This window comes from Homo sapiens, chromosome 7, assembly GCF_000001405.40.
Source record: "Homo sapiens chromosome 7, GRCh38.p14 Primary Assembly".
NCBI classification, from domain to species: Eukaryota; Metazoa; Chordata; class Mammalia; order Primates; family Hominidae; genus Homo; species Homo sapiens.
The window spans coordinates 120,946,008-121,522,723 of NC_000007.14; the positions used below are offsets into that span (position 1 = coordinate 120,946,008).

The window sequence follows — 576,716 nt, forward strand, 5'->3', positions numbered from 1 at the left end:
ATGCATGGTACAAGTTTGAGGTCTAAATTCCTCTGGGTTGCCTTTTCACCCATGATCTCAGGTGGATGGTCAGAAAGCTTTATTGTTGTTTCCCCAGGCAACTTCATAGGAGTAACCCTTCATGATTACTGGTTTATTACAAGATGGTTAGCGTTAGCTCCCTGCAAGCATAGTACCTGAGGCTTGTGATATCTTTACACAGTCAGAACCCAACAATTAAAGCCCATAAACTCTCAAGTTCTTTCAGCTTAAGCTCTTATTCTCTACACCAACTTTGAGTTTGCTCTTATTTCTGCTACCTGGAGATTTCATTCTCTGTTTTAAGTGTTATCCTTACATTTCATCCAGAATTTCTATTTGTTTTGAGGGAATGGTTTTGTGATGGCTTTGTATCCAGTAACCCACCATCTATCTCAGTATTGTCCCTCTACCATCCACTGAACGCATAGAGAGAAGTCCCCTTGGCAAAACCTCCTTAACTATCCTCCCATTAGACACTTGCCTTCTTCCTCTCTCTCCTCTTTTACTCCAGATTCTCCACCACCAACACCCAGCAGCCAGCCCAGGAAATTAGAACTTTCATAAAGAGGTTTCTTTAGTAGATATTAGGGGAGAGGGGAAAGGCTGAAAACATCCACAGGTGTGTAGACGGAAGACTACCATCATATTGATGCTGCTTATAACCAATCCAGTGAGTGACTCGATGACTTTCAAAGATGTAAAAGTAGGTTTACGTCATGACAGCATTTTACTCTTCTTTCTTTCCACATCACAGGGATGATGCACACTGCCTGGTGCAAAGTTTAAAAAATTTCACTTCAAAGTTTTAATAGGTTTCAAGATGGTAATTTTCTTTGTAAGATAGGGAAGTGTTAGAACCTTAAGACTTCAAGCAAGGGTTCCTCGAGAAACATGCTATGTGAGGGATTTAAATTTCCCCTTGTCTTAGACTCTGGTAAACAGTCATATTCTGTATCTACTTTTCAATCTTATCCCTAAATTTTAATTCCTTCTATTTTTATTTACCTAGTAGCCTTAACTGCAGTAGTCTTTTTTTTTTTTTTTTAAGACAAGAGTCTGGCTTTGTTGTCCAGGCTGTAGCGCAGTGGTGCGATCTCGGCTCACTGCAAGCTCCGCCCTCCCAGGTTCACGCCATTCTCCTGCCTCAGCCTCCAGAGTAGCTGGGACTATAGGTACCCACCACCATGCCCAGATAATTTTTTGTACTTTTAGTAGAGACGGGGTTTCACCGTGTTAGCCAGGATGGTCTCGATCTCCTGACCTTGTGATCTGCCCGCCTTGGCCTCCCAAAGTGCCAGGATTACAGGCATGAGCCACTGTGCCCAGCCGACTGCAGTAGTCTTACACAGCCTTCCTGGCTTGATTTCTCCCTTGAATTTAGTATGACAGTGGCAGAATCACACCTGTAGGTGAGATAATACTAGAGTTCTGGTGATGTCCAGCCTTAAGAGAAGCAGGGGCACAAGGTGGAACTAACAGCAGCAAAAAGGAATATCTGCAATAAGAGTAACTTAGGAGGACACATGTGATATTAATAATCATGGTAATAGCAGCTGACATTTATTGAATCATAACATTCATATGGCATTAATATAAGTGTTTTGCATAGAAAATACTTCAACCCACACTCCTATGATTCTGCTACTGTTTCTATTTCCCATTGACAGATCAGGAAACAAAGGCACAGAGTGTTAAAATTACTTTCTCAAGTTTATACAACTAGCGTTAGAGAAACTGACAAAGAAAGAGGGGAAAGGCAAGGGAAAAAGTAGAGCTTCTCTGGGGGCTCTCACCAGCAGGAGTTTGTGGGCCATGTATTTACTGTCCTGTACTTCTGTAAGGTTGCCAGTCTCTGTGTCTTTTCATTCCCAATTTCAAATCATAAGAAAATGCATCTGATAGGTCCAGCTTTGGTGAATCCCTGATAAATTAATGAGTTTTGATACAGACATGGTCAATCCATATGAGGGGCACTCCCTGGAAATGCAGTATTGGTTTTAAGTAGGCAGCCACTCAAAAATGGTATCTACTGTATGACCTAATTATGTAAGAAGTTATCACAAGCCTATGCAAACATAATTGTTGCAGCTCAGCTGATACATGTTCCAACAATAAGAGTTACATTATTTAACTAAAATATACAGTGTGTAAGTTTTATTTTTGGTTTCTGTGGAGTGTGTATTTATACTGACTGAATTGGGAATGATTTATTATCTCATTTCCCTTAATATGGAACACTCCCTGAGGAAGCTCAGTTTACACTGAAATGATGTACTTCTATTCATGATAGCATACCATTTTAGCTACTCTGAAAGAGCCACCTGGCAAAAACAACTAAAAGTGCTAGATTTAAAAAAATACACTGATGAACTAGTAGGAAATTAAGGAATTTTCAGAACGAATATAAAAGGGGAAAAAGAAGGAAAATGAAAATATCCTGAGAAATAAGTGCAAGCCAAAGTAGGCTTTTGTTCAGAGACTATCTGTCAAGTTCTGGACACCTAGAGCTCTTACTTTAATAGCTGTGCAGCATGCCAGGGTCAGAAGATAAACCCAAGTATCAGTTTAAAAGGAAGAGTCTTACAGCAGACAAAAATCTGGGGCCCCAATGGACTATACTCTCCATGTAAGGGTAAATGACATATAAGCCTCATGCACAGAATAGGCCAGTAATGAAACATGTCTGTCTTGGCCTTGGAGCCCAGTAAAGAAAGAAAAAAAAATTCTCCTCTGAGAATCTGTAACAATCCATTTGGGATAGAGGCCCAAATTCAATCTATCTGTGCAATACAATAAACCTCAAGGGGACAATTTAATCTGGTCCTAGGGGTTTATGATGTCTCCAAACAAACTGACAAGCAAATTCTAATGCTCTCCATGAAAACTCAATTTCAACTCCAGCTCAAAGAATCCTTATGCTTGTAATCCCAGAAACAGGAATTCAGAGTCCAAAATCGCAACCCAACAGGAAAAAGCCACCATGAGTAAAAGTGCCCATTTCTGAAGAAATAGCACTAAAAGGCCCATAAATGTTTCAATATTAGGTTTAACAGAAACAAGATACAGACTAAATAATTTGTATAAGAAATTATAAGATGTCTTGAAAAGAGAACCGAATAGAACTTCCAAACCTGAAAAATTATGAAAATTCTAAAATAAAACATATAAAAGAAAGATTAAGATAAATAAGAGAATAAAGAGAGAAAGTCTTAATGGAAAAAATGAGAAATAAGCAATACTGAAAAGACAAACGCTGAGAATTTTCTAGAATTGTTGCAGGGCACCAATCCTGAAATTCAGGAATCCCCTCAAATCCTAAGCATAATTTTAAAATTTTAAGGAAAGAAAAGGGAATAAGGAAGGAATTCAGACTTAGATCACTACAAAACTGCAAAAAGATGTCAAAGAGATGTTAAAAGCAGCCAGAAGAAGGAAGGATGGGAAACGAAGAAAGGAGGAAAAAAAGAAGGGAGAAAAAGATCGAAAGTACTTGATTTTCGATGGAAGTAATGAAAAACTTAACTAGAAACTATAAAATTCTAATTCTTATTAGGATCGAAGTAAGGTTCCGTTGAGATTCATCATGATTCATCATTCACGACAGGAAAGTTTCCTGCTTAAGAGCAGTGAAAACCTTGAGTACAAGAGTATGTAATGGAGAAGGAAAGCAAGAAACACACACACACAGTTTCAACTGCAATTTGAAAAACAGAAAATGAACAATAAATTATGAACTAATGACAATTTCCCCAGAAAATCGAAAAGTTAAGAAGAGTGGAAAATAACAATATCTAGCATTTATTGAGTGCAAGAGTTTTTAATAAAAAACAATTTAAAAAGAAACTGAGTAGGGACGTACTAAATATATCACAGGAAAACATTTGCTGGGAGAGGTCGAAAAGTAGAAACTAAAGAACGCCGAAGACAACCAACCTCGAATATGGACTATTTACTCAACATAAAGTTACTGCTATTAACAGCCTATTAGAAATCAAGGCTGCATCCGTAATTCATGGCTGCTCACTGTGATGATGAAGATTATTATTATTATTATTTGCGGATGCAGATTGTATGTATAGATCAATTACATTAGAATGACGATTAGATGGACCGCAAACTAGAATATATAAGTGGCTACTGACACTATTTGTGCATCTTTTAATCTGGGAAATGTATATTCACTCCATAGTCTCAGTATAAACTATTTTAAAATTACACGTAAGCCAACCAGGTGTCTCTTTTATATTTTAGAGTGAATAATGAGGATAAATTCCAGTAGAGAGTTCTATTTTAAGCAATCCAAATTCCCCGAACTTTGCTGATTATTCTAGTGTTTAGAACCTTTGCTATTTGCCTGGCACTTCTTGAAACCCATAACTCACAAACGCCGGGGCATGGAATCACATCAAAGAACAGGTGAAAAGTTGTTCCTAGTTGTGTTATGCAGGTGCATACAACTCCCGCCATTCTCTGTGCAAAAATCAACAAATAAACAGAGGCACCGCATTTCGGATTCTGTTACGCACTGTTTGCAATGGCGCCCGGTATTCGTAGTTTCTGCGAGGGGAGCCGCCAGCGCGCCAACCCTCGCTGAGGAGGAAGAAAACTACATTTCCCACAGAGGCACGGGGGCGAACACCGGCCGGGCTACGTCATTGCTTGAACCAACCAATAGCAGCTCCGGGCGGCAGTGAGGCAAGCGCCTCAGGCGCCAAAGTGGTTTTTTTTTTTTTCTTTTTTTTTTTTTGCCGGAGTCGAGCGGGTGCTGCTAGCGGAGGCGCCATATTGGAGGGGACAAAACTCCGGCGACAGCGAGTGACACAAATAAACCCCTGGACCCCCTTGTTCCCTCAGCTCTAAGGGCCGCGATGTTGTACCTAGAAGACTATCTGGAAAGTGAGTGCGCGGCGCTGGCGGCGGCCGCCAGTGGGACGTGCGGGCGGGCAAGAGCGCGAGTGGACGGGCAGCGAGATGGCGGGAGGGAGGGGGCGGCGGGGGATGTTTCTTTCTCACGGTAACTGGCAGCCTCGTTGTGGGCTGCCGGCCCCCTCGACCCCCCTGACGCACGCGCGCAGTGACGTAAGCGCGTATTTCGCCGTTGGCCCCGCCCCTCTGACGGACTCTCCCTTTGACAGTGATTGAGCAGCTTCCTATGGATCTGCGGGACCGCTTCACGGAAATGCGCGAGATGGACCTGCAGGTGCAGAGTAAGTCGGCGCGTCTACTACTCCTGTTCGCTGCGCGCGTTCAGTGCCAGACTTGCTTGTCATCACTGCTAGCGCCTAGTGCTCTTTCACTGTCCTCTGGCTCACTCCGCTAGTGCATAAGGAGTTGTCAAAAAGAACTGGCAGCCCTGAATCTCGCCTTCCCCTTCCCTCCCATGCTACTTTTTTCTGGCTTTTGCAAGAGCAGGAGGCATTGGGACACGTGTATTCCTTTCTAGAATGTGGGATTGTGCAAAAAATATTTCTCTACCGTCATTGACATAGTTATCTATGTTTCAATGGACGTCAGCATAATAAATGTTGAGATGTCGTCTTGAGCCTTTTCGTATCGAACTTAGATTTCAGCATTTATACTTATTTTAAAGTTCATCCTATTCACAGTTTTTCAAGAGTGGAAAGCACAGAAGCAGAGGTTATATATAGCTCTTTAGAGACCATGGCAAATGTCAAATTTTGAAAACTTAGTTACACATTAGATACATTTTAAATTGTAACAGAATCGTCATTTTCTTGGTTAAAATGAGTGACAGAAATTAGATTTCACTGTAAAGTTTCTTATGTGCTGTACTAAAAATTTTAGCAGTTAATGAACATTTCTTTTTCTTTCAGTGATAGCTTGGTAGTCTCTAGGACTTTTTCCCCAAATTAACTTTGCTCTTTCATAGAGCAACGACTATAAATAGGTGGCTCAGGGACCACCTGCTGCAGCTAAGAACCTGTCCTTTTCACTGCTCCTGGCTTCTCTGCCCATGACCACACACCCACTTCTATACCCTTTGCTTATGAGTATATTTTTCCGGTAAGTTTCAGGTGGCACATAATAAAAAGTGGTGGCATGGAAGCCACTTTCTGTTCAGTGGATTGTGATATGAAGTATGAATTGTGTGTGTGGTTCTCCAGCTATCTCACAAATTCATTTTAATTTTAGTGTAGTTGAAATGCTGAAGATTTGCTGAAGTAGTGTTCTCTGCAGGACTGAGCACAGACATTGATGTCAGATCTGAGTTTGTTTTAGGGCTTTACTAATTTACTCATTGACTCTGACTGTATTATCACTTGTGAGGGGCTTACATTGTCTATAAAAAGAGAATCATCCAAGGATTTAAAATGTTACACATGGATTAGAATTTCTAGTATCTGATACAAAGTAGGCATTAAATAAAGGGTAACTTACTTTAAATTATTTTTATATTTTATTGTTTAAAATTTTAAATTCTCTTGTAATTTGGGCTTACATTATACATATTACAGGCTTTTTAAACGTGCATTTCTTTACAGTAACTAGAATTTTCTAAAGTTAATAGGTATTATGGATTAACAGAACTGTGTGCCAAATAAATTCAGAAATGCTTATTTAAACAAAGGAACATACTTCTAAAAAATTAACCATAGGACTTCATAGAGTCTTTAAAAGGCTATTGTGGACTGGAAATCTCCAAAAGAAGTATATTATGAAAAGATTTTTCTCAACTTACATAACAACAGAATCTTTTTTATTAATTTTTCCTTTTTTTTTTTAGCAGACATCCAATGAGATGATTAGTCTTGGCATATAATTTGGGGAAAACTTACCTAGAATTAATGTTTAAATGATTGTACCTACTACTTTCAGTTGGGATATGACATGATGAGATGTTTAATGCCATATACCAAATATTTTTATCACTTTTTCTTGTTAAAAGAAATGTGAGGATTATCTAATGGTGTTTTAATTGTGTTTCGGTACATTTGTCTGATTTAATACCATTAGCTTTTGACCTAAAGGCTTTATTGCTCAAAAATTATAGTATAGAGCCTATCTACTTTGGCTGTTGGAAAAAATTTTGAAGTAACAAAAACAAAAATAATCTGTCAATAAGGAAAATTGTAACTTTTTAAAGGAAGATAATTGAGGCATTATATATTTACACAATCAAAGCATAACATATTTAAGTTACTGGCAAGGTGAAAGAGTGTGTATTGTCAGATTTTTTCCCTCCCTAAATCAAACCATGTATATTTAGTATATGAATTTGGTCATTTAATATGAATTTTTTTTATTATGTCATAGATGCAATGGATCAACTAGAACAAAGAGTCAGTGAATTCTTTATGAATGCAAAGAAAAATAAACCTGAGTGGAGGGAAGAGCAAATGGCATCCATCAAAAAAGTATGTGCAACACTTTGGATAATTTATCAAGAAATATTGGGACCCTCTGAAAAAGATATTTCAAAATTAAATAGTGGTCTGGATATCAAAATGAGAGAATATTATCAATGACTCCTTAGAATATAAATAATTTATTGTGGTTTAGAGCTTCAGATAGGGATTTTTAGTCATTAAAGCGTTTTGGTAATTAAAAATATTGTTTCAATAATTACTGAGTATTAGAAAGTGACAGACCATTTAAAAGTTACTTTTTTTTCTATTAGTTTGTTTTATTCTAGTTGAGATAGAGTACTGTATTCCAGTTTTGGCCACAAACTAGGTAAATAAACATGAGCAGACCTTGAAGAATATTTTATATATTGCTAGGTACTTAAATTAGTGGACCCACAGAAGAACGAAATCTTAAAAGTTAGAAGGAATTTAAGAAAGCCTTCTAGTTTAAACTCTAAATTTGCACACGAATTGGTCTGGAAACATAGAATTCTTTGAGGTTTTGTTAGTTTTATAGTGGCTATAGCTGTCTTCCAGAATTGAATGAGTATACACGTACATCTCAAAGTTTGCTTTGAAAGTATGATTGAGTTCATTTAGGGATGGATACATTGGAAAAACAACTTAAAAGACTTGAGTTTGGTCATGATTCTGCTATTTAGCTGTGTGACATTAAATCTTAATATTTCTGAATAATAATGCCTTCCTAAACCCAATGTTCATAGAATTGTTCAAGGATCAACTAAGAGGCCTGGCGTGGTGGCTCACACCCATAATCCTAGCACTTTGAGAGGCTGAGGCGGGTGGATCACCTGAGGTCAGGAGTTCGAGACCAGCCTGGCCAACCTGGTGAAACCTCGTCTCTACTAAAAATACAAAAATTAGCTGGGCGTGGTGGTGGGCGCCTGTGATCCCAGCTACTCGAGAGACTGAGACAGGAGAATCACTTGAACCCAGGAGGTGGAGGTTGCAGTGAGCCTAGATCGCGCCACTGCACTACAGCCTGGGCAACAGAGTGACAGAGTGAGACTCCGTCTCAAAAAAAAAAAAGGGTCCACTAAGGAAGAAATTTGGAAACTACAAATTGAGTAGTTCTGTTATGATATGTTATTTATTCTACCACATGGAGGGAAGATTGTTTCTCTTAGGAAAAAAAAAAATCATAATCTATAACAGAAGTGGTCCTAGCTTGGAAGATACCTGGAGGGACATGTGTTTGTGAGTAAAGACATGTTATATCCACATCCCAGAGTCACTAATCATTTCTTTAACCTGTGGAGTGCACCTTAAGTATACCCTGAAAAGTCTAGTACTCCATGGAAATTCATAGTATCATCTTCTTTCCCCCTCTTTTTTAAAAAAAAATTTAATAAGTTGAGGCAAAATCTAAAATACAGATTGAGTTGTATGAATATATACCTAATTTAAAGTGGGAGTTATAGAACAACTGGAAAATGGGGAAATGCAGATCAGAATCCTTTCAATAGCTGAACTTTAACAAAAATTTTTTAATGGAATGCAAATGTACTTTACAAGTTAGATCAATTTTAGTTAACTTTTTATTTTAAATACTGTTCATTAACTCATATAGCTTTTTCTAGACTTACAATGGCATTTACTTTTAATTATATCCTTTCTAGAAATTCTGAACATCTCCCTTTTACTCTTGGCCATTGTGCATAGTTTCTAATCCTATACCATCCCCACCCTATTTCTAACAGGTTTTTGTTTTGTTTTGTTTTTTGTTTTTTTGAGACAGAGTCTCGCTCTGTTGTCCAAGCTGGAGTGCAGTGGCCCAATCTCGGCTCACTGCAACCTCTGGCTCCCGGTTCAAGCACTTCTTGTGCCTCAACCTCCTGAGTAGCTGGGATTACAGGCGCCCACTACCATGCCCGGCTAATTTTTGTATTTTTAGTAGAGATGAGGTTTTGTCATGTTGGCCAGGCTGGTCCCAAACTCCTGACCTCAAGTCATCCGTCCTCCTTGGCCTCCAAAAGGGATTACAGGCGTGAGCCACTGCCCCTGGCCTCTAACAGGTTTTTTATTACTAAGGTAGGATGACTGTGATAACAAGATATGATAATGAAAATGCAGTTGTATGTCCTGCATATGAATATTTTAAAATGATTAATTTATTTTTGAAATGAAAATGTTTTCATTCAGGACTACTATAAAGCTTTGGAAGATGCAGATGAGAAGGTTCAGTTGGCAAACCAGATATATGACTTGGTAAGTAAAAGTAATGTGCATACTGTGCCATAAGTACTTGAATAACAGATTATATCTTAAATTGTATTGGCTTAAATGTAGTAGGAAGAAGCAACTAAAACTGAAGTATTGCTCTCTTGATCACATCTAATTTGACATTTCAGTGTCCATTTTATGGTTTCTTTGTGGAAAAGTCAGAGTGGTTAGTTAATGTGGTGAGAACTGTACATTTTAGCAAGTCTATACGGCGGTAAGGTGGTTTCTGATGTTAGATATTTTTTAAACAAGAATTAATGTTTAACTTTATTTTACTAATCCTTGTCTTCTTAAGGTAGTGTGTTTACTTGCCTTATACATCATTTTGAGATTGTTTCTGTGGTAAAATACACCTAAGAAGACTGCTTTGACAAGAGTTCTTGGTAGTCTGATTAAAATGAAGAAGAATCATTTGAATCAGTGTTTATGTGAGTGATGTTAAAAGATCGTATGTAACAGCTGTGTCAGTTGTTTAAGCAATACAAGATGACAAACTTTAAACAAGATTCTTTTTTTGCAGCAGCACTTCTAAAAGATTGAAAACACCAAGAAGATAGATAGAATATTCACTATTTCTCATATTGATGCAATTGTGGTGCTCTTTTTCATTTGAAACATCTTCTCCTAAAATATACACTTTAAGAAATAGTCATTTCTGTTTTTGCATTAAAGTAAATTAAAGCAGAAAACACATGCTCACTTTTGGCTAACTTCAGTGTATAGATTTCATACTTATGTTGTCTTTCCTGGGTACAGATTTATTACTGAACAAGTACGTGTAAGTAAAATGTCATTGGTGAGCAGGACACAAGATAAAAGGTGAACACCACATATGGTGTGAATTGTAAATGCTTATACCACAAACTTGAAAATGTGTCATGTAGAGCCATGGAAAATGTCTAGTTGTTTTTATGTAGTACACACATTTTAATGGTGCTAACAACCTGGGCTCTTTTGTTCATAGAGTTATTCTGAAAAAAATTTCATAAAAGACACTGCCTAAAGATAGGTAGAATAGGCTGTAGCTTGATTTACTGTGGAATAAAAACCAAAAAAAAAAAGGTCTTAATTGTTTCAGTCTTTAATTATGTCTATAAACTTAGAAAAAGGCATTTACATTTGAATCTAGACTAATTTGTTTAGTAACATTCTTCCTCATATTCAATGACTGTATGTATCAGTCCTTATTTAGAGACTGCCTGCTTTTTAATTCATATAGCTCTTTGGTTCTATTCTTTGTTTTGTTTATTATTTTGTTGTTTTATTGCTTGTTAGACCTTTACTAAAGATATTTTGTGTATTTAGAAAAAATATAACATAAATATATGCTTTTTAAATATGTGTGTGTGTGTATTCATCTCTTATTTAAAAACCACACTGTTCATCCACTCTGTGCCTGAAAAAAGGGAGCTGTACCTGGGTCTAATGGAGGAATAAAAAGTAAATACTAGGCCGGGCGCAGTGGCTCACGCCTGTAATCCCAGCACTTTGGGAGGCCGAGGAGAGTAGATCACGAGATCAGGAGATCGCGACCATCCTGGCTAACATGGTGAAACCCCATCTCTACTAAAAATACAAAAATATTAGCCGGGCCTGGTGGCGGGTGCCTGTAGTTCCAGCTACTCGGGAGGCCGAGACAGGAGAATGGCGGGAACCCGGGAGGCGGAGCTTGCAGTGAGCAGAGATCGCGCCACTGCACTCCAGCCTGGGCGACAGAGAGCGACTCTGTCTTAAAAAAAAAAAAAAAAGTAATACTAGAAATGGCTCTTGTCCTCAAGGTGTCTGTAAACTACTGTTGTGGGGCAGACATACCTGCAAACTAAAGTGGAGAATCCATACAGAAACATGTAATAAACATTAACCAGTTGAATATTAAGGGGTGTCTACTGAAAAACATTGAAGTAAGTCATGCAGAGTTACTTACTGATTTCTTAGAGGGTATAGGAAGAGTTTTGAACAGAGTTTGTTTAGAAAGTCAAGGTCCTGAATTAGGTATTGTATTGAGGGGAAAGCATTTCACTCAGAGATAATGGCATAAACAGAAGGAAAGTACAAATTCAGAAATTAATTGAGAAGGGATAGATTCCAAGGCTAAAGAGTGAAGTAATAAAGGCGAGGTAGTAAATTTAATAAAGCATAAGAAATACAACAGAAAGCAAGTGTCCATAATGGATCCATGCAGATGTGAGTTCAAACCCTAGCTCAGCCATTTCACTGACACCATGACTTTGGAAAAGTTATTTAATCTTGAACCACAGTTTCCTGCTGTAAAAAAGCAATATTAATTTATACCTTACTGAAGGGTTTGCATTAGAATACATACAATGCTATTAGTTTGGCAGATAGTAGGATTTGCTCCTTCTTTAAGAACTCAGTCCATCTCATTTCCTGAACTGGAATTTTCTATTTTCCTGAAGCCACTGCTTCCCTTTCAACTCTGCCAAGTGGAAGCTGCTGTCTCTCACTCTCCTAGTATCTCTGAGGCTTCTTTTTGTCTTTTCTTCTTTTTCTTCCCCCACCCTTTCTTTTCTGCCCCCACCTTTGCTCTACCCTCTTCCTTTTTATTATTTTTTTTCTTTTTCCCTTTCTCCTTCCCTGCCTTTCTTTTTAAATACTTTAATCCTATTTCAGGTGAACATTATATCCTTAATATAAAAAATCCCTTCTCTTTCAGACTTAGTGATAATCATCTCAGTTACCCTCTGCCTCTTATCACTATAATTTAATGGCTTCTAGGTGAGGCTCAGATTGAAAAACTGGTACCCGGTTCACAGTTCTCTGTTGCAATCATCTTATACTACCTAGTCATCTACTTCTTTGGCTTTTGTAAATGCTAATCCACTTCAGTCGCCACAGACTGAACCTGATCATCACTTGGAATTGCCCTGCCTCTGATACTTCTTGCGTCTACACTTCCTCCTATTTTATCAGCCCTTTCCTATTCAATCAAGAGACTGGTTGAGCTCTTGACCACTTTTCTTACAGGTACCTTCCACATTGTTGCTGCCTTAGGGCATGTTTTTACTTGCTGCATCTTTGCTTCATCACTTATGCCTTCTCTTTTTCATCTTTAGCCTCTTTTCTTTCTATTGGCTTCTATACCACAGCATTTAAACATGCTCAGGTCTTCCTCATATTTAAAAAGAACTCAGGCAATCTAATATAAATCGTGTCGTGACCGTGACTCTGCTTTAGCTAGTGTAGTCTTCCTTAATTTCTCATTCAGACTCTTTGACACTCCCTTACCTTCAATTTATTCCTAAATTTATGGCAATTGGGGTTCTATTTACTAATCCTCTATAACTTCATTTAATGAATTCTTTATTGCTAAATTCATCAGACAGCTTCAATTCTTTTTAACTGACCCTATTGGTAAATTTAATGCTTATTGCCATTCGTTTTGTCTTGCCATTCTTGACCTTGTATTACCATGTGACTGCCTGCTCTAGATGCTCCCACCTTTGTGACCTTTCTTAGTCTCCTTCTTGGGTACAGCTCATAATGATGGTGTTCCTCAGGGTTCTGTCCTTGACCTACATGGTTTCTTACTCTTCAAGTGGTTCTCACATGAAGGTGATTGTCTTCCCCTCTTCTACCTGCCAAGAGGGCCAGGAAGAACAAATTCCACAGCGTAAAGACCTGTTCTTTCAAATGCAAGTTTTATCCCCAACCTTTGCACACCACCCAAGTTGAGAGACACTCCTCTATTGCAATTCCATGTGTTCTCTTAGTGTTAACAATTATACGTTAATTATTCCTGAAGCCCAAGCTGTTTCTTTGAGTCTTTTAATCTTAGCTGACTATTCCCAGGCCCTAGAACTCAGTGTTTTGAAATTTAAAACTCAAAGCATCTCCTTTTTCTTCTCTAACTACCCTCCCCTGCCCCATCACCAACTTTTTGTTTCTAAATCTCACATGAACCACACTGACCTTGTAGTCATTCAGATTAGGGCACTGAAAGTCACCCTATACTCCTTGTCACTTCCTCACATTTTTTTTTTTTTTTTTTTTTTTTTTTTTTTTTGAGACGGAGTCTCACTCTTTCGCCCAAGCTGGACTGCAGTGGCGCTATCCCGGCTCACTGCAAGCTCCGCCTCTTGGGTTCATGCCATTCTCCTGCCTCAGCCTCCCGAGTAGCTGGGATTACAGGCGCCCACCACCACGCCCGGCTAATTTTTTGTATTTTTAGTAGAGACGGGGTTTCACCGTGTTAGCCAGGATGGTCTCGAACTCCTGACCTCGTGATCCGCCCGCCTCGGCCTCCCAAAGTGCTGGGATTACAGGCGTGAGCCACCACACCTGGCCTGGCAAACTATTAAATAAAGACTATTTTAGATTTCGATAAGTACACAGGAGGAAATAAACATTGTAGAAAGAGAGGAAGGGGGAGAAAGGGAGAGACAATTGAATAACTGGCGAAGGCTGTTAAGAATGTAGTCTAAGGAGATGACGTTTGAGGTGGTACTTGGAAAATAAGAAAGAACCACCTGTTGGAAAAGCTAAGGAAAGAATGTTTCAGGCACGTGGTATACCAAGGGCAAAGTTTGGAGTGGAAAAGACTTGGCAAGTTGAACCAAGAGAGAGGCCGGGGTGGTTGGTCTGTGGTCTGTAATGGGAAAGGAGCAGCATGAAAGGAAGCAGGCAGGAGCTAATGCATGGGGGCCTTGCGAGCCAGTCTAGGAGGAGAGTGATTCTTAGTCTAAAGCGGTGGGAAGCCAGTGAAGGACTTTAAACAGAGGCGTGGAATATAGACCTTAAAAGAGATTTTGTGTAGGTATGCCTTTGCTTAAACATTATATTATAGGAATTTTAAATAAGCATGTATTACTTTTACAGAATTTATGGTACATCACCATAGTATGCAATTATGTTTGATTTTATCCCTCAGTGTTTTATATGGCGTTGCATTTTGTTGTATTTTTTCATTGAAATATTTTATTTACTTTTAAACCAGTAGTAAACATTTTTTTTCCTGTGACCATCACTGCACTGGTCACCTCATTTATTAAGGAATAAACCAAACTACATATTATCAACATATTATCAATGAAGAAATTTGTTTTAGGGTTCCGGTAGAAGAAACTGACAGTTTATTTTAGTAGCCGTTTTAGTGAAATTTGACTAACACACACAAAAATCTATCCTGTTAAAATAGTTTTGTTCTAGAAGCATGATACTCATAAATAGTTGTTAAATACTTATTTGTGTTTCTCAGCCAGATGTCACTGTCATAAGGATGTATTGGATTGCAATACCTAATAAAGTTGATTTATACATACCCTGATAAAATTTGAGCTTTTAGTTAATGCTTGAATGATTTTAGCAGTCTCTTGCAGTGCTCAATACCCTTGAACTTGCTTCTTTTTTTATATCCTGGCCTGTTCCTGAGATGGTTATATTTCAGATGCACATTTTACCTATAAATTTGAGAGTTTTCATCTGATACTCTAATTAAGGAAATATGTGAGTTTGACCTTTTGATTTCTGTCCTGTCCTTATTGTCTTTCAGGAAGATGATTAGACAGAGTTATATGCTAAGGCCTCTCAAGTATTTGTTTCAGCATAACAATAGGTCACATTTTCATCTAGTTTAAATCTAATTTAGAGATATAAAGAATCATTTTCATGACCTGTTATCTGAGAAATACTTTGCTATCATGGTTTCTTCTTCTTCCCCAATTTACCCTCTTTACTCGCTATTACTAGACCTTTTCATGGTTAGAAATTTAACTTACTGCTGTCTATTTCAACTTAGAATGTAACAGACTTGATTGCCTCTTCCGATAGGGCAAGCTAGACATCTAAATTTTATAAATTGATTGTATTGGAAGCAGTAGATCATGTAGAGACTTTAAAAAAGCTGTATTTAGTTTTGTTTGGGTCCATTAGTGATACACTTTAAATGTGAATATTAGAAAACCAGAGAGTCAAAAAAGAAAGAGTCAAAGATTACAACTCTATGCAAATATTATAGGATGAAGGATTTTTTGTTTGTTTTGTGCAGAGGGGCCAAGTATGACTTAAATTTGCTATGATCATGAGTGTGTTAACAAGTAATGTTGGTAGAATATCCTTTGTCTTTAAAGAGGCTAGAAAAATTATAGGAGTTTAAACTTAAAGCTGTTATGATTTGGGGTTGTAGAATATGATTTGGGATTATAGGGCAAGGAAACTTTGTTTATAGCACTTGTTGACATTAACTGGGAAAAAAAGAAATAATTAGACTCTGTGGTTAGCCCTGTTTTAGGAATCTGTGGCTAATGGAAAATCTCTCAATTGGATCAGTACCCTCTTTACTATTGTAAATCAGTCTTATGAAAGCAGATGTTTGTGGAAGGGTGAGGTAACTTACATCCTTGCTTTGCTTGATGCCTGTGGGGACAACATGGTGATCAGCTAGAAGAGGTGCTGTAACCGTTCAGAATCATGTAGGTTGAGGGAATGCACATGATGGATTTCAGGCAAGTTCACAGCTCTTATTATGGCTGTTTAATATTGTTTAAATATCCTAGTGCTTTATAGCTTAAGTTAATTCTTGTGGTCAATGGGACTTTCCAACTTCTAATTTGATTTAGTACAGCAGTAGTAAATAGAAGAAAAATAATGCTCATTGCCTAATAATTGCTTATAATATTAATCAGGTCATAATCTCTTTTACATATGAGGAAGTAAGAATGATTGGAAGCCGTCTTATAAAGATGCCTACCACAAGTGGTTAAGGCTTTTCTGTCTTTGTTTATTTTAACTATGAATTTGGTTTTTAGAGTTATTAACCCTTTAGGTTCTAGTGCCTTTTCTGAGCTATCTAGTATTGAAAGTCTTGTCATTATTTTTAACATTTTCATATGTAGTGAACTTTATCAATAATATATTTAATAAAATGAAACAATCCTTAAATGCAGAGGTGAAGTGAGTTAGGGCAAGGTGTATGGTATGAAAAAGAAAGGTCTTTATCTCACCCTAACACTACCCCCTCAACCTAACATTCTTGCTCACTGTGCTTTATATACATATTACACGCTACATCATACTTTGTTTTTCTCTAAGCATACTGTTTGTCTTTCTGTCTCTACATTTTTTATTGTGATTCCTTTTTTCCTTCTATTTGAATACAATCCATCTTCACCGTCTTAATTCGTACCTCCTTCGTGTCTACCAGTGTTACTTTTTTATGTACAACTTCTGACTCTTTTTGAACTGTTGCTTATTTGTGACATCTAGACTATATTTTTATCCCTTATTATATTAAAAATCATATATAAATCTTGATTTGTCAGCTAAATTCTAATTCCTATGAAGGCAATGATTCTCTTCCATTCTTCATATATCCTCCATTTAATCCAGCACCAAGCACGTAATAGCTCAATATTTATTATTAGTATAATTGTAGGTACAAAAAGCAATGGAGTGTTTTCGTTGCATTAGTGGTCTTGGAACTTAAATATGAATATTTTTTCTGATTTCCCTTGAGATTAAATTTTGACAATGAAAGAGGTATGCTCAAATAACAGACGTCTGTGTTCACACTATTATTGGAAAGGAAGTTCCATTAAAGGATGCTCAATTACCTGCAGATTCTTTGAATAGGAGCAAGTATCCATAATATGTGATGTTATAGGTTTTTAAATATTCTAGAACTCTGAAAAGTAATGTGTGTGTAAAGGTAGAAGGAAAACTGGCTTTCAGTTTTTGAAAAAATCACAAACCAACACCCTAATGATTGTTGTTAATATATAAAATACAAATAATAGGACAATATTACTAGTTTTTATACTTGAGTTATATTATTCTGAAGAATGTTTTTCAAAAAAAAAACAGTTGTTTTCTGCATGCAGAAAGTTCAGAGGTCAATGTCAGGTAAATGGCAAAGCAGAATTTGTTACAAATAAAGTTAAATTTGGTTTCTGTAATGCATTAGCTATATGACCTTGGGCATATTACTTAAGTAACCCTTCCGAGCCTTAATTTCTTCACCTATAAAGTAGAGACAGTAATAACTTCAAAAGATCAGATCGAGGGCTAGAAAAGATAGGTCATCTGATGCGTCAAGCACATTACCTCCTCTTCATAGGCATCTAACCCATGCACATTGTGTTTTGCTACCTTTCTCCCCTTCTTCCTCATGTTAGTTACACATTATTTAATTCTAAACCTTACTTAAAATGTTGCCCTGGTAGAGTATCATAGCACATGTTGATATCTGTAAGAAAGTTATTTCTAATTCTAGCAGTAATCCAGTGGGAAACTAGACTTAGAAAAGGATGTTATCAATAATGTGACATGAATATTTTTCAAAGAATTTGTGTATTTTTTGGTTTCACTTCAAAGTAATGAGTTTGAAAAAATATTAAAATATTTAATATTAAGTTTAAAAAATACATTAAGACATTTTTTGTTAGTTTGAAGTGTCATATAATTTTCTGAAATTAGTCAAAAGATCTCTCAGTGACAAAATAAAATTTTGCCAAGTTAACTAGGGAAATAGTATTATAAATAAAATAATTTTAACCAGATCCTTTGAGGAATGGAGTTTTCTGGCTAACAATCCCTTTTGTTTCACCTCTTCACATAAATGTTTACAAGCATTATGATTCACTCTCATGCCTTAGAGTAATAGATGTATAGAATATAGGAACTTCTTTGTAGACTGAGGATCTTTCATCATTCTAAATAATAGCTTTTATCGTATGACAGTGTGGATGATGGCCTTATAAGCAGGAGGAGATTAGGCTCTAAGTAATCACAGGGCATATTATGAAAAGTGACCAGCCTCCACCATCCCCTCCTCCCATTCTCTAATCCCTAATCAGTTTTGCTTTAATTTTCATGTCCTGACTTCTGAAAATGGAGTATAGAACATTTCCTAACAAGTTGAGAGTCTGGGTCTTAGAACTTAAAATTTATTGAAGGAGACTTGGGAGATTATTTAGCCTAACACCCTCATTTTATAGATTAAAAACCTCTGAGGCATAGATTAATTGACTTGCTCAAGGATACTAAGCAGATTCACTAAAAGAAACAAAAATTTAGGTTTCCTCATTAAGCTGACACTTTAACAGTGTCCCAAATTTTGGTGGTTATCTTTGATCTTCTTTGAAACAGGTAGATCGACACTTGAGAAAGCTGGATCAGGAACTGGCTAAGTTTAAAATGGAGCTGGAAGCTGATAATGCTGGAATTACAGAAATATTAGAGAGGCGTAAGTAAAATTTACAGTTTTCCATCAATATTGGACAGTACATGTGCAAATCGCTGAGAAGACCTTGTCCCACAGAGGCTTTTGAAATCCTGCCCTTCAATGGATGGTGGCATCCAGGCCAGATAGCTTGGACCCTAACAGTTGGAAATGTTTGGGTCATGCATACTGAGAGAGATAATATAGGATATCATCCACTCACTCTTTATGAAACAACATATTAAATCATTTTATATCCACATATACTAGTAAGTTGAGTGGTAAGAACAAATTTAAAGAAATGTAACCATCGGGAGACAAATTAACCATCTTGCATTAAGTGTGTTGACTTTACTCTGCCTCTTTATACACTTAAGCTTTGAGGAAAGTTGTTAGTTTCTCTTCTTAAGAATTACTTTATGGCTTTTCCTTAACTGCATATACTGAAAAAGACTCACATTGGTTTCATAACACTACCTCTTTTTCTTAAAGAAGTGTTTTCTTCTTTCCCTTAGCAGCAAGAAACCATTTTGATATTTCTTTGCAAGGCTCTATTTGATCTCCTGCTATAACTTACCCCTGTCACTTCTTTGGTGTGACTTCCCAAAAATGGAAGCATGAGCACTGTTTCCTTAACTAATTTAGCATTTCTTCAACCTAAATAGGTAATGTACATAAAAGCAGTTAGTGTGGTACTAGGTGTAGAGTAGGCACTCACTAGATGTTAATTGAACCAAATTAATATTATGGCTAATTTCTACTAGAATTTAATTAAAACTTACAAACCTTCTTTTTCTTGGTGCATTTCAACAGTAAGAATATGTACCTGTTTCTACACACAGATGAAAGATTTCTTTACAGTGCCAATCTATGTATCTCTCTACTCACTAGAAGTCAGCTAGGGAAGCCAATCACAGATCTGTCTTGGTATCCATAGTTGCATTTTTGTGTTCAAAAGTAGATCCATCACTTTAGATAATCATCCTATTTATTTGTGATACTTTTCTTCTGGAGGAACCCTATATAAAGATAATAAGTATTTTGAGACAAAATTAAAAATTCTGTATCTGCTTTGATTTTTTAAAAATGCTGATGATAGCTGTGAGTAATGATAATTCATGCCTATTCAGTACTGCAGGAAGGTTAATAAAGCATCCTCTCTAAGGACACAGACATATGAAACAAAATTGGATCAAGTTATAAAAACTGCTCCACCCTGTGCCCTGCCATAATTTCATCTCAAGGGATCAAAAATAAACCCAGAAAAATGTATTTAGAGGTATTTTAAAGCTTGGTGTTAGAGATTCTATTCCTCACTTTTTGCGAACAAAATCCCTAACTTCTTTTAGGAAGTCTTTATTATCATAATGTCATTTTAATGATCAAATAATTTTTTTCATATAGTAATGTCCCCCATCACGTAGAACTTCAGAATCTCCCATTAAAAGGTCTTCAACTCAGTAAAACTAGGTTGACTCTTACCAGTAATGAGATTACAATGTCCATTCATCCATTTATATGGCACCCACTATGGTGAATTCCCTAATTAGACACGAGTATGCCTTGAGCCATTTTGTACTTAAGATTAATATTGGGAAAAGGATAACTTATTGTTTAGAGAGAGGATAACTCAGTGTGGGATGGACAGTGGTGATCCTCTAACATGTCTGGCTAAAATAAATACAGGCATATGCATCAGAACTTGCTAGTCCTCTGCTGGGTAAGGGAACTCATTGCCTGTAGTTGAGTGACATGTGAAGTTCTGCGGTGACATTTAATGGTGGTGTATCTCTGTGCCTCTCTTCTTTTAGGATCTTTGGAATTAGACACTCCTTCACAGCCAGTGAACAATCACCATGCTCATTCACATACTCCAGTGGAAAGTAAGTTTGGTGTAGTGCAGCTAAGTTTTAAAAACAATGAAAACCTTATTATATCACCTATATGTTCTCTTTTTTTAACTCTACACAACCAATTGAGAAATAAATCCCTTCTTTTTTTTTCATTGCAAGTACTGGCAGACTTGTCTTTTTCCTTGGGGGGAGCATATGTGATTCGGAAATGAGTATTCTGTTTTCTCTTAAATGCGTAGAAGGAGAATGTATAGTACTAATAGCATATATTCCCTTCATACACATACCTGATTCTCCTTAGGGAGCTTTTCAACTGAGCATTCTCCTTAGGGAGCTTTTCAACTGAGCCAAACAATAAGCTATTTTGTAATAGGCCCTTTGTCTTTTTCATCCTTGCTTCTCCAGTGCTTAACCTAATGTTTGGCATATAATTAAGTCTGAATGGTTGGTAAGTCAGTGAGTGGATGAATTGTTAGTTAGATGACTGGCTGGCTGGTTGGTAACAGTCAAAAAATGACTATATCAGTACATCTTTTGACACATCAATTTGGTGGGAAACTATTTTAAGTGGTAGATTGTGTTTTGAAAACAAAATTTCCCTCACATTGTATGTGAGCCCATGGTGTATCTTGGGTTATCTTTAGTACTTTGCTAGAAGTTTTTTAAATGGTGGAGAAGTCTACTCTTAATAAACATGTGACACAGAGTTCTGCTTGTCCTGCCTTCTGAGGAAACATCATGTTCTGTATTTTATGAGGAACCCAGATCATACTGTTTCACATTTTAACTGGATATAAGTATTATGCCTTGTCCATAGTTCTCTAAAGTTTAAAAACACATGAATTTTTTATTTATATTTAGAAAGGAAATATAATCCAACTTCTCACCATACGACAACAGATCATATTCCTGAAAAGAAATTTAAATCTGAAGCTCTTCTATCCACCCTTACGTCAGATGCCTCTAAGGAAAATACACTAGGTAAGTTAATTTTCTTAAATATGATTGCTTTGTTTGTTTGTGTTAGAGTAAGGGGAAATAAAGTGTTTCAGGATTAATGAATCATACAGTTTCTTTACCTGGTTAAAGTATACATATGGAGAAAGAAGAAAAAGGAAAACCAAATACATTATTCAGTTGACTTAATGTACAAGTGACATTAAAAATTTTAATGATTATATGTCTGTGCTGGGAAATAATGTAATTTAGACTCACTAACATTATGTTCTCTGCAACCATTTTTATTTCTTTTTTACATCTACACAGGTTGTCGAAATAATAATTCCACAGCCTCTTCTAACAATGCCTACAATGTGAATTCCTCCCAACCTCTGGGATCCTATAACATTGGCTCGTTATCTTCAGGAACTGGTGCAGGGGCAATTACCATGGCAGCTGCTCAAGCAGTTCAGGCTACAGCTCAGGTAAAAAGTAAAGGGTTTAGAGACAAAATGTTACATTTTGTCGGAATCATTGGAAACCTAATAGAAATAACGGGATGTGAACAAATAGTTTTCTAACGTTGTATATTTTCATTTTTAAGTCATGATTTCACGATATGTGATATTTTATTTAATGAAATAATACATAGGAATTGCCTGATTGATAATGAAAACTAAAAAATAGGTTTATCATGCGGATTACATGCAGACCCTTCTCACAATAACTGCTCATGTTGCCCATGTTCTTGACTGCAGTCCACAGCACATGCTAGCATAGTTCTTCGTTCTTTCTGCCAGTTCCAAGGCTTCCCCTGTAGCCTTGGACTTAGGTCATCTTGAGTTTGTTCACTTCTGTATAGTTTGCCTATATTCCAAATTAAGAAGCTGCCCATCCCATAGTTTATATTCTAACTGTGTAAAATCTTATTTTAAATCTTTAAATGAAAAAGGTTAGGCCAGGCATGGTGACTCACACCTGTAATCCCAGCTCTTTGATAGGCCGAGGCAGGTGGATCACTTGAGGTCAGGAGTTCAAAACCAGCCTGGTCAACATGGTGAAACTCCATTTCTACTAAAAATACAAAAAAATTAGCTGGGTGCCTGGTGGGTGCCTGTAATCCCAGCTACTCGGTAGGCTATGGCAGGAGAATTGCTTGAACCTGAGAGGTGGAGGTTGCAGCGAGCCAAAATCGTGCCACTAGACTCCAGCCCAAGCGACAGATTGAAACTCCACCTCAAAAAAAAAAAAAAAAAAAAGCTTAAATTCCAGTGATGAAAATAATAGTTTAAACAATATAAATTAACATTTGATAAACCAAAATAAAACTATAATTTGTAAAACTTGAAAAAGAAAATCTACATATTTACATATATTGATGCTATCAATGAATGTCTATTTAAGATGAAGGAGGGACGAAGAACATCAAGTTTAAAAGCCAGTTATGAAGCATTTAAGAATAATGACTTTCAGTTGGGAAAAGAATTTTCAATGGCCAGGGAAACAGTTGGCTATTCATCATCTTCGGCACTTATGACAACATTAACACAGAATGCCAGTTCATCAGCAGCCGACTCACGGAGTGGTCGAAAGAGCAAGTAAGTTTTATTGTTACAGTAGCCCTATACCTTTACTGAACACTTGGTCTACTTGACACTTCAGCCAGGCCTCTCTATGTTAAAGGCAGGATATAACGGATTAAAATTAACCTTGCAGAGGTAGGGAGACATGCGGTTTTCATTTTATAGTGCCATACTTTGAAGGTGTCAAGTCTTTAAAAAGTGTTAGAGTTGTTTTTAATTTTTCTAGAGTCATAAATTGAGTTTGTTAATACATGACTTCTTTTTATCTTCTTTTATTCATTAAGATAAATCATTTTATGGAACTGCTTTTCATTTATTACCCTTTATTTTGCCATGTGTTTCAAGGTAAATTAATGCAATGCAAATTATATCCTGGTGATTTTTTTTTTTTAAACAAGATTTTTCATTTTGATTAACAGCAAGCAAGGCGTCTTCATTCTTAGTCTTGGGTCCCAAAAACTGATGGTGTAAAAATATCCCTAGATTTTGTATATGAGACTTGGGATGACTGTATAAGCTTTAAATATGAAAACCTAATAGCATTTATCACTGTCTATCCCAGGTAACTGAATATGCTGGGTGTTTATACATAATGAAAGTTCAAATGCTAGGCCAAAATAATTAGTTACCTAGTAGTTATATTTTCTGTATTTTAAAATATGTTATATTTTTTGTGAATTAATCCCTTAAAGAACGATCAATATGAAATAACCACAACAGAAGTGTCAAACATCTTAAAAATTAATTCATCTTAATGGTACAAGTTTAATGTAATTTCTTATGATAAAGTTCTATACTTTTAGAATTTAAATAGCATAGGGCTTAGCAGTAAATTACTTGTGAATTTTTACAGTCTTGGTTCCCTGCCATACTCATGGTAGGTATTCACACATCAGTTGATGGTTATAACCACTTTCATCAAATGTTTTTGTGTGTGTGTGCTTTAGGTTTTGATGAAGAGTATTCAGTTTACTTAAAAATACGAATAATGAGTGGCTGGGCGGGGTGGCTCATGCCTATAATCCCAGCACTTTGGGAGGCCGAGGTGGGCAGATCACGAGGTCAGGAGATCGAGACCATCCTGGCTAACACGATGAAACCCCATCTCTACTAAAAATACAAAAAATTAGCCAGGCATGGTGGCGGGCGCCTGTAGTCCCAGCTACTCGGGAGGCTGAGGCAGGAGAATGGCGTGAACCTGGGAGGTGGAGCTTGCGGTGTGCAGAGATCGCGCCACTGCACTCCAGTCTGGGCAACAGAGCGAGACTCCATCTCAAAAAAAAAAAAAAAATACAAATAATGTCTGTAAAGTAGCCAGAACTTATGTTAATTCTTCAAAGTACTACCTACAATTTAAGTCATTGGTAAATCCGGATTACTTTAGCTTACACTTTAATTTATACATTTGATGTCATTTCATTTTATACTATTTATTTAGGAGTTATTCTCAGTTAACTTCTGGATGGTGAGCAAATAAAACTTATACTATTTTTTTCAGAAACAACAACAAGTCTTCAAGCCAGCAGTCATCATCTTCCTCCTCCTCTTCTTCCTTATCATCGTGTTCTTCATCATCAACTGTTGTACAAGAAATCTCTCAACAAACAACTGTAGTGCCAGAATCTGATTCAAATAGTCAGGTTGATTGGACTTACGACCCAAATGAACCTCGATACTGCATTTGTAATCAGGTAAAAGTCTGTTATATCTATAAAAGTATAATCTGAATAAACTAGAAGGAAGAGAACTATTTCATTTTTAAGCACTTTTTTAAACTCACTTAAAATACCTTTGCTTTATTTGTATACTTTTCTCCCCCTTCTTACAAAAGTGACATTTGCTGTAAATACTGAGTATAAAGAAAAATGTTACCCATAATCCTAGCCCTCAGATACAACCTGTAACTAAACATTTTTGGTATACCACTACCATATACCTCATGTGCACATTGGCTGCCTTAATAAAATACAACAGACTGGGTAGCTTAAACAACAGAAAATAATTTTCTCACAGGTATGAAGGCTGGGAAGTCCAAGATCAAGGTGTCCACTGACTCAGTTCTGGAGGAGGGCTCCCTTCCTAGATGGAGACTGCTGCCTTCTCACCGGGTCCTCACATGATAGAGGGAGAAAGAGTGTGCTCTGGTGTCTTTTCTTATAAGGGCACCAGCCTTGTCAGAGTAGGACCCCACTCTATGACCTCATTTAACCTTTACCACCTCCTCACAGGCCCTGTTTCCAATTATAGTCACGTTGGGGGTTAGGGCTTCAACATATGATTTTGAGACATAAGCTTGCATTTCATAACACGTGTCTATGCAGATTTGCACATGCATGTGTGTATAAGTTTGTCAGTAGGAACCACAGTGTATACTTTCTTGTTACTGGCTTTTTTCTCTAAATCAGGTATACCGAACATGATTTTTCTTTAAGATCATATTTTTAATTTTCACATAGTTATCTCTTATGCCATCCAGTGTAGTTTTCTTAACCAATACCTAGCTATAGATTATATTAGTGGTTTTAATTTGTTTGAAATTAGGGATAATATTACGATAGGCATTTTTTAAATGTAATCCATTTTATACATCTAATTTCTTGGATAATCTTTTAGAAATAAAATTAGGCTGTAAATATTTGACAGACACCAAAATATATTTTCTAGAAATTTATTACCAAAAATTAATAAACATACCGGTTTACTAAACCCTGTCCAACACTGGATATTATTTTCTTTTAAAAACTAAGTACCAATTTGGTAGTTTTATATTATGATTGTTTTAAATACACTAGTATTATTGAAGTTGGACATTTTTTGACCATTTTTGTTTTTTACATTATGAATCGACTCCTAATGGTGTCGGCTGATTTTTCTATTGTTTTTGTTATGTACTCTAAATATTTGCTTGATTTAGTTTTTTAAAAATAATTCTAAAATTTTAATTTTATGTAGTTATGACTGTTAATTTTTTTTTATGAAGCAAGCCATGGATTATATACTTAGAAGGGCTTTCTCTTTGGCTCTTCTTTCTACAAAAAATTGTCTTGTATAATATTTTCTCCTAGTTTTTATATGGTTTTGTCTAGTTCTTTGCATGCTTCAGTTTCTTCACATTTAAGACTTAGTCTATCAGCAGATTATTGTGTCTAACAGTATGAGTTGCCAGTCTGATTTTTAAAAATTTTAACAATTTGTTAGCTGTTCCACTATCACCCGATAAACATTTTTCAGTACAAATGATAGAAAAGCATATCCTGTATCCTGACAACAAAAGTAGATTACTTGCAAAAGAACAAAATCAGACTGAACCTAGAGTTTTCCTCTGTAACACTAAAAAACTAGAAGGTGATGGAATATGTCTGTAGAGCTTTCAGGGAAAAATTAAGAGCCCCCAAAAACTTGATATTCAGAGAAGTTATTTCTCTGCATAGGACCATGTAAATATATTTTCACTCATGCAGAGAATCAGAAGATATGCCATCTAGTTAATCCTGTCTGAAAAATTATTCAATCCACTGAGAACTTCAGTGAACTCAAGAATTAGCAAGTTATGCCCTAAAGTGCTGGTGATGAAGAGCAAAAGAAAAATGAGAAAGGACATAAAATAGATAAGTTTAGAAGTTTCAAGGAAGGAGACTATTAATTGCAAAAATATAAATGACCTAATGTGACCCAAGAAGTAAAAACTTTCAGTAAGTAAATAATCAAGAAAGGAACTTAAAATTTTTACAATAAGAACTACCCAGAAAGATGACTCCTTCATCCGGGTGATTTATATGTCAAGTTCTTCCAGACTTCTGAAGGGCAGATAATTCCTGTGCATTTCTTCCCACCCTTGCCCCACCCTGCCCAAAAGAGTATTTCAGGAAAAAATTATTATACCTTGATTCTCAATGTAATTGTATATTCAGTGTATTTCCCTTTATTTTCCAGCAGTATCATACATAAACAGTTAATTGGTATCTAGGTGTTTGTTACATAGTCATAATAAAGACATTTAATTTTTTTTAACTAGGTATCTTATGGTGAGATGGTGGGATGTGATAACCAAGATGTAAGTATTACATTTTTCTATTTAGGAATGAAAAAAATCACAGGTTGTTATTACTTGAATATTTGTCTTATTTGCTGTATGGTTTGGTCTAAGAAAACAGGTTTGCAGGTATATTAGTTATATTATGCTAATGCTAGAATATTCCTCTTCAAAATAGGGTAGTGTCCCTTAATGTGTTCCCTATTTTAATTTTTAAAGCTAATTTTATGGTTTTATGTGCAGATTGTCTCAGAAGTGTTATGTTGTATGAAAATTATAAATACCCTCCTTTCCCTTTACTAAAAAATACTGTGTTTACTAGAATCCAGTTCATTTATCACATTGAAGAAATGGAATTTTAAAACAATTCATTCTTTCAGGCTGCACCGTGCTAAAGTGAAGGGTGGGATAATTGAGGATCTAATGTGAGATTATCTTCCTCTCATGAGTATAATATTTTTTCCTGTACTCTGCAGGTGTCAGCTGATAAGAGCCACCCCTGATCTAAAAAGTAAAGGAAATTTGAAAGGAAGGAATTCTTGGTTTTTAGGAGACTTAATTTTAGTTAGAGATACGTTTTTTATTCAATACTGAGAATATTGTTGTCTAGTAATTTTGACTCCCTCCTTATTTAGTAGTGACAGGATCCTAAGATTAACAAGAGTTTTAAATTTGTAAAACAATCTGAAGATTGAGGGAGCTGGCTAGGTGCATTAAAATGTGTACTTTTCCTAGACCTGATAGGGTTACAGCAACATGCTCACGTAGATTGGGACAGAGCCTCCTTCTGTTTCCCTGTCTAGAATCCCTTGTAGGCTGTTTGTGGTTGTTGCAAAAACAATATTGCCCAACCATTTCAAGAACATCACTGTAAACTCTTCTGGGGCAGTTAGTGAAAATGATGAATGAGATTTCTATGAGTACCAGCATCATGCTTCTCTGATTCTTCTTATTCCCAGTTGTGCTCTTCTGAGTGCTAAGACTTTCATGAAAGAGTTTTCTGCTTAATATGTTTCAAAGAGGAATAATTTTTCTCTACATTTCAAGGAATAGAAACACCCACGTAGGAAATGCAGGGCATAAGACATAAATTAATGTCTTTAATTACAATCAGCTTATTCTACTTTATGAGACAGCAAATAAGGCTGACTATTAAATAAAATCTTAAGTTATATTTACCTTCTACATAGAAGATTCATCCCACTTCTTTTTGCCCTTGAAAGCTGAAAACTAGTGAATTTTCATTCATTAGGATGAGGGGACTAGATTACATGGACCTCAGGATTCTTGAAGATGCATAATTTTTCTGTGCCTTCATTTCCTCATTCCTGAAGCTTATCATTTAGTCTAAATGATGTCTAAATAATCTAGATCTAAAAATTCTGATGTCACACATCTAATTATTGTTAAATTAAATGGATTATTCAGTCTCCTGAGCATATTTTAATATACTCTCTTGTCTTCAGAAGTACTGAAAACTTGTTTTTTGCAATTTTGCTTTCTAGTGCCCTATAGAATGGTTCCATTATGGCTGCGTTGGATTGACAGAGGCACCAAAAGGCAAATGGTACTGTCCACAGTGCACTGCTGCAATGAAGAGAAGAGGCAGCAGACACAAATAAAGGTGGTCCTTTTGTTTGATGAAGAAATAAACTTCAGCTGAAGATTTTATATAGGACTTTAAAAAGAAGAGAAGAGAAAGAAGAAACAATGCATTTCCAGGCAACCACTTAAAGGATTTACATAGACAATCCTATAAGATCTTGAACTTGAATTTTATGGGTTGTATTTTAATAATGTAAGTAAATTATTTATGCACTCCTGGTGTGCTATGAATATTATTCCAGTTAGCCTTGGATTATTTCAGTGGCCAACATATGCAGACATTTGTACTCCTCAACCATTTTCTCAAAGTAATGGGCATTCTATGATTTAGACTTCAAGGAATTCCAATGATGAAGATTTTAAGGAAAGTATTTTATATTCAACAGGTATATTCTGCTGCATGTACTGTACTCCAGAGCTGTTATGTAACACTGTATATAAATGGTTGCAAAAAAAAAAAAAAGTCAGTGCTTCTAAAAAGAATTTAAGATAATGGTTTTTAAAATGCCTTTATAATAAGCTTTGTTTCTTTGTGAAACTAATTCAGCAGGCTGAAGGAAATGGTTCATGTGATAATGTGGGCTGGTATCCTCTAGAGTACCTGGGTACATAAACAGAAACTCCTGTAGGTAAAAAGTAATTTGTGCCATTAGTCTTTCTATGTTTCTGCATCCAGATAGAGTGCAGTTCATGAGGGAGGGGGCGGGGGACTGAAGGGGAAAGGGCGTTAAAGTGATACATTTTTATACCAAATGTGTTTATTTTTTTGTGCAAGTAATCCTTAAAATTGCAATTGTATTAGGTGTTAAAATAAAGTTTTTAAAAAATTACTTGTATTTATACTTTACATACTTAATAATGAAAATTTCTGAATTCCAATTAACTTTCAACTTTCATAATCTAAAAAGAATCAGAGACCCAGGACACAGAATACTGTGTAATCTGTGATGTCTTTAATGATGTTTAGAGTTTGTGATATAAGAATACAGGAAAGACATTTTTAATGTAAATTTGAAATGCCAATGTATTTTTTTAAGAACATCATCTGGCTTTTCCTTCAGTCTAAAAGACATGAAAGAAGTGTAAGTATAGCAGTTAAAACGAAAATAATGGTTATGGGTGTTTTGACTGGAGGCAATGTAGCCAAATAGAGTAAAGAGACCCCCCTGGTCGGGAGCTCCAAATTGAGCTATTTTTGATTCTACCACTTACTGATATGACAGTTAATTCAAATTTTGTATCACTCTGGGCCTTACTACACCAGGGTGATGCTGACTGCAGAATAGATCTTATTCTAAGGTGCTATTTAAATTATAAATTTGCATAGTGGAGGTTTTATTTAAAGTATAATATTGAGTCTGGTCGATAGAAAAATCCTTAACTTTTAAGATACTTAATATATCATATATATTTTATATTGAAACTTACTGGGTCCATCAGATTTCTGCTTTAATTAAACCACTTATGAGCTTCTTAGAACTTATTCAGATAACAGTGTAAAATCTATGCAGTGCTACCCAAAGGGTGTGAGGTAGATAGGGGATTTCAAAGATCTCTTCCACCTTTGAGATCCCATGATTCTGAGCTGCCACAGTCTGATTATACAACTCTACCAGCTCCCTAAACAAGTTAGGTTCATTTGTGAGTACTCATCATTTCATAATATCATGATTATCACGATTTCATGATACTCAATATTTTGAGATTTTATAACCCTTTAAGAAGTGATAAATAATGTAGTATTCAATTCGTTTATCAAAGTATATTGCCTGGAAATGCTCACATGTATCATTTACATCCTCTATATATTATGACTATTCCAAACTCATTCATTTTATAGAAATGGTCAAAGGAAAAAGCCTTATGTACAGCCTTATTTGAAGAGAAAGTTCTTTGTCTGAGTCAGGAACATCCTGTTATCCAGCTGCTACATCCCCTTTCAGTGTGAATTCCACTCCTTACCAAATCACTTAGAAAACACTTTGACAAGTTTTAAACTCAAACACTGAATATTTTATGAAGCATGTGTAAAGAAAGAAACCAAAATTTGGTGCAGGTATTTAGTAATGGGTAGAACCTGTTAATATCTGAGTCATATATAATGGGGCCAAACATGGAACTACCTCATCAACCCCCCAAAAATGTGGCCAACTATTAATATTCTTTGTGACATTTACACCAAGGGGCATAGTAAGTATTTTTGGTATTATAAAATACACATTCAAAATCTCTGTTGTACAAAACTCATGTAACAGTTGGGACAAAATATCCAAATGTGGGTTCACAGTTCACAGGTGGTGAAAATTGAGGCCTTACTGCTATGGAGTGTATATCAAAATGTTCATGGTGACACATTTGAAGCAATAAATGGCTTAATTAAATGCCAAAATGAGGCTGAGTGTTTGATAAGCATACAATCATTCTTTTCAAGGGCAGTTTATATTTTTTTGTTCTCTTCTCCTTTAAAGCAAATTCCACGTTTTAGGTTTTTAACCATCTTAGGTTTGTGCAATATTAGTGCCCTTTGTCTTTAGACTTTAGGAATGGTCTTATTGACCTAATTAATTATTTTAATCTTATGCAAATAAATGTCTAACAAACTTGGGTTATAAAGGGGTATAAGATACTCCTTAATGTGTAGACATTGCAATGGTTTCCCCTCAGCTCTCACAGATAAAAATACATTTATTTTTTAGCAGATGGGTTTTAAGAGAAAAAAAGACCCTTAAAAATATTCTTTAACTTTACAAATACTAAGCACCTAGATTCTGAGAATATACAGATGAAGGTATTATATGTGTGTGTGGGGGGAGTTGGTGGGGGCAGACATGTTAAATGTGTTATCTTGATGAATGCTGTAATGGATACACAAAGCACTGGGAGAACACTGGGAGGCAGGGAAATTGATTACTGAAATAGTCAAGAAGACTTAACAAAAGAGCTATCATTTGAACTGAGTCCTAAAGACAGATGTAGTAGAGATGGCCTTCAAGGCAGAAGAGACTCTTCAAGGCCACATGCATTCTGGAACTTAAGGCAGTCTGGAAAGAGTGGCCATGAGGCAGGTAGACAGTGTCAGGGAAAGAAACCAAAAGCCAGCAAGAGTCTATTCATGAAGAGCAGGAATTGTTTGTTATAGGAGTCGAGGGTAACATTTACATATTGTTGGTTAACTGTAGTTATGATTATTTTAACAGTTCAATGAAATCACTGATTTAAGTATGTTCCCTTATTAAGATTATAAAGTAGGGATGACTTAAAATTAATCTGTAACTTGGAAAATGCTAAATTTAGGTGGATCTTTCCCTTGATTTTTGAAAGACAAAACTGCTAGTCAAGATTTTTAGATTTCCTTATTTGGATAATAAAATCAAAACTGCTGAACTAGTTTGTAGTTTCTGATCCAGGATCTTAATATTCATGATCTGATTCTGCTACAGAGAAATTAAAGTGATTTAAAGATGAACTAACCTCAGATTTCTGGGTTTTTCTTTTGAGTGAGTGTCTCACTCTGTCACCAGGGTTGGAGTACAGTGGCACAATTACAGCTCACTGCTGCCTCTACCTCCTGGGTTCAAGCGATCCTCCTGCCTCAGCCTCCTGAGTAGCTGTGACAGCAGGCATGGACCACCACTGGCTAATTTTTATATTTTTTGTAGAGATGGGCTGTCACTTAGTTGCCCAGGCTAGTCTTGAACTCCTGGCCTTAAGTGTGTGTGCCCAGGCTAGTCTTGAACTCCTGGCCTTAACTAGCTGTTTTTTTTTTTTTTTTAAATTGTTTTTGTTTGTTGGTTGGTTGGTTTTTGAGATGGAGTCTTGCTCTGTTCCCCAGGCTAGAGTGCAGTGGCATGATCCTGGCTCACTGCAACCTCCGCCTCCCAGGGTCAAGTGATTCTCCTGCCTCAGCCTCCCGAATAGGTGGGATTACAGGCACGCGCCACCATGCCCAGCTAATTTTTGTATTTTTAGTAGAGGCAAGGTTTCACTGTGCTGGCCAGGCTGGTCTTCAACTCCTGACCTTGTGATCTGCCTGCCTTGGCCTCCCAAAGTGCTGGGATTACAGGCATGAGCCACTGTGCCAAGCCAGTTGTTTATGTTTTAAGCAGTAAGTCTCATATACCTTCTAAGTCTGTGTTTTAACTAATAGATTGTTAGATGCCTACGCATTATTAAAATATTTATTTGAAAGCAATTTAATAATTTCTTAATAAATTCTCCAGAGCTATATAATTCAGTTTTTAGTTAATCAGGTACCACTTTTAACTTTCTTCACTGTTAAATTACAGAAGAGAACATTATAATCATTCATCTTTCTGCTGCTTATTAAAAGTTCAAGATTTGATGGAACTTATTGCCAGTGTGGGACGTGAGAGTGTGGCTGTGTGTGTCTGTTGATGTGTTGTTTATTCACTTTCTCCACCTCTACCTGCCTACGTTAATTCATACGAATAGCTCTACTTAGGAAGGTGTATACTAGTGTGCTGCTAGTCTTTGAGGATGGACTAATTTAAAACATTTACAGGTTTAATAAAGTTAGTGTTCATATGTTAATTATTTTTTGCATTGTTAAGTCTGCTCCAGTACAGGAACCCTCCATACTGATGCGCTAAAATAAGAACAATTGTAACAGGTATCAAGTTATTTGTATAAGTCAAATGTAATGCCCCATACATTTGAGTTGAGCATAAATATGAGGCAATCCATTAGAACAATTTAATATTATAACTAGTTTTAATATTTAAACTATTTGGTTTTAATAAAACTAGTTAAAATGTTAGTAAAATCATTCTAATGGATTGCCTCATATTTATGCTCAGGTAAATATGAGGTATTAGTAAAATCTAATTCTAATGGGATATGACCTCCCTGGTATATATCCCATTAGAGTTTATCAAAGTTTATGATTATATCCTTGAAGTATTTGTGTATTTATCTTAATATGGTCATTCATTTTTTTTCTTGAATACTTTGAGGAACTGGTTGTAAAGATAATTTTTGTGGGTTTCCCAAATGTGCCAAAACACATTTTCACTTTACCAGTGGTCACCATGCATAAATGTTTTTAAAAGAGTGATCTGTTGAAAAAAGAAAAAAAAAGCTTATATATTGTTAGGGATCATACGGTTTAGATTAGATAGAGAAGGAACCTTTTGACTTCATGTGGTGGAATGTGACCAAAGGGCTATGCTCAGTCAAAGAATGTTTCCTTCTTACCCAGCCAGATTAGCTATGTGAATGCCAGCATTCACTGAAGTGATGAGACAAAAGCTTTCTCCCTCCCATCCACATCACACACATCAATTTTCAGATAGTCAAATGACACTTATATAAAAGTTTTAAAATGCCTTTTATTTTCTGAAAATGGAAATGACTGTCTGAATTGTGAATACATTAAAAAAAGAAAGCAAGAAAAAAGGAAAAGAAAATAAGAAAGCAAGCTAAATTATGTGGCTATCTTGAGTCATTTACAAAAATGTATACAGTTTCCAAGAATCTTGTTTTGCAGGTTTACAGAGAAGACACATGAGATTCTTCATGGAGAACATTGTTTGATCTGTCATACAACAAATGAAAGTTAAATATTTTCATGTTTTATATATTATTGAACTGATTAAAGCAGAAATTCTGGCTCCATACCAAGGTATAAATTTATGTCCTGAAGAAAGTAATGAAAAAAATAGTATAATTCATTGGGTTAAACATTTACCCAATGAAATGTTTACCTCATCCCTCCCACCTGCCCCGATTTTACATGTGTGCCCACTAATTGAAGTGATTCTACCTGTCTCTCTTTTAGAATGTGTGTATACATATATACAGATGTATCTCTATATCTGTATATATAATCTTTTAGAGGATGCAAATTTCAAAAACAAATTTGAGAGGCTTAAAGGAAATTATATGCCCAAAGTTGCATTTGTTTTGGGGAGCAGTATAATTACACATTCGGGAAATGGCTAAAATTCTAAGGAAGTTAATCATGTCATTGCCATAAGCTGCTGAGGCACTCACTATTGTAACTTTAGTAACAGACAAATTTCAGGTAGCCGTATGTAAAAAAAATGTGCAACAGCTATTTGTTCAGTTAATTTTGAGTTTCTTTACCTTAGCACTTTAAATAAATGCTGATTTTTATAGGTTTTGGGGGTACATGTGCAATTTTGTTACATGGCTCTATTGCATAGTGGTGAAGTCTGGGCTTTTAGTGTATCTGTTGCACAAATAGTGAACATTGTACCCAATAGGTAATTTTTCAACCCTCAGTCCCCCTCCACCTCACCACCTTCCTTTTGGGCTCTCCAATATCTGTTATTCCACTCTGTCTGTCCATGGTATAGCCATTGTTTAGCTCCCACTTATAAGTGAGAACATGTGGTATTTGATATCTTATTTCACTTAGGAAAATGCCCTCCAGTTCCATTCACGTTGGTGCAAAAGACATTATTTCATTCTTTTTTTAATGGCTGAATAGTACTCCTATGGTGTGTGTGTGTGTTGTGTGTGTGTGTATTACATTTTTTAAATCCAATCCACTGTAGATGGACATTTAGATTGATTCTATATCTTTGCTATTGTGACTAGTGCTGCAATAAACATAGGAGTACAGGTATCTTTTTGACTAATTGTGTCTTCTGTCTAAGGAATAATCAGGCCTGATGGCCTGACCCTGCTTAACTTCTGAGATCAGATGAGATCAAGTGTGTTCAGGGTCGTATGGCTGTAGACTGATATAATGATGCCTTTTCCTTTGTGAAGATACCCTGTATAGGATTGCTGGATCCAATGGTAGTTCTGTTTTTAGTTCTTTGAGAAATATCCATAGGGTTTTTCATAGAGGTTGCATTAATTTACTTTCCCACCAACAGTGTATAGGGTTCCCTGTTCTCTCTGCATCTTCACCAACACCTTTTGTTTTTCTGTTTTTTGTTTTGTTGTTTTGTTTTAGAGTCTCCCTCTGATGCTCAGGCTGTAGTGCATCTCAGCCCACTGCAACCTTTGCCTCCTGGATTTAAGCAATTCTTGTGCCTCAGCCACCTGAGTAGCTGGTATCACAGGCATGCACCACCATTCCCAGCTACTTTCTGTAGAAAGTAGAGATGCAGGTTTGCCATGTTGGCCAGGCTGATCTCAAACTCCTGGGCTCAACTGCCTCAGCCTCCCAAAGTGCTGGGATTACAGGCATGAATCACCATGTTCGGTCATCTTTTGTTTTTTGACTTTTTGCCATTCTGACTGGTGTAAGATGGTATCTCACTGTGGTTTTAATTTGCATTTCTCTGGTTAGTGATGTTGATTTTTTCGTATGTTTTTTAGCCACTTGTATGTCTTCTTTTGAAAAATGTTCATGCTCTTTGCCCATGTTTTGATGGGGTTGTTTTTCTGTTGTTGTTTGAGTACCTTGTAGATTCTGGATCTTAGCTCTTTGTTGGATGCATAGTTTGCAAATATTTTCTCTCACTTCCAGGTTGTCTGTTTGTTGATTATTTCTTTTGCTGCCCAACCTCAGCACTTTCAACACTTTGTGCCAAATGACTCTTCGTCGTGGGGGCTGTCCTGTAGACTGGAGGATAAATTTAGCAGCACTCCTGGCCTCTATACACTAGGAGTCAGTAGCATCTCTGCCACTGCCTTACCACCCCCTGCCAGTTGTGACAACCAAAAATATCTCTAGAATTACCAAATGTCTCCTGTTTGGGGGGACAAAACTGCCTCTACTTAGTTAAATGTTACCATAATGTGAAACCTTGTGGAAAAATTCAAATAATAATGGGAAATATTTGAATTTTTGATGTGTAGAATTCTATAAACATAAATTTTTTAAACAATCACTTGCCAAGGGTGCTAGATGCTCCCAGGGGATGGAGGCGAGTAAAATCTTCCATTGTAAGCAGTTTATATGGCAAAAGATTATAAGTACACTAGTAACTAAAATACAGCACAAGTGTAATGAAAACAATTCTGGTACTGGTGCAAGCAAATTCAAAATGCCTATTAAAAAGAGTAAGTTGTGAAAAATAAAGTGACCCATTGAAAAGAGTGGAAAACTGAAATGTGTATGTCCCATTTAAAACAGGCAGCACCAAGTGTTAGCATAGGGGAACTCCAGGTGATTTGTATGCTCAGAAACACAGGTCTGATGTACAATCTAAGATTAAAAGCATTTACTTTGGAGGATTTGGTCTATCTGGACTGTTTGTTCATCTAGAAACTTACAAAGAGATTGGCAAACAAAAACTAAGAAAGGAATAGTAGCAAAATGAAGAATTTTCAGTGCGGCATTGTACTTCCACATGTAAATTGGACAAATGCTGTGCACAAGGGGAGTCCTGGACATTCTTCCTATCACCCTTTGACACAATTCCTGGACCTTTGCCATATCCTGCTACCACCCTTCACAGCCTAGGGTGGTTTTAGGACCACTGAAAAGGAAGAGGGAAATTTTTTTTTTGACTCTTAAAAATTATATTTATCATAATGATTATCATTTTTTAATGTTTCACTAAAATAGTCTATTGGATAGTCTATTTTAAAATATTGCTCCATACTGATATGCCAAGGTTTTGCTCCTATTATTATACTTTAAGTTTTAGGGTACATGTACACAACGTGCAGGTTAGTTACATATGTATACATGTGCCATGCTGGTGTGCTGCACCCATGAACTCGTCATTTAGCATTAGGTATATCTCCTAATGCTATCCCTCCCCCCTCCCCCCACCCCACAACAGTCCCCAGAGTGTGATGTTCCCCTTCCTGTGTCCATGTGTTCTCATTGTTCAATTCCCATCTATGAGTGAGAACATGCGGTGTTTGGTTTTTCGTCCTTGCGATAGTTTACTGAGAATGATGATTTCCAATTTCATCCATGTCCCTACAAAGGACATGAACTCATCATTTTTTATGGCTGCATAGTATTCCATGGTGTATATGTGCCACATTTTCTTAATCAAGTCTATCATTGTTGGACATTTGGGTTGGTTCCAAGTCTTTGCTATGTGAATAGTGCCGCGATAAACATACGTGTGCATGTGTCTTTATAGCAGCATGATTTATAGTCCTTCGGGTATATACCCAGTAATGGGATGGCTGGGTCAGGAAATATTCATTTTTAAAAAAATGCATAGAAAGCATCATAAAAGATTCAGGCGTCTTAAATTGAAGTCCATAGTCTGTACAAAAGTTACACTCTGTGTATACATAACTCTGAAATAATACATCATCAGGCGTATTTGCATATACCTTAATTGAATACAGCATTTGTCTCCTAAGGGACAGTTAAGGACTCTAAGGCAGGAATCTGACATTTTACACAGATTTTAAAATTAAATCTTACATGTGTTTTGCAATAGAATAAGCACATGTATTTGACTCATGTTGTTCTTTTCCCACCTATAAAACTAGGAGATTTTGCTTTGTGAGTTTACAATAGAAGACAATAGTAACATAACAATATTCTCAGGTAATTGGAGACAATGGTCACCCTACCCTGAAAACTACCATATCTTCATTAATAAATCTGGGAAAGAATTATTTTGGATTCCTACTGTCTGCAGATAAAGGCTAAATAAACTGTTAAACTTGGAAATGATAGCCCTCCTTGATCTGTACCTAAACGTAACACTCTTTTTCGGCTATATCTCGGTGGTTTCCTACTAAGACATAAGACCTTTATTTTCCCTCTTGCAGTAGTTGAAATCTTTGTGACTTGTTAGGGCCCAGTTGGGAAGTGGTTACTTTTTTCTTATCACCTCTCAAAAGATGTGAACTCCTTATTTTGATTCTCCATGTTGCTTGGAATATATCCATCTTAGTTGTGGCTGGGACTGCTATCTGTTTATCAGCCTTATTTCCTTTTCCTCCTGGGCATGTAACTAGATCTCATTTCACAACTCCATTTCTGTTAGGTGGGTCCATGTGAGTAGGCTCTGGACAATAGAACATGGCACAAGAGGTATATGCCAATTTGAAGCTTGGCCCATAAAAGACCTCCCACAAAATTCACCATGCCCTTTCTCATTCATTGTCTGCTAATGGGAGGCAGAGGATCCCAATGAGTATCCAAGATTCTAGGTTATGGAAAGTCACCAGGTGGAAGGACCTTAGGTACCAAATGTCTTAGAGAAAACTGACAAACACTTAAAAATGTTGTGAGTGAGAAATGAGCTCTTATTGTATCAAGCCAATGAAATTTTATGGTTATTTTTACAGTTATTTGTTTCAGCAGTTATCCTGCTGTGACCCATTCATCAGTGTGTTTCTTATATTTCAGTTGTTCATAGTATTTGTCATATGTCTTCTGTTTTTCCCAGCACCTAGGATGATGTTTCTGCATAGTAGAGATTCAATGTGTCATTCAGGGTTTAAAAACCTCATCTTAAGTTCATAGCTTATGGGGCAAGTTCTAGAGTCAGCATTAGATAAGAGGTGATAGGAGCTGAGAAGAGGGCTGTCAAACTTTCTAGGGAAGAGGGACTGGAAGGTTAGAGACCAGGCATTGCTGATAAGACTTCCAGCACTTAATCCATGACGTCACTGCTAGTAACTACAGCTGGATTTTACCTTATCATAGTCAGATAATATCTTGAAAGGGAAAGGCTGTTCCCTGCAGGAAAGCAACAGAGCCCAGAATCTGAAGACAGAGAGGAAATCCATGTCAAAATGTATCCCTAAAAGCATACATTTTCGTAGCCTAGGGTGACCTTTGAGGTCATCAGTTGATCCCTGAAACTCCTGTTTTATGAGAAAGATGGGACTCAGAGGGATAGAGAGATATATTACTTCCCCAAAGTTCCTAATCCAACACTGGAATTTTATGTTAAGAATATTTTTATTCCCTTAGTTAAAAAAAATTTAAAAAAAATACCTTCTTCAAACAATTATTTGAGTGCATACTTTCCTCTTACACCTACTCCATACCAAAGACCAAATGAAATGTGTGGGAAGGGAGCGTATATTTTGTGTTGGAGAGGTTTGGGGAGAAAGATTGTTCTGTTTTGTCCAAGCTCGAAATGATAGGATCCTGAAAGGCCTGTTAATCTATTGTCCCAGATTAATCTGCTTAAATACAGGCCCTTGAATACTGAAATTATTTAGTGTAAAGTGTACTTTATGAAATTATATGCACAAAAGCATTTAGTCTGAAATACTGCCAGAATCTACAGCCTCGTATTTCTCGTGAATATTTACCCTCTAACCCCATCCCTAAATTAACTTGTTCTCTGTCTTTATTATTCCCTATTTTTTTGTTTGTTTGTTTGTTTTGTTTTGTTGTTTTTGAGACATGGTCTCACTCTGTTGTCCAGGCCAGAGTACAGTGGCACAATCATGGCTCACTGTAGCCTTGACCTCCCTGGGCTCAGGTGATCCTCCTACCTCAGCCTCTTGAGTAGCTAGGACCACAGGCACACACCAACAGGCTTGGCTAATTTTTTGCAGAGATGGAGTTTCGCCATGTTGTCCAGGCTGGTCTGAGACTCCTGGGCTCAAGTGATCCTCCCGCCTTGGCCTCCCAAAGTGCTGGGATTACAGGTGAGCGACATCGCAACCGGCCTCATTCACTCTTCTGACTCCTTCAAGCTCTGTCATTCCATTCGAATGTGTGTAACCTACTGCTCAGGTGTAAATACCTCTCAGGTAGAGTCTCCACATGCTGCTTTCATGCCACCCTTGCCCTTGTCCTCCCAAACCAGCATCTGCTGGTGGGTGCACTTCTATCTCAAAGAGGGAAAGGAAGAGAACTAAGAGCTCATGTTTGCTTTTGGTGTCTAGATGTTCCACGGGACTCATTATTTGATAATTATCTTTTTACGTGTCTGACACCACATCTCCCATAAACTCAGTGAGGAAGGAGCACAGCCTCAGGATTCAAACCTTAACATACATGCATTCAGCATTCATTTATCCAGCAAATACAGAATGCTTAGTTGCTTTCCATATATTATCTCAACTAGTTGTACCAACAACACTTCAAAGGAAACATTAGTATCCTTATATCACGAATGAGGAAAGCTGAGACTTTGGTCAAACCACTTGTTTAAGAACAGCTGATAAAAGGCAGTGCCATGAATCATATCCAGATTGGGTTTACTCTAAAATCAGATGCTTGTGTATCGCCTTAGTCTATTTGGTGATAATTCCTGCTATATCTCCTTTCCACCTCTTGTTTGCACCTTCTCAAGCTACCTCTTTTCTCTCTCTTGCAAATATTTCCTTACTGCTTTCTTCCACTCCCTTGGACTCAGTGGTTAAAATGGGAAATGGGGTTCTTTAATCTACTAGAATCATTTCTGGGATACTAATTTTCCACCTTCTTCCCAATTCCCATTATTTGAAGTCTAGCTATATTATCTTAAAATTTTCAATACTGTTGTCTTTCATTTCTCCCAACCGAATGGCAATTTTATTTTAGCATCTGATTTACTTTCTTCTGTACCTTGTTCTCAACAATTTAATAAAGCATAAGAATGACTCTTTAGATTCCCCAAACTCTGTTTTTCAGACTTCTTGCCTTAACAGAACTTAATAGAACTGTCTGCCTATTCCTTATCACTCAGTAACAGCATTGTCACACCCTGGATTCCAATTTAGAAATCTCACAATTCTTATTATCTCTCAAATCACATTGCATCCACCAAAACGATATGTCCTACAACACCACTGTTCAGCCATTTTCTCTTAAAACTCTTTTGGCTTCTAAAAGTGAAGCATCACTTTATTTTTCTCTATCCCATTTGTCATAAGATTAAGGACTCTGAACCTATACATAAAATAATATTAAAGCCACTGGAGGCGATACATGCAAGGGCTTGGGATAAATCCAGCTTCCGTGTGAATATTTCTTCTGTAATGTGTTAATTAATTTGTTCTATAGGATGTTAAAAGGGTTTCTTTCTCACAAGCAAGGAACTCTAGATGCCCATTTCTCTGAATCTGTGCTAGCTGGGCACCCCTAGGGGGCGCTCCGTCTCTCAAAATACAAGGGGCTGACAGCAGCGTGCCTCTGGGTGAGGCTCACTCTAGGGGTGTGGCCTCACGGAGAACCTCAACCCACAAGAGTTTGGCTTAGAAACAAGTTTGAAAACCTCTTCAGGTCCAGAGCCTTTAAATAATGCCTGCTATGCGCTAAGACAGCCCTGGGTATCCAGAGTTCACAAAGCAAGGACTGATTTCCTTTCGCCTTGACAGCCTCAGCAAAAGTGGAAGGGGGTTTGCAGAATTGCACTATTAGCAGCGTCCACCCGAAGGTCTGCACAGAATTAGACTGAGCTGATTCTGGACAAAGCCCACTGTGTACCTTTATCTACTGGGCAAAAGTTACCCCCAACACCTGCTATAATCGACTCATTTTAGGAGCAAAATGTCAGGCCATGAAGCATCAGATCATTGAAAGACCCAATTAATTAGTCCAGGAAAGGAGTAATAAGAACATCTGTGATCTGAGTTCCATACTAAGACACAGAGAGACGACTGAGTTATTCTGGTGCTTGCTGTCTGAGGTCCAGACAGTACTTGTGACCCTCTTATCCTCAGAAGAGTAACCACAATTCCCTGGAGTGAAGAATATCCCAATTCACTCATGGAGTTCACTTTAGTCTCATTCTCGACCTTTGTCACCAATTGGCTAAGGCTATTTGTTTTTCCAATTCTGTATTAGGAAAAAGAAGTTGCACAGAGGATCAGACATCAGATACGTTTCTAAATTCTGCAGCTCTGGGTGGGCAGCCTCATTTGGGGAAATGCTAGCTGCTGTTTCCAAAGTGGGGAAGCCCACGGTTTCGGACACAGGGCTGACAGCGCTGCTCCAGCAGCCCCCAGGGCCAGAGGAACCCGGCCTTAGCTCCGCCCCGCTCTGCCCGGCCCCGGGTGGCTGCGATGCCGAGGTCCTCTGCTCCCGCCGGGCGTGCAGCGGGCGCGCGCGCGTGTGTTTATGTGTCTGTGTGCGTGTGTGTGTGTGTCTCTCTCTGTGTGTGTGTGAGATGAATTGGAGTCATACGACTGGGTGTTTCCTTCCGAGTGGTTTTCATCAGCAATCCATTAGGAAATCATGGAAACTTTTTTTTTCCTGGCTAAAAGGATGAAAACTGAGTAAGTACATAGAACTTTGAACTTGAGACGGAATGAAACAAATTCAAGCAAAAACCCTGACAGTAACCATGTCCATTCAAATTGCGTATGCCCTTTTTATGTTAAAAGCCGTGAATACTTACAGGACAGTGGGAATTTAAAACTAAATGAAGGGAAGCATACAAAAGGCTGAAAGCAAGACTGCTTTAAAACCGGAGGAAAATTGAGGAACTGCTAAGGCAACCTGGCCTGAGTTCAGCTGTGCAACAGGCACTTTGGGTTTTAATCTTTTGCGTTCTTCAATGCTGTTTTCAGACTCCAGATATACTTTGGTATTGTTTTCTCTCTTCCTGCAAAGCTGAGGCAGAGTCGGACTCCTTTACTGTGAGTTGAAAGATGTGAGAATAAGGCATTGCTGGAAGCAACAGTTTGGCAGCCTGGGGTACACTCAGGTTATTCGTTACAACTATTATTATTTGATGTCTTTTTTTAAACTCAGGTCATCCACTTTTGACTGTCATCCATGGAAGAGCTCTTATTAAAAGCCTCAGACTTTCGGGACCTATGATTCTTTGGCACAACCTTTTGGAAAATTCTTAAGCAGGGATGAAGCAAACTTGATTGGAGTTGGGGAAAAAGAAGACAGATTAGTATTTTTCATGCTGACAAAAAATAGCTGCTATGACTTTTCCCGCAACGTGGACAGGGGCCAAGTGAAGCTGAACTGGTCATGGTCTGTCGCCCAGTGTTCCCTTGTCGTCGGCGATTTTGCCCCCGACCCTTCTTGGTGGGCTTAGTGGTGGCAATCTGTCTCTTCTACCAGACTCTGACCCTCCGAGGGTCGAGGAAGCTCACAGCCGCTGCCCCTGGGGCTGTCCCACACACATCCACTGAAACCCAGGCAAGCAGATGCAAGAAAGGATTCTCTCAGGACAAACAGTGCTTCCTTCTCTCTGGTAATGCCCAGGAAACCAGAAAGGTAAGACTCTCATAAGCTTAACGGAGACAGTTTCTGCAAAGACAGCAATCTGCTTCTCTGTCCTTTCTATAAAACTAAAATTAACTTCCATGAGGTCTGAAAGGGATCCAGAGTGTAAACAGCCTAGAGAGTGACCTGATGACTGGGAAACACGTTACATAAGCTTCAACTTCTTATAGTTACTTCCAGAAAGTTCTGGCATTACTTTATCTCTTAGGATTTCACTTCATTTCAGTGGAATGAAGTAGACAGTTTGGAGGAGGCATAAAATGATGTGGATTCTTTCTAAAATATCAGTATTCTAAGAGATCTGAGGATTTACAATTCAAAAACATAAATCAAAGTTTCAAAAACTTTGATAAACCTTGAGTGTCTCTTTTCTCAAGGCAGTCAGTATGAGTGCCCAGACCATTCCAGACTCAAAGATTCTCCAAAGTTTCATTTTGTAACTAGCTAGATTGATTCTTAATTGGTGACCACATTTCTAAAGCAATATATTTACTTCGAAAGCATTAAAATAATAGGATAATAGGTTTCTTCAAAAGAATTGATACAATGTATTTTATTGTTTATAGGATCAGGGAAATACAGATTATTCTATATTTATACTATTCAGATAAACTTACTAATCTTACTTGTCAAATATTGAAAAAAAACACAAAAAGCACACAAAGTAACACAGGATTTCTATTTTAATATACCACTCTCCTCATGCCTATCAGTAATATAATGACCTGTAACATAGTCAAGTGTAAAACAGAACATGAAGAAATAAAAAAAAATCCATGCAAAAAAGATCATGGTGGCAAAGCTACTAAATTTTATGTTACAACAAGTAGTATTGTAGCAACAAAATAGAGGGCTCTGTAAGTAGCATCTTATATCTACAGTAGATTCTGGTCGATCTTATGATGCCGGTTACCGTTTGAAGTAGAATTTCTACTTGAACACCAGCTCCGTTGCTACCATTATTACCAAAACCTCCACGATTGACCAGCACCACTTCTTTTAAAAACTCTTTTATTTATTTCGTTTCAGACTACTGCCCTGTGAGACAGGTACAGTAGATAGGATTATTAGCATTTTATGAACAAGGAGCCTGACAGTGCCATTTAGGTAGGTCACATGGTTAGCATTATGACAAGATGCATCCCCAGAGCAATAGCTATCAAGCTGCTTGGTTCCTACTGCAGGGCTGATGCTCCAAATAAAAGTCAATTCAAAGCCCTTGTAATAATTTTTGAAACCACAACTACAAGAACTTACTGAAATACAAAATAACATTAAGTTAAAACAAGGAAAATTTTAAACTTTTAAGTGACTTCATTTGTTATCCGTAATGCCAGGAAACATCCTGACCAAGAACTATCTTATGACAAAGAATAGTAGATAATATAAGTTGAAACACTTTAAAATGAAACTGCAACTGAAATTGTACATCTATTTTTAGGCACAGTAAAGTTATTGAAGAATGTGTATTTTTGTTGTTGTTGTTCATTTATACTAGCATTAACTTTTTTCTTTTCCTGACTACATCACAGTTACAATGGATGTAAACTGTGACTGTTAAAGTCATTTCTTGTTAGTTTCAACATTGAGAAAGGCAATTTCTTAAAAAATAGTTGAGATAGTCTTGCTCTTATTTAATGCCTAAAATTTTTGCTAGGAATTTTGAATGAAAAGGTTTTATTCATGAACTTACAGCTTTCTTACTCCCCTTGTTCACTCTGTGTGATTCCTACTTTGTTTGTAATTTAGGCATATGTTAGCTGTTATTTGTGGGCTGTCATAGAAAATTCGATTTCAACTTTGAATCTCCTACTACTTATAAACCATCTGAAACTTACTGGCTCCTGGTGTAAAACATTCACTTGAGAATTTTCTTCACCAAAAATGCCAAACACATGATGAATTTCGTTTAAAAATGATTCACAGTCTTAAGTATTTTAACTGTAAGCAAGATTCTAAATTTACAATTATAGTTCAGGAGCCCAGTGGATATGGAAAGTAGATTTCCAAACATTAGCCATGTCACTCCATTTTTAACCTATGCCAGCCCCTGGATTAAAGCCACTTTTTATTTGAGACAGAAAGGAAGTGAGAAAGAAAGTATCATACACATGTTAATTAAAACCAGATACAAATTAATTCTACTTATAGTATATGTTTTGAAAAAAGAGTCAAATCATACTCCAATTTAAATTATTAGATACTCTTTCAGATGGCTAAAATGAAGAGAGAAAGCTTTTGGGATCAATATATTGATCATTTTCTAAAGTAACTACTTGTGAAGTTCATTTAAAAAAACTGATTAGATGCTATATAGGTTTCCTGAAAACCTAGAATTAGCTTTGAGGCATTTTATAGAAGTAGCATTGTTTCTATCTGTAAATTTTGGATTTTGTTATTACTTTTATTTAGTCAAATCTTAGTCAAATCTTTGCTTTAAGTGTTTTTAAAAGTTACTTAAACCAGCTGATTTTGACCTAGGGTTCATGGATTCCAGAATGTATTTAGATGTATGAAATGTATACATCCATGACATTTTATGCAAAATACTGTAATGTAGGTGTATGTGAAGATCTTTGGGGGGAAAATTATAGATTTATGTCAGATATTCAGAACTAAAAACATGCTAAGAACCACTACAAATGCTTAACAACCAGTATGTTTACATGTTAAACTAACTGCCCCTCCAGGATGTGTAAACTGGATGTAGATTTAAAAACCTAAAATCAAAAAATCATAGTTAAAGACTTCAACTGAGCATATTAGAACAAGTGTTTCAGTGAATGTTTTAGTGTTTGCAGGGATAAATATTCAGAAACCAAAGTAAATACACAGAAGTAAAAACTTCTTGGATCAGAGTTTTTATTCATTGAATAAGTAATACATATTTCCCAGCCTTTTTTGTTGCAGTTGTATCTATGAGAAGACCTTTTGTACTTTGTCAGCCTCCTAATGGAGGGTTCTGTACTACCAAATATTTGATGGTGGGTGACTTTACCCTGCACACTTTTACACATGGGATCTGGTTCAATGTGTAAAGCTGTTTTCAATATGGATTGAAATCATGGTATAATATATGCCAACTTTCCATAGTGAGGAAGTACTCTCCCTCTTTCTTGCCAAACTTTAATTCATTTTTCCATTTGAATAATGCAAAGGGCTTGGCTAAGCAGATGTATTTTTGTCACTTCTTCTGAGTTTTCTCTCAACATCAGTAGTCTGAATATTGCCTGACAATCTGCCAAGTCTTAAAATTATTTCAATTTAATATATAAACACAGATGTGTTGTCTTCATCAAAGTAGGTCACTCAATAGATTTATCTATTTTATAGCATCTAACAGTTTAACATTTCATAGCACAGGAAGCACATTAAATTATAAACAGAAGCAATGAAAGAAAATCTCCTTAATATATGCTTCTTTAATGGAAACTTTGCTATTTGGGGAATACATTTATACTCACCATAGCCATGTGTTTCTGATTACCTCCTGTTGATGGCTCCAAAATGAGAACTACTATTTTGTTGACTGTTGCTTGACTATTCATTTCCCATGTCTTCTTGACCCTCCCTTCTCTTTAAATGACCATTCTATATGACATCTACTTTCTCAAGGATCAAAACATAGCCCAGTGCAAATAAGTGGATGTTCTCATTGAAAATGATCTAATTAATCTTGTTTGCATTTCTAATAGTAAATAGTATATTTAACATTTGAAAATTTCTAAAAAAATTCCTTACTTGGCCCAGGTTTTCTAGAAATAGAACTGGAGGCAAACACTTGCATGCTAACACTTTGTTGGAGAATGCAATCCCAGGGACACAAGAGTGAGGAAAGAACAGAGAAGGGAGAGCAAACAGAAGGGAGTACATTATTGCAAGTCATTTCTAGAGAGGCTTTCTTCAACGACCACGTCTCAGTACAGGTGCTGGACAAAAGGAGCAGAAAGAGCAAGCAATTTATCACCTGATCTCCTCTCCTGCCTTTTGTTGATTGGAGTCCCTCTCATGGTATTTGCAGGTTGAGTTTTTTGGCTTCTCAGGGCAGCCACTAGAGAAGCTCGCCCCTGGGTGGGGGTCGTCCTGCAGGTGCAAAGGTGAAGTGGACTCTCCTTTTCAATCAGTACTGTGAGTAGGAGCTTCCAGGTCTGTGCTTCAGAGACAGTGAAAACGCTGTCCTTAGTTTGATGACCACAACAATGGTGAGTAATGCCCACTAGAAAGGTAGATGAGGCAATGTGGCCTACTCACTACTGAGGCAGTAGTTTGATAACTTTGCTTTCTAGAAATCCACCAAAAATCCAGCAAAAAATGCTTGCACTCTTGGCAAGAGGCCTCTCTTCTTTTATATAAAAATGTTGTAATTATCTCACTGAGAATCCTTCTCTTTAACTAAAAAAAAATCCCCTACAGAACCTTGCTTCCTCTCTACCCTTTCTCCTCCCGATATCTTTCATTTATTCATTTTCATTCATTTAGTAAATATTTATTGGACAATTTGTATGTATTAGCCTCTTTATGAGATACAAGTTATATAGAAATAAAAGCTTCTGTGAGACAGACAAGTAAATTAACACGGTGATAGGAAACTGACAATTACAAGACTACTTTTTGAATGTTGAGAAGGAACTAGAGAGGGTAGAGAAAGAAAAAAGTATTACATGCAGATTAGCCTGCATATGCAAATAAGAAATGAAATAGCTGGATAGCCTGATACATTTGGAGAATTCAAAGTATTTGTTATACTGTGTGTGTGTGTGTGTGTGTGTGTGTGTGTGTGTTGTTGTTGTTGTTACTGATGGAAGCAGGAAGGCAAATACACAAAGTAGAAAAGTCAGCAGGGTCTAGATGTTGGAAATGTGCACATGATAAGGAGTCTGGATTCTATTCCAAAGGCAACAGAGAATCCCTGAAGAATGCTAAGCAAAGACTGGCATAAATACATAAGTGTATTAGAGAGAAAGTGAGAAAACACACATTGCAGAATGGACTGGAGTAGAATTGAAGGCAGGAAGACCAGTTGGTAGGCTGTTTCAAAATGCCTCTTCTTCGCCAAATCTTACTTTCCATGTGTGTTCTTGAACACCCCCTTTTCAACCTTTTTCAAAATTGGCTCCACAGTTACCCTCTATTACTTATAATATTGCCAATTCCAAATCTTTCCTCCTGCCAGCGAACATGTGTAGAACTAATAAAACAATAAGCTTTCTTTGTACCTGGCAATCTACCTAATATGATATGCTCCCTGTCTCTCTACTTCCCTTCAGAGAAACTGTAACTGGTTCTCTTTGCATGTACTTCCTTGTTACCTCTCCCGATTCCTTATCCTTTGCATTTGGTCATTTCTATTGAAACCTCTCTTGGTGAACCCCTTATTACCAAATCTAATGAGATCTATTTTCAGTCTACATCCTTCTTCTCTGAGGCATGTTCTGCTATTGGGAAGTGACTCTTTCTTGAAATTTCCTTTTCGAATTCCACAACACAACAAGGTTATTCTGAAAAACTTGTGGTCTCTTTTCGAGTTCATTTCCTCTCTCTGATGACACAGGTAGACATTTCCAACCTTAGGTCCTTGGATCTTTGCCTTGTTTTATACTTTTCCTTGATGAATGTATCAGTTTTGCCTATTGTTAATTTTCACCCTTGGCAGATGACATATCACCTACCTCTTCAAATTCCTGCTACCTTTTTCTAGAATATTATAAAATACTACAAAAATTTAAATAATTTATTTCACAAACCTCATGCCCAAATCAATGACTCCTCTTAACCTCCCTATTTCCATGAATAGGACCTGTCACCCAACCACCATTTTCCTAGATGCATAGTTTTTACACCTTTGATATTTCTTGCTTCTTCCCTGTACCTTGCTCCTCACCAAATCCATCTGGCCTGGCTCCTTACCAAATCTGAGGTCTGCCACTGAGCGACATGGCGAGCTCCAAATTAGAAAGACCACAACATTCTTCAGTTTTTTTTATTCTTCTTCCTCTTCTTCTTCTTCTTCTTCTTCTTCCTCTTCTTCTTCTTCTCCTTCTCCTCCTCCTTCTCCTCCTCCTTCTTCTCCTCCTCCTCCTCCTCCTCCTCCTTCTTCTTCTTCTTCTTCTTCAATAACTCTGGGAGTGGTGGCTCACATCTGTAATCCTAGCACTTTGGGAGGCTGAAGCAGGAGGATCACTTAAGTCCAGGAGTTCAAGACCAGCCTAGGCAAAATAGGGAGAGCCTATCTCCACAAAAAGTTAAAAAAAAATTAGCTGGGATTGATGGCATGTGCCTGGAGCCCCCCAGCTACTCGAGAGGCCAAGGTGGGAGGATTGCTTGAGCCAGGGATGTCAAGGCTGCAGTGACCTGTGATCATGCCTCTGCACTCCAGCCTAGGTGACAGAGCAAGCTCCTGTCTCAAAAAAAAAAGAAAAGGGAATTATCCTTAGAAATTTTTAATAGAGGTAAAAAAACCCCACATATTATAAAATTTAACCTCTTAACCATTTGTGAGTATACAGTTAAGTAGTATTAATCATATTTACATTGTTGTGCAAAGTCCAAAATATTCTTGCCTTGTTCACAGCCCTTATTCAGAAACATTAGTCTCAACCAGCTTGCATGTTGCTTCCTCTTCTCCTTGGCATCTGGCCCAGATCTGGATTTCCTCCTTGTGGTTTATATATTGCCTGTAGACATGGTGCTCCTTTTTTAGCTCTAACTTCTAATTTCTCTCTGGGACCATGCTGTGCATTTAGCCCTTTATTATACTATTATAATTTTAGTAAATATCACATGAGCACAGCCCTTATGGCTATGTAAAGTGGAATTTTCTCTAGTCCTCCAAATTAATTCAGATAAGAGTTCATCAGATTCCAAAATCTTAGCATCTATCTTCACAATCTCAATGCTGTGTCCTTGTTGTCACTAACCTAGACTCATTCAGTGGTTTAACCAGTTACCCCTCCATCTGCCTGCATATTCTAGGCAGTCTGTGCACAGGTCCCATTAATACCTCTGCTGAAAGCTTTCAGGAGTTGTAACGTTGAGCGCACTCAATTGAGTAGAAACCACACTGATCCTGGCATGTTCCAACATACTTTTCCAGCCTTATCTCTACCCTGTCTCTATGTGTAATCCATAATCCATAATCCACCCAACAGCCTGCCTATTTTCTAAACTCCCACATCTCTCCTTCTGTCAGGAGTCTCCTCCAGGGAGCCTGCTCTACTCAATACCTCTAGAAATCTTCATGATCATTCTTAAAGCTTTTGAGAACCTATGGAGTTTCACTTCCTTCATTATAGCAGCCCTTATCTCCATAAGTGGATGTGTGCTTAAACATCCCTAATAAAACTTATGTTTCATTGTAACTATTTATAAATGAAGGAACATTAGAATGTTAGAACTGCAAATAAGTTAGAGATGATTAAGTTCAACATCTTTCTTTTTTAAGTGAAGAGAAAGAAGGTCACAGAAAGAAAGTGGCTCTCTCAAAGTAACATAACAAGTTGATAGTGTGGACAGGACTGGACTGAGACCTATGTCCTTTCTATTTTATTATAGCCCCATATGCTAACTCCATTCATTGGTATTATGGGTTAAATTGTGTACCCCATCCCTGAAAAGATATGTTGAAGCCCTAAACTCCAGTACCTCAGAATGTGACCTTACTTGGAAATAGGGTTATCGCAGATATAATTAGTTAGGATGAGGTCACACTGGAGTAAGGTGGCCCCTAATCCAATATGACTGGTGTTATAGGAAGGCAGTAGATGGGGCGTGGTGGCTCACACCTGCAATCCCAGCACTTTGGAAGGCCAAGGTGGGTGGATCACCTGAGGTCAGGAGTTTGAGACCAGCCTGGCCAACATGGTGAAACCCTGTCTTTACTAAAAATACAAAAAACTAGCTGGGCATGGTGGCGGGCACCTGTAATTCCAGCTACTCAGTAGACTGAGACAAGAGAATCACTTGAACCCAGGAGGCAGAGGTTGCAGTGAGCTGAGATTGTGCCACTGCACTCCAGCCTGGGTAACAAGAGCAAAACTCGGTCTCGAAAAAAAATAAAATAAAATAAAATAAAATAAAATAAAATAAAATAAAATAAAATAAAAAATAAAAAGAAGAGGACAGCATAGGAAGACAGAGACACACAGGGAGAATGCCATGTAATGTTGAAGGCAGAGATTGGAGTCATGCAGCTGCACACTGAAGGACACCAAAGATTGCGGCAAACCCCCGGAAACTCGACAGTCAAGGAAGGATTCCACCACAAGTTTCAGAGGAACTGCTGACACTGTTATTTCAGGCTTCTAGCCTCCAGAATTACGAGATTTAGTAAGCAAGCTTCTCTTGTTTTAAACTATCCAGCTTCGAATACTTTGTTACAGCAGCTCTAGGAAACTAATAAATTTGGGAAGGCAGAATAGTTAAGTACATGAACACTGCATTCAAATTAATACCATTTATTAACTTGTTACCTTGGGCACATTTCTTGACCTCTCTAGGATTTAGTTTCCTTACCTGAATATGGATATATTATCACCAACTCCCCAGGCTAACATGATCCTTAAATGAGATAAATCACATGAAGCACTTAAAGTGTCTGGCAGATAGAAAGCACTCAATAAATATTAACTATGAAAATAATTATTATTTAATTTCCTTGAAGACTCCCTCCTCTCTGTGGACCCTATAGACCCTAACATTTGGCCTTCACAAAGTCAGTGAGCAATAAATAATTGCTGCAATCAACATAAGTCTTTGGATAAGAAATGTCTGAGATGAAAGCTTTGTTGAGTTTCTCTCTCTATCCCCCAGCCTCTAAGCTGTTGCCTTTTCACAGTAAAATGAATCTTTTGAAACAAAACCAAACTTAAGGAGGCTGATATATCACTCAACGTCAGACTTGCTTATTTATAGGCAAGTCTTCAGTTTTGTGGAATCCTTTTTTTTTTTTTTAAAGTCTGAGATGCTGAGATGAACAGCATGTTATAGCTGGGGATGGGGAGGAGTGAGTTCAGTGCAGATAGGAGGAAAGAGATTAAGATTTTGGACCCTGAGTAACATATCTATTCATTGGTTTATTGTCTTTCTACACAGAATATAAGCTCCTTCAGATCAAATGCTTTAGTTGATTGGCTTACTGCTACATCCCCAGTGTAAAAACAGCCTCTGATACATAGTGAGCATTGAATAAATATTCAGTCGATGAATGAATAAATAAATGAATGATGAATTTGAATTTGCCAACTCTAGAGCAGGGCAAGATATGAGAGGAACTCCTTCTCCCTCTTTTCTTTCTCTTGCTGAACTCAAAAGTCCTCCACTTCTCCTTTTTCCTGTACAAGTATCCCTTGATCTCTTTACTGTACTATCTCTTGGACTTCTGGCTAATGGTAATCATCATGCCACTTCTACATTAAAGTTGATTAATTATCTTTGATTAATTAACTATCATTGATTTCTCGTTATCATCAGCTCCTTTGTCTCATTGAAGTCCTTAGCCTATAAACATTCTCAAGTATCTACCATAATAATAATAAAAATAACATCCTTTCCTAATCATTGTGCCTTTCTAATTACATCTCTTCTTTCTTATCCTCATTGTCACCATCATCTAACCTCTATTTCTGTTAAGGAATTTCCATTTTTAACAGATTGATCCTACCTAAAATTGAGCCATTCCTTTTATAAATTTTTATATTGTAACTGGATTGGAAGATGTAGATTTTAAAATCTTGCTGATGGAATTTAAATACAGGAGTTTATGTATACGAGGCTCTCAAGAGATGTTATCAACACACTAACAGGTACGCAACTTCCATAGAATTAGTTAGGCTGCCTGATGAGCATTTAATGTTTGTGAATTTATCTGAGACAGTTGATTAGAGCGATGTTAAATTTTTATAATGAAATATGCATATGGGTGAAAAATTGCTCATACTGAGAGAACTTAAACAAATTCAAATTTGTTTACATTAGATACATTTTAATGAAGGCTTGATGAAGCTCAAATTTCAACAAGTTATATTAAATGTCATATGTATCAAAGAATTAATCATTTTATAAGTGTCATTCTCTCTTGTTTTTTCAGATAGTGGCAGGAACTTCTGCTTCTTTCTCCCTCTAAGCAATTCTGTTTCTTGTTTAAATGGAATTGAAAATTCATATAAGATAAACCCTCTGAAATGGAAAGCACTAAATACACTGACATTATAAAAAGGGCTTCCTGTTATCAACTCTGAGTCTGTGGCCTTTTGGGGTGAAAGGAATGTTTTGGTTTCGTTTTCCCCCTTGGCTTCCTTTAGATATTTTTTCCAAGGGATCTGTTCTCACTAAAAGAATGAGCTCATGTTCTAACATAGGATTTACGTTCTGTGGCAGAAACTACACCAAATTTGGAAATTTGCAAGGTAAACAGAACTTTGTCAACTTTTGCACTTTTTGGAGACTTGTTCAAAATGTAACATTAAGCATTTTGACTTACCACATATGGAGTTCGGAAAGAAACGTGACAATAAAAGACTGAGTCGGCCATGTATAAGGATCTTAAAAAATTTTATTCAACTTTCAATTAAATTCACTAATAGAGGCTAGGGGTATTTACGATCCAAAATAATAGATGGATTAAAATAATTATCAAGAAGAACACATGGATTTGGCAGTGCAGAATGGGCCTTATCATGTTCCTTGACATATAACTACCTTTGGTGTCCCTAACCTTTATCTGGGTGTTCTCAGTAGGAACCCCTACCGTTCATTTATAGTGCAGGCCAGTCAGAGTAACTTGGTAAGAGGGAAACTCTGTAACTCTGCATATGACTGTTGAGAATAGATCTTACAATCTTCAGCACAGCTTTCAATCTCAAGCCTGTTAAGTATATTGAATAAGAAGCCTAGCAGATCATGGGTATGTTGTGAAATACGTTGGTCCAAATTCCAGCTTTATCCTAGCTATAGGACAACTGGTAAATTTTATCTACATTTTTAAATCCTCAGTTCTCTTGTTGGAAAACGTAACTAACCCCTATTTGTGGGAACTGAATAAAAATCATATGTTTGAAAGCATCAAGCATGGTTGTTGGCCAGAGTCAATGTTCAATAAATATTATGTGTGTCCTTTCTTCCCCTGAGAAGCTGGGTTTAAGCTCTCATCTCAAAAACAAGCACTGGGTATATGTTACATTATATTTTCTTCAATAATGCATATGTAGCATGTATTTTTGATTGTCACCCTGTGTTTTCTTCGGTACATTTTGCTCAGGTAAATGTTTGAAGCTACTTGTCCACTTTCCTTTTTGGCACCTATAGATACAGTCAAATGCAAGCATATTCCACGGGGTTTCCAGGGATGTGTATAATACTTCCTCATCTGCTCAAGAAAGTCACTTTGACTGCCAGGAGTCAGAATGCAACATATCTTCCCTCATTTATTAAACATAAATTATTCATAAATTTTGATATTTTAGTTCTTTTCATAGCAAGTCTCTTGTAACATACATCACAGCTGATCTTGACAAATTGAAGCTGGTAATTGCTGACCTGAGCATATTTTGAGTATGCTTGAGAGAGGGATTTGGGGTAGCCAATCTAGGAAGAGTCAGGTGGAGCAAGAAGCCTGATGGTAATGTGTAACTATGGGAAGAAAATGGAATTTACTTAAAAAATAATATTGCTCCGGGGTCATAATATTTCTTATTTCTTTTGGCATAGGAAAAAGTAGGTGGCGTTAGGGTGGTGGTGCAGACTTCTAGAAACCACCAGAACAAACTGTTAAATTAGTTCATGTATCTGAAACAGATCCTGCCGTGACCCATTCAGCCTTTCCAAGAGAAAGGGAAATTACCTGGGACTGAAATGGGGAATCCCAGTTTCCATAATGAAGAGTTGAGTGACCATGGACAAGTGACTTCTTTGTGTTTTATTTTCCTAGTCTGTGGTCCAGGGATTGAAATGCCTGTCACAGAGGTGCTATGGGATCTAATTAGACACTTTAGCTGAGAGTACTTTGAAAAACATTGAGATTATAAAAGACAGAGGAATATATATTTTCATATCCAAAAGAATGATATCATTAAAATATTCTCATTGCATTTGGTGCCTCTTGGGAAAAGAAGACACACACACACATATATATATATAAAACACAAATGTGATTACTGGAAACACTCTTTTCATTAAAAATTTATAGTATAGTGTGCTATACAAATGCCAAGTTATAAAGTTATGTTTCAAAATGCCACTAGGAGTCCAAAATTGTGCTGCTACAATTGAGTTTCCTCTTGATGTTTCACTGTTTCTTTAATAAGCAATAGGAAGTATAATAGCATTCCAATAGCTACAGCCCTAAGCCTACTTCTTCCCTAGTGGAAAATCTAGTATTAATTTAGCCAAAGTGCACAAATGCTTCAGGAAAAATGGAACAGGAAATTAACTTTTCTATAGTAGTGAAGGAACTACCCGACCTTAGCAAAGCATCAATCAGAAAGCTGACTTTCATACTGAGCAGTAAACCTTCCCTACTGGACACACCCAGAGGGCAGAAGTGATTTTGAATGTTTCCCTTTACTCCCCTCTCTGTTATTATCTTTAAGAACTATCTTTTGTTTTTCTGAATAAACAGTGAAAACATTAATAACACATCTGAAACTCCCAATCATACAAGCTAAACCTACTTATCTAAGTATTTTAGAACTACATAAGCTATTTTAAAAGCAGATAGGTTTGAGGCAGAGTTAGTTTTCTTGTGGGGGAGTATATGAAGATAGGGAAGAAAGGAGGTGAGTGTACTATGTTTCTTTTAAAAAAACAATGATTAAAGTATGACCATGTTTGCTTTTAACAAACTTGTTTTGCCTGAGAGCAGATAAACTGTATTTGCGGAAATATATTCTGTCAGACATATAAACTTCACAAGCTAGAATTGTCTCCTATTTTTCTTGTAAAATAATATCTTAAAAGGAAGCCCCTTTTCTGGGATATAAATAGGAGTATGTCTCATTATCCAATAATGTGTACGTAATCCTAAGCACATTTCCAAAGTAACCAAGCATTTATAGTAATGTAACCATACCCTGTGACATCTAGCATTAAAACAAAACCTTCCAATAAATTACTGTCAGCTGGATCAGGGCAGAGACCAAGTTTACACAATTCCTGGCACATAATATGTCGAATGAATGGATGAACAAGATCTAGTGTAAGTTCATTGCGTATTCAGTATAGAACTCTCTGTGGTGGTCAGCAGTCCTTGAATTCTTCTTTCGTATTTTCCATTCAGCTCTTAAACTCTGATTATTCCCAAACAACGTCCCCACCCAGGTCTTCCTTCATTCAAAAGATGTCTTCACCTCCTGCCTTCCTAAGAAGACCAAAGCAATTTGTTTGACCATCTAAGACATGATTTCCACTTTAGACCTGACTGAGACCTACTGCTAGACCCTTTAAGAATAAACTAGAACTCTAGGAAAGGAAATTCCTTTTCCAGCCAGCCACAGAAGAAAGCCAAAAGCTATTCTGCAACACAATTGATCCCATAAAGAAAGGATTAGAGAGTTTAAGGACTTGAAAACTTGATATCAGTATTAGATCATGTATTATTCCTTCCTTTAGGAAAGAGTGCTTATATTTGGGAATTTTAGATATTGGCATTTCCTGCCAATTTTTGATTGTAGGAGCAAGAATCTGGCCATCTGATACTTAAACATTCTAGAATGAATATGTAATTTGGAGATCTCCAGGGCTGATTTTGAAAGAATATGTGAGGTTTTGTTATGATACGTTAGTGTGATTGTGCAGCATCTGGCAACATGAGCAGGAACAGGTAGACAGGGTAGAGTGGAGGCACCTCTCGAGGGAAAGCATGGGAGGGAGAGTTCTTGGATCTCAGTCAGGTTGGAGAAAGTGTTACCCAGGGTTGTCTCAAAGGAGAGCCAAGGTTGCATGTCAGTAATGGCCAGTAAACTGAAAGGACCAGATAAGAAGGCCACGGAGAGTGAATAGCCATGAGGGTAATAAGAGTAAGCAAGAAAACAGAATGAATGCCCAGACATAAATGTGTGCTGAAGGAAACTTGGTCTACTTCTTTTATGTGGAATGTGGTACCTCTTCCCCACATTCTTCTTAATACCATGGTCCCTCCATGAATAGGATAAGGCAACGTTTCTCTGGGTTTGCCAGGTATGTGCCTCTATCCTGCAGCCCTTCATTCAACAAGAAGTGGAGCCGATCTTTACTGCCCTGGAGATGCAGAGCCACCTGCATGAAGGATGTTGGCTATCCATCCTTAACCATCTGTTCAGCTCAAGGGAGCCCTGGATTTCTGGGGAAAATCCAGATGAACTGGTTGCTACATGCATCTGAATGCCAAGGGGAGAAGGCAGGAGCCAGAGATGCTATGCATGGGATTGACAATGTTAAACAGTTGAAATGGGCTTAGAACCTATCCTCCTCCTCCAGGGGGTATAAATGTGGTGACTGGATAGGCAGTGGATGGAGAATCTCTTAATCCCTAAATCAGTGCCTGAATTCTACCCTTACATCCGGCAGGTGTTCCATTAGGCTGGACTCTGCCCAGAGGAGGACATGTTTGCTCTGTGCCAGAAAGAGATTCTAGGCCGGCTGCCACAAGTTCGTTCATGATGACCCATTGCAGAACTCTGGGCTGTGTGTGTGTGTGCAGAAGTGAAATGCAAAGGGGACAGCAGAGCTAGGAGAACAACTGAGGTCACAAACTGGGCAGGATGGAGGTGGGAGGATGAGAAGCACATTTTGTGGTTGGGAAAGTAGATAGAGAAGAATGAAAATTGAATGGAGAATTAAAGCAAGGAATTCAGGAATTTCTAGGGGAACCCTTGGAAGACCCTAAGAGTAGACACTTGTGACCATATTTTCTGAGCGATAAACAGAGAATGTAATGTTTCATAAAGGGCTAATATCCTAATGTGTGAATTTATTTATAGAACATAACAAAGTAAAAATGAAGTCATATGTAGTTGTACAATTAACAAATGGACTAATTTCTGGTCCAGCCCCCAAATCTAAGAAGTATGTTCACTGTATGTATGACATCATGCCCCTATGTATTTTTATAATGATATGTTTGCTCTAGCACTGAGTTTTTATCAGAGAATAATCATAGAGATAATGGCTTATTTAGTATTTTAAAATTATTTAATGTCTCATATATAAACACTACCTTTTTGTATCCTACATGTAATTTGACAGAACGCTTATGAAACAATATGATTAAATTTTAAAGGCTTGTGTTCTCATTGTTTAACTCCTGCTTATGAGCGAGAACATGTGGAGTTTGGTTTTCTGTTCCTGTGTTAGTTTGCTGAGAATGATAGTTTCCAGCTTCATCCATGTCCCTGCAAAGGACATGAACTCATCCTTTTTTATGGCTGCATAGTATTCCACGGTGTTTACGTGCCACATTTTCTTTATCCAGTCTATCTTTGATGGGCATTTGGGTTGGTTCCAAGTCTTTGCTATTGTGAACAGTGCTGCAATAAACACATGTGCATGTGTCTTTTTAGTAGAATGATTTATAATCCTTTGGGTATATACCCAGTAATGGGATTGTTGGGTCAAATGGTATTTCTGGGAACATCACACACTGGGGTCTGTCGGCGGGTGGGGGGCTGGGGAGGGATAGCATCAGAAGAAATACCTAATGTAGATGACTGTTTGGGTACAGCAAACCACGATGGTACATGTATACCTATGTAACAAACCTGCACGTTCTGCACATGTATCCCAGAACTTAAAGTATAATAAAAAAATTTAGAAACGAACAAACAAAAAAAGCTGTTATTCCCCATTTAAAAAAAATTTAAGGGCTTTTACTTAAACTATGTTAATTTTTCAACATGTTCTTTTGTCTGACAATTCTTTAAGATCTATTTCTCTAGTAATATCTTACGCTTGTGTGGGACTCCATATTTTGGAATGCTTTTGTCTAAACTGAGTCACTTTGGATTCTTACAGTAGCACAAAAAGTAGATGGAAGGTGTCAGTGCTCATTTACAGATGAAGAAAATGAAGTTCATCAAGTGGAACTTAATTAGTGTCAGCTGATCATGAGTGGGGTTGGGGGAAATAGAGACTTGAGATTCAGGAGGCTTTGTGTTGTGGCTGGAAAAGCCTCAAACTCAGATTCAGAGTCTCTGGCATCTGTGAAAATGTTTGGTCGACCGCATGATGCTTAGGTATTGATATTGTTGTTGTAATTGCCCCAATGCTCTTTCCTTTCTGCTATATTGCCTCTGTATAGACTTACTATTTTAAGGCTGAATTGCTGAATTAACTTGTTGTTTTGGCATCAGGGGACAGAGACTTGCTATTATATTAACATTTTTCAAAAGAACAAGGTCTTTCCTTGTCCTCTGCTTGTTATTTCATAATTGTGGATTGTCAATTCTCTATTTTCTTCATTACGGACGTCCTTTAACTACTGCTGACACTGTGGTAAGACTCAGAGGGCAATAAGAAACCTCATAGAGTCAGCTGGAGAGCATTTACTTTAACACCAGCAAAAGCAATCAGGGCTTGGAGATAGAAAGAAAATAACTTCTTCCTTCTGTTAAGTGCTATGTGAGTGTCTGAGAAAGACAGGACAGGGATAGGGGAAGAGTCTAAGGAAGAGGAAAGCAGAGGGAAGGAGAAGAGACTAAAGAGGGACACACTCAGGAGTGATTTTCATTGGCTCCAAAATAGGGAATCACATCAAATTGTGTCAAAAAAGGAAAAAAAAAAGGTGAACTACGTTCTCTTTATCTTTTCAAGTTCTATCTTATTTTCAAGTTCTGTCTTATTCTTACAGACATAATGAAGGAAACTGTCAAGACCACCATCTCTCAGCTATCCCTGTGTTTTTGTAATCTCAGTTGGATCTGTGTTATGTCTGTGAGGTTACAGTAAATAGTAAACTGCTGACCCACAGCTGTGCAACGTGGGTGGCATCTCAAAGGAGCCTTGAAGAGGAGGCTGAAAAAGATACTTTTTCAGAAAAGAGAAAAGGGAAAATTTAGGAGAAGCAGAAAAGGGAAAGAGTATAGGTTCCTTCACATTGGTTGAAACGAATGAGCATTCCAGGGGAGGTGGAGGCTGGCAGACAACAATGAACACCAGGCACAGGAAGGCTAGAAGTCACAGCTGGTGATCCTAGATATGCACTTTAGGAGAAAACACTGTCCTTGTGTTCTTAGTTTTGCCTTTAATTTCTTTCTGCCTCCAAGATTCACCCTATGCGTAGGGGTTAGCTTGGGGAAGGAAGGAGCCTCACTGGAGCCGAAGCTATACCCAGCATGATTCTACATTTGCTGGAGTTTGAAGCGTTGCGAAACTGTTCAGGTTGCATTTTTTTTTTTTTTTTTTGTCTTGCAACTTGCACTCTTCCATTCTCCATTCTCTCCTCTCTTCTTCCTTCAGTTACACAGCTCTGTGTTGTACACCTTTTTCAGAAAGGCACCGTATGGTCCCAAAGTTTTGAGTGAGGAGAATGGGCATTAAACATTGAGGTTACCCAGGAATTCTCAGAGTTTACCTTCAGATTATATGTTTACTGTTTTATAGATTTGATGGAAAGTCTTCTGATAAGGAAAAATCATGACCGATCTATAAGGTATCAGTATTTCAGATGTGAACTAAGGCAACTAAGGCATTACAGCATTTATCATTAATTAATTTCTAGCCTGGGATGTCCAAGTCAGGGTCTGCCCTGCTATTCCTTCTGTTTTCTTCTTTTGTGCCTTCTTCCCTTCTAATAGAAACTAGGCTTACAGACTCCCTTTCTGTTTACTGAGTGTCTTCACAACAAATTAATTTTCCTGAAATTTTCTCTCCAATACTGGAATGTTTTCATTCTCTGTACCTTAGCTCTCTCTTTCTCAGTTACACATAGCATTATTTGACCATCCTGTTGCTGCTTCTCTTTGCTCTTTCTACACCAAATCAGGCTCCATAGAACAGAACTCACTGCTCAGGCCCTCACAGTTCTCTCTCTTCCCAGGCTTCCCCTGTATGGTTTAATGCCTCCTTAGGGCAGGTCTCAGGCATCCCTCTTATGGTTTAGTGACTCAGGTTACTTTCACTGTTTTCTTTTCTTTTCTTTCTTTCTTTCTTTACCTCTTTTTTTTAACCTCTTTTCTGCAATATGGAAGGGGTGGCTTGCGGTTTTTAGAAAATACTGCGATTCAGGTAGTAAAAGTCTCGCCTTCTGAAATTCTATCAGGGTACTCATCCATCCAGAAAACAAAACAAGAAAAGCACTCTTTTTCTGTCTATACTAAGTCCAGTTTTCCTCATCTGCCTCCTTCCTGACATGGCTTTAGTAAACCAAATCAAAGTTCTTCAAAGTCGGACCTACGTATAAAGACCAGCATAGAGTTATCAACCTTTAAATTCTCCACTACTCACCGCATTTAGGTTTCCTACTAGCTACTTAACAAGATAATAAGTAGCATTGCATTGCTCCATTTTTATCATCATTGCCAGTCATTTCTTGTTTCCTATCTGACGCTATTTGCCACTCACAATAAAAAGTATTATGGTACTGGCCTTCAAGGTCAACAGCAAGGACCTTCAAGAGAAAAAAGACAATTCTTCAAGGCAAGGAAAAGATAGGAAGATAAATTACTGATTTAATTTAATTACTTATTTTCTTTCATACACAATATTCACAATATAGGCAAGCATTAGTTATAATAGACTTACTTTGGATTAATCATTTTGGATTAATTTGGATTAATTTGGATTAATCAGAATCAAAAGACTAATCACCAAATCATCTAAAAGAGCTCCTGGATCATTCTTTAACAAACCAGAACTCTTATCTCCATAGGAAATTATGTGATTTCATTAATGGTTTATTGCTCTTCTTGCAAAACACTAGCCCTCCTAGTGAGGGCTAGAACCTGGATAGGGTGCTTCACTGTTGCATTCCCAGACCCTAAGACCATGCCTGTTACCTAGAAAATGCTCAAAAATGTTAAATAGACAAATGAAAGAATGATGAGAACAAGCCAGAGGACAGAGGCAGAATCGGTTTTGCCATCCAAAATCTGTCCCACTGGGTGCTTTTCTTCAGTATCTCTCAGCAATCCCAGCCCAGGTGCAGGACAGGCACGTTGCTGAGATCTCCCTCAGGTCCCTTAGCTCAGTGTTTCCACAGCATGCTATGCCTCCTGACTTACTGGGTTTATCCTAGTTTATTATAACTAGTTGCTTATGTCTGATTTTCTTGGTGGGCTGTTAGCTCCTTAAAGGCAGAGGATTTACTGTGGATTCCAAGCTCTTTCATGTTTGATGTTTTGCCATGTGGATGTGAAGGAAGTGCAGCACAGCAAGGAAATTTAATATATTAGATAGAGGGTGGTTGGAGTGTTGGACCATGGAATCTGAACTGCAGAGAGAGAGGCTGAGGAAAAAGGAGGCCAGTAGAAAGTTCAGGCTGGCCACAGTGGCTCATGCCTGTAATCCCAGCATTTTGAGAGGCTGAGGCAGATGGACTGCTTGAGCCCAGTAGTTCAAGACCAGCCTTGGCAAGGTGGTAAAAGCCCCATCTTTACAAAAAATATTTAAAAAATAGCTGGATGTGGTAGCATGCGCCTGTAGTCCTAGCTACTTGGGAGGCTGAGATGGGAGGATGGCTTGAGCCTGAGAGGAGGAGGTTGTAGTAAGCCTAGATCATGCCACTGCTCTCTAGCCTGGGTGACAGAGCCAGCCCCTGTCTCAAAAAAAAAAAAAAAAAAAAAGTTCACATTAGGTGAAAAGACTAATGACTAAAGAACTAATAAATTTGAAATAAATGAGAAGAGCCAGACACTTCAGTGCAATCAAAGAATGGAATATCTCATTTTATAATTTCAGGGGAGGGGCTGTTCTGAGACCACAATGTCTAAGATATGGCCATTGGAGCAGGTGTTTGAAACGAAGTGGAGGAGAGTCACTGGAGATGAAGAGGTCATGAATATTTTATGGTTTGAGATGCAAATATTGAACCTTTGACTGAAATATTCTGGTAGATTTTTTTCCACCTAATAGTTAAATAATTAAAGGGCATGCATGTATTTATAAAAAATAAGCTCATACTTTACATTTATGTATTCATTCATTTGCTCATTTATTCATCCATTCCTTCTTATTTAGAACCTGGCAGTAAGTTGCATATACAACAATGGCCAAAGCAGACAAATCTAGGCCCTCATGGAACAGAGTAGTAGGAGAAGTGGACATTAAACAAATAATATATAGTTATACATTGTGAAGTGTGCCCTTGGGAAAATTACATTGAGGGATATAGGTGATAATGGGTTTTGGTGATGCCTGTTTAAGTGGGTGCTATTTCATCAAAGCTCTATTGGGAATACATTTTTTTTTAATTTTTAAAAATTTTCTTGAGACAGTCTCGCTCTGTCACCATGGCTGGAGTGCAGTGGCACGATCTCAGCTCATTGCACCCTCCACATCCTGGGTTCAAGCATTCTCCTGCCTCAGCCTCCAGAGTAGCTGGGATTACAGGCACACCACCATGCCCAGCTATTTTTTCTATTTTTAGTAGAGACAAGGTTTCACCACATTGGCCAGGCTGGTTTTGAACTCCTGACCTCAAGTGATCCTCCTATTTTAGCTTCCCAAAGTGCTGGGATTACAGGCGTGAGCCACCACGCCCTGCAGGAATACATTTTTGATAAGCAAACTTTATTACTTTTTTATCTCTCTTATTTGTATATAAATCCACAGGTGAGTGAACTTGCCTATCATTAGATGTTGAAGGTTGGGATAGCCCCAAAGTACGGTTTGGGAGTACAGTCAGAAGATGCTCAGTGATCTGGAGTAGTTCTGAGAAATGTGTAGCCCTCCCATCATCAGCTTGAGATTCAGTTAAGTCAGCTGTAAGATGCAAACAGAAGTACACTAAAGCTTCATTTGGAGAGGGACATGCTTTCAAGCCTCACCTTGCATATCCAGAAACCTGTGGTCCCTAAAGTGTCCTGCAATTATAACATAAGTTTTAAATAGAAAATGTATATGATATAGATCCTAGAAAATTCCTTCCATTTACTTCTTACATTCCCTAAAATAAGAGTACATTTCACCAGTGGGGAAAAGAATCTGTATTTTATTCTTACAGTGCAAAAATGAACACATAATTCACTATGATAGACTCTATAATATTTCTAAAATGCCAAAATCTGGACCAGGAAGGCAATTTAACTTTTAGTCATATATAACACACATCCAAAGTCTACTATATGAGTTGTATTTGAACATCAAAAGATGTCATAAATACATGGCTACTTTAATAAATCCAGAAAAAAATCTTTCTGCTATGTGAAAAAAAAAACAAGTTTTATTTTTCAGCCTTACTATATTTTGAAGAGCTATATTTCTTGGCTTCACGGTAAGTCTTAGTAAAGATTTTTAAATGTGTAAGTAACTGAGAAATATAGTACTTTTATAAAGTAGCTCTTTATTCAATTTTTACTGTAAATTCATTATTTTGCTTAAATATTTAACTCTATATTTGTCATTCTTGCTAGTATTTACAATTCTATTGAAATAAATTTGTTAATACAAGTCTTAACCACTTTCTGTTCCCAGTCTTCCATGGCTGTATTTATAACAAAGACTTCTACACATTGAAGGAAAAGATGTTTGTATTCACTCATTCAAAGAATATTTATTATGTGTCTCTTATATGCCAAGTACTGTTTTTAGGCTGGGAAAGCAAAAGTGAACAAAATGGTCAAAAACATGTGCTTTCATTTAGCTTCCATCCTGGTATGGAGAGACAGAAAATAAACATAAGTTTCCAAGATATGGGAGGCCCAGGAAAAAAATCAAATAAATTTAATAAGTAAACAAATTATATTTATGCATTAAAACATAATCGCTCCTGTAGAGGAAAACATATATCAGGTATATGGAATCATACACATTATTGCAAAAATGCTTTTTAGGACATAGATCAAACCAAATTAATTGAAAGGCTTATGGAATTTCGAATATAAAGTTACAATATAATATTATTACTCAGTTTTATTTACATATATTTAACATAATTTATTGGTGAGACACCACGTTGGACCCTTTCATATTGAAAATTCATTTAATTCCCAATACAACCTCATATAGTAGGATTTGTTACTTCATTTACACATGTGAGAAAACTCTGATGTGTGTAGATTAATTAATTTAGCTCAGTAGATGAAGCAAGCAAGTGATGGGGCCAGAATTCAAATCCAGATTTTTGATTCCCAATCTTCTCTTTTTACTCTACTTTGCTGCATCCAATGCTCCCAGTACTTTATGACAACATTCTGTCCTTTGCTTTATCTCAGATGGCATAAAGTTTTCAGATTTTGACATCCTTTCAGTAAAAATAAAAAGTGTCCAGTTATAAAACAACTTTTATGTAGTCTAGCAAAGGGATTTCTAAGGAAATATTTTGCAACTCTCTCAAGATGAGAGAGAGGCAAGTGAACACTCAGAATTAACATTATGTAACACTCATTCTTTTCTAAATTCTGGGCCAGCAGTGTTGTGTCAAGTGAAGTTGTTGTAGTGGTGGCCAGGTGAAATGTATTCTCTTCCATTAAAAATATACCTTTGGAATTGTGGGAATAATCAGGACCTCTTATTTCTAAAAGTGCTGCTATTAGCATTTGATGATCTCGCACTTGCTAGTGCGGTTGACATAATTGTTCACATCGTTTTAATTTCACATACGCAATGTGTGCACCTGTTGTCAGACCGGCTAAAACTGTTCTTGCCCTTTGGTATTGGGCCATTCTGCTGATACAGTGTGTTATAAATATGACAAGGACAGCAGCAGTTTGTATTACAGGATAATACAACGTAATTCTACTGACAAGCTCATTTCCTATTTACTCTCTATAGTCTGAGATGTGGGTTAAAATTTCAGTCTATGCTATGATGGTTATTACCAAATATGGCCAATAATTAAACTTTATTTAGAATATGCCTTCTACAGGGTATATTAGTAAAAGTTACATTGTTCTTGCTTAAATTGATCTTGACTGGGGGAAAAGAGGATGGTATCTTTCAAAATAAAAACTACTCAAAGTTTTAAAATATCCCTTCCTTGTGTGAAATCCCTTTTGTACTTGAGCCAGCTGTAATAGAGAGGAGCATCCTGTGATTACAGAAGAAAATGTGACATGGGGATTCTGGATACAGTGGGTTTGCTTGAGTGACACCGATATATTGGGAAGCATCTGTCTTCCCCTTTCACCTAGACACTTGTTTGTTTACTTTGGCTTTCTACAGGCTACTCAGTTCCCTCTAACTCCTGTGTCCAAAGGCTCAATGTGTATTTGGTTTCAAACACTCCTTATAAATGTATTATTGCTAACATTTATAACAATGGGGGAGAATCGTGTCCCAACTTTCTCTTAAATTGTTGCATTTAAATGGTTTTCTCATCAATAAAGCACAGTGTGTTTTAACAAAGGAAAATATCTAATCAATCTTGTTCTCCCAAAGTAGCACATACAGAAGGTATGATTAGCTACAGTTCTATTCTTTTTCATTATGTTCATCACACATATAGAAAGCTACTATGTTAACATGTGCCAGGCAGAGCACAAACTCACAAGCAGTTTTTCCAGACTCATTGTTCTTTGTGATATATTATTATTAACATATAATACCTCATAGCGCCTCCTACATAGCAGGCATGGTCCTGAGCACTTTACAAGTATTAACTGTCTAATCTTCATAGCACCTTAAGAGGAAAGTATTGTCTGAAGTCACACAAATAATGCTGGTGCAGCCAGGTGATTTGAATCCAGCAGTTTAGATGCAGAGTTTGTGTCCTCCTGAACTACTCTATGCTCTGTCTATGAATTTTCAGCTAGCAATAGTTTGTGTGCAATAAAAAAATAGGATATGGTTCCTGTCCTCAAAGGATTTACAATCTAACCCTGTTTCTTCTTTCTTTCAACATGCATCTTCAAAGATTTTGATAGGTGCTATAATTCATTAATTTACTAAATATCTTCATTTATTAAGCATGTACCATATATCATGTCTTGGGATAGACATTTGAGAGACATGAACAATGCAGGCCTGGCTGTTAAAGGGCTGATATGCGAAAAATGTAATTTCCTTTCGTGAGTGCTAATGAAAGTATGCATTTCAATTAAAAATTTCCGTAAGAGATAATGTTTGACTATTGAGAGTTGATTTGGAATTTGATAAGTGAAATAACGAAAAGAGGAAGGAATTGTAGGTGGAAGGAATAGTGATGTATAAAGGAGCAGGTTGTGGGTCAGGGATAAAGATGATTAAGAGTGTGATGTGATCTGACCAGAGAAGGAAGGCAGGGTATATGTTAAATGATCTTGTGTTCCTTAATAAAGATGTAGAATTGGGCCGGGTGCGGTGGCTCACGCCTGTAATCCCAGCACTTCGGGAGGCCGAGGTGGGCGGATCACGAGGTCAGGAGATCAAGACCATCCTGGCTAACAAGGTGAAACCCCATCTCTACTAAAAATACAAAAATTAGCCAGGCGTGGTGGCGGGTGCCTGTAGTCCCAGCTACTTGGGAGGCTGAGGCAGGAGAATTGTGTGAACCTGGGAGGCAGAGTTGCAGTGAGCCGAGATTGCACCACTGCACTCCAGCCTGGGCGACAGAGCGAGACTTTGTCTCAAAAAAAAAAAATAATAATAATAATAATAAAATAAAATAAATGATGTAGAATTGATTCTATCAGTATGGGAAATAATGAAGACATTTAAGTGCTGAAAATCATGGCATTCACAACATTAAAAAGAGTGTATTTTAGGTTAATAAAATGGACAGGTTGACTCACAGCTGTCATTGCAAGTAATTTAGATTCCCAATTGTGTTTTTTACCAAGTCCCCCTCATCTTCTCCACCACCTCCTTTGGCTCCTCTTGTTCAGCCTCTCTCCTGGTTTTTGCTGACCTCCAACCAATCTCATCACTCCTTCTAGTAATAAAAATCATCTGTACTTTACTGAGGTTTAATCTCAAGTTTTCAGAAAAAACTGAGTGTCTGCCTTTAAGCCTTATAATGAATTTAAATTTCAGCCTTCTTTTTCCTTGTCAATTCAAAAATCCCCTTTGTTATTAGAATTTCAATTTCCATTGTGAGAAAGAGGAATATTTATATGAAAGAGCAATAAACTATTGAGGGAATAACGTAGAATTATGATACTTCAGTAGTTCTCCTCTCCTCACATGTGAAGACCCATTCTACCTCACTGAGATGCATTCCAGTTTTGCTACAGCCTAATTGAGAGAAACTGCAGCACTGTTTATCTACAAAGAGCTCTGGATTGCTTCTCACCTCGACCCCTTCCTGACCATGTCCTTTCAGTACAAAACCCATCCTCTCTGAGTGTTTTCTCTACTATATTTACCTAAAAGAGCTATTAAAAGATAATGCAGTTAGAACTACTTTATAAAAGCACAGTGCAGATTAAAGGCATTGCTATTAATTTGTATTTTCAGCTAGAGTTGAGCTCTGTATTTCTATGCATCAGTATTCCTCCAAGGACCTCTATATTTTATGGCCTAAAATTTTCATCTTTCTGTTACAGTGAGGACAATTCAGTTGACCTTCAGTTCTTGCATATGAGGTCATCTTTGTCCTTGTCAGCCTTTCAGAGAAACTGCCTTTCACTTCTAGAGAAAAACTTTAGAATAACTTCCCAAATAGCCCTTGATTTGCATTCATGATGTCCTTCAAGGGAAATGTACTACTTTTTTATATTGAATTTTTATGCCTTCTTTTCTTAGGTCAAAGAATCAATGGAGACACACTTTGGCAGCCATGGCCGAAGGGCCATACTCTACAGGCCTCCTTTCTACAGCAAAACAGAGCTTCAGCTACACCAGCACATTCTGACTCAACATGGCTATACGGTTGTCATCGCTGAAGAAAGGCTCAATGCTGGCCTAGGGCCGGGGCTACTAGAACAAGGTCAGAATAGTGAGAAGTAACTGCCAAAGTCACTTGACATATAATGTTGAACAATTTCTAGAATGTGCTACTATCTCCCTCTAAAAAAATTTATAAAAACAAATATTTATCCATGACCAACTTTCTCACATCATAGAAAACTTATCTCTTTTTTTTAACTTCCCCTCTATTTTTCTTTAACTGTGTCTCTTTATTCCTGAAATTATTTCATTTATATTTTTGTAGCATTTTGGAGTTGTATAGTTCATGTTTAAATGCTACATAAAATATGTTCATGTTTATGAGACTGAATACATGTTCTGCCCCGCACCCAAACTGCTTCATATTTTAAGAAAATTGCAGCTTCATCTGACTGCAAGTAGAATGTGCTGGAAATTGTTTCCAGAAGCCAGCTTAAATGTGATTCACAGATTGGCTCTAAATAGGAAAGAAGTATGGATATTGATCATATGTACCATTAGTATATTATTTCTGTCATTTGGAGAGAATAATAAAAGACAAGTTTTTAAACAAGTTATTTGCAAAGAAAGTTGAGTAAATAATGAGAGTCAAAAGGGCAATAACAATAAGACCTAACGTTTCTTGAACAAGTAACTGTGGCAGATTCCATGCTATATTCTGTATTCATGGTCACATTTAACTTACACTATAGCTGCCAAGCATCCTAAGATTAAGAAATATTAATTCCAACCCCTAACCCAGATTGCAGAAAAGGAAACTGAGGCCTTACTGGCTGAAGTGACTCACCTCGCATCTTACATCTGGTGTGAGGGATGGACAGATGGTGATACCTGTGTTTCAACTCTCACTTTCTCTGCTCTGGCTTTTTACCTCTTTGATACTTCAATCTCTCCTTTAGTCCATAATCCTGCACTTACCTATCATTTTGAGAGCTACAATAATGTAGAACCCTCATTCAGAATAAGCAAATCAGATTTTTCTCTTTATGATTGTACAATATATCTATTTTCCTATTTATTAAAAGGGGAGGAGGAGAAGCAATTTGAGTTAAGTGCTCTCAGCCATTGGTTCCTTTGGGGGAGAAGAGTCAGATCCTGGTATTACAGTAGCTTTCAGAATGATCTTGCCATCATCACAGCACTCCTTCAGTTAGGTGCCCCCTTGCTGGTTTGTGCTGGCGAATGAATGAAAGCAAGTTGGGAAGATGTTTCTGAGAAGGTTGGGGGACTATTTAGCCATGGCTATCCTTTATCACATTGGCAGTGAAACTGTGAGCTACTTAGAAGAAACTCTGAGGGAACAGAGCCCAGAAGATCTGCTTTGATGAGAAGAAAGAAGGTCTTAAAATACGCAGAGCCTGGATCATGGGGACACAGGCATTTGTTTATTCTATTTAGTCATCACTGCCTTCTAGGAGTAGTGTGGAAATCTAAAGCACTGAGCTTCTGGGAGCAAATGAGGAAAAGAAAACAAAATAGGAAAGCTCTGGAGTATTATGGAGATCTGAAAAGAAACTTTGCAAACCTTATATTTTCACTGGTGTTGGCTCTATTATGTAAGACCAATCTAGAGTCCTGGGATACCCATAAATGATACTTAGAAACCTATTTATCAGAATAGCTATTAGTATAAAGAAAAAAATATGAAATGTTTAATATTTCTTTCATTCAACAAAATATTTCATCCCATCACTAAAGGGGTGATTGTATAACTACTGCACACTGCCATGGGACCCATGCTCTTGGAGCCGTGCAGAATGGCCCTGATAACATGCTACTGTTTTCTAAAATTCCTATATTTCCCTGCCTTCTTGTTGCTGCTACTGACTTTCTATGGGCACAACATGGATTATCTGTACATTTCAACTTGAATTTAACTTTAGTTTTCTATTTTCTCCAGCTGCAAAACAGATGGATTATATCTCCTCTTTCCCTTGATGTTCTTGGGTCAGTTTTACCACAAAAAGGAGAATTACTCTGCAGCTTCCAAATATCAAGGAAGTGCAAAAACAGCCTGAAGGCAATAGAATATGGCAGCCAAAGGAACTGCTGGGCCCAGCGGCATAAGATAACTATATAGTGTCCCTAGAATTTGTCAGTGTAAATGCTGATTTGGTTTCCTTTTCCCACATTCCCACAGCTTTTAAAACATCTAAATCCTACCTCTGTCTTGGCATTCTTTTACTGTGTATAATAAGATATTATTACTGGACAGGTCTCAAGAAAGGGTAGCAATTTCACAATTTCATGAGTATGGAACATTGATTTTTGTTTTTTTATTTGATTTTGTAGTTTTTACTATGAGAACAATATGCATCAAATACCTGAAATTTTTTTTAAAAAAGAGTTGTGACTATAATCTAACATTTCCTTGATGATTTATTGTATAAAAAGAAAACATTTTTATTGCAGCCTATTTTCCATGCCACAAATTTAATCTATAAATTATGTTTGAATTGAGGCACTTGCTACAAAACAATATTTCCTAGAAATGTGATTCTTACAGAATTTGTTTTGCTTTAGTTTCACATATTCATCTCATGGTTATTTTTACCATGTGTATATCAACAGAGAATATGAAACTATAGTGGGAATATTTAAATGAAACCTTCCCAAGTTGAGCAGCCTGGGGGAAGAGGAAACAATTTAGAATAATCCAGAACCCTACTCCACTTCCTTTTACCACAGCATTTTCTGCTGTTTACTAACCTGCAATTTGAAAATATTACATTAAAAACAAAACAGATACTCTCACAAATGTTACTGAGTACCCAGGTGCAGTTTTGACACTTTGATAAAATGTATTTTTCATCCTAGGACAATAAATATAGAAGGTATTTTCTCTATTTCACCTATTTCACCTGCTTTCCTGTCCTTTCCTGATCCATCCCATTCTCCTCTAAAATCTACTTAGAGTAGATTCTATCATTGGATCCGAATTATTTATGTATACTTGAAGAGTAGTACATATTTAGCAATTTTCTGTCAATTTCTGAATACATATTGCACTTTCAAATTATGCACGTTATAATCCACACGAAAAACAAAATGCAAACCTGCAATCAAACTACAGAATTAAAGTCACTCACTTTGCACCATCCTTTGAAGGACACATGGCCCCTTTCCAGCTTGGAGTCATTCTTTTTTAACCTTTTGAGTAACATAATAGGATAAAAATCAGCAAAACTAAAATGGTCATAAGCCAGATAGGAAATACTCCACTATTAAATATAATATTTACTGGTAGAGTAACTTTGAGTTTTGTATTTGATTTAGTTTTCCTATGACTTATATACTAGACACTTATTGAAAAGGAAGAAGTAGGCAGTTTCGAGTCCTACATTAGAATATGGGTGTTATGTCACCCCACCCACTGGTTAATTCCTTTCTAGTGACATAAGAGAAGTTGATGTCTCTATTGGGAGAGATTTTAGGGCTATGAACATATGACTTACGCAAGTTAAGTTCTCTGAGCCCTAGTTCTTTTATCTGTTAAAGGCATTAATTGTTCTTAACTTCAGAGTAGTATGTGGTGGGGATTGAATCACTTTGTCCAAACTTATCAGAGTTCTAGAAGGAGACAAAGTAAAGTCCAGTCAGTGTTTTATCTCATGCAGTAGCCAGAGAAAGCGACCCAGGATTTTACATGTTAAAAACAGCCACAAGTAATTCTTATGTGTAGCCCAGTTTGGGAAGCACTGTTCTGAGGGACATATTATTGGTTCAAAGAGTAACAATTTTTAGAGTTAATTTTGGGAATAAAACAATGCAACAGTCTGCTTGCTATTATGCTATTACATTGCCTATGATTTAACTGCATAGATATTTACAAACAGCATTTCATCTTTAAACTGATTTTGAGAACAGTATGAGAACAATTGTCTTTACAGATTTAGGCCTACAGAACTTAGCAGAGTAAACATATGCACTATTATGGTTCTCCCATCCCTTGCTTTGGAAAAATATATCTTATGCCCCTGCATTTGTGAGAACATATAATTCTCTAAAGGAGAATTCCTTCTCTAAAGGAAAAGATAGAAGCACCATTCAATTATTTTGTTTCCTATCATGTAAGTGCTGTTTAGTAAATCAATGCTTCAGTGCACAGTGGCCTAAAAAGGAAAGTTTTAATCCTACTCCAGTGGTAAAATCCAAGTAGTATGTCATCAAGGACTCTGACTTAGAGTAGATTTTATCATTGGATCAGAATCATTTATGTATACTTGAAGAGTAGTGGATATTTGGCAATTTTCTGTCAATTTCTGAACACATATTGTATTGAAAAGGATATACAAATAAACAAATTATGTATATTATAATCCATGTGAAAAACAAAATGCAAACCTGCAAGCAAGCTACAGAATTAAAGTCAGTCTTGCAGTTTAAAATTGCTCTTGTTTTTATAACTTGAGGGTTTAACATAGAATGTTTTTTGAAGAAACACAGAAAGTAAAAGACCATATAGATATCCTTGCCAAGGGCTGGCAAACTATAGTCCACTGGCTAAATCTGGCCCACCGCCTGTTTTTGTAAATAAAGTTTTATTAGAACACTGCCACTCTCCTCTGCTTTTGTATTGCCTTTGGCAGCATTTGTTTTACAAAGGCAGAGTTGATTAATTGCAACAGAGTCTGTATGGCTTTTAAAGCCTAAAATTTTTATTATTAGGTCCTTTACAGAAAAAAGTTTCCTGGCTCCTGTATCCAGAATAAGCCTATGTAACTTGATGTCATACCAAGTTGATGATTCAACTCTAGGACTGAGATGTTTCATTTTTTAACTTACACCAAATCTTATTCAAAAAGGATTTGAAGGTTTACAATAAAATATATAATAACAAAATTAATAAAATGTACATATAAAATTAAGCACCAAACTGGTTATTCCACTTAGCTACTATAATTTAGGCTTAGTTTTGTCTGTGAGCCTCCAAGCACCTAGAACAATGAGAGAAATAATAGAAGTTTTACTCTCAGGAAGAAGGAACCATTATGATTCATCCCCCTAACTTCCCACATGCTCAAATGAGAAATTTAAAACAATTTTTTCAAAGGGAGTATTGAGTAAACAACAGTAAGTTATGCAATGGGTCAAAAGCCAGAGCAACATTTGTATTGGAAATAAAGTAGATGTCATATCTTGGTTCATATAGCAACATTCTAATATGAGTTGAGAGTATAACATTACAGCATGATATAGCAAAGACATTTCCATAAGGGGCTAGAGTTAATACTACAATAAATAGTATTTATTGGAATTTGTATTGAAATTAAACTTGATACAGTGTGTTCTGGAGAGTAGTATTTAAATGATGCTGCTTCACAGCTTTTCAACTCCTAATAAGGACACTCTTATTTACCCACATGTGTTCTTGGGAAATACTATTAAAAGATATAGTTAATAGAGCAAGAGATACAGATCACTACTTAATGTTGTGGAAAATATAAAAAGGAAGATCTATTTCCTTCCTTGTTTATAATTTAATAGATTTCTATCTTCCTATGTTTTATTTACATTCACTTGCACTTTAAAGAATGTCCAACATCAGTATATCACTTGATATTTAGTATAATTTTGAAGGTTATTTATAGTGGCTACTTGCCAAAAGCTGTTTCTGTAGTTTGTATAGAAAAGAAACATCCACGACAGATCAATCTTAACCTTTGTAATGGAAAACATATTTCACATTTTTCTTTTTATTTGTAATAAAAAAGAAGCTATAAGGAAGTCGAGCTTTAAATTGCCCATAAGTAAGACGAGCTTAACCACAATAATAACTTTCTTGGGGAGGTAGTAGGCTTTGGAAATTAAAAAGTATAAGCATTGAAGTAAGACAGAACCTAGGTTGGAGTCCTTAGTGTTACCTTTTAATGGTTACATAACCCTGGGCAAGTAACTTATCCTCTGAAAGTCTTGGTATTCTCATCTACAAGTTGATCCTTTTGAGGTTGTTTTAAGAATGGTACATAGTAATCACCCCATAAACGGGAGATAATATTGTTACTGCTGTCAAGAAGTAGTTACAGAAAGGAGAATATGACATTTCCCCTGTAGGGAGGTGTATTTAAAATATGCAGTAGTGTAAGAGTGCTGCTGTTGGATGTTATTATGGGTAAAATGAACTTGATAGGTGTTTTTCAATTTAGCCTTCTCGACTTATATGTTCTCATTAGAAGGTCTGGGTTGTAAATCCTCCTGAAATTCTGACATACTCTCCTGGATTATTCCCTTGGAAAAATCTCACATTAAAAAAAAAATCTGTAAGCTTCCTAAGGTCAGGGACCATGTCTTTTATGCTTATCATTTATAACCACACCTTCCACATAGGGGCATATGATAAATATTTATTAAATACATGAACAAAGGAAGATAAAATAGTACATCAATATTTGGGCTCCTTAAACAGCAAATTCACTCAGGAAACTCATATTAAACTTAGTTCATAAAACTTTTATTTTATTTGACTTTAGAGGAACACTGATATTCTATTTAGACTTAAGTCCACTCTTACACCAAAGATAATGAAACCATAAATATAGTATTACATAGGGCTGATAGTTTATACATCAAATGATTCTATACTGCTGGGGCTTTTGAGTACTTGTGTCCATTTTTAAGAATTTTACTCTTGCCTTGCTTTCAAGGCTCTCCTGTTACATTTGCCAGGTTACTTGACCTATTGATTTTGGGACAGGTTGGATGAGTTTCTTTCTATACATATTCAGTTATAGGTGCTGTGAATTTTCATAGGGATGTATTCAGCAGAAACTCAAGCAAGCAGAAATGCCAGGTCAGGAGATGTAGGTTTGTGGGTCATCTGCTGAGAGGTGATAATTGATTTACTGAAGGTTCAATAGCCTATAAAGCAGTGTGACACAGTGTTGCCTAAGGATGCTCTCTGGTAAAAGTAAGTATACAGCTTTTGCTACTCGCAAACATACAAAGCAAGAAGGAGGACAGTCAAAAACCGCGTCATATCACTTAGGTCCTATCTGCATCCTCTATATTATGCTCTGTAGTTTATTTCTTAGTGTAATGTAAGTTTTATTGGTCTTCCAGTTCTTTGCTTTGAAAAAACATATATTATGATCCAGAATTTTAATAACGTACTTCTCTAGAAAAAAAAGACACCATCAAATTATTATCTTTCCTATCATCCAGATGCTATTCAGTAAATCATTGTTTTACTTCATAGGATAGTAAGTGGCCAAAAAAAAAAAGATACATATTTTTCAAAGTTTTTAACCTGCTCCTGGGGTCAAGTCTCAGTAATATGTAGTTCAAAAGACTCTGACACAGAGTATATTTTATCATTTTGTCAGAATTATTTACGTATACTTCAAGAGGGTTTATTTCTACAGTTGCAGCAGAAGCCAGAACTGTAGCAGGAATGAGAAAACAGATTGTTCAACTGAAGAGAATATTTCTGGGAGGCCCTGTAGTAGTTGAACCAATATTTTTGTATTCCCATTGTTTAACAAGGTGCTTGAATGCAAGATTTATTTTTAGTAACTCAAGAGGGCATCACTAGGACCAGTTTATGGAAGGACATTTTATCTATCAGAGTTGTCCAGCAATAGAACAGCCCAGAACAAAAAGTAGGAAGTTTGGTTGCAACAGAAGCAACTCTGGGTTGCTGTATTATGTAGCAGAATGAGTGAAATAACCACCAAAGCTTTTTTACAACTCTACAGTTCTGTGGTACAATATAAGACTCAAACACACAGAATGAGAGAAAACAAGACAAAAATGTGAATCTCTATCATTGCAGGGATTCATTTTCTTTAGTCTTTGCTTTGTCTGGTGTTGCACGGGCAGAAGAGAGAAATAGCAGTCAAGGAAGAGGTGAGAAACACCAGTGTGGAGCAAATCTGGAGGTGGCCCTCTTGGACTAATAGTGCACATTTATAGCAGATGCTTCTGCTGGTAATTTAAGACTTGAGAGCCTAATGAACTTCTCTTCTCATTTCTTTCCCCCCTCTAGCCCCACACCAGCACCCTACTGCTTTCCTGAGTTTAATATGCTCTATGACTATTTAGCAGGAAGACAAAAGAGTAAAGGTCACATTTAAAAGGCACTGTGTGTTTTGCCTTGCCGGTGTTTTGCCTAGAACACGTTTGACATACGTTTTTCATTATGCAAGTAATAGGCTTTGGACGGTATCAGAAGTGCTTCTGTACTTTATTTAGTTAATCAAACTGGGGGGAAAAAAGGAATTGAATCAAAGAAACATGTAAGACTGCACTATTCTATTTTACTGGGTTATGACACACAGTAATTGTATGCTCAGGTTTATTGTTATTTTCCTCAGTGCTTATAGATTTACTGATGTATTTACGACCAAACAGAATTCGTTCTTTAATTGGCTCACTGGAGCTCAAGGAATGTTTATTTAACCTTAACTCAGTTGAGTTGTTTAGACTACAGGGACTTCAGTTCAATTTACTTTAATTTTTGAAAAAAATTTTCTTATTTATAAAAGTTGAGCTTAGAGTGACCTCCCCATTCTGATGTTTTCTTTACCCTTCGCTGTGCACAGAGAACAAAAAGCCAGTGTCTCGTTTTTACTCCAAAGAAACTAAACTGCTTCCTTAAATGGGTTAGCTCTTACAACTGAAAATGGCAACCAGATGTTTACCAAAGTCCCTAGCATTGCCCCTTCAAGCCTAGCTTCCTTCTAATTGTTTGATCTTTTTAAGTTTCATAGAAACCAGACTGGGTATTTAAATTGTCTAAAGCTGGGAAATGTTTAAATATAACTTTGAAGATACTTTCTCTGAACTGTCTTGTTAGATGTACTTTCTTTTATTTTTAAGGAAAAATGCAGCATTGAAAATTTGATAAGTAATTTACTTCAGGTCATTGTTCTTTTTGTATGTCTTTAAAATGGAAAAAAGACTATTTTTTGAAAAGAAATTAGACATTTTTGTTTGGTTTTGCCTAAACTGTGCTTTGAATGGCAGATTTAATTTGTAAAAACACATAATATCCGAATTACATTTAGATTGAGGAAAGACTCCAGGAAAGATAAACAAACTCCTTCATACGGGAGCTTTCAAACGACAGTTTGTGGATTAACTAAAAAGGGAGTTTGGAGACTCCAGGTACAGGGTGTTTGCTACGCCAATGCATTATCCAGTTTAGCTGTTTGAAGTATTTTTGACATTTTTCTCAATTTGGGAGGCGTTTGGGAGCTTCTAACTATAGTTCCCAGACTCTTTTAATGATTGTACAACTTTTACTTTCTACTCTCAATATTATAAATATTGTTGAAACCTCCCAACTCACTTCCTTTTTAGACTTGATGTTTCCCAAAATAATTAACATTTTCCCCTGAAGGTCTTTCATCTTTTTTAGCTGAAGTTGCTTCCCTCTTACACTGTCTCTTGGTGGACTTACAAACTACCATTTGGGTAATAAAGCCTTAAGAAAAAGTAGAAATTTTTTCTTAGCAATCTCTCCCCAATTAACTGTCTATAATGACTTTCACCCCCACCTATCTCCTAAAATTGTGCCTTCACAATTTACCAAGAAACTCCTTTTTGTTAGGAAATTCAGTCACTATTAAACTGCAATATTTTTGGTATTAGAATAGATTTGGGCGTGAGTAGAATATCAGTGTTTCTCAAAAGTTATATAAATTCTATTTAAATAATGAATTAAGCATTGATGTGAATTCACTGAGGTAATTTCTCAGTTTCTTTTTTCTTACTCTAGCAGTGTTTCCCAAACTCGATGAAATGCATGAGCCGTAGTGGAATAAACACCTTGCTCGTGGTATGGGTTGGGAGTGTTCTTCCAAACCCTTTTCCCTCTTAACCTCCTGAATGATGCCTTAACCTGCATCTCCCATCTTTCAACCCCTCCTTCTTTGTGTTCTTTCTCCAAATATGGACATTCTCCAAGATATTTATCCCCAGTCATTTTTTTCCTTTTCTTGATACTCCCGTCAAGAATTTTTTGTACTCTGCAAATGCAATATCCCCCTCAGGAGATATAACCTCTAGATAAGGTTGAATCCTATCTAATTTGTCTCCTATGGGCAGAATTTGGAGAGTCAAGATTGTCCAGGTACCTGATAGATGTTTTGATTTGTGTGTCCTACCGCCTCAACATGTATAAAACACAACTGATAGTGCTATCCCGGCAGTATCTATCATTCTTGCCTGACATGTTTCTGTTGCTAGTTCCATATTCCCTCACTCTCTCAGCTCTAAAGCTCATCATCACATCCCCCGTCCCCGTTAGGAGATCACTATGATTTAGGCAGTCTTCCTTAAGCTCTGAGCGATCATTTCTTTCTTAAAAACTTGTTAATTTCAGTGATGCCAACTTTATATTTCCATTGAGCAAATGACAGTGGTATAACTGTCAAAAAAACAAACAAAAAAACAAAAACAGAGGACTTGCTTACTTAGGTGAACTGGAATCTCAAGTTTTCAAGAGAAACTGGCCTGTTCAGGGGTCTACCTGCTTCCTTACAGTTTCAGTTTCTCTTTCCTGAAATCACAACACACATCTGTCACCAAGCCCTGTAAAATGTGCATCTGCTCTGCCATGGCTCCCCTTTCCCTACAGCTGCTTTGCCTCATCCTTGTGCTATCATAGTGGCTATTAAACACTCCCCTATTGTTTTCTGCTAAACAGAACACATATTTCTTAATTAGGCATTCAATACTTCCCCTGCCATGGGGTCAGACACTTCCACATCCCTGCTATAGCCATGGTTCTCAGGCCTGTCCGCACATTCCAATTACTTAAGGAACTTAAAAATTTAAAAAGCCAATGCCCAGGTGACACTCCAGAAAATTAAATCAGAATTTTGGGGGAGGGAGACAGACCAGGACATCATTATTTAAAAAAAAAAAAAAAAAAGTTTCCCAGGTGATACTAATACATGGCTAGGGAGGATAACCATAGTAATTGGCCTGCTCACCTTTGCCTGATCACATTTCAAAGCTTTCTGCCTTGCATTGATGTTGAGGTTTTTGTTTCCTAGAGCTCCCTCCTGTCAGTTCTTTTTTTTTTTTTTTTTTTTTTTGAGACAATCTGGCTTTGTTGCCCAGGCTGGAGTGCAGTGGTGCAACCATGGCTCACTGCAGCCTTGACATCCTGGCCTCAATGGATCCTCCCACCTCAATCCCTGAGTAGCCAGCACTACAGGAGCGTGCCACCAAGCCCAGCTAATTTTTCTTATTTTTTTTTTTTTTTGTAGAGAGGGGAATCTCACTATGTTACCCAGACTGGTGTCGAACTACTGGGCTCAAGCAATTGTCCCGCCTCAGCATCTCAAAGTGCTGGGATTACAGACGTGAACCATCTCGCCTGGCTCTGTCATTTCTTAAAGTTCAAATGAATGTATGAAATCCCCCCTCAATTCTTCTCAAGCTAGAAATGGTGAACAAATTTCCTTAGACCTCATCACACATTATTCATATATCTCTGATGCCTAGGGTATGATTTGTGTCATACTTTTTGATAATTTTTATGTGTTCATCTTATCTCCCCTTTTGTATTATAAACTTCTTGTGAAGCAGGGAGTATTTCATTCATCTATTTATATGGTATTCTGCATAAAACAATGTCGTGCATATACCTAGTAGATACACAATTAAATGTATATGCAATTGAAAAAACAAACCCACAAATACACTAATAAAATAGCTGAATCTCTCCTTCAGATATTCAAGTGCCATTTTCTTCTTTGGACTTTTGGAAAAAAAATTAGTGATCTTCATAAGAAACAGCTCTATGGTACAGCAAAATGAAATGTGCTCAGGGCTGTGTCTCAGCTCAACCAACTGAGGAACAGAACTCACATCCCCCTACCCCTAGTGAAGTCTCTTTGTAACATTCTTTCAGATTTCATCAAACCAGTGACATCTCTGTTGCCAAAGAAAGAATTCCACCAACAAGTTAATTATAACCTTTAGTAATAATAATAATAATAATAATAATAATAATAATAATGAGTTTCAGCTCTTTCTCGAAGGAAAAGTAGGAAAGTCACATGTGAGTCTCACCATTTATACAACAAAATGTTCCATTTAGAGTGGGGAACTCTTGGAATTTAAAAAATCTTGTTTAACATTCCACCTCCTTATCAGAGTCACTAAACAAGCGATTAAGGGATGAGGAGAGCAGAGGCGACTCTCGGGGACCTGACTAGCTCTATATTTTATAATTATCAGAAGCTAAATGGAATCCCTGTCTGGATGTTTGCCTGAAAACATAGTTTTGGCAAAGCTCTACCATGGTACCTACTGATTTGCTAGGATGGTGATTTTCAAATTTGGCATGCGTCAGTGTTCTCTGGAAGGCTTGTTAAGTTGCAGACTGCAGATTGCTGGGCCCTACTCACAGTAGATCTGATTCAGTAAGAATGGAGAGGCAGGTTAAAAATTTGGATTTCTAACAAGTTTCCAGGTAATGGTAATATGCTGGTCCTGGGACCACGTGTTGAGAATGACTGTGCTAGTTACTTTTTTATTATGGTTTTTCAGCTTTTCTTACAGAAGCACAAAGAACTTCTGTGTATTTCCTATTTAAGTAGTTAGTAGCCAAACAATTCCTCATTTGCCTTGCCAGGACCCTGAATCAACCTTTCACTTTGGTAAGAAGCCCCACACTGAATTTGCGCAGACGCTGAACCCATTAATTATGAGTTGACTTGCAAAGTATTTGTACATGTTAGCTTCTTTACAGTCAAAGCCAATGATCTCATTTTAAAATGATAGCACAAGCAGCTGAATTTAGACTGTCTTTGGACACACCGAACTTTCTGGAAGAGAGTAGGATCAAGGCAAAAATATGAACACGTTTTATTGCACATAATAATTATAGGCCCCAAACAGAAGCAAGATGATACTGTGGAAAAAACATTGGCCTAGGTTGCATTGTCTATGTGAAACCATGTCTAAATTGCTTAATTTCTCCAGATGCTTTTCATTTGCATAAAATGGATATTTTTGGATTAAATGACCTTTAAGGTCCATTCCATTTGGAAAGTGCAAAAAGAAGTACACTAATGAATGAGAGGGATTACCTGTAAACCACCAACAAAGATAATTAATGTTGGATGTTTCTTTATAAGCTTTTATACATTTTATGCAGTTTTCTAGCTTGCTTTCTTAGCTATTAGTTTAATAGCTAATAATAATAAACCATTTTTAGCTTTATTATTATCAGAAACACATACCATAAAAACTTTGTAAACATTATTTCAATGGCTGTATAAAGTTATATTATATAAATTTATTTAATACTTCCTTAACCTAATTTACCTAATTTTTCCAACATCATTAGATAATTATATTTCCCACTGTTTTGCTGTTGTAAATAATGCAATCATAACATTATTATATGTAAATCTTTGTCCACATTCCTAATTATTTTTAGCATAGATTTCTGAAATTAAAGTTATTGGAATAAAGGGTGAGAATCATTTCTAAAGCTCTTCATTTGTGTTATCAAAATTCTATCTGAAAAGGTTAAGTCATTTCTCATCAGCTGCACAAGAAATTTCCCATAAGAAACAAATCTCTTATTTCAATAAGTGAGGCTGTTTTAAGATTGAGGACTTTACCTGTTGTTCTATGGAAGTATAGAGTGAAATTTCAAATTCATAGTTGTAGTATAAAACTGATGAACTTTCTTCTGGAAAATTGTTATTTGTGTCATATTAGAAATGCTGGGAATGCTGGAATGGCAGGCACGTTCCACAGCTATCTGAAAACTCATCCAGATAGCAAATGTATCAGGAATAATGAGGGTTTACATTTTCATTGGTGTGTTTGCTCAAATATTTCTGTTCATTATTTGTCCACTTTCAGGAGAGATAGCATATTAAGGTTAATCAGCAGCAATTTATTTTGTGTGGTACCTGAAATTTCTACTTTATAATCGTACATGACATGATTACCACATGATAAAATCGATTTTTATTTCTTGTCTTACGGAAAGAAATCCTATTATCTTGTCTTGTCACATTGAGTATTTTTAAGGCACTCTGTCTTATATCAGACATTTTGAATTTTAAAATGATCAATGTCCAGGTTAATTTTATATACATTTTCATATCTGTCTAATTTTTTTTGGCATTTTATAGTGCTTTGAAAGATACAGTGTGTAAAAGACAATTTATGTTTTAGAGAATGATGTTCCTTACCTTGATGCATAGTCTTCCTGTTTATAAAGATGTTACATGTTTATGGTGGAATAGTCAATCAAATACTGGCAAATACAAAAATAAAAGTGAAAATTACTCCAAATTCCAGAGATAACATGGTTAACAATGTTGTGCATATTTCCAGGAATCTTTTTAAGCATCACACATGCACACACAGACACACACACACGATAGACACACACATTTATGTTCTACTCTTTTACCTCCTGCCTCTTTACAAACAGTACATGATAAAAGACTTGCCATATTAACAATTTTAAACAATTAATACATTTTTAAATCAATAGTTTTAAGCTAGCCTTTATTGAGTACAGTATTCCTCCCTTATCCATGGTTTCACTTTCCGTGGTTCCAGTTACCCGTAGTCAACTGCAGTCCAAAAATATTAAATTGAAAACTCTGAAATAAATAATTTGTAAGCTTTAATTGTGCATCATTCTGAGTAGCATGAAGAAATCTCAAGCTGTCTAACTCTGTTCTGCCCCAGGACATGAATCGTCCCTTTGTCTAACATCTCCATGCTGTAGATGCCCCCTACCCTTTGAGTCACTTGGTAGCCTTCTTATTTATCAGATCGACTTTCGTCTCAGTGCTTTACTCAAGTCATCCTTATTTTACTTAATGGCCCCAAAGGGCAAGAGTAGTGATGCTAGTATATTGTTATAATTATTCTATTTTATTATTAGTTATTGTCATTAATCTCTTAATGTGCCTAATTTATAAATTCAGCTTTATCAAAGATATGTATATATAGGAAAAAAATAGTATTTTATAGTGTTTTGTACTATCCATAGTTTCAGGCATCCACTTGAGGGGGGAGGTCTTGAAACATATCTCCTGCAGATAAGGGGGACTACTATATTAATTAAATGCATTGTTCTATGCACTTTATATGTATTAACTAATCTATTTCTCACTTCTAGTCCATAAGGTAGATATTTCTATTTCAAAGATGAATTGAGGTTTAGGCAGTCATATATCCAAAGCAGTTCATGTCATAAATGGTGGAGTTGACGCTTGACCCAAGGGTCAGTTTATCATCAAACCTGAGCTTTTAACCAGAATATCATACAGATTTCCTGCAAGTGTATAGAAAATGCATGCTTCATTCTTTTTAGCATATTATTGTATGCATACACCATATTTTTAAACAAATTCCTTCTTAATAATTAGGTTTTTTCAACTTGTTGCTATAAAATACAACTTTGCTGTGATATTCATTTATATCATATTTTAGAGATTTGAGTTATAATACAAAATTATTGCATCAATGGGTAAAAATATTAAAACTGTGGGCCTGCCTGCCAACTTTTTTCTTTTTTTGTTTTTTTCGAGATGGAGTCTTGCTCTGTTGCCCAGGTTGGAGGGCAGTGGCGTGATCCCAGGTTCAAGCGATTCTCCTGCCTCAGTCTTCTGAGTAGCTGGGATTACAGGTGCCTTCCACCACACCCAGCTAATTTTTGTATTTTTAGTGGAGATGGGGTTTCACCATGTTGGCCAGGCTGGTCTCGAACTCTTAAACTTAAGTAATCCACTCGCCTTGGCCTCCCAAAGTGCTGGAATTATGGGCATGAGCCACCACACTCAGCCAGTCTCTGCCAATTTCTCTACAAAAAGATGGTTTCTGTTTTTGCTTCCACCAACAGTGCTGATACCCTATGTGTCTTCAGTATTAGACATTATCACATGTCTTCAGTATTGGATATTTATCTCATCAGATTAAAAAATGACACAAAATGTCTATTTTTAATAAAAATTTTGATTTTCACATCAGTTGAAAATATATTATTGACTAAATACATTTAAAATAATTTTATTTGTAAAACTTAATACTATGTATATATGAATACACAGTTCATAGAAAAGCAAATTTAAATGACAAAATGAAGAATAGATGCTGAACCTCATAAAAACTTAAGGAAAGATAATTTAAAATATAGTGTATTACTTTATATTCATGAGATTGGCAAAACCTAAAATTAGTGATATCACCTATTGATGGTGAGGATTCTGAGAAAGAAAACTCTCATACATTGCTTGTGGAAATGTGAAATATTATGGCCTTATTTTGGGAAAGCAATCTGGAAATATCTATACAACTTTAAATATACTTTTAAGCCAACAATCTTATTCTTGGGAACCAACGTGATAGAATTTAAAGCATCAAAACATTATAAAGTATATACCTAAATCTTAAAATTAATAATGTTAATGAAGTAGGAAAAATGATTTTAAGTAAGGACAAACAAAAGAAGCAAGATTGCTATACAAATTTTTAGTAGTAAACAATTAGAGATAAAAACAGTGAATTATGTTCTAAGCATTTCTGGAAAGGTAGAAAATTAATATTATGAGACTAAATGGAACTATGATTTGGCATAATCCTGTTAAAATGTGAGATAAAGTGTGCTTCTCCATCATTCTCAGCAAACTAACATGGAACAGAAAACTAAACACTGCGTGTCTCATAAGTAGGAGGTGAACAATGACAACAAATGGACACAGGGTGGGGAACATCATACCGCGGGGGGGGCCTGTCAGGGTGTCGGGGTGGTGGGGTGGGGAAGGGGAGGGAGAGCATTAGGACCAATACCTAATGTATGCGGGGCTTAAAACCTAGATGACAGGTTGATAGGTGTAGCAAACCACCACGGCACATGTATACTTACGTAACACACCTGCACGTTCTGCACATGTATCCCAGAACTTGAAGTAAAAGAGAAAAAAAGGAAAAAAAAAACAACACTTCTTAGAGGTGTAGGAATGATGCAGTTTAATAGTACTTGGCATAGTTTCACATTGGCCTAAATATTCTTCATCTCATAGATGACAGAATTATTAGCCTTAGGAGACACTTCTGATATATCCTTGGCTGCTGGGAACAGGGCCAATTTTAGGAAAATTGTGAAGTGGATGAAACTTGTCTTAGGCGACAGCCCTGATTACTCATTACCCAGCTTCCTCTGTATCTAAAGCATACACGTTAGGATCCAAGGAGACCTACCACCTGGAGCTTGTTGTTATTTACTCATGAAAATGTACCTTCCTCCATCATATTTCAGGGCTCAAGATGTCACCTATTCTAGCAAATAAGAGAAAACTGCTGAGCCTGGTTCTAGGTAATATGCATACATTTTAACTGAGGCCAACTACTGTGAGGTCCTCTCTTTTTCTTAGATTGAAACCACTGCTGAGTGTCTGTCAAGTTAATATTTCTTCCTTCTGTAGGAGGAATGCCTGCTGAAGAAACATGAGGGTGTGGGTCAGGGTTAGAAGAGACGATTATCATTTCCTGTGTTTTCTTCATGACACTATGTTATGTCACTGTGTTCAGAAGCCTTAAATAATAGGCTGGCAAGACACATAGAAGTCACATTTTGTTACTTGAAAGTTCATCACCTAGATGTCGGATTTATCTGCCTGTATCTACCTACCACCTACCTAGCTATTCACTAAATAAACACTTATATAAAGCTATCAAATACTGACAGTGTCCTACACACTTTAAAAATATTAACTCACCATCCCTGTAACATCCCCAAAATGTGAGTGTTATCATTCCTGGGAGGTCTGAGTTTTATGCCTTATATCCTCTATTTGAAATGACCCTGAACAAGCTTATTAGATTATCTATTGTTTGATTTTAAAATGGAAGATAAGACTTCCTTCATAAATATCTCACAGTAATGTTATGGTTGGGTTCAATAAATCTCCAAAGATTGTTGAAAATAATGCTTATGAATAGATGTGTAATCCTAAAATACTGTGGCATTAAGTAATAAGCCATTGAGAGACAGTTGATTCTTTTTCTCATGTTAGTGAATTATATTTTCTCAAGCCTTAATTCTCATCTGTGCTGAATTAGTGTGGATTTATTCTTGAAATAAATTAGAAATTAGTGGTTCTCTCCTTCCTCTTAGACTTCTCACAATCCCCAATGCCTTATTATACAATGTTAACCCAGATATGATGAGGTTTTGTTCATTGCATTTCACATAAGTCATGAAAAATAACATTTAGTAGAACAGGAAGAAGGAATAATATTTGGTTAAATGAAGTGTCATAATGCTAATTATACACTAAAACCGCTTTTGCTGTTCTGCAGAATTTGGCATAAGGAATGTCTATCAAAAAGTCATATTATATACTCAAGTAATACAAGTAATAAAAGAAGCCAAGATAAAGCATCAAACTCAAAACAAGGATTATAAGGAGGGCATTATTATAGCCAGACATCAAGTTTTTTTTTCTTTTTTTTTTTTTTTTTTGAGATGGAGTCTCGCCCTGTCACCCAGGCTGGAGTGCAATGGCATGATCTTGGCTCACTGCAACCTCTGCCTCCCAGGTTCAAACGATCCTCCTGCTTCAGCCTCCAGAGTAGCTGGGATTACAGGCATCCACCACCATGCCCAGCTATTTTTTATATTTTTAGTAGAGATGTAGTCTCACCATGTTGGCCAGGCTGTTCTCAAACTCCTGACCTCGTGATCTGCCCGCCTCTGCCTTCCAAAGTGCTGAGATTACAGGTGTGAGCCACTGCGCCTGGCCGACATCAAGTATTTTATAAGTGACACTAAGCACTCAAGTCTTATTCAACACACTGTTATTAAATAAGAGCTATATGTAGGACCCTATAATTGGTGTGGGTAGGGGAGGGAGCATTACAAAGGTAAGACCTTTCAAAGAACAATTGGGCAGAGGTGTTTCTCGAACTTACTTGTATATACCAATCATCTAGGGAGCTTATTGGCAAATTCTGATTTGGTATGGTCAAAGATGGGGCCTGAAAATTTGCATCTCCACCAAGCTTTCAAGTCATGACAATGTGGATCCATGGAGCATTTCTGAGTAGCAAGGCTATACATGTTTAAATGTAATATCAGGTAAAATAGAAGCAGTCTGAAGGGCAGAAATAAAATGTTTTGGGAGAACAGAAAAGGAAATGGGCAATTCTGAATGTGGGGATCTAGGAAGGTGTCACAAGTAGAACACTTGGTGTGTAAGAATGATTTCTTAAGCAAATATAGGAGGGAAGAGCATTCAAAAGTGTGAGCTCCATACTAGAGGCATATAGGTTTGTAAGAGCTTGGAGTTTCAGGGACCAAAAAAAGGCAGGTGCAGCTGGAGAACAGGAGTGTTTGTGGTAGGGAGGGGCTACTTCTGGGGAAAGGAGACTAGAAGACTGGGTTGGAGTAGATGTGCAGGGACTTGGTTGCTGTGCTAAGGAATTTGACCTGTATTGTTCTGACAAGGATGAGATCTGTATTTTAAGAGAATAACTCTGACTATAGGAAGAAAAATAGATTCTAGAAGGAAAAATAATTAGAAGCAGGAAGACTAGCTAGAAGACTTTGCAGAGATGATATCTTAGATTTAGAGAATGGGATAGGATTTAGAAAGGCCAGGAAATATTTTAAAAATTTAAATTTCAAATTGATGGTGTTTGAAATTAATAAGATTTGGGAAGGAGATGTGAGTACCAGTTGAAGATGTCCTTATGCCTTCTAGTTTGAGAAAGAGTGGCTATAGCTTTGATGATTAAAAGAAAATGTAGGACTGGGCACAGTGGCTCAGGCCTGTAATCCTAGCACTTCGGGAGGCAGAGGTGGGAGGATTGTGTGAGCCCAGGAGTTTGAGACCATCCTGGGCAACAGAGTGAGACCCCTGTCTCTACAAAAAATTAAAAAATAGCCAGGTATAGTGGTGTGCAGATGAGTCCAAGCTACTCAGGAGGCTGAGGCAGGAGGAACACTTGAGTCCAGGAGGTCAAAGCTGCAGTGAGCTGTGATCGCACCACTGCACTCCAGCCTAGGTGACCGAGTGAGACCCTGTCTTAAAAAAATAATAATAATAAAAAAAAATAAATAAAAAGGAGGAAGAGCGGGTCTTTTCGTGGGAGATAATGGGTTCAAATTTGTACGTTTTCAGCAGGGCATCTCTTCTAGAGTATTACTGGAAATGCCTCTTGAAACATAAGAAAGATTAAGAAATGTGAATTTGTGAGCCAATGACAGAAGCAATAGTTAAAACCATATATGTCAATAAAATGCCAAAGGAGTTGTTAAATTTAGAGGGAAATAGTAATAAAGGTAAAGGAAAGGTAGGGATTTGAGGGGCTGCATGCATTAAAAAAATTTATTTCAATAGGTTTCTGGAGAACAGGTGGCATTTGGTTACATGAATAAGTAACTTAGTGGTGATTTCTGAGATTTTGGTGCACCCATCACCCAAGCAGTGTATACTGTACCCAATGCGTAGTCTTTTCTCTTTCACCATCCCCCAGCCTTTTCCCCAAATCCCCACATTCCAGTGTATCATTCTTACGCCTTTGCATCCTCATAGCAGCTCCCACATAATACTGAGAACATATGGTGTTTGGTTTTCCTCCTGAGTTACTTCATTTAGAATAATAGTCTCCCAGTTCCATCCAGGTTGCAGTGAATGCCATTATTTCATTCCTTTTTATGGTTGGGTAGTATTCCATGGTGTGTGTATATATATATATATATATTTTTTTTTTCTTTCTTTATCCACTCATTGATTGATGAGCATTTGGGGCTGGTTCTACATTTTTGAAATTGCAAATTGTGGGGCTATAAACATGCTTGTGTAAGTATCTTTTTCATATAATGACTTCTTTTCCATGGGTAGATACCTAGTAGTGGGATGGCTGAATCAAATAGTAGATCTATTTTAAAGGTTTTAAGGAATCTCCACACTGTTTTCCATAGTGGTTGTACTAGTTTACAATTCCACCAACAGTGTAAAAGTGTTCCTTTTCACTACATTCATGCCAACATCTATTTTTCTTTTTCTTTTTTGATTATGGCCATTCTTGCAGGAGTGAGGTGTTATCACATTGTGGTTTTGATTTGCATTTTCCTGATAATTAGTGATGTTGAGCATTTTTTCATATGCTTGTTGGAAATTTATATACCTTCTTTTGAGAATTGTCTATTCATGTCTTTGGCCCACTTTTTGATGGGACTGTTTGTTTTGGTCTTGCTGATTTGTTTGAGTTCCTTGTATTCTGGAAATTAGTACTCTGCTGGATGTATACAATGTGAAGATTTTCTTTCCCTCTGTGGATTGTCTGTTAATTCTGCTGATTATTTCTTTTGCTGTGCAGAAGCTTTTTAGTTTAATTAAGTCCCTTCTATTTATCTTTGTTTTGGTTGCATTTGCTTTTGGGTTTTTGGTCATGAAGTCTTTGCCTAACCTAATGTCTAGAAGGGTTTTTCTGATGTTGTCTTCTAGAATATTTATGGTTTTGTGTCTTAAATTTAAGTCTTTGATTCATCTTGAGTTGATTTTTGTATAAGGTGAGAGATGAGGATCCAGTTTCATTCTTCTACATATGGCTTTCCAATTATCCCAGCACCATTTGTTGAATAGGGTGTCCTTTCCACACTTTATGTTTTTGTTTGCTTTTTTGAAGATCAGTTGGCTGTAAGTATTTGGGGTTATTTCTGGGTTCTCTATTCTGTTGGATTGGTCTATGTGCCTATTTTTATACTAGTACCATGCCATTTTGGTGACTATGGCCTTATAGTATAGTTTGAAGTCAGGTAACGTGATGCCTCCAGATTTGTACTTTTTGCAGTCTTGCTTTGGCTATGTGGCTCCTTTTTGGTTCCATATGAACGTTAGGATTATTTTTTCTAGTTCTGTGAAGAATGATGGTGATATTTTGATGGGAATTGCATTGAGTTTGTAGATTGCCTTTGGCAGTTTGGTCATTTTGACAGTATTAATTCTACTCATCCATGAGCATGGGATGTGTTTTCATTTGTTTATGTCATCTATGATTTCTTTCAGCAGTGTTTTGTAGTTTTCCTTGTAGAGGTCCTTCACGTCCTTGATTAGGTATATCCCTGAGTATTATTATTATTTTTGCAGCTATTTTGAAAGGGGTTGAGTTCTTGATTTGATTCTCAGCTTGGTCACTGTTGGTGTACAGCAGAGCTACTGATTTGTGTACATTAATTTTGTATCCTGAAACTTTGCTGAATTCGTTTACCAGTTCTAGAATCTTTCTGGATGAGTCTTTAGGGTTTTCTAGGTATACAATCATATCATCAGCAAGCAGCGACAGTTTGACTTCCTCTTTGCCAATTTGGGTGCCCTTTATTTCTTTCTTTTGTCTGTTGCACTGGCTAGGACTTCCAGTACTATATTGAATAGAAGTGGTGAAAGTAGGCATCTTTTTCCTGTTCCAGTTCTCAGGGGGAATGCTTTCAACTTTTCCCCATCCAGTATAATGTTGGCTGTGGGTTTGCTGTAGACGGCTTTTAGTACCTTAAGGCATGTGAGGAGCTGCATGTATTAAGAAGGGGCTTTCAACTCCAAATTTGATCTATTTTTCAGTCCTCTGAATTTTTTTAAAAATTGGAATTTATTTGTGGAAGAATGCATGTTACATAAAAAGTAATTATTTTTACCTTCAGCATTATAATGCTGATTGGTTTTGTGATACAACATTCTAAGTATAAAATACTTTGGTGACATGTATAATTAATATGTGAAAGTCTGTGTCTAGTTACTACCACATAACAATCATCATCTTGTTTCTTCTGGAGAATTCATTTATTCAGACTTTTTAAAAACTGAAGTCCATACTTTGTTCAGATTTTCTTAGTTTTCATCTAATGTTCTTTTTCTGTTTCAAAAATCCCATCTAGTATACCATATTACATTTAGTCATCGTGTTTCATTCAGCTCACTCCTCTTGGCTGTGACAGTTTCTCAGACTTTCCATTTTTTATGACCTTGACAGTTTTGAGAGGAACTGGTCAGCTATTTTGATGTCCCTCAGTGGGAATTTGCCTGACGTTTTTCTCATGATTAGACTAGAGTTATGGTTTGAAGGAGTGTGAACACAGAGATAAAGCATCATCCTTATCATGTCATGTCAAGAGTTTGTACTACCCACATGACTTAGCTCTGTTCACGTTAACCTGATTATCTGACTGAGGTAATGTTTGCTAGGTTTTTCCACTACAAAGTTATTCTTTTATTCCCTCTTTCCATATTGAACTACTTGGAAAGGTGTCACCATGTGCCATTCACGCTAAAGTAGTAAGAACTTATGCTCTACCTCCTTGGAGGCAGAGTAGCTACGTAACTGTTTTGGAATTCTTCTGCATGAGAGATTTGTCTCTTCATCACTATGTATTTATTTATTCAGTCAGTTATTTGCACCATTATGGGCTCATGGATATTTATTTTCTACTTTAGCTTATAATTCAATATTACTCTATTTATTTAATTGCCCAGATTGCTCCAGCTCTAATCGTTGACTTCAGTGTGTCTTCGACGTACCTTTGTTGTTACTTTTTTGTTTGCTTGCTTGTTTGTTTTTGAGCACTTCTTACTTTCTGACACTGCAACAGTCTAAGCTTATCTTGTGTATTTCCTGCCCCAACCCTTAAAACAGTCATTCCTCCAACAACATGTTTCCTTTTATTGGAGAATGGTATTATAAACCAACATTTTGCACTGGGAGTTTTCTGATTTTTAAATTGTTGCAATGTTAATATCTTTTAAGGTGTTTCAAGCTGCTGAGCATTTCAGACATTTAGAAATTTCGTAAAATGCAGTAATGAGAGTGTTGTCCCAGACAGACAATAGTCTTGAAAGCAGTAAAAATGTAAGCACGCATACCCACACATGTATATAGTCAGTTACACTTCAAAAGAAAATGACATAAATGGCATGAACACCTTTTTAAAAAAATCATTTAAAAAAACTAGGAGGGAACTTTAGCAAGCCTTCTAAAGTGAACATTTCTTAAAGGATTTATTTCACAAAAGTAAACTCATTGATTTCCTTTTACACTTTTTTAAATGGCTAATTTCTTCACAACAAAAATCTTTTCTTTTGCAAAATTTAAGGATAATGTCACTTTCTTGAACCTATGAGTAGCTTAGAAAAATTTAGGGAGCTCAAAACTCATCACAGATACTATTATGTCTCATTGATCTTTACAACCTCTTGTTGGGCAGAAAGAGGGTAGACATTAGGACAGGAAAGCCTGATCCCTAGTATGGGTTTAGGCCATTCATGGAGAGAATGGTTTAGAATTTCTCTGTTGAGTAACATAACATTTTCATTAACCCTTAAAGGCTATGGAGCCAGAAGCATAGCAAGTAAACACCCATGACCAGCCACTTGAGGTGAAGAGACCAGATTTATTTAGATTTTGTAGCCATGTTGTATAGTTCATTCAGGATCTCAAGCTTCCGTACATACGATTTCTCTTAAATTTAATTCTGAAAATTAAAATAGTCAACCCAGTAAACATCTACTAAGTGTCTACTATAATCAGTGTTAGAAACAATAAGGTGACTGTTTCTTGTCCTTAAAGAACAATCATAGATAAAATTAATTATGGGTGCTGTGGTACTGTTCCATAGATCTCCTACATGAAGAGTGCAGAGTAAGGAATTGGTTAATGCAACTTGAGAAATTTGGGAAAAGATAGAGGAATTTGCAATGATTAACTTATATCCAACTAATCTTGTAGTGGAATCAAGTATAGACCCTAATTTATCATCAATAAGCTAAAAATGTACTCATGAACATAATACTATGCACTAATCCTGATAAAGGATGGATACAGGTAAATACTTTGTTATTTAATAGGGATTTTATAATTTAGTTGTGAAAAGAAGGGTAATACAAATGAACAGTGAACAGATAAAATATCCTCACATATTATATTATAAAGGAATATTATGAATTACTAAAAAATTAAACACCTTTAGTACTTCACCTTAAAGGAAAAAAACTCAGGAAATCATCCTTGTTGTATCCTTATGGAATATGATAGTTTAATATCGTGAATAAGTAAATGAGGCTTGGCTTTTGTAGCTTTGTATTCTAGAAGCTCTTGGACATGTTTTTTTCCAAACTATACTTTATAAATCTGTTCTGCCTCAAATTAATGTGTAAGTGTTTACAGAAAATTTCCAATATGTAAAGCACTGGAATCTCCCATTTGTTTGTATAATTTAAGCACAATGAATTATTAACTTTGTTCTTCTCATGTTTATTTCTCTTCTTTTATCCTTACCAGCTAAGAACCAAAATTATATTTATTTCCTCTTTAAAAAACTAATGTTTTTCTTACTATTATTCTATTTTTAACTTATAGAATAGAATTTCAATATACTTGCTTTTGATTTAATTATAATTGTTTGCTGTTCACATGCAGTTATTCACTGATTCACTCATTTATACATTTTATAAATATGTGGCAAATGCTTTACATTTCAGTCACTATTGTAGGTACTGAGAATTTAGCAGTAAACAAAATAGATATAGTCTCTGCCATCATGGAGCAGATTTTCAAATTGGGGGAACCATAATAAACAAATACAGAAAAATATATATATATATATAATCTGTGAGATGGTGGTAAACACTGTGGAGAAGAATAAAGCAGGAAGAGACTTAATATTCTTAGATTTTTATTACGTGTGCCAGAAAATTAAAGTTGTCCTTCCTTGAGAATAAACAGCATTTGATGCTAATATGAACGATGCTATCTCAGATTTCTCTGTTGTTCTCTGGATTAAATTACGGATCTTGCAGATGTTATCAGCGAAGGAGGTCATTTGTGAGCCAGGAAATGAGTGTTTGCTTTATGGCAGCCTGTCTATGAGAAACTGGAAATATTCTAAAGGCAGCTTCACTCCTTAGGGCAGATGCTTCATTTTAAAACCAAACAAAACAAAAACCTCTAAAAATTGCTCTTACTTTTAACATGAACAGATGTTAGCTGGTTTCTGAGAACACTTAGAGAAGGATAAAAACTATAGTCAGTGCCATTTTATATCTGAATTAATTGATCTGGACCCTGACGTCTCCTTCCAAAATTGTCTGAGAAGTTTTCATCTTTTCCAGAGATAACACTATGAAGGCATGATAGTGATTCGTGTTATCAGCAGCTTTGCTTCCATGTGTTTGGGAGGTGCCTGTAGGTTTTTCACATTCTGAGATGGGGACTGGAGCATCCACATCCTGTTTTCCTAGAATTATGCCCTATGACCTTTCTATTTAAGACCTTGGTAAGCCTGATCAGGAAGTTCTGGTTTCTCCGCAACAGGGAAAGAAATAATTTTAATTGTTAAAAAAAAAAAAAACTAAGAAAGTTTTAAGGATATATTTTCAAAAATAGGTAGAGGCCAAGTACATATTTCTAGTTCCTGAGTACCTGCGAGGTAAGTACTAGCTCCTTTTATATAGGAAGATTTAACTTTGATTACCAGTGGTATTGCCAATAGTATGATGGGGCACGATACTCAGGTGAGGGTCTAGGGATACCTGAGTTATACCTGCTGTAGTTATTTCTTCCTCTGAGCTTCCAAAGACAAACAGATGTACCAGACAGTGAGAGAGAAAGGCTAGAGCTGGATAATTTCTGTGTCTGTTTCCTCACTTGTAAAGCACATGTAATAACATGTAATAATTGTTTCTACTCCACAGGGTTGTTGGAAATATTACATAAATTAATACATGTAAGGCATCAATAGCTAAATTTCTTTGTTGCTTCCCTGTTTTCAAAGGAGATAATGGTGTAATGTTCAAGAACATGGCCACTAGAGCTAGTTGTTTGTATCCAAATTCTCTTCCCACCACTAACTGGAACGGCGAAGTTGGGCAAGTTATTTAACCTTTCTGTGCCTGTAAAAAATAGAATAATCATATCAAATAGATTGTTGTATAGGATAAATGAGATAATACAAATATGTGGAACAATATTTGGCACATTGTAAGTTCTGAAGAACTATTAGCTGTTCACATCATTGTTACTACTACTTCTACTACTAATTTATTTGTAGTGGCTTTGGCCCCCAAATCCTAATGCAGTATTCTAAAGAGCAAGGCTAAATCATATAGAGTTGTCCTTTTCCCCATGCAAGGAGAACCTAAGAAGTCACCACCCAAATTGACCAGGGGCTTTGCCTGTTTTCAGCTAACACAAATCTGATGTCTTAGCACTTCTTACTCTAACGTCAACCTTCTCAGTGCAGAAAAGGCACATCGAGAAAGACATAAACAATGAGCATTTACTCCAGTGCTTAGAAAGAGCCTGTCCTAGGCCATTTACAAGTATGGCAACAGCCTTGAGACAGGCTCAACATGGAAAAAAGTGTAACGAGAGAGTGTGAATGAAAAAGAGATGAGGCAAGGCCCAGGTAGGAGCAGATTCTGGGCCACTTTTGCACTCCAACTGGGAAGAAGAGATGGAAGGAAAAAAAAGATGATCAGAGACCACTCTTGATTTTTCCAGGCTCTGAAAGGAAGGAACCCTAAGAGGCTAAGTTGCAGCCCTTGCCACCTTTAATGTAACCAACAAAATGTCCTTGGAATTGAATGACCTTCCCCAATCTTATGGAATAGCATGATAAATATAGAGATCAAAGGGTATATTCAAACATCCCTCTAGGGCCAATTAACTAAATAGCAGTTTACCTAATGTTATCTTAATAAAACCAATTTATCTAATGAACAACTCTAATTCATTAAAAGCTAATACATGGAACATCAATTTGTCAAATGGCCAACTCATGGAAACCTGGAACACTCTATTTTATGCCAGGTCTAGGATGGTGTGCTGCTACCAGAGACAGAGCCCAAGCAGAGTTAGGGCCAGGTGTGGGGGTAAGAGACCATGGCAAACTGGAGAACATGTGGGAAGTGGCTCCAGCCAGTCACTGCCTTGTAGGATATGGACCCAGTGTTACCAGAGCTTCCAAGTTTTCAAATAAAGGCTGAAATTGGAATTTTCTATGTGAATTGTGCTGACATTTGCATTTTGGCAAATACTTAAAACAAAAACAAAACAAACGCTGTGCAGGCCAAATGTATCCCGTCTGAGGGCTTGACTTGCCTGTGTGCTTTTAGTTTGCAATCTCTGCTGGAGACCTTGGGCATTTGCCTCCTAAATGCTCATGCTTTCAGCTGTGAAATTTGGCTCCAAAGCCCCGCAATATATAGTAATTTGTAATTGTGCTGAGGTACAAATTTGTATCCCAAATGCTCCAACGCTAACTTCTCAATGTGATTTACTTAGCTAGTGAAAGCACTTTGATCTCTGCCCAGTTTCTACATTTCAATGTGGCTTTAGGGTTTCTTTAACTAAATTTTAATACATAGTAGCTCTCATGAAACAAGTGAAACTTCATTAAAAAAAGAAAAAGGGCTTTGGAAAGCAGGAGAGGGAGCTGACTTCTAATGTTGGAAATAGAAATGAAGACAAAGTGAAAAGGTCTACTAAATGTTTAACTAGGAAATAGCTTTGGGGACATTGAAGTGGGATTCAATGCGGGTAACAGTGGGAGTTTTGAGAGGAAACAATCGGCATTTTTAGACCGTGCTAGCAAGCATTTGGGAAGAAGGTGTATGAAGATATTACTTGAAATTTCAGTTACACTTTACTTCATTTTAAGAGGAGATTTGTGGACTATACAGTATTTTTAAATTATTAATTTAAAATATTAATTAAATATCTTTGAGGGATGAGGTGGTCACCCTTATGAATGGCAAAAAGCTGTGTAATGCTTTGTAAGTTATCTTACTTTCTCCTACTTTGTTTTTAATGTTTAGACCCCTCAAAGAGATTGCTGAGAGCAGTGACTTTCTGCTCTTTTTTTTTTTTTTTTTTTGCTATTTACTTTCATACTTTGAGTACAATGTTCTGTTCACAGAAGGTTCTTTATAAATTCAATGCTTTGAATTATTTAAATGTGTCTTCCCATTTTAAACATTTATAGCTTAAATATATATTTCTATCAACTCTAGAATTTATGCATGTGCCTTGAATAGTGAAGAAGGGTACGCTTTAGACGTAGAGGAATATAAAACTTACTCTGAGACCAAAACACTGCAGGTCATGATTTGAAATCCCTCTGTGCATATCCTTATCTTCTTAAAATATTTAGTTGGGAATCATATGACAGGAGGTTTCTTCTAGGGTTCTAGTATTTCCTGGGCTAGAAATGATATAGAATGAAACAGTCTTTGTGTTTTGCTTTGAATCCAAATCAAAAAGTTTGGGATGAAAAAGCCAGGTGCACTTTTAAAATAAAGTATTGGATTCATCATATAGTATTTGGTTTTGTCTATAGGAATCTATGGGAACTTTTCTTGAAAGTGAGAGTGTATGGAGCAGGGTAGATCTTACAAGCCTAAGGCCTGATGGTTGCTGCACGATGAGATTTCTCTCATCCCCAAATCAACTGCTGCACCTCTCCTTGCTCCTTTGCCTTATTGTGCTGTCTTCCAGCATCTTGAGATACATCAAGCAAACAGAGAAGTTCTAGGATAAGAGCTTGAGTTCAATTGCCTGGATTCCTTGTTTGGCAGACAGGTTTCCCTTCCAACAACAGGACAATTAAAAACAGAGGAACCAGTAGCCCAGACAACACAAGATTTGTGAAACTGAAAATGACTTGATTGGTGGGGAGTGAAATTTCATTTCTAATTTTCATAGATCCCTCTTCCTTATTAATACTTTTCTCATAAAGCCTTTCTTTGGAAATATTATGCTTGTCAAGTGAGAAATTCTTTTGAAAAATTTGAAAAGCGAGGTATTTAAAGAAGTTGGTTACTTTGTAGCCTTTTAGAAGCTACTAGACCTAATGCAGGAGATGACTGGTGAGGTCTGGCATAAATAATTACTCAGAATATTTATCTCAGGACTGATCAACAAAAGAGAGAATGTATACAGAAATTGTTTGTTTTTTAAATTGGATTTTCATCCAAAATGAGGACTATTTCCTAAGTAATACCAATTCATTTAGACATTACCCAGAGGGGTTTTTTCCTGGTTATTTTTGAGATACCTATTTCTATATTATCTTTGAATAACATTAAAAATTGAAATACATTTCTTCTGTTGCTTTTATTGTTGTTTTTTCTCCATGAGGTAATGTGTTTACCATGCTCTCAAGGGGTAGTTATTCATGCATTAGTCAAGAAATATTTTTAAAGCACCAATTATATGTAGGGCATGTGATCTATATCTATATGTAGATATAGATATATAGATATATAGCAATATATATAAATCAAAGTGAATAAAGAAAAATAAACCCATGTATACACACAAATGTTAATTTTAAAATGTTTAGAGATTAGGCAAGAATGTACCCTTCTGAGATTATTTTGGCAAGTTACTATGATTTATTGGCAAATAGCTTCGTCCTTGGTGAAATAGCTGAAATATCATTTGCTTTCGTCTGTGTTATACTCCATAGTTTGAACTGAACTCTGCTATGTATAACTATATTACAAATTTCTTTTATGCAAAATCTGTCGTTTTTATTTTCATTGAATTTAATTTTCTCTCTATTACAACACTTTCTTTTATGGAACATCACAAAAGTAAATTTGATGTTTGACGAGTAAATCTATGAAAAACAGTGGGAAGACCTAAGCCCAGAACAAAATATTTGATGTTTTCACTTCTTATCATTATTTGACTTCACAGCTTTCTTCTATCTTAAAAGATTTTATTATTTTTTCTCCCAAATCTACAAAAAAAGACTTTATTAATTTTTAAAATAAGTGATTTAAGGTATTCTAATTTCAATCTTTTAAATGAATTTTATAATGTCTTTTAAATGAATTTTATAATATGTATAATATAGACAATTACATTTTCTATAGAATAAAATACTAAATATAAAAATACTAGAAATTCCAAAATTTAAAAAGTTGAATTTTAGTTATTTTACTGACATTTTGTCTTAAGTATATTTGAGATCATTTACTTGTGTTTCAGAATTTAAATAATTACATTTTTTAATCTGAAGAATTAAATATTGCTTTTAAAATATCTGATGAAAACTTATTTGTTTTGAATATTCTTTTGCTTTTAGGTGATCTGGGCTCTTGGGATCTGCTCATTTGCCTGTCTTCTAAGAAAGCAGAAGGAACACCCTGTATATCCAAGGAAGTCATGTGCCAGTTAGGTTTACATCAAAAGGTAAATACTCTCAAGATGTGCACAGATTTTATCAGCCCTACAGATATTAACACTGGCATTTCCTGGTCTATAATGTTTAAGAGTCTTAAAGAATTAGAGTCATTGTATCTATGGAGAATCTTCCAACTGGCCATGCCTTATATACTTTACCATAAAATAGTCACCACTTTTTGTTTGATAAGATCTCCCTCAGCTTCAGCTGCTGCAGATATTGTTGTTTTACTTAGTAAGACCCAACTTTATCTAGAAGTCTGCAGCCTATGAAGTGTTGCTTAATCTGACCACTTGTTCACCGAAGTGGTAAAGTCTTTATTTTTTAGATGCCTTTTCTAATTTTTTTTCTAACTTAAGTTGGTATCATAAGTTACAATAAAATTTATAAAATTTCTAATTACATTTTAAAATTGACATTTAGTACTTACTCTTTATATCGTGTGAACTTTTGTAAATGGTTTTAGAAAACTTAACTAAAAAAATCCAATGTTTACCATGTGCTAATCACTGTGCTGGAAAATTTACATATTGTTGATACCTATAACGAATCTGTACGAAAAGTGACAAATCCAATAGCTCTTATACAGTCCCTAACTGGAGATGGAGTATTGTACCCAGATCACTTGATATTCCTACAATTCGCCATCTAGATAGCACCTTTCTTCTTCTTCTTCTTCTTCTTCTTCTTCTTCTTCTTCTTCTTCTTCTTCTTCTTCTTCTTCTTCTTCTTTTTTTTTTTTTGAGACGTAATCTTGCTCCATCGCCCAGGCTGGAGTGCAGTGGCGCGATCTCGGCTTACTGCAAGCTCCGCCTCCTGGGTTCACGCCATTCTCCTGCCTCAGCCTCCGGTGGTAGCGGGCGCCCGTAGTCCCACGCCCGGCTAATTTTTTTGCATTTTTTAGTGGAGATGGGGTTTCACCGTGTTAGCCAGGATGGTCTCGATTTCCTGACTTCGCGATCCGCCCGCTTCGGCCTCCCAAACTGCTGGGGATAACTCCTTTCTTCTAACTCTTCACTTTTTTGGCATTTGGGCTGAGCACACGCTTTTGTGACTCCATGTACATTTCTGGCCATTCCTCCTCTGTTTTCTTTACAACCAACTTTTCTCTGCCCATTCTTTGAATCCCTGTGTTCCCTAACTCCAATCCTGAAATTTCAACAACCATTTGTAGTTGAGATTCCGAAATCTACCTAGGTACAGAGCACGTTTCCAGGCTTCAGGCTTGAATATGCAACAGGCTGCTGAACATCTGCACCTGGATGTCCCACAGACATATCAAACTCAACCTGGCGAAAACTGACTCATTCTTTTCCTCAGTAAATTCTCTCCTGCTCTTGTGTTCAGAAGCTTCAGCGCTTCTGTTTCGTTTGTTGTAAGCAGAATCACCCAGTCTGTCATCTCCCAAGATAGAAATTACCCACTTTGTCATCTCCTAAGATAGAAGGGCCATCACCCTTGAGCCCTTCCTTCCTCTTCCTTGGCATTGACCTTCTATTAATTGCCAATACTACTGAATTTAACCTCTTAACGTTTTTTTTTCTTCTGTTCTTGTTTTTGTTTTGTTTTTTTGAGACAAAGTCTCCCTCTGACACCCAGGCTGGGGTGCAATGGCGTGATCTCACCTCACTGCAACCTCTGCCTCCCAGGTTCAAGCAATTATTGGGCCTCAGCCACCAAGTAGCTGGGATTACACATGTGTACCACCACGCCTGGCTAATTTTTATATTTTTAGTAGAGACGGGGTTTTGCTGTGTTGACCAGGCTGGTCTTGAACTCCTGGCCTCATGTGATCTACCTGCCTCGGCCTCCCAAAGTTCTGGGATTACAGGCCTAAGCCACCATGCCAGGCCTATCTCTAAACATTTCTCACATCTGTCATCTATTCTCTGTATTTACTACCTTTATTCTGGTCAGATAATCATCATCTCTTACCTGGTTTATTGCTAAATCTTGCTCAATGGTTTTTCTGAAGCAAATATTTTACCCCTGAAATCTATCCTACTCACAGTTTTGAGATGAAAAATATAAAATGGTGAACTAGCCTTTTTACATCTATGCTTACAATCTTGAATGGCTTCTCATCAACCCTAGAATAAAGTCTTAATATTTGCTTTGTATTAGGCTTCCAGGAAGAATCAAATGCCATACTCATAAAGATGTATCTGAAGACAAACTAATAAAGAAACTATTTACAGAGGTTTTGGCAGGGAAAAAGAAACTAAAAGGCCTAGTGAGGCACTTGGGAACTAGCAACATTATAAAAGTTTCACTACACTGGGTCGTAAGAGGGATGTGTAGAAGGAAGGGCATAGCTAGAATCCAATGAGAGCTGCAACCAAGAAGGAGGTGTCCTTGGAAAGGTGTGGTAAACTTAGGGGAGTGTAGCTTTTGCCATATCACAGACCTGCAGAGAGGGAGCCTTGGGGATAAACACCCCACCTCTCTCTACTGCTACCCTCCAATCTCTTGCCAGTGCCTCCCATTGGTCCGAGCTAACTGCTGGTCAAAGGGCAAGAGATTCTCTGTGATGCCACCCACAAACGTCAGCCTCCTGGGGGACAGAGCAGGTGGCAGAGACCTGGAGGGCCAAGTGGTGAATATTTAGCACAATAAGCTATTCAAGGTTTTTTGTGAGTGGCTTTTGCCTAACAATACCCTTTTCTTATCTGTTTCTAACTGGGTGTCATGCTGCAAGTGATATGAAACTGCTTACTGTTCCCTAAATGCCTGTGCTGTTTTGTCACATACCTTTATTCTTACTGTTTTGTCTGCCTGGAATGCTCTTTCTCAGTCCTCTTTGCCTCAGTGATTTTCAACCAGGGAAAGATTCTGTCTCTTCTAGTAATATTTGGCGATGTCTAGAGATAGTTTTGGTTTTGTCACATCTGGGGGGATGTTTGGTACTGGCATCTATAGGTTAAAGCCAAGGATGCTGCTAAATATTGTATAATGCCCACAACAAATACTTGTGTGGCCAAATATGTTCATAGTGGCAAGGTTGAGAAACCTTGATGTGTTCCCTTGCCTTAAAATCAGCTGCTTAAATCTGTTACACTCAGCACCACTATCACCTCAAAAGCTCCAAAGCTTCTGTTTTGTTGGTTATAAGTGGAATCACCCACTCTGTCATCTCCTAAAATAGAAATCTGGCCTTCATCCTTGAGCCCTTCCTCTTCCTTGTCATTTACAATTGCAAATACTATGGGATTTATCCTCTAAATATTTCTCAGATCTGTTATCTATTCTCTGTACTTACAACCTTTATTCTGCTTACCTGGATTTTAGGCAGGGCTTCCTTGCCTTTCTCTCGCTATATACTCATACAAATCCTCATTCATATCTCAAATTCTATACTTATCACATGGTTTATTTTTTTCTTTGTCGTCCGCAAATGCACATCAGGCTTCACCAGCTAATGAGGACAAATGAGGTCACATTGGCATTAGTATTGGTATTTTGGGGGCAATATAGGTTTTTTTTTTTTTTTTTTTTGAGATGGAGTTTCACTCTTGTTGCCCAGGCTGGAATGCAATGGCGCAATCTCAGCCCATTGCAACATCCGCCTCCCAGGTTCAAGCAATTCTTCTGCCTCAGCCTCTGGAGCAGCTGGGATTACAGGCGTCTGCCACCACACCCAGCTAATTTTTTGTATTTTTAGTAGAGACGGGGTTTCACCATGTTGGCCAGGTTGGTCTTGAACTCCTGACCTCAGGTGATCCACCGCCTCGGCCTCCCAAAGTGCTGGGATTATAGGTGTGAGCCACCGTGCCCGGCCACAGGTTGTCTTAAGTAGCTTTCTGGTGGGTCTCAGCAGCTCAGGCGGCGGGAGGAGCGGCAGCGGCCAGGCAGCCCAGCTTCGCGAAGGCTCTCGGTACGATGAGGCCTGCAGGCACCTGGCACGCACCCTCCTCGTCACCAGGATGCCCAAGAAGAAGGTCATGAAGGGACCATCAAGGAAGAGCCCAAGAGGAGATTGGCGCAGTTGTCAGCTAAACCTGCTCCTGCAAAAGTGGAAGCGAAGCTGAAAAAGGCAGCAGCGAAGGATAAATCTTCAGGCAAAAATGTGCAAACAAAAGGGAAAAGGAGAGCAAAGGGAAAACAGGCCAAAGTGGCAAACCAAGAAACTAAAGAAGATTTACCTGCAGAAAACGGGGAAATGAAAACTGAGGAGAGTCCAGCCTCTGATGAAGCAGGAGAGAAAGAAACCAAGTCTGATTAATACAGTATACCATGTCTTACCAGCAGTCCCTGACTCCCCTCTTGTACAATCCAGAGGAATATTTTTACCAATTATTTTGTAAATGCAAGTTTTTTAGTAGCTCTAGAAACATTTTTAAGAAGGAGGGAATCCCACCTCCTCCCATTTTTTAAATGTAAATGCCTTTTTTTTTTTTAGAGGTAAAATCATTTGCTGGTTGTTTATTTTTTTGGCACAACCAGAAAATAGTGTGGGATATTGAATTATGGGAGGCTTTGACTGTCTCGGGTGTCAGCTTAACATTCCATAGATGGGGGTTAGTTTTTATATCCTATAAAACAAAGCATATTAAATGGAAATATGAAGTCAGTCCTGCATTTAATGTCTTGAACATTTTAAATTACTTCTATGCCCTTGCTGTTTTTTAGTAGAATTGTTTTCCAAAGAAAACCACTCCTTGATCCTGGCTTCTCCCTGTCAGAATTGTGTGCACTCTGTAAGATCTGTGGTTGTGGTAGTCCTGTTTTCCTAATAACGTTGTTATGCTGTGAAAGATTAAAAATTTGAATATGTAGTGTATATGCTATTCAGTTGTGAATTGGTGAAATGTATGTAACAGCTTATCAACATGTGAAGATATTGATAGCCCCTTAAGGAAAATTTGCTTCCAAATTTTAAGCTGGAAAGTCGCTGGAATAACTTTAAAAAAGAATTACAATACGTGGCTTTTTAGATTTTCGGTATGTATGTTAAGAATTGTGTACAAGTTTAAGTGTCTGTACTGATCCACATCCAATAAAATCTCAATTATGAAAGAAAAAAAAAAAGCTTTCCCATCTATTTCGCTAGCAAGTGTCTTCCACGTACTTAGAAACAGTGTTTTTGGTATGCTGTTTCAGACCATTACACCAAATGCATTGAGGAACACCCCATACTACTTTGGCTGCCACTGATGGCTCCTGTGATAGTTATGTTCCCAACCTGGGGTGCAAAATCTCTCCCCACAGCTGTAAAATTTTTGAGATGCCCAAAGTCCTTGCATTCATCAGTCCTATCTGAATTGAAACTAGACTTCATTCAGTATAGACCAAGGTGAACATTATTCTATTTAACTCAGTTCTTCACTTTGTTTCCTGAGCCCCAAAACATACGGTTGGCACCTGGACAACACGAAGTCACACGAAAACTCTTCCCGTGACTCTTTTGTCCCCTCTCCTTGGGCTTTCGTGGTCAACCCTTTGCGCCATCACTCACTAGCTAAAGGATTTTGATCACGTTATTTAATCTCTGTAGCCTTCACCATCTTTTCCTGAAATAAGAAGGCATTAGACACCGGACAGTCTCCAAGACACTTGCTAGCTTTATGATTGCGTGAGTCACTGGAGGCGAGTGGAATATGTGATGAGAAGAGAACAGAGCAGATCAGCCAGTGATGACAATGGAGAAGGTGAGAAGGGGGTTATGGGTGAAATAGGTAGAGAAGGAAATTATAAAGTACAGCGTCAGTTATGCTGATATTCTCTTTTAAAAATTTAAATTTTTATTGTTTTTGGGAGACAGAGTCTCACTCTGTCTCTCAGGCCTGGAGTGCAGTGGCGTGATCTTGGTTCACTGCAACTGCGGCCTCCTGGGTTCAAGTGATTCTCACGCTCAGCTTCCCAAGTAGCTGGGATTACAGGCATGCATCACCACACCTAATTTTTTTTATTTTTAGTAGAGACTGAGTTTTGCCATGTTGGCCAGGCTGGTCTTGAACTCCTGGCCTCAAGTGATCCGCCCACCTTGACCTCCCAAAGTGCTGGGATTACAGAGGTGAGCCACTGTGCCTGGCCTTAATTTTTAATTTTGTCATAATTTTAGACTTACAGAAAAATTGCAAAAATAATACAAAGATTTTTCCAAATACCTTTCACTGAGCTTACTTTAATGTTAAATCTTACATAACCATGGTACTTTCATCAAAACTAAGAAATTAATATGGATACGAACGGTTAACTCAGTTATGAACATCATTCAGATTGCATCTTTTAAAAAAAATGTTTGCCCCTTTTCTGCTCTAGGAACCTATCTACTACCCTTCATTGCATTGAGTTTTCATATCTCCTTACTCTCCTTCGATCTGATGCAATTTTTTTTTTCTTTCAAGACCTTGACATATTTGAAGAGTACTGGTCAGGTGTTTTGTGGAATGATCCTCAATTTGGATTGGTCTGATGATTTCTTCATAAGGTTATGAAACTTTGGCAAGAATTTCTTGGAAGCAGTCTACCCTTCTCAGTGTAAAATATCAAGGGGCATATGATGTCCTTGTCTCTTGTTACTGGTGATGTTCACCTTGATCACTTGGCTAAGGTGGTGTTTGTTGGATTTTTCCCCATATAATTCATAAGCATCTTGGGAGATAATATTTTGAGACTGTAAAAAGATCCTGTTTTTCTTCAAATTTTGCCCTCTAATTTTAGGATCCAGAGGTGGATCTTGCTCCCAACAATTTGTATTCTGGTGTTCTAATGGTGATTTTCTATTTCTCTTATTACTTTCATAATTATTAATTGGAATTCTTCTGTAAGGAAAAGCTAGTTTTTCTCCCGAATTTATTTATTCAATAATTTATTTATGTCAGTATGGACTAATGGATATTTGTTGTATTCTATAGGTTATAAATCAGTACTATTGTTATTAAATTTTTTGTTGTTGCTCAAATTGTTCCAGCTTTGGTCATTGAGAGCTTATTCATGTTGACTCCTGGCCCTTTTGACATGTCATGTGTTCTTTCCTTGGACATTTCCTTACTGTTTAGCACCAAGAGATACTCCAAATTCATCTTGCATTTTTCCTGTCCCAGGCTGGAATTAACCATTTATCCAGGAACCCCATTCCTGTTATTGCAGAATGATATTTAAAAACAAAGATCTGGGTACTAGGTGTGCCCATTGCTACTAGGGTGTCATTGAGTTTGAGCTCTCTCAGCAGAGAGGGCTTGGAAATATCTGTATGTCTACTAATCCATGCAAACATACACTTGTATTTATTTCTGTGTCTGCCTCTATATGTACATATTAAAAAGCTGATTCTTACCATACCCGTGTTTGCCATCCAACACCACAAGGTTTATTATAGCCTTCTGCTGTCATCATTTGTAACTTCTTTCTCAGACAGTGAGAAAATTGGATCTCATTTACATCATATTTCCCTATTGTTTAACCCTAGCATACCCATACATTAATTTCAGAATTGTTAACCTATACCCCTGTGAGAAACAAATTTACTAATAAAAGTGAACGTTTTGTGTGTGGTCTTCTTGTCTTTTTGTCTAATAATATTCAGTCGAAATATTATTTTCTGAAGGTAGGGCATATCTTTTCTCCTCACTCCCTTCAGTGTGGCTATGTCATTCAGTAATACAGTTAGGGTCATTTGCTGCAATTTATGTATTATTTGAGTCCCCAACCTCCACCCCCACTGCAAATCAGGGTTGAGGTTTTTTTTTTTTAATTTGCATGTAGTAAAATTCATTATTTGTGGTTTATAGCTCCATGGGTTTTGACAAATGCATAGTTATGCATCCATCCTCACCCGTCAGTCATGGCAGAATGGTCCCATTATCTCCAAAATTCACTTGTTCTGCACCTTTGAAGTCATCCCCTCCTGTGATCCCTACCCTTAACAGTCACCACCGACTTATTTTCTGTCCCTATTGTTTTTTTGTTTTGTTTTTGTTTTCTGTTTGTTTGTTTTAAATAGAAGGTCATATAAGTAGAGTCATATAATTTGTAGCATTTGGGTCTGGCTTATTTCACCTTAGCAAACTCATTTAAGATTCATCCCTGTTGTGTCAATTAGCAGTTTATTCCTTCTTATTGATGAATAAGATTCAATTTTATGGATGTACCACAGGCTGTTTATTCATTCAAAAGTTAAAAGACATCTGGATTTGTTCCAGTTTATGGCCATAATGAATAACACTTGCCATAAACCTTTGCATAGAGGTTTCTGTATGAATATAACTTTTTCTCTCTTAAGGGTGATTCATTTGGTAAATACATGTTTAACTTTAAGAAACTTTAAAAACTTTTAAATTTAAAAATTTTTAAAATGTTTTAACTTTAAGAAGCTGCCCAACGTTTCTATAAATGTGGCAAGTTGCAGTTCCTTTTATTTAAAAAATAGAGAAAGTCACACATGATAAATTTCCTGCCTTCAGGGTTACTTTACAGTAAATTAATTTTTTAATCTTTCTGTAAGCATATCATTTATTTCAAGCTTTTATCTGATTGTGAAGCAATATTTACATAGCAATCACAATAGTTAATCACACTAAATGTGGGTATATTACACAAACACTAACACAAATTACAGGTGTGACATAAAATATAATTATATGTGTAAAAATATAGATATAATAAATAATTATGATATAATTATACATATAAAATATAATTATACATTCATATAGTTCAGTTTTTTTCTGTTGTTGCTAGTAAAAATTCACTCTATTATTTGTTGATCACAAGGCCCATAGTCAATACTTTGTTTTAATGAATGACTTGAGCAGCAAAGCCTATAAAGTACATTTATTTAAAGACAATTGTTTTATAGAGATGTTTTGGAAACTGTTAGAAAATACAATTTCTCCCAGAAATGAATAGAAGTACACTTGTTTCCTGGATATTTCAAAAAGGAAGAAATCAAAAATAGAAACAAAAAAATCAAAATTTTGAATGTGTTTTATCTAATAATTCTATTTCTTGGAACTTACATATTATTCTTTCTGGTCAGAGGATTGAACAATTATTATGATAATAGTGTTACTTATTATAGTAAAAAATTGGAACCAAAATAAGTATTTTGGAAAAATAAATAATGCATATGAAACTCATACATGATTAATCACATGGAAATGCTCAGAATATGAGTAAAATAAGCAAATCAGAAAACAGTTTATATGTTCCAAATCCAAATTGTGTTTTTTAATATGTGTAGAAAAATACTGAATAACTGAAATGTTAGGAATGGTATTTATTTCTGGTTGGAAAAATTATGAGTGATTACTGTTTTCCTCTTTACATTTAACTAAATATTCTATCATACATGTATGTTAGTTCTACCATCAGGAAAAATACTGTTTTAGGGAAGGGCAATCTCCTATTTAAAATAAGTTTACCTTGTTAATTCTTATTAAAAAAGAAAAAAACAACAAACATTCATAGTTGAATTGATTTGGCAGTTGGATGAGGCAATACCATTATTTTCTATTCATTTAAGTATGCTAGTTGTGAATCACTGCTTTAGCAGACAGTCCTAAAACCTTTATCCCACACTCAGTACCTTTTCCATTCTCTCTCCACATCCCCTTTTTATGCTTTACTGTGTTCTCCTAATTCTTATAAAACTTTAGCTAAAATAGTGACAATGAAAGTGTCAATAACATTTACCATTGTAAGTTTTCAAATCTCCTCTGGGATATGTTCTTATATTATTTCTCTAATCATTTCTCCATTCCCTTTCCTCTTTTTACTTTCTGGAACTTCTATTTGTCATGGGTTAAACCTCTTGGTTTGCTCTCTAATTCTCTTTATACCTGCTTCACTTTTAAAAAATTCATACATCATGTTTGTACATATTTATGAGGTACATGTGATATTTTGTTTCATGCATAATATGTGCAATAATCAAGTCAGAGTATATAGGCTACTCAAAACCTTGAGTATTTATTATTTCTATGTGATAAAAACATTTCAAGTCCTCTCTTCTCGTTATTTGAAATATACAACACATGCTCTCTATTTTTTCTTTTTTCTTTTTTTTTGAGATGGAGTCTCACTCTGCTGCCTAGGCTGGAGTGCAATGGCGCAATCTCGGCTCACTGAAATCTCCACCTCCCAGGTTCAAGCGATTCTCCTGCCTCAGCCTCCTGAGAATCTGGGAGTACAGGTGCACGCCACCAGACTCAGCTAATTTTTTTGTATTTTTAGTAGAGATGAGGTTTCATCATCTTGGTCAGGCTGTTCTCGAACTTCTGACCTCTTGATCCACCTGCCTCAGCCTCCCAAAGTGCTGGGATTACAGGTGTGAACCACCGTGCCCAGCCTCTAATTTTTATAATAATTTCAACTTTTATTTTAGATTCAGGAGTACATGTGTAGTTTTGTTACATGGGTATATTGTATAATGCTGAGGTTTGGGGTATGATTTTATCCTGTCACCCAGGTACTGAGCATAGTACCCTTTTTAACCCTTGCCCCCCACTTCTCCTCTGCAAGTCCCCAATTTCACTCACTGTGATCTTTATGTCCATGAGTACCCAGTGTTTAGCTCCTACTTATAAGTGAGAACATGCAGTATTTGATTTTCTGTTTCTGACTTAATTCACTTAGGATAATGGCTTTACACTAAATTTACACAAATACCATTTATCAAGATGAAGGCCACAAAAGGCCTGAGAGGCTTGACTTGCAGAATGTCTCAATAACTTTATTCTTGGTTTTATTGACTCATTCATTCATTCATTTATTCATCTATCCCTTCACTGTTTCTACAATTATTTATTAAACATATTTATTTAGCTCTACTTTAGGTGCTGGGAAGATAGCAATTAAACAATACAGACAAAAATATATATTACTGGGAAGCTTAGACATTTATGGGTAGACGGGGGAAAATAGTCGCTAAGTAATAATATGATAGATGGTAAAGAGCACTAAGGAGAAAAATAAAGCAAGGAGACAAAATATTGGGGGATTGAGTTTAAGATCACCAAGAAAGTGACATTTGAGTAAGGCCTGGAAGACAGGGCACTCCCCATGCCAGTGTCTGGGGTAAATCCACCAAGACTCAGAGGAGAGGAACAATAGGCCTACAGTAAAGGGAGAAAGTCTTGGTTGAGGAACGTAAGGAGTTCCATGTGACTGAAGTAGAGTGAATGTAGTAGGTGGTGAGGGCAGAGAGGTACCTGGAGCTGGGGAAGCTCAGCGATGGGGCCATTGGAACTGTCGTAAGGACTGCGGGCTTTTACTCTTGTTAAGTGGAGAGTAATTGGATGATTCTGAGCACGCAGATGACAGATGACATGAGTCCATTGGCATTTTTACAGGATTGCCTTGATTGTTTTGTCGAAGTAAGCTATCCATCAAGCAAAGACCAAAACAGGGAGACTAATTATCGTAATAATGTAGGTGTGAGATGAGAGGGACATGGGCTAGCAGAATAGCAATGGGGTGGTGAGCTGTGGCTAGATCCTGAAGACATTTTAAAGGTATAAATGACAAATAATAATAGCTCACACTTACATCTCCTTACTGCTTGCCAGGCACCATCCCAAGTGCTTACATGTTTATTTATGTCCATTCTTTACAGATGAGGAGACTGAGGCACAGAGAGGTTATAAAACTTGTCTAAGACCTCCTAGCTAATAAAACGACCAAGATGCAAACTCAGGCAGTCTCATTTCAACTTTATGTTTTCTTAATCATATCAATAGCACCTTTTGATGTATTTAGGCAAAGCACCTACAGCCTAACCTAATGAGTATTCTTAAGGAAACACAGATTCTAAATGATACATGTAGATAACTGTCACTCTATAACAGGAATAATTTGAAGCTTTATGAACCAAGACTTTATTATGTAAACAACATAGATATTCACAACAGAAGTTGGTTCAAATTTGTTGGAGATGTTGTAGAATTGTCAATAACCTTATAATGAACAAAGAGAGGACACTGGCTCAAATTAAGATTACTAATCCCATTAGAGCTTCATAATTTTAGAGCTTAATGAAAATGGTCATAAGATCTGTTATTGAAAATAAACTGCCAGGAGTCTCCCCAGTCAGCAGAATAGTAACATGAATTTAAAACCATTAGTCTGTGTGATGATAAAAGTGAAGCGAGGTCCATTATTTGGGGTAACACTAAGTTTAGTAATTGGGGCTGTATCTCACCGCAAGTAGACAGGTGCTAGTGTTTCAAAAGCAGAGAGATTGATTTCTAGCTCTAAATTGTTGTAGGATTAGCAGTCCCTAAAGCTAGGATGCTGTTCTTAGTACATAGGAGTACTGAGAACTACCAAATGGCTCTTATTTTAAAGCATCCCAGGGAATTTTCAGGTGAATTTGATGGAATGATAATTGCACTTGAGACATGGGGAGAAAACACATTTTTCTTTTGATCAGCTGGTTCTCCTAATTCCTCGTCATTAATTCTTTTCATTGTGGATGATAATGAACAGCTTTGGGAGAAGTTCTAATTTTTGTTCAAGTAAAAGCATGAACATTTCTACAGATATGAGGAAAAAGAGCATTTCTCTAAAATGCAACATGATGTGTGTGTCACTCTTAATGTTCAGGAACAATAAAAAAAATCAGTTTCTTCCCCCTCCAGTGTTTTCTTACATTTTGTAACTAGTTCAAATTCAGGTGTTCACGCTTCCTAATAAATTCATAATATTATTGTAGTTTTAGTTTTTTAATTTATAAGCACTCCATAAATGGTTATAATTAATATATTTTTGCCTTATTAACAGATTGTCTCAAAAGAATATTTTACTTTTGCCTCTGACAATATGTAATAGAAACAATTTAGATGCATATTATCACACATTAGTGAGAGGTGACAGCATGCTGGCAGTCCTCACAGCCTTCGCTCGCTCTCGGCGCCTCCTCTGCCTGGGCTCCCACTTTGGCCGCACTTCAGGAGCCCTTCAGCCCACTGCTGCACTGTGGGAGCCCCTTTCTGGGCTGGCCAAGACCGGAGCCGTCTCCCTCAGCTTGCAGGGAGGTGTGGAGGGAGAGGCGCGAGCGGGAACCCGGGCTGCGCGCGGCGCTTGCGGGCCAGCTGGAGTTCCGGGTGGGCGTGGGCTTGGCGGGCCCTGCACTCGGAGCAGCCGGCCGGCCCTGCCGGCCCGGGCAATGAGGGGCTTAGCACCCGGGCCAGCGGCTGCGGAGGGTGTGCTGGGTCCCCCAGCAGTGCCAGCCCAGTGGCGCTGTGCTCGATTTCTCGCCGGACCTGCAGCCCACCATGCCTGAGCCTCCCACCCCCTCCGTGGGCTCCTGTGCGGCCGGAGCCTCCCTGATGAGCGCCGCCCCTTGCTCCACGGCGCCCAGTCCCATCGACCACCCAAGGGCTGAGGAGTGCGGGCGCACGGCGCGGGACTGGCAGGCAGCTCCACCTGCAGCCCCCGGTGCGGGATCCACTGGGTGAAGCCAGCTGAGCTCCTGAGTCTGGTGGGGACGTGGAGAATCTTCATGTCTAGCTCAGGGATTGTAAATACACCAATCGGCACTCTGTATCTAGCTCAAGGTTTGTAAACACACCAATCAGCACCCTGTGTCTAGCTCAGGGTTTGTGAATGCACCAGTCCACTCTGTATCTAGCTATTCTGGAGGGGCCTTGGAGAACCTTTGTGTGGACACTCTGTATCTAGCTAATCTGGTGGGGAGGTGGAGAACCTTTGTGTCTAGCTCAGGGATTGTAAACGCACCAATCAGTGCCCTGTCAAAACAGACTACTGGGCTCTACCAGGCTCTACCAATCAGCAGGATGTGGGTGGGGCCAGATAAGAGAATAAAAGCAGGCTGTCCCAGCCAGCAGTGGCAACCCGCTCCGGTCCCTTTTCACGTTGTGGAAGCTTTGTTCTTTTGCGCTTTGCAATAAATCTTGCTGCTGCTCACTCTTTGGGTCCACACTGCCTTTATGAGCTGTAACACTCACTGCGAAGATCTGCAGCTTCACTCCTGAAGCCAGCGAGACCACGAGCCCCCCGGGAGGAACGAACAACTCCAGACGCGCCACCTTAAGAGCTGTAACACTCACCGCGAAGGTCTGCAGCTTCACTCCTGAGCCAGCGAGACCACGAACCCACCAGAAGGAAGAAACTCCGAACACATCTGAATATCAGAAGGGGCAAACTCCGGACACGCCGCCTTTAAGAACTGTAACACTCACTGTGAGGGTCCGCGGCTTCATTCTTGAAGTCAGACCAAGAACCCACCAATTCCAGACACATTAGGATTGTGAAAGGTATATTGGGATAGAAATCTCTTCTAATGCATATTCCCTTTTTCAAAAATTGATCTCATGGAAATATCCTAGGGTTTAAATATTATTATCATTTTATCAGTGCATTGTAATTCTTTTAAAGATATGAAAGGATTTGTGCTAAATAAGAAAAATGTCTGTGTATAAATATACACACATACACATAGATGCATATTGTATATATGGCATTCAAACCTAACACAAGATCTGTATATATTAAAAATGATAAAAAATGATAATTCGGATGATAATGATATGTAGGTTCATCAAGTGTAACACATGGCCCACTCTGGTGGGGGATGTTAATAATGGAGGAGGCTGTGTGTGTGTTGGGGCAGGGAGTATATGGGAAATCTCTGTGTCTTCTGCTTAATTTTGCTGTGAACCCAAAACAGCTATAAGAAATAAAGTCCATTAAAAAATAATTGCAATGTTAAGCTGGAGAAGCTCATCATATAAAAGTCAGTGAATCCAAATTAAAACTCCTTTGATGATGTTCCACTTAATGATGCAAATCTTATACATTTTATGATACGTGTAAAAGTAAAAATACGAAGCAGTAGGATATAGAAGAGTATTACTAGGTTTAACAATTAAAAAGTTATAATCTGTGTAATATAGTTGAGTTACTACAGCTGTATGACACATGACCCTTGAATGTTTTTACTTCTTTGTGCTGTTATTTTACTCAGTTTAACTGCTTAGTTTGGTGTTCAGTTCCAGAGTAGAATAGAGGTGATGTTTCTGGTGTCACATGTTGCTACAGTCATGTCGTCAGCCACACTATTAATTCTAAAGATGAACTTTGGAGGAAGGAACACAGGGAGAAGTCATTGTTTGGGGGACAGGAAAATAGAAGGCAGAAGGATAGAACAATTGTTTCCCTTGGCTTGGCTCTATTATTTTCAAGTGCTTTGTTGGTTAAGAGAAGGTTAGCAATGGATCAGAGTCAGTCCATAACCTTTAATGCTACTTACCCAGTGCTGATTCTCTTTCTGAATCATATTGTTAAGGATTCTATTAATTCACCAGCAACGGAATGATTTTGCCCTATTTAGGGAAAATGGCTCAATTTCATTGATTTTTGAAGCTTTTCACAGACTAATTTAGAAAGATACTTTGTGAACTTAAAAAACAAACAAACAAAAAATCTCTATTACAACACTACATTGTAAAAGTCCATACGGACACCAAAGTGTGTATTAGTCCTTTTTATTAGTCTATTATGGGTTATCTATACTTTTGCAATGCTGTTTGTTCCCTCCAGCCCTTTTTAAATTCTGGATTGAAGAATTCAGGGTTTATGAAAGCCCTTCTTTTTCTACATTTAGTTTCTGAGATTTCTCACTTTTGGATTTGAGAAATCGAGACAGCCTTAAGATTGAAAGTGTACTGCACTTACAGCCTTTTCTCAATTCTTAGTGCAAATGAATGTCAGTGACGTCCACTTTGATATGTTCTGGCTGTGTCCCCACCCAAATCTCATCCGGAATTATAGCTCCCATAATTCCCACGTGTTGTGGGAGGAACACAATGGGAGATAATTGAATCATGGGTGCGGTTTCCCCCATCCTATTCTCGTGGTAGTGAGTAAGTCTCACGAGATCTGATGGTTTTATAAGGGATTTTCCCTTTCACTTGGCCCTCATTCGCTCCTGCCTGCCACCATGTAAGGTATGCTTTTCACTTTCTGCCATAATTATGAGGCCTCCCCAGCCACGTGGAACTGTGAGTCCGTTAAAGCTCTTATTCTTTATGAATTACCCAGTCTCGCGTATGTCTTCAGCAGCAGCATGAAAAAGGACTAATAAACACTTTGGTGTCCTTGTGGACTTTTACAATGTAGTGTTTAGGAATGCCACTGGTGCAGAATCACAATAATAGGTTCTGCTGAAGCTAGGCTTCATTCATACAGGATCTGGGCTGAAGTTTTTCCTTCTTACAGCTATTATCGGGGAAAAGAGAGTTTGCTGAACACATGAACAGGGTTAATAAAGTAGCAAGGATTGGGGAAGATTTCATCAATGCACAGTTGCCAAGCACTTTAAATGAATCAGTTTTTAGAACTGTATCTTATTGATTTGGTAAAAATCTTAGAGCAGAAGTGGAACCTAGAGACTAAAAGCTCTAAATGCTTTATTTTGCAAATGAAGAAACTGAAAAAAAAAAAAAAAAAAAAAGCAAATGATGATTCTCTTAAGTGCCCGAAGCGAGCTACCACCCCTGTTTCCAGTTGCCTCTCTTCTCCAACTGCAGCTGGGTTATTTCTATCAAGTCATGCCAGCAGGACATAGTGCTGCAATACTTTATTAGGTTAGAGTGTGTTAATTTGAAAGTAATCAATATCTCAAAAATGAATCTGATTTTCAAGCTAATTTATACTGATCTGTTGGTTTTAACAAGGTTTTCTCATATTGGGTATTAGTTTGGGGATTAAGTGGATGATGTTAATCAATTTGTAGATTCACAGGAGAAGGGAAGAATTAAAGTTGTATCTTTTATAATCTTTTCAAACTCCATATATTTGAATTTATGATAATATTTACAAAGCTGTCTAAAAACAAGTTTTGGTTGAAGTGAAGTTTTGTGGGTGACTGGGTTTTATATTTAGAAATAATCCCTTCAGTATGAAGTGAAGAATGTTTATGAAATTTTGGAACGGGTTTAACACTGAATTGCCACTAAATATCAAGTTATTTATGTTACTATATTTGTCTCAAGTATTTTCTTTTATATTTAGCAAATATCATGGCTTCAAAATATGAAAGGGTTTTCAAAAAGTGATCCCAAGGACCACTTTTAAAGCTTCCCAGGGGCAAGTTTTAGTTTTATGTTATCAAATAAGCTACTTCATTATTCTGGATTTGCATGTTGACTTGCAGAGATTTGAAGGTGGGGTGTGGGTGGTTTAGACAGTGCATCCCATCTATACTCTCTGGGTTTTTTGTGTTTGCTTGGTTTTGCTTTAGCGTTGATGAATGCCTCACTCACTAGAATCTTTTTCATTCCTTTCAGGCAAACAGATTACCAGAAATACAGCAGCCACTTTGCAGAAAGGAAGGATTATGTCAAATAGTTAGAAGATTCCCAGGTAATCTTTCGTTTGCTTCCTTAGGCTTAAACATGTGAGATATGCAGGCTCCCTTAGCAGAAGCAGCTAACATGGTCTCAGGTCAGCATCTGTTGCTACTTTGTCTATCAATTCGGCAATCACAGATCTTCCGCAGTTCACAACGCTTTGCCAATGAAAAGACCTAAAGTGAGGAATAACAACCGTAACGTAACACTGGTGTTCTTTTAGTTTTGCCTTCTGATTTGCCAGATGAATATATTTCTTGTTCTCCTTTCTATTTGTTTTTAAAACAATTGCTGCTTTATTTTTAAAGTAATTACAGTAGTTCTCAGTTATGTAACACTTGGGGGTTTTTATCAAAGTATATATTTCTTTATGATTAAATTATTCTGATCCTAAAAACATTGTTTCTCCTTTCTGGAATCCTCTCAATTTGTCTGTGTGTTAAATACAGGACACTGAATGAATAAATTCTGCATTTTAACTATGTTAGGAATTTGGGACAAAAATTACCATCTTCAGTTTCCTCATAGGTTCCCAGAGTGGAAAAAGCATCAGAAGGTATATGAACCCTCATAGATGAAATAAGCCCTCATAGAAAAAATGATGGCCTACTTTAAAAGCCATCAGTGAAAGGGTTCCTCAAATTTCTTGTTTAAAACACATTTAATGTTTAATAGTTTATGTCCCCAGAAAGTTCTTTACTACATAATTAAAACTTAGATCTACATAGCTTTAATTTTGTTTTGTCTCCTAGTTGATTTGTTAACTAGTTAATTTGTCTCCTAGTTGAATCAGGAAACAAATAATCTATCTTAATCCATCAACTTTCCCATTGGGGTTTCTGCTCCCACTCCAAACGTAAACCACACTGGCATGTTCCACTGTAAAGACTGAAGTCATCGACTGATATTTACTGAGAATTAAAATAAAATAATCTCAATTCAACTTTCAATTTAAGATACATATCTAAACTAAACAGCTATGTAAATTTGGTTCTGTAGTTATTGTTTTATATGACAATTATAACTGACTACATAAGCTGAATTTTTTTTGTTTTTGTAAACTCTAGCTGGAGAGTTTTTCATCATATGAAAAAAGTAATGTTTTGGGGAGAAGCAAATAAAATAATTATTTTCGTTAATACAATATTAAAATATCCAGAAATTCTTTAGAAAAGGCAATCTGAAGAAATTTTTACTTTTGACCAGAACCTACAGATTTTAAAGTGTTTTTCTTTGTTGCTATTTACATTTCAGAATGCTTGATCCAGAACATTAAGTTTCTTCAGCTTTGTACTTAACAGAATAAAATCATAGAAATGAAAGGCTGTTTATGGTCAGAAATAGATTACCAGTGTTTTAAAAAGTTCCCCAAGCAATTCTTACATAAGTTTATATTTTACATTTGCTTCTGTAAAACTAAGAAGTATTTTCTATCTTCTTTTGCTTCAAACATTTTTTTTATTCTCGAGAACATCTAAGTTCTAGGCATTTGTAGTTCTTTCTACATTCTGTTTAGTGCATTAATTTTGTATTTATCTCTGTGAATAACAAGATAGTTTCACAGAATGCACAGCTTTTTAAATGGAATTATTTCTACCATCATGTTATCTTTCTCTAGATGAAGATAATTTTCTTACACGTGTAGCTTTAAAGAAATGTCTGCAGCATTATTTTCTGATCTAAGTTTTATAAAGCGTAGCTTTTGTTGTAGACTGTTGGTATAAATATATAATTCAATATTCACAAAATTAAAATTTTATTTGTTGTGAATACTGAATATTTAATATTGAATACAGATTAGGTAGTGACGTGTCAGCACCTAAATATAGGGTATGATTATAAAGGTGTAATAGTAAAACTAAACATAATACTATATAATCTAGACATTATATCAAAAGGCAAAATGTCCTGTGTAATTTTAAGCTGTGTTTCATTTGGAGGTTGACAAAACACAAATTTTGAAACCAGTGATTTTAGCTCTGCCACTTATTCTCTGTGTGACTTCAGGGGTTTTTTGTTTTTTGTTTTTTTAATCCACAAAGTGGGGTTAAGAATACCCATTTCATAGGTTTAATTTTAAAAGGCAGATTGTATATGTGTGTATATATAACTTAATTTGAAGAATAAGACATATTATACATTATTCCTAACACATAATGTCCAAATAATGGTAACTGGATTACCCTGGATTTGAAAAATCAAGCAGACAAAAATCCAGAGGCAAAAGGCCTCAGAACACTTAATATTTTCTCCCTTTACATGATAAATTATCACTAAGATTTTATCTTTCGGTCAAAAACTGTGAAGATCTTACCCCCTCTCACAAGCTTACAGGTCAACCTGTCTCAGTTTCATGGTTATTGGTAGAAGACATGAGATGCCTAGGTCAGAGACCAGTGACTTTTTTATTTATAGCAATAATGGTAAGCCAACTATCAGCACATGTACCAGTTCACTGAAGGCTGTTGGCCCTCTGTATCTGTGGGTTCCACATCCCTGGATTCAACCAACCATGGATAGAAGTATTAGGAAAAATAGTCTCACAAAGTTCCAAAAAGCAAAACTTGAATTTGCTGCATGTTGAGTATTACATTGAATCCGTGGAATGAAGTGATATGCAGGCATTGTGTTAGGTATTATAAGTAATCTAAAGATGACTTAAAATATACAGGAGGATTGCATAGATTATATGCAAATACGACATCATTTTATATGAGGAACTTGAGCACCCATGGATTTTAGTATCCATGGCTGGGGGGCACAGGGGGTGGGGTGCAGTCCTAAAACTAATCAACTATACTTAGTGGTTTGCATTTCTTTTTTTTTTATATACTTTAAGTTTTAGGGTACATGTGCACAACGTGCAGGTTTGTTACATATGTATACATGTGCCATGTTGGTATGCTGCAACCATTAGCTCGTCATTTAACATTAGGTATATCTCCTAATGCTATCCCTCCCCCATTCCCCCACCCCACAACAGGCCCTGGTGTGTGATGTTCCCCTTCCTGTGTCCATGTGTTCTCATTGTTCAATTCCCACCTATGAGTGAGAACATGTGGTGTTTGTTTTTTTGTCCTTGCGATAGTTTGCTGAGAATGAAGGTTGCAGCTTCATTCATGTCCCTACAAAGGACATGAATTCATCATTTTTTATGGCTGCATAGTATTCCATGGTGTACACGTGCCACATTTTCTTAATCCAGTCTATCATTGTTGGACATTTGGCTTGGTTCCAAGTCTTTGCTATTGTGAATAGTGCCGCAAAAAACATACGTGTGCATATGTCTTTATAGCAGCATGATTTGTAATCCTTTGGGTATATACCCAGTAATGGGATGGCTGGGTCGAATGGTATTTCTAGTTCTAGATCCCTGAGGAATCGCCACGCTGACTTCCACAATGGTTGAACTAGTTTACAGTCCCACCAACAGTGTAAAAGTGTTCCTATTTCTCCACCTCCTCTCTAGCACCTGTTGTTTCCTGACTTTTTAATGATGGCCATTCTAACTGGTGTGAGATGGTATCTCATTGTGGTTTTGATTTGCATTTCTCTGATGGCCAGTGATGATGAGCATTTTTTCATGTGTGTTTTGGCTGCATAAATGTCTTCTTTTGAGAAGTGTCTGTTCATATCCTTTGCCCACTTTTCGATGGGGTTGTTTGTTTTTTTCTTGTAAATTTGTTTGAGTTCTTTGTAGATTCTGGATGTTAGCCTTTTGTCAGATAAGTAGATTGCAAAAATTTTCTCCCATTCTGTAGGTCGCCTGTTCACTCTGATGGTAGTTTCTTTTGCTGTACAGAAGCTCTTTAGTTTAATTAGATCCCATTTGTCAATTTTGGCTTTTGTTGCCATTGCTTTTGGTGTTTTAGACAAGAAGTCCTTGCCCATGCCTATGTCCTGAATGGTATTGCCTAGGTTTTCTTCTAGTGCTTTTATGGTTTTAGGTCTAACATTTAAGTCTTTAATCCATCTTCAATTAATTTTTGTATAAGGTATAAGGAAGGGATCCAGTTTCAGCTTTCTACATATGGCTAGCCAGTTTTCCCAGCACCATCTATTAAATAGGGAATCCTTTCCCCATTGCTTGTTTTTGTCAGGTTTGTCAAAGATCAGATAGTTGTAGATATGTGGCATTATTTCTGAGGGCTCTGTTCTGTTCCATTGGTCTATATCTCTGTTTTGGTACCAGTACCATGCTGTTTTGGTTACTGTAGCCTTGTAGTATAGTTTGAAGTAAGGTAGTGTGATGCCTCCAGCTTTGTTCTTTTGGCTTAGGATTGACTTGGCAATGTGGGCTCTTTTTTGGTTCCATATGAACTTTAAAGTAGTTTTTTCCAATTCTTTGAAGAAAGTCATTGGTAGCTTGATGGGGATGGCATTGAATCTATAAATTACCTTGGGCAGTATGGCCATTTTCACAATATTGATTCTTCCTACCCATGAGCATGGAATGTTCTTCCATTTGTTTGTATCCTCTTTTATTTTATTGAGCAGTGGTTTGTAGTTCTCCTTGAAGAGGTCCTTCACATCCCTTGTAAGTTGGATTCCTAGGTATTGTATTCTCTTTGAAGCAATTGTGAATGGGAGTTCACTCATGATTTGGCTCTCTGTTTGTCTGTTGTTAGTGGTTTGCATTTCAAAAGAGGAACCCAGAGCTTAGGAAGTTTGAATCTTTAATAATGTGCAGTGAGTATGCCTACCATTTGCCCCAGAGGGAGACATTAAATTTATTATACTGGACAAAAATATAAACTTTCCTTTGCTCTGGAGTGAGGCACTATCTCTTTTTCAAGGCTTTCCACTATATAAATATCTTTGAAAAGCTAGTTCAGAACAAATGTGGTCAGTGCCTCTGTTTGCAAAATGTGCAGAAATATTAAAGATAGATAGAGCAGTGTCTCCAACAATTTCAGAGAGGAATACCTAACAAGTCCTAACTCTGAGGCTTAGTTATCGTATAATTCTGAGCAAGACTTAAAACTTACTTGTACTTCAGTTTTCTTCTCTCTAAAAATACAAAGTTTGGCAATGATCAATAATGCTGAAATCCCATAATTCTGCTGTGCCTTTTCCCCATATAGACTTGTCACAGACTTTATCTTCAGTAGTAGGTAGAGACAGGAATGCTAAGAAAGGAGAGATGATCATGCTGGTAAATGTGGCTGGAACCCATGCAAGTGAGGCAGGACAGAGTGTTGGCTAGATGCAGTGGAGTGATTGGAGATCGCACGTAAGGCTAACACAGTCTGTTCCATTCCATAGCCAGAGTGTACCTGACATTAGACTTGTGACTCACATTGAAGGGCACACATCCACGGAATTTTTACTGGCTAGCACAAAGATTTATTTTTATCTTGCCATTTAATGCTTTGCCTTTTGAAAAAAAAGTGTCATACTTGTTAGTTGGCCCAAATTTGTTGCTAATGTTTTTTGTTGCTTTTTATTAAGTTTGCTCATTTTGATAAAAGGGAATTTTTCATCATATTTGAAAGACAAGTATAAAACAAAACATAAGAGAACTGTTTTGCTTGGGCTGTGAGTTGTTGTTTTTGTTCTTTTTAGTACAGCATCGCCATCTAAAAAATCCTGGTTAAAAGTTTGCCCAATTTTTGGCCATAACTCATTCATTCCAGTAGTTTTATCTTAGCTCTGAGCACTGACCTTCATGTGAAGCTTGAAATATACCAGGACTTGTATTCAAAGATAGCATTTTGAACATTTTAGGATTTGTGTCCTCATTTTAAAAGTAACATGTGAGTATATAAAGAAAAATAATAGGTAAAAACACCTTTTGTTGTATCAAAAACAAGACAGAGCTTTAAAAATTATAGATACTATTTACTACCAAATATAAAATATATCTTCAAAATAATATAATTAATATATAATTTATATTTAATATAATTAAAATAATTTTTAAACATTGACCAATAATAGTTATTTATTTTAGGTGGCACTGATGATTACTCTTAATATCCCAGGTCTAATATTCTAAGCAAACTTTCAGAGAAGGTTAAAGTTTGCTTGTTCTCTGTGTTCTCAAATCCTGATACCCCCTCTCTGTGGATTCTGTGGGCTCCTTAATGCTTCTGTCATTCCAAAGAATCTCACCTCTCTCCCAAACATGATTATATTCCTTATGCAAAACATTCCACTCCCAAGTAAAATTCTCATCTCTTTAATATGACTGACTTCAGCTAGGTAATAGCAGAAAGTAAGCTGATGGAACTAATTCAGACTAAATTATACCCTCACCCCAGTATAAGCCTCTTAGATGTATTTGCATTTTTATAAAAGAAGCTTGCAAACCCAATGAATTTCTAATTGGTAGAATTTCTGGAAGTGCATTCAAATTCCCATTTAATTCATCAGTAAGCCATCCATCCCCAAAACTTACCGAATTCATCCACTTTTCTCCATCTCTACCATGACCAGCCTAGTCCAAATCAGCAGTCTCTCATATTCTTCTCACTTCCTTTCTTGCTCCTAAATAATCCAGTCCATTCCGTTATCCAGACTCTAGCCAGATTGATCTTCCTCCCACCAGTTCGTAAATAACTGAAGCAAGTTTATTAGGTCTGCTCACATAAGTCTGTTTAGGGACTGAAACAGTACAGCCTAGGTCACCAACTCTTTGATGTTCTGACTTGATCCAGGGACAGATTTTATCTAGAATAGGAACAACAAGCCCAAATGCTCACAGGGCCTTGGCATGTGACATAACAAATTTCCTAATAAATTCAGAAGCTTTAGAGGCCAGATAACCTGCACCTTTTCAGTATTTGGCCTGCCATCTAATGTAGAGACTTTAACAAAAGCCATTTGGTCTCCAAGAAGAGAAGAGTTGAAGATACAGGAAAGTACAAGACAGGAGCAAGTGGTCTCACTGAGACATCTCTCGGCAAGGTTGGAAACCTCTGGATAAATTTCCTCATGTTTCTTATCCCTGTACAATTCAGTAACCATTAGGATTCAGATCCCATCCAGTGGTCTAGTCCTTCTTCTCCCACTTCCTCATTCACATGGTTTCCTATACTCCTTTCCCTCAGCACATTCCCTTAGCCCTTGGTAACTTTAGCTGCCATTTTCCCTCACAAAACAGAAATTTTGCTAGCCAAGGATGACACTGAAGCTGGGTTATTTAATTAAAACTTTACTCTCTGGTATTAGCAGGGATTTTTCAACATATCTTTGCTACTTTTTCTTACTATCATCTAGTAGCTTTTGAACCATTCAACTCTTTTTTATTATTATTTCTTTTGAGACGAGGTCTCACTATATTGCCTAGGCTGGCCTTAAATTCCTGGGTTCAAATGATCCTTCTGCCTCCACCTCCCAAGGGGCTGAGACTACAGGAGCGGGCCACCATGCCTGGCTCATCCAACATATTTGACAAGAAACTTGTCACTTGGGTTAATTTCTTCCTCTCCATTTCAAATCTGCAATCATTCTTGTCAGTTTCAACATCTGTAAAGATGGGCCTTTAATTTCATCAGCCGAATCTCATAGCTCTTTGAGTTTATCCATGATCTCATTTCTCTTCAGCTTCAGCTTCAGCCTCCCACCTCTGTAGCCCTGCTCAGTAACTTTTATCACCCACAACTGTCTCTGGAAGCTCAAACTTACCACTTTATAATCACTTTCTTTTGGCCTTCCTCATTCCTTCAACACCACCAATCTTGGAAACTCAGATGACATTTTTGGTAATCTTAATTCTGTCACTTTCCCCAAGTCCAACAGTCATTTTTTAAATCATAATTTCTTTGCTGCCAAGCCTGGACCATTTAATCTGTCAGCTGAGGTAGAAACACCTGGAACATTCTTTCACACTAGCGCTTAAGCCACCAACCAATTCTACATTCTGATTTCTCTTTTCCTATACAAAAAAAAAAAAAAACATGGGAGTAAATTGCACAGTGTGCTGTTCCCTCCCCCTAGGATGCCTTCCTCACTTACTAAAATAGAAAAAATAGATCACACTAATTCTGCAATTGTCAGCTCAACCACCACCACCACAAAGAAAATTGACTAGTGGCCACTGAATTAGCCTCACTCAATTACCCTCTAAAATACTTAGGAAAATTCATACCAAAAAATTTTAAGAACTACTCCCAGCATTCATAGTATAGAAGAATCTAGGATAAATTTCCATGCATTCCAAGGCTGATGTTAACTAAATTTTAGTTCCTAATGCTTTTTTCAATTCAGTATGGGTAGAGGAACCCTGTACCTCCATGATCAGGATGTATTTTTAAAAGAAAAGCCAGCAGAATGTGCTGATGGTTGAGATGTGGTTTATAAAAGAAAGTACCCCTAGAGTTTTTTCCAGTCATTAGTTGAGATAGACAAATTAGACAGTGGGAAATAGAGCATTAATCTGTCAGTCAACCATAGGATTAAGAGAAGACACACGGCAGTTCACAGACACATTTCTTCCAATTTGAGCATATTGGTTTTAAAATGAAATATATATATGAAAATGAGTATCCCAACCAAAGATAATTACTAGAAAAGTTTTTGTGTATACATTTCATACGAAAAATTTAAACTTGCTTTTTTAGACATTGACTCAAGAGTATCTTCAGAGTGAAGTCTACCTAATTGGCTAAGATAGATTTACACTATGTTTCCTCTGTGTTCTTATTATACCTTGAAAAGCCTCCATTGTAGCAGTGTCACAATGTGGCTTTGTTGCACAGTTGACCCTTGAACAGTGCAAGTGTTAGAAGCACTGACACCTCGTGCACTTGAAGACTTGCCCATAACTTTTGACTCCCCCAGAACTTAACTACTAATGGCCTACTGATGACTGAAGCCATACTGATAAAATAAACAGTCAATTAACACATACTTTGTATGCTGTATGTATTATATACTGTATTTTTATAATAAAATAAGCTAGAGAAAACAATATGTTATTAAGAAAACCATAAGGAAGAGAAAATACATTCACTGTTTATTAAGTGGAAGTGGATCATCATGAAGGTCTTCATCCTCATCATCTTCATGCTGAGTAGATTGAGGAGATGGAAAAAGAGGAGGGTTTGGTTCTGCTGCCTCGGGGAGGCATAGGCAGAGCTGGTGGAGGAAGTGGAAAAGGAGGCAGAGGCAGGCATACTCAGTGAAGCTTTACAAAGTATATCATAATTTCTGTCTGACTTTTTTGCTTTTTCATTTCTCTAAAAATGTTTCTACATAACACCAGTCCTTCTTCTACAGTTTACTTTAGCTTCAGTGCCCATATCGTAGAAGGGTTCAGTTGTAAAAGAGGTCAAAAGCCGTATTGTGTAATGCGAACCCTTCTTCCAGGTTGTCTAATGTCAACTTGTTTTCTGGCACTGCTTCTTCTTCATCTTCTTCATGATCTGGTACTTGTTTGGAAGGACTCATCTCCATGAAATCATGAATACTTCAAGTTATCTTTTGTTAATTCCTCTGGTGTGGTGTCTATTTGCTCTTGAATTTCTCCAAGATCCATATCTTGAAACCCTTCACCTCTTCCCATTTTTTTTTTTTTTTTTTTGCCAAATCCACAAATTATTTCACAATTTCCTTGACTGGCTCTCTCATTAATCATGTAAAGCCATGCACAACATTGGGACACAGTTTTCTCCAGCAGGAATTTATTCTTTTGGGCTGATGGTTTTCATGGCTTTTTCTATAGCAACAGTGGCATCTTCAGTGGTGTAATCCTTCCAGATTTTCATGATGTTCTCTCTGTTGGAGCTCTCTTCCATAGCTCTGACAATCCTTTCCAAAGAGTACTGTGTATAATGAGCCTTAAAGATCCTATTACCCCCTGATTTAGAGGCTGAATTAGAGACATTGTGTTTGAGGGCAAGTAGACCACTTTGATGCCTTCAAAGTGTAGAGCTCATGGGGTTCTGTGTGATCAGGGTCATTGTCCAATGTGAAAAGAACTTTAAAAGCAGTCTCTTACTGGCAAAGTATTTCCTGACTTCAGGAACAAAGCATTGATGGAACCAATCCAGAAAAGGGGCTCTTGTCCAGGCCTTGTTGTATAGCCAAAAGACTGGCAGCTGGCATTTATCTTTGCCCATCAAGGCTCAGGGGTTAGAAGCTTTATAAGGACAGACCTGATCCTAAACCCAACTGCGCTTTCACAAAAGAGTTGAGTTAGCCTACTCCTCCCTACCTTAAATCCTAGTGCTCACTTCACTTCCTTACTAATAAATTTCCTTTGTGTTTTTTTTTTTTTTTTTTGAGGGCACCTTCATCTGCATTAAAAACCTGTTCAGGCAGATATCCTTTCTCCTCAATGATTTTCTTAATGGTGTCTGGGAACTCGTCTGCTGCCTCTTAGTTGGCAGAAAATGCTTCTCCTGTTACCCTGACATTTTTTAAGCCAAACGTCTTTTTGAAATTATTAAGCCATCCTTTGCTAGCATTAAAATCTCACCTTTAGATCCTTTACCTTTCTTTTGCTTTAAGTTGTCATATAATGACTTTGCTTTCTCTTGAATCACATTAGAGCCTGTAGGCATGCCTTTCTTTTAGCAATCCTCCACTCACATAAAAGCTGCATTTTCAATACAAGATAAAAAGGTGTTTCACAAAAAATGCAATGTTTTCACACCTGCTTGTGTAGCTGCAGTGATGGCTTTATGAATTTTATTTTCTTTTGTTTACCATGGTCCATATGCTGGATTCATTTATTTTAAAATGGTGGGCAACTGCAGCTACAGACCTCAATCTGTGGTACACATCAAGGCATTCAGCATTTTCCTGTGATGTTGTGGATTTGTCTCCTTCTTGGGAGCATTTTCAGCATTACTAGAGGTACTTTGTATGAGTCCTACGGTGTTATTCAAGGTTACAGCATGGCATTAAACAAGATGAAAAATACACAAGAACAACAGGAGGTTTTATTTTATTTTTTTTAGTTTTTACTGCAATACACAGTTTACTGGTCTGACAAATTGCTCAGGAGAAAATGATTAGCATCACAAGTCATTTTAAGCAAACACTGGAAATACTTGTGCTCACTGCGATAGCAACAGGAGATGGCTACAAAATTATTATAGTAGTATGGTGTATACTACCGTTAATTTTATGCTGTTATGATTTAATACTGCATTTTTACATTTGTTTACCTTTCTCTCTACAGTGCCATGCATGGTCTCAATATGTTCATGTGTATAAGTTTTTATTTATTTTTTTTGAGGCAGAGTCTTGTTCTGTCACCCAGGCTGGAGTGCAGTGGCGCGATCTTGCTGCAACTTTCTCCTCCCAGGTTCAAGTAGTTCTCCTGCCTCAGCCTCCTGAGTAGCTGGGATTACAGGCATGTGCTGCCATGCCCGGCTAATTTTTGTTATTTTTAGTAGAGGTAGGGTTTCACCATATTGGTCAGGCTGGTCTCGAACTCCTGACCTCACGTGATCCACCCATCAATAAATTTTAACTTTTTGTAAGATTTATGTACATTGCATGATAGTAAGTGATGAAATAGGCTGAAATCTACATATATTTTACATTTTCATGGCATATCTTTTTCTTAATTTTTAAAATATTACTTGGCTGTGTGGTTCAACTTTGAGCTTTTTAAAAAATCGTTGCAAATTTCCAAAATTTTTCCCAATATATTTATTGAAAAAACAATCTACATATTAGTGAACCCATGCAGTTCAAACCCATGTTGTTCAAGAGTCAGCTGTATTTGTATGTGTTTGTCTCCCCCACAAGGACTGAGACGCCCTGAGGGTGGGACATTATTTTTTCACTTTTCAAATTCAGTACATGGTCATAGTCCCTAATATATAATAGTCACTCTAATAATTTTGAATGAAACATGCTAACCATGGGGGCCAGAATTAAGGAAGGGGAACACTGCCAATTATCAGAGAGTTTTGGCAATGCCTGGACTGATTTCTCTATGTATGCATTATGAGCTCGATATTGAGCTGATGCTATGGGGCAAATAATAAGGGTAGGATAAATCAAAAATATAATTCCCCACTCCTGCGAGACATAATTAACCATTTTAAATAATAAGCTTTCTACATGTGTGAAAGAACTAGAGAACTAGTTTTAATATTGTCCATAAACTAGGTAGAAAGATAGTAACAGCTTTCATAATATAGGATCAATTTCTGGGTGGTTACCATTGCAGCTGAGAGACTGTTACTGCTATCTAAAAGGACAGGTTTGACCCTTTCTTATGTGGTTGGTTGATCCTTATGCATGTGGTCTGGAGATGAACAAGTAATTTTTTCAGGCTGACTCATAGTTTTGTACATTTCAACCCAAGTCTTTTAGTATTCGTTCACCTTTCATTTGAGGAGAAGCTAAGTGCTGACTGCCAGAGGATGGAATAGGAAGACAATGGTGAGAGTTTTCTCTCTCTTCTTATCCAGCAATGTTTTAGTACTTCTTATAGATTAGCTCTCTGGGAAGTGTCTTCATCCTAATGGTTCTGTATTCAGGGAAAAGGGAATAAATCTGCTATTTCTTGCTGACTATCGGGCTTTAGCTTTTCTTCTCCACGGATCTTGTAAAGAAAAAAGTGAGGGTGTATGATATATGGCCAGAAAAACCTAAATCAGAAAGAAAGAACATTGATCTAGATTGCAGTGGATATTGGTGGATTTTTTTAAAGCTCTAAACTTTAAAAAAAAATACTCAGGAGTCCCATATAACCAAGAAAGAAATAGAATGACTGTGATAAAGGGTAGGATCCTCTGCCCTGTATCCTCCTCTTTGCCCTTTATTTTCTTCCTCCTGGTGGCCCCTGGAGACTCCTGCTTGACACCACTCCATCCCCCATGAAACTTGGGAGAGTTCAGTCTGAAAATAATGACTCCAGATAAGGAACTCTAGAGTAGATTAACAGCAATCAGTGGTGGTGGGTATATTTTCTACCCCCACTTTTTTGTGATTCTCTCTATTTATCAAAAATGAAACTTAGTAGACATGTTCTTCTTTTTCTTTCCTGTATCCTTTTTAGGTTTCTAGCCATCCATGAGAAGGAAGTTAATGAAAATGGAAGTCAAATTTTAAAAATGACTGGACATGCATTTTTTCATTCCTTTTAGCTTTTGCTTTTATTATGTCTTTATTAAACAGTAAGACATTCATATGAAAAGAATAGAAAATACAGATAAGCAAAAAGAAAGCAAAAAATGAATTTAGTGAAATTACATACCTTTCCCATTCATGTGCAATTTTTACATACTAGAATGCTACATAATTCAAGTGTGAACAAATTATTGCACATTTATTGGTGGGAAACTGAAGACATAAATAATGGATATCTACATTTAATGTTACAAAAATGTTCCAACCATATTGTTGAGTTAAAAATAATAGAAAGGAAAGTAGGCTCAATAATGCATACATTATATATATATGTATTAATATATTTTATATATTTTTCCATTTATACAATATGTATTTAAAATGTATATTAACAATATGCTTTGTTTTAAAATAGATACACTTACATATTTACAAACATACTAATTTTTTTAAATGTAAATATATACTTGTCTTTTACCTTTATTTATGGTATTTCTAGGCTCACATACGTTTAAAATTTTTATATAATCAAATTATTATTTTTAAAGTGTTTTTTACACCTCACTTTCAGGCTTAGAGTATCCTCAGAAGTAATTAGAATTTACCTTGCTCGGTTAGTTTTTTCTTTTTATACTCTGTTGTTCAGTACTTTATGATTTGTTTTTCGCTTCTTACTTTTTACTTCATACTACTATATGATTTGTATTTTTTGTTTTGTTTTTGTTTTTGAGATGGAGTCTCACTCTCGCCAGGCTGGAGTACAGTGGCACGATCTCCTGTCATTGCAATCTCCACTCCTGAGTTCACGTGATTCTCCTGCCTCAGTCTCCCGAGTAGCTGGGACTATAGGTGTGCACCACCACACCCAGCTAATTTTTGTATTTTTGATAGAGATGGGGTTTCATCATGTTGGCCAGGGTGGTCTCAATTTCTTGACCTTGTGATCCACCCTCCTTGGCCTCCCAAAGTGCTGGGATTACAGGTGTGAGCCACTGCACGTGGCCTGATTTGTTTTTTAATTTTTAGTGGAGCATGACATTTTCATAAGCCATTTCTTAGTTTTGAAGTAAACGACTTTTCTAGGAGGACTGCTTGTGGCCAGGAGTTTGAGACCAGCCTGGGTAACATGAGATCCTGTCTCTGGAAAGAAAGAAAGAAAGAAAAAAAAAAAAAAAAAAAAAAAAAAAGACTTCTATTATTGACATACTAGTTGAAACTCTGACCATTTTATGCTTGAATTGCATATATCCTAACTATTTCTGTATGTTGGCCTTATTCTCTCTTTCTGCAGATGGGCTTTCTCCACATGATGGAGAAGATGGCTGCCAGGTACTCCCTGTTCAGAAATGCAGCCACTTCCTTTTCACCTCCAAACTGGGAGACCAACATGTGTCAACAGCCCACTCTGCTCAACACTGTGACCAGGAGAATAGCTCCTGTGAATGGTTGGGCTGAGGCTGCTCCCATGGGCACTGTATTAGTTTGCTAGGGCTGCCGTAACAAAGTACCACAGACTGGGTGGCTTAAACAAAAGAAATTTCATTTCCACAGTTCTGGAGGCTGGAAGTCTAAGATAAGGTGTCAGCAGAGCTGCTTTCTTCTGGGGCCTCTCTTTGACTTGCAGATGACCGCCTTCTTGGGATGTTCTCACATGTTCTTTTCCTTATGTGCAAGCCTATGTCTGTGTCCTGTTCCCCTCAGGACATCAGCCATATTGGATTAGGGCACACTCAAGTGATTTCATTTCACTTTAACTACCTCCTTAAAGGCCCTATCTTCACATACACCCATATTCCCAGGGACTGGAGGTTAGGACTTCAACATATAAATATGGGGGAGGAACACAATTTGGCTCATAGCAGCCAGGGATGGGTGGAGAAGACAGAAGGCTGCGAGTAGCAGATTCATGATATCACATGGAAACGAGAGAACAGATCCCCAAAGAAGAAAGAGACACTGGACAAAAACAATAGATGTGTATTAGTAGAGGTGTTTGAAAAATGTTTGTTGACTGCTTATGGTAAAGCCCATGGAATTCTTAGGCAGATGTAGTCCTTTCAAAATCATTTTAAAGTAAGGAAATATTAATCTTTCCTTCCCTTCAGCACCAAGAACTCTGATACTGCCCACTGGCTACCCAGGTGCCCATCTGCTGGTCTATATGTAGAATTGCCTTTCTGTGCCATGCTTGGTTCTTTGTCTCGCAAAAGATAGACCAGGCTCACTTAGCCAAAGGTGTCTCTTGCTCCTGTGTTGCTCATAGCTTTATACTTTGCTTTGGCATCAGGCCAGTTTAAAAGTCCACTTTCCAGAAAACATTTGGCAGTTTGCTGACATCTCTGAAGTTGTGCAAAAGACTGACTGGCTGAGAAAGCTGAATAACCCCTCTGCTCTTTGGTAGAGTAAATTTCGAAGACCCCAGTGTCAAACTGATTTGGGAAATTTTATGTTTCTGGTGTTTGACTTCTATACTTATGTTGTCCTGTACAGACACTTACCTATTTCACTTAGAGAGTTTGTCATCTTGTGCCAAATGCCACTAGAAATTAGAGGCAACATTGGGTAACACGCTGATAATTTGTAGGATTCTGACAATTAATTCTGATTTTCAATAGACCAAAACTGAAGAAGTGAAAAGAAAGATATTCAGTTTTTTGATCTAAATCCCTCCAGCAGGCCCGTTTACTCACGTAGATGGTAAACATAGATGTGTAGCAGTGTGTCTGTATAATACCAAAACAGCTGGCTAACACATGAACTTCAAGCAATTGATATTGGATTTCTTTGCATTACATAATAAACACTGAGTAGTATACCATATTTTTACTTTGCAGATTTGGTTATCCTGTTCACCTAGCCTGAGTCTATTAATCAATAGTTTATTCTTAGTTGTGTGTAGACATATTCCATGTCTCACTATATAGCCTGTGAGAATAAAGTATACTATAAAATAAAGTATATTACAATTGTTTGGATCTTCCTCAACTAATACATCGCCCAGTGATTGTGATATGATATTTGCCCCAATAAATTCTTCCTGAACCATTATGTTTGCAACAGAAATATTAGGAGTTAATCTGAAACCTGGATCAGATTTCTAAAACACATTGCTTGCTTCAAAATAATGAGAATTTTTTTGCAGAAGTGGTCAAACTTTTTATTTTGAAGCCATCAGGGGCTCTGCCTGGGGATTATGAAGACTGAGTTAAGGGTACAGAGTACAATCAAGTTCCAGGAGTTCGCTGCTGAGGTGGAGAAAATTCACCCTAAAATTTACATACCTGCTTTGTGAATAAAACCAATAAGTGAAAGAGAACTATACTGTACTGTAATTTGTATTATTTACTTATGCATTTTAAAAACCTTCATTTTACACACACACACACACACATACATATACCCAGAGAGAAAGAGATTGAGAGGGAGGGAGAGAGTTTGGTGTTGGGGGATATACTGTTTTGAACTTCAAGATGATCACTCTTCCAGTCTCCTTCTGGTGGTAGAGACAGATATTGAGCAACAAGAAACTTACAAGTGTTATAAAAGAAAAATAGTAAGTTTGCAGTGCTCAAGGCTGTTTTCATTTATTTTCACAGAAGTCCAGGGCTATGCACTGATTTCTGATTTGCAACATATCATCAATATTAGAAAATAAAAGCCCACCAAAGTGATGCATTAGCTGAAATGCACAGAACTCCATAAATTGTATGGTATATAACATGTTACTCATGGAAAGGTGATGCTCGTTATGACTAGTCTCTTGAATTTACTTTTCATTTTAACCATAATTAATATTAGTAGGATAAATGCATTGTCACAGGCGTCTAGCCTCTTCCAATCTGACACATCCTGTTGAAAAATATATTGATAAAGACTCAAAATGAGAGTTGCAGCAAACTATAAACGAAGTGCAATACATTCGTTTTCCTTAATAGAATCTTAGAGTCTTTCATTTGCATTTGAAGTTGTGGTTAGAAAGGAACATGTCTGGCAGAAGTATAATTAACTGAATAAATAGGGTAGCTTTGGAAGATGTTTTACTCTTTGATGGGTTGGGTGTGCTCCTTTCTGGGAGAGAAGCATGAACTCTATTATATAGAAAACCCCATTCAAATCCTGTGATTCATTGCATCAATAACTTTTAAGACCATTTTCTTTCCACTTCTCCTAGCACCATCTAATGGTGAAATATGGAACTTTCTCTTTTCTTCTGCGTCACTTTCATTAACATCATAGGGTTAGAGCAGCTGTGCAATCCCAGTGTTGATACTCATTTCACAAGCAAATGTGTTGCATTTGAGAAGGCCAACTTTTGCCCAAAAGGAGGTACTCTGATTTAGAAAAATAGGCAAGTAAGTGCAACTTAGAGATTGAGTACAGTCAACAAGCATAATTAGTACTCGCTTTTGGCTTGTTGTGTAGATAATTATGGTGGGCTTTATGATTTATGCTGCAGGATTATTTTATAGATGTTACCCTAAAATAATAACAGGAGAGAACATTAATTTGTTGAACTTATCGTATGTCAAACACTGTGTCAGGCACTTTATACACTTCCTTCTTTCAACCCTCTATAGCAGTTAATTCATCCACATTAGCTGAGAGGGCCTTTTCATGGCGCATTTTGCCCCACCTATTTCTGAGCATCTATGAGAATGTATGTATGTATGTTTTGATATGAATTTTAACCCTAAAGGAAGGAATTTACAGTGATGGCAGAAATCAGGAATCCTATGGCCCAGGCTTGCAGCAACCTAATTCCAGTTCCACCTAGCTGCTAAATATAGTCATGCAACTTTGGGAAAAGTCCTTAGCCCATTTGAGCTGCTTTTCTAGACTTGTAAAATGGAAATAATTAAACTGACCATTCTTTCCTTATAGAGTTATGAAAATGCTTTATAAAAGAATATTATGAGTCTATGAAAATAATATATAAGAGATTATGTCTATATTACTCTGGATATCCATGGATTGATTTGCAGAAAGCAATTGAATGAGGTTTTCTGTTTTCTACCTCAACATAAAGCTGTCACAATAATATATAATGTGCTTTTTTGAGGCATTCTGATTTAGAAAGAAATAGGCAAGTAAGTACAATTAAGAGGTTGAGTATAATCAAAAAACATAATACTTGTTTTTGGTTTGTTTTCTAGATAATTATGGTGGGCTTTATGATTTTATGCTGCAGGATTATTTTATAGATAGATTACCCTAAAATAAAGCAGGAGATGACATTAAATTTTTAACTTATATGTCAGACACTATGTCAGGCACTTTATACACTTCTGTCTTTAAACCATCTATAGGATAACCATCTGTAAGATAGATATATTCATGCCTTTTTTAGATGAGTAAATGAAGCCTTCAAGAACCTCTGGGCTACACAGCTGTAAAGCAGCATATCCATATCTAAAGTATTATGCTATAACTTTGTGATAAACTTGAACCACTATACTGTATTTTAAGTCTGTCTTATAAATAAGAAAATAAGAAAGGAGCTATTTAAAGAAAATTGTTTCAGCTAGGCCTAATGAGAAACTGAATTTACCTATTCTATTATTATTTATTATTCTTTCATCAACTAAAATGATCCTTTAAATTTCTTATTTATAATAATATTTATGCATAAGCAGAAGTTAAGTGAATGTGCTGAAGGCAGAAGACTGTCTGTCTTTCTCTTGCTTTGTCTTAGTGTTTGTATAGGGCATTCAACAGCAGATGGGAATGAACAGCCCTGGGAGAGTCAGAAGCTCCAGTCCTCAGCTCTCACTGGCACTCTCCTCCTTGAGGGTCCTCCTTACCCTTTTCTGTTACCTCTTTTCTGATGTGCCTACTCCAGACTCAGCTCTGCAAACCATCTACAGCCTTTCTAGGCAGCATAGAAAATTTACCAATGCAAACCTTACAGTCCAGTCTTATGCCTGGGATTCATGATGAGTCAGATGTGGGTGTAGCCACCACCAGCATTAGCTCTGGGCCTCCAGAATAATAGTGACCCCCTCCCACATGGGGCACTTGGAAGGGCCAAGAATTAGTTGTCCTAGCTTTTTGAAGCTGTCCTTCTGGTCTTCTTGGGAGGGTTTATGATAGTCTTTAGAATTCACTGATTGTGCTGCCAAGCTGGTTTGTATAGCACCAATCTGGGAATGTTAATTAATGAATGCAAGTAGAGCCAAATTATATTTTATGGGAAATATGTGATTTCTGTGGAATTAATGGTTGTTGAAAATAGTTTTCAGAATGAGTAATTGCTTTGACCTGATTGCACAGGTGCTGGAGGATAGCAGGGAGGTACAGATGGAGCCAGGCTGCGTATGTGTAAATCCTGTCCTGACCACTTGATATCCCAGTGTCCTTGGGCAAGTTGTACCTTCTTTGTGCTTCGCTTTTCTTCCATCTAAGTACTGACCAAGCCCGACCCTGCTTAACTTCCGAAATCAGACCAGATTGAGCACTTTCAGGGTGGTATGGGACTGTAGTCTGTGCTTCAGCTTTCTGTCTACAATGTAGGGATGATCAGGACTCTGTCTCCTAGGGTTGCTAAGAGGACAGAATGAGTTAATACATTTCAAGTACTTGGAACAATGCACAGTGAGCACCCCATAAATGCTGAGTATTATGATTGTTTTTTCAATAAGTATCTCCAGAACTGTTAGTTTATAATTAGTAGCTACGACTTTAATCTAGTTTGGTGAGACTCATGTTTTTAAGACTCACTAACCTGGAGATAGAACTTGGATTCTAAAATCATTACAAAAATATTTCTTTGCCTCTACCTACATTTGCTATTTTCAGGCTCCTTCCCCCTAATATCCTGTTACTAACCACTACTGAGTCATCATAAAGCAATTCTCTCACTCCTATCAGACTCCAAATTCTCTTTTGAAAATAGATATATATTCATTGACACCTGGTTGATCCAGAATGAAATATCTATAACTCGCCTATCCACATAATTTTAACAAACCAGTATAATACCCCAACTCTTTTATAAAGGAAAATTAAGGTGAAAGTAATTTATAATATAACAACATGTATTTCAATGTGTAAATATTTATGCACGATTACACCATAGGGTGTAATGAAATAGTCAGATGCTTCCACTCATCTGTAGAATCACCATGAATGTGACAGCTACAAATTCAAATTGCTGTGGTTGTATCATAGAGGGAAACTAAGATTCCATAGGTCACATTGCTATTGGTGATGTGCCTTTCCAAAATGGAAACAGCTCTGGAGAAAGTCACAAATAAAGCAAAGCTTAGTGTCCCCTTGCTTGGCCATGGAATTTCATTTCTGCAAAATTCAGTATGTAATAAAACTGATTAAAATGAGTAAAACTGAGTTTATATGCAAAACCACATCAAGCTCTAGGTTCAAATAATTACCAACTGGCTTTTCATCCACATCAATATCCATTGAGACATTCAAAAGTTATGTGGGACAGGGGACAATGTGTTGTTGCACAGGGTGATACTCAGCATCGTAGCAGCTGTTGTGGTATGAGAATGAATGCCTAACCATTTAAACAGATGTTAGACTTTATACCTTACCAGTGCATTCCAAAGAAATACCAGATCTATCTTGCATAAGGCACAAATCTATTTGTGGCCTTTATCCATTAAATTTCAGTAGCATTGCTCATCGTAGTGACGGCCCCAAATGCTCCCTTTGTCTCAGAGATCACTTCCTATGTATTCATAAGTACAATCCTCTCATACTTGTTACAGCTATATTCACCGTTTACTCCACTTCTGCTGGAGTCCCCCATGGCCATCTGCTGCTGATGTACACCACTGCTCATGCCCACCAAAGGCACTCTGCCCCTGGGCTCCATGTGGCATCGGTCCTGCTGCTGCAGCTGCCTGTGTCTGTGCTGAGGTGCCATGTCCAGGGTCAGGGACAGAGATTCATGCAGTACCTGCTTCTCCTCCTGCTGCTGCTGAAACAAACTGCTGGTGTACATCCCACTGTACTAGTCATTGTCCTGCCCAGGGCCTGTCATCCCTTTAGTTTTCCAAAGCCTGAATAAGTAAAAAATAAATTGGATTTTTTCAGTTCAGTAGGCAAAATCCTTCTTTATTATTTTTTTCTATTGTATGTAATATTATAGTCTCAACATCTCACAGATAACTTGAAAAAAATGTTTTAGTATTGTTTTAGCTTTTGACCTAAACCCTGGAGTGGAAGTGGAGCCTGTGGAATACAAGAACAGCATACAAAAAAGTGCCTTTCTTTTTTGTCATCCTGGTATCCTTGGGCTTCTCTTGCCATCTACCTCTTTTTTCTTTAGGAGAGATTCCTTACTATTAAACCTCATGCATAGTTCTGCCAGTCAAGGCCAGACACAGTGGACTCCTTATTGAACATGGATTAGTTTCACACTAAAACTGCACTATACTGATAAATAATAACCGAATAGCATCTTGTCATCTCTCATTGACGATAGGGTTTAAAAGAACAACAACAAAAAATAGATGTATTTTCTACCATTTCCTATTTGGGGGGTTGTCATGGTGTGTTTAGTACCCCTGGGTTTTAACAATGTCCCGACTGAGCCTGAAATATTTCTCCCGAACAGAGTTTGGATACAGAGCTGAATTCAACCTTCACATATAAAGCCGTAACTATTTATACCATTGTGATCCAAATATTGCAGAAGCAGGAAGGTTTACTTTGAATCTAAATACAGAATTGAGAAGAAAGGGAGGAAGATGACATGGTTGAGTAGAAAGGTTATGCTTAATCTGTCTTCTTCAGTTCAGTATTTTGTAATGTTTCTGTTTCTACATTCCTTCCCTCAGTCCCGTGTAGGTCAGCCCAGCAGCCAATTTTAGAACAGTTTTGTGTCATTTAAGGGAAAGAACTTTCAACTGTATTTGTAGCAGGCTATAAAAAGCAAAGATACCACCCACAAAATGATATCTAAATTTTTCCAATTACGTGATTTATTGGTAAATCTACACATTTGTTGTGCCAAGAGCAAAATGAGAAATGTGCCAGGTGTACTCAGAGTTTTAATTAAGGAAACCTTACCTAATGGAAAGATTTTAATAAGGTATTTTGTTGTTTAAAAGCCATTGAAACAACATTTTAAGCCATTTGTCGATAAAAAGCCCTCAATTATGTAGAATATGGCTCATGAGGGAAAGTATACAAACTGGAAAGAAAACAAAAAAATTTGAGTCTTATGTTGATTTTGAAAATCATTTGGGCACTAGTGAGAAACATGTGCCCAAATGTCAACTCAGACTCCTGGGACTGGTAGATACTGCAAATTTTTTAAGTGATTTGGGTTGGAAAAGCTAGATTCAAGGGATAGAAGGAAATGCTGAGTAAATGCCAACATTCTCCAAGATAGTGGCAGTCACTGCAAGTTGGAAACAAGGTGAGTGGTTTTGAAGCACAGTGCTGAAAACCTGAATTGCAAATCATTTGATGGATAAGGGTGGCCATGAACTTTTGCCACTTTTCACTCCAGATCCATGAAATTGAATGAACATTCTTGAGTTTACCCTCTCTCCTAATGGAAAATTCATGCACTTTTGCTCTAAATCTGATTTTGCTCTGCTACCAATGACCATCACTCTTCACTGGCTGACCTCAGAGGCAAACTTGGGCAAGGGAACCTAACCCCAGCCATGAGGGCTTGAGCCAGGCATAGCAGGGGACCTAGGTAGAAATGACCCCTTAGAGAGAAAGCTGAGCATTACATTGTATTAAGTAAATAAATAAACAAATTAAAACACTCAATCCCCTCTCCACCCAATAACAACAGATCTGATTCCCAAAGTCTTGAATAGGAGTTGGAAATTTTAATATAGTTTTTTTTCTTTGGTTGGGGGAGGCAAACAAAAAGGCAGCAAAGGGGGAATTAGCCATCCTCAATACACAATAAATTTTTTGCCAAATTCAGTTTTTATAACCCTCTTCTCCTACTAAGTAACTCCCTCTAGCTCACTAAAACACTATCCTGCCCAACATCTCTCTTCATTGGTCTCTTTGTCCACTCTTCTCTCTCCAACAAACTGATATAGATTAATAAATCAGTTTATTATTTCCCATTACTTCAAACAACATAATAAAGACTTGGTTCCCAAATTAGCCTGTATCCCTCTTTCTTAGAGAGGGAAGGAAGAGGGGTATCTGTATTTTGACATTTTTTTTACTGTTATCCAATAATTTCCCATTTTAACTTAAAGCTAACTTGAATTATCTCTACTACTTACAATTCAAGCTTTTATTCAGCTTCCACTATCTGGGTCTGCACAGCCAAAATATGACAAAGAGTTCAAGCTCAAGGATTCTTTCTTTTTCTTTTCTTTCCTGTTTTTTTTTTTTTGGCAGAGTCTTTCTCAGTTGCCCAGGCTGGAATGCAGTGGCATGATCTTGACTCACTGCAACCTCTGCCTCCCGGGTTCAAGCAATTCTCTGCCTCAGCCTCCTGAGTAGCTGGGATTACAGACGCCCACCACCATGCCTGGCTAATGTTTTTTAATTTTTAGTAGAGACAGGGTTTCACCATCTTGGCCAGGCTGATCTTGAACTCCTGACCTCGTGATCCACCTGCTTCAGCCTCCTAAAGTGCTGGGATTACAGGCATGAACCACCATGCCTGGCCCAAGCTCACAAGATTTTTAAAGCTAGGACTATACTTCCCTAATATATTGAAAATGAATGTGACATTGAGTGCTACAAAATTATTTTCTCTAAGATACTTAATATATTTGATAAGAAATAGCAAGATATAAATGACTTCTTATCCATCATTCACCTATTCTTAGGCATTTATTTAGCAGTTTAAAACAGGAAGTTCAAGTCTAGGATTGTTATACAGGGCCATGCAAACAAGTGGTGTTAATTGAAACAAGATGCTGATGTCAAAACTCTAAAGCCTGGGTTAGCGTATGTTAAATTTGTGAAAAATAATTCATACGTATGTATATTCATATATATGGTAAAAGCATCTTGCCAGCACAAATGATAAGAGATGATTACAGAAAACTTGGAAGAATATCCTTACAGAAATAGTCATTTGAGGCCGGGCGCAGTGGCTCACGCCTGTAATCCCAGCACTTTGGGAGGCTGAGGTGGGCAGATCACGATGTCAAGAGTTCAAGACCAGTCTGACCAACATAGTGACACCCCATATCTACTAAAAATACAAAAAATTAGTTGGGTGTGATGGTGTGCGCCTGTAATTCCAGCTACTCGGGAGGCTGAGGCAGGAGAATCGCATGAATCCGGGAGGCAGAGGTTGCAGTGAGCCGAGATTGTCCCACTGCACTCCAGCCTGGGCGACGGTGCGAGACTGCTTCTCAAAAAAAAAAGAAAAGTAGTCATTTGAATGTAACGTCCTGGCTTAAATTCTCCCTGCAAAAGAAACAGGTTAACTTCAAAAGTTAAAATCTAGGCAAAAATTGGCAAAAAAAAAAAAAAAAAAAAAAAAAAAAATTGAAAGTGTAATAATCTCATTAACATCTTTAAAGACCAGCAATTATTTAGCACTTCAGATAGGAAGGCCCTTCCCCTCTTGGCTCAAATTAATTGGATAATTCTTTACTCATATGCAAGATATAAGATAGATGTACCTGGCTAATGATGGGGATAACTAGCTAAGGCTGAGAATTGAGACACCATTTCAGAAACTCTTCTCAGGTTCTGCCTGGCTTCTGACTCAGGCCCTTGGGTCCTCATCTATGAGGAGTGAACTCTTGTGTTATATGTCACTCAGCCAAACCTGAACCCCTCAGGTTCTAATCATATCACTGAGCAACTGGAGGGAAAGAACCTCAAGGCAAAATGGTTTAGTAATCCTATCAGAACATCTTTTCTGACATATTTCCATGTTTTTGACTTGTTTCTGGCATTTGGAGCTCTAACCCTCATTAGATTTCATTGTGGCCATTGGCTCTTGCCTCTCCAAGGTCTATATTCTTACCTCCTTTTGGGAGTCAGATATTATAAAAATCTTGATATTTTAAATATGTACTTGGTTCACATATGTTTACTTTTAAATAACATAGAAATAGAGGTAAATTAACAGGAATATTGTGTACATTTTATTATACCAAAAATACCAGGTAAAAATTGAAGGTTAAATTTGCCTGTGAAGTTGCCATTAAGTAAAAGATATATTAACACATGGTTTCATTTAAATAGGAGCCATGACCCCTAGTGTTTGTGTGTTACATTTAAATTAGAATTGACTTTCATATATATACATACATAATTTGGAATCACTGTTATAGGGTTCTAGTAAGTTATTATTCTGACTTAAATTATTTCAATGATATCTGATAGTTACTGCAGAAAATATTCCTGAGAAAAAAGTTTACTATTAATAAAGTGATAAACTACTTTTCACAGTGGGTGGGTTTAGGCTGCCATTCTATTATCATATTTGTTTCACTCTATGTGTTAATATTTTTTGGAGGTTGTGTTTTAAATTGTTATTAATGATGCTCATTAATTTATACTAAATTATCCACCTTTGGTCTTGTTGCAGTAGTCAAGCATTTTTCTTTTTTAAAAAAATGTCATTTCCCCTGGAAAATTCATGCAGAAAACCATCAAAGGAAAATTAAACTGCCATAAAGTAATAAAACAATCTTTCATGCTGTGTGGTCATTGCAGCGAAATCATAGGGCAAGAAAATTGAAGTAGTAGTCTAGATACAGCTTTTATAACCGACAAGAATGAGCAGAACTCAAGGTTCTTATGTGGTCATGGTCAAAACATAGAGCAGTCCAAGGGGAAAATTATTTCTGTAGAATTGCATGACTTTGACACTTCCACTGAAAAAGACTACAAAGAAGAGCGTTCATGGCTTGCGTTTACTGAGTGCTCCATAAGCATTTGATTGAGTGGTTAGTTGGTGGAAATTTTGTACAATGACTACCCCTTTAGAGCACATTGCTGTGTCATTGATCTGGCCACTTTTATGGGTCAAATTGTGTCTCCACTTCACTGGGACATGGACTACATTTCATTTCCTATAACAAAGTGAAAGTTACTGTTTTTCTGCCAAGAGTACTGTCTAGAAATACCATACTATTCGTATTTGTGGTTTGTTGTACACTGATATGATAACATCATATGAAAGATATTCTGAAACCATAGAGAATAAAATATTGTTATCAAAGTCACACAAGTAGTAATACAATAATGTCAGATCTTGATAAGTGAATTATGAGTTGCCTATGTTAAGGCTAGAATTCTGTACTAATATACCTTTATGTGTTTGGCGTATCCATTCTCTCAAAGATACTCTGGTCAATGCTATTTGCATAAAATAAAAGTAAAAACGTATTAAAGAATCGATGTGTTTAGGCCAGGCGTGGTTCACAGCTGTAATCCTAGCACTTTGGGAGGCCAAGGAGGGCAGATCTCCTGAGGTAAGGAGTTCAAGACCAGCCTGGCCAACATGGTGAAACCCTGTCTCTATTAAAAATACAAAAATTAACCGGGCATGGTGGCGGTTGCCTATAATCCCAGCTACTCGAGAGGCTGAGACACAAGAATCGCTTGAACCCATAAGGCAGAGGTTGTAGTGAGCCGAGATCCTGCCACTGGCACTCCAGCCTGAGTGACAGAGTGAGACTCTATCTAAAAAAATAAAAATAAAAAAAAAAGCATAGAATTGTTCAGAGTATACAGATCCCCAAATTATATTATTTAAGCTGAAGTGTAGGTCTGAAATAGTTCCTGGAGTTTTGTCTAGGTGTCATAAATCTGTTGACTACAAGCTATTTCTGTTTTAATTTGAGTTGGTTGCTTGAAAAGAAGTATGTCTGAACAAAATACAGAGGAAGAGACTTAAATACTGCAGTAACTGAAAAAAAAAATTGCAGTAACTGACTCAGTCCTAGGTTTACTCCATCCATAGAAACCTAATACAGAATTCCTTTAAAGAAGTGAAACAGAACAAGAAATGAATTCCTTTCCTGGGATACTGCAATGCAAAATTTGAGGAGGATCACTAAAAACATAGTGTGTCTTTACAGGCCATGTATAAGTAAAGATACTGTGTTTTATTTTGGTCTTGTTTTTAAGAGAGTAATGTCAAATACCAGATGTTTAAGAATGCCATAAGAGGATTCAGTGGATTCACTTTTATCTGTTAGTGAGTAGTGGTGGGAACCTGTTAGTGTTAAACTCAAAAGGAATAACATTGTAGCTACTCTTTGAAATTTCCGAAGTTAGAAACAAGATTTCTAGATTATTAAAAAATCTATATTAAACTACTATTTAATAGTAGCAACTGTGTAACACTTCTTGAGCATATAAGTCAAAGGCTGTGCAAAGCACTTTAAGGGAAATTCATATTTAATTCTGTCAGCATCCACATGAGGTAAGTTCTTAGTATTACTATTCTTATTATTCTAATTTTCCAGATAAAGAGACTGAATTTTAAAAAGTAAAGAAATTGACTCATGATTACACTTATATAGGCATCTATTAATAAACAGAAATTCGTGTTTTTAAAATGTTATTTATAATATTATTTGTAAAATATTTTTGGAAAAATATTATTTAGCAACTATCTATAATGTGCTGGACAAATTAGATTATGCATCTTTATTGGTTTCCCCCACATCATCTTGGGCCCAAGTTCAGGCAATTTGGTAAAACAAATGAACCCTAGGCCTCTAAATCCTTAACTTTCTCAGTGTCCTTGTAAGGAGCAGCCTTCCTTTTGGCTGTCTGCTGGTGACATTCTCTCCTATGCTTTCCCATGCTCATTGTGGGTTCCAGGGGGCTTTGCTGATATTAGGCCTCTTGGTCTTAGATAGTTAATCTATGAGCTGTGGATCCCTTCCTGGGACTGCCTTGGTGCCATTGTTGCAACCCACTCTTGTGTACGTAGTATTGTGCCAATCTAACACTACATTGTGGTAGCGAGAGAAAACCAATCCCCACCCATGTTATACACATTTCCTAGGTCTGAACAATAAGTTTGCCTTATACAAATCCAGTGAAGTTGCTCAGCAGTTGGCTTGTTTACTCTTTTCATTTCTGTACATACATCTGGTTATTTGGGTAAGAAGAAGTGGAGTTCACTTATTAAGTATAGATTTATCTGAGATCCTATATTAAGTGCCAGGATGTGTTTGGTGCTTGGCACTAGTCATTCAGTGGAGAAAAAAAAATTAGAATCTTTGCCGTCATGGAGCTTATAGTCTAGTGAACTGAGAATACCCTTAGATGCATTCAAAATAACCCTTCTCTTCTAACTTCCAATGGGTGATCAAGCTTGTAAACTTGACTCTACCTTGGGATATGTTTTCTCACCATTTTATACACTGCTTAAGAGGTGAAAGGGTGGTTGATGCTCCTCAAATAGTAGTTAGGGGGTAGGAGCTTGTTCAGCTAAAGCCTCTTCCCACGAGGCTTATTGAGCCTCACTCAAATGAAATTGGAGCTGATTGACCCTGTGGAGCACTCATAATGACCAGAACATGAGAAGTTAACAGTGGGACTGCATTTCAGCTCTGGTGCTGAGACCCTGGCCACTTATCTTCTCCATTAGGCCATTTATAGCACATATTTAAATCATAACTTTGTATCTAGGGTCACAGAGATTCAAGATTGCAAAGGACCTTAGACACCATCTACTTATTCTTTTAGTCTACTTGCTGCTAGACTTTTTCATCATCATACAAAGAGAAAACAGATTCAGAGCTGAAGATTTTTGTTCTCTTCTAGCAACTGGCACAACTTAGACTAGGCTTCTATTGTTTTCAAAGCACAAGACGAACACTCATTGAGTGATTTCAAGGTCCCCTTTTTGCCATTTCTACCTACTGACATTCTAGACACTGGAACTGTTTTTCACAGTAGTATGTTTAGTCACTCTTTCTTCCCCACCGTAGGCATCATGGTGAAGGAAAAAAATTAGGTTGAACATTATGAAATTGCTGATATTTGATCAACATTCAACAATTTTTTTTTACCTAACAAAAGGCAGTTTTATGTGGCTCAACCTATGCTATCCCTTGCTGCCACATCTAAATGCTCTTATTTGAAATCAAAGCTAATATTGCTCCCTTTTTCTGTACACACACACACACACACACACACACACACAGTTGTTTGTTTGTTTCTCCAGGACTTGTGGCTACTGAGAAGACTAGGGCCAAAACTTGTATTTACCAAGTACAGTGTAGAGTTTGTGCTGAATATTCTCTATTTGCCCCTCAGATTCACTCTACACCCATCTCCAGGGAGCCGTCCTCCACAGACTGCATCCACAGGGCAACCTTGTCCCCTGGCATCTAGCAAGAGATTGAGGACAGGAGGAAATAATTTGGGAATATTTGTTGCCAGGCTCCTTCCCCTCTGGACCCTGGCTTGAAAGTGGCTGTGTTCCTCTACCTGTAGCCATAGTCTTCTTAATGGCCTTTCCTATAACAATGCTTTTGCCTGGTTCTGGAAACTTCTCCTTCCTGGGCTAAGAGTGGTAAAAGCTTCCCATTTTGTCGGCCCTGGGGAGCTCCTCTACCCCTTGTTGATTTTCCTGAACTATACCCATGTGTTTGTTAACAGTCCCTTCTTTAATAGTCTCATGGTTGGTAGTCTGTTCAGTTACTCCTTTGACTCTGCTGTCTTCTGGGGCCCTGACTGATAGAGTGATTTCCTGGCTGTGACTTCAGTTTGTGCATATATTAGTTTCTATTTGCTATATGTGAAAGTTCTGATGTTATATTTGCAGAGCTGTTATACCTGTAGGCTAAGTTCTAAGACTTATCAATGCCCTCAGGCAGGAGGAACAATTAATGTACTCATAAATGGTACTTATTTATACTTCTAATCTCAAAACTAATTGCGAATTATTAAGTAAGGCCTTTATCTTTATTGAAAATTTTAAAATAAGAAAATGCTGGCTAAATCTAATTTTCTAATATCAAAATGCAAGACAATATTCAAACATCTGTGAAATATAATTATACTTTTATTATTACTTCCCTATTAATTATTAGTTGTAAGGCAAAACATTAAATCAAATGCAATATGAATTTGGCATCTAATCTTTGCCAGTGTAAGTGTTTTTTCAGTGTTTAATATTTGACTGTGGTGTATATACTCATATGTCACATAGAAGGGAAAGAAGTAATCGAATAAAATGTTTTTAATTCATTGGAATATGATTTTGTTCTCTAACCATAGATTGGCTTAAACCTCCAAAACAAGTTCATTGTTAGAACAAATATTTCAAATATTTCCTGAGCACTTATTTGAGTGCTTATTTTAGTCAGTATAGTGTTCAGTGATATGGGAAGTTCAGAAGATTCATGGGATTTACATTCTGGATTTTAGAAGGCTTCCTAACAATGTCACAAGCCTATTAATTGTTGGTAGACAAGAACCAAAACGAAAGCCCAGGTCTCCTGTTTCTGGTTTAATCATCATTTTCATAATGCTTTTTCCCCATAAGCAGGCGCTCAGTATCTAGCCAACCAGATATTAAAAGATATTGAAAAGCAGGCTTCATGCATCCCTAACAAATTGTTCACTTTTATTCTGGGTAAACTTTACTGATCATAAAGTTACAGGCTTCAGGGCTCTCTAAAATAAGCTAAGAGTAGCCAATAAATAAAAGTACAGCACTATCCACCATATGGTATTTCACATTTTAATCTATTTTCCATTCAGTTTGCATATTATGCGGGCAGGAAAGCCCTAAAGAGTCATGCCTAGGTATTCCATATTAAGTTACTTTAACATTTTTAACAAGTATATGTTAATGAACTAGGCTATTTGGAAGACTGTGTCATACAGCCTCATCACCCAAATCCCTTCCAAAAACAGAAGGTCGTTTGAGCATTGTTTGTAGGAGATTTCTAGGCTCTTTGAGTGTGTTGGTTGGGCTATGGAGAAGGGGGATGGATTAATAAATGGATTAGACTGGACTGTTGAGAGAGCCCTTGAAGGCTATGCCAACAGATACAAGAAATAGTGCTCCAGACATACCTTTATCTGTTAAATGATAGCCTAGGACACTGAAATGTTTACACGATTATTTATAAAATTCCATAAAATGCATTTGCAGCTTTTAAAGATATAAATGAAGCTTATATCTAAGTTGTGGCTATAATCAAGTTAAATGAGAATAATTTTAGAGGGGACAGCTAATTACAGAGGTTTTTTTTTTTCTTTTAGAATAATAAAAAGTAACATCCAAGCCTGGAATAATATAATTGGAAGCCTAGAATTTATTGATATATGTATACATATAAAAATAAAGGTAACATTATTTTGCTCAGTATTCATTTCCATTATCCGATCACAGTTTCAGAGATTCATGTGGAAATCTGACATAGTCTTGGCAATTCCTGTATTGGACCCCTTCAGTTTCATGTATAGCTCCACTTGAGCTAAACCAGAAAAAAGTGACATAAAATTGTTTATTCTTTTGACATGTTTTTTGACAACTTCCTCAAAACCATTGAGATACTATCTTGGCACAAAACTTAATATGTCTAGCTTCTTTAATGTCAAGTGTGCTTGGGTTTGAAATCAATTCTGTGCTTTTTGGCAGCAAGGTAAGAGGGAAATCAGAGTAAATTATACTTTTCTCATACTATACAAAAGAAGCCTCCAAATCAGCTCTTTGGAGAAACAAAACTTGTCCTAGTAATAGACTCTGAAAACATAACTCTATTTAGTAAAATTTTAATTAAGAACACGTATTTTATTACTGCAAATTGAAAGGCTTACATAAACATTTCAACTTTTTAAAAGTTGTGATTCCCAAGAAAAGAAAATTAACTTAATGGCTGTTCATTCATCACCTCCAAAACCAAAGCCATTTGAATATTTCCTTTATTATGATGTATTAGAACTTCATTAAAAGGGAAAACTTACAAGTAAGTTATCATTTTTGGAGGAAGATCACACTGTGCTAAATAATGAGATACGGGAATACATTGAACAGCTTGACTTCTGCTGACTTTTACTTAAGAGTGTGAAGTGTTTTAAATTAGACTATGTTAGTATTGATGAAATGTGCACAAAGGGGAAAAATAATTTAAAGGCTTTGTTCTATTTTGAGAGCTAGATAAATTATATAATTAAAAAATAAAGCACTGTGACCTGGGATTAAGAAAACAACTTCTAAATACTGTTGGAGAGAGTGGAAATTGGAGCAACCATTTTGGGAGGCAATCTGGTCATGTCTAACAAATTTGCAGTGCGTTTACCATTGACCTGGCAATTACACATACCAATACAAATCCGCCACTAGACAAACTTGTAAAAGTACACCAAAATAGATGTATAAGAGTATTCATTGCAGTACTTTTGAAATAGCAAAAGAAAAACATTACAAAAATAATGTAAATACACAACAATAAAGAATGGCTAAATCAAATGTATATTTATTTATTTAATGACGCACCCTAAGCTATTAAGAGGTATGTATGAAATAACTCTGAATATGCTGATATGGAAAGGATGCCAGGATGGGTTAGTAGGTATAAATAAGCCAGACATATATTATTATGACACCTCTTTGGGATAATTAAAAAAACAAACAGAAATACCTACATATATAGGTTCATGTAGATACATTGATATTTATATTAATTACATCAACTTTTATATTGAAGAAATATATGCATCTGACCCAATGTGCTTATTCAGATCTTACAAGTTAATACGTAAGCATTGGTTTTTGGTGGGAAGAGGTTCTAGATAGAAGTGAATTGGAGGATGCTTTTTCTGCTCATTTGATTGCTTTCTGTAATATTTGATTTTTGTAATCATGTATATGCAATAACTTTATTTTTAAGCATGTCCATATGAGTGTTCTTAAGTAAACCATTATTATTGTTCTTTATTTTTATATACCTTAAAATCCAATAATTAATATTTTATAAGACAATAAAGCCCTGTTGTTGAGATTCCCAAGGTCAGGAAGCATAACAAAGTTTAGTATATCAGCATTGTATTGTCAGGAAATCAGCTCAAGTTTTCTATGTAATATTCTCATGACAAACAAAAGTCTGCTCTTGCAGCCACCACCCCCTCATTGAGAATGCATCCCTTAGCTTTGTAGGATAGATCAGCTTGATGTTGGACAGTTAGAGACATTGTATCTACCTCCCCTTCTGAGCAAGAAAATGAAATCAATTATTACAGTTGTTTTCCTCCTCTGTAGTAAGAGAACATATGGCAAACAAAGGCCTCTCTAAATATGCATTCATACTTAGTGGATCCATTTTTGATTCAGAATGGGGAGAAAAATGGTTGCATATTTCTCATGTACCCTGCAGTTTAATACAGCATACTCTATTTTCAAAGCAGTTCCAGAAAGAAACAATAAAATGACTGTCTTCTGCTCTCTTGAATCTTTTCAGAACTGCAACTTCCAGTGAGTCCCTCTGTGTGTCTGGATCAGGGAATGCAATTAAAGCCGAGTACTTCGAGTCACCTTTTAAAAACAGTGAAGCCACGTGTGTGGAAACCAGGGGACTGGAGTCGTGAACAGCTGTAAGCTAATCATTTTGAATTGTTATAACCAGCATGCATTGTAGGAGACAGCTAACAAGAGAAAAGCACAGAACAGATATGGGGGGTTCACATGTGTGAATTATTAGTTTCTCTTACATAAATTTTCAGCTATCCTTTTTAAATAAAGAATGCCATCATTGACTTTCTCCTAGATTAATTCAAACCTGTCCTGCCAGAAAATAAACATTTGGGTAAATTGGACTCTTATCTAATAAGTTACATTAAAGGAAATTGAATTTAAAACCTTGACAATGCAAAACTATAAAATTTTAACTTCCATTTTATACTCAAATGACTTTGCCTTAGACTATGAATATGGCTGGATGCATTTTTTTTCTGCTATTTTTTTTATGGCTCTTAGCATCTAAGAAAGCATCTGCTGTGTATCAAGTTATCCAAGTTTTCTCCAGGGAAAGGATTTTATAATGTAGATAAATTATAGTTAAAAATTAAGAGGTTTTAATTATCTTACCCAAGACACAAATAAGTTTGCCTCATCTAATTTTATAATTATTAAGTAGTATTTAAACAGTTAATAGTATTTATTGAAGAATCATATGCATCTTGTGCCAACCTAGAATTTTAAAGTTTAAAGTAGGCCAGGTGCAGTGGCTCATGCCTGGGATCCCAGTGCTTTGGGAGGTCAAGGCAGGAGGATTATTTAAGCCCAGTAGTTCAAGACCAGCCTGAGCAACATAGTGAGAATCCATCTATACAAAAAATAGAAAAATTAGCCAGGCACAGTGGTGCATGCCTGTGGTCTCAGCTACTCAAGAGGCTGAGGCAGGAGAACCAACTGAGCCCTCGAAGTGGAGGCTGCAGTGAGCTGTGATTGCACCACTTCACTCCAGCCTGAGTGACAGCAAGACCTTGTCTCAAATATATATATATAAAAATATATAAAAATATATATAAATATATATATATAAAAATATATAAAAATATATATAAATATATAAATAATATATATATAAATATATATATAAATATATATGTATAAAAGCACAGTCCTTTCATTGATCAAACTTAGATATTTAACATTTAGAAATATGATGTAGAAAAGCAAATAATTATACATTTTGGTATCATTTATGATGAAAGCATATTTGTTTCATTACAAAATATTAAACTGGTGTTACTTTTCCTTAGTAGCCTGAGGTGTTTTTTTAATTTTTTTAATTTTTTAATATTTCATCCCTTAAGTTAACTCTTCATTATCTGGGAGTAGGGACATTAGGTAAGATTGAACTAGTGGGGAAAGTATTTTCGCATATTCTTGGTGACCTGTCCACTATTTAAAAACTTAACATTTTTTTCTAGAGAAGAAAAAATAGAGCAAAGGTAGGCAGAGGTAGAAGCTTTTAGAAAGTTTCACCCAAACTGTAATTTATATCACTTTTGTTGCAATGGTATCATGCATCTGAGGTCACGGGTACTGTAACTAATTTATATATTTATTTTTTAAATTCAACTTTATTCTACATACTACCTTTCCACCTTTTTATTTAATTAAATTAATTAATTTATTTATTTGAGACAAAGTCTTGCTCTGTTGCCCAAGCTGAAGTGCAATGATGCAATCTCAGCTCAGTGCAACCTGCGCCTCCCAGGTTCAAGTGATTCTCCTGCCTCAGCCTCCCAAGTAGCTGGGACTACAGGCCCATGCCACCATGCCCAGCTAATTTTTGTATTTTTAGTAGAGACAGGGTTTCACCCTGTTGGCCAGCCTGGTCTCCAACTCCTGAGCTCATGATCCGCCTGTCTCGGCCTCCCAAAGTGCTGGGATTATAGGCATAAGTCACTACGCTCAGCCACCTTTTTTACTTTTTAAAAATACTTTGATTAAATCTGCCAGAGTGGGGAACTATTACCAATTTGACTCCTTCTCGCTGTACCTCTCCACCACCTGGTGGTGATGCTAATAAGCAACTGAAATTGTTCAAGGAAACCCACACACTGAGGGCTGGCGTCCTACAAAGGATAGAAGCAGTTTACAAAGCTTGTAGGTAATTTACAAATTATGTACTCAACCCTACATTATGGAGCGCTAACTATGTTTTTTTTTTTTTTTAGGAATGAAACGACAGTCCTTGCTCCACATGAAACAATCTTTCGAGCCGAAGATCTATCTGTGATTCTTAAAGCGTATGTGTTGGTGACGTCCTTAACCCCTTTGCGTGCATTCATTCATTCGACGGGCACAGTTTGGAATCCACCAAAGAAAAAACGCTTCACTGTCAAGGTAAGCTCTCGGTTGAAGCTATTATTTCACGTAAGTACACTGAAGTAAAGTAAAGTGAGTTGGGCTGCCATTTTCCCACCTTTATGGTTATCAAATCCCATTGAACAAGGATCACATCTTTTTTATTGCCGCAAGAAAAGATTTTCACTTAATAGGTGCAGGTTTAAAAATGAACTGGAAGCAGCTTAATTCACTAGGGATCACAAAGGCTACATTCTTTTTTCTCAATTCATCATGATAGTTCAATTCTTTGATCTACTTATTACAGAGCTAGTTCACAGCTATACTCTGTTTTTCTTAATTTTTCACTTATTCAAGAAAAATATAGTCAAGGCAACAAATGAAAATACAATTTTGCCTTTGTGCTTTTTGCTTCACCCTTAGGAAGCATAATGCTAGTTCATCACACCAGTCAATATGGAATATTTGCTGAGTGAAAAATAAAGCTCTCAAGTGTGCCTAATATAGCAAGCTATGACATAAAGGATAATAGGGAAGATTTCAGGGAAGAACTCAATAATAATCCCAAAAAGTTTAATAAGTTATAAAAGGTAGCTCAGGTCAACTTGGCTGAAAATGAGATCTAGTGACAATATGTTTGATAAATTTGAAAGAAATTTTGATTTTACAGTATTTTATTGTTCTGCATACCAAAAAGAGGAAATAGAAATGGAAAGAATGCATAGGGTCCCTCATAGTTTGAACAGATTAGAAAATGACTGAACTTGATTTTTTTCAGAATTTACCTTCATAAACTGAATTTTGAATTTTGGAAAATCTTCCACCTCAAGAAGAAGGCATGAGCAAATTTTAGAATTTATTTCTGCCATCTTATTTTTTTATTTAGTATGCTTTCTTTTTCTCCTCTTAAACTTTGCTTTTTCACTGAAAAGCTTACATATTCTTCTGTAAGTTTAAAAGTTGTACATTCTTTACCTATATAACATACAGTGGTCACTGTTAATTTAAAACATGCACTCATTGTTTATGTTTTCCTATGATTTCTTAGACTTTTCAATATCTCTATCTGCTTCCCAACCTTGCCTTCTCAAGACTCTTTTGGTCTCTGTACCATGTCCCCAAATCCCATTATCACAATGTAGATTTTTAGTTTTAGTTGAAATAATCACTTGTTCCCTTTTTTGGTTTTTTTTTTCCTCAAAAACAAAACAAAACTTTATCAAGACACTTACCATCCTTACTTCCCCACATTGTTTACAATGCCCTCCTGGATTTATTTCTTTTATTATTTGAGTGTTTTCAATTTGAGTCTGATGTCCTTAATCTTTAATTCTAAAAATTTGTTTTCATGATTTCTTGAAATATTTTTGCTCACTGTTTTTATTCTTCCTTCTCCTGTTGACCAGATTTGATCCTTCCATTTCTATTTATATTATTTGGCTTTTCTTATCTGCTTTCTGGAAGCATTTCTGTTTTCTGAGACAGTTCTTCAATCTTATCTTTTGAATCGTACAATCTGTGTCCGTTTTTGCATTGCTATAAAGGAACACGTGAGGCTGGGAAATGTATAAAGAAAAATGTTTATTTAGTTCATGGTTCTGCAGGCTGTACAAGTATGGAACCAGCATCTGCTTGGCTTCTGGTGAGGCCTCAAGAAGCTTCCACTGATGGTGGAAGGCAAAGTGGGAGCAGGCATGTCACATAGTGAGAGAGGGAGCAAGAGAGATGCCAGGCTCTTAAACCAAGCTCTCCTGTGAACTAATAGAGGGAGAACTCACCACAGGGAAGGCACCAAGCCATTCATGAGTGATCCACACCTGCAACCCAAATACCTCCCAGCAGGCCCCACCTCCAACATTGGGGATCATATTTCAACATGAGATTTGGAGGGGGCAAATATCCAAATTATATCAAAATCCTTCTTACGCTATAGCTTTGTTGCTGTCTCATCCGTTGTTTCTTGTATTTCAGTTATTTATTTAATGCTGCATGTATAACTTAAATGCTCATGCCCCTTCACTTAAAAACTATGTATATTTTTATTTACTTCTGATATTTTTTACCATATTTCCTCTTTGTTCTTTTTAATGACTTCTTTTTCACATTTTATTTTGCTACTATCTTCCATTATTTCCTTGAGTATATTGCTGGCATGCTTATTTTAAATTCCTCATCTATCAGTTTTGGTAGCATGATATATATTGTTCAGTTTGTTGCCTTTCTTTTGAAGTAGCTGTATTTTTTGTGCATTCTCTATTTTGTCCTTTGAGCTTAAGTCCTCCTGCAGACATTATTTATTCCAGCTAGTATGATGTTTGGGGAAGGTCAGTCCTTTCAGGTGAATCCAAGGAGAAGGGACAGAATGTGCTCCAAACATGAAGAAACCACTTTTGGTCACTTCCCTTTGTAGCCAGGTAACTTCCCTGGTCAGAATTTCACCCCCTAAACTCTCTTAGGCATAAAAGCACAGGGAGGAAGCACATCTTCCTCCGTTATATGTCATCAAGGCTGAAGGTTGACAGACAGTAGGGTGGAGGAGTGAATGCCACATGTGACCAGTAACTCCATACAGTTTTTCCTCCTTTCTCCCAAGAAATTTAGCAATCTGAATCCTGGGCCTGGGCTTAGCATCCTTAACAAGGAAGGAACAACCAATAATTGCCCTAGAGGAAGACAGGGGAGAGTTAGGAGGAAAACGAAAATATTTTCCTTCAGCCTGTCCTCTCAAATAGCCTCCAACAACTCCCCTCCCCCAACTCCACTTATCCCTGACCGTGGCTACCACTGGTCAGACCAGTTCACAATAGCTCTAGACTCCCTTTCAAAGAGGTGTTTGTTATTTTTCTTTGTTATCAAATTCTTGCTTCATTCTCATTTCACCTGGGCTAGTGAATCATCTTAACAGGAAACTGAAGCTCTTAGGTATTTTAAATAATTTTTAAAGTATTTTTCCTCTTTGTATGTAAGTGCCGCTCCCCCTACCCTGATACAAATAACAGGCTAATTTTTATGATAGTTTTTATTTATGTATTTCCTGAAAATAAATGAAAAAAGAAATCTCCTTGTGATCTGGTTTTCTTTAGATTTTCATGCTTCATTCACTATCTCCTTTCTTATTCATATTTTTGTCTTTTCTGTGAGACAGATGCAAGCTGCGGTTGTAGCATAGGAAAGCATGCAGTTCTTGTCATTTTCATCCTCTCCTTGGGATTTATCTTTTCAAGATCTTGCCTGATTATTCTGGACAATACTGTTATCTCCTCAGAGGGAGGTAGTGCAGCTTCCTGGGTCAATGTGGAGAAAGTGATTGTTTCCTTACTAGTTCAAAGTTACGCTTGATGATACAGATAAGTTTCAGAAAACAAGAGGATATTTATTTACCCTTCAACTGATGTACTTGTTATTTCAGTTAAAACAAATAGATTATAACTCATCTGTTAAATTACTTAACCATCCTCAGAAATACTGCTTTCTACTGGTATTTTTAGATGTGAAAAAATACACAGAAACTTCTCACTGCTAATGTGGAGGACAAAACCAAACCCACTTTAAAAACTACCCACGCTATACCAGCATGTTATTAAACACTGTCCTTAAATTCCACAAAACATAATTTTGTGTGTGTGTGTGTATGTGCACGTGTGTGTGTACTGAGTACTGAATTCAAAGCCCAAATGACTTAGTTAAATCAGTAGTGATTTATGTACTGTGTGATGAGGCAAGCCCACTAAACTAGTTATCAGTGAACATTTATAGAACATTCTGGCAGCTAAAGAAGGTATGAAGGCAATAACAGATATAACTATGAGCTCATTTATTTCCAATTAGGTCTTCTGCTGAGATACTTTATCTGTTAAAGCTTTGGAGAGAGTAAAAAAAATCAAGAAATGCAAATTTGAGGAATAATGGAAAATAGAAGCTTTGTAAACTATTTTTAATGCCCTTCTACATAATAAAATATTTAAAAATTTTAGTGTTAGATGTTTCCCAAGGATGTTCAAACCTAAAATCAGAGGAAGTTTTGAAAGGGAAAAATTCGCAAATGTAATATTTGCTTACTATACCATTTGATCTGATTTTAAATCAACTCTATTTGTTGCTGTTAAGACAATATCATTTACTTGATGAGTATAATAAATCTAATTTTAAGAAATATTTTATTTTAAAATGTCTTCCCTTAAAAAGCTCTTAATTATAAAACTTCAGTTTGTATCTATAAATTCACGAGTAAAATTCTTTCACAAATATTCTAACTATAACTTTTGGTTAAATGCATCTATGTCTGTCTTAAAACACAGGTCATAAAGATTAACTGCAAGAAATGTCATAAATTTAAATTCGGTTCTTAGAGCAAAAAGTCACAAGTCATCCCTTCATCCGTTGTAAATCACAAAATAAGTTACCCAACAGAGAGGCAACTGTAATATCTGTAACTTTTTATGATGTCTGAAGATTCTTTGTACTTCTGACCATATTTGACTATTTTTATGAAAATGTATCGCTGAAGAGATTTGTGACTTCTGGCAGAAAAGCTTGTCCAAAGCCTTATTTTGTCCAGTCAAGACATAAATTAATTCATTGTTTGATCAGCCATCCCATATTTGAAGATGTTAGATTTGTTGCTATTCCATATTTGACATCAGATATAAAGTTATATGAAGATGATTCCTTGCATATAATCAGCTCCCTATAAATGTCTCTTCGATTGAATTGAATCAAAGGTCATTAAAAAAATTTTAACTGCATGAAGAAATTGCCTGAGTCTACTTTATCCCTAACTGCTATAAGCCAGCCACTCTACTTTGCAATGATATATACATGATATAGGTAAATATTATACAAATGATCATTTGTTTTCCAGTAAATGCAATAGACAGATGTCATAATCTGAATTTCTGGATAAGGGCCACTTTGATAGAGATAGGGAAATCTGGGATACCGTAGCCTTTTTTCAAGTCAGATTTGTAAGTTCTAAATCACCAGCTCTCTACCACCGCTGCACTGGCCTTCAGGGGACCATTCTTCCATCTCCAGTGCTTGCAGTTCCCTCTCACATCAATACAATCAGCAAATGTGCACAGAGGGCAGAGGAGAACTGTGGCAAAGAGAGGAATGGTGTTATGTACAAGATTCCTTTTAAAAAGATGCATATATCCCTTATTCATTTTGGAAATATGACACAGTTGTAGGGATGAAGTTAGCCTCATTTGTCGTCAATATTTATGCACTGCCTTTGATAATGTTGGGTGAGATTGCTTATATATTCCCAAGGTAAAAATGAGTAATGTCTTTGGAAGAAAGTATAAAGTGACAGTATGGTTTTTCAACCTTAGGAAGTGTTCTTCCCCTGATCTTCATTTTATGTCCAAAACTGCAGGCTACGAAGCAGACCTTGTAAAAGGCTTTTGACTGAGCATCTGGCCCTTCGCTAGGCCCGGGAGATTTATGTCAGCTGTAGAAAGAATGTGAATAAAAGTCTTCTCCTGAGAGTTTGTAAAAAGAGTTGACGTATTACTTAACCTACTTTTGCTTGAATTAAATTTTAAAATTGCATCAGGGTGTTCATTTTAAAGTATGATTTTATATAAATAGAAATTATAAATAACCAGCATGTAATTGAATAAACTTGTGACCAAAGCTGACTTACTTTAAAAACTTTTATAATAACTGCAAAGTAATCAGCCCACATTGATGTTAGATTGCACTAATACTCTTTATAGCAACTTTGTGTCTTTTTAAAAAGCAATTCATTCACTCATTCATTCATTCCTTCATTCCCAACTTGGTTCTATTAAAAGATTTGTCAAGTCATTTTGTACATTCGTTAATTCTGAAGGCTGAACTTGGATGATTATCCTAAATGTAAAGAAAACTATTCATTAATGATGATCATCTTTATCTGGCCAAAATGATAACTTAAGCAGATGACTCTAAGCCTCAAAAAGGCAAGCAATGTGTTTGCATTTCCAGAGCCTCACAGAGTTCCTGGCGCATGGCAGATGCTCAAAAATGTTTATCAGTGAATCGTTGTCTATCATCCTTATTTTAATTAAAGGTACCTCATTAATAATAACTTATTAAAAACTGCCATTTGGGGAAAATATGATTTAAGAGCAGGTTCTACAACAGAAGATAGTATTATGGATTTACATATTCCATCATTGTTAATTCAGGCATATTTTCCCTTCTGAACTAGGGTAATGAACGCATAGACATATGCAAATATAATTAACTAACATAATGCTTTATATAGGTAGATGCTATATAATGCTTTATATAGGTATACACATATATGTGTATATATGCCTACATATATATATATAATGTATTATGACAGTGTAAAGGTAAAACCTAACACTAATGAATAAATTTGCTAATTATTATTGCCTTTAATACTAGAAAATCAGTAGGCAAGTGTTAATTATATATCCAGAAAAATGGAGGTAAGCTAATACTCAGGGATTTCAGTGTGAAATCAGGTGAGGTAAGTTCATTCCTTCTTCCCTCCTTCTGGATGCTTGAAAGATGGAAAAGTTCCTCAATAGTACTTTGGAGGATAGAATGTATGTTTCCCTTCTCAGCTCCTCCCCTTCACCTGTCCTGTTCACAGCCTGCTTCTCCCTGGAGCCATCAAGGGAAGGTATATGCTGGGATGAGGATGGGACCCAGTTATGGACTTGAAAAGAGCAAGTGTTGTTTCTCTGAACTGGATCCTGGAAGTGTATTGCCCGTGAACTTCACAGAAGCTCTTAAAAATTAATCTCTGCGGGCTCTTCCTCTTTCTGCCGTTGCCCAGCACAGTAATGTCACTCTGATTTCTGTTACACCTTGCCGATAACAAGTTTATAAAATAAACAAGTGTTTAGAGTAAAAACCAAGCCTGGGAAAAGAGGTCTAGTGTAAGCAATCTTTCAAAGCACTTTAAGCGTCCATAGAGAGCAGCACCATCTTAATTTTTTAGTTTCTTATTATTTCTTTAATAGATGAGCCAGCTAAGCCGTAGAGATGTTCGAAGACAGAACAGCTGTATTCCCTTTCTTCACTACCCTCATGCAAGAAAGGATTGTTAAGATGGATCTTTGGGAAATGGACCATGAATTAAGGCAAAACTCCCTGCAATCTTCCTAAATGTTTTCATTTCTGTACAGACACCTAGAGAGTTATTGAATTTAATTTTATAAATCTTTATCCCTAAGACTTTAACAACAAGGCTTAACTTTTTCATCACTGTGGTAATGTTAAATATCTTCTGATGACAGGAAAATATATTGGAAGGAAAAAATCACATGAAGTCAGCAAACAGGAGAACAAAAACCAAGAGGAAAAATCTACTTGCCTAAATCTTTTTGAAATCCTTAAAAGAAGAGAGTTTGCTTATTCTTTATTTATGTAGGAAACAAATCTTCAGTGCCTGGCATAGTAGCTAATATTCAGCCGATTCAGGGAGAGAGAAATGAATTAGAATAGAGACTCCACTCATCAAATTGCTGAAAAGAATAATTAGTAATAAAAATAACTCCTTTACAAAGTGGTATGTGGGTGCAAAGTAATAACAGTGAAAATAATGGCAGTAATTGTCTCCAAAAATTAATCGCTTTAATGCTTAAGTTTATTACAGAATATTTACTCAGTGGGGAAGTTAAATGATTTTTACACTTTTACTTTGGGTATAGAAAAAAAGTAAGTTTTTACCAGTACGTTTTGAAACTTATTAAATGTATATCATTTTTGAGATTTTTATTAACAATATCCTTTATTCCTTGAGATCTGTCTCAAAGGCTGACAAATTCTAAATATAAAATATCCTCAAATGTGCCAACTAGGTAAAACTGATTTGTCTGCTGAAGGAAGACAGGCTTTTGCTCCCTTCAGGAGAAAATCTGACTTGCATTTGTCTTATGTGATTTATTCATTGTAAGTTTAAAATGAAATACAGCCTTTTTCCTTCCATATATTAAAATGTGGTTTCAAATTTAGAAGAAACAGCAATCTTTTTTCACTAAGGAAGCCTACATAGCAGTGAGATGGAGCAAAACAATTACTGTATTGCCCCCTAGTGGTCTTTTTTGCTATTGTACAAATAGTCTGAGCTGTCCAATGGCAAGAGGAAAAAAGGCAAAAATGCTTAGCAAAGCATGGAGCATTTTTCCCCCATTGGATTAAACATATTTATTTTAAAAAAGTTATTTTATAACCCATACTTACAGTAAGAAAGCTGTGCTTTTAAGTAGATTGCGAATGATGATAATTCCTCACTACAATTTAAATTACCTAGGCCACACAATTATTTGGAATGATTTCAGCATTTGCCAGCCACTGGACATTGTTTTTTCACTTAAGAACACTTTGTAAAATTTAATATGCAGTGCTATTAAAGAATGATATCCCTCAGATGACTATATGTTAAGAAAATTCATTCTTCCAGCTCAAATTCATATCATAAAATATAATAATCTTAATTTTTTTCTATGGAAAAGTTAAGCCTATTAGTCATAAACTTGTGAGTATACATTTAAGTGAAGAAATGTACATTTTGTAATGTTTTTTTCATATAAGGAAATTCAATGATATTTTCTAGAGCTCTTTCTCCTCAAGGAATTTACTTGAGAGTGGTATAAATATGCAAAGTACACAAATATAGGATATTTTTATGGAATATGGAATACTGACTTAGAAGAAATGACTTATAAACATGCTATACTGTCTTATGTGTAGATCATACAAAATATGTCAGGGATGTTGGACTGATTTCCATAAAACTCTAGTCTAAGCCAGTCACCACAAGCTCAAAAACACCACCCTGTCCCATTGCCCAAAAATTAAGACCTAAACTTTTTTCCTTGGAAAAACAACAACAACAAAAAAGATTTTGCAACACATAGTTTTAAACTTACTACACAATACCAGTTTTAAAATTACTGTACAGTTAGAGCTGGCATTTTATACTTAACATGTAAGACTGCACTACTGTACCCATGAATCTTTTGTGTTACTTCTATTTGATTACAACCTGAGCCTCAAATCTGCTGTTAACTGGAATTCCTTTAAATTATCTAAATGACCTGATATTATGATATAGAACTGAAAATTTGTGTTTTATTTCTCTGAGTGCTACTGAGGCAGCAGAAATGGATTCTCTCCCAGGACTCTTCAGATATATTTTGTATTCTCTACCTTCTGCAACATAAAGACGTATTTCATTGCTTTTGTTAGATCTCTATGGAGCGTCTGCCTATAGGGCGGTCATTCTCTCATTGCGTCACTGGCTGACACAGAGCATTCCTATACACATCACTCTGTCTTCTTTGTCTCAAAACAATTTGTCCTTTCACTCCCTATTCCTAGCCTGTAAAAGCAGTTCTTAGAAGCTCGATGAAGCAAGTCTTTAAAATTTAGAGAAAGGGACTTCAAACAGGAGAGGAAATTCCAAGCATCCCTTTATTTACATATATATCCGTATTCATATGCACTATGTTTCCCCTCTACATCAGCTTCTTCTTATTTGGTCTCTAGTTTTCCGGAATCTAACAGTTCCAGGTACCATAGCCTCATCAATCTGTTTAAAAAACATACTGTTCCAAACTGATGCTTTGGTAGAAATTTCTAGTAGAATAACTTCTGAATAACTTCTACTAGAAATTTTTTCAGATATATTTGAAAGGTATAAGAATTTTTCTATGTGCTTGATTACTCAGATTATCTACATGAAGAATATTTGTTCAAATCACACACAGAGAAATCATTACTTTAAACTCAGAAGTCACAGAAGAAAAACATTATGCTAAGGAAATATATTTCATTTTCATGCCTTCAAGGAGTTACTGTTAAAGAAATGTGATTTTACAACATGAATAGGACGATGATTACATCCTTTCAGGCTGAGTAATAAGCAAATATCCAATTGCATTTTTACTTTAAAGGAGAGAGAAATAAATCACCAGCATTAGATCTATAGCACTGGATATGCAGGAAAGAAAAGAAAAATCCCAAGCCATACTTCTACAGGTCTGGGGATCGGTGTGCAGTAAGAAAGTCCTTGTACAAACTCTATGACCTTAGACAAATCTGCTTACATCTATGGACCACTTTCCATGTCTATAAAATAGGGATGGTTTTCCTATGAGTTAAATTAGCCTTTTGATTCCTGCTACAAGTATTTACCGGCTACCTCTTATATGCTAGATGTTATGTTGGGCTCCAGTAGCATAGCAGGAAACAAGGCAAAGTCCCTGCCTTTGTAAAGTTTATTCTTGTATGGAATGACAGATGAAAAACAGATAATTAATTATACACATATAAAGAAATTCAGATAGTTACAGGTATTTAATATATCTAAGAATGAAATGAACAGGATGGATGTTGACTAGGAACTAACTGGTCTGCCCACTTTATGAGAGGTAGAAAGATTGCCCTGAATAGGTGATATCTGAGCTATAATTCTGTGATGAGACTAAGTGCCATTTCAAGAGATGACAGTAAAATACTCCCAGCAAAAGGACAATTCCAAAGGTAGGAGAGTCTTCACATATTCAGAGAATGCCACAACCACTGACTGTGTAACATGTTGAACACAGGGTGAGTGGTAGAGAGATTGAGAGAAAGGCAAGAGCCCAATCACACAGGAGTCAGGAAAGGTAAGAAATTGAATTTTTTCCCTATGGGCAAAGGGATGCCTCTAAAAGATAGTGAACAGGAGGCTATCATAATCTGATTTACTTTTTAAGCCCATTCTGCTGCTTTGTGGAGAACAGATTGAAGAGAATTGTGAACAGAGGCAGAGAAACCAGTTGCAAGGCCATTCAGGGGTCCAGATGAGGAGCATGGTGGCTTGATCTAGGTTGGTGAGATATGGTAGTCTAAAAAAGGAGAAATGTGGATACGTTTTGAAGGTAGAAACAAGAATTGGTGTTGGGGTGTGAGAGGCTAAAGAGAGAGGGTTCAAGGATGACTCTTCAGCCATTATTTGAATGGTGGTGCCATTGACTGAGAGATCAGATGGGGGAGCAACCAGTCAGGAGGAGGAATGGGAAAGAGAAATGTGAAATGAGGAGGTGGAGAGGCACACAGGTTCCTGTTCATACAGCAGCTTACCTGTTGAGGCTGGTTCTTACTCATCTACCTCTTCTCAGCCCTTGGTTGCTCTGTAACCTGACTGAAGGCCCTACCAGAAAATTTTTCTCCTGGACAATTTGGTGATTCTTTTTCCATTCACTTCCTCTCTCTGCCTTTCTTCTCCCCAGTCACTGTAACCCCTATTTCCAACAGAAGTATCCTACCACTTCTAAATGAATAGAAGAATAACTGTAGCTATTTGCCCATCCTGGTGTGACAGGGAGGTTCCCACAGCTCCAGGTACCCATTGCTATAAAAACAGCCTTGGCAGGGGTGCCTGTTTCTCAGCCACCATAAAATTGGGTTATTTTCAAATAGATGGTGCCTCAAATCACAAGTCTAATCTTTTGAAGGATAGTAGAGTGGTCTAGTGTGATGTATTCAGATAAGAAGGTGAGAACATGCTTAGGAAAATGCTCACCCTAAAAAGGGTTCAATCTATTCAATGTTTGGGATGGAAGCCAGAGTGAAGTTAGAGAAGTTTGAAACAAATAACTCAATCAGAATCAGCAAGGCTTAAGTTGCATTCTAAGCACTGAAAATAAAAAAGAAAAAACACATGAGGTTCTTAGATCACCTTCTCCATATGAGAGGTGTGAGAAGGAGATGCGGGCTCCATTTCAAAAAGAGGAGAAATGAAGACAAAATTTAAACAATGATAAAAGGCAAATTGAATCAGTCAGCTTTTGCAGAGCAAATCATCTCCAAACTTAGTGACTTCAAATAAACATTTATTATTTCTCATGGTTCTATAAATTGTCTGGACCAGCTCTGCTCATCTCTATAGGCAGATGGTGGCTAAGCGAGGCTGGGTAGTCTAGCCTGCCTTCACTCACGCTCCTAGATATTGGCTGGGTATCAGCTAGGGCCACTGGGATGACTTGGCCATGTGCCTGTCATCGTCTTGTAGTCCACCTGATGTTCCGCTACACAGTGGCAGTTTCAGGATTCTTAAGAATTGCAAGAGAACAAAGCCACTTGAAAAGGCCAAGTCCTTTCAAAGTTTTTGCTTGTATAGTAGATCGAATGGCTGTCCCCATAAGGATATGTCCATATCCTTACCTCCAGAACCAGTGAATATTATCTTGTTTGGACAAAGGGCCTTGGCAGGTGTAATTAAATTAAAGATATCAACATGAGATCTTCCTAAATTATCCAGATAGGCCCTGTGCATGTCATTATAAGAGAAAGTCAGAGAGAGATTTGACACAGAAGAGAAGACACACAAAGGAGAAGATACATCTTCACATCTTCACTCATGTGAAGATGAAGACAGACAGTAGAGTTTTGCACCCACAAGCCAAGGAATGCCAACAACCAGAAGCGGAAAGAGGCAACGAATGAATTGTCCCTAACAGCTTTAAGAGGGAACGTGGCCATGTGGACATCTTGACTTTTGGACTTCTAGCCTCTAAAACTGCAAGAGAATAAATTTCTCTAGTTTTAAATTGTGACGTTTGTAGCAATTTGTTACAGAAGTCCTAAAAAGCAAAAGGAGTTTACATCACATTTGCTAAATATCTCATTGGCCAAAGAACATCACATGAATAAGCCAAGATTAAAGGGGTGAAAAAATAGACTCCACCACTGGATGTGAGAAGCTGCAAAGTCACACTGCGAAGGGGTGTGCATACTGGGATAGGAAGAATTTGTGACCATTTTTTTGCAAACTGCCACACTAATGAAATACTTTCATGTTATGGCAGATTACCAGCAGGTTTGGCAGGATGTAATTTAAATGTGAGAATAGGGAAATATTTAAATTGGGGGCAAGGGAAAACAAGAGAAGTGGGAAGTGGGGACGAGTATCTTGACTGATGACTTCTCGACTAAAAGAGAAGTAAGTTTATAATGGTTATATGTCCTTCATTAAGTAAGGTATAGAAACAGTATAATTTCACCCACAATAAATAGGTTGAAAATTCATGCATTTAATCTATATCTTCTTGCATATATAAGTTTGTTCATATGATCATGGAGCCAAAACAACTCAAGGAAAAGCAATATTGAATATTTCAGTAATCATTCACAGCTAATTCAACTCAGTTGTACTCCAGAACTGTTTGGAAATCCCTACTATGTGCTGGGCCATGTGAAGAAAGACTCAAAGAGAAATACTGGTTCTTGCTCTCAAAGAACCCTCCAGTGGGGGAGAGTTATATATTTATAAATAACTCTAATACAGGGCAGAATGCAAGGCATGACTCAGAGTTGCAGAGACAGTGAAGAGTAGGAGAGAATTTTTCAGGCTGGAGAAAGTGAATAGGTTTCATAGAATGGATGGTATTTTAGCTGGGCTTGGAAGAATGAGTAGGGTTTCTTTAAAAATGAAGAGGGATGTTTACATTTGCTTTGCCAAGACAGCATGAATCATGCAGGTGAAAACATAGGTTATAGTCTTGGAACTATAAACTGCCTTATTTGGCCAGAATTTGAATGTCCTTAAGAGAAGGGAGAATCCTAGGGTGGACTGAGGTGAGAGGGATGGGGAAGGAAGGAAGGAAGAGAAAGAGACACAGGATTTGTGGAGTAGGTTAGACCAGATGAAGATATACTGGAGACGAAACCTGAAGAGCTTGAATTTCATGGAATGTAAAATGTAAAGTGACACTACTGTCATTTTACACTTCTGAATGTATTCTCAGATATAGTCTTATTTGAAACTTTTTTTTTTTCTTTGAGACAGAACCTCTTTCTGTCGCCCAGGCTTGAGTGCAGTTGCACGATCTCGGCTCACTGCAACCTCCACCTCCTATGTTCAAGTGATTCTCTTGCCTCAGCCTCCTGAGTAGCCAGGACTATAGATGCGCACCACCATGCCTGGCAAAGTTTTTTGTATTTTTTTGTAGAGACGGCCTTTCACCATGTTAGCCAGAATGGTCTCGACCTCCTGACCTCGTGATCCACCTGCCTCAGCCTCCCAAAGTGCTGGGATTACAGGCATGAGCCACCACGCCCGGCCTTATTTGAAACTTTTAAGAAACCCAGGAGATAGATTGAGGTTTATATCCACTCTATGGATGAGGAAGTACAGATTCATGATTTAGTGAAGACGACAGAACTAATAAATGTGGTTAGGATTGGGACTCAGATCTCCAGTGACTAAAATCTCTCTTAGTTACCACTGACAGCTTATAGTACTGCTCTGCATTCCCCCCATAAAGCTTATTGACTGCTGAACCCAAGAGCTCAATGCCTGAGGCAAGGATGCTACCTTCAAGTTTGTCCCTTACACCCTTGAGTTCTATGCCTACCTTCATGAACTGATGAACTGTAAGTGCAAAAAGAGACAGACTTGCTTCTGTAAAAGCAGGCTGAATATTTATAACATCATCAATATAGGACAATTGAGTTAAAACATTTCAGATGAATTAAATGTGGGTATAAAAACTTTCAAAATTTAGGGGGAAGCTGTAAAACCTAGAATGATTCTGCCCTGGGATTTCTTTGCAAGTGTCTTTGTGTTCTTGGTCTAATTGCAATTAAGTCCATGCCTATGGGTAAAGTTTCTGTAAGTTAGATGACTTGCAATTCCAATTAGTTCACCCATAGTCAAAGGCCTTGGCCATATGTCAAAAGATTGACAAAGGAATACAGGTTTAATTCTTTTTTATTTTTTAAAAAAAGTTTAAGAATTGGGTGTATCACTTTTTGAGTTCTCATATAAAAATAATGCACTTTTGTAGTAAAAAAGGATAAAGGTACTTCTACTGTTTACTGTGTGCATAAACGTATGCGCATGCATAATCGTCTGTTGATTAATTGTTATGTCCTTCAGGCGTGAATGAATTAACACCTTATGGTTTTATATGCTGACTTGGAGTGTTCAAGATAAGTTCAGCTACAATTGATTCATATCCTTTTGTAAATGTTGGGGACTTCTGTTCTTTATGAGCAGGGGACTGACATGATTGGAACTGGCCTTCATAAAGATGATGACTGGTGGCAATGGAAAAAATAATTGAGGGCAGGGAAGTCAGTAGTCAGTACTCAGGGCACATGGAGATGACATGGATTTGGGCTATCTAGCATTATATTTGACCAGATGCTAAATCATGAACTTTTAAATTATGCATAATTAAGCATAATTGAAAATAGCCCATGTAAAAGAATGAAATATTGTTTGGTGTGAGAGAGGTGTAAGGTAACTGACATGAGAAAGGTGTGAGAAAACAGCAGAGAGCTGTCATAAATTTCCTATGGATTCAAAAGACTTTACAGCCACTTAAAAGTTAGGGCAAATTGCTCTATCATGTTCTTTATTGTACAACCAGAACTGATTTTTTTTATAATGAATACATTTCCTTTTCTTTTGTGATTGACCAGGAAACTTAATAAGACCTAAAATAGATACCCTGCATAAAATATCCAGAATATAAATTGAAAACATTTTCCCTTTTTACTTTCTTACTCATTTGAGAGTATTTAGAGATATGAGATAGGTATCTTTCTGCCAAATGAATCCTTATTTGCAAATTTTTGTACTGCCTGTAACAAATATTACTTAGTACAGATATTACCGGATTTCAATGCCATCTTCTAGTCAAGGTAATTAATAAAAGATGGATTGTTTTCAAACAAGCTGTCAGACCTTATATTATTGGAAGTTCAAAGAAGGCTTGGTTTTAACTTTAATAGAAATAGTTGTGACCTGCTCGAACAATGGCATTCATATAAAGAAAATGAGCAGGCATATACGTAGAGAGTTCAATGATAAAATCTTTACAACTTTAGCTTTTGCTCTTTGCTGTTAAATCTCTCTGCTCCTTTATATCCCACTGAGAAATTCCAGAAGGGATAATAAAGAAAACCTGCCAGTTTTCTAAGAAGGTTGAATATAATGCAATCAAGGGTCCATCATTCAAAGCAAATAATTAAATTTTTATTCTATTCACAGCCTTTTGTATTTCTGTACTCTGCTTCTGAACAATTCCCTTATATGCTTGTGGGAGAGTTTAAAGTTTTCAGCTATGAAACTGATTAAATTGTATAGAATCTACATTCTGAATTTCCAAGTTTAATATATGCTATAAAGTTTAGGGCTGTTAAGAAGTACGAATGAGTAAAATTATAGATGTCACTGGAAACAGAAAACTTATTTAAATTTTGGAGTTTTTAATATAATTCCAAGGAATGAGTAAAAGTATCCTAATTTAGGTTCAGCCAATTTGGTTTTCTGTGATTTACACTAAAGCAAGCCAATTTTCAGTGAACTAAAACAAATGATGAGAGTATTTATATTCTTAAATCATTTTAGTTAACATGAATTTTTTTCTTGATCTAGGCAATTTGATTTAAGTTACAAAGAAATATTCTTAGTTTTTCCAAAAGGTAATTAGGCTACATAAATTCTCAAGTTGTTGAGTTGTTAATTGTGTGGGTGTAAAGGCATGTGCTTGAGAATTGTGACAGTTTTGAACATGTTTTAGATGAAAGTAAAAATACAGATGATTCATTCTTCTGGATTTCAGGGTCCATCCATAGTCCTAAACCTAATATGATCAAAAACACAAAGGCAGAAGTAATGCTGGGGCTTTGTAGCAAAGCAGATTGGCTTCAATACCCATGTTGGTTGCCCCCAGCTGTATAACCTTAGGCGTGTACCTTGCATTCTTAACCCCAAGTTTCTTCATCTATAAAATGAGAATGATGAGTACCATCTTCATAGCATTGCTATGAATACAAACAAAGCAGTGCATGTAAAATGCACAGTGTCTGCCACATAGTGTCAGCTTGGCTAAGGGTAGTGATTATTATTAAATACAACATAGAAACTCTCTCTCTCTCTCTCTCTCTATATATATATATATACACACACACACACATATATATACACACACACATATATATACACACATTATATGTATATACACACACATATATACACACATTTTATATATATATACACATTATATATATATATATATATATAAATATATATATATATGTTTGAGATGGAGTCTCGCTCTGTCACCCAGGCTGGAGTGCAGTGGCATGATCTCAGCTCACTGCAACCTCTGCCTCCCAAATTCAAATGATTCTCCCGCCTCAGCCTCCCGAGTAGCTGGGATTACAGATGAGTACCACCATGCCGGGCTACTTTTTGTATTTTTAGTTGAGACGGGGTTTTGCCATATTGGCTAGGCTTGTCTTGAACTAATGACCTCAGGTGATCCACCTGCCTCGGCCTCCCAAAGTGCTGGGATTACAGGCATGAGCCACCACACCTGGCCAAATTATATTCAAATACAACATGTACATTAAATTAAAAAATTATATCACTACTTAGGTTTGTAATTTAGTCATTTTTCTCCATTTCTCTAATCTTTTTTTCTCTTTTTCTTCTATTGTTAAAAATCTGATTTTTTTCCTTCTAAATCACCTTCCTTTTCCAAGGGTCCAGGATGTTCACTAGCACTTCATTTTTGGCCACAGCTCTCTCAGATGCATTTTGGAGTGGAGGCAGGCAGCCATATCCAGAGCTGGGTGTCATATGCCTTTGGGGATCCCTGATGACTCCCCAAGGGGCTCAGAGGCACATGGACAATTTTGAGAGAGTCACTGCCCAGAACTTCACCTTTCATACGGATCATACATTCAAACTTTCTAAAGTTTGATTTTGCTGAAAAGATACCTCTAAAGCAGGTTGTTCTTTCCCATTCTTTTTATACATCCTTCTGCTCTTCAGAAGAAAGACCAGCTTTTGCTAGCTCTGATATTATAATGATGGTTACTCAAAGGTGAAAAAACATTTGCCAAAAAAAAAAAAAGAGAAAATTTAACTATGTTGTTCTTTAGAGCAAGTGAAGGATGCCAATCACTAGGTAACAAATCCTTCACAATTCAGGTTGCTTTCAGTTCTTTGTTTTTAACAAGATTGAATATTTCATGATAAACCACTATGTGATTTTTAACATATACCTTGGAGGGAGTTGAAAGAACTGAGCCATGTTGCTATAACTAAACCCTTCCATCCACGTCTGTGTATTTATGTGAACAAATTTTCTTCGTTCTTATATTTAAAATATTAATACTGATGCTGAACTCTTCTTGTTCTAGCATTAAGTGGCATTCTTTTAATGGATATATGAATTAATTGAATAAAAAGAAACCGGCTGGGCGCGGTGGCTCAAACCTGTAATCCCAGCACTTTGGGAGGCTGAGGCAGGTGGATCATGAGGTCAGGAGTTCGAGAACAGCCTGGCCAACATGGTGAAACCTGTCTCTACTGAAAATACAAAAATTAGCTGGGCATGGTGGTGCATGCCTGTAATCCCGGCTACTTGGGAGGCTGAGGCAGGAGAATCACTTGAACCAGGGAGTCAGAGGTTGCAGTGAGCTGAGATCACACCACTGTACTCCAGCCTGGCTACAGAGCAAGACTCTGTCTAAAAAAAAAAAAAAAACAGAGAGAGAAAGAAAAAAAAAACCATATCTATCTGAGAGATTGCATTAGGTCATTCTTGTGTTGCTGTGAGTATCTGAGACTGTGTAGTTTATAAAGAAAAGAGGTTTAATTGGCTCACCGTCCTGCAGGTTGTACAGGAAGTATGGTGCAGGCATCTGCTCAGCTTCTGGAGAGGCCACAAGAAGCTTTTACTGATAAGAGAAGGCAAAGGAGGACCAGGCATCTCACATGGTGAAAACAGTAGCAAGAGGGGATGGCCGGGAGGCATCGCACTTTAAAAACTAGATCTCCTGAGAACTCATTCACAATGACAAGAACAGCACCAAGCCACGAGGGATCCGCCCCCATGACCCAAACACTTCTCAACACGCCCCACCTGCAACACTGAGGATTACAATTCAACATGATATTTGGTGGGGACATATATTCAGACAAATCAGAGCTGTATTTCCAATACAATTTTACTTTTTATTCTATAAATTATTTAATATGATTTGTAATGTATTTCTCTTGTTCTGACTAATTATGTATGACCAATAATTTAAACTATTTGGAAGAACTTTTTTTTTTTTAACTTAGAGCCATACGGTCACTGAAATTCTAAAGTTTAAATTTGCAAACTTTTTTTCTATTGCGAAATATAGGACAATCTAAAAAAGATATTTTTTTTTTTTGAGATGGAGTCTCGCTGTCTCTCAGGCTGGAGGGCAGTGGCAAAATCTTGACTCACTGCAAGCTCCGCCTCCCGGGTTCAAGTGATTCTCTTGCCTTAGTAGAAACGGGGTTTCACCATGTTGGTCAGGCTAATCTCCAACTCCTGACCTCGTGATCCACCCGCTTCGGCCTCCCAAAGTGTTGAGATTACAGAAGTGAGCCACTGCGCCCGGCCCCCAAAATTTTCATATATAAAAATATTAGGATGAAATTCTGAGGTATTTGGGTTACTTCAGATTCATTTTAAGAGTTTTGGCCGGGCGCGGTGGCTCATGCCTGTAATCCCAGCACTTTGGGAGGCCGAGGCGGGCGGATCACGAGGTCAGGAGATCGAGACCATCCTGGCTAACACAGTCTCTATTAAGTTATTTTTAAAAGTTTGAATTGTAGTCATATACATGTAACGTGAAATGTATCATAATCCTTTCTAAGTGTATACTTTAGTAGCGTTAAGTATTTTTACACTACTGTGCAACCAATCTCTAGAACTTTTTGCACAACTGAAATTATATACCCAGTAAACATGTCCCCATTTCCACCTCCTCCCAGCCCCCAGCAACCACATTTTACTTTCTGTTTTTATACATTTGACTACTCTAGATACCTCACATAAGTGGAATAATCCAGTGTCTTCATGACTGGATTATTTCACTTAGCGAATATTGTCAAGGGTCATTCATGTTGTAGCATGTGTCACAATTTCCTTCCTTTTTAAGGCTGAATAATATTTGTTGTAGGCATATACTACATTTTGTTTATCCCTTCATCTACTGATGCACGTTTGGGTTGCCTTCAAATGTCAATAATGCTATTATGAACATGGGTGTGTAAATATGTCTTTGAGACCTGCTTTCAGTTATGCTGACTGTATACCCAGAAGTGGAATTGCTGGATTGTATGGTAGTTCTATTTGTAATTTTTTGAGGAACCACCAAATTGCTATTCAAGTGGCTGCACCATGTTACTTTTCCACCATCAAAGCACAAGGATTCCAGTCTCTTAATATCCTCACCAATGATTATTTTCTGTTTTGTTTTTGTTAGTCACCATCCTAATGGGTGTGAAGTAATATCTCACTGTGGTTCTAATTTGCATTTCCCTAATGATTAGTGATATCGAGCATCTTTTTAATATGATGCTGGTGCAAAATGACCTTAAGTACCAACATTCCCTGATATGACTTAAGTACCAATATTCTTTAATCTGAGAAGATGAAAAGTTCTTTGACACATAGTAACATCAAGAGAAACCCTGGTATACTTTAGTACGGTACAGTGCTGTTAAACATGACATTCTGCTCCGGTTTCTCATTCAAGAACATTACTTTGAAAAACCCTAATATTAGTAAATCTTTCATCCTCCATTCTAACTCATAGATTAAATTTTCTTATCTCTAAAATTCTCTCAAACAGCTGTAGGCTTCTATTCTTCAAAGGTTTTATTACAAGACACCAGAAAAATTTATATTCTCTCTCTCTCATGAGATGGGAGCAAGAGATAAGCATGCCGTCCTGAGGAAAGTGATGTTACCCAGAAACTACAGTAAGGTGTTTCTCTTATCAAGGTATCTGTGGTTTCTGTAATGTCATAGGTTTGTTTATTCAACAGTATTTACTGAATACCTACTTAGCATTAGGCACTGAAATCCAGAAGATAAAATAGGACAGTTCCTGACCTAAAAAAAAAAAAAAAAAAAAACAAAAAAACTCACAGTCTAGCAGAAAGAGCAGACAAGAAGGTTGGCAAGTTTAACACAGAACAAATGACATGTGTTGACATTGAGATCAATTCACTCAAGCAAGGTCTTATGGGAGGATGGAGAGAAATAATGAGGCGGAACCCAGAACATAACATGGGAGGAGTTGTAAAATATGTGGTGGAATGAAGTAGATAACAAGGACACCTTGGGAAAGATATCAGACATGATCCAAGTTTTTCTATATACTTTTAAGTGCATTCTGTTGCTCTTGTCCTTCCATTTTTAATTAATTGAAAATTTAAGTCCATCCACTTGTATCTGAATAAGTTGCTTGAATGGATCAATGTTGTAAAAATGTAAATACCTTACTAGTTATTGCTTGAATTTTACACAGGTACAAACAAATGATGATGCATTAGCTGACTGGTTTTACGACCATGATCTTATGAGGTCATTTTCTATATAATTTATTTTGCACTAAAATTTACACTGAAGGAAGAAAATTTATAGTTTATAAAATAGTTTCATGTCATGTTAAAAGTTACAAGATGTTCTTTTATTCATATTTATTTTATTGCCAATATACTGATTTCCTTGCGAACTTATATTCTCACATTTATTTAATTGAAAAACATTGATTGGAAGTGTTGATAAGGAGAGGAAGAAGTCTCCTTAATATTTGAGTTAATGGCTTGACTGTTTTAAATTAGGAGGAAAGGTGAAAGTGCTCCTTCAGGTATTTGTGAGTTAAGAAAGTGCATGGGTGAAATTGTTCAGGTTCTGGTGGCATTTGAATGGAATTAACATCAAATAATTTCAGATTTGTCATTGTCTCATGAGATCATTGAGCATAGTTCTGTCATTCTGCACTGAGACTCACAGAACTCATGTAATTTGACCAAGGAAATACAATTAGAGTAACAAATTGCAGTGTAACCGGACACTCAAAAAAGTGGTTCACTTAGTTAGTCTAAGTGAGTTAGTTACAAGAACTGATAAAAGTTGTGCCTTCTTTTGGAGACTTTGAAAGTTTATGATTTTTTAAAAATTCATATGAAGCACTCGCGTGATTCTACTTTAATTTCTAGCATATGTAGTTTGCTTGCCACTATACTGAATGAATTAAAAAGAAGAAATCACACTCATCTGGATTTTTTTTTTTTTTTTTTTGAGACAGAGTCTCGCTCTGTCACCCAGGCTGCAGTGCATTGGTGTGATCTCGGATCACTACAGCATCTGCCTCCCTGGTTCAAGTGATTCTCCTGCCTCAGCCTCCCAAGTAGCTGGGATTACAGATGTGTGCCACCATTCCCAGCTAATTTTTGTATTTTTAGTAGAGATGGGGTTTCATCATGTTGGCCAGGCTGGTCTCGAACTCCTGATCTCAGGTGATCCACCCGCCTTGGCCTCCCAAAGTGCTGGGATTATAGGCGTGAGCCACCATGCCCGGCTGTCTTGTTTTAATTAATAGAAAATAAAAGGAGCTGACATGTACTGAATACAGATGTGCTGGGTGGTGGAATTCCTTATGTACATTCTGTCATTTAATCTCAAGGATACCTCTATAAAGTAGGCACTGTTATTAATCCCACAAAGTCTCACAACTTTGGCACAAAACCAAAGTTGAACCTGGACCTTTTTACCTCTAGAGTCTGTAGAGGTAATACCTATGTACTATGCAACTTGTCTCCCAAAGCACAGAACACAGGGCTTTCTAAAGGCTACAGTTCTCTAAAAGTTGAATTGAATGGCATCCCATATTTAAATGCTCACTGCTACATTAAGAAATTAAGAAATAATCATTTTCATTTTAGAGAAGTAAGTGCAACCCTAAGACATTAATTTGCTAATTATTCTTCCTCATGGAGATAAAATCTTATAATTTATCTTATCTCATATGCTACATAGACATTTCCAACTTTCATATATTATTAACCTTAACCTCTGTGATATTCAGGTAACATTGAAATAGAAAAATGCAACAATGTCACACACAAACCTTTCTACATAATATGGTGAAAGGAATGAAATATAATGAGTTACTTTTACTTGGAAAAACATAATGTTACTCTGCTTTGAATCAAGGGTGTTAACATTTTTAGTGTTAGCAATAATTTGTTTTCTTTCAATCATACAATTATTACATTTATTTTCCTTAGTAAAATGGAAGAACATCCCAATTGCCAAATACTAATGACGCATTCTTAGGGTCTCTATGTGTAATCTTATTAGGTTTCTGTTTTCAACTGGAAAGTTTATGAAGCCAGTATTTGTTTATCTTGGGGGAATTTTGCTTATGCATTGAGAAGACACATTTACCGTTTTTCCACAGGCAATCCAGGCCAATATTTGTCCTTCTTTATCATAGCAACAAAAGTTTTTCACTTTGCAATCCTGTGTAGTCTGGATAGATTTAGTCTGTTTTTCCAAAAAACATTAATAGAATACCTGCTGCATGTTTTTTCAAAAAATATTTTTTGTTCTTCATCTTTAAAAGAGTATGTTTATCCAGAGAAAGTTTATGAATCAATATGAGATTTGTTTTATATTTTTAAAAAATATTCACTTGAACTTTGATATGAAGCATCCTCAAGAGGTAGTTTTGTTTTTGTCATTTTAATATTTAAGCAAATAAAAACAGCTATTTGTGATACTAACAATTGTGTTTTTAAGATGACACAATTGAGCTTCATTCCCCCTTTTTTGTAATACTGCCCTATCACATGAAATAATTAAGAATTAAAACATTAACAGGACACTGGGATTCTCTCAGAGTCTTCTCTGGTTGGCTAGATCTGGCACAGAATAATGGCATGAGGAAGAAGCAACTTTGATATATTTATTTTTGTTCTAATATGCCCCCAAAATTGATAATAATAAAAAACTAACATTTGAATTTCATACTTTAACATGACTTTCAAATACATTTTCTTCTAATTTGGCTTCACATCTCTCTTGTTGGTAGATATTAATCCCAATTTAAAGAGGACACAAAGATTCTGAGCAGTGGGTGGCAAGCCCAGCTCACCTAGTTAGTAGAGTTACAAATGAAACTTTGGAGTTCTGATGACAAGACTTGCATTTTCCACGATTAGATGCTGTGAAATGAGGAAAATAAATGGAGTAGGCATTTCTAAAGAAATTTAAATTACAAGACATTTAAACCTTTCTCTTTCAATATACCTGTATCTTAGATTACCAAACTTACTGATTAGGTGAGGGTGGGGTTTGGGTGTGACAAGTAGAGATAACCTAGAACAATCCTTCAAATTGGTCACCTTGAAAATGATAGACAAACTGAGGCTATTGTTTTAACACGTGAATCCTTTACTTTGTTCACAGCTGCAAACATTTTTTGAGACATTCCTGAGAGCCAGTTCACCTCAACAGGCTTTTGACATTATGAAGGAAGCAATTGGCAAACTACTGCTAGCGGCTGAAGTATTCAGTGAAACATCTACTCTGGGACCAAAGACCTTCCATAGGTAAAAAACAAATTTTAATTTAAAAAAAAAAGAAAAGAAAGAAAGCAACCTATCTTTTAAAAATTGTTGGTGGAAATGTATCTTAATTATCATAAGTAGGTGGTACTTGGAAAATTTTATGTCAATATACAAACATGATCTTCTAAACATATGTGGCCATATTTATAGATCCTAAAACTTTAGAACGTGTGGCAGACTCAGTAGTATCTAAATAGTGGTAACAAGAAGTAAAGTGCGCATTTTCAAAGTTAATCTTTTAATTGCAGCCGCCTTTTCAAGTGCAACTGTTTCTATCATAGATACTTGGCATTGACTAGGTATAATTTTACTTATACATAATAAATTTCATTCTCAAATATCCCACTGATTTCATAATGCAGAGGAGAAAATGAAGAACTTTATTAAGAAAATTCAATAACTCCTATTCCCATATCTGTTTACTTGACTATAACTTATTGCCTTTGTTCTAAGGAAATGTTAAATCTCGTACGTCAAAAAGTGGGGGAAGCACATCAATTTAAACCTTATCATAATTTATATGTGAATAGGTACCTAGCATGTAGGAGTAGGAGAGTTTTCTTCTTCGTATTTAGGTTTCCATGGATTAACTTTATTGCTTAGTTTAATGTGTTATGAATATTTAGGTATATTTTTATTTTCTATAAGAAATAAAACAGAATCCAAATCCAAAAATTTATCACATGTAATTTTACATTATCCAAGCCACTGCTCTTTTTAATTAGTAGATATATTGAAAATTAACAATAGTGATTATTAATATGACACCAAATAAGAGTAAATGTAGCAAGAGAATATAGTTTTTATTATTATTATTTTACTTTAAGTTCTGGGATATATGTGCAGAATGTACAGGTTTGTCACATAGGTATACATATGCCATGGTGGTTTGCTGCACCTATCAATCCATCATCTAGGTTTTAAGCCCTGCATGCGTTAGGTATTTGTCCTAATGCTTTCCCTCTCCTTGCCCCCCAACCCCCAACAGGCCCCAGTGTGTGATGTTCCCCTCCCTGTGTCCATGTGTTCTCATTGTTCAATTACCATTTATGAGTGAGAACATGCAACGTTTGGTTTTCTGTTCCTGGGTTAGTTTGCTGAGAATGATGGTTTCCAGCTTCATCTATGTCCCTGCAAAGTACTTGAACTCATCCTTTTTTTATGGCTGCATAGTATTCCATGGTGTGTATGTGCCACATTTTCTTTATCCAGTCTATCATTAATGGGCATTTGGGTTGGTTCCAAGTTTTGCTGTTATAAATAGTGCATTAATAAACATCCATGTGCATGTATCTTTACTTTTATGGTACCTTGTGTTTTCATTTTAGATGCAGATTCTGCTTTCAACTTCTAACTTTTGATATTGGTTATGGCAGTTTCATGTACCCTGTAGTGCTCCAGGTCAGTATGCCAAAGGCCTCATGTGAGCTTCTACCTTGTGGTGAGAGATCAGTGTGTGTGTGTTGTTGTTGTTGTTTTCATTCATAGTAACCAATCAATAAATAGCAATTTGCAAAAGTACTGTAGGCTTATATTCACTGTGGTTCAGACAATTAACTAGTATGTGGAGAATCTATGAGTCCAATCCTGCCTATGTGTCTCTGTAAAATAAACATGAATTTTTCTATGGTTCAAGTACTATTTGTGAAATAAATGTGGTATGAAGTCAAGTATGCATTAAAGGAAAAAAGAGGATGTGTAGATAATAGAAAGTAACAGATTATCTGGCGTATTCACATGAGGGTATAAAAAGATAACTTTTATTTTTTACATATACATATTTAGTTTAAAATTGGTTTATATTTAGTTTAAAAAAACCATGGGAATTTTTGAATTTTTTTTTCTGATATAGATATGTGTAGAGTGAAGTGTTTTTGCCCATTTTGATTCTTTTCCTTCCTCTCAAATTAAATATACTCATTCATATTATCTCCCCCAACATATTTTGTTTTTCCTCTAACATAGCCCTTAGAGGCAAAAACATAAAAAATAATTTATTAAATTAGTCTATAGAAAGTTCTACCTTGGAATACAGGGTGGGAAAAAAGGAAGAAGGGGAAAATAAAATTATGTATAACTAGAATATAGCTTTGTATAACATTTCTGTGTCCTCAAACTATTATTCCGGTAAGCCAATTACATTATAGATGGCTCATACATTTGGTTAAATAATTCCAAGATTTCTCCATAAAAATTTAAAACTTAATTAACTGACACTTTTAAATACTCATTTTTTCATTGTTTTGCATGCATACCTAATAGTTTGTATTATGCTTTTTAAAATCTGTTGTTCAGAAAGAAATGTTATGTATTATCTTCCATGAAAGCATATTCTTCAGCTATAAAGGGTATCGAGATAAACTAATGTGACTTTATATTAGTTAATTTTCTTATACTGTACATTAAATAATTGTATCTTTAAATTGTATCTTTAAAAAAAATTACTCACATTTATAAAACTGTTGACTTCCAAAAAGACCACTAGATGTCAGTTCTGATCTATAATCCAACAGGAAATAAATCATGTCTTAGAAGTAATTCCATTGTCTTAAAAGTAAATCGATGAAAAATATTTGCTGTGCTTTTGTTCTTTCAAAGGTACACGAGCATTTAAATTTTCAAGATTATGATAATATGGATTTTGAGGACCAAAATACAGAAGAATTCCTTTTAAATGACACTTTCAATTTTCTCTTCCCTAATGAATCATCACTTTCCATATTTTCTGAGATATTTCAGAGACTTTATAGATCAGATGTTTTCAAGGTAAGTGCATATTTGTGTACTGATAAATATTTTTTCAAGTCATTCCTTAGAAGGTGTCATTCTCCTTATTCTGCAATTCAGCAACTTGATAATTCACTTCAAATTAATTGGTATCTATTATATCACACTTCTTAATTTTTTCTGACCTCTGGACTAAGATTATTTTTATGTCAACTAAGTATGTAAGTGACTGATTATGATAAAATTATGGGTTGAAAATTAAGTATAGTGTTCATAATTTCTTATTTTTTCTTTTTGTTTTTCTTTTTTTCTTTTTCTTTCTTTTTTTTTTTTTTGAGACAGAGTCTCGCTCTGTCACCCAGGCAGGAGTGCAGTGGCACGATCTTGACTCACTGCAACCTCCGCCTCCTGGGTTCAAGAGATTCTCTTGCCTCAGCCTCCCAAGTAGCTGGGACTACAGGCATGCACCACCAAACCCAGCTAATTTTTGTATTTTTAGTAGAAACGGGGTTTCATCATGTTGGCCAGGCTGGTCTTGAACTCCTGACCTCGTGATCCGCCTGCCTCGGCCTCCCAAAGTGCTGGGATTACGAAATGTTTGTGGATATTATGAATAATATGTATTGTATGCTACAGAATACTTTTTTATTTTTTAATTTTTTCTTTCATCTTATAAGTTCAGAGGGTACATGTGCAGGTTCATTACATGTATTATAGTATACTTTAAAAGAAATGTTAGAACTCTTTGGAGGCAGTCTAGAATAGCAGTGAGTGCTCCAGATTGACGTCAGAGGACTTGAATTATAATGCTATTTTTTTTTAAGCATTCACATCTATTGTCATGTTTGGGCAAATGCCAATGAATAGAGCAGAGTGCTTCAAAATAACATGGATTGATTTTTATAACACGTTAGCATCTCCCCAACCTCACTACCAAAGCATCATTGAGCTATTTTATCCAGGTCCTCCCTGTCAGATATGAAGCTTTCTTATATTCAGACACCACTGTGACAAGTTGAAGTTGCTATGTATTATTTAACATTAATTAGCTCAGTTGTTTATAGAACTCAAAATCTGATTGGTTGATGAAATGGGAGGTAATTGGGTTGAACATGGTTTGACTTTTTAACAATTGCTTAAGTTCTTTCCCCCTACCAATACAGGGTGAAAACTATCAAAAGGAACTAAATCAGTGTCTGTCCTTAGAAGAAATTAACTCAATTATGACTTTCATAAAGGAACTTGGAAGTCTGGGACAATTCCAACTGGTAAAGCAAAAGTGACATTTGATTCTTTCTTGGTGACTGGGATTAGAGTAGATCACTGTAAGCTACCTGATTTTGACATCAAACTAGATTAAGTATTTCTTTAAGAAATAGAAATCTTTATAAGCTACTTTGCTCTTTCAGAGATCTAAGTAGCAAAATGAGCAAGATTTATATGCATAACTTTAAGAGTTTGCAAACAATATGTGACTTATTAAAGGTAAAAGAACATGGGATTAGCATAGCTGCCAGAATTTGACAGTTTTCAAGGGGAAAATGCCAACATTTTTCTGAAGAAGTTTTACTTTTAGCTTCAGAACATTTACATGCAACCAAAAGTTATTTCTGCTTATTATCCCCTTGTTATTTCTGCTTATTATACCCTTTTTGTTTTTGTAAAATCATATAGAGTTGAAAATAATATTTTAGAAGACTGCCTAAACCTTAATTTCTTATAACTCTATATCAAACTTCAAAGAAAGAAAATGTAAATAATTATAACTTTTACTGGCTTATATCTTTTAAAAAAGGCATTCATTTTATCTTCTATGTATTTTGTTAATTCCTTGGTTAGTATCAAAGGATAATTTATTGAGTGTGAAATGCATGTTTAATACTTGTTTTCTTTCCAGTTCTGATACTTATATAGACTGAAATGAATTTGTATTTTTCCACCTAAGATTTGTTCATATGAAATATCTTTTTGAAATAGCATTCTTAATCATTAATCATTTATTATTACCCTGATGTTTCACTCAAGTATTTATCTTACTTGTAAAAAGTATATGTGTGTGTGTATATATGTATATATATATATATATATATATACGTATATATATATATATATATATACGTATATATATATATACATACATACACTACTTGTATGAGTTTAATCAACTTACTAAGTTAATTAATGAGTGTTTGATACTCCTTTTTCTAATTTGGTCCCAAATTTTGGAGGATTCAGAGTAAGCTAATTTCCCCAAAGATAATTGAGTTGGCACAATATCATTTTAACTATTTTAAACGTATAAGTATTACATTCACAACAGTTTGACTAAATACTATAAAAAGATAATAAAAGGGATCTGCCTTGCTCTTCAGGAATTTATAACTTTAGATACTGTTACTATGGAGAACATTTCTCATCATAACTTGAGGAAGAACTAAATAATTATTTTGCAAGAGAAAGAGAAAATTCCAATTTCCTGGTTCTCACAGTAGAAAGGAGATAACCACAGATTTTTATTTGCGGGGGAAAGAGGGGAAGATTAATATTTCTCACTCTGACATAATTCATTTGTAACCCAAGAGGCTCTCTCATTCTTCCTGCTGCCTAACTCTGTTATTCATGTGTCTTCTGGTATCTGTAACAGGAAAGAGAAATCCGCTTATATTCAATGAAAAGAAAAAAAAAAACTCACCCTATTTGGAAATATGATCATCAACAAAATTAGTTTCTTATAAAAAGTGGCATTTACATCAACAACTTTGCAGAAAACTAATTTATGGTACTGACCAATGGATTTTTAACAAATATCTGACTTTTTAAATAAATGACTAAGTATAAGGCTGTTCATAGTAATACTACATTATAATTTGTTTTCCATAACTTATACTGATATTTTGTGTTCTCAGCTCTTCCCATCTACTACTCCTGGGATTCAGTCACTGATGCATGAATTTTATGATGTGGCAAATCCTGTGGGAAATCCTGGCTCAGTCCTGACCCAATACTGGTCTCTTTTAAATGTATTTGAACAATTTCAGTTCATGAATAAAAAGACACAGCCACATCCACTGGAATGGTAAGATAGCCACAAATTTGAATTGTACAATCCAAAAAATCTCTAGTTTACAGATTGATTTCAAAAGGCTTTGCCTATGTTAAAGCAAGCAGCAACAACAAAAAAGTGTGTCCAAATTTCCATGCTCAGGAAAATAAATGTCTTTAAACATTGAAACCATAATGATTCTAGTGGTCTTCAAACACTTTAATAAAAATGTATCCAACAGTTTTTTAAACCAACAAGACTTGACTCCACTATAATGTTTAGAATTGAAAGTTTCAATCTAGTTTCCTTCAGTGATATATATTCTTGAATTGTGAGGGTATCAGACAGAAGTAATTAGATGAGATGTGTTTTATGAACCATCAGTCAGAGTGGCAGCTTGAGACAGTAAAATTATTTATTTAGAAAGTTTTTGAGGTGTGACTTTTTTCTGAGCAAAACCCATTGAATGTATATACATATGTTCTGTCTTTGTCACAATTGATTCCTATTTTGGTTTCAGAAGGTAGAACTTTGGGGTTTTTCTTTTTTTAGAAGGTAGAATCTCAGAGGAAAATATTTGGATAAGATAAAATTTCCCACCTTCACTTCCATTCTAATGAGAGGTAGTAATTAGGGAATAAGAGGGAACTGAGATGGATAAAATTTTATCTCCACTAGTTAGGGAAAAGGGGCAACACCTAAGGTTTTTTCTGCTTCTCTTTTATATGGATGGAATTACAGGAGCATTCGACTTTTCTACTGGCAGCAAAACAGAAGTAAACCTAAACCTCCTAGGGAGATGAAAGACTAAATGGCCCTGCCATAATCATTTAAGTCTTTTGCAGTCACCCTAGGCCATGGCTTCAGCTCTATTGACTTACATTTCACTTCTTTCTGCTAAGGATATAGTGAAAACAGTTCTATAAAAACTTTATTTTTACAATTCAAAAATTTGAATAATCATATATTTGAAGAATTCTTAGGACATATCCCAGGATCAGAATTCACCTTATTTGCCATGGCTTTAAGAAGCTGGTTTTATTTCCTCAATACCTGGAAGTAGTAGGCCCAGCAGAAGGTTTTGTTTATGTGTTTGAAAATTAGGTTTTAAATAACATACTTCAGAGACACTTTGTTTGTACTTTACACTCACTCAAATAATCTAAGACTGTCTCATTTATTATAGATGGGTGAAAAACAGACTTGATTTCCACAGGAAGCTGTTTCAAAGTTTTTTTTTTTTTTTTTTAACTTTGAGGAAGTTCCCTGAAGATACTCAAACTTTGGAAAGTTTGTTCCCAAGCAAATTTTTCTCAAGCTCCATGTATGTTGTAAGGTTAAGCAGTGTTCTGATCTTAAATTTAGAAGATTGAATTCTCTTCTAATAAGAAAATTTACTAATGGTCAGTGTTGAGTATAGTTGGAAAGGGTGAGGACTTTTTTGAGTCATAGAGACTATATTCAAAAATCCCAACTTTAGAATTTATGAAGACAGGTTTGAACCCCTCTGAGACTCAGTTTTCTTATCTGCAAAATATGCATTATACTATGAACTATGTATATTTCAGTATGATTACATAAAATTTCATTTGCTACATAGCATCTGATACGCTGTAGCACAGGTAGATAGTAAATATCAGTATACTTTCCTTTCCATGTTTCTATTCAATGATCATTTTAGCTTCTATAGTGGGGGTAATGTTTTTTTTTTTTTAATGGGAAAAGCACGACAAGTTTGAAATATTTAAGTTAATAGTGAGACAAGTAAACCTTACTACGTTTGTCAACAAGCAATTAGTATATTGCTAATTTCATTTGCATTCAAGAAAAAAATGCCCAAATCTAATTATCTTCAAGGTTACCAGTGAATGTGTATATATTTAATTATCATTCATGCCATATTGCAATGAGGATGCATGTTATATACATGTTCCAGATGAGAAAATGAAGTGCTAATAAGATGGGTTGTTTGTTCAGGTTACAAAGCTAATAGAAATAGAGTTGGAACTAGGACCCTAGCCTTCTCACCAATGGTCCAGTGCTTTGGTCCAGGGCTCATTGATGATCCAGTACATCACGCAGACAGGGAGGCCATCATTGTCCTTATCTTCTCAATGGTTACCACAGTTTTTTCTATAGAAAATGTCAACTTTATGGATGTACATTACCTGTGTTCAATGACTTCATCTTTCCTTTTAAGGAAAGATCATTGTCTTGTAGCAACGAGGTGAGAAAGTCAGGAAAGCTTGACAATACCAGGTAATAGTTATATGTTTGTCCTGAGGCTCAAAATCCAGAGATCTCAACAGAATTAGTGTGAATCTGAACAGAATGAAAATCTTAAAATCAATGTGGTGCACCATGTGCTAATTTTACCTTCCTAGAAGTACAGTTGCATTGTACATTACTCTAAGGAAATGCTTTCAATGAAAATCCACATGGATTTGAAACAATGTATTCACAAAATTATGCAGAAAATCACTGCAAGATGCCTTTACATACAGTGTCTCATTCCATTAAGATAGTAACCTTTCCAAACTTCAGTTTCTGTGCATTTCAGGGTTGTGTCTTTTGTAAAAGTCACCTGGAATAAACAGTTTTTAAAATAAAACTGCAAAAAATTATCATGGCTTCCAACTTTAGCAATAATTTTAATTCCTTGATGCTTTTAAATTTCCTAGCTGATGTTTATATTTGGAGCTGAATATGTCATATTCATCTCTTCTCCATTACAGTACGCAGCACAATATCTGGGACAATACATATTTCTAAAATGTTATTTAACAAAGAAAATTGTATTTAACTCTCATAGCATCCCTGTGAAGTAAGGTAAACATTGTTATCTCCATTGTGCTGGGGTGGAAATGGAGATTTGCACCAGCACAGGAAAGTCTTGTCAGGGGCCTGCAGATGATCCTGCCTGCTGTTCTTTATCATCAGGACCAGCAATTTTTCTGTCTGCAATTTAAATTATTTTGGTCCCAAATTTGAGGATTTAAAGGGCAATCTGGCCAAGTATTTAGTTAGTTATACAACAGAGAAAATTAGGTGAACACACCAGAATTTAACTAACCCTTGCTATTCACTACTGTTAATTAGAGTTTAAGGGTAGAAGACTTGGCAAGACATAGGTCATTTTCTGCATGGTATACTTATTTCTTCAATTAAATGTATGTTCTTCTCAGGCTGTGCCTTGGTGATTCCAAGATTTTTTGCTCCAAAACAGTGTAACTATAGCCAAACAGATTTCCAATAAGAATGTGTATTCTTGAATCACTTCTATTGGACCCAAGCTATCTGAGATTCCTCAGATTTGGACTGAGAGGGACTTTTTACCCTGGTTTTCTTCAAATATGCTTCTACTGATTAGGGATGATGAGATTTCCACCTACTTCCTTTGAGGGTAGATTGCCAGTTTTGAGGATTGAAATGCAGAAAGCGTTTTTTTGTGTTCATCAAAGTAACTGTGCCCATACAGAAGAAAAGATAGTGTGTTAGATGTAATTTCCACGCGTTTTGTTCATTTCATTAATCCAGAGTTGTTTGGCATTGCATTTGCAGGAATTCTTTCACAGAAGATAAGAACATTGAAAAACCACAAGTGCCATTTGATGCAATAGAAAATAAAAAAGGTAAAAATATAGATATTCCCACTTATTTCAACATAAAAATAAGTATTTCCTGGCAAAAAAATGCAAAACTATTTAGCTTCATTAGCAATCAAAAATGAAAATTAAATGAGGAAATGCTATTTTCCCTTAAATTTGGAAAGGATTTTCTTAAAATTATAGAGAGGGAATCCAGCAATCCTGCTACTGGATATCTATCCAAAGGAAATGAACTCCGTATGTTGAAGAGATATTTGTACTCTGATGTTAACTACAGCACTACACGCAATAGCCAAGATATAGAATCAAACTAAGTGTTCATCAGTGAATGGATAAAGAAAATGGGGGTGTATGTACACAATGGAATACTATTCAGCCACAAAAGAGAAAGAAATCCTGTTGTTTGTTATTTGTGACATAGATAGTCCTGGAGAATGTTAAGTGAAATAAGCCAGACACAAAAAGATAAAAACCCCATAATCTCACTCATGTGGGATCGAAAAAAGTTGATCTCACAGAAGTAGAGAGGGTTTACCAGTTTTATGCTCTCATAGAGAGTAGAATAGTAGTTATTAGAGGCCAGGGAGGGTAGGAAGGGAAGGAGGTGGCTAGAGATTGGTTATAGTTAGGTAGAAGAAAAAGTTCTGTTGTTCTATTAAAAAGTGGGATGACTATTGTTAACCAATATATATGTTTAAATAGCTGGAAGAGAGGATTTTGAATGATCTCATCACAAAGAAATGTTAAATGTTTGAAGTGATAGGTATGCTAATTAGCCACATTTATTCATTACACAATGTATACATGTATCAAAATATTTCACATTATACCCCAGAATTATGTGTCAATTAAAATAAAACTTTAAAAAAGATAGTAAAGTTGGAGAGAGTGTATGGAAATCAGTATTCTCATAGTGCTGGTGGACGTATAAATTAGAACAACCTCTATTAAGGGGCCATTTAAAATCTAAGAAAAGCTTTAAAAGTTATTTTTATAGATCAGAAATTTTACTTCTAAATGTTCATTTTAAGGAAATAATATATACAAAATTTAATTACATAAATTATCAACAAATTAAAAAAATAGAGTTCATTACTATTGCAATAAGAGTGGACTGGACACACAAATTAAGCTAGAGTCATCAAATAAAATGTTATAAATCCATTCTTCTGTTGTGAAAGAATATTTATGACATGAAAATTCTTTATGATCTATTGTTAAACCTAACTAACAATTGGCTACCTCACCGTGAAGCTCAGGAAAAATCAATGGTGACTTATATTTTTCCTCTTTGGCTTATCTCTTTTTTCCCATTTTTTCATTCCAAAGAACATCTGAGCTTTTTGTTACAAGAAAAAAACTACTTCTAATTTTAAAAAGAAAAAAAGTGAAAAGAAGTACCCACCTATATGTCAATAATATTTTTTTTTAGTTCAAAGTTGTTCTATTGTGAAACAGGATTTAGCCCAATACAGTGGTTTTCAATGTGTGTCCCCCTCTCCCCAGAATCACCTGGGAAACCTAGCAATTCAGATCTACTCAGTCAGAATCTCTGGTGATGAGACCCAGCGATTTGTCTTTTAACAAGCCCTTCAGATGATTCTGAGGCCAGAATTTGAGAATCACTGGTTCAATAGAATGAATCAGTAGGTGCAGTGAAGAGCTGAGAGAAACTGCCTTTCTTTTGCCCACCAGTTTTTTCCTCTATAAATGAATGATTTAAGCACCCTGAGTGTTTTATTCATTCATTTGTTTCATAAATATGTATTAAGGAGTTTTTAAAATAAATATTTGGTTGAATTAAAAATATAGAGTAAATATTACTGGAACCAACTGGATGGCACTCTTACAATTCTAATGATTTGGGAAATTATAGTCATAGGATATAAAAGCTATAAGGAACCTTGGCTGATCAACGTCAGGCAATAAATGGCATTTAGACCATTCATTTTCTCTCTTAATATTTTTCTATTTGAAATAATAATTCTTCTGAGCTCTGAATAAAATAACTTATTTTATTGTAGTTTACAGTTTGACTTAGAAGTGTTCACTAGTATAATAAAAGTTAAATGAAAAACATGTTTTATTAAGTTATCTAATAGCTAAATGTATATTTTAACATTTTGATTAATGGTTTTTATTTTAAATTTACATTTCTTTTTTTTTTTAGCTGCAGTTCCACAAATTAAAAATGAAAATAAAGAAATACATTGCAGTGATGGTGAGTTGAGATTAAAGTGTTGTAGCAGCATAATAAACAATTAGGGAACAGCCTTACTTTGAAAAAAAATGCATCATTTTATTATATGTGGGTATCTTACGCTGATAATTGTTAAAGTAAATTTTAGAAGTTATTAGATTTCCAATGGAGTCAGTATCTATCACTTTTGCATAAGAACATAAAATATTACATTTTTTTTGTTTAAGGACAATGACTTCCAAACCCACTTTGAAGGGCTTTAGGAGTTGTAGGGCATTGCCTTGGAAGCCTTTCAGATGTAAGAGCTTGGCTTATCAGCTTTATATACTGATCTTTAGGGGTCTCACTACCTGGCAGTGATTTCTTTCTCACCAGATTGTTGCTGTAATGGTTAGTACTTGAGTAGAATTTTCTTTGTAACAGTTGAGAGTTTTTAAGCCAATTTTCAATTTTTTTAATTCATTTTTTAACCAAGACATAATACGAGAAACGTAAGTACTTTTAAGTTTGTATTAACTTTAAAAATGATTTTCTTCATTGTGGTCAGTATTATTATTACGATGGTCTTGCAAATATATCATCTTAGAGAGTCTAATTGATTTTTCCAAAGTCACAGGGTTATTAAATGCCTGAGCTGTATCACAAAGCTAGATCTTCAGATTCTCTGTTCAAAGCTCCTGAATTTAGGCCGGGCACAGTGGCATGCACCTATATGCCCAGTGCTTTGGGAGGCCAAGGCAGGGGGATCACTTGAGTCCAGGAGTTTGAGGTTACAGTGTGCTATGGTTGCATCTCTGTACTCCAGCCTGAGTGACATAGCAAGACACTGTCTCCAAAAGAAAAGAAAAAGAAAAACTCCTGAGTTTTCTTAATATTCTATAATATAGTGTAGAAAAATTGAGTTCTATATAGCAAGATTTTTCTTGATAATGTATACCTTAAAATATATATATACGTGTGTGTATGTATATGTATACATATAGCTGTATGTATTTGGTGCTAAAAATCAACTTAGAAAATTTAGTTTTCCACAAATAAAAAATCAATTTCAGTAAAACAGTAAAGCTGAAAAAAAGTATAGATTTAGATTTAATTTATTATATTATTTATTTATTTATTATAGATAGGATTTCACTTTGTTGTCCTTGCTGGAGTGCAGTGGCACCATCATAGCTCACTGCAACCTCGACTTCCTGGGCACAAGCAATCCTCCTCCTTCATCCTCCCAAGTAGCTAGGACTATAGGCATGAGCTACTACATCTGGACAATTTATGCAATTTTGTATAGAAAGGAGGTCTTGCTACATTGCCCAGGCTGGTCTTGAGTTCCTGATCTCAAGTGGTCCTCCCGCCTCAGCCTCTCAAAGTACTGGGATTACAGAAATGAGCCACCGTGGCTGGCCTAATTTATTATTAATAGACGTCTTTGAATTTAATAAAATCTAATTTTCATCTAAAATGCAATTTAATTCATTCATGATGTTTTATCACTATTGTTAAGGTCATGGTAGGCTGAGAGGTTATAATAATATAGTTTAATAGAATTAACGTATATAGCCAATTAAAGAAAATGGCATTTTAAATAAAGTATTGCTAATAGAGAACAAAGATAGCAAGTATTACTTATGCCATTCCTTCCCTGCACTCACCATCCAATCTCCTACCCCCAGAAAAATACATGCTACTCCATTCTCCTGGAAAACTGTTGTCTAGAGTATGGTGGGAAAAGGACTAGTGAGAAAACTAGGAGCAAAATTAGAGTGAACACTTGTTGAGGGTCCACTCTGTGCCAGGCCCAAGGCAAGATGCAACATCCAGAAAGCAACTTCGCCTCTTTGGGCTTCTATTTTCTCATTTGTAAAATGAAAGGATTGCATTGGATGATCTTACTTTTTTTTCCAGTTCCCATGTAATATGGTGTAGATGATGTGAATATGTTAGATAGGCACTTTAACTTCGTTCATGTTTTTATGCTGATAAAAATTAGTCCTGCCTGGATCTTTAGTAATTAATCTTCCTGCTTTTATGGTATAAAATAAGATTTAAAAATAATGTAAGGATGCCTCAGAACAGGTGGGATTATCTTTAAGAGTCTAGGCTCTTCTCATGTTCAATATGAGTTATGATTATTCCTCAAGAGAGCAATCAAATTCTGCAGTTAAAAGAAATCCATTAAAAGCGACCAAAACTTCAAACAGCTTTCCCATATATACTTGCCAAATAGGTTAAGCAGCCTGCTACCACCGTACCTCGTGCTGGGTTCTCCGTAGATCTCAGGTAAGCTGGCCTGAGACAAGTTGAGACTGGGATGGGAAAGATGCCAAGCAAACACCAGGTGTTTTTGGCGGCAACACTGATACTTCAGTGGAAGATGATGTCAGAACTAAATCAGCTTTCAGACAGGGGTTTAGGAGATAGTGCTCACACCAGAGATGGAGACTTTCTGATGAAACCAAAAATAAGCACTTGCTGAAGAGAACGATTGCACATTTATTTCCTGTCATCTAGGGCTGTTTCAGTTTCTAAGGAGGGCAGACCCCATTGAAAACCGTGACTATTAAGTGAAAGTATAAACTGCAGGGAAATTAACTCTCAGAGAATCTTTATAAAAATATATTCTATCAAGTTAAAGCACATCTTCTATGTTTTATTTTGAAAAAAGATCTTCCTCTTTGTTATTCACTTTGCTAGTTCTGAGCAGAAAAGTGCGACTGTTTCTATTCCCTTTGTGCCTGGGTAATGGTCATTTCCAAAGCACAGCCCATAACTCAACTCCAGCTTGTTTAATGTTATATTGGGTTTGCAGCCATTTGAATCAAACCTCATGATTAATAATATCCTGTTTTTATTGTGCTTATCTCGGGGTCTTTAACGGAGAAATTTCTGGAGAAAAAACTTTGATGAAAAAAGAATGTAGTATTAATAAGTGGTTGAATTTGAATTAAAAACTGTGGTCCTTTACAGAATGACTTCTAATAAAAACAATTTCTGCCTTCATTCTTTTTTCTTTTTTATTATAAGAAAATTTCAGGGGCTGTTAGGATCGTTGAAATTATAGATGCAGTCCACCTACATCTATCAGCCAGATACTATCTTTCATTGACCATTAGGTCAAATTACAAGTAAAATTAATGAAGCAGAGAGTTTACCCAATTCAGTGAGTTATTCAACCAACATTACTAGTAGTTTATTTTTTATTAAGATTTTTTATGAAATAAAATTACAGTATATCTATTGTATTATTATTGTTCATAATTTATACCTGAATTTGTTTTTCTTCCATAGCCTGAGAAAACTATAGAGTATAGGTCAGAAATATATAGGGTTTTTTTTTTCATTTTAATTGTATTAGTCCATAATGGGAGCTATACAGAGACCTAGTCCCCAGAACTAGAATGATGCATCCATATGGGTTGGTGGTACCCATCGTCATGGATTTGGTGGTGCACCTCCACGTCCATCAAAGAAAAATAAAAATTTTGGTCTTGTTGAAGCACAAAGACTGGGCAAAATGGGCAATGCAGCTGGAGAGCAAGACAAGGAAGGGATTGTGAAATGCCTTGTTTGCCTTATTGGGAGCTTGGACTTGACTCTGGAAATGATGAGAAACCACTAAAGAATGGAAGACAAATCAACAGATTTGATTTTAGGAAAATCAATATTATAGCTACGTAAAAGCAGGGGAAAAAACAACAGTTACTAAAATAATCTCCTTTCTCTAAGTTCAGTTTTATAGCTTTCTGTAGCAAATTCTGTGTTATCTTTTTTGTTGCCATGTTGTTAAATGTCACTGAACATTTTATGTAAGGCAACACCAAGATACTTCAATTTTACTGATTTTTATAGAATTTTGTATGTTTATCTTTGTTAGCATTTTGTTGACAATTGGAAAGTATTGATGGAATGAAATACTCCTTGACATTTCTTTGAAAAACACTTTGTTAAGCTTTTGGGTAATTTGTTTATTCTAAACATTAACATTGAATATAACTTAACAGTAGCTGGTGTATGTGCCTATAAAACAATTTTTTCTTTCTTTCTCACTGAAATAAAGCTGTAAATAATTGGGCTAACAAAGAGAAAGGTTTTTTTAATGCCTCAGAATCAATGATATGAAGTAATATTCTAGATTCTATGACAGGATGGAGCAGAGGATAGTATGTCCTTCTTATACTTTATGGTACTTTCCCAAGTAAGGTGGCCTGAGCATGGAGCAGTTTCAGGATGCCTTTGTTTTTGTGTCTGTTTGGTATAATGCTGGAGTTTGCAGTCTTTGCCCCACACTGCCTATAAGATACTATATCAATCAAGTGGTATTTCAATGACACTCCACATTAAGAAATTTTCCTCATTCCTTGCGGGTCCTCTTCTGCCACCATCCCACAGAGCCATCACTCCCACTTACATAGTTGCTTGATATATGCAGTAAATATCATGAAAATGTTATCAATCCACAGGAGAGACATTTTCCCGCCTTGTGTGCCTTTAAACTTTCAAGGGCTGAGCAGAAAATACCATCTATATAACGCCGACTAAAGTCAACAGCTGTTATATGAAGCAAATTCTACCAAATCTGATGAATTGAAAAGCCAGCTGCAGCCACAAATCAACTATGATCAGGGTACTGATTGGAAAGTCAGCAGGGATCATTGAAGTTGTTCAAAGGAAACAGAAAAAGAAAAACCTAATCATATATTATTTAAAGATATTTACCCACTTCACAGTTGTCTTTGTCATTGTTTTTGTTTTTTTAACAGATGAAAACACACCATGTCATATCAAGCAGATCTTCACACATCCACATTTGGAACTAAATCCTGACTTTCATCCAAAGATCAAAGATTATTACTGTGAAGTCCCATTTGATGTGGTAACAGTGACAATTGGAGTGGAAACTCCTAAGTGTCTGTGCAAGGTGCACCTGTACGAGCAGGCAGGGCCAAGGTATGAGATGTTGACTGGGGCTGTGTTGAGACACTATACTGGGAAGTAGACATTTGATGCAAACTTTGAAAGTGGTTCAGAAAAGCTGATTCATAAGATCAGTTGAAAGATTGCCAGGATGTGAACTTTCCCCTTCTCATTTTTTTTAAAAAAGATTTGTAACCTTTGCAGCTCATCTTTGTAACAATATTTTAACAAGAAAGGATCTTGTTATATGAAATATAGAGAAGATCCATTAAGGAAAAATTTTACTTATTGTTGTCTTCATGTTTTAACATTCTCGAAGATGTCAAGTTTTTGAATATTCAAAAATTGATTGCTTAAACCAATTGGTGCACAATTTGTGGACACAGTACCCCTAACTTTTCTAACCTCACTGGCTTTTTTTCCTATTGATTCTTTTAAAAGTCAGCAACTCTTTTGTTCATAATTTTAAAAAGAAGATAGAACCTTATTCTGTGCTGTGTCCATAGCAAAGAAGATACTCATGGTTCCATGCTGTAGGGAAGGAAATGTACTTGGAACCCTCGGGAGCCACGTCTAGTAGAAAGAAAAGATTCAAGTCAGGACAACCCGGGTTCCAAACCCTGACTCTTCTATGTGACTTTGAATGATGTGTTTACCAGTTCTAGGTCATGGTCTTTATATTTAAAATGGGGACAATCCTATTGTATTAAATGAGATAATGTGTGACCCTGGCAGGTGGTTAATAAATATTAGTTTCCTTTGCTTTAATTGTGGAAGATATAACTTGCCCTAAAAGAACACTCTTGGCATAGTAAAGTACTGTGAAAGAGATATTTATTTATTTTCATAGTTTAGGTTTCTTATGAAATTGTACAGACCTTTCCTGTTATTTATTCAAATAGGTATTTAGTAAATATTGATATATGAATCAGTTTGGGCTGAATAAATCTCCCCTATTCATATTCTATTTCTCTCTCCCTCTTTCTCTCCAGCTTTGCCAGCTACCCTCTGGGCTTAGGAATGAACAAAATCTCAATATTTGTTGTGGATGAATCTCCAGCACACGGTGAGACTCTGATCACGTACAAACTCACCATCTATAGAGAAGACCGCCCAAGTCTGCCCTTGTTTGAGGCCTTCACAGCATGTGGTTTTGTGCAGGTAAGTGAAGTTTACATTTGCACTTGGGTTGAATTGGGAATGATCTGTTAACCCAGGCGGAAAATGCCAAATGAAAATTATTACAAGAAATTGTATGCCTTGAAATCGAAACTGTGGTCTCATTTCAAAAAAGTGAGAATCCCAGCCAGGTATCTAAGTCACCTCGTTGTGAGTGATTTTCTTTTTAGTGTGATGGCTACTGTCTGTGCTCATTGTTTTCAGTGGACTTATTGTGGTTAATGTTCAAAAAAAATGTCTGAGGACTCACACTTAGTTGTGAAATCGGTTTCACATTTTCCTTTTAAATTGGGCTATTTTTCTTGGATTTGTCCCTGGATCTACTTTTGAAATGTTAAACTAGATTTAGTAGAATTTACTTTGAAGAATAAGAGGAAAATTTATGAAGCTATTTTACAAGACGGATACTGGATAAATGAAACTAAATTTGCTTGGGATAGTTAAATTTCTCATTCACTTCTCATACAGTAATCATTTTGCAAGGCTGTAGTTTCTCTTGTGAGCAACACATACCATTTTGTAACCTTGTTCATTTTGGAGAAGGATGAATGTTACCCTAACACTTTTGTTCTACGGTTTTTCCCTATTTTTGCTCTTTTAAGGATCCCATGTATAACTTTGTACAGTTCCTCATATCATATACCCCTTGCTACAGGTGATTCCAGGGAAGTAGTAATTGGTATTTTTATCACATATCTATTAATTCACTCAGAAAGTATACTTGCAAATATATCATGTCACATTATATATTACTGGGAGCTTTGAAGAATAGCTGGTTAGTAAAAGAGAGGTATTGCTGACTGGGCCTTGATAGGTAGCATGGTTACCATGTTTTTTATAAATGTAACAGCCAGGCACAGTAATCACCCCGCCACTGTCTTATCTGTTTCCAAGAGCTTTAAAAATCTCAGGGATTGGTATAATTTTTATTTTTTGAGGAAAACATATCACTAATTTAGGAATTACCACTAAATCAAATGGAATTTCACATTAGTCTGAAGATTCATTCAAAGAAAGACAAATATGTTATTCTCAAAGATATTAATAAGCACACTTAAAAAAGAGTAGAATACAGTTCCATGGTCAAATAAACCCATTGGTTGATGAAGCAATAAGCTAAACAAAGTTAAGTAGATGTCTTTACTATAGGACTTCCCTGAACCTCTAATATAGTAATTTAAATGGTGGTTCATTTATAGTACGGAAAATATATAGTGTGTTTCATTTCCAAACTTATTTGATATGGTTTTAATAGAATAGCTATTGATATTTTTGTGGGACAGATTTGAGGAAACACTGGTCTACACTATGGAGAAGACTTTAAAATATGTTCCTCTTAGGTTTTGACCTTTCAATTTGCTTTATTTGGATTGCTGTCTCAACTTGCTTCTGAATTGAAGAACAAATAATATAGCCACACCAAAAATGTTTAAAAAAATAAACAAAAACTTAGAGGGAGGTGTGCTTTTGTATATTTGTGTATATTTGTGTGTATAATTATTTCTAAACTAAATATTCTTACCCTTTTTGGTGGAGCATTTTTTTCATACATTGCTGGGAGAAGTGTGAAATGTTTGACCACTTTGGAGAACTTTGGCAGTATCCACTAAAGCTAAATATGTATAAATGATTCAGCAGTCCTTCTAGCTATACACCTAAGATAAATGAAGTCATATGCCCATAAAAAGACACACACACACAAAATCTTCGTATTGGTTTTATTCATAGTAGCTAAAAGTTGAAAAAAATTCAGTAAGAAAGGAAACAAATCCAATATTATACTATTGGGGCATTAAAAATAAATGAAGTATGGATACACACAAATATGAAACAATCTTCAAAACCTTACATTCATAAAAACAAGCCAGACATCAATAATGAATGCTAGCAAGGATGTGGAGAAAAGAGAACCCTTGTACTCTGTTTGTGGGAAAGTAAACTAGTACAGCCACTGTGGAGAACAGTATCGAGGTTTCTCAAAAAACTAAAAATACAACTACTGTGTAATCCAGCAATCCCACTGCTGAGTATATTTCTGAAATAAAGGAAATCAGTATATTGAAAAGCTATCTGCATTCCCATGTTTGTTGCAGCATTATTCACAATAGCCAAGATATGGAATCAACCTAAGTGTCCATCAATGGATGAATGGATAAAGAAAATGTGGTACATATATACAATGGTGTATTACTCAGCCATAAAAATGATATCCTGCCATTTGCAACAGCATGGATGGAACTGGAAGATATTAAGTGAAATAAGTCAGGAACAAAAAGACAAATATCACATGTTCTCAGTCATATGTGGGAGCCAAAGACAAGTGGATATCATGGAGATAAAGAGTAGAATGCTGGTTAACCATAGTCTGAGTAGGGCAGTGGAGAGGCTGGGATGAAGAGTGGTTGTTAATGGGCACAAAAACACCAATAGAAGGAATAAGGTCTAATGTTCAATAGTATAACAGGGCAACTGTAGTTAGCAGTAATTCATGGCATATTTCAAAACAACTAGAAGAGTGGAATTGGAATGTTCCTAACACAAAGAAATGACACATACTTGAGGTGTGATAGATATCCCAATTACCCTGATTTGATCATTACACATTGTATACTTATATCAAAATATCACATGTATCCCATAAATATATACAACTATTATGTATCCACAACAATTAAAAACAAAAAAAATTAAAAGAAGCCAGATATATAAAGAAATACTGTATTTCACTTATATGAAGTTCAAGAATAAGCAAAACTAATCTATGTTTATAGAAGTCAGAATAGCAGTTACTAGAAGGTGTAGGTACAACTAAGCATGAGGGAATTTTTTGGGCAAATGTCCTATATCTTAATCTGGGTGCTGGTTACATATATAACTAGGTGCTATATAGATAGATACAAATTTAATTAACTGCATTTAAGATTTTTGCAATCTACTGTTTAAAATTATACAATATATCAACTATACATGTGTATTTGTGTATATATATATATAAATTATGTATACTGCATATAAATTATACCTCAATAAATTAGGAAAAAAGATTGGTGGGAAAGTTATATATTCCTTTCTTCCATGACACGTTTCTCCAATGTTGTATTGATCAGAAACAAGTTAATTATCATGCCATTACCTTAAAGAATAGATTACGTCAGGAAAATGTTACTGTAATATCAAGAAAAGTATTAGAAAATTCTTGTGGGATGAATCCTACAGATAATTGCAGAAAAGTATGTTGGTAATTTATAAGAATCCTTTCCACAAGGTCTTAATTTACAGTTTATGTGTGGTCCCACAGTAAGTATTATATTTTATAACATGGAAAATTATCTGATAAGCACTAGTACTTTTTAGAAAGTGTCAAATGAGTGAACACAAAAATGTGGCGTGAATAATGTGGACTGCTTTAGATACTTTACTAGGCACAAGTGGCTTCATGAGCTGGGGGAAGTCAACAGCAGGGGTAAAATTTTCTCACCATAGATTCCACTTAAAATTCTAACCCATAGACTTTTCTATTATTTCTCTTTTATATTTAATCTCATTAGTGTCTTTAGGTTTCAAATTAATAGCTAAGCAGATATACATCAATGAGATTTACAAATTTTTACTTTTCCAAGCTGTTCTTTTTTTTTTTCCTTTCTGTCAACAACCACAGTGTCCTCACTATATTTGTAGGGCTGAAATCTAGAGTCAAACTGTTGCAGATTAAATGGCAAGCTGTTACATTTAAATCCCCAAAGCCTATGCAGGCAAATCTAAAGGAAAATGAACTAAACTTTTATTATATTTTATTTATAGGTCAAAGGGAAAAATTATAATTTCTCCCTACATTTCAAATTAGATTTTGGCCTAATGAACCCCATTATTAAATTTTAAATAAACATTGTCTTAACATATTTGTGCTGCTCTAACAAAATACTTGAGACTAGGTAGTTTATAAAGAACAGAAATGTATTTCCTTTAGTTGTGGAGGCTGGGAAGTCCAAAATCAAAGCACCGGCCTTTGGTGTCTGGTGAGGTTCTTCGTGCTGCATCCTCACATGGTGGAAGCGGGAAATGAGCAAAAAGGGAAAATTCTATGTCCTCACATGGGGAAAGACGCAAAGGGCAGCAAAAGGGTCTAAAGTAGTTACCTCCAGCACTTTTATAAGGCACTCATCCATTTATGAGAGTGGAACTCTCATGATTTAATCACATCCGAAAAATCTTAATACCATCACAATGGGGATTAAGTTTCAACACATGAATTTTGGGGACATTCAAACTACAGCAAACTTAAAAGGCCATCCACTTCCAAATAACCAAAGAAGAAGAAACCAATTTAAGATTAATCAAGCCTCCTAATTTCTCCTTCCCCTATTCTCTTACCTTCTGAGCATCAACTCTGCATGTTACCATTTTGCCAAAAGACTAGCATGGCAGAGTAAGCAAAGATAAAGCATACCAGTCAATTAAAAAATCAATTACAATAACATTTTGATAAATAGTAAGATAATTTGATTAATTTATTAATAGACATTTTATCAAACATTATTAAGTACCAACTTAGCCATAATGAACTATTTGAGTTTATTTAATGCCTGTATTTTAGTTATTTTTATGCTAACTAGAATTTGTATATAATTGTCCCAGAGACGGCTCTGAATTTAATTAGCTCTTAGTTTAGTTAATTACCAGTGAAGGAGAAAGAGTTAATTTACATAACATATAACCAGATTGGGATTAGAGTTTCTCAATCTCGGCACTGTTGACATTTGAAGCTGGATATTTCTTTGTTCCAGGGAAGTTATTCTCTTTATTGTTGGATGTTTAGCAGCACTCTTGGCCTCTATCCACTAGATTCCTATAGCAACCCCCTCCCCAAGATGTGTCAACCAAAACTGTCTTCAGACATTGCCAAATGTCTGTTGAGGGACAAAGTCAACCCTGATTGAGAACCACTGGTTTAGACAAATGGGTTTCTGTATTTCTACTGTCCTATGTGTTTACTAGGAGTGTGAATAATTTATGGGTAATCCTTCTGTGTTGTATGTTGGAGAATCATTCTTATCTTTCATCTTTGTATTTTAAATCATTTCTGTAGACAGTGATACTATTCTGACAGCTCTTTATTCTATTCATTAATCTGCCTTCTTTTCTGCCCAATGTAATTATTACAATCAGAAGCATGCATTCAATTACAGAAAAGATCATTAATGAAACATAAAACATTATATAATATAATGAGTCTGTTATTTCATTTTGATTTACCCATAAACAGTATAATGTTTTGCTGTTAGGAAGAAAGATTTAGAAAGTAATAAACTGTTATTGTGGCTAGAATATGTAGTGTTTAGGAATTAATAAAATATACTTATAAGAAAATTGCTATACACATAGGGGAATGTTTCTTTTAATACCCCTTTCCATATCAAAAAGTTTTGACATGGGGAACAATATAATATTCACACAAGTTGATTTGTATAGATGATCTATGGTATCATATACATTTTGCCCTCAAAATGTTGCACCAGAATAGGGTCATAAATAAAAGCTACAGGAAGGTTATATATAGGAGAAGCTTGGAGACTATGTTTCACAGATCTGTTTGAAACAGCTTGCATTTTAAAACAGATAATACTAAGGAAGGGGAAAATAGGATTTAAAAAATTCTCCAGCATTTAGCTACACATTTGAAACTGGCATTTGATGACTTATTTTTAAAAAATCAATTAGCCATCTAGATTCTGAGATATTAAATGATGTGTGAATGACTTCAGTTATGATATTTTGAAATGGTTTAGAACTCTCTCATTTATTTTTTTGTACCCTTCCAACACCATAGAGGGCTATTATAAAATAGCTCAAGTGATAGTTATCTAATAGCAAATATCCATAATGAGAATAGGGAGTGCATTTATCAGTAATTATTTAATAAAAACCTATTAGTTTTCAAAGTTGTACTGTCAATTAAATACCTATTTTAATGGTTATTAGTTACCTTGCCTACTTCAATTTACCAGAGGAATATGATTTAATTTTTCAACAATACAATATGTGCTATAGTGAAGTGCTCTCAACTAGTAACATTTATTAAGTACCCACTATGCACTTTGTTCTGAGAAATATGCTATGTGCTATAGGGGAATACAAATAGCAGCAAAGCAGCAGCCGAGGTAATAGGTGTAGTAGCAATGAAGCATTTGTAGAACTTTTGTTATGTGCCAGGCATTATGTTAGGCACTTTACCTTCTTGCCTTATTTAATCTTTACCCCAACCTTGAACATAGGTGATTTTTTAATCCTCCTCTTATTTTTTAACATATGGAGAAACTAAGGCTCTAGAAAGGTTAGAAATCTTGTCAACCCTTTCTATGAAATAGATCATTAGTAAAGGTGGGGTTTGAATATAAGTCTTGCTGACTTCAAATTGAGGAAGAAAGAGAACAACTAAAGAAATAGGAGCAAATAATACTGAAGATGCCAGACAGGAAGAACTTGTTGGGAATTGGGGAAGAGAGATGAGAAGAATTGATTGGGAGTTAGAAATGAGATTGAGTGAACTGGGCTGCCCCATAGATTGTATTCCTGACATGTGTGGGTCCTAGTCACTTTTCCCTTTGTGGACCCTTTGTTCCAACAAATAAATAAATATTACATTTTACAATAGTGTTGATATAAAGACAAATGTATTTATATTACAGATATAGACTGTCTTCTCCGACTGAAAAGTTTGTTTTCTTTCTGCTTTGAAAGAAAATAAAAATTTGGGGGCCCCTAAAATATCACATGCTGTATGCACTGTGGCTGCTGTGCCTAACAGAGTAGTTGGTTCTACTCTTCTGTTTCACGGTAAGAGATCTTTAGCAGTGGCACCTACTTCAATATCAAATGACCTGGGCTGTCGGCGTTCTTTCAAGTCTTGTTAAGTGCCCTTGATTTAAATGCATAACCTTTGCAGGTATTTCAGATTCTTTGTCCATGGACTGAGGCATCCTTTACCAGTGAGCCGTCCTTTACCATCATTTACCAAGAGCCCACAAAGCACCTAGGGAAGTGAAATGTTATTTTCCTGAGCAGCAGGTGCACGGAGACATTTTGAATGCATAGACCTCCCCAGTGGCCAGGAAGCATTTGCACACATCCAAGGCTTGGGAGGTTTTGTTTAACATTCAGTTTTCTTATAAAGCAAGCAAAGATCAGAGTGGCATGTTCTTTCAATCATGATCTGTTTCAGCACTTATATAAATTATCTTTTGTGTTGATGAAAAAGAGTCATGTTGAACACTCACCTCATGAGGTCATGCCACTTACGATCAGATAGATTACCATTTACATAAAAACTTTTGCTCCACACATTTGTTTTGCATGTTTCTCCAACTCACATCTGCTTCCTCTGCTAGAAGAAGCAAACTTTTGCTACCCAGCAGAGCAGCAGAGCCAACACAATGTGCAGGAGAATTGGGTCTTCCTAGCTTCTGACAGCATCCAGAGAAGTTTCTGTAAGTACTGTCTCTGCAGTATTCCCTCATTGTTGCTTCAAGTTTATGTTTTGACATTCTAAGAATTTGTCTTCTGATTTCTGAACTGGACACAGAAATAGAAAGGAACCTGAGAGGTTTTTTTCCTAAAATATTCTGCTTGAGTAGCTGGATTTCCAATGTGACATTTGAAACTTTGAAACAGGTTGTAGCTAAAACAGAAGTAGAGGGAACCTCTTTTTGATTAATGCCAGTCCCTGATGCCCACATCTTTATGGGCTTTAATTGCTCCAAAATTTTATCTTTTATCTATCTTTCTTCACTTCCTTCCCCATTTCTCAAGCCAAACTAACTCAAGCAAAGGTATATACCAGCATAGTGAGGATGGTGGTGAAAGAAGAGATCTTAGATACGAAGTATTTTGTTTTCATGATTTCAGCTTTTAATTTAGATTCAGGGGGTACCTGTGCAGGTTTGTTGCATGAGTATGTTTTGTGATGCTGAGGTTTGGGGTACAATTGAACCCACCACCCAGGTAATGAGCATAGTACCAAAGAGGTAGTTTTTCAACCCTTGCCTCCCTCCCTTTCTCCCCCATCTAGTATTGTCTATCATTGCCATCTTCATGTCCATGTATGCCCAGTGTTTATCTCCTACTTATAAGTGAGAATATGTGGTATTTGGTTTTTTGTTCCTGCATCAATTCCCTTAGGATGATGGCCTCCAGCTGCATCCATGTTGCTGCAAAGGACATGATTTCATTCTTTTTTTATGGCTGTGTAGTATTCCGCATGGTGTATATGTATCACATTTTCTTTATCCATTTCACTGTGGATGTGCATCTAGGTTGATTCCATGTCTTTGCTATTGTGAATAGCACTGTGATGAACATACAAGTGCATGTGTCTTTTTGGTAGAATAATTTTTGTTTTGGATATATACCTAGTAATGGTATTGTTGGGTCAATTGGTAATTTTGTTTTAAGGTCTTTGAGAAATCTCCAAACTGTCTTCCACAGTGGCTGAGCTAATTTACATTCCCACCAACAGCATAAGTATTTCCTTTTCTCTGCAGCCTCAGGTTGGGCATTTTTATAAGTCCTTTTCCCACAGCCAAACCGAGTCTAAAACATTATTATTATTATTATTATTATTATTATTATTAGAGATGGAGTCTCGCTCTGTCACCCAGGCTGGAGTGCAATGGCACAGTCTTGGCTCACTGCAACCTCCACCTCCTGGGGTCAAGCGATTCTCCTGCTTCAGCCTCTCGAGTAGCTGGGATTACAGGCGCCTGCCACCACACCCGGCTAATTTTTGTAATTTTAGTAGAGCTGGGATTCGCCATTTTGGCCAGGCTGGTCTCAAACTCCTGACCTTGTGATCTGCCCACCTCGGCCTCCCAAAGTGCTGGGATTACAGGCATGAGCCAGTGGCTGGCTGATGTATTTTTTAAAGGATATTTTTGGCTTTATCAAACAAAGTTTGGCTCTATATAGGATAAATTAAAGCAAATGATTCCTCTGGGCCAGTGGTTCTTAACATTTTGGAGGAGGCAGTGTGCCCCTTAGAATATCTGATGAAAGTTTTGACCCCTCATCTCAAGAAATAATGTACGTATATATGCCCAATGCCGTATACAATGTCAGAGGTATGAAAAGTGCCAGGTAAAAATTCCTATCCTAGTAACTCACAATCTGAAGCAGAATATTACTAGCAGTGACACACATAATAAGGACAGTTTCATTTCTGTCATAAAATATACATGATTATAATTCAGTTTATTGAGCACTTGCTTTGTTCCAGCAACTGCACCATTTATACACATTGTTTCATTTGTAGTTTTAATGATAAAGAAATTAGTGCCTATTTAACAATATAACATTTTGGAATTGTGTGCTTTTTTCAATGATCTGTATTAGCACAAAGAATCAACAATTGATATAATTCTCAAAGCAAATTGCCACCAAATCTAATATTTGCCTTAGAAATAAATATCTGTAAAGGGCTACTAGCCCTTGCTTTCTTCTTACAGGCTTGAAAAGTGGTTATGAGTTGTAGGTAATGGTGCTCCTGAAAACCCAGAGAAATTGAACAGTATATCATTTGGACTATTTATATTGTTCTCATTAGTCAAAGCCATTGGTGTGCTTTCTTTCAGCAGGCTATAACAAATTGTTTTTTGTTCAAAGAAAGGTTGGCCCAATGTTTCAATTAGGTAATGCTGAGAAAATTTCCACATGCATGTGACATTTCCTTCAATAGGCATGTGTTGTAGGAACAAGATTGGGGGATGGAGTATTCCTTGCAGATGGTTTCACTGATTGCAGAACTAACTACAGGCTGGTTTGATATATGTTCCCTGAAGACAGAATTAGGACACTTTACCGCCTGACATATTTAACTTCTTTTGAAAATGATGCTAATTTGTCCTTTTTTTCTTTTTCACCCACACCCTTTTATAGGCAGGACTGATGAGTTTAAAACATTGAGCATGACCTCATTCTTCAAAGCAGAGCAGGCCCCTACCCAGTGCCCTCCAGCTCTCAGGACCTCATTCTTTAGCAATGTGGTACAGACGTTCACTGTGTTTGCTGGGTTTTTACCTCCTCCACATCCCCCAGCTCCCCACCCCTCCACATGCTTGAAGATGATCTTTCCAGACCTAATGATTTGGAAAATAAATATTGCATGTGGGCTTCTTGACCTGACAAATTATTTTAAAATTAAATTCTTGATAAAGTTAAGAGACCCAGCTTTCAAAGGTTTAAGAAATAACAGGGAGGGAGAAATTTTCTTTGAGTGAAATAATCCCTCTTAAATACTTTGATCAAAATACTATTTATATTGTCTAGATTTCAGTCACAGCTCAACCCTTACTTGTCAGAGACCTTGTACAATTTCTCATCTGTCATACATGGATAGTAATGATACTGATGCTCTAAGGGAGTTTTAAGGAAAAATTGAGTTAATATTGTGAAGATCTTGGAACAGTGCCTAGGCACATAAAGAGTCCAGTATCCATGTTTGCAAAATGTATATTTTAAAAGAGACAGATAAATAAAATATGTCTTCAGATTGGCATAAGAGGAAAGTTTAAAACATCAAATTTTATTTTTCCATTGAAGTCTAGTAAAATGTATTGGAGATTTTCAAATTTCTTAAATTTAAGTTTAGATTTAATAAGATACAAAAATATGAAGGACTTTGTAGCATGAATCACCTGTGCTAAATTATACAGTACATTTTTGTAATGAATGTGATTACAAACATTTCAGAATTGAGTGTAAATTTTGCCTTAAACATGTATTTTAATTTTGACAGTTGCATGATTAATGGTGGATTTCATTTTATTAGCGGTCTCAGAAGAGAGACTGGGAATTTAAGAATTATTTAACAATAAGAGAGAAAACCTTTCTTTACTAAAACCGGAAACATCTTTCAAAGATTCCATTTGGTAGATTCCATTAAGGATAAGGATGAGGGGATCAATGTTCTCTCTGCTGTTTTAATAAATTAGTAGCAAAGGATAAAGATATTACCTATGTTTTATCAGGAATGAGGCATAATCATAATGTAATTTAATTATTTTGTATCTGTAATCTCTAAAAAATACTATTATTCTAAAAGACGGTAAACTTGTTCATATATTATAATCAACTAAATGAGAAAATGAGTCTTAGCCTACATGATTTCAACCAAAACTGCTAAACTCTTCCTCACTTTTTTGAAATCAGATTTCATTCCAAATGACTTTTAGATATTTCCCAAATGCTAATACATCTTCACGGATTAGAGAATTGTCCCTCCTGAGAACATTTAGATGCATTGCATCTGATAATTATTTAGCACTTATTGTGTGTTAGGTTCTATTCTAATTGCTTTCCACTTATTAACTCAATTCTCAAAACTAAACCAAACACTTAAAAGGTAGATACTTTAATAACTCCCATTTCACAGATGAATAAAAGGAGGCACAAAGAACTTGCCAAGGTCACATAGCTTGTAAGTAGCAGAAACCATTTTTGAACCCAGAAGTCCTGGTTCCAGAGCACTGCTAATTACAAGCTATAAGCCACTCTATCACATACCAAAACAAGATTGTTAAAGTAAGTACAGTTGACCATTGCATAACACAGGATTCAATTACATGGGTGTAGTTATAAGCGGATTTTAAAAAATAAATATATTGAAAAATTTTTTGAAGATTTTCTGACAATTTGAAAAAACTCACAAACCATCTGGCCTAGAATCATCAAAAATAAGAAAAAGTTAGGTATGTCATTAATGCATAAAACATGTAGATCCTAGTCTATTTTATCACTTACTACCATAAAATATATACAAATCTGTTATAGAAAGTCAAAATGTATCAAAATGTACCAAACCCTTACAGACTATACATGGTGCCATTCCCAGTCCAGAGAAATATAAACAAATGTGAAGATGAAGTATTAAATCAAAACTACATAGAATGAACTGTAGTATGTACTGTGCTACTGTAATAATTTTGTAGCTGGTTATTGCAGTGAGCTCAAGTGTTGCAAGTATCCACATAAAATGTCAACTGACACTAATCATCTCCATATGAGGAGTTTAACTCTCCAGTAAATTGCGCATCACAGTAAAAAGGGATCTCTCTTTCTAATTTGGATGCCCTTTATTTCTTTCTCTTGTCTAATTGCTGAGACCAGGACTTACAGAATTACATTGAATAAAAGTGGTACAAGTGGGCATCCTTGTCTTGTTCTAGTCCTTAGAGAAAAGGCCTTTAAATTTTCTGTTCAGTACAATGTTAGCTGTGGGCTTGTCATACATGGCCTTTATTTTTTTGAGGTATATTCATTCTATATACATTTTGATAAGGATTTTTATCACAAAATATGTTGAATTTTTTATTTTTTATTTTATTTTTATTATTTATTTATTTTATTTATTTTTTTGAGACAGAGTCTCACTCTGTTGCCAGGCTGTAGTTCAGTGGCACAATCTTGGCTCACTACAACCTCCAGCTCCCTGGTTCAAGCGATTCTCCTGCCTCAGCCTCCTGAGTAGCTGGGATTATAGGCATGCGCCAGCACGCCCAGCTAATTTTTGTATTTTTAGTAGAGACGGGGTTTCACCATGTTGGCCAGGATGGTCTCGATCTCCTGACCTTGTGATCCGCCCACCTCGGCCTCCCAAAGTGCTGGGATTACAGGCGTGAGCCACCGCGCCCGGCCTAGAGATGTTGAATTTTATCAAATGCTTTTTCAGCATTGAAATAATACGGTTTTCATTCTTGATTCTGTTAATGTGTCATGTTTATTGATTTGTGTTCACAGATGACATGATCTTATACCTAGAAAATCCTAAATACTCTATCAAAAAACTTAGAGTTGCTAAACAATTCAGTTAAGTTGCGGGTTGCAAAATCAACATACAAAAATCAATGGCATTTATATATGCCAACAGCAAACAACCTGAAAAAGAAATCAAGGAGGCAACCCCATTTATAATAGCTATAAAAATATAAAATAACTAGGAATCAATCTAACTAAAGAAATGAAAGATTTGTACAAGGAAAACTATAAAACTCTGATAAAAGAGGTCACAAATAAAATGGAAAGATGTTCCATGCTCATGGATTGGAAGAATTAATATTGTTAAAATGACAGTATTTTCCAAAACAATTTACAGATTCAGTGCAATCCCAATTAAAATACCAATAACATTCTTCACAGAAATAGAAAAACAATCCTAAAATTTATGTGGAACCAAAAAAGATCCTGAATAGCCAAAGCAATACTTGGTAAAAAGAACAAAACTGCAGACATCACACTACAGGACTTCAAAATTAACTACAAAGCTATAGTAACAAGAACATCATAGTACTGGCATAAAAACATATGTGTAGACCAATGGAGCAGAATAGAAAACCCAGCTATAATCCATGCATTTACAGCCAATTCACTTTCACTTAAGATGCCACAAACATATAATGGGGAAAGGACAGTCTTTTCAATAAATGGTGCTGGGAAAACTGGATAACTATATGCAGAAGAATAAAACTAGACCCTTATTTCTCATATGCAAAAATCAAATCAAAATGCAATAAAGGCTTAAATCTGAAACCTGAAACTATAAACTAGCAGAAGAAAACATTGGAAAAGTGCTCCAGAAAATTGGTCTGAGCAAAGATTTTTGTATAAGACCTTAAAACCCCAGACAACCAAAGCAAAATTAGACAATCAGGATTACATAAAGCTAAAAAGCTTCTGCACAACAAAGGAAACAATCAATGAAGAGATAACCTAAAAAATGGGAGAAACGCCTTGCAAAGTGTCCATATAACAAGGATTCAATAACTAAAATATGTAAACAACTCAAACAACTCAATAGCAAAAAAATAAATCTGATTTTAAAATGAGTAAAAGATCAGAAAAGACATTTCTCAAGAGATACAAATGGCCAACAAGGATGTGAAAAAATGTTCAACATACTAACCATCAGAGAAATGCAAATCAAAATCACAATGGCATATTATCTTACTCCAATTAAAATGGCTTTTATCAGAAAGACAATAACAGATGCTGGCAGGAATGTGGAGAAAGGGGAACTCTGGCACACTGTTGGTGGGAATGTAAATTAGAACAGCCGCTATGGAGAACAGTATGGAGGTTCCTCAAAAAAGTAAAAATAGAACTACCAGATGATCCATCAGCCCACTGTTGAGTATATATCCAAAAGAAAGAAAGTCAATATAGGTAAGAGATATTTGCACTCTCCTGTTTATTGCAGCGCTATTCACAATAGCCAAGATATGGAATCAACCTAAGTGTCTGTCACAGATGAGTGGATAAAGAAAACATGGTATTATACACAATGGAATATTATTCAGCCATAAAAAAGAATGAAATCATGTAATTTACAGCAGCATGAATGGAACTGGAGGCCATTATATTAAGTGAAATAAGCCAGGCACAGAAAGACAAATGTTGCATGTTCACGTTCATATATGTGAGCTAAAAAAATACATCTCATGAAGATTGAGAATAGAGTGATGGTTACCAGAAGCCAGAAATGATAGAAGGAGGATGGAAGGAAAAAAGAATATAGCTATACTTATTACCACTGAACTGTATGCTTAAGAATAATAAAGACAGTAAATTTTATATGCATATTTTGTCTAAATAAAAAAATTAAAAAATAAAATGTGATCTCTCATGGCTCGTACATATTTTTATTGTGTTTAGTGCAATACTGTAAACTTGAATAACACCAGGGCACCCATAAAAAGTGCCACCACTAATGATGCTAGAAGTGCTCCCAAGAAGCAGAGAAAAGTCATGATATAACAGAAAAAGTTGAATTGCTTGATATGTATTGTCAGTTGAATATGTGTTAATCAATTGTTTATGTTAGCAAGGATTCAACTCAATAGTAGGTTATTAGCAATTATGTTTCTGGAGATTCAAACGTTATACTTGGATTTTTGACTGCCTGGAGGATTGGCATTACTAACCACCACCCCTCTTCTTACCTCCTGCTGTTCAAGGGTCAACTGTATATACTTTACATAGAGTTTTGGCTCCAAGAGTTAATTTGTAGGTTATTGTTTGGAACTTGTCATTAATTTCTAGTGCGTGTATAGAAGTAAATTTACATATGAGGTTAGGTTTTAGGTAAGCCTTTAAAAGCCCACTTAATATACGATATCATTAATATAGTGACGGGGGCAGTCATAAGAAAGGGGTCGAGTGCACCAGGGAGCCCTGCAACAATTACGTGTGGGGAAAAGGTTTGAGGGGCCAACATTGTTAATGGGGAAGATACCAGTAGAGGAGGGTGTGAGCAACGGGGTGTGTTTCTAGCTGTAGGATTGACCAGTAGCTCTGTGGCCAGTAGCCAGTTCATAGTTAGGCCATTGGTGAGTCTTGTGTTCCAATGTCACACTGAACTTTGGAGTTAGGAGGATCTTTGACATCTAACACCTCACCCTGCATATCAGTAAACCTCAATAATTTGCCAAAGTCCACCATCAATAATTGACCAAAGTTCATTGCCAGTCAATGAACTTTGCCAGCAGAGTAAGGTTGAGAACCCATGAATCAGGTATCAGACCCGCTGGCAGTTTGTAGTTGTGCCTTATGTAGAAGGGCTATCGGCATCCAGACCTAGACACGGTTCTTGAGTTCCTGAAAATGAATAAAGTGAATGAATAAAATGAGTAAAATGAATGCAGGATTGCCAGTTCACTGACAATTTACCCTCCCTGGCTGAAAAAGTTCCCCATTTCTTCTTTAGAATATTCTTTATAATATTGACTTAGCTCTTCTATACCCTTACTGGTTAAATCTTAGTGGCATTGTCTTGATATCATAAAATATAAAAACTGTAAAAAATTTTTTGATGAAAGGGATGCATTATATGCACAATTATAATTCATTACTTTAATAACCCTCCTTCAGTGATATCTCCAAGGATGAGACCTACATTGGTAATCTGCAAATGTTCAATAGCCAATCAGCAAATAGGAAGTAATTATTGGGTCATGGTATCAACATATAAGAGATAATTGTTATATTAAGTTCTGCTGTTTAAGGGTTTGCATGTTTGTTATAAATTAAACAAATACATTTGACTGAGGCAATAGTGGTACAGAATGAAAAAATAATGATTTGTGTAAAGCCCCCAAAATAGCTGCACTGACTGGGAGTCTTTGACATCCTCTTTCCCATGCTAAGTCCATCTGTGATCACGATAACCCCAGTCTGGCATTCAGCCCTCCCTGCCAACTGGACACATGCCGCTGATGAACAGCTTCTCACCCCCTTTCATAACCAGAGCACAAATATTAGATGAATTTCCTTTGAACCTTGCTTCCTCTTGGCTCTTAACATAGTCTAGCTCCTTAGAAGAAACATTTCAGGTTCTGGGAGACACAGAGTCCCTTATTAATCATCTTTTTTTTTTTTTCTGGAGGAACAAATATTAAAAAAATTTTTATATTTCTCCAAGGTAATAGATACTGTGTATCATGATTGGAAAAGATGTCCCACTTCTTAAATATTTAATTAGAATCTGTCACTGCAGGATATGGAATATTAACCATCTAGCCCTTAAAAAGAGTACTAAGGTTTCTCTGCATAACAATAATACTATTAATAATAAGAAACGATAGTCATTTTCTATTTGATGCTTCTTCCAAGAACTTATTTCTTTAGACACTTCCATGTGTAACTAGCCAGACAACAGCCAATCCATATTTAAATAACTCCATGTAATAAAATAATGTTTTTCATGTTAAGAGGAAGGATTCCAGAATGTTATATTCTTTTTAATGCCATTATCCAGTTAGAACACTTTTAACCATAACAATAATAATTTCCAGCTATCCCAAATCCTAAAATAAAGTGCCAACCCCCCGAAATATATTTCGTTACTGAAACATGTGTAAACAATTATGAATATCTAAACCATACTGGTATTGGTTTTCAGACTCTCTCCAAAACTGTAGGGAAAAAAATGCCCCTAGTGAGTATGTTGATAAATATATTCGACTTCAAAAGTTGCTTTTGCAGACCCAGAGAATAAAGATTTCACTTTTTATTGGGTATGTAAAAAAAATGGTATAAATTTTAGATTTTACGTTTCAGAAAGAGAAAAAGACATCTATACAATTTACTCTTCTGATTTGTAAAACTCAAGTTTATTCAAAACTGCACCAGAATCTGTGAGTGGGGAGTGATCAATTGGAGTTGAGATTATAATTTGGGGGAGATCAATGAGGGCCTCTGACTTGATCAGAAGTTTTTGTTTTTGTTTACCTCTTCAAAAAATTCAGTAGAAATACATGGATTTGTTATGCCGGGTACATGGATTCATTATGATAAGAAAGAATTTGAAGTTAGATACATATTTAAATATTAAAATGTTTAGTTCAAAAGTATTTTTAAATGAACCTACCTCTTATTGTTACCAAAAGAGGCAATCCCAATCTTATTTAAATTCCATTTTAAATGGCGTGGATTCCCCAACCCATTAGCAAAAATATTGTTCAAGATGGTGAAATAATTGTGGTATCTTTTTAAAAACTCTACAATTAGCTAACACTCTGTTGTTGTATATTACTCTTGTCTCTCTCCCTCACTCGCACACATACATGCACACACATGGTAAACTTCTCCAGGCCAAAGCTTAGGTCTTTTATCATCCTCACGTAGCACAATGCCTGGAAAGTTCTTAATATTTGTAAAATTAAATGATACTGTTCAAACCAAATACAAAATTAAATACATGCCCTATTTTAAAAGTTATGATCTAGGTTACATTAATATGACATTCTTGAAAAATGTTAAAATGCATGATTACATTTATGGGGTATTTTTGCATATATAATTTTTAAATTGTTTTAGCTTTGTGTTTTGAAATAATATTGAACTTGTGAGTTGAAAAACAGTATAAACAATTCCTATACACTTTACATCCAGATTCACCAAATTGTTTTTTTTTAATTTTTATTTAATTTTAAATGTTTATGGATATATAGTAGGTGTATGTATTTATGGGGTACATGAGATTTAAAAATGCTAAATGCATCATTACATTACATCACTATTACATTATATCACTATGACATTACATCACTATTGCATCAGAATAGTGTTGATATCCCTGTGCATGAAGGTTGTATGAGTACAGTTCCTCTTCTCCTTATCTTAGTAAAAGAAGGCCTCCTTAGCCTCAGACTTTCATATATTTGGCTGCAAGAGAGATATGAGGGGATAGAGAGCGAGAAGAGGTGAACTTTGGGGAATGTATTGTTCATGAAGAGAGACTATGTCCCCCCAACCTGCTCCCAGAGGGGGAAGGGAGAGGGGTCCATGATTTCTCCTCTTAAGGTAATCACCTGTGAAGCTTAGAGATGACTTCAAGAGGGAGAGAAAATTGCTTGTTTACCTGGCTGAATATCTGCTTAGTAACAGGGTCTGAGGAATGGCCTTGTACTGCCAGAAAGGGAGAAAGAGAGTGATGAGATACTGCTGCTGGTAAGGTTCGCCAGGCTAAGAAGGGGCAAGGAGCAGTCCCCTGAGTTCTCAGGAATTCGAGGTAGAGCTATATCTGTCCCAGGCCACAGTCCCCAGAGTTAAAGCTGTAGAAGGTAGAAGAAATGGGGTTTTGTATGTAGGCTTCTCAGGGACCCAGCAGGAGATGAAAAGATACCTGAGGCTTTTGATCAGGATCAGCTGGAAAAGGTAGCTGAGCCTCTCAATGCTCCAGACAACTGCCTCAACATCATGGCTTTTTTGAGGCTACCCCCCAACAATGAGACAATGATCGAGGTCAACAGGGATGACCCCCAAAAGATTTATTTTGCCATCTTCTCCCACCTTAAATCAAAAGGAAAAAATTTAGGAAAGTTATGAGGGAACGGACCCCATTCACCACCTCCAACCCTTCCGTGTTACTTTTTTTATTGCTGTGCAACAAATTACCACAAATGTAGCAACTTTTAAAACAACATCCATTCAGTAGGTCAGGTTTGGTAGCTTAGAAATCCAGGGGCAGTGGGACGGTGTTCTCTGCTCAGAGCTCAAAATCTAAAAGTGTTGGCCAGGCTGAATTCTTGTCTGGAACCTCTGGGGAAGAGCCCACTGACAAGCTCACTGGGGTTGCTGGCAGAATTCCCTTACCTGCAACTGGAGGGTTAAGGTCCTTGTTTCCTTACAAGCTGCCAGTCCAGGACTGCTCTCAGTTCCCAGAGGCTGCCCACATTCCTTGCCACCTGGTCCTTTTCATCTCCTAAGCCAGCAATGGGGACTCTCACACCTTGAATCTCTCTCCCAGGATTTTTCTCTCTCTGTCTTTCCTATCTCTGACCTCTAGACCCAGATTTTAGCTCCCTAATTTAAGGTCAACTGATTTGGGAATTTAATTACATGTGCAAAATCTCTCCCAGCAACACCTAGATTAGTGTTTGCTTGAATAACTGGAGGAAGATGGATATACATCAAGGGCCAGGAAGAATAAGAGCTATCTCAGAATTAGACCTGTCATACTTCTCTGCCTACCATAAAGAGTGGGAGCTGCAAATCTACATTTCCCTGGGGGAAAGCTTTGGATCAAAATGAGAATAAAGTTTTAGTGAAAATGAGACTTTTAATAACTGGCAATTACTAAAGTGTAATGATACAGGACTTTAGTATCGTGAAGGGAACCAGATCCATTAAGAAAGGGGGTAGGTTTGTCAACATAGCAGGATAGTAGCAGTTATTCAAAAAAAATAAAATTATTTCTCATTTATTTATTTACCTTACAAGTTGAGATTCTTCAATTAAAACTATTGTCTATGATTGGAGTAACCTCACACAGTAGAGCAGTCTCTTGTAGTAAATGCCTACACTGTTCTTGTCAGATTTTACCACTTTATAAGACAACCATATGTGATGGGCAGTATCATCACAGAAAACAAGTGGCAGACCTGGGACTTAAGTCCATAAAGTGTTGCAAACACAAATCTTTTCAGACATGGCTAATATAAATGACAGAATTAGGCCAAGTGTAGGCAATAGGAACTGGTGAGGACTATGGCTAAGTGGAAAGCATATGCCCTGTTAAATGTGAACAGCAACTGCTCAGGTCAAGATATTTGCTGCTACTTTGGAAGGATGATTCAGTATTGTGGAATCTCCTAATTCTTCCAAAGAAACCTAACATTTGAATTTTAATGGAAGACTTCTCAAGTTTTACATATTGATAACTAATTTTTAAAAGGGAAGCCTCTGCAAGGCAAACAAGTAAATAAAATTCTGTGATCAGATTCCGCACAGAGAACATCAGTTCATGTCTTCTGATATAATCCAATGCACTCATACCATAAATGATAAACTTAATGTGTGTGTGGGAGGAAGGATGGTAATTGAAGAGAAGGGATACAATGACTAGAACAATTTATATTGTTAATTCAAAAAAACCTACTTTGATTTGTTTTTTAAAATAAAGAGGATTTACTAGCAGATTTCACTGAAAAAATCCAGATATTCCAAGCTCCAGGTGAAGTTTGATTCAGTGCTTAAACAATGTCATCTGTTTCCTCTCCATCTCACTGTGGTGTATTTTAGTTGTTACCTCACCCTCAGACTCCACATGGGAGCCTTCAGGCAACTGCAGGTTCTCTCAGATGTCCACACATGTGGTCATGCTGAACCAAAACCTCACATCACTTTCCTGGGAGTTCCTGTGAAATATGCATAAATATCATTATCACTGATTGGATTTTGTACCCAACTACTTACTACTGATTGATTTAAGCCAATGAAGTCTAACCCTAGAACTGGTAAGAGGCCAATTCCTCCAAACCTCATAGCTAAGCATAAACAAAATCAATTCCCAAAGGAAATTAGAAATACTCTTTTAAGAAAGACAGATGCTGGGAAACAAAGAACAAAGTCTACCTGAGGTTTATCTTCTGAATATCTCCTCCAGTTCTAGGACTTAAAAGATGTCTATGAAATATCTACTTCCAGTCTCAACTCTCCTCATGGACTCCAATCCATTTATCCAACTGCATTTGAACCACCTTTTACTTAGATAACCAACCTTCAATCAAACATCTCTAATGTCATTTCATCATTTCTACCCCACTCCCCACAACATTCTATTACATCTAATTTTTTAGTCAATGTTCTTGTGCAGGAAATAGAAACCAACTCTGGCTAACCTAAGCAGAAAAGGAACTTTATTCAAAACATATCTGGTAGCTTACAGAATTGAGCTATTGTGGGAAGACTATAGAAGCAGAAAATGGACAGGAATCAAGGGAAACAGGAGGAGCTGCAGGCAAAGTACCACCCCGACTCCCACTGTCACTGGACACACTCTCTTCTCCAGAGCCTACAGGCTGCTGCTTCTGCCTTTGCTGCTGAACATCAAGGCCATGAACAATTTCTAAACTGTCCTATCTTACTTGTGTCATTTGTTCCAAATTTGAAATCTTACAGTGGGGCATCCAGTTAGCCACATTTAAATCACATGTTATTGTTCTGCTCACTAGACAGAGCAGGATTACTTGGCATTTATAGTATAGGATTCCCTCTAAATAAGAGAGGGTTGAACAATGGGCCATGAAAAAATGACAAGTGTCCTGAATTCCTATATTTTATGGAGCCTCACAACAAGACAGCTATCAGTTCAATATAAATAAGTCCATTCTCATACCCATAGCTCTCCAAAGATAAAATAAATATGCCTTCTCAATGGGCAACAGGTTTGTCTTTAAAGTATCCCAAGAATAGACTCATTGACCACTTGGTGGCAATATTAAAGAAAGAATTCAGGCATCACAGGGTTGGATAGACCAAATGATTTTTTAAAACCTCAATAATCTAAACATTTTAGTTAGAAGTATGTCCTCAGTCCCAATTTACTGCTAGGTGCTCTGCTCTTTCTTCCACTATTTGTGTGTTTGTAAATATTAAGGAACAAAAGCTCAGAACATCACAAATCTGATTTGAAGGCCCTAATAAGACCTTGTGATCACTTCCTTTTCCAGATGCCCCAGGGCATGGCCCACTGCTGGATACTTGGCCCAGGATTTAAAGGGGCTGTGTGCCACTGTGGATTTGGAGGATTATATCCACAATTTGCCACCCAATTCCTCTCTGGTCTAGTACACTTCTTTAGTTCACTTCTTAAGTTTCATCTAGGCCTTAAGTGTTTCTGACTGATTATGAGCAATGTAGCAACTGAGGAATCCCCTCCCCGAAAGACAGTAGGACTATGTTGACCAGGATACTGGCTTCACTTCTTTCGTTCCTCTCTTGTCACTGCTTTTCCTCATCCTAGTGATTCTCAAGCTTAAGCATGCATTGAAATTTCCCAGAGGGCTTATTAAAACACAGACTGCTGGCTTAAACCCCAGGTTCCCACTCAGTAGGTTTAGGATGGGGCTCAAGAATTTGCATATCTAGTGACTTTCCAGCTGATGCTGATGCCATGCCTCTTGTCCCCAAACTGCGCTTTGAGAACCATTGTCTTTTACTACCCCTAAGCTGATGCCTTTTCTTTTTCATATAAAAAGCACCTGCTTTTATCATTATGTAGCTCAGGTGCATTCTCTTTTCAATACATTTCTTCCATATTCCATTTATTTGTCTGATAGGAAAGGCTATTTCTTTACCTCTCAAAATACCCTGTCTTTGTGTGTGAAAAGACTAAATTTCAAGTAATGTCACCAAGGAGATAGTTTTATTAGGGAATAAACACCTTTTAGTGGTACTTCCCAAAACTTGACTTCTAGTCCTATATTGTTCACTCTGTATTCTTTATGACATAAATGTGTCTTCATTTTCTCAACTTTTCTGACTCTTCCTATAAGTGATTCTGAACATCAAAGGTATTTTTCTAAGTTTCTTCTTGAACTCTCTGAAATTTTAAAATTCATTGTTTTCTTACATTTGTGTATTTCAATGATTGTTTTGCTAACATAAATTACTATGTTTCTTAAGTTTTATTTGCCCTTGTTAAACATAATTTAAATCTATAAAAACAAAAAGGAACAAAAAAGGAAAAGTAATATCAAGCATCAGATAAAAGATGTGCCAAAGTAGGATATGTTGGATATAAACTTCACTTAAGTATCCAGTATATAAACTTCACTTAAGTATCCAGTAAGTGTTTTTTCTTGTTTCTTTTTGGTGTTGTTTGTAACTGTTTTTGAGAAAGCAGTGTCTAAAAGCAAAAGTAAATTTCCTTTTGTCAAACTTTAAAAATTAGAAACTCATTAACTGACCAGTAATGAAAATAAAGGATCTGTTCATTAATGACCAAATTCATGTTTAAGGACACAATTTTGTATGAGTAGCTTCAAATAATCTTTACCCCAGTCTTCCTACTATTCAATCATGAAAGAGTGATAGTATGTTTAGTAATCATTTGACCAAGTCATACATCATTAAATATGTCCTTTTCTTAGAATTAACACCCTCTATACTTTAATTTCCTTTCCTTTCATTCTTTCTCCAATATTTAGAGACCTCATCAGAGTTCACAATATGTCCCCACCCTACTTCAGTCCCCTGGATGATTAACCACCACTAAGTCTGAAGTTTCTAAATTGTTACTTTTCTTCTTTTTGGCATGTGTTGGGGGAGAGGTAAAATTTTTACAATTCAGAGAAAGACAATATATTTTAAGATTGGAACTGATAAAGATCAAGCATTTCTTTTGATTCTGGCTTTCATTTAAATCATTTGCATTCCAATTATTTGTTAGCTTTCTAAATGGTCTCTTCAGCATCAAGCTAAGATATGATTGGATGTATCTGTGGCTTTTATAAACTCTGTACTATTGAGGGTCATCCAAGTTTTAGAAACATTGTAATGTATGTGGCTATTTTGACAAATCAACATCCTTCTTATTGAATCAGTTTAATATATCTGTTTTTGCTCACATTAGAACGCTAATTATGTAAACACAACTTACCCACCAGCTCTGCCACAAGGGCCTGAGTGCATGGCAAAAACAAAAAAAAACAAAAAAAAAACATTTCACCAGAAGACCACATTTTGTATGTTATTCAATAAGATACATGGATTGGGTGTGGCATCAGAAGATTTGAATCTATGTGCTAGCTTTATCGCTTATTACCACAATGACACTGAGCAAGCCACTTAAGTTCTCGGAAAATTGCTATGATGTATAAAATGGACATAATTTATACTTGCCCCAACCTATTTCCCTGGATTGTTATTAAGAATAAAATGATAATGGATGCAAAAGACTTTCGCAAGTTATGAAGTATTATACAGATGAGACATATATTATATTTACTTATATATTAGACATACTGATACATTTTAAATGATTCCAGTTCATCCTTTTTTTGAATTTCAGTTAAATACACATTCTAACATCTCACTCAGGAAAAAAGGCTATTGTTTTCTTTGATAATAAACTGAAATATTTAACTAAAATTGTATGAGCCTGTATTGTAAAAACAACTCATGATGCTCTTCTCCCTGCCAGTTCCCAAAGGATATTTATCTTAGAATTTTAAGAGGTAAAATTATTTTGGTTCTTCTTCTTTTTGGAGTAATGCTGTTTTTCTCATTCCTTTTAAAGTTAAGAATCATGTAGCATTAAAAAATATATACAGTAGGCTATGGCATTTTCCTAGTTGCTACAAGAAATAAATGTAGGAGAAAGTTCTTTAATGTAAAAATTCCTAACTGTTAACAGATCGTGAAAATCAGCAACAACTGTTGTGCTGAGGATCATGATCTACAAGTAGAGGGCAGATAATTCCACTGAGATGAAAAGAGTGCGTCTGGTGTTTGAGCTGTGGCCACATTTGACTTTCATGTCCTTTTGGGACACAACACACTTTGTGGAAGAAGAAAGTTAATGCAGCTGCCTTCGCTAATCATTCAGTGTGACCCAGCCCCTCAGGGAGGAAGGTAAAAACAGCTACACTCTGAGACCCACCAACCTTGCTGATTAACAGCAAATGCTGGTAAAGTGACCCTCTAAGTCTGTCTAGCCCATCAGGCCTAGAAATGTAATTTAGATGATTATCTCTATGCCCATTAAACCTTGTGACCTATTGCAGTCCGTTTGAAGTTGGTCTGCTTACACTTGTTAATAGGAAAAAAAGAAGGATTAACTCAGAGGTCATGAAATCAGAGTGCAGCCAAGATGATGGCAACAGAGCATAGGAAACCTTCCTTGGCCCCTGTAGAAGTGAGGAAGAACCCTGAGAATAAGGGGCTGCCAACAGAATTCATTTCTTTATGGAAAAAAGAGTTCTTTGGAATGCAACCAAGATTGAATCCTTCACCCTCCACTAGTTCTGGAGAGTTTTGTTTAATTTATAAGCATCGTATTCTAACAAGGTGAGCAGTCATGTTTAAGATCATGGGATTTATGAAAAGGATCACAGCATAAAGTCTGCTTGAGAAACTTAATGAAGAGAATAGATGCATTGTCTGCATTCTATAACAATTTGAAACAGACACCATAACATATTTGAGATCTGATATAAAAGTTAAATCATTTTGTGTAAGCTGTAAGGTCTGAAGAAAACTACTAGAACCCATTAATTTTAGTTTACCTTTTAAAGTCTATTTTTTTTTTTTTTTTTTTTTTTTGAGATGGAGTCTCGCTCTGTTGCCCAGGCTGGAGTGCAGTGGAGCGATCTCGGCCCACTGCAAGCTCTGCCTCCCGGGTTCACGCCATTCTCCTGCCTCAGCCTCCTGTGTAGCTGGGACTACAGGCGCCTGCCACCATGCCCGGCTAATTTTTTTTGTATTTTTAGTAGAGATGGGGTTTCACCGTGTTAGCCAGGATGGTCTCGATCTCCTGACCTCGTGATCCGCCCGCCTCGGCCTCCCAAAGTGCTGAGATTACAGGCGTGAGCCACCGCTCCTGACCCAAAAGTCTATTGCTTTTAAACTCGAAAGAGCTGAGCTTAGTTCCTGAGGTCCTTGTTGGGCGCAGCTTCTCTATGTATGCAGAGCAGTTCATTACTGGCTTACATTCTGAACGCTATCATAGCGGGAGGCTCTCTTACTGGTCAGAGGTTTAATATGCTGAGAATGTTGCTCAAGTAAAAGCTCCTATCAGCTGACCTCTTTACTCACTGGATATTTAAACTTTCTCTTTCACTTTAAGAAAACCTGAAATAATTTTTAAAACTTACAATTCTTAAAAAGTGACTGACAAGGTCTTAATATTTTAAAAGTAGTCTTCTCTATCTAAAGAATCAAGACTTTGTATTCTCTTAAATATCACTTTTAACATATAATTTTATTTACTAAAACATGGTTCTGCATAATTTTAATTTTTAAAAATTTTTAAATTGTTGTGGGTATGTAGTAGGTGTATATGGGGTACATGAGATGTTTTGATGCAGGCATGGAATATGTAATGATCACATCATGGAGAATGGGATATCCAACCCTTCAAGCATTTAACTTTTGAGTTACAAAAAATCCAATTACGCTCTTTAAGTTATTTTAAAATGTACAATTAAATTATTATTGACAATAGCCTATTGTGATATCAAATACTAGGTCTTATTCATTCTATTTTTTTGTATCCATTAACCATCCCCCACCTCTCCTCCAGCGCTCCACTACCCTTTTCAGCCTTTGGTAACCAACCTTCTACTCTCTGTGTCTATGAGTTCAATTGTTTTGATTTTTAGATCCCACAAATAAGTGAAAACATGGGATGTTTGTCTTCCTGTAAAATTTCTTAGAAACAAGACTATTTATAAAGGTAGACACTTCAGTATGGCAAACTCTGCAAATGTTTCAGAGTTATAGGAAAAGGAAAAATCAAACAAGTTTAGAACCTCAATGAAGACTTTACTGTATACATTTATAATGGCTGATAACAGGAACCTAATATTCAAATACAACATAAATATGTGTATGTGCTTATAAAATATTCTAATGAAACAAATGCAATATTACAAGCTATTTAAAAATCTGAAATGCTATTGATAGGAGTTCAGAATGCATGTATAAATGAATATGTATACAAGTTTCAACATTAAATAGGTTCCGAGTCACTGTATTTTATAAAGACATCAAATTAACAAGCTGCCTATAGCTTTTAGAGATAAGTTAAATTAGCTAAAATTACATTCATAAGACAGTATTAAAATGATTGGATGAAAAACTAAGTTCTATAAAGAAGGTAATTGGGAAAATTAGGAAAAAGCAACTTTATTGAATATGAAATTTTTGATCCTATTTCCCGTTTTAAAAATGTATTTTTGTTTTCAATGGAATTTTCTGTTTTATATTAAGAATAGGATGGCATTGAATTAGATTTAGTTTTATTGGGAAGCAACAGATAATCCATGCTTTTTTGTTTCCATTAAGTTCTGATAATGATTAAAATATCATTTGATCATCTGATAATGATCAAAATATCATTTTGTTGAAATTTTTTACTGAAGAATATCATCAAATTTTGGTATGCCACTGAGAATACTAATGGCTAAACTTTTAAATTTGCCACTCGTGTATCCCAGTGCCTGATGTAATAAACATGCAATAAATATTTGTTGAATGAATGGATGATCTTATTGATCTGTGGCTAGTGAGTTCAGAGAGAAAAAGTGGCAACTAAAGTGATTCTTTTCACTCTAAATTCAGGATAATAGTGCTGAAATGTGATTTCCTCCAGGGACTGATAAAATAATTTTGAGTTAATCTCTAAGGTACATTCAAATATTTTTTACGTTGAAGGAACTGTGTTTGGATTTTTTTTTCTTTAGCATGGATGGCTCCAATAATGCAAATGGTTTAATCGATGTCTGTGGGAGGAAATCACTTCTTCCTTTGATCCCCACCTTACACTTAACACTTCCTTACACCTTACACTTCCCTATTTTACATGGACTACACCTTAGTGACACTTGCTTACATGCATATCTCCCCTAGATTTTTCTTCCTTGTCTTGCCATGCCTGCCACCTCACAAAGCACGTGGTATAAGGTCGATAGCCAGTGAGTGTTTGTGGAGTATGTGAATGATGAAGAGTGAGTCCATATATAAGAAATCTGTCTAGTTTTTGCAGCAGCTAACTCACTGCATCTCTCTTCAGATGCTCTATGCTCAGTGGCATCAGACACATCATCAGGACATACTGGAATTTGTGACCTTTTTCCTGTGGCTTTAAGCAGGTTGCCTGTACCTCTCTGAGCCTTGGTTTAATCATTTTTATGGAGTAGCTGAATTTTTCTGGCCCTTCTCACCCTGGGCCTCATTCTGCTTGGCAAAAGGTCTTTTGTGCTTCTCTGTATAAATTTAGGGTCTTTTGATTCACTACAAATTTTACTTGTTAACTTAATAAATATAATTAAATGAACTTACTAGTAATAGACAGAAAATGCTTAACACAAGGCCTGATGAATAATAAGTACTCAGTAAAAGTTAACACTTACTGTTATTATTATTAGTACATACCAGCTACAGTGCTGATTAAAATAGATATCTTCCGTCTTCTCATGGAGCTCACAGTCTAGTGGGTAAAACAAATGTTCAATAGATTATACAAATAATAAATTAGTTGTAATTGGTATAAATGCAATGATGGAGAAGATCAAAGTTTAATAAGAAATGAGTTTCTATCCTTTATTAAAATTCAAAAGGAGGCCAGGCACGGTGGCTCACACCTGTAATCCCAGCAGTTTGGGAGGCTGAGGTGGGTGGATCACCTGAGGTCGGGAGTTCCAGACCAGCCTGGCCAACATGGTGAAACCTCATCTCTACTAAAAATACAAAAATTAGCGGGTGTGGTGGCCCATGTCTGTAATCCCAGCTGCTTGGGAGGCTGAGGCAAGAGAATCGCTTGAACCTGGGAGGCAGAGAACCCAGTGAGCCAAGATCGAGCCACTGCACTCCAGCCTAAGTGACAGAGCAAGACTCTGTCTCAAATAAATACATAAAAAAAAAAATAAGAAAATTCAAAAGGAGATCTTCATGTCTCTTAGTCTACTAGTTTTGCCTACCAAGGAGGTTTTCTGTCATCATTAAATGATTTGTAAAGTGATTGTTAAATAATTTCTAATTTACTCAGTAAAAATGCCCCTGCTACCATTTAAATTTAGAATGTCTCTATGCCAAAACATTAAAATTACTCAAACTTAAATTCCTGCCTTTAATACGCTTTTACATATTTTCCAAAGACTGAGTTTGTTTAATAGAAGGAATACTTTACAATATCAAATGAAAAATGTAATGTCTAGAGTTAGAGGAATCCATAAACACTTATTGTCCAATTAGCTAGTAAATTTTCCCTGATTAAAAATAGCTGTATCTTCATTGGCAGCATACCATTTTCCCAATTCTGCTTTTATTCATATGATTGCAAATGTCACTAGAAGAATGCATTTTAAAAATATACAGTGCTGTTATATCCATATACCAGCCCCAACATCTCCTGAGCCTGTTCCCCCAGTGGTTTCTCTGGAACCTAAACATGTTATTAAACATAATATATTATAGCCTAGTTGAATCATCTTTGTAAGTCTCATTCATAAAGTAATGTTATGAAAATATTTGAAAAACCCTGAATATTTTCTTTCCCAGACTTTTCCTAATTTCCTGTAAACACATCCTGTGTATTCCTACCACAATAGATAAATGGGTATTTCTTACTGTTTTGAAATCTAACAATGCCTAGGAATTGGATATCTTGATTTAACCTTTCCTAAATTAAAATGAATTCATTATAAAATCAGTGAATATGCAACTATTAAATTGATTTCAAATGGGCAATAATGTATTTTCAACTATGACTTTGGAATCTGGAACCAGAAAGTCTTGGTTTGAATTCCTTTCTCTTTTAAAAATCTATTTATTTGAACCCTACTCTGAATAGGAAGGCGCTGAGGTGGCTTTCAATGACAGCTATATAAAAAAATAGATTGGTGAAATGGAGCTGGAAGGCAGGAAAGGTAAAACAACTTGTGAAGGTCAAACAGCTTGTGGTCACTCACAGATCACATCCCCTGGTAAGTCCCAGTTCTCTCTGTACACTGTTGAGGGTCATTAGGTCTACCCCGGGAAAGGTTGTGCTGGATAGGTAGTAATCGGTATCTTATAGCTTGAATGCTTGGAGAGACATATATTTATAGTATTACAGATAAATGATGATTTTTCTATAAAACTAGTGCTTAGTTTACAATGCGAAGCAGATTTGAAATCCAAGAGTATTTTTCTATCTCACAGTTTCATTAACCCTGTCCTGACTGAAATACTCTTGTTTTTTTTTTTTTATTTTGATGTGGAACAACTAGAGATATTTTTCATCCTTTAATATAGTTAATAAACTTCACATGACACTTAAAGATTATAGATTGCTGCTTTCTTCTAGAAAGGTAAACCAATTTAAATAAAATATGTTTAAAAACTTTATATGTTTTCATTCAGAATTTTGATTTATGTGTCTGCCCTTATAAAACATAAGGAAGACCTGACATAAGTGGATGGATGAATGAATGGAGGAATGGTTGGGTGGGTGGGTGGTTGGATGGATGGATACATAGATAGATAGATAGATAGATAGATAGATAGATAGATAGATGTATTAGTTAAAACTCTTGTATATTTTAGGACTTTAATATTACATGTCTAATTCTGCTAAAAAAGTCAGTTCCCAACTGGGATATAAATTAAGGAAACCTAGAGTAAATGCATATGATCGATTGCTCAATGTAAGGACAGAGCCAACTGGTTATGAAGAAGGCTTAGAAGAATAAGACAGATTTTGTATTGACAGCTTACAGATGTCCAGTGATTAATAGCTTCAAAGTTTATACTGAATGAAAGATTCTGAAGAACACATATCTACTGCCCTATGATAGTCATCTTTGTGTGTATACATATTTGAATTTCTATCTAGAAGTCAACATCCTTAAAGGCAGAGACCATTTTTGTTGGGCAGCTGACAGGGGGTTGGTATCTTATCATTTGGCTCAATGAACTGGCAGTTCTTCAGTAGTTCTTGTAACTAAATTATAATTGTAACAAAATAATACAAAATAATTTTAAGAAAATAATAGTGTTTACATCTCCATACTCATTTACTTTCACTACCCTGTGAAACAGGTACTCCTATTAATATCCCCACTTTATTTTTTTTAACTTTTAGGTTCATGGTTACATGTGCAGGTTTGTTACATAGGTAAATTTGTGTCACAGGGATTTGTTATACAGATTATTTCCTTACCCAGGTACTAAGCCTTTGTACCCGATAGTTATCTTTTCTGCTCTTTTCCTGTCTACCACCCTTCACCTTCAAGTAGGTCCCAGTATCTATTGTTCCTCTCTTTGTGTCCATGAGTTCTCATCATTTAGCTCCCACTTATAAGTGAGAAGATGTGGTATTTGGTTTTTTGTTCCTGCATTGGGAACAGCTCCATGCATGTTCCTACAAAAGATATGATCTCATTCTTTTTATGGCTGAATAGTATTCCATGGTGTATATATACTACATTTTCTTCAGTCTGTCACTGATTGGCATTTAAGTGGACTCCATGTCATTGCTGTTGTGAATAGTGCTGTAATGAACATTCACATGCACGTGTCTTTATGGTAGAATGATGTATATTCTTCCAGGTATATACCCAAAAATGATATTGCTGGGTCAAATTTCAGTTCTGTTTTTAGCTCTTTGAGGAATTGCCTGACTGCTTTCCATAATGATTGAATTGATATACACCCCCACCAACAGTTTATAAATGTTCCTTTTTTGCCGCAACATCACCAGCATGTGTTATTCCTCAGCATTTTAATAATAACCATTCTGACTGGTGTGAGATAGTATCTCATTGTGGTTTTGATTTGCATTTCTCTAATGATCAGTGATATTGAGCTTTTGTTCATTTGATTGTTGGCTTGTCTTCTTTTGAAAAGTGTGTATTAAAGTCTTTTGCCCACTTTTTAATGGGGTGATTTGTTTTTCCTTGTAAATTTAAGTTCCTTATAGATGCTGGATATTAGACCTTTGTCAGATGCATGGTTTGCAAATATTTTCTCCCATTCTGTGAGGTGTCTGTTTACTCTGTTGATAGTTTTGTTTGCAGTGCAGAAGCTCTTAAATTTAATTAGATCCCATTTGTCAATTTTTGCTTTTGTTGCAATTACTTTTGGCATCTTCGTCATAAAATAATTGCTCATTCCTATGCCTAGAATGGTATTGCTTAGTTTGTCTTCCAGCGTTATAATAGTTTTGGGTTTTACATTTAAGTCTTTAATCCATCTTGAGTTGATTTTTGTATATGGTGTAAGGAAGGGGTCCAATTTCAATCTTCTGAATATGGGTAGCAGTTATCCTTGCACCATTTATTGAATAGATAATCCTTTCCCCATTGCTTTTTTTTTTGTCAGCTTTGTGGAATATCAGATAGTTGTAGGTGTGCAGTCCTATTTCTGGGCTCTATATTCTGTTCCTTTGGTCTATGTGTCTGTCTTTGTACCAGTACCATGTTGTTTTGGTTACTGTAATCCTGTAATATAGTTTGAAGTCAGGTAACATGATGTCTCCAGCTTTTTTCATTTTGCTTAGAATTACCTTGGTTATTCGGGCTTTTTTGGTTGTTCCATATGAATTTTAAAATAGTTTTTTCTAGTTCTATGAAGAATATCATTGGTAGTTTGATAGCAGCGGCATGGAGTCTGGAAACCTCTTTGGACAGTATGGTCATTTTAACAATATTTATTCTTCTGATCCATGAACAGGATATGTTTTTCCATTTGTTTGTGTCATTTCTGATCTATTTGAGCAGTGTTTTGTGATTCTCATTGTAGAGATCATTCACCTCCCTGGTTAGCTGTATTCCTGGGTAATTTATTTGGTGAAAATTGTGAATGCGATTGTGCTCCTGATTTGGCCCTCAGTTTGGCTGTAGTTGGTGTAGAGAAATGCTAGTGATTCTTGTACATTGATTTTGTATCCCAAGACTTTGTTGAAGTTGTTTATCAGCTAAAGGAGCTTTTGGGCTACGACCGTGGGGTTTTCTAGATATAGAATCATGTTGTCAGCAAACAGGGATTATTTGACTTCCTCTGTTCCTATTTGGATGGCCTTTCTTTCTCTTGCCTGATTGCTCTAGCTAGGACTTCCAATACTAGGTTGAATAGAAGTAGTGAGAGGGCATCCTTGTCTTGTGACAGTTTTCAAGGGGAATGCTTCCAGCTTTTCCCCATTCAATATGATGTTGGCTGTGGATCTGTCATAGATGGCTATCTCAAGAGATGCAGAAAAACTTTCAATAAAATTCAACTTCCCTTCATGTTATAAACTGTCAATAAACTAGATATTGAAGGAACATACTTCAAAATTATAAAATTCCCATTTTATTGTGACAGAAACTGAGGCAGAGAGCATTTAAGTGTCTCATTACACAGGATAGTGGATGGATTGGCTTTCAAATGTAGGTAGTTTGGTTCCAGAATCTTATACTCAAAGCCAGTCTTCTATTCTACCTTAGCTAAAAAGCATCAATGTTATTACTGAAATAACACTTATTTCTTGAATTCAAATGGGAATATTTCAAGGAAGTTCCAAAATTGGAGATGAATTATATTTAAAACAAAGGTCAAATTTTTAAGTTAAAATAAACTTTGAATTAACAGCTACCACATTTTGGAACTTTTCAATACAACAAGACTGTTGACCCACTGTAAGAAAGAGCGATAGAGGAAGACTGATGCCAGCACCAGAGTGAGCCAGTGAAGGACAAGAGAAGCTCCGCAGCAGTTTTCTATAACAAATAGATTTGTCAGGCAAGGCAGCTGGACCAAGGGATATGGTTCATCTTTTTTTCAGAGAAACAGTGGCAGCAGGGGTCCAAGAAGCAGCAAATTAACTTGAGGTGAGTGCCCTCCTATAACGGACAGTCTAGAATGTATACCGCTTGGTGATTTAGTATGACAAGTAGGTGTAAATTACTTGAGGAATTAGTCTAATACTAGCAGGACTCTGGCCATAGGGATAGGGTTAAATAAATAACTCGAGAGTTTTATGTGCTAAAAACAATAGACAAACAATATCCCTCCATCCTCCCCGCTGGAAAAAAAAAAAAAAAAAAAAAAACACCTCTGGAAATAACTTGAATTGCATAGTTAGTTAAATAACTAATAGTAATAAGCCTCCTATAATTGAAATCAGGGAATATCCATAAATAAATCACAAAGTTGCAACATTAATAGGATCCCTTACTATTTCTTTCTCACTATTTCCTTTCATTTTCTCTGATTTCTTTTTTTTTTAAACATGTTTTACAGGGAATCAATAGCTTTTAAAATATCACCTTTGTAATACTGAAAAAAAACACAGTTGGAATATTACATTTAGTTTTGGTTTGCACATTACTAAATACATATAAGCCAACTGGATGGAGTTCAGAGAATAACAAGAAAAATTAAGAGGATGAAAGGATTGATTTATTAGCCATGATTAAAGGAGTCAAATATGTCCACAGGGAAAGGTGAACGTCATGACAATAGCTCAAAAATATCTGAAAGGTGTAAACTCCCCTGAAGAGGACCATTTTTAAATTTTTATAACAGCAATTATATCTTGCCAAACAGATTTGGTTTAGAAAGAAAATTGCTACTTTATGCATTTATAGAGGCAGTGGAAAGAGCTGCGCTAATATAACTTGTTGTATGCCTTCTCCTATTTTGAAAAGGACCAAGGCAATCTGAAGTAAAATACAGGTTATTTATATTCTTTCTATCACAGAGATTTCTGCCATCCTTGGAAAGGAAGCATCTGTGATAATAGTGACTAGAAGTACTCCAAAGTATAGAATTGTTGATAGCTTTAAAGTAAATCTGTCATGTTCTGACTTGTAGCTACTTAATTTGACTGCCTAGGAAGTAAGAGAACTCTGGCAAAAAGAGACTTGCTTCAAAGCAGCAAAGAATGGCAGTAGCGTAGATTTTGGTATTTTGTTTGGTCTGTTGGTTTCTATGCATTCTCATTCCCAGAAGGTACCACTGAGATTTAGATGCATTGAGACTACATTCTTTTCTCGCCATTTCTTGTCTAGTAGTGTGCTTTCCTTGTGAGAGAGATGCAGGTTCCTTTCCTGTCTCTGTCACTTGCTAGCTTTTTGACATGAGAATAATAACATCTTACCTCCCTAACTTCAAGGATTCAATGATATGTGTGTGTGTTCGTGTGTGCAGTTGTCGAGCTCATAGAAAGTGCTTAGTTGATATTAGTTCTGTCTCCTTGCCTACTCACCATGTTTCTCTATCCGACTTTACAAGCTGTATTTAAGTCAATTTTGTACAAGTTCCTGATGTTGCCAATTTTTTATATTTTTCTAAAAAAGCAGAAAATGTGGATTTTATGTGAAAATTCTCAATTAAAAAACACTTTTTAAAAAGGTTTAAGCCAAGCCAAAGAAATGCATATATTGTGTACAAGCCAAACAAAATGCATATATTGCCCATATATTTACCTAAAATAATTCTTTCCATAAAGAGTTACACACATATAACAGTGCAACGGCTAGTTCCTTCCAAAGAGCAGTGAGGAGAAAGTGCTGTACTGCAGCTTGGCAATAATCCTTTCTGAAGTGGTCTTTAAGTTCTGCTACTATAATGTCATGACATGACATTTTGTAATAAGCTATGCTTCTTTCCCCCTTTTTCCTTCTGCCCCTACCTTCCTTCCATGCAGGAAGCATCTGCTGTGTTCTATTCTTATGACCAGGGGGTAAAGTTGTTATAGCATGAATGCAAGTAAGAAAATAAAGTCCATTAGATAATCTGGATTCTTCCCTACAGGAAAGGATTCTAGGATTTAATCCCTTATTGTCATCCCCAAGATATTACAGTTCTCTGAATTGGAGAACAGAAAGAAAAAGCAATGGGGAAGTAAAGGAGGTAGGTGCTAGGAAGTATTCACGAGGAGGGGCTCTTGAATCCAGATCTTTTTGTCAGAAGAACCACAAAGAGATTGAGGACCTAGTAGCAGAGAGGACCTCACCCTCACTTTTTGGCATGCAGCCTCTGAGGAGGGGGCAATGAACCACCAACTGGTGAAAAGAGGAGAAATGACAGTAAGGAATATTGGGAAAACAGCATCAGAGACAACACCACTGAATGAAAAAGCATCTAAAAGTTGCCCATCCTGACTTCCTTGAGGAATGGGTATTTAACTAGAAATTAAATTTCTTTTCAGAGAAAGAAAGTTACATTTTACACACCAAGTTTGTGGTCTTTGAAACTTGCACCTATTATACACATGCGTATTTTTGTTGTTGTTCTTGTTGTTGTTATGGTGAAGGGCATTAACTCTGTGCTGTAATGTAGAGGTAAACAGGGAATGGGGGACAGCTTGATGAGAAAGATCCACTTCAAGTACAATTGACGATGAATCATATGAATCTTAAACGTGGACAAAAAAGTTGTGCAGACAGGTGGTAAGGACTGTGCAAGATGTGACAGCCTACACTACAATGGCAAAGTACATGTGTCCCAAATTAAAATTGGAGGAATGGAATGCCAGGAGTGACAGAACCAAAGCAGTCAATCATGATGGAAGCATTTGAACTTAGATGACTGAGGGTGAATGGTGCCTCCAAAAATACACAGGGAAAGCAAGAAGAGCTGACCTTGTAGAGAATATGCTAATGTTCGCAGGACAAGTTGAATTTTTAAGGTACAGGTAGGTCATGTAGCAGGGTTGTCAGGCAACTAAATTGAAACCTGAAGGGGAATGTTGAGACCGGGATTGGAGATGCAGGTGTCAATGGTATAAATGTGATAACTTTGTGAAGCCAGGTGAGACTACCTAAAGAACAGGATGCAGCAAAGAGGTCCAAGGAGACAATCTATATTTAGAAGGTAGGAGAAAGTTTGGAGCCAGCACATACAGCAGAAAAACAAGGTCAGAGATATGGGAGGAGAACAAAGCTGTACCGTGTTTTGGAAACCAAAAGTGAAAGATGTTTCAAAATGGAGTGATCAGTGAAGTCAGGCCCTGAAGGAAAATGATGGGGTATGGGTGTTAGGACTATGAGCCAACCTGTTGGCCTAGTCATTTAGAAGGTTAGAGACCTTAAGATGAACTGTTCCCCTAGAATGGTGAGGGCAGACGCTAGGCTGCAAGCCTAAGAAATTAATAGCTGTGGAATTAGTAGCTGTGGATATAGATATACTCTGTAAGAAGTTTGGCACTGAATGAAATACAGAGTGATGGTTGGAGTAAGTCAAGCAAAGCATGTCAGGAAGTATCCAACTTAACATAGACCTTTATATCCTAGTGTATACATGTAATAAATTTAAAGGGTAGGGAGGATTATTCTGAAGATAAATTTATTCCCCAGACCTTGCTGAAGTACTATCACAATAGTGTGCAGAATGGAACGTTTCTGGCATATTCTTCTAAGCAGAAACAGAAGTTTTTTTCATGTGTCTATACCTTTAAGCCTTTAATTATGAAAATCACTTTATTTTGTTCATATTCTCATTTGATTTTCTATTGTTTACATGAATTGAAATGTGTTCAAATGTTTAAGATTTAGGATGAATAACAGCTCAATGGTAATGACTTATAAACCCAACATAACAGTTTATAGTTAGCTTCTTAGTCAACATGTATTAAAGGTCATTGTTCCTTAGCCTTGCCCCAAAGTAGTAAGGGAAGTAGTACATTTTAATTAGTATAAGACAAAGACAAATAAATTATATTGCTTTGATAGTCTGAAGTTTTGTTAGTAACCATTTAATGTTTTAAATTATTCACAATTTATAATACCTTGCAGTTTTTTAAGGGAAAAAAATGAAACTAACAATGATTGCACTGTGTTCTGTGATACACACTGGGATCTAAAATTTCACATTTAAAGTATAAAACTGATTTACTGTTATGTTTTTCTTTTTATTGTATGACTTTCACAAAGTACACATCATTTGACTATTCTCTCAGTGAATGAGATTGCTTGGATTTTCAGAATCTTGGAATAGTATCACATGGTGGTCCCAAAGACCAGATGATAGGTAGCTTTCTTCCTGACAAATTCCCAACACTTGGGCAAACTGCAAGAGATGTGTGTGATGATTCTTAAAGTGACTCATTATATTTTCATGTGAGTAGATTATCGCACTGCAGGAGAGACAAGTGTTTTCAGCTGATGGCCTATTTTACCTTTTTCCTATGTTTTAAAAGGTAACACACAAATGGATTCCGAAGATTTTAGAAATATATTTTTTCTTGGAAAATATCAACAATGAAATAAAAATAGACTTTTAATGTGGTAGCTAATTTGATTTTCTTTAAAAAAATTCTGAGGCTCTTAGTTTTTCTGCATTATCCTTTGAAGCCAATGGGACAATAATATCCTGAAATAATTATTTTAATACATCATGGAATTCATGACAAAATCTAGAATTACGTGATACATTATCTGTACACTCTTGTCTCCAGGGTTCTCTCAGTGGGTCACACCTTGGCACACACTTTCTGTTCTTCTTTCATATACTATTATTAGCCCGAGATTTTCATGCTCCATCAATTTTTCTTTGCTACACAATGGAGAAGAGAAGAGAGAACAGGAAGAGACTTAAATGCACCCTTTATGACAGGAACAGAACATGATTTTTAGATGATCTACCTATAGGCTTTAAAATTAATACCTCACCTCCAATACTTCCAGCGTAGCCTGAGACATGGAAGGTGGTTACTTTTAAAACTAAAAGTAATGTTCTTAGTTACTTTTAGGACTAATGTGATGATTAGCTGGGACATGTCTTAGCATTCTCTGACAGGATCGGATCAGGGTGGTCAGCCAGGGTTGAAACTGTGACTGTATGACATTTGATTTGGGCTTCATTTCATCTCTAAATGGACTTGAGGCTTTTTCACAAAATAATATTTTAAACTATAATTTTTCCATCATGTTCAAGAAATAGTCAACAGTAAGGGTTCTACTGTACTCAAGGAAACTGTATGAGATGAAGTGTGATGATTCTTAAATGGATTTATTGTGTTTTTGTGTGAGAGATGATCATACTGCAGGAGAAACAATGGTGTTCAGCTGAGCTTGTTTTATATATTTGTAAAAGGTGAATGGTTTCCCCAGTTTGCTTGACATGCAAGTATATTCTTCAGACAGTCTGTAAGGTTTACAAGCATTTCACTCACCATCTAAGAATAAAGAATATTCCACGCAGAGGGAACAATACAAAAAATACCCTGTAACTTGAAGTTTCCAGTAGCTAAAATTTTGAAATATTTACTTATCAGTTGGTAAAGAATGACTGTCCCCAGGAAAATTAAATCATATTAGAATCTCAATTGTTTTTTGGATGGAATTAAAGATATTTGTTTGAAATACATTTCTCAAAAAATATTGCTGTGATCTGTACATAAATACGTTATTGATTTTTAAAGATGTTTAAAAAATTTATATGTCAGCAAGATACCATAAAAATTCCTCTTTAATTTTCTAAGAGATGGTCATCATTTCTTAACCAAAATATCACCTTGACTAATATTAAAAGTTTGCAAATATTGTTGTTTGCATGAATAGATTTCTAACATTTTAGTCAACCTTTAGTAAAATTGTTAAAACCTATATCATCCATAAGTATGAGAAAGGTTCAATTATTAAGTTCCTTTTACAAATAAGAAAAATAAAACAACACAGAGTGGTTGAGTGACTTTCCACAGGTCACACACCTAGTTCCTGGCAAGGCTGGCATATTATTGTCAGATAACTCTAAATCAAGGAATATTAGATGCATATTAATTGGGCATATTGTAGTCTTACAACTTTTAATATGGTTCTGAGTTAGATATTCTTAGAGGAAACTAGTACCTGGAAATTTAAAAGTCACGTTTATTCCAAAATGAACCTGGGAAACTAGGGGGACATTTGTGTCTATATCAGCTGTCACACAAGCTTACTTCCCTCATAAAACTTTTTGTGCCCCAAACCCTTCTAACATGTTGCATATTTCTGTTATTTTAGACAATAAGAATCAATAAAAACCACTATAAAAGCTATGGTAACATTAGAATATGTCAGCCCGTGCTAAATACTTCAATTCGATGAGAGCTTTTTTTTTTTTTTTTAGTTTTAATGATGTTACATTTCCAGAAAAAAATACATATAAAATTCATAGAAATTGTGCCAGAAGAGTTAGTAGACCATGTTAAGGTATTTTTTACTGCATTAAAAACAGACTAGCTCTTAGCAAAATTAAAGAAGTTCACTTAATAGAGACAGTAACTGGTAATAGTAGGAGTGATGTGGCATTTCAGCAACCTGCCTGCCTGCCTTCCTTCCTTTCATTCCTTCCCTTCCTTCCTTCTTTTCTTCCCTTTCTTTCTTTATTTCTTCCTTTCTTTCCTCCTTCTTTGCCTCCCTCTCTTCCTCCCTCCCTTTTTCTCTCCCTCCTATCCCCTTTTCATTTCTCCTTGTTATTATTTGTTCTGTAGTTATTGAATGTCATTATGTTTCTAAGGCTGAGACTTCTATTTTAACTGATGTTCAGTGTAGCTTGAAATGACATGCCACAGAGGAATAATGCTGGTCAGATTGTAAGTTCTATAGTCAGCTACCCAGTCTGGGTTTAGATTCTAGTCCTCCGCTTGCTATTGGGATTACTTTGGGCAAGTTGCTTACCTTGTCTCTGTGATGGAGATCATACTGCCTACTTCACTGTGTCATTGCGAACATTAATTAGATAAGACAAGCTTCTATGTAGCTTGAGGACCACTGTGCCTGGTACATGGAAGGTGTCTGAAATATTAGTTTCCTCCTTTTTTTCCTCACTCCCCTTTATGCTAGCATTTTTTTCTTCAAAAACTTATTCCTATTTATTATCCTGAGTTCCTATCTTTGTCTTTTCAAAGAAAAAAAAAACTCAGTTTTGTTTACAAAGCCTTGCAAAAATGTATGAATCATCCAAGAAACTGCAGTTATTAATAGTTAGATAATTCATAGTAATTATGTGCTGTAGAACCTACAAGCTTTCCCCAAGTGCTGAGTGCTTATCTAAACTCTTTGAGCCTAGAAATCATTGGGCTTATGACAACCCAATGGGCTTTATCCCTGAAGATGTAAAGCTTCCACTCAGTTTAGAAATCCTTTTTCACAACTGTCACCAGGAAATAAAATGACATATGGCAATAAAAATTCAAATTTTAAGTAATATTTGCTTCAAAGTTTTCAAAACATTTGAAATCTAGAGTTGGTGACAGTTGTCAGCCAAGAGATATTTGTTTAATATTAACTTGAACATAGGTTTGAGAATATAAAGGACCCTTGACCTCAAGGGTATCCCAAAGAAAGAGAGGAGGACAGTATATGCTCTCAGAAATTCCAGATGTCCACAGAGTATTTTAGATGACTGACAGTCTTCTGTAAATTCCTTAAGGTACAGATTTTGTTTCCATGTTCTCTCACAGATCTAATAGACCAGGTAATAAGCAGTGGGTAAGTGGATGAATAGCTATAGCAAACTGTTCAAATAAATGTTTAGATTATGTGAAATACCTCAGATGTTAGTGGGGACTGGATATGAATAGAAGAACATAATGATATTAGTTTTCTATGTATTTTAATTTTCAGGATTTCAATTTTGCTTTCAATGCTGGTTTATAATATAAACTGAGAATAAAGCACAGAATTAGTTTAAGTTCTGGTAACTGGAAAAGTATTAGACTGTTGATGATTAAAGATTCATACAATTCACTTGGGGGTAGAGAACGACTGTTTTCCATACTTCTTTAAAAATTATTTCTTCACTTTGCAAGGCTGAGGTGGGCAGATTACTTCAGGCCAGGAATTCAAGACCAGCCTGGCCAACATAGTGAAACCCTGTTTCTACTGAAAATACAAAAATTAGCCAGTCATGGTGGCACATGCCTGTAATCCCAGCTACTCAGGAGGCTGAGGCAGGAGAATTGCTTGAACCCAGGGGACGGAGGTTGCAGTGAGCCAATATTCGCGCCACTGCACTGCAGCCTGGGTGACAGAGCGAGACTCTGTCTCAAAAAAAAAAAAATGTATTTTGTGTGATTCTTTTCTTTCAAAAGGAAGGAAGAAGAACCACAGTTGTATTTTTTAAGTGGATGTGGGAGTTTTGATTTAGCCATTTTTTTCTACTATTTAAGTGATTCCTCTAATAAAAAGGGGAAAAGAGTGTCTTAAGTTGCTGAAAAATCTGAGGGCAAACCAACAGTTTTTGTGAACAGTTACAAGAGTAATGTAGTTGAGATTTTTGTTTCATTTCAGATAAATGAGAAATAAAACATATTGCTACTTTAATTTAACCCTAAAGCTGCTTTTAATTATTTCTGAGTTTCACCACACCTATCAAAAGCCATGTAGTGTTTAATCTTTCTTGCTAAACTTTAGAAGGAACCCATTTTTCCTCTTAAGAAATTTTGCATTTTATTTCCTACAGAAAACTAGTGAGTGAGTTTTCTATTTCTTCCAACTTTAACAATATTAAAGATAATTCTGACTATTTTCTGAGTTATACTCTGTGTACACTTAACAATTGCCTTAATCAAATTCTGGCAATAAAAATAGAGTAAGAACTGGAGGTGAGTGAACAAAAAAAATCATTGTAAAATAGATGCAGAAGTGTGCTTAGTTCTCACTGATGGAAAATTAATGAGAAAATAGTAGAATAAATAGGTTACTTTTGCTCTTTAAAACAATTGAGTGTCTTTAACAAGGTAAATTTGATCAAACCTAGAGAAGGGAACAATATTCAATATTGGATTGACTATATACTTGAAAGCATAAAAATAATTGTTGCTATGTCTGGAACCATTTAATTCCTATGGTTAAATGAAGAGTGAAGCAGACACAGTGATTTCTTTATGAAGAGACTAACCTCACTCTTTTCTATGGTTAAAATCACACACCAGCTTTCAGCAAAACCTTTCAGACATGGATGCTGTTTATCAGAAATGATCTCACAATGGGAGCAAGCAGATGTATGGCTCAGTACTATCCTATCACCACTCCTGAGACCCAAAGCAGAATCAAATTCTCCAGGTTAATAGCATCAGTTCTGTGTGTGAAGAACAGTAGAAGGTTCCTGGAAATTTTTAAGTGGCACAGACAAATATAAATATTCACTAGACTGAAATTATAGCAAATGCTGTATCTCTATACAGAGATGGCAAAAGATGCAATAAACAGTCCACTCACTTATTCTTTAGTAAATATACCTATATATTTCATAAATGACTATGACAAATAGCATAGAAAGACATGCATTGTAGAATTATTTCAAAGTATCTATTTTTACCCCAAACAAGTTTACATTTTAATTCTAAAATCTCTATTAAATCACAGGAGATAGGATAAATAAATGCACAATATACAAAACTTGATGCCTATAAGGCATCAAAAATTGTTGTTTTATTAGTAATAATTAAGGACATAATTTTAAGCTGTGGAATCAATAAGTAATTCTGGAGGTTTTAGTATAAAGTGGATGGAGAAAGACAATGTTCAACATGACTGCTTTCTGCCTTCATTCCCCATCTCTACAAAGCACTATAATTCGGGAATGCAAAACTCAGCAAGCAACTACACTCCGTGAACGTAGGCAAACTTTGCATCTACTGGGGGTTCTTAGGAATGAATTGCTACTGCAGATATGAGTCCAGTGATCACAGTTTCCTGATGGATTTTTAGATGCACAGCATGCTGCTGCTAACTGCGATTCTCTGCTTAAACAATCCATAAGTCTCATTCCAGTGAGAAGAAAGGAAGCAACGTGCTGGGAAGATTTCAGTGGTCAGGTTGTAATCTGACATGGGCATTTTAAATGTTTTGCAAACAACTGATTAGTCATATATCGTGTTTTAAAGTATTGAGAGTTACATCCAACAAACTGGATATAATACTATTATAATAATTTTTTTCCACTGGCTATTCTTGCATAAAGACATTTTAAAAATGGACTAAGAAAAAAGGTATTTAGTTTTATCTGCTTTAATTTGCTTCTCTTCCCAAAACTATTCTGTATCCAAGACCTTGTTATTCATACTTTTGAGCAGATAGGGAGACAAACTTGCAAATCTTGTCCATACTTTTATCACAGCCCTTTATTCCTTCTCTGTCTTTGGTAAAATATGTTTCAAATTTTACTTCAATACTTGCAAATTACCTAAACATTGTATGCATGGGAATTTATAGAAAGCTGCTTTCTCCATAACTTTAAAATTTTATTAAATAATATTTGAATGTTGTGTGTGGGACACTAGCACTTATCTGTTATTATAAAATGAGTCCTCATAGCTCTATTTGAAATTCCAGATATTTTATGCATCTATGAAAAAGCTGTCCTTGGGCCAATATAATTTTTTAATTTCCTGGTGCCTAGAAAGCTGAACACCAGCATAATACATATTCCTTACAAGATTTCCAACACATAGGGCACTATACACACATCTACCAAGATTATCAAAATCAAATATCAAATGTTATAGATACCTGCAGTTTATTGAAGAAAGTCTTTTGTGAGACCCTAAAAAATAAAAAAATTATGCATCCTGTAAATTTGCTTTAAATATTTTTATCTTAAAATTATCTTACATGCTTAGCAGTCTAGTGGTTCTGGTTTCATCAAGCAATCAATAGCTGGATTTCTTACCCAATATTTCAAGTTGGTTAAATTTATCTTGTCTTTTCTAGAGGAGAAAAAAAATTCTTGACCCAGTTTCTCAAGAGGGTCAAAATCCAGGATATTTGTTTAAACATATATCCATTGTGCTGGGTCATCGTACTTCAGAAGAGTCTGCACATTAGTGTGGTCTACTCTGATACTTCCTGCTTCCCTGCAGCATAGGCTATAAACTGGCCAAACCTGGGCCTGCCCCTGGGCTCTGGAGCACATTCATTCATTCATTCTAGATGCAATTTTCTGGGGTACAGTGGGTACCCACAAGAATATAAAGGCCATCAAAGTAGACATGATTTTTCTCTCCTGCTCTTGTGGAGTTTATAATATATTTTATGATCTAGACATTAAATAAGGATCCAAAATAATATAATAATTACAGATTATGCTAAGTGCTGTAAATGAAAAGAGCAGGCTGCTATAATGGACAATGGTAAGGAGCCCAGTAGGTCGGTAGGATTGTCAGAGGACATCTCACTGCGAAGGGTGTATTTCAACCAAGAGGAAGCCAGTTTTGAGAAAGGCTGCAGTAAGAAAATCCCAAGTATAGAAAACTGCTGTTTCAAAGGTTTGTGGCAAGAAAGAGCTTAGCACTTTTGAAAACAAAAACAAAAACAAAACAGAAAGACCAGTGTGGTAAGCGTGGTTGAATAAGGGAGAGGGTGATATATGAAGAGGATGGACAGGTAGATGGGGATAGATCACATGTGCTTTGTAGGTGATGGCAGGAGTGTTAGGTTTTGTGTTCATTGGATCTAAGGGCACCTCAGCCTCATAATCTCCAAAATTAAACTTGTGATCTTGTCTGCATCAAGCAGTTTAGCCAAGAGCAGTAAACACACAAGAGCAGTAAACACTCTAGGTCTTTCAAACAGCTTTAATTTAACAGAGTAAATTACTTGCAGGTTATAGAAGAGTTGAGAAGCAAAACAAAGTATAGTTTTGCAACCCAGAATTATAAAATCTCTACTAACCAGCAGGGACAAAGAGATGAGCTGGCTTTTCAGGCCCTATTGCCCACTCACCCCATTTTACAATGTGGCCATAAAGTTGGAAAACATAGACTTTATTTTATTTTACAGATGATGCAACTAGACATTATGTGCCTCTTGATATGATGCAATGAGGAAGTTCACAGGACTTCCTAAATAAATGTAATGTTCATGTTTTGTTAGGCTCATGATTCAAACAAACCAACTGTTTAAAAACATAAACAATAAGAGTAATTTAAACACTGGATACTTGCTTCTATTAAGTAACTATTAATTTTTTCTAAATTTGATTGGTATTTTAGTTATATAAAATAGTGTTTGTCTTTTAGAAATATATATCGAAGCATTTATAGGTGAAATGATACAATATCTGGTAATGACTTTACAATAACCCAGTGAGAAGAAATCAGGGAGTAGAAGTTTAGATAAAATACGATTGACCATATGTTGATAATTGTTGAATATGGATGTTCAATCCAAATTTATTATTTTTTTATTCTATGGGTACATAGTAGGTATATATACATATATGGAGTACATGAGATGTTTTGATATAGCCATGCAATGTGAAATAAGCACATGATAGAGAATGGGGTATCTGTCCCTTCAAGCATTTATCCTTTGCATCACAAACAACAAAATTACACTCTTTATTTTAAAATGTACAATTCAGTTATGGTTTATTGTAGTCAGTTAATCTAAATTTAATCTTGTTTTGTTTGAACTTTTCTACAAATAAAACATTAAAAATAAATACATTTGTAGGAATGAATGACACATCCTAGAGAGAGATTGTGAGGAGAAAAACTAAAAGATTCCAAAACTGAGCCTTGAGGATCATAACATTTAGAGATGGGGAAAGGGGAGAATCAGAAAAGGAAACTTAAATGGAGGGGTAAGGACAAAGAGAGAAAATCAGGAGAGTGTGGCATGGCAAAGCCAAGAAGGAATGGGAGTAGTGGTAAAATATGGGAATGTAGCTGAGAAATAGAGTTAAGATGGGGACAGAAAAATCCTTCTCATCTCAAGTGTGATTGAGGCTCAGATACGCCATTATGTCATTGGCAAGAAGGTGTAGAGAGAAGAGAAGACTAGGATCTAAGCTTGGGTGAGGGAGGTAATGCTCCTTGCACATGAGTATTAGACTCTGCCAGGTTTACTACTAAAGAAAATTGAGGCAAAGCCTGGGCAACAGTAACCTTGCTTCCCATTTGTCGTCATCCTTTGTCTGATTATCTCAGAAGCTGCTAACTAGCAGAGTAGTGACTATGCCTTATAGCAGGATCTGGGCATTTCTGGGTCCTTCAGACATATTATCACATAATGGTGTTCCATTCTACCTTTACTTCCGACATTTTCCTTGCTCCAAGATAGCTTTCTTCATTTATGAAGATGAAGGATACTTTGAAGCCAGTATGAAAAAGTCCTGTAAAATCAATGAAGGTGTATTAATCCATTCTCACACTGCTATAAAGAACTACCTGAAACTGGGTAATCTATGAAAAAAAGAGGTTTAATTGACTGACAGTTCTGCAGGCTGTACAGGAAACACGGCTGGAAAGCCTAAACGTAGTTACAATCATGGCAGAAGGAGAAGGGAAAGCAAGCACATCTTCACATGGCAACAGGAGAGAGAAAGAGTGAAGGAGGAAGTGCCACACATCAGTTCTCATGAGAACCCACTATCATGAGAACAGCAAGGGGGAAATCCACCCCCATGATACACTCCTCTCCCACCAGGTCACCAGGTCCCTCCCCCAACACTGGGTATTACAATTCAACATGAGATTTGGGTGGGGGGACAGAGCCAAACCGTAACAGAAGGTTTGTTAAAAAAATTAATTTAACCATGATGCCTCTCAATTTATGAAAAATAATGAGTTTGCCCATAGGTGATTTTTAAAGTCACCACAATTTTTGGAAAAGAAATGAAAGTGTTCTAGCCATATTCTTATTTTACTTTCTTATGAGGTTTTATATATATATATATATATATATATATATATATATATAAAATTTGTATTTATTGCCTATTTTATCATCTTAACTCTGCATCCATTTAGGAAATAGATGCAAAGATTTATTTATTCATTTGACAGATATAAATACTTGCAACAAGTATTTCCTGAGTGCCTACTGAGCATCAGGTACTATTATAGACACCAGGCAACAACAGTGAACAAGAACTAGGCAGCAAACAAAAAGAGACAAAAATCTCTGCTTTTGTGAAATTTACATTAGGGTTGAAGAAACAGTTAAAGAATTTTAACAAGTAAATATATAATAGGCCACATAATGATAAGTGCTCTGAAGAAAAATTAAACAAGATAAAAAGTCAGAGAATGAGAAGGGACACTATTGTAATAGTGATGAGAAAAGCCCATTTGATGAGGTGACATTTGTGCAGAGACCTGAATGAAGTGAGAAGAGAAGCCTTTCAGCTATCTGGTACAGGCACATCCTAAGCAGAACAACAGTGAGTGCAAAAGCCCTGGGGTGTGCACATGCTGGTGATTTGAGAAACAGTGAGTAGAGCGGGGAGGTTGCAGTGAGCCGAGATCGCGCCACTGTACTCCAGCCTAGGTGACAGAGCGAGACTCTGTATCAAAAAAAAAAAAAAAAAAAAGACTAGATTTTATTGGACAGGGGTCAGGAGGACAGGGTGATTTTGAGAACAGGCATGGCATAATCCGATTTAGTTTTTAAAAAGATATGTCTGAATATTTTAAGGTGGATAAGACCAAGATTTTCTCACTTCCAGACCTGTGTGTTCCAGACATTAAACTGCCCCTAATCCCAAATATTATTTTCAGGAACTAATTTCAATTCTAACTTTAGTAAAATTAGAGAGGCAATGTTTTCCTAGACTCAGGAAAACTAGAAAATAAAGAAAGAAATAATTTTTAAGAAAATACTTTTATTTTATCTACTTTTATTTTCCAGTATCAGAGAAATATATTCCTTTTTTGACCGTCAAAAACTTCTCTTTCAAATAATACAGTCTCTCAAACTGAAGAAATGAAAGCAGCTCTGGATTATTCTACCACATTTAGCAAACACATAAAATCTGAAACCTGAATGTGATGACAGGATTTTATTAAATCCTAGTGAAGTCATCTAAGTTAAGTTACAAATTATTTTACAAAAGTCGCACGCATACAAATCAGATTTTCCCCATCCCAGAGTCAGTGCTGAGTTTTAAAGCCTGTCTGGCCAGTCTTGGCTGTTATAGTATTGTTCCTTTAGCCTATAAATGCCAAGGTTACTGGGAGGTAAAGGCCATGTGGTTATAGCAAAATAGAGAATTAATGGAATGAGGAAAATGTTCCAAAATATTAGAGGATAGGTGCTTGGGGGAAAAAAGTAAAAGAACTGTTTGATTCATGCTTTTTGCCACCTTTTAGAATATAAACCGCAATCCAAACTCTTCGAAAAACACCGAGCATAGAAAAGGGCAACGTTTTTAGAGTTTAACAAATAGTTTGCAGATTTATAGGGAAATTCATGCCCTGGTGAGCAAAGGATACCATAAGCCTACACCCTGCAGTCTGCAATTAAGCATATTAGAGGAGGCTTCTTGGAGGAAGTGACATATGAGATGATTTCGAAGGACCAGTACAAGACAGGCTGAGGAGAAGAATATTATTTTTGCTAGGGAGGCCTTTGAATTGAAACTTGGGGTTCTTTCTATGGCTGTTGAAATAAGAATACAACAACACAATTATGTACAATCTGCGTTCATTTTTTATTCTCTCCATCAGTTCTCCAGATCCTTCTGGGGTGGTGGAATGCCTGTGGCTTTCAGACTAGTGTGGCAAAACGGAAAAGTTCTAATTCACTCAAATTTGGGTGGTTATTGGTTGCATGCCTCTGTGGTTCTTTTTCATAGTTTTGGGTCCAGAACTCTGAGAAGTATATCAGTTTCAGACCTTGATCAAAATGTATTTTTAATTGGCGAGCTCATCACAGAAATTGAGAAAGATGGTAGAAAGAAAAAAAGGAAATGCTATTATTTGAACAATTCAGTTTTTGAACTTTCCTTCAACGTTATTTCCCTGGCTTACCAACAAACTGGCACTACAGTTAGGTCCACAATAAATATTTCATTTTAATCAAAGTGTTGTTTGATCTCTTGTCTAGGTGGCAGGAAACCAAAACACTTCCTTGATGATAAGTGATATAAGTAGGCCTTAAAAATACATTGAAAATATCTTGTGCAGTGATCCCATTTCTGGCATTATGAGTAAATTAGAGACCCAGAAGCAGAAAGTAATGAAATTGGAGAGGGGAAATCTGTGAAGCTTTGCCATTATATTTGAATCTGCAACTATTAACTACCATGTCCACTGGCCATTTCCTAAGTATAATTGGCTCTTTCTTGGGTCATCTTATTCTTTCACCATTTCCCCTCATCCTTTCCTACAAGTCATGTATGCATATAGAGTTCGGGTATCCCTAATCTGGAAATCCAAGATCTGAACTGCTACAAAATTCAAAACTTTTTGAGTACTGACATGAGGTTCAAAAGAATGCTCATTGGAGCGTTTTGGATTTCAGATTCTTGGATTAGGGCTGCTCAACTGGTAAATATTTACTGCAGATATTCCAAAATCTAAAAACATCTGAAGTCCAAAACACTTCTGGTTCCAAATATTTTGGAAGAAATATACAACCTATAGGATGGATGATATGCATGAGTGTACATGCTGCTTTGGGTCTGTGCTCTCTAGAATCAAGCAGGACATCCCTCGAGTACCAGAGCTAACCTTAAGTTATTCTTTGTACCCGACACATAGCTTAATATGGTGAACAAAATGTTTGGCACATTATGTTCAAACTTAAATAACTGCAGGTCAGGCTTTGAGGGGTAAAGCAGACCAATAGTTATTTAGAAGTCAAGAGAATACACAAAGAATGAAAGGATAGAGAAAATTTCCAGAGAAAACTATCTTTTATTCATTTCCTCACTTGAATACAAAACACATACTGTAAAATAAATAATAAATATTCACACCCGATGACAAAGAGAAGACTCTTATATCAAAATTTTAAGACAGACAAAATAGATATGATTTTTATGTTTTCTGTTGAGGAGAAGCAGAGCACTTCCCCACTGACTTTCTGACAATTTGTCATCAGGATCAACCATGTATTTTCTGGGAACTTGATCAAGTAAAATCATTCTGGGACACCACAGTGCTTTCAAAACCTAGATCAGGTTTCCTTTTGGATCGAGGATCTGACCAAGAGCATATAGAACTCTTAAGATGGATTAACTTTTACTCTGTTCTTCTGATCTGTTTCATTTATCATGTAATAAGTTGACAAAGGGACTGAAATACGCAGAGACATGGAATTTTGGGGTTACCCAGAAAAACCTCCGCTGACTCAGTCAAATTTGTGGTTTATATTTTAGCTATTGCTATGGTTAATTTCTATTTGTTTTTACAATGCATATGAACAAATGTTTGATGAAAAAATTAAAAGAGAAGAAACCAAAAGTGAAATGTGAGTGCTGTTAGACTGGCCAACATTTATTAAAGATACCAAGCTAAATGATGGAAAATTTGAACAATCTGGGTTACTTTAGTTGAAAAAATAAACCATTTATAGTACCCTAATACCTTTTAGGCTTGTTTGGTAGATATAAAAGTTTTGCTTTCTTTTGTGTCAAAGTTCCTACTGGGTCGCTTCAACTAATAAAATCAAAATCACATTAATTCAATTTCTTCTTTAATTGCTTCTTCTCATGGATCATCTGAAAATTTCAGCAATGGCATGATATGCTCCAAGATTCTAAAGAGTGGGCCAGAAGCAAATGAAGGGCAGAGGAAAAGTAGGAAAATAGAGAGAAGTTGCCATTTCTGAGCAACTACTATGTGTTAGTAGGTGCAGAGCCTTTCAATAACCCCACTATGTAAGTGTTGTTAACTCTACAGAGGAGGAACTTGAAGTTTTAAAAGGCTAGTAACTTGCCCAGGGTTAGTTGTAGTTAAGATTTAATCCTATTTCTGATTTATGTCAAATTTCTACTACTTTATATCTCCTATAAAACTCAGGTGTAAGATTAAGACATGCCTAATAGAAAATCTCAGAAATAAATCAGAAGTATTTTCTTATATGTATATAATGAAGTAAGAGTTAGAAATTAATATCTGTGGACTTCATTTATCTGTACAGTCATGGCCTCTATTAACATGGATGAGCAAGCTCTCTCTCTCTCTCTCTCTCTCTCTCTATATATATATATATATATATATATATTTTTTTTTTTTTTTTTTGAGACAGAATCTTGCTCTGTTGCCCAGGCTATAGTGCAGTGGTCTATCTCGGCTTACTGCAACCTCTGCCTCCCAGGTTCAAGCAATTCTCCTGCCTCAGCCTCCCAAGTAGCTGGGACTACAGGTGCCTGCCACCATGCCCAGCTAATTTTTGTATTTATTTTAGTAGAGACAGGGTTTCACCCTGTTGGCCAGGCTGGTCTTGAACTCCTGACCTCAGGTGATCCACCTGCCTTGGCCTCCCAAAGTGCTGGGATTACTAGCACAAGCCACTGTACCCGGCCTATAATATATTTTGAAATGATAGCAGTAAAAACTGTTCATGGCACTACCTGGATAATGCTGATTAAATATAATTTAATTAAAATGGACTGAAGTATAGATTTATTTTACCATTTTTTTCAGGTGATTGAAGCAGAGCATATATGATCTCCACATATCAAGACTAACGGATGATTATTTCATTTACCAGCTGTATGGTTTGGGGTTTTGGTTTTTCTGTTAAATCTGTCAAGCTTTAAAGCTCAGTATGTGTCATTGCTTATTTAAAAATGTAATATGATGTGAAGGATAGAAATGAATTCAAATGTGTGTATTGGGACTTTCTAATGTCTCGTAAAATAAGTTTTTAATTTTTATAAATTCATTAGAACTAAAATGATCTGTTTTTAAAAACATCCCTTTCTCTCATTAGTTGTTTGTTTTTTGTTTTTCTGTTTTGAGATGTGGGCTCACTCCATTGCCCAGGATGGAGTGCAGTGGTGCTTTCACCATTCACTGCAGCCTCGGCCTTCAGGGCTCAGGTGATCCTCTTGCCTCAGCCTCCTGAGAAGCTGGGACTACAGGCTTGTTCCACCATGCCAGGCTAAATTTTCTGTTTTAAAAATATGGAACGCTTCGTGAATTTGTTGCATGTCATCCTTACACAGGGGCCATGTTAATCTTCTCTGTATCATTCCAATTTTAGTATATGTGTTGGTGAAGTGAGCACCATTAGTTTTCAATATTATGATTTTCTTGCTTAGTATACTACAGTGTATAAAGTACCATACTAAAGTCTCCTGTTTTATTTGTCCATTAATTCTTTCAAAATAGGAGATACAAATAGAAACATGTAAGACCCCAGACTTTTAATAGACATGATGATGAAATATCTACACAGGTATCTGTAATACTAACCCAGGAAATCTTTGTGTAGAGTTAAAAGCTTGATTTTGAAGAAACATAAGATAGTTTTAAAATATTTTTGCTTTATTCTTTCCATAGTTTAATTACTATCATTTTAAATCACCTTTCATTATATGAAAACCCATATTGAAACAAAGAACTGCTCATTTTCTAGTGTTTACAGATACATCACATAATGTTGATAACTCCAGCAAAAATTTAATTTTAGAAATCTGATCATTTTAAGTCAAAGGAGAAGTACATCTAACACAGTTATGCTAGGTTGAGAATATGAAGTACTGCTTTAAATGTTTGCTCTGGAACCAAATGTAGAAAAGTTTAGATAAGTCATGGACCAATCATTACTAAATTCACCTCAAGGATATTTTCACTCTTCTCTACTTGGTAATAACCACTAAGGGAATAGGGAAATTTACACACATATCTAAGAAATATGAAGGACTTCCAGACAGTTATGCATTTTGAAGAAAACATTTATCTTCAGTGTAAAAACATTCAATAGTTAATTTTTCTTTCAAAAACACAACTTGCTGCTTATTACCGGTATCTTGACTTCTAACAAAACCTCAAGCTTGGTTGGTGTTTGGTGTGAATGTGTGTTCCTATGAGTGTGCTGTAAATTGGCCTTGGAGAAATAGGGGTTTTCTTGAATCCAGGAAGCCTTGCTGTGTTGTTTGGCTGTTAGTTGGTGCCTTGACTATAACACATAAAGGGACTATGTGGCTTAGGTTGCCGCTTTCCTAGAAGGCCGGGGGGAGATGGTGTTTAGTGGGTCTGCTGCTTGAGGAGGCCAAAGAAAACCTTGTTGTAAGTAGCGCCTCAGGGTGGAATACATTCTTTGCCAAGCATGTCATTCAGTTTTCAGAAATAATTTAGCTGCTTTGGGATGTGGAGAGCAGGAAGGAATTTTGCTATTGGCTGCTGGAATAGTCCTGGTGAATAAAATGGTGGGGAGAAGATTGCTGAGAACAATCTGCTGCTGGGAGCTGGGGGGAATTGAAACTTCAGTCTGCTCAGTTGGCACTAGCTGTATGCAGTCTGTTGTGGGCCCTATGAGAAAGCTACCTGCAGGCTGCTACTCAGTAAGCAAACAGCCTCCATTGTACCTTCTGACTGCTTGCAACTGTCAGGCAAATGCTTAATCAGCAGCTTTTGAAAAAGAGCATGATTAATAAACCCATAAAACTCTCTTCTCTGATTAAAGCAGCAACTGTGTGGCAAAATCTATTAGAGCTTAGTTAGAGACCATTATAGTAGAGAAAATAAATTATTAAAGGGCAGATTTGTAGGCACTCTAGGAAAACAGATTTGGCTGGACTTAGTCCTGTCTCCCAGCTGTGAGAATTAAATAGGAGTCTGGGGACATGTAAAATTTAGTGCAGGACATACTTATAAGACAGCAGGGAAAATGCTATGACTGAAAGGCAGCAGCTCTCTTATAAATGCACATTGATTTTCAAAGGCTGAAGAGTGTTTCTTCAGTTCCCCGTGCTACCGTACGCTGACAGAGAATAGATGAGACCGAATTTTAGATCACACTAAAGTTTCTTTTTTTTTTTCAGCTTTATTTTTAAACCTTTTCCCACAAGTCTAGCTCATTAGAGCAAGAGAACTTTAATGAAATAATGGGCACAAAGTCAATCTGGAAAGTTAAAAAACACCATTTGGTTGCCATTACTGGACTGAACTCAATTTTTGTTTTGTGTATGTTTATTAAAGTTAAGGATATCAAATATAAATGTTGATCAATGTTTGCTTCTCCAGAATTGCACACTAAAATAATGTTCTTTCATAAAGTAGCTAATCCACAAGTTTCCAGTTCGTAGAGCTTTGTTTTTACTTTAGTTATTCCTTAAAAATAATCTTTTTTTTTTTTTTTTTTCTAGAGAGGACCCAATAAGTCCTGGTACTATTAAGAGAGCATTCTTAAAGCAGGTTTTAAAAGTAATAGCAAATTAGTGCATTGACTCTCATTTTAAAATGTATTACTTTATGCTCATTTACTTACTGCTTTACTCTATAAATGTTTGTTGATCATGAGCAATACATGAGATCACATGAAAGTACTGCCAGGGATAAAAAAATAACAACAGTACCACTAATACCTTTACTATGACTGCTGCTATGGATAACACCGAATTACTTACAAAGGGCCAACTGTACATCAAGCACTGTTCTCAGCACTTTACAGAAACTCATTTATTCCCCACAAAAGCCTTTAGAAGTAAGTCCTATGATTATCCTTCTTTTCATACTTGAGGAAACTAAGGCACAGGGAGGTTAAGTAATGCCCCATGTTAAACAGCTAGTAATGGGCAAAGCTAGGATTTGATTTAGGCAGAATAATTGCTACAGTCGAGTGTGTGTATATGGGTGTGTTGTGTGTGTGTGTTTGTGCATGCGCATGTATGTGCTTAATAGAGGTAACAGTAGAAGAATTCTTAGAAAAATGCTGAGGGCAGAGGCTGTAGAATTCTAGCTATTGAGAGAGCCGTGGAACTGACTTGAACCATGAACTTTGAGTAGGAGCTGGATGTGCAGAGATGGAAGCTGAGCCTGGCAGCACAAGAGTAGCAAAGCAAGCTGTCCAAATTGCCTCATCTGTGGAGTATACAAAGTTGATTATGGATGGTAAGGCCAAGCTAGTAGATGAAACCAAATTGTAAACCGAAGAATCAGACTAGTAAGTGTGGCTTTTGTTTAATGCCAATGGTAAATCGTTGATTTTTAAAAATATTGGGGAGATATGTTCAGAAATGTGTTTCAAAGTTTAAGTCTAATAACAATGTGTGGTTAGATTGCAATAGAGAAAGACTGATGTGTTTAGAACAAGATTACAATAAAAAGTCAGAAAATAGTGTTGGGGGTAGCAGTTATTACGCGAAAGACAAGGTGGTGTCAGCAGAGTTTATTGTTTAGGAAAAAAATCACTCAGTACCTTATACCTTGGCATTTATAAACTAGACAATCTCAAAAAATGTTATTGAACCAAACTGACAAAATAAGAAGGCTTTTTTATTCAAATATAAGCTTCTGAGTGTCATGAGCACACATCTTTTTTGATGCCTTTTTATAGCTTCTTAGATAAAAGCTCATTTTTATGGTTACATTCGGTATGGTTTCTTGTGCACATGCTATGCTTCTGTGTGAAAGATGAGTAAATCAGATCCATTTTCATTGCAGTTTTCCTCAGATGGCAAGTGTGAGTGGAGCAAGCACACTTTTGCCTGATTGGAAGCACCTGCAGTTTATTTGCCATGGGGTTGTTCCCTGTGTTTTTGCCCGGACTCATACTTTACAGAGTGCTGCCCAATCCTGCTTATTTTCCTCTCACTGCAACTTTCATATCAGCTGCCATTGGGGTTGTCTTCTTACTACTCTCTGAAATTCACTACGCCAGAGCCTTCTCTGCAGCTCATGTGAAATGCAGCCAACTCAAAGCCGTTCATGTAGCTGTAGATTCAGGTGGTTACAAGATACCACGTGCTGGCATAATGATTTCACAAATATGGCATGACTTATCAAAGCATGTGATTCTATTTTAAGTTTCATTCCTATCGGTAACTGAATACACTGTCTCTATCAGTTATTTCTGAGCCTGTTACACGGACCTTCAAATCTGGGAAGATTCCCTCTGAAGCAAATGTGATAATAGTAGTGATTCTGACTTCTGCTTTTTTCCCCTGCCCACCAACGAGTGGTATTTTAGGTCATTAGAAACAATGATGATGCCTTTGGCAAATTAGATTCAATGCCAGGGAATAACTCTACAGTCTATGAGTGCCCAAAACTATTGAAATTCACAGAAATGGCAGCGTAATGATTGCTTTGAAATAGGAATTACAAGTGCTCTTTAGCATTTGTAATCAGGGAGCTAAGAAGAACATAACAAGGGGTCTTAGATCATCAGTAGAAGCACAGCATTACCAAGTGTGGTTCTCTATGATTTATAGGCTGAAGTAGTGAATGGACAGTAGGGACAGTCCACACATGGGGTATAATAATGAGTAAGAGTGTGAACACCTTGGAGAATTAGATTCAACTCACTGGCTTTCCCAACCATAATAATTTAGTCAACAGTGTTGAAAATATTTTCATGAGGTATATGGTCTTTCCGTGTGCTATAGAAAAATACAAACATAGGGCTGAGCGCGGTGGCTCACACCTATAATCCCAGCACGTTGGGAGGCAGAGGTGGGCAGATCACGAGGTCAAGAGATCTAGACCATCCTGGCCAGCATGGTGAAACCTGTCTCTACTAAGAATACAAAAATTAGCTGGGGGTGGTGGTGCACACCTGTAGTCCCAGCTACTCAGAAGACTGAGGTGAGGGAATCGCTTGAACCTGGGAGCTAGAGGTTGCAGTGATCCGAGATCATGCCACTGCACTCCAGCCTGGCAACAGAGTGAGACTCCATCAAAAAAAAAAAAAAAAAAAAAAAAAAAGAAAGAAAGAAAGAAAGAAAAGAAAAATACAAATATAGAAAAAAGTTTCTATTTTCTAAGGCAGTGTCAGCCAATGGAAAGATAATGTGAACCACATACGTAATTTTAAATTTTCCTGTAGCCACATTTTTTAAAAAAGTAAAGAGGTGAAGTTAATTTAAAAAATATGTTATTGGACCAAATATATCCAAAATATTATGTTTCAATATATAATCAGTATAAAAATTACTAGTGAGAGAGTTCACATTCTTTTTTTATATTGTCTTCTGAATCTGGTGTGTATTTTATACTTACAGTGCATCTCATCTGAGACTAGCTGTGTTTCAAGTGCTCAGTAGGTTACATGTGGCTCATTACTACCATATTGGGCAGCACAATTCTGGGTATTTAAAAAGCCAGCTGGTATAAAAGGTTTTATATGATGATAAACATGCATACATGTAAGATTTTCATAACATTATCATATTCATCATTTAATGAATCAATTAGGGCAATGTTTCCAAGAGTGTGGCCTGAGAAACATCACTTTTCCTATAAGGTATTATGTAAAAAGTGGTGTGCAAGGATATAAAAACAGAAAATTCTGGGTTAAAGAAATTTTCTCCAGCCTCTCTGCTGGTGAAAACCTCAGATGTGTCAATGCATACTGTGGATTTCCAAGAGAATGGGTATACATTTCCTATTCTTAATTGGTCGTGAAATTGTTTTTTCACAGAGCATCTCTTGGGCCTAGTGTTACAAGGAATATACTGTGGAAAATGCTGATTTAAGCCTCAAATAAGTGATGTAGGAATTTGGAAATTGGAAAAAGGCAAAATGGAGAGGTTCTGGGAGCCTTTTTGGGAATGTGGGTGTACCTTCAGTTAATTCTTCTCAAGTGTGTACAGCAGAACTTATTACAATATTTGGCTTACTCTACACTTGGCTGTCTCCCCACAAATTTTAAAGTTTTTTTAAAAAAGAAAGAGTCTTACTTACATTTTTATCCTACATTGGACCAGGCACAATTATCAGCAAATATTTGTTGAATTGAATGAAACAGAAAGTTTGATACAGACCAGTGCAAAGTGGGGAACCTAAAGAGAAACAAACTTCTCTAGCCCAAGAAGAGAAACAAATCACACCAAGAAGTTAAGATCAATGAGGAAATGACAATGAGAGCAATAGTGTCATTGTAGCAGCAAAGGGTCTCTCAGACATTCAACCTCAGAGTCATTCATAGGAGAATATCCACATTAAAGGCAAATCAAAAGAGAGAGCAGTGAAGAGAAGGTTAGATAGGGCAAGGCACAGAATCACGTGTTGAAAGCTAATAAAAACCTCCCTTCACTGTAACATGTGTGGGTGTTTCTGCCTTTAATAGAGCAATCTCTAGGTTTTTGAGAAAATCGGATCTGAGATACAAGGTAGGAGGAGGTGCACATCAGATGGGAAGGTCAAGAACCAGAGCTTAGGGAACAAACTCTAGAAAATGTACTTTTCTATCGAGACACCCCAAGAAAGACAAAGTTATAGAAATAAATTATTATCAAGACCAGCCTGGTCAACATGGTAACACCCCGCTCCACCAAAAATACAAAAACTAGCCTGGCTTGGTGGCACACACCTATAATTGCAGCTACTTACGAGGCTGAGGTAGGAGAATTGCTTGGACCTAGGAGGTGGATGTAGCAGTGAGCCAAGATCACGCCACTGCACTCCAGCCTGGGCAAAAGGGTGTGTGAGATGTCATCAAGAAAGAAAGAGAAAGAGAGAAAGAGGGAGAGAGAGGGAGAGTGAGAGACAGAGAGAGAGAGAGAGAAGGAAAGAAAGAGAAAGAGAGGAAAGGAAGGAAGGAAGAAAGGAAGGAAGGAAGGAGAAAATTTAGAGAGGAATGCCCAGAAAATTGACTTCTTTGCAGCTTTTTGTTGCTTTTCTCACACCTAGGTAGGGAGCAGTTAGCTCATACCTCTACCTGGTAAGCCCTCTAGGAATCTAATTTCTGAATGCAGTTATAAATACAGCCCTTCACAGAGGAAGACAGAAAGCAGAAGGTAAAGCAATCTCAGTTTCATCTTCCGTCCTCCTCTCCTCTACACCTAATCTGCAGTTTATATTTTTTTCTTATCTGACAAATCCTCCTTTTAGAAGTAGACTTCCCCCTTAGCCTGAACACGAAAGAAGAGAAAGATTTCCTCCATTTCCTCCATATTCCACCACTGATGGCAATTTTTTAATGTTAGATGAAACAAATATGGAACAAAATTGAGTATGCTAATGAAAGTTGGGTATAGCATAGCAAAATTAATCCTGCAGCCATAATTGTAGTGAGAGACCATTCCCAGAACTTCTGGATACATTTCAGAGAATAATTTTTCCTATTCTAGACTTAGACATCAAAAAGAAAAGGCAATTTTCTTAATTCTACTCTCAGTAAGCATCTCCAGAACATTACCTCTGACCTGGCTTCCAAACACCAGACATACTCTTTCAGCTTGTCCTTCCAAAGTTTTGGCCACCCAAAGAATGCAGCAGGCTGAAGATCAAAGAACTCTGCTGGTTTACACTTGGCTACTGGGACAGCTCTGTGTTGTGCCTCTGCTGGAATTAGCGCTGTCTTCATCAGAGGAGTCAGCCACAAGAATACGGCAACCAGTCATTGGAGACAGGAGGAAGTGGAGAGGATATCTTCAGTGCAGTGTAAAAGCTATGCTCCCTGCTTCCCAATAGGAGGCAATGGTTGCCATAAGAGGGTTTAAGCCTGGGAGAGCCATGGGCATCTTTTGGAGGTAGTCTTCTATCTAGAAATTGTGATCACCATTAGGTCATGATCACAACAAGACAGTTGTTTCAAGAAAAAAATTACTTTTCTATAGATTTTTTCTACAGTTGGGCTCCAGAATTTTAAAAACACATTCTGACTTATTATCTCAGTTGACCCTCCCAGTAAATGAAGCAAGATTGGGAGTCACTAGACTGATGGAAACTTGAGGACAGAGAGTATCCTGTTTCTCTTGTACCTGCCATCCCTAACACAGCACCTTGCAGTAGTGAGCAGTCTGTAAGTATTTGTTGAGTAAATTAATAGATACCCATTTTGCAAGTGGTGAGCCTGATTGGGAAATAATTAACAATCATGCCAAAAATAGGAAAGATGTTAAGTAGCTGAGTCAATGCTATAACCCAGGTCTTCTGATTCATTTTCCAAAGAGCCTCTAGAAAGGCTTATAGACCCAGTGAGTTTTCAAAACATGTGGTGGTTCACCGAGTGCCTTTTTTTCTAGAATTATTCCCTCCTTCTGGCTTAGGCTCTTACTAATTTCTGAAGCCAGTTGTTCCTATTTTAAGACCCACTGACTCGCAGCCCATGATAAATAAATATGACACACCTGTCTCACCACCAGAGGACATGATACATCCTTTCCAAATCTTTTCCACTCTCCTCACTCTTTCATCCCTATGCCCTAAGTCTCAACAGATTGTTAAGAAGATCAAAGTCAGCTGGTTTAAACCTACATCTCCAAATCCTTCTATACCTTCACAGATCCCTTCTCTAAGACGGAGCTGTCTATTCTCTCAGAGGCTAATCCCTCCACTTTCCTCAGACCTATTACCTCCTTTCTCCTGGGAGCCTGGGTCCACCAATTAATTATTCTTCGAACTTATCCCTTCTACTGCCTCCTCCTTTTCTGTCAGCAAACATACAAATCACCCCCATGTTAAAAAATAATCTTTATCTTTGTGACTCCTGGTCATGTCTTACCATCTTTCCCTTTCCTTCTCTGTCAACAGATAGACCCGTCAGCATGGCTTCCACTCTGACAACAGACCACTCTATACCATCTCAAAGGCCACAGTGGCTCCCTAACTGCCCCTGTGGGCCTTTTCCTTAGTTAGGATGCCAATTGCTCTCAGTGTAGTTGAGCAGCAAGGCCATCACCCTCTGTCTCCCTCCTGTGCTGCTTCTGTCTTCATGGTGCTGAGGAAACTCTGAATTTTCTGTCTGAGGGAAACAGGGCCACTGAAATTGTTAACAAGTGTATAATAGCAGGAGGAATTCTGACTAAGTGTCATGGAGGGAAAAGGTAATTGTATTAAATGAGTAGATTATGAGGCTGTGTTTTGTTTTGGTATTCAAGAGCAGAGGAAAAGAAGAAGAATAAAGAAAGAAAAAGGATGGTAAGCTGCTTGTCAGTTGCGTGTCACATGGCAGGGTTGGCTCTAGGTCTTGGGGCTGTCCACGCAAAGGGCCAAGAAGCAAGACACCCACTTCTCCACTATAGTGCCTGCATTTGCACCTGCACTCAGTGAGGGTTCCCAACCCTCGCTTTCAGGGAGGTGAGGAGGAGCTCAGAAAGGAGAGATCCACCCAAGTCAGTATTTCCTCAAACACCCCACATTTCAGAACCCTTGCAAGAGAACTGCCTACTCTAAAAACCTCTTTCGCCTATTTAATGATGCCTCCATTCTAAACTCTTTGTTCCAAAATTGGAGAAGGGGCCACTGGTTTGATTACGGGTTAGGTTAAAAAAAATTATATCCTTTCCTTTCTTGCTGGGGTGGCCAGAAGAGACTGAGCAGATTGGAAGTCTAAAAGTCCATAATAGTTTTACAAAGTAGAAGCCCCTGAATGAGAAAAAGGATCAGAAAAGGGATAGGGATACTGAAGGAAAACATCTCTAAATAAAAAATATTGGAAAGGCCCAGCCTCACTTATTGTCATCATAGAAAAGGCAGAGGAAATTGTATACAAGTATATTTCAAGTCTACCAGTCCACACACACCTACAGGCAGCCATATGTCAGACTTTGTTCCTATGGGTGAAAATTAGGTGCCCTACCTGCCCAAATCTGAATTGATCTCCAGAATGATGGGCAGAGCAAATCACAGAACCTGAACAGTGTCCACATTGTATTCCTTGTCCCTTCACAGAGGACTGGTCAGTAGCCCCAATGATCCAAAAAGGAGAGGCACATTATCTCATTTCCCCTGGATACAATACTAGTTAAGAGTGGAAAGAATTATAAACAGAACATTACAGCTTCATTAAGCCCATGATGCAGGTCAAGTTTCCTGGCAGCCAATTCTGCCCCAGGCTAGTGCTAGACATGTAGTCATTTACAGGCAGAAATAATAGAGGATTATATAGTCCTCTCTGTGCAACATGTGTTGAAGCTTTATATAGCTATTAATGTTCCTTTCCTGCAGAAAACGGTCAGATAAATATAACCAAAAGAGGGTCATTGCCTAATCCTGATGATTCAAATGGGTGCTGTAGGCCACCTCCATAAAATAATTGGGTTTCTTTTCTGGGATGCAGTTCCTTTTCATTATTAAGTAAAGAAAAGACTTATCTCTCTGGAAAGCAAGGTTTATTTTGCTGATGAGGATTTCAGATGAATTTTAAATACTAAGAAAACTAAATTGTTAAGCCTGTTGATAGGTATAGTAATTATAATTTTTATTGATTTTGAAGAATTTTTCTTAAATTTGTATATGTCATCAAACATGAAAAGTCTTTCCATGTTTTATGAGTGCATTAGAAATACTGTCCTTTATTAATCAGAACTGGAAAAATTAAATCTTTTTTACAATGTGGGATTTTATACATCCCACTCATCTGTCAATGAAGCAACACTTACTTCCATTTTTAGTCAGTTAATTATTTCATCCCTCTTATATTTTTCACCCTATAAGTAATTCTGAGTGTTTTATCCACTTTTCACATTGTTGAAAGATTTCACAGTCACTCCTCAATTGATATTTAGGAAACTCCATTTTATGTACTTTTGGTATTATCTTTTCTTTGCACTTTCAGAGGTTTCTAGTGTTGTTTTTGTTGTTTTTACTTATTTTCTATTCCTGAAAACTGAGCTTCAATTAAGACAGATAATTTGTTCTTTTAGGAGTCCTGAAATGAAGAATATAATTACATATTATTTTAAATAAATAAATAAATACAATGTATGCCATTCATTTTGCTGAATTTTCTTGAAACTCTCAGCAGCACTCAGCTCTAGGATTACAAGGTTTGAGCTAACATTTTTCTCCCTTTGAAAATTTTGCAAGCACAAGACACTGTAAGAACCTGTTCAGTTCAAATGTAATTAATGTAATTTAAATGCTCAGAAATTAAAAGGCTCTTTAAAACATGGATTGGAAGCAAGTAGAAAGCTGAAGGTTACCCAGCCAATTCATTTATTACCCTAAACAGGATGATAAAAGCTGATTTTGTTCCAAACATAGGTCCTAATGTCCATGAGAAAGGAAGTTCATTCCATGGACAGGGAAGCCTCCACTAGACAGCTGCTTTTTCAGGATTTTTGTATTCAGGCAAATGTAGTAATCTGCTCCCTCTATGTAAGTACAGGCAACAGTAACCTCCCTTCTTCTGCCTTGAAATTTAAGTTATGTCAACATTCAAAGAGTTTCAACTGCTAAAGATAAATACCCCTCATTTAAAAAGGAAAAGAGGGACCAAATGCATAGAAGTGGGGCACAGAGCCTTCCTTGAGATGCTAATGAAGACAAAATAATGACATTTTCTCAATAAGTTTTAGATGGGTAATTAAGAAACTTTGACCTCTATTTCTCCAAAAGGCAAGCATTAACTAGGCCAAAATGGGCAGCCAGGCATTGTGAATATTAATATCACAAAAAGTTAATTCACTTTACAGAAGGATATTTTGCATAATGGAACACGCTACTGATCTAATTAGAATATAGTTTTCTTTACTAAAATCTATTAACTTTTAAAGCACATTTCTAAGATATAAAACAGCCATGATGACCTTTTAATAATGGTTGTTTTAATATTTTATTGTTTTTATTACAAATAATACAAAATGTATGTAATAAATCACTGCATGTTCTTTCTAATCTTGCCCCAGACATCACAGTTTGGTATATATCTATCTAGCCTTTTTATTTATTATAAATATTTACCAAGAAATGATACAATTCAATACAAACTTTTGTTTGTAACCTCCATTTTTTTACTTACAATATTATGAATATCTTTCTAGATCAGTACATACTAATTTGTTTTTAATGTTTTTTAACGGCTGAAAAAATATTGAGAATCCCTGAAGAAAGAAAAACAAATTACTCATAATCCCACCACTTAAAAAAAACATGTAAAATGCCTAGTGAACATCTGTTCTCCACCTATCCCATCATACTCAGTCACACTATGCTCCGAGGTTAAAGAGCATATAAAAGTTGAGGGCATATTCTTCAAGATTTTGCCCAAACTGACACTGACCTATTTATATACACACCTGCATACATTTGTATTTTAAAATAAAAATGAAACAATGCTGTAATAGTGGCCTGCAACTTTCTTTTTTCTCCAACTTAATATATTTTGCACATTTTTTCAGGTCAGGAGATATGAAATTACCTTCCTCTTTTAAATGACTACATAATATTTCATTTTATGAATGTACTGTATTTATCTATTTAGTCAGTTGACATACATTCAGATTTTCTTATGCTTTGCTACCATAAATATTCCTACAATGACCATCATCTTACATATAAATCTTTGTATTCTTGTACTCATTTCTATAGTAAAGATTTCTAGAAATGGAATTTAAAAAAAATTTTAAGTGAGAATTTTAAACTTTAATATGCTCTGCTAATTACTGTAAGCAATGTATAAGTGTGCCTGTTTCCCCACAGTCTCACCAACTAATGCTAGTTAACATCATTATAACTTAAAGTAAAAAATGTAAAACAAATATTCATCCCAGTCCTGTGACTCAGTGACAAAAATTGCACAGGGAAATGCTTCATTAATTTATATGTGTCGCTTAGAGCTATTGATTCTTCTTTCCAATGGCACTAATTTCAGGTTTTCGTATTTCCAAGGAGGATATCCTTACATGCCAAGAAGCTGGAAGAGAATTGAAATTTAGTACTGATAAAGTATATGTCTTAATACATATCATATATTGAACAAGGCCAACGTGACTTAAAACCTATATTTATTCAGCAGATGCTATTGTCTGTGTACTGTGTAGGTTTTTGAGGTCTTGGGGAAAATCCAAATATATTACAATAGAGCACAATAGGTCTGATAAAAGTGTTATAACACTGCAGCAAAGAGAACACAAATTCCTTTGGTCAGGAAGGGGAATGGGTGTGTTTTTGGAACCCCAAACTCTTCTCATTTGTCCAGCCAGTTACCCAAAGATTTCCAACTTATCCTAGATTATTCCCCCTCTACTTCAGTGCTCATAACTTCCTTTTACATAGCTCTTGTATCCTGGCTCCTTCCCCACCAACCTAATGCAGACTTTCATCATCTTTCCCCTAAACAATTACAATAGCCTCCTAACTCACTTTCCTACCTCTAGACTCACTTGTCTTGAGTCTAGCTGTTGTATTTTTTAAGTATGCAAATCTAATTATGTTGAGATAGCCCACCCCACCCCCATCATCATTAAAATCCTCCCACCATGTCCATGACATTATCAGGATAAAAAATAATAAATGGCTACAGTATGTAATGTACAGCTTAATTTTATTTTATATATTACGTATCTGCATATGTAATGGATACCATGTGTATAGTATGCATACGAAACATAGTACTAATACCAGATAAATTCCTCAAGCTCTGTAACTCCCATTTGTTCAGAATATCTGTGAAATGAAACTTATACTATCTAATTCACAGATATGTTGTATAAGGTACATGATGTGATTAGTGGCACAAAGTAGGACTTTAATTCCAATCATGGTCACATTTATTGAGCCCTCACCATTTGTCATGCATGGTTCTAGGTTCTTTACATGTATCCCTTCATTTAATCCTCTGAACAATTTTATAAGGCAGCCCTTCACAGAGGAGGAAACTGAGGCAACAATGGGTTGGATTTGTACAGGGTCACAAAGATGGTGAATGGTAGAGTTAACATTTGAATTATTTAGTCTGACTCAATAGCTCCACACTTAACCACTGTGCTACTAATAATATTAGATCTGAATCCTTCTATTCTCTTGTCATCGTGCCACCCTTGTCACAATGACTCTGGTTTCCAGTGTTCTGCATTCAAGTGAGTTTCACAGGCGAACTCCACAGTGTATGACCAATGTTAGGGGTACAACAAGGGGCAGCATCTGATGCAGCATGTAAAATATGATTAATATTTTTCAGAAAAGGAATCCTGTTTCAAAAATTGATCTACTAACATAGTTCACAGTCTGAATAATGATGTGCAGGAAAATTGCTATAAATGAACAAAGAAATGGGTGTATTCAAAGAATACATGAGTATAGCATATGCATAATGTGTGACCTACGGAAAAAGGAAAGCTTGCAGCTAATTCAAGATCTTATTCATTCCAAGGAATGATTTTGTTGTTGTTGTTGTGCCAGATAGATGTCTGTCATCACAAAATATTTATTTTGTTTATAATTTTAAGAAAATAGTAAATGGATGACAATTGCTTCCATATAGCTCTGTGGTATTTTCTTTTTGTTTTTGGCCCCTGTTGCCACATACGAGTTTTTCACTAATGATCCATCATCGAATAAATGGTCTCACGTGATTTCTCAGGTCATTGTTTTTATATAACTAGTCATTGGAACAGCTGACTCAGTTATATGGATTTTTCTGGTCATGGGTTCTTTAACAGATAGTTAAAGATATGTCATCAAAAATTACTGTCTCCTCAGGAAATTAAAATTCTCTGAGATGGCTGAATTAGCTTCCATATAAGCAATGTCAACTTGCTTCACATATTTTTATAGTCAGCTTTATGAAACTATAAAAATTTGTTTGTGGAACATCTTACTATTGACAGTGAAATTAGGTAACTATTTAAAAGTGTTTGCCAAAAATTACTTTAGTTCTGGATATCTATATGTAGAAAAATAAAACTAGACCCCTATCTCTCACTATACACAAAAGTCAAATCAACATGAATTAAAGACTTAAATCTAAGACTCAAAACTATGAAACTACTAAAAAAATTTTGAGGAAACTCTCCAGAACATTGGTCTGAGCAAAGATTTCTTGAGTAATTCCCCAAAAGCACAGACAACTAAAGCAAAAATGGACAAATGGGGTCACATCAAGTTTAAAAGCTTCTGCACAACAAAGGAAACAATAATCAAAGTGAAGAGACAACTCACAGAATGCGAGAAAATATCTTCAAACTATCCATTTGATGAGGAATTAATAACCAGAACACATAAACCATATAAACAACCCAAACAACAATAGAGAAAAATCTAATCATCCAATTTAAAAATGGGCAAACAACAATAGAAAAAAAATCTGATAATCCAGTTTTTCAAAATGGGCAAAAGATCTGAATAGATATTTTTCAAAAGAAGACACACAAATGACCAACAGGTATATGAAAAGGTGCTCAACATCATTGATCATCAGAGAAATGTAAACCAAAGCTACAATGAGCTATCATCTCACCCCACTTAAAATGGCTTTTATCCAAAAGACAGGTAATAACAAAGGGAGGCGAGGATGTGAAGAAAGGAGAACCTTATATGCTGTTGGTGGGAATGTAAATTAGTACAATCACTATAGAGAACAGTATGGAGGTTCTTCAAAAAACTAAAAGTAGAACTACCATGTGATCCAGCAATCTCACTGCTGAGTATATACCCAAAAGAAAGGAAATTAGCATATAGAAGAGATAGCTGCACTCCCGTGTTTATTGCAGCACTATTCACTTTAGCCAGGATTTGAAATCAACCTAAGTGTTCATCAACAGATAAATGGATAAAGTATAATACACATACACAATGGAGCACTATTCAGCCATAAAAAAGAATTAAATCCTGTTGTTTACAACAACATGAATGGAAATGGAAGACATTATGCAAAATGAGATAAACCAAGCACAGAAAGACAAACTTCACATGTTATCACTCATTTGCAGGAGCTAAAAATTAAAACAATTGAACTCATGGAGATAGAGAGTAGAATAATGGTTACCAGAGGCTGGGAAGGATGGGGCTTGGAGAGTGGGAAATGGGGATGGTTGATGTATACAAAAATGTACTTAGAATGAATAAGATCTAGTATTTGATAGCACGAGAGTGACTACAGTCAACAATAATCTATTATACATTTGAAAATAACTGAGGGAGTACAATTGAAATGTTTCTAACACAAAGAAATGATGAGTACTCAAAGTGATGGAAACCCTATTTACCCTGATGTGATTATTACACATTGTATGGCTATATCAAAATCTCATGTATCCTACAAGTATTGTATATTAGTATCCTACTATATACCCATAAAAATAAAAAAAATTAAAACACATAATAAAGAAAAAGTTAGTTTAGTTGATCTACACCATTATTTTTATACTTTGCTAACTTCCAAAAAAACTGTATTTCATGGAACATAATTTGGGAAACGTATGACCTTTCTAAGAATTATTATGTCATTCTTATTTCCATAAACTTTTTAGAGTACAATTAAAATAGGCTTTTGAAACTTTATGTAATACCATAGGGAAAGATAAAAAATAATGACCAACCTATTGAACAGTTTATCTTCCTAGATAGTATTTTTCCCCAATTAGTAGCCTCAGCTGTTAAACTATTCTGTCATATACACATTTCCAATTAAAAGGAACACCTGGGGCAAGGCAGAGGGACTCACTGGGAATCAGTAGTGTCTAATGCTACATCCATTTTGGTTTTGACCTGTTGAAATTAGCGAAGTCAGTGGAGCCTTAAAACACAGTTGGCCTTTTAAAGATAAAGCAGAAGAGCCACATAGTATCCGATCTGGGCAGAGTAACAACTACAAAATTCTGAAACACAGCCAGGCCTCTGTCTTTAAAGCAGTGTTAGCTCAGTTCTGCTAGGCCAGGCAAGCATATCTGATTGGGACAGCAGACACGTGACATATTCTGGAGATCAGCTTGAACTATCACAGGGCTGTGGATTGTTGAGAATCAATGGCAGAAGGCAGATCTGCTGAGCATGTGACAGAGGAGGGAAACCTGGTGACTTCAGCTGAGTGGAGAGAGGCAACCTGGAGTAGAGTCACAGCATCAGCTTTTTAAAGTGAAAACTGTGGAGACTTAGAAATATGTGATCTATAAGAACAGACTTGCCAGACTTGGCCTTGAATAAAAGAGTCATTTTATCCTACAGAAGAATTGTGACAACTGCTTAATAGTAATGATCAAATCACAGCAACAGCATTCAAGTTCAGGAAATAATGAGCTAAAGTAAAACCAGGAGGAATTTAAGACAAGCTAAAATGACACTCTTATATCTTGACATTTCTTCACTACACCTTATTTTATAACTGGGGCCATGGTGTCTTAAGTTCCTCCATTAAGGCAGACAACCCCTAATTTTGCATTGCCTGGCAAAGATGATAGCCTATTTCCCACAGGAAAATGCCAACACCTTACTGGGCATGCTTGATGATAACTGACAATATCAGAGCCTGAACCGATATGGCTGTGTTGGGTTCTGAACAAACTGCTTCAGAGTTTTGTAACTGATACCATATGCTTTACTCAGTCCCCAAATGCAACTAGACAAAACCCATCGTCAATCTGTTCCAGATTGTCTTGTGTATTTTATGGCTAAGGACTGAATTGCAAGCTAACATTCACAGCTGGGAAGAAAAAATTGCAATTTATAAATCAGGGTCCAGTAAGTCTAAGAGACAAAGGATGCCCACTGCTTTGCAGGTGGAGGTATAGGAAAGGATCAATTGCTTTAGGCCCCACTTCCCCTGTCTCTGTTTTTTCCTCTGCTTAGAAAGCCTGTCAGCCTCCTATCCTCCTGGTGAACTTCAATATACTTCAAGTTTAAACTAAAGCATCTCGAGTTGACCATGTTCTTTTGTGCCAACACTGTGTCCAGAGCAATCTTCATTACAGCATTTATCACTCTCTACAGCAATCATGTGTTTACATATCTGTTTTCTCTTCTAGAACTCCATGAGGGCAGGGGCTATGGCAGGCTCACATAGATGTTAAACAAATGTCTGTTAAAGGAATTCATTGGAAAAAAAAATGAATAGATGTCATAAACTGTAAACTTCTTTGGAGAACTAAAAACACATGACAAATGAGTACTGATGATTTTCAAAATCATATTAAGGCAAATACTTTCCTTGATGACAGGCACAAATATGTAAATATTTTTTTCATTGCCTACCATGGGAATTTATTTTAAATCTTTAGTTAATAAGTGATTTCTAATGGACTGTTATCCAAAAGTGGAAATTATATGAGTGACCCTGCATGAAGTGGAAAGATGCGTTGAGGCTTTTTTCCGGGGGGGTGCAGGAGGGGATGCATTTGGCCTGATTTATGTACATGCTGGCTTAGTCTCACTTTTGACCAACTATAAGCATTTTAAAGTGCAGCTGGTTATGTTTAAAGATGCCATCTGTAGCCATGACAAAAGAGTCTTCCCTGATGAAGATTTAATTGGTCCATAAATGTTTCACAAACACAACCTTTGTTTCTTAGTACAGTGTGTTTGTTCTATTTTGTTTTATTTTTCAGTCTATGAAGCATGGATTTGAAGTCAGATAAACCCATGGTTCAAACCCTATTTGTTCCATTTATTAAGCTGTGTGCCTCCAAGAAAAGCTTCCTCCAAACTTTCCAAACCTTTGTTTCCTCATCTATTGAATAAGAATGATAATATCTACCTCAAACAGCTGCAAAGGTTCAATGCCATAGTGCATCTGAAGTTCCTACCCTGGGGCTTGGCATAACCAAGTTCTCTATAAATGGCATTTCCCTTTCTCCTTGTCAACTGTTTAGGAGACACTCTTTAAGAGTTAGGTGTACCTTATCTCTTCTTTAGCTTATTGACTGTCCTCCCGTAATTCCCACAATTTTTAAAGAGCGAATGCTTGTAGATCACAATCTATGCAATGGATACCCATGAATGTCAATAAGATGTGACTACACAGAGCCATTACTCTGCTGTAGGAAACCTCACAAAACTGTGTTCTTACAGGTTAGAATATTATTCTATTGTTAATGCATTTTTACCTTCAAAAGAGCACCAAAATATGACTATCAAATTGTGCTAATCTTTTAATTTTTAATATTAATTTAGAGTTACAGAAACTTTTCAAATAATCTTCCCCAGTTTCTTCTAATGTTAACATCTTGCATGACCATGGTACATTTAGCATTCCTAAGCTATTAAACTTGGTACAATTTATTTACTTAACCAAACACCTTATTTGGATTTCACCAGTTTTTCCATTAACGTTATTTTTCTGTTCCAGGATCCAGTTTAGGACCCACATTACTTTTGGTTATCATGCCTCTTATTCTTCTCTAGTGTGTGATGATTCCACAGTTTTTCCTTATCTTTCATGATCTAGACATTTTGAAGAGTGAAGGTCAGTTATTTTGTGGAATGCCTCACAGTTTGGAATTATATAATGTTTTCTGCTGATGAAATGAAGTTATATATTTGTGGCAAGAATGCTACAGAAGTGATGTATTTCTCTTGCCAACATGATGAGGATAGTGTTTGCTGGGTTTCTCCACTGTAAACTCACATCTTTCTCTGTGTCATTAATAAATATCATAGGATAGTGACCTTTAAGGCTGCTCCTTAGAGTATTTTATCTTTATTATTAATTTTTTTGAGACAGAGTCTCACTCTGTCACCCAGGCTAGAGTGTAGTGGTGCAATCTTGGCTTACTGCAACCTCCGCCTCACAAGATCAAGGGATTCTCGTGCCTTAGCCTCTGGAGTAGCTGGGATTACAGGCATGTGTCACCATGCCTGGCTAATTTGTTGTATTTTTAGTAGAGATGAGGTGTTGCCGTATTGGCTAGACTGGTCTCGAACTCCTGACCTCAAGTGATCCACCTGCCTTGGCCTCCCAAAGTGCTGGGATTACAGGTGTGAACAGCTGCACCTGGCCTGTCTTTAGAGTATTTTAAAAATATTATAAACATGTATAAAAATGTGAGACTACACATAGAAAGGACTGTCATGTCGTAGATACAAGTATGCTTCATAGGTTTCTAATTTTTACATTGTTAGAATATGTTTAAACTAAAAATGAATATTAACTTTTAATTTCACAATGCCATAGTAGTCTGAATGTTCAGTTTTGAAAGCATTAGCATTTCTGAGCTGAATTTAGCTCCTTTTAGCATGCTTTGAGCTTAACTGTGGATGTACAGCATGTGATCAGTGAGTAATCTTTGAAAAATTATTCAGCTCTAAGTAATTACTAGTAAAGCTTCAATGAGAGATGCAGTTTATGACATTAAGACATGTAATGGGATACATTTTTTGCAGCAGACCGTATTCCATATGTCACTTGGTTGCATACACTTAAACTTGCATTAATAGTGGATGGCAAGCCTTTACTCTTCTGCCATTTTGTGTGCATGTAGACTGCCGGGCCCTTTCTTCTACCCCTCTGTGTCTAATTTTCAACCATGTTCCGATGCCATACATTTATGGTTATGACAGGTGAGCTCTGCTAGTGAAAGCATATTCCAGTGAAGCCTAGTGTCCCAGCTCCATCCTTTTGGCTCTGTTTGATGTGTCAGTTGCACTCATATTTCTATCTGTTAATGCAATAAACATGTAATAAACACCTCTAAGTCAGGCCCTATACTCAGTCATTAGACATAAGTGGATTAGATGAGAGACTATAAACAGTTCAGCAAGTATTTATTATTGCAACTGGAAAGTAAAGTCTATGAGCAATATAATTTTATTTTCATAAATTTAAAAAACAACATATTTAAATGTAAAGAAAAGTAAGAAAATTAGATTCCAAGGCCAGGGAAACTGCATACTTTATCTTGGAATATCATCCCAGATATGTGGATTGCACAGTAACTGTGATTTGAAGTTATATATTTTTAACAAAGATAAACTTTGGTTGTTGATGTAGCAAGGGTCTAGAGCACAGTTTTTAATAAATGTATTAGTTGAGATTTGTCTTCATATCATTATTTATTTGATATGACATATAATTTGAAGTAGTCCAAATCTCTTCACAAAAAGTGTTAGTATGGGAGAATCCCACCTGACACCAATCCTTTTAATGAAATTTAACACAAAATTAAGATTCAAGGATTATTGTGAAATTTAAAATTATCTTAATTTACTCATAGGCACCAGTGAGTTTTTAAAAAGATGTCTTACATATTTTTTAATTATAAGCTTTTGGCCAAGCAAGTATTAAGTGGGAAGTTCACTTCAAAAATAATAATGACAGTAATGGCAATAATAATATTAATAATAGTAATAATAATACTCATATTTTCCCAATTTCACAGATAAGAAAATTAAGGCAAAAAGAGACTAAGCAACTTGCCCAAGACCACACAGCTACTAAGTGGCATAGCCTTGGCTCAGATTTGGGCCGTGTATCCTCAGTCTACACTCTTAAACTCTTACCCTCTACAACTTTCTAGATAGTTAGGTTATAGGATAAGTTGGTATAATGAAGATTCCTACGTTACAGTGATTTAAATAAGATAGAAAAGTATTTCTCTCTTGTAACAGTATAGGAACGAGTGGCCCAGGGCTGGCTGGACAGTTCTGCTGTCTTGTGTGCGTGGCTTCCATCTCTGGTCCAAAGTGTCTGCATGCCTTGTTGCCATCTCCTAGCCATAAGGAAAAGGAGGAGGGAAGTAAAAGGCAAGCACCCTCATTTTGAAGGATGTGACCAGAAGTTCACTTCTACTCACATTCTGTTATTCAGTACTTGGTTGCAGGGCCACACATATCAGCAAGAGAGGTATGGAAATGTCCTCTAATTGAGTTGCCATGTGTCCAGCTAAACCTCCTGGGTTAAAAGAAAGAAGGGGAGAAAGAATACTGGGAGGAAATTAGCAGGCTCTGCTAGAACCTTCCTCTCTGGTTTTAGACTCCCACCTACCCAGAGAGGTGGGAGTCTATATAGAACTCTATATAGAACCCCTATTCTCCCCAAAGGAGACCACCCAGTTCAGAGTCTTAAGATTTCTGGGAGATGTACTGGATGCTGCAAGTTTTTCCTTATGGTCCAATCACCTATAGCCAAAAAGACAAATTATGTGCCATATCCACTTCATACTCTGTATGGAGAATAACCTCAAAGATAACTCTCATTCAGATAAGAAAGGAATGGTAAATATATGGTGGTCCGTTGTCCACAGCAATTATCATATTTGGTGGCAGGACTTACAGACTCCCTGTTCCAACATGGAATATGTTCTTTGGTTTGCTCAACTGTTACACTTTTTTTTGGAGCTTTTTGGTTTGCTTAGCTGTTACGCTTTTGAATATTGCATTTTTTTGGAGAGTTATTCCTTACTTATTATCTGGAGGTGGTTTGAGAATATTCCCTAATTGAGAGGTTGCACAGTTTTGGTGGTTTTTATTTTTATTTTTATTTTTATTTTTATCTCCCTCTGCCACCCAAGCTGGAATGCAGTGCAGTGTCATGATCATAGATCACCTTAGACTCAAACTCCTTGGATCAAGCAATCCTCCTTTCTCAGCCTCCCAAGTAGCTGAGATTACAGGCATGAGCCACTATGCCTGGCCACAGTTTTTGCCTCCTCCTTTCCACAAGGGCAGGGGTAAGACCCAGATTTGTTTTAAGGGTCAAGCAGTCAAAGGCTTTTACAAGCCAAGCTTGTGATTTCAATGGAAATATGATTCCATAAAAAATGTAGTGGACATATATATGTATATATATTTGCATCTAGACAGCTCCATGTAAATATGCTATTCTATGTTAACTAGTTCGGCTTTTCTCTAAGCCAAGATATATCCTTGGAAGATGTCATTGTTTTGTATTTCCTAGTATTTTCTATAACCATTTCCTAAAGGCATCTGTTGGCCATTTAATCATATTAAAGCATTAAATGGACTCTGGCATATGCTTCAGTTCACTGGTTAGTCTGTTTTTATTCTTAAAGTTTTGGGGGTATTCATGAAATGCTTTGGAAAGCTTGTGACAGACTTGATAGGGCATGATGTCTGGCTGGTGTCTTCAACAGTTAACACAATGATTCATTCCCATATGTTCTTCTTAGTGCACTGGCCTCATCTGTATTACATGTGCCTGTACCTCACAGCACCTGAAAGCCTGTATAGAAGAATTTAATATATCACTGTGACTGGAGAAAAGTAGAACTTGTTTGTAAATGTTTGTTTCCTTCAAATTTCAAAATCCCACAGTGTAAGGGTTACTGGAGGTGTGTACCTGTGTGTGTGCCTGTGTAGATGTGTGCATATAGGTGTGTTTGTGTAGCAGTTACCAAAATATTTGGTTGGTGCAAAATTAATTGTGGTTTTTGCCAATTTTTTTTTTTTTTGAGACAGAGTCTCACTCTGTCACCCAGGCTGGAGTGCAGTGGCACAATCTCGACTCACTGCAACCTCTGCCTCCCTGGTTCAGATGATTCTCCTGCCTCAGACTCCTGAGTAGCTGGAATTACAGGCACCCTCCACCATGCCTGGCTAATTTTTTTTTTTTTTTGTATTTTTAGTAGAGACAGGGTTTTACCATGTTGGCCAGGCTGGTCTGAAACTCCTGACCTCAGGTGATTTGTCCGTCTTGGACTCCCAAAGCCTTTACTTTCAATGGCAAAAATCGCAATTACTTTTACACCCACCTAATAATTGTAGACAGGAAATGTCCACATGGTGCCCAAAACTAATGTGACTGCATCTTTTATTAAATATTCAACTCTCTTAGTAGTGCCACTCAAGCATAACATTCCCCACAAGTTACATCTTTAAGGATTACAACCTCATATGCTTTATTAGCAGACTATTTATATGTGGGACAGTCCATCCATGCTGAAGTATTTATAACAGCAATTATTTTGAGTAGGAGTGATCAATATCTCCTGGGCAAACCTACTTACTGCTTAACAGGTGGCAAACATCTGTTGTTGTTTGGTGTCACCATTGTTGGCAACTATACATCAATTAAAAGTTTTACTCATAAGTGGGAGTTGAACAATGAGAACACATGGGCATAGGGAGGGGAATATCACACACTGGGGACTGTCAGGGGACATGGGGCTAGGGGAGGGATAGCATTAGGAGAAATACCTAATGTAGATGACGGGTTGATGGCTGCAGCAAACCACCATGGCACATGTATACCTACATAAAAAACCTGCATGTTCTAAACATGTATCCCAGAACTTAAAGTATAATCTAAAAAATGACAAAAAAAGTTGTCCTTTAAAATCTCTGCAGCCTATTACCTATTTCCAATCAGTACTATTTCTGCTTCAACCTACAAAAACAGGTTTGTTCCTTTGGAATATGAAATAAGTTTTTCTTGTTGCTATTATTTTGTCACTTCCAAAACTGATCTAGATTGGTCAAAGTATGAGAGAACCCAAAGTAGTAACACACAGATCCAACACTATATTTCTTTGTTCACAAGTCAAAAAGAACTGAATGTTGTATCTAAGCATATAAATTCATTCTTTTGTTCATTTGTATTCATATTTACCCATCTGGATTCCATCTGGAACCAAAACCAAAAGTGCGAGAAACCACAACAAAGGCTGCTTTCCTTGGGTTTTCTACCTCACTGGAAGTGGGTAGCATTAGGCATTTCACAGGCTTCCTCTCACTAGATTTTCCAGTCGAAATCCTACAAAGACCAGAGACTCATACACTTCTAAATGGAGAATACAGGGTGTCTTTCAGAATGGACTTCAGCAAGCAGGACCACATTGGCCCCATCCTGGCTAATTTGAAGGCCATTTAGGTTGAAAAAGAAAAAAACTTTATATTAGCTCAGAGATTTGGAATGCATGAGAAATGTAAAGAAATATTTCCAATATTAATGTCATATTAATACATTTAGTTGAGTAGAACTAATTCATTTGCTTGTAATTTGTTTCAATTTCCTTCCTTCCTGAGTTCCTTGCAGACTAACTTAAAATTCTTTCACAGTATAATGAATAGCCACTTTTCAGCTGATATATGTTTAGGGAAGAAACACACAACTGTGTCACATTCTATGATGGCTCATTACTAGGTGGATTCTAATGTGTTATAAGTAAGATTATCCATTCCAAACATAAACAGCAAGGGAAGCCGTATGTACTATCCTCTACCCAACCTCAAGTTCCATTATTTTTAATAAAACTAAAACGTACTTGTAATTTCTCACTAAAACATAATAACACCCAGCATTGAAGCTTATCAATTTTTAAAGCCATATTTTTAGGAAAATTTTCTGCACAAAAAATAGAATAACTTAAGTAGCTGTATATTTTTCTTAAAACTCAGTGTAAGGCGATTACTTAGGTAAACCTTGTTCACTGCCAATTTTTATTGGAATGAATTGTAAGTGAAAGTCAAAATGTTTCCTACTCCTCAGTAAAGATGTTTAATTTTGTCCTATACTTTTATTAGCCAGCTACTTAGTAAAAGTTTTTATAAGTTTTATAAAAGGAAATAGAGTTTAGAGACTTACCTGGTAATAATTTTTATACATAACAAAGTTGAAGAAGCTTAATTTGTTGTCACATTCAAGAACTCTGTGTCATTAGAATGAGCCAAGCATGGAAATCATGATTCCAAATTAATGTGACTAATTTCTACCCACTTCCTATCCCAGTCTCTGAGCATCGTCTACTCTGAACTTGAATGGTCATGGTTTCACCCAGCTCTAGCATGTTCCAGGTGCTCATCCCCCTACCTGGAACATTTGCTTAACTCACTCTTATGTTTCCTTGGATAAACTATAAGTCTGCGAGACAAGACAGTATTAAATGGCTGTACAGGCTGCTTGTCCTTCATAGCCCTTAGTAGGAATCAAACCTGCCAATGCCTCCGTTTTGGACTTCTGGCCTCCAGAACTGAAAGACAACAAATTTAGATTTGTTCTAAACCACATAATTTATGGTAATTTGTCACAGTTGCCCTAGGAAACAAATACAACTTCAAAGAGCTATCAGTTCTCTTCTTTTCTATTATTCTGCTTTAACATCTTAAATAATATTTTTAAATTGTAGTTTTAAAAATACAACCATAATTCATACTAATGGTGAAATATTGAAGCATGTAAAATAAAAAGTAAAAGTGCATTTTGCCTTTCCATCTCTGGCCTTCTATTCTTAATCTTCTAAGAGATCCACTGTTTAGAATTTCTTGTGTATCATTCCAGAACTTACGTGTTCACAATCAAGTATATATACTAACACTTTATTTTACTTAAATAAGATCATGGTATACATCATGTTCTGCAATTTGCTTTACTGCTTTTAATAACTTTTCTTATATATATCTCCATATCTTTACTCTATATCCATCTTTTTTTTATTATACTTTAAGTTCTAGGGTATAAGTGCACAACATGCAGGTTTGATACATAGGTATATGTGCCATGTTGGTTTGCTGCACCCATCAACTCGTCATTTACATTAGGTATTTCTCCTAATGCTATCTGTCCCCAAGTCCCCCACCCGACAGGCCCCTGTGTGTGATGTTCCCTGCCCTGTGTCCAAGTGTTCTCATTGTTCAATTCCCACCTATGAGTGAGAACATGCAGTGTTTGGTTTTCTGTCTTTGTGATAGTTTACTCAGAATGACGGTTTCCAGCTTCATCCATGTCCCTGCAAAGGACATGAACTAAACCTTTTTAATGGCTGCATAGTATTCCACAGTGTATATGTGCCACATTTTCTTAATCTAGTCTATCATTGGTGGACATTTGGGTTGGTTCCAAGTCTTTGCTATTGTGAATAGTGCCACAATAAACATACATGTGCATGTGTCTTTATAGTAGCATGATTTATAATCCTTTGGGTATATACCCAGTAATGGGATTGCTAGGTCAAATGGTATTTCTAGTTCTAGATCCTTGAGGAATCCCCACACTGTCTTCCACAATGGTTGAACTAATTTACACTCCCACCAACAGTGTAAAAGTGTTCCTATTTCTCCACATCCTCTCCAGCATCTGTTGTTTCCTGACTTTTTAATGTTCACCATTCTAATTGGCCTGAGATGGTATCTCATTATGGTTTTGATTTGCATTTCTCTGATAACCAGTGATGATGAGCATTTTTTAATGTGTGTGTTGGCTGCATAAATGTCTTCTTTTGAGAAGTGTCTGTTCATATCTTTTGCCCACTTTTTGATTGGTTTATTTCTTGTAAATTTGTTTAAGATCTTTGTAGATTCTGGATATTAGCCCTTTGTCAGATGGGTAGATTGCAAAAATTTTCTCCCATTCTGTAGATTGCCTGTTCACTCTGATGGTAGTTTCTTTGCCATGCAGAAGCCCTTTAGTTTAATTAGATCCCATCTGTCTATTTTGGCTTTTGGTGCCATTGCTTTTGGTGTTTTAGTCATGAAGTCCTTGACCATGCTTATGTCCTGAATGGTATTGCCTAGGTTTTCTTCTAGAAATTTTATGGTTTTAGGTCTAACATTTAAGTCTTTAATCTGTCTTGAATTAATTTTTGTATAAGGTGTAAGGAAGGGATCCAGTTTCAGCTTTCTACATGTAGCTAGCCAGTTTTCCCAGCACCATTTATTAAATAGGGAATCCGTTTCCCATTTCTTGTTTTTGTCAGGTTTGTCAAAAATCAGATGGTTGTAGATGTGTGGTGTTATTTCTGAGGGCTCTGTTCTGTTCCACTGGTCTATATCTCTGTTTTGGTACCAGTACCATGCTGTTTTGTTTACTGTAGCCTTGTAGTATAGTTTACAGTCAGGTAGCGTGATGCCTCCAGCTTTGTTCTTTTTGCTTAGGATTGTCATGGCATTGTGGGCTCTTTTTTGGTTCCATATGAATTTTAGAGTACTTTTTCCAATTCTGTGAAGAAAGTCATTGGTAGCCTGATGGGGATAGCATTGAATCTATAAATTACCTTTGGCAGTATGGCCATTTTCACTATATTGATTCTTCTTATCCATGAGCATGAAATGTTCTTCCGTTTGTTTGTGTCCTCTTTTTATTTCATTGAGCAGTGGTTTGTAGTTCTCCTTGAAGAGGTCCTTCACATCCCTCCTAAGTTGGATTTCTACTTATTTTATTCTTTTTGTAGCAATTGTGAATGTGAATTCACTCGTGATTTGGCTCTCTGTTTGTCTGTTATTGGTGTATAGGAATGTTTGTGATTTTTGCACATTGATTTTGTATCCTGAGACTTTGCTGAAGTTGCTTATCAGCTTAAGGAGATTTTGGGCTGAGACAATGGGGTTTTCTAAACATACAATCATGTCATCTGCAAACAGGGACAATTTGACTTCCTCTTTTACTAACTAATACCCTTTATTTCTTTCTCTTGCCTGATTGCCCTGGCCAGAACTTCCAACACTATGTTGAATAGGATTGGTGAGAGAGGGCATCCTTGTCTTGTGCCAGTTTTCAAAGGGAATGCTTCCAGTTTTTGTCCATTCAGTATGATATTGGCTGTGGGTTTGTGATAAATAGCTCTTATTATTTTGAGATACGTTCCATCAATACCTAGTTTATTTTGAGTTTTTAGCATGAAGGGCTGTTGAATTTTGTCAAAGGCCTTTTCTGCATCTATTGAAATAATCATATGTGTTTTTGTCATTGGTTCTGTTTATGTGATGGATTACCTTTATTGATTTGTGTGTGTTGAACCAGCCTTGCATCCCAGGGATGAAGCCAACTTGATCGTGATGGATAAACTTTTTGATGTGCTGCTGGATTTGGTTTGCCAGTATTTTATCGAGGATTTTCGCATTGATGTTCATCATGGATATTGGTCTACAATTCTCTTTTTTTGTTGTGTCTCTGCCAGTCTTTGCTATCAGGATGATGCTGGCCTCATAAAATGAGTTAGGGAGGATTCTCTCTTTTTCTATTGATTGGAGTAGTTTCAGAAGGAATGGTACACAGCTCCTCTTTTTACCCCTGTTAGAATTTGGCTATGAATCCATCAGGTCCTGGACTTTTTTTTGGTTGGTAGGCTATTAATTATTGCCTCAATTTTGGAGCCTGTTATTGGTCTATTCAGAGATTCTACTTTTTCCTAGTTTAGTCATGGGAGTTGTATATGTCCAGGAATTTATCTGTTTCTTCTGAATTTTCTAGTTTATTTTCGTAGAGGTATTTATAGTATTCTCTGATGGTAGTCTGTGTTTCTGTGGGATCGGTGGTGATATCCCCTTTATCATTTTTTATTGTGTCTATTTGATTCTTCTCTCTTTTCTTTTTTATTAGTCTTGCTAGCAGTCTATCAATTTTGTTGATCTTTTGAAAAAAACAGCTTCTGGATTCATTGATTTTTTTTTTGAAGGAATTTTTGTGTCTCTATTTCTTTTAGTTCTGCTCTGATCTTAGTTATTTCTTGCCTTCTGCTAGCTTTTGAATTTGTTCTTGCTTCTCTAGTTCTTTTAATTGTGACATTAGGGTGTCAATTTTAGATCTTTCCTGATTTCTCTTTTGGGCATTTAGTGCTATAAATTTCCCTCTACACACTGCTTTAAATGTGTCCCAGTGATTCTGGAACACTGTGTCTTTGTTCTCATTGGTTTCAAAGAACATCTTTATTTCTGCCTTCATTTTGTTATTTACCCAGTAGTCATTCAGGAGCAGGTTGTTCAGTTTCCATGTAGTTGTGCGGTTTTGAGTGAGTTTCTTAATCCTGAGTTCTAACTTGATTGCACTGTGGTCTGAGAGAGAGTTTGTTGTGATTTCTGATCTTTTACATGTACTGAGAAGTTCTTTGCTTCCAATTATGTGGTCAATTTTAGAATAAGTGCTATGTGGTGATGAGAAGAATGTATATTCTGTTGATTTGGGGTGGAGAGTTCTGTAGATGTCTGTTAGTTCTGCTTGGTGCAGAGCTGAGTTCAAGTCCTGGATATCCTTGTTAACCTTCTGTTTCATTGATCTGTCTAATATTGACAGTGGGGTATTAAAGTCTCCCATTATAATGGTATGGAAATCTAAGTCTCTTTGTAGGTCACTAAGGACTTGCTTTATGAATCTGGGTACTCCTGTATTGGGTGCATATATATTTAGGATAGTTAGCTCTTCTTGTTGAATTGATCCCTTTACCATTATGTAACGGCCTTGTTTGTCCCTTTTGATCTTTGTTGGTTTAAAGTCTATTTTATCAGAGACTAGGATTGCAACCCCTGCTTTTTTTTTTTTTTTTTTTTTTGCTTTCTATTTGCTTGGTAAATATTCCTCCATCCCTTTATTTTGATCCTATGTGTATCTCTGCATGTGAGATGGGTCTCCTGAATACAGCACACTGATGGGTCTTGACTCTTTATCCAATTTGCCCATTTGTGTCTTTTAATTGGGGCATTTAGCCCATTTACATTTAAGGTTAATGTTGTTTTGTGTGAATTGGAGCCTGTCATTATGATGTTAGCTGGTTATTTTGCCTGTTAATTGATGCAGTTTCTTCATAGCATCGATGGTCTTTACAATTTGGCATGTTTTTGCAGTGGCTGGTACCGGTTGTTTCTTTCCATGTTTAGTGCTTCCTTCAGGAGCTCCTGTAAGGCAGGCCTGGTGGTGACAAAATCTCTCAGCATTTGCTTGTCTGTAAAGGATTTTATTTCTCCTTCACTTATGAAGCTCAGTTTGACTGGATATGAAATTCTGGGTTGCAAATTCTTTTCTTTAAGAATGTTGAATATTGGCCCCCACTCTCTTCTGGCTTATAGGGTTTCTGCCGAGAGATCCACTGTTAGTCTGATGGGCTTCCTTCCCTTTGTGGGTAACCTGACCTTTCTCTCTGGCTGCCCTTAACATTTTTTCCTTCATTTCAACCTTGGTGAATCTAACAATTATGTGTCTTGGGGTTTCTCTTCTTGAGGAGTATCTTTGTGGTGATCTCTGTATTTCCTGAATTTGAATGTTGGCCTGCCTTGCTAGGTTGGGGAAATTCTCCTGGATAATATCCTGAAGAGTGTTTTCCAATTTGGTTCCATTCTCCCCATCACTTTCAGGTACACCAATCAAACATAGATTTGGTCTTTTCACATAGTCCCATATTTCTTGGAGGCTTTGTTCATTTCTTTTTACTCTTTTTTCTCTAACCTTGTTTTCTCTCTTCATTTCATTCATTTGATCTTCAATCACTGATACCCTTCTTCTACTTCATCGAATCGGGTATTGAAGCTTGTGTATGCATCACGAAGTTCTCATGCCATGGTTTTCAGCTCCATCAGGTCATTTAAGGTCTTCTCTACACTGTTTATTCTAGTTAGCCATTCGTCTAACCTTTTTTCAAGGTTTTTAGCTTCCTTGTGATGGGTTTGAACATGCTCCTTTAGCTTAGGGAAGTTTGTTATTACCGACCTTCTGACGCCTACTTCTGTCAACTCATTAAAGTCATTCTCCATCCAGCTTTGTTCCGTTGCTGACGAGGAACTGTGATCCTTTGGAGGAGAAGAGGTGCTCTGGTTTTTAGAATTTTCAGCTTTTCTGCTCTGGGTTTTCCCCATCGTTATGGTTTTATCTACCTTTGGTCTTTGATGTTGGTAATCTACAGATGGGGTTTCGGTGTGGATGTCCTTTTTGTTGATGTTGGTGCTATTCGTTTCTGTTCGTTAGCTTTTCTTCTAACAATCAGGTCCCTTAGCTGCAGGTCTGTTGGAGTTTGCTAGAAGTCCACTCCAGATCCTGTTTGCCTGGGTGTCACCAGCCGAGGCTTGGTTGGAAATGCAGAAATCACCCGTTTTCTGCGTTGATCATGCTGGGAGCTGCAGACCGGAGCTGTTCCTGTTCAGCCATCTTGGAATGGATGTCCTCCACATCCATCTTTTCTAAGAATTACAAAATATTTGATTATCTGGATGTAGCATAAGTTATTTAACCAGTTTTGTATTGATGGACACTTGAGATGTGTTTAGTTTTGTGTTATTAATATTTTATGAAGTGCTCCAGTCAGTTTCCTTGTACATCTATCTTTGTGTACTTTGTAAAGTAGATTTGTAGGATGAAGTCTTAGCAGTATAATTGCTGGTTTAAATTTATATGCAATTATTTTTACAGATATTTCAAATGCCCTCCATAAAGGAGAAAAATCTCTCTTAATATTAATTTACATAAATTGCTCTCTTCTTGAAAAACATTCAATTTTGGGATAAATGTGATATCTCAAGGGTGACTTTAGATAGATTATCATTAATTATTTATTGCTAATGTAAACATAAGCTAATTCTATAAATGTTTATTGAATGTCTGATACTGTGAATCAGACAATAGCTACTCAGTATTTTATGGCTGATTGACTACAGTGCAAGGAGAGTTGTTAAATTTAAAGACCATGTAAACACAGAAAATAATTCATTCCTTCAGAACAAGATGCCAGTCTGTACAAGGAATCCATTTGGAAATTTCTCAAAAGGGAGAACCACAAACACAAAATTCTAGAGCTAAATAGATCATATGGGAATTATTTAGACAATTATTCTGTAGAGACTCAAAAACATTAGAGCCAGAATTATATTGGAGGTCATTCCAGTGCCCCAAATATCCATGCTAGCAGGAACCCAGCGTTGGCCATATAGGTCATGTTTACCCTTATGTTCTCCCCTTTTTTCTCTATTCCAGTGGCCCTTTCTCTGCAGCTGGGCCCCACACCTACATCCATCCGTTTCTTCTCCTTCCATTGATCCTATATACTGACAATAGCTTCAATCAGAAGCCGTGTTTTGAATGTTTATCACATGCTGAGGACTCTGACAAGTGCTAGAAACAGAAAGATTGTAACACAATTTCTGATCTGGGCTTACATCGTGGATGGATTTATACCAAAAACAGCCTTGGTGTGACTGTACCTGAAAAGACATAAAGCAATGCAAGTCCATTTTAAGGAACCAACTTTCAACTGCAATTTGTGTGGAGATGGAGTAAAGGTGAAAGAGAAAGTATTGATTAATTCACAGGAAGATTGAAATTAGACTATAAAACCAATGATTTGCTCTGCTTTTGGGAAAGTCAGCTATATATTAAGATGAAGCGGCAGAGGTCTAAAGTGAGATGAACCTCCATTTAAAACCTACCTCTCAGTAATTTAGCATTTCTATTTTCTTATTCCTAAAATGAAGATAGGAGTTGTTGTGAGAAAAATAAGATAATATGTGTAAATAACTTACATGCCAGGCATGTAATAAATGCTTTAAAAATACATCTATTTCAATTATCCTTATGCTCCAGTTTTATCCTTGAGGAGCTTGACAAATCTATACTAGTTGTGGTAAGTTGGAAGGCAGGTTAGAACTCCAAGTAGCAACTAATATCCTGAGATTTGCAAAATATTTTTGGAATAAACTTATAGCAGAACAGACAATTCATAATTGGCAGACTACTTAAGATTTGTCACAAAAATCAACTCAAAATGGATTAAAGACTTAAATGTAATCCCAGAAACTGTAAAAATACTAGAAGAAAACCTAGGGAAAGGTCTCCTGGACATTGGTTTAGGCAAATAATTTATGATTAAGACTTCAAAATCACAGGCAACTAAACCAAAAATAGACTAAGAAGACTTAATTAAACTAGAAAGCTTCTGCACAGCAAAAGAAAATCAAGAGATAACTTGCTGAATGAGAGAAAATATTTGCAAACTATTCTCCTGATGGGGGACTAATATCTAGAATACACAAGGAACTCAAACAACAAGTGAAAAAGCAAATAATTCCATCAACAAGTGGGCAACTTATAGAAATAGACATTTCTCAAAAGAAGACATACAAATCGCCAATGGGTACATGAAAAAATGCTCGATATCACTAATCATCAGAGAAATGCAAATGAAAACCACAGTGAGATATTACCTAACTCCAGTCAGAATGACTATTATTAAAAAGACAAAAAAAATAGATGTTGGCAAGGATGTGAAGAAAAGAGAACTCTTATACACTCTTGGTGGGAATATAAACTAGTACTGCTACTATGGACAATGATATGGAGATTTCTCAAAAAAAAAAAAAATCCAAAATAGAATTACCATCCAATCCAGCAATTCCACTACTGGGTATCTAACCAGAAGAAAAAACATCCGTTTATCAAAGGGATACCTGCACTCATATGTTGCAGCACTATTCACAATAGCAAAGATATGAAATCAGCATAAGTGCCTATCAGTGGATGAATGGATAAAGAAAATGTGGAACATGGACCATTACTTGGCCATAAAAAATGAAATTACTTTATTTGTAGCAACATCGATGGAACTGGAGGTTATTATCTTAAGACAAATAAACCAGGCACAAAAAGACAAATATTACATGTTCTCACTTACATGTGGGAGCTAAAACATTGATCACATGGTGGTAGAGAGTGAAAAGATAGATAACAGAGTCTGGAAAGAATGAGTGGGGGTAAGGAGGGAGGATGAAGACAAGTGGGTTAAAGGGTACAAACATACAGTAAGACAGAAGGAATAAATTCAATGTTTGATATCAGAGTAGGGTGACTACAGCTAACAAAAATGTATTATACTCAGATGATGGACAACTTAAATACCCTTACTTGGCCACTAAGCATTATATACCCATGTAAGAAAATTTCACATGTACCTCATAAATCTGTACAAATTTTTAAAATAGATTTGTTAATGTCTCCTTCCCAATTTGTGAATATGATATTTTTAAAAGAATAAAAAAATAGACAAATGCTTATAGCCTAAATAGCATAAATGGCCATATTTGAATATCTCCTAAAGTTATGCTCTATATGATATATTTTCCATGATAAACATCTTCAGCATGAATCACAAACAACTCAGGATGTGTTATCTTGCTTCTCAGCATATGTCTAAGAAATCAGTCTTCTTGCCAAAAGGAGAAAAAAGTTTCAAAATCAAAATTATGAGTCTTATAGATTGATTTTCGTAGTAGAAATGAAATGAAGGTCCTTGTAATGGGAAACCATTAGAAATCTCAAAATCCAAATATTGCATGATTTTCACTTTACAGTACTTATATATGGCACCCAGGAAACTTCTCAGTTGACCATAATTAATTTATAAGAAAATTTGAAAATTTGAAATTTTATTTGTTTGTGGCAGGAGCTGATGAAACATTTTCTAATGATGGAAGCTAAAATTCCCTAACACAATATTTGTGCATCTTATACTAAGTACATCTTTCAATGCAATTTAATTTTTCTCTTATTCTAAAATGTTTGTTTTTTTAGTTCACGTCCTAAAAAAAGAAATGTGAGTGCTTCAAAACAGACCTTGAGAAGGAAATGCTTTCAGTTAACCTTATGGAAACATCACAGAAAGTAGCACTGGACAAAGTAGAAGTTATTCAAGTCAAGCAGAGTATGGGGTGAAGACTGGATGGAGATTAGCCAAAGAGGAGGACCACAGCCAAACTTTACCCTGAATGCAATGCAATCTCTTGAATTATTTCAAGCAACAAAGGGAGTTTAAAACTTTTGCATTTCAGGAAGATGACGTTAGCAACAACATGGAAAATAGACATATTGGTGGTCCATAGAACTGTAGCAGAGGAGACCCATTAAGAGGTCAAGGCAATTCCCATGATAAAAGAACATGAAGACACAGATCAAAATAGTATCCATTGAAATCAAGAAAAAAAGAAATCAAGAAGAGAAAGTTGATATGAATATTTGGTGATTGATTGGCTGCTAGGGGCAATGAAGAGAAGGGAAACTTGGAAAACTGAAATGTCTGGCTTGGGCACCGAATCTTCCAAGCTCAACAGTATTGAGGTTATTGGGGATGGAACAGATTTTGGAATGATTTTTAAAGTTCAATTTCAGCTGTTTGGTGAGTAACAGCAAACCTGACTAATAGTAGCTTAAATAAATAAGAGATATTTTCTTCTTATCCAATAAAAAGTCCAGAATTAGACATTTGCAGCAGATCAAGAACATCAGCACATATCAAAATGGTTTCAGAAGATCAAGAATGTCAGCACAGATCAAAATGGTTTCAGAAGATCAAGGATGTCAGCACTAAAGTCTCCACAAAGTTTTTGGCCTTTCTTCCATAATTTAAGATAGTTGTTGTTCTTCCAGCTATCAATTTCCTGTTTCACAAGCAGAGAAGAAGAAACAAGAGAGGAGAAAGGAACAGCCTCTGTACCAGAAAAACAGGCTTTCTCTGCAATTCTCTGCAAGTTTATACTTACATTTCACTGACCAGAAATGTGTCAGTGGCCACTCTTGGCTGTAAGAAAAACAGGGGAGACATGTTATTAGTGTTCTCTTTAGGAGAGCAAAACAAGGAAAAGCAAGATCAGAGTGGGTTTTGACTCAACCTATGATATCTGTCATAGTTATATTGAAATTGAGGTACATCTGAGACATCCAAGGGAGATGTCCAGGAAACAGATGACTATGTGTCTGGAAGCCCTGAGAGTGGCCTAGACAGGGATCCAGTTTGGGAGTCGTGATCATTCAAGCTGTGGTTATGCCATGAAGATGAATGATATCTCCCAGAATGCAAAGTAAGAGCACTAAGGGCATGACTATAGAAAAGGTCAGACCTTAAAGGCTGGGTAACAGAAAGAATCTTCTTTGAGTTGGTATTTGGTAATAAGGAGTGTTAACAAAAGCAAAAGGTGAGCATTTCCAGAAGTAGAAGAGAATGAGATGAAAAATACAAGTGAAAGAAGCAACCTTCACAGATGGAAGAAGATTTACTTTACTACAACATAAGAAGAGATATCTGGGCATGGTTGTCTTATTGTCAGCACGAATTTGAGCAAATTACTGTCTAATGGGTTCTAATTTTTTATGAAGTAGAAGACAAGGTCATCTAATGAGACCAACAGAGATGTAGAAATGAGGGAGCTTAAGGAGAATGATGAAGGTTTGAAGTAGCCTTTGTGAAGAGTGGGGAAATGTTCCAACTAGGATAATAGAACCAAGATTTCCAGGCAGTACTGAGAGACCATCAGGAAATGTGTCTGGCATTTATCTTTACATTTGTGTGATTTTTGCCGGCGTCACTGACAGGTATGTAGAACGTTGGATGGAGATAGATTGGATTGTTCCAGGATTGGAGAGTTGCTGTGTACCATAAGTAAAATAAAAAAAGGAAGATGCGGATTGTTGAGGTATAGAAATGAACAGTGTAGACACAAATTGAAAGAGTTAGGAATCATGGGAATGGAAGTTCTGCATGACTGCAGAAGAGGCAGGAATAAGGTAGAAGAAAAGTATATTTTATTTTGAGAAAAGGAATTAGAATTTAAAATTACAGATGGAGCATCCCTGGCTTGAATGAAATATTCTAGCATTTGTACAAAAATATTGTTGAATGAAATAGAATGAATCCATACAGACCTTTGATAGCAAATTGTGAAATGGAGAGAATGACAATGGCTAAGGTGTCCCATTGGTACATGGAAGCATAATTAAGATGTTGATAGAAGATTGCCACAAGGAGGAGCCAGGTGAAATGAGCCACAGTAGAGGGTAACACAATGGAATAATGGTTTGAAAGAGGCAGTTGGAAGACAAGAAGAAGTAAACTTCCTGACTACGCAGGCAGCCTTCCCTGGAGATGGCTACAGAGAAAGAGGGCAAGTTGTCTTTTCCCACAAAGTCGCAGGGCAAGTTTTTTTTCCATTCCCCCTCACCTGTTTTCCCTGTGCCGGGATGGGTTTTGGGGAAGGTGAGGAGATGGAGGGAACATTGCGTGAAGCCTTTGAGATTTTAGAAGGGTTTGCTTACCATGGATGGGAGTAGCAGATCAGTGAAATTGGATTAGAGGAGAGATGAATAGCATGCCTTGCATTTTGGTCCATGCATGAGGGTGCTAAAGATATGAGATGTGGGATCTGCTAGTGTCCAGTCACATGGCTTAGGCTTAGTAAGTGTTCGGGCTCAAGAGAACCAGCAGATGCCTTTGATCAGCAGTTCATCAGGACATTGGGGAAAATACATCATAAGATCTCAAATATATCTTACTTCAGGTGGGCTAAGAGTGAATTTATCTCCCCAGGAATGTCAGTTCTTCTGGGGAAAGGAACAGCCCTAGTCTGGAAGGGAACTCCCTGCCTTCCCAGAGGGATTTGGCCATGCCAGAATCATCACGTTTTGAGAGATCATTGCTAACTTACTGGAAATGGCAGTAGCCCAGGGAAAGGGGAGGAATTGGGTCTCTTTGGAAGGAGCTATGTGCTGGAGGGAGTAATTGCATATTTTAAAATTTAGGTGGGCATTTAAAATTGTTTAGACAGAGAAGGGAAGAATTCTTTCATCTCAGAGAAATAATTCCATGGGGTCAATAGAAGTAGGTAAGATTTAAAGACACAGATCAGCTCAAATAGTCCAATTCAGTATTGCTTTAAAAATACAGCAATATCACATTTAAAATGAGAAATATTACTCATTCTTTTGTGGACAAATAATTCTGTAAGGAATGAAGTGGGTGTCCAGAGGAATAGATAATGAGAAACTGTGATCAGGCAGGAGGAAAAACCAAGAACATCATAATGATTCCGGTTAGTTACTCTAGCACCTCATGAAAAGTTAAGTAAATTTTTTGAATTGTGTACTAAGCATATTTACTTTGCACACGTATGAACAAGAAAATTCCTACTAAATATATTGTTGCACTCAATTGAGAACTATGACAATCTACTCTGGAGTTTGGCGCTTCCTTTTGAAGTCTCCAACAAAATGATTCACTCTAAGTGTGAAGATTTCTGGAGCTAATGCTGATTTACAGAACTCTGCTAAATACTACATTTTCTGTGTCTATAGATCTGTGGCTCCAAGAGATGACACTTAAGACCAAAAAAGAGCTGTTAGCTGGGCACAGTAGCATATGCCTACAGTCCCAGCTACTTGGGAAACTGAGATGGGAGGACTGCTTGAGCCTGGGAGTTTGAAGCTGCAGTGAGCCATGATGGTACCAGTGTACTCCAGCCTGAGCGACAGAGGAAGGCTCTGTCTCAAAACAACAACAATACTGTTGTTTATTCTTTTTAGTAACTGATGTATTCAATATGCCTAAACCTGACCAAATTGCTGATCATCCCAGTGAAGAAAGAAATGAGAGACACTAATGAGAATTTTCCTTTTTTTAAATGTTATTACTGTGATTAATCACTTTTAAGGTCTAAAGAAATACTCAAAAAGATTCATGTGGCATTTAAATTATAAGTTTCAGAGACCCTTTGAGGAATAGAGAAATTTGGCTGCATCTTACGTTTCTATAGTGGCTTGACCAAGCAGGAGTTTGTTTTTCATAGTAAAAAGTGTAGAGGTAGCTCCACAGCATCACCAATACCCTAGGCTCATTCTATTTTTTCTGCCTATGGTTGCTTCATGGCCACAAGATGGCTGCTCATTCTCAGGCTTACATTCATATTCTAAGCAGAAAGAGGAAACAGAGTGATCAAGAAAAAGTGGCATCAGGAAAGGAAAACTTTTCTAGAACTCCCTAGCTGGTGTTCACTTACATTTCTTTGACTAGAACTATGTCTCCTGACTCCTTTTAGCTATGAGAGACTGGGAAATCAATTTTTTTAATGCTGGGCACATTACTCCAACAAAATACAGGTTTTTCTGCTAAAAGGAAGAAAGGAGAATGGGTATGGCGTAGGTACCTAAGGCAGTCAGCTCAGGACTTGAGCTTACCTAATGCAATTCTTTGCCTTCTCCTCTCCCCAGCCTTCACCATTTTGTAATGAGAAATCTAGATCAAGTGACTTAGTGTCACACAGCCGGTTCATGAATGTTGAAACATTATTTGCATGGGTATATATATGCTAAAATATATTTTTATTAATAAATTGAACACAACATCTCAGTCTGAAGTACCCAAGTTTAGATGACATTATAGCATATAGAACTATAAACAGATAAATACTTTGCATTTAAAAGTAACGTCTAACATGGTACCTCCTAGAATGGAGGAACAGCCAAGTCTCCAGCTGAGGTGGTGAAAGTTGTTTATAATATTTCAAACTAAGATTGAGTTTCACAAGTACTAGAAAAATAACATTCTCCCTAAATAAAAAGTAAAGCATTCTAGATAGAGCTAAAGCCTCCTTGACATCCACTGCCAGTCCAGGAACACATTCTCCAGTCCAGGAACACATTCTACAGTCCAGGAACACTACCGTCATCCAGATTTCCTTTTATTCTCTTAACAGAGACATACCTGTTCCCACAAAATCAATATTTAGTACATTGTTGATTGAGTGAACACACACGTACACGTGTGTATTTCAGATAGCATGAATTGTTCTATAACTTTTGGATATTTTCTTACCCATATGTCTTGAAAATATCTCCATGTTACTTAGTCCATTTAGATTTATCCTTATACATATCCCTTATGTTTTTCTAGAGTAGACCCAGAAGGCTCCAGGGTTGCAGAGTCTCTGCACTTTTTATTTTAGTATAAACTGCTCTCCAAAGCAACTGAATTAACTTGCACTCCCATTAGCAATGTATAATGGTAACTGCTTCTCATTGCTCCCTCTAACATTTCATATAAAAATATTTTTGCAAAATGAATCATGACACTTTTTTCTGGCCTTATAAAAGATCCAGTCTCCACTAAAAATAAATGGTTGGATAGATATCACACACATACACGGGTATACTAACAAGTATCATTTATAGATGTTTATTTAGACTACATCTCCCCACATTATAATAAACTTTGTGGTTTTTTATTGCTTTATTATAATAAGCACTTTAATACAAATCATTTTTCTAATTTTAGTCAGTATCTTAAACTCCATGCTTAGTCATAAATTAAGAAATGAAAATATGTACACTGAATCAAGATTTTAAGTTCACTCACCCCCACCATTCCTCTTGTTCCTTAATATCCTGGACCTTTTTGTATGAGATCTGGGAATCTGAGGTTAGGACAGTTGAGAATATGAGAGAATGTAACCACAAATTGCTGATTAGAACCAGAGTTACACAGCAAAGAAGAGGTCAAATCCACTGTTTCTCTCCATTGTTGAGAATTTCTCATATAATGAGGGACACAATAAAGTCTAACTTTTTATGCATTCAATAAATGTTTACTGTTTGTTGTATGATAAGTACTGGTTCCATATGTGAGTGGAATAATTATTTGTTCCCATGACACATTCAGTATAGTAGAAAAGACCCAGACAAATAATAAACAAACTAACAAACAGTTATCAAACGGTGAAGAGCATAAAGGAAACAAAGGGGGAGCTGACATGAACAAAAGTAGGGAGACGTAATTGTGCTAGAGTTTCAGGAAGACCTTGCTGAGACCTAAAATATAAGATGTCTCCATGCAAAATTAGGGGGAAAGCAATCCCAATCTAGATGATAGGCTTTTAACACGCCCTAAATTGTGATAGACTGAGAGAACCCAGTGAGAAGAGTGGCAGTGGAACCACATGAAGTAGGATAGAAGGACATAGGACAGGTACAGGGCCAACAGCTTTGCAGAATAAGCTAAGAGAAAATGAGACTGGTCCAGCCTGCGGGTGCAGCTCAGTGGATGGGGCAGAGGAAGAAGGAGAGAAGTTTCAGAGATGCAATACACTATCGTTCTGTTCTACATCTGTCAGACTATTGAAAACATTGCTTAGTATAGCACATGCCTCTATAATGATATTCAGTGCAGTGAAATGTTACCCACTGTTGTAAATATAAGAATGTGCTTTGAATAAAATACATGCATCTGATTCCACTCTGGTGTATCATGAATTCTTAATAAAAGTTTGTTAAAATGAAATTCATCTGTTAAATTAAATTCTCTCCAAATAGTTCCCATTTCCCTTCTCACATGAACCGTCTTTTCCACTTGCTGTATTGTCCTCTATTATAGTTTGTTTTGTTTTTAATGAGTTGACACAGATATATTTTTAAAGTAAAACTTGCATTCATTTTTTAATTGGCAGAACAATGACATGAATATCAATGTCAAAATAAAGATTAAATTGTTATCTACTTCTAGCACAAACAACTATTGATAAGCTAGCAGGGGAAAGATAAGGAATATTTGCTCCCTTTTATCCATAAAGGTTATTTGCCACATAAAGTCTTATTTTTTAGATTTTATTATTATGGGTCAAGTTAATTAATACAACAACTAATATCTATTATTTTAATGCAGGATTGTGGTTTGCTGATTCATCCAGAGGAAACCTGTGGGTTACAGCCTATTTCTTCTGACTACATTGAAGCCATTTTACAGTCTGAACTAAAAAGATGTCCATCTGGGGACATGAAAGGTGACTATCACATTGGATATCACTTCTCTAAAAAAAGAATAATTTGGTATAGATAAGTGTATGCTTATTTAAACTATCCTTTTATAAAAAAACAAGGGCATTACTTTTTATTGACAATGAACTATAAAGCATATAATTAATGTAAGTGCATTGTTTTAATATTTGAAATACTTTGATTAATCAATTATTTTCTTCTCCCCTTTTTGCCCAGTTAATCCATATTCATCTGCAGATATGTTACCCATGTTACACTTGCCAGAGAGCCTTCCCTGAGCCTCTGATTTGTTTCTTTATTATATAGTTGATAGCACTCAGTAATTTTCTTCCGTAGCAGTTACCACAATTATTTAAATGACCAAGTATTGAATTAATTGTTTAATGTCAGTTTTCCCAGGATGTCAGCTTCATGAGGGCAGAGAGCCTGACTAGTTTGCATTATACTAATTCATTTGGCACCATAATTTGTACATAGTAGTTAGAAAATAAATATCTGGTGTGAACCAAAGAACTGCAAAGTATGCAAGTTCAGTTTTAAATTATCTCTTTTCACTAAAAAAAAGTTAGGGGGCATGATCACTAGTATCCCTCATATATCGGTCATTTATAGAGGCAAGAAAATTGTGACATCAAATTTAATTACTGTGTTAAATCCTGCCTAAGCACTGAGCAGAACTAGAATGAGATACATCTTTGGTGCCACTCTCAACATTCCCTATTTCTCTCCTTCCCCAGCAATCTTCTTTCAGTGGAGATGTTGGGGTCAAGCCAAAGTTGGGACTAAAAATGCCTTCAAAGCCGTTAGAGGAACAGAGAGCATCTTCTCCAAGTTTCCTGGTTACTGCTCTGTCCTCCTGACCCCAAGTCTCCCTTCCTCTAAAAAGGTCTGAAAAAACACTCAGGAGCTTTTCTACCCTTGCCATGAACTTCACACCACAGCTTGAATGGGAAATGAGTTCCCCAAATGGGCAGGACAAATTGCAATTTGGCACGCACAGTTAACAAACGTGGGCATGTCACCATTCTTGAACATGTGTTCTAAATAATAAATTACAGTCAGGGAATAGAGAGGGATTTACCCATTATGGTGTGTCAGGTGGTGTGATTTGTGATTCTCTGCTAAATGAGATATATATTATTCCATACAAAGGAGACACTGATATGTCCAGTTAAATATTTTTTATCAGATGACAATTTACGAGAAATCATTAAACAGTTGTATTCCTCCTACTGGACAAAGACAAAAGTTCTTCAACAAAAAGTTCAAGGTACATTACTGGGATTCTTCAAGAAGTGGCAGCTTGTTCTGTTCACTAAATGTACGCTAACTTATGTTAGGCTTTGTGCCTGGACATTGTGGGTGAGGCCGCCATAGAACGGTGGCCTTCTGGTACTTAAGGAGCTAGGTCTCCTTAGAGAAGGCCCCAAATTGACTCACAAATCAAGTGCACGCTCCTTAGCCTGAAAATTTGAAGCCTCCATAATCTGGCCCATTTCTATATTTCCAGCCTCCTCCCAGCCTCTTTGCCTCTCTTTATGTTGAGAGTGCCCCTTTAGAACTTCAGGTTTTTGTCCACACTGTTCCCTGTACCTACAAGTCCTCTTCCCATCTTTGCCCAGCTTCTGATGCTGGAAGTCCTCTCCGGGAAGCCTTTTTTCACCACCAGATTCCCAGCTTAGCTTCTTCCCAGTGCATCCTGGGCACATCTCTACAACAGCTCTTACCATATTATGTTAAGTATTTACATGTTTCTCACTTAGTCTCCAAAATGAAGTGATGTTCCTTACGAAGAGGAGGAAGTGGCACAGGGCCATTCATAGGGTGAAGCCAGTAAAGATTAAAATATATATGCATTTATATTTTACCTGATCATTTTTCTTTTTATGTTTTATAATTGATAAAATATATAAATATAGGAATATATATTATATATATATATTACAGTGTACTCATTAATACATCAAGGGTGCACGAGCAATATGTTTTTACTGATGGCTTACCTAGATTATAGGCTTCTCTAGAGAAGAGATTGTCCCTTATCCATCTTCCAATGTCTAATATAAGATTTTAAAATGATTGCTGAACTAAAACCAAGATCCAACCTCCCTCCCATCCACAGAAGACTATGAGCAGCCAGGGCACAATCACGACAACCAACTGCTCCATCCTCAAGCTCCAAAAGGCCCAAAGACTCAAAAACTTAACAAGTGAGGTCAGGATAGCAGTCTGCAAGAATGTATCACTTGCTGCTAGAGATGATTTCCTTCCTTAGTAGCAGGATTCCCTCCTATTGAAAGAAGTTGTTATAGTGGACAAAATTGGGAGAAAGTTGATTTAGGAGCTCTGGATTTAGTTTTAATGGCCAAAGATAGACTGGTTTGAAAATCTTATTTTAAAAGCACATTACAGCTATTTGGCAAAACTGGATCTTTTTCTTTTCACTTTGCCTATGTATTGATCTCAATATACCATTTTCAATAACATCAGCCATTAAACTTTTGAATGATTGTATTTTTTTAATTCTTAAATTGATTTCTATTTTTTAGGAAATAGTTTAACTGTAAGATACAACCTAGAATTAAATCTGTTGCTTAAGAAAGAAAAAATAATTATTCTAATTAGGAAAAATAAAAATTTCTACAGTGGTCATTGAATGAGAATTAACTTTAAGGAAAATATTTCAGATTGCATTTTATGATATGTAAACAATTTAAAAAAATTTATCCTACCTTATTTTAGCAAGGAATTATGACAACTTATACTTTAACACTAATATTGAAAATATAGATGTTTTTGTCTTCTTAAAAAATGCTTTGTATTATATAACATTACAGAGTCAGGAATTAGTGCCAACATTTACATGATTTCCTATCTCACCTCAACCCTAAATCAGAGTTGAACTTTTTTCCTCCGTTGTATCATTCAATCTGATTCACTGAAATGGCTGAAATCTAACTTGCATTAAATATAGAGCTATAATTATAAGTCAAATGACTTCTCCTAAAAGACAATTTCATTCCTCAGAATGTTGTTTCCTAAAACATATGTCACACTTTACTTCAGAAATCACAGCTTTGATTCATTCAGTGTTCAAATATATAACATAGAATTTATGGTACTTTTTTGGACAATTTTAGTAAAGAGCTGGTATTATTTAAAATGTCAAGAGCACCAGTTTTGCAGATGTTATACAGATGCCTATTTCAAGCAGTATTTAACTCACAATAAATAAAAGGAATTGTTAACCAATGCAAAAATGCAGAGTTATGGCTGTATAAATATAGAGTAGTATGAACCACTGGGGCCAAGTTTTCAGAGACCCAATCAGGCTTCCTTTTTATGTGCATGCGATTTCATGTCCACAAACTAATTGCACCCACATTTGAATCTCTGTGCACGCAATTAGCCACTTGTTTCTTCATCCTTGGCAGCAAGTGGCCAAAGTGGGCCTCAGTTTTTACAAAATTAGCTGTCAGCAAGGTTGAGGGGTACAGTGTCTGGAGTAAGGGTAGGATGCATATGCTCTGAGATTCTGAGATCTGATGAAAACAGCCTTTCAAAAGATTATTAAATAGAATCTCATTAGCAGAAACACATTTATGCCCTCAACATATCATTATCCTATTAGAAAGAAAATTAACAATCTTTGCTTAAACATAGTCTCTGTCAACACAGGAGCTCGCTAAGTAAATTCAGCTTTTTAAAATAAATTCATTATAACAATCAGTTTGTGAGTTTTCCTATAAGTGCTACCAAAGAGGATGTGGGGCTGTATTTCATTTTCCGCTGATTATTTTGTGGTGACCTAGCCTAATATGATAAAAGGATAGGCAAATTGAAGACTCAGAGGCCTCAGTTCTGGGCCTGCCCTGTCATTAACAGCATGATCCCACTTCTGTTATTTAACTCTTTGGGCCTCAGATTGCCTCTTCTGTTAAAAAAAAAAAAAAAGTGACGGGGAAGGGAGGGAGAAAGGACACACTCTAAGGCCTCTTCTGACTCCATCCAACGTGATGCTACACAGCCACTCAATGTGAACCTCTGTGAAGGAAAGACTACCATTTATCTAAGGAGGTTTGCTTGAGAAATACATCAACAAAGATTAAACTTTAGGCTGTGTCTATATCAAAGATGTGGAGGAGGTTGGTTATTAATGACAAACCATGCTTGCCAGAACAGAATTAGAATTAGAAAGCAAGATATATTCTGAATGAAAAAGAAATTATAAAACAGGCCGGGCGCGGTGGCTCACGCCTGTAATCCCAGCACTTTGGGAGGCCGAGGCGGGCGGATCACGAGGTCAGGAGATCGAGACCATCCCGGCTAAAACGGTGAAACCCCGTCTCTACTAAAAATACAAAAAAAAAAATTAGCCGGGCGTAGTGGCGGGCGCCTGTAGTCCCAGCTACTTGGGAGGCTGAGGCAGGAGAATGGCGTGAACCCGGGAGGCGGAGCTTGCAGTGAGCCGAGATCCCGCCACTGCACTCCAGCCTGGGCGACAGAGCGAGACTCCGTCTCAAAAAAAAAAAAAAAAAAAAAAAAAAAAAAAAAAAAAAGAAATTATAAAACAGAATTGGATGGAAAAATAAGCACTTTTGAGGAAGATAATCTTTATTTTGCCATTCAAAAACCAGCATCTCTCCTAAATTTTCTGTTGTTTCTTTTAGCAGTACGGCCATTCTCTACAACCAGAAACTTTAGAAACATCTTTCACATAGCAGACCCTCGTTTTCTCCAAGATATGCAGTCAGTTCTTCTGGCTCACTCCTGTCAGGCCCATCTCTTCACTGTACCTAAAGTACCACTCCTTCCAGGTCTTCAAATCTTATCTGTCCCTAAAGGCCTGTTCACATATTATCTGCTTCATGGACCCTTCCAGAAAACTCTGACCTCCATGACTCTTTCTCTATTTGGAACAATTGTGGCTCACTGAGAGTAGAGGTGGGAAAATACATAAAATATATATGTTGACTATTAGGTAATCAGGCACTATGGCAGGTGTTATACATATTTTCCTTGTGGAGAAGTAAATTTAATCATGAAAAGATTAAGTAATTTGTCTAATTTAAACAGTGAGTTTTATCCTTGGCAGCATATTGGAATCACCAAAGAAGCATTAAAAAATACTGATTTCTGAGCCCCATCCCCATTGATTCTGATTCAATGTCTGGGGTACAATCTGGGTGTGGGAATTTTTAAAAGCTTTCCAAGTGACTCTAATATGTAGTCAATGTTGAGGTCCGCAGGGCCAGTTGGAGATAGAGCCCAGGTGTGCATGCTCTCCAAAGCCCCAACTCTTTACCACACAGATATTTTTACTCCATTATGCATTACTTGTTTTTACGCTATAGTTATTCTATATTACGTATAAATTATAATCTTCTAACCTGAGTATAAATTTTTGAGGTTTAGCATTATAGTTAAGAGCATGGACTCTGGAGCTGACTGCCCTGCTCAAATCCTAGTTCTACTACTTACTAACTAGAGGATCTCAGACAAGTTCCTGAGCCCTGGTTAAGGAGATGATAACAGGGTTGTTGATGTTTAAATATGTTGATAAATTAAAGTTTTCAGAATATTCCTAGCATTTGGGAGGTACTGAAAAATGTCAACTATTCTTTAAAAATTATTATGATATTTTAACACCAATAATGCCTAACACTTCAACAGAGTATATACTTAATGTATTAAACTTAAATCCTTCTGGAGAGTCATATGTATATGGAGACATAAAGGTTAATTTATCATTCCTGAAATTGCATAGAAAGTATTTAGTAGATAGACATTTAATAAAGCAGTTTTCTGTAATCCTCATTACATGTAAAAATCAAAGAAAAGGAAAAAATGGTGGTAAGAAGAACAAATGACTCTGCATTCCTTTTGAAAATTTGGTATTTCTCTTCCAGTTGACATTGTACCCCTCAAAGTTATTGTATATTTTCTTTCCTTTCCTGGAGTTCATACTTTTCTCATCTCCTTTCCCTCCGATTTTCTTTTATCTCTTCCAGTTTCTCTCTCTTAATATACCTACATTTCTTTCTCTTTCTGTGTTCAATCAGTAAGAGCCATAAACTATATCATCTTTCATATTTTATATTAATAACTATTTCCACATACACAAACACATTCACAATTCTAACATCCCTGAAGTCATGAATATAAAATGCACTATATTCATCTCCTAAAAACAGAAATCCTTTCCCCTAAAATTAATATAACACCAGATACCATTATTAGCAGTACCACTAATCAAAGCCAGAATGGACAAAGTTTTTAAGTTTTTTCCTTTCTAACTCAAGAACTATCTGGGTGATATTTAGCTCCTCAGTTTTGAAGGGTAAACATATACTAGTAACATAAGCAAGATATTTAGGGTAAGGAGAGTGATTATCAGAGAAATAATTGCATATGTTCTCCAACAAGGAGAGAAATAACCACTCCATATTTGTTCATATGATGTGCTATGTTCACACTCAATTCCTGAAACGATGAACAAGGAAAAAAAAACAAAAAAATTATATTTTTCTACCACATTATTAATGTATCCACTCACACTAAAAGCTGAAGTGTTTTGCATGAATGTTGTTTTATCAGTAAAACAGGAAAGATCTTAAATGCATAGAGAATATTCATTTATTTTATAAACATTTGCTAAAGCTTGGGACCTACTTTCTACCTGAACTCTGTTAGTAACAAAAGATGAATACAATATTGCAAATGTGTCTTAAATACATTATTCCATTACATTGTTACACCAATCATGTGAGAAGAACTGTACACACCTCATCTAACAGATGAAGAAATTCAGGCAACAGCTAGAAAGAGGTGAAGACATTCACACGAAAAAGGCCATCAATCAAATCAAAGAAAAATAACTAATCTTCAAAATAATAAATTATCATCATACTGAAGTAGTTCTCTTGTATCTTAAATCCCTTGAGAGCAGGGAATAGATCTATTATACTTATGGACAGAGAACCTATGCATGTGTTAGGCTAATAAATATTTGAGGCTAACTGCCAATTTGTGGGGCTCCCAGTCTATTAATGCTTTGGTCTTACTGAAGTGTTCAATGTACTGTTTAAAAATAGGTAATGATTGAGTAATACTTAGATTTTTAATAAGTATAAGGTTTCATGGAACAGAGCTCATACTTGATTTTAGCATGAAATGTGTTATTTCAGAACATTACTTAATGTTGCTATTCTATTTGGTTGGCAGGAAGCCATGCCTTCATTATTCCACTAGATTTAAAGGATAAGGATGGTCTTACTATAATTTCTGAAATGGTGTGCCATAGCTGAATTTTAAAGTTACTTACAAACTTCACCAGCAGAAACAGAACCAAAGAAAGTTTTGCCATCTATTCCAGGCCAGTGGATTGTGCCTTGCCTTAGTTGTTCGGACAACAGGACGTGTGACTGGAGAGAAATAACCTGGCAGCCCCACAACTGCCAATATGGTGTCCTAACTAAGCCTCAACTCCAGCAGTGCCTGGGAGGAAGGAAGGTAGGTTCTGGATCTAGTGGGGGAAGCCTTTAATGTATGCCACCTGAAGTACTAAAAATCGTATAGTTGTATCTACTAGACCAATTCCTGCTGTCTCACAGCAGAGGAAAACTAACTGAATGCAATATGGCTTTTTGAATCATGTATAGATGTTATCATAGAATAGCCTGAACAATTCCCGCTCCAAATGTTCAGTTTTCTCCAAGTAACTCTGTTTGACAGATGGAGGATATTAAAGTCTTGTCCTATGCTGACCCGATTCCATGCTGTTTTCTCAGCACAAATTGGTAGGAGCTTGCCACGTCAACTGACAGTTGGCAGTTGAGAGCAGCTGGCCTTGTCAACTGCAGCTCTGGCAGGCACTGCTGTGAAAACAGACATCTGCAGCTCAGCACAGGAAATCAAAAGGTCCTGCATGTGAGACTCACTTCTAGAGCTTTCCAAGTGCATGGGATTGTTTTTACGCACTAACCTTACTGATCTTCTTTCATATTCCTGGGCAGGTCTCACATGGACCTCACTAGGCTGATTTTTCCTTTAGTGAGGCTTCTAAGCTGATTTCTGGGACATGCAGTGTCTTCTTGCTAGGCATGCTCTGACTAGGTAGAGTCTGGCAGAACTCTCGGATATGCAAAATGGGCACATAGACTGAGATGCTTGGTTAACATCAAGTAAGTAATCCTTAACCCAATTTTCAAAGTGCTTTTTATTAGATGGACATTTCCTTATACAGTTTGTAAGCTCTCACACATGAGCAAGACTGATTTCAAAAGCTGATTTTCACAAAGCTCTATTAAAACACATAGAAAAAAAGGCCTGGGCAGAAGGTATGCCAATTTACTAGCAAATAGTTAAAGAAGAATAACAGGAGCTGAGGGGCAGGACAGAAAGATGGACATCTTCTTCATGGTGATTTCAATATAAATGTTCCAATTTTCATGATTGAGAATGTCTCTAAAGATCAATCAGTAGTGTTAGTTCCTTTTTTTAAAAAAAGAAGGGAAGAAAATCATTTAGGAACTTATGTTGCAGTGTTATTAATTGAGCATTGATTTTGTGCAAGAAACTGTGTTTCTTGCTAAATTTGTTACACTTTAAATCCCACCAGACTGTAAGCTTCAAAAGGGCAGGGAATGTGTTTAATCCACCGCCATAATCTCATTGTTGAGCATAATTTTTGACGCAGAATAGTAACTTAATAAATATTTATCAAGTAAATGAATAAATTAAAAGTGTATTTATTCCTAATTGCAGCTAAGGTAGATATTATCATATCTTTTTTCTGCTTAAGATAAGTAAAGCTCAGAGAGATTGAGTAATTCACTGATGATCATACATGTATGGGTGTGGCTACTCCACAGGCATTTTTTTTTTTTTTGTCTCACACTGTCACCCAGGCTGGAGTGCAATGGCGTGATCTCAGCTCAATGCAACCTCCACCTCCTAGGTTCAAGCGCGTCTCCTGCCTCAGCCTCCCGAGTAGCTGGGATTACAGGCGCCTGCCACCACGCCTGGCTAATTTTTTGTAATTATAGTAGAGACGGGGTTTCACTATGTTGGCCAGGGCTGGTCTCGAACTCCTGACCTCAAGTGATCCACCCGCCTCGGCCTCCCTAAGTGCTGGGATTACAGGTGTGAGCCACCATGCCCAGCCCTCCACAGGCATTTTAAACCATCACCTTGGATAATCCAGCCTCCATATCCTATAAATGTTGCACTGGGAGCAATGACAATAGCTGTTGCCACACAGCCAGACTTCTCTAAGCTCAGAATACCATTCTGACCTCAGAATTTAGGGTGTTCAGAAAAATTCCAAGAAACTGTCACAGTCTATTAACCTGAAAAGCAGTAGATGTTCATTTAAGTTCATCACTAAATCCTACGGTTTTGGACACGACACGTCTTGTTTCTCAGGCTCATTTTCTTCATCTGTAAAATAACCCTCTGTGGTAGATGAATCAACTTTGTAAAAAGCTAAAGGCCCTCTTCCCTGTTTGTCTTAGCTCGAGCTGCTATAATAACATACAATAGACTGGGTGGCTTAAAGACCAGACACTTATTTCTCACAGTTCTGGAGGCTACGGAGTCCTAGATCAAGGTGTCAGTATGGTCAGGTTCTTGGGATAGCCCTCTTCCTGGCTTCTGTTGACTGCCTTCTTGCTTTGTCATCACACAGCAAAGAGAGAGAAAGAGTTTTAGTCCCTGACTCTTATAAGGAAACTAATCCCATCATGAAGCCTCTATCATTATGACCTTATCTAAACGTAATGACCTCCCAAAGACCTCTACCTCCTAATAGCATCACATTGGAGATTAGTGTTTCAACATATGCATTTGGAGGAAACATAAACTTTCAGCCCACAACATTATCTTTACTAATTTCTAGGCTGATTATTAATGACTCTACAAAGTAGTGGTTAAAAAAAAAAGATCATTGTTCATACCTGTTAATGAGAGAGGGTATTGCAAAATTTGAAAATAAAAGTCCGTGCTTAAATGAGACTTCAGAAGACCAGTTAGCTTGCTGCACAGCAAAAGGGCTTATCTTTGTGACTCTCCTAGTTTGCAGGTGTTCTTCAGAACTTGCATGCTCAGAAATTCAAATTTGCCAACACACTGCCAATAGGTCTACATAGACTGATGTATTTATCAAGACGCTAATTTATTCTATATGCAAAAGGCAAGCATTATCCATTTTTAACAGAGAAGTGGCACAACCAGCATTAGAAAGGCCATGCCGCAGCAGCATGGAGGCTCTTTAGGGGTAATAAAAAATAGATGCTAGGGAGGCAGAGGCTGTGTAATGGGAAAATTCCAACATGCATAATTGAGGAGGCAAAGCAATTATAGACTATATCCAGAATAATCCCGTTGATGTAAAATCCAACGCATACCTACAAACATGTTTACATGCATAGAGAATTTCTTGAAGTAACAAACAGTTAAGAGTAATTTGATAGGGGGAGAGGAGTGGGAGAGGGGCAGGGTGCAAAATAAAAATACAGGATCCTGTGTTCAAAATTTATTAAGAGTTTCAAGACAATAGTAGAACAAAAGGTGAACAAGAGGGCCAGTGACATAGCCAAGAAATGCCTGAGAGAGATCAAGGTTTCAAGTAAACCAACATTTGGACAGATCTTTGGAGAGAAAACGCCAAAAGCAGATGGCAACACAGATGCTAAGGCTGAGGAGGGAGGAGGCTGGTAACCCTGTCCAGGGTACCCAAACACTGGGGCTAGTTCCCAGCCCTGAATGGGTCCCGGGGAATAGATGAGTGAAGGAACTGTGGGACTACCCACACTTGCTGTGGACTTCTGGATTCCTGGCTACAGGGGACCCAACATACCCCACGGACATTTGAGCTGACAGGGGAATCTGTCCAGAGAGTAGACATAGATGGTACCTGAGCCAGTGCAGAAACAGGGGCCTTAGTGCACAACACATCTCTGGCGGAACCCATCTCTGGCTATAGGCACCCATCCCCCAAGTTTCCCTATCTCCCTCCAAGAAGTTTTATCCCCAGCCTACTGCTTAGCCAGAAGAAAATAGGGCCAACTTCCCCACAGGACTGGGGCATATCTGTTCTGCAGACCCTCCTGCCCACCCTGCCTGGCTTCTCTGCAGGAGCATGTGCACAGCAGCCTCCACTGCACAGCTGGATGCTTTGCTCCACCTGATTATGTTCCTGATGGCCTGGGAGCACTTTAGATCCCCTAGCGCACCTGAAACCTAACTCCAAGGGTTCAAAGGATAGAGCCACTAGCTGATCCTGGTGCCCAAGGCTGCAGTGTGCAGCTCAAGAGTGCTGAGCCAGGATATGTGGCCAGCACTCAAGTGGGAAACAAACCCACATTCTCAGAGCACTAAGAGGGATGACATGTGTGGTTTCATGGGCTGGAACAGGAGCAAGCCATGCCTCCCTCCACAGGACCAGCCTGGAAAGAATGTGGCCTATCTCCTTGCCGGAGCCTCTGTTCAGGGAGCCCCACAGCTTGGATCACCTAACAAAAGAAATGCAGACACAGTACCAGTGATTAAAGGGGGCTCCCCAAAGATGTAGGAGCAGGACTAATGAGAGGAGGTGACCTCTCTCCCCACCATACTACAGAGCATGGCTGCAAACTTGAATAAATACAGAGGAGCCCTGTGGCTGAGTAAGGGCCTAACACATATTACTTTTATATGCCATCTACTGGATCATAGCCCAAACTGCCACACCAAAAAGATTTTGCTAATATAGCAGCACCCTGTGAAACAAAAAAAAAAAAAAAAAAAGCATTAAGCCACAAATAAAGATGCCGTACAGAGCCTTGCCCTTTGAAAACATCCAGAAATAAAGCCAAGTGACTATACTCAACTCACACCACATTTAAAGGAACACTAACTCTCCCAAATAAGAAAGAATCAGCCTAAGAATTCTGGCAATTTAAAAACTAGAGTGTTCTCTTACCTCCAAATGAGTCCACTAGCTTCTCAGCCATGTTTCTTAATCAGTATAAAATGACTGAAATGATAGACATAGAATTCAGAATATGGATGTCAAAGAAACTCATCAAGATTCAACAGAAAGTTGAAACTCAATCCAAGAAATCCATAAAATGATTCAAGAGTTCAAAGATGAAATAGCCATTTTGAGAAAGATTCAAATTTAACTTCTAGACTTGAAAAAATTCACTGTAAGAATTTCATAATACAATCAGAAGTATTAGCAGCAGAATAGACCAGGCTGAGGAAAGACTCTCCAAACTCAAAAACGGGTTCTTTGAATCAACTCAAACAAGAATAAAGAAAAAAGTACTTGAAAAAATTAAACAAAAACTCCAAGAAATATGAGATTATATAAACAGAACAAATCTGCAACTCATTGGCATTCCTGAGAGGGGAGAGATAATAGACAACTTAGAAAATACATTTGATGATATAGTTCATGAAAATTTCCCTAATCTCATGAAAGAGGTTAACATGCACATTCAAAAAACATGGAGAACTCCAGCTATATGCTATATGAAATGACCATCCCCAAAGAACATACTCATCAGATTCACCAAGATCAATATAAAAGAAAAAATTTTAAAGGCAGCTTGCTAGAGAGAAGGGTCAAGTCTCATACAGAGGGAACCACATTAGGCTGGCAGCAGACCTTTCAGCAGAAACCTTACAAGCCAGAGATTAGGGGCCTATTTCTAGCATCTTTAAAGAAAAGAAATTCCAACCAATAATTTTATATCCCACTAAAATAAACTTTATAAGTGAAGGAGAAATAAAATCATTCTCAGATAAGCAAACACTGAGGGAATTTGTTTCAAATAGACCACCAGCATTACAAGAGGTCCTTAAGGGAGTGCTGAACATGGAATTAAAAGATCAGCACCTGCTACCACAAGAAGGCCATTACATAATGGTAAAGGGATCAATTCAACAAGAAGAACTAACTATCCTAAATATATATGCACCCAATACAGGAGTACCCAGATTCATAAAGCAAGTCCTTAGTGACCTATAAAGAGACTTAGACTCCCACACAATAATAATGGGAGAATTTAACACCCCACTGTCAACATTAGACAGATCAACAAGACAGAAAGTTAACAAGGATATCCAGGAATTGAACTCAGCTCTGCACCAAGCGGAACTAATAGACGTCTACAGAACTCTCCACCCCAAATCAACAGAATATACATTCTTTTCAGCACCACACCATACCTATTCCAAAATTGACCACATAGTTGGAAGTAAAGCACTCCTCAGCAAATGTAAAAGAACATAAATTATAACAAACTGTCTCTCAGACCACACTGCAATCAAACTAGAACTCAGGATTAAGAAACTCACTCAAAACTGCTCAACTACATGGAAACTGAACAACCTGCTCCTGAATAACTACTGGGTACATAACGAAATGAAGGCAGAAATAAAGATGTTCTTTGAAACCAACGAGAACAAAGACACAACATACCAGAATCTCTGGGACACATTCAAAGCAGTGTGTAGAGGGAAATTTATAGCACTAAATGCCCACAAGAGAAAGCAGGAAAGATCTAAAATTGACACCCTAACATCACAATTAAAAGAACTAGAGAAGCAAGAGCAAACACATTCAAAAGCTAGCAGAAGGCAAGAAATAACTAAGATCAGAGCAGAACTGAAGGAAATAGAGACACAAAAAACCCTTCAAAAAATCAGTGAATCCAGGAGCTGGTTTTTTGAAAAGATCAACAAAATTGATAGACCGCTAGCAAGACTAATAAGAAAAGAAAGAAGAATCAAATAGATGCAATAAAAAATGACAAACGGGATATCACCATCGATCCCACAGAAATACAAACTACCATCAGAGAATACTATAAACACCTCTATGCAAATAAACTAGAAAATCTAGAAGAAATGGATAAATTCCTCAACACATACACCCTCCCAAGACTAAACCAGGAAGAAGTTGAATCTCTGAATAGACCAATAACAGGATCTGAAATTGAGGCAATAATTAATAGCTTACCAACCAAAAAAAGTCCAAGACAGATGGATTCACAGCAAAATTCTACCCAAGGTACAAGGAGGAGCTGGTACCATTCCTTCTGAAATTATTCCAATCAATAGAAAAAAAGGGAATCCTCCCTAACTCATTTTATGAGGCCAGCATCATCCTGATACTGGCCTGGCAGAGACACAACAAAAAAAGAGAATTTTAGACCAATATCCTTGATGAACATTGATGCAAAAATCCTCAATAAAATACTGGCAAACCGAATCCAGCAACACATCAAAAAACTTATCCACCATGATCAAGTGGGCTTCATCCCTGGGATGCAAGGCTGGTTCAACATATGAAAATCAATAAACATAATCCAGCATATAAACAGAACCAAAGACAAAAACCACATGATTATCTCAATAGATGCAGAAAAGGCCTTTGACAAAATTCAACAACCCTTCATGCTAAAAACTCTCAATAAATTAGGTATTGATGGGACGTATCTCAAAACAATAACAGCTATCTATGACAAACCCACAGCCAATATCATACTGAATGGACAAAAACTGGAAGCATTCCCTTTGAAAACTGGCACAAGACAGGGATGCCCTCTCTCACCACTCCTATTCAACATAGTGTTGGAAGTTCTGGCCAGGGCAATCAGGCAGGAGAAGGAAATAAAGGGCATTCAATTAGGAAAAGAGGAAGTCAAATTGTCCCTGTTTGCAGGTGACATGATTGTATATCTAGAAAACCCAATTGTCTCAGCCCAAAATCTCCTTAAGCTGATAAGCAACTACAGCAAAGTCTCAGGATACAAAATCAATGTGCAAAAATCACAAACATTCTCGTACACCAATAACAGACAAACAGAGCCAAATCATGAGTGAATTCCCATTCACAATTGCTTCAAAGAGAATAAAATACCTAGGAATCCAACTTAAAGGGATGTGAAGGACCTCTTCAAGGAGAACTACAAACCACTGCTCAAGGAAATAAAAGAGGATACAAACAAATGGAAAAACATTCCATGCTCATGGGTAGGAAGAATCAATATTGTGAAAATGGCCATACTGCCCAAGGTAATTTACAGATTCAATGCCATCCCCATCAAGCTACCAATGACTTTCTTCAAAGAATTGGAAAAAACTACTTTAAAGTTCATATGGAACCAAAAAAGAGCCCGCATTGCCAAGTCAATCCTAAGCCAAAAGAACAAAGCTGGAGGCATCACGCTACCTGACTTCAAACTATACTACAAGGCTACAGTAACCAAAACAGCATGGTACTGGTACCAAAACAGAGATATAGACCAATGGAACAGAACAGAGCCCTCAGAAATAACGCCGCATATCTACAACTATCTGATCTTTGACAAACCTGACAAAAACAAGCAATGGGGAAAGGATTCCCTATTTAATAAATGATACTGGGAAAACTGGCTAGCCATATGTAGAAAGCTGAAACTGGATCCCTTCCTTACCCCTTATACAAAAATTAATTCAAGATGGATTAAAGACTTACATGTTAGACCTAAAACCACAGAAGAAACCCTAGAAGAAAACCTAGGCAATACCATTCAGGACATAGACATCGGCAAGGACTTCATGTCTAAAACACCAAAAGCAATGGCAACAAAAGCCAAAATTGACAAATGGGATCTAATTAAACTAAAGAGCTTCTGCACAGCAAAAGAAACTACCATCAGAGTGAACAGGCAACCTACAAAATGGGAGAAAATTTTCGCAACCTACTCATCTGACAAAGGGCTAATATCCAGAATCTACAATGAACTCAAACAAATTTACCAGAAAAAAACAACCCGATCAAAAAGTGGGCAAAGGATATGAACAGACACTTCTCAAAAGAAGACATTTATGCAGCCAAAAAACACACGAAAAAATGCTCATCATCACTGGCCATCAGAGAAATGCAAATCAAAACCACAGTGAGATAGCATCTCACACCAGTTAGAATGGTGATCATTAAAAACTCAGGAAACAACAGGCTGGAGAGGATGTGGAGAAATAGGAACACTTTTACACTGTTGGTGGGACTGTAAACTAGTTCAACCATTGTGGAAGTTGGTGTGGCAATTCCTCAGGGATCTACAACTAGAAATAGCATTTGACCCAGCCATCCCATTACTGGGTATATACCCAGAGGATTATAAATCATGCTGCTATAAAGACACATGCACACGTATGTTTATTGCGGCACTATTCACAATAGCAAAGACTTGGAACCAAGCCAAATGTCCAACAATGATAGACTGGATTAAGAAAATGTGGCACATATACACCATGGAATATGATGCAGCCATAAAAAATGATGAGTTCATGTCCTTTGTAGGGACATGGATGAAGCTGGAAACCATCATTCTCAGCAAACTATCACAAGGACAAAAAACCAAACACCTCATGTTCTCACTCATAGGTGGGAATTGAACCATGAGAACATATGGACACAGGAAGGGGAACATCACACACCGAGGACGGTTGTGGGGTGGGGGGTGGGGGGAGGGATAGCATTAGGAGATATACCTAATTCTAAATGACGAGTTAATGGGTGCAGCACACCAACATGGCACATGTATACATATGTAACAAACCTGCATGGTGTGCACATGTACCCTAAAACTTAAAGTATAATAATAATAAAATAAAAAAAAGGAACATAGCTCACTGGCACTGTAAAGCAATTACACAATCTAGTCTACATAACAACCAGCTAATAAAATGATGACAGGATCAAAATCTCACATATCAATACTAACCCTAAATGTAAATGGGCTAAATGACATATTTTAAATGCACAGAGTAGCAATCTGGGTAAAAAGATAAGACTCAACCATTTTCTGTCTTCAAGAGACCCATCTTGATGTAAGAACACCCACAAGCTCAAAGTAAAGGGATGAAGAAAGTTATACCATACAAACAAAAAAGAGCAGGAGTTGCTATTTTATATCAGATAAAATAGACTTTAAACCAATACAAATTAAGAAGGACAAAGAAAGGTATTATATAATAATAAAGAGTAAATCCAACAAGGAGATTTAACTATCTTAAATATTTATACACCAAATATTGAAGCACCTAGATTCATAAAACACGTTCTTGTTGGCCTATGAACAGATTTAGACACAATAATAGTGGGAGACTTTAACACCCCACTGACAGCATTAGACAGACCTTCAAGGCAGGAAACTAACAAAGAAACTCTGGACTTAAAATCACTTGACCAATTGGACCTAATAAACACCTACAGAACGCTCCACCCAACAACCACAGAATATATAGTCTTCTCATCTACACACAGAACATATTCTAAGATTGAATACATGCTTGAACATAAAGCAAATCTCAACAGATTCCAAAAAATTAAATCATACAAAGCACATTCTCACACCACAGTACAATAAAAACAGAAATCAATATCAAGAAGATCCCTTAAATCTACTCAAATACATGAATATTAAACAACTTGCTCCTGAATAACTTTTGGGAGAAGAATGAAATTAAGGCATAAATTTAAAATTTGTTTGAAATTAATAAAAATAGCAACTCAATTACCAAAATCTCTGGAATACAACTAAAGTTGTGTTAAGAGGACAGTTTATAGCACTAACCACCTTCCTCAAAAAGTAAGAGAGGTCTCAAATCAACAATATAAGTTTCCACCAAAAGGAATTAGAAAAAAGAGAACAAACTAAGCCAAAACCTAGCAGAAAAAAATAAATAACTAATGTTAGAGAAGAACTGAACAAAACAGAGATGTAAAAATCCTTACAAAAGATCAGTGAAAACAGAAGTCGGTTCTTCAAAAAGATAAGTAAGACTGATAGACTAACTAGATTAACAACAACAAAAAAGAGAGATCCAAATAAGTACAATCATAAATGACAAAGATGATATTACAACTGATTCCACAGCATACAAAAGATCCTCAGAGAATACTATGAATAACTCTTTGCACACAAATTAGAAAATCTAGAGGAAATGGATAAATTCCTAAAAACACACAAACTCCCAAAATTGAAAAGGAAGAGATCAAAATTTTGAATAGACCAATATTGAGCTCTGAAATTGAATCAGTAATTAAAAAAAAAAACATACCAATCAAAACAAGACCTGACCCAGATGGATTCACAGCCAAATTCTACCAGATGTACAAAAAAGAATTGGTACCAATGCTACTGAAACTATCCCAAAAAATCAAAGAGGAGGGATTCCTCCTTAACTCATTCTATGAAGTTAGCATCAGCCTGATACCAAAATCTGGCAGAGACACAATGAAAATAGAAAACTTCAGCCCAGTTTGCCTGATGAACATAGATGCAAAGATTCTCAACCAAATACTAGCAAACCGAATTCAGCAACACATCAAAAGATTAATACACTACAACCAAGTAGGCATTATTCCTGGGATGGAAGGCTGATTCAATGTATGCAAATCAGTAAATGTGATTCACCACATAAAAAGAATGAAAGCAAAAAGTCACATAATCATCTCAATACATATAGAAAAAGCTTCTTATAAATTTCAACATTCCTTCATGATAAAAAACTCTCAACAAACTAGGCATCAATTGAAAGAACATACTTCAAAATAATAAGAGCCATCTATGACAAACCCACAGCTAACATCATATGGAATGGGCAAAAACTGGCACTGTTCCCCTTGAGGACTGGAACAAAACAGGTATACCTACTCTTACCACTCCTATTCAACATAGTACTGGAAGTTCTAGCCAGAGCAATCAGGCAGAGAAAGAAATAAATGGCATCAAAATAGGAAAAAAAGTCAAACTAACTCTCTTTGTTAACGATATGATTCTATACCTAGAAAACCCTAGAGAATGCCAAAAGGCTCTTAGAACTAATAAACAATTTTAGTGAAGTTTTAGGATACAAAATCAATGTACAAAACTCAGTAGCATTTCTATACACCAATAATGTCCAGGCTGAGAGTCAAATCAAGAACACAATCCCATTTACAATAGCCACAATGAAAATGAAATACCTAGGAATACAGATAAGCAAGGTGGTGAAAGATCTCTATGAGGATAACTTCAAAATACTGCTGAAAAAATCAGAGATGACATAAATAAATGGAAAAACCTTACATGTTCATGGATTGGAATAATTAATATTGTTAAAATGGCCATACTGCCCAAAGAAATTACAGATTCAATGCTCTTCCTATCAAACTACCAATGTCACTTTTCATAGACTGGGAAAAACTATTCTAACATTCATATGGGACCAAAAAAGAGCCCTAATAGTTAAAGCAATCCTAAGCAAAAAAAAAAAACAAAACAAAAAAAAAAAACAAAGCTTATGCCAAAGACATAACTACCCAACTTCAAACTATACTATAAAGCTGCAATAACCAAAACAACATGGTACTGACTCAAAACCAGACACATAGACAAGTGGAACAGAATAGAAAACTCAGAGATAAAGCTGCATATCTACAACCATCTGATCTTCAACAAGGCCAGTGAAAGCAAGCAATGGTGAAAGGCTCTTTATTCAATAAATGGTGCTGGGATAACTGGCTAGACATATGCAGAAGAATGAAACCGGACCCTTACTTTTCACCATATACAAAAATTATTTCAAGATGTATTAAAGATTTAAATGTAAGACCTCAAGCTATAAAAATCCTAAAAGAAAACAGCAATAAGATACCATTTCATACCAGTCAGAATGGCTATTACTGAAAAGTCAAAAAACAACGGATGCTGGAGAGGCTGCAGAGCAAAAAGAACACTTATACACTGTTGGTGGGAATGTTAATTAGTTCAGCCACTGTGGAAAGCAGTTTGGAGATTTCTCAAAGAACTTAAAACTGAGCTATTATTTGACCCAGCAAACCCATTACTGGGTATATTTATTTATTTATTTCCTTCCCAAAGGAAATAAATTGTTCTGCCAAAAAGACGCATGCACTCGTATGTTCATCACCACACTATTCACAATAGCAAAGACATGGAATCAACCTAGGTGCCCTTCAATGGTGAACTGGATAAAGAAAATGTGGTACATATATACATTCCATGGAATACTACACAGTCATAAAAAGAGCAAAATCGCATCCTTTGCAGAAACATGAATGCAGCTGGAGGCCATAATTCTAAGCAAATTAACACAGGAACAGAAAATAAAATACTACATTTTCTCACTTGTAAGTGAGAGCTAAACATTAAGCAGACATGGACATAAACATGGGAACAATAGATGCTACAGACTACTGGGGACGAAAGGGAGGGGCTATAGGTAGAAAAATTACCTATTGGGTACTGTGCTCACTATCTGCATAGCAGGATCCATATCTCAAACCTCAGCATCATGCAATATACTCATGCAGCAAACCTGCACACATACGCCATATCTGCAATAAAAGTTGAAGTTTGGGGAAAAAAAGACAATAGAAGAGCAATGAACCAAGCACAAGACCCTTCAAAGCATGTGGCCCTGCAAGACCGTCCAGGTCACATGCCCATGAAGCCAGCTTGGGTGGTAAAGCATAGTTGGTTAAGCATGAAGAGATATTTTTAAATATTTCTGTATGATTTTCATTTTTACAGTGTGTGAGCACTGTTTTCTTAATCTAAAAGTCTGTATTTGAAAAGGTTGTATAAATTAGAACCAAGGCAGAGGCAGTGGAAATGCAGAGGGGAGAGCCTGAGAAAGATATTTTTTTTTTATTCAGAATCACAGGAGTTAGCCAAAAACAGTCAGGTGTATACACTCATATTTCACACAACACAGAGATAATTGCGTAAACATTCACAAATACAACTATGACTAGCACTTATTTTAAGAAAGCTTCACTTATGAATAGGAGTAGGTGAGCAAAGGGTTTTCCCGGTACATCTATTTCTTACTTTCCATGAGAATGATAAAAATATACAAAACAATCCTGTAATTTTTCTCTTTCATTACTAAGACAAATAAGTTCTCATCCTACCCAGAATGTTCTATAATCTCCAACCCATTCCAAAGACAAATAAATGTTAAAGCATAACAGTTACAAAAATAGAAATACAACTAATATATTTTGTTTTCTATACACATTATATACTGACCTTTTTTACCTCTCTTCCTACCATGTTATATATTCAATGAAAGTAACATTATTTGAGCAACATTATACAGAAATTTCTTCCACATATACATAAGGACAGCAGGACATTAATGGAGTAGGAAAAGTCTCAGGCTGGCAATCAGGAAGCCTAAGCTACAGTTCTGATCCCACCAGATGAAATGATTCTTTTAGATATTAAACTCATCAGATTAACTGTGCTGCCCCATATCAGCAATGTTGCAATATCAGTTACCCTAATATGTTACCACAGAGTAGAGTCCAGCTGAACACTTAAAAAGTTAACTTCTGAATACTTTTTACAACTTTTTTGATATTATGTTGTTCATTCATTCAATGTTTGTTGAACCAAATATCTGTTCCAGGAGCACATATATGATCCTTCAAGGTGCTCAGTTTCTAGTGGAAGAAGACAAATGAGAGAAACAATCATTGCAATATAGCACAATAATTGCAATAGTAGAAAGTAGAGGTGGGCACTGGATCCAGCCTGGAAAGATCTAGAAAAGTTGCCAGAAGAAAATTGCCTAGGCAGAGTGGTGTTTGCAGTGAAAGGCAATCTATGAGTCACATTACTTTGAAAGAAGTTAATTGAACTAGAAAAATACGGATATTTATTTTTTGCAAAAGCATCTACTCTGAGAATCCTATCACTCAAGCCTTATGCTGCTGTCTTTGATTTGCTTTCTACTGGAGGAACAGACAATGGAGTGCTAAGAAGGCAGGAACTACCTATGAGAAGGCACTAGAGAAGATTCTGAGGTTCCCACTTCAGTGTGCTCCAGTTCACATATCTTGGATTATGTAAAATTGTGTACGTACCTAAATACACAGTTTTAACAATATAGTTGCCTTCCTGAAGACTTTCAATTAATATGTAAAATTCGAATTTTTAACAGTGAGAATCCAGAAGTTTCACTGTTGCCAGGAATAAATAGTTCAAAATATTGTGCTACAAAAACTTTATTTTCAATGCTAATCACATCACAGCAAGCTTCTACTTTGGGAACATATTAAAGTGAATTGTCTCTCTCTGAAGAATTGAATTAAAAGGCAATGGAATTTGGCCAGGGCATTGAGAACTATTAGAAAGTTAGGCCTTCAAATAGTGCTCTGCTTTCTTTAGAATCTCTAAGTAGTAATTTCTCTCAGCTGAATTTCCTTATGTTGTTATTGTGACCTTTTATATCTTTTTCCTACTGTTGTACATTGATGAATGCCAAGACTGTACTTGCAAATAGAAGCCCACCTGCCTATAGGGAAGGAACAAGACACAAATCAGTGGAGATCTGAAAAGGTGCTCAAGCTTCTAGTAATTTTGACCAGGAATCTAACCACACTTAATGGCCTGTGAGCAGGATCATACTTCATATACCTCAGTCATTTGTCTTCATTGCAGCAACATGAACAGGAGGCTGATCTTGGGTGGAAAGTTGGAACAAGTTTTCCCCCTCTGAACATTAGGTGAATATAGGACACTTTTGAACTCTAAATGTATCCAAATAATTTCATTTATAGATTTATTTCACTTACAAGTTTTTGTATATGTACATAGGTTTTGTGATATACAATTGTGTTGAATTAAAGGAAAATCAATTGAAAAAAAGCAAGCTATGTATTAAATGATATGTTCACACATTTCTTTAAATAGATACCTACCTCTTTATAAATGCTGAATGGAACACATAGAAATTATGAGAACATAATTTTGTAATCACAGGGTAAAATATGTAGGAAATAGTTTAGAAATATGACAATCAAATTTACAACTGCAAAAACTTAGAAGCCTGACCTAACTGAATTAAACAAGCCTTTATTTTGTTTGTCAGTGGAAAACAGTTCAGAATTTAAGCCAGTAATAAAATATCTGAGAGGAGGGTGCAATTAAGAAAGGGAAATATAAAAAGGCAATATTTACAAAAAGTACTTAAACTCAGCTGTTAAAACAGGGAATGTAACTTAAATTTTTAAGTAATGTTTTCATGTTAAGTAGTGTCTTGGACTTAAAGGTGTTTAAATTTTCAAAGTGTGGCTAATTTAAAATAATATGTTCTGACTAATATGTGAATTCCATTATGGTTACGTAATTCATTATTGCCTGTCAGTTTCAGTAAATCAGTCAGATATAAGGAAAGAGTGCACCTCACTCTTACCAGGAAATGATGACTTACACATGATGCCCTCCTTCGCATTCAATAAATACTACAACAATCCAGAGATAATGGCAATGTAGACAAATAATTTTGTTCCAAGCAGCTAGAAGAGCTATGCCTAGGTGATGTTGTAGAGTTGCTTGCTTCGCGTTTTTTTTTTTTTTTTTTTTTTTTTGCCAAATTTTATGTCTGAGAGTGATTTGCCTAAGTGTCAATCTTATATTTGTTTTTGACTGCAAACATCAATTTGGCTGCTCATCTACATCCAACTTAATTAAAATGCACAATTGGAAAACATTTATTGTAACCGCATCACATTTCACAGAGGGATGCTTTGTTGAGCTAGTTTTTCATCATGACCTAAATATCATTAGCCGTCTGACCAGTCTCAGCTTCATATTACAACTGAACCACCCCTTTCATCATTTAGAAATGCATGTTTATCTTAGGAGATCAGTGGTTTTCGACCTTAGGGCTCATCAGTATCACTGTAGAGCTTTCTAAATATGTGGGTTATGCTTGGCTCTGGACCTAGATGTAACAAATAAGACTCCTCCTTACCTCACTTTTATTTCCCTTATCTATAGCAATGTGAAAGCTCTCCAGTAAACAGGCATTACCTGGATTCATGGACAATTAGCTCTTACTGCACTCCTATATAACTTCCCCTTTGGGAAGGTTCTAGTGGGTTCCTGTTAACTAGGCTCAGTCTTGTGTTGAAATCTACGTGCACTTTATTGGATCCAGAGAAAAGCTACCACTTCTGTAAATATTGACGATAAAACTGATGTGATGCAGGAGGAAAGAAAGGAAAAAGGAAAATGATTTTAATTTTTTTTCTTTTTCTTTTCTTATCTATTAATACTACATGTATCCAATTCTCTTCCTGCCGCAACAGATCAGAAGACTCTGAGAAGCTAACGAGTTATACTACCTTTGTATTGATTCAACCTAGATAGCCACCAAATCTCCTTTTATTTCCAACTTGATTCTTTAACTATGTCCTGGTTACTTTTGGTGATGCTGGAGTAAAGAGGTTATGGATTAAAATATTTAAAAGTCTAAGTATTATCATTGTTAGTTCCCTTCATGAAGAAACAAAATGAGATAAAAATCATTTCATTGTACATTTAAATTAAAAGTTCCCAAAGTCTTGCTTGTATTTTTACCAATAAATATTTCTTGATATTATTCATCTCAGAAAACCAGCTTCTCAAAATAGAAGACCTTTCAGGCATCACACAAAGTAAAATGTAGCCTTTCACATACTTCCCACTTCTGCTAGTTCATAGGTGGAAAAATCTGAACAGAGGGTTTAGTTTTTCCCCAGGAAGACTTAGCATGTAAGAGAATGTAGTAGAGAATAACTAAGCAGTCATCAAAGTCAGTTTCTCTTCTCCATAGCACACAACTTGACTATATTTCTCAGTGTCTCCTGACATTAGGTATTTGGCCATGAGACTGAGTTCTAACCAGTGGAATATGATCAGGAATGATGTGACCAGCTTCCAGCGCTGGCCCATAGAAAACCTGACAGCTTCTTTTTTCCTTCCTTCAGTTGGGTGTCGATGTCCAGAGAGTTCCTAGAAGCCGTAATTGAAGACACAATCCAGTCATCCTGGGACCCTAAATGACCTCCCTGCCCCACCCCTGCACATAAACCTGACTTGAATCACCTGGACTATTTTTCTGAGAGAGTAATAAACTTTAATTGGGTTTGACCTATTCCAAGTTTTTTGGGCTATCTGTTACAGTGCTTAGCTTATCTCACCTAATACAGGGACTATGCAACCAAGAAACTGGAAATAAAAACAAAGATAATTAAACCATTTTATAATAAGCCTATTGATATAGTTTGGATGTTTGTTTCCTCCAAGTCTCATGTTGAAATGTGATCCCCAATGTTGGAAGTGGGACCTATTGGAAGTTGTTTGGGTCATGGGGATGGATCCTTCATGAATAGCTTGGTGCCTTCCCCACAGTAATTACTCACAGTAATTAATGAGTTCTTGCTTGTTAGTTCACATGAAAGCTGGTCATTTAAAAGAGCCTGGCATGTCTCCTGCTCCCTCTCTTGCCCTGTGACGTGCCTCCTCCCTCTTCACCTTCCTCCATGAGTAAAGGCTTCCTGAGACCTCACCAGGACTCGAGCAGATGCTGGTGCCATGCTTGTATAGCCTGCAGAACTGTGAGCCAAATAAATCTTTTATCTTCATAAATTACCCAGGCTCAGGCATTCTTTTATAGTGATGCAAGACAGACTAATGTAACAATTTTAAAACAAGCTTCAAGCTTTTGTAGAGCCTAGGAATAGTACCTCCTTTTAAGTCCTACAGTTCATGATGCTATGAAAAGGAATGGGAAAAATACCAATTCCTGTATACTCTGTGGTAGCTCACACTGCATGCAGAGTCATGGGAGTAGAATAGATGCAAAACTCTTCTAAACATGTCTTTGTGTTTAAAACCACATCACATTTTTTCTCTTTGCTTATCCAAAAGAGAAAAAATAACCATGCATGCTAATGTAAGGCAGTAATTTTCACAGGGGAGAGAAAGAATTATTTATAAATTGTATGCCTAGTCATAAATATTTGTTATGATAATCTAGGCTTTTTAAAACAGAAGTTCTTCCTCAAAACAAATAATCTGCAAATTTCCTTTTTAAAAATCTACCAAACTGAATGGCCTAAAATATATAGAGGTTGAATAGGAATCATATAACTGAAACAAATCACTCTTTAATTCCTGACAGTATTTTCAAATTGTGTGATATGCACATTAAAAAGCTGACATTTTGAAGTTAGACATCTTTTAGTTAGAAATATCAATCTCTTACAAAAATTGCTTTTCCAACAGAACAATCAATCTTAAAATTACAACTGAATTTTCATTATAGTTATACTTTATTATTTCCATCTTTCATGAATGGAAAGGCACTAGAATAACATAATCCTCTAGAAATCCCAGAGCTATGTCTGCTAGATTCAACTTTGTTATTGAGATATTTGCGATTTAGAAGAGCTTGTTGTGCAAATGACAGTGGTGATGCTTCCTTCTCCCATTCAGGTAGCTCTTGCTAGTCACTAATCAGCAATGGGGCCACCTGGGACCCATTCTGAGAGCATTGGTTTGCTCAGGATGGTGATCTCTCTTCCAGTCCTCCATACAGAACTTTCCAGCCATGCTTCAAGTCCTGCTGGAGATCAGGAGGAGATTTGGTAGGGCAGGAGAGAAATAGCTGTGACTTAGACATTTCCTATTTTTGCTGCCATTTTCTCTAGAGGAGCTAACAAATTTTAAGTGCCTAACAAGGTGGCATGCATTCATTTTGTGCTTACATTTTGTGCATACATACATTTTGTGCCAAGAATATGAAAAGTATTTAAAATCACATTTAAGTCCTCCTACATGGACCTCTGTTTCTCCCCACTGTACACATAATGAAATGAACCCTTGGAGAGGTCACATAATTTGTCTAAAATCATCTAGTTAATAAATAATAGTACCTAAGAATTCTGAAACAGGACTATTGTGCCTCTGACATGCTTTGGTGGGCTGCCTTTTCACATATAAACACACAGAAAATACTGGAAATCTAGGAATTTTGTTGTTGTTTTTCTCAGTAATATATAACTACTTTGATTTTTCTCAACCTTTGTATTGTTCTGCATAGCCCACAATACAGATATCTAGGGAGCTCGCTGGCTGCCTGGGGATACCCTAGGAGGGACTGCACCTTGATATTGAAATGAAAAGAAACTACAAGAAAAACCCACACTGGCAATTTAGTTTAAAAGCTAGATCTCAAAGGTCCTTTACTATCGTTATGGACTGAATTGTATCCCCTCCACCAAATTCATACATTGACATTCTAACCCCCAGTACCTCATAATGTGCCTGTATTTAGGAATAGGGCCTTTGAAGAGCTGATTAAGGTAAAATGTCCTATGTGTGGGGCCTACTTAATCCAATATGACTGGAATCTTTAAAGAAGAGATTAGGACATAGCCACAGAGGAAAGACACAAATAAAAGATAGCCACCTACAAGCCAGAGAGGGCCTTGGAAGGAACCAACCCTACTAGCTACTTGATGTTGGACTTCTAGCCTCCAGAAATATGAGAAAATTAATTTCTGTTGTTGAAGTCACACAGTCTCTGGTACTTCCTTATGGCAGCCCTAGGAAAACAATACTAATGGAGTTGCATAACTGCTGATATCTAAAATTAAGAGCATTCCTAATTATACAGTGTTCTTCTTTAAAAATCAGAAATGTAGACAAGAAAATCAAACATAAATAGTGAAAGGTTGAATGTAGTAAGAAGAAATTCAAGTTATTTCACAAGCTATTTTATTACACTGGAATGTTATTGTTCCAAATGCAACCTGGCTGAGAGGATCTATGACTGAGTCCTTGAAATCTTGTTATTCAGGGTAGCCTAATGATGCTTAGCATAACACTACTTGAGCTGAAGGCAAATTGGAGAAGCTTTCTAGATTTCTTCATGCAGCTACTTGGATACGCTCACCATGGAAAGAGTTTAAACCTTTGCAGATTCTCGCTAAATTTTCTGCAGATGGACAAATACAGAAGTACCTAAGCAATGATGGCAATGCCTGCCATTAAAATCAGAAAAAAACATGTGCATGACTAATAGAAAGAGAAATCTCCAAAGAAAGAAAAAGACCGAAGAATGAATTAAATCTTATCCAAAGACATTAGAAGGGATTGTCTATGACAAAAGTCCTTTTGACTTTCAAGTCACTATTTATTTTAAAAGTGCATGCATGGTACTATAGGGGAAAACTAGAATTAGAAATTGACCCTGACCTCAAATATTTCTTGATAGGCTATGAGAAAAAAGATGCAGACACAAAAAGCCATAATTTTATGAGGCTTCTGTAAAATCTGTAATGGCAGTCAAAATGTAATAAAATCAAAGAGAACAGGAAAATTAATTGTGGCTAGGGGCACTGGATGAGACCTGTTGGTAGAGGCAGCATTCGTGTAGGGTCCGGAGGGTGACAAGTGGGGTTGCAGAGGAAGAACTTTCAAGGCAGACAGACTAACATAAGGAAAAGCAGATGTTGAATGCAAATCATGTTTAGCAGAAAAGTAGAAGTCTAACATGCTTACATAAAGGGAGGCATTAAGAGGATGGGGCCATTCACCTTGCATTTGGAGTTAAAGTACGTGGGTTTGAATCCTGGGTTCTCCATTTAGTAGATTTATGTCCTCCATCTTCCTGACCCTCAAATTCCTCATCTGTGAAAAGGAGATACTGAATCAAACCTCACAATTCTAAAGATTAAAAGTGAGGACTATGTGTGAAATCTCCACCTAACAAAGACTGGTATGCAATAAAAACAGTATATGTGAGAGGAACCTGTAGGATTATGTAAGAAACAAGGAACCAGTAAAGTTTTTGAGCACACAAATGAGATAGCCAGAACTAGACATTTGGAAATTTATTGCAGCAATATTGTGTGTAGAATGAATTAAAAGACAGCCATTGTACAGGAAGGGAGACCCAGTAGGAGAGCATTACACTAGTGCAGGTTTGAGGCAGTGAAAGCCTGAACAGTGCTGCTGGGAATGAGCAGGAGGGGATGTGGGTAAGAGGCTTCATTGGAGAGGAAATGGCACTGGGATAGGCACCCTAGGACATGCACCGCTGTTCAGAAAATTAGATTCTGGTTCTGTGGTTCTTTCGTCAAGTAGACACGACCTCTATTGAGCTACCTCTGTGAATTCTCTGTTTGCACATCTGTAAAATAAAGAGATTGGAAAATCCCTAAGTATTCCTAGAGCACTAAAATGCTTCATGTCTATTTGAATCAATAGAACTTGTTAAGATGCTTAAACGAGAAATAAAGAGCATAAGGGAGATAGAAAAATTGAAGATAACCTGAAACAAGTGGTAAATATGAGTAAGTGGGTCAGTAGGTGATGGCATTACTAAGAATATGGAAGAGATGAAAAGGAACAGGTTTGGGAGAGAATATAATGAATGTTATTTCTAACAATTTGAAGGGCTGTCCTTCAAACAGTTAGGTAGTAGTGTGAATATTCAAAATTTCATTATTTTAAACTATCTCCTGTACCATGTAAACATAAGCTTTTAAACAAATGCTTTCTCTTTAACTTATAGATTCTGTTCATTGGAGATTCAACCAACAGAGGGATCATGTACTATCTTATTGAAAGGCTGAATGAAACGTTGCAGGAATGGCAGAAAGTACATGGCACTAAATTCTATCACAACGTCAATGGTGGGAAGACTTTGATCAGTTATTCCTACTATCCCCAGTTCTGGATAAGCCCTTCATTGAGACCAACATTTGAAAATGCACTTGAACACCTCTTGCAAAGGTACAATGAAACTATAATGAAAGACACAAAACCCACAAAGTACTGATGTTCTGCTAGCAGTCGTCACTGCTCAACTACTCACTGTACATCAAATGTGCTCAAAAGGTTAGATACCAAGTAAGGCAGCAGAAAACAAGTTGGAAAGTACAAGGAGTCTTATGATCAAGATGCCAGATACAGTGAAATGTGAGGCAGTGCAGTTACAATGTTTACCTTCTGTTTTAGGGCAACATGTGTTGTTTTTCTTTCTGAATTTCAGATCACGTCCCCTAGAGAATACTGGCCAGACTGTATTGGTTGTTGGTGGTGTTCAGTGGCTTAATTCCAATCACCTGCAAATTATTCACAAAGTTTTGAAGAGGTAAATGTCTGCAACAATAATTGTCATTAGTATTCTAAGTCAAAAAAGTTACTATGGATGTGACTGAGTTTTATCCAGATTTTATTTAAAGAACAACTTATAATTTATCATTAAGTACTTAAAGTCTAGTTTAAAATAATAAAGTAAAATAGTCTTGTATCCAGTCACAACATGGTTGTTCATTATCCAGATTTACATTTAGTACAGATCAAAATGTGTCTACTGACACCTAAAACTCTATCTTAAAAAAACCGTATTATACATCAAATATATAAAACGAGCATTTAGTCTTTTATGCCAATTATCACATTCTGAAAGAATTCTATGGTATTTGTTTATATAAACAACAAACATCTAGAAATGTAATTAAAGTTACTGACTTTAGAATTATAATTATCTCATTCAGGGAAAATTTACTCAATATCCTAGTGATCATCAAAACTTTGGGAATTGGATTTCATCTGCCAGTGGATGGAGTACATTTCTTAACACAGGTAAGCACATTTCCTCTGGGCTAGGTGAATTTCATGATTCCTATAAGGATCCCTGCTGGAAAAAGACCCGTAAGGCACTATATAATATTGAGCAACCTTCATGAAAGTAAAAAAAAGAGATTGTGCTTTAAGTTCCCTTACCCCACCAATTTTACATACACCTTTAAAGGCTATATTAAAAGGATTTCCTTTTGTCAGGTTCATGCTGAATCCACACAAAAAAATTATCACTATCATGAGTCCTTTGGGAAAGAGTGGTCTTTTTGAAGATGATTTCCAAATGATTGCTTTATTTTAAAAATAGTCTTTGAAGTAGTATCATTGGTTTTTCCTGTAATTGGATATTCATCAATGAAAACAGTAGGGGTCTCTGGCCAGTTCTTATAGAAGATAGTAAATTAGCCTCAGCACTAAATAGAAGTCTCAGAAAAGAAAAGAAAGATAGGATCTGTAGGGACGAGAACCAGCTGCTCTTGCTCAAGTGAAGGGACTTCTGGAGCAGCCAGCATTATTGGGCAATTGCAGAGTAATGACCCTGGTGAGCACTGGGAATTGGGGAGAAAGGAAGCTGTCCATTTAATATGTAAGGAGGTTGAGATTTATATTTTTATGTCTCTGTTGAGTGCTACTACCTTTCCCCAGCACAGAACACAAGACCCCAATTCTTTTCTCAAAAATGTATCTGCCTGGACAGCAGATCTTCTGTGATGCAAAAACAGGAGAAATGGTAGGAAGTGGCCAAGTTACATCCTCTAAATTCAGCATCTTGGAGTTAGCAGGGGTTAAGTTAATTCAAAATGAGTTGAGGCATTTAATATCTGGGAGAGCCAAAGGGTTTAAGGCTACTGGGGATCAGGAGAGGGGACCTTTGATAATGTCTTCCATGGATTGAATCCCTTTAATGTTATTTGAAGTCTACAGGTCGAGATCCACAATTCATTCTTGAGGACTCCAGTAGCTCCACTGTGCCCCTTTGGTTGCAGCTCCTCACAGTAATTGGCATACTTGTGGCCTTTACTTATACTTAGGTTACAGTTCAGAATCAATTCATTTCAGCAAACATTTCTTCAGCACTTACTATGTGCCAGATATTGTGTTAAACATTATGACTGCCACCTGAACTTTGATGGTGCTCATCAATCTTTTCAAACTGAGTGAAGACAGAAGGAGAAAAGAAGAGGAAGGGCAAAGAATAGAAAAAAGGAAAAGGGGGATAATTGCAAGTGAAAGCAGAAAACAAATTCAAACTTCTCATCATGTGCTCATATAGCCATTCAGTGCTGGCTTCCGTCTTTCTCCGTAGACTTATCCCTTGCTACCAGTGCATGTGCACACAAGTGTGTGCACACACACACACACATTCACACTCACAACACCACTGAGCTCAGTCAGGCTGAGCATATTTCAGTTTCTCAAGCACACCATGCTCTCAGTCACCTCCAGACCTTTGAAATAAATCCCTGCTGCTTCTACTTGGAGTTAACTCCTCCACCACTCCCTCCTCTGGGTAACTTCCAGTTACTCTTCAAATGTTAGCTTACATGCTAGTTCCTCAGAGAAAACCTCTTGACACACTAGACTGGGTTGGCTGCTCCTACCATGAGCTCCTGTAACAGTGTCTTATGTCCTTACTCATGTCAGTCATATACTCCTTGGCTGTCTGTCTCCTCTGCTGGATGGTAATTGTGAGAGCACCAAGGGAATTGTGGGTTAAGGGAGTTTATATGGCTTACACTGACAGCCCAAATGCCAAATACAATTCTCAGCACATAGAAGACCCTCAAAAAATACCTGGTATACAAGTAAGTGTAGCAAGCGTAGTATCTAATAGGTAATTCTCCAACCCTTTGTCCTCTCCCTTCCTCCCGCTTCTTGTAGACCCCAGTGTCCATTGTTTCTATCTTTATGCATATTCAATATTCAGCTCCCACTCATAAGTGAGGAGATGCAGTATTTGATTTTCTGTTCCTGCATTATTTAGCTAACGGAAGGCTCCAGGTGCATCCATGTTTCTGCAAAAAACATGATTTTGTTCTTTAGGCTGCATAGTATTCTGTGGTAAATATGTACCATGTTTTCTTTATCTCATCCACTTTTGATGAGTACCTAGGTTGGTTCTATGTCTTTTCTATTGTGAATAGTGCTGTGATGAACATAGAAATGCATGTCTTTTTGGTAGGATGATTTATTTTCTTTTGGATACATATTGAGTAATGGGATTGCTGGGTCAAATGGTAGTTCCATTTTTAGTTCTTTGAGAAGCCTTCAAACTGCTTTCCACAGTGGTTGAATTAATTTATGTTTCCACCAACAGTTTATAAGCATTCCTGTTTTGCATGGCCTCACAAACATCTGTTAATTTTTTACTTTTCAATAATAGCCATTCTGACTGGTGTGAGATGGTATCTCATTGTGGTTTTGATATGCATTTCTCTGATGATTAGTGGCATTGAACATTTTTTCATGTCTGTTGGGTGCTTGTATGTTGTATTAGTCTGCTTTGCATTGCTATAAAGAAATACCAGAGACTAGGTAAATTATAAAGAAAAGGGGTATTTTGGCTCACTGTTCTGCAGACTATACAAGAAGCATGGTACCAGCATCTGCTCTGGTGAGGCTTCAGGAAGCTTACAATCATGACAGAAGGCTAAGGGAGAGCAAGTGTGTCACATGACGAGAGTGACATAATGAGAAAGGGAGAAGGAGAGAGAGGCGGGAGGTGCCAGACTCTTTTAAACAACCAGATCTTGTGTGAACTCATTACTGTGGGGAGGGCACAGAGCCGTTCATGAAAGGTCCACCCCTATGACCCAAACACCTCCCACTAAGCCTCACCTCCAACACTGGGGTTCACATTTCAACATGAGATTTGGAGGGGACAAATATTCAAATCATATATCTTCTTTTGAGAAGTGTCTACCACTTTTTAATGGGTTTGTTTTCTACTTGCTGATTTAAATTACTTATGGATTCTAGATATTTGAACTTTGTCAGATCCATAGTTTGCAAACATTTTCTCCCATTCTGTAGATTGTCTGTTTGCTTTGTTGATAGTTTCTTTTGCTGTGCATAGCTCTTTAGTTTAATTAGGTTCCACTTATCAATTTTTGGTTTTGGTACAATTGTTTTTGAGGTCTTGGTCATAAATTCTTTGCCAAGGCCAGTGTCCAAAATGGTATTTCCTAGTTTTCTCCTAGGATTTTTATAGTTTAAGGTCTTACATTTAAGTCTTTAATCCATCTTGAGTTAATTTTTATATATGGTAAGAGGTAAGAATCCAGTTTCATTATTTTGAATATAGAGAGCCAGTTATCCCAGCATTATTTATTGAGGGTCCTTTTCCCATTGCTTATTTTTGTTGAGTTTGTTGAAATAAGTTGGTTATAGGTGCGGCTTTTTTCTGGGTTCTCTGTTCTCCTTCATTGGTCTATGTGTCTGTTTTTGTACCAAAACCATGCTGTTTTGGTTACTGTAGCCTTATAGTATAGCCTGAAGTCACATAATGTGATGTGTTGGCTTTATTCTTTTTGTTTAAGATGTTTTGGTTATTAGGGCTCTTTTTTGGTTCCATATGAATTTTAGAATAGTTTTTTCTAATTCTGTAAAAAATAACATTTGTAATTTGATAGGAATAGCATTAAATCTGTAGATTGCTTTCGGCAGTAATGTTAATTTTTAAATTGAGAATTTTAGATATTTTATGAGTCTTTGTGGGCAATAAATTTAACCACTTTTTACTGAAGAAGTTCAAAACTGTGTGTCACTGTAGATATTGCTGTTTTATACATAAATGATTACATGTATGTTTCGAGTAAAAAAAATTAGAACACATCTTTATTTAAGAAATGCATGTGAAGTTCCTTATCTTACACTATGACTAATCCCAGTAAAAAAGACATTTACATAATTTCCACCTAACTTATTGAATCATAAAACAATCCTCTGGTAATAAAAATTCTCATTCTTCTGCTTTCCAATCAGAGTGAAGTACAGAACTTATGGAAAGAAAATTTGATTATTCTGGATACTGCAAAAAAACATGGCTATGAAGTAGTTGACACATTCACTATAACAATGGGGCGTTACAAAGAGTTTCTACAGGGGAAGTGTGGATGTCATTTCCATGAGGTATTTATGCTGGCTATCTGAGTTTTATAGCTTTTGATCTTTTAAAATTGTTTGTTGTATCTTTAATTGTATTGTCAGTCTTATTTTGCATGAAACAAAAAACAATGTCAGGTGGAGATTAAATGATATATGTTCATCATCATTCAGCCAAGGCATGTAGTAACCACAACTTTAGCTCTACCAAATGAGATGTTAAAAAATTTATGTTTGTTTAGACACTTCAAAACTAGAACAATTGGTCAATGGAGGCAGGAATATGGGAACCTGGAGAGCACTTATTTTCTCTAATAGACTTCAAGCCTTCCCATCAGAAATTGCATCCAAAAAAAAGGTGGCAAAGGTTTTCAGTAGCAGCAGCTTGCAAAGCACGACTACTTAATGTGCTAAACTAATGAATGACCTTCTTTCATTGCCTTGTCCAATGCATAACAGGAAGACCTGTGTTTTGGTTAGGGTCCCCCCACCCAGAGTGAAAATGATTTTATTTTAACCTATAAATAGGCTAAGCTGATAAGGTGATAGCCTAAAACTATTTTATTCTTTTTTCTCCTGTCCTTTTGAACCTTCTGTGGATTACTTCCTCCCTAACCCTTGAATAAAAATCTTGGTCAGGACCCATAAGTTTAACACCACTTTCAGATAACAAAAGGTCTCCAATCACCTTCAGGTGTAGGAGTATCACATCAATACTAAAATTGTCCCATTCTGAGTCATAACTACATAAGTCATTTCCATCCCCCAGCTTAGGTTTCCTTCAGTCTCAAAAGCCCAAATCAAGGGAGAGAAGGCAGGACACTTATTTGCCATTTCCCCATCTTCCTTCTCTACTTTTATTCTTCTACATTTTTCTGCGTTGGTCAGAGTAGAGACGGGATGCTAAGGACAAGAAGAGTCTTATTTGACTAGTACAAGCATAACCCAGTGATGTGCTCTCTGAGTCTAGCATGCTACTTCTTTTTTTTTTGAGTGATTTTACGAATTGCCTTGGAGAGCCCCCTCCCCACCAGTGGAACTTTATGGCTCCAACTTCCTTGATGGCGGTAATACCTCTCCTCCAAGTAGATTCCTTTTTTGGCTCCTTGGTATCCAACTGTCTATCACTCTGTTGAGGATCACGTTGCTCCTCCAGGCATCCTTTTGAAAAATATTCAAAATAGCACTAGGCTTGCTCTACTTTGAACTACAGAAATATATATATTTGATCTACAGAAATATTAATGCATTGTTGCTCTGTCATTGCTGGAAATACAGTTAGTTCCCAGTGAAGCTTTCTCTCTCACTCTCTCTGCCACCCTAAAGCTGATCTGTAGCCACAGTATATCATACCAGTTCTAATGCTTCCCAAACCCCAAGAGACATGTGCTTGGCTCTGCTGAAGGCTCCTCTCACTTGGCTTAAGGCAAAAATAAAACAACACCCCAATGGGAAGAGGGCCCCAAAACATTGGAAAGCTCACACAGAAATTCCATCCCGTCCTTCCTCTTTGTCTCACAACTCTTTTGGTGAGACAAGAATATGGAAAACTGGATTTTGTCCATACTTTTGAAAGTCTTGTATAGGTTGTCCAGAAATTTCTTGGAATATGATTTTTTTTTGGCTTCTGTTATTTGCTCTAGGAGATTCAGCTGAAACTGAGATGAATAGTGCCTCATTTTATCTTTCTATTAGATATTGATTCACTCTTTCTGGCTTGCCTTCTTTTGTAAACCAGGATGCATTTATTAGTGGGTTGACTCGTGAGGTGACAACTAAAGTTTCCTTCTGATTCTGTTTTTCAGCCCTTAGCTGACTGTCAGAATCCATCTTGGTGGGCCGAGTGTGGTAGCTCACACCTGTAATCTCAGCACTTTGGGAGGCTGAGGCGGGTGGATCACTTGAGGTCAGAAGTTTGAGACCAGCCTGCCAGCATGGTGAAACCCCGTCTCTACTAAAAATACAAAAATTAGCCAGGTGTGGTGGTGTGTGCCTGTAATCCCAGCTACTGGGGAGGTAGAGGCAGGAGAATCACTTGAACCTGGGAAGTAGAGGTTGCAATGAGCTGAGATCACCACCACTGCACTCCAGCCTGGGTGACACAGCAAGACTCCATCTCAAAGAAAAAAAAAAAATCCATCTTGGTCCCAAGAGTTTTACCAATACTAAAAATGTTATTGACACTGCAGTAGTTGCTCTGTATGATTTATGGGTGGATTTACATTATCCTTTAATATGACCAAATGGAACTGCATTTCAGAGAAGTGAAAGCCTGCAGCCACAGTACAGAACATGACATTTTAAATTTTGACCTAGCAGCTTGAAGCTGGATCATGCTGTTGCAGAACAGATTTTAAGCTGTAGGATACTGTGTGTCTACTAATGTCTTCCACAAGAAAATATACAACGTTTAGAGTACTTATCCTATTTGCAAAAGTCAAGACTTAGAAATGCAAGGGCTGTAGCCTGGAAGAGAAAGAAGCAAAGATCTTGCAGCTGAGCCAGCCCAGGATCACAGCTGGCTAAAAAAGCAAGCCAGTGGTTGCCAAACCCACAGAAAACAGGGCTTTTGAAAGACAACATAGAGATTGGTTTTGTTCCTCTTTTAGAAAGAATTTTTATTTGTTTATTTATTTATTTGTACATAATGTGTCTTCAATTCATATTTTTGCAGAAAGGTGTCTACTTTTCTTTTTTTAGCTTTAGTGCTCTGAAAGTCTAAAAAGCAAAATGTCCTCGAATAATTTCAACATGGCTCCAATTAAAAACAGAAGTGCCCTTCCCACATGGTTACATGTATCATACCACAGCATCAACCAGTTCACATTAATAGCCATGGTATTCAGAAACCACAAAAAAGGCTTTTTGAACCATCAGCACTAGAATATTGGCTTATAATTATTACTGATTAAAATTATCATTAACTTGCATAGTAACAATGCTTCAAGCATGTTCAGGTAAAATCATTTAGCTTATTTGACTTTATAGTTTTTGGTGTGTAATTATCACACATAACTCGCTTTTTCTTAACTCTATTTCTGATGTAGGCTGTCTTGATAGCAAGCCATGTAGGTCTCCGCCAAATTATCTTAATTGATTTCAGAGTAGTGTTATCTATTTTGAAGTTTTAATGTTTAAGCTAAAATAAGCTTCTGGGAGCATTTGCTGTTCCAGTCACAACATACAGCTGATATGATCATCTTTCTCAACTGACTCCCTTCATCATAAAGTCGCTAAATTCATTCATTACTTAGGCATAATTATTGCTTAACTCTTGAACAATTTGTACCCCTTGTACCTCAGCAAGTCTCTAGTGCTGACACTGACATTTTATAATCTTTCTAAATCATCACCTAACATCTTAACAGTGATGTAATAGCAATGTTAGCTTATTACAAACAATCCAAAAAATCTAAAACTCTTTATAGAGGACATTTGATAATGAATGCAGCAAGCTAGAAAAAAAGTTGGTGACTGCTCTCATGTCTAAAAAGTTAAAGGGCAAAAATTCTGCTGATAACCTTTTTTTCACCTCTGTGCTCATCTTATGAGCCTGGCAAATAAAGCTTACCATAAAATACTAGCAAGAGTTGAAAAAATTGTGTTAGAACCATAAAAATTCTGGCTTGGGGGACTTTTATCTTCTGATGTTCAACTAAACTATTCCCACAATAGATTCAAGGATACCTGAGAAGGGTTGGTATAATCATTACAGTAAGATATTGATGTTTTTTCTTTGGTTTGTGGTTAGAATTCTATCATAGACATAACAAACTTGCTTCAGTGAGCTCTCACTGCCATAGGTGAGATGAAAGATCTTGAGGTGTTTCTTTCATCCGTCAAGGCACCAAAAGAGAATATGTTGCCACCAAGAATCTGTAAACAATTTCCCAACTGGTGTGCATCAATTTTGACTAACATGTTCCTGCTGATTAGAAAAGCAGGTGTTTCTTTTTATGAGTGGAAATGGATTACGTTTTCCTAGTGTTTACATAGGACAACAAACAGGATCCAGGTAGCTCTTGCCCAAGAGAGGTTTTGGATGGTGCCTTCGGTTATGTGGCAAACACCTACTGTGAACAAGCTAAAACCTGGAAAGAATACAATAATGTTATCAACACAAACCTGGCTGCAGAAGGGACAAATCCACAACCAACTGATATGTTATTATTCATTAGTCTAATCAATTATGCAGACCTTATATAATATCTTCCTTTTTTGGCAAATGTAGCTACAGCTTTTGACTCAGTCAACAAAAACCATCTGGCATCAAACTACCACTAATACCAGCAGGTTTCCTTTGATTCTGGTACTATAGAAAGAAGAAAAGAAGGGAGTTTTGGTTCTTTGTCAGAGATGGTTTTCCACTATTAATTAATTTTAACCCTATAATCTTTATTATATAATCTTAATTAAATAAAAGATTATTTGGCCTAGAAATAAAGTGTTTTACTTTCTCCTTTAAACTTTACAAGTTTACTATCTAACCACAATTTAAAAATTAAAAAGAAAGAAACTTTAAATTCATCCGGTAAAAAAAAAAAAACTGAAATAATGACTTTTAGGGAAAAAAAAGATACAAATATGGTTAACATAGTTAGCTGATATAGAAGAACCCAGAATTTAACTTTCAGCATGGCTATTTTTAATGAATTAGTATGGAAATTTAATTCAATAGATATTTTTGAGTATCTACTCTATGCAAGCATTGTACTACTGCTGTAAAGTGAGTTAGAAGAGCATTTTATAGGACTCCCGTAAGTATCTCAAAATCAGCATATCCTTAGAGGGAGAATTAATATTTCCTTTAAACTTTCCTCCCCTCTGGTATTCCCTAATTTACTCTATCACACTACCATTTATAAACTAGAGCTATCTTCGACTTTTGCTTATCTTTCTCCAGCCCTTTCACGACCCTTAACCAGCCAGTTACCAAATCCTGTTTACAAGCTATATATTTTCCACGTCTTTCTCCTACACTACATTCCAACTGCCTTGACCTTGTTTATTCTTTTACTAAATCATTCAACATTTATTTTGTGGTCCAGTTCTTGAACTAAACAGTAGTAATATAAAAATAAATATGACGTACTCTATGCCCTCAGGACATTGCAATCAGGGTCAGTCCTAAAAACCCATATTATGAAACAATACCTTTGATAGCACATCAGATATATGAATAAGATATTGTGAAACACCAAGAAGAGGCACTCAATCTAAGGATTAAGTGTTTCTTCTTGAATTACCATCCAAGTTAATTGTTGAAGGATGAACAGGACTTAATCAAGGTAATAAGATAATGGTAGAAGGAAGGCCATTGCAATCCCATAGAATAATGTGAACCAAAGTAGCTCTGAAATACCTGATGTTCTCATAATCACAGGCAATCCTGTATATAGTAGAACATAAATCACAAAAGAATATTTGAAAAAAGTAGGTGAGGGCAAGATCATGGTAAGAACTGGATGATCCTGTAGGTGATGGAGACCCACTGAAAGGTTTTCAGGAGAGGAGTGAGATGGTCATGGTTTTGTTTCAAACAGTTAAGACTAATAACAGTGAGCAAGGAAGATTTGAAGAAGAACAAGTTAGAGAAGTTAGGAGATTTTTTTTTTCTAGAAGTCAGGTGAGAGATTGTAAAGTTCCACCCAAACCAGGACAGAGAGTATAAAAGAGAAGTGTAAGTATAAGAGAGAAGTGGACAAAAGCAAGCCTGGTTTTAAAAAATGATATCTATAGATCTTATTTGTGGCATGCAGGAGTGGGAAGAATCAAAGATGACTCCTAACTTGAGTGATGGATTAGGGAGAGAAACTGGCAATTGAGACAAAGAATGACTGAAAAGTCACCTTATTAGGAAAAGATGATGAGTTCAATTTTGAACATGTTGTATTTGAGTTGCCTGTAGGACATCCAGGTGGAGATCTCCAATGGGCAGTTGGATATACAAATATGACACTGGAGGGACTGGTAGGGATGAGAGATGGCACAGGGAGTCATCAGAAAATAGGTTGTAGTTGAAACCATGAAAATAGATCATCCACAGAGCCCAGACTCATTGACATCCTGCGTGAACTGCAGAGTTTTGGTAGAGGTGCAAGTGTATTCTGTGTGGCAGAGAAGATGGCAGGTGGTGACGGCTGCATTGCCTACACGTCATCGACAACCCACCTCTTCTTTCCCATCTTAATCCACTGTGCGATCTCTCAAGGGCTGTAGGCACTTAGCCCTGAATCCTCCTCTGAGACGGCTTTGCCTCCTGCTGTTCCCCCTGAGCGAATTAAATAAGTCTTTGCCCTGTGCCCACTGTATGTGTGAGGTCATGCAGGTTACGTTTTTAACTTCCAAAAAGAAAAGAAAATACGTCATCCAGAGAAAGTGAGTAGAGTGGCTGAGAAAGAAACTCCTGGAAACACCAATATTTAAGCAAAGTCTGGAGAAATAGGAGCATTTGAACTTAGAGCATAAACTAATAGCGGGAAAACTCAAGTAGAAGGTGAAGCCATGGAAAGCCACAGAGTAACCATTTGTGAAAAGGAGAGATGGAGACAGGGTCAGTGTTGTCAAATGTAATAGATAGATCTATTAAGGTGAGGATTCCAAAATAATGTTTTTGGCATGAAGCAGGGGAGTCCTTTCTGATCATCTTAAGAGTGGTTTTGGTAAAATGTCGGGGCAAGAATTAGACTAGAATAGTTGAAGAGGTATAGGAAGTGAGAAAGGGGGCTCATAATAGCTTTCAACAAATAAAAATAAGAAAAGGGTAAAAATATTGGATTTAAAGGAGGAAAGACTTTGGCATGTTTTTAAACAGAGAGGAAATAATCAATACCAAGAGACAGAATAAAAATACAGGACAAAGAAGGACAGTTGGAGAAAGGCCCCTGAGGAGCAGGTTGAGGATTCAGGTAAATAGTGTGTGGGGTGGCAAATGAACAAGGTGGGGAGGAGGGTCTCTCCTTCTCTATCATTTCTTTGCCCTCAGCTATTGCAATATTTTTATCTCAGAGCCTCCAGTGTCAACTACTTGAATCCGTACTTCTTACCCCCCACCAGGAGAATGTTCCTATACTTCACATTCGGTGTTGTCATTTAAAAATCTTTCAATGACCCTGTGCTGAAGATGAGTCACAGATTCCTACACTCCTTTTTTAGAAATGTAGTTTCAAACAGTTCTTTCTGTGTAAAATGATTAGTGCTCATTCAATCATCTGTAAGTGAATTCTATCCTCTGCTACTAGCTGATTAGATTAGAGATCAGTGCCCAGTGAGAATAAATTCACTGGTCATGAGGGAGCCCAGCCTTTTCTGAGATGACTTGATACAAAATCCTGTTTCAAAGGGAGTACCCTATATTGAATGGTTGTAACACCAATTAAATCAAGGTCTCTCTCTTAAGAAGGATAATTAAATGGAGGGTCAACAAACAGTGAAAGTAACTTATGTTGAACTACTATTATGACTCCATAAGGCAGCTATACTACCCAGCCTTTTCAATACTGAAACCTAGAATGTCAGTGTGACTAAAAAAGAGATGCTGACTCATAAACTCCTTCATGTTCTTTGCAATAAACCCCCATGTCAGGGAGTTTATTACTAGCCTTTAAGAACCAAGCTAAGCCAGAGTTTGAACTATTTTGATTACCATTTCCTACATTAAGGTTTAATGTTCTAATTTGGTGAAAACAGGTTTTGTTTTTTGAGAAATACTGAATACACCTCCACCTTATGGGTTCTCAGATAATAATATTAGTATATTAAATAATCCCAAAAGTTCTTACACTAAAGAAGCTGGTTAGCTTAGTGTGACCCAGTTTTTCCCCAGCATTTTTGACCACAGAATGACTTTTCCTTATTTTTTTTATCACAACTATTAACACCCCACTAAACACACTTTGAGAAAATTGGCATAAGGATAAGGTCTAAAAAATCATGCATGAAGTACAGACTAAATGAGGCAGATTGACCACAAGCATTTATCTTCCCTTCCACTTGAAACCCCAAGAAAAATACTTTAAAGACATAAAGCTACTCACTCACTCCCCACCCCCCGCCACAAAGAAAAAACAGAATAACTCATAACAGACAAGAAATCTGAATTCATTTGAATTCATTCTATGAAGTTTGACTTAGCAGGCAAAATAAGGTACAACTGAAAGTGCCGAGAGAAGAGAAATACTAGCTGTGAGTGAGGCATACTTGCTGTTCAGATCCTATGCTGAAAAAGATAAGGCTGAGACACAGGTCAGAAAACAATTGGCTAGAAGTCTATGTGCAAAATTGGTAGACCCCTGAGTTCCTTACCCCAGCCCATACAGTTGGGAATCTATATCATCACATACAATATCTTTTAAAATGGAACTGCAGAAAGTCTGGACTCAGAAACACAAGTATAGTAAAGAATAAATTAATCTAGAGGCTGAAAACAGAAAGATGAAGGTAAAGTTGGCGTGTGAAGGGAGGAGCCCTGAACTTTTCCCTAGACCTCCTAGCATTCCACAGTCAGGCAGAGGGTCCCTCAGACAGGAGGCTGGAGAGCTCTTCTGACATGAAACTGAATGACCCACCGGAAGATCTTCTTTGAAAAGGCCAGAGTGGTGCTGAGCAAATTAATACAGTGAAGTCATCAGTTGGAAATGTTAGTCCCCACACAAATTGTGTAACATTTAGTGCCTTAATCTTAAATAAAATATTTAAGTTCAAGAGCGTTAGATAGAAACAAATACCTGTGTGTTAACGTCCAATAGATTCCAAGACCCAAGATGCACATCTAAATAGAGCAAAAGAGGAATTAGCTTATGCTAAGACTAGTACAGGTCATTCCAATAGTGTAAAAACTCAGCAACATAGATATTCAGCCACTTGGGAAATTGAGTTTAAGACAGGGGAATTTAGTGTCTGGGGAACTGCATGAGACTGTAAGATAGAACCAACAGTTTAATATTAAACTGGTAAACTTCTGGTCTGGAGCTCCTTACAATCAGTCTCCGCACCTCAGAGCAGAATTTGTTCCCAGAGCCAACGCTCAGCGTTGTCCAAGGGCAGGAGTTACAAAGCCTCAGCTGTCAGAGTAAGAAGGGCTGGGGATTAGAGGAAGGGTGGGGGACAGACAATATGCTGACTGCAAATCTGGAAACACCAAAACAAAACAAAACTCATTCCTAAAGAAAGTTTTAGTCTTGCCCCCTAATCCCCAGCATCTTTGACAGATTCAGAAGTTGGATTCCCTTCAATCAAAACACAGTTTATTTCATGTGGCCATAATTAAATATTTGGGGGCAAAGGGATGAAATGAAAGAATTCCCTATTATCTGTCAAAATTGCATGATGTCCTGAAGTGAAATTATGAGTTATAAGGACTAACTTCTAGCTATTGTTTGTCACGTTATTTTTATTCCACTTTTGTGAATTCTTAGGCTACTTTTTCAGCTGGTCATAATTTGGTGACTGGATCTTGGATTGAATGCCATCTGCAGAATGACTACATCCAACAAAAAGTACTTCAACAGTATACATTTGTCTTAAGACTAACACATTTGCCTGGCCAATCTCATGTTTTCCAGCCTCAGAAAGCCATTACCCTGTCTCCTCTTCAGACCCCATCCATGATGAAACATATTTGTAATCAGAGCATCCTCTAATCCAGTATAGGACAATTTTGGAACACTTGCACCATAAAAATTGTTTTCTATTTTATTCTGTGGATCTGGAACCACATCAGAAGTTCTTTGTGGGTTATTCAGGTCAAGATCAATCTTAAGAAAGGTATTTGTTTGTAATCTGCCTGACACCTTTCCAGTTCACCAAGACTTCCCTTTTGTACTGGCTTTTTGGAAATTCAAAGTTATTTTTAGAATCAGCAGTTAATTGATATGGCAATACACACGTTCTGATGATGGTTTATGTGAAATCAATTTTGAGTGTTGAAATTACCTACATTTAATAGTGAAAGTTGCAATGTTAAGTTTGGTTTCATAATTCAAACAATTTTTTGTTCGTTTGGGAAGTCTTATAATTCCCATAGGCCAAATCCAGTCAAGTTGAATTGTGACCATTTGTATGCCTTCTAAAATGTCTCTGTACCCACGTTTTTAATGGTGTAGAGATGTGGAAAGATCTATAATTATAAACTGGCAGATCCCTTACCATATAAGGAAACTATAAAAAAGTAAATGTTATGTCTACAACCCAAAGCACAGAATTTCAATTCTTGCTACACTGAGTCACAGAAAAGTGTGATCATTTAATAGCCTATAAGATCTTATACTTATAAAACTCCATTTAGCTCCAAAATTGTTTTCCTAAATTTCTATAGTCAGTATATTTAAAATATTTGTCTTTGAAACACTGTAATTTTTACTTGAAAGTCTTGAAAGTCTTACATGTAACTTAATCAAATGTGAACATTGCTGTGAGAAAAACCATTTTTCTTATAAGACTTATGGAACAATGCTGATCAAACAGATTGTCATGCAGCATGGAGATAAATTGTCCTTCACTATCTCTTCCTACTTTAAAACGTACTTCAATGTAGCAAATTCACAAAAAGAAAATAAACACAAAAGTAAAGAGGAGTTACTTCAAAGTGGCAAAATAAAAATTGTCCTTTAACACTCATATTTAACATATTACAAACATTTGCCAAATCACACATGTATGTATTATTAACCACATGTAGTAGCTCCTTTCCTCTTAGATATACCTGTCTCTTTTTCAGTGGTCAAGTCATCTGCACCCAAATTTAGAGAAGCATTTGATGTATCAAGCCATTAGAATTTGTTTCTGATTAAGGTAACCATGGTATACAAACATCTGAGGCCTTTTGTCTCTGTGTCAAGGCCTAAATCTTTCACTGATGTTTTCTAATGGCTCATTTTGTTGTTTACTATTATTATTATGCTTCAAAGGTAACCTAACGTGTATTGCAAGCAGCTTTCTTTCAAAGTCACATTCCAGTCGACCCTTTAGTTGGATTTTAATAACCCCAAATGGCTCTCTGATTTTGGAAAGGACCCAAATGGGCACATTTCCACCCATGAGATCAAAGGAAAGGAGCAATTTGCTCCTTACTGTACAGGTATCAAACATCTTTCACCGGAATAACATTTCCAAGCCTTAAAAATGTAGCTAATTCCTTTTTCTCCAGTTTAGAGCCTATAAGAGTAAGTAAAATAAGGTAATATTTTGAATCTCAGGGACTCAGAAACAGCAGTTTGACAGCAATGCTGGACACTGAATTTTACACATACGTTCAAAGGAATAATAGCTGTGTGAACAGATGATCTTGCCCACCATAAATTAGCACTAAGTCTTTTGAATGTACTAAGGAACTATTCATAACATGGAAACAACATGGTGCCTGACCTTGGGGAGCTAGTCTCAGACAATGTCTTTGAAGTCATTTCATTCTTGTTCTTACTTCAAGTATCTTAGTCATGTGTCTTTATATAGTCCCCTTGAGGGTAGGGACCATATCTGAATTACTCCATGTGTTTCCTGACACAGACAACTCTGAAGATTGAAAGATGGATATTACATGGAAAAAAAATCATTAAATTTTAATTCTACAAGATACAGAATCATTTTGTTTCTCTTATACTTTTTCATTACAAAAGGATTCCATGAATTCTTTTTCACTATAACAATTAAAAATAAGTATATACAATAAAAACAAAAACTCCTTTCTTCTACATAGAGACTCAATTAGCCCTTTGGTACATAGTTCTGTTTTAAATCTACATTCCTGATTTTAATCTCACACAATTAAAAGTATTAGGACCACATTTATGGTCACTGGATTTATGTAAGATTGGGGTTTATATAGAACTACCTTATTTCACCATAAACATTTTAGGGAATAGTAGTTTAAACCTCATTTTAATCTGCAATGTGAATTTTCCTATTCTTCTATCTCAGTATTGAATTCTCCTTGTACTCAGCTTTTAATTTATATTTTGCCATCAAGTTCTAGAAAGCTATCTACAAAGGAATTTGCACCCTTAATCTAGACAAGAACACAATAATGTAAGACAAAATATACTTGCCAGTTTAACTAAAATGTATTGAGCATGCAATGCATTCCAGCTCCTGTGCTAAGCTCTATGTTTAGATTTCTAGTCACTAAGAGTAGGGAAGAGAGACATACAGAAACTTTAAATACAATATATGTGACCCTCTTTACCCTGACTCTGTTCCTCATCTGCTCATGTTGGAACTGTAACTCTGTGTAAGTATGATAGGTCCTCCCAAACAGGGGCTCTGGGACAAGCCCACTCCCATGGGCTCAGAGCTGTTCCAGCACACACTGCTACCTCTGATTTCTTGTTGCCTGTCTAAGAGCACACATGCTGCAGCCGCCCCAGGCACTAATCATGGTGACTGTCTCCCATGGTTCTGCCTGATACATGCCCTCATGGTCCCAAATCTGCACAACTGTCTGTGCAGAGCCTTATTCTGTCCCTTTGTGTATTCTCAGTTGGTGGGTTTCCAAAGCCCGGGCTCCAATGAGTTATACTGTTTAGTGAAACACTTTTTTCAGCAGTTACTTATAGTTGCTCACAGTATCATAGAACTCAGTTACTCTCACTGTATTAGTCCGTTCTCATGCTGCTATAAGCACATACCTGAGACTGGGTAATTTATAAAGGAAAGAGGTTTAATTGACACACAGTTCAGCACGGCTGGGGAGGACTCAAGAAACTTACAACTGGCAAAAGGGGAAGGAAACACGTCCTTCTTTACATGGCGGCTGCAAAGAGAAGTACAGAGTGAAGTGGGGGAAAAGTCCCTTATAAAACCATCAGATCTTGTGAGAACTCATTCACTATCATGAGAACATCATGGAGATAACCATTATTAATACCTCCCACGAGGTCCCTCTCATAACACGTGTGGATTATGGGAACTAAAACTCAAGATGAGATTTGGGTGGGGACACAGCCAAACCATATCATTCTGCCCCTGGCTCCTCTCCAAATCTCATGTCCTTCCATTTCAAAACGTAATCATGCCTTTCCAACAGTCCCCCAAAGTCTTAGCTAATTCCAGCATTAACCCAAAAGTCAAAGTCTAAAATCTCATCTGAGACAAGGCAAGTCCCTTCCACCAATGAGCCACCAAAACCAAAAGCAAGTTAGTTACTTCCTAGATAAAATGGGGGTACAGACATTGGGTAAATACACCCATTCCAAAGGGGATAAATTGGCCAAAACAAAGGGGCTAGAGGCCCCATTCAAACCCAAAATCCAGCGGGGCAATCATTAAACCTTAAAGTTACAAAATGATCTCCTTTGACACTAGGTCTCACATCCAAGTCATGCTGATGCAAGAGGTGGTCTCCCCCAGCCTTGGGCAGCTCCCCTGTGGCTTTGCAGGGTACAGCCTCCCTCCCAGCTGCTTTTACAGGATGGCGTTGAGTGTCTGTGGCTTTTCCAGGCACACAGTGCAAGCTGTTGGTGGATCTACCATTCTGGGGTTTGGAGGACAGTGCCCTTCTTCTCACAGCTTCATTCAGCAGTGCCCCAGTGGGGTCACTGTGTGGGGGCTCTGACCCCACATTTCCCTTCTGCACTGTCCTAGCAGAGCTTCTCCATGAAGTTTCCGCCCCTGCAGCAAACTTCTGCCTGGACATCCAGGCGTTTCCATACATCCTCTGAAATCTAGGTGGAGGTTCCCAAACTTAAATTCTAGTCTTCTGTACACCCGCAGGTCCAACACCATTTGGAAGCTGCCAAGGCTTGGGGCTTGAACTCTCTAAAATAATGACCTGAGTTGTGTATTTGCCTCTTTTGGCCACAGCTGGAGCTGAAGCAGCTGGGACACAGGGCAGTATGTCCTGAGGCTGCACAGAGCATGAGGCCTTAGGCCTGGCCCACTAAATCATTTTTCCCTCCTAGTCCTCCAGTCCTGTGATGGGAGGGGCTGCCATGAAGGTCTCTGACATGCCCTGTTGACATTTTCCCCATTGTCTTGGTGATTAACACTTGGCTCCTCATTACTGATGCAAATTTCTGCAGCTGGCTTAAATTTCTCCCCTAAAATGTGTTTTTCTTTTCTGTTGCATCATCAGCTGCAAATTTTTTAAACTTTTAAGCTCTGCTTCCTCTTGAACACTTGCTGGTTAGAAATTTCTTCTGCCAGATACCCTAAATCATGTTTCTCATATTCAAAGTTCCACAGATCTCTAGGGCAGGGGCAAAATGCCACCAGTCTCTTTGCTAAAGTATAACAAGAGCCACCTTTGCTCTAGTTCCCAACAAGTTCCTCATCTCCCTCTGAGACCACCTCAGCCTGGACTTTATTGTCCATGTCACTGTCAGCATTTTGGTCAAAGTCATTCAACAAGTCTCTAGGAAGTTCCAAACTTTCCCATATCTTTGTCTTCTGAGCACTCCAAGTCTCTAGGAAGTTCCAAACATTTTCCTGTCTTCTTCTGAGCCCTCCAAACTGTTCCAACCTCTGCCTGTTAGCCAGTTCCAAGGTCACTTTCACATTTTGGATATCTTTACAGCAGTCCCCACTACTAGGTACCAATATACTGTATTAGTCTGTTCTCACACTGCTGTGAGGACATACCTGAGACTGGGTAATTTATAAAGGAAAGAGATTTAATTGACTCACAGTTCAGCATGGCTGCGGAAGCCTCGGGAAACTTAACAATCATAGTGGAAAAGAAGCAAACACGTCTTTCTTCACATGGTGGCAGCAAGGAGAAGTGCATGGTGAAGCAGGGGAAAGCTCCTCACAAAACCATCATATCTCCTGAGAACTCACTCACTATCATGATAACAGCATGGAGGTAACTACCCCCATGATTCAGTTTCCTCCCACCAGGTCCCTCTAATGACGTGTAGGGATTACAGGAACTACAATTCACGATGAGATTCAGGTGGGGACATGGCCAAATCATATCACTCCTCTTTGTAGAGGTGAGACATTCCAAGTTGCATCTGAAATTAAGTAGAAGACACAGCCTCAAGGTTCTTTCCCCAGGGGTTCCTCAGTGTCATAACTAAACAAGCATGGCAGGAATGCCCTGCCTGTCAGTGCATTACAGAGGCCTATGTATTACTGAATCCCTCAGTCCAAACCTGGGATCCTCCTAGAAGACACACTACTTTTCCACTGGCATTCTTTCTCCTACCCCTGGGAGATTCTGAAGGGTTATAAGATGAATGGCTGACCAAATTTGATTTTTATAAATCTAGTTAATATCTAGGATGATAACAGGATTACAGATGTGCTCAAGAAGTTGGTGGATGGCAGCATTGGAGAGATGTTAGAACAAGTTATCACTGGATGACATGAGTCCCCAAAGAGCAGGATTAAAGGCTGCAGATGGAAAAATGGTGTCCTTGAAGTGGCACTAGATGTTCAGAGAAAACTAACTACACCTGGTGTATTAGTCCATTTTCATACTGCTATAAAGGACTTCCTGAGACTGCGTAATTTATAAAGGAAATAGGTTTAATTGACTCATAGTTCAGCATGGCTGAGGAGGCCTCAGGAAACTTATGAGTGTGGCAGAAGGCAAAGAGGAAGCAGGCACCTTCTTCACAAGGTGGCAGGAAGGAGAAGTGCCAAGTGAAGGAGGAAGAGCCCCTTATGAAATTATTAAATCCCATGAGAACTCACTCACTGTTATGAAAACAGCATGGAGGAAACCACCTCCCCGATTCAATTACCTCTACCTGGTCTCTCCCTTGACACGTGGAGATTATGGAGATTACAATTCAAGATGGGATTTGAGTGGGGACAGAAAACCTAACCATATCACCTGGGATTTAAAGATCATGAACCATGGTAGGACAAGTAGCACCACCATCAGTGCCACCCTTTTATACCCCCAACCTCCTGCCACACAGACACAGACACAGACACACACACACACACTCACACACTCATACACGAGAGGGTTATGGTGTCTTCCTGGAGAAGCAACATTTTAATTTTGGCAATGACGCCAAGGAAACCTTCAGTGAAATGGTGACTCTCTAAGAGACTGTTTACCATGGAAAAGAGGTTTCCAAAGGAACAACTGAGAGGTGTAACAGCCAGGGAAGACATCAGAAATCAAAGAGGAAGCACCAAGTTTGTAACCACTAGCACTCCTTCAGTTCCCTGATGGTAGATTCAAATCATAATGAGTCATGATTGTAGACTCTATTCATAGTGACTAATGAATACCTGGTATTGAAAGTCTCCTCTCATCACTTTTTTTCCTTTCAAATGGTCTTAACTATTTTCCTACATTTATCTTTAAGATGTATTTTAGAATTTCTTTTTCATGTTTTCCCCTGTTTTCCCCCAAATTCTTCTGCGATTACAATTGGAATGGCATTTTAATTAACTCGGGAAGATTTGACATGCTATGTCTGCATTTGTTCATGTGCTTTTTAATGACTCATTAAACTTTTGATATATTTTTCACCTGCATCCTAAATATCATTGTTGAATTTAGTGAAGATGTTTCAGTATTGTAATGGGATCTTTTCTCTAATATATTTCTTACTAATTATGTATAGACTGCAGTAAAGCTATACAATTTTCAAATGTTAACTTTATAATATCTAATTATTTTTCAGTATATTCCTTGGATTTTCAGGGTAAACAATCATACAGTTACATATAATTGTTTGGTAATTTTCTGTAATGAAATGTTTCATAATATTGAAACATTTTGCATTCCTGAAATAAATTGTATGGGCTAGTGAAACAGCATATAATACTACCAGATGTTTTTAATGCTCCTGGATTCAATTCACAATGGCAAAGGAATTTTTACATCTATATTTTGACAAATCAAAATTGAACTAATTCTTTATAGTATCAGGATGATAATGACTTAACAAAGGGATTAGGAAACATCATCTTTGATTATTTTCTACAAAATAGTTTCCAAGGGAAACCAAGTGAATTAAGTGTTGTTGGGCCAGCCACTGGCCTGGGCATGAAGGGTTCCATTTTGAAGAACATATGGGAGCATTGACCCTATAAAAGTCATTAGCCTGGTCCTCAGAAGCTACAAGTAACCCCATCATCCTGATTTCCTTTCTCAGACATCAATTTAGTGATCTCTAAAAATAGAAATAGGTTATCAACCTTCCATTGAGATCTGTCAAAATACTGACACTACTCCCAAATGGAAGCCGTACGCTTCAGCAGTTACACTGGAGATCTATATTTTTGTATATCCCATTTATGAATCACATTTAAGATTGTTGTAAGCATCTACACCAGCATTATCCAATGGTTGTAATGCAACTTTAAATTCAACCCTAAAATCACACAAATATTAAAATAATGTTTAAAGAACTATAAACTTTTTCAGTGGGATAGACCCTTTTCTATTTTGCATGTAATTAGTATGCAGACCATCAGGCACTTGCAAAAGCCAGAACTCTAGATAAAATCGTATAAACAAAATTAACCTTATTTTGGCTTCAGAACACTAGAATAATATTATTTCAAGGTCGAATGTTATATTTATGCTTAAATGTTTTCTTAAATAAACTTCCTGAAGACTGCTCACTAATCTTGCTGTTGAGTACAAACCTCCTCTAAAACTGACAAAACTTTCAGGAAAACATTGATGCACCTCTCCTGTCTATCATATTTAGAGTTGCCATATAACCAAATAAGGGTGGAAAGAGCTGTACACAGTAGAAAATTTTGACCCTGGGACCTAGACTATTAATCAGTGGTTAACCACAAACTGAGCTCTAAACTACAATCCACAGGGATTCCTCACTACAACCTCCTGATTTCACTGGATTTCTTAAGAGTTACCTGATCTGAGGGCCAGATCAAGCAAAGCCAAACCTTCCATAGCTACAGGAAAACATTTCTTTGGGGTTAGCAGAGTATAACTGGTTTTAAAACATATTATTGTTTCATTTTTTCTTCAAATGTGAATAGTTTCAAAATTTTTATCATTACATAATAATGCACATTCATTGTATTATATTAAAGAAAAAAATCAAGCCCAAAGTTACAAGAATACATTAAAAATGTCCTATAATTCCTCTACCAAAAGGTCACTATTGTTAATATTTTGGTATAGATCTTTACAGATTTCCTATTCAAATAACTTTTCAGAAATGGTTCAAGCTCATTTGCAATGTAACTAAAACTACTTCTCTTCCAAATAGATATCATGTGATTTTTTAAAAAATACTCAATTTTGTTTATATGGAACTGTTTTCATTGCACTACCTTATATGAGATGAAAAAATATGTACCTAAATTGTTATATAGAACTCAAAACAATTTTTAAAAAATTATGTAAGCTAGAATTACTTTCATTAGTCATTGATAATAGTTTATATGTCCAAATAGTGACAGAAAAAGTATTTTATAATTGCATTAAAATGATGAAATTCATAATTTGTTATTCTTTTATTATTTTATTTATTTTTATTATACTTTAAGTTCTGGGATACATATGCAGAACATGCAGGTTTGTTACATAGGTATACATGTGTCATGGTGGTTTGCTGCATCCATCAACCCATCATCTACAGTAGGTATTTCTCCTAATGCTATTCCTCTCCTTTCCCCCGAACTCCTGACAGGCCCCAGTGTGTGTTGTTCCCCTCCCTGTGCCCATATGTTCTCATCGTTCAACTCCCACTTACGAGTGAGACCATGCGGTGTTTGGTTTTCTGTTCCTGTGTTAGTTTGCTGAGAATGATGGTTGCCAGCTTCATCCATGTCACTGCAAAGCACATGAAACTCATCCTTTTTTATGGCTGCATAGTACTCCATGGTATATACGTGCCACATTTTCCTCATCCAGTCTAACATTGATGGGCATTTTGGTTGGTCCCAAGTCTTTGCTATTGTGAATAGTGGTGCAATAAACATATGTGTGCATGTGTCTTTTTAGTAGAATGATTTATAATCTTTGGATATATACCCAGTAATGGGATTGCTAGGTCAAATGGTATTTCTAGTTCTAGATCCTTGAGGAATCACCACACTGTCTTCCACAATGGTTGAAATAATTTACACTCCCACCAACAGTGTAAAAGCGTTCCTATTTCTCCACATCCTCTCCAGCATCTGTTGTTTCCTGACTTTTTAATGATCGCCATTCTAACTGGCATGAGATGGTATCTCATTGTGGTTTTGATTTGCATTTCTCTAATGACCAGTGATGATGAGCTTTTTTTCATATGTTTATTGGCCACATAAATGTCTTCTTTTGAGAAGTGTCTGTTCATATCCTTCACCCACTTTTTGATGGGGTTGTTTTGTTCTTGTAAACTTGTTTAAGTTCCTTGTAGATTCTGGATTTAGCCCTTTGTTAGATGGACAGATTGCAAAAATTTACTCCCATTCTGTAGGTTGTCTGTTCACTCTGATGGTAGTTTCTTTTGCTGTTCAGAAGCTCTTTAGTTTAATTAGATCCCATTTGTCAATTTTGGCTTTTGGTGCCATTGCTTTTGGTGTTTTATTCATGAAGTCTTTGCCCATGCCTATGTCCTGAATGGTATTGCCTAGGTTTTCTTCTAGGGTTTTTATGGTTTTAGGTCTTATGTTTAAATATTTAAACTATCTTGAGTTAATTCTTGTATAAGGTGTAAGGAAGGGGTCCAGTTTCAGTTTTCTGCATATGGCTAGCCAGTTTTCCCAACACTATTTATGAAATAGGGAATCCTTTCCCCATTGCTTGTTTTTGTCAGGTTTGTCAAAGATCAGATGGTTGTAGATGTGTGGTGTCATTTCTGAGGCCTCTCCTCTGTTCCATTGGTCTATGTATCTGTTTTGGTACCAGTACCATGCTGTTTTGGTTACAGTAGCCTTGTAGTATGGTTTGGAGTCAGGTAGTGTGATGCCTCCAGCTTTGTTCTTTTTGCTTAGGATTGTCTTGGTTATACGGGCTTCTTTTGGTTTCATATGAAATTTAAAGTAGTTTTCTAATTCTGTGAAGAAAGTCAATGGTTCCTTGATGGGAATAGCATTGAATCTATAAATTACTTTGGGCAATATGGCCATTTTCACAATATTGATTCTTCCTATCCATAAGCATGGAATGTTTTTCCATTTGTTTGTGTCCTCTCTTATTTCCTTGGGCAGTGGTTTGTAGTTCTCCTTGAAGAGGTTCTTCATATCCCTTGTAAGTTGGATTCCTAAGTATTTTATTCTCTTTGTAGCAATTGTGAATAGGAGTTCACTCATGATTTAGCACTCTGTTTGTCTATAATTGGTGTATAGGAATGCTTGTGATTTTTGCACATTGATCTTGTATCCTGAGATTTTGCTGAAGTTGCTTATCAGCTCGAGGAGTTTTTGGGCTGAGATGATGGGGTTTTCTAAAGATACACTCATGTCATCAGCAAACAGAGACAATTTGACTTCCTCTCTTCCTATTTGAATACGCTTTATTTCTTTCTCTTGCCTGATTGCCCTGGCCAGAACTTCCAATACTATGTTGAATAAGAGCAGTGAGAGAGGGCATCTTTGTCTTGTGCTGGTTTTCAAAGTGAATGCTTCTAGCTTTTGCCCATTCAGTATGATACTGGCTGTGGGTTTGTCATAAATAGCTCTTATTATTTTCAGATACATTCCATCAATGCCTAGTTGGGGTTGCTCTTCTTGAAGAGTTTCTCTGTGGTGTTCTCTGTCTTTCTTGAATTTGAATGTTGGCCTGCCTTGCTAGGTTGGGGAAGTTCTCCTGGATAATATCCTGGAGAGTGTTTTCCAAGTTGGTTCCATTCTCCCCATCACTTTCAGGTACACCAATCAAATGTAGGCTTGGTCTTTTCACATAGTCCCATATTTCTTGGAGGCTTTGTTCATTCCTTTTCTTTTCATTCTTTTTTCTCTAATCTTGTCTTCATGCTTTATTTCATTAAGTTGATCTTCAATCTCTGATATGCTTTCTTCTGCTTGATTGATTCGGTTATTGATACCTGTGTATGCTTCATGAAGTTCTCGTGCTGTGTTTTTCAGCTCCATCGGGTCATTTATGTTCTACTCTAAACTCATTATTTTAGTTAGCAGTTCCTGTAACCTTTTATCAAGGTTCTTAACTTCTTTGCATTCGGTTAGAACATGCTCCTTTAGCTTGGAGGAGTTTGTCTTTACCCACCTTCTGAAGCCTACTTCTGTCAATTTGTCAAACTGATTCTCCATCCAGTTTTGTTCCCTTGCTGGCGAGGAGTTGCGATCGTTTGGAGGAGAAGAGGCATTCTGGTTTTTGGAATTTTCAGCCTTTTTGTGCTGGCTTTTCCTCATCTTCGTGGATTTACCTACCTTTGGTCTTTGATGTTGGTGACCTTCGGATGGGGTTTTTAGGTGGGTGTCCTTTTTGTTGATGTTGATGCTATTGCTTTCTGTTTGTTAGTTTTCCTTCTAACAGTCAGGCCGCTCTTCTGCAAGTCTGCTGGAGTTTGCTAGAGGTCCACCCCAGGCCCTGTTTACCTGAGTATCACCACCAGAGGCTGCAGAACAGCAAAGATTGCTGCCTGCTCATTCCTCTGGAAGCTTCATCCCAGAGGGGCACCTGCCAGATGCCAGCCAGAGCTCTCCTGTATGAGGTGTCTGTCGACCCCTGCTGGAAAATGTCTCCCAGTCACGAGGCACGGGGGTCAGGAACCCACTTGAGGAGGCAGTCTGTCCCTTAGCAGAGCTCTAGTGCTGTGTTGGGAGATCCTCTGCTCTCTTCGGAGCCAGCAAGCAGGAACGTTTAAGTCTGCTGAAGCTGCAACCACAGCTGCCCCTTCCCCCAGGTGCTCTGTCCCAGGGAGATGAGAGTTTTATCTATAAGCCCCTGACTAGGGCTGCTGCCTTTCTTTCAGAGATGCCCCGCCCAGAGAGGAGGAATCTAGAGAAGCAGACTGGCACTGTGGTGGGTTCTGCATCCAGTTCGAAATTCCCAGCGGTTTTGTTTACACTGTGAGGGGAAAACTGCCTACTCAAGCCTCAGTAATGGTAGACACCCCTACCCCCACCAAGCTCGAGTGTCCCAGGTCGACTTCAGACTGCAGTGTTGGCAGTGAGAATTTCAAGCCAGTGGATCTTAGCTTGTTGGACTCCATGGGGTGGGATCCATTGAGCAAGACCACTCAGCTCTCTGGCTTCAGCCCCGTTTCCAAGGGAGTGAACAGTTCTGTCTTGCTGGTGTTCCAGGCACTACTGGGGTATGAAAAAAAAGCCTCCTGCAGCTAGCTCAGTGTGTGCCCAAATGGCTGCCCCATTTTGTGCTTGAAACCCAGGGCCCTGGTGGCGTCGGCACCCAAGGGAATCTCCTGGTCTGCGGGTTGCGAAGACTGGGGTAAAAGCATAGTATCTGGGCTGGATAGCACCATCCCTCATGGCACAGTCTCTCATGCCTTCCCTTGGCTAGGGGAGGGAGTTCCCTAACCCCTTGTGCTTCCTTGGTGAGGCAACGCCTCACCCTGCTTCTGCTTGCCCTCCATGGGCTGCACCCACTGTCTAACCAGTCCCAGTGAGATGGACCGGGTACCTCAGTTGGAAATGCAGAAATCACCTGCCTTCTGCCTTGTTCTCGCTGTGAGCTGCAGACTGGAGCTGTTCCTATTTGGCGATCTTGCCAGCCCCCCATTCGTTATTCATTTATAAAGACACCCAAAACATCCTTACCAGTACTTTTTCTCCTTCCCTTCCTCTCTTTTTCTACTTCCCAACCTTTCCCCCAATCTCTCTCGGTCCTCCTTTTGTTCTCTAGAGCTAACAACCTGAGTTTGATTAACTCAGTAATTAAAGCTGATAATTATATGATTTCACTAGGACAACGTTTGTAAAATGTACAAGTAGACTACAAATGTAGCCTCTTTGTTTGGATGTGTCTGTATATATATATTCATAAAGTAACCATGAATGAAATCACAAGAAATGAACCATATATTTGGGGAGGAAATTTAGTAGCTTGGGGTGAGGAACAGAAATAGGAAATAAACTTTTTGTTATATACCCTTTTATAACTTATGCATGATGCTTCTTAAAACCGCTGTTCTCTGTGGTGGGAAGATCTATGCACACCTACCCCCAAAAGTTCAGGAAGCTGAGAAGCTGAAGGAAGAGGCCAACAAATCCGTTTTCTTAGAAAGAAACATTTAAAAGGGACTTACAAACAGATGCCATGTCTGTGTCTCAGGTGGCAGCAAAACAAAATGGTGGATCCCTGCACCATTATAACCCCAGACCCAGGGCTTATATGCCATTGGAAAAGGGTGATTCAGAGGGATGTGTAGGAAGACTGAAGTATGATAACATCAAGGTTGTTTTGACCTAAGGGCAGGATTTATCATAAGTGTGCTCTTACACAAGGAACAATAGATAAACTGGAAATCTTACAGACCTTCCTGGGACTGGGGTTAATCAGAAGTCAACATGGCAGATTAGCATCCAAGATGGAGTTACTTTAGCCTTCTAAGCAAAAAAAAAAAAAAAAGTCTAAAACTAAATCTACATATATATCTCCAAATATACGAAGTTATTAGTTTAATAGTGCATAGGCAGCTCCCCAGATTCCATAACTTACTAAGTGCCCAGAGCAACAAAACCACTAAAAGTAACAGTTAGCTTATAAGTCTGCAATGGAAAAAAATTTTTTCTTTTCTCTGAAAATAGTTTTAGTTGCCATTTTATAGAAGAGTGCCATGACATGTTTAGGGTACCATGTTTGAATCAGTGGCCTGGCAAAGGCACACCAGTGCCTTTCCTATTGTAGTACTATGTCAAACTGTATGTCAGTGTGCCTGGCCTGAAAACACACACACACACACACACACACACACACACACAAAGACTAGAAGATAAATCATCTGAGACTGTTCCTTAGTTGCATTGGAGACAGCTGCAATGAGGTAAGAAAAGTGACAAAGTTGAATTTTAACCTTGGTCTTTTTCGAAACATAAGTTATAGCCATTCCTGGTTATGTAAGTCATAGTCATGCCCTTTTAGCAACATCTGTGTGGCAGAGATGCATGTTCAAGTTTGAGAGTTAGTTATGCAGGGATTGGATATTCTTGATTTTGCCTCACAGTTTTCTTGCTCTTCATTTACAGGTAGTGAAATCAAAGTTATCCAAAGAATATAACTTTATTAAAATGAAAAGATCAAGAAATCATATCATGGGAAGATATTTCAGCAATCAAAGCAAACTACAACAAGGCACTGTAACAAATTTTCGATCGCCATATCATGTCAGAGGTCCAATAAATCAGGTTTGTTCTGAAATCCTTCTCAGCAGGATGTGTGCAAATAAAAGGACTATGTAGGCTCCCTGCAGGAGAGCTGAATCTGGAGCTGGAGACGAGCTAGTCACCCGGACAATGGTCTAGGAGCCAAGCGCTGCACATCGCACACATTTGGGATCGACCACACACACTTGTGCACACCAGCACATGCATGCACACCAGTACACACACAGTTAAATAATGATAACACTTCTTACAGCTTTATGAATTCAAGATGTGACCTTGAACACCAGTCCATTTCACAGTGAAAGATATACCTAGAGAAACGTTACTTGAAGCATAATTATTAACCAGAACCACTGTGGGCCAGGTATGGCATTGTGATAATAAAGAGAAATATAGACACTTAAAATTATGTGAAAAAAAGGATAATGCTCTTTCATGTTGTCTTACCATATCTATAGGTACATCAATATTGAAAAGGAGAAAAACCAATGACATTCCACTGGCAAGTAGAAGTTGTCCTTTCATTCTTTACCAGGAGAAAATGTGATGTTTATGATGGCTTAGGCTTTGTGAATCTAATGCTTATGAAAAACATTTCTTCCTATACTTTTTAAATTTTATTACTGAAAGGAAAAGAACAGGAATGTTCCACAAGGGAATTTGAAGAGATTCTGTGAGAGAGATATGAAATATTTTATAGTTAAAACACCAATATATTCAACTTTACACTTCTTGTGTTTTTCATAAACATTCCCTCTTGTCTTATCTGTGTACTTCGATGGGTAACTGCAGTCTGAATTAATGAAATATGTAATTTTAAAGTAAGTAACAAAATGTAGTTCCTCATGTATTACTGTACTATGTTTCATTGATGATATTACTTAAATCTTGTGTTTGCCATTACAGCCCTATGTAACTTAAAATTACAATTATATTTTATGTAAATATTTTGCAAAGGACTATGCATTCTGAAATGCATAGGTGCTTTTTCCCACCAAGCATTTGCATATGTCCACAAATAGTATTATGTTACTAGTATCTATATTTTGATTTTCCTGAGCAACTGTATCAAATCCAAATTTAGATTAGACAAAAAATTATTATTTTAATTAAACTGTGGCATACATATAATACATACCTAATTATAGTAGTGAGAACTATTTCTTTTATCTCTTTAGGTTCAAAATGGTGAATTTCTTTATTATATGAATGCTTTGTTGTGAGATAACATCACACTGTTACAATGGATTTTAGAGGTTTGTCTTTTTTGGGTGGGGTGGGAAGCTGAGAGGGTTAATTCAATACATGGCTGAAATTACCAAATGTATAAATACCTCATTTTCACTACCATACAAGAAAAAAACACCTATTTTGATTGATCAGTTCTTTTGTATGAATATCCACCTCCTTTAAATACTCTATTTTTATATATATTTTTATATGAAGATAAACATGAATTTATATTTAACTGTCTTAAATTATATTTACATAAATGCAAATATCACTTGATATAAACAATACAAATCTGCATCTTACAGATGATAATTTTTTTAGAAGAATGATACAGAATTAACTTTAAAAATAAAACTTTTCTAATATACACTTAAATGCAAACATCATTTTTAAATTTTCAGTGATTTTTTTAATGACATAAAACGTTACCAATGTGTGCAGCCTCTCCATCATGTTTTAACATACTGTATACTCTATAGCAGTATTACAGTCAGTATTTCATATAATTTTCTTTAGACCTAACTGTTACCATCTGACTGAGGTTACTCTGGTATTTATCTCTTCGCTGCTGAAATAATAATGGATTTTAGAAACAATTGTAATAATATCATTAATAAATGTCTTACTAGTAATAGTCTGTGTTTGTAGAGTATCTTTTATTTTCTTTTTTACTGAAGATGTACATCTATGCAAACAGTGACCACTTGGCAGGGATATTATCATGTGGATTCAAGTATTATAGCATGGTTAAACACGATTAACTATATAGTTCCTTCTAAGCCTAATATTCTTTAAGTTTATGATCAGATGAACTTCCCACTGTGCAATGACCAAAATGTATGAAGATAATGTATTGTAGTGACAAGCTTTTTAAAAATAATAATAATAAGACACTTACTTAAATGCTAGGAATCATTTTAATTGCTCCTTAACTGAAACTGCATTTTATTTTACCTAGGTGTATGTGTATGTGTATCCGTGTGCACATGTGTTTGTACATATTTAGCAAGTTCTTAATTTCAATGGGAAAAAATGGGAGTAGGCATTTTAACATATTTTTAGGTGTAAAACTTACAGGAAATGTATTATTTTGGTAAGAATTTATTAGAATCCAATCCAAACTAAACTAAAGAAAACATTTATAACATTAAAAGTCAATAATAACTGCATAAACATTTCCAAGCATCACTGTTGATCTTGTGTGTGGGTGGGCGTGTGCGTGTGTGTTTAAAGGCACAGTGTACTATTTGCCAGCCACCCAACTAGGCAGATAAGATCCTGCACAGACATGAAAAAGAAGGGCTCACATTTGCCTGCTGGTTGGGTTTACATTTGGGTCATTCAATTATCCTTTTGTTATTTGCCCATGTGCCTAGAAGTCTTCTCTACAGAGCAGTGATTCCTACTTAAGAATGTGTTGGAAGAAATTACTGATTTTTGAGATAGAAATATTTCCCATAATGCTTATGGAGAAAAAAAAACTAATACTATTCTCCAGTTGAAATGCCTTTTAGTTTCCTTTCGCTGAACAATTCCAAGAAGAAATATAGAAATGGCTCAAAATTATGTAACCAAATAAGAGTTATTTCAAAGCTATAATGCTTTGGCAGAGCAGGGAGGGGTATCTAATATAGTAGTGAGATTAAGAGCCTAGATAGTTAGTTAATCAGGGTTAGGATCTTATTAAGTATTTTCCTAAGGGCTCCTCCATGTGAGTAAATGCTGAAACAATCATCTTTATCTAAAATTTATCTGAATTTTTATCTTATAAAAATCCCCCAAATTCACCAAGACCAGTGGCTATTAATGTATTTAAAATGAACAAAAATGACTGAGTAAGCTTATATAAACTGATAACTTCAAAAATACATGTTCAAGCAGAAAATGATAGCATAGCAGATTCCACCATTTTGAGTGGATCAAGGAATAATTACTCTCCAAATGCTACTGTAGTTTTTTTTTTAATGTGTACTTGAAGTTGAAATGATTTTTATTGCTCTTGGAAACTAAGGCATTTTAATAGATCACTTCAGCCTAAGGGGATGAACCAGAATTTGTCGGGAACCCCCAAAGACCTACTAAAAACAACAGGATATTGCCAGCACCTACAAACAAGATTTTGTATTTGGCACAACTTCCAAGGTTTCATACTGTCAAAAAGCCTTTTATCATGTTTTTATTGCTGCAGTAACTGCTATTATCAACTTCCATATTTCTTTTATGATTCATTCACTTGATGTAGGGGGATGTAGAACTCATTTTTTTCTAATTCATATAGACCATGCAGTCCTCCTAAAATGGTATTCCATTTGTTTTCTTTATGCTTGCTGAAATGTAAAGAATTTGTTTTATGGCCCTATTAAATGTCAGATCACTATGCTTTAACACACTAGATACATAATCAAATATTACGGTGAAAATTTATTAAGAGTATTTAAATTGTGTAAGTCTATTTGAAAGGCAAATAAAAATAATTACTTAAAACCAACTAATAGTAGGGGCAAAATAAAAACCGTCACTTTTAGAGAAAACACCATAAAAGGATTCCTACAGTGTAATACTATTTAGGTAGCTTAAGTTTTGGATTTGATTTATGTTGCGTGGTATTTTCTCCCAAGTCTGTAGCATTCTCTGCAGAGGACTTTTTAAAATTTTGTTTTTCAAAGACTTTTTTTCTAGCCCTTTTTGTAATATATCTGGGAAAAATATTCCATTGTAGATTAGGTTATGAGTAGACATTTAATATCTCTAACCAAGATGTCTTCTTAAGGTGATTTATGTGTAGCATCACATGATTCATTTTATCATATAAAATAAAAAAATATACTTTGTATAATATGAAAGAGTAATTCCTATGAAATCCATTAAAATGTTTAGATATGTTTTAAAAGCAAAATATTTACAATTGATTATTGGTACATAAGAATTCAGAAGTAACATGGTTTCATAAATACAAAATGTATCCAATTGATTCTCAACTATATAGTGACTTATTTTATGGTTGGCTGGTGAAATGCAGCTATTTGATGTAGCTTTTGGGGCTACGCTACACAGTTTAATGATGGTATGCAATTTATTTATATATTTTGTTCAATTGTATTTCCACTTTCTTTTTTATAATAAAACCTGTTCAAAATATGCAGATTGAAATCTCAGTGTATGCCATCCAGGTAAACATTTTAATTTTCTTTCCAGTCTCAAATTTTTATTTGGTCTATAATTGGTATGCCTTTAAAATTAAATCATAAATTTGAATATTAGAAAAAAATTTAAGGACACTAAAATGAAACAACCATATGTTGTAACTTGTAATATAACCATGTATCCACTAATCTCCACTTAGGTATAAGAGGTTGTTTGGTTTCCAGTAGATCTTTTTTACGTTAATAGCTGGATATCTGGGGTTCAGAATTCTTGTGTCCGTTTTCAATAAATACACAGAAATAAGAGTGCAAAATGCCAACACTGAATGCAGTGCAGCCGAGGATAGTCCATGAGGTACATCATGGTCTGTGCAGGATTGAAAGGAAGCTACAGCATAGGCCTTCACACCAGCGGAAGCTCTTCTCCACTGGGTTTGGGGATGGATACATAAGAGCACCTTCTAGCTACCTTTGACAGCTCTTGGACATCTCTTCAACCTCTTCTTAGTATGAATCACATTGGAGGGTCCAATTTCCAAAGAAAAAGGAAATAATAATTTTAAGTCTTTAGTGGACCAAAAATTATAACCTAGATTAACCAAATAGCAAGTGAATGTGACTCTAATGATATTTTCTGAGTTAAAAATCAGGAAAAATAGAAAATGTGCTCTAATCATCAATATAGTATATCCTCAAGAACTTGAAATAGAAACCCATTTTTTACTAAATTGATTTTTTCACCGAAGGGCTTACTCATCTACTGTGATCATTCCTGCTTGTCCTTACCTTTGCCTTTGAAATGGAACTTATGCAGTATTTTTCTGTGTGCATTTAATATGTAATACAAGATACATTTTAAAGCTTACATTTTTATGTTCTCCTTCTTGCCTTAATTACATGTAACATGAAGCTTATGTTTTAATGGGCACAGGCTCTCCAGTTTTACAGTATCATAAAAAGAGTTTATGAGCCTTTTGTTAAAAATCAGTGCCTATGTCATTGGCAGGGCATGGAATTATTTGCAACTACTTCTTCTACTTATAAGATAAAATTTGGTCTGAATTAAAAATATTATGAGAGAAAACTGAAACAATGCCTTTGCAGCCCAGAATGAGTTTAGTCATCAAATGGCACAAATTTGGGTCCATCAGTTTCCACTACATGTGCATACCCACAGGGGAAAACCTGATCTCTGTTCACACTTGCCTCTATAGAATACCCATTTCAATGTTCATATTAGTTATGCAAAATCACTGGCATGTTTTTAAAAGGGTGTGGATACACCCTTAGCTCAAGTTACTCCTGCCAAGAACAGGAATTATTTCAATAGGATGGAGTTTCCAGAGCCATGCTATTGGTAAACAGCCGGAAGTCTCTCTTGGCCACCTATCCTATAAATAAATTGATACCTTCTGTGAATTATTTATGGATTCTGAGATGAGGCTGATACAGACATTGCATCTCAGATTCTTATTTCCCAGAAGAATGGACAATCACAAAGTGGGTGATTGGCTTACATGGTGTTTTTCTCTTTCCTGGGGTCATCATAAGTCTTTGAAGTACTGAGCTTCTTGAAGTCGATTTCTCTTCCAATGGAAGCATCCCTGGGAGGGATGCTTGTCAAATACAGTGAAAATAAATGCCTTCCCTTCACCACTGATCATGGACTTGTTATGCTGCCTCTGCAGACAAGAAAGTCAAAACTGTTGGGTCAAAGCCAAACCTTCCCTGGTTTGTGTCTGGGCAGAGTGTGTGTCAAATAAAAGACTTGAAAACAGGAATTCTGGATTATTTTCAAATAAAAACTCATCCATACTGTATAAATACGTGTGTGTGTGTGTGTGTGTATGTATAGATAAAATGTATGCACACACACATACACACACAATGAAATAGATAATGGAGCAGTATCAAATAATCTTATATCCATCGAATTAGTTCCTTTAAAACATTCCTTTTATTTTTTATTTATAGCAGTATGTAAAACCTTTAGTATAACAGGTTCTATATCTCTGGATGCCTTTACCAAGTGCTCGTCTGAACATGTGGGGAATGCACTTCGAGGCCTCCGCCAGGCAGTGACAGAGCAGGGAGGGACGTGTTAGGGGAGATGTTTGCTAGATGCTTTTCTTAAGAGGTGACAAGTAACCCAACTGCCAGAAATCACCAAAATAAGAAGATACTAGGAAATGTTGGACTGTGGAGTCACGAGGGCTCCAAAACTAGAGAGAACGATAAACTATAGTTTAAACTTTAAAACTACAGAGAACTCGGGGAAAGAAAGAGAGCAGGGCAACATTGTACCCTGATGAAAGTAAATGGATCAGTAAAGTTCACTTATGGGAATCACTCTCAGTAGGGACTCTGGCCACATGCCGTGCCTCTGCCCTCAGATCTCACAGGGCCTTCTCACTGGCAAATGCTGAGATGGGTGGCTGAGAGGTAAGTCATATCCCTCAGTATGACTCAGTATGACCCTCAGTATGGCTGAGGGGTAAGTCATAACCCTTAGTTATGCGGCAGCATAACTAAGTCCTGTAAACTGTGGCAGAGGTTCCGCTGGGTGGAGGACACCCAGCACGATCACAGTTCTACAGCTCATAACTTTCTTCCTCCAAATCGAATTTCTAGTTGGCCTCCACCCATTTTCGTTTCCCCTTTTTGACTTAGATGGTTTCTGTGTCCACCTCCATTATTGCATTTTCACGGTATAATTACCTACAATCATCTATTTGATTACCTTGAGCCATTCATCTTTCTACTATCCAATCTCTAATGTAGAGTAGGGGCTCAGCAAACATTGCTCTCTCTCATTCTTTTCTCTGTTCACTACTTCTTAGCTCAGATGCCATCTCCTCTAGGAATCTTTCTCTGATTCCTCATACACTGATCAAAGTATTCTTTCTTTGCATTCCTTTAGCGTTCCCTGTTTACCCCAACCCAGCCATTTTCTCTTTGTCTGTTTAAGTTTGTCCTCCCTAGAATGTAAACTCCATGCGGAAGGGACTGAGTTGTTTGTTTGATTGTGGATATGCAAAATTTTTAACTGTTTTATTGAGATAAAATTTACCTACATGAAGTTCACTCATTTAAAGTGTAAAATTAAGTAGTTTTTGGTATATTTACAGTTCTGCAGTCATCAAGATAATCTAACTTTAGAACTTTTTTATCATCCCAAAAAGAAACATAGCAGTCACTCTTCAACTTTCCCCACCTCCACTCCTCAGACTTCAGTGACCACCAATCTGCTTTTTGTTTCTATGGATTTGCCTACCTTGGATGTTTCATATAAATAAGATCACACAATATGTGGTCTTTTTGGCTGCTTTCCTTCACTTAGCATTATTATGTTTTAATCTTTGCACTCTCAGTTTAGAAACAAATTACCTGGCACAGGAAAGACACTCATGAATTTTTATAAAAAAAAAAAAAACACACAAACAAATGCACTAACAAACTCTAGCATTTTCTGGAGTTAAAAATTGTGCTCGAAATAGAAGTTATCTAAAAGGCTTTGACAACGCACTATGTTAGAAATAGTATTAATATCATCATTTCCTGATACCCTGTTTAGCAAGTACCAAATGTTTGTTCCCATTGTTTATATGTATTATTTGTAACTGTTTTATTGAGATACAATTTACCTACCATGAAGTTTACTCATTTAAAGCATAAAATTCAGTGGTTTTTAGTATATTTACAGTTGGGATTGAGGTAGAGTACGAAAGAAGTAGTTGGGGAAGATGTCAGGTACATGTGGAAGTTGTCCTCCTGGACTCAATGGGGAGGCTGCTAGAAGTTCAGGGAGCTGCTGACACCCGGTGCTGGGCCCTGAGGCTTGCAGTTTGCACAGGGCTATGGTGCTTCAGGCCTGCTCTTTGCTGTACCCCTATACCTCGCTCATCTCAGAAGAAGCAGATGTTCTTTCCACCCTGCCCCTAGCAAAACTGGAAAGGATTTGATGAAGTTATGCCCATGTCTAAATGAACCATATCTCAAGCCCTCATAACTGAAGTTTTAAGAGAGGACAAAGTAAGACATTTCTAGTTGTGGAATTTCAGGTATCGGCTAGCCAGAAATGAGACTATTAAAAGAAGCAGGGAGTATCACATAACTTATCTGGAAGAGTCTGCTATTTTGACACCAAAAATTGAGGAGCCAGGAAAAAAGCTATACTGATTGCCCCATTTAGAGATGTGAGTTATTGGAGCCTAAAGTATATGGGAAGATATTCATGCAGGCCCTGCCCTTCCAGCATATAGACCAATGGGCATGGCTTCTGATCCATACAAATATTTCTACTTGCTTTCTTTTTCTACCATACTATCACCAAATGCAATATTAATGCAACATCAAAATTCATTTTTACATTATAAATCTTCCCTTAATTTTGTATATGATAAGCGCTTACAGATGCAAATCATGTTTAAATAGAAGACATAATGGTTAAAAGAAGTATGCCATATTGTAATAATTTTGCAAACAGCTGTTTCAAGTTAGCATGTGTGTATTCCCAGTCTTGTGTATATGAGATACAAGTTAATGTCAACAGTACATTAACAATGCAACTGAATTTAATTATGGAACTGGAAGTGCTATGGGTAGAGAGATCACATTTTCACTGAAAAGTAGAGGTAGGGTGATATCTGTTTCTAGTGAGTTTCAGATAGGTACTTTTTTCTTTTACACTCACCAATTCTATATTTTTTTTGCAACAGTGCAGTAGCTAAAAGATTTCTCTGCATGTTTTTTCCTAAGTCAAGACAGTAGATATATTCTTCAGCAATTTAATTTTGCAAGTAGCATTATATGTGATTTTGAAATATGAATCTGGGAAGTAAAAAGAGGACTGCAAGGCATAAGATTGATACTCATACTTTTGTACAAAGCTGTGTCTGGTATTCAGAACAAATGAAAAGCTTTCTTGCTTTGTTACCAGATGACTCCCTACTGTGTCCAAAATTCTTTATTTTACTGCATTCTACTGTTTGAAATCCTTTCAATTAGTGAAATCACTTAAATTAACCTCCAGGCTCTCTTAAGATGCTAATATCTTTGGGAGGGTTGGGGCTATTAGACATTTACGATATGAGTGAATTTAATCACATTGTTTTTCTACCAATAGCTGGCTAAATTCCATGCACTGAGTAAATAAGGGGAATGGGGTGTAATTTTGAAGGGAACCCTTTTAGGAAAAAGATTCCTGTGGAGGAAAGGGGAGCCTGAGAAGCAGAGGGACATTGACTGCCTAAGGGTCACTGTGACCGAGCGCTATCCTGTGCCAACTTCACCTCTAAAGACTGAACTTTAAAATCACTTATAGTTGAGCAATGGATTTGGCATATAGCTTCTCTGAGGAATTGCTAGAGGAATTTGAACTATTTACTTGGGAAAGCAGAAACTTCAGAGATGACCTGATTGGGCTACTCCCATCACCCACTGTTTTGCATTTTATCAATACAGCATAGTCAGAAGACCTAATAAACACATTTCTTGAGCCTCCATCTGGCCATTTCCTGGTTTCCACCACGGCACAAAGCAGCACAAGATTTTCCTTTATAGCACTGCACTTTCAAGCAGAAGTCCACTGCATCTAAATGCAGACCACCTAGATGGTTGCCAAGGAAGAGAAGCAATTGTTAAAATGGAGACAGTTACCTGCTTAAAAGTTGATAGAAATTAAAAGTTTATATTCATCCTTTATTGCTCAGAGAATCTGAATACTCTTTCAGTGCCATCTGGCTGAGATGCCAACTATCTCATGCTATAGAAGAATATTTTTCTCTTCCTTTTTCTTTTTTATTTATTTTTAGTTTAATTTTTTGAGACGGGGTCTCAAAAGACTCATGAGACCCCGGACTGGAGTGCGGTGGTACAATCACGGCTCACTGCAGCCTTGACCTCCTGGACTCAAGCGATCCTCCCACCCCAACGTCCTGAGGAGCTGGGCTACAGGTGTGTGCCACCAAGCCCAGCTAGTTTTTGTATTTTTTGTAAAGATGGGGCTTCATCTTTTTGCCCAGGCAGGTCTCACACCCCTGAACTCATGTGATCCTCCCACATCGGCCTCCCAAAGTGCTGAGATTACAGGTGTGTGGGAAGAATATTTTTCTGAAAAACACACTGAAAAACCAGGAAGATTAAAGAATGCAGTGGTGGCATTCTATCTTCTAAAGGATTTTCTAAATTTGACTAGATATGCTCATTGTCTTTGGCCTCCATAGACAGAAGGCAGTTTAGTGACTTGAGGATAAACTACAAAAATTCTATCCTTTGTCTCTAGCATGCAAATAAAAAGCAAAAGCATAACTGTTACCTAAAGAGAATCTGCTCCACTTTGCCATGTTTATTTCTATATTGTCATAAAATGCCTGCTGGCTAAACTCTTGTGGGGAACAGGATTCAAAAGCTTAAAGCATCATTCTTATGGTTCCAAAATAAAAGACAAAGGAGATAGTAAAAGAACATGAGAAGAATAAGGAAAGGGAAGAAATGACAGCAATAAAAATTAAAAGGAGAAAGAAAGAGGAGGTTCAGAAACCCTAAAGAAATGGTGGCAGATGTCATTTGGTGTCATGATTATCAGTCAGCAAGACTGGTCTAGAATTTAACCACAGTTCAGCAAGTAGATTTTGGAGGTTGCCACAAATGGGCAGCGAAGGGTCACTAAAATGTTTAATTATCCAGATGTGTGTCTGGCTTTACAGCCATGAAGTGACTGCATTGTCAACAGGATACAAAGATGCCGTTAATCAGGGACAGGATAATGGTAGTCACAAAAGGAAAATAAATGTCATATTTCATACAAACTAATCTGATTAGTCGTACTTTTGAAACTGCCTTTTGAAAAGAACTAATGCTTTTCTCAGTTTAGTCATCAGAATCATGAGTTTTTTTGCTTCAGAAATAAACCTAACCACTGTAACTCATTTGCTTACTGTATTTCTCACATTTCTTAGTAATAAAAGTTGTCCTAAATTCTGATTCAAATCTTCCCAGTTTAAGTTATCAAACTATTTCAGTGAGTACTATATTTTCATTACTTGGTCACGATTCAACTTTCTCTCAAAGATACTTTCCTAATTGCTTTACACTAAAGACGATTAGTCTGGAAAGCTAAATTAACATCTGAAAATTCATTTCTGTTTTTATCAATTGCCAGTACACATTTAAAACAGAAGCTATTTTCAATCATCATGATTTGAAACATGGAACTACCAGATCAAATATGATTGGCCTCATAATGTACCAGACAGTGCATGCAACTACTAGAATTACTGTGACTGAACATCAATACCAAAGAGCAACTGCTGTAGGCCGGGCAAATATTTCAATAGCTGACATCAAGTCTTAACTGGCCATGGCCCTTAGGCAGTGATCCTGACAAGATCAGCTGTTTCCCAGCACTACAAACTTACTATGCGTGGATTTCTTGTCCATTGTTCTTGTCTTCCTGTATTCCTGGTTTCAAGCTAGTAGACTATCTGGAGTGAAGATAGCTGACGTTGCTGTATAGTCAACCTGCTTAGATAGTGTCAGAGCAAATTACTGCAAAGTAATTGTAGGAAAGTATAAAATTGCACACTGTGGGTAAACACTCCCTGGCCAGACTAGGTGGCATTCTAAGGACATTCAACAAGGGAAACAGTATGCTTGCAAGACTTTAAAAAAAACTGCCACAGAAATGAGTATGATCAAACAAAAAAATAATAATTGTATGTGGTGGATTCTTGCTGAGGCCTCTAAAACCTCTAATAGATGCACTGAGAGATGACAGGAGACTTACAAGCGTGGCTCAGTTCAAAGAGTTAGGATCAAGGATTTCCAAAGTATTGTGCCCATCTACTCATGAATCCACAAAACTGAATAAAATCCTCACAATCAAAAACAATATGTTGTTTTGAAATATTAAATGAAAAAACAGATTACTAAAGCAATATGTACATTATGATACTTTTGTATAAAATATACAAAATTGAGGACGAAAATCAAAGGAACACATGAAAGTGTCAACAGAAACTATCTCCGGTCTTGGGATTACAAATGATTTTTCTTTTTGTTTATTAGAATATTCTAATCTTTCTACAATGAATATATATTAAGATGGTTAAAAGTTTTGAAAGAATAATCAAGATATTTTAAAAATCAGATTCTGTAGGAAAATAAAAGTGGAAACATTTAATAAATAATAAAAACACAACCCCAAAAGTCCTGACATTGAATGGACCTAATCAGTAACAATGACAAGTCTAAGAAATATGTCTTTTTTATGGAATTTCTGGTTAAAGGTGGTGGTATAAACATGAATATTTACTTTTGCTCTTTTCCAAAACTCCACAATAACAATAGTAAATTAATGTTTAAAGAACATATGTCTAAAAGACAAAGAACAATACAGGAAACACAGCAATACAGCTTTGAAAACTGTAAAGCAGATAACTGAGTAATAACTGAATTATCAGACTCAAGTAAGTAGAATCCTAAGCCATTTGTGGAAGGTCAAGAAGCCACCTGTTCAACACCATAATATTTCTGAAAGTCTTAGAAATTGGGACCACTACAAGCCCTGTAAGTTGAAATGAAAGTAAGGCTAAAAGTAAAAGGACTGGCTGAACGTTTAGGAAGCAGTTAGACCCTCAAATTTCTTCCCTCACTAAAGGGAGCTTAACAAGTGTCCACGAGACCCCAGCAGAAGATGGTGGCTCCACTCTTTGAAGAATGTAAGATACAAGATATTTGGACTGAAGGACACCAAGACAAGTGAGAATTCAGATATCAATCTTTAAAAAAAATTTAGACAGTGAATGCTAAGACTTCTTAAGCTCTCTTCTACTAGACCGAAGAACATTAGCCAACATCATCAAAACAGAAGACTAAAATATTCTTCTCTGGAGAAACCAACCAACTAAAAGACAAGACATAAATATACTGACATTGAAGATTTGCCAATAATGTCACCCATCAAAATCATCCTAAATTAAAACCCGAAGTCAATAAGTCCCACCCACATGGTCTGAGCATCTAATTGGCTTTTAAGTACTCTTTCATAATCATGAGCAACAACCAAGGATTACTGGACATCTGACGCAAGTTCCTAAAATGACAGAGACAAAGAAAAACAATGAAATAACTTGGAAGAAGCAGGAGGAGAAAAATTTCAGAAAATGTCATTGATACATTGAATTAGAATAATGTCCCCTCCTCTAATATGTCCACATCTGTATTGGTTTCCTCAAGCTGCCATAGCAAAGCATCACAAGTAGGGTGGCTCAAAACAACAGAAATTTATTGTCTTACTGTTCTGGAGGCCAGAAGTCCAAAATCAAGATATTGGGAGGGCTACGCTCCCTCTGGACGCTCTAGAGGCAAATCGTTTCTCACCTCCTCCGGCTTCTGCTGGTTCCAAGCATTCCTTGTGGCATCACCTCCAGTGTCTACCTTGGTCTTCACATGGTCTTCTCCTCCTTCTCTGTGTCTGTGTCTCTTCTTCTTTCTCTCATAAGGACCCTTGTTACAGGATTTAGGGCCCACCCAGATAATCCAGGATAATCTCTTGTTAACATACTTAATTACATCTGAAAATATTCTTTTTCCAAACAAGATCACATTCACAGGTTTTGGGTATTAAGACATAGATATCCTGACCTCAGGTGATGTGCCCACCTTGCATGGTGAAACCCCATCTCTACTAGAAAAAAAACAAAAAACAAAAATTAGCCAGGTATGGTGGTGTGCACTTGTAATTCTAGCTACTCAGGAGGCTGAGGTGGAAGAACTGCTTGAACCCAGGAGGCAGAGGTTGCAGTGAGTCGAGATTGTGCCATTGCACTGCAGCCTGGGAGACAAGAGTGAGTACTCCATCTCAAAAAAAAAAAAAAAAAAAAAAAAAAAGGAGCATAGATATATGTCTATTTGGGGGGCACCACTCAACCCACTATAATGTCCTAGTCCCTGGAACCTATGAATATGTTACATGGCAAAAGGAACTTTGCAGCTGTGATTAAGTTAAGGCTCTTGAGAAGATTTTCCTGGATTATTCATGGGGTTCCAATGTAATCACAAGGTCCTTACAAGAGGGAGGCACAAGGGTCACAGTCAGAGAAGAAGATATAACAATAGAAGCAGAGGAACAGGAGATGTCACAACAGAAGCAAAGGTCAGATTGATATATGGAAGGAACCACAAGCCAGGGAAAAGAGGTAGCCTCTAGAAGCTAGAAAAGGCAGGGAAACCAATTCTCCTCTAGAGTCTCTAGAAGGGACCCAGCATTGCTGATCTGTTGTAGATTTCTGATCTCCCAAACTGTAAGATGGTACATGTGTGCTGTTTAAACCACTCAAAATGTGAGAATTTTTTAAAGGAGCAATAGGAAACCAATACATAATATAAAATGATAAGATAACATAGCACACTCAAAATTAAAACAAGTTATGTCATTTTTAAAAGCATGCAAAGAAACATACAAAGAGCTCTTAGAAGTCATACACATACATAAGCACCTGCACACATATATACAGGTCCACACATACACATGTATACTAGCAAAATGAAAAAATAGAAATCTATAAAGATGTAATTGAGAAAATCACATATAAATGAGAGAAAAACATACAAAAGAAAATACAACAGAACAGTTACAAAACTTAAAGAATCAGAAAGTTGATCCAATGTTCATAAAATAGAAAATTCAGGAGAAAAAAGTGGGAGAAGGGAAATCAATAAAAATAATTTGAAAATGTTTTTCTACAAGCAAAAACATAGGTTCCTATATTGAGATAGGCTACTGAGTGTCTAGACCAATTGATGAAAATATACCCACATGTAGTCACATTACCATGAAGTTTCCAAACATTACAGAGAAAGAAAAGATCCTAAAAGATAACCAGAGGAAAAAAGGGTCTGGAATGTTTCAGTAGTAACCATGGAAGTTAGGAAACAATGGGGAAATGTCTTTAACTGTCTGAATGAAAATTATTTCTAACCTACAATTTGATACCTAACCAAACTATCAGGGTAGGATTACGCTATTGTAAAACAGGTAAATTCTAATAAAAATTTACTGTACATATGCTTTTTATCAAGAAGCTACAGTAGTATGTGCTCCACTGGAACAGGACAGTAAACCAGAAATGAGAACTACACAAGATTCAGAAAAATGAGGTCTCTATTTAGAAACAAGGAAAATATAATCCCCAGGATGAAGGAGAAGAGGATCCCTGGACAGTGGGGCACCAGGTATAAAAGCAACCATTCCAGATTGGAACAGGTCAGGGGATGTTTCAAGACACTGTGCCAAAAACATGGAATTGATAGCACTTCTCATTCATCAGAGGAGATTTAGAAAACTGGTGAGGTTCGGAGCTTGATTCATGACAAGCATACAGAAAGCTAAGCAAATGGGAACTCACAGAGTGGTGAGTTACCAGAGGCTGAGGATGGAGGAGGAACAGGAAGATGTTGATCAAAGAGTAGAAAGTTTTAGTTTGACAGGAAGAATAATTTTTTAAATTGCACATTATGGTGACTATAGTTAATAATAATACATTTTTCAAAATTGCTAAGAGAGTAAATTTTAAATGTTCTTACCACAAAAAGGTAAATATTTGATGTGATGGAATGTTAATTAGCTTGATTTAATCATTCCATATTGTATACATCACATTGCTTTGTACCCCAAATTTATATAATTATAATTTGTCAATTTATAATAAAATTTAAGAAAAGAAAACTAAGTGGGGGAAAAAGGCAAGTGAGGAAAAGGGAAATAATCACTGTTTACCATATAGCTTAGCAAAAATAACATTACATGTCGTGATAATATAAAAGCTCACTAGTGATCTAACCACAATTTCAAGATATCTATATTCAAAATGGAAAGGATAAGAAAGTACACATGTGCAGGGATGGGGGTGAAGATCACAGATAATGCCTAAAATTTAAAAAATTAAGAAGCAATTGCTTCAGTATTAATATTTAACAAATTGAAGAAAAATATCAAAAGAATCAGGTCAAAGAGCTGCAAGTTGTTATTCCTGGGGAGGGGAAAATGGTAGGGAAGTAAGAAACTTGTTTTTCTTTGCAAGACCTACAGAATTGTTTATTTCATGAATGTGATTTTTAAAAATCTATGGTACTGTTACGAATGTAGTGAGAGGATATTTTATTTAAGCTGTTTTGCAAAGTTTGATTAGCCTACTGAATAGTACAGTTTAAATATTAATATAAGGAAAGGAGCCTCAAAAAAATTTCAAGATTCACTGCAGGATACTGCATAAAACTAAGGGAAATAATCCTGGTTGAGCTTAATCTTTCTAGGTGGTTCTTCTGTTTTCTCCAGCTGTTAAACATATTTATGACTTTCGACTCCTTTCTTTTGTTCATTTTTGAATTCCAAGCAAGACACACCTTACAGCAAGCAATTACCAAAAATAACCCTCCATGGTAAATGTTATCAAATCACTTAAATTATTTTGAAAAAAATGTAGCATATTTCCTCTACGCCATCACAAGCAGTCATAACCTGTTTTGTCAAGCGTGAAAATCTATGCAAATCTATCCACAAATAATTGTGAATCTTATATGAATCAAAATATTTCTTCAGTATTTTTATGAGCATCTACATACAGCAGTATTATAGTTCTCAAATACAACCTATTGATTTTAGGCCACCTGCTGTTTATCTATTTTGTGATTTAAATCCCATCCAATTTTCCAACCTCATGTTGATTAGGCCACCTGATATGCTTCTGGGCCACTTGCCTGAGATGACAATGTGTGAGGAATCATGAATTAATTTTAGTGTTGCCAAAGGAAACCACAAACAGAAAAACAACCCAAATAATGTGTTCTAAGGTTAAAAAGGTAGAGGCGGACATTATTTAGAAACACTATAATTTTTGGTGAAATCATCCTCTCTGATCCATTGGGTTAACCCATACAGCTGAGGGTGAATGACAATAAGAATCCTGCTCTGTCTCAATATGGCTTCTAAGTACAGACACGGATAGGGCTTCCATGGGCATTAATAAGTCCTATGCTAACCACTCCTCTTACACTGCCGCTAATTATCACTGCATAGCTTGTCTTTTCTCAGAATACAATCCAGAGGATTTGCAATATAGTTATCTTGCCTACAGCTTCTGTGATGGTTCTTAATCTGCCTGTCTATTTTGAGGGCTTGCAATACTACATTTTATAGTAGGTAGCAGAACTGAGTAACTTGCCCTCTGCCCAAGAAAGTGAAGATTTCCTGTGACATTTCTGTACTCTCATTTCTTCCTTCTATGGTGAAGAATATGCTCCTCTATTTCCCACCTCACTGGTTGCTCCTTCCCTGTGGAAAAAGAGTGGCCAGTCAGTTGGTCCTCATCACGAGTGGGTGACTCAAAAGATGGTTCCACTTTTCCTCTTCATAGATCTCAGTATCCTCAATTATAGTGAGCTCTCCTCTCCACTGCCTGTTGCCTCTTCCTAGTTTCTTCTCTCTGGCCCAGCTTTTGAGCCTAATACTGGGTAGATATATCAGATCAACCTTGCTTTGTCAGCCTGCAGTCTTCATTTCAAGGGGAAGAAATAGGAAATTTCACTTTGCATAGTAAAACAATACTAGGAAGCTTTATACTTAATAAACCTGATACTTTGTCCCAACTGGTTCAGTTCTCTCTGTACATGCGTTAGTCATCAGAACCCCTGGGGCAAGGAGGGGAGTGGAAAATGAAGGGTAAGATTCCAGCACTGAACCCCACCCCGGACTGCCAACAATTACCATAAGATTAAGATATGCTGAGGGCCAAATCAGTTCCTGAAGGAAAACTCCTTTCAGCCAAAGCCTGCCATAACTCCGTTAACCTATAAGGCAAATATTAGTTCTCTCCCCAAAACAGCATTAAAAAGTGGCTCCACTGTGTTTGTCTGGTGCTGGTTTCACAAGTGTGCCCTGGGGATTTCAGACAATAGACTGGTGCTAAAGTAGCAACTGGAATCCTTTACCCAGCCGGCTAGACTCCGACTCCGTTCTGGCATCTAGCCCAGTATATCAAAATTGTGGTTTTCAGTCCATTTTGGAAGCTGCTTCACTAAGCCATGTGACAACCCCAAAAGTTGGTCTGGCACCAAAAGATTCATCAGATTGCAAACTTGAGAGCCCTCAAGTCGGCTGTTTTTGTATTGATGCCTCCCTTCCCATAATCATTAACAGAAGGTGAGAGGGCTGCAGTTGGAACACACCTCACACCTATTATGCAGTTTGTGTTTATGTCTCTGAATCCTCGTAAATCTCCCAGGCTCTGAGCACTTGCCTACTCAAATAAAAAGCATTCTCTGGGGAAAACTCCAGTAAGAGTTTGAGTTATTAGACTAGCTCAACAAACTTACCTGGAAGAAGCACATGGCATGGCTACAGGTTAGTCAGAAAGATTTAAGAGTCTCAGTTTATTTACTGATTTTAACACTAGCAGAAACCGAAACTGTGAATACTCTCGACATAGCCATCTGGTGGTCCCCTTGGAACTTGTGTAAATCACATGTCACATACTAATGTAACGTAGTAGGTAGAGGTCATGACAAATTGCCAGTTGAGAAGTGGTAAATTAGTAGATTATGTCAATGCTGACAGCTCTCAACTTAATGCTTCATTGATTCCACTATTCTTGTAAGAGATTCCTTGTCTGTTAAAACAACCACCACTTAACCATTATTGAATGCCTACTATGCATTCAGCCCTGTGGTAGGCAATAGGAGTTGCAAAAGAATTATTCATACTCCTTGATTTCAAGACGTTTTATCAGTAATATAGACCAATGCAACAGAACAGAGACCTCAGAAATAACACCACACAACTACAACCATCTGATCTTTGACAAACCTGACAAAAACAAGCCATGGGGAAAGGATTCCCTATTGCGTAAATGGTGCTGGGAAAACTGGCTAGCCATATGCAGAAAACTGAAACTGCACTCCTTCCTTACACCTTATACAAAAACTAACTCAAGATGGATTAAAGACTTAAATGAAAGACCTAAAACCATAAAAACCCTAGAAGAAAACCTAGGCAATACCATTCAGGACATAGACATGGGCAAAGACTTCATGAATAAAACACCAAAAGCCAAAATAGACAAATGGGATCTAACTAAACTAACGAGCTTCTGCACAGCCAAAGAAACTACCATCAGAGTGAACAGGCAACCTACAGAATGGGAGTAAATTTTTGCAATCTATCCATCTGACAAAGGGCTAATATTCAGAATCTACAAAGAACTTAAACAAATTTACAAGAAAAAAACAACCAATCCCATCAAAAAGTCAGCAACGGATAAGAACAGACACTTTTCAGAAGAAGACAGTTATGTAGCCAACAAACATATGAAAAAAAGCTCATCATCACTGGTCACTAGAGAAATGCAAATTAAAACCACAATGAGATACTGTCAGGCCTCTGAGCCCAGGCCAGGCCATCGCATCCCCTGTGACTTGCATGTATACATCCAGATGGCCTAAAGTAACTGAAGATCCACAAAAGAAGTAAAAACAGCCTTAACTGATGACATTCCGCCATTGTGATTTGTTCCTGCCCCACCCTAACTGATCAATGTACTTTGTAATCTCCCCCACCCTTAAGAAGGTTCTTTGTAATTCTCCCCACCCTTGAGAATGTACTTTGTGAGATCCACCCCTGCCCACCAGAGAACAACCCCCTTTGACTGTAATTTTCCATTACCTTCCCAAATCCTATAAAAGGGCCCCACCCCTATCTCCCTTCCTGACTCTCTTTTCGGACTCAGCCCGCCTGCACCCAGGTGAAATAAACAGCCATATTGCTCACACAAAGGCTGTTTGGTGGTCTCTTCACATGGACGCGCATGAAATTTGGTGCCGTGACTCGGATTGGGGGACCTCCCTTGGGAGATCAATCCCCCGTCCTTCTGCTCTTTGCTCCGTGAGAAAGATCCACCTATGACCTCAGGTCCTCAGACCGACCAGCCCAAGAAACATCTCACCAATTTCAAATCCGGTAAGTGGCCTCTTTTTACTCTCTTCTCCAACTTCCCTCACTATCCCTCAACCTCTTTCTCCTTTCAATCTTGGCGCTACACTTCAATCTCTCCCTTCTCTTAATTTCAATTCCTTCCATTTTCTGGTAGAGACAAAAGAGACACGTTTTATCTGTGGACCCAAAACTCCGGCACCGGTCACGGACTGGGAAGGCAGCCTTCTCTTGGTGTTTAATCATTGCAGGGACACCTCTCTGATTATACACCCACGTTTCAAGGGTGTCAGACCACGCAGGGACGCCTGCCTCAGTCCTTCACCCTTAGCGGCAAGTCCCGCTTTTCTGGGGAAGGGGCAAGTACCCCAACCCCTTCTCTCCTTGTCTCTACCCCTTCCCTGCTTTTCCGGGGACAGGGTAAGTACCCCAACCCCTTCTCTCCTCATCTCTACCCCTTCTCTGCTTTTCCGGGGACAGGGCAAGTACCCCAACCCCTTCTCTCCTTGTCTCTACCCCTTCTCTGCTTGTCTCTACCCCTTCCCTGCTTTTCCGGGGACAGGGCAAGTACCCCAACCCCTTCTCTCCTTGTCTCTACCCCTTCTCTGCTTGTCTCTACCCCTTCTCTGCTTTTCCGGGGACAGGGCAAGTACCCCAACCCCTTCTCTCCTTGTCTCTACCCCTTCTCTGCTTTTCCGGGGACAGGGTAAGTAGCCCAAGCCCTTCTCTCCTTGTCTCTACCCCCTTCTCTGCCTTTCCTGGGGCAGGGGCAAGTACCCCTCAACCCCTTCTCCTTCACCCTTAGCAGCAAGTCCCGCTTTTCTAGGGGACAAGAACCCCCAAACCCCTTCCCTCCGTGTCTCTACGCTCTCTTTTCTCTGGGTTTGCTTCCTTCAGTATGGGCAACCTTCCACCCTCCATTCCTCCTTCTTCTCCCTTAGCCTGTGTGCTCAAGAACTTAAAACCTCTTCAGCTTACACCTGACCTAAAACCTAAATGCCTTATTTTCTTCTGCAATGCCGCTTGACCCCAATACAAACTCGACAGTAGTTCCAAATAGCTGGAAAACGGCACTTTCAATTTTTCCATCCTACAAGATCTAAATAATTCTTGTCATAAAATGGGCAAATGGTCTGAGGTGCCTGACGTCCAGGCATTCTTTTACACATCAGTCCCTTCCTAGTCTCTGTGCCCAGTGCAACTCGTCCCAAATCTTCCTTCTTTCCCTCCCGCCTGTCCCCTCAGTCCCAACCCCAAGCATCGCTGAGTCTTTCTAATCTTCCTTTTCTACAGACCCATCTGACCTCTCCCCTCCTCTCCAGCCCAAGCTAGGTCCCAATTCTTCCTCAGCCTCCGCTCCTCCACCCTGTAATCTTTTGATCGCTTCCCCTCCTCACACCTGGTCTGGCTTACAGTTTCGTTCTGTGACTAGCCCTAGTCCACCTTCCCAGCAATTTATTCTTAAAAAGGTGGCTGGAGCCAAAGGTATAGTCAACATTAATGCTCCTTTTTCTTTATCCCAAATGAGATAGTGTTTAGGCTGTTTTTCATCAAATATAAAAACCCAGCCCAGTTCATTGCTCGTTTGGCAGCAACCCTGAGACTCTTTACAGCCCTAGACCCTAAAAGGTCAAAAGGCCGTCTTATTCTCAAAATACATTTTATTACCCAATCTGCTCCCGACATTAAATAAAACTCCAAAAATTAAATTCCGGCCCTCAAACCCCACAACAGGATTTAATTAACCTCGCCTTCAAGGTGTACAATAATAGAAAAAAGTTGCAATTCCTTGCCTCCACTGTGAGACAAACCCCAGCCACATCTCCAGCACACAAGAACTTCCAAACGCCTGAACCGCAGCAGCCAGGCGTTCCTCCAGAACCTCCTCCCCCAGGAGCTTGCTACAAGTGCCAGAAATCTATCTGACCACCAGGCCAAGGAATGCCTGCAGCCCAGGATTCCTCCTAAGCCGTGTCCCATCTTTGCGGGACCCCACTGGAAATCGGACTGTTCAACTCACCTGGCAGACACTCCCAGAGCCCCTGGAACTCTGGCCCAAGGCTTTCTGACCGACTCCTTCTCGGCTTAGTGGCTGAAGACTGATGCTGCCCGATTGCCTCGGAAGCCCCGTAGACCATCACGGACACCGAGCTTTGGGTAACTCTCACAGTGGAAGGTAAGTCCGTCCCCTTCTTAATCAATACGGAGGCTACCCACTCCACATTACCTTCTTTTCAAGGGCCTGTTTCCCTTGCCTCCATAACTGTTGTGGGTATTGATGGCCAGGCTTCTAAACCTCTTAAAACTCCCCAACTCTGGTGCCAACTTAGACAGTACTCTTTTAAGCACTCCTTTTTAGTTATCCCCACCTGCCCAGTTCCCTTATTAGGCTGAGACACTTTAACTAAATTATCTGCTTCCCTGACTATTCCTGGACTACAGCTATATCTCATTGCCGCCCTTCTTTCCAATCCAAAGCCTCCTTTGCGTCCTCCTCTTGTATCCCCCCACCTTAACCCACAAGTATAAGATACCTCTACTCCCTCCTTGGCGACCGATCATGTACCCCTTACCATCTCATTAAAACCTAATCACCCTTACCCCACTCAACGCCAATATCCCATCCCGCAGCACGCTTTAAAAAGATTAAAGCCTGCTACAGCATGGCCTTTTAAAGCCTATAAACTCTCCTTACAATTCCCCCATTTTACCTGTCCTAAAACCAGACAAGCCTTACAAGTTAGTTCAGGATCTGTGCCTTATCAACCAAATTGTTTTGCCTAGCCACTCCATGGTGCCAAACCTATATACTCTCCTATCCTCAATACCTGCCTCTACAACCCATTATTCTGTTCTAGATCTCAAACATGCTTTCTTTACTATTCCTTTGCACCCTTAATCCCAGCCTCTCTTCGCTTTCACTTGGACTGACCCTGACACCCATCAAGCTCAGCAAATTACCTAGGCTGTACTGCCACAAAGCTTCACAGACAGCCCCCATTACTTCAATCAAGCCCAAATTTCTTCCTCATCTGTTACCTATCTCGACATAATTCTCATAAAAACACATGTGCTCTCCCTGCCAATTGGGTCCGACTGATCTCTCAAACTCAAGCACCTTCTACAAAACAACAACTCCTTTCCTTCCTAGGCATGGTTAGCATGGTCAGAATTCTTACACAAGAGCCAGGACCACACCCTGTAGCCTTTCTGTCCAAACAACTTGACCTTACTGTTTTAGCCTAGCCCTCATGTCTGCATGCAGTGGCTGCCACTGCTTTAATACTTTTAGAGGCCCTCAAAATCACAAACTATGCTCAACTCACTCTCTACAGTTCTCATAACTTCCAAAATCTATTTTCTTCCTCATACCTGACGCATATGCTTTCTGCTTCCCGGCTCCTTCAGGTATACTCACTCTTTGTTGAGTCTCCCACAATTACCGTTGTTCCTGGCCCAGACTTCAATCCGGCCTCTCACATTATTCCTGATACCACACCTGACCCCCATTACTGTATCTCTCTGATCCACCTGACATTCACCCCATTTCCCCAAATTTCCTTCTTTCCTGTTCCTCACCCTGATCACGCTTGATTTATTGATGGCGGTTCCACCAGGCCTAATCACCACACACCAGCAAAGGCAGGTTATGCTATAGTACAAGCCACTAACTCGCCTCTTAGAACCTCTCATTTCCTTTCCATTGTGGAAATCTATCCTCAAGGAAATAACTTCTCAGTGTTCCATCTGCTATTCTACTACTCCTCAGGGATTATTCAGGCCCCCCTCCCTTCCCTACACATCAAGCTCGAGGATTTGCCCCGCCCAGGACTGGCAAATTAGCTTTACTCAACATGCCCTGAGTCAGATAACTAAAATACCTCTTAGTCTAGGTAGACACTTTCACTGGATAGGTAGAGGCCTTTCCTATAGGGTCTGAGAAGGCCACCGCAGTCATTTCTTCCCTTCTGTCAGACATAATTCCTCAGTTTAGCCTTCCCACCTCAATACAGTCTGATAACAGGTGAGCCTTTATTAGTAAAATCAGCCAAGCAGTTTTTCAGGCTCTTAGTATTCAGTGAAACCTTTATATCCCTTATGGTCCTCCGTCTTCAAGAAAAGTAGAATGGACTAAAGGTCTTTTAAAAACACACCTCACCAAGCTCAGCCACCAACTTAAAAAGGACTGGACAATACTTTTACCACTTTCCCTTCTCAGAATTCAGGCCTGTCTTTGGAATGCTACAGGGTACAGCCCATTTAAGCTCCTGTATAGACGCTCCTTTTTATTAGGCCCCAGTCTCATTCCAGACACCAGACCAACTTAGACTGTGCCCAAAAAAACTTGTCATCCCTACTATCTTCAGTCTAGTCATACTCCTATTCACCGTTCTCAACTACTCATACATGCCCTGCTCTTGTTTACACTGCCGGTTTACACTGTTTTTCCAAGCCATCACAGCTGATATCTCCTGGCGCTATCCCCAAACTGCCACTCTTAACTCTTGAAGTAAATAAATAATCTTTGCTGGCAGGACTATGCTGAATCTCCTTAGGCACTCTCTAATCAGATATCCTGAGTCGTCCCAATTCTTAGACCTTTTATACCTGTTTTTCTCCTTCTGTTATTCCATTTAGTTTCTCAATTCATCCAAAACCGTATCCAGGCCATCACCAATCATTCTATATGATAAATGTTTCTTCTAACAATCCCACAATATCACCCCTTGCCACAAGACCTCCCTTCAGCTTAATCTCTCCCACTCTAGGTTCCCATGCCGCCCCTAATCCTGCTTGAAGCAGCCCTTGGAAATATCACCCATTCTCTCTCCATACCACCCCCCAAAAATTTTCGCCGCCCCAACACTTCAACACTATTTTGTTTTACTTGTCTTATTAATATAAGAAGGCAGGAATGTCAGGCCTCTGAGCCCAGGCCAGGCCATCGCATCCCCTGTGACTTGCATGTATACATCCAGATGGCCTAAAGTAACTGAAGATCCACAAAGAAGTAAAAACAGCCTTAACTGATGACATTCCACCATTGTGATTTGTTCCTGCCCCACCCTAACTGATCAATGTACTTTGTAATCTCCCCCACCCTTAAGAAGGTTCTTTGTAATTCTCCCCACCCTTGAGAATGTACTTTGTGAGATCCACCCCTGCCCACCAGAGAACAACCGCCTTTGACTGTAATTTTCCATTACCTTCCCAAATCCTATAAAAGGGCCCCATCCCTATCTCCCTTCCTGACTCTCTTTTTGGACTCAGCCCGCCTGCACCCAGGTGAAATAAACAGCCATATTGCTCACACAAAGCCTGTTTGGTGGTCTCTTCACACGGACGCGCATGAAAGATACCATCTCACACCAGTTAGAATAGAGATCATTAAAGAGTCAGGAAACAACAGATGCTGGAGAGGATGTGGAGAAATAGGAATGCTTTTACAGTGTTGGTGGGAATGTAAATTAGTTCAACCATTGCGGAAGACAGTGTGGCAATTCCTTCAAGGATCTAGAACCAGAAATACCATTTGACCCAGCAATCCCATTACTGGGTATATACCTAAAGGATTATAAATCATTCTACTGTTAAGACACATGCATGCACACGTATGTTTTTTGCTGCACTGTTCACAATAGCAAAGACTTGGAACCAACCCAAATGCCCATCAATGATAGACTGGATAAAGAAAATGTGGCACATATACACTATGAAGTACTATGCAGCCATAAGAAAAGGATGAGTTCATGTCCTTTGCAGGGACATGGATGAAGCTGGAAACCATCATTCTCAGCAAACTAACACAAGAACAGAAAATCAAACACTGCATGTTCTCATTCATAAGTGGGAATTGAACAATGAGACACATGGACACAGGGAGGGGAACATCATACACCAGGGGGTATGTCATGGGGGTTTGGGGGTTAGGGGAGGGATAGCATTAGGAGAAATACCCAATGTAGATGATGGGTTGATGGGTGCAGCAAACTACCCTGGCACGTGTATACCTATGTAACAAACCTGCCCATTCTGCACACGTATCCCAGAACTTAAAGTATAATTTTAAAAAAGATGTTTTATAATCTAATTGGTGACTGACAACTAAGGTACGTTAGACCATTAGCAAAAGTAAATTAAGTGATAAGTATTATGGTAGGGACCTCAGGTAATATAGGAATTGGGCAGAGAGAGACGTTAACATGGTTAACTCCAAAAGTGGTATGACCTAGAAAATGGGTAGATAGGTTTGAGTAAGTGGAAGGAGAGAAAAGAAATTTCTAGGCATAGACGCAGTGTTTCTCAAGAAACTGAAAGACAAATATGCAGGTCCTGCTTATGGAAAAGGGAAGACAGAAGGTGTCTTGCTTAGGAAGAATGAGTACAAGGATATAGAGTGAATTTAATCAGAAATGACAGTTATGGACAAATCCTGAATAAAGGATTTTAGAAGTCAAACCAAAGGGTTTAAAACTGATATAGGAGTAAATAAATTATTAAAGATTTTAGGGAGGAAAGTGAAAATATTAAGGTCAAGTTTAAATGTGAACAATGAGATATAAGTAAACACCAAATGGCATTTGTTGCTTGGCCAGACTTAAAAGCCTCCATTTCAACTTGCTCCCACTAATAATGAGGACAGTAACCAAAGGTTAGACATTCGAAAAATGACCTTGGATACAAAAGCAGTGTCAGCAATTGTTTACTTTTGACAGGCATTTGTTGACTGAAAGACATTTATGACATGACGTTAACTATAATTATGCAGACCAACGGATAGAATAGGATAGATGCAGTCAATTTTAAATGGCTTTTCTCTTGAAGTTGTTTGTTTTTGAGATTGGGTCTCACTCTATCACCCAGGCTGGAATGCAATGGTGCTAACATGACTCTCTGCTGCCTCAACATCCAGGGCTCAGGCAATCTTCCTGCCTCATCCTTCTAAGTAGCTGAGACCAGAGGTGCACACCAACACACCCAGCTAATTTTTAAATTATTTGTTGAGATGGGGTCTCCCTATGTTGCACAGGCTGGTCTCAAACTCCTGGGCTCAAGTGATCCTCCTGCCTCAGCCTCCCAAAGTAAGGGATTACAGGTGTGAGCCACCACGCCTGGCCCCCTTGAAGTTTTAATTATTCTATCTTAGGAAAATCCCTCAAGAAGGGCAAATTTGTTTTTTCCATTATAGGCAGCCTAGTGATTACTCCATAAATATTACTTTAAACAATGTAAATGCCAGATTCTTAATTTTCCTGACAACATTAAAACATTAAAATCATTCATTAATGAAGTTGCTTTATTTGGAAAAAATTACTGGGAAAAAGTATTTAAAGAATCAAAACTATCAATATATTCCAGTTTTGTGCATTTTATTTACTTTTACCCTCTGAATGAAGTGACCACTCTTATTTGTCAAGGAATGTTTTTACTTTTATTCCCTTATTCCAAAAAAATTGCATAATTCCTACAAAATACCACTTAAAAAAATCTTGAGGTACCCTGTTTTTTATTTTAAGTTTTTTAAGGATTGCTGGGGAAATGCTGGTAAGAGATAAGTCACTTTCTACTGACACTTTACAAGCCTTCTTCAACCTTAATTGCTAGGATGAGTAAACAAAAAACTTTTAACTTCTGTGGTTGTGGAAATTTAAAAAGCAAAGCATCATCCCTTTCCAACTCCTGCTCTTTCTCCTGGGACTATCGCTGGTGTCTCCTCTGTTCCTCCAAGTCTGTCATTCCTGCGGGTTTTTCTGGCCACTAAAGGACAGCAGGCTATCCAGAATGCCATTCTCCACCCCCTCCTAAGAGCCAGTGGTCACAAGCCTGTGCTCTGTTCCACACTTGTAGCATCCAGGTGGAATTTAAAATAGAATGGATGGGGACCCAGTTATGTAAAAAGTCACCTCTGGTCTTCTGTTCTATCATGGGAGTTAAGACCAGCTGGGGTGCTTCTGGTATCAGTTTCCAGCACATAAGTCTCTGTGATCTGCAGCAGAAATTCTTACAACAGGGCCCTTAGAAGTCTCGTCCTCTGATGGGCTGCCAGAGGCAGAGTCCAAGGCATATCTCTGCAGGCAGACTTTTTTTGCTGAGTTTCCCAGGGACTGAGAGAAAACTATCAGAAGGAAGAGGCTCCCCTGTATTCTACAACTAGAAATCTACAACTGTCTTGGGCGGAAGATGGGATTTATTGCTGTCTAGCTACTTATCTGGTTCAGTTGGCTCAGCGGATTGGAGATGATAACAGTCACAGATTCAGCATCTTGAGAGAGCTCTTTTGAGTGAAATGAGTATGCTTGAAATCTGGCTCTCCCCTCCCTAATTCCTTTTCCCAGAATACAGCTCAGAGCACCTTACCTCCAGCTAGGAAAAAGAGTTTAAGTGTATGCCCTCTATGTGGACTCCAGAGACTACAGGTGCTTGAGTAACCAATGCAAACTTGCAGTCATATGGTGATTTTCTTAACATCACTAGTCAAAATCTAGGCAGCTGGGCTCAGATCATGAAATGACATAATATTAGCTCTCATTTATGTGTTTATTAAATGATTAATGATATGATCTTTACAACATTTTATGCATATGGACACTAGAAGCTTAAAAAGTTTATACAGTACAGTAAACTTTAGGTCTCACATTCTACTGGTCAGTGAATATTTTGTCGTCTCTTCAATCAAAATATAATAAATAGGAAATTAAGCTCCTGCTTGCTGAGAAAGAAATCAATAATTTAAAATGTGCAGTTGTATACATGTTTGGAATTGATCTTTTACTTCATTCATCAAGTCTAAATAGCATAATCCCCTCCGATGAGAGTAGAGTTGAATGCTTTATATTAATAGACATAAATTCGATTATGAAAGAGCTCCTCAACTTCATATGTCAGGATAAAATATCTGTAACTTCTTATATTCTCCAAATAAAATTTCATGTGATCTGACAAGATTATATTTTAAAATTCAACCATTTTAAATGACTTCTGCAATTAAAATAGATTCATTTTCCTTGAAATCCAGAAGCAAAAGTGAAGCTGGAGATATTAAGACAAGATGGGCGCCAAAAAACCCTGGCTTATGCCACCTTGGGGACTGAACCATCTTTCAGGTAGACAAGTTCCTGTCAATGGCTAAGGTTTCCTCCTCCTGCAGTCCCCCAGCAAATGCAGTTTCCCCCTCCCCACCATGTGCGCGCGCGCACACACACACACACACACACACACACACACACACACACACACACGTACCACTCTCCTCCCTCCAGCCCTATGGTAGCTCCAGTAAGAGATTCAGATCTGAAAAAGAAATTTTGATAATTTTGCAAATGAAAAAACTGAGACTCAAAGTTGAAATGAGTAGTCCACGATCATCACCTGCTGACAGGAGCCCCGGTTACCCAACCCAACCCAGTGCTCTTTCCACTGCCCCTCTCAGCCTGCAAAAACCACAGAGGGCAAAGCCAGAAAGATGGAAAGGCACCCATGCAGCTCACCACTTGCCTCAGGGAGACCCTCTTCACAGGGGCTTCTCAAAAGACCTCCCTATGGTGGGTTTTGTTTATTTTTGGAGAACAAAACAACTTTTTCAATGTTTCAATGGAGAGATCTGTGAATTGTGACGTAAGGAACCATAGACACCAGTAAAAAATTTTGACCCAAAGACACGGTAATCTGAGTTTTAAGATTTGGGGATTTGATCAGGGAAAAAAAATTTTACATATATATATATATAACACCTAACATATCTCTCTCTATACACACACACTATATATATGTTTTGAATTAGGCATGCAGAAGTATGTTGTAGTGAAAAAAACAGGGTCTTGGCCAGGTGCCATGGATCATGCCTATAATCCCAGCAGTTTGGGAGGCTGAGGCAGGAGGATTGTTTGAGCCAGGAATTTGAGACCAGTCTGGGCAACATAGTGAGACCCCTGTCTCTACACAAAATAAAAAATACAGCTGAATATAACGGTGCACACTTGTAGTCCCAGCTACTCAGGAGGCTGAGGGTGAGGATCGCTTGTGCCTGGGAGTTGAGGCTGCAGTGAGTCATGATAGAGCCACTACACTCCAACCTGGGCAATAGAATGATACCTCATCTCAAAAAAAAAAAAAAAAAAAAAAAAAAAGGAGGGGCCTCTAAAGGTTGATTGTTTTTGAGTAACCTCGAGCAAGTTTCTTAATCTCCCCAAATTAATTTCCTCATCTGTAAAGTGAGTATCAATTTTGTATAGAGAAAGATGGAGAATGAGACAGAGACAGAGAGACAAATAAAGACAGTAAGAGGGATTTGGGAGTGTATGGCAGCTCTCAGAACATGAAAGTTCACAATGCCTGGAACAAAATTATCATTCAAATATCTGTTCACTGAATGAAAAATCTGCTTCCTCAGCTGGGTCAGCTCCTAGAAATATGTCTCCTTTGTTTTGGAGATATGGACAGAATGACCCCTAAGGCTCTAGCCCATACAAAAGAGATGCAAGACCACTCACGCCCTAAAATTGTGTCTTGTGTTTGAAAATGTTTGACACAGTGGTCTCTGACTCTCAGGACAGAATACCCTCTGAGTGCACCCCAAAGGCTTTATCTGGATGCGTAGATGGTGCTAGATTCCCAGAATAATAATGAAGGTAACATTCAAGTGTCTCCTCCCCACTCTGATCCCCAAGACTGAAATAAGTAATCTTCCTTTGTGTGTTCACAGCACACTCTACTTTGTACATTTATTGCACGTATTATAGCTGCATGCTCCCTTGTCTGTCTTGCCAAGTAGACTGTGAATTCCATGATCATTTGAGTAAGTGCTATCCCCACTTTCTAACCCATAACAGAGACTCAATATATGTTTTTGATTTTTTAAAAAATCAAACACCTCTTTAAAACATCTACCACCGTTGGCCCTAAAATCAGCCTAAGGTATGGATATTGTCCAGCACCCCCAACCCGGAGATTGCCTCCCCACTTCCAATTCCCCTTGAAATGAAGTAAAAACTGTAGTTCCAGCATTTAGGCCTCTTACATATCCACTCAGGATGTTCCTCATTGTTAATTCACTCAATAAATTTTGTTCAAAAACAGGATCTTATGTACTAGGCCCAATGGCAGGGGTACAGCAATGAATCCGCCATTGTCCCTCTTGGAGAAGCTCACAGAATAAAGTGAGCTTGGATGAAGGCTCTGACTTTCAGAGAGGCCACTAGCCGTTAGCCAAAATATTTCTGGATCAGTATCTACATCCTATCATCAACTTGACTCCTCGACTCTTTAAAATGTGGCTTTAGAACCTGGTACATAGTGTACACTCAATAAACATTTGTTGGATAAGGGAGTGAATGGGATAGGATGAAAATTTCAGTGAGCTTTTATTGCTCACTGATTGATATAGGAGATAAGCAGCTAATGCTATCTAATCCTTTTTTTTTTTTTTTTTTTGAGTCGGAGTCTCACTGTGTGCCATAGGCTGGAGTGCAGTGGCGCTATCTCAACTCACTGCAACCTCCACCTCCTAGGTTCAAGCAATTCTCCTGTCTTAGCCTCCCGAGTAGCTGGGATTACAGGCATGCACCACCACACCCAAATAATTTTGTATTTTTAGCAGGGACAGGGTTTCACCATGTTGGCCATGCTGGTCTTGAACTCCTGACCTCTGGTGATCCGCCCATCTTGGCCTCCAAAAGTGCTGGGATTACAGGTGTGAGCCACTGCACCTGGCCCCAAATCCTTTATTTAAGTAATTTTGGCTTTGGGTACCCACTGAGCTGATACGTCCACCATGGGAATGTATTAACACTTCAAAAGATCTCTAAGGACAGATAATGCTTCTTAGAAACATTTCTTGTGTCTAATTAGGTGAGGCAGGCTTTCCCAATACCACAGCTAAACACGTTGCACTTGCCTTCAGATAACTCTCGGAGACCTTCCATCCTACAAAACACTGATTAACTAACCTTCCAAATCTGCCAGTAACTGGAACACTTCCTGCTTCTGAACTATCTTCGGCTCCAGGGAGTACCCTGCTAGATTCTTTAATCTCTCTTACTGATCATCTAAACGTATTTTCTTTTACACTTGTGTATGGTTTATTTGTACAGTTGTGGGAAGAGAGCTTGTCTTTATAAATTCCCACAGGACTAGGCACACAGCAGGTATTTAATAAGTACGTTTTTAAAAATGTGTCTTCCATGTGTAGCCCTGTCCTGCAGGGACGCATCGGGTAGGTGGCAAAGGGGTGCCCAATCCTAGCGAACTTTCAACTGAGGTTGGGGGAGAAGGGCAGGGACCCTCCCACCATGAGAATCGTAAGGTAGGACTGGAGAAAAAGATCAGAGCACATCTCTCATGTACTCTAGAACTCTCCAGAAACCTCTCACTTTCTTTGTCCCCATCTTCTGCAGGGGACTTACAGCGTTCTCAGGGACTGCAGGAAATAAGACAAATAGGGAAAAGGAAATCACAGAGCACGATTGAAATATGGCAGATGAGATGCTAGACTGGAATCTTCTCTTTCGCTCAAAATAAATGCATACATAAATGACAGTGATTGTAAGCCTGACAGCACTTCACCCACTCTCTAAAGTCTCCTGACAGTGGGACCTCAAGCAGGGGACTGGAAGGTTAATTTGTTCGGTACCAACTCTGACTCAAAAAGATTATTCTCCTGTGAGGTGAAGGAGAAGAAAAAAAGGTCAGTGACATTTTCCAGCCACTACACCCAGAGGGTAACCCAGATGTTGGTGGGATGGGTGGGACTCATCAAACCCACGCTTTCCCCCAAGGTTGCTAAGACAGAGCGTCCTGTTAGTCTTCGGGTTGAATCAACCCCACAACGACCCGTTCTAAGGAGACTGTGACAGCAGGAAAGGTCATGACACACCCAGGTCTGGACACGCTGTCCCTGAGGCCAGTGCCCGGAGCGCCCCCCGCGGAGCCGCTCTCCACCAATAAGAGCCTGAGGTCCCGAGATGATGAGATGCGGGGCCGCTGCTCAGCCAATCAGGCTCCAGGCGCGGCCAGGGGGAGGAGATGGGAGGAGAGGCCGGGGGCGATGGAGACGCGGATACATCAACAGAAGTTTCTCACCTAGGAATGCGAGGGGCGCTCCCGCATCTCCTGCACATCTCCACCCCTGCGCAGGAGGAGATCCCCAGGCTGCTCTCTCCATCTCTCCTACAGCTCCCTGCAAACGAGGGGGAAGCTGCTGAGAGTCCCTATCACTGCTGGCCTTTTAATGTTGTATGCAAGGAGGAAGAGGGCGAGGGATAACTTGGTGCTGGACAACTGACCTGCGGCCCGAAGGGCCTCTGGGGAGGGGGTGCAAAAGAGGAGCGGCTGGGCTGGGGGACTCCATGCGGGGGCGATGGACAGGGCGGCGCTCCTGGGACTGGCCCGCTTGTGCGCGCTGTGGGCAGCCCTGCTCGTGCTGTTCCCCTACGGAGCCCAAGGAAACTGGATGTGAGTATGGAGGTGGCAGGGAAGCATCGGGTAGGTGGCAAAAGGGGTGCCCAATCCTAGGGAACTTTCAACTGAGGCTGGGGGAGAAGGGCGGGGACCCTTAGACGAGTGACCTAATTTTTCGGAAAACATCTGGAATTGGGGAGCGGCTTAACGCTACGGGCGGCCGTGTCTTACAGGTGGTTGGGCATTGCCTCCTTCGGGGTTCCAGAGAAGCTGGGCTGCGCCAATTTGCCGCTGAACAGCCGCCAGAAGGAGCTGTGCAAGAGGAAACCGTACCTGCTGCCGAGCATCCGAGAGGGCGCCCGGCTGGGCATTCAGGAGTGCGGGAGCCAGTTCAGACACGAGAGATGGAACTGCATGATCACCGCCGCCGCCACTACCGCCCCGATGGGCGCCAGCCCCCTCTTTGGCTACGAGCTGAGCAGCGGTGAGTCCTGGGTCCTTAGGGGTTGGTGGGGGACGGAAGGCGACAACTCCTCCACCGGTTCCTGCAAATAAAGTAAATAGTGCTACGTGGTCCTGTAGCTCTCTAAGTTCCAGAAGAAGCCCTTTAGTGCACGGGGATTGAGAGCTACAAAGGCCAGACCTGGGGAGCAGGTGCGAGCCTGGAGGGAGGTGACTCCCCAGTTCCAGAGCGGAGCTCTAGGGGCTGGAGCTCTTCCTCTTTCCTGCGGTGCCCCGCCAGAGTTGGAAAAAAAACTCTAATTCTCCTACCCCGCCGACCCCCTCGGACCCCGTAGCGCCCCCCTACGTGGGTGACCAGCTGGAGAAACATGATGTCGGCAGCGGGGAATGCGGCTGCCGCATCTGCTTTGATTTAACCAACTCCGCTGCGCACCAAACCCCGGACAAGTGGCTAATTGCAGCGAAGCCCCACCTTTATTGGCTCCTAGGAGCACCGAGTTGACAGAATAATGGTGACTTTTAAAGCGACTGTCCGCGACCACCCAACGTGCGGCTAACCTGAGCAGGACCACTTGTGCGCTTCTCGTTTCTTTGGCTTTTCTATCTTTCCCTCCTCGGCGCACTCCCGCGGCGCGGGAAGCTGCAGGAAAACAAAGTTCCACTTCCACGTGCGTAGTGACTTGGTAAGGATAAAGGTACAGGGAGCCAGGATTGTTCCTGGAATATCAACAGATCCAAAGAATGTTAGGACTGGGGCGCTGAAGGATGCGCTGTCGTTTTTCATGTTCATTTCCGTTCCCCCTCCGCCTTTGACCCTTGTCCACGCAGTCCCTGCGCGCACCCCCGCCGAGCCGCGCACCTCCCCCGCGGCGTTCTGGCCGGCACGCCCTTCCGAAGGAGCCCTGGTCCCCGTAGAGAGAAAAAAAAAAAAAAAAAAAAAAGAGACAGAAAGAAAAAAAATAGATGTGTTTTTCACAGTTGCTGAAATGCATCAGCTGTTGAAAAGGTTTATTGGACAGCGGGCATGAAACTGTTTCTACTCCAAACTAAACATCTGGAAAGAAAAAAAAAAAGTCGCCTGCTGATTCCCTTCTAGTCCATGTTATTAATGTTTTAATGGACTTTAATTTTCAAAGATTTTAGCTCAAACTCTACTGCAGGTGTGCTAAATGCATAATTTTCAATATTCAATATTTTTAATAGAATTATGTTTTTGCTAGTGACATTTTAATTATCTTACCTTTCATTGCCTTTAAGACTGTAAGAGGAGTAGCTAATACTATATAAAATGTTTAACTGTTTCATGTTAATGTGAGACTAATCTTTAATGTGAAAATATACGGTACCGTTTACTAATTGCTTTGGTCTTTCCTTAATTTTAATTTTCATTCTGACACGTATTATTTATGCAAACAAAAATCACACCAAAATGTTCAGCTTGTGTTCTGTGAGAGCACATTTTAAATTTCAAAAGAAAAGCAATCTAGTGTTCTTTGGGTGTTGTATTACCGTTTACAGTATCTATGCAAAGAATTTTTAATTCAGCATGTATTACTGAGCTATGACTGTCAACTGTGCACTGAACTGGGTGCAAACATACATTTCAAATTTAAAAAATAAAGAGATGATTTTAAGGTAAAGGGACAATGTATGACCATACAGTATATGACAATCTCTTCAAGTGGAATACTGAAAATTAATGTTGCTTTTTAAGAGACTAGAACAAGAGCAAATCTTCCTTTCTAAATATGTACTCGTTAACGCATCCATTGTAAGCAACTGAAAAATTACTTGTCCAGTAAGATCATGAGTAGGAGGCTTTCTTCTGAACATAAACAGAAGTTGCCTGGTTCTCTAATTTAGCAATTTATATTTTTTCTAGGCACCAAAGAGACAGCATTTATTTATGCTGTGATGGCTGCAGGCCTGGTGCATTCTGTGACCAGGTCATGCAGTGCAGGCAACATGACAGAGTGTTCCTGTGACACCACCTTGCAGAACGGCGGCTCAGCAAGTGAAGGCTGGCACTGGGGGGGCTGCTCCGATGATGTCCAGTATGGCATGTGGTTCAGCAGAAAGTTCCTAGATTTCCCCATCGGAAACACCACGGGCAAAGAAAACAAAGTACTATTAGCAATGAACCTACATAACAATGAAGCTGGAAGGCAGGTATGTATTAGAAAATGGAATAATCAAAACCCAGTGCTGTTAGGTAAATAACTAGGATTACACATCTGCATGAAACTGTCCAAATGACTTAAAAACCAAACACTGGCAGCCCTCAAGTGGGATCCTGAAAATTAATATTGTTTTTAAAAGACTACAGCAATAGAAAATTATCCTTTCTAAATATGTATGCGTTAAAGCATCCATGGTAAGCAATTGAAAAATTCCTTCTCTGGTAAGAGGATGAATAGGAGGCTTTGATTAGAATAAATATACGTGTGTGTGTGTGTGTATACACATTTGCACATATATTACAAATGTGTATTATACAAATATGTATATACCCTTTCATGAATATATACTAACCACAATTTTGGTTCTCTAACTGATATGAGTTAAACCGTGTTATAGCATGTGTTTGTGGTTGTATACTGTGTATATCTAAAACTTTGATATAATATAATAGATGCACAATGCCTGTAGGGTTCATTGGTTCTACCCGCTTAGTCGTGGAGTCAGAATAGGGTCTACAGTATCTGCCTTTCTAATAGAACTGAGTCAAATTTCATTTCCCCCAATTTGAATTTTTATGATATTTTTTTAAATCGACTTTTTAGTGGGCAATGGCTCCTAAACATGTTGTCAGTTTTGTACTTACCTTTTTCTAGCAAACCTTCTTTGGTAATATGTGCCCTTAACTAATATTTTTTGTAAAGGAAAGTTTTTTTAGGGAAATAGTTATTTTATTATAAAGCAATGTAGGTTAATTTTTAAAATTCATAAATACTCCTAAGCATAAAGAAGCTATAGGTATATTAAATCTATAGATATTTTAAAATATCAGTATCTTAAAGATACAGAGGTGGTACATTTGAAGAATTGCTATGTAATTACCATCCTTTATGAATTCTACATTTTTATACTGTTTTCTTAAAATGCATCATTCTTGTAGCTAAATTTGACTTATACATATTCACATTAGTGAATATTGACACAACAAAGTTTGAATTCTACAACATAGTTGACTTAGTTGGCAATTCATAGTGACTTTTCTAAAAAAGTCTAAATCTTTTATATGAATATATATTTTCTATGTTGTAATAAACTTTTTCAGGACAGAAATATTAGCACATATCATATATTCTTGTAAATATTCAATAACTTATAAAGGTCCCAAAGTAATCATTGCAATCTGTCACATTCTTTTGAAATAAATAAAACAAATTGCAATATCTCTTAGTAATCTTAAAAGTATATGTTGCGTTTGTTTTCCATTTTTGGAAAATGAATAAATGGAACGCATTTAGAATAGTTACAAGTTACTCCCAGTTTTCTTTACTTTGTCCATTTAAAATACAAAAACAGAAAAGTCGGTAAATATATCACTGTAACACTTCAAATTCAAATTTTAATTTTAATTCAATTTAAATATTTAATTCAAAATAGCAAAATAGAAAGTAGGAATGTCAGTAAATAGCTATGTAAGCTTTTTGTATTTTTGTTTATAAAATTGTAAAAGTTATTTTATTTCACTAGAATAACTCTTGCCCAACACCATAGTCATGCACATGCCTCTTAAGGTTTTACATTTAAAAAAATAAATGACTGAGATGTTGCTTCAATTTAAATATTATCCAATAAGGGAATTTTTATTATTTCTAGCATATTAATTTTGAAAAGGTTAAATGTAATTAGGATATGTTCTTAAAACTCTAGAGTTAAACCTAGAGATAAGATTATTCAAATTAATATATTTTTAAAACAAGAAAACAAATAAACGAGTGTTTGTTATCAACAGACCTTAAATCTTCTTTGGCCATTCTTTAAGTAAATTTGGTAGAGATTTTTAATAAACTAGAAATTCAGAACACAAAAACTCACGTTATGATTGATTCTCTTAAATAAAATCATCTTGGGACTTACAAAAAACCCTAAAGCATTCTAAAATATATTTTTATTAGTAACATTCGGCAGCTATTTGGTTTTATTTTATATTGTGTGTTTTTCAAATTAGGTAGTAATGTTCCTCTCTGTAACTGTTAATGCTAATCTTAAACTATTATTTATATCCTGATTTTATTAAAAACATACTTCCTATTCACCATTAATTTAAATCCATTTTTATTGGCAAAAAATAATTTTCTAACATTACCTAGGTTCTTGCTATTATTCTAACTAGCTTGAAAACAATTCAATTTATGCATATATGTACATTTTGTGTAAATCTCTGAGTTTTCTCTCCTGAATCATTTTTTTCACATTGTTCATTTTTGGTTCACATTGTTTCACATTTAGATGAAATCTTAAAATATTAGAAAACATTTTCCTGGTTATTTGGTAGGTACTATGCTGGTGTTTTTGTTGTTGTTTTTATTTTCTCTTGAGGTATTATAATTCAACAGAGTTTTGTATTTTTCTTTCTGTTGCTGGCAAAAAAACAAAAACAAAAACAAAACCAACAACACCATAAAAGAGGTTTCCTGGTTATTATCTAACATGGATGAGCAATCAACTCAATTTTTTCAACATTGGCAATTAGGATTTTAATCTAATAGGCATATTCTTCTGAATAAAATCCAGGTCTGTATTCAATTGAGTTGATTTTCTTAGCCTCAAAATCACAAACTCAAAATGTAGGAAAGTGTTCAGAGAAATGTGGGTACTGGCGCTTAGTAGTACTGTGAGCAGGATAGATGATTTTCTAACCGCTAACCTTAAATACTCTGATTCCCACTTGGTTTCTGACACCATTCCTAAACTTATGACTCCAAGAATAATGTTGCCGAATGATGATTGGCTAACGGAATGATGTGATGTCTTCCAGGGGCAGAACTTCTGGGAATAATGTGACTTGGAATATTTATGGGTATTTCTTTTGGTGTGCTTAAAATATTTCCATTCTTCCCATGTCCACCTCACAAACTTTTAAGTTTCCCTACCCCATAATTTGTTTTATGATGAGTAACTCAACAAAGTGGGAAGGGCTCAATCCCAAATTTTCATTGACCTATTCCAAGAATATTTATAAGTAGTTGAACAACACATAGTGTTTTGCTTTTCAGTAGGTTCGAATATATTTTTGGACAGAAAGGGACAAAACGGGTCAGAGGAACAGGAATCCTACATACACCCATCCAACCTCGTGTCGCAGTTTTTATAAAAACTTAGATCATCTGATAGTTGAGAAAATGAAATGTTAGTCACAAAACGTTCCACAACAATTTTCTGGCCATTTTTGTAAAATTCGGACAACGTAATTTACTGAAAAACAATCGCCAACTGCCACATTACCTCTGAGTCAAAATTGTGGAACCAATCAGTTCTTAAACCACTTCTCAAGCGGTTTCTATGTTTACATTAAGTATTAATGATGCATCTTTCCTATTTCACTTCATTAGAAATTTATCAAACCAAAATTTACACAAGGAATCCAGTAGATTAAATGCTACCCTCCTGATTGCTCTGACATAGTTTAAAAATATTCCACCAAAATGTGCACATCTGTTTGCAATAGTTAACAAAACATTCCTCTGTTAATATCGTTATAAACCTTAACAACTCAACTAGAGTAGAGAAAGGAATTTTCTCATAACCACACAGCACTCATTCCTTTGCTATTCTCTTATGTTCCTGTTAACAGAAAATTATGGTGATATTGCTGTAATTCACAATGGCTATTTAACATTAATTAAGAATCCTGGAGGAAAATCTCCAGAATACACTTTCTGGGGGAGTGTTCATGCAATTTCCTTAAATATACTTGCATTTTCCACTTTTATTTTTCCCTATTCTACTAAAATTATCCTGCTGCATATAAATACCTTATATTATTTATCACCAGCTTTCCTTATGTAAGATAAACGTCTTAATCAGACTTTATTTTTCTGTAAAATTGAAATCATAAGTACCTGCTTATTAACTAGCTATTATGTGCAACAAATATCTTCCTCTAAAACTAAATCAGGTAAAATATTTATTAAAATATGCTCTGAGAAGCAGAATTCTAATTCTGTAGAATTAAACTTTGTGTGTGTGTGTGTGTGTGTGTGTGTGTGTGTGTGTGTGTGTGTATCTGTCCTTGAATTTTGCATTTCATCAGTCCTGAGTGGTGATTACACTGCTTTATTCTAATTCCAGATTGTCCAAGTTCTTTCCTTGGAATATTATGGGGGTATAATCTTTGAAATTCCAGGTCAGGTTATTGATATTTTTTTCCTTGAAGTTCATTTATCTTTCTGTCCTAGAATACAGTATATATATGCATATATATGTGTGTATATATGCCCATAGATATTCTAAGAATATGTATATACCTCTATAGATGTTCGAGGATACAAAAATAATATGTATCATATATAATAAAGATATTATTTCTTTTATTATGTTTATTGTTAGGGACACTTACAATTCAAAGTTTAAATTGTCATCACTGAAAAATTATAAATTCCATGTATGTATTCAAAAGGGCTAATTTTCTAGGAGGGAAATCTTTCTATAATTTCAATACAAATTCAGCAGGTGATGTAATTGAATTTGAAAATCAGTCTCTCTTTTTATCCTTCATCGTGTTGTAGTGCATAACTTTCATAGAGTAACACTATTGTGGACGGGGCTAAAACTGAGGAGTTGAAAGAGAGAGCCCAGCCGGCTCAAAACAATACCATTAACCTCTTAGCAGTGACATGTGTTTAAGAAGGTGGTTTTTATTACTCCCTCTTGATTCAGTTTACCAACAGAGGATGAGATAAAAGTGTTCAAGTGAGCTGGACCAATTACTCAATAAGTATTTGATGAGCGTCTACTTTGTCCCTCATGCTGTGCAAATTGGCAACATCTTACATGATGTCTGAAGTGACTAATAAAAGAAAAAATCGGCTCCTCAGTCATGATCCAGGGGAGAAACAGCTTTAAGTCACTAAGTGATGACTGTAAAGAAGGCTGATCAGCTTAAACATGGAAACATACATTGTTATGTTTTTAGTGTTCTTTGGACAGTTATGTTTTGTTATTACCCAGCACTGATTGAGCTTTTTCTCGTAAACTTTGGGAGCTTAAAATTTGAACAAAGTAGGCAGATCACATTTATTTGCCTGGAAATGTTTTAAAGAATTGAGGGTTTTGTGAATATGAAATGCCATAAATTTAAAGAAATAAGCTTCTGTGACATACTTTATAAATTGCTGTCATATAATCGCAGGACACCTTTTGCCCTGGGTTAAGAAGAAATAGATACATCTATTAGTTTCTTAGTTTTGTGAATTCAAAAAAAGCAAATGTGCCATATGCACTACTAAGAAATATCAAGCATTGCATAAATCAATACCATATGCTCTTATTTAAGGTTGCAAATGTTATTATTTGTGTGCAATATTGTCTCATTAGATAGTTCAGACATTTTTAAAATTTGTTTGAAAACATAACATTCTGCAAACGTGTCAATGTCAGGTTTGGTACAAAACAGCAAAGTGTAGACCCCTGTCATTTTATTGTTTTCATAAGAATTGTAAGTGGAATTTAAACTGTGAGGTTTTTCCTTTCTTTGGTGAGATTACACACATAATTTCCAAGTTATTGAATGGATGGATCCATCTTTCATTTTACCCAGCATGTTGACAGAACGTCAACTCCACAGCTAGCCCTGACGATTTATTAATCTGTTCTGCCATCGTCTGGGGATTGAAGGAAGCTATGCTGGCTAGCCTGGTATGTAAGAGATTAGAGCCCTAAACTTTTGAAATCTCTATATTGTTTTTGCACCCCTAGCCTTACTGGAAATGTTTATCTCAACTCTAACTGTACCTTCTTTTTCAGAGAAAGGGGCTTTTATTTAGACCTTAGTGTGTGTCAGGCAGTGGACTATTACAAATATATGTAGTTTCATTTAACTTCTTAGTCTGTTTAAACTGAACTTAGCACTTAGAATTGAAAAAATTACATAAACATTATCCCCTTTGTATTTTCCATGCTAGGATAATGCTACTGATTCATCAAGGATAGGGCATGTGTTTTGAATTAATTTTCCAGAAAAGGAGAATTTGCTGGGGGGAGCCACCATACTGTAGCCCCTTCTCCTTTTGACCAACTAAACCAGATTTGTCATAGTTTCTCATGTGGCCTGGAACCAGGGGATAGCATAGTTCACCACCTCCACCCCTCCCTTTGTATGTGACTGACTTTTATAGTGATCAAACTTGAGAACTCTCAATTGAATCAATACGTCTCATCCCTGGATGCTCATTAAAATAATCTCAGCGGCTTTGTGAAAGTACCATGGCCTGGACACCCCACCCCCTGCCCGACCAGTGAAATCAGAATCTGAGAGGTTTGAGCATTGGTTATTTGTAAAGTTCCATGATGTTTCTATGCACCATGAGAGCTAAGGGTAACTTCTCTCTCAGTGCTTCTCAAATTTTAATGACAATCTTGTTAAAAATGCAGCTTTTGGTTCTGTAGGTCTGGAGTGGGGCCTGAGAGTCTGCATATCTCACAAGTGATGCTGGTGTTGCTGGTCCCTGAGCTGTATTCTGAGTAACGAGGTGTTGAATGGTATCAGGAACATACAGGCATGCATAAGCATCCTACCACATTCAAAATTAGACCGGGGATTAGAAATAGAAGTAATTTCCTTTTGTTATCGCAGATAATCTCCAATAATATTAGTCTGGTCCACTACTTTAAGTACAGCTTGGAAAGCTTTGCTCTGAAGGGTCAAGAAATTTGGACAAAACATTTGGGACAAAAACCAAAGGACGAAACATTTGAAGCCTACGCAATTTTAAAGATTATTTACGTTCAAAACCATCATTTTTATTCAAGAGGAAATAGACCCAGAAAGTTAATTGATTAGATTAACTGTGCTTCTGTTGTTGAGTAAAACACTTTATGATTGATAGTTGAACACAATTACTGTTGGTTTCAGGCTGTCGCCAAGTTGATGTCAGTAGACTGCCGCTGCCACGGAGTTTCCGGCTCCTGTGCTGTGAAAACATGCTGGAAAACCATGTCTTCTTTTGAAAAGATTGGCCATTTGTTGAAGGATAAATATGAAAACAGTATCCAGATATCAGACAAAACAAAGAGGAAAATGCGCAGGAGAGAAAAAGATCAGAGGAAAATACCAATCCATAAGGATGATCTGCTCTATGTTAATAAGTCTCCCAACTACTGTGTAGAAGATAAGAAACTGGGAATCCCAGGGACACAAGGCAGAGAATGCAACCGTACATCAGAGGGTGCAGATGGCTGCAACCTCCTCTGCTGTGGCCGAGGTTACAACACCCATGTGGTCAGGCACGTGGAGAGGTGTGAGTGTAAGTTCATCTGGTGCTGCTATGTCCGTTGCAGGAGGTGTGAAAGCATGACTGATGTCCACACTTGCAAGTAACCACTCCATCCAGCCTTGGGCAAGATGCCTCAGCAATATACAATGGCATTGCAACCAGAGAGGTGCCCATCCCTGTGCAGCGCTAGTAAAGTTGACTCTTGCAGTGGAATCCCTAGAACCTTGGACCTGAGAGTTTCCCTTACCTGATCGACATATTTTCCTTTATCTGATCAACCCATCAATCATGTGGATTTCTTGGGATTCTAATGTTGAAAAGGTTTATATTCACCTTTTGATGATTTGGGGAATATATATTGACATACAAGGAAGATAATCTGTTTCCTAAGCAAGAAATAACAGGAAAGATCCCTTATGCCAGGAGGCCTGCCATACTCAGGATAAGATCCTTGAATATGGAACTTAGTTACAGGACTCAATAATGGTGGGTGAACATTAGTCATTTTTAAAAGACACCTCTTATAGCAATAAGGAGACATTAACATGAATCTCATTTATTCTCTCAGTATTTTAACTGAAGAAATTATACTGTTTGTGTGTGGATAGAAGATGTTGAAAAGTTAACATAAGCATTGGGTGCTGACTTACCCTTTCATGTACTTCCAAAGAAAGGTAATCAAAAAGAATCTTCTTAAGTGATATAATATCCCTAAAAAAATGATCATTACAGATGTTTAGTGACAAAGAATCAATATGTAAAAAGTATAATGAATGATTTAGATTTTAAGTGCCTTTTCACTGGGAGAATCTGGAAAAACCTCCATAAGGTATATAGCAATCTTTGATCTTTAGATTCATACTTTTATCACAGATCAGTTTCAACTGTTAAAAACCCACCTCTGAGATACTGGGGGGAGGATCCTGAAACATGCGGGAAAAGGAGAGGTAAACAGTGGAGGTAAAAATATAATTTCATACATTGTAAAGAAAAGCACCCTTTAAATGTGTAAAGACAGTGTTTTGTAAAGAATTTTGTTTAAAAAGTTTCTATTTTGTAAATACAGTACTTAAGTTATATGATTTATATTAAAACATTTATTGACAAAGCCTAAGAGCTAAGGCAGTAAAATTATCTCATAAATAATATTAGCTTATTTTTTTTCATACTATTAATGCTATTTTTTTGGACATCGAAGAGAATTTAACTTAGCAGTTAGTTATATGGATGTGTATTTCTTGCTAAAATGACAGTTTTATATGTTATAGATTAAAATATGTTGCAAAATATCAAAAATTTGTGTTATTTCAGCAGTAAGATTAATTGAATTCTCTTTTCACATTAGTTATGCTTAACTCATAAGGTTATTATAATAAATTATATTAGTAAAAGTCTTAACTGGAAAAAAGAATCTAAATCAGAATAGTGATCAATTTGTGGATTTGATATCCTGGATATTTATTATATTTTATGTAATGCTGCATTTCTATTTGAATGTTAAGTGGTCTTTCTTGTTTTTAATATTCATGCATGTATATTCATCATATTTTACAAGGTTCCTGGTAAAAATTACAGGGCTCTATTTAAGGATGTATTTTAATGTAAATGCTTATGTTTTTTATGAATTGTTAAATATTTCAGTATTATATAGAAAAAAATAGATTTTTAAAATTCAGAATGGACAAAGAGAATATTCATTTTCTTATTAATAAGATAAAGAAATGTTTCCCTGCCCCACAGTCTTCATTCTATTTCTCTTTAATTTTATTCACTGAGGCAGAGAAACAATTTTTGAAAAAGAGCAAACCCATGGAAAATGTCTCAGATCTAATATTAAAATCAAGACTAAGCATTTAACTGTGATTGTAAAGTTTGACAAAGTTATTATTTACTAAATGAGAGACACAGAAATGGCAAATATATGAATATAGTGCATATTTAAAAGTGGTTTTCCAGTCTTTAGCATCCCTTGAACAGAATAATCTGAAAATATACACTCTCTCCTGCCTATTTTTTTCAAAGTAAATCTATTTTGTCTTCTTTGAACATAATCACCCATTTTTAAAAAACAGAAAGACTGTAGTGTCTATTAACAACCAATTTCTTCTATTAATTAGAAAACCTTTCATAATTACCTTATCAACTGACTGTGAGAATCAGGCAGCCTCTAATTTACAAAGACTTGATTACTGTTCAGCCATTCCTTTAAAACAGTGATGCTAACTCAGGCACCTCTCTCTGGGATGCCTAAGCAAAAACTCCTCCTAACTCCAAACCTGTGTCTTTGGGTTCTTCTTTTCTTCTCACCTTTGGTATCACCATGGAAGCCATCCTTAAGTTTCTCACTTTTTTTTTTTTTTTTTAAGACAGTCTCACTCTGTTGCCCAGGCTGGAGTGCAGTGACCCGATCTCGGCTCACTGCAACATCTGCCTTCTGGGTTCAAATGATTCTCCCGCTTCAGCCTCCCAAGTAGCTGGGATTACAGGCATGTGCCACCATGACTAGCTAATTTTTGTATTTTTGGTAGAGACGGAGTTTCACCATGTTGGCCAGGCTGGTCTCAAACTCTTGACCTCAAGTGATCCACCCACCTCGGCCTCCCAAAGTGTTGGGATTACAGGTGTGAGCTACCGCGCCTGGCCATCACCTATCTATCTCTCTTATTGGCTGACAGCCTGCCCTTAGCCCATTTCCATCCCACTCCCAGTCATGGTAGAGGAAGCACCATGGTGCTCCTGGGAACACAATTCTGGGACCCAAAGGCTCCTATCTAGTCTAAACCACATTGCCTGCATTCATTAGGGCCCCTTATGTTGCAAGTAATGGAAAACTCAACCCAGACTGATTTAAACATTAAATATGTTGACTCAGTAACTAAAAACTTCAAACTTGTGACTGGTTCAGGGGAAGCTTGATCCACAAGCTCACACCATGTTCCCTGGGCTCAGGTCTCTCTATTACTTTAGGCTGGCTACTGGCCAAGTCTTCTACTTCAGGGTTCATGCAGTGCTGTGTCCTAACCTCTTTCAAAGTCTCCCACCCCTAGCATCTCTGGGATCTCTACTTTTCTTAGCAACATGGCTGCCATGCTTCCAGACCTCACATTCTCCTACCTGCCACTCATTCTAAGGAAAGAGGGGTCCCATCCTCAAGAAAGAGAGGTTCTCTCCTGGTTTGCTCACACAGATGGAAAGAAAACCTTTTCTTTCTCAGAGGATTCAGCAAAGGTCTTCTGAGTCTCAGTGGTTCTAATTGATTAAATGTGCCTCTCTCTGAAAAAATCACCATGACCATTGGGAGTTTTGGGTGAGCCATAGGTACATTGAACCATCTTAAGGCCATCATGACCCTGGAAGTGGAAGTGGGATTCCCTGGAACTAAAATTACACAGCGTGAGAACAGAGACGGGGGTGGTTTCCCTAAAGGAAAACCAGGGTGTTATGTTACTGGTAAGGAGTACCTGGACGCTGGGCAGCAAAGACATTATATGCCTTAGTTCTAGTGAGCTGTTTAGGAAACAGCTTTTGATATTACATGGAGCTCACAACAGACAAAGCAAGCCCTAAGCACTGTGGATTATGAATGTGGGTTCAAAGTGCTTTGATTTGTTTAAATACCTTGCATAATGTTAAAGGGCGAAGGGAGGTGCTCCAGTGGATTATTTTTCAATTTAGGAGTTCAAATTCTTTGTAAATTTGGAACTGCCTAATAAAGGCAATGGTAAGAGGCAATGATTCATCCTGAAACAAAGTCAAGAAAAACATATTAAATGATATTATCTGTAACATCTGGATTAGGAAGTTGAATAATTAAGGCATTTTCCTGATAATGGTACTTTACACAACATTAACAACATGTTAATTCTTTTTAGTATAAACAACTGCATTATTTCTTTATTCACAATTCGGATGATAGTCATTTTGTTTTCTATTTTAAGAGACTATGATAATTATATTAAAAATAACAACAAAATTTTAATTTTACACATTAGATGCTGTGACCTTATGTTTTGGCAGCTTTAAAACTATGTGATATGCACAGTAAGTATTTTAAAACACATTTTAATTTTCTCCAGGACTGTTAGTACTAATATGATATTTGTACTTAGTTTAAATATTTGTACTAAGTTTATTTGTACTAAGTTTAAATACGTAGTAGAAACAGAAAAGCGTCTCATCAAAATACTTATTTCTAGGCAATTTAGTGAGTTGCTCATCCTTTTTGCATCACCTCCCAAAGGTCATCAAAGATTGAGAAATTCGACTCACTATTTAGAGGCAGGAAGTGATCTGGAACACTGATTACCTTAGGTGATTTGAGGGAAGAAAAATTTGAATCCTATCTTCAGAAACCTCAAATACTCCTCAAGACAAGCCTTTCTTAAAGAAAGTTGGCTAAGATGTCTCCTTTTTGAAATTAATTTAAATTTTACTATAGACCAGATGTGATAAATCATGACATTTCTTGGGGGCAAGATGATGACACGTGGCACAGCATGACAAGGGACACAGTGATACACAAGGAAAGGACTAATTTACTTTGAAAGAATAAATAATATTAGCAAATACCTCCATAGCACTTAGTATATACCCGTATTAGTCTAAGTAAAAAATATATAGAGAGATACATATAAAAATTCAATCTTCACAACAACCTCGTAAAGTAGGTACATTATTGTAGTTTTCGTTTTACAGCTGAGGAAACTGAGACACACAGTAAGTTCCCAGCCCAAGGTCACACAGAAGGAACTGGCTTCAATGTCTGTGCCCTTAACTACCACATTGTTATTGTGCTTCTCACAGTATCAGAATTGTCAGACTGTGTTTACAAACATATGCCATTTAAAGAATTTAGGGGATTTGTGAATGTAATGAAAGTTACAGGATGTTCTTCATGGTTTGGTTATATAAACTTGGTTGAAAAGTAGGGAGCGAAGTGATGGGAGAGCTGAGATCTTAGAATTTACTATGAAATAAAATTAAAATACACTGCCTCTTGATTACTAAGCCCAAAGTGACTTACGCTGACTTCTATTTTAGATTGCAATGTGGCTTACAGTTGGATTGTGCAAGAATCTAATAACCATTCCAAAAGAAAATAACTAGGGGTAAAGATCAAACTAATTTAGTGTGACATAAAATAAATACTTACATCCTTTTTATTGTTGTGCTTACAGCCAAATGTTACATAAGGTGTTATTTTTAACAGATGGATTAAAATTTACTATTTGTAATGGTTTACACTCATATCCAAAGGAAAACCACTAGAGGTGGTTTGCACCAGATTAAAACTTTTTGAAACAAAATCATACTAGCAAAAGCAGCCTCTCCCATGTGGTTGTAAAGTAATAAAGGAGAATCAAGTCAACACAAACTAAAGTTTCATGTGTGACTTTATAATTTGCAGAGTAAGTAAAAGCATCTGATTCATGTGAATTGGAAAGGCAGAAAGGGCGGTGGCTGAGGGCTGCCTTTGTCCCTATCAGATGGCCATTCAGAACCATCAGGGTAGCTCTACTGCAGAGGCCAAGCCTTTCCTTCCACATTTTAGTAACCACCTGACACCCATGATCATGGCCCACACATTTACTTGGCCCTGTTTAGCCAAGAAGAAAGGGCAGATCCTTGGTGCCCCTACTCACTCTTTGGTGAGAGAAATATCACCAAATATACCAGTACATTTAAATACACCTCGAATTCTCTGGAAACCAACGAAAGGTGTAGATACACAAAATGGAAATCAATAACTACCTATGTATTGCCAGTACATAATCCTTACTTTCTCTTAGTCCTATCCACTGTCATTGTTTTATCTCAAATTCCCTGGCAAACAAGGCTCTATGCAAGGCAAGAAATAACACAGGACACAATAGCAAAATGGGAAAGCTGAAGAAGTGAATGGGATAAATCCTCTCTAACATGTCCCCTACTTAATGGGTACAGGAACTTTGCAAACTGAAAGATAAATTTCAATTCTCAGTGTGAGAAATTATTTCCTTCACCGGCTTAAAGTTGTTTTGCTTTCCCCAAATGCCCAATTCATCATTTTTTGAGAAACTATACTTTAAAATACAAGAATGATTTCAAAATTTCACTTGCCACAATTCCTGTAACTGTGCCCATATCCAACACATCCAGTGCTTTAAAACCACAGGGAACCTAATCCAGACTATTTCCATAATATAATTTTAACACCCTTTTGTAAGGTCTTAACAGTTCCACAAGAATTAGCTGTCAATATCATTTTTGGTCAAACGTTTCAGATTTCCATAGAGGTCTAGGAATGAGCTCACTTACCTTAAACCTTAAGTCCTTTCCCTAAGGGAGAACAGGAAGCCATTTGGGGCAGGCTGCACTCCCCAGGTAAGAAGGAGGCAGGACATAAGGCCCAGTTCTTGCTCATTCCTTACACCTAAGGAAATCTTCACCAATTGACTCTCCCACTTCTACCCACTGAAAACCACAACTCTCAGGGAATACTGCCTTCTCCACTAACCCAACATATTTCTAACCATAGCCCAACCATCATTTGCTTTTAAATCTCTCCTCTTCTCAGAGGTTGGACTCACAATGCATACTCCTTGGGATTCCTTTCTGTTCTTGCCAAATAGAGCACATAATACTTCTGTAACCAGCCTTCCAAAAAACAGAGCATACACAAGCTAAGTAGCTTTTGGAGTTGAAATTTAAAATAATTTAAGAGATTTCCATGTTAATACCAACATCTGTAAATAATAAAAAAATGCAAAATTCATGTGAAGTTTTACAATCAGAGAACTTCACAGGCTCACACTGGACTTTTCGCTAAAAGACAAGATTCCCAAGGGTGACCATTAGTCTCCTCTGCTTTGAGGGATATACTTATGGAAAACAGAGCAATTCTTTTCAACAGGTAGATGTCCAAATCGGCCATCTTATTCCACTGGTGATACAGGAGGCTACAATTTGGTGGGGAAGTCACTGGCCTCACTGTTGAGTTTGTTCTGTGTCAGAGAGGGCCAGCTGAGCCCCAGCATCTTCCCCACCATGATCAGTATGCCACCCTGCCCCGCAGCAGGAATTGGAGTGGTGAGGTTATTAGGAGCAGGGATCAAGGCCTGCACTCTCCAGTGAGGCTCATCAACCACCTCCTGCCACAGGAAGAGGTCAGCAAGGGCTCCCAGCCTCTTTGGCTTAAGTCACATACTTTCCCCTAAAGGCCAGACCAGCAATCAAGTAGAACCACTTAAAATGCTAGCTACCTGAAGATACACCAAAATACATAAATTAACCACTTAAAATGGTAGCTACTTGGAGATACATAAAAGCCTGAATTCTACCTATGAAGGGGAGTTGGTGTCAATGTGTAATAAGTGAAAAGGTAGGCAGAATATGAAAGAGGTTTGGAGGTCAAGGAGAACCTCAGGTGAAGAAATGAATGAAACCTCTCCCATGATCTTACTGCTCAAGTCATCTAATGGCTCCCTTCTGGCTGGGTATGATGGGATTGGAAAGCTAGAGAGGCTGACTTGTTGCAGCTTCTCTTGGGCTAAAATGCCTGTAAGACACACGGTTGATAACAGCAATACTAGCAGTTGCACTGAATGAGTACTTTGTGCCAGGCACTTTGATAGGCACCACAAACATGCTGGTATTATCCCTGTTTTACAGGTGGACATTGACTTCCTCAAAGTCCTCAAGTAGTTCACAGTGGAACAGAGATGAATTTTCAGGCAAGTCTGCACTCTTAACCACTATGCCACACTGTCTCCCCACTACAGAATTCTCTCCTCTTTAAAGGTTTTTCAGACCCTTTTCTCTTTGGCTATCAAGTGAAGGAAATATGGGCTGACTATACGGAACATTACGAGCTTGCAGGTTATAAGTCAATTTTCCCTGACCAAAGGGAGTATCTTTTATCAATTTAGCCTCAGCTTGTTCTTTCAATATTAAATGCACCCCAGTGGTTGTCATAACTGATGCAGAGCTGAACAGTGAAGTTAGTGATGGCAACAAGTTGTACCTGTGAACTAGTTGTACTGAGAAGATTGTCTTCCCCATGCTAACTTTGCTTACAAATTGCCATGGGACAAGCCCAAGAGAAACATCTCTTCTGTCTTTAACCTGAGAACTTCCCAGTCCCTTTTCCTTTCTGACCGCTCATAGAAGAGACATCTAACTATTTGAAGTGTTTCCCCAGTATAGCTTCCCTCAAGGTGTTTGCCCCCTCACTGGCCTGGAGGAAGGTTCTGATGGCAGAAGAGTCTCTTAGATTCCCTGGAGGGCTTTTCCCATGCTGCCTGAAACATCCTTTGATGCTCTCTTCATGCTGTCTAGCAACAAATGAATGACATTCCCTCGCGAAGCCTGCTTACTTTTCACTCCATCTAGCCTTTGATTTGCCTGGAAACTCAAAAAAAAAAAAAAAAAATCACAATAAGGAGCAAGCAGAGAAAAAAGGCTTAAATTGAGCGAGTTTGGATGGAAATAGAAATTAACTAGTTACAGCATGTGATAATCAAAAATCAAGTATGTGGTAGAAAAATCATTCTGAAAAGAGACAGAAAATCCTTTTGAGGAATGCAAAGGTGCAATCTGTTATTTTATTCTATAGCTCTAAATTTACATGGATTTATTGCTGTACAAGAGGTTGAAATAATTGAAGAGGTTTAAGTGACAAATCTCCCTAATCAACACAAGTAATTTATCTCTCTCATATTCCTTTGAAACAAAGTATTCTAAATGAATTTCCACTTTTAATTGCTCTACTAACTGAACATGGCACATTTTGCATTCAATTAAGGGAGAGTTTGTTGACCAAACTGAATGAAATTATAACTTTTTTGGTCAAGTTATTTAAAATTTATGTAAATTTTTAAAGTATAAAGTGCAACAGGCTAAATGAACTCAGCTTTGATCTGTCATAAAATTATAACATAGCTGATTCACTTAAAAACAAGTCCAATATAGAAAGAACAATGATAAATTTCCCATTAATCCAATTAAATTCAGGAATATAAAGACTCTGGTTCAATCTTCCTTTAATTTCCCAAATACCACTTATTTTCCTGCTTTCTCTTGTTCAATTTTAACATTCACATTACAATACACTTATTCTGGGACAGCATCGGATTACAAATAAAAAATATGCATCGATAAGCCCATAAGCACCATTTCAAATACTATGTCAATGTTAATTTGATTTTAATAAAGAACATTCTTAATATTAAATGAGCACTGTTTCATGTCTAAAACCGATTTTAAAGAGGTATCTGAAAATGTAGTATAAAGTTATTGCTTTCAAAGTTAAGTTGGCACAATCTATACAAGATTGAACTGAGACAAAAGGAAACCACACCAGTTAACATAACCAATCTTTGTCTTCTTTTAACATTTTATATATCTGGAAAAGCTATCCTTTTACAGTCTTAATAAAAGGGCTTTTTCCGCCATCTAGATACTTAGCTTCTTACATGTTAAGACACATCTAGGATATTACTATTTTTAACCACAGCAACAATTTTTTTTCCAAGTTAGGCAGTATAATAAATGCTTGAAAAACCTTGTGTGAGTTTTTGTGAAGTTCTGTAGGTATATTACTTTGCCAGATAATACAAAAAAAAAAAAAAATTCACAAAGCAAAACCAAGAGTATTTATTTTCATTATTTTAAAAAACTGCAACATTTATTTCACAATCCCTGGAACTGTAAAATAACTATTCTTTTAATTTACAGAATTGAGGGAAGTATTTTAAATGTCAAAATACACATGCTGAATGTGATTTAGCATATAAGCACCAAAAATCCCAAAAGTATACAAAGATTGTTTAAACATATAAGGTGCATTTATTCATGAATTAATTACATTCAGTTTGAAGGAAGAAACAGTACTCCAAAGTTCATCAATATTTAAGAAATTATCCGAATAGCTTCCAACTTGGTTTACAGCTAAATAACAGATACTGCTTTTAGGTTTTTTTATACAATGCATCTAAACTTTAGGTTCGAAATTTAAGTGCTGCCTTACACTGTGAATGGCAGTTTGATCACTAAATTTATGTTCCAGTTTGAGATACTTCATACACAACATATATTTAATGCCCTGAAAACTTCTGCTTAAAAACTGAGTTATTTAGTGAACATCTGAAGGTAACAAAAAAAGATAGATCTTCTATATTTTTATGTAGAATTGGGTATAAAGTCATTTGGGGTCAAACACAATTATTTTTTAAATGTTATCAGTCCGCCCAGTAATAAGAACTTTTGTAAATATGCCACTATAGCTTCGGGCAATAATTGCTATTATGAAGTTAGATAAACACAGGATTAATTTCTTGGTTTACAAATCAAAATTATTGTGATATTAAAGCATGCCTCCTTCCAAACCACTTGGTCAATGCTGATAACAATTAAGAAAAACGTATGCTAGTATTGCTCTAAATATACTGACTTAGCTGTCCTGAATGACCTAATTAGGTTGGGGAGGGGACTTGGCCTGGTTCTCCAGTTCTGTGAAGCTGCCACCTCCAGCCTCACTCTAAATAGCTTATACAAAATCAAGTTATTCCCATAGCTAACACAAATCCAGCAAGCTGTGGTCCTAAATGCCATCTACATTTATATATTTACTTTTTTACTGTGTACATTAAGAATTTTGTTGTGCTTTTCACATATCCGATGTATGTTTTCATATTAAACATTCCTCAGTTTCTTGGGAAGGAAAGAAAAAGATCATGAAAAGAGGTACATCAGGAGAGTCGGACTGTAAAGTAACATTACACACACAACTAGCCAAATCTCTTTTTAATTTAAAAGATAATGTCATCACAACGCAACATATAGAAACATAAAAGAAAATAAAGTATCCACCCTAAAATCCCTATTATTCCATGATATTTTCATAGCAACTAGTATATATATCAATATATTTTTCACAAACCATTCAGTTACACATTGTGTATGCTTTTAGAATTTAAAATATGTATTACCATAGCAGTCTAAACATTGTACTTTTAGGGAAATGTGCGGAGACATGGTTCAGTGATTTGATCATTGTGATGATTATTTACAATGCTATCTATTTACGTTAGCAATAAATAATCCTGATATCAAAAGAGACAATACTCATGCACACACCAAGATGGCTGCATGCTCTTAAAATATTTACACATAGCTCTGCCATTTATAGCTCTCCCATTAAGAGTGAAAGTGCGCTTTCTTCAATTCTCTCCACATTTCCATTAGTCTTGCTTCTGGGGGATGCATCCTTCCATTTCTACAACTTCAGGCCATCCTTCATATTTGTTTGTATCCTTATTGTTCTTTATGTGCTATTGGAACACAGTAATAATATACAGTTTAAAAAACCGTTGTAAACTGCTGATTTGCCGTAACATTTTACACACTTCTCATTTCAGTAATACTCATGTCAACAATAAGTTCATTTAAATTACTGGTCAAGATATTAAATGAGTGACCCTCAGGCTGTATCACATACATGGCAGACCTTCAAATAACAGCTGAAAGAATACATTGCACGTGCTTTTAAAGGATTATTTGCTACTCAAAAACTAACATTTACATTCTACTAAGTTCTAAAATATTTCCAAACTTCACTGATTCTAAAATCCAAAGCTCAATTAAAATCCTTAATAACTAAAGCTTCCGAAAAGGCTTAAGATAGGTAATCCTATTCCAATGCATTGTCCTGTAGGAAAAAATATTCCCATGCAGAATTTTCAAGTTTTGAAATTTAAAAGTACGATAGTTATTTCAAATAACTGATTACCAAGAATTTATGACAAATATATGATCATATTTACTATCCGCTTTATCTAATTTTCAAATAGCTGGGATGGGAAAATGTACCGTAAGGTTTCACAGAATTTGTTTTTGTTAATTCTGAGAGTCTATGACACTAACCTGTTCAAAAGGGCTTTTTGTCTTAATGCCCTTCCCACCACAGAAGACCCAGTTGTCTCTAAAACCAAGATTAGTAATAGATGTGCTCCCCAAATCAGCAATGAGCCGCCGTGCCTCATCATTGAGTCTTGAAGAGGGAGAGAAAGAATACAACAATAAACAGAGGGAACTGTATGCTAATACTGGTTCACTGGGATATTAACACAAAACATGAGACAAAATGAGACTTTAAATAACAGAACATTTTGGAAAATAATTTTTTTTCAGAGTTACATTTCTACTGGTTGAATTCTTTAGTGACAAAAGACATGAACTCCAACAATTAATTTTAAGTTTATTCTATTAAAAGGACCTGTTAGGTTTTTATTTCACAACAATTCACCTTCATTTAACTTTTTAAATTACACTCATCAAATAAATAAGGGATACCACAGTTAGTAGATGCCTATCCAGGCTATCCAAGGTCTTAAGCAATCAATATTTTTATAAAATTAATCTTTTTGAATCTCCACTAAACCCTCTGTAAATTACATTTGACCAGAATAAAGGTAAATGCTGACAAAAATCTGTATGTTTCTAACACTATGTTTTATTTAAAAGAAAATGAATTTTGAGAACAGATATATAAATTGTACTTCAGTGATAACTGCCAAGTGGTTACTTAATAAAAATGAAAATATTAACCACACAGCAGCTAAATGCCTACTAGCAGGAGGTGGAGCAGTGACAGAAGTCAACCACCAGGGAAACTACTAATTGAAAGATGTCCCTAAAAAATTTTGTGTAAGTGATCATCCTAATGGTCAATGATTTTCTCTCCTTTATCTCTAAGGAGAAAAGAAACTCAGAACATAAATGGTAGCTATAGAGCTTAAAAAAAGAAGAAGAAGAAAAAATTAAGGGCTACTTGTACACATATTTGGCATTGAGTCCTATATACTGCGCAAAAGACAGCTCTAACAGGTCACTTAGAGAGGTTTGTTCTGCTAAAACCTGAGGCAAGGCAAGTTTATATTTCCAAACAGCAGGAAAGTCAGTGAGGAAGGTACTTATTCATTCTACAGTGTTCTTTCAAACCTCTCATGCTAGTATCAAGTAGCTCCTTTAATATCTTAGTGAAAGAAACACTACATAGAACAGTTCTCATTTAACTAAAGAAAAAGGGATACTCTTATGGTTTTTTTAAAAAAGCTTCATAAAACAGGAAAGAACTACATATATCATTAAACTTTCATGATTGATGCCCACCACATCCGTGGGGGCTGTGGAGCTGTTTTGGCCACAGCCTGGGCACTGCTGTCCACCTGGAGGAAGTTCACTAGAATCAGCAAGAAAATAAGCCATAGCCTGTGGAGCATTTAGCCTTTCAGATTCGCCTCCTATATTAAGTGGTACATTTATAGCCAAGTGAACTAAAAAGAAGTGAAATGACTGTGCAGAAGAACCAATCTCAGCCTCTGTGAAGATTGTGAGGCCTTCACATGAAATCTGTGCATATGCACTGGCTTTCCCTCCACAGTTCCTCTGCAGCTTCGTTTCCTGTGCCCATCCTTACATGAATTATCCATCACTTTCCACTTGTTTGCTCACTTGATAACCAACTTTGGTGCTAGAGGGAAATGCCCCAAAATTATCACCTGAACCTTGTTTTCTTGTTTCCAAATGTTATTGGGATGCCATGGATCTAAAAGGCTGTCAAATTCCACTTGCGTAGTTTATCCAAATGTTCTATTTTCTAACTACCTTATGGAAGTCTACACTTGCATCATCAGCACTAGCGATGAGTTTTGCTGCTGTAACAAGAATAAATAGTATTGAAATGTCTAGAGCACAGGCAGTAGGCTCAGTGGTCAGCTAAATGGACTGCCTCCTGCAGAGAGGCTTTGGGGTTCCATTCACATTTACATCTCAAAAAAATTATGAATTGATACCTCACAGGCCTTTAGGGTGGCTCATAAACAGCTGAAATGATGAATGTGAAGTTCACAAATGTTAAGAGATTGCTTTACACAGGAAAAATTCCCTGCAAAATAGAAGGTTATCCAAACGCAGGTCCAGCTCCCTGCCAAAAGTAAAATCTTATCCAAGAATTTTGCACCAACTAAGAAATATGTTGAAGGGCAGTCAGGCATTCTTATTTTTGTACTCCTGAATTTCAGAAGTGACCATTATGATCTGTATGAATAAACCAAGCTGATTTACAATCAAGCCAGAGATCAAGGAGAAACTTAAAGATTGAGCTTTATGTTTTAACTCCATTAATCTTATTCCTTGCTTTTCCATTAGAAGATACTGAGATCCTGTGCAGATATGCATTAACATAGCAGGCCTGAGCTTAGAAAGGCCTACTAGCAAGACTGACCCTTGGCTATCTGGCCACTTGGATTTGCGGAGGGCTCCTATCATTTTCAAAACTGATAAGAATGGTTCATTGTGTCTAAACTGTGGGCAAAAACAATGCAATTTATGCTGAACACTTGTTTTCTCTCTGGGAGTCTGGTATTTTGCAACAGGTTAGGCAGAGGGTGCCTACATGACCAGCCCCTAATAAAATCTCTGGGCATTGAGTCCCTAATAAGCTTCCTTGCAGACAACATTTCCCATGTGTTGTCCTAACTGGTTGCTGGAAGAATTAAGCATGTCCTGTTTGACTCCACTTGGGAGAAGACTCCTTTGTCCCTCCAGACTTTGTCCCATGAACCTTTTCCCTTTGCTCATTTTGCTTTGTGTATTTTTGCTTTAACAAATCACAACCATGAGACCTACTGGAGAACTGTCAAAACTGGGAGTGGTTTGGGGGACGTCTAACACATAGCCCTGTGTATATCTAACTACAGTTTTATAACAAGATGACTTTGTCAATGACTTCTAACACTTTCTGATCTGCCTATGTAGAATTTGGTTGATTATTTTATTATTATTTTTAGATATCTTCTGTGTAACTAAGTAAAAAAAATCTTTATATTTCAAAAGTTTAAAATCATGTAACATAGCCAGTATTTAATTGAATATACAGGAAATGTCAAAATGCCCCTTTTTTAAAAAAGCCAGGGCAGCAAATATATTTTTATATAGCATAAAGGTTGGAGATACAAGCTTTTTATTCCACATAGGGCACTCTGAGTTTGTTACATATATTTTAATCCTTACTAATGGTCTTAACTAGCTGAGTTAAAAATTTATGTCAAATATATTATTTTAGTGAATAATTTTCTTCAAAATGAACAGAAAATTATCCTGTGATAAACCAGGATAGACAGAGAACGGTATCAGGTTTTGCTAGAAGACAATCTAATGCTGCCCAGAGGCAATCTAAACTAGAAAGGGAGGAAGTGGGAACTGGACACAGGAATCTGTGGGTTCTGCCTCAATCCTTGCTGGGAAAGGAGGCACATCGGATAGTCCTACAGTTGCACCATCAAACCAAGCCAATGCTGCCTTTCTGGAAGCACAGAAAGCAAGACGGACAATATTAATGGCTCAATTCTGATTAATAGGGAAGAACAAGCTGGGAAGGAGAAAGTCTGGAAGAAAATCGCCATATTACCTCAGGGCGTTGAAGAGTAAGAAATGCTAACTATATAAGGCATAAATGACGACCCAGCCTAGACTTTAAAGAGAACATATTATACAAAGTTCGGATTAGAAATTTTTATGAGGGAATACGACTCTTTACAAACAAACAGAAAAACTCTATAATTTTCACTATATAATTGCTAACACTTCCAGAAAAAAATGGAGCATAGTTTCTAAATTAGTGCTATCATAGGGATGTTTTATGATGGACTCAAACTTAAGAAAGGAAGTGTGCAAAAATACAAAGCAAACCACATTACTAATGACAAAATTTTTAATACTACTAACCAGGAAGACCTGTAGTGCTCAGAATGAGATGAAACTCATAAAATTATTAAAAGCCACAGAAACAGCTTTTGCTACTAAGTGTGAATAACAAAGGGACTCACTGTTTCATGAGAATGATATATCATCCAACCAAAGCATGACTATCTTTTACAGGGAGGCAAACATTCTTTGATCAACATAAAAAGGGAATAGTAGCTCAAGAAGTCCATGTAAGTGCTCTAAAGTAAATTTAAGCCTCCAGTCCTGTAAACCCCCTCCCCCACTTCACACTTTTAGATTGTAAAGGAACTTGTTGAAATAATCATCAAGGTAGTGTCAGTTATTTTAGAAGCCTCATGGAAAATGGGAGATGCTAAGACATTATCCCTGTTTTCAAAAAAGGCAACAAAATTTTAGAAATAATGGTCCAATAAAACTAATGTGAATTCCTACCAAAATCCTTGAAGGGATGACAAGAAGATCCTGTGAGCATTAAAAAGCAATAAGGAAAGAAAGGGAAATAAAGGGGAACTAGTGGGAAGGAGAGGGAAATAAGTAAAGCCAAGTTAACGTCATCACAACTATTTCAGCTTTTGAAGAGGTTTTCAGGCAGTAGATCAGGGTACTGCAATTAGCACAGTCCATGAATTTCAAGTGAGCATATGATAGTCTCAGAAAATAACCTCTATGAATAAAATAATGAAATAGCAGCTGGATGGTATTCCTGGTAGGGTACACTGGCAACTGTTTGAAAAGTAGTTTCTGCAGCTGATTAACAGATGCATCCCTTGGAGGAAGCCTCTAGCAGGGTGGCACACCGCCCTTGGTAAACATTTTTATCAATGACTTATATTTAGACATAAGCATGACTTTGAAGAGAGTACAAAGCCTGGATCATGGAAACTTCATAGGACGAATGTCAGAATCAAGACCAAGTGGGCCTACATCAGCAAAATTAAATTTAACAAGGATAAATGAAAATAAAGGCCTTCATTTAGGTTAAACAAAATCAAGTTCTGAATGAAGAGAAAGACCTGATTTGACAGTGGTTTAGAAAAAAAAAAAAAGGCCTGAGATCAAATAAAAAGATCTGAGAATTTAACTTGACCAAAAACTCACGAGCCAAAAATGTAATGTGACTGTTTAAAGAAAACTAATACAATTCTAGTCTGCATGAATATTCAAAGAAATGTAATCTCTGAAACATGGTAGCTAGCATCTGCATTGTACCTTGTACTGGCCAGACCACATCTGGAACCCTGTGTTTGATTTGATGCATTCATTTTAAGAGAGACAATAATCAACTAGAGAATGCCTAAGAAATATAGCCAGGAAGATGAAACAAATTAGAAGCTATACATGACAAAAAGTTAAAAGAGCCTGTGTATTAAGCCGGAAAAAGAGAAAACTAAAAGAAAAATACCAATTAGCTTCAAATACCTGAAGTATCAAATGATTTGGGGAATACACTTACTGTTTTGTTGTTCCATCTATCCAAATTAAAGAACATCAGGCAGAATTTAGAGGGAGACCACTCTGAGAATGTAACACTGTACTGTGAATATTTTGTTTCAATCTATTTCAAATGGAGAAATGAAAGGGTACTGGCACATTAAGTAGGTAGGGTGTTAAGTAGAGGTATTCATAGAGAACAAGAGAATCTTGCCCAGGCTCCAATGCTGCTTTAGGTGACCTTTAAGATCCCTTCTTACTCCAAGACATTCATATTGAAGCCCTTCACGTAGGCATAACATGTCATAGAGTATTCTCTCCAAAAGGAAGAATACAATTGGCAAGTTTAGCTTGCTCATTCAAACCATTATCTCCTTTATAACCAAAGAACAACTTATTTTAGTGAGGGTCGGGGTGGAAAGTAGGTATCATTAGATAACTGTACTCCCTGAAGTGTTAAGTTTTCTTAGATGTAAGTTTTTCTCTATCTTGTTTTTTAAATGGGCTTCACAGAATCAAGAAACACCATGATTAACAAAGGAAAAGATGTTTCTTTAGGGCAGAACTTCAGAGCCTTTCATTGTGAATCCCGAAAAGGGGCAAAATATAAGGTACCATCCTCAAACTTCTTTGACCATTATATGTACTTGTAAAGGACAGGGGTTCTACCAAACACACTCTGGGAAATAATGTGATGGAGATCAGTCCTAGTCAATCTGCTGAAGTTCATAGCACTGCAAAGCAGGCTCATCATGATTAAGAGAAACTAGGATCAGAGACGACGAGAGAGAGAGAGTGAGTGAGTCAGCTGGGTCCTGCTTTCTCTGGTTAACATGCCACCCAACTTTCTCTCTTGGAAAGAGCAGGGACATTCAGTGTACGCACTTAACTTTCTTGAGTATAAGTGGAAGAAAACGAGGTAAAATTCAATGGCCTTAAATAAGGAAAAGCCATAATACATCAGCAGCAGTAAGCAGAATTTCTATTCATATATAAGAGAGGGTATATAACACAACTGGTAAATCACTGCAAATGTGCCACAATTAGACACCTGCCAAGATAAAAGGGTTATATATATATTAGATGTAGATTGCCTTTCTTAAGGATGTTGTCCATTTCAGTATAAAAGATATGATGCTTACAATTTCTTTTACTGGTATTTAGGAAAAGGAAATATTTGAAATATAAATTCGTGTGCCCCAAACTAATACAACTCAATTCATTTAAATTCACAGATGAATCATATATTGACCAAGTGACCAAACGTAAAGAAATTAAAGTTTAGATTTTTCCTTTTGCCCTAGAGGTTGAACTCTCTTCCAAAGCTGCTTTTGGTGCATTTAATGGGCACCAAAAAATAGCAGTTGAAGAGTAAACATCATTCCTCCCCTAGTTCTTAGTTGTGGCTATAATTTATTATTAGCATATTAGCAGGTTAAGGGGAGCAATTTTGATTCCCATCAGGTATAACAAAATAATCTGGTGAAAAACGGAGGTCATGTTTGTCAAGTCAGAAAAGTGGGGCCTTTTCTTTTTAATGTTAAAACTTCAAATTTTACACGTAATAGCCTATTCTCTCAGCAAAAGCAAATAGCAAGTTACCTGTTTTTTGATGAGAGCCTAATTACATCCTGTTTCATTCTATTTAGGTAGATGAAAATGCTTGAATAGGCGAGTTTTATGTTAACCTTCAATTTATGGATTTAATATATTCTTAGTTGAACCAGATAAAACGCACAATGTCAATGAAATTACTTCAGCTTACAACCATTTATAAAGTATCACTGTTTTCATGTAAATCTGTGATAATGTAGCTATAAAATAATACATTTATAAAAATCAATACATAAAAATACAAATTTCTGTATAAATCTTGTAGTATTAAGGCTCTGTCAATTAAAATCTATAAAATCTATAAATCTTGTAGTATTAAAGCTCTGTCAATTAAAATCTATAAAGGATGTTTTTTATCCTTGATAAGTCATCTGAAGAAAAGTCAGAGAAAAAATTATTTTTTTCTAGAAAGAAGAACATTAAAGGGGATTTAATCTCAACCAGAGAGGCATGAAGTACAATTACTTTTATAAAACAATTTTAAAATAATTGAAATAGTGTCTTTTTGGAACAGAGATAAACAGGTCAAGTGAATGGAACAGAACAGAAATTCCAGAGATAAAGCCAAATCTACATAAGAACATAGGCATTGTGTGTCATGGGGAAATTACAAATGGGTTTTTAAAAATACATGACAACAGTGAAATCACTGGAAGAGAAAATCTACTAAATATCTAACCTGGAGGTGGAAAAATACTTCTCAAGTATACAAGGAGAGTGATAGAAAAATACATAGACTATATAGGCATTAGTCTAAAATTCTAAAATTCAAAAAGCACCCTACACTAACAAAATTAAAAGCAAATAATGTACAATAAATACATTTCTTTTTACATTAGAAATGGTTAATATCCTTAAAACGTGAAGGGGTCTTACAAGTCAAGATAGGCCAACTCGAATGGTCAAAAGACAATTTACATAAAAAGGCAAAAGAAAAAAAAACCACTTGTGAAAAAAATCCAATCTCAATAATAAAGGCATATTAAAATAAGATACCTTTTCAAACTCTTAAAATTGAAACTTAAAAAAATTAACAATTGGTGCCATGGAACTTCTGAGAAAAATATAAAATTGGTAAAAAAATTTTTAAAATCCATTTTTAAAAACATGCACATCCTTTAATTAATCATTTCCACTTTAAAAAAAAGAAGTCTATCTTAAAGACATAGACATGGACTGTTCAAACATTTCTAAGATAGTCTATTGTGCTAAGTATGCAAATTGGAACTAGTCTGGGTCCAGCAATAGGCAACCCATTAAACAGGTTATAAATCATGACATTTTAAAAACCAGACTAGGCAGGCATAAACAATTTTTTATAAAGAATATTTAATAATAAGGGGAAATATTCACCACGTAAGTGAAGAGATATGCTATAAATACTAGCATTCTAAATATTTAATGCCAAAAAATGTGTCTTAAGTCATCTGGAATAGAAACTAAAATATCATCAATGTTTACACTGGGTAGTGAGATGGACTGGAACTTGGTCTCTTTGCGCTTTTCTATAATTTTCCAAATTTTTACAACATATACTATTTTAAGAAAAAGTTATAAAACTACTATATATTAAAATTATTTAAAATATAGCACACCTGTATCTTTGACAATTAACTCCATTTCTTGAAATTTACCCTAATGACATAATAATAGGGAAACTTTAAAGGTGAGCCCATAACTGCTGATGAACCATAAAAATGCTATTGAAGAATATTAATGCTAGGAAAAACAATTTCAGAATGTTAAAAAACAAAACATAAAAGTATAAAAAATGTTACATATGATGTGATTCTAATTTCATGACAATATATGTGTGATAAACATTTACATATAAAACCAGGAAGGAGGCAAAGTAAAAACAAAAATTGTTAGTTGTGTTTACCTGGTAGTTTGATTACTTTGCTCTATGTTACAGATTTTTTTTTAATGAAAATGTATTGCTTTTATAATTACAAATTATAGTTCCAAAAAGTTCTGTAAAGTTTACATACTTGGTTGCTCCATCATCGTATGTTCCCATTAAAACTATTGTTCCATCTTGTATGGCCTTCAGAAACTCAATAAATGGTGCCACATCTGAAGAAAAAGAAAGGGTTTAGGGTTTTAAAAAATGACTGAATAAGCATCACGATAATCTCTGAAAGTAGTATTATAAAACATGAAGTATCTGTAAAGCAATAATTTCCAATGTAAAGTAATCCAAAAGACAGACAAATCTCATAAAGAGTTTAAAAACTGTTAAATTTGTCCCTTAACATAATCCCACTATCAACTTACAATTTCCCATTCCTGATTTATCCTGTGTCTTTCGTATTGATATTCCTGGGGCTAAGTGAAAAAAATCATAGCAAAGTAAAGCATGACTTACGAAGTAAGAAATTCAGAGATCTCTCAGATTTGAATAATTGGGATCCTGAAAACCTTATTCTGGGGTCCATGCATAAGCTTAAGGAGGCATGGGAGGTGTGTGGACTCCTTAAGTGTATGTAAAATTGTATGGGCTGAGCACAGTGACTCACATCTGTAATCCCAGCACCTTGGGAGGTCAGGGCTGGGGGATGGCTTGAGCCCAGGAGCTTGAAACCAGCCTGGGCAATATAGTGAGACCTCATCTCAACAAAAAAATTTAAAAATTAGCCGAGCTTGGTGGCACATGCCTGTAGTCCTAGCTACTCAGGAAGTTGAGGCAGGAGAACTGCTTTGAGGCCAGGAGGTGGAGGTTGCGGTGAGCTGAGATCACACCACTGCACTCTAGCCTGGTTGACACAGCAAGACCCTGTCTCAAAAACAAAACAAAAAAACAAAAACGAAACGAAAAAAAGCATAACAATGTTTGTATGGGTACTTTACTAGAAAGAGGATACACAGCTTTTCTCCGATTCTCAAAGATATCTGTAATTTTTAGAAAATCTAAAAATACATATACACACAGATTTAAAGGCTATTTTAGGTATATCATTTGCTATAAACTGGGAGAAGGAATATGTTAGGTGATCACTAAAAGCCAAACTAATTGTAGCAAATATTACAGTCATTACTCATTTGATCTACCAAATCAAAATCCACAAGGACTTCAAAATAAACCACTTCAATGACTATAAACTGTTGATGCCAGATACATAGGTCAGATTCTAAAAACCACTTGACATCTTGAACTCTTTACAATGTCTGGGTTCCTTATAGCTCTGAAGTCTAATTCTACTCCAAAACTGGGTTACTTCAAATGTACTCAGTTTCTTTCCACAGCAAAGATGCCAAAGATTTTCGATAACTGATTATATTTCATAATAATAGCATTTTCAATTCAAAAAGATATAACAAGGCAGCTAACAAACTACTTCCATTTAAATGCAAAAGTGGCAATAAACTGCAACAATTTCCTAACTAGAAGAATGCTGCTAGCGGTAATTAATCTACCTGTGACAAGAGAAGTAAGGAATACCAGAGCTCCTGGTCACATGACTGATTTCAACAACAGCTTTGTAAGACTCTTTCTATCAATAAATTTTGGCAGGACCAATTTATGCCTTTAGAATCTAAAATTGATGGTCCCATTTTAAGTTTATACAGCTTTGACAGCTATGCAATGTTGTCCTAACATTATTTAATAACAAAATAATACACGGCATCTTTTGTTTTTTTGAGACGGAGTCTGGCTCTGTCGCCCAGGCTGGAGTGCAGTGGCAAGATCTCGGCTCACCGCAACTTCTGCCTCCCCGGTTCAAGGGATTCTCCTGCTTCGGCCTCCCAAGGAGTAGCTGGAACTAAAGGTGCATGCCACCATGCCCGGCTAATTTTTGTATTTTTAGTAGAGACGGGGTTTCGCTGTGTTAGCCAGGATGGTCTCCATCTCCTGACGTCGTGATCTGCCTGCCTCGGCCTCCCGAAGTGCTGGGATTACAGGCGTGAGCCACCACGTCCGGCTACATACCATCTTATTACAAGCTGAAGATATGTTGGAAAAGCTAAATTATCTGAGAACTCTTAACATGAATTTCAGGAAGCCTAATAGCTGTTGGCTTCTAGGGAATATATAAATGGAATGGGGAGGTGCAGGGGAGATCCTCATACTGATCAATCTCCCAAATTAAAGAATCAAAAGATAAACCAGTGTTGGCCTCCCTTCAAACTGGAGGAAAAAAACCCATTCTTCCGGGCAGCGTTCTTCTTTGGGGTGCCAGTCCCTTGCCTCTGCGTGCTGGTAACTTCTTCCCACTCCTTGTGGGACTTCCAAATATGGAAGGGGAAAATATCTGTGGATTGCTTTACAAGAAAGAAAATTCTATTTCTTCCCTCAAATATTCATCTACCTAAAAAATTAGCTGCAAGTCAGAGGGTAGAACTGTGATGAATAATAGGACTGCTGTTCTAAAACTGATAGTTTATCTTGTCTTTCTAATGCTCCTAATGCTCCTAATGATTTATTTTTGAGACTAAAAAATCACATTTAAAAAAAAATCAATTCCTATCACTTAGGAATGCTTACATTGGTTATTCTGGTCTTCAAATTACTTTTTTTTTTTAAATTTTAGACACACTTAAAGGAGCCCAAAACTTTTGAATTGGTTGTCCTGTAGAAAACAAGATGACTTTTTTTAAAAAAATCTCAATTTTGATATTACTATCTTCAATTATACACCACAAAAATTTTTTTCTAAGAAGAAGAAAGTATATAAAACATGAATGATAACTTAAATACAGCTGGACATTTAGTGAACAGAAAGTAAGGGAAACAAAATGAACTAACGCAAATAGCATCATCATTCTCTCATTAATGGGCTACATTGTATTGAGGTGATTAAGTCAGTGCCAGCAAAAGAACACAGTCATGTTATTTATGCTTACCTCCTCCCCACATGTCAAAATATTTAGTGTCTAATACTTCTCCTGTTTTTCCTAAAAGAGATTAAATTCATATCAAATTATGCATCTGAAATATATCATACACTGTAAGACCAATAATCTCATCCAATGATTGATGTGAATTCATTAGCAGAGAAGATGTGAATTCATTAGCATTAGAGAGATGTGAATTCATCTCAAAGAATTACTTTGAGAACTTAAAATCTGAATCATATGCACCTGAAATATATTTTTAAAGGGTAATTTCTTAATAGAACTTTCTCATTAATCTTTTAAGCCGAAGGATAAATAGAAGTTCATTACTGACTGTAGACCATTCCAATTCGGTTAGATATATTTCATCGTTGTTTCCATATTCTCTTATTTTAAAATTACTCAAAAGTAAACCTTTTACAAAAAAGAAGTATCTCCTTGAATCAGATGCCATTTTCTACATTAAATCAGTTTTTACAATAAAACTTACATTAACTTGCCCTATAAAATGTATTTTTTGCTATTAATGAAATAGACAGATGTTGAACCTTTTACCTAAGGAAATGAAGAAAGCAGAAGAACAAAAATTTACCTCTTGCTGTGAAAGTAGTAAAATATATTTTTCTACACTATGAAACTACAGTGGTTTCTAACCATCCTATATATCTTATAACCATCCTACATAGCTTTATGGAATACTTATTGTACCAGAACAGAGAGGATCAATATGCAGTTAGGCCTCACTTTATGGTTTTATGTTTTCAGATTTGATTTTGAAGGAAAATTTGAGATGTTCAGGATTCAATCAACTTATTCATACTAATTAAGCTATCAGAAGAATGTGGCTGATAATGAAAAATTACAATACATTCTTATTCTTTGTTCCTCCCCCTACACCATCCTTTGTCATTTCATACGCCTTTAATCCTGTCAACCTATCTTCCTATTATGTTAGGATTCCAAAATTTGAAGCAAGATTTTATCAATGTGATGTTAGACTGCTTGGTTTCTGACAATCTCATGGAAGCTCTTGCATAGCAAGTTAGGATACTTTCAAGAAACACGCTATAAATTCTTAGACACCAAGTCTCCACCCATAGATTTTTTGCAGGGCAGGGATGGGACAGAGGGCTTTATCATCAAGAGCAGTACTTTCTAACCTGATCCTCTGATAGTGCATTTTACTTTGGGACAGAAAAATACCCAATGATTACATCCATAAGCTAAAATAATTGTTCTTACCATTTGCCAAGGCAACATTGATCCCTCTTCCAACATTATTCTTAACACCACTCATTAAACTGAAGGGGGAGAAATTGAAATAAATTTAGAATTAAATATTGTACAATAACATATCAGAAAAATAAAGTCTTGCAAAAAAAGTTAGGAATATTATACATATTTTCAATTGTTCAGTGCTGCGGAGGAAATTAAAAAGATCTCTACTAAGTCAGAGAAGACAGTCTAATACTGAATAATTTTAAAGCAATGTCCTTAAATAATATTTCACAAATAGAAATACATATTAAAAAATATTAGGCCTGAAATAATAGACCATTTTTGTGCTACACTGCTTCAGATTATTCTTAAAACATGGACATTAAGCATATGTTCTGCATCATTCTTAAGGTATCAAACAAAAGATAATCTCTTTTCTGCTCTCTTCAATACCAGCGTGACATGAAACAGAAGCGAGATACTACCCCCATCATTTAAATCTAAAAGCAAACAGAGTGGGGGAGCACTCTTTCATGAATGTTTTACCTAATTGTGAACATTCTCCTAGTGATTATCACTGTAAAGTTCGTCTACACTAAGAAATATTGCACTCATGAAATCACTGCATTGAATGACAGTCACTTACGTGGTGACTACCTGAAATAATCGACTTCCATGGGCAGCTCACAGACCACTATATAAAGACAATGACACTGTAAAATGGAAGGTACCAGTGACAAATTTGCTGGTTATCAGTTCAGTTTGTTCAATTGCTCAAATTAGAATTATTAAACTAAAATTGTGAGTTCTTTTAACTCAAAACTTCAAGGTAATAGTAATACTCCCAGTGGTGTGCTGTTAACTATTTAACAACTGCTCTGTGTTTAGGAGAGAGAGGCAATATGCACATATGTGACTACACGTGCACACACTTGTCCTTATATAGACAGAATTATATATACACATAGGTACACAATTTATTATAAACTACTAAAAGATGTATAGCACACAATTTCATAAATAAAATCTACGATGTACTTTATTATAAATCTCAGTCGATTCTCACAGAGTATTTTAGTTGATTTTTCAAACAATTCACATCTGCAGCTGAACTATGGTTGCAATTGATGAATGAGCTCAGTTCTAACAAACGTTGGATCTATGTTAATAAGATAAAATAAAGAAAAACAAATAATGGAGATTCATGTTCAAATTCCACTTGCCTGTCAATGATGACTGAATCAGATAATAAGTTTTAAATATTGGAAGACTACTTCCTACATTTTTGGTGCTATCCACCATATAATAGATATAGATAGGACATATTTTTCAATTTAATCTGTGTAATATTTTCTCCCTCACCTCAAGTCTAGAACTTGAGTCTGCAAACTTTTTGTGTAAAGAGAGAAAGCACTAAAGAAGCTATAGGGAGATACATTCAAAAACACTATAAATAAATCAAAAGAAACACTTTTTTAAAATGTTTATGTAACTCATAGGAAGGCAGGAAAATGAGAAAATGAAAACAAATAATAAAATAGACTTAAACCCTCATATATTAATAATTATAATAAATGAAAATAGTTTCAACATACCAAATAAAGACAGAAATTGGCAAAGTGAATTAAAACAGGAACCAACTACACACTGTCTACAAGAAACTCACTTTAAATATAATTATATAGGCAGTGGAAAGTAAAAGGGTAGAAAGAGACATATCATGCAAACATTAATCAAAAGAGAAATTACAATTCAATTATAAAGAAACAACCCAATTTATCAATGGGCAAAGGGTTTCAACAGACATTTCTCCACAGAAGATATACAAATGGCCAATAAGCACACAAAAACATGCTAGACACCACTAATCATCAGGGAAATGCAAATGAGATTTCACTTCACATCTACTAGGCTGGCTATAATCAGTAAGTCAGATAATAACAAGTGTTGGCAAGGATGTGGAGAAATTGGAACCTTCATACACTGCTGGCGGAAATGCAAACAGATGCAGCCACTTTGGAAAACTATCTGGCAGTTCCTCAAATAATTAAACAGAGTTACCACCTAAAACAAAATCCACTCCCTGGGAGTATAAAGAAATCAAAACATATGTCCACATAAAATGTGTACATAAATGTTTCTGTAAATGTTACTCATTATAGTTAAAAAGTGGAAACAACTCAAATGTCTACCAACTAATGAATGAGTAAACAAAATGTGGTATATCCATACAATGGAATATCGTTCAGACATAAAAGGAATGAAGTTCTGATACATGATATAACATGGAGGAAGCCTGAAAACATTATGGTAAGAAGCCAATCACAAAAGACCAAATATTATATACCACTTATATGAACTGTCCAAAATAGGCAAATCTATAAAGACAGAAAGGAAACTAATGGTTAACTTAGGGTTTGGGGGTGGGGAAGTGGGGCAGGACAAGAAAGGCATAGAAGGATATTAGCTAAGGGGTACAGGGTTTCTTTTTGAGGTATAAAAATTTTCTAAAATTGACTGTGGCAGAGATTGCATATATCTGTGAATATAATAAACCACTGACTGTATAATATAAATGAGCAAAATGGACGGCATGTGAATTATATCTCAAAGCTGTTTAAAAGTACTAGCTTGGAGCATATACATTTAAAAGGTTCTATGCTTTACTACTTAACCATTGGCTCAGCTGCATCAAAGAGAAGGAAGTTTCAAAATGTACTGTTCTGTTTCTTTCAGAAATACATTCAATAAGTAAACTCCATCATTAAGAAGTAACTGCTGTGATTAACGGGTTAAGTGCCAGAGTGACTTTTCCAAGTAAAGATCATCAAGGAGTATGATGTGGCATTTTACAGACTGAAATCTATCATAAAGCAAAGAAATAAAGGTAACAAAGAAGCACAATGACATAGGCTTCCCACAAGAGGGCAGCAGCTTATCAATTTTTAAAAACTGAAATTCAAACAGAAAATCTCTAACAAATAAAAAATCCACTGAGATTTAAAATGTATAAAGGTTAGTAACCCTTACTAACACAAGTTGAAATATTTTCTTTTATCCTTCATGAATATAAGGTACCCCTTCCCACATCTCTAGGCAAAATTCTAAAGGAAATGATTATATCATCTGTAGAAATACTCAATATATCCAAATATAGATTTGTTTCAAATAGCTACTTCATGTCCTAGTTATTAGTTATTATCTCTTAAGATGGTTAGTTTAAAGCAGGGCTTGGCAAACTATAGCTCACGAGCCAAATCCTGCCAACTGGTTTTTTGATTTGTTTTACTACTCATGAGCTTAGAATAGTTTTTACATTTTTAAATGGTTACATTTTAAATGATTATGTAAGTACATACATAATAACCTTGATTTTACCTCTTTGCCCTCATAGCCAAAAACATTGATCCCTTGTTAAAAAAAAATCCCTCAAAATAATCTCATATTCTTGCAGCAAACATTACCATTAAAATCAAAAGTAATGAATTATTCCTAATATCAAATTCATACAAATTGAAATCAAATGAATATATGCCTTAGATGAAAATTATAATTGGAACATAAGTTAGTTCTATGGGTGCTCTAACGAGAAAGAAAAAACCTGTAATCCCAGCACTTTGGGAGGCTGAGGTGGGAAGACTGCTTGAACCCAAGACTTCAAGACCACCTTGGGCAACACAATGGGACCCCATTTCCACAAAAATAGAAAAATTAGCTGCATGTGGTGGTATGCGCCTGTAGTCCCAGCTACTCAGGAGGTGGAGGTGGGAAGATCGCTTGAGTCCAGGCATTCAAAGTTGCAGTGACCTAAAATTGCGTCACTGTACTCCAGCCTGGGCAACAGAATGAGACCCTGTCTCTAGGTAAAAAAGAAAAGAAAAAAGAAAAAGTAAAGGAAAAAAAAAAGCTGCAATTACTGTTTTTCCTGAGACCTGAGGTTCATACCTGCGATTTTCTAACTAATGAGACATTTAAAACACATCTTTATCAGCATAATGTATTTTGACTTCAACTACTTATGACCACCATCCTAATTGTAATTATCACCTGTCTGTATCAGAGTTTCTCAAACCCAGCCTCTCATTTTAAGAGCCTGATAATTCTTGTGGATGAGCTGACCTATGCACTGAAAGATGTTTAACAGCATCTCTGGCCTCTACAAGGAGTACCTCCAAAGCTATGACAACCCAAAATTACAATGTTCCCTGGAAAGCAAAACTGCCCCCATTGAGACACACTGATCCAAGATTAGTAGTCTCCAAAGTGAGTTACATGTACTCAGAGCAGGTGCTGTGAAAAGACTAAATTCTCTGCTTGTGTTATTTTTATTATCTACTTATAGATTTTAGTGAATGTATAAGCAATAAAGTCTGTTACCAACAGGGAGGCAGTATGAAAGTGCTGTGGCAGTAACTGGCAATGGCCTTCCAATTGTCCTCTCTATTCCACTTCCTTAATTATTTTACACAGCAACCAGATAACTTTTTTCAATATAAATAAAATCACGACATGCCAGAATTTGAAATCCTTCCACAAGTTCTCAATACACTCAGAAAAAAGTCTCAACCCTTTACCTGCGTGGCCTACAAGTTCCTATGCAGCCTGGCCCTAATTCACTTCTCTCCAGAGCTATCCAATCTTAGGGCCTTCGAGCAGGCTTCTTCCTCCTGCTCGAAGACCAAGGATGGTCTTCCTTTCTATCCCTCAGATCTCAGAATACACATCACTGTCTTAGAAACTGTTCCATAACCCTCAATCTAAAAGTTAGACACCTCTTTCCATCCACTCTCGCCAGTACTCATCACACCCTGCTGCCCTGCAGGGCTGGTATCACAATTTGTTTGTTCATTTTTTGTTGTTGTTGTTGTTTTTTTTTTTTTTTTTTTTTGAGACAAAGTCTCGCTCTGCCGCCCACCCAGGCTGCAGTGCAGTGGTGCGATCTTGGCCCACTGCAACCTCCATCTCCTGGGTTCAAGAGATTCTCGTGCCTCAGCCTCCCAAGTAGCTAGGATTACAGGCCCATGTGCCACCACGCCCGGCTAACTTTTGTATTTTAGTAAAGACGGGGTTTCACCATGTTGGCCAGGCTGGTCTCAGACTCCTGACCTCAGGTGATCCACCCGCTTCGACCTCCCAAAGTGCTGGGATTACAGGCATGAGCCACCACGCCCAGCCTGGTGTCACAATTTATAAGTACGTATTTTTTTTAAGCATCTGTCACCCCTACTAAACTGTAAGTTCCATGACAGGAGGGATTATGCTCAAAAATACTTGCTGAACAGGTGAATAAATGACTCTCAGAAAACTTAAGACTCTTTCTTTGGACTTTAACCTGAGGCTTGGGTATAAAATCCCACCAAGTATTTAATCTCTCATGGTAATGGCAGAATGGTTCCTGAAATAAGGATGGATAGGTGGCCTGCCTCATTTAATGGTTAAAGAAACTGAAACACAAATGCTACATGACACGCCCACCATGCTAGAAGCAAATTCTCTGGCTCTAAGCCCAGTATGTATTTTACCAAGCTCCACTGTCTATGCACTGTTCGCTTTCTGACCTTAGATCTTTAGCTGTTCAACATTAGGCTGAGGGATAGAGAACAGCTTCTAAGACAGTGATGTGTACTCTGAGAACCAAAGGTCAAGAAGGAAGACAGCCAAGTGAAGAGTGAGGAAAGACCATCCTAGACAGAAGAGTATACTCTAAGGCCCCAAGATCAGGAAGATCTGGAGAGAAGTGAATAAGGGTCAGGATGTGGGTAAACAGTTGAGCTTTTTTTCTGAGTGTGTTTTGTTGTTTACGGTTTTAATCTGTGAATAAAAAACCTGCTAGTAAACAGTCTGATCTCTTCTTCTCTGAACTAAAATTCACATGCATCAAGGGGGCAGAATAGATGTCCAAAATCATCCATGGGTTAGGTATTCTAAAAGAACTTTGTTCCTGTGATTTAGAATCAAATTTGGGGTCTATTTAACCAAACAAGATAAAGAGTGGAAATGAGAATGTTTTCAAAAACCTACAAACTTCTAAAATGCAAGTGCCTTATTATGCATCAGTAAAACAGGACTATTCTAATGAGAAATCAGAAGACAAATGGATTAACAATAAATCATCATTAGAATACGGGAAAATAAAGGAAATCAGTACAGACCTTAATGATCATCTAGCTCAAGCCCTTAATTTTACAAGAAAAGTGTTGTCCCATGAAGCTCAATAAACTTCTTACAGCTAACTGCCTGCAAAAGAGGCTAGGATAAAAATTTAAGAGCTTCAATATTAAAAAGAAGAGGCACATAAACAGCTAGGAAAAGCTGCCTAGGTCTCCTCTTTGCTATAAAATTATCTCTTTATTCTATATAATTCGTGACAAATTTATTATTTTATATTAAATTTAAATAAGCCCCCATGTCTAGTTTTCTAGGCAATAGCATATTAAAAGCAACCAACTAAAAGTAGGATTTGCAATTTCAGCAGCAGGAACTTGCGAGCAACAGTTGACACTGAGGTAGGATATCAAAAATCCTAAAAACCATCCTTTAGAAAGCATCTCAACATAGGAAACCATTCAGCTTAGAGGCAAGCAGTTTGTGCTGCAATGGAACTGAGGTTATCACTGGATCATTTCACACTTCAACAAGTAGCACTCAAATATTTTAAATGAAAGACGTTGGATTTCATTTAAAATAAAGAGAACACATTCATTGTCCAGGGCAATGTTGCAAATAGGATTTCTGCCACGATGAAAATGCTCTCTCTGCTGTTCCATTTGGTGACCATGAACCACATGTGGCCACTGAACACCTGAACTGCGGTGACAGATACCAAGGAACTGAACTTTTTAGTTAATTTAAGTGAATTAACTTTCTTCCTAATATTTAAGGATCAAAATTAAATAGCCACATGTGTTCTGTTGCTAGCAAATGGGACAGTGCAGATCTAGAGAATTTACTCAGAGGAAATCTCTTATCTCTATAAAGCCGAATAAGTGTTACGTTCTTAGTCACTCTCTAATATAAAATTTAAGAACTTTAAGGTCCCTTGAATTCATGAGAAAAAAACTACATAACAAAAATGGAAATCACTTTCCATTAATAAAGTATACCGAACACATTTTCAAAATATCCATTAAACTCAGGTTCAATTGGCTGCAATTTAATAGCACACCTTATCGTCTCAAGTCAACAAAGACTTACACATTATCTTCCAGGCAGATTTTGGGTCCCACCACGTTGGCTGCTCCACTTGCCATTTTAAAAGCAAAATGCTTCTCAGGGCAAGCTTTTGAGATCCCACACTTATATCTGGGAGGCTTTGTAGCTTTGGGGGAGAAAACATGATGTCTTTTTTTAGAAAACAAGTTAACAGACTTTACCTCACTTTACTTCAAATCTCAAACCACAAAGAGCATTAAGAAAAACATCAAGATACACGTATCTTAAAATACAAGCTAATTTGTTCCCCTGAGGGTTTCAAAGAACCTCAAAAAATTTTTTTAAAAAAAAACAGCAACAAAGAAACCCACAACAGACACCAGATCTTCCTAGGAAACAAACTAATAATGGATGCAAATGAGTCAAGTAATATGATCTGCATTAGGGCAAATATATTTTATCTAACTATGAGTTTATTTTTAAATTTTAGGATGTGGGGGGTTCTGAATGTTACTTTGCACTTCTAGTCCATATATGCACAAAAAATCGTCACCTCCAGGATAATTAAAAAAGGCCTAATGTTCCATTGACTACCTTGCCCATGTACACTCTTAACTCCTTCTCACACCAATTTCTGTACTTATAATAACGGAGCTAAAAAACACAAAATATCCATCATGAATAATTGCCAAAAATATTTGGGCTGTCCAATCAAATAGCATCCTCATAACTTTAAAAAGCAATTTCTAAAGCAGTTTTTCCTCATACTGAACTACTGACACTTTGAATATAAGCTCTCATATGCCTAAGGCAGAATAAATCATACATAAAATATTGAGATGAAATACTTACAACGTGCAGCTGTGTCCAATGCTGATCTTGCTGAAAAAAAAAAATTACTTTTGTTAGAAGGAATGAGTCTATTGGCAAGTATCCACTTTTAAAATATATTTAGGTCCACAAAAATAAGTGTTCAAATAATGATTCAGTATACAATAAAACATGAATATCACTTAAGAAAAAGTGAGAAAGTAACTTCACACTGTACATTCATTATAAACTATTAAATAATTATGGAGGATAGTATTTTACTACTGATAAAACATTTTATTTTTCCCTTACCATTTTGTTTTGAATTTTAGTTACTATATATTTAAATTTCAATCAGGAAGTTACTCTACAAACTTACCTTTCAATGTTTATAAATATAAATTTGGTGAATATGATGGTGTTTAAAAGTTGTTGCTGCTGTATGGTGTTGTACAGATACGCAAAGAAAGCCCCAGAGAATATACATGAATCTATCTTAGTGGTGAGGTTAGGAGATTGCGAGGGCCAGGGAGGGGGATGAGGAAGATCATTACTAAAAGATTTACAATTTATCAGTTCAAGGAATCCATGAGGTCAAATCTTAATTTGAATGTAGTAGTTCTCAACCTGACCATCTATCATAATTATAGTAGGGCTTTTTAAAAGCACTAACATCTGATCCCAGCCCAGGAGATTATAACTCAGATCATCAGAGTATTGTGGACAGCCATTTCCTGATTTGACTAATAAGTATGCAGTGTGATAAATGTTAACCAGCTGTCTTGCTATAAATAGTCACACAGTTTTTAGTTCTGTACTATTTTAGATAATTGTGAACTTCCTGTAGGTCCAATACTCCAACTAGTAAGCTGAAAGTTAAAAGATTGTATTGAAATGTTTAAAAAGAGGAAAATGACCAAGTAAATAAAAGCTCATTAACTCAATAGAACACTCAGTAGAATATTATGCACCATTAAAGCCATAAAGGTAATATAATAACATTGAAAAAGCTTAATGCCCAGAACAAAGCAGAAAAGAAACCTTATCTACACTTTACTGGGATATAATTTTGGGAAAATCAGTTTTTTAAGTATTTTAAGTACTTAAAGTCAGGATTTTAACTACTTAAAATCAGGATTTTAAGTAAATAACATCACCTCCATTTAATTTGTGTAACAGTAAGGGGAGTAGATACTTTAAGGTGAAGAAACTCCTGTGAAAGACTTTTCTTTCCAGAAGAAAGCTCATTTTTATCCAATACACATCAAAATCAAAAGCCCTGTACTAAGTCTGCAATTCTGAAAACATTAGCACCTGGTGGCCAAACAGGTACATTAGTTTTCATAAACAGCTGTCCAAGTATAGAATACAGGTACAACATACAAACACCAAAATCCCTCCTCTCCTACAACTATTTTCCCCTCAAACTACACTGATAGCTTCAATGCTTAATTTCTTTCTGCATATACACTTCATTTCATGGAACAATAATAAACATTTGTTATTGCATTTCATCAATGAATGTCCTTCAGTAAGTCGGGCTAATGAATCAGAACTATTTTGCACTTTAGTTGTTAATAATGTCTCAAGTAATTTATGTATATACTATATACCAATGGTTTAAATCTGAAAAGGTAAAAATAAATAAATTCAATAGAACATTAAGTATTTATGGCCGGGTGCAGTGGCTCACGCCTGTAATCCCAGCACTTTGAGAGGCTGAGGCGGGTGGATCATGAGGTCAGGAGATCGAGACCATCCTGGCTAACACGGTGAAACCCCATCTCTACTACAAATACAAAAAAAAAAAATTAGCCGGGCGTGGTGGTGGGCAGGGAGAATGGCGTGAACCCGCGAGGTGGAGCTTGTGGTGAGCCGAGATTGTGCCACTGCTCTCCAGCCTGGGCGACAGAGCAAGACTCCGTCTCAAAAAAAAAAAAGAAAAAAAAAAAGAACATTAAGTACTTATTGCAGCAATATAGACAAAAATAATTTGGACTGTGTTCAGTTCACTTACTAGCTAAGTATTCAAACTGAAAACAACACTACATTACACCACAATGCTGAATAAGATTGGTGAATTGTATCCATGTTGATGTCCTGATTGTGATAGTGTATTATAGTTTTGCAAGATATTACCAATGGGAGAAACTGAGTAAACAGTATGCACCATCTCTCTGTATATTCAAATGGATTTGTAAAAAACAATACAATTATCTCAAAATAAAGTTTTATAAAAAATTGTTTTTAAAAATTCATAATCGACATTGGTAATTTCAACTACTAATTGTAGGCAAAATTTTCATTCTTCCTTTCTAGAAATGTGTTTTATTTTTCTAAAATAATACCATATAATAAATATAAAGCTACATAATTTATAGAAATTGTCAAGTAAGTTTAAAAAATGGAAAACGAATCACCAAAAGAACTATTTAATCTTATGGGTCCTTAAGATAGTGATTATAGCAAGAATCCTCCTACTGGATTAAATATGTTAACCTTTCATATACTAAGATGTTAAACAAATGACGAAGATAACCATATATCCATCTTCGTTAAGATAGTCTGAAATGAGAATTAAAATAAAACCACACAATTAAATTTTGGCCAATTCAACAGATTGGCAACCAGTAAGGTTACAAAGTACTACACTTCAGTTTTGACATCAAAATAACCATCTGCCCTCATAATGTCTAAATCAAATAGCTAAAATGCACACAAAAACACTTTGCAGGTTCTTAACATCAGGAAAAATCAAGAAATAAAAAGTAGGAGAATAAAGTAACTCAACGTTTGTTCATAGCTGACTACCAGTGATATTCCAACTAATACAGCTTTATGTGAATCCCACTTTGGAAATACTCTTCCTTTCCATGTAGAAATCCTAATTCTCTGTTACCTACATTTGTTTTCACTCAATCAGCATTTACTGATTGCAGCACCCAGTGCTAGATGCTGGGTGAAGCACCAAAATAGCGCCTTTAAGACTCACTCTTGGGTGAAGGGGGACAGACACAGGAAAAAGAGGAAAAAAAGAAAAAAAATTATATAATGCAAGGCAGATTAAAATCAGTGCCAAATTGAAATATAAGTACTATGCAATCAGAACAAATGTTCAGAAAAAGGAGCAATACATTCTTAAAGAGGGAGGTTCAAACACAATTTCTTCCAAAGAAGGGGAATTTATGCAAAGTTCTAAAAAATGAGAAAGATGTGCAGGGTGAGGAACCAGGACGAGCAAAGGTCAGGGTTGAAAGGACAGGAGGGGATTTGAAGCTGCAGACTGTGTGCAGACTGGCACAAGAGTGTGACCCATGCAGGAAGGAGGGGTGAAGACCAGCTGAGAAAGGCAGGCTGGGGGATTTGGGTGCCACCCTAAGTAAGGAGTTTGGACTTTATCCTCTAGTAACTGGAAATACTAAAGATTGTTGAGTTTTAAGAAAATGGCTCTGAAAGTGGTGAGATAGGCAGATATCAGAGATGAGAAGAGAAAGGAACATCACTATGATGTTCATAAAAACAGTACAGATTAGAGATGAAGATCCAAACTAGGGCAAAGATGGGGGACAAAGGGTGAGGACAGACATGACTGGTATCACTGGAGAGGAACCATCAGCTGCATGTGCACAGTGACTATACCACACTGTAGCTTCACCCAGCCTTCTCTTCAATCTTCTTTCTAAAAACAGTGGGTCTTTTCCCATGTAACTTCTATTTGTTCCAATGGTCCCACTGCCTCCCTTCTCCCAAACATCCTCCTTTCCTTGCTGGTTCAGTCTCTTCGCATTCATTTGTCCTTCACTGAACTTTCATCCAAGGCCTATAGACAAGTGAAAGCCTATTACTTTAAAAAAGAAAAATATGTGCAACTTGCTTTTGAGTCAAGTTACCATCTCATAAGCTGCTTCTCCTACCATCAACGTGTCTTAGAAGAATTAGCTATGCACATTGCTTCCAGAGCAACATGGAACGAGTCCTCTATGCCTTCAATATGGTTTCCACCCCATCATTCAACTGAAACCAGCTGTGTTCTGAAAGGCCACCAGGCTGGCTATCAGGTAGTAATAGAAGTACACAGACCAGAACAAGTAAAGTAAAATCTCACTATACTTTGCAGTAACTACTTTTATGCTGGAACCTGGATACTTCATTTTAGGATGTGTGCTGAAAAACAAACAAGTTTAGGAGGAAAATAACCAGTTTATCAAGAGAAATGGCTGAAAGGGAGGATTCTGTTACTGGAAAAGATGAAAACTTGTAAAGGAAGGTCTGACGGACAACGACTACAATTTAACTGAGGAATCACTGATGAAGAAGGGGGCTCTAGCAGGCAGAAACAAGATCAGTGAACTGAAATTACTTGGGAGTACAAAAGGCAGAATTCAGTGCAGTACAGGTTTAAGTATCCCTTATCCAAAATGCTTAGGACCAGAAGTATTTTGGATGTGGGATTTTTTCAGATTTTAGAATATTTGTATTACACTTACCAGCTGAGCATCTCTAATCCGAAAATCTGAAATCTAAAATGCTCCAAAGAGCATTTTCTTTTGAGCATCATGTCGATGTTCAAAAAGTTTCAGATTTTGGAGCATTTCAGATTTTGAATTTTCTGATTAGGGATGTTCAACCTGTACAAGAAAGTACTTTTATGTAGTCACTGTAAGAAAAGTCACCTGAAAAGGTTTATGCCAAAACTGAAGTCTACATATCAGAATTGTCCAAAGCCTTGATACCCAGTATGCAGTCCATGGACAGGGATCTCAGCCTCACCTTGGAGCTGTCAGAAATGCAGAATCTCAGGCCCCACTCCAGACACTAACTCAGAAATCTACGTTTACTAAGATTCTCTGGAGATTCTTTCGGCATTAAAGTTTGAGAAACACTGGAATAACAGTCTTGAGATTAAATGTGAAACGGAGTGATATGGTTTGGCTGTGTCCCCACCAAATCTCATCTTGAAATGTAGTCCCATAATCCCTATGTGTCATGGGAGGGACCTAGTGGGAAGTAATTGAATCCTGGGGGCAATTACCTCCATGCTGTTCTCATGATAGTGAGTTCTCACAAGATCTGATGGTTTTATAAGGGACTTTCCCCTCGCTTCACTCTGCACTTCTCCTTTCTGCCACCAAGAATAACATGTTTGCTACCCTTCTGCCATGATTGTAAGTTTCCTGAGGCCTCCCCAGCCCTGCAGAACTGTCAGACAATTAAACCTCTTTCTTTTATAAATTACCCAGTCTGGCAAATTTCTTCACAGCAGCATGAGAACCTAATATGGAAACTGAATTAAGCCTTGGGGATTTTTCCTTTCAAACATGAATTTATGGAAAGCAAAACTCAGTAGTCCAGCAATCTCAGTTCTTTCATTTGACTTCTGCCCACTAGACCAAAATATGGTTTCTAGGGTTTATAGTATCACTTTTTATGCTTATTTAATATTATAAACAACAATTTAGTCATAGTTTACTCGATGTAAGTACAAGGATCTATGAAGAATCTCATCATTTCTCTAGCTTCAATAATAAAAGTGTACAAAAATAGTTTCCCGAAGAGATTCAGAATTATAGTCAGGTGCTGCCTAATGACATTTCAGTCAACAACAGACCATATATAGAGTGGTAGTGCCATCAGATTATAGTACTATGTTTTTACTGTACCTTTTCCAAGTTTAGATACATAAATACTTATCATTGTGTTCAACTGCTTACAGAATTCAGTACAGTAACATGCTATACAGGTTTGTAGCCTAGGAGGAACAGGCTATACAATGTAGCCGAGGTGTGTGGTAGGCTATACCATCTAGATTTGTGTAAGTACACTCTATGATGTTCTCACAATGACAAAAATCACCGAATGATGCATTTTTCAGAATGTATCCCCATCATTAGGTGACACATGACTGTGATCTTATATAGCGCCTTGGTTAAATAATTGTTTTCCACTTTAATGTGTCAAAATTAAATTCTATTATTCAGTCTTATAGCGGTATATTTATAGAAAAGAAATGCATACTTCACAATTATTTGAGATTCAATAAGATATTCATATACAATCATCTACAATAGCACTATGTATAACTGGTTCATATGAAAACATTTCAAATGTTATTTTATGAACGTAAGGATTCTGTTAAAAAACTGGGTTAAGGTACCTTATAATGGTACATTTACAGTATGGCAACATTAAATGAGTGGGTTAGAAAAAAAAAATGCCACAGAGGGAAAATAAGGATAAGAAAGCACCATGGATTTCTTTCTTTTTTTTTAAGAGATGAGGTTTTACTGTCACCCAGGCTGGAGTGCAGTATGGCATGATCACAGCTCACCACAGCCTGGAACTCCTGGGCTCCAGTGATCCTCCCACCTCGGCCTCCTGAGTAGCTGGAATTACAGGTGCAAGCCACCACAGCCAGCTGCAAGACGGATTTCTATGGCTGGTATCTAAAATGCATTACCGTGACTCCTAATCATATGGCTAACTGAGGGCTAGATTTGGCTTCAAGTTTTCTAGCAGCCAACTTAAACAGGAAAACAATTTAAGCCTGGAGGTATTTTATGTTTTAGAATGTGCACTTAGAATGCCATGATTAATGCCCCTAAAAATGTATAAAATAGACTCATTACATATGTTCAAAATGTTGAATAGAAGATTCATGTTTTATACTAAATTAATTCCAAAATATCTAATTATATACTGTAAAATATTCTAACAAATCATATTTATGGATATATAATAATCACATTTCGTTTTCTAGCACTGAGTGACTCAGTGCTGATAACTGATAAAACTTTAGGCCACATCAAAAATAAGATTTAAGAAAGGAAAAAAATAAAACTTACCAAATAGATTTCCTAAACTTGCATCCATTTTTATTTCAAATACTTGAGAAATAACATAAAATGTCAGTAAAAACACTGCCACAGCTACCACCAACTTTGCAGCACCTAAAAGGCAGAAGTATTTCAGCATAACTTTGTAAGCCCACAGAACTTTTATTTTGCATTTCTATGAAAAATGTTTATAAATTTTTTAAGATCAATACATTTCTACTTTGTATCTATTAGATCTTAATTTTACATGAGATACATAAAAATTATACAAACAATTCATCAAGATAAAGAATTTTCCTGATCAAAGAATTCTCAGATTATCTAGCTATCCAAAGGACTGCTTGAACCATCTGCCTAGTTTTATATGCAAAAAAATTACCTATTAGTTGCTGACAACAAAAAAGTGTCATGACTAATGGAACACCACCACCAAGTTTGTTGAATGGCAGATTCCTTATCCTTCATAAATATAAGGAGCAATACTAGATAGGATTTTTCAAAAACAGTGGAACTTCTGGGGATGCTAAGGCCACAATGTCCACTAAGCGAGGAATTCTCAAGTGACATGTTACAGATTTATTGTCCTATCACTAACCAACACATCTCCTGGAGCTACATAAGCCCTCCTGGTGTGGCGATCAACAAAGCCTTCCTCTTCATACTTAATACCTTAGTACCTTAAGACAGGCCTTCTCCATTCCTGCAGGATATAATTTGGTACCTATCACATATGCTTCATAACACAGTTACATGGAAAGCTCCAAGTGCGCAGACTCTTCAATGAACTGATGATGCTCAGAGAGCTACTGCTTCTCACAGCCTACTCATTTCTGTATAGAAACACTCTACTGATAACTACATGGGGAGCGGGACAGGGAGTATGTAGAAAATCTCTGCATCTTCCTCTCAAATTAGCTGTGAACCTAAAACTGCTTTAAAATAATAAAGTCTTAAAAAATCCGAAAGAAACACTATTAATGTAGAAATGAAAGAGCAATGAGGAAGTCTAACTATAATACTAATCAATCCCTGCCTCCCTTTTCCATTTCCTACCTTGTCCCCTCCAAAATCTGCTTCCTATTTTCAAGAGCAACTTACAAGTTGCCTACATTTTTAGTGCATAAGAGAGCAAAATTCTGTTAGGCTTTGAACTCTTCTCCCCAGGATCTAGCAAAGTGCACTGTATACACTGATACTATCAACAACTGTTTGCTAAGTAGATAAATGGTAACAGGTGGCATAGTCCTTCTTGATCATTTAAGACTAAGACCAAGAGCTCAAAAATTACATGTCACATGATGGTCTTACCATCTTATTTTCTAGCAATCATAGGCACATGCAACCAGAGATAACTTTTCCCTGTCCTGTAAAACAGTCATATGAAAACTTCATTGTTCAAAACTGAAAAATTAAAATATCAAGACGATAACACAAACATTCTAAATTCTATACCAAGCTAAATGTAAGCCTACATTAAAAAAAGCTATATACAGCAGCATGGATGAAGCTGGAGGCCATTACACTAAGCAAACTAACACAGGAACAGAAAACCAAATAGTGCATGTTCTCATTCATAAGCAAAAGCTAAACACTGAGAAGGGAACATATAAACATAAAGAAGGGAAAAACAGACTCTGGGGCCTACTTGAGGGTGGAGGGTGGGAAGAGAATGAGGATCAAAAAACTACCTATCAGGTACTATGCTTACTACCTGGATGATGAAATAATCTGTACACCAAGCCCCTGTGACACTCAATTTATTTTACCTAGATAACGAACCTGTACATGTACCCTTGAGCCTAAAAGTTTTAAAAAAGCTATATACAAACATTTTATATATATATATATATATATATGACACTCACATATACCGTTTACTTAGTGTCTTCTGTAGAACTAAATGCTTTATAAGTATAATCTCATTTGCATAACTTTGCAAGGCATTATTTTCCTTTTACAAATAAGGAAAACAGGGCTAAAATTTTACATCATTTGCCTAAGGTCACATAACTAGTCAGCGGCAACATTGAGTCTTAAACCAAGACCTGTTCACTTACACTGAACCATCAGAGGAACTAGGAGGAAAGAAAAGCTCTAAGGCAGACAAAAGTTAGAGGTGGAGAAACTAGCAGTCTCCATGGGGTTAGAGTTCTGGAACTTCTGTTACAGAGATCGCCCCCAAAGCTGGCCTGACTCCAGGACCAGCATCCCATTCTGGACTTGATGGGGCCTAACATACCAACCACAATTCCCATTCTTAGCTTTCCATAAGATTCCCTCTTCCTCCTAGTCACAGACTGCACTAATATCAGTGTGCTCCAGTTTTTCACAAGCCAAGAAGTACAAACTTCAGACATTCATGCCTCACTGTAAGAAGAATGGCTATGAGGATATTTCAAAGCAATCAGATTTTTTTAAAAAAATTAGAAGAGATTAATTAGTTAAAAGCAATAAATTAATAGCTAATTGTCCTTATTCATTCATTCAAGGCAGTTCCCTCAAGACCTATACTAGGAACAGTGCCAAACACAAAATAAGCACTCAGTGAATAATTACTCATCAATTAACCTGGGAATTGTCAGAACCAGAGAAATGGACTAAATGACAAAGTTAATTTCAAATAACATGAATTTAAAATTATGTGAGAAAGAGAAACTTACTTTATTTCAAATTGCCATGCTTAAATAATGTACTTTAAAAATCATCTGGAGACATGACATCATAAATAGTAAGTCCTGCTGTACTCAAAGAACATCCACACACACACACACACACACACACACACACACACGCATGCAACATAAAAAGACATTGCAACACATTTATTTAGACCACAAACAAGTTCTTCGTTTCTGAGAATATTTTTCTTGAACAATTGTACCGTTACTTTTTTTAAAATTGCTTTATAATTTCACAAGAGATTCAGTTTTTCAAGTTTCTACAAAAGCATTTGTAACAGCCCTCAGTTATCTTTGTTTAATAATCATGATGTTTAATCAATTGCGCCTGATTCTACACAATTATGACCACAGTATGAAGACTGGTTTGTTCACCCAGCTTGACTTTAGGCATTTCTAAGAGATGCTCCCTTAGGAAAATAATTGGTTTGCTGCTGAGATGACAATTAAGAAAAAGACTAATTATCTTGATTTTGAGAAATTACAAGTTACCTATGTTGGGCACACGCTTAGTAGAAATTTCCATGTAAAGTATGCATTTCTTCTAGGGCTTTGGTTGATGGGAAGGGTGGGGAAAAACAGACTTATTTTTACTACACAGGAAGAGGTCATCAGCCCCTCCAGTTATTTATAAACGTGTCTTTTTAGAATATTTAAATATAACTACCTTAATATTATGAACATCTAATGGTGTTTTTCAATTTTCTCAATATGCTGCTTAATAAACAGATTAAAGTTCTTACACATAAACTCACCTATGCAGATTAAACTTGAACAAATACTGAGCAAAAACACATATTTTATCGAATCCTTCACACACATCTTAATTTAAGTACATACATATGAGACATTTAAACTTTAAAACTTTATAACTCATTTTTCTCAAGACGCTAGAACATAGCAAAAACAAAAATCAGCCTCCCTAGGTTGTCAAACCATTCTTTATATGGGCATTATATACAGTCTTTAGGTTTTTTTTTTTTTTTTTTCAGATTTTAGAATATTTGCATCATACTTACCAGCTGAACTTCCCAAATCTGAAAATCTGAAACCTAAATACTCAAATGAGCATTTCCTTTGAGCATCATGTGTTGCTGCTCATAAAGTTTTAGATTTTGGAGCATTTCAGATCTTCAGATTTAAGAAGCTCAATGTGTAATTTCAACAAAAGACTTGAACAAAAAAAAAAATTTATGTGATACTGACTAAATGTCCAATTTGTGATTTGCCAACTACCTAAAAACAAAGGGCTGAATGATTTAGTTTATTTCAGTTTAACCTTCTCAATATAAAGATTATTTAACCTCTCCTTTAGTTATTCTTTAACAAACAGGTTACACAAAAAGTACAATTACTTCTACTAAATTAAATATCTTACCTGCTACCCTCATGTTTGGTTTTTCAGTTTATGGCACTTTTCATTAATATGCTCCTAAAAAATCAAAACAAAAAGCAAATATCATTAGCTCTAGAGCAAACATTCCTCCTTAGATTGAGTTTGAAATGGGGCATATAAACTAGTAAATTTTATGACATTTCTAAGTATTATGCCAACATTGGCATTAAAAAAAAAAAAAATGGGCCTGTCTTCCACTGGACCATAAGACCTCAAGGAGGGTCTGTCTTACCCTGCTGTGTCTTCAGCTAACTGAATGACCAAAGAGTAAAAGTGTGTTATCAAGCTTGTGAATAGAAGAGAATGCCTTCTTATTCTCATGGATTATGCATCTATAAGAAACTTTTGATATTTAGCTCCAAACCTTCAGTTTGCAGATGATGTCCAAAGAGGTTAAGCTGCTTATCTAGTTGTGGAACAAATTATTTGTAGACATGGGGCTGGAATTGAGGTCAGCTGGCTCACTCCAGTACATGATGCCACTTCATTTTTGATATGACATAATTCAAGTGCCACTACCATAAGCATTTACAGCAAGGGCTTCCGATTTCAATACCAGGGACCTCTTCATGTTTTTCGATTTAAGTTTGTAAAATAATATGTTAAGAAGTACAGAACTGCAATTTTAAATATCCCAGCAATTATCATGATTGACAGAGTAATGTTAATACATCAAATGGATCAACTGTTCTTTGATATTACTGTAAGATCAACAGGAAACAGATGCTGGAAAAAAATCTGTATGTGCATGGGTGTTTTCCTCCTAAGAAATAACTCAAAATAGGTGACATTTTGAAAAGAAAATGAAAAAATAAGTAAGTTTAATAAGAAAGCCACATTCAAGTTTAGCTGGAGAGCTTCCACAGTCAACTCAACCTATTGTAAAGGAATGGAATTCAAAAGGAAATTTTGATGGATGAATCCCATTTGCCAGCAGTACATATCTATTTTAGATTGTATTTTGATATTTATGTTTCAATATTGTTGCCTGATCTAGTAATTCACAGAATGTGTCAAGAAAATAGTAATAATGGCACATCTCTGAAGGACACTGAAAAGAAGTGAGACATGCACTTTTTTTATTCACTGGACTAGGCAGGTGGGCTTCAGCAGGGTTCTGGGGGGCGGGGGAGTCTGGACAGCTCCCAAAAGTCCAATGCTCTTAGGCTAGCTCTCTTTCTTCTGCACAACATACCCTAAAGAAAAAACAACACTTAAACTGAGTTGTGTGTCATTGATTTCCTTTGTTAATTATCTGAACAGCTTCCACGTAATAGAAAAAGTCAATGTTATATATCTATTTCAACTACCTAGCCACAGGCTAGGAAAATACTAAAAGGAAACAAGATACTGAAGTATCCACAAACCATCACATAAAAGCAGAAAAAAACCTCCGCTTTTTAAATGAAAACCCCAACTGGTTATAAATCCTCTGTTGGCTTCTGGCAAAACTGAACTCAGCTTTCATAACATATACATGCTTTTCCTGCCAGCTAATTTTCCAAAATAACTTCACTCTTATCTGAGTGTGACCTAGGAAAATTTCTTTGAAAGTGTGATAAGCAGTTACGCACCAGGTACTTGATGTTCTATTTCACTGTTTCCATGGCCTGCTCAGGCCACACCTTGCAGTGGATGCTGCATGTACCTGCCACCCATTTGTATCTCCCAACAAACCTGTTTCTAAACTCATCCCTAAGACCACAATATAAGCAATGATGATTGTCTAGCTGAATACAACTGTTTTCCATTAAAATGTCTCAGAGAATTCACATTTAGTAAAATTTCTAAATTAAAATCTCATCAAATTAAATCTCAGCCATAACATGCCTCAATTAATTTCCTTAAGAAGCAAATTAATGATTCAAGAATCTACATCAGGATAGGAGTATTGAATATATTTGAGAGCAAATCAAGGAGCATCTATGTATGATGATAATGTGCTAATTCTAAATCATTCCTATTTGTCTTCTTAGAGGGGGCATGTAAAAGCAAAGAAAATATTTACATACAATTATCTTGTATGGGTGAGGGAAGCAAAAACTTAATGGAAACTTCAGGCTGAAAACCATCAATAATTAAACAAGGATTGAACAGGTCCAGAGAAAAGGAGCACAATAGTAAAGGGAGAAAAAGGCCTTTGCTAGAAATTCAGAACTCTAAATCTAGAGGCAACAGGCGAAAGGGCTTATATATAAGTATGTTCATTAAAAGGTAGAAATATAGATATTAGAGCCACTTACCAAAACCAGAAAATGAGTCACAGAAGGATATTTTTAGGATGGAAAAAAAACCCCAAAACTCAACTTAGTACATTTATACATTTGCTCCAAAAAGTGTTACATAGGCCAAAATTTGTTTTAGTGTTTTTGATAAATATATGTCACTGAACCAAATCCAGTTGCTAATATGTAAGGTTCATAATCACCTGAGATTCAACAGCAAGGACAGCCACCACAATGTCGCTGGACAATGAAACACTGCAGCTGGAAAGAGCGCCTGAACTAGGGCCTCAGATGGACGTACTAAACTTCTTTACATGGTTGACAATTTAAACATTCCTTTGGCCCCACTATCTACTCTGATCTAATTTAGTGAAGTTTTATTACTCAGGTAGAAATCAAGCTACTATGTGAATAAGGAGTCATTGTTCTAGAATAAATTAACTTCAGGAACAACAGAGTAAAATCAAAGGTCAAGTGATACTTCCATTATTTCCTTGGGAAGTGGACTAAATCACATAAACCACAGAAACATCACTCTATATTGACAAAATTGTCATAAAAAATTATTTACCAGGAGGGGGATTTCTTGCCAGTTAACATAAACCAAGTATGAATACATACTTATGTCAGTGCAATTCACACACACCCTTATTTTATGTAATCTTCCCACCAGCCTCTAGTTGCTGGGGGCATTAAAACAGCAGCATATATGAGATCAGGGGATTTCTCTAGGGTCACATGAAGGGTAAGTAAGAAGCTCACGCTACAAACAAATCCACTTCCTTTTCACTCCAGCTGTTCACTGACACACTCTAATATAAGAGGCTTGTTGACAAAATGTCATGCCAATCAACTTGGCTTTTGCAAACTGCTTTGGGAATTGCTACAAACTACCCACTCCAGCAATTCAACAGTATGGCAAAATGACTAAGCTTGGGTATTGGAACCCCTCCTTGAAATGGAAATGATACAAGAAAATTAAACGTACAAATACACCCTTTGATGTACCTACTTAATATTAACAAACAGCACTTAATTAAACCACAGGAAAATACCACAAGTTATCCTCTACAAATAGAGAAACTATCATTCAATTCAATCCTACTTCAACTCAGTGCTGGACAAATGACAATTTTAACCCAACCAACTTAGAAAGTTCCCATGATTCTAATAATAAGGGATTCTAATAAGTAAGGGAGAATTCGCCTTCTTTGCCTATCTTTAAACTGAGACAATGCCTTCAGACTCAGACCAGACTATACCATTCATTCTCCTGGACTGTCAGAGCTTGCCAACTTGTCAGATCTTGGACTTCTCAGCATTCATAATCTCATGAGCCAATCCCTTATAATAAACATATACACACACACACACAAACACGCACATACAAATCATATACCTGTATATAAATGAAGCTATCTCCACATGTATTATAAGGAATATATGTCTATATATCTAGAGCTATATCTATACATACACACACACACGCACACATATATATATATATATATATGTAATTGGTTCTGTTTTTCTATAGAACTCAGACTAATACAGACCCCCTCAAGAACAGAATGTAAAAAATTAAATTTTTATCCCCAGAGCATTTAAAGTAAAAGAGAAAAATGAGATAATACTAAAATCAAAAGAATGCTACAACTCAAAGAGTCACTAGGGTAGGTTACTCCGATGTTGCATTTACAAACAAAAGCATGGTATTTTTTAAAAAATACTGTGTTTGCTATAAATAACTACTTTTATGTGAGTAAAACAGGGCAACTGTTGGCAAACTCTTTCTATAAAAGGGCCAGATGGTAAATATTTTTAGGCTTTATGGACCATACAATCTCTACTGCAATTACGCCACTCTGCAGTTGTAGCTAGAAAGCAACCATAGCCAACATGTGAACGAATGAGTCTAATTATATTCTAATAAAGCTTTCTTTATAGACACTGAAATTTAAATTTCATAAAATGTTCATGTGTCACAAAATTATTCTTTTGATTTTTTTTCAACCCACTTAAAAATGTGAAAACCAGTTTTGGCTTGTGGGCCATACAGGCCTAGGGGTTGTACTTTGTCAACCCCTAATAAAAAGAAATAAAAATATAAAATTTAAAAATAAAGGAATAAACATCTTTCCCAACCAGGCTCTAACAGTCCAACTTTTTTTGCTGGGCTACGTGTAGGACATACAACTTCCACATGGCTTTGACAGGTCCTCTTAGAAGTACTACTACAGATGTAGGACAGATGAAACAATCCTAATTTCTGTGCTCCACACGTGTTCATCAAACATTTTCATAATCTGCTCTCCACAGAAAGAAGCATAATTCCATGAGAAACAACAGAATGGATCCTCTTCAAAAGGAAGAAAAAAGTCCTTCCCATCCTGTAGATGAAGCTATCCATCTATAGCAAAGGTGGAAACAAATCTAGATGCTGTTATGTTTCCAAACCAATCCCAGGAAATGTAAAGAAACCAATAAAAATTAATCTCACTATATTACACTTCAGTAACTATAAAAATTATGTTCTTGGGAAAAAACTTACATTACTATTTCCTTTATGTGGGTGTTTATATGGGATTATTTTTATGATAGGTTTAAAAAAAGAGTGAAGTAAATGTGCATCTAATGCTTAACAAACTTCTAAAATTCCAAATATTTAGCTTTAAAAAACCTTGTCTTTAATAACAAGTTATTACTATTGCACATGCAGACGGCTGTCAAGTACCCTGTCTCCCCTGAATGCAACTATACACACATCTTTGCAAAGCTGGCTACATTTTTGAAATAACAAAATGGAAAGGAATAAGATGACTGCATTCATTTGAAAAAATATTAACATTTAAAAACTCAGTAGGATATCTGAGCTGCTATCATTGTGTTAGAAATATTGTAAATTTAACAAAATTTGGTGTTTTTAACACTAAAGGCTTGAAAGAAAAATCTAGTTACTAACTTGAGAAAGTATTTAATACTAGCAGGATACCGAATCCTAGAAGGTACACTCTTTTAAAAGAAACCACCATTTTAACACACACACACACACACACACACACTCACACACTCCTGTTGTACAGCTTCAGAGGTGGGTATGACTTGATCACAAATAAAGGGAGATTTTTACATGACTACCAGCAACTAGAAAAGTATCCCAGATTTTTAAAGAATCAAGCTAAACTCACATTTTGAAAAGGGAAAAAAAGGAACAAAAACAAAATTGGGGGTGTGGGGAGAGGTGATCCATATGAATTCTATAATACTAGGAATGACAAATTTTTCAAAAGATCACCAATGATTATGATGTAAATGTATCCACTCCTTCTGCAAAGTGTCCCCCAAAAAGCAACAGACCAAAAACTTATAAACAATGGGTCAAGTGAACCAATAAGAGTTTTAAAATAAATGTTTAATGTTCTATTGAAAATCTTGGGAAAAGAATACAGATGATCTATGCCTAGATTTTTGACAGTTTTCTGAATCAACATCATCTGGCTTTTCTTATTTTCTTAAGTAGCATCATATTGAAATTACATTTAAAAGAGAACATCTAAATGTGGCTAAGAAACAGAAATAGAATTAGAAGTATACTATGGAAAAGCACAAATGAGCCAGAAAGTGTTTTTAAATTTCCCCTAGAATGTTAACCAATGCCAGATATGAAGCAAATTGGGATTATACTAGGCAAGTTCAGCTTTCCTCCACAATCCACCATAAACTGCTCTACCTTGTTTTTCATTTGGCGCTCCTGACAGTGAATGGAGAAAAACACTTCGGAAAACTTCTATCTACAGCAATTTAGATAAAACTCCATTCTTCTAAGAATGAAATTGGTAAAATATAATACCTGCTTCTCCCTCCACTTAAAAACAGGTTAGCAAAAGTGCTCAGCTAAATCATGAAAGTGCCCCATCTAGGCCAACTTTTACCCAAAGACTTAGTGTAGGGAGAGGCAGCCAAGCCTGACAGGCCATACACACTACATTCTGAGAACATAAGTATTCCAACATGATTCATCTCAATGTTAAGAATTTCATAGTACAACCCCCTTAAATCAATGTGAATTAGCTAAAGAGACCTACAGTTATTCTTTTCAGAAATCTGGTATTTAGTGGATCAACAAGTATTTAACCATGTCTTCCAAAAACACTTCAAGGAGCTAAAAACTAAATGGATCTGAGCTCTTCTGCTCCTCTATACCCAAATATAACATGGCTAGGCAACTTTTTCCTAAAAAAGATATTTTGTTTTCCAAGCTACTACTACTGAAGGAAGCACCTTAAGCAGGTGGGGTTGCTCTTCACTGAATTCTCATTAATGGGGAAAGATTTGTTCTAACCTACAGATAAGCCCTCATTCAGTACCCAATATGCCACTACAGCATTTCTGAGTTGGCAGCCAGAGTTCAGGTTTACACTGACACAGATTTGGTGTTTACCCCAAATATTGCCATTACATCCTACCACTACTCAGTACAAGATGCTATGCGGCTGGTATATATGTGTATAATCACCTAGCTGGCATTAATGAGGGCTGTGGACTCTCTAACAGGAAAGTGGCAAAAAAAAAAAAAGGTAGACATCAAATGATTATGCCACACCTTACTATTTCAGTGGACTATAATTACAAAACAGGAATCACTGAAGTACAAGGAGGATAGAAATCAGACTTCTGAACTGAGCCAGCAACATCTAAATGACTGGAAATGAGTAGGATGAAATTAATATGGGGCCAAACTGGAGTCTATTACACCCCCATATACACCTAAGTTGCATTTTAAAACAAAGTCATCAGTACAATTTTCATTACAAATAGATGTCAACTAAGGACACCTTATATAAACTCCTCATTGCAATCAAATAATTTATATGGTAAAAGATCTGAAGAACTGTTGCTTTGTAATTTTTTAAAATCTCATATCTGCTATGCTTCATAATAACCTGTTAAGATAATAAGAGGAACCTCTGGTTGCCAGGCACTTAATACCCTATTTATTTTAACTAAACTCATTTTGCATCTTGCTTCCCTCATTTTAACTAAACTCAGGATAAGGCTTACAACCACATTTTTATTTCTTAGTAGTGAAACCACCATTGCAAAATTATAACTGAAATGGTGAAAAAGATCTGACCTAACCAACTCCATCTTGCTTCTAACCTCCAGGTTGTCCTTGTTCATTCCTGGGCATAGGCCATAACTTTGGGAGGAACTTAGTTTATAGTTTAAAACAAAGATGGTAACAGCCCTTTCCCAAAACAAACCTCCTTCTTGCCTGGGGACTAGACTGCCTTTGTAGGACTAACAAATTAGCCACAAGATTGGAAATTAGGGCTTAGGAGTCATGCAGCTGAAAGCTACCAGATTCTGACCCTTACCATCTGTGGCGTCATAGATTCAATGAAACATCATATGTTCTTTGAACCTCTTACTACAGGGTTACCTATAGCATGCACACCAGAATTACTAGTGTGTTTTTTAAAATGCAAACTCCTGAGCCAACTGCATACCTGGAGAATCAGAATCCCTAGGAGTGGGATTAAAGCTCTTGCATGTTTAATAAGCTCCCCAGATGACTGTCATTCGTGCTCAGATCTGAGAGCTTCAGATCTACAGCACACCAATCCACACACACAGGAAAGGCTGTGTGGGGCGGGGGGGGGGGGGGGGGGGAAGGTAAGGCAGATCTAAACCAAAAAAGTTCAAAAGTAAAATTCACATGACAAGATTTTTCATTCTTTCTGGAACAGTCAACCTGCCACCAGAATGGGTCTTCAGTTTTGGTGGGCAACAGATAAATCCAGAGAAAATGTGGTGAGGAATAAATAATCAAGAACTCCTGTTTGCAGGGGTTAAACCAGAGTACTAGATTTAATATTACTCAAATGTTTTCTTGCAGTTTTTATTATCTACCAAAGCAGAATTTTGCTTAAAAAGTTATAATCCACTTAACGAAATGAAATGGTGACTGGATTTCTGCAACCAAGACCACAAACATACCCAAAACAGAAAACAAGACAGAACTCTACAAAATGACATTCAGTTTTGCCTGCTATGAGTTCTACAATTGTTTAAACACTTGTGATCTAAGCTACCTTAATCCTATAGTACACCATCCAGGGAGAGATGGATAGATGAATGAATGGATGGACAGAAAGAAATAGCTATTCTTAGAAACAATGACAACAATAAAATGAAATATATTAACTGTTAGAGGTTGAACATAAATGGGGTAATGAAGTGTCCCACTCATAAACTGCTAAAATGAGATTAGAGAAAGGTACACATTTACATACAGTAGAACTGCTATCTTCATCTCATGTAACTATCTCACATTGTACTAGATGAGAAGTTATAGGTTCCTGTTCTACGTGTTTAAGAATTCCCTTAGGTATCCACTCTACTTATGCTGTTTTGAAGTAGTCTGCAGAATTTAAGTGCACCAGGGTAGACATAATTCCATCAGTCACACCCTCCAAATGAAGACATGGAGAAACAGAATGGTTCCATCGCCCAAGGGTCCTGGATGAAATGCAGTATTGGCACACCATTTGTACCACAAAAACTGAATGAGAATTAGCACTGCTGAAGTAAATTAAAATGGAAACCATGCCTGAAGAATCCCCGAGCAGACAAAACCAATTAGGCCTCATAAGTGACATCAACCTCACTTGATTTGCAAACATAAGCAAAATATGAAGTTACTTCTTATAAATGCCTATGCTAAAGAAAAAGAGAACTTAAGCTTAATCAATCAGAAACATCCAACAAACTTCTAATTACATATCTAGGGGACCTTCCAACACGACAGACCAAATAAAACAACTGTATAACTGCAGCCAATCAAATATTTTCTTTGCTTTACATCTGTGACCCTCCTATAAAAGCCTCCCTCCTGGATTCCCCTGGTGGAGCTCCCAGATCTGGTTTGGAGCTGCTCAATTCATGAATTGTTTGTTCAAATAAACTCTAAAGATGCTTCTATTGTAAAATTTTGTGAAAACGTATTGTATTAGTCCGTTTTTGCACTGTTATAAAGAAATACCCAAGACTGGGTAACCTATAAAGGAAAGAAGTTTAACTGACTCACAGTCCCACATGGCTGGGGAGGTGTCAGGAAACTTACAATCATGGAGGAAGGCTAAGGGGAAACAGACACCTTTTTCACAAGGCAGCAGGAGAGAGAAGAGAGAGAGTGCAGGAAAAACTTCCATTTGTAAAACCATCAGATCTTGTAAGAACTCACTGTCACGAGAACAACATGGGGGAAGCCGCCCTCATGATGCAATCACTTCCCTCCCTCGACACACAGGGATTACAATTTGAGATGAGATTTGAGTGGGGACGCAGAACCAAACCACACCACGTATCAACTGAACCAACTTAAAAATCCATTTTTGTTGACCTTGCGTCTTTCAAAACTCATTTAACAATCACTTAACTGCAAGTAATGAATGATATGTTAGGTAGCACACCTGACACCATAACACTACCTTAGCAAGCCTTGTAGAGATTATGACGAAAATCAATTTAGAGATGTTCATATAACTTTCTGAATAGCACACAAAAATTTAACAAATGAATAAACAAAATGCAGTACGTATCAACGAAATGATATATATGTAATGTGGTGTATATGAATGGAATATAGAATGGAATATTACTCACCCTTAAAAAGGAATGAAGTACTGATACCTGCTGATTTAGAGGACGAACCTCTAAAACATGCTAAGTGAAAGAAGCCAGACACAAAAGAACACATATTGAATTATTCAATTTTTAGGAAAATCCAGAATAGATAAATTTATGGGGGCAGAAAGCAGATCAGTGGTTGCCGAGGATTGGCAGGGAGAAGGGAATGAACAACTGCTTAATGAATATGGGGTTTCCTTTTGGGGTGATGAAAATGTTTTAGAAACGTGACGGTTCATAACATCATGAACGTGCTAAATGCCACACTTTAAAATGGAAAATCTGGCTAGGCATAGGGGCTCATGTCTGTAATCCCAGAGCTTTGGGAGGCTGAGGTCGAAGGATCACCTGAGGGCAGATTTGGCCAGCCTGTGCAAAATAGTAAGATCCCGTCTTTTAAGAAAAAAAATTATAAAATTAGTCGTGTGTGGTGGCACATGCCTGTAAACCTAGCTACTCCACAGGCTAAGGTGGAGTTCAAGGCTACAGTGAGTTATGATCACACCACTGCACTCCAGTCTGCAGAACAGTGGGGTACCCTGTCTTTGTAAATAATTTAAAAATAAAATGAAAAATTCTGTTACAGGAATTTAATTTAAAAAAGAAAATTGGAAGAAAAAACTCACTGAAGTTAGAAAAATCATGAATAGCGGATTTTCAAAATTAGATTAAAAATAAGGGAAATATAAGAATAGCTTCAATCAAATGGAGCAGGCCAATGAAGAAGAAAAAGAATATTAATGGGTACACTGGAAAGACTTAGGGGTATTACAACACTTAATTTCCTCCTCTGAGAGGAAGTCAGCCGATTGTGTCTCAAAGAATTGCATTAAAAGAAAGTACAAAACCTTTTAAAAGTTCAAAGATTTTGGGAAATTACCTGGTTCAGTCTACTCAATCAGATTAAAAAGGACTGCATGATATTAAGTAATTTAGTCAATGCCACTCTTGAAATAACTAAATACAGAATCAATGCTTCAAATCCTGATCATCTGATCCCAAGAACAGAGACGCTTCTGGACTAAATTCAAGACAAACTTTTGCTATTATACCAAGGTCGCACAAAAATCTATCTAGCTCAGCGCTAACATAAAAATCTTTTGCTATTTGGGTCTTGCACCTTTCAGCTTTAAGAAATGGGCATAAAAATAAAAATAAAAAAGATTCCCTGCTTTAGAGAAAATAAAGTAGCTTTGTGAGTGCCCAGGCTGTCTTATTCATAGTATCCATGATATCTACAATTACTGGTACATGGTAGGCACTCCAGTATTTTTAAGAGTATAAAAATTTTTGAAAAATGAATCGTTCAAAACCTAAAATATATGGTGGAAAATATATGAGTCTTCTGATACCCCCTCAGGGAACATTACTTTTTGCCATTCCATAGCCTCTTAGCCTTTTGGCTGTCTTTTCCAATTTCCTTTTCCTTTTTAATGTATCTTCATAAATTATGAAAGATTAGTTGACAATGCTTAAGGCAGCAATCCACATTAAAAATCTGTAATTGTAATAAAACATCCATTAAGTTTATTTTTAAAGTCACTTTAAGCCAGTAGTGTCTTATTTTTACTCCCTTTTGAAACAGAAGCCCCTTACAATGAGGATTTTGAGGAACCTGTCCTGTGTCCCTCTTACAAAGTTCCCATTGGTAATTCAGAGAGGTCCTCAGGTTGAGAACTGCTGGACTGAACTCCTTTTATTGGCTCCAACTCTTCTTATTTCTTCCTATGAAGAAATGCTAGTCTTTATTGAGTTGAGAAAACATTACAAGAATCTGTGAAACAAAGCTTCTAATACCTGTATAAAACTGAAAACCTTGTGACTTTATTGGTAAACAGCCAAGAAACACAAGAGACTACTAGTAGCCTCTAGAAAGAGGTACAGGTCGATGAAGTGACCAAAACCGGATGCTGATTTGCTGATTCTGCCAATTTCTTGTTAAATGGCTTTCAGTAAGTGATTAACTTTTATTTTCTAAATTCAATAGAGATCTGCTGGTACTCTGTAAGATACTGTATGACTAATAGTAACGGTTCCCAAGACTTAAGAAAACGTAACTGCAAATTGGCCACAAGTCCAAGGGGTCGGGGCCTCTGCTATCAGCATTGACCTTTACTCTCGGGAGTTCATATTTCCATCTGTAAAACTAGAAAAGATAAAGGGACTTATTCACTGAGCTGTTGTGAGAATAAATGAGCACACGAAACCATTTGGCAGTGCCTAGTACACAGTAAGCAATCTAATATTATTTATGTCATTGTATCCATATATATATGGATACATACATATATATGGATACATGGATACATACATATATACGGATACATACATATATATGGATACATACATACATATATATGGATACATACATATATATGGATACATACATATATATGGATACATACATATATATGGATACATACATACATATATATATATGGATACATACACCTGGCTAATTTTTTTATTTTTTAGTAGAGACGAGGTTTCACCATGTTGGCCAAAAAGAAACAAAGGAAAAGTCCTATCAATTAGATAGCAGTTCTATATTACAGGCAATAATATTTTTTCTTAAAAAAAAAAAAGGTAGAGGATGATGGAAACCGCTCCTCCCACAAGTAAAACAGCTGGAGCTCTCAATCTCAAATTGCCAATCCGTCACTCACATATTCAGATCTAGGGCCACTAATCATCATCCGTGGTCCCGAGCTGTGAGAGCAGTAGCAAACAAATAGGAAGAAAAAGAAGAGACACCAAACATCAAAGGGCTGGATAGCTTGTAAAAAACCAAAAGTACCTCTAGTATAGGCGACACTAAAACTTTACAAGTGAGTCAAAACGGCCCCCTATGGAGTTGGAATGCAACACCCAACTCCGTCCCCACCTCTCGGAGCTCTCAGCCTACACGCTGCAGGGGCGCGAGCCACAGCCAACCTGGGGAAGATGCGACCCAGGTGCCCGCCCCAGGCCGGGGCGCCGAGTGCCAGCGCCAGGTGCAGACGCCGCCCCGTCTCCGCGGAGCCCGGGGATGCCCACGCCGGGGCGGCGGCCGGGAACCCCGGCCAGCGGCTCTCCGGGACCCCAGTCCCGCCTGCGCCCTCTCCAACGTCCGGACACGCCGTGACAACGCGGCCGGGCCCGGGGCCCGCCCCCGGCCGGTGACCGCAGTGCGCGGAGGCTGAAGTCGTAGGTGGGCGTCTGGCTTCCCCGGCCTCCTCCATCCCTCCCCGAACCTGAGCCCCGGCTCCGTCCGCCTCCCAGCCGTCTCACCGGCCTCCCGCCCGCCTCTCCGCCGCGCGCGCCCGCCTTCCGGCCTCCCAGCGCTCAGTCCTGCCGGAGGCCGACGGGAGCCGCCGCCTCCAGCTCGCGCCTCCGCTTCCTCTCGGACTCCTCCGGCTGCCCCTCACCCCGGCAAGTGGCCAGGAGAAAGCCAGCTCGCCGCTGGGCCTCCTCCCACGCTTCCCGGCCGCGACCAATGGGCCCCCGCCGCCGGGAAGCCGCGCCCGCCCCCTGGCGGTGGAGGACCAAGCGGGCGCCCGGGCCGGCCAGAGGGAAGGGCCGGAGAGCGGAGGGAGGGGTCTGCGGTCCCGCCCACCGCCCCCGGCCAGGCGCTGCACAATCTGAACTTGCCACGTGGGAGCTGCCGCCGCCGCAGCGGCCCTGCGCCGGGTGGCACTACGGGAGGGAGAAAAATGTGTCACCGCCGTCTCCCCACCGTTTACACGCACAAAATCCCAGCCTCAAGGGCAGAACATTTTAAATGACCCACCCATCCTAGAGATGCGCCAGTTAGGTCATCTTATATATCTTGAGATAGCTGAGATGGTCAGATCAACCAAGGACCTTGGGTTATTTGCCGTTTGACTTCTTGAACCCTAGGAAACTGATTCTGAAAATCCTACTGTCCAGCGTCATTAGAATTCTGATCACCTTTAATGCACCACCCAAGAAGAACAGTAGTCCTTGCATTTTCCAAGTCACGTTTATTTTTTAAATTATAAGATACACAATCGTTAGAAATATTTTTTCTCAGGAGATTTCCTACAATTGTGTTGATAATTGGGAAGTTAATCCAAATCTTACTACATAAGACCTTAGAATGCAAAATTATTTCATAATTCAGATCCATATTCTAAAATAATGAATAACTGTTACCTAGTATTTGACAGAATATTGGGATCATCAGTGGTTGCAGAAATTAAATTGCATTTAAAAATAGGGTTTGACTATAGTGTGTTAATATAGAATTAATAATCTACCAAATTTTAGCTTTCCTCCAAAAATATAAAACACACAAACTAATAGTAACTATGAATTCTGGAGTTTGTGATCCGTGATCAGGGGAGAAAGCATGAAATGAATTCTCATTGTCTTCCATGTGCCAATATTATGCTATTTGTGTATTACTTAAATCAAAAAACTAAGACTCCAAAACTGAGTTTAAATATCTTGCTCAAAAATACAAGATAGTAAGTTATGAAGCTGGAATTCCGGCCTAGCTTCATGTAGCTCCAAATAAACAAAAAGGCACTTTGCTTATTATAGTACCAAAAAATCATAACACTTACTGTACACATGCCTCTCCTAGACTGCTATGTCTCACTGAAAGAGTTTATGAAGCCTCTTGAGTAGGGAGGTCACGGTGTATTTCTGAAAGAGCAATCTGCTCTGTAACCGAGCCAACCAGATTGGAAATTACATGTGACATATTCTTATAGCACCACACCTGAAACAATTCCTGTGCATAAAGTTTAATGTGTTAGTAGCCTATTCTCCACTGACCATAAGATATAGCTTAGAACCCTTTGGTAGGTAATGAAATTAATAACAATGGGTCACAACCAACATTTTGTTGCTGTTGATTCACTGAAAAATAGAAAAAAAAAACAGTTCAAAGCATAAATTCAGGATAAGTATTCTTCATGAAACATTTGTACAGCATCATGTGTGGGTGAGTGTCTGTGTGTCTATGTCCTGGATACAGTAGAAATTATATTTCTTAATATGGGTTTCAATTTTTTTAACATTGGTAAATCACTTCTTTAGGACTCCTGTTAATCAGCCAGTTCTTACACCTATAAACGAGTAAGGATAACTTCCTACTTTTACTTGGCAGGAGGTAGGGGAGCCAGGAGAAGTATTCAGGATTAATGATTAAGCTTAATAAAACCACAGAGCTTTACAGCTCCAGGAGGTATAAGCCAAAGGTGTTGGCTATTACAATAACTACCGATAATTTATATTATATAATAATAGCTACTGATAATGTATATTTCTAAAGCTGATATTTATTGTGTGCTTATTGTGCACCAGGCACTTTTCTAAGCACTTTATATATATAGACTTATTTAATTCTCACAATAATCCTATAAATACAGCGGAGAAAAGTGAAACTTGCTCAAGGTCCTTCTGCTATGACCAGACAGAGCTAAGATTCAAACTCACGTGCTCAACTTCAAAGCCCAACTTTTTTGTTGACTCGAAAAGAATATACAGAGAGTGTGACATCCAGCTTCTGAGTGTCATCCTTCATAGCACAAGCAACAAAAGAGAGGATTAAATATGGATGATGTTGAGAAAGGCAAGAAGATTTGTATTCAGAAGTGTGCCCAGTGCCACACTGTGGAAAAGGCAGGCAAGCACAGGACTGGGCCTAATCTCCATGGTCTCTTCGGATGGAAGACAGGTCAAGCCGTTGGATTATTTTACACAGATGCCATTAAGAACAAAGGCATCACCTGGGGAGAGGATACACTGATGGAGTATTTGGAGAATCCCAAGAAGCACATCTCTGGAACAAAGTGATCTTTGCCAGCATTAAGAAGAAGGCAGAAAGAGCAGACTTGATAGCTTATCTCAAAAAAGCTACTAATGAATAATAATTGGCCACTGCCTTATTTATTACAAAACAGAAATGTCTTATGACTTTTTTATGTGTACCATAATTTAATAGACCTCACACACCAGAATTCAGATCATGAATAACTGACAGAATATTTTGTTGGGCAGTCCTGATGTAAAACTAAGACTGGCTTGCAGTTAAATGAATATGTTCAGTTTTTTTGAATTTTAATAGTAATCCAATTCAGTAAATGCTATCACTGTTTACCCTTTCTAAAGACATGATTTGATTAGACTTTGTTAGTAATGTTCAGCTTTTCACAAAGATGGTGAATGCCATCTTAAAACATATTGGAGATTGGTTTTATATTTGGATTTATATAACTGGTTATGTGAATATATTTAAATACTGGAGAAATTCCTTCACTATCTCAGAACCAAGCAAGATTCACCTGTGTTTTGTGTTCATTTGCCTCTTAAAGGCAAGGGTTGAAGATAAGGTAGCAATGTCTACTTTATATTTTTGGCCTTAACTATGTCAATCTAATTAGAATTCCCTGTATTTAAAATAGTTCCTTTTACTTATTGAAAGGCATTTTAGTGTGGTGTATGTGTAATATCAAATAAAGATTATTTAACACTTCTCACATTTTATAGATGATCTGTAAGATAATATGCTTTTAAAATAGTAGCAAGTTAAACTTCACTCTTGAATTATTTACAATCTAAGTCAAACTAAGTTATAATTTAGGATTGTCTTTAAACAGCCATTCAGAGGCTGGGCGTGGTAGATCATGAGGTCAGGAGATTGAGACCATCCTGGCTAACACGGTGAAACTCGTCTCTACTAAAAATACAAAAAATTAGCCGGGCGTAGTGGCGGGCACCTGTAGTCCCAGCTACTGGGGAGGCTGAGGCAGGAGAATGACGTGAACCCGGGAGGCAGAGCTTGCAGTGAGCTGAGATCGCACCACTGCACTCCAGCCTGGGCCACAGAGTGAGACTCTGTCTCAAAAAAAAAAAAAAAAAAGCCATTCAGAAACAGAAAATCGTAGAACTGCTGTGTATTTGTGATTGGGAATGGTGCTTTTGCCAACTTAAAATGATTAAAGTAGAGGAGATATACACAAATTTTAAAATTATATGTGATCATAAGGCTTAAAAACAAAACCACAAATCATGATTAAAAGAAAGGAATGTTCATTCTCTCAATAGGTGCCATATTTTATATAAAACTATAACCTGCTTTATATTACTGTAACTATATAAGAATATATAAAAAATGTATATATAAGAATTAGATAATATTGTTAAATACAAAATTTCCAAAAAGCCTCAGAATTTTAATTGCACCCACCCTCAAGAAGAAGAGTCCACTTGGTATCATTTTTCTGTATATGGAGTAGTAAATTATAGGCAAATATGGCTACCAACAATTCCCCCATTCCTGTAAGTTCATGCCACTTTGTTTTTTACCATCAAGAGGTCAATCTATGTCCTCTTCTCTTGAACCTAGGCTGGCCCCGGGACTTATTCTGACCCATAGAATGCATGGAGGAGATCTTATGTGACTTATGGGCTTAGACCCTAAGAGACCTTGCAGCTTCCATTTTCACTAGCTTCAGGATCTAGTCACCATATAGGAAACTCAGACAACTACTGAATAATGAGAAACTACATGCAGAGAGAGGCCTAGCTCTCTCTCTCCATCCACACCATCCCAACCACTTCCCCAAGGCACCAGCTATATGAGTAAAGTCGTGTTGCATGTTCTAGCTCCAGCTAAGCTCCTACCTGAGTATATCACATGAGTAACTCCAGACAGTACCACATGGAGCATAACTGCCCAGCTTAGACCAACAAACCCACAGAAACTTGAGAAATAACATACTTAAAAAAATTTACTAAGTATTGTGGTAGTTTGTTACACAGCAATAAATAACTGAATCAGGGAAGAAAACATTTGTAGGGGGAAAAGAGTTGACCAACTCTGGGGGTAGGATTACTTTAAAATATTCAAGCATGTTTATATTGGATTATAAACTCAAACCTGTGGCAAGATGGCCAGAAACTTGCCTAGCTTCTAAAGAATATAGCAGAAGAGAGAGAAAAAGAGAGGTAAAATAATAAAACTGAAAGTAAACGTGTCAAATTTTATACCTATACAGGTTAAAATACCACATCTAAGTGTCATTTGAAAATTATTATTCAGAGTTTTTATAAAAATGTGAATTTAAAACCCTTAAACTTCATCCTTGCCTGTAAGGGCAAAATAGTACAGTTCAAAAAGCTGGAGTGCGCACAGATTTCATGGCACTGTATTTGATACATTAGCAACACAGCCTATAAAATGTGGTTTAATTTACTATGAAACATGGAGGATACAGTAGAATGGCATTACAGCAAATGTATCTTTGCACAAAAAAGACTCTAAGTTTTTAATCTATTACTTTTCTAGTAACATACAAGAAAATTCTAGATACCATAAAAATTTGAATTTTTAAATGAATTGAATAAAAAATAAATATTCAAATAAATTTGACTTTTGATTTCACTGCATAGGGGATTCTAGTTTGGATTTGATGTTTTAATAGGTCTTTCAGTGTCGGAAAATTTAGCATTTTTGTCTTGCTTATGAATCATGTTAAATGATATACTGTATATGGTAACCCATATCTAAAAAATGTATTGGAATCATGACTGCAAAATAACTTCCCTTTCCTTGAAATTGTTCACAAATGTGAATTATAAGCAACTATTAAGGTTACTAGTGGCTTCCTCTGAAGACTAATTTATAATTCTGTCATAAAATATTACCTTCTAGAAAAATTTCTGACTCAGCATCATATTCTACAAAATACTTTTTTTGAAGTCTTATATGGCAGTGTTAACTGTTGGTAATGCCAAACAATGATGCAGTAACCGTGGATTTGCCTAAATATATCACACGCACACACACACACACACACACACACACACACACACACACAGACACATACACACCTTGCATATACACAATACACACATAGTGTATAAGGTGTTTAGAAATTTATATTTATCAGACTTCTGGAGAAAAATGCTTTATGTTTTTCACTGCCACAGAATAAATGGGAAAATGTGACTACACCCCTAACGTTCATATAAATCTAAGTAAGTACAATGAGTAAGCTTCATATTAAGTCATCTGAAAACACTTCTATCCACATTCCATTTTTTAAAAAGTCTACCAAAAAACTCTCAGAGAAGAAGCAACTGAACAAATACTGAAAAAAGTGTCTGTTTTCCTACAACATAATTGCTTAAGTCTGTAACTTCAGTTCTTTATTAAGAACTGACTATGGGAACCCTTTAGTCTAAGCACAAAAGGACTCACTGTGACGACGGCATTTTTATTAAACATTAAGATCTCTAGTTACATTAAATTGGAATGCATTGTTTGCTTTGAAAGGCAAAACAGTAGAAATATGAGTAGCAAAACATCATTCAATTGTTAGTATTGCATAAAGACCCGTTCTCTGGTGAATTTCATGGTCACTACAGATAGTTCAGCAACACACTCCAGCAGGCCAAAATCCCATGTGGTCATAACAAGTCTAAGAAATATACAATAGAAAAACAAACACAAAATAAATATATATGTATATGTATATATACACTGCATATTGTTATTGCAATCTTTGTGTGCTTTTTCAGGTATTATATAGTCTCATAAATTTGTTGGCTATTTTTCCTAATATGACTTATTTCAATAATACTTGTTCCAAGGAATTAGATGGAAACATTGGAATTCTAGACAATGACATTGACCTTCAAAACTTACAGGCTGGCAGTATTTTATGTGCAACAATGCTTTTCCCTGATGTACCTGTGACCTAGATAGGAAGCTGGAATCAGCCTAACCTTCCAAATATGTTTCACTAACTGCATTTCCAATTCTAGGTCACTCTCCCACCCCTCACCACCACACAAAAGGTACCACATCTGTACTATTTTGAACTTGTTTCCTGATTAAATAGGAAAGGTTACTTATGAATCCCTAAGCTGCTCATTTTTTGCACTTTTATTTTGAAATATTTTCTGTAGAACTGTTGTGGCCTTGCTGAGGCTTGGACATATTTTTAAGTGTAATTTATTTACTCAGAGAAGCTCTGCTCAAATATAGCATCTGGTATTTCATAGCGTTTTATCCAATAGTCAAATTTTCCATCTCTATTCATGAAGCCAAAACCAAGAAAACTGCTCACTTTACTTTGAAAAATCAAGCATGGGGAATTAACTAACTTTCAGATTCTATAGATTCCAGGATAATCTCACCTTCTGAAATTCCCCATCTCTTCATCTTTTCTACACCTCCAGGCCACCCTGCCCCCGATCATTGTTGAACTCATTGAAAGGACTGAAGTGAGAGGGTTGGACTTGAAGTCAGACAGATAATTTGGATCTTGGTTACATCTATTAATTGATTCTAAGTGACCTCAGCCCAGGTGCTTAGTCTGTCTAAACCAGTTCTTCCCTGTAAATGAGAACAATAGCAATCCTCTCACAGATTTTTAGTTAGTTTGTTCCATTTTGTTTTGGTATTGGAGAATGTTTAGTATAGTTTTTAGTATTGGAGGTGCAATTCATTTGCCACATCAGATCTATGGTCCCAAATAATTCTTAAATGCCATTACCCACCCTCCCCTGATTTGCATGCAAAACTTTGGTGAAGTATCTGCTTATCAGCTCAAGCCGCCAGTTGTCCTAGAACTCATTTGCACGGTCTTACTTCAGCACTAAGACATGGGACTCCTTTTGCAGAATTTTTTATTTTATTTTATTTTATTTTTACTTTTGTTGTTGTTGTTGTTCTTTTCTACACTACTACCCTTCACACACAGCCTTCACTGATTCATAGGAGCTGACATTTTCCACCTCCTCATTTCCATTGCTTCCATCCAGCCCAGCAGAACTGTCATCTCTCCATCACCAGTGGTACACCTACTGAGTGCTCATACTCATTACTGGTCCATTTGCCTTCTTCCAGGACTCCAGAGGCCACATGCTTCACTCTTTGCACCTGTATCTGAACAACCTAAGCTGCTTACTCTCCCAAATCCTCAACTCAGATGACAAATCCTCTCATAGTTTTTCACAGTTCCTTGAGGGAGACAGAACTTTTAATTGGAGCTTCTCATTCATGGTAGATCTCACCAAGGGCTTAACATATGATTCCATTTTCATGCTTCTCACTTGTTATCTTTGAGCATTTCCTGAAATAGTGATGGAATATTTCCAGCATCTGAATAGAAGCAGGTACACAGATGATTTCTCCACAAGTCTATTAAATTAATAAATTAATTTGCTATACAGGACAATTTGGAATCATACATGACCCCTGAAAATTTGAAATACATCTCACTTTCAAGAGAATACACACCTCCTGGCAACCACTAACCTGTTATCCATCACTATCGTTTTGTCATTTTAAGAATGTTATAGAAATGTTATCACGCAGTATGTAGTCTTTTGGGATTGGCTTTTTTCATTCAGCATAATTCTCTTAAGATTCACCCATTTGTTATCCTCAAGGCTAGGAGAGAAGAGAGAAGAAAGTGGGTGTGTTTTCAAAAGGGCATCATGAGGGATCCTGGCGGCAATAGAATAGCTCTGTGTCTCAGCTGTGGTGGTGGATACACAACCAACACAGGGGATCAAATTACATAGACCAAAATCATACACACAAATCAGTGCTATTAAAACTGGGGACATCTGAATAAGATAAGTGGATTTTATCTCTGTGGGTATCCTGGTTGTTACATTGCACAATAATTTTATAAGATGTTACCATTTGAAGAAACTGGATAAAGGGTACATAGATCCATTACTGCTTAGAATTACATGTGAATCTATAATGATCTAAAAATAAAAAGCTTAATTAAGAACACACCAGAGGGACTTATGACTAGCAGAGTAAGACAGCATACTTGAAGAATCGTGTAATTTGAATGTCAGATTTTGACAGAGCTTAAGGGATTTTGCACCTGCCATTTTAAAGATTTCAGATAGTACATATTATGCAAAGTGCCTGGGTCAATTGCCCCTTCAGCCTGTAACATAAAAATGGTTCTACCATTATCCATGGAGACTAATTTCTACAAACAGCCCAAGGGAATAGAATATGTATTAGTTTCCTAGAACTGCCGTAACAAATTACCACAAACTAGATGGTTTATACAGCAGAAATTTACTCTTTCACTATCCTGGAGAAGAGAAGTCTGAAATCAAGATGTTGGCTGGGCTGAGTTCCCTTTGGAGGCTCTAGGGAGAATGCTTCCCTGCCTCTTAAAGCTTCTGGTTGCTCCAGGAATTCCATGGTGGCAACGCAGGCTCTCTAGGCCTGTGGATGCATCGTGACAATCAATGCATCCATCTTCACATGAACTTCTCCTCTTCTCTCTGTGTCTTCTCCTTTTCTGTGTCTTATAAGAATACTTGTCAGCTGGGCGCGGTGGCTCATGCCTGTAATCCCAGCACTTCGGGAGGCCAAGGCGGGTGGATCACGAGGTCAGGAGATCGAGACCATCCTGGCCAATACGGTGAAACTCTGTCTCTACTAAAAATACAAAAATTAGCCAGGCGTGGTGGTGCGTGCGTGTAATCCCAGCTACTCAGGAGGCTGAGGCAGGAGAATCGCTTGAACCAGGGAGTCGGAGGTTGCAGTGAGCCGAGATCATGCCACAGCACTCCAGCCTGGCAACAGAGTGAGACTCTGTCTCAAAAAAAAAAAAAAAAAAGAATACTTGTCATTGGATTTAGGGTCCACCTGGGCAATCCAGGATGATCTCATCTCAAGACCCTTAATTTAATTACTTCTGCAAATAACCTTTTTTTTTTTTTTTTCAAACTTTAAAAGTTTCAGGGGTGAGGACATGGACATATCTTTTGTATGTGGGGCGGTGGGTGGGGGGCGGGAGTGGGGAGGGCACCATTCAACCCACTACAATGAATGATAATCAATTCATCCATTTATTCTTTCAAGAAATGTTCTTTGAGCCCCTAATAGGAATGTGGCACCATCCTGTGAAAGACAATCCACACACTATGATATCTGAATAGCTTGTAGTCACATTGAGGGGATATGCCAAAGCTTAAGGACAGTAGATAGAAAGAATGCATAAGTACAAGTGAGGACAGTGGTCGAGGCAGTAGATGAGAGAAGGCTGATCCATTGTAAACTAGATTTAGGTAGATTTTCCAGGGGCCTTATGAAAAAGCAAGGTAGCTTGAGATGGACCTGAAAGGCTGGTGGATTGCATTTTGGTTTTAAGGAATAAAAGCACTGTGGTGGAAATAACCACTGTGTTCAAATGCAAGCATTCAGGAAATTAAAATGGCCAGGACAAATGCCTAATATTGTGTTATACGACTAGAACATTTACATTGAGGCTAGATGCCAAAGGGCATCTAAAGAAGCTTAAGAATATGGAAAACCGGCCAGGCACGGTGGCTCAGTAATCCCAGCACTTTGGGAGACCGAGGCGGGCGGATCACCTGAGGTTAGGAGTACAAGACCAGCCTGGCCAACATGGTGAAACCCTGTCTCTACTAAAAATACAAAAATTAGCCGGGCGCAGTGGCAAGCGCCTGTAATCCCAGCTACTCAGGAGGCTGAGGCAGGAGAATCACTTGAACCCGGGAGGCAGAGGTTGCAGTGAGCCGAGATTTCGCCATTGCACTCCAGCCTGGGGCACAAGAGGGAGACTTCATCTCAAAACAAAACAAAACAACAACAATAAAAGAGTATGGAAAACCATGGGAGGTTTCTTAACCAGCAGTGTCACTGATTGATTGTATTTGTGGAACTCTGGCAGGGAACCGTCCAAAGGCAGGGATCAGCTAGAGAGCTCTGGCATAGAGCAGGTCAGAAGAGATAAAGGTCTGAGTTTAACCAGGAACAATGGGAATTGAAGAAATGGAAGGATATGGGAGATACCCAGAGGCAGGCTTCATGAGCGAACTTAGAAGCGTCCTAATCTCTGCGGGGCCCGGCTTGACTTTTAATGCTCTGTGTCACTATCTTAAAATTCTTAATAATTTTCTCTTTGAATCTGTGCTTTGTAAGTAAAACCTAATGGGACAATGGGGAAGGCTTGGAGCTACTGCTCACACACAATCTCACCTCCCACAATCTCTTCTCCCCAAAACAGTTTCTCTGGTTCCAACCTTACCATTTCCTGGTGTTCTAAGCCCTGTCTGACTTCCTCCTCCCTGCTTGAGTCTAGTGTCTATTGCTGCCCTATGACCACGGTGGGGCTTGGTACAGCATGGGGAGGATCACAGTTGGGCATGCACGTCTTGTGGCATCACACAGGAGGGCCTGGAGGCAGCTGTCCCAGCCCTAGATGGTGGGGCCTTGTTGTGCTCAATGGGCAATTCTATGGGAGTGAGCTTCTTGTCCTTCCCCAATCCAGGTAATGAACACATCCTAGCAGGGAAGTTGCAATTATGTGGGTTCCTGTTCCCTGGGAGTTGGGCAGAGGACTTTGAGCCCTGGAATGTGATCCAGCAGATAGTGGGAGGGGCAACCCAGCCATCAATTACCTTGGGAAGGGCCTGCAGGACCTTATGCCTGAGGGAGTGGGACATTAAATCTCAAATAAAAAACACCATGACAGATGGAAAGAGAAAGACCATGGTAAGACCATTTAATTCCTTTAACAGTATCTTTCTTTCTGCTTTTTGAATAAAGGTCTTGCATTTTCATTGTGCACTGAGACCCCACAAATTATGTAGTCTTTTAAAGGAAGTCTTATAAAGGAAGAATAGACAGGATTTATAATTCAATGTGAAAATTGTAGAGACAAAATTTATCAAGATTATGACCCTGGATGACAGAGAAAGTAGAAAGCACTATTGCCAGAAATTGCCATTCAGAAAGAGAGCTAATCCCCAAGGAAGGTGACAACTTGCTATGGTTTGCATATGATTTGTTTGTCTTCACCAAATCACAGGTGGAAGTTTGATCCTGTGTGGCTGTGTTGGGAGGTGGGACTAGTGGGAGGTGTTTGGATCATGAGGGCAGATCTCTCATGAATGGCTTGGTGCTGTTCTCATGATAGTGAGTCTTCACTCTCCTGAGATAGGATTGGTTCTGATGGGCTTGGATTAGTTCCAGGATCTCAGGTTTGGTCTCTCTTTGCACATGCCTACTTCCCCTTTGACCTTCTCCACCACTTTTTGATGCAGCACAAAAGCCCAGGCCAGAAGCCAAACCAGATCCCTGCACCATGCTTTTTTTTTTTTTTTTTTTTTTTGAGACAGTGTCTTACTCTGTTGCCCAGGCTAGACTGCCAAAGTGTAGTGGCAAGATCATAGCTCACTGCACCCTCACCCTCAAACTCCTGGGCTCAAGAGATCCTCCTGCCTCAGCCTCTCAAATAGCTTGGACTATAAGCATGCACTACCATGCCTGGCCAAATTTTAAAATTTTTGTAGAGATAGGGTCTCACTATGTTGCCCACGCTGGTCTTGAACTCTTAGCCTCAATCAGTCTTCCTACCTTGGCCTCCCAAAACACAAGGATTACAGGTGTGACCCACCATGCCTGGCCCATGCTTCTTGTACAGCCTGCGGAACCATGAGCTAAATAAATCTCTTTTCTTTATAAACTACTCAGCCTCGGATATTCCTTTACAACCACACTAAATGGACTAAGCCATGTGTCCTGTTAGAGGTGTGTTAAATTGTGAACTTGTGTAAACCCTAGGCTGCCAGGACTAACATTTGGGTTCTGCTTGCTGAGTGGACCCATATATGTTCCTCATGCTTGGCTTTCAAGCTGCCGGGCTCCCACCTTACCTCTGGGCAGTCTTCCTTCCACCAAACATTCCACTCTCCCAACTCCCCAAATGCTGCTCTTTGCATGTGGTGTAAAGAAGCTGATTTAGCTTAGAAGGGGTCATGGGTAGATGTCTCAAGAATGAAAGACTTGCTTAAGAGGCTGTTGTGACATATGTATTTTACTGTCAAGCATTTCAGCCTTGAAAGTGTGAGAATATGTTTGTTTTAGTTTGAGATAAATTCTAGGGTAACCAGTTCCCCCAATCAGAAATTCACAATTTAGGTATTGTCTGTTAACATTTAAGAAAAGTTGCCCCTTAGATGAAGCTATGGTACAAATGCTTTCGATATCTGTATCTCCCATCAACACCAAAGGCTTTCCTGATTAGTGTAACAAAGGTTAGATATTGCCTTATTAGTGAAATTAGTGTTCCTGATATGTATATATAAAGGTTAGATATTGCCTTCTTAGTGAAATTAGTGTTCCTGATATGTACATATAAAGGTTAGATATTGCCTTCTTAGTGAGATTAGTGTTCCTGATATGTATATATAAAGGTTAGATATTGTCTTATAGTGAAATTAGTGTTTTTGATATATATAGAATATATATTAGATTATACATGTAGAACATATACAGGATATATTCTAATATATGTTCTATATATATAGTCTAATATATATATTCTATATATATTCTTTATTTTGAGATATATATTTCAAAACACACACACACACACACACACACACACACACATATATATTAGAAAAAAATTTTAGAACACTTTCTCTCCATTGCATGAACAAGATATAAGAGTCTTGTAAGGTTGTATCCTTAAGGGTAATCTCTGAAGGTACTGCCTCTGGAATGTTCCTGCCAGAATATTGTTTCAGTATCAAATGAACCTCTCATGCAAGTTGTGTTCAAATCTCTTCAGGGTCCAGAGAACTGGAATTTCATAGAGTTTACAGAATAAGCTGTATGAATGGTTTTATGCTGTTTTGTGCCCACTTGCTAATAAATATTTGTTTAATACATGTGTTTGTAGCAGATTTTAGTTTGAGACTCATTTTTATTATAAACCATTAGCAAGTTTGTACATGTTAGTTAACCCTCCACCACCTCTATTGGCAGCTAACATTAACTACCACAATTAAGCTAAAAGTTGTAATGAGCAAATTGGTTTAGGACAGGTTTAAACCATCCATGAACTCACATCCCAGGCATATACAGATGTTCAAGGGGCAGACGATATTCCCTTGGGTGTGTTGCTAGTCCATATCTAATGGAAATTTGTGAAGTGAGTTTCACAAAGGAAGGCCAAAGAATTTGTCTTTAAGATTTAAAAAGGAAATCCAGGGAAAGGATGGATTATCTTGGCTCTGAAAAGATCTTTGCAGCAATGTCAAAGTACAATAACTAGAAAGAAGGAAAATAGGAAATGCCAAAAAAGAAACTTAATTTCCTGGAGATATTGACATGTCTTTGTAAAAAAGAGGCACATGAAGATTTTTAAAAATACAAAGGAAGTCTGGAAATATGCAATATACAATTACTTTTTAAAAAGTTTTCCTATTAGTTTATTTTCTTTTCAATTATTCCTTTTCTCCCATGTACATTACATGGAAGAAACCATGGGATTCTCTTCCCAGAACATGTTTGGAAGAAAACAGATTGAGATGCTCATCCCAACAAAGATGCCATCTACTCTTCAAGAAGCACCAAGCATTTCCTGAGACCTCATCATTTCTCTTAACACATTAAACTTTCTTAGAAGGAAGTTATGTTTCAAAATAGCATTTTTAATTCTGAAATGCTGATCATTTCAAAAGGTATATAAACTTTCTGAAGCCCAACAATGGACATCAGATTATACTCACCTGAGCTACTCTTCCAATTACCAAATGGCTGCTAACCAAAGCACCTCATTGGCCAGGTCCCTTCCAAATAATTAATTTTTTTTCTAAAGGCTAACATGGCTTTCCTAAGATAGAATGAATTTAATGAACTGGGAGAAAGACAGTTTCTTGTATAATATTGTTCAAGTACTTCTCTCCCACATATAATGCAAGGGATATAATTGTGTTCAGAATTTCATCTTATAGGGTTAGCATTTGAAGGAACTTGGTTATTTGTACACATTTGAGCACCTGAACTAATAAAATGTTACTAAGCATACCTAAAATGTTTAGTTTTCATTTCTTAATCTAGAAAAACTTCAGGACTTTAAAAGTTTATCCCATAAAACTTTTATACTTGTTGCATAGTCATTTCTCATTGTAGAGTTTCAGTTACCTTAAATGGACATTTGAATGACATTTAATATGCAATTCTACTATTTTCTACTGCTTTTCCCCATGTTCTATATGTAAAAAGGGAAAGATGCAATAATCTGAGCCCCTTCTTAAGATCTAGTTCCTGGAGTTCATTTTACCACAGTTATCTGCTACTTCCTCATGAGGACCCACTCATCAAGTTCGGAGGATTTTATTCATTGCCACCACCACCATAAACCAACTTTGAGGCTATTTTGACTTCCTGTTCAAGGTAAGAGATGAAAAATATTTTACCTTGGTTCCTTCTGAGCAAGTTATAATTTGACAAAATGAATTCATTAAGGGGTTAAGAGAAAACAAAATTGAAATAAAGAAAAGTAACAGAAAGATAGAAGGAGAAGCTATTGTATGGCAAAATGGCATTTTTAAAAATGAGCGAGGTGAAGCTATACAGGGACTTGGCTAGAAAAAGTTCTCAGGACAAATGTCCAAGGAAAGAAGTCAGGGACACCCAACCTCTGGTATGTGTGTTTTCCCTTTAGCTAGATAAGGTGGGTGGGTCACTGGGAACCTCCATTCCCCCAGAGACTGCTTTCTAGTTTTTCTTTTTGAGTTTATGCTCTTATCTGTCACCTGGTTCTGCTCTGGTCTCCAACTGTGACTCTCACTTTCCTCAGAGCTCTTTGCCCCATTTGGTTAAGAAAGCTATGACTTTAGGCTGTCCTGGGATTTTTGTCCCCCTTTTTTCCTTTCTTATACCTATATTTAATGTTTTGCCTCCTTTTACTCCCTGATTTCTCTCTCCCACTACTGCAATAATTTTCCTATATGCCCAATTAATTCGGAGCCTATGGAGAGGGGGAAATCCCTATTTCGGAGGACTGTTATCATTGGACATTAATGTGATTTCATCTTTCAGTGACTTGGCTTCTTCACTACTGGGCTCGGATAACATCTTGTCCTAATCTCTGTGGCAGCCACATGGGCTTTGATGGTTGTGCCATCTTATAAAGTGTTCATTTATCTCATGTCTGTCTTGCTCTCTGCCCATCATAAAAGTCCTTTTTGAAAAAAAAAATCCTAATTGCCCATACTCCAATGCATTCTCCACTATTCTAGTTTGAACTTTCAGATAAATAATTTCATCTTAGTTGGTTAGTGGTACAGATGTAATCAATCAATGCACCCCACTCAATAAGCATTGAGCATGTAATCCAATTTCCCAGGTGCTGGCTGATGGCTCCCTTCCCAGAAGTGGTTTACTATTCTAGTAGGATGGAATTTTCGTCCTCTTTCACCTTCTTTGTCCTTTTTATTCGAATCCCTTGAAATCTTTAAGCAAAGAATGGTGATAATTAGCAGAAGAAAGTTCTGTCTTTTAGTTACTTCAATCTAATGCCTGTGAGAATTTATTCACCAAACAAATGTTTATTGAATTGCTACTTGTGTGCCAGGTACAGTTCTGAGATTTGGGGATTTAGAGAGAAATACGAAAAGTCTATGTCCTCAAAGAGCTTACATTAAAACTGGGAAGAACTGAGGGTAAAGTGGGTCCCAAAATGGTAGGTTCCAGGGTAGGAGGCTTTGCTAAACTTTGCAAGTTCAGAAATAGAGATCAAGACCCATACATGGAAGAGATCTAATTGAAAATGAAGGAGGAAGGGTGGCTCAGGGAAAGAGTCTTCTGGGTCCTGAAGGAAGGTGAACTTGTCATTGGCCTAAGCGTGTATTAAGGGAAGAGTAAATACAAATTTATATCATCTTCTGGACTCTAATTCTACTCTTGGTTTACACAGTTATAATTTTTTGAAAGGCAATGGATTAAGCTAACACAATATATCTTTTTAACCCTCAGAAATCAAAATGGAGAGGGATTTTATAATATCACAAAACATTAGATTTTAGTAACAAACAGAAAAAAGAATTGTTATCTCATAGCTCGTGTCTTCTTATGAGGAAAAATGAAATTAAGTTTAAAGTATATAACCAATCAGAAGGTTTACTCTGCTATAAACTATGCTAATTTATTGGAATTGCTTGAAGTTATGATTTTTATAAGCTTTGTTTTCTGCTTCCATATGGAAGAAATAAAAAAAGAAGGGGGGAAAGAGAGGTTAATAACACCTACAGTTTCCTTTTAGTAATAAATTTCAGTTCACTGATAAAATATTTCAACACATACAGACACACACAGACACACGCACACACACACACATATCTTTTTTTTAAACACAAACTGCAGCAGGGAAATTGGAATGATGACCTCCACTTTATCGAAACCTGAGGATGGCACTGTCCCTGCTGACCTGAATTTCTGTTCTTTAAAGTTGAAATCCAAGAAAAACTCCAAAATAAGCAATTAACCTTTTTTTTGTATTGTTTCCAGTAGTCCCTTAATAAAATACAAATATGTGCTGAGAAATATCACCACTAAAGTGTCATTTAAAGTAATTTGTCAGATTTGTTTTAACCATATTATACACAAAAGAGCAAATTCACATCAAAATAGATGGAAAATAGCAGTATGGTGGTGAGGTGTTTTAATTAGATATCTCCAAAAAAGTTAAGAATCAACCTGTGTAAATGTAATCGATGCTGATATAAATTTATTTATATCCATTCTATATCTATATTTATCTCTATCTCTATCTCTTTTCTTTTTGCCTGAAAGGAAAAGTATAGCAGGAGTCACAAAGGAAGACTAAAAGCTACCTTACCATCTATTTTAAAGAGTTTGAAGGAATATCACAGACATAGTCATAGCCTGCATCCCCACTGCCCATCCTAATTTGTGTGTGTGTGTGTGTGCATTGCCTCCTATGCCTAATATTTATTTTTTGCCCTACATTTTATATATATATATACATATATATATATATATATATATAAAATGCCTTATTAATAGATTCAGGTGGCTTCTGTAACAAAGCACTGTGAACTTAGTGGCTGAATACAAAGGTTTCTTCCCTCTGGAGGGCAGAAGTCTGAAGTCAATGTATTGACAGGCTTGGGCCCTCTTGGGGCTCTAGGAGAGAATGTTTCCTTACTTCTTTCAGCTCCAGGTGACTGGGGGCATTCCTTGGCTCCCTTGGCTTATGGCCACATCACTCCAACCTCTGTCTCTGTCTTCCCATTGCCTCTTCTCTGTGTTTGCCTTCTCATCTGTGTGCTTCTTGTAAGGACATTTACAACTGGATTTACAAGGTAATCCAGGATCATCTCCTCATCTCAAAGTCCTTAATTTAATTACATCTGCAAATACCCTTTTTAGAAATAAGGCAACAGTCACAGAGTCTGGGGATTACGATGTGGATGTATCTTTGAAAGAGTCATCATGAACCCATCACATTAACCCATCACACCTTAATAACCATTAAAGTTTCATTTCATAGAGAAATCCTGATATTTATGTCAAGTATCTCAATGTCAAACTTTTCATGTTAGAAAAACTCTTCCAACCTATAGTCAAGGTCTACTTTTCATAGAGTTTATCAGCAGCTAGGCCTTCCTCACCTCAGGCTTTAGTCCAGTGACTTCTCAAATTTGTGGCTACTATTTGTTAGTATGCTAAGGTTGCTACAACAGAGTATCATAGACAGGGTGGATTATACACAACAGATGTTTATTTCTCTGGAGGCTAGAAGTCTGAGATTAAGGTACCAGTGGTGTCAGGTTCTGTTGAGGGTCTTCTTCTGGGTTGCAAACTGCCAACTTCTCCTTGTATCCTCACATATAGAGAAGAAGATGAGAGCGTTCCCTAGGGCCTCTTTTATAAGGGCACTAATCTCATTTACAACAGCTACATTCTCATGACCTAACTACTTCCCAAGTCCCTCCTTCTAATACTATCTCACTGCAGGTTAGGTTTACAACATATGGGAACTTGAGGGGACATATTCAGTCTGTTGCAATTTTTTTTAATCTTTCCTTCTAGAAACATTCCTGTTCTTGAAAAATACAGATCCATAGTGTCTTTGCTTGCTATTGCTCTCAGTACCTACAGCTGAGTTCATAGTGCCCACTTTAGCTAGATTTAGGCTGCTTAGCCCATAATCTTCTGCTTTCATTTTGTTAGAAAACCTTTTTGACAAATCTATTATAATTCAATTATAATAAACACAATAATCATTTTTCTCAAAAAATATTGTGATCACTAATTATTAGATTTTTCAATGCTTTTAGCAATTTTTCTTCTGGTATTATCAACTAGAAGCCATCCTGAACACACACACACACACACACACACACACACACACACACACACATGAGTTCGCTTCCACATGTCTTTCTGATGTACTTATACCAGTGGTATTTTTCATTTAGTTTCAATCTTCCCAATTTATCAAGGTAAAACATTAAAACACAATACTAAAAGGAATTAAATCAGTATTTAGTATTTATGAGTATGTAAGCAATGTTTGAATCTGAACCAAATGTATTTTCTTTCTTTTTAAATTTTCCTCCTAGTTTTTTTAAAAAAATTGATTAGTTTTCTATATATTTATCACTATTTCATTTCCAAGCTTCCCTAGAGAAATGTAAACCTCTAGCTTACCAACACATCATATAATGTATCATTTTCAATTTTTAAAATCAATCTTTAGACCGGGTGCGGTGGCTCACCCCTGTAATCCCAGCACTTTGGGAGGCTGAGGTGGGCGGATCACGAGGTCAGGAGATCAAGACCATCCTGGCTAACATGGTGAAACCTCGTCTCTACTAAAAATACCAAAAAATTAGCCCAGCGTGGTGGCAGGCACCTGCAGCCCCAGCTACTCGGGAGGCTGAGGCAGGAGAATGGCGTGAACCCGGGAGACGGAGCTTGTAGTGAGCTGAGATCATGCCATTGCACTCCAGCCTGGGCGACAGAGCGAGACTCCATCTCAAAACAAAACAAAACAAAAAACAAAAACAAACAAACAAACAATAAAATCAATCTTTAATAGACTTTGTTTTTTAGAGTTGTTTTAGGTTCATAGTAAAACTGAAAGGAAAATACAGAGTCCCCATATATCCCCATCCCCAACACATGCACAAGATCCCTCATTATCAACATCCCACAATACAGTTATAATTGATGAATTTACAATAATACATCATCACCCCAAACACATAGTTAATATTTGGGTTCAGTCTTGTTGTTGTACATTCTATGGGTTTTGACAAAAGTATAGTATGTATCCACCATTATAGCAGCATACAGAACAGTTCCATTGCTCTAAAAATCCTCTGTGCTCCACCTATTCATTCTCTTCTCCACCATTACTCCTGGCAACCACTGACATTTTTACTATTTCCATAGTTTTGTCTTTTCCAGAATGGCATATTGTTGGAATTATACAGTATATAGCCTTTTCAGATTGACTTCTTTCACTTATTAATATATATTTAAATTTCTTCCATGTCTTTTCATGGCTTAATATCTCATTTCTTCTTAGCACTGAATAATATTCTATTGTCTGGATACATCACAGTTAATTTATTCATTTAGCCACTAAAGGATATCTTGGTGCCTTCCAAGTTTTCACAAGTGTGAATAAGGCTGCCATAAATGACTGTCCAAACTTCAGTGTTGGCATAATTTTTCAATTCATTTGGGTAAATGTTAAGGAGCATAATTTACAGATCATACAGTAAGATTATATTGTTTTTTAAGACATTGCCAAACTGTCTTCCAAAGGGCTGCACTAGTTTTGCATTCCCATCCACAATGCAAGAGAGTTCCTTTTGCTCTACATTCTTGCCAGCACGTGATGTCAGTGTGCTGAATTTTGCCCATTCTAATATATTTGTAGTGGTATCTCATTGTCATCTTAATTTGAAATTCCCTAATGACATCTGATGTTGAACATCTTTTCATATGCTTATTTGCCACTTTAATATCTTCTTGGATGAGCTATCTTTTCAGGTCTTTTGGCCATGTTTCAATCAGGTTTTCTTATTATTGAGTTAAGACCTCTTTGCTTGTTTTGGATAATAGTTCTTTTCAGATATGATATGTCTTTTGTAAATTTTTTTCCTTGTCTGTGACTTGTCTTCTCATTCTCTTGTCAGTGTTTTCACAGAGTAGAAGTTCTTCATTTTAATGAAGAAGTTAATTTTAATTCTTTAACTTTAATTCTTTCTTTAATGTATTGTTTAGGTGTTGTATATAAAAAGTCACCACCACCTCCAAGGTCATCTAGATTTTCTCCTGTTATCTTTTAAGAGTTTATAGTTTTGTGTTTTACATTTAAGTCTATGATCCATTTTGAGTTTGTTTTGGTGAAGAATGTAAGGTTTGTGTCTAGAAGGTTGACTTTTTATTTTTTATTTTGATTTTGCATATGGATATAGTTGTTCCATCACTGTTTTCAAAAACCTATCTTTACTCTGTTGTATTGCTTTTGCTTTTTTTTTTTCCAAAGATTAGGTGACTATATTTATGTGGGTCTATTTCTGGATTCTCCATTCTGTTCAACTGATCTATTTGTCTCTCCAATACCACACTGCCTTAATACTGTTACTTTATGGTAAATTTTAAACTGTCAGTTCCTTGACTCAGTTCTTCTCCTTTAAGATTGAGTTGCCTATTCTGGGTCTTTTACCTCTCCATATAAACTTTAGAATACATTTGTCAATATCCACAAGATAACTTGCTGATATTGAGATTGCATTGAATCTACAGATAAGCTGGGGAAAAAACTGGTATCTTGACAATATTGAATCTTTGTATCACAAACATGGAACGTCTCTACATTTATTAAAGTTTTTATTTATTTCATCAGTGTTTCATAGTTTTTCTCATACATCTTGTACACATTTTGTTCATTTTATACCTAAGTATTTCATTTTTAAGGGTGCTAATGTAAATAGTAATTAGTTTTTAATTTTAAATCCCACTTGTTCATTGCTGGTACATAGGAAAGCACTTGACTTTTATACATAACCTTTTATCCTGAAACCTTGCTATAAATGTCTATTTGTTCCAGGAGCGTTTTTTTTTTTGTGATTTTTTCAGATTTTCTACAAATGATTGTGTTATCTGTGAACAAAGTGTTTCTTCCCTTCCAATCTGTATACTTTTTATTTCATTTGTATACCATTTATTTAATTTTATCGCATTAGTTAGGCCTTCCAGTACAATGCTGAAAAGAACTGGTGACAGGGGCATCCTTGCCTTGTTCCTGATCTTATCAGGAAGCTTCAAGTTTTCTCACCATTGAATATGATGTTAACTGTAGGGCTTTTATATTTTTTCAATCGAGTTGACGAAGTTCCTCTGTATTGCTAGTTTGCTAAGTTTCTCTTAAATCATAAATAGGTGTTATGTGTTATTTGGTTGTAGTGTGTGTGTGTGTGTGTGTGTGTGTGTGTGTGTGTGTGTAGATAGATATATAGATAGATAGATATAGAGATACAGATAGATATAAGTATATAGATAGATATAGATATAGATAGATATAGATATACCTATATCTAGATATATAGATACACAAACACACACACACACACTACAGCCAAATAGGGGTTTTCCCAAGAATGCAATTCTGGTTCAACATTAAAAAATTAATGTATCTGTCACATCAACAGGCTAAAGAAGAAAAATTACATGGTATCATAATCTGCAGCTCAGTCTTTATCAATAGATGAAGAAAAAACGTTTGAGAAAATCTAACACCTATTTATGACACCTATTTAAGACATCTAACACCTATATATAGATATATAATATACATATATATAATGTGTATATATGTACACATTATGTATATATATACACATTATGTATATACACATATATATTATACACTGTTGGATTTAAATTGCTAATATTTTGCTAAAGATTTTCACATCAATATTCATGAGAACTATTGGTCTGTAGTTCTCTTTTCTCATAATGCCTTTGTCAAGTTTTGGTATTAGGGCAACACTTGTCTCATAGAGTGAATTAACAGGTATTCCCTCTGCTTCTATCTTCTAAAAGAGATTTTGGAGAATTGTTAGAATTTCTTCCTTAAATGTTTAGTAAAATTCACCTGCGAACCCTCTGGGTCTGGTGCTCTCTGTTTTGGAAGATTATTATTGATTCAGTTTATTTAATAAATTTAAGCCTATCCAGATTATCTATTTCTCCTGTGAGTTTTGGCAGACTGTGTCTTTCAAGGGACTTAGGAAATCATTGCAAAGGCTGTTCCATTGGAGAACAGCTTCCCCTGCCTTGGGCCTCTTCTTGAGTTCACCACTACTAGAAAATGACAAGGTCATCCTGTTGATTGCCTTCATCTGTGTTCAGAGCTCTCTGTAGACTGACTACAGCACTTACAGCTACTTTGAAGTGGTCACCATTTTCAACTTGATAATGATCCTCACCATTTTTTCTGATCCACCTCTTCTGCCTGCTCACCTGTATCTGTTGGCCCTTGTCAGAACTTCTGCACTATTTAATCAGTACCATTTTTTCTGATCCACCTGTTCTGCATGCTCACCTATATCTGCTGGCCCCTATCAGAACTTTGCACTATTTAATCACTACCCTGCTCCTCCTAATCACCTCCATCATGGTGGCCTCCAAGCTTTATAACTAGAACTGGACTGATAGCAGGAGTGGATAATCAAAGTCCAGCCAACTCAGTTGTAAATATAAACCCACACGTGGGCATTGAAGCTGCCTTGAGTGAGAAGGGCCGAGGGTGGTGACCCAGAGGCTTGGTGGCCTGGCCTGCCCTGGACCCAACCTAGGGAACCCGAGGCTGGCGGCTGGGCCTCTCTGGGCTTCACCTCTGTACCTGAGTGAGGATGAGGTGATTGGGTCAGATGACTACCCAAGCTCCTTGCTGGCCACAGACATACAGGGAATGAGCACAGAGTTGAGAAACAGAAAGAATTGCCCAAGTGATAGGCCTTTGGCCTGTAACTTTCTCTCCTCTCTCTCCCCTGTATATCTTTGATTTTGTTGCCACCTTTCCTGCATGACAAGCATATGGCTGTCCTACAAGATCTCACGTGTAACCCAAGCCACAGATGTAGCTATCTGATGAGGCAACAGTCTCTGGACCTTATGGAGCTCTATAGAAAGGAGGACCAGTGACCCTAGGCAAGGCTCTGGACCTGTGTTCCTGTGCCAAAGTCCTGCCAGGCTGGCAGGCACCAACACGGGCCTGCACTTTGGTCCTGCTTTCCCAAGAAGCTGGTTCCCTGAGCTCCTGGGAGGAGCCTCTTTCTCCAGTCTTCCTTGGAGAACATTCCTCCTCTTCTGGGAAAGGAAAGCAGTCTCAAGGAAAATCTGTTCTCTCCTTTCTTGCTTCCAGAACCATGTCAGGTACTCATGAGCCCTCTTAGCACAACTGGAGGGGTTTGTGAATACTCCTGCATAAATCTCTTCTACTTCCTATTCCTCAGAGTAGTGAAGCTGCCTTAAGTGCTCTTACAGGCTGGGCATGGTGGCTCAGCCTGCAATCCCAGCACTTGGGAGGCCAAGGCAGGTGGATCACCTGAGGTCAGGAGTTCAAGACCAGCCTGGCCAACGTGGTGAAATCCCATTTCTACTAAAAATAAAAAAATGAGCCGAGTTTGGTGGCACTTGCCTGTAGTCCCATTACTTGGGAGGATGAGGCAGGAGAATTGCTTGAGCCCAGGAGGCGAAGGTTGCAATGAGCCAAGATCATGCCACTGCACTCCAGCCTGGGCGACAGAGCAAGACTCTGACAAAAAAAAAAAATATATATATATATATAGTTCTCTCACAAAAACAAAGATTTATCCATTTATCTAGCTTGTCAATCTGGTCTTGAAGATACCTTCTTTCTTAAAGTGAGGCGTGCCCTGTAGAAATGCTATGTGGTCAGCCTGTCCCCAGATAGGAGATGTAGAGTCTCCTTTCCCTGTCTCTATTTTGTTACCACTGTGCATGTGTTTGTGTGTTTTTTAATACATATTGACTTGGCCAGTTGAAAAATAAATAAATAAATAAGAACAAAAATAGCAATTTTCATGCTTTTGCACTGTCCCCTTCTTTGTTTGTATTTGCTTGGATTTCTGACTTTCTTCTAGTGCTCTCCTCAGGTGCCTGGTGACACTTGGTGTAGCTTATGTCAAAGATGGGACCATTGAAAAACTTACTGGAAGCTTTAAGTGTAGTTGTAGTGTCCCGTTTAAGTACTTCTGTTCTAAGTTGAGCTGCAGATTATGATACCAACCACAACCATATTTATTTTCTATAATATACATATAATTAATTTCTGTTCTATCCAAACTCCTGACCAAGGCTTATATAGCCCAATATAATCAGGCACTTTCCTATCTCCCTGACCTCATTTATTCCTCCCCCCTGTTTACTGTGCTTAGTCATTTTGCCTTCTTGTTCTTCAACCTGCTAGGCTGGTTCTTGCCTCATGGACTTATACCTGTTGTTATCTTTACCTGGAATTTTCTCTCCGCAGATACTGCATGGCTGCTTTATCTCATCATTCAGTTCTCTGACCACTTCTCAGTAGGAAGGCTTTACCCGACCTCCCTACTTCGATATTCAGTAGCCTCTTACTTTACTTTCTTCATTGTACAAATAGTAAGGTCATGTCACTGATTTTTTTTACTTATTTATTGTTTATCTCTGCTATGAGAATTTAAGCTCCATGAGAGCAAGGAGCTTGTTCAAATACTCTTTCCTTAGGACCTAGAGCAATGCCTACCACCCGGTAGCACTTAGTGAACATTTTGAGAGATGACAGTGTGCTGGCAGCCCTCGCAGCCCTCGCTTGCTCTGGGCACCTCCTCTGCCTGGGCTCCCACTTTCGCAGAACTTGAGGAGCCCTTCAGCCCACCACTGCACTGTGGGAACCTGTTTCTGGGCTGGCCAGGGCCAGAGCTGGCTCACTCAGCTTGCAGGGAGGTGTGGAGGAAGATACGCAAGCGGGAACCAGAGAGGCGCAAGCAAGAACTAGGGCTGCACACCCTGCTTGTGGGCCAGCTGGAGTTCCGGGTGGGCGTGGGCTTGGCGGGCACCACACTTGGAACGGCCCACTGGCCCTGCTGGCCAGGGCAATGAGGAGCTTAGCACCCAGGCCAGCAGCTGTGGAGGGTGTACTGGGTCCCCCAGCAGTGCCAGCCCACCGGCGCTGCGCTCAATTTCTTGCCGGCCCTTAGCTGCCTCCCCATGGGGCAGGGCTTGGGAACTGCAGCCAGCCATGCCTGAGCCTCCCCGCTTCCGTGGGCTCCGGTGTGGCCTGAGCCTCCCGGACAAGCACCGCCCCCTGCTCCACGGTGCCCAGTCCCATCGACCACCCAAGGGCTGAGGAGTGTGGGTGCATGGCGCGGGACTGGCAGGCAGCTCCACCTGTGGCCCCAGTGCGGGATCCACTGGGTGAAGCCAGCTGGGCTCCTGACTCTGGTGAGGACTTGGAGAACCTTTATGTCTAGCTAAGGGATTGTAAGTACACCAATCGGCACTCTGTATCTAGCTCAAGGTTTGTAAACACAGCAATCAGCACCCTGTGTCTAGCTCAGGGTTTGTGAATGCACCAATGGACACTCTGTATCCAGCTACTCTGGTGGGGACTTGGAGAACCTTTATGTCTAGCTAAGGGATTGTAAATACACCAATGGGCACTCTGTACCTAGCTCAAGGTTTGTAAACACACCAGTCAGCACCCTGTGTCTAGCTCAGGGTTTGTGAATGCACCAATCGACACACTGTATCTACCTACTCTGGTGGGGACTTGGAGAACTTCTGTGTCTACACTCTGTATCTAGCTAATCTAGTGGGGAGGTGGAGAACCTTTGTGTCTAGCTCAGGGATTGTAAATGCACCAATCAGACCACTCGGCTCTCTGTAAAATGGACCAATCAGCAGGATGTGGGTGGGGCCAGATAAGAGAATAAAAGCAGGCTGCCCGAGCCAGCAGTGGCAACCTGCTCCGGTCCCCTTCCACACTGTGGAAGCTTTGTTCTTTCGCTCTTTGCAATAAATCTTGCTGCTGCTAACTCTTTGGGTCCACGCTGCCTTTATGAGCTGTAACACTCACCATGAAGGTCTGCAGCTTCACTCCTGAAGCCAGCGAGACCACAAACCCACCGGGAGGAAAGAACAACTCCAGATGCGAGGCCTTAAGAGCTGTAACACTCACCGCTGAGGTCCACAGCTTCACTCCTGAGCCCGCGAGACTACGAACCCCACCAGAAGGAAGAAACTCCAAACACATCCGAGCATCAGAAGGAATGAACTCCGGACATGCCACCTTTAAGAACTGTAACACTCACCGCGAGGGTCCTCGACTTCCTTCTTGAAGTCAGTGAGACCAAGAACCCACCAATTCCGGACACAATTTGTTCAAAAAATGAATCAAGGGAGCACTACCATGATTAGTATAACCTCTTCCCTGGAGCATAAGTATTTCAACAAAGAAAGTACAATTGTAGGTGAGGGCACAGTCACTTCTTGAAGGCTTTATTCTAAATTATTAAATTATTTAAATACTCTATAAAGGCCTGTTATCTCATGAGAGGCCATCTTCATCACCATGTATGCCATACATATGTAGGAAATTTTGCAATAGAAATATTGTGCAGTTTCTAATTCAGTTCAGCGAAAAATATATGAGCCCTTTCTATGTCACATTTTATTTGCAAGCAAGTTTACTAAGATTATAAAATATTATCATATGAAACAACTAAGCTAATACTACTATAAGTCATGCTTAGGTTCCCATGATGACAGAAAGTTTGTTGCTAAGAATGTCAGTAAGGGCAGGGCGCGGTGGCTCACGCCTGTAATCCCAGCACTTTGGGAGGCCGAGGCGGGCGGATCACGAGGTCAGGAGCTCAAGATCATCCTGAAACCCCGGTGAAACCCCGTCTCTACTAAAAATACAAAAAATTAGCCGGGCGTGGCGGCGGGCACCTGTAGTCCCAGCTACTGGGGAGGCTGAGGCAGGAGAATGGCGTGAACCCCGGGAAGCAGAGCTTGCAGTGAGCAGAGATCGCGCCACTGCACTCCAGCCTGGGCGACAGAGCCAGACTCCAGACTCCGTCTCAGAAAAAAAAAAGAAAAAAAAAAAAAGTCAGTAACAATGATAGTAAATGGAAAAGAATGATGTCCTAAGTAATTTCATCCTGATTATCACTGCTAGTTGCATTATTGATACAGAGTAAAAATGCTTTGTGAAAACTTTTTCATATAGGTTTAGACTTTTGCAAATGCATCTTCTGTGAGCAAGTATATCTTGTTTTCTGTTCTGTCTCTTTATAATCTTTGTAATCTCTGTTTTCTCTTTAAAATTATTTTATCACACTCTAGGGTTTAGGTTATAGCTTAAGGGGTCATCCTTGCTTCCATTCTCTTCCCATGCTGATCTGGTTTTCTTACCATTGTATCATTTTATTGATTAAGAACCTAAATTTCTGCATAAGCTGCCCTAACATACTCACTCTTTTCTCACATGGTGAAACATACATGCCAATCATCCAATTTCATCTTATTTTCTTCATGTAATATACTATTTCTGCCCCAATACATTTACTTCTGTAAATTTGAAAGGACTTCTTCTTGTTCTTGTCTTTTGAAAATGTTTTTACCCATATTTCAAGATGTTTCTTCAATCACCATAAACTTCTTTAACTAATCCAATTATTTCGCTATAAGTATTAATGTTCTGTACTAATTAGGTGAAGTATTTCATTGTCCAAATTTTCTCTCCTGTATTAGTTTTTTACATTGAATTAGAAACTCAATAAGAGAAGAAAAAAATACCACATATTCCTGTGTTTCTTCCACAAAATCAAGACATGTAACATTAAATAGAGTGCATTTGTTCTATAGTGTCTATATTACATAGGGTGAAATGGTATAATGACTTATTTTTCTCTCATGCAACAGATTAAAGGAAGGTGGTAGTTTAGACAGGTGGGCAGTTGTGGTCCATAAGATCTGTCATTCAGGGTCTTGGGCTCCTTCTAGCCAGCTGCTCTGCTCTAGGCTTTCTCTCATCTGCATGGTCCAGATTACAGGTTAGGGGAACATGAGAAGTGGAGGGGAAATCCTTCTCTTTAAGCAAGTGGAATACATTATGTCACTTGGACATATCCAGCAGCAGGGGAGTCTGATCATCTCTAGCAGGATGGGGCTGTGACAGACATAACTCTACTGTTATGAAATAAGGAGAATAGATGTTGGTAGACAATTAGCCATCAACTCCAATATTTTAAAATCAACAAGTACTATACAAACAAACTTAGCATAAGTGTGGTTTGATATTTCAGAAAAGATCTGGATGCTTTTTCTCAGGTTGATTTCATTGGGTAAACAATTATTTTAAAAGGAGAAAAATAAAATGATTTATCAACCTTAATGTATAAATATGTCAAAATCACTAGTATTTATGTATTCAAATTATAACATAAACAATTCTAAAATTGGAGAACTTAAATATTTATTGTCCCTTACTAATTTTTTACGATGTCAAAAATGTGGAACACTGAATAGTTTAATAAAATAAGCTTAATAAAATAAAAGAGAGATTGTCTCTATTAATTAAACCAAATAACTTGAAATTAAAACTCAGTATACATTTTAAGGGTCTTGACTACTTCTCCAGTTTTTACAAAATTTAAATCAACAACTAAAAGGGTATGCCATTAGAATGTGAAACAAGAAACTCCTAATAGAAGAGGGTTCTTTTGCTAGGCAAATTTTTTAATCTATTAAATCTAATTAATTCTGAGCTGGTTATTATCACCACTTGGGAAGAAGCAGCAGTCAAAATTCTTGCCAAACTGTGGGTAGATCTATATTTTTCCCAACCTACACTCTTTTTATTTTTGTCCCATAGGAGCTGTTAACAATCACTCTGAATTTATAAAACTACAGAATTGTATCCCTCTCATATTTTACCACCTTCTGTTGAAGTGATAGGTAATGTTATAGACTGAATGTTTTTGTTCCACCAAAATTTGTGTAGTGAAGACTTCGCCATCAATGTGATATCTGGAAGTGGGGCCTTGAGGAGGTGATTAGGTATAGATGAGGTTGTCAGCATGGACCTCCGTGATAGGATTATTGATATTAAAGTAAATTTAAATGGAAACCAGGCCTGAAGATTCTCTGAGCAGACTTAACCAGTGAGGCCTCATGAGTGACTTCAACCTTGCTTGATTTTCAAACATAAGCAAAACTTAGCTTGAGCTATTTCTTGTAAATGCCTCTATTAAAGAAAAACAGAATTTAAGCACTAACCATTCAGAAACGGAAAACAAACCTATAATTATGTAACTAGGAACAAGATAGACCTAATAAGGCAACTGAATAACTGTAACCAATTAAATATTTTATTTTTTTTACCTCCGTATTTTTTTCTGTAAAAGCCTCTCTCTTGCATTCCCTTGGTGGAGCTCCCAGTCCACTTCTGATTTGGAGCTTCCCAATTCATGAATTGTTTGCTCAAATAAACTCTTTAAAATGTGACTATTACTCAACTTACCATTTAAACAATGTTTTTATAAGAGGAGGAAGAAAGACTAGAACTCTCTTTTTTGTCACGTGAGGACAGAGCAAGTAGGTCGCTGTCTGCAGGACAGGAATAGAGCCCTTTCTAGGGAGCCAAATTGTCTGGCACATTGATCTTGGATTACACAGTCTCCAGAACTGTGAAAAATAAATTCCTGTTGTTTAAGCCAGTCTATGGTATTTTATTATGGTTGCCCAAGCTAAGATAGGTTAAAAAACACAACCGGTACAGAAAAGAACTGCACAAAGCAGAGATGAATTACACATTACCAGCCCACACTGCAGTGGATGGATATAAAGGGGTTAAATGATAATCTGACTTGAAGAGGGGACTCTATTTAAAAACAGAGCATCATAGTTGTGCATTCCATTTTCAGCCCAGAACCCGATTAGGGAGTGAATTTCGAAATGTACTACAAGTCTGTAATAATCAAAACAGTGTGGTGCTGGGTTGTGGATGGACACATAAATTAAGGGAATCAAACTGAGTCCAGGGGTACATTCATTTACCTATGGTCAAGAGATTTTTGACAAATATACCAAGACCATTCAATGGAGAAAGAATAGTCTTTTTAACAAATGATGCTGGACAGATTGATAACCACATGTGAAATAATGAATTTGGATTCCTATTGATACCATATACACAAATTAATTCCAGCACTTTGGGAGGCCGAGGCAGGCGGATGACTTGAGGTGAGGAGTTCGAGACAAGCCTGGCCAACATGGTGAAACCCATCTCTACTAAAAATACAAAAATTAGCTAGGCATGGTGGTAAGCGCCTGTAATCCCAGCTACTCGGGAGACTGAGGCAGGAGATGGCTTGAACCTGGGAGGCAGAGGTTGCAGTGAGCCAAGTTCGCACCACTACTGCACTCCAGCCTGGGTGACAGAGTGAGACTCTGTCTCAAAAAAAAAAAAAAAAAAGCCCCAAATGGATCAAATACTTACATGTAAGAGCTAAGTAAAAACCTCTTAGAAGGAAACAGAGGGACAAAACTTTGTAACCTTGGGTTAGGCAATATTTTATTAAATATAACACCAAATGCACAAATATCAAAAGAGAAAATTTTGATTTCATCAAAATTAAATAATTTTGTGTGTCAAGGGACACTGCCAAGAAAATGGAAAAAAAAAAAAAAAAACGACCCAGAGAATGTAAGAGCATATTTGCAAACTATACATTTTATTAGAGTCTAATATGCAAAAGATATACTAAAAAAACTTTCATAACTCAACAACATAAAGGCAAACAATTGAAGCTGACATGGGCAAAAGTTTGAATAGCTATTTCTAGAAAGAAGATGTAGAAATGGCCAATAAGCACATGGGAAGATTTTTAAACATTTTTTTTTCTTTTTGTTGTAGAGACAGGATCTTGTCATGTTGCCCAGGCTTGTCTCAAACTCCAGGGCTCAAGCAATCCTCCCGCTTTAGCCTCCCAAAGTGCTGGGATTATAAATGTGAGCCACCACACTGGGCCAAAGATGCTTAACATTATTAACAATTAGGAAAATGCAAAGCCAAACTGCAATGAGATACCTCTTCACACTTACTAAATGGCTATAATTTTTTTTTTAAGTGGAGAAATTGGAACTTTATACATTGCTGGTGGAAATGTAATAGTACAGCAGCTGTGGAAAAGAGTTTTGTGGTTCCCCAAACAAATAAGAGAATGAAGACATATATTCACACAAAAACTTAGACACAAAGGTTCACTGTAGCACTATTCATAATAGACAAAAAGTGTAAACAACCCAAATTTCTGTCAATTGCTGAATGGATAAACAAAATGTGATATATCCATAAAATGGAATGAATGAACCTCTAAAACATTATGCAAAGTAAAAGCAGTGAGACACAAAAGGCCACATATTGTTCAATTTCATTAATATTAAATATCTGGAATAGGCAAACCCACAGAACAGAAAATAGATCAGTGGTTGCCAGAAGCTGAAGGAAGGAAGAGGGGAAGTGACTGCTTAATGGGTACAGCTTATCATTTTGGGGTAATGAAAATGTTCTGAAATTAGACAGCAGAGATGCTTGCCTAACATAGTGAATATGCTAAAGACCACTGAATAAGACACTTTAAAATAATCAAGATGGATAATTTTATGTTATGTAAATTTTATCTCATAAAGCCTTCCAAAAATATTTAGCACTTTGTCGGTCACGTATAACATAAAGCGCAACATGTATTTACTCCTTTCCAGGCAAGGATGAAGTGGTAGATGAAACTTGAGAGAACCATTATTTATTTGATTTTGTTCTTTCTCCTATTAGGAACTGCTTGTAGAGTAGAATATCAAGATCTTACTACCCCCAAACATATTTTCTATGGACACCCAAAACCCAACAAGTAAACAGTTATTTGTTTAGATTTTACTTTTTCTGTTACTGTAAATCTCTCCAGGTGATGAAAACATGTAAACTTCTTAATCAAAGATTAATTTAATAGTATGTGTTAGGATGGGCTAGATCTTTTTAGAGAGGCAAGCAACCCCAAAATTTTAGCTGCTTAAAAAGGCAAAAATTGGCTGAACACAGTGCCTGTGATCCCAGCACTTTGGAACACTGAGGAGGAAGGATCGCTTGAGTCCAGGAGTTTAAGACCAGCCCGGGCAACATAGGAAGACCTCTGCCTCTACAAAAAAATTTAAAAATTAGCTGCCATAGTGGTGTGTGTCTGTAGTCATAGCTACTCTGGAAGCTGAGGTAGGAGGATAGCTTGTGATCAGGAATGCAATGCTTCAGTGAGCCATGATTGCACCACTGCATTCCAGTCTGCGTGACAGAGCAAGACCCTGTCGCTAAAAGACAATAAATAAGTGAAATATAATGAATTTTAAAATGTGCAAGTTTATTTTTCATTCATACTATATCTCCACTAAAAGTCAGATGGATGGCTTTGTTTATCATAATTACTCAGGAATCCAGGCTACTGAAGGCCATCAGTATGGCAAGAAAACAGGGAAATCATGCATTACTCTGCAAAATTATCAAATGGAAGTGACACAGGTCACTTCTACTCACATTTCATTGGCCATAACAAGTAGCATGGGCATGTCTAACTTTAAAAAGAGGTGGGGAATGCAGTTGTTGCATATAGCTACAAACCAGAGAATTGGAAATATGTGAGTAACACTAATAACTGTTTCATAGGAATAAAAATCTCCAAACTGGGGTCCTAAATTGTGTTGAGGTAATTATGACAATGGCTTTATTTTGTATTAATTTTAAACTGACATCTGTACCATCTTATTCCCTGCTGTTTCTCTACTAGACTTTTTTTTCAGATGGCATACATTCCTTCAAATAATACTTTCAACCTTCTTAGATATGCCTTGTGAAAGGCTTATTCCTATTTGCCTAGATTTCTTTTTTTTTTTTACCCATCATTTTCCTTAAATCACTTGTCCAAACTTACACCTATAAGGGTGAGAAAAAGGGAAACAAAAAATTACCTATTCTTAAACAGTGATGAGAAGTTAGGTATGTAGGATAAGCACCCATTTAAAGAGCAAAATTACCATTCTTTAATCAAGTATCAGTTAAGAGGAAAAATAACACCCCTCCCCCCCCCACACACACAAACACAATATGAATGAAGGGAGAAATTACTGGAGGGTAAGAAATGTCAGTAGTAAGTGATGTTGTAATCAATTATTTACACATTGCCAAATCCAATGGCCAGTTCTCATTCCTCATCTTTCTTGAGCTCTCAGCAGCACCTGATGCCATAGATCATTTATCCTTCTTGAGACACCCTCTTCACTTGGCTTCTGGGACACACCATTATTGTATTTCTTCTTTCTTCTTTGTTCTTTCTTCTTTCTTCTTTCTTCTTCCTCTTCCTCTTCTTCTTCTCTTTTCAAGATTGGGCCTTGGTCTGTCGCCCAGACTAGAGTGGAGTGCAACCATCACAGCTCACTGCAGCCTCTACCTCTCAGGCTCAGGAAATCTTCCCACCTCAGCCTCCTCCATGCCCAGATAATTTTAATTTAATTTGATTTATTTATTTTTGTACAGACAAGATCTCACTACGTTGCCTAGGCTAGTCTCGAACTCCTGGGCCCAAGCAATTCTCCTGCCTGAGCCTCCCAAACTGTTGGGATTACAGGCGTGAGCCACCATGTCTGGCCTCCACTAGATATTTCTGATTAAATGTCTAGTCTCTATTTCAAGCTAATATAACCAAAACATAACTATTGATTCCTCTAGTTATGTTCCAAACATTCCCCTCCTCTGGTTCTTCCTCTCACTAAATGGCAGCTCCATTGATTGTTCAGGCCACAAATCTCTTAGTCATCCTTTACTTTTCTCTTTATCTTACAGCTCAGATTCGGGCCATCATAAAACATGGGAACATTATTTTCAAAACATAATCAGAATCTGACCACTTCTTACAACCTTCCCCACCACTCACTTGGTCCAAGCTACCTTTATCTCTTGCTCAGATGTTGCAATGTCATCAGTATATTTTTTGTGTGGCACTCAGAGTAATCCTTTTAAAAATCAGTCAGATGGTGCCACTTCCTTTAGTAGCTTCAAATCTTACCCAGAAATACAATTCAAAATTCTCATCCTTGCACAAGATAGCCATTTGGAATGCCAGAAATGCCCCATATTTTGACCTAGGTTATGTTTACATGGGTATATGTAATATATCTGGGTGTGTAAATATATGTATAAAATATATAAATGTGTGTGTATATGTAGATATATATGGAGAGATAAGTATTTATTAAGCTGTATAATTAATATGTGGGCACTTCACTATAAGTAAAACTCTCTCTCTTTATATATATATATATTTTAATTTAAGACTCTGAAAATCTGCTCTACACCATCTTGTCTCTCACCACTCACCTTCTAAAACTGTGTTCCAGTTACACTGAGTTCCTGAATATTTCTGGAACTAATGGGAAGCATGTTCCCACCTAAGGGATTTGCACTTATTGTATGCTCTATATAGAATCCTTGGAAACTAGCCTCACTTCTTATAGGTCTGCTAGAATTGTCTGAGAGGCCTTCCCTGAACTCCTACACAATGATATTTACACTATTACACTTTACCTATCTATTTATCTTGAATTTTGCAGGACAAAATCACACCAAGAAGCTGGTTTCATCATAAGAACATAACCACACACCTCACATGGATTCTCAGTGCCATCCTACAGTCTTACTTTTCTGTCTTCTTTCCCATACTCTGATTTCTTTTTCTTCAAATCTCCCCAACCCTCCTCAACTTCTCTTCACTTTGGATAATGACATCACTGTTTTACTCAAGAGAAATGGAAACTAGCAGAAAATTTTATTAGTTTCTCCACCACAAAATCTATAATTCTATTAGTAATTGAACGTGTCTTCACTATATCTTTCCTGTTACAATGAGAACTGTATTCAACTTGCTTTCAAGGGCCTATGTCAACCGAGCTGTGGGTTCATTCTTTTTCCTTCTCAAGAACTTTGATCCTTCAGTTATCTCTTACCTTGTTGCAATACCAGTGTCTCTCTCTCTCTCTGTTTCTCTGGGTATTCCAACCAGCATGCACACATTCTCTAGTATCTGCCATATACTAAATACACAAAAAAACTACCTTCATCCCCAAATCTCTCACCCAGTCTGATTTACCTGCAAAACTTCTCTAAAGAGTTTGCCTCTCTTGCTCTCTCCCTTTCCTTGCCACCCACAAATTCTTCCACTCACTCAAGTCTGGCTTCTCTCCTGCCCACCACTACTGTGGAAACCTCGGTGTTTACAACTCCAGTGGCCCCCTCTCTATCCCAGTGTATTGACTTTTTCTTGCATTGAACAGGTCTGCTTTCTCCCTCATTTGTGCTTCTCTTGGCTTCTGGGACACTTCCTTTTTCTCAGCTTTTGTCTTGCCTCATGGTTGGTTCCTTCGTCTCCTTTGATGGCTCCTTCATATCTACTCAATCTTTACTTGTTTAAGTGCTTCAGCATTTGATTCTGGACAGTTTTCTTTTCTCATCCTGTATTTGAGTAATCTTATCAAAGTCCTTGGCTTTTGAATAATCAAAACATAGCTATTCTTAAGCATTTAAAATATAATCTAGATTACAGGCACGATTTACATACCAGAGATGTTGGATTGAGAGTTATCCAAATAGATTTGCTATCTGAGACTGAGATTGGGAGAACTTGCAGAAGTGTTGAAGATACAAAAAAAAAAAAAAAAAGAAAAGAAAAGAAAAAAAAAGAAAAAAGAAAAAAAAAAGTTCTGGGCGTGGTGGCACATGCCTGTAATCCCAGCACTTTGGGAGGCCGTTTCAGGTGGATCATTTGAGGCCAGGAGTTCAAGACAAGCCTGGCCAACATGGTAAAACCCCGTCTCTACTAAAAATACAAAAATTAGTCAGGCATGGCGGCCAGTCCTTGTCAAAACAAAACAAAAACAAAAACAAGTATTTTGATAGGACTTTCTGTTTGGAGGTTAGATGTAGGAAGAGATGAAGTAGAAAGGCAGTGATCAGAGAAGGAAGAACAGAACAAACATGAAACTCCAGAGGAGAGAGACATGCAAGGAAAAGAGTCTTCTACACAATAAAATTCTGCAGAATTTTTGGATCAGAAGATAATAGAAAAATTTTTTTAGGATTTGAAAAGAAGAAAAGGAGATCATAATATCTGCAAGGGCAGTTTTGGTAGGTTATAAAACTGGTACATTTTGGAGTAAGGAGTAGAAGGAGAGAATTACCAGGCATACATCACTCATTTCATGAGTTTAACAGTGGGAGAAATGGTTTGATAAATAAAATAAATAGTGGGATCAACCTTGTTTTTATTTTATTTTATTTTTTGGTTTTGTTTTTGTCTTTTTTTTTTTAATGCGTTTATTGGGGCAGAGAGATGAGAGCCTGTTTTTAAAAAGGTATCTACAGAGAAGAAGGAATTGAAACTGTAAGAGAAAAAAGAAGCAATCAAAAATCAGGGAAAATAGAAGGATTGGACTTTGCAATATAGGAGAAAGAGTGGAGGGATTCTTGTTTAGAAATAAAGAGGTTTATCTCTTCCTTTGGAACTTATGGAAGAGACTAAAAGGCCTATCAAAACAATAATGCTGGCCGGGCGCCGTGGCTCACGCTTGTAATCCCAACACTTTCGGAGGCCGAGGCAGGGGGATCACCTGAGGTCAGGAGTTTGAGACCAGTCTGGCCAACTTGGTGAAACCCCATCTCTACTAAATATGCAAAACCTTAGCCAGACATGGTGGTGCATGCCTGTAATCCCAGCTACTTGGGAGGCTGAGGCACAAGAATTGCTTGAACCTGGGAGGCAAAGATTACAGTGAGCTAAGGTTGCACTACTGCAACTCTGTTGTCTGGGCAACAGAGCAAGACTCTGTCTCAAAAGGAAAGGAAGGAAGGAAGGAAGGAAGAGAGACAGAGAGAAAGAAAGAAAGAAAACGATAATGCTTCTGTAGGCCAGAGGTGATTAAAAAAATATATATATATAATGCTGGGGTATACTGAAGATGATGGCCCAGATCTTTCATGTGACATAGAAGGCAAGATCATCTACTAAACAATCAGGCAGAAATCAGGACTTGAGCAGCATGAGGAAAATAAGAAGGCTGGCTATAACACATCAGGTGGGAGTCAGGACGTTTGGGTTTCAGCTGGCTCAGAATATCTACTGGCCGCAGGCAAATCTACAAGTTTCAGATTCTTCTCTCAGAGTGTAAAGAAACCAGTCTCAATTTCTAAAGTCCCTAACATTCTGTATTTGATTTTGTGATTGGAGACTGGAATATCTTCTGTAAGGAGAGGATTTACTGAGTCAATGAGAAAACAATGAAAAGATCAAGCAACAGCATGAGGATCCAGTTGAAAATTAACAAAGCTGAATTAGGTCTGAACCACTCTGCATCTTCCTCTAAGAATCCTCAGTGGCCAGGAAGCAGCAGTGGAGAAAGCCAGCCATGGTAGCAGCCCTTTATAGAAGACAATGGTGTCCAGTTCTGCAGAATGTCGGGGTACAGGACATCTGGTCTAGTGGAGAGGGAAGTATTGTAGACCATGCTGCCCAGTCTGAGGACAAACTCCAGTTTCATAAAGAGGGCCCTGATAGGATGAAGTGAATTCAAGGACATGGAAGGCTTGGGGATCTCTCTGAAGTTAGAATGCTTGTTTCAGAGGGTGAGAAAAAGGGCAGGTGAATCAGAGAGAAATTTGATATAGAGCAGGTAAGGAGCACATGGTTGAATCTCAGAGAAATAGCAATGCCTATTAAAAGTGAGATCTGGGTTGGGTGTGGTGGCTCACACCTGTAATCCCAGCACTTTGGGAGGCCAAGGCAGGCGGATCACTTGAGGTCGGGAGTTTGAGACCAGCTTGACCAAGAAACCCCATCTCTACTGAAAATACAAAATTTGCCAGGTGTGGTGGTGCATGCCTGTAATCCCAGCTACTCAGGAGGCTGAGGAAGGAGAATCACTTGAACCCAGGAGGCAGAGGTTGCAGTGAGCCAAGGTTGCACCATTGCACTCCAGCCTGGGCAACAGGAGTGAAACTCCATCTCAAAAAAAAAAAAAGAGAGAGAGAGAGAGGAGAGATCTGGTATATACTATCCTGGTGTGTAGATGGTGTTAAATAGAAATGCATAGAAGTTAAGGCAACAAACTCGGTAAATATGGCATCAAAGCAGTTTAGTAATAAGAACACTGAAGTGGCTGAGGCCATTGCTCATGGAGAAACAAATTATAAGCTAAAAGTGTGAGTGTGATGAATATGGAGATAAGATCTGCAGAATATGGGGAAAATTGCATTGTCCTTAAGGCAGTGTGTATGCATGTGTGTGTGAGTGTGAGAGTGTGTATGTATGTGTGTGTGAGAGAGACAGAGACAAAGGGAGAAAGAGGATAATAAAGAATTGTACAATAAAAGAAAGAACAGTCAACAGAGACTGTACAATGAGAGACAAAAGAGTCAACAGGCAACCAAAATAAATAAATAAATAAATAAATAAATAAATAAATAAATAAAACAAGAAAACGAGGAAGAAAATTACTACTCATCTCTCTTCAAATCAAGTATAGGAAGATAATAGACCAACAGGTTATTGTTAGAGAGAAAAAGTGTTTTTACCAACATGAATGGGAAGAGACATTAAAGGACATAATAGCAGCACCTACCATAATGTTTAATAAACAAAGCACTCGAGATAAGTTTTGTTGAATCCAAATTACACATGTTTACTGTTTGCCTTTTCCTGAATACTTTCACATATATCTGCTTTAATCTTGTGGGTTTTAAAAATAGATTATCTTAATCTGTCCCGAAGTTACTTTACAGAGAAGTTGGGGTCAATCCAGCAGAGGATGTCTGGTGTCAAGATTTCCAAGAATTTGCAACCTGGACATGGATTCCCATTCAAAATCACAGAAACAAGCACTCTTTTCTCAAAAGGTATAACCAAGATTCAAATGCTGGGAAGATCAATAACTAATTTCAAATTTAAATGACCAACGGTAGCACTGCTGGGCCAAGAATTGGGTAGAGCATGGACCAGCGATGAAGAGCAATTAAGGAAAAAGTGAGGACAAATGATCATTTCATGATGTAAACATATATAAAACATCACATTGTACCCCATAAAAATAATATATGCAATTATTATTTGTCAATTAAAAAGAAAAGAAAAAGGAGGGTTCATGGAAGCAGTCTTGGTGAAACTTCAGCCATTTCCATTAATTCATGGTGTGGGTGGGCTGGTCTAGTTTTAAGAACTAACAATGGGACAAGGTGAAATTTGCACTTGGGCCTTCATCTAATAAGTTGTAATTGATGTTTAGGTCTCTTGTTATAAATCTTCAGTTGAGATAAAGGTCTTAACTGAAAGGGAGTCTGTCTACAGTGAAAGAATGTTTTTACAATTTATTCGTTCAATTGTTCCTAAATTCCTGATTTTCAGGTTCACCCTTTCCTTTAATCCAAATAATTAGCTGGTGACATAATCCATGTGTTATTGGAAAGAAAGCACACTCCCTTTCCACTGCCATACTTCCATGTCTTCCTGTTCTCCTGTTACTCATAATTCCTGCTCCTCTTCATTATTAACTCCTATTTATGCTCTGGATTCCTGCAGCTGTCACCTTTGCCCTGCACATGGCCACTGCTCTCCTACCTGCATTCAGCAAAGCACCACTAACACTGGGCTCTTAGGCAGGTAATAGATACCTGCCTAAGGTTTGAGAATAATAGAGACATAGGAAAATTCATTCATCCCATTTAGTAAATAGTTTTTAACACCTATCATTGATACAGCTCCAATGAGTGGAGGAACAACAGGTTCTTCGTCTGGAGTCGAATTAGATAAAACGACATGGACAGACATGGAGTGGTTTTAAGGAGCGGAGAGTTTAATAGGCAAGAAAGAAGGAAGAAGGCAGAAGGAAGAAGCTCCCCCGTACAGAGAGGGAGCCGTGCTCCAAAGTAGAGAGAGGGAACCAACCCCAAGTGCGATGGATACCAGCCAGATATATGCAGAGGCTGGAGGAAGCGGTGTCTGATTTGCATAGGACTCAGGGGATTGGTTTGACCAGGCATGTCATTCATGTAACCCATGAAAAAGCTGGCCCTCCCACCCTAATATGCAAATGAAGGGCGCCATGATGTTCTACACACGTGGGGATATGTGGGGGTGGCCATGTTACCAGGAACATGTGGGGCAAGGTCAAGAAGACCCTGGGAATCACTATGTTTGGGTGGACCCAGTTTCTAATGGCCTGTTTTTGCATATCAAAGGTTGCCAGCCTGGCTCTAAGAGCAGGGGCTTTACAGGAAACTTTTCTGGAGATGCTTTTTAAAAAAATGAAAACTTCCCAAGGACCCCTTTTCCTCTCTATCTGCCTAAAATAATTTCTTAATAACTCCTATCACATCGTCTAGACATTTTTCTAGGTGCTGGGCACAAAGCATTGAACAATAAGGATAAAATCCTTGTCTTCATATTGCTTACATTTTATTTGGATCACAGACAGTAAGTAATTTTAAAAACTATATTAAGGTTGCAATTAACTTTCTTTGTTAGACAAATAGTGCCAATATGATCTTAAGAATCTAGAAAAAATTAGAACTTGGCTTCTTTAAATGACTGCTTAATGGGTTGCTTATTATTTCCCACACCCCTGTGTTTCTCTGAAGAACAAAAGATAGAGGAACGAAATGAAGGGGAGAAAGGTGATACAATAAGGATTCCTAAAGACAACAGGCCAGGCCAGGTGCAGTGGCTCATGCTTGTAATCTCAGCACTTTGGGAGGCTCAGACAGGAGGATTGCTTGAGCCCAGGTATTTGAGACCAGCCTGGGCAACATAGCAAGACTTCGTCTCGACTAAAAAAATGATAAAAATTAGTCAGGCATGGTGGTGTCCACCTGTAGTCCTAGCTTCTCAGGAGGTTGAGGTATGAGGATTGCTTGAACTCAAGAGTTGGAGGCTGCAGTAGTGAGCTATAACCGTGCCATTGCACTCCAGTGAGACCTCGTCTTAGGAAAAAAAAAAAAAAAAACCCGAAAGGGAACAAGACAACTCCAAGTGGCTCTAAAGAAGGCACCTTCACAGAATTCTGAAGAGGGAGTCTGTCTTGGGGCACATTATTCCAGATTTTTATCTCCTCAAATGGATGATCTGATATATGAAGTCACCCCCCTTATCATATCAGCTGGAACCTTCCTCCAGGGTGCAGATCCTTTCCTTTTTATTTATATGAAGAGCCTCCCTACATATTTGCACTCATGCCTTCCACATTGATAAATGGCTTTCACTTAGTGCTATGACAACTCTTCTCTGGAACTCTCTCAGTTCTCAACTCATGATTAATAGTTTCAGTTAACATTCTTTCCTTTACTTATCTTAGTAATTTACAGAGATGAACTTGCTCTCTCTGTTGTAACAAGTACAAGTATACGTAGCTTCACATTTTATACATTCCATTAGAAAATGGTGCAGAAAAGGAGGATCTCTGACCAGATAAAAGAGAGGGTCTCTGGTCTCTGACTAGATAAAGATAGTTCCCCTAATCCTTCTTGACCACAGATATTACTTTTGGTCAGCATCCAAAATCTTTTTAATAAGAAGGTAAGCAGTCTGTCCGTTCTCAGATCTCAAACTCCATGCTGGGAGAACCACTACTCTCTTCAAAGCTGTCACATAGGGACATTTAAGTCTGCAGAGGTTTCTGCGTCTTTTGTTCGGGTATGCCCTGCCCCCAGAGGTGGAGTCTACTAAGGCAGGCAGGCCTCCTTGAGCTGCGGTGGGCTCCACCCAGTTCGAGCTTCCCAGCTGCTTTGTTTACCAGCTCAAGCCTCAGCAATGGCAGGCGCCCCTCCCCCACCCTCGCTGCCGCCTTGCAGTTCCATCTCAGTCTGCTGTGCTAGCAATGAGCGAGGCTTCGTGGGTGTGGGACCCATGCCCTCTCTGACCTCTCCTATTCAACATAGTGTTGGAAGTTCTGGCCAGGGCAATCAGGCAGGAGAAAGAAATAAAGATATTCAATTAGGAAAAGAGGAAGTCAAATTGTCCCTGTTTGCAGATGACATGATTGTATATTTAGAAAACCCCATCGTTTCAGTCCAAAATCTCCTTAAGCTGATAAGCAACTTAGGCAAAGTCTCAGGATACACAATCAATGTGGAAAAATCACAAGCATTCTTATACACCAATAACAGACAGAGAGCCAAATCATGAGTGAACTCCCATTCACAATTGCTTCAAAGAGAATATAATACTTAGGAATCCAACTTACAAGGGATGTGAAGGAACTCTTCAAGGAGAACTGCAAACCACTGCTCAACGAAATAAAAGAGGATACAGGCAAATGGAAGAACATTCCCTGCTCATGGATAGGAAGAATCAATAGCATGAAAATGGCCATACTGCCCAAGGTAATTTATAGATTCGATGCCATCCCCATCAAGCTACCAAAGACTTTCTTCACAGAATTGGAAAAAACTACTTTAAAGTTCATATGAAACCAAAAAAGAGCCCGCATTGTGAAGACAATCCTAAGCCAAAAGAACAAAGCTGGAGGCATCACGCTACCTGACTTCAAACTATACTACAAGGCTACAGTTACCAAAACAGCATGGTACTGGTACCAAAACAGAGATATAGACCAATGGAACAGAACAGAACCCTCAGAAATAATACCACACATCTACAACCATCTGATCTTTGACAAACCTGAAAAAAACAAGCAATGGGGAAAGGATTCCCTATTTAATAAATGGTGCTGGGAAAACTGGCTAGCCATGTGTAGAAAGCTGAAACTGGATCCCTTCCTTACACCTTATACAAAAATTAATTCGAGGTGGATTAAAGACTTAAATGTTAGACCTAAAACCATAAAAACCCTAGAAGAAAACCTAGGCAATACCATTCAGGACATAGGCATAGGCAAGAACTTCATGTCTAAAACACCAAAAGCAATGGCAACAAAATCCAAAATTGACAAGTGGGATCTAATTAAACTAAAGAGCTTCTGCACAGCAAAAGAAACTACCATCAGAGTGAACAGGCGATCTACAGAATGGGAGAAAATTTTTGCAATCTACTCATCTGACAAAGGACTAATATCCAGAATCTACAAAGAACTCAAACAAACTTACAAGAAAAAAACAACCCCATCAAAAAGTGGGTGAAGTATATGAACAGACACTTCTCAAAAGAAGACATTTACACAGCCAACAGACACTTGAAAAAATGCTCATCATCACTGGCCATCAGAGAAATGCAAATCAAAACCACAATGAGATACCGTCTCACACCATTAGAATGGCGATCATTAAAAAGTCAGGAAACAGGTGCTGGAGAGGATGTGGAGAAATAGGAACACTTTTACACTGTTGGTGGGACTGTAAACTAGTTCAACCATTGTGGAAGACAGCATGGCGATTCCTCAAGAATCTAGAACTAGAAATACCATTTGACCCAGCAATCCCATTACTGGGTATATACCCAAAGGATTATAACTCATGCTGCTATCAAGACACATGCACACGTATGTTTATTGTGGCACTATTCACAATAGCAAAGACCTGGAACCAACCCAAAAGTCCATCAGTGATAGACTGGATTAAGAAAATGTGGCACATACACACCATGGAATACTATGTAGCTATAAAAAATGATGAGTTCATGTCCTTTGTAGGGACATGGATGAAGCTGGAAACCATCATTCTCAGCAAACTGTCGCAAGGACAAAAAACCAAACACCGCATGTTCTCACTCATAGGTGGGAATGGAACAATGAGAACACTTGGACACAGGAAGGGGAACATCACACACTGGGGCCTGTCGTGGGATGGGGGGAGGGGGGAGGGATATCATTAGGAGATATACCTAATGTAAATGACGAATTAATGGGTGCAGCACACCAACATGGCACATGTATACATATGTAACAAACCTGCACATTGTGCACATGTACCCTAGAACTTAAAGTATAATAATAAAAAATTAAAAAAAAAGAAAAAAGAAGGTAGGATCCAGGGTTAGTTTTTGTAGCCTTGGCTGGCCCCTTGGCCTCTGGCATACTCGAACTTCCGGCCCTTGGAGCGGACGTAGGGTTTGGTGTGGCTGTGTGGGGTTCCCAGGGCCTTGTCGAAATGCCAGTACACCTCTCGACCCTTGCGAGGACCTGAGAGCAGGACGGTGCCGCAGACCTTGGGGGAGTCCAGGGCCAGCTGGTCGAAAGTGAGGTTCTTGCCCCCCACCCTGAAGATGTGGCTGCGGGCCCGGCTGGTCACGCCCAGTGCACACACCTTCAGTTTGGGCACCTCCTGAACCCACACGTCATCTGTTATGGTTCCCACAACCACGGCCGTTTTGTTTTCCTGGCCAGGAAGCTTCATTTTCGGGATCATCCGGGAAAGGGACAGAGGTGGCTGGTTGGTGCACTCATAAACAACCTCTTCAGCACTATTACTTTTTTTAAAGTGCCCTAAATATCCTTATCAGAGGGGTATTCTTACTTTCACTTTCTCTTTTTTTCCCCTCAGGGCTTTCTTGCCCTCTATTTAAATCTTTCTTCTAAAGCTTCTCTTCCAGTCCTAGGATCCCCAATTCTTTGTCTCCCTTGTCTTCCAAGGGAACATTTTTTTTTAACAATTCTTAATTATGCAAAGAATTTTATTTCTTCATTCTCTCAACCATTCCAATTCTAACTGAGCTCTAGGGCCTACCTACATTTAACTAAATGAAACTAAACAACAAAATCATCAGGATATGGCTGACCTATATTATGGAAGCAAGCTTGAGTCATCTTTTTTAATAGGAATTTTGTCTTCTTCCTACAAATGCATTGTTGCCAAAGAGAGTCATAGAGGGAAGGATTTTGCATAGGGAGAGATGAGCTTGGGATGGGTAGAATCAAAATTTCAGAGAGTTTTAAGGGGTGGGTAATGGGCTTTTGCACAAAATCGTAAAATAAAGAAAAAGAGAGAAGGGAGCTTTTCAGCTGAAGGTGGATAAGGTTTCTATTAGTCATCTGTGGGGAGAGATAGATGGATATTAAAAGGAGAGGACAGTTTACATATATAGAAATTTATAAAGGCCTAAATACAGACACAGGAAAGACAACCCACCTGTTTCTAGCATCCTAGGTAGCACATTTGTGTGGAGCCAATAAAAAAAGTGTACACAAATAAACCAATTATATTCAGGTATGTTTTGAAAGAGCCATGTTGACTGGCCTAAGATGTGGGAAAAAAGCCAGGGATTTTGTTCACAGTAAGTTCAATACAAACAAATCCAGTGATTTGCCAAAAGAGCTAACTAGTATCTTAGCCCGCATTAATGCAATTTCAGTCTCTTTAATAGTGTAGTGTTGTTCTACAGCACTTACCATGGGGAGTAAATGAAGCATTTCTAGCATGGTAATGAATCTATTGGTAGTACAGTCATTAATGAACTGTTTTTTGTTTTGTTTGTTTTGTTTTGTTTTTGACGGAATTTCGCTCTTGTTGCTTAGGCTGGAGTGCAATGGTGAGATCTCGGCTCACCACAACCTCCGCTTCCTGGTTTCAAGTGACTCTCCTGCTTCAGCCTCCTGAGTAGCTGGGATTACAGGTGCCTGCCACGACACCTGGCTAATTTTGTATTTTTAGTGGAGATGGGTTTCTCCATGTTGGTCAGGCTGGTCTGGAACTCCCGACCTCAGGTGATCCACCCACCTTGGCCTCCCAAAGTGCTAGGATTACAGGTGTGAGCCACTGTGCCCGGCCCTGGTTTATTTTTATTTTTATTTTTATTGTTTTTGGTTAAGTTTTTATTTGGTCATATTAAGACACAGTAAAGTTTTGCTTCTATAAAGTGAATAATCATTAATTTTTTTTTTTTTTTGTAATTCAAGGGAAAACTTAAGTTTGGTTGGTTAATTTTCCTTTTTCCCCTCTATATAGATGCTCTTAAGAGAATAATTGTAGTTAAAAAAACATAAGTAATTACACTTTTGGAAGCCAGCATGTTACATTACAGTTGTGCAGGGAGGATCAGAGGTAGAAACCCCAAGAAGCTACTGCAGGCCTGACTCCTTCTTCCCTTCCTTGCCCAGCCCCTCTAGTTTTGCCTGAGGGATGCAAGGTAAACTACATCAACAAAGGTCCAGGAACCACAACAATTCTGAGGTCACAAATCATCTAGGCCTGCAGGTGGATGCCCTAGATTGTAGGCATTGATGCCAAGGAAGGAAACCACCCTCTTAACACCTCACGATCTGTAGGGCATTGACAGCAGAGGCTTTTACTCCTCAGCCCCTCCCCTGAAAGGCCTTGATTAGGAAGGTAGCTGAGTCACCATAGAAAGGCCAAGTATGTGTAACACAGCCAATACTGAGAGTGAATTCTGATAGACAACCTTTCTCCGAATTATGTTTTATTTCTGTTTTTCTATATCCATATTGTTTTCTATATTTATTTTCATATATTCTATATTCAGAACATAGAATATGATTCTGAATATATAATTTTTAATATTTAATAGAGACATGGAGACATTAAATATTAAATATTAAATTTAATATTTAATAGAGATATATTTAATACAGACATGGAGAAACCCCATCTCTATTAAAAATTCTATATTCGGAATATAGAATACAATTGAGAATATAGAATAACACAATTCTATATTCGGAATACAGAAGAACGCAATTCTATATTCGGAATACAGAAGAACGCAATTCTATATTCGGAATACAGAAGAACGCAATTCTATATTCGGAATACAGAAGAACGCAATTCTATATTCGGAATACAGAAGAACGCAATTCTATATTCGGAATACAGAAGAACGCAATTCTATATTCGGAATACAGAAGAACGCAATTCTATATTCGGAATACAGAAGAACGCAATTCTATATTCGGAATACAGAAGAACGCAATTCTATATTCGGAATACAGAAGAACGCAATTCTATATTCGGAATACAGAAGAACGCAATTCTATATTCGGAATACAGAAGAACGCAATTCTATATTCGGAATACAGAAGAACGCAATTCTATATTCGGAATACAGAAGAACGCAATTCTATATTCGGAATACAGAAGAACGCAATTCTATATTCGGAATATAGAATATATTCCTATATTCTATATTCGGAATACAGAATTATATTCCTATATTCTGTATTCCGAATACAGATTTATATTCCTATATTCTGTATTCCGAATACAGAATTATATTCCTATAGTCTGTATTCCGAATACAGAATTATATTCCTATAGTCTGTATTCCGAATACAGAATTATATTCCTATAGTCTGTATTCCGAATACAGAATTATATTCCTATAGTCTGTATTCGGAATACAGAACTATATTCCTATATTCTGTATTCGGAATACAGAACTATATTCCTATATTCTGTATACGGAATACAGAATATATTTCTATATTCTATATTTCGTTTTTCTATATTTTTCTATAAATAGAATGCATCACCGACCCAAGGGATTCAAACATCATGGGTATCAGAATCACATGTCCCTCCCCAGAGATACTGCCTCTGTCTAGAATCCCAACAGCCCCCTTTAGGCACAGTGTCACCCCTGGGTTTTTTCCTGAGATAGTAAGCTGTAGCAGGAGACCCTGAGAGCTGCGGTTGCTTTGTTGGGAGAATAAGGCAGTAATCTGTAGCCTCACTTCCTCAGCCTAAAATGACGGCTTGGCCCAAATGACTTGTAAGTTTCTTTTCAATTTCTACCTTCTGCAAAAATAGCAAAAGGAAGTTTTCAAATTTTCATTTATAATATCCTGGAAAACACAGGACAAGTGAAAAGGCAATTTGTTGACTAACTTGATCACGGTAAAGAGTCAAATTGGATAATTAGATTCCAAAGTGGATTTTGGGGGGACCTAATTTTCCTATTTGGCTGCCTAACAGTATCAAAATAACTGCTAATTGCCAAATCTCTCTCTCCCTTCTCTGTATGCTTAGCCAATATTGCTGTAGTGCATCAAAAAAAAAAAAAAAAATGCTACCATTGCTCAGTCCACCTGTGCATCTCCTAATAATTAAATAGTGCACTTGTAGAAATTTTTTTTGGTTGGGGGGAGGTGGGAGACAAGAAGATTTACACATATAGGGACTAGTCATAGCCTATAGTTAAGTGTCTAGCTCCAGAACCTGAAGCACAATGGTTTCTCCTAAGTGAAATTTAGGACTGTAGGACCAGCTGTAAGCTGAGACCTCCAAAATCTGCATTGGTCAGCGGTCCCCAAATTTTGGGCAAAGGGAATCACTTAGGAATCTGTAATAATACTGATATTTGGTTGCCCCTAACTCTACCAGACATGATGATTTAATTGGTAGGGGATGAGAATAGGAATCATACAATTTCCCCAAGTGATTCTAATGTGGAACAAAGTTTGGCAACTCCTGAAATTTGGTCAATATCATCGTAAAATATGCTAGTTTGTTAGGTTGATTTTTTGCAATGGTTGGGCCTAAGGCAATGTGATCAAGATTGCAGGCACTTGGATCAGACAAGCTGCTTCTTAATCTTGCTCAACCTCTGCTGGTTCTGTCTATGTCCACAAACTGGCCAGGTAATTTTGTTTAGTTTCAGCTTTCTTATTTGTATGATAGAGATAAATGTGCCCACCTCATAGTATTGTTCTGAAGATGAAATGTGTTTGGAAGGTTTTGGAAAATTGTTGGCATGAAATCTGGCACCCAGAACTTGATATATTCTAGCCATCATTATATGTTGTTAGGATTTTGAATCTATATTTTATTTTATAAGACAAAAGTCGCTGGGCACAGTGGTTCACGCCTGTAATCCCAGCACTTTGGGAGGCCGAGATGGGTGGATCACCTGAGGTCGGGAGTTCGAGACCAGCCTGATCAACATGGAGAAAACCCGTCTCTATTAAAAATACAAAAAATTAGCCAGGCGTGGTGGCACATGCCTGTAATCCCAGCTAGTCAGGAAGCTGAAGCAGGAGAGTCACTTGAACCTGGGAGGTGAAGGTTGTGGTGAGCCGAGATCTCGCCATTGCACTCCAGCCTAAGCAACAAGAACGAAACTCCGTCTCAAATAAAAAAAGAAAAAGATCTTTGAATAAGTCATCTGAGGAAGTTACCATAGGCCTTCCTTTACTTATTTTCTAAAGATAACATAATAATTATATTTTTCTTTTATATTACAAAATTAATTTCTGCAAAACAAAGCAGAATATATACCATTTATCACAACTCTTTTCTTCAACACTGTTTCGTTCTATAAAATGGAAATGAAAGTCCTGTACAATAGCAGTCACTAGCTAGCATCTAATTTAATTATCTTTATAGCATCTTTCATAAAACTAAGTCAGTAGGAGGCCATAAACAGAGAATTTAGGAAATTTTATTAATCTCCTGGGTAATAATATAGACATTTTCCTTGAATTCATAATGTCTCAGTGGGCTTTTGATTAGATATGCAACTCAAGTCACATGGATGATAACACATTGAGAACTTATGGTTGATGTGATCACTAAACATAGACTGTGAAGGTCAACAATTTTATTGCCAATTCCTCATAGCAGCTCTATCTCTAAAATCATATGTATAATGCAACCAACTTACTCTAATGCAAAATACCCACATTCTATTTTCATGTGTTATTTTCTTTTGATTTTTAAAATGTACTAAACCAATGTAAAAATAAAATTATGTATGCTTAGCCCACCTTGGGCAAAAATGCAGTTTTGCCGGGGAGTGAGGTAGGAGTAGAGAGATGGGTGTCCCGATTAAGAAGAAGATTAAAGGGAGTTTCAGGCAACTCTCTAAGGAAAGTCTATGCTCTACTCCTAAACTTCTCTAATGCCTTGGATGTGTAACCAGAATCCTGAAATACTAGTTTCACAGCTAGCAGGCGCCTACCACCATTAGGTTTGTTGCTTCTCGCTGAGGCAACTCTAAGTTGATCCCAGCATGCTGTGCAAATATAATCAGCTTTCATGTGTGTCATAATGCAAAAAAACATGGGACGCCCTGCTTACATAGCACTCTTTTTTTTTTCAGTGAATGTTATCATTATAATTAAAGTGTCTTTGGGTATAATCTTGGATGATTCTAATACTCAAAGAACAAAAATGAAGAATTCCTGACCATTTCACAAACTCATCCAATTTTAAGATGTTCTTTTTGGTTATGAAGGAAAACACAATTAGAGATTGTTGTTCAAATTATATGATAGATGACTCTGCAGTACATTATAGTATCAAAAATCTGGGCTTCCTTAGCTTTGGAGGGCTATTATCATAACAGTTGGATGATTCATTTAGGTCAGAAAAATCCCATTTCAGAATATTCTTGAAAAAAAATATAATTAATATAATTCCACTCAGATTTGAGAACATTTGGTTTATTTCTAGCTACAAATAGTTTCCTCTATACCAGAAAATAAATTATTTACTTCTTTTCTCTAGGTTTATGTGTTGCTAGGTTTCATTCGAACTTTATTTCAACCTTAAGAATAAATTGGGAAGAAAAAATATGTTTAGGGTGGGGACTGAAATAAGTAATGTAGAATTCCAAATCAGTTAGAGTAAAAAAATTCAATGGCTTGGGGACAGGATGTGATATAAATAGAAAGACCATGGGAAGATTGCCCAGAAGCCAGAATTTGGGTTCAAATACTAAAATTTTAGAACTGAAAACAACCTTTGAGATTTTAAATGAGGAAGTGAAGGGTCACAAAATATTGTAGATTATAGCTCAAGAATAGAGTGAAATTGTGTATTTTAGTAATAATACCTTCACCAGGCCAATTCTTCCACCCTCAAATCTGGGTAAGTCTCTTCAATATTAATCCTGCTAGTGAGACGGGATTTTAAAGAGACATCTGGAAACATCAGTGTTCCAATTTGGCACCAGAGGGTTGACTCCTCCCAAACATTTCCTCTTGTTCCTGTAACCACTGCCCCACCCACCCCATCTCCATCTCCTTCCCTGCTCTGCCCTCCTCTTTCAAAATAACTTAGTAGAAAGGTTACTTTCTCCAAAAAATTGATTTTTTTTTTGAAGCAAGATTTGAGTCTTCCTTATTGTATTTTAGGAAATAATATAATACTGTGTGTGCCTATTGGTTGCTTAGTAAATATTTGTTAAACAAACAAAACGCCTAAGAGAAGAGACCTGAAATCAATCCAAAAGTAGAAAAAAAGAAAGACAAAACAACCAAATTAAAGCACTTCTCACCCTCACTGGACCAGGGGAAAATTTCGGTTTCAAACATCTACAGACTGGGTGTCTGACTGGACCCAGCAGGATTTGGTCTCCAGACTCACTAAAGCATTGTTACTCTAAGGATTTCCGAGTGCATAATGGGTTTCCCGAGCTGCTTGAGTAAGTGCATCCTAGTTCCTGCAATTATGTTCATGACAACAGCTAGCAGACATTATGTCCTGCTTTGATTCTTTCTTTCTCCTTCATTCTATTTTAATTCTTCTTGATATATTGGCTTGTTCTTAACATAAAAGTCATTTAAACATGATGGATTGACCATGAACATTTATTGCCTTCCTGAAACCACTCTAAAATGATGGTAAACAACAACAACAAAAATACTCGAAGGGCCGGCACAGTGGCTCACACCTGTAATCCCAGCACTTTGGGAGGGCGAGGCTGGTGGATCTCTTAAGGCCAGGAGTTCGAGATTAGCCTGGCCAACATGGCGAAACCCCGCCTCTGCTAAAAATACAAAAATTAGCTGGCCGTGGTGGTGCACGCATGTAATCCCACTACTAGGGAGGCAGAGGCAGGAGAATGGCTTGAATTTGGGAGGCAGAGATTACGGTGAGCCAAGATTGCGCCACAGCACTCCAGCCTGGGAGACAGAGCGAGACTCGTCTCAAAACAACAACAACACAAAAACAAACCAAAAAATCCTCGAAGGACAAACAGGAAAGAGGACATCAGTGGTTGAGAAGTTTGAGTAAATGTTTAGCAGAGGGAAAACATGGAGCAGTGATAACTGAATTAGGGACAGAGGAAGCTGTTTAGGAGGAGAAGATTGCTTATTTGTCCCAAAGAACTGTGGTAGGGCCAAGGACCATTGAAGGAGAGACAGTGTGGTGCTGTAAAGAAGGTGATGAATTGAGAAAACCTGTGTACCAAAGAGTGGCCTTCTTTTCCTTCTTTCCTTCTCTCCTCTTCTCTAGCTCTGTGGCTTAGCAGGTTGCTCACCATCTCTAGCTACTTGCTTCCTGGCAGGAGAGCCAATGCTTTTGCTCTGGATAAATTTAATAAAGTTCCTACAGGATCACTTTGTTGTTGTACTCTGCATGTAATGGCAACCCAACCCAGACCACTAGAACCAGGCTTAAATCTCATATTTCCAAATATGCCACAGAGAGTGATTATCTGCTCCCAACAGTTTGAACAACAACAACAAAAAAGTCCTGGAGTCAAGCCGTATTGGATTGATTTGGGTTACTTGTTACTTCTGAACCAATCACTGTGGCCAGGGAGAATGGATGCTCTGATTAACCAGACCAGGACTGTATAGGATAGGAGAAGGATGGTACCACAAGAAAAATAATCAGATATGTTATAAGGAAAGGAGAAGTGGGTTCTGGGGAAAGAATGACCTTATCTTCTAATATAATTACTCTGAGAATGCAGTAGCTTTGTTGAATAGGGCTCTCATAGTAGCCACATGCCTGACTGTAGGTGGCATGATAGGAGCCAGAAGCAATCCCTAGGCCTACCAGCTGGGACCAGATATGCACATGTTACAAAACATGAGAATGTGTACATAATGAATTATATCTGACTGCTTTCCTCAGAAGGAGTCGTTACTGGAAAATGTTTACGTGGAAACTTTTCTGCTTTCAAATACATCCAGAGAAGATTTCTTAAACTTCTTTGATAGCCTGTTTCAGCGCAGCCATCATTATCAGGAAATTTACTTTTATGCTGTTAATTTAATTTAATTTAATTCTTTTGTCTGCAGCTTTTCAAAGTAGCTGGACATAATCCTCTATATAATATGTATGCTTATGCTTGAAGATAATCTTACAATTTTCTTCCGGGATGGATGACTTCTGTTTTTTTAGCCACAAAATTTTATTTCTCAAACCTTTCATCATCTTTGAGTGTCTCCTCTGAACTGCCTCCAAATTTTCTGCATTTATCTCAAGCTCTAGAGTCCAGCAATGAATATAATAATCTAGGGAGAGCCCCACAACAAAGTGAAGGCAATTGCTTAGGAAAATGGAAAGAATATTTTTGCACAGGACTTCATAGTTTTAAAAGGACTTTCCCAGGCATCACTTTGTCATTTGAGGTAAGTATTGCTTCCTCCTCCTCCTAAACTCTGATGGTTGATGTGGGTCTATCCTGAGTCAGATCCAGTTTGGGGTCAGCTGGAAGTCCAAGGTAGTTCTGAGGTTACAGCACAAGTTCATATTTCTTTATGCTTCCCTGGGACCAGTAACAATTTAAAAAATGGAGTAAACCACAGGGGCTTTCCATGGTTTGGACCAGTGCTGCCCAGTAGAACTTTCTGTGATGACAGAATGTTCTATATCTGCACTAATATGGTAGCTATCAGCCACATGTGACTACTGAGTATTGGAAACAGCTCATGCAACTGAGAAACAGGATTTGTACTTTTATTTAACTTTACATATGGCTAGTGGCATAATCTTTGGACCATCCTTAAGTCTGGGTCTAAGCTTGAATTGGTTTCTGTGATTGAAGCATAAAGCACTTTGGTAGATCATCATATTTTAGTAATAATTTGATGGGTGGGAAGCATCTTAGTGGAATCCCAGTCTCTTCTCATCATATTTCTTATTATACATTTCAGTATTATTTGATTAAAAGCATTTTCCTCAGACATGCTGGCACTATATGACTAACTTATGTGTTCTTTTCCTCAGAAATAGATTAATTGTTACTTAGCTCTTTGCCTAGGACAGTGAATACCTTCTCAAGTGAATTTGTATGGGGACAGCAAGAAAACCTTGGGTTACCCTAGATGGTGACTAAGCAGGTTTTGGCAGAGAAGAAAAGTCTTAAGAGAGGCTGAGTTTTAAATACCCATCTAAGACCAAGGCCAATACTGCTAAGCCATAAGACAGTTTAGCATTTCATCTATGCATGACACACTTATTGGCATTAAAAGGCTATATTAAAGGATATACATAATATGAAACTTAACGAGCTCAGTTCAACTTCTGCCACATATTTGGTCTGCACTTTTTGCTGAGTTTAGTTTTTGAAGCATCTTGGAAGCCAGAGTAGTTATTAGATCAGTGAGGATGTGAGCGAGGAATCAGTCTTCTATTCTTACAGATGTACACTCTGCAGATTTATAGATATCTTTGTCCTTAGGAACATTTACCCACTTATGGGCCTCTGAAAATAAAAAATAAACATAGTTATGTGCTTTATAATGACATTTTCATCAGTGACAGACTACATATACAATGGTGGTTCCATAGGATTATAGAACCATATTTTTACTTACCTTTTCTAATGTTTAGATCTGTTTGGATATGCAAACAGCATTGTATTACAACTGCCTACCATATTGAGTACAGCAACATGCTATACAGGTTTGTAGCCTGGGAGCAATAGCCTGTACCATATAGGGTAGATGTGTAGTAGGCTATACCATCTAGGTTTGTGTAAGTACACTCTATGATGTTTGTACAACCACAAAAGTCACCTAACAACACATTTCTCGGAATGTATTCCCATCGTTAAGTGCTGTATGACTAAATAGTTTTATTTCCTCTTAAAAGTAAGGTAGCTTCATGGTTCATTTATAAATACTTGTCTGCTGACTTTATTGTTGCTTTCTTCCTCTGAGCTCTGCTTTCTTGCACTTCTGCTTTTGTCTTTGTAGTAATCTTAAATTTTCATCATTCCTCCCTCTTTTCAGTTGTAGCTAGAGACCTTGCTTCTAACTGTACTGAGAAAATAGGAGCTCTTAGAAAAGTACTTCTTGTCCCTCTAACATCAAATAGCATAGACTAAACTAACTGCATTCACACCCGGGCTGTCCCTTCCTTTACAGTAGATGAACTGTCCATGCTGTAATATAAGGCCAAGCCCTATGTAGGCACCAGAACTCATTACTACTTGGCTGTGGAAGGGTTTTGCTTCTGAAAATATTATCTCTTTCTCGTGACTCATCCATTGTCCTTCCTCGGTTGAATTTTCCTCATTTTCTATTATATACTTGCTTTAATGTCACTCATTCAAATAACAGCAATTACAGCAAACCTTCTTAATTCCAACATCTCAGCCACTGTTTCATTTCTCCCCTTTATTTTACAGCAAAATTCCAAAAAGGAGTTCTCTATACTCAATAACCCTACCTTCCCACCTCTTATTCTTTCCTATGCATATCTGTATATGATTTATTTGCATGAAAGCATATTATGAAAATTGATGAAATATACATAAAGTCTTTAGGTATATATTTTTATTTGGAAATAATTTCAAACTTATGGAAGAGTTGCAATAGTATTAAAAGCTCACATGTCTTCAATCATTGACATTTTATCATATTTACTGTCTCTCCATGATGCTATTATATTTCATTTATTTTAAACTTTTATAGGTACATAGTATGTGTATATATTTATGGGGTACATGAGGTATTTTGATTCAGGCATACAGTCCTTAATAATCACATCAGGGTAAATGGAGCATCCATCATCTCTTAAGAATTTATCATATTTTTGCATTACAAACATTCCAATTATACTCTTACAGTTATTTTAAAATGCACAGGAAATTATTGTTGACTGTAGTCACCCTGTAATGTTATCACATACTAGATCTTATTCATTCTATCTAACTATATTTTTGTACCCACAAATCATCTTCACTCCCTCACCTGCTGTTACCCTTCCTAGCCTCTGGTAACCACCATGCTACTATCTCCATGAGTTCAAATGTTTTAAATTTTAGCTCCCCAAAATGAGTGAGAACATAAGTTTGTCATTCTGTGTCCGGCTTATTTCACTCAACATAATATTCCTGTTTCGTCCATGTTAGTGCAAATTAAAGGATCTCATTCTTTTTTGTGGCTGAATAGTACTCCATTATGTATATGTACCATATCTTTATTTGTCTGTCGATGGACACTTAGGTTACTTACAAATCTTGGCTATTGTGAATAGTACCGCAATAAACATGGAAGTGCAGATATCTCTTTTATACACTGATTTCCTTTCTTTTGAGTATATACCTAGCAGTGGGATTGTTGGGTCATATGGAAGTTCTGTTTTTAGATTTTTTGAAGAACCTCCATACTGTTCTTTATAGTGATTGTACTAATGTCCATCCCCACCAACAGTGTATGAGAGTTCCCTTTTCTCCACAACCTTGCCAACATTTGTTATTGCCTGTCTTTTGTATAAAAGCCATTTTAAGTGGGATGAGATGATTATCTCGTTGTAGTTTTGAATTGCATCTCTCTGATGATCAATGATGTTGAGCATCTTTTCTTACACCTGATTGCCTTTTGTATGTCTTCTTTGAGGAAAGTCTTTCCAGAACTTTTGCTAATTTAAAAAATCAGATTGTTTGATTTTTGATCAAATTGTTAGATGTTTTCCTATTGGGTGTCTGAGTTACTTATACATTCTGTTTATTAATCCCTTGTCAGATGAAGAGTTTGAAAATATTTTCTCCCATGCTGTAGGTCATCTCTTCACTTTGTTGATTGTTTCCTTTGCTGTGCAGAGGCTTTTAAACTTGTTATAATTACATCTGTCCATTTTTGCTTTATTTGTCTGTGCTTGTAGAGTAGTGACCAAGAAATCATTGCCCAGACCAATGTCCTGGAGAGTTTCTTCAATATTTTCTTTTAGTAGTTTTCATAGTTTTGAGTTCTTAAATTTAAGTGTTTAATCCATTTTAGATTTGATTTTTTGTATATGGTGCGAGATAGAGGTCTAGTTTCATTCTTCTGCATACAGATATCCAGTTTTCCCAGGACCATTTATTGAAGGCACCTTTGTCAAAAATGAGCTAACTGTAGATATATGGTCTTATTTCTGGGTGGTCTATTCTGTTCCATTGGTTTCTGCGTCTATTTTTATGCCAGCACAATGCTGTTTTGGTTACTATCACTCATTGGTATCAGTCGAAGTCAGGTAAAATAATTTTTCCAGTTTTGTTCTTTTTGCTCAGGATGGCTTTGGCTATTCTGGGTCATTCATGGTTCCATATAAATTACAGGATTATTTTTTCAATCTCTGTGAAGAATGTCATTGGGTCTATTTCTCTCTTTAGCTCTAGGAATATTTGCTTTATATATGTGAATGCTCCAGTGTTGGATGCATATATATTTACAATTGTTGTATTCCCTTGTTAAATCTACCCCTTTATCAATATGAAATAACCTTCTTTGTTTCTATGTTTTTTTTCAGTTTCAATTTGCATGGACTATCTTTTTTCATCACTTTATTTTCAGCCTATGTGTGTCTTTATATGTGAAGCATGTTTCTTATAGGGAGAAGATAGTTGGGACTTGCTATTTTATCCATTCAGCTTGATTTTTTTATCCACTTTATGTCTTTTGATTGGAAAGTTTAGTCCATTTACATTCAATGTTATTGGTGATGAGAATTTACTCTTGCCATTTTAAAATTGGTTTTCTGACTTCTCTTCTTTCTTTCCTTCCTGTTTTCCTTTTTGTGAAGGTGATTTTCTCCAGTGGTATGTTTTAATTTCTTGCCTTTTTTTGAGTCTGTTGTAAGTTTTTTGATTTCAGGTTACCACGAGGCTTGCAAATAACATGTTGTAACCCATTATTTAAAACTGATGACAACTTAACACTGATTACAAACAAAACCCAAAACAACTGAACAACTAACACACAGGCAAAGAGAAAACTAATATAAACTCTACAGTTGAACTTCGTTCCCCCAACCAACTTTTAAACTTTTTATTATTTCTATTTATATCTTATTATACTGTCTACATCTTTAGAAGTTGTTGTAGCTATTATTTTTTATTGGTTCATTTTTAGTCTTCCTACTCAAGATATGAGTTTACACACCACAGTTACAGTATTATAATATTCTGTACTTTTCTGTGTACTTGCTGTTTTGTGCCTTTAGATGATTTCTTATTTCTCCTTGCTATCTTTTTCTTTCAGATTGAAAAACCCCTTTAGCATTTCTTATAGGGCAGTCTAGTGTTGATGAAATCCTTCAGCTTTTGTTTTTCTGGGAAAGTCTCTATTTCTCCTTGATGTTTGAAGAATATTTTCACTGGATATACTATTCTAGTATAAGAATTTTTATTTTTTCCTTCAGCACTTTAAGTGTATCATGCCACTCTCTGCTGGCTTACAAGGTTTCTACTGAGAAGTCTGCTGCCAGACATATCAGATCTCCTTTGTATATTATTTATTTATTTTTTTTCTCCTACTGCTTTTAGGATTCTTTCTTTATCCTTGACCTTTGGAAGTTTGTTAAATGTCTTGAGATAGTCTTATTTGAGTTACATCTGCTTGGTGTTCTATAACATTCTTGTAGTTGAATATTGATATCTCTACGTTTGGAAAGTTCTCTGTTATTATCCCTCTGAATACACTTTCTATCCCAATCTTGCTCTTTACCTCCTCCTTAAGGATTTGTCCTTAGATTTGTCCTTTTGAGGCTATTTTCTAGATCTTTATAGGTGTGCTTCATTCTTTTTTATTCTTTTTTCTTTTATCTTCTCTGACTGTGTATTTTCAAAGAGCCTGTCTTCAAGCTCACTCATTCTTTCTTCTGCTTAATTATTCTGCTGTTCAGAGATGTGACACATTCTTCAGTATGCCAACTGAATTTTTCAACTCTTGAATTTCTCGTGATTTTTTTAAAATTATTTCAATCTTTCTGTTAAATATATTCAATAGGATTTTTAATTCCTTCTCTGTGTTTTCTTGAATTAATCGAGTGCCATCGAAAGAGCTATTTTGATTTCCCTGTCTGAAAGGTCAAATATCTCTGTCATTCTGGGGTTGGGCACTGGTGCCTTATTTGGTTCGTTTGGTGAAGTCGTGCTTTCTTGGATGGTCTTGATGCTTGTGGATGTTCATTGAAGACTGAGCATTGAAGAGTTAGGTACTTATTGTAATCTTCACAGTCTGGGCTTGTTTGTAACCTGTCCTTCTTGAGAAGACTTTCCAATTATTCAAAGGGAATTGAGTGCTGTGATATAAGTGTTTGGTCACTGCAGCTGTATCTGTATTAGGAGGCACCCAAAGCCCAGTAACACTGTGACTCTTGCAGACTGGTAAAGTTACTGCCTTAGTGGTCTTGGGTAAGTCCTGGGAGAATCCCTGGATTACCAGGCACAGTCTGTTGTTCTCTTCCCTTCCTTTACCCCAAACAAACAGAGTCTCTTTCTTCATGCTGAGCTTCCTGGAGTTGGGGGAGGGGTGGCACAAACACCCCTGTGGCTACCACCACTGGGACTGCTATGGGTCAGACCTTAAGCCAGCACAGTACTGTGCCTCTCCCAAAGACTGTGATGACCATTACCTGGCTACCTCTGATACGTTTTCAAGGCCCAAGGCCCAAGTCAGCAGGTAGTGAATCCTATCAGACTTGTACCTTTCCCTTCAGGTTGGTGGGTTTCCTTCTGGCCCAGGAATGCTGTCTGGGAGCTGAGGCCAAGAGTCAGGAACTTTAGGGATCAACTTGGTGCTTTATTGAACTGTGGCTGAACTGGTACTCAAGTTGCAAGATAAAATCTTTCATATTCTTCCCTCTCTTTTTCTCAAGCAGGAGTCTCTCCCCATGGCCATCAGTGCCCTAGGCCCATGGTGAATACTGCCTGGCTACCGTTGATGCTTATTCAATGCCCAAGGGCCCTTTAGTCAGCTTGTGGTGAATCCTACAGGCCTGAGTCTCTGTCTTCAGGGAAGTGGGTTCCTTTCTGGCCCAGAGTGGGTCTAGAAATGCATCCAGGAGCTAAGGCCTGGATTGGGGACTTCAGGAGTCTGTTTGGTGCTTTATTTTATTTGCGACACCAAAGTGGCAAGACGAAGTCCTTTTTAACCTTCCCCCTCCTTTCCTAAAGCAGAAGGAGTCTCTCCCTGTGGCCACCACAGCTGAGAATGTACTGGATCATACCTGAAGCCAGCAGGGTGCTGGGTGTCACTCAAGGCCTGTGGTGAATTGCCTAGCTACTGCTGATGTTTATTCAAGGTGGAAAGGCTCTTTTCTCAGCAGGTAATAAATCCTGCCAGTACTAGGTTCTTTCCTTAAAGGCAGTGGGTTCACTTCTGGCCCAGGATATGTCGAGAAATGTCACCTGGGAGCTAGTGCATTCCCTTGTCTGCCCCTAGCTGGTGTGTCTCTAGGTTGCATTCACCTCAAGTTGACTGGCTCCTATCCCAGCACAGCACTAGGACTTGCCCAGAAATTGTGGTTCTTGTGGCCTAGACTGCCTTCCAAATTTATTTAGGACCCCAGAGTACTTTAGCCTGCAGTGATGGGGCTAGCCAGAACTCAGGTTTTGGCCACTGGGGTGGACAACTCCCCTCTGGCTATGGCTGGTCTAAATGCCACATTTGTGGGTGTGGGCAGAATTCTGCCTGTATTGCTTTCCACTGTTACGGGGCAGCACTGAGTTCCAACGCAAAGTCCCACAGTCACAGCATTCTCCCTCTCCCAAGCACATAGATTCTTTCTCCACACCATGCAGCCACTGCTGGGGTATAGGGAAGGGGTGGTGTTGGCAATTCAAGACTGTTTATCCTATGCTCTTCAGTGCTTCTTTCCTTGATAAGATATTAAAACCAGGTACAGTGATTGCTCACCTGATATTTGGTTCTTATAGAGGTGCTTTCTTGTGTGGATAGTTGCTCAACTTGGTGTTCCTTTTGGGGAGAGGGTGATCGTTAGAGGATTCTATTTGGCTATCTTGCTCTGCCTTCTCAATAATGCTATTTTAATGTTAAATACTTCAGTGTCCTATTAACAAGAATATTTTCTTGCCTAATCACAGTATAATGATCAAAATCAGTATAATTATCAAAAACAATTAACATTGATATAATACTATTATTTAATCTAAAACTTTGTGTAATTTCATCAATCGTCATAATAATATTCTTTATTGCAAAACAACAATAACAACAAAAGCCACATTTTTTTCTGGCTCAGGATTCAATCTAGGATCCTGGTATACATATAACTGGGCAAAACAAGTCATTTTTTGTTCTTTTAGGGTCTCAGTGGTTTGGATAATCCCTGACCACATTGGTGAGGGCAGATCTTCTTGACTCAGTCCACTAAGTCAAGTGCTAATCACTTTCAGAAACACCCTCATGGACACACCCAGGAATAATGTTTTACCAGCTATCTGGGCATCTCTTAGTCCAGTCAAGTTGACATGTAAAATTAACCAACATACAATCCTGGTTTCCTTCTTTCATATAGCACCTAGTTCTTTGTAGCACCACTTAAATGGGGTGCTCAGAAATGAAACAACTAATTAGGTAAATTATGGTGAAAATACACTTTCTGAAATCTTCACACTCTTTTCTGTTAATATAGCTTATGGTTTTCCTGACTTTTTAGTAATGAAAGTTTATTGAAATGAAAAAATAGGGCCAAGGAGGTAAAAGAAAGCGAAGATGAAGTTAGAAAGAGCTGCTAGAAACACTAAGGTTTGTGTAATTGTAAAATAGGGAATTGCACTTAATCCCTACAAAAGAAGAATAGCAACCATGCTTGGCATCCATTGTAGTACACAAAGATATTGCCTTCTCCTTGCAGAGTACTTCCTTTACCTTGAAACCACATGGAAAAGTCTCTTCTACAAATTCAGATATTAAAATTCCCAAAATGAATGAATCCTTATGTTTTAGAGACAGATATTAAAATATTTGTAGATAAAATAATGCTTGAATTTGCTTCAAAATAATCCAGTGGGGGAAAGTATGAAGTGAGTGGGGCATATATGAAACAAGATTGCTGTGGGTTGATGATCCTTATAGCTGGGTGTTAGATACATGTGGGTTCTTTGTATAGTTATTTCTACTTTTGTGTATTTTTGAAGTTTATCCAAATAAAAGCGTAGGTTTTTCTTTAAGTCCCTAGACCTAGGATAAGTGGATAGAAACTGCTAAAATTGTTTCTTGGGTACTCTCATTCTAATGAATTTTGCCTGCATTTGGTTTCTGCTTTATACGTATTTATACTCACAGCCAATAAGACTCAAATCATAGTTCATTCTGTTTTCATTTTCACGAAGATGGACAGCTATCTTTCACAAAGCTGATGAATATTACACAAAGATTTTTTTGTTTTTGCTTTTCCTTTTACTTCTTTTTAATATTATAAAACCCTGGATATTATTGTTTTCTGTATAGCCTTCCCATTCAAATGTATAGGTAGAATATGTAGGGAATTTTCACCAATTATTGCGAACAATTTCCACATTTTAAAAGAGGGCCGACTCTTCCATTTCAATATGCCACAGATGCCAGCCCAAAACTAACTTGGCAATAATCCAGGCTGTTTCATAATAATGTCCTGTGACACTCTAAAGTTTACAGACCAGAAACTCAAGGTTCATTAGTGATCCAAGAAGGGGAATGTTTTTTTCTCCTTTAATGTGCTTACCATGTTAAATGAATGAAAATAAGATGTGTAAAGTATTTAAAAGCATTTTACACAGAAGAGAAAAGCACTCAGACTTATTATGAGGTATTGAGATTATACCTAAATCCTAAAATTCTACTGTAGAAAACTTGAATTATGAATGAAATTTTCATTTGGAAAAATGTATGGTTTTTATTTTTTCAAAAACCATATAGCATAAAATGGAATTATTTGGTGGCTTTTCCCTAATTTCTTGATCAATGTATAGCAAGAAATACTTTTAAGCAGAAATGCATAATGAGGACACACACATAATAACTGAAAGAAATGAAAACATAAGCCTCCTACACAGGAAAGTGTGGCAAAGTGCAGCTATCCAACGCATTAGGTAAATTATGTCTATCTGTCTGCCTAAGGGTTAGACAGTCCCTTCTGTCCCCTTAGTGTGGATATAACAAAAGATCCAGCCAGTCACGGTGGCTCACGCCTGTAATCCCAGCACTTTCGGAGGCCGAGGTGGGCAGATTAGTTGAGGTCAGGAGTTCGAGACCAGCCTGGCCAACATGGCAAAACCCTGTCTCTATTAAAAATAAACAAATTAGCCAGGCATGGTGGTGCACACTTGCAGTCCTGTTGTATCTACTCTGGACGGTGAGGCCGGAGAATCGCTTGAGCCTAGGAGGCGGTGGTTGCACTGAACCGAGATTGCCCCACTGCACTCCAGTTTGGGACAATAGAGTGAGACTCTATCTCAAAAACAAAAACAAAGACAAACAAACAAACAAAAAGATCCTCTTTTTTGTGCCCCACTCTGGGATCCCTTCACCAGTTTGTGTTCCTTCTTGCTTCAGAGCTCTTATAGAAAAGTTGTAGATAAATGCCTTTAATCAAAATTATTTTTTTCTGTAGTTATTAAAATTTTGAACATTTTCCCATCTCTTTCACTATCTGTTTCTGTGCCCATCACTGTCTCCCCCCAAGTCTTAAGTAATTTGGTATGTATTTTTCCATAAGTTTCTTTATGCTTACATAATCATATACAAATGCATATGCAATCTTTCAATGACTGAATAATATTTCATGCTATGGATATAATCATGTTTTAAATCATTACCTTAATGATGTACATTTTCTTTGTTTTTAAACTTTTAATATCATAAATAGTACTATAATCAATATTTTCCTATAATAGTGGATTTCTCACCATCTGTGTTTAATTTCAGTTTTTGATTTATATATTTGAAAGTTATGCTTTAGGAACGTAATGTCATACTTTTATAACTTTTTGTGCTTTTTCTTTTATTATTATATGATTGCTGACATCTGTTGCAGTATTCCAAAGTCTTCTGTCATTCTAATTATTGTTTCTTTTTAAGTGATCTATTTTTCTCTCTAGTTGATTTTAAGATTTTTCTTTTAAGCTCGATGCTCTGCAGTTATATTAGAAAATGTCCGGGAGTAGATCTGTTTTTATTTGCACATCTTTGACAATCAGAGAGTACATTCAACCTGACTCTTGCTTTTCCTCAGTTTAAGAATATTCTTAGTTATGTCTTCACACGTTGCTTCCCTGCTCCTTCTTTTTCTTCTGTAACACCTATTGGTAACATTTTGCAGCCTCATAATTTCTAATCCATTTCTTTTATGTTTTTTAAATCTCTGTCTCTGTGTTCTATGAGTGAATGCTTCAATGCAGTCCTCTAGTTCACTAGTATCTCTCCATCCTGGAATCTTTCCCAGTTCTTAAGATTTCCATTTCCATAAGTCTATTGTTTTCATTTTCAAGATTTCTAACTTATTTTTATAGCTATTCAGTTCTCATTTCATTTATGCCTATTTTTTGTTATATGACTTCTTACATTACATATATTGCCTACATAAAACATTTTAAATTAGTATATGAGAAATAAAGGATAAACTTTTACCTCTAACTCTGATATGTGGATGCAACACTGTATAAGAATGCCTCCCATGTACCTGGAGCCCACCTTCTAGCCTGTCCAACTCTTTAGAACACAGCCCTGAAATCCTCAGAAATCTGAATTTCCTTAGCAGTATGACACTTTTTATTCTTGGTTTTTCTACCAGAGTCATGGTTTAGTTCACTTTTCAAATATAAAATTTTCATCGGGGTTAAAAATTGGAATATATCACATCAATTAAGCATTTTCAATTCAGTTAATAAAACTACAGTATTTCTTAAAATACTGTATGTTTTATGCTCATATACTAGAAAAGTTTGCTAGTATCCAGTTTATTCAAACGCAACATCACTAATGTTCAATTCTGTCTTATTGCAACATCACCTCATTTTTTAACCATTAAGATTTAATAATGGCACATGACATTTTTACTCATTAAACACAAATATCCCTTACTTTATTAGACTCAGATTAGGGCCCAAGTCCAAATAATAAGATTATTCTGCATCCCAAGAAGTGTAAGAGATTTTGAATCTAACCTTGACAATGTTCAGGCAATGAGGGCACAATTAAACAATAAGAATAGTGGAGTGATTTTGCTTTCTCAATGTTGAGAGGCTGTAGCTTAAGAAACCCACGTTAACTCAGGAGTTCCTGTGTATTATCTCACCATGCAGACGAAAAGACATTCAAGTCACTGTTTGTTTCCTCTTTTGTTTTGATTCCAAGAGTTTGTATTACCCTTTCTCATGAGAGTGATGAGAAACAACACAGTTTGGGGAATCTAGTCATTTTATCTCAAAAGCTTTTCATTTTCTAGTCATTTTATCTCAAAAGCTTTCCAATGTCTTTGAAAGACATTAATTGAATTCTGAAGAGCAAAATAACTAGAACGGGATATTTCAGTGTTTGATCATTGCTCGAGTTACTAAACACTGGAAAAACTCAATTTCCTACTGTTTGCAGTGGTTATTGAAAGCTACAGCTTTCTTATACCTTTCCACAATCATTCTTGTGATTCAAAGGTTATATATAAAAAAGAATAAAAGTAGATGACAGAAGTTCATTTCTAACTTTTGGAGCTCATGGAGAAAGCCACTTTGAAAACCTAAAACTTAAATAAGCTTGTTAGAAAATGACACTCAACATAATGGAAGATTTTGTATGTAGTCAATCTCAAAGTAGTATTCAATGATCCTTGTACAGATTACTCAACTTTCAATTACTGAGAGTTTACACAAAATTATACAAGCAACATAAAAGTACCTGTTTAAAAAATAATTTAGATCACGCAGATAATTTGATTAATAATTCGATCTGCTGATTAGATGCCTCAAATCTCTCAATTTCCTAGAAATTTTGTGTTTTAAAAAAGGTAGAGAAATTAGAAGGGCTCCATACCATGACTAGTTACTGATTTAGTGTCCTATTTTTTACAATTAGTTCCTAAATTCACAGACTTCACTCTTGATTTTCAAAAAAGGCATTAATGAATGTCAATAGTAAGTATGTTAATAACAAAATTAATATAGTTATAGTGCCTTTCATCTAGAAAAATGATTTATGTACAAAATGATATTGCACTGAAAAGGAGCAGCCTTCCTTTTCTTTAGTGGAAAGATTTCTGTTATTGATACTGTATGTTTACAACTAGGCTTCCTAAAGTTACTGATATAATGAGCCATGATTTTAATAATTATTAGGTGAATATAAGTGGTAATTAGATACAGAAAAATTTATGAAGGTGGTACATGAATGACTAAGGTTTGAGAAACTCTGGTTTAAGGTATTTTTAAATAACAAAAGATGATTTCCATGGAGGAAGGAGAGACAAAAATAAGGCTTCAGTTGGCAATTAAAAGAGAATAAGGTTGTCATTTGCCACAACAGGTATGAACTTGGAGGACATTATTCTAAGTGAAATAAACCAGGCAACAGAAAGACAAATATTGCATTATTTCACTTATACATGTAATCTAAACAAGTTAAACTCATAAAAGCAGAAATGGTGACTATATTTAATAATACTCTATTGTATACTTTAAATTTACAAAAGGGTGGCTCTTAAGTGTTCTTATCTCACACACACAAAATGATTAACTAAGTATGTGAAGTAATGAATATGTTAATTATCTTTATTTCAGTAATCATTTCACTATAAATATATCAAAGCTTCAAGTTTACACAAAACTCACTTTTCAAGCTACTGGATGATGGCAAAACTAAGTCCCAAATTCATTTGGAACACAGAGCAAGAAGCCTAGTTCACCTAGGGTCAAGACAGTTACGGCCTCAGCTTTCAATAAGAGTAACAGGACAGAAAAGAATGTTTGGACCAAGGGTAAAGTGTCCCAGAACCAGAGGCATGGACACCCCCAAATAGGTCAATGGAAGGTTGAAAGGGTTGGCTGGACACCAAAAAGGAGCTTCTAGGAATCATCAAGGAAAAAAAATTGCCTTTCCCCGGGATCTATAGACGATGTCAGGACTCAAGAGGAGGGCTTACCAGAGGTAGGGGCTGCAGATGGCAGTCATCCCACCTCCACACCACATGCACGGCCCCACCACTATTATCGTGTAGAATTGCTGGCATATGGTGATAATATAAAGCAGACCAATTTTTAGTTGCTTTTACTAATTTCTGTTTTGTAAATTCTCTATATACTGTGGTTCCCCTGGGTGGAAGGCTGTCACCACCACATTTGGTTACGCTCCTGCAGAATATTTAGCGTGACTGTGGAACAGCAGGATAAGCGATCTCTAGGACTGGAGACATTTGGCCTCACATCTAGAAAGTCAATTAAAAAGGAAAGATTTCTTTGGAAGCCATCTCTATGGAGGTGTAATCTGAGTAATTTGTGCTTTCATTCAATACAGATAAACTAGAATGCCTTGTTTTCAGTAGGAGGACCAGAGGGATTCCTAGACAATAGCTGGTTGCAAGTATGAGGAAGAAAGAGCCAGAGAAATAAATAAGTAAGCACAATGAAAAAGGCAGATGGCCAAATTCAAAGAAGAAATAGAAGGAAATAATGGAGCATTGGTTCAGTCTTTTATATTGTTCCCTGGATTTCGATTTGACATGCATCTTTCTATGCTTGATTTTGGAAAACAGTAGCAGAGGCTGCAGCATGCTATTTTATAGGCTTAAAGTCAGGGACGCAGTGATGGTTGGAATATCTCCAAGTCTTCCCCTTCCCCCAGTTCTGTGCAGGGCTGGGTGATGTGAAATAGGGATAGGGCCTGCCTTTAAAATGAATCTTGGGCCTTGCGTGATGGCTCACGCCTGTAATCCCAGCACTTTGGGAGGCCGAGGCGGGTGGATCACCTGAGCTCAGGAGTTCGAGACCAGCCTGACCAACATAGTGAAACCCCCTCTCTACTAAAAATACAAAAATTAGTTGGGCGTGGTGGGGGCACCTATAATCCCAGCTACAGGGCAGGCTGAGGCAGGAGAATCACTTGAACCCGGGAGACGGAGGTTGCAGTGAGCCGAGATTGTGCCATTGCACTCCAGCCTGGGCAACAAGAGCAAAACTCCATCTCAAAAAAAAAAAAAAAAATTGAATTTTATTTTCCATGTTAGTCCAGGTGAGTCTGTTAGAAATTATACTGAAGGAATTTTGTTCAGAAAACCCAAATGAGGTAAATACAGAAGGCCTAGTAGCCCATCTGAGAGCTCTTACCTCAGTATTTGAAAACTTCTTTGAGGGGAACAGCCATGTCTTCCCTCAGAGATATCCTTCGGTGTCATGAGAGCATCATGGTGCTGACTACAGCATGGAGCTGAGCAGGTGAGGCAAAGTCCATGGTACTACATCACATTTTTAATGATATAAAACAGTGTTCTAGGTAAAACTCTAAAAACCAAAGCTAATAAGCTATTCTATTCTCTATTCGTTATTTTATGTAAAGGATAATGCATGGCAATTATGTTTTTGCTTCCTTTAATTCCCTTTGCCTTACAAATAAATCATTTGTGTTGTGGTGGAGGTAGGGGAGATGGTTTAAATTGGTGAAGAATCAAGGGAGAAGTGAATAATAACTATTGCAACTTTTTCATTTATAGAAATTTTCAGTGTTCCCATTGATTAACAACTTAAGTGGCTATCCAAGCATCCTATATATATTTCTACCTTCGTAAACATTCACTTCTTTTAGAGATAACATTTATTTTCCTTTGTTGGCAGTTGTCTGAAGTATTCATTTACTTTCCCGGCAATCATTTGCTGTTTTCTCTGAAGCTTTGCTAACTGAAAAAGTGAAATGATCTTCAAATTACAACTTGCATCAACGTCATGGGGCATTGGAAAGTAAAAACACACAAAAATCTTTTGTTGTCCTTTCTTGAGAGACAGTAATCCTAAACTCAAGTGATGTTTTTCTCTTTTACTCCATAGCCAGGAGACGCTTAAGCACTTTACAGGCAGCCTTCTCATTCTCTTAATCCCATAATATTCCTTGGATTCTTAGCTGCTTTGACTTTTAATTCTTTTAATCTAGTGTTAGGGCTTTTGATACCTATTCCTGTCTTCCACACGAATAGGTGCCAGGACAGCCAGGGAAATAGAAAACTGGCAAACCTTTCCTTTCATATCATTAGGCCTGGGTGGGAGGAAGGCAGCCACATAATTTCCCTCTTCTTGGAAGGATATAATTACAAATGTAAACCATCCTTCAATTAGAGTAAGGCTGCACTGAAATAATACCAGTGTCTCTAGTTAATTCAGGGAAACTATCCACCAAGCCCCATATGCCTGACACTTGGAGACTCCATTTTTCAATTCTCATTTGCTGTAGAAACCCCTTATGTAAATTATTATTAAAAGCTGCTGAAACTGTGGGATTTAAAGACGTCATGATCTTCCATTTGAGAATAATAAGCAAAAGGTCCAGGAAGCAAATTGAAAATCCTCCTGAGACATTCCAGCACACTGGGCTCTACTACTACAAATATACTCCCTTTGGAGGTAGTAAGTCTCCTATTTCAGGAATTACCCAAGCACAATTTTGGATATTGAAAACATCAGGTAAGACCTGGGTTATTATATGAGTTTCAAGGGCTGCTGTAACAAACTACCCAAATCGGGTGGCTTAAAACAACAAAAATTTATTCTCCCAGTTCTGGAGGCCGGAAGTCTGCAACCAAGGTGTCAGCAGGCCTGTGCTTCCTCTGATATCTGGGTGGAATCCTTCCTTGTTTCTTCCTAGCTTCTGATGGTTAAATCCATGGTGTTCCATGACTTGCAGCTGGATCACTCCAATCTCTGCCTCTGTCATCACATGGCGTTCTCCCTGTGTGTCTGTGTCTGTGTCTCTTCTTTTCTTATAAGGACGCCAGTCAGATTAGATTAGGGCTCACTCTAATGCAGTATGACCTCATCTTAACTTGATTACCTATACAAAGACTCTATTTCCAATTACGGCTACATTCACAGGTACTGAGGCTTAGGACTTCAACATATCCTTTTGGGGACACAAATCAACCCATAACAGTTATATTACAGCTAATATCCCTGTGGATACTAAGATTTCGTAATTCTCACATTTGGGTAAAATGGTTTCATGTACTTTAAATGGATGCTTGAGTATGATATTCCTAGTCTTATTATTAGGAGGAGGTATGGTAGAAGGTTTTAAAGAATGAGGGCAATGAGGGTTATGTTCTCAGATCTTAGACTAAAGATAAATCTCTTAAAATTACCAAGTGTTTAGCTTACAACAGTGAAGCTTACTCTTTGAAAGTACTTTCTATGTCATAGAAAGTGAATTAGCGCCTGTAATTCCAGCACTTTGGGAGGCCGGGGCGGGTGGATCACCTGAGGTCAGGAGGTCGAGACCAGCCTGGCCATCATGGTGAAACCGTGTCTCTACTCAAAATATAAAAAATTAGCTGGCTATGGTGGTGGGCACCTGTAATCCCAGCTACTTGGGAGGCTGAGGGAGGAGAATCACTTGAACCTGGGAGGCAGAAGTTTCAGTGAGCCGAGATCACACCATTACACTCCAGCCTGGGTGACAAGAGCAAGACCCCATCTCAAAAAAAAAAAAAAAAAAAAAAAGGAAATTAGACTTCTGCCAAAAGGGCCTGTAACACAAAATAATTTTTCATTCAACAAACATGAATTGGGCGCATACTCTGTGTCAGGCACTGCACTGGATGCTAGGGATGCAAAGACAAATAAAAAATGTTTTTCACTTGATCTAGTGGGAGAAAAAGGCTTGCAAGCAAGAAAGTTACTACACAATGGGAGATATGCCAAAATAAAATGTTATGCAAAGGGATATGAGACCACAGTAAAGAAAGGGGTGTCTTGGAGGTAATATTTGATGTGAGATATGTACAATTTTATGTGGCAGACAATGCAGAGTGTGTCAGGCACAGAGAACAGCCAATGCTGGGCATGGACATATTAAAGGTCAGGTAATATGACCACAACAGAGACGAATGGAAGAAACAACCTGATGTAAAGTTGACAAATGACAGTCAAATCATAAAGGCCTTATATGTCTGTCTAAGGCATATGGAATCAATTTCATGGGTCATGGAAAGCCTTTAAAATACTCAAAACCAAGGAAAGCCATAAGCCTACTCTACCATCTATCATTCTGCTCTAATCTACCGTCCTATATTTGGGTGGTAGAAATGAAAAGACTTGGGACAGGGGTGGTGGCTCACACCTGTAATCCCAGCACTTTGGGAGGCCAAGGGGGGTGGATCACGAGGTCAGGAGATCAAGACCAGCCTGGCCAACTAAACCACCCTGTCTCTACTAAAAATACAAAAACTAGGCGGGTGTGGTGGCTTGCACCTATAGTCCCAGCTACTTGGGAGGCTGAGGCAGGAGAATTACTTGAACCTGGGAGGTGGAGGTTGCAGTGAGCCAAGATCGCGCCATTGCACTCCAGCCTGGGAAACAGAGTGAGACTCCACCCCCCCCCCCAAAAAAAAAAAAGAAAAGGCTTAGTTGCAATTTGGAAATGGAGAGAAAGTGGAGGGAAGGGACAATAACACCTAGCATTCTAGATTTATACCCTAATCATCACAAAGGGATAAGAAATCAAAAAGGACTTGAATTTTCACTAGGGCAAGAAAATGAGTTTATTTAAGGAGAATAGGTGGGAAAAGGAGAATAAGAGGTCAAGGGGAGATCAAATATAAACTCCAGCTCAGGTGAAAAACAATAAAGAAAGGAATTAGAAACATGTATCAAATGAGAGCTAAGTAATAGTATAATCACTATCAAAGAATTCTAGTTATTTATTAGTAAAGTTTCAAATTCTGTGCCTTTCTGTGTCATTCACAGGAAAAGTATGTTGTACACACCACTTCAAAAGTATACCAACTGAATTTCAGTCATTATTTTTCACTGTTTAGGTTCAGCCCATGATGGCGTGTATGCACAGTCATGTGTCATTTAATGTAGGGAGCTATTCTAAGACATGCATCATTAAACAATTTTGTTGTTGTGTGAACATCATAGAGTTTACTTACACAAACTTAGGTGGGATAGCCTACTACAAACCTAGGCTATTTGGTATAGTCTATTGCTCCTAAGCTAAAAAACTGTACAGTATGTTACTGTACTGAATTCTATAGGCAATTGTAACGCAATGGTAAATATTTGTGTATCTACACATACCTAAATGTTGAAAAAGTACAGTAAAAATACAGTATAAATGATAAAAATGTTACATCTGTATAGTGCACTTACCATGAATGGAGCTTACAGGACTAGAAGTTGTTCTGGGTGAGTCAGTGAGTGAGTGGTGAGTGAATGTGAAGGCTTAGGATATAACTGTACAGCACCTTAGACTTTATAACACTGTAAACTTAGGCTACATTAAATTTATAACAACGTTTCTTTCTTCAATAATAAATTAAACTTAGCTGACTGTGACTTTTTTACTTTATAAACTTAAATTTTTAAAGACTTTTTGACTATTTTGTAATAACACTTAGCTCAAAACAAAAACACATTGTACAACTGTACAAAATATTTTCTTTCTTTATGTCCTTATTCTACAAACTTTTCTCTGTCTTAATTTTTATAACTTTTTAACTTTTTTATTCAAAACTAAGAAACATGCACATTAGCCTAGGCCTACTCAGAGTCAGGATCATCAATACCACTGTCTTCCGCCTCCACATCTTGCTGTAGAAACACCCTCATGTAAATTATTATTAAAAGCTGCTGAAACTGTGGGATTTAAAGATGTCACGATCTTCTGTTTGAGAATAATAAACAAAAGGTCCAGGAAGCAAATTGAAAATCCTCCTGAGACATTCCAGCACATTGGGCTCTACTACTACTGAATATACTCCCTTTGGAAGTAGTAAGTCTCCTATTTCAGGAATTACCAAGCACAATTTTGGATATTGAAAACATCAAGTAACACCGGGGTTATTATACGAGTTTCAAGGGCTGTTGTAACAAACTATCCAAACTAGGTGGCTTGAAACAACATCTTGAGCCACTGGAAGGTCTTCGGGGCAATAGCGATAACAGGCATGGAGTTGTCATCTACTATGGTAATAATGCTTTCTTCAGGAATACCTTCTGAAAGACCTGCCTGAGGCTGTTTTACAGATAACTTTTTTTAATAAGTAGAAGGAATACATTCTAAATTATAGATTAAAAGTATAATATACTAAGTACCTAAACCAACTAACATATTTATTATCATGATCAAATATTATATACTGTACATAATTGTGCTATATATTTTATACAAGTGGCAGTACAGTAGGTTTGTGTGTGCGTTTATATATCTGTGCATGTGTATATATGTGTATATGTATGCATATATATAGGGGTGTGTGTGTGTGTGTGTATGTATATGATTACCCTTGTTATATCAGGTGCTTATATGTGTATATAATCTCATAATGTGATTACCCTTGCGATCTGATCAGGTTCAGGTGCCAAGGACTCAACCTTTGATGTATGTCTTTGGCCTATCTTAGCAAGAATCATGTCATGTTGGATTTGTTTAGCAAGAATTCCTCTACCCTTTATGCTCCTCTTACTACTTTCTTATCCACTATACTCTTCGCTTTGCTCATTGGTTATAAATCTCCAACTTTTTTTGCTGTTGGAGAGTTCAGAGTTTAGCTCTATCTCCTGTTTCAACAGAGTTGATCACAAGTGCATTAATCTAGAATGAAGTCTTCCTTACCATTTTAACAAGTGTCAGAATAATTTTTTAAACACCAAGCCTACCAAGATATTACCAAAATCTTGTGGAGGACATTGGACTTTTCACAAGTTGTGAATAAGGGATGGACACATTTTTCGTAGTATAAATCCTATGCAATAAATTCTAAATTCAATTGGTGAAATGCAAGAGGAAAAATAATAAAAATGAATCTTTTTTGTCTTATAAGAAAAAAAATACAAACACAGATTGTTGGTTAGAAATGAATTTTAGAGATAGCCAGCCATAATTCCCTCATCTTAAATTAATTAAGGCCCAGAAAACAAGCTGACTGGTAAATGATAGAGTCAGAGTGAGAGTGAATCTAGCCTCAAATGCATTTATCTTTCCACCATTCTCACTACCTTCCTATTAATTGTTCCAGAAAAATTTCATTTGAATTATTCTCTCATAAATGAACAAGATTGAATTATTTAACAATAAGGCCTGATTCTTACACTTGCTTAAATGAACCACAATACTTAGCACTGTGCTGAACCCATAAGGAATCTTAGCAAAAATTCAGTAAATTGATTTTCAATTCTGCCATCTACCTGTACTAACTCTGACAGGTCCAGAATAAATGGTAAACTGACTGCTGAAATTATTGGTAAATCATTGTTTTCTGTTCCTGACAACATTACCGAATCCTCTAAGATGAAAGAAAAATAGAATGAGATTAGGGAACAAATGATGAATCTGCAAAATACTTTTGTCATTCAGGCATATGAAATTAAAAAAAAAAACTTGTAGATTGTGATTCTAGAGTTGTTAGGCTTATCTACTTAACTCATGTGACTTCCAAGGAAACGACCACATTATTACTTGCAGAAGGGTCAGTGGCATTGCGTGGGAGGGCCATCTGTCTTTCCTTTTCTAGTTACCAATGATTGAACCAAAGCTAAAGAAACCAAGTTGTAGTCTGGCAAGGAACCTATATTACCTATAAGCTAGGTCAAAAACTGAAAAGATAAGCTGGGTCAATCAGATAATTGCTCCTGCAAATGTGGACTAAAAACAAATGAAATAAACTGCCAATTACTAGCAGAGGCAGAAGCAAAAGGGTACATTGAAAGATACCATATGATATTGTAATCATAATGTGGTAAGTCAAAAATACATGCAAATAGAAGTTATATGGAGCAAAAATTATGAATGAGCAGTGGAAGCAGGTTGGTAGAGAACGAAGCAGGAGTTTGGAAACCCATTTCTCGAGTTGTCTTCATCCCTGATGACTCCTCAGTGAACTTTCCATTCACACATAGCTTTATTGGTAACTCCTTTTGCTTGAGCTAGCTTGAGTCGGACTCTTCTTTGCAATGAACAAACCTGGCTGAGACAAGCACTAAGAATGCACTCTACAAGGCCTTTTAGACATTGCCTCTTTTAACCATCTCAACAAACTTGCAAGTTAGTTATAATCACCACCAGCTTAGAAAATGGAGATAAAACAAGCTTAAGAAATTTGTTCAGATTTACATAACTACTGGGTGTTATGGGTGAAAACAAAACTCAGGACTGCCTGGCTCCAAAGTTGTCTCAGTCCGTTCTCATGCTGCTAATAAAGACATACCTGAGGCTGGGTAATTTATAAAGAAAAAGAGGTTTAATGGATTTACAGTTCCACATGGCCGGGGAGGCCTCATAATCATGGAGGAAGATGAAGGAAGAGCAAAGGGACTTCTTACATGGCAGTGGGCAAGAAAGAATGAAAGAAAGAGAGCCAAGTGAAAGGGGAGACCCCTTGTAAAATCATCAGCTCTCGTGAGACTTATTCACTACCACGAGAACAGTATGGGGGAAACCGCCCTGATGATTCAATTATCTCCCACTGGGTCCCTCCCACAACACGTGGGAACTATGGGAGTTGTAATTCAAGATGAGATTTGGGTGGGGACACAGCCAAACCATATCAAAAGTGCTAAAGCTCTTTTGTGCTATATTATCTTATTTTTAAAAAGGTAGGTACAAAAGCAAAACAATTATTTTAAAACCTTCTTTGCTCAAATGCCATTGTGTTCCATGTATGCCAAAGTATTGCATCTAGGAGGGTTTTTGTTGTTGTTGTTGTTTAATTTAATTTAATTTAATTTTAAGTTCCGGAATACCTGTGCCAGATGTGCAGGTTTGTTACATAGGTAAACGTATACCATGGTGGTTTGCTGCACCTATCAACCTATCACCTAGGTATTAAGCCCAGCAGGCATTAGCCATTCACCCTGATGCTCTGCTTCCCTCCACACTCCTGACAGGCCCCAGTGTATGTTTTTCCCCTCCTTGTGTCCATATGTAGGGTTTTAATAGGTGGGTTCTAAGTTAAAAAATCAAAAGAGCAGTGTCCTGAGGCAGTGTCTTTAAAATTATTTTTAAAAGTAAAATACTTTAATAAGAAAAATGCATTTAACTATGCATGTGTGTTTCTTGAAATGTGTTTTCACCTTTCAATGTGAATACATAATTTTAGAGATAGCTATGACATATAGAAAACAATTTGTAAGCCACGATTTACAGAAAAATATACAAGGAGATGTTAATTGATTATAGTCTATCACTTGAACGCTGACAAAACCTATCAATTTCTGCAGAATGTGTCAGTCTCACCTTGGGAGGGGCAATGAGTCACATCACTTGGTTAAATTGTAGGAGAATGTAGGCTTTGAAGTCAGACCTGGCTTGGACCCTGACTCCTTTATTCTCTAGCTACGTCTTGCACTAAGAAAGTTCCCTTAACCTCTGATTTGGGGTTCCCTATATAAAAATAGTTACGGCAATATGGTAGAACCTACCTCGAAAGATTTTTGTGAAAGCTAAATTAGAAAGCAGCTGTTCAGTGATGCACACATAAGCAACACTGGGAAGTATTATTTTCTTTATTATTTCCTTTCAATACATAAAAACCTTTGATTAGGAAATTTAGACACATTAGAGCTTTTCAGTATGACATACTTTAATTATTGCCCTTAAAAGTAAACTCTAATATTTGAAAGGTCAAAGAACATTTTATGGTGGTTTTATTATGCAGTAGAGAATGCCTTCATAGCCACAACTTGCACTGAAGTATGCTATTTCTAAATAATATAGCATTCAAATCAATAAAGAAAAGTCAGTGTCAAATAACAGGTTTTAGTCACCCTCCTGAGGAGGCAATATACAAGGAGAAGCAAAAACAATGGACCACAGATGTTAACACGTTTTTGGAAAATACGTGTTAGGGAGAATAGGGAGGAGTAGCTCCTGATGTAGAAGATGAAACAAAGCTTACAGGCCACCCAGGAAGAGTGCCAACAGGAAGCAAGTCCCAGGAAATCTATGGACCTGGGACACCAGGCATTGTTCAGGGGACTTGTTCAGACCCTGTAGATAGAGCTGGGAGTTCCAAAGGGCCCCTGCATTTCACAGGATCAGGCAACTACCCTTATCTTACCTTCTATCCCTGAAGGAGAAGGAAGCTGTTTCTCCTTTGGAGAAATTGGAACTGAAAAGCTACTTATTCAGGCAAAGAGAGAATTCTAAAAGCAGGGAAATAAAGCGAGAGTCAGCAAATGGAATTGAAAGTCCCTAGCCCTGCCTTCTCTTCTCTTAAGACTCCAGAAGCTAGGCATAAATCTCCCAGGCAGGAGAGAAGAGGAATGACATCCTCAGGAAAAATGACTTCAGTTACTGACATTGTGGGTCACCCAGTGAAAAATTCCACTCATCACTGACTATCCTTTAGAGAATTCACTAACAAGCTTTACCTATACACACAGAACTTCCATCAAGTTTCTTAACTGCCTTAAATTTAATGAGAATGTTTAGCTAAGAATTCGATATTTAAGAGAAACTTTCAGTATAAAGAGACCCCCAAAACAGAAAAAACATGAAAAAAAGGAACATAGAGAAAGCAGAGAAAAATGTAGAAGACAAATTCTAAAAACACAATAACTTTTGACCTCAGAATGTAAGAAGATATTGCATCATGAAACAAGAATAAGAAGACATGTGAAAGAAACACCAGAAAGTTTAAAGTGGAATTGAAAATTAAAGTTAAGATAACAGAGTGAAAATTTTCACTTGAGATTTAAAGGTGAAGGGTAAATTTTAGGAAATTACATAGAAATTAGAAGAAAATAATGAATAAAAATATTTAAAATGAGGAAAATAATGCAGAAAATGAAATATATGACCAACAGAAGTCAAAGAAAGTGAGAAGAGAGAAAATGCAGATGAGCTAACTCTCAATAAGTTTTCCAGAACAATAAAATACATGTTTTGAAAGGGTACATTGAATGCCTTGTGTAATACATTTGAAAAGAACAACAATAAAGAATATGATTACAAAATTTCATTTGGGCAAAGAATGTATATTGAAAGTTCCCAAAGGAAAAAAAAAGTAGGTTGTATACAGAAGACTAGAAATTTGGCCCTTTGAAAGCTAGATGACAGTAAAACAATGTCTTTAAAATTCTGAGAGACGTAATATTCAGCTTACAAATTTTTACCCAAACTAACTATCAATCAAATATGAAGGTAGAATAAGGGCATTTTCAGACAATTAAATGTCACAGAAATTGGCTTGTCTCATCCCCATTCTTGAAATGCTATTGAAATATGTGCTCTTTCAACAGAAAGAGTAAAATTAAAAAAAAAAAGAGAGAGAGAGAGAAGAAAACAGAAAAAAAGGGAAGACCTGAGGTCCAGGAAACAGAATATTCAACATAGAAAAGATAAGAAGGGAATGGTAGGTGACAGTTTTGCAGTAGGAAAATTCAACTGATATATTATCTGATTGATTATTATTATTATTATTTGAGACATGGTTTCACTTTGTCACCCAAGCTGCAGTGCAATGGTGCAATCTCAGCTCACAGCAGCCTCAACCTCCCAGGCTCAAGAGATCCTCCCACCTCAACCCCCAAGTAGCTGGGACCAGAGGCATGCACCACCATACTAGGCTAATTGTTTGTATTTTGGTAGAGACAGTGTATCACCATGTTGCCCAGGCTGGTCCCCAACTCCTGAGCTCAAGCAATCCACCTGCCTCAGCCTCCCAAAGTGCTGGGATTATAGGCATGAGCCACCACACCCAACCTTATCTGATGGATTATTGACCTTATAAAACATCCTTTGAGAATATTCAGTGATATGTGAATAAAAATTAAGCAAATAGAATTTTAAAAATATATTTTTTTCTGAAGTTAACAGAAACATATGTTTATGAGAGAGAGAGAGAAGAGATAGAGAGAAAAATAGAATTGGCTCATGAGATTATGGAGGCCAAGAATCCCCATGATCTGCCATCAGCAAGCTGGAGAAAATGGTGGAATTCAGTTTGAATCCAATGACCTGAAGGGCCTCTTGTCTCCCACTGGCTGAAACCAAGGAAGTCGAGAAAAGTGCAGTTCTTTGGTGGTGTGTGTTCACAAGCCTAATCTAGTCAGCTTCAACAACCTTTGAACTTGTTTTTGGAGAGACAAAAAGTAACTTGTATGTTTTGCTACATATTACGCCAGATTTTTTAAAGGGATGATAAAGTAGATTGTGCTGGGAAGCATGCCAGGTGTGGGCCTAGTTGTTCCCATGTGTTAAGATAGTCACTTACTTCTGTGTGTTGCTATCCACCCCTCTTTTCCTTTAAAAAAGCCAGTCATATTCCAAACTTTCTGTCTCCTTTAAAGGAAAATGAAACCATCATAGGTACTGGAGAACAATAAAAGGGTTATATTCTTAAACACACACACACACACACGCACACACACAAAGATGCCAGTGGCAGGGGGCAGGAGAAGATGGATGTCCCAGCTCAAACACAGAGAATAAATTGGCCTTTCTTCTCCCTTTTTCTTTTTTTTTTCAGACCCACAAAAGGTTGGCTGAGGCTTACCCATGTGGGTGAGGGTAGACCTTCTTAACTCAGTCTCCCAATTCAAATGCTAATCTTTTCTGGAAACACCCTTATAGAGAAGCAGAATAATGTTGTACCAGCTACCTGGGCATCCCTTGGCCCAGTCAAGTTGACACATAAAATTAACCATCTCCATATCCCTCAACCACCTGCCCCTCATGCAAATGTCTTACAAAACCATAATATAATTATTGAAACCTTGGAATTATTCTTGATAAAATCTGTTAACCTATAAATCTGACTTAAATTTCAACAGTTTTCCCACCAATATCTACAGAAGCAATGCAAACAAGGTTGCTCCTTAGAGACCCTTTCCAGGAACAGTTGTCAGTATATTTTCATAGCATTTCCCAATGGACAGTATTATTATTTATTAATATGATCCAATATATAACCAAAAGTTTTATTTTCTTTTTCATTTTTATAGATGGCAAAAACACATTGTCATTTGCACCCTCCTCTAAATCTCTATTTTGGGAACCCTGTTTGGATCACAAGGCCAGAATAAAAACACCAATGTCATTAGTTTGGGAAATAAGTTGATTAAATATGCAAACTATATGAAGAAAATGAACAAATCTTGCATACTAGGCTTGAAATTCCAAAGTTATAAACTATAAGGAACTCAATAATACTACTTACAAATATAGCTTTATATGACGAATAAATCATTTTAATTGATTGAAATGTACCAAAGGCTCTTAGAGCTCACAGTTTGTTTGCAGTTAGGTTAACACTGCAAGTTACCATAGATATGGCAACTCACACCAATGCCAATCTGTGTGAAAATGGTAATTTTCTTGTATATTTTAGCAATGAGACAAATGTTTAGACATTTTAATAGAATTTTCTTAATACTATGCCTTGATATTTTTTAAAAAAGAGTCCATTAAGATGACCAAAGTCTATTCCTAATCATTGTTTTACTATTTCAAATAAAATGTCAGGATCTTAGAACAGTAGGGGCAGGACTCTAAAGTCCTTCTGGCAGGACTGGCTACATAATTTACAGATCCCAGTGGAAAATGAAAAGTGAACTCCTTTTAAAAAAAAGTCTTAAGAATTTCTAAGGACGGATGGCAGAGTATTAAACCAAGTGTGGGGTTCTTCTAAGTGTGGGGCTCTGTACAACTGCACATGTTGCACAGCTATGAAGTTGCAACAAAGATTGCACAGATTGTACATCTATAGCCCTGCCTCCTCAAGGAAATTACTCAAAAGACTTGGTTGGTTCTATTGGAGAATTCCTGATTAAAGGGACTTCCTACTACCCAGCATGTGCCTATGTTGATTGGTTCAAATCACTCTCAAACTCTTTTCAAACCTCCCTTTACTTTCCCTCAAGCTTGTTATCTGTCCCTAACCCAACGTATCTACTTTGCTGAGAAAATTAAAGCCATCAGACAAGAACTACCTTAATTTCTCCCTAGAAAACATGCAAATATATCAGTATCCACATCCGTCTTTCCTTCCCTCCCTTCTTGCCACCTAAGGCCGGTCCCTTTTCCCTTCAGTTATAGATTTTGTGCCCATTCACCTTCTCAGGAAATTGTCAGTGTTAGTTAATCTTTCTCCATCTTAAATATTTAGCCTCTCCTTTTCAATTCAATCCTTCTCATGACTTATACACAAGTTCAAATCTCTCTCTTTTTATCAAACAAACATATGGAAATAAATCTCCCTTGAAACCACACCTCCAAACCAACTAAAATCTTATCTCATTCTAACCTTTTGTAGCTAAGCTGGCAAATTTTCTACATTTGCTGTCTCATTTCCTCACCTCAATTCCAATCTGGCTTTTGTCCCCTCATTCTATGGACCCAGATCTCCCTAACATCATCAGTTACACCTATGCTGTTGAATTATTCAGACATTTCTTTATCCTTACTGTACCTTAGAATCTCAAGAGCATTCTAACCAGCTAAGCAGACCCCACTGTTCCTCGCTATCACACTTTCCCTTGGTTTCCATAACCAGACAGTCTCATGCTTTTCCTCACATTCCTCTAGCTTCTTCTTTGCTGCCTCCTTCTCTACCCAACCCATATTCAGTGGGCACCATCAAGGCTTGGCTCCAGGCTCTTCCTTCTCTCACTGCATATTCTCTCCTTAAGGGAGCTTATCTAAGCTTCAATTACCACATGTATAGCAATGATTCCCAAATTTATATATCTACCCTGACCTCTCCTCTGTACTATATAGACTGATAGACTTATCTACCCACTTGACATTTCCTATAGGATACCTTTAAAATTACTTAAAATTCATGTTTCTTTGGCAAAGCCATGATTTTCCTGCCTGCCTAATCATACCTAAATCTGTTCTGTTTGTAGTGTTTTCTATCTCAATGAATGACATTGCCATCCAATTTGTTGTGCAAGCCTTCATACTTCCCTCCATCACCTTCTGCCATTAAAGCTATCAACCTGTCCTGGGCAGCTCTACAATACCTCCTAAATGTTACTGAAGTCTCACAATTTTCTTCCATTTATATTAAAATCGTTTCAGCCCAATGATTTCCCCTTCATGATCTGCCTACCTACCTGTCCAATTTCAGTCATACCATTGGCTCCTCCTCATTCTCAAAACTGCTGCCCTTACTGTCACTCTCACCATGATTTTCTTTCTGTTTGGAACAGCTTTGCTTTTCCTCTTCTCTAATTAACTCCTATTCATCTTGCAAATCTCAGCTCAAGTGACACTTAGGGAGAATTGTATTATTCAAGGTTTGTATCTATAAGCGATAGAAGCATTTTCTGACCTAAGCAGAAAAAATAATGTATTAAAAGGATATTGATACCTCACAGATGGAATGGTTATGCAGTCTGGAGAACCAAGTCCTAGTATTTAGGAATAACATGCTAACCACTCTTAGACACTGGTCTGGAGAAGAAACCTCTACCATCATCATTAAGCACTGCATGGTAGAGTTTGTACCACTGCCACTTCTGCATCACATCAATGTGAGAGGGAAAGGTTGGGGTGGAGAGAGAGGGGAGAGGGAGAGGGAAAGGGAGAGGGAGAGAGAGAGGAAGAGGGAGAGGGAGAGAGGGAGGGAGGAGGGGGGGAGAGAGAGAGAGAGAGAGAGAGAGCGAGAGAGAGAGAGAGAGACACCCCATTGCATCCTAGTTACAAGGGAAGCGGGGAAGGCAAGTATCTGACATTTTCAGCCTCTAGAGTGCTAGAGTGGGAGGCATTTTATGACTCCGCCAAGGCTTATCATGTAGCAAATTCTCCAAACATTTGAAGGGAACTCAGATGTTGGGTAGTGAAAAAGAAGTACAAACTCTATACAAGATTTCCCTGATCTCCTTGGTTAAATTAAATTCCGTTACTAACTATCATTGCAACATGTACTGCTTTTTAATAGAACTTGTAACGGTTGGAATTTTACATTTATACATGTTGCAATTTGCTGTGTGCTCACTATCTATTTCCTTCAATATCCTGCCAACTCACTCAGAGAGGGACTCTGCGTATTTTTGCTCACCTGTGTATTCTCAACACTTAACACATTATAGGTGCTCAAAAAGTATTTCTTGAAAGAATATTATTTAACCTATAAAAATTAATTCTACCCATGTAGATTAAATAAACATAACAACTTCTTTTATTCAGCAGATATATGTTGTATGCCTTTCCTTCACCCTTTTAAACCAGATGGGGAAAGCATCCTACTGCTGTCCTGTTGTGAAAGCAACAGAAGCTATTTATTTTGCAGGCAGTCCTTCACAGGAACAGCCATTTGGGTGAATTTTAAAATGCCTTCTGCACCGAGCCAGGACATACAATGGTTTCTTTAATCCCTAAAGTAAATATGGTAGCAACCCAAGCATTAAGAGACTTTTACATAAAACTACATTGTGCTCCTTGCACATTCCCCTTTCATCCTGAGCTGAAAAGCATTTTTGGATTCTTTCATTCTGCCCTCAGGGTAGCAGCACAGAGAAGAGGAAGTCCCAGCCAGATTCGCCTGGTGAAGTTAAGTAAGTCCCAGAAAAGAAATGTTGATACCAACAGAGCTTTTGGTTCTTATATTTTAATGACCATATACTGTTTAAACAGTGCGTGCTGTTTCCAAATTTGCGTTCAGGCTTAAATGTAAGTAATCCTAGAGAGATAAAAATCCTCGAGGATAAAAATCCTGGAGATATTAGTTTTGCACAAATTTTGCTGTGACAATATACCATGTATTGGTTTTCAAGGGCTGCCATAACAAAGTGCCACAAACTAAGTGGCTTACATGACAGAAATGTATTGTCCCACAGTCCTGGAGGGCAGAAGGCTGAGATTAAGGTTTCTGCAGGGTTGGTTCATTCTGAGGGCTGTGCCTCCCTCTTAGCTTCTGGCAGCCTCCGGCATTCTTTGCATGTAGACGGCATTCTTTCTGTGTCTTCACATCCTCTTTTCTCTGTAAATGTCTGTCTCTGTTTCACAAATATCCTCTTTTTTAAAGGACAGCAGTCATGTTGGATGGAGACCTACCCTAATGACCTCATTTTAACTTGATTACCTCTGTAAAGACCCTGTCTCCAAATAAGGCTACATTCTGAGATTTGGGGAGTGAGGACTGCAGCAAATCTTTTTTGGGTGTACAGAATTCAGTTGATTACATAACCTAATTTGAGAAACCTCTGCAGCAGGCAGACCATCTACAATGCAGGTTGCAGGACAAGATACTTAGTGGAAGCAAAGACATTGGTCAGCGGCTGACAGACTAAGAAAGAACACTACAGACAGGATCAGCTCAGCTATCAACAGCCACAATGCACATAAAAGGAGCATTATACCCAGAAAAAAGGACTAAGCTTCGGCCTTCTCAATTTCACTCATGCCCTCAGAAAGCAGCACCAAAAACATGCCGATTTTTAAGAAATGAGACAAACCATTGTTCTAATCTTGTAAAGTTTTCGAAATGAAATAATGCATTAGTTAAGGAATTACACATTATGGAAATAGTTAAATAAAATCAAATATAATTTAGCTATTTCCTTGCAGAAGACTTTTAAAAATGAAATGGTATCTCTGGTTCATCGTGGGAAATGTACATGAAATTGTCCTGAATGGTTAAAATCATACGTACTGTACACAGTCAGTTCTATGCATCTTTACTACATAGACCCTGTTAAGGATGAAATTTTATATTAGTTAGAGTGATTCTTGCATTAATGTTTGTCTGCCTGACTAGAATGTTACCTCCTATAGGCAAGGAGCACATTTTTTATTTTTTATTTATTTATTTATTTTTTTGCATGTTTTTAGATTCTCAGCAATGGCCACAGGTATTGGCACACAGTATGGCCTCAATAAATATTTGTTTATTATGAAGAAATAAATGAATGAATTCATTTATTATTCAAGGGTTGCATTATCCATTCATTCAATTATGTATAGATAATAATGTTTACTGTTCTACCAGTACAGCTTAAGAGGTGCTAGAGAGGTTATGATGAAAAAGAAGCAATATTTGCTTTCATAGAGTTTAGGATTTATAAGGAGAATAAGAATATTTTTTTAAAAAATGTTAAAAGTACAATACACAGTGGTGAAACACAAAAACACTGAGAATGGAGTAAAAATGCTATAAACATGCAGAAGGTAGGAGAAGCTATCATGCTCTGAGAGCAGGGAAAAAAGTTTATGAGAGAAACAACATTTGAGATAGCTCTTAATGAATGGGTAGCAAATAAAAATGATTTTGAAAAATAAAAATGATAATAAAGGGAAAATGATGAGAGAAATGACCAAAAGTGATGCCTCTATAACAGCAAGTAGTTTTGTTGCAAATAGTTATCATGGCAGAGAAAACTGAAACTAAAATAGGTAGTTGTTGACAGTAAAAATGAAAATTAGACTGAGATCCTTACTTATCAGGATGAAGAATTTAGGTAACTTTTATGATGGGGAGACAGTAAAGATTTTTTCACAGACCACTGACTGTTTCCTTAGGAAGATTGTTTGGAACCTGTGAGTAATATGGGTTTGAATAGAAGTGAGTGAAGTGAGGAAGATTATTTAGAAAGCTGCTACCCTTGCCCAGGCCAAACAGGTTTTGTAGGGCCCCAAAGCTAATGCAGTTTGGACACTTTAAAAAAACGAATACAAAATTGAGTTTCAAACTAAATTTTTTAAAGAAAATAATTATGTATTTTAAAGGCTAAGAAATACCATAATTATGAGCAAAACTAAAAAGAAATCAGAATATTTTAATCAACAACCTGACACATTTTATAACATTTTAATTTCTTACACTTTTTAGCTATGTATTCATTTAATTGCCTCTTCCTATGACATGTGACATAAGTTTCTATAAGGAGAACAGAAAGATGATTTACTTTTTTCTGTGGTATGATTAGTAATAGTTTAAAAAACAATTGATAGTTTAGGAACTTTCTTCCAATTTTACAACTTGTTCCTGCTAATTTCACACTAGGATGGCCTCTAGTATGTTTGAATACATAAAACATACAACTTTGCCCAGAGACGTACTTGCTCTTGTTTTATGCCCGGAAATCTAATAATTCTATATCACAAATTAGCCATCAGAAAAGAAAAAAAATGGCATGTTTATGTTTGCAGATGCTGAATTATTGAATGTATTCTTGGCAAGACAGAACTTGTCAAGAACCGATTCTTCCACTTCCAGCCACACACAGCTAATTATTGAAAGAACTTACCCCATTTAAAAAAGCTTCTGGCTCTATACCTTTCAATATTTTGTTTCATCCCCTAACTCTGCCAGTGCTGGAAGCCTGAGAACATGTTCATATAAAGGTATGACCTCTGTTCTATCTCACAAAGCTGGTTGAGTCAGCATCGTAGGGAATTGGTGTATTTCTAAAAACCAGTCCTATACCAGAGTAACTGGAAATAAATTAGTTACCCAAAGAACTGACTACAAACCACTTAGCATACTGCACAAAACCCAAAACCCAAACTAAATGTATCTCCACCTCAATTCCATCTTATCTGTATTACAAAGTTCCTGTAATCATTCCAATGCCACCTGACAAGGGAGGGTGGGGTGCTCCTAGGGGACATGTGATGGAAGGAAAGTAGAATTGGAGATAGTGGTCTTAACCATTTGCAGATAAAATGTCTTATTTTTGAAAATTTATTAAATTATATGACCTAGCGAATATTTTGCTAGGGCCCCGGGATCCCAAAAATCCCTGCTTCCTGGTATTTAGCCCATTGTGTAAGCCGTTCTTCTTGAGTGTAACCTGGCCTAGTGGCTTGCTCTAACCAACAGAATGTGAGCAACGTGATGGGATTAAGACACATAAGTCACTACTGTCTTGCTAGCTGATTCTCTTCCTTGCTGGCTTTGATAAAGCAAGTTGTCATATTATGGAGGCTCCTGTGATAAGGAATTAAGGGTGGCTTCTGGCTAACAGCAGGAAGCTGCCAGACCAACAACCCTTGAAGAACTTAAAATTTGTCCACAACCTCATAAATTTGGAAGTCAGTCCTTCCCAAGTCAAACCTTCAGATGAGACTCCTGCTCTGGCCAACTCCATGATTGAAGCCTTATGAGAAAACTTGAACCAGAGGGCCCAGCTAAGCCATACCTTGATTTCCAAATCAAAGAAATTGAGAGACAAAATCTATGCTATTTAAGTTGCTGAACTTGAAGTAATTTATCAAACAGCAACAGAAAAAGTAATGCAGGTACCTTCCAAGGTCTTGGGATGGTAAAAAGGAAGGGCCACAAAGCTTATTTGCTTCATGGCAAATTGGCCCCTGCATATGAACCCAAATCAGGGTTGTGGCCATGGGAACAACATGTTATAATCTTATATAATCACACTTTATGCCTTATTATTTGTAGCATTTCATCTCTGGGCAGGCAGCATGGGTTTGGTGTGGATGATTGCTCAATTGAGTAAAAGATAAATATTCATCTGGCAAAGGTAAGAGGTTAGGTAGAGACAGGTTAAGGAAATAAGTTTTTTGAACAATTTATGAAATTAGGACATTTACATGAAATAATATATATGAATTAGGGGGAGCATGGCAGACACCTGAAGTTAGAGGATACATGCTTAACAATCTCACTGGCATGATTTTATGACTTTCTCTCACGAAGTTTGGCAGCTTTGATGTGGAAGCTGAGCAAAAGAAAGGCAGAGTTACCTAATGGTGAGAATTTGGGATGTGGTCATGGGATTCTGGCCCAGTTGGATGGCAAGTTAAGTTAAGAAAAGGTGATGTAATAGAAGAATGGAAAAATATATAGGGCTTGGAAGTCACAGTGCAATGAGAAAATAAGTTCAGTAGATATAATACAGGAAGAGGAGAGAGGAAAATACGATGTGGTCAGAGAAAAGATTTTTGGGAGTTTAAGAAATTGGGATGTAATACTTTAGAAGGATTATAAGTTGGGTTTCCCATATAGGTGTGTGGTAGAAATGGAAGCAAAAGGAAATGTGGTGAAGTTTAAAGCAACAAATGATGACACCAGGGTCTCAAAATTGTCCTCAAATTTTTTTTTGGAGATACAAAAGATAGTTATGTGGACAAGGCATCAAAAGATTACTGTGAGCTAGACATATTCCATCAGTATGAACTTGTCTATTTTTTACTTATGAAAATATGGCTTTTTTCCCAAGTGGCACATCTAATTTAATATTAGTCCCATTGTCAAAACACACCCTATCATTCTATTAATAACAAAAAACAAAAGAAACCTGTATACTGAATCATTGTCAGTTTAAGAAATACAAATAATATTTTTCCTAAGATTAACAGCATCTACTTCCTTGAGCAGCTGTTTTATGTTTTATCTAATTGATTTCAACAAATTGCTTCATTAACAGACACCATAGACAAGTCATCTGAAATTGGTTATCAGTGGGGACACAGGGACAAAGTTCCTGTCTTAATTCCATCTCTTGCTTCTACAGAGAGAAAGCTTGGATAGGCTATTTTGGCCAATAAGCATCACTCCAGGGGTTGAAATGAGGATTTCATCTAGGGTTACAGAAGCTGAAATTCCGGGAGAAGATACAAAACTGAGTGCTGAAAGGAAAATGAAGGTTAGTAAGTCATAGCAGCAAGTCTGAATTGGTCTCTAATAATGTTGTAATTGTAAAGGTTAACCTTCATCTTTGAAAGATCCCTCAGTATTTGGATAAATTCCCAGACAATGAGACCTGCTTCTTTGTTATGTCACAACTCAAATTTTGAGGCTTGCCGGCAGATAAAATGCAGACGCTGGGCCTAGGCTACATGTATCAGAAGCAACGAGAGGGGATTGGCTTTGAGGGAAACTTCCATTTTGGCGGAGGCTGCCACAGCAGATGTATTCAACTTTCAGTCTTGGCAGTGGAAGGGCAGTTTCCCAGAGGGTTCGAGGCAGAGTTCCTGGCACAGAAGTAGCACCAAGGGGGTGGCATCTGCCAAGTTTCCTTTAGTACTAGGTGGGAAGGCAGCAGCGACAGCAGGTTTTTTCATCAGGCCAATTCTGTCATGAGGTTTTGGGCTTTTGTCCTGAAAAGTTAGCCTGAAGTCTGGTTTGCTAGCCTTCCTAGCAATTTTGAGATTTTTAAATATGCTTTAAATAAACTTTTTTTTTCTTAGTCACCTGTTGATTGCATCTAAGAGCCTGACTTACTTTTCTTATTAGAGTGGGGATATCAGGAGGACTGCCAGATGGCATTTCTAAGCACATGCTTTTGCCTGAGGATGGTATCTGTGTTCATTTCTCAATGGATCGTGCTACATTTAAATGAACAGGATGAGCTCAACAACCCCTTTGATTCAGGCTTCCATGCTAAATGGGAAGGGGGTGTTATTATTAGATAAAGCCTACTGGAAGACTACATTAGTTTGCTAGACGTGCCGTAACAAATGATCACAGACTGGGTGGTAAAAATAACAGAAATTTATTTTCTTCTCACTCTGGGACTGGAAGTTGGAGACCAAGGTGTCAGCAGGTGTGGTTTCTTCCAAAACTTCTCTCCTGGGCTTGCAGGTGGCAACTTCTCTCCTGGGCTTGCAGGTGGCACCTTCTCACTGCCTCTTCACATGGTTGTCCTTCTGGGTACTCGTGCACTTGGTGTCTTTTCTTTGTGTGTCCAAATTTCTTGTTCTTATAAGGACACCACACAGATTGAATTACAGTCTGCTCTAAGAACCTCCATTTTAACTAATCACCTCTTTAAAGGCCCTATCTTCAAATACAGTCACAGTCTGAGGTACTAGGGGATCAGGATCATAATTTTTGCAGGGACAGAGTTCAATCTATAATAAAGACCTTGGCATTTTACTTGGTCAACAACAACAACAACAAAACTGTTACTTGAACATATTGAAGTAGTAGAGTTGATCAACCCTGTGGTATTTTTAATTCTCTAGTTTTTCACTTCTCCCTGCTACACCACATATCACAACCCAAATGACCTGAGAGAGAACAGCTCAAGTATGTTATTGACTAGTACTGTCAACAAACATCCAGTTCTAATACTTACTTTACCGTAAAGAGTACTGGCTAAAAAAATGTTCATGGAGGCAGCCTCTTATTTCTGGAATGTTTCAGAATATGTTAGGAACTTGTACTGGGCAAATCCAAGGTAATATCTTTTCCCACTCCAAATAGGGGATCTTCACTATTTCCCAAGCCCTCCTGTCCATGTTATAAAATCTTCAAATTGCTTTTAGTTTTTCTCTCTTAATTATGAACAGACAACCAATGATCAACAGATGTTTTTGGAAAGTCTGTAATATGAGAAAGAAAAAGCACAGTAAAAACAGGCAATATAAGAACTGTACAAAAAGTCCATTATAACTAATATCATTAGATGAATGAGAGAAGATATTCCATCCATGAAACAAAAATATGATATTATTTTTAAGGATGTGCAAAGAATAAGAAGGAGCTCTTAGATACCAAAACATAAAATAAATTCAATATTGACACAGAAAATAAAGTCCAGAAAATGTGATATTGTTTGATCATCAGTGTTTTCATGTGTGACTTGGACCTTGAGAATTAAGTAAAAATAATTTATATTTTATTATTTGATTCTTATAAAGTTATTCAGGCCATCATTAATTATGTCAAGCCTAAAAAGACAAAATGTCCACATCATCTGAATGAATATCTGGAAGTTATTTTCTTATATCAATCAAAAGTTAAAAGCTAATTTCACTGAAAATAATTTTTATAAAATTAATTCAACTTTTAATAGTTTTATTCTTGCTGAAAAGATTTAATTATTTTTAATAGTCTGATTATATTGTCACGTATTTATATAAATTGCTAATTTGCATATGTAATTTGAGAATTACAATTTATGTAATAAGTTACATGAAAAGTTACCCATCAAATACACTTATAAAGTTAAAAGTCAGAAAATTTTAAAATGCTAATTTAATTGTTAACTTAAAAGTTATTCTTAACTCTGAATTGAATAAAAACACTAAGCTTTATGCTTAATAGTTTTACATATAAGTATAGAAATACATATAGTACATGAACAAATATACAATAAATCTGTGGTATTAAAACATCGAAATTAGAAAATATGTCTAAAAAGGCTTGTTAGGGATAAGAAAATGAAAAGATATTGTGAGACATTGATGTAACGGAAAGTTTTGATTTTATTCATGGTTTACTACTGAATAAAGTTTTCAGACTTAGTAAAGTCACATGTTAATAATTAGATTTTTCTGATAGAGATATAAATAATCTCTTTCCTGCCCAGTAGAAGAAGTGACCCTCAAAATTATGGTTTACAACTGCATTGGGCATTAACCAGTTTCGCATTTAACCCAGCAATGTTATCCTCCTGTTAATATCTAGCTTTTCAAATGATCTTTGCACCGGTCATGACATCTGACTTTGACATGTATTCATTTTCTGTTTCCATAAGTCATAATTTTGCCTTTGTGAAAATGATTCTTCAACATATTTTATTTTCTCAGGAAGTTATGGAGGGTGATTAATCAGGGAATAAGCCAAGAACAAAGGAGATCCAGGAGCCAGGAGAAGGAGAATTCCACATAAGAAAGGGGGAAAGGGTACTTTCACTTTGAAGGTGAAGGAAACTTCCAGGAGGACACACCTGCAGCAGGCTTAGAGAGCAATGCTTCCAGATCAGAGCAGGAGGATGGAGAGGTCTCCAAGGAAAAAAATCCAGTTGACAGATCGCTTCATGGGCTTAAATATATTAAAAGGAGTTGTAGAGTTCTGTGCAAAAGTTTAGGACAAAATTAGTGATAGGCACAAAGAAATTAAAAGACACCACAAAAGGAGAGTTAATTTCAGGAAATCAACAGTTATATAAGAAAGGTAACCCAGTAGTATATTACTTGTCTCTGCTGTGAGTAATATTTATGCAGACTTAACAATGTAAACACTGAATATTGGTTTATCCACCCCAAATACATTATAACTATATTGCGGGGAGTTTCCTGGGGGACAGCGAGAGGGTGGAGGCTGTAAACAGTCTAAATCTTCAACTTAATAATAAGGTAAGTGATAACATAGAAACTGGATAAATCAAGAAATGGTGATGTAAGCATGAGTGATGGCCTTCCGATTTGTCTGTTTAGCTAGGCTATAGTCCTCACTCAACCAAATATTAATCCAGGTGTTCCTTGAAGGTATTTTATAGATATGATTAAAGTAGTGAAGGAGATTATCCTAGATAATCTTGGTGGGGTTGATTTAATCAGTTGAAAAGACTTAAGAGTGGAGTTGAACGTCACCAGTGTAGAACAGCTTCAGCCAAATCCCAGGTGTTCTAATTTGTCCTTCCTGATGGCTTGCCCCATGAATTCACATAAGCCAATCCCTTGCAACAATCTCTTAACTATCTCCTACTGGTTTTGCTTCTCTCATTGAATCCTGACTAATAGAGCATCTCATTTTAAAATAAGAAGATGACTATCAGACATGACTGGTAAAATAATTAAATGTATTTACTGAGCTATAGGACTGGAGGGTGAGGAGATTAATGTTTTATTGAATGCAATAAAAATTAAATTAGAAAGCAAGAGAGGGAGCCCTAGTAGTTAGTGGTGGCCACTTTCCCTTTGCTCTTTAAGAGCAGCTCACATAATGTCATGAAAAGTATGTAAAAGTTGGTGAAGGCCAGTTTCACATATTTATTGAAGATCTTCCCAATCCCTACTCCCATCTGTTTGTTTTTTTCCTTTTTCCCCCACACTGGTTCAGTTACTGCTTGTTCTCATCTCTGTTCTCTCCTCTTCTTTTGACTTTGCATTAACCCATATTAACATAACCTGTTCCTGCTGCAGGGGGTGCATGGAAGAAAACTGGCCTGCTTTCGAGGACATCATCAGAGCCCAGAGTTCAACAGATCATGAACACTTCGAGACAAATGAAGACAGGTGCAATCTCCTTGAAGAAATAAAATCTAAGTACCAACATCCCTTCTGAGTCAAGAATCTCCTCTCTTAAAAATGTAAAGCTATTGATCAGGGAGGGAAGTGTATTAAGCAGAGCATTTTTGATCAATGGCTGTATACTTCCTCCTCCCTAACTCCCAAACTCCAGACACAACTGCAGTAACTCCTGAGATTCTTATGGAGCAGGAGAGCAGATAAATGGAGGAGATGAAGCATGAGGACTGAATATGGAAATTTGGGTGCTATATGTTTAATATTGACTGATATAAATCAACATGCATATATCAATGTGTCACACTTTCCAGTTTCTAGGCAAAGATCTTTGGTGCTGATCACTCCACCCTCTGTATACCAGATAATTGTGGCCCCCTCTCTCTCTAAGCAAAGATGGTAGGGATTGTGAGGTGAGGGTGGGCTTGGTAGAATGATTGCAGAATTTTAAAATATATATATCTCTCTCTCTATTTGTTTCCATAATGTAATCATTACTCTACATGCTGTTTTGGAACTTTTTCACTTAATATAACATGACACTTTCTACTTGATATACTATAGATCATAAAATAATTCATTCTCTCTATATTTTTGATGACTTACTGAGTTGCTTTGCTGAGCATTCAGGACACAATAATGAAAAAATGAGTATATACGTGGCTCTCAAGGACTTGATGGTGCTGTTTCTCGTGTCTGTAATTTATTATTTGAAACATTTCCACAAGTTGTGCAATAGATATTAATGTTACTTTTCTCCCCATGGTTCTTGACCCAAGTTTAAACCCGTAGTAAGAACAGAGACAGAGTTTGGACCCAGATTGCATTCCAAAATGCACGTTCTTATAATATATGTTTTATATGTAATGCTAAAGTTGAAAAAAAGAAAGAATGTGATAAACTGACTAGCGAAGTTGTGAATAAAAGGTTTTGGGATTTAAAAATTTTTTGACACATTTGCTTTATCTCTGTCTCTCTAAATAGATTTAAATATATGTACATCATTTAACATTTTTTAAAAAATTACGTATTTAAAAATTAGTTCTAGACATCATGAACCTTTATCCCTAAGTATTTCAGCATAAATATCATTTAAAATGTAAAACTACTGGCTGGACCTGGTGGCTCATATCAGTAATCCCAGCGCTTTGGGAGGCTGAGTCTGGAGGATCATTTGAGCCCAGGAGTTGTAGTTTACAGTGAACCATGATCACACCGCTGCACTCCAGTTTGGGTGATATAGTAAGACCCCATCTTTAAAACGAACAAACAAACTAAAAGACCATCTATGCTTATTATTATTACCCCCAAATGTAACACTGATACAAAAATAGTATTTAACATGGAGACCCTATTCAGAGTTTTCCAATTTTCCCCAAATATACATCTTTCTTTAAAAAAATAAAGAATCCAATCAAGGATTTGCAGTTGATCATTATATTTCTAGAACTATCCCCCTTCCTGAACATTTTTTGGTCTTTCACAAAATGACATTTTTGAAGAGTCTAGACCATTTTCATGGAATTGTCCTACCATCTGGATTTGTGTGATTGTTCCTTCATGGTTAGGTTTTGGTTAAACTTTTCTTTTCTTCTTCTTTCTTTTCTTTCTTTCTCTCTCTCTCTTTCTTTTCTTTCTTTCTCTCTCTCTTTCCTTTCTTTTCTTTCTCTCTTTCTTTCTCTTTCTTTCTTTCTTTCTTTCTTTCTTTCTTTCTTTCTTTCTTTCTTTCTTTGTTTCTTTCTCTTTCTTTCTTTCCTTCTTTCCTTCCTTCCTTCTTTTCTTTTCTTTCTTTTTTTAGACAAAGTCTCCCTTTATTGCCCAGCCTAGAGTGCAGTGGTGCAAACACAACTCACCCCAGTCTCAACCTCCTGAGCTCAAGCGATCCTCCCACCTCAGCTTCCCAAGTAGCTGGGACCACCCGTGCGTGCCACCATGCCCAGCTAATTTTAAAATGTTTTGTAGAGACAGGATCTCACTATGGTGCCTAGGCTTGTCTCAAACTCCTGGACTCAAATGATCCTCCTGCCTTGGCCTCCCAAAGTGCTGTAATCGCGGACATGAGCCACTGCACCTTGCCGGTTAAATATTTTTGACAAGAAGACTACATAGGTGATGTTTGCTTGCCATTGTACGAATTCAGGGGACACATAATAGTGTTTTCTACTATTGATGATGCCAAATTAGATCATTCAGTTAAGGGGACTTCTAGGTTTCTCCTTTGCTAAATTACCTTTTCAGAAAGTCACCTAGGGTGGAGAACTAGCTACATAATTGCAGAGCACAGTACAAAATTACAGTGCTAGGCTCCTTGTTTTAAAATTATTAAGAATTTCAATATGGCAATAATGGAGCATTAAAGCAAGCAGGAGGCACTACTTAGTATAGGGCCCTGTGTGACTGGTCTCACGCTCGTGAAGCTGGCCTGTGTGAGGTGATTCTTTGGGATCACCTAAATATCCTCTTCCCTAATGACCTTTCATTCAGTAGTTTTGCATTTAATGATGATTTTCCATGAATTAATTTTTATCTCACTGGTTGCAAATGAGTGATTTTTTAATTTTGTTATTTCTTCTATATTTATTTGCTGGCATTCTGTGGAAAAAGCTCTTTTATAAACCTAAGTTCATACAAAACTCTGCATGTGAATGTTTATAGTGGTTTTGTTCATAATTGTCAAAAACTGGAAATAGCCCAAATGTTCTTCAGTGGGTGAATAGATAAACAAATTATGTTGCATCCATACAGTAGAATATTACTCAGGGAAAAAGAAAGAACAAACTACAGATACATGAAACAACGTGGTGAAATCTTAAATTTAAATACATTTTACTAAGTGAGAGAAACCAGTTTCAAAGACTACATGTTGTAGAATTTCTTGTAAAATATGATGTTCTGAAAGAAACAAAATATAGGAACAGAAACATGTCTCCTGCTACCAGAGGTTGGGGTGGGGGAAAGTATTGATTACAAAGGGAAATAAGAGGGAATTTTTGGCACGATGGAACTATTTTATATCTTAATTTTGGTGGTAGTTACATGGTTGTATGCATTTATCTAACTCATGTAATTGTATACTACTAAAAAATTTTACTGTAGGCAAATATGAAAAAGTGAATAAATAACTTAAAAACTAATACAATTGGTCATGTTTAAAAAAAAAAAAGACCCCACCTTCCCAGTACTTAAGATAACTACGGACTCATGGATTCTCTTTTTATTAAACATACAACCATTCTCTATGCCATTCTCTATATGTTCTACTTATGCCATTCTCTATATGTTCTACTTATACCATTTATATTATTAGTATAATAATATTATCTTCTTTTTTACTTTTCAATTTTAAAATTATTATAAATGTGTAGGAAGTTGCAAAAATAATGCACAGAAGCCCTGAAAATGCTTCACTTCGTTTTCCTCTGTGGTTACATTTTAGGTAGCTATAATTCAATATTAAAACCAGGAAAATAGCGTTAGTACAATATTTCTGGGCCACTTTATCAAATGTGTAGATTAAGGTAAATATAACTACAATCATGATACAGAACTATTTCATCACTATGAAGGTTTCCAGCATGCTGCATGCATAGTTATAGGCATCTCCTTAACGCCCACCATTCCTAACTCTTGGCAACCACTAATCTGTGTTCTAGCACTATCGTTTTGCAATTTTGAGAATGCTATGTGAATGAATTATACAGCAAATGACCTTTGGAGACTGGCTTTTTAAGTTTAGCACAATGCCCTTGAGATCCATTCAAGTTATTGTGTGTAGCGGCAGTATTTTCTTTTTATTGCTGAGTAATATTCCATGTGTGGTGTGCCACTATGTGTTTAATTATTCACCTGCTGAGGGATATTTTGGTTGTTTCTCGTTTTAAACTATTACAAATAAAACTCTGAATAGTCAAGTTACAGCTTTTTGTGTGGTTACTATTCTTTGTCATGTTAAACATTGTTCCAAATTTGGCCACTAGGCCAAATTCAGTTCAGGTATACTATTTTTTAAATTGCAGTGTGGTTTTCATACAGTAAAATTGCAGTGTGGTTTTCATACAGTAAAATTCATCCTCTTAAGGGTATAGTTCTATGCATTTTGCTCAATATATAGAAGTATGTAACTATCACCAAAGTAACATAGAGAATAGTTTCATCACAATAAAATATTTCCTTGAGTCCCTTTATTGTCAACTCCTTGCTCCACTCCAGAGCAACCGCTGATTTATTTTCTGAGTCTTTAGTTTTGCCTCTAGTCTCCTTTTGATATATCTTTAATAATCTCTAAACAAGTCCTTCCTTTTGGCATAGTGAGATGTTCTAAACTCATCCTGTTCTTTTTCTGCCCCAAATCTAGTGAGGATTGGTTTAAACACCTGTGCACTTTGCAAACGGGGAGAAGGAAACCCCAAAATATGCCATAGTAATTGTACTAAATAGGTTTTTATTTGCCCAGTTTATTGACAAAACAACTTAGTGATTTATTTTGGAATTTTGAACAGAAAACCTTGAAATATGCTTTGAAGTTAGTGCAAGAAAAATTATATCCACCCTATTTGCACTTTTAAAAGCTATTTTGTTTCTTAGGGTTAAGAGAGAGCAGTAACATATTGCTGCTAAGGTTCTATGTATTGATCTTAGTTAACTTCATTTAGTTAACTTTCTAGCTGCACTTTATTTTCCCTCATTTATAGGAGAAGTCCCTGTCTATAGCTATATCTGTATCTATCTATGTCTAAAATGTATAATTTTTGTTTAAACTGACACTCTAAGAAAAAATAGACTTTCCCATTCACATTTTTAAGAAAGTGCATCATTCAACTGAAAAATTTAGAGATGGCATTTTACTTACAAGTTTACCAGGGAATGTAAATGTTTTTATATGTCAGCTGATATTTTGACTGGATTTATCTAGAAATTTGAGTCATACCTTGGTCATTTAAAAGCATATTTATTCAATGCATAGCTTACTGAATGATTACTATGTGCCAGGCCCTTTGCAACACTCCAGAAATAAAAGTGGAGGGAAAAAATGTCTTGGAGAGAATAGGGCCATATAGGTAGACAAATCACAATATCAATACAGTAGGGGCTATTCAAGCAACTAGAATATAGTGGCTTGTGAAGATCTACCTTAAGATAAGCCCACATTAAGTGGCCATATTAGAAAATATGTTTTTACGAAATACAAAAATGTAAGAGGAGCTCATTCTATCTACCCTGTTTACCCAGAAACATCAAGTAGGGTTGGTGAATCAATTTATGAACCCATGGTTTTGTGTGATCTGTGAGGAGTTAATAAACTGCCTTAGGACTAGCATTCAGCTGAAGAAGGATAGAAGAAGTAAATGGGAAAATACTGGTGAAGCAATACTCCACCCTGGCAGCTCAGGTGAAAACCTCATCTGTAGCAGAGAGGGGGTGGGATCTGAAGATGGAAGAAAGAGATATGATTATCCAAATGCTAGAATATTAATATATTTTTACTCAGGAATGGGAAAGGAGAATGCTTTTTGGTGAGGAAAGAAGCACATATAGGATCTATGTTTTGGGGGGATGGAAATATGTTATGTTTACTTATTTATCACTCTGTTGCCCAGGCTGGAGTGCAGTGGCATGATCTCGGCTCACTGCAGCCTCAGCCTCCCAGGTGGAAGTGATCCTCCCGCTTCAGCCTCCCAAATAGCTGGGACCACAGGTGCGTGCCACCATGCCCAGCTAATGTTTTGTATTTTTTTGTAGAGACAGCGTTCCGCCACATTGCCCAGGCTGGTCTCATACTTTGAGCTCAAGCGATCCGCCTGCCTCAGTCTCCCAAAGTGCTGGGATTACAGGCAGGAGCCACAATCCCAGGCCAGGAAGTGTATTTATTTTTGAGGCAAATTTGGCTGTAGTGGATTGCAGGGAAGAAGTGAGGACCAGATGAGGAGAAAGGGAAAGTGGAGCCTTAGAGAACTCAAGGCTCAGCACAGAAAAGAAAGTAGGGTGGATGTTAAACTTCCTCTTTAACTTTTTTTTTAAATTACTGGGCCAGTTCACCAAATAGAAAAACAGGGTGAATTTGAAAGTCTAACCATGATTCTGTGATTCAGAGAAATACTTTGCAGATATAAAGTTTCAGTGGTAAAAGATCCCCAGTACTAAATAACATTTGTTATAGTGGGAAGATTAGTTTGTCAAAGTTGTCTCATTTACCTCCAATAAATAAATAATTGAAGTCACTAGTTTTTTTAAAAAAATATAGGAAAACATTTAAGGATGTGACTATATTTGGCAAGATGTTTTGTAGTTGAGAAAATTATACCCCTTATACTTGACAGATTAAAAAAATGCAAAGTAGCAGAAAGTAATCATTAGATTTTAAAATACAAATAAGAAAATAATGCTGAAGATGTCTAGCCAGACTAAAAAAATTACTTATAATGGGAGAGAGAAAAATACTTTTCTAAACTGTGTCAGTTGATTATGACCCTTTCACTAATATTAATAATATAGAATGGTTATTTTGACAAGGTAAATGCTGTAAAGTTAGCTTTGGAAGACTAAAAATAACTTTACCTTGGAAACAGAATGACACACATATGCACCTCAGCTTTGTCCTCTTTCTAGCTGTGTGAGGCTCAAACAAGATAATAAAATGATCTGTAAAAGGTAAAGACTAATACAAAAGAAGAGCATTGCTATTAAAGGTGTTTCCAAAAAAGTGCATGGAGTCCGTAGAAGAGAAGAAACGAGGAGGTGACACCACTCCAGAAGCAGAAGAGAATCAAGATCCCACCCTGAAATTGACAGCATACTTTTGGATAGAGCTATAGAATTGTTCAGATTTGACATTGTGGAAGGCAGGCTCTCAGATGGTCCCTAATGATTGCTGCCTCTTGGTATTCATGTCCTTGTATAGTGCCCTCCCATACTGTACCAGGGAGGGACTGTGTGACCAATAGATTCTGGCAGGAATTATATACTATCACCTCTGTGATTTTTACCGAAGGAAGGAATTGATATTTTGAAAAATGCCCACCATGGCCATGGGATTGGGTTAGGCACTTTACATATATTATCTCATTTAATTCACAAGACAATGCCATGAAGTTGATAGTGCTGCCAGTATTTTACAGATGATAAAACAGGTTCAGATAACTTATGTTAACTTGCCTGTATAGAGCTGGGCAGGTCTGTCAGACTTTAAAGGAAATGCTCTTTCTATTAAATGGCACTGTTCACTTTACAGAACTCAATTCTGTAAAGAATAATTACAACAAGGGCTTCATTTCCTCATTGTTCTGAGGAGAATGTGGATCGGCTGGAAATATTTCTAAAGTATGTGACTTGCAGTTGGGTTATATGCTCCAAGTAGATTTACATATAAAAATATTACGAGCTTTGGCTGGGTGCAGTGGCTCACACCTGTAATCCCAGCACTTTGGGAGGGCGAGGGGGGTGGATCATGAGGTCAGGAGTTCAAGACCAGCCTGACCAACATGGTGAAACCCCATTATCTGGGGAACCAGCCCCCAATATTTCAACATAGGTTCTTTCTATTTTCCCTAAGTGTCAGCCAGTCTGAGAAAGAAACAGAAAGAGTACAAAGAGAGAAATTTTATAGCTTGGCCTCTGGGGCTAACATCACATATTGGTAGGTCTGTGATGTTCCCTGAGCCGCAAAACCAGCACGTTTTTATTAGGGATTTTAAAAGGGGAGAGGGTGTGCGAACAGGGAGTAGGTCACAAAGATCACATGCTTCAAAGGGCAATAAAGATCACAAGGCAAAGGCAAAATTAGAATTACTGATGAGGGTCTATGTCCCGCTGTGCACATATTGTCTTGATAAACATCTTAACAGAAAACAGGGTTAGAGAGCAGAGAACCAGTCTGACCAAAAATTTACCAGGCTGGAATTTCCCAATCCTAGTAAGCCTGAGGGTACTGCAGGAGACCAGGGTGTATTTCAGTCCTTATCTCAACCCCATAAGACAGACACTCCCAGAGCGGCCATTTAGAGACTTCCCCCCAGGAATGCATTCCTTCCCCAGGATATTCTTTGCTGGGAAAAGAATTCAGTGATATCTCTCTTACTTGCACGTCCGTTTATAGGCTCTCTGCAAGAAGAAAAATATGGCTCTATTCTGCCTGACCCCACAGGCAGTCAGACCTTATGGTTATCTTCCCTTGTTTCCTGAAAATCGCTGTCATTCTGTTCTTTTTCAAGGTGCACTGATTTCATATTGTTCAAACACACATGTTTTACAATCAATTTATACAATAGTGGTCCTGAGGTGATGTACATTCTCAGCTTACGAAGATAACGGGATTAAGAGATTAAAGTAAAGACAGGCATAAGAAATTATAAAAGTATTAATTTTGGGAACTGATAAATGTCCATGAAATCTTCACAATTTATGTTATTCTGCCGTGGTTCCAGCCGGTCCCTCCGTTTGGGGTCCCTGACTTCCCACAACACACCATCTCTACTAAAAATACAAAAATTAGCCAGGTGTGGTGATGCATGCCTGTAATCCCAGCTACTCAGGTGGCTGAGGCAGGAGAATCACATGAACCTGGGAAGCGGAGGTTGCAGTGAACTGAGATTGTGCCACTGCACTCGAGCCTGGGTAACAGAGGAAGACTCCATCTCAAAAAAAACCAAAAAAACAAAATAAACAAAACAAAAAAAGTTATGAGCTTTGCCTTCTCAAAAATAAGTTTTTGTTTATTTATTTATTTATTTTTCTGGACAGGATCTCACTCTGTCACCCAGGTTTGAGTACAGTAGCATGATCACAGCTCACTGCAGCCTTCACTCAGGTAGCTGGGATTATAGGCACACACCACCATGCCTGCCTAATTTTTTTGTATTATTAATTTTTTCTAGAGAAGAAGTCTTCTTACATGCCTAGGCTGAATAATCAGTTCTCTCAAGGGGCAGCATGGCATTGAGATTAAGAAAGTGAGTTCCAAGGTGATACTGCCTGAGTTGATAGTAGTAGTTCCACCACTTACTTTGTGACTTTGGGAAAGTTACTTAACTCTGTGCTTCAGCTTTCTCAACTTTAAGACAGACCTAATAATAAGACAGAACTTAAACACCTTAGTGTTGTTAAGATTAAAATATGTATTTTGTCAAAAACCATAAATCTAACACATACAGTGTTTACTATGGGTTGGACATTGTTCTTAGTGCTTTCCCTGTAATAACTGGTTTATTACAAAGATTTTGTGAAGTAGACTTTGTTACTATTTCCTCCTTGCAGATGATTAAATCAACGATTGAGTAATTTGCTCAAGGTCACCTCTCTATTAAAACCAAATAATCTGGCTTTGAAGTTTATGACCTTAACCATTATGCTAAACTACTTCTCAAGCACCTAGCAGAGTGCTTGGTGCAAAGTTTCTGCTCTATACAAGTTAATTCTAATATATACTTTCAAAAAATTCTTCCATTGACCTGGCTTCTTTAAACTCTGTTAAATGCTGCTGGGCACTGCATTCACACCTATGCAAGGTCATTCAGTGCTACTCAAGAATAAACTGCTGAAGGCATTTACTGAAAGCAAAAACCTCCAGTGAAAGGCTTTTGGAAGTATCTACTTAAAAGATTTTACTTACCTGATGTCACATTGTCTTTTAATTTTTTTTTTTTTTTATGAGATAGAGTCTCAGTCTGTTGCCCAGGATGGAGTGCAGTGGCACAATCTCTTGGCTCACTGCAATCTTCGCCTCCCAAGTTCAAGCTATTCTCCTGCCTTAGCCTCCGGAATAGCTGAGATTACAGGCACTTGCCACCATGCCCACTTAATTTTTGTATTTTTAGCAGAGATGGGGTTTCACCATATTGGCCAGGCTGGTCTCAAACTCCTGACCTCAAGTGATCCACCCACCTTGGCCTCCCATAGTGCTGGGATTATAGGCATAAGCCACCATGTCTGGCTGTCTGTATTTTGATCAGTTCTTCTCTCAGTTACACTGCTGTGGAAAAGCTGTGGTGTCCCGAGAAGGAAAGTGTGAGTAATTACCATCTATGTTATAACCTTTTTCTGAAATAGAAAGCAATCTTCAAAACGTCATTTTTTCCCCCTTAGGATTCTATTGCTCACATTTTCAGGCATGCAGTGGAGATGGTTCTCCATCGTAACATGGGTTACTTATTTATATCAAACTGATGCAGTCAATGTCTGTGTAATTCATCACTGTATCGCCAACACCTAAGTCAGAACCAGCAAACATTAGACACTTAATTAGTATATGTAGACTTTTGGTTTCTAAATTGTCTTTACCATGAAGTCAAAAGGTAAACTAACAGGGGCATATCCTATAAATCAGTGGTTCTCAAAGTGTGGTACTGAGAACTGCAGCATCTGTAACTCTTGGTAACATGTAATTATAGAAATGCAAAATTCCAATGCCCATCCCAGACCTATGAAATAAGAAACTTCAGGTTGGAAGCCAGCAATCAATGTTTTAAAAGCTTTCTAAGTAAATCGTATGCACACTAAAGTTAGAGATACACACACATATATATGTATATATATAATCTCCTATATCTAAGTCATGAAAAAGAAGTCTGTCATTTAGTGCTCTTGCTAATTCATCTTTAAACAGGTGCAGTATTTTCACATCTTGCAGTAAGTCAACTCATGAGGCAGAACTTAAAATAAAGGTGGTTCCCAGATTCCTGGGCAGTCACAAACCAATTTATTCAATCTCTGTAGGGTGGAGTTGGGGTAGCTGCATATTTAATAACATTTTTGGAGTTTCTTATGCAAAATTGATTTATGAGAGCCCTGGCCTAAGATGAACTATACTCAGAGGAGTTTCTGTGTGGATTAACTTTGCATTGCTTAAGTCACAGGAAGAAACCGGGTCTGTTTATCTTGAAGCCTGTTTGATAGGCCATTTGGGGCCATCTCTGCCTTTTGCCTCATAGTATTATGTTATACTAAATAAAAGCCATTTTATTTTTGGAATCCCCAGCTTCTCTGTCCCACCCTTTGTAACCAGTTACCTAATTTCAAGTCTCTAAGTAGTCACTGTTTTATTAACCTGTAGTCAAGTAAACTACAGTAATGAATGGGCCAGGTGCAGTGACTCATGTCTGTAATCACAGTACTTTTGGAGGCTGAGGTGGGATGATCATTTGAGGTCAGGAGTTCGAGACCAGCCTGACCAACATGGTGAAATCCCATCTCTACTAAAAATAAGTACATAAATAAAAAATTAGCCAGGCCTGGTGGCACATGCCTGTAATCTTAGCTACTTGGAGGCTGAGGCAGGAGAATTGCTTTAACCCGGGAGGCAGAATTTGCAGTGAGCAAGATCGTGCCACTGCTCTCCAGCCTGGACAACAGAATTAGACTCCGTCTCAAAACAAACAAACAAACAAACAAAACCAGAAGATAAATGAAGCATGGTCATGGAAATTCCAAAGAATACCTCACTGGTTGTGTCATGTACAAGAAAATTTTGAATTATTTCCACAATTAAGACACTGGCTCCTTATCAAGTGTGTTAACCATGTATTAGTCGCTTAGTTGTTTGGAGAAGGCAACAAACTTATTTCAAAGATACTAAAGGAAATCTTGTGGCCACACTTACAGACAAGGGAAACAACTATTTAATTACAAGTACACAAAACAAGCCTTATATAAAATAAAATTCTGTAAGGGTTGTTAACAACCTGACATTGTTTAGTTTGAACAACACTACAATCTTAATTTTGAGAGTCAAATGAGCTGTAGCATACCGTTCTGAAAATGTGTGAACATGAAGAAAGATAAACAAGAATAACTGACTTCGTATTCTGGAGTAAGAATTAAATGCATTTTATAGTTTGTGATAAAATACTCCCAATAAGAAATCAGTGGATATGGGTAGGGACATATAACTGATAGATTGGAAATAGAAACGAGACAAGATGGAGCAGGGCCCTCCTCTTCCCAAGCATGGAAATAAAGGAAAATCTTAAGTTCTTTCAAGGGAAATTCCAGGCACCTAGCTATCCTTAAGAAGTAAATGAGTAACTTGGTAAGCAAGAAGGTAATAGTAGCTTAAAAAAATAGCCAAGGGAATTAGAATCATGAGATGTTCTCTACAGAAGCTAAAGATAACCTCTTAGTATATATCCCTGAGTTTTTTTTTTTTTTCCAGAAACCCACTAGCAGGCCAGGCACAGTGGCTCATCCCTATAATCCCAGCACTTTGGGAGGCTGAGGAGGGGAGAACACTTGAGGTCAGGCATTCGAGACCAGCCTGGCCAACATGGTGAAACCCCATCTCTACTAAAAATACAAAAATTAGCCGGGCAGGCACCTGCAATCCCAGCTACTCAGGAGGCTGAGGCAGGAAAATTACTTGAACTTGGGGGGCGGAGGTTGCAATGAGCCTAGAGATCATGCCACTGCACTCCAGCCTGGGCAACAGAGAGAGAGAGACTCCATCTCAAAAAAAAAAAAAAAAAAAAAAAAAAAATTAAAAGGCAATGTGACATCAGATAAGTAAAATCTTTTAAGTAGATATTTCCAAAAGCCTTTCACTGGAGCTTTTTGCTTTCAGCAAATGACACTGCACTCCAGCCCTGGTGACAAAGTGATAGTCTGTATTAAAAAAAAAAAAAAAATGAAGAAGCCTTTTTTTCTTGGCAGGTAGACCTCAGATAAGGGAGAGTTGAGGACTGAACTCTGACTCCAGTTCTTAGTTCTAAAGTTACTCCTGAAGGGCCTAGAAGTCATGCCCAGGAGCCAGACCTAACACATCTTTCTGCTGACCCCAAATTTTAAAACAAAGCTCTTCCCTAACCAATTGCATAATCAGAACATCTTTGAATCTGTTTAGGGCTTGTAAGCCCCTACTTCAAAATAGCTCACCTTTTTAGACCAAACCAACTTATAACCTCCTTGTATTAATTTATGATTTTGCCTATAACTTCTGCTTTCCTGAATTTACCCCTGGCTTTAAAAAATATTTGCTTGCAAGCCATCAGGGAGGTCGGGTCTTAAGCATGAAGTACCTGATTCTTTTGTTGCTTGGCACCCTGCAAAGTAAACCCCTCCTTACTCCCACTGCAGACCTCGGTGTGGGTATTTGGCCTTATTGTGCCAGGCACCTGGACCCCAGTTCAGTTGAATAACACGAGGAAGGGGGAATCATGCCCAGCAGTGGTAGATAATGATATAGGAGTTAAGAAGAAATCACTTAGGCAGATAGTAAAGGTATGGGAGTCCTCGGCAAGGCCTTTCTTTTTAATGAAAAGTAGCCCCAAATCATCTAACAAAGAGCAGCCTATAAAGTCGAGCTGCAGACATAGACAAGCAAGCTGGGAGCTTGCAGGGGTGAATGCTGACAGGAACTAGGAACTAGACATGTTCAAGATGGCAGCACCATCTTCCCTTCTCTGCCAGCCATGTGTACAGGAAAGAGCAGAAAAGACCGAACCGGCCAAGGAGCATTCATTTGCATAATAGACTTAGGGTGGGGCCCCAGCCTTCCCCAGGCACTATGTAAACGTCATACCTGATTGAACCAATCTGTGAGCCCTGTGTAAATCAGACACCACCTCCTCAAACTGGACTATATAATCTGGTGCATTTGCCACTACCACCCAGTCCTTTCTACTCAGAGATCCCTTTCTCTATAGAGAGAGCTGTTTCTCTTTCTTTTCTCTTCTGCCTATTAAATCTCTGTTCCTAAACTACTCCTGTGTGTCTGTGTCCTAAATTTTTGTGACACACGATAATGAACCCTGGCGTATATACACCAGCAACATAGCCGCTTCAATAATGAACACTGTTCTCTCCAGGGAAAAAGAAAGAAATGAGTATTCAGGTATGTCGGGTCTTAGATCTAGGAAGTAAGACTTTCTTTCACCAACTTGGAAAGCAAAGCTGTATAATATAGATAACCTGGTGCAGGGACCCAAGGATTCTTGTTGGTGAATGTGAATGGAGAGAAGGTAAGAGTCCGACAAACTCAGTGCCTGATGTGAGCCTAGAAACCTGTGCTTACAAGCGGTGCTGATAAGGAGAAATCTTGATGAGAGAGCAGCAGTGGATGGTGGTGGGGGTGTCTGGCTGGAGTTAAGTAGAGCTAAGTGGCTATGAGTGCACCTTTGTAAACAAAATAAAATATGTTGCTTCTTCTCATGATAAAAAGTTGCCAGCTGTAGAGGCCTTTGAACCAGAGCAACTCCATCTTTAATAGGGGCTGGGTAAAAGAAGGCCAAGACCTACTGAGCTGCATTCCCAGATGGCTAGGCATTCTAAGTCACAGGATGAGATAGGAGGTCAGCACAAAACACAGATTATAAAGACCTTGCTGATAAAACAGGTTGCAGTAAAGAAGCTGGCCAAAACCCACCAAAACCAAGATGGCGACAAAAGTGACCTCTGGTCATCCTCACTGCTACACTCCCACCAGCACCATAACAGTTTACGAACGCCACAGCAATGTAAGGAATTTACCCTATATGGTCTAAAAAGGGGATGCATAAAAATTCCACCCCTGGCTTAGCATATAATCAAGAAACAACCATAAAAATGGGCAACATGCAGCCCTCCTATGAAATAGCCATTCTTTTATTCCATTACTTTCTTAACAAACTTGCTTTCATTTTATGGATTCACCTCAAATTCTTTCTTGCATGAGAACCCTCTCTTGAGACGTGGATCTGGACCCCTTTCTGGTAACACAGGTACTCAGGGCCCCACTTCTTTTCTCGGTTTCAGTGTGGATGTCCCACTTCATAGCCTCAAGCTATGGAGCCAATACTGATTGCTCTCCTGGGCAGTAGAAACACGGGGGTTGTAGTTCCACCTGGCTTCAAACCCCCAGGTCCGCTGGATGTTTATCTAAATGCGGTCCTTACAAACAAGGTTCTTTTAAATGGAAATCTAGCAGAACCTTCTCCTTTAGGCTAAAACTGTTCCACCAGGCAGTCTCCTGATGCCAGGATCTGATGACTCACTCTCTGCTTCCCGGTTCCTGTGTCCATAAATTCCTTGAATTAGCTAAAGAATGCAGTCCAGGCAAATTCTAGTTTCTTACTCAGACACTTGACTGAATATCTCCTTTACTCTCATTTCTTCTTTCTGCTTCTTTTATCATTTCCCTAAATTTATATTTTCTACTCCTACACTTTATAAGTTGCTTTTCTCTCTGTAAATACAAATTTCACACATTTTCAGAACCTACCAAGTATTATACATAGGCTTCTGGGGGTGCTACAGCCCATTCGACTCTCACAATTAAGACTGTGGTGCTGTTCAAACCAAACAATGTCAGGTTGTTAACATCACTTACATGGTTAACACACTTGATTAGGAGTCAGTGTCTTAATTGTGGAAACAATTCAAAATTTTCTTGTATATGACACAACCAGTGAGGTATTCTTTGGAATTTCCATGACCATGTTTCAGGAAGTACAAACTTTGCTGCTAGCATATTGGTCCACAAATCGCTATGTAAACAACAGATGCAACCAATCATGATCAGCAACCTTCACATCACCTCTTTAAAAGCCTGTCAGTGATTGGTCACTGCACATCTGTTACTCAGTTCACTCACAGAAAGCAAAACATGGAGTTGTGTTGCCTCCTGGTTTCCCAACAGTAGAGAGATGCTGTAAGCAAAGTAGTTTAACTTTTAAAGCACTACTACTGTTACCCTCATTCTCCTGGTGACTTCTGAATGTGGAAAATTTGCTTTTTAGCACCAACAGAACTGCATTATCCAGCCAATGGGCCAAGGGAGTTGTTTTAACTTTTAAAGGCTCATTTCTTATATGAACTTGAAGACAGGCTATGGATACTACAAGCTGGAAATCATGCAACTTCTTTAACTGAATTTTTGGAGAAATGTGACATAAAGCATGCAATTGAAAACATTTAAGCATTATGGCAGGAAGGTGTTAGAAACAAATGCTGGGTGCCGCAAGGAAGAACCAGCACTCAGACAAAAAGTTTTCTCAGCAAGGCAATTTACTTCTGCAGAAGGGTGCTGCCTGTGTCAGTCACGATCGCAAGAGCACACCAAACAAAGAAGAGAAGGAGTTTTTATCCCCAATGCAGTTCCTGTCCCTGTGGCCTTCTTTTATTGGCTAGGGTTGGACCGCACAATCTAAACTGATCCCAATTGGCTAAGACTTAAATTTTTCTAAATAGGGTAAACATGTGCTTTGTAAGAGGAGGAAAGGGTAGGAGTGGTCCGCCTGGTAGAGTACAAGGCATGTCTGGATATGTCTGGGCATGTCAGGGCACAACTAGAGCAGGAGGCTAGTTGTTTGCAGGCTGGAAACGAGAGTGCAAGGAGGTTGGGCTTTTGAACAAAGAACAAGAATGTTATACAATTAAACATTTTGAAGAGGAATTTATCATACCTAACAATTTCCCCCTTTGCTTTTTGACAATTCTTCCTCTTTAAAATTTTTTAGTATGATTTGGCTTTGTTGCTCTTCTTGATCATTTAGGAACAAGAGCTTATCTGAGAATGGAGGAGGAGGGATAGGGGAGGGTTTTGTGAGAGCTGTTTCTATAAGTCTTGACATTAACCCATGGATACAGGGTATGATGCAGCATCCTACAAAAATGAGTAAACTTATGACAATTGCAAGAGGTTAATATTGTGGACATAAGCCCTTTCCATTTACCGAACCATCTTTCCGTGAGACTCATGAAGGGGTCAGTTATTCCAAAATTTTTGGCTAACTCAGTTGATAAGGAGGTAAGCCCGTGTAAGGCCTTTATAATTGTTCCATTGGGGGCTGTGTTGTTAGGGATAAAAGTACAGCATTGGACTCCAATCATGACACAGACTTCACCTTCTTCTGCTAACATCATGTCAAGGACTATTCTATTTTCCCAGACAATTTGGCTGGTGGGGCCTAATTGTTCAGCTATTCCATTGATTGCATCTCTTGTGTAATTGACAAACTGCTGTTGATAATAACAGATGTAATTTATCCAATTTACACTTTTGTTTATAGTTGATCACCAGAACAGTGCAGATTCAAATCCTGCAGCTATTTGATTTTGAGCTTTAAATTCTTCTGGTACCACTCATGGGACCCCAATAGCATCTATATAAATGTGAGGGTCAAAAGACCCATGAGGAGCACTTCTTTTTGTCTGATTCTCCTTCTTTTTATGTTGACGGAATGCCAGGGTGAAAGGGGTGGCCAATAGGACCAGAGCACAAGTGCCACTCCAGTTACATGGCAGAGTACCCAATAGTAGTACACCGCAATACCATCATACATCTACTCGGGAATAAACAAGGGCAGTCTGACTGGTAAACTCTTGGAAAGTCTTGGTTTCACTGTACTTTTTCAGGTCTCCAAGGGACGTTAATCTTTCCCCATGCCATGAGAGACACGAGGTAAAATTAACATCAGACACTGGAGGCCGGATGGCCATCAGTGACTGACCCACAGAGCCCTTCACTTCAGGGAATAGCAGTGAGAGAGTCTTGCATGCCTCATTGCCCCAGGCTGTGGGGTTTTGAAAGAGACTCACCATGCAGCTCATGCCCAGTTGGTCAGAAGACCATCCAAGTGGGAAGGGGACTATTTGGGCCTCTGGTCTGCCTGCCGTGCAAGTGTAACAGTAGCTTTTGTTTAACGTGCGAACAGAATATTTAATCCATTCCAGCCAGGCATTTGCATCTTGGAATCTCATTTCAATGGCTAAAGTTTGTTTTAAATCTTTAACGTCTACAATGTCTACTGTAGTTTCATCACAGGGTATGGGAAGAACAACTATTTGATTGGGAGGTTTAGAAGGAGGAGAAAGGGAAGGGGGTGGGGAGCAATGAAGTAGATCTCAAAGGATCCTATAGGGTCTATTCCAGGAATATCAGCTACTAGGCCATAGAAGTGACCTAAAGTGGAGTTAGTGTTGGTAAAGGTGGGGACAGTGGTAGAGATTTGCACACGGTTACATTGTTGGAGTTGACAATTAGAGGGAGTAGTCTTTTTGGTAAAGTGGATGTAGGGTTTTAGGTTAGTGCAACCTCCTCCTGGGGAGGTCAAGCCTTGATACTTGGTGGTCCAGACCACATCTCCCCAACCAAAACAGAACTTCCACTGACTGCCTCATGCTCATTTGGTGTAAGAGTCACTCTTACAGGCAGTTTTATTTATCCAGGAAGGGCAAAGATACTTTTCTGAAAAAGCCATTTCAGTTGTCAGGAGCACTAGATAAGGTCCTTCCCAAGTGGGCTTGAGCTTTCCCTCTTTCCAGCTCTTGACAAGGGCTTGGTCTCCAGGTTAGTGTAAGGATTGGGGACAACAGGGTAAGTAGTTTGAACTATTTGATTAATAGCCCTGAGATCCTGTACTAGCAGGTATGACCCGTCTGGCTTCTTTACAGGCAATATTGCAGTGTTATAAGGGGATATACAGGGCTCAAGGAGTCCATTGTGGATAAGACTTTCAGCTATAGGTTTTAAACCTATTCTTGTTTTAGAGGAATAGGGTATTGCTTTCTTTTTACTATTTCCCCAGGGGTTTTTAATTTGACCTTAACTGGAGGAACTTTTAATTTTCCCCAGTTTCCTTCTCTTGACCAGATATCAGGATGGATATACTCTTCATCTATGGTGGTGAGTCAGTTTAGGGAGGTAAGAAATTTTCCCTGGTTAACATAGAGTCCTAAGCCTAATTTTAGCATTAAATCCCTCTCTAATAAGTTTGTTTCTGTCTCTGGAATTAACAGGAATTTAATATTAGTGGAGTGATTCTGATATTTGACCTTTGTTTCTTCTAATATTTTTGCTGTAAATCCTTCTCCTTTTACTCCTGAGATTAGAAGTTCTTCTTCTGAACAAGTTGCACCAGATGGGGAATAAGAGACAGAGGAGCAAGTCGCCCCTGAGTCGATTAAAAAGGTAATAAATTCAGATGTAAGTCCCACTTCTGAATTTATGAAGGGCTCTGGGTGGGATCTGAAATGAAAGAGACAGAGTCCCTGATCCCGCTATTCTTCTTCAAAGGCCATGAGTGACCTTACTTTCCTTTTCCCATTCAAGGCATTCTCGTTTGAAGTGACCTATTTTCCCATATTTGAAACGCCTATTTTGCCCTTTTTCCCTTCTCATTCCTTGACCCTCTGGTTTGATCCCTTTGTTTCCCATGTAGGGTCTAACAGCCAGACACTTAGAAGATTTACAAGCTCCATTTCCCTAGGCTCTCTCCTGGAGAGTTCTCTGTGGCATGGCAGAAAACATAATTCTTGCTTTTTGCCTTTGCTTTTCCTCATCCCTCTGTACATATGCTTTTTGGGCTTTTCTTAAAAGCTCTTCTATGGGATGGTCTTTCCAATTTTCTATCTTTTGTAATTTTTTTGTAATGTCCAACTATTTGTAACAAAATGGAACTTTAACATCCCTTGTCCAAGGGGGTCTTCTAAGTCTAATCCAGCATATTTCCTCATTTGCTCCTTGAGACTTTCTAAGAATTCCATAGGTCCTTCATCCTTTCCCTGTTGTATGTTAAAAGCTTTGGTAATATTTTGAGTTAGAGGAACTGATTCCTGAATCCCTTTAATTATCATATCTCTGAGATCCCTTATATCTCCTCGATGGGCTGCATTATTGTTATCCCATTGAGGATCTTGGGCCAGGAACTTTTGTTCAGCTGCAGGGACATTATGACTGGGATAGGGGGTGTTCACATTCCCAAACCATCATAGCAGCCCTACAGATCATGCTTTTTTCCTCTCCCGAAAAGTGGATGCTTAAGATGGACATTAACTCAACCCAAGTATGTAACTGGGGTCCCAGAAATTGATGGATTTGATCTGACATACCATAGGGATCATCTAAGAGTGGTCTAAGCTCCCTTTTCAGGTTTCTAACTTCTGAGCTGGTTAAATCGGCATTCACAAAGCCAATGTCCCCTCCTCCTAGAGGCACTTCCCTTAAGGAAAAAAGTTGGTGGTCGATCCTCTGGTGGTAGAGGGGAAAGGGAAGTTTTGAATATCCTTCTTACATTTTTCTATCTCATGTTGAAGCCTTCCTAAAGGAGGATATTCAGGCTGGAGATGACTCCAAGAGTCAGGGTTATGAGGGGGAGAGCAGAGTGAGTTGGGGAAGGACTAGGGGCAGCAGCATTTGCTTGAAGGGGAGGGAGGTTAGAGGTGGCAGTGGTGGGAGCGGACGCTGGTGGAGGAAGGTGGTCTAAAGGGTTCCACATGCTAGTGGATGGTTTCAGATTAGGGATCTTAATTTCCTCAGGGGAAGCAGTTCCCTGCTTGTCTTTTGTAGTTTTTAAGGGATTTAGAAGAACAGACCCCTGCCACCAACACAGGGCATAGTCTATTTCCTCCTGGGAGACAGGACCTTTGTTATTGACATATTCTATTAAAAGTTGGCAAATCCAATCCTCATTAGACCCAAACTTGGGCCAGAAGACTGAGGGTTTGAGGACAGGTTCTTTAATCCAAATAAAACAGTAATATCTTATCATTTGCTGCTTTTTATTATGTTTCGTTCTTTCATTATCCTTCCAATATTTTAACATGAGACCTAGAGGGCTGTCTAAGGGGATTATACTGTCTGTCTTTTCCTTTTTATCCCCCATCTTGCTTGAGCTATTTCCCATCCCAGAAGTTTTTAGGTGTTTCCCTGAGTGTCCCAAGTGTGTGGGGCTCAACCTCTCTCACTAGAGATTTCTTGCTCCCTTGGCTCTAGAGGCTCATCCCCTGCCCCAGCTGGAGGTTTCTTGTACTCTGCTGTAGAGGCTCAACACCCCCTGCTGGAGGTTTCTTGCATTCTTATACTTTTGCTTTTTCTGTCTCTGGCCACTTCCCCAGAGGGAATTTAGGTACCTCTTAACATTGGTGGGTCAGTATAAACCCCCGACAGGCAAGCCACCATAAGCCATATGAGGTGACCATGGAACCACAGATCAGGACTCTACACTTAGCGCTCAATTGTGCATCTCATTCACACACTTTCAACTGCCAGAATGTCCCGACCACCAAGGAAATAATTCACTGCCCCTGCAGTTTTTCTTACCTTGGTCTGTGCATAGAGTTACCTGGTCACCCCGGTATCTGTAGGCCTTTTCTTCCCATGTTGCTGAGGATCCATGTTTATTTGTCACGCTGGTTGGGTCTCGATTCCTTACCCCTGAGACCACCACAATGAGGCAGCTGGATGTATCTCCCCACAAGAGGTGATCTGAGACCCTTCCCTGGAGGAGAATGGGAATCCCAGATGAGCCCCCAGGCTTGTTGGAAACAAATGCTCGGTGCTGCAGGGAAGAACCAGCACTTACGCAAAATTTTTCTCAGCAAGGCAATTTGCTTCTGCAGAAGGGTGCTGCCTGCATCAGTTACGATTGCAAGAGCACACTGAACAAAGGAGAGAAGTGGTTTTTATCCCTAATGCAGTTCCTGTCCCTGTGTCTAGGGTTGGACTGCACAATCTAAACTGATCCTGACTGGCTAAGACTTAAACTTTTCTAAACAGGGTAAATGCACAGTCTGTAAGAGGAGGAGGGGGTAGGAGTGGTGATCCATCCACTAGAATACAAGGCATGTCTGGACATGTCTGGGCATGTCAGGGTGCAACTAGAGTGGGAGAGTTGTTGGCAGGCTGGAAACAAAGAGTACAAGGAGGTTGGGCTTTTGAACAAAGGACAGGAACATTATACAATTAAACCTTTTGAAGAGTAATTTATCATTCCTAACAAAGAAAAAATGGGTAATACCTATGTAGCATGGGAGAAACTTCTACAGCACTGTGCAACTAACTTTGCAAGATACAGATTAAGCATAAATGGAGTTAAAATAGCTCATTGTAGAGAGGTAACCCCGTGAAAGAAATAAAAATATTTCACCCCAAAATATAGTTTTTTTTGTTTGTTTTTTGTGACAGAGTCCCACTCTGTCACCAGACTGGAGTGCAGTGGCACAATCTCAGCTCACTGCAACCTCTGCCTCCTGGGTTCAAGCAATTCTCCTGCCTCAGCCTCCTGAGTAGCTGGGACTACAGGTGCACACCACCATGACCAACTAATTTTTGTATTTTTAGTAGAAATGGGGTTTCACCATGTTAGCCAGGATGGTCTCGATCTCTTGACCTAGTGATCCACCTGCTTTGGCCTCCCAAAGTGCTGGTATTACAGGCATGAGCCACTGCGCCCAGCCCAAAATATAATTTTTTGAGATGGCTGTTCAGATGGCCTGCAAACAGAAGTACTCCTGCAAAGCTGTCTCTTAATGGGGACATTTGCATTTGTAGAGAATGTGCATTGATGCAGCCAGGTTTTCTTAGAAGCTTTCCCTTGTCTGGACCTAGGAAAGATGAACCTAGAGTCTGATACCTTAAAAGGTCTGAAAAAACATTACCATCTGTTATCTCTGAGGGTTTCTATCTCTGAGATTTCACTTACGTAACAAGACCACCTTTGCTAGCCAGCCTTCCTCGTCTCCCCACTTCTATAACCTGTCTTGCCAATGCAACCGGATTTACCACCATAATCTGCTTTTGGCCATGCTCTGAGCCCCTACGAGGGTTTGGGGTAATCACTCTGTGGTTGTCCCCCATGTGCACATTAATAAATTTGTATGCCTTTTCTCCAATTAACCTGCCTTTTGTCAGTTGATTTTCCAGCAAACCATCAGAGGGTGAAGGGGAAATATTCCCTGGGCTCCTACACCTGCCACAGCTCTAGAAGCTCTAAATAGACAGCCAGAGGGACTCAGTAAAGGTGAATTCATCAGCATAAATGAGCAAAGTGGTTGTGATGAAAAGGATGAAGAATTAAAAGAATTCTTAGAAATGTCATGACATTGAAAGCACAAAGCATACAACACTAGAAGCTAATTTAAGCCTAATAAGGAGAGTGAAAATTTGCCCAGGTGTAAAAAATGTTTCCTCCCTATTGTAAGTGGCGCAATGAGAAGAAAGCAGGTACTGTTCAAACTATTCTTGATAAATGTTTTACAAAAAAATAAAGCACTTTAATTTTCAAGTTTCTGCTGTTTTTGATTATAGTGTACTAAATAAATGTTAGTTTTATTATTTTTTGACATACCTATACATTCATAACTGACAGAAGTTTTAAATATTTCAACAAAAAATTTGAAAGGTCATGAACAGACATAATTTTTTTGCATAAATTATTAAGACTGCTTTGCCTGGATTCAGTTTGCACAGTTATTTTCATGGTTCCTCAGAATGTGCAAAGTGAACATTGTCACATATATCACATATATAATATTTGAATGTGGAGAGAAATTGATTCATTTACTTAACAGATATTTATTTAGCACTGACTCTTTACCAAGAACTGGGGATATACGGTGACCAAATAACAGTATCAAATCTTATGAATAAATTTAAAATATGTCTAGTGATTTTAAGAGTTATAAAGAAAAGTAAATCTAAACAATGGGATAGAGTTTAGGGCAGGAGGATGGTATATTCTTTTTCTATATTGTGGTCCCTGACAGCCTGTCTGTAAGCTGACATTGGACATAGAAATGCAGATGGCTGGAGGAAGAGAATTCCAGAGAAAGGAAATACTAAGCACAGTATTGTTCTCTATTATTATTCATGATTCTACAAAATGTTTTTCTTCGTAGCTCAGGAGCCAGATCTTGGTGAAGTATTGAAAAACAATCATAAGGCTGTTGCTATATTTAGGAACCCATAGAATGCTCAGCATATGATGATCCCTAAATAGTTGTGCTTCCAGACCAGTGGAATGGTGCATGGATTTATTTGTTGCCTTACAATTTCTTGAAAAACATATTAATTCAAATTCTGCTTGGTTTTCCAGTACATAATTAGGCAGAGGCAATTCGGTTGAGAAAGCACTGTTTCTACTACTCAAACATTATTTCTGAGATGCCAAACATGTTATGGTTAACAACTCTCACATCTTTAAACAATCTTCTATTGAAGTTTATATATGTTTCTACTTTGTGAGGCATATTATTGATGCATAGGTCTGAATTAGCTCTACCTTCTCTTTACTCATTTCCACAATCAGGCCATGAACTCTGATTTTTTTTTCTCTGTTGAATGACAATTGCTTTAAGGAGAAAAAGATCAAATACTTGGTAAAATGGAAATTAAATACATGTTACATATTTGTGGTCAAACTCCAGAAACAATTGTAAGAAAAACAAAGGTGTATTTACTGGTTAAATCTTCAAACAATCTCTGAAGCAGATACTACTATTATGATTACTTTGCAGATGAAGACCAGACTCAGAGAGCTAATAACTGGTAGATCTGGGATTTGAACCCAGAAAGTGGGACTCCAGATCCTGCACTCTTAATCACTGCCTTAATCACTGAACTGGACTGAATCAAAGGGCCCAGTTGTCTGAGAAAATTGTTTGCCATATGCGCTTCGTCTTCCCTGTAGTTGTTGTGCAAGCATCATTTTGCTCCATACAAGGTTCACTCAAGCAGAATACTGAAAAAGATCAAAGCTCTTTATCCAGCTTAATAGTTTTAGAAAAAGAAAAGGCAGATTGAATCAACTGAAATAAGAAATGTACTCATAAAAACATGGCTATTTCTGCGGTACAACATAGCAACTATTAGAAAGTTTAAGAGAACTAAAGAGTTACTCTTGTTATGCATATGCACATTAATATAAATGGAAGCTCTCTGAGTACAGTGAAAAATCACTCCCTAGGCAGAGACTAGTATGAATGTTTCACGGGGCTAATGAATAGGAAGATTCTAGCTATTGGAATCAGGAAGGTTACTATATAATTCATAAAGGCTTTTAGTAATACACAAATGTCTGTTTTTTAAAAAGTGACGTAGACCATCTTTATCACAGTCACTTAAATTATTAATAAAACCATAGCTTTTAAGATGGTCTCAATAAAAATGAATTGTAACGCATGATTCGGAGATTGTTAAGGCAGACTTGTATTTTGTAATTTATGTGTTTGTGAAGTCTGCCTACTTGTTTTAGTTCTTTTAGTTTGCTTACCAACATAACAGCTTAGCTTTTTCTTCGAAGCCAAGGTACACGATAAAGCAGTTCTCAGGTACTTAAGTATAAAGACGAAAGGTACTCTTCCCACTGTCCCAGTTTGCCTTCTCTGTTGAGGATATGGAAGGATGCCTCTTAGGAAGACTATACTCCTCCAGTCAGAGGAAAGTGACTCCACTTTCAAAGTTTCCAATGTAATGCGTATATGTAAGATTTAAACTGTAAAATATTTTGGATGATTTGTTTTTACAGAAACACGTTTTACATAGCTGATGTTAAATGATATGGAGAATCCTACTGAGTAACCTCTGCCCTCAAGGAAGGATCATAAAATCTATTGGATACCTTATAGGGAAGCAATAGGGCACTTTAAAAGCCCCTCAGGTATTTCAGGCTGTTTTGGCTATTGTAACAAAATACTATAAACTGGGTAGTTCATAAACAAAAGGAATTTATTTCTCACAGTTCTAGAGGCTGGGAAATTCAAAATCAAGATTCCAGCAGGTTCAGTGTCTAGTGAGGATCTACTTTCGGGTTAGTAGATGGTGTCTTTTCACTGTGTCCTTATATGGTGGAAAGAGCGACCAAGCTCCCTCATGCCTCCTTTTTAAGTGCACTAATCACTTTCATGGAATGCTCCACCCTCATGACTTAATCACCTTCCAAAGTTCCCACTTCCTAATATATTACCTTGGTGGTTAGGATTTCAACATAGGCATTTCAGAGTGACACAAACATTCAAGACCATAGCATCAGGTACTATGATACTAGAAAGACACAAGAAAGGATTCTAGTTTCACTTCTCAGGATGACAAGACTTAATACATTCCTGAATATTCATTCCCTTGCTTGTAAAATGGAATGATGATAATATCAATCTTGTAAGATTTTTGCAAGGATTATAAATGTCTAATATGTCCTAGACTTAATAAGTCCAATATGGAACTCTCGGCTTCCCTTTCCTTAATGAAAAAAAATTTTGTCCCCGGCTTTCCCCAACTTATGAAATAGCAGGATCTTTCACCCAATTTCTCAACACAGAAACAGAAGACTTATACTTGATTACTTTCTTACTCTCATGCCTACATTCAATATTTTAGCAAGTTTGAAGAATGCTCACTTTAATATGAGTCCCAGATGTGGCCTCTTCTTACCGTCTTCCATTCTGACTCACCAGACTTCTCAATAGTTTCCAAAATGTTCTCTCTGCTTAGTCTTTCCTCCACGTTATTCTCAACACAAGAACCAGAATGACATTTTAAATGCATGCAATAGATCACCTCACTTTCTTGTTCAAAATTCTCCTCCAATGATTTCTTAACTCATTTAAAATGAAATGTAGTCTCTTCAACATGGCCTTCAAGATCCTACAAGATCTGGCTCCTCTCCCTCTCTCTCGCCCTCTCTCTCTCTTTCCCGCTTGTGTCCAATCACTTGATCTCCTGGCCATATCTTTCTAGCCATATTGATGGTCCTTTGTTCCTGGAATGTTCCTAACTCATTCTGATCTTATGAGTGTTTGCATGTGAAGTCATACCTGGCTGGCTCTGTCATGCCTCCTCACATAAGTCTTCCCTAACCATCTAGTAAAAACAGCCCCCAGCCATTACCACATTATCTTGTTGAACTCTCCTCACAGCACTTACGTCTATATAAAATTACCACCTCCATAAGGTTCACAGAGCAGGAACATTGGCTATTTTGTTCATTGTCATATCCCAAAGATACTTAATATAAGCAGATTACAATTGATCATTTAATTAACATTAGTTGAAGAAACGACTGGATTAATGTTAACATATATGCAAATTTAGGCATACAATAGGCACACAGCAAATGTAATATACATGTAGTAATTTAAAAAGGTACAAAACTCTGAAAGACAGTATGGTATAAATTAAAAGCTATAAAAACTCTACAGGGATACAAACCCTTCACTTATGTGATAATCTAGTCTAAGAAAAAATGGGAAGAAATTTATGGAGAAAGTGACATCCATTAGGCCTTGAAGGATCGGTGGGGGTTTTATAAGAGGAAAATGGAGGAAATAGATGCTAAAGAGCTGTAGCAGTGTGTGCAACATCAGAGGCAGAATTACTGTGTGGTTCTGTGTATGTGGAAAATAAATTAATAGGCAGTGAGCTTCATGATGAGAAGCTTGAGAGATTATATCAGGTCAGGTCACTGGGAATATTACAGGAATTTGGTTTTGTAGAGAATAACATGAATCTGATTTTGGTCATGCATATGGAGGTGTCAAGCAAGCAGCTGGAGATTGTCTTAGTCTGTTTTCTGCTGCTATCACAGAATACTTGAGACAGGGTAATTTACAGAGAAAGTAAATTTGTTTGGCTCATAATTCTGGAGGCTGGGAAGTCCCGTATCAAGGAGTCAGCTTTCTGGCAAGGGCCTCATGCTGTGTTAGCTCATGGTGGAAGGCAAATGGGCAAGAGAGCCTGACAGAAAGAGGAAGGGGGCCACACTCAACTTTTTTCTTTGAGATGGAGTCTCACTCTTGTCATCCAGGCTGGAGTACAATGGTGCAATCTTGTCTCACTGCAATCTCTGCCTTCTGCATTGAAGTGATTCTCCTGCCTCAGCCTCCCAAGTAGCTGGGATTATAGGTGCTTGCCACCACATCCTGCTAATTTTTGTATTTTTTAGTAGAGATGAGGTTTCACCATGTTGGCCAGGGTGGTGTCGAACTCCTGACCTCAGGTGATCCACTCGCCTCAACCTCCCAAAGTATACACTCATCTTTTTTAGCCGGAACCCATTCTTTTTATAATGGCATTATTCTATTCATGAGGCAGAGCCCTCATGATCTAATCACCTCTTAAAGGACCCACCTCTCAACAATGTTGCATTGGGGATTGAGTTTCCAACACATGAAGTTTGGGGGACACATTCTAACCACAGCAGAGATTTAAGTCTGAGGCTCAGAAGTGAGGGCAGTCCTGAAATTGTAGAGGTCAGGGGAAAACTGGTAGAGGTGAGTGTTAAAGCAGGGAGATGATGAAATAGTTCAGAGAGAAGCTGGGGGAACACTCCCTCTCACTGGGTGTAGAGAAGAAGAGGAACTACCAAGCATGTGGGAAATATTATTCAGAAACGTAGGAAGGGAATCACAGAAGCAAATTAAAGCTGAAGTGAGAATTTAAAGAAGTATGTGGTGTTCAATAGAACTGCTTCTTGCCAAGAGGAAGAGTGAAATGAAGAATGAGAAGAGATGGTTGACTTTGATAATAGATGACGAGAAACTTCCTTTCAATAAAGTGGAGAATTTGATATAGTTTGTATGTGTGGCCCTCCCCAAATCTCATATTGAAGTGTAATCCCCAATGTTGGAGGTGGGGCCTGGTGGGAAGTGATTGGATCATGGGTGTGGATTTCTCATGAATGGTTTAGCGCCATCCCCCTTGGAACTGTCACTGTGATAGTGACTGAATTCTCATGAGATCTGGTCATTTAAAAGTGGAACCTCCCCCCTCACTCTCTTGTTTTCTTGCTCCTGTTCTGGCCATTGTGATGTGCCTGCTCCCCCTACAACTTCCACCATGATTGTAAGTTTTCTGAGGCCTACCCAGAAACTGAGCAGACGCTAGCATCATGCTTCTTGTACAGCCTGCAGAGCCATGAGCCCATTAAACCTCTTTTCTTTATAAACTACCAGTCTCAGGTATTTCTTTACGGCAATGTGAGAAGCAACTAATACAGAATTGCTGTAATTGAAGTGACAAGTTGGAGGTGAAAAGTTTAGCGGCTAAAAAAAAAAAAAAGGAAATGGAAAATTCACCTTGAGGGTAAATATGATTTTATAAAGTTTTTGTTTTTTTAGAATGAGAGAGGGTTGAATATATTTATAGGGCATGGGAAAGAGTCAGTGAAGGGAGATGTGAGATGGGAAGTGTGAAGATGAAGAGAAGAGAGTGGAAGGACAGGATATGGGAGACAAGTAGAAGGTCTCATTCTCATCCTGAAATGGGCAAAGACATGTTTTTTGTTTTTTGTGTTTTTTCCTCAGATAGTTGATAATAAAAGCATGAGTAAACACTGAGAGAGAGGTTGAGGTAGTGGGTAGGGAATTTGAAAGTAGGCTTTTTTGGAGACCTTCCCTAAGAGTAACTTGTGTTGGGGTTGCCTGCTGAGGGGTAACACAGTACTTCCTTTTGAAGATTAAGAGACAAGTGGGCCAATGTTATGGAGAGCTAGTTTGCTATGTTAGACTTACAGTTCAGATGAAGACTGATGTTTGTTACTGTCTTCCCAATTTCAGACAACTGTATTTGCTAAAAGCAGGATTTTTCCTAAGGAAGGTATTCACTTCACAGCTGGGTGGTACCATTTTAGAGAGAAAGATGGTATTGGAAAAGGCAATGTTATTTTTTAAGATTCCTCTAATATTTGTAATTATAAGCTATCATGATAATATTTGGAATAGTTCTTTTGTATAACTTGACAATATGTCAATAGTATAAGTTAATAAATACTAAAATTTCCTAAAATGCTTTTGAAACACATTTGGCCAGATTATACTTTAGTGGAAGGATACATGAAAAGTGCTGCTAATATTTTTTATGTGGTTTCTATCTGGGTCCTTAGCTATGGTAGAAAGAAGGAAATCAGTACGATCAATCTCAGTACTGACATGTTTTTGTAGGAGTTAGAATGAATTGTTTTGAACCAAATATTTGGTACTTTCAGGTTATATTTCCCTGCTGAGTACATATAGGTACTCAGGTCCTGTATGATGGAATAGGATTGTATTTTTGTGCTTTTTCCATCTATTGGATTACAGCTTTCCAAGTCAATAAAACTCAGTGCTGCCATTTCTAGGCCCTTTTCACTTCCATCCTTAACTTTAATTGTAGATTGAACTTTTCCCCCCCCATCAAATACGTTTTGGACAAAAGCAAATCTGGCAGGGCAAAAGTAGGGAGTGAAGAATAATCTTTGGGGTATATTTTCTTGTTTATGATCTTGGAAAAGTCACTTCCCTCAGGCTTTCTTATCTGTAAAAGAAAGGAACGAGTCTCCGCGATCTCAAATTTTACTGTGAGTTCTACAATTGTGTGCCTCTGTTCCACTTACCCACATAGTTACCCCTGCTAATGTTAGTTCTGTTCCACTTTTGCCCAGCAGCATTGGATAAGAATCGAACACGGAAGTTACTGAGCAATGATGTCAGACCAAAGTGTCTCTGCAGCTCAGAAAGCAAAGAAGACATATAGAGCCAGGGCTGAAGAGGCCGCCTGGGGCACATCAACAGTGTAATGTCAGTAGCACTCTACTCAATGCTTTTTTGCTTGCACAGGAAAGAAACCCTTTCAAGCTAGCTCCCATAAAGGATGGTTATTTAAAGAGTACCTGAAAACCTTAGAGAACCCTGGGGAAATATTTATAGCCAGGCTTCTTGGAGACTCTGGGAACAGGAAAGTCAGGAACCCTGTCTTTCAGGAACTGCTGTATCTCAGTCGGCTTCTTCATTTCATGGTTTCTCTCTGCGTAGCTGCTTTATTTCCTCTTCAGGCTTACTCCTCTGCTGCTCCCTGGCTGGCTTTCTCTACTTAGTCATACTGAATATGGCTAACTATGTCTCCCAAGGGCCTCCCCAGCCCTGACTCCACATGACTTTTCAGGTCCCAGAGCTACCCTCTGACTTCATCTCTTACAGTCTTTTAGCATAAATTCTCAAGAGTTAGCAGCTGATTCGTTGCTAACCAGCCAATGGCTTGGTTAGCCTTGGGTGAAGTAGTTTTCCCCAGTCAAGTCAGCTTTGAGGAAGGGAGGTGAAGGGAAAAAGAAGTGGATGTCATCTGCTACGTACTGAGTGACCACACTTTCGAGAGTAAAAGGAGCACTATTATAACAGGAACAGATGTAAATCCAAACAGACACAGGACAACTGGACCAACAGAGCTATGAACCACTGCCTGTTCTAGGATTATGAGTGGCATAGATTTTCTAGAAGAAGTGGGAGAAAGGACAAGCAATGAGACCTGTCTAATAAACTCTTTAGTCTTCCAAACACACAAATATCTTTTCCTTCATAAATATACTTCCAGTTACGGCCTGTCACACATACAATTACAAAAATGCTCACCCTAAACCTGGTAGGAAGAGGACAACCACAGCCAGTTCCTGTGTATTAGGGCCTTCTATCACCAGGTGATATCTATTCCTCCTCTTGTCCTCTCCTCCTCTCCAGTCTTCACCAGTATGCAGACTGTGGAATAAATGAGTGACTCTTACAGTGGGATTTCGACCAGCATCATCAGCATCACCAGGGAACTCATGAAAAATGCAAATTCTCAGGCCCCTCCTCAGATCTATGGAATCAGGAATTCTGGGATGGTGCTCAGCAATCTGTGATTTAACAACAAGCCTCTCAGATGATTCTGATCTGTGCAAAAGTCTGAGATCTGCTGGAGTAAACTCTAAATTTAACCACTACTAACACACTGAAAACAGAAATAGAAGCATTTTGCCTAACAGAAACAACTTTCCCTTCAAGTTTTATGTGATTTTCTCAAAACTTTAAGAGAGGCAACCTATATTTTGTAGCTGAGAGAGAGAGAGAGAGAGAGGGAAAGAAAAGGGCAGTAAAAACACATCATGTACACTTAAAAAGAACAGAGTCAAGTCAATTTCAATTTTTTTTCCTGGTTCCACTCATGAAATTTGGTGTGTCCTGACCTTAAGTTTCCTTCTGAGAAATTCTCATCTTTTTCTCGTATTTTGAATAAATCAAGATTCCTTGCAAACAACTGGGTGCGAAATAAGACAACATCCAATAATCAATAGTATAAAAAGGAAGTGGGGGTTGGAGAAGAGACCTCCTATATTAAGCAGGCATAAACAGCCTTCAGGGAAGAAGTTCAGTTTCACAATGGCCTTTTCAATTGGCACTAAGAGGCCAGGGGCTGTAAGTTACATGATGAGTTAGATCAGTAAGTGCCATGGGTATCAGCATGCCATCTCACTCTCTTGAAGTAAATGAAGTTCCTTGGGTATTGCCTAGCAGGAAAATTTCAATCATTTTCACTATTTTTTAGGGCTGCCCTGAGATAGATAACAGGGAGAATACCCTCATGGAGCTGGGTACCCTCTGGAGCACTATATTTTTTATCAGTCATGAATGGCCAGACACCCTGTTGAGCTGATTTGAGTCAGGCACAGTTTCCTGTTTGCAAGCTGCAATTTTCTTTCCTGGCAATACAACTTACATAAAAATTTAGTGAGCTGCTGCTAAATCTCATTTGGAAGTGTTTCACTCTTTAAAAACAACACTGGACGTATTGCTGAAATTGTGGCTTAGCAGAATCTACACACTTATCCAGTTTGCTTTCATATCGGCCCCAGGTTCAGCGACTTGATGGGGTGGAGCAGACTACCTTTACTTCCCAATCTATCTTTGCACAGAACCTCTGAATGCATGACACATTTCAAACCAGCTGCCTGGGACCATCTTGTGATTAGAAGGTAGGACTGAGTGTACATCCTGTAAGTGTTTCAGGAAATCAGCATACCTAAACTCTGCCCTATAAAGTGTCACTATTACAATTGTCATGATTTTGGCTTTTCTAGGGTCTTGTCCTGCAGAGGACAGAATACAGTTAAGGCACATGATTCCCTCATTTGGACTGAGTCCAGTCTTTGGCTATTACATAATGCTACCATAACTATTCTTGGACACATCCTTTGGTGCAATTTTGTTGGGGCTATCTACATCTATATATATATATATGTGTGTGTGTGTGTGTATATATATATATATATATACATATATATATATATACATATATATATATATGCATACACACACATACACACACATATATATATAATTGCTATATCAAGCACATGTACAAATGCTTTGTAGACTCTTCAAAATACTAAAATGGCTTAACAAATGTTTTCTTCCTCCTGCAATAAATGAGAATCACAGTTGTTCCTCAGCCTAACCAACATTCAGAATTGTCAGTTTCTGTGTGTG

At 37.2% G+C, this 576,716-nt stretch overlaps 4 protein-coding genes, 5 long non-coding RNA genes and 6 pseudogenes across 26 annotated transcripts, besides 22 other annotated features; 6 read left to right on the forward strand and 9 right to left on the reverse strand.

The window, feature by feature from the left end:
• ING3 (inhibitor of growth family member 3) lies at nt 4,770-31,209 on the forward strand. 4 transcript variants are annotated; one of them, NM_019071.3, is made up of 12 exons: nt 4,770-4,917; nt 5,157-5,228; nt 7,297-7,397; nt 9,552-9,617; nt 18,735-18,831; nt 20,619-20,690; nt 21,522-21,641; nt 21,927-22,084; nt 23,004-23,197; nt 24,681-24,873; nt 27,198-27,236; nt 28,721-31,209. In NM_019071.3, exons 1-12 carry the CDS (start codon nt 4,890-4,892, stop codon nt 28,835-28,837), a joined length of 1,257 nt encoding a protein of 418 aa, NP_061944.2. In that variant the 5' UTR covers nt 4,770-4,889; the 3' UTR covers nt 28,838-31,209. The 4 variants fall into 4 exon arrangements, with proteins under 4 accessions (NP_061944.2, XP_047276491.1, NP_938008.1 ...); XM_047420535.1 differs by lacking the exons at nt 18,735-18,831; nt 21,522-21,641; nt 21,927-22,084; ... (2 more) ...; nt 27,198-27,236; nt 28,721-31,209; NM_198267.2 differs by lacking the exons at nt 18,735-18,831; nt 20,619-20,690; nt 21,522-21,641; ... (3 more) ...; nt 27,198-27,236; nt 28,721-31,209 and adding an exon at nt 10,153-10,973.
• Nucleotides 5,313-5,392: an enhancer, noted in NCBI's record as "active region_26555". NCBI's record gives its function as "activates an Ori minimal core promoter by ATAC-STARR-seq in GM12878 lymphoblastoid cells {active_cell/tissue: GM12878}" and the evidence as "EXISTENCE:reporter gene assay evidence [ECO:0000049][PMID:35858748]".
• On the reverse strand, nt 19,249-25,338 carry LOC124901734 (uncharacterized). The gene is made up of 3 exons (XR_007060492.1): nt 25,194-25,338; nt 19,696-19,826; nt 19,249-19,464 (listed from the first exon to the last, which is right to left on the reverse strand). It is a non-coding gene; the product is annotated as an uncharacterized LOC124901734 (long non-coding RNA).
• RNA5SP240 (RNA, 5S ribosomal pseudogene 240) lies at nt 35,419-35,546 on the reverse strand (annotated as a pseudogene).
• Nucleotides 41,880-41,959: an enhancer, noted in NCBI's record as "active region_26556". NCBI's record gives its function as "activates an Ori minimal core promoter by ATAC-STARR-seq in GM12878 lymphoblastoid cells {active_cell/tissue: GM12878}" and the evidence as "EXISTENCE:reporter gene assay evidence [ECO:0000049][PMID:35858748]".
• On the forward strand, nt 42,704-351,435 carry CPED1 (cadherin like and PC-esterase domain containing 1). Of its 5 annotated transcripts, NM_024913.5 has the most exons (23): nt 42,704-42,905; nt 43,384-43,863; nt 69,658-69,841; nt 100,880-100,986; nt 118,231-118,306; nt 151,692-151,824; nt 153,919-154,087; nt 178,324-178,466; nt 179,813-179,885; nt 181,083-181,250; nt 182,375-182,479; nt 184,118-184,287; nt 187,816-187,886; nt 190,033-190,083; nt 194,820-195,006; nt 195,966-196,134; nt 290,707-290,824; nt 298,195-298,331; nt 320,220-320,440; nt 320,700-320,801; nt 321,208-321,295; nt 325,277-325,423; nt 349,433-351,435. In NM_024913.5, exons 2-23 carry the CDS (start codon nt 43,615-43,617, stop codon nt 349,643-349,645), a joined length of 3,081 nt encoding a protein of 1,026 aa, NP_079189.4. In that variant the 5' UTR covers nt 42,704-42,905; nt 43,384-43,614; the 3' UTR covers nt 349,646-351,435. The 5 variants fall into 5 exon arrangements, with proteins under 5 accessions (NP_079189.4, XP_047276812.1, XP_047276813.1 ...); XM_024446941.2 differs by lacking the exons at nt 42,704-42,905; nt 69,658-69,841; XM_047420856.1 differs by lacking the exons at nt 320,220-320,440; nt 320,700-320,801; nt 321,208-321,295; nt 325,277-325,423; nt 349,433-351,435 and adding an exon at nt 315,625-315,911.
• Nucleotides 95,808-96,102: an enhancer, noted in NCBI's record as "tiled region #12289; K562 Activating DNase matched - State 5:Enh". NCBI's record gives its function as "activates a minimal TATA promoter and a strong SV40 promoter by Sharpr-MPRA in K562 cells {active_cell/tissue: K562}" and the evidence as "EXISTENCE:reporter gene assay evidence [ECO:0000049][PMID:27701403]".
• Nucleotides 95,808-96,102: a silencer, noted in NCBI's record as "tiled region #12289; HepG2 Repressive non-DNase unmatched - State 24:Quies". NCBI's record gives its function as "weakly represses a minimal TATA promoter and a strong SV40 promoter by Sharpr-MPRA in HepG2 cells {active_cell/tissue: HepG2}" and the evidence as "EXISTENCE:reporter gene assay evidence [ECO:0000049][PMID:27701403]".
• Nucleotides 104,782-105,396, forward strand: HMGN1P18 (high mobility group nucleosome binding domain 1 pseudogene 18; annotated as a pseudogene).
• On the reverse strand, nt 137,693-137,806 carry RNA5SP241 (RNA, 5S ribosomal pseudogene 241; annotated as a pseudogene).
• Nucleotides 162,018-162,067: a silencer, noted in NCBI's record as "silent region_18574". NCBI's record gives its function as "represses an Ori minimal core promoter by ATAC-STARR-seq in GM12878 lymphoblastoid cells {active_cell/tissue: GM12878}" and the evidence as "EXISTENCE:reporter gene assay evidence [ECO:0000049][PMID:35858748]".
• Nucleotides 192,538-192,647: an enhancer, noted in NCBI's record as "active region_26557". NCBI's record gives its function as "activates an Ori minimal core promoter by ATAC-STARR-seq in GM12878 lymphoblastoid cells {active_cell/tissue: GM12878}" and the evidence as "EXISTENCE:reporter gene assay evidence [ECO:0000049][PMID:35858748]".
• On the reverse strand, nt 197,857-320,742 carry LOC124901735 (uncharacterized). 2 transcript variants are annotated; one of them, XR_007060494.1, is made up of 3 exons: nt 320,654-320,717; nt 240,600-240,633; nt 197,857-234,657 (listed from the first exon to the last, which is right to left on the reverse strand). It is a non-coding gene; the product is annotated as an uncharacterized LOC124901735 (long non-coding RNA). The 2 variants fall into 2 exon arrangements; XR_007060493.1 differs by lacking the exons at nt 197,857-234,657; nt 240,600-240,633 and adding an exon at nt 319,522-319,835 and having other exon boundaries at nt 320,654-320,742.
• Nucleotides 232,984-233,143: an enhancer, noted in NCBI's record as "active region_26558". NCBI's record gives its function as "activates an Ori minimal core promoter by ATAC-STARR-seq in GM12878 lymphoblastoid cells {active_cell/tissue: GM12878}" and the evidence as "EXISTENCE:reporter gene assay evidence [ECO:0000049][PMID:35858748]".
• Nucleotides 234,513-234,742: an enhancer, noted in NCBI's record as "active region_26559". NCBI's record gives its function as "activates an Ori minimal core promoter by ATAC-STARR-seq in GM12878 lymphoblastoid cells {active_cell/tissue: GM12878}" and the evidence as "EXISTENCE:reporter gene assay evidence [ECO:0000049][PMID:35858748]".
• Nucleotides 241,388-241,457: an enhancer, noted in NCBI's record as "active region_26560". NCBI's record gives its function as "activates an Ori minimal core promoter by ATAC-STARR-seq in GM12878 lymphoblastoid cells {active_cell/tissue: GM12878}" and the evidence as "EXISTENCE:reporter gene assay evidence [ECO:0000049][PMID:35858748]".
• RNU6-517P (RNA, U6 small nuclear 517, pseudogene) lies at nt 248,941-249,050 on the reverse strand (annotated as a pseudogene).
• Nucleotides 345,281-345,433: a silencer, noted in NCBI's record as "fragment chr7:120931342-120931494 (GRCh37/hg19 assembly coordinates)". NCBI's record gives its function as "represses an EF-1alpha promoter that drives an FKBP-Casp9 reporter gene in an ReSE screen in HepG2 liver carcinoma cells {active_cell/tissue: HepG2}" and the evidence as "EXISTENCE:reporter gene assay evidence [ECO:0000049][PMID:32094911]".
• Nucleotides 356,326-356,395: an enhancer, noted in NCBI's record as "active region_26561". NCBI's record gives its function as "activates an Ori minimal core promoter by ATAC-STARR-seq in GM12878 lymphoblastoid cells {active_cell/tissue: GM12878}" and the evidence as "EXISTENCE:reporter gene assay evidence [ECO:0000049][PMID:35858748]".
• Nucleotides 379,360-395,097, forward strand: WNT16 (Wnt family member 16). Of its 2 annotated transcripts, none has more exons than NM_016087.2 (4): nt 379,360-379,473; nt 383,560-383,810; nt 385,671-385,957; nt 392,874-395,097. In NM_016087.2, exons 1-4 carry the CDS (start codon nt 379,409-379,411, stop codon nt 393,336-393,338), a joined length of 1,068 nt encoding a protein of 355 aa, NP_057171.2. In that variant the 5' UTR covers nt 379,360-379,408; the 3' UTR covers nt 393,339-395,097. The 2 variants fall into 2 exon arrangements, with proteins under 2 accessions (NP_057171.2, NP_476509.1); NM_057168.2 differs by lacking the exon at nt 379,360-379,473 and adding an exon at nt 382,993-383,380.
• Nucleotides 402,871-450,389, reverse strand: FAM3C (FAM3 metabolism regulating signaling molecule C). 9 transcript variants are annotated; one of them, XM_011515736.3, is made up of 11 exons: nt 450,155-450,301; nt 446,861-446,920; nt 436,950-437,003; nt 432,903-433,007; nt 426,103-426,132; nt 425,293-425,416; nt 418,123-418,181; nt 416,890-416,940; nt 414,036-414,120; nt 405,136-405,262; nt 402,871-404,543 (listed from the first exon to the last, which is right to left on the reverse strand). In XM_011515736.3, exons 3-11 carry the CDS (start codon nt 436,960-436,962, stop codon nt 404,454-404,456), a joined length of 684 nt encoding a protein of 227 aa, XP_011514038.1. In that variant the 5' UTR covers nt 436,963-437,003; nt 446,861-446,920; nt 450,155-450,301; the 3' UTR covers nt 402,871-404,453. The 9 variants fall into 9 exon arrangements, with proteins under 9 accessions (XP_011514038.1, XP_011514039.1, XP_047275731.1 ...); XM_011515737.3 differs by lacking the exon at nt 450,155-450,301 and adding an exon at nt 449,682-449,921; XM_047419775.1 differs by lacking the exon at nt 446,861-446,920 and having other exon boundaries at nt 450,292-450,389.
• Nucleotides 426,921-426,970: an enhancer, noted in NCBI's record as "active region_26562". NCBI's record gives its function as "activates an Ori minimal core promoter by ATAC-STARR-seq in GM12878 lymphoblastoid cells {active_cell/tissue: GM12878}" and the evidence as "EXISTENCE:reporter gene assay evidence [ECO:0000049][PMID:35858748]".
• Nucleotides 439,293-439,490: a silencer, noted in NCBI's record as "fragment chr7:121025354-121025551 (GRCh37/hg19 assembly coordinates)". NCBI's record gives its function as "represses an EF-1alpha promoter that drives an FKBP-Casp9 reporter gene in an ReSE screen in HepG2 liver carcinoma cells {active_cell/tissue: HepG2}" and the evidence as "EXISTENCE:reporter gene assay evidence [ECO:0000049][PMID:32094911]".
• Nucleotides 449,338-449,923: an enhancer, noted in NCBI's record as "NANOG-H3K27ac hESC enhancer chr7:121035399-121035984 (GRCh37/hg19 assembly coordinates)". NCBI's record gives its function as "activates a minimal SCP1, AML or CMV promoter by ChIP-STARR-seq in primed H9 embryonic stem cells {active_cell/tissue: H9 hESC(primed)}" and the evidence as "EXISTENCE:reporter gene assay evidence [ECO:0000049][PMID:30033119]".
• Nucleotides 449,338-450,565: a biological region, named in NCBI's record as "hESC enhancers GRCh37_chr7:121035399-121035984 and GRCh37_chr7:121035985-121036569".
• Nucleotides 449,736-450,565: a silencer, noted in NCBI's record as "silent region_18575". NCBI's record gives its function as "represses an Ori minimal core promoter by ATAC-STARR-seq in GM12878 lymphoblastoid cells {active_cell/tissue: GM12878}" and the evidence as "EXISTENCE:reporter gene assay evidence [ECO:0000049][PMID:35858748]".
• Nucleotides 449,924-450,508: an enhancer, noted in NCBI's record as "H3K27ac hESC enhancer chr7:121035985-121036569 (GRCh37/hg19 assembly coordinates)". NCBI's record gives its function as "activates a minimal SCP1, AML or CMV promoter by ChIP-STARR-seq in primed H9 embryonic stem cells {active_cell/tissue: H9 hESC(primed)}" and the evidence as "EXISTENCE:reporter gene assay evidence [ECO:0000049][PMID:30033119]".
• Nucleotides 450,606-450,665: a silencer, noted in NCBI's record as "silent region_18576". NCBI's record gives its function as "represses an Ori minimal core promoter by ATAC-STARR-seq in GM12878 lymphoblastoid cells {active_cell/tissue: GM12878}" and the evidence as "EXISTENCE:reporter gene assay evidence [ECO:0000049][PMID:35858748]".
• CYCSP19 (CYCS pseudogene 19) lies at nt 452,379-452,963 on the forward strand (annotated as a pseudogene).
• Nucleotides 492,428-492,722: an enhancer, noted in NCBI's record as "tiled region #7081; K562 Activating DNase unmatched - State 1:Tss". NCBI's record gives its function as "activates a minimal TATA promoter and a strong SV40 promoter by Sharpr-MPRA in K562 cells {active_cell/tissue: K562}" and the evidence as "EXISTENCE:reporter gene assay evidence [ECO:0000049][PMID:27701403]".
• On the reverse strand, nt 494,805-495,254 carry RPL18P4 (ribosomal protein L18 pseudogene 4; annotated as a pseudogene).
• LOC124901737 (uncharacterized) lies at nt 504,941-565,187 on the reverse strand. Its single transcript, XR_007060496.1, has 2 exons — nt 564,769-565,187; nt 504,941-505,186 (listed from the first exon to the last, which is right to left on the reverse strand). It is a non-coding gene; the product is annotated as an uncharacterized LOC124901737 (long non-coding RNA).
• Nucleotides 534,970-535,475: an enhancer, noted in NCBI's record as "H3K27ac-H3K4me1 hESC enhancer chr7:121121031-121121536 (GRCh37/hg19 assembly coordinates)". NCBI's record gives its function as "activates a minimal SCP1, AML or CMV promoter by ChIP-STARR-seq in naive H9 embryonic stem cells {active_cell/tissue: H9 hESC(naive)}" and the evidence as "EXISTENCE:reporter gene assay evidence [ECO:0000049][PMID:30033119]".
• LOC124901736 (uncharacterized) lies at nt 539,312-543,800 on the forward strand. Its single transcript, XR_007060495.1, has 2 exons — nt 539,312-539,437; nt 543,666-543,800. It is a non-coding gene; the product is annotated as an uncharacterized LOC124901736 (long non-coding RNA).
• On the reverse strand, nt 542,234-559,152 carry LOC105375478 (uncharacterized). Its single transcript, XR_927917.2, has 3 exons — nt 559,057-559,152; nt 553,860-553,967; nt 542,234-542,592 (listed from the first exon to the last, which is right to left on the reverse strand). It is a non-coding gene; the product is annotated as an uncharacterized LOC105375478 (long non-coding RNA).
• Nucleotides 559,055-560,254: an enhancer, noted in NCBI's record as "MED14-independent group 3 enhancer chr7:121145116-121146315 (GRCh37/hg19 assembly coordinates)". NCBI's record gives its function as "activates an origin of replication core promoter dependent on BRD2, BRD4, P300/CBP and CDK7 cofactors, and independent of MED14, by STARR-seq in HCT116 cells {active_cell/tissue: HCT116}" and the evidence as "EXISTENCE:reporter gene assay evidence [ECO:0000049][PMID:35650434]".
• Nucleotides 564,904-566,103: an enhancer, noted in NCBI's record as "MED14-independent group 3 enhancer chr7:121150965-121152164 (GRCh37/hg19 assembly coordinates)". NCBI's record gives its function as "activates an origin of replication core promoter dependent on BRD2, BRD4, P300/CBP and CDK7 cofactors, and independent of MED14, by STARR-seq in HCT116 cells {active_cell/tissue: HCT116}" and the evidence as "EXISTENCE:reporter gene assay evidence [ECO:0000049][PMID:35650434]".

Coding starts and splice junctions, on each gene's coding strand:
- ING3 (NM_019071.3), top strand. CDS start 4,890: ATGTTGTACCTAGAAGACTATCTGGAAA. Junction 7,398..9,551: donor AAATGGCATCCATCAAAAAA/GTATGTGCAACA, acceptor GTTTTCATTCAG/GACTACTATAAAGCTTTGGA. Junction 22,085..23,003: donor CAGTTCAGGCTACAGCTCAG/GTAAAAAGTAAA, acceptor TGTCTATTTAAG/ATGAAGGAGGGACGAAGAAC.
- WNT16 (NM_057168.2), top strand. CDS start 383,286: ATGGACAGGGCGGCGCTCCTGGGACTGGCCCGCTTGTGCGCGCTGTGG. Junction 383,381..383,559: donor GGAGCCCAAGGAAACTGGAT/GTGAGTATGGAG, acceptor CGTGTCTTACAG/GTGGTTGGGCATTGCCTCCT. Junction 383,811..385,670: donor TGGCTACGAGCTGAGCAGCG/GTGAGTCCTGGG, acceptor TATTTTTTCTAG/GCACCAAAGAGACAGCATTT.
- FAM3C (XM_047419775.1), bottom strand. Junction 416,941..418,122: donor CAATGTTGCCTTGGCAAATG/GTAAGAACAATT, acceptor AATCTCTTTTAG/GAAAAACAGGAGAAGTATTA. Junction 405,263..414,035: donor TACGATGATGGAGCAACCAA/GTATGTAAACTT, acceptor TCCCTCTTCAAG/ACTCAATGATGAGGCACGGC.
- CPED1 (NM_024913.5), top strand. CDS start 43,615: ATGGTCTGTCGCCCAGTGTTCCCTTGTCGTCGGCGATTTTGCCCCCGA. Junction 320,802..321,207: donor ATTCACAAAGTTTTGAAGAG/GTAAATGTCTGC, acceptor TATCTCATTCAG/GGAAAATTTACTCAATATCC. Junction 321,296..325,276: donor GAGTACATTTCTTAACACAG/GTAAGCACATTT, acceptor CTTTCCAATCAG/AGTGAAGTACAGAACTTATG.